General features: G+C 36.1%; 1 protein-coding gene across 1 annotated transcript; it reads right to left on the bottom strand.

Moving 5' to 3' along the window:
- Positions 1 to 203,898: 203,898 nt before the first annotated feature.
- ADAMTS20 (ADAM metallopeptidase with thrombospondin type 1 motif 20) lies at positions 203,899 to 429,412 on the bottom strand. Its single transcript, XM_002752357.6, has 39 exons — positions 429,038 to 429,412; positions 428,090 to 428,451; positions 403,480 to 403,639; positions 367,129 to 367,388; positions 358,868 to 358,951; positions 358,198 to 358,322; positions 356,427 to 356,467; positions 334,240 to 334,345; positions 332,329 to 332,472; positions 330,305 to 330,446; positions 328,589 to 328,693; positions 321,221 to 321,366; positions 319,831 to 320,012; positions 319,591 to 319,727; positions 306,927 to 307,044; positions 304,103 to 304,195; positions 301,859 to 302,031; positions 301,586 to 301,715; positions 296,550 to 296,676; positions 294,909 to 295,119; positions 294,612 to 294,776; positions 293,635 to 293,799; positions 292,630 to 292,749; positions 291,920 to 292,027; positions 290,946 to 291,110; positions 290,552 to 290,842; positions 289,625 to 289,786; positions 287,890 to 288,066; positions 256,117 to 256,284; positions 239,738 to 239,911; positions 239,492 to 239,662; positions 233,104 to 233,301; positions 232,269 to 232,398; positions 231,980 to 232,074; positions 231,801 to 231,892; positions 231,096 to 231,229; positions 222,529 to 222,620; positions 209,728 to 209,832; positions 203,899 to 205,426 (listed from the first exon to the last, which is right to left on the bottom strand). Exons 1-39 carry the CDS (start codon positions 429,126 to 429,128, stop codon positions 205,337 to 205,339), a joined length of 5,739 nt encoding a protein of 1,912 aa, XP_002752403.2. The 5' UTR covers positions 429,129 to 429,412; the 3' UTR covers positions 203,899 to 205,336.
- Between the last annotated feature and the right edge of the window lie 15,946 nt (positions 429,413 to 445,358).

The raw sequence follows: 445,358 nt of genomic DNA, 5'->3' as shown, positions 1-445,358 counted from the left end.
TAAGCAAAAACTTAATTTTTAATGTATATCTTTTTGATTTGGAGCTCTGTTTCTTATGTATTTTAGCCAAAACTATAAATTTTAAAGTACATTGAAGTATATCATACATACAGGAAAGCATGCAAAGTGTACAACTTGAAGAATGGTTGCAAACTGAACACACCTGTGTTACCAGCACCCACGTTAAGAAATGTAATGTTTTCGAAACCCCAGCTGCCTCATAAAGGCTACTCCCCATCACTCCCACAAAGGGTATCCAATCACCATGACTTCAAGCACTCAGATTAGTTTTGAACCTTGTATAGAGGGACCCATATGATATGTACTCTTTTGTGACTGCTAAACATTATCTCTGAGATTTATCGAGGTGATTACTTTTAGCAGTAGTTTCACCTGCTCATTTGTGTATAGTTGTGCACAGTATGGATATACCATACTTTACATACCCATTTTATTCTTGTTGGATATTGAGATATTTCCCAGGTGGGCTATTACTAATGCTACCTATGCATTTAATTTGGTAAACACAGATAAATATCTCTCCTGGCTATCTGCTAGGTGTATAACTGCTGTTTCATAGTGTATGCACTTGTTCAGCTTTAGGAGATACTGTCAAATAATTTTTCAAAGTGGCTTGTTGATTTATGCTCTGATAAAATTGTGTCCAATACGTATAACTGTCTGCTTTGTAACTTTATCCATTTTCGTGTCTTGCAATCGTATTTTATTGTGGAGTTTTTAACAGCTTTATTAAGGTATATATTTAAAATGTACAATTTGATGAGTTGTGACAAACGTAACCACTGATACCTTTGCTTGTATGTATATAAGTTTCTTTATTTTTATTTTATCCCCCTCTAGCTATTTTTAAGAGTTTTTAATTTGTCACTGATTTGAAGCCATTTGATTGTGAGTCTTGGTGATTTCTTCATATTTCTTCTTATTTCTTGTATTGAGGTTTGTTGTACTTTCTGGAACTGAACTTTCTACAATCAATCAATCTGGAACACTTTGGGCTATTATTTCTTTAACTATATATTTTTTTCTGGCTTCCCCCTCTTTGCTTCCCTTCAGAAACTTCAATTACATGTGTATTAAGCTGTTTGAACTTCTGCCACAGCTTACTGATACCCTTTTAAAATTCATACTTCTGTGTTTTATTTTGAATCATTTATTGCTATGTCTCTGAGCTTAGTAATTGTTTCTTATGCAACATCTAATCTGCCAAGAATCCCATCAGGTTTATTTTTCCTACTAGAAATTTTATATTTTAGCTCTCTAAAAGTTTAGAATTTCCAGGTTGGTCATTTTTATATCTTTCATGTTCTTCTTTATCATGTTCATGTCTTCTTTTACCTTTTAAAATATAAAAAATATAGTTATACTATTGATTTTAGTGTTGTAATTTATTATCATCTGAGTAATTTTCCAATCTGCTTTTATTGATTGATTTTTCTCTTTATTTTGGATTATATTTTTTTGCTTCTTTGCACATGGTCATTTTTAATTGAATGATAGTGTGAAATTTAACTTTAAACTTTGAGTGCTGGATGTTTTTGTATTTACATAATTATTCTTGAAATGTGTTCTGGGGCTCAGTTATTTACTTGGAAATAAGTTTAATTATTTTGAGGGTTTTCTATGAAACTGTGCTAGGCGTGACCAAAGCAGCCTGTATTGTAAATGTCTATTCAAGTAATTTGTGTATTTATCTTTGGGGCTGTTTACATTTTCCTTACTTATTTTTAGGACAGGCAGTCACTTATTGAATTTATATATTATGTTACATATATAAACATATATATACACAAAAAATACACACACACACACACACACAATATCTTTTCTCACTCTGACATGCTTTTTAACTCTCCCTCAATAAAAACGTTGTTTCCTGAGAAAGAACATAATAAATATTTGCCTCCCTAAACAGAGCTGTCTGCATTGTAACAGGCAGATAAATGGCTTGTCAAAATGATGGAGGTCTAATGGGATATTTGTTACCAGTTAACTATATGGAGAAGTTCAAGTTCACTGGAGCCCTCCCTAGGATCTCCTCAGTCACAGTACAATCATGCCATCTACTTTTCTTGCTGCTGAGATTGGTCCTAGATGTAGAAGTGTACAGAAAAACTTTCCCTGTGGCATATGTTTGCCTAGAGTGGGCCCTACAGATATTTAAAAAATCTGGAGATCTTTCACTAAGAAATATTACAAAATAAATGAACCAGTCTTCCTTCCAATTAAAAACATACTTTTAAAGATGAATGCTTATTCAGAGATGAACATGTCTATAGAAATTTTCTAGAAATATGAATCATCCAATACTTTAGTTTTTCACTTAAAAAGGAAAATGAACTTTTCTGTGTAAATTCTCCTGCTATGGCTTGAATGTGTCCCCCAAAGTTCATGTGTTGGTAACTTAATCTCCAGTGCAACAGTGTTGTGAAGGGGAATCTAATAAAAGGTGTCTAGGTCATGAGGGCTCTGTGCTTATAAATGAATTCATGTTGTTAATTGTTGTTAGAATGGGGTTGTTATAAAAGTAAGTTAGCCCCGACTTGTGCTGGCTTGCTCTTTTGCTTTTATGCCCTTCCACCATGGGAAGATACAGTAAGAAGACCCTTACCAGATGCAGGCTCCTCAGTCTTGGACTTCCCAGCCTCCAGAGCTATAAGAAACAAATTTCTTTTCTTTATAAGTTACCCAGTTTGTGCTATTCTGTTATAGCAACACAAAACAAACAAAGACAGCATCCAAATGGGAACATGTTATATCAGGTATTTGTGTTTCAAATGGAAAAGAGTTAATTAAAGAGCTTCAAATTAATCATGGTTCAACTAAGTAATTTCTACTTTGTCTACATTATTTTAAATATTCATTATGTACAAATTATAATGACTGGGGAATAGATCTCTTATTTTTACCTATCTTACATCTAGATAATGATAATTTACTTATCCATTTGGAAATAATAGCCCACTGTGAGCCAAGCACTAAGGACACAAGACAGTCTAAAGCAGACACCAGTCCTTACTGAAAGGAGTTTTTGTTTAGAGGGATGAGATATAGGTAAACAGACAATGTTAAGCACTATCACAGAGGTCTTGTTTAGATACCAGGTGATATTTTGTCTTGTTAGAGACTAAAGCCTGGAGGAAAATATTTTTGAATGTTTATCTGTTTATCTTAAGCATGTAATGAAGTCAATAAATCTCATTAAACCAGGACTTGATGTCTTTGTGAATATTGCAGCTATTTAAGTATGAGTATGTCTAAAGTGTTTTTAAGGGAGGAGGTGGGGAAAGAAGAAGAAAGAAGAATCTATAGAGAATTAGCAAGGTTCTTTTGAAGAAAGCTATATAAAACAGAGGAGTACGTCACCAGTAATCATTATTACTGTTAAAACTACTACCATTTATTAAGCATTAATTCTGTCCTGTGTGATCCATATGCACTGAAACTTAGTATAATGTCTTTCTTTAAAGTCTTGCTACTAGTAACTAGCAGAGCAAGGACAAGATTCAAAATCTTTCTCTCTTTAAAGGCATGTTTTTTCTACTTCACTAGGGTTTCTCAGAGACCAGCAAGGGTAGTACATTCTAATCCAGGAAGATGAGAGTAAGGGAACCAGCTGATAGTAGAACTTCAGTGTACTTGTCCATAAGAGATATGCCTAAGCCTCAGACAAATAGGATATTTTCTACTTATAAACTAAAAGAAGTTCTAAAATATTAGATAATTTAAAGAGGACTGGTGAAGCTATCATGTAGAAACCTCAAGTGGTAAGGCCTGGATATTACAGTGGGGGTGGGAGCTGGTGAATGCCTGGAGGGATTGCTTAGTGCCTTGCCTTCCATTCATTAAATGAGATGAACAATGTGAAACCACAGTTGTTACATATTCTTACCCTCTATAGTTATAAGGGAATCAGCATATGCCATCCCAAAATATGGCACTTTTGCTTAAGAATTATTTTGAACTGGAGGCAATTGAGAAAGGTAAGATTCAGGAAAAATTCTCTGCCCTTCCCTTATGTGCATAAAATTTTCCTTCAAGGAGGGTACCTCTCTGTACCAGGAAGAGGAGACCAAATTTTATCACAGAAATAGGAAGTCATATGAGCATGAATTTGCATAAACAAACTCTATCAAATAAGTCCTATCTTCCATTAGTTTCCTCCATATATTTCCCGGTCATTTTCCCACAATTTATCCCACCCAGAAGCCCAAGTCCCCTTTCCCTTGTCTAGTCATTCCTCCACAACTTAGCATCCTTTGTTGAAATGGAACATAAGCCCCCAAGTCTAATTGCTTCTTTGAGTTTTCACTTTTTTCTTGTGAAGCTCCTCCCATGTACACAAAAATATTAACATCAATAAAAATTGTACACTTTCTCCTGTCAATCTGTCTTTTGTCAGTTTAATTCACAGACTTCAGTCACTACATCTAAGTAGAGGAAAGTTGTTTGGGTTTTTTTCCCCTCCTAGATAGTCTATATCATAGAATTTTCTTACACAGAAGGTAACATAATGTGGCAGGAAGAATATCTGGCTAGGAGTTCAAATAATTAGTCTTATCCTGGACATTAGCTACCTCTATGATTGAGTTAAAGGATTTTACTTCAAGTCTTTGAGCCTTAACTTTCTTATCAGCATAATAAAATGATTAGACTAGAAGAGGATGGCAAATAGGTTTCAGTTCATCTCAAGAGGGTTTTGTCAAACAAGACTGAGAAGCCGCATGTACTGTGATCAGTTACTATTGTATACAATAAGCACTGGAGTGGAGTAACTGCAGTATATGTGTAGAATATGTGTCAGCTCTAGAATAAAAGATGGACAAAATCTCTTCCACTTCCAGCATTCAATCAATCAGTTTGTACCCTCTAATGGGTTGTTGATACAGGCTAGGGAATTCCAAATTCCACCAGAGGAAAAAGTGGGCAAATATCTGAAAGCAGACTTTCCAATGTTTAAGGGAGAAATGAAATCCGTTTTGAGTCTTAGGTGGGAAGAGAAGCCATAAGTGAAGATTTACCAAGGCTGCAGTATTCGATTTTGTCCCATTATCCAAAAATTGTGTTTGGGTGCTAAAAGATACTTATCCAACTAATATGTAAAGGTAGATATCACCACCCCACCCCCATTCTAATGTTAAAGATAATTGATGCTTCTGGGAAAAAAATCTATATGTGTATGAAGACTCTAGTTAATGTAATCAAAGATGTGGTTTCCACAAACTGATAACGGACATCAAGTTCTTCCAGTGTGAAACAACTGAATTTACTTAAATACAACCATATCATGCTGCATTGAAAGTTAAAGAAACTTCTTTCTACATAATTTAAGCTTACTCCCACGTCTTTCTTCCAGATGCAGATGTAATTTATGTAGAAGCAGACATTGAAATAAGCCACTCAGTGCTGACTCGCTTTCATTTACATAATGTTCTTTGGGGGGAAAGTATTAAATCAATTTTAACCTGTTTGGGCCTGCGTCCAAATAATGTGCAGGCCTGTTTGAAGAGAATAAGTTTTGAAATTTGTAAAAGAAGTCATATGAAATGCATTACTCAATTAAGTAAAGGAACTTGTACTTTATTATAGAACACTGTACCATCTGCTGGATGAATATAACTAATTAAATTTGACTTGGTATGTGATTTTAACAAACAGTTGAAAAATAAAAATTCTACAGTGAATTCTTCAGCAGCACCTGAAAAGATAGATACCCACTGGGAAAGACTGCACCCAGCACTGGTCAGGTTGCAAACAGACTTTCCATTGTCTGGCTGCAGTCTGCATAATGTTTACATTAAAAAGCAGATCAGTTTCAGTAACTATTCACAAGCAACACAGAAAACTCAAATGCAATGTTGGTCTGCTGTCAAAGAGCTAACAAGCTAACATGTTGGAATCAAAATGATTGCAAAGCTTCCCTGATCATGGAAAAGAAACTACAAGTGTGCTAAGAAGAGCACTGCCAATGTCCCTGTTTTAAAAAAGCAACGAAACAACTCTGTATAAAATACTCATTGTCTGTAATCATGCAATTAAGCTGGAATGCTGCAGTGACAAACCAGACTACAGCTATACTGTTCCTTAGTCTCGCATATGAGGAAATCAAACCTAACTCTTTCTATCGGCTTTAATTGCATCTGTCAAATGGAAATAAGAGACCTTGTCAGGGAGCTATTAGGGGAAAAGATACAGTTTGGATATTTGTCCCCTCCAAATCTCATGTCAAATTTGACCTTTAATGTTGGAGGTGGGGCCTTGTGGGAGGTATTTGGGCCATGGGGGCAGATCTTTCATGAACAGCCTGCTGTCATCCCTGCAGTTAATGAGGTAATACATGAGTTCTCACTCTATTAGTTCCCAGGATAGCTGATTGTTTAAAAGCTTAGCACCTCCCTACCTAACACTGTCTTACCACGTGACCTCCGTGACCTCCGCACAGGCTGTCTCCCATCTGCCTTTTATCAGGAATGAAAGCAGCCTGAAGCCCTCCCCAGAAGCAGATGCTGGCACCATGCTTTTTGTATGGCCTGCAGAATCATGAGACAAATAAACCTCTTTTCTTTATAAATTACCCAGCCTTACGTATTTCTTTATAGCAACACAAATGGACTAAGCAGGAACAAAAGTATTTAGAAAGTGTTTTATACCAAATGCTATATAAACTTATCTATAAGGATGCTTGAATAACAAAATGGTTAATTAAAAAAGAAACTTTTTTTTTCTGAAATATGATGACTGATGGTCCCCAACTTACCATGGTTCTATTTACGATTTTTCCATTTTATGATGGTGCAAAAGTGATACACATTTAGTTGCTCCTTGACTTACAATAGGGCTTTATCCAGATAAGCCAATGGTCAGTTCAAAATATCCTAAGTAAAAAACAGGCTTGGCTTATAATATTTTCAGCTTCCAGTGGGTTTATTTGAATATAACGCCCATCATAACTTGAAGAGCATTTGTACTCAGTATCAACTACTGAAGCATCATCATATTTATCTTTTTTGCTTTTCACCCAGATGTTCTTATTAGGTGTTGGCGTGGCCTTGGTACTTTGTGTGAGGCAAACAAATTCATTGAATCATTGTATGAGCACCAACAAGGTGCTAGCTTTATATCTTTTATGGGAACTGTCTTTTGAAGATCACTCATCATTTTTCTCGGAAACTTTGGTAAAATTAATATATTTTTATATTTAAATGATGTGTCTTTTTCAAAAATAAAATAATATATCTTTTTTTAAAAGAAAGGGCATGTTAAAGCCCTTTGTTCAAATAATTGAACCCTTAATAAAAGGAAGAATATGAATAAGTGCACTTTGCCCTAGAATCCATAAATGTAAAAAAATAGTGTCAAAAATCTGATCTATCTAATTTGGTAATAAAGAGTTCTGTCTAGCGTACACGTCTGCTTTGGGCTGATGGTGTTCATGAAGCACTCAGTATTACCACTCTTCAGGAAAGAGTTGGGGTTGAAGAAAAAGAAAACAGATTTGTCTGAGACACATAAGGAGCTGATACCATTAGGGCCTACAGAAAGAGAGAAGTTTCTCACGAGTAATTTGTGCAGGAATTAAGAATTCATTAAAAATGAGCTTTAAAAAATACCTAGCTCATTAAAATACTGAGGTTATTTTTCTACAGTCATTTTTCTCAGGATGAAAATTATGGTTATCTTGGTGGGCCTATACAAGACAGCTGAATTCAAAGTAACCTGTTGACATATGGGAATGATAGGAGCAAATGCCAAATTGAAATAAGCAGAAGGAACATATGAAACAAATCATTGCAAAGCTGAACACATGTAGATAAAGCTGGCCAAATTAGACATTGGGAAAAGCAAGGAAAAGCAGAATGAGATAAATGCTTGGGGTTGGAATCAGAGAATATTCTAAAACTCCTGTGGTCAGAAGAAGCTGCAACATGCAAACCTGAGCTATAGAATTTAAAGGTGGTTACAATAAAATTTTATCTAGAAAACCATCAAGGCTTATTCTTTAATTGCATATTTATTAAAGACATGTTACAGGATATCCCTGTTAAGCTGACCTGCCTGTTTACAATATGTGTCTGCTTAAGAATGGATTTATAAACATGCATCATTTGCCAAGGTTGAAAATCTCCAACATCTTTTATAAATATATTATCCAGGCATTATTCAAAAACTGGAAGTATTGTCACAGTGAGATGATTTCCCGCAGGTTTCTGCAAGATTTCCTGTTCTGATATCGTTTGAGTAGGTGATGACCACACGTCAGTCAAGAGCTATAGGGGCTTTCACCTGCACTCAGTCAAAAAGCATCCTATCAAATCAGGGCACTGGCCTTTCCTTTCAGTAGGCTGTTTGAAGTGGTGCTGACCTGAGCATAATCTTGTTTTACTTTTGAAATTTCCTTTTTAAAATTGTTTTGAGCCAATCTGTCAACAGGTGTGTGCTTTTTCTGCCAGATAGCAGCAATTAAGATATCACCTGCTATTTCTTTGATTGCAGAGGAGGGAAGATGTCCTTGCTGGGCACAGTTTAGGTTAGAGGCGGCATCTGGGTTTCTGCAAGGAGCTGATTTTCTCGTTTGGCAGCCGATTTTATGGAGAAGATGGCATAAAGTGACATGTTTCAGGTCAAAAAAAGGTAGTGTGGAAAAGCAGCTTAGAAAGGACTGTCATGAAGACCCACCATCCCCACAGTTACTGGACACAGCCAGGCATTTCTTGCTCTATGAAAAGGCTTGAATTTAAATAATAGAGAAACATTTTAGGTTTTTATTTACTATTTTTAAACTAGCTTTGTGGAGACAGATCTTCAGTGTACATATTAAATTTTAGGGAAATAGACCTTTTTGGATGTGATACAATTCTGCTTTTTATATGTTAATTTATATGACACCACTGTCATTCAGGAAACACTATGAGTTGTTCTACCTCCCTGACTCCTACTGCTTGGCTCTTTAAAAGCAGGAACTTAGACAATATTATTATTAATAATTATTATAACTATTATTTTTATAGTGCTTACTACATATACAGCAGTATTGCAAGTACTTTACCTGTATTATCTCATTTAATCCTCACAAAATGCAGTGAAATAGGTACTATTATGTCCTAGCATAGTGTATCTGTGTGATAGGGTTATGTTGTAGCCTGACTCCAGTATCTGGCTTTCAATCCCTGCCTTGGATCCTACCCTATCCCTTCCCTACAGATTTCTATCTCTGCTTTTAGTCACTTAATGGCTACTGTATTACTCTGTTTCCATGCTGTTAATAAAGACATACTCAAGACTGAGTAATTTATAAAGGAAAGAGGTTTAACTCACTCACAGATCAGCATGGCTTGGGAGGCCTCAGATAACTTACAATCATGGTGGAAGTGGAAGAAAACATGTCCTTTTTCACATGGTGGCAGCAAGGAGAATTGCCAAGCAAGAGGGGAAAAGAACTTTATAAAACCATCAGACCTCATGAGAACTCATTTCACTATCACTAGAACAGCATGTGTGTAACTGCTACCATGATACAATTACCTCCTACCAGATCTCTCTCACTACATGTGGGAATTATGGAACTACAATTCAAGATGAGATTTGGGTGAAGACCACAGCCAAACCTTACCAACCTGCCCCAGCCCTTCCCAAATCTCATGTCCTCACATGTCAAAATGAATCATGCCTTCCTGACAGTCCCCTGAAGTCTTAACTCATTTCAGCATTAACACAAAAGTCCACAGTCTAAAATCTCATCTGAGACTAGGCAGGTCCTTTCTGCCTATGAGTCTGTAAAATCAAAAGCAAGTTAGTTACTTCCTAAATACAATGGGGTACTGGCATTGGGTAAATACATCTATTCCAGATTGGAGAAACTGGCCAAAATGAAGGGGCTACAGGCCCCATGCAAGTCCAAAATCCAGGGGGTAAGTAACATTTTAAAGCTACAAAATGTTCTCTTTTGACTCTATGTTTCCCATCTAGGTCATGCATATACAAGAGGTGGGCTTCCATGGTTTTGGGCAGCTTTGCAGTGTACAGCCCCCTTCTAACTGCATTCATAGGTTGGCACTGAGTGTCTGTGGCTTTTCCAGGTGCACAGTGCAAGCTGTCAGTGGATCTATCATTCTAGGGTCTGGAGGATGGTGGCCCTCTTCTCACAGCTCCACAAGGCAGTGACCCAGTGGGGCCTCTGTGTGGGGGCTCCCACCCCATATTTTCCTTTCATACTGCTCTAACAAAGGTTCTCCAAGAGGGCCTTACCCCTGCAGCAAAATTCTGCCTGGACATGCAGGCATTTCCATACATTCTCTGAAATGTAGGTGGAAGTTTCTAAACCTCAGTTTTTATTTCTGTGCTCCTGCAGGTTTAGAACACCACATGGAAGCCATGAAGGCTTGTGGCTTGCACCCTCTGAAGCAACCGGCTGAACTTTATATTGCCACTTTTTTTTTTTTTGAGATGGAGTTTCTCTCTTGTTACCCAGGCTGGAGTGCAATGGCACGATCTCGGCTCACCACAACCTCCGCCTCCTGGGTTCAGGCAATTCTCCTGCCTCAGCCTCCTGAGTAGCTGGGATTACAGGCACATGCCACTGTGCCCAGCCAATTTTTTGTATTTTTAGTAGAGACAGGGTTTCACTATGTTGACCAGGATGGTCTCGATCTCTTGACCTCGTGATTCACCCACCTCGGCCTCCCAAAGTGCTGGGATTACAGGCGTGAGCCACCGCTCCTGGCCTATATTGCCACCTTTTAGCAACAGCTGGGATACAGGGCACCAAGTTCCAAGAGTGCACAAAGCAGCAAGGCCCAGGGTCTGGCCCAGAAATCATTTTTTTCTCCTAGGCCTCTGGGCCTGTGATGGGAAGGGCTACTACCAAGATCTCTGACATGCCCTGGAGACATTTCCTCATTGTCTTGGTGATTAGCATCTGGCTTCTTGTTACTTATACAACTTTCTAGGGCTGGTTGCATTTCTCCTCAGAAAATGGACTTTTCTATTACATTGTCAGGCTGCAAATTTTATGAACTTTTATCCTCTACTTCCCCTTTATTCCAATTCTAAACCACATATTTGTGAATGAATAAAATGAAATGTTTTTAAGAGCACTCAACTCACATCTTCAACACTTTGCTGCTCAAATATTTTTTCCTCCAAATACCCTAAATCATCCCTCTTGAGTTCAAAGTTCCACATATCTACAAGGCAGAAGCAAAATGCCACCAGTATCTTTGCTAAAGTATAGCAAGAATCACCTTTGCTTCAGTTCCTGATAACTTCCTCATCTCCATCTGAGACTACCACAGCATGAGCTTTTTTGTCCATATCACCATCAGCATTTTGGTCAAAACCATTTAACAAGTCTCTAGGAAATTCTAAACTTTTCTACATCTTCCTTTCTTCTTCTGAGACCTCCAAACTGCTCCAGCCTCTTCCTGTCACCAGTTCCAAAGTAAGCTCCACATTTTTGGGTATCTTAATAGAAGAACCCCACTCCTGGTACCAATTAACTGTATTAGTTTGTTCTCACACTGATAATAAAGACATACTCAAGACTGGGTAATTTATAAAGTAAAAAGGTTTAATTGACTCACAGTTCAGCATGGTGGGGGAGGCCTCAAGTAACTTACAGTCATGGGGAAAGGTGAAGCAAACATGTCCTTCTTTACGTGGTGGGAGCAATGAAACGTGCTAAGCAAGAGGGGGAAAAGAACCTTATAAAACCACCAGATCTCATAATAACTCACTCAGTATCATGAGAACAGCATGAGGGTAACTGTTCCCATGATTAAATTGCCTCCCACTGGGTCCCTCTCACAACATGTGGGGATTATGGGAGCTACAATTCAAGGTGAGATTTGGGTGGGGATACATTCAAACATCTCAGGTACTATATCAAAACGACCATAAACTTAATGGCTTAAACAATATAAATTTGATCTTTATAGTTTTGGAGTCTGAGATATCTGAGATCAAGTGCCAGCATAGTCTGGTTCTGGTAAGAGCCCTCTTCCTAGTTTGCAGATGGTAGCCTTGTTACAATATCCTCACATGCTAGAGAAAGAGAAACAAAGTTCTCATTTTACAAAGGTACTCACCCCATCATTGTGTGAGTCAGATGGTCAAGCTCCATCCTCATGACTTTATTTAGCTCTTATTATCTCCTAAAAGCACACTTCCAAATACTGTTACCAGATAGAGTTTTCCAGGTTCTTGGCCTGTTGAATAAAAAATTGAACAAAACACACAAACAAAGTTACAAAAGAACAATGCAACAAAAGACAAAGCAACAGAAGAACTGGGTAACTAAATCACAGATTTATTGAAGACAATTCACAGAGTGGGAATGGGTGACTCAAGAGCAAGCAAGTGGCTCAAAGGCCTCTTCAATTATTGTTTTTATTAAGCTACAAAGGACCAAGCAACACCCTTTGGTGCCTCCCAGAAGCGTCCAATTGGCCACACCCCATGGTGGACTGCCCTGAGACCAATCAGAGGCTGAAGTGGAGACCTGGTGCAGTCGATCAGAGGCTGAAGTGCCTTGCTATCCTGGGAGCAAGGATGTGGCCTACATGCTGCATCTGAGCCTCTCCTGCCTATACAAAATAGCTGCATCTGCTGTTCCCCTACTCATGACTCAACACTTGGTCACCCCAATTCCCTACATTCTCCTACCTCAATACCATTCCATTGGAGATTTAGGCTTCAACACATGAATTTTAGGGGGATGGAAACATTCAGTCTATAGCATGATTTGAATCAGTTAGGAATCAATACTGCCTTTAATCCCTGGCAAGAGTACCTGCTTTTACTCAAATCTAATAAAGATGTATGGCATTCATAATATATTTTTTAACATTTATTCCTCAAGTATATCCCATTTTAAAAACCACACTGATTGATTGATTGATTACTTCATCCATCCATTCATTTATTCACTGGATAACTATTTACTGAGTGGTGAAAACCAAAATGGTGGAGTCAAGACCTCACTTTAAGTCAAGGTTCTGCCATATACCAATTATGTGGTCCGAGGCAGGACTCTCTAGCTAAAGGAACAGGGTCTTTGCAATTAGGCAGACTTTAGTTCCTAATTAGTTGAATGGCCTTGAATAAATTACTTAACTATCTGAGCCCCAGTTCCTCCATATGGAAAAGACACAAGATTATTATGAGGAGATTAACTACTAGCAGAGTTAACTAACACTAGGCTGCACAGAGTGCACACATTAAATTGCATCTATTTTTAATATATAACTTTTCAGGGAGAAAACATCTCTTATGTCAAGATAGGTGTGAGGAGGTTCTCTGGGAAAGGTAGAAATAAGGTGACCAGAGTTCCAAAATTCACCCTACACCTTGGGTCTCAGTGCACTTCTGCTGCAGAGAGCCACTCTATCTTCAAAGCCCAGAGAGGCATTCCTACATCATCCCATGGTTCAGGCTGGAATGAACAAACACTGGGAAACTGAATTATAAGGAAATTGTCCAAAACTTCTTCTGACCTGCCTGACTTTTCATCTCTCTTCAACTTTAAAGAAAATATCACAAATTATTTCCCTCTAAGCAGGTTCATAGGGTGTTTATGAATCACACAATCTGACACGGGGTATAAAGTAGGCCCTGCAATCTTCAAAGAACATTCACATACATTCAACTGATTATGATGATGATCACTCATATCACATATGTCAAAATGATTGATGCGTCTTACTTGGAGAGAACCAGGTGTCTGAAAAGCCAGCAACAAATAATCATATATAGAAAGACAGAATTAGGAGTTTTAAGACTTTTTCCTTTGTTACTAGTTTCTGCTTTAGAAAACATTCCATTGATCAAAAAGAAGTCTTAATTTTTCTTTCACTTTGGAAATATGTACTGTATTGTTTTATGTATAGACATTAGACACCAATGGCTTCTTCTTGGTATTCAATATTGTCTGAGCACTCCATAAGAGATGCTTTTCATTCCACTGTTTCTTTTCTGGACCTTAAGTATAGAGGCTTGAGACAACACACTTCTTGGTTTATGACTTTCATCATTAATTAACTGTCCATCGTCTCCTTTTCCCACACCCATTTGCCACCCTCCACCCACAGACTCCCATTTTTACATGGTGAATATAAACTATTTTATTTAGATGTAGTCTTATAAAACATAGCCATGTATTTTTTAATGTAAATTAATGGAACTTCCTTCACTTATTCATAATGTCTTCTATGATGCATGACAGAGTTAGTTTTACACAATAGAAATTACATTTGAGTTTTCTGTAGTCTTTATTAGGTTATTTTTAGATATTTTGTATCCTTACATTTTATATCTAGAAACATAGTCTTTGGTTGCTACTGTGCTGAGAATCTCATTTTAAATTATATTTTCAATTTGTTGTTACTGTCCATCTTAATTAGCTACTATCACAATAACAATAAGTAGTAAAGAATCTCAAGCTCAGTGACTCAATGTAATAAACATTTTGGTTTTATTTTTGGTTATGCTCAACTTACATATCACTGGTTTTATTAGTTAGCTATTGCCACAATAATGCAGTATAATAAACCAGTCTAAAACTCAGCAGCTTACAAAACTAAGCATGTCTATTTCTATCAAGCCTCTATAGGAGGGTTAGGGCTCTGCAGTACTTGGCTAAAATCACCTAGGCTTGGCTCTAAGCTACAATTATATGCAGGTTTGCTCTACACATCTCTTCATTCTCCTGGAACACTGGCTACCCAAGGAATATTCTTCTCTTGATAACTGGCAGAAATGCAAGAGGACAAAACCAAACCATTCATGCAGGTTTAAAGCTTCTGTTCTCATTCAGTCCACTGGCATGACATTGGTTAAAACAAGTCAGATGGCCAAGGTCAGTATCACTTTGGAAGGAAGTATACTCTGCCTAAAGTAGAGGCTGAGAGATAGCACTGCCACGCTGTATAATAAAGGGAGTAGATGTATAATCCTGTTATATAATTTCTATTGAGATAGATAAATTCTATTGAATTTTTAAGTTGAGTTGTGTTTTGTTTTTAATTCTTGCTGAACTCTCTTACCACTCCAATAATTGTTGAAACTTTTGGGGTTTTAAAGCAGATAATTCAGTAGTTTGTATATAATGAAAGTTTAATGTTTCCCTTTTGATGCTAACATCTATTATTTCTTACTTCTTAACAGCATTGCCCAAGACCTACTTTGCTGAAGAATAGTGGTGATAGTGAGCAACTTTGTCTTGTTTCAAATCTTGAACAGAGTAAGTATGATGCTTCATCATTAAGTACAGTGTCTGCTGTAGGTTCTTTGTATCTTATCAAGTTAAGAAAGTCCTTTTATACTCTTGGTGTTTGAAAAATTGTAATGATAATTACATTTTATCAATATTTTCAATGCATTAATTGAGATAATTATATAATTTTCTTAGTTGTTATTGTGTTGAGGAATATTGATACAATTTATGTTGCTACTTTAATTCCTACTTTATAAAATACTGAAAGATTCAGTTAGTATAATTTAAAAGATTTTTTCATCTGTGTTCATTAGTAAAATTAACCTGTAATTTTTGTTATTTTTATTGTTTTATCTCATTGTGTAAGTTTATAATAGTTTGACAAAATGAGCTAGACAGCTTTTACTCTTATTTTTTTTTCTGAAATAACTTTTACAAAATAAAACTACATCTTCCATAAACGTTTGATCAAAATTACCTACAAAATCATCAGGGACAGAAGCTTTTATGGAAGTTGAGATTTTTATTGCTGTTTCAATGTCTTTACTGTCTTTGCGCTTTTCACATTTGCTCTTTTTTCCTCCTCCTCCTTCTTGCCTTTCTCTTTCTCCCCCATTTGCTAAAAACTCACATCAGCTTTACTTTGATTGTAAAGACCAACTATTGTTTTACTCTAAATGGCTAATAAAACTTTCTAGAAAAATATTACGCCTAAGGTATAACTTTGCTGATTTTAATGAGCATATAGTTATTCCTAATACTCTTACCATTTTTAATTTCTGTCATGTCTGGTTGTTTCTCCCTTTTCATTCAGTAATTTGTTAATTTATCTTGTTTTAAATCAATTTTACCAGAGGTTTACCTTATCAAACTTTGCAAAGAATCAGAATTCAGTTGAATTAATCTTCTCTATTTTTATTTTTCTCCTTATTTTATTTATTTTGGCCCATATTTTTATTATGTTCTTTATGTTTGTACTGCTACTTTAAAATTTCTTGTGCTTAATGATTTGCTTCCTTATTTTTAACTTTTATTTCCTAATAAATATGATTAAATGAAATAATGTATTTAACTGTAGATGGAGCTTTAATTTGAAACCAGCATACTTAGAAATTATTGGGTTATTTTCGTTTAATTTTACACACCTTGTCATTTCCTTATAGTTTTCTTTCTAAATTCAGGAGTTATTAGTATTGTTAAATAATTTTATATACTGCATGGTTTTATCTATTCTTTCTTCATTCCTTTGAGAATTAAGCCTATGTAGGGAAATGAGGGCATAATAGCATACAGGGCAGTTGAAAGGTGGTAGAAAATGGACTGTAGTTCCCTGCAGGATTTATGAATTATTGGAATTTGGGAATTAGATTGAGCTGGAAAAAGTGAAGCCCGTGATCTGGAAATAGGATACTTGTAATGAAGGTTATGGAGTGGCTGCAGTTATCAACAATAAAAAGATTTAGGGAATTCTCAGCAGTTAAGTGTTGAGGTAGGGTAAAAATTCCTTTCTCATTTGAGAAGAAGAGATCATGGTTCTAGAAGACCAGGTATCATACACATCATCCACATGAATATTGAAATCACATAAAACCTATGACAGGTGTTTATATGGTTTGCCTGTGTCCCTATCCAAATCTCATCTTGAATTCTCACATGTTATGCAAGGGACTCAGTGGAAGATAATTGAATTATGGGGCAGGTCTTTCCCGTGCTCTTCTTATAATTGTGAATAAATTCATTAGATCTGATGGTTTCATAAGGGGGAGTTTCCCTGCACAAGCTCTCTCTTCTCTTGTCTGTCACCATGTGAGACATGCCTTTCACTTTCTGCCATGATTGTGAGGCCTTCCCAGCCATGTGGAACTGTAAGTCCATTAAATCTCTTTGTTTCGTAAATTGCTCAGTCTTGGGTATGTCTTTAGCAACAGCATGAAAACAGACTAATACAAGCATGGTGCTGGAGAGAATGACAGGAGCTAGATGTTCAGGGAATGGCAGTAGTAGAAAACTACAGCAAGAAGAAATAAAGGCTTGGCCTGAGAGTCAGAACTGGAAATATCTGGGGAAGAGGACAGAGACTGAAAAAGAAGCAACAAAGAAATGCTTGAAAAGCATCTGCCATATCTCCAAGTTCAGGAGGAGGAAGGGCATGAGAGAGGAGACTCACCACTTAAGGAGACTGTGGGAAAGCTGTGTCCTCAGGGGAAATCCAGGTTTTAGTGAGAGCCTGAAGGTAAAGGAAAAGTAGAGCAAAAAGGTCAACGATCAAAGGGATTTGCTGATGACTGATAGGACATTCTGAGGGCTCTATGGAGGGGTTCAGGACTTAGGAAAGGGTAGAGATGGGTCAAAGAAGGGGGTATGAGAAATGTAAGGTATGGAAAATGAGAAAAGACCTGAGAGTACTAGACTTCTTCTTCTTCTTCTTTTTTTTTTTTTTTTTTTTTTTTTTTTTGACATGGAGTTTTGCTCATTTGCCCAGGCTGGAGTGAAGTGGAGCAATCTTGGCTCACTGCAACCTCCATACCCCAGGTTCAAGTGATTCTCCTGCCTCAGTCTCCCAAGTAGTTGGGATTACAGGCATCTGCCACCACACCTGGCTAATTTTTGTACTTTTAGTAGAGATGGGGTTTCACCATGTTGGCCAGGCTGGTCTCAAACTCTTGACCTCAGGTGATCCATTCACCTCGGCCTCCCAAAGTGCTAGGATTACAGGCATGAGTCACTGTACCCTGCCTAGACTTCTTTTAGTGACCAATGTAAGCAAGATAAAGAACAGATGAGATTAGTCCCCATGTTCTTAAGGTTGACAGGCGTGATAGGAACAGTAAGGGAAGCCATGGAAAAGGGAAGGGAGCCTTATAAAAGCAGAAGAGTCCATAAAAAGCAGCAGGATTCAAGGGCTCCCTCAGGTGACTTACAATATCTTTCTTTGGTAAATATTTATTATACTGATTTCCCATTTTTGTTCCATCTGTTTCAATAGTTTGGTTTCAGGGGTCACATGTCGTTTAGCTGTTGTCTAAATAAAAGTTGTTCCTATCAAAGAAGAGCTAAAGCTCGTGTCTCTCCTGGTGAATTTAGGAAAGATGCCCCAGGCAATGAGTTCCCAGGCACGTCACAATTCCATTTGTGGTCTCACTCCACCCAGGAATTTTTTAAATCCTGGATTCAGCTTTATACCCTTAAATAGTAGTAGCAGCAGCATTGGGAAGACCATCTCTTTAGGCTGTAATCCACCCGTTCTGTGGGATTAGGGAGGAAGGAGTAGAGGAATGGCTTCAGGCTTCCTCTGGCCAAAGGGCCTTTGTACTCCTTATTACCCTTGTCTGGAATGTTCTCTCTTCCTCCACTGTTCTCTCTTAATTCCTGCCCAAGGGTCACTTTATGAGGGAAACTCTCCCACATTCCCCAGTCTCGGCCTCCTTGGTTTGTACTAAGAACCTGTGCCTTTCCTTCAGAGCATTTATCTCAATTTGTAATTACATACTCATTATTATGTTTATTTTATTTATGACTGTGTTCCCACAAGCCAGTAAACTTCATGAGAGCAGAAAAGGTGTCTTTTTATATTTGTCACAGTATCTCCATCTCCAGTATTCTGTGCAGTGCCTGACATATAGTACTCATTTAATTAATAAGTGAATGAATTATTTAAAGGAATAAAGGGTGACGCAGAGGACAGTTTCCATTGGAGACAAACATTTTTTATAAAAGTAGGAGAGCAGATTTAAGAATAGCTTATTAGATTACCACTGTCTATGTCAGGTAGCATTCCAGGGCAAAGTACCTCATATATTTCTTTTTTCAATTGCTATTTATAGTTTTTACTTCTGTATGAAATTTCTAACCTGATACTTGAGGGGTGGGAAAGGGCAAACCAACAAAAACTTAAAAGCTGTCCTACATATATTTCTTTTTCTTTTTTCAAACCTTCATATGGAAAAATTACAGGGTTTTGACTCACCAAAAATATTTCGGAAACTGCTAAATTAACTTCATTGCTTTGATTGATTGCAGATGGTGACAGACAAAAGTAAGGCATAGTATTTCAAGGTCAAGTACTACTGTGGTTCAATCAAATGGTGGATGAAGAGAGAGGAACATCCTCTTTGAATTCTCTAAAGTATCAAGTCTCATCTACTTTAAACAGTTTTTCTCTATGAGACTGCCTTGCTGAGAAATGCTTGCAAAAACCAAGGTGAATTTTGATAATGAGATAGTAATAAAAACATGCAATACATTGACTGGTTTGTAGTGCTTAATGCCTGACTTTACTAATCTGATTCCTCAACCATGTCAGTGGTATATTTTGCTTTCTTTGACTTTGTGTACACACCCCTACCCACATCTCCTTCTGCTCTTCTAATCTGACATTCTGGAATGTCATCTTTGTTAGATTGTTGGTAATGTTGTACTGCTAACTAAGTGGCACTTTTATCCATTTCTGTCTATTAAACATGGTTAGGCTGATATTTAGTGATCATAATATGTGAGCAGTGAATAATTTTAACATATTAATTGTTTATTCCTCTGATTGTAAGGCCCTGAAAAAACAGATGACAGTAGCTTGGTTCATTTTACATTTCTTTTGGCTGAGAGCATTAGTATACTGAAGTGTTAAAGTGTCACTTCTGACATTTTTCTTTGCAATTAAAATTAGTTCATCCTACATTTGTAATTTTTTATTTGTAAAGAAAATGATTAGAAAGCAAGCCCTCTTGTTCATTCAGTAACCCCATTAGGGAACTTTCATTTTAATGTTAAAAATATTCTTAATTATTATAGTACCACCTTCAGTTTGCCACTCTTCCTCCCAAGTCCCCAAAGTCCATTGTATAATTCTTATGCCTTTGTGTCCTCATAGCTTAGTCCCCACATATCAGTGGGAACATAAGATATTTGGTTTTCCTTTGAGTTATTTTACTTAAAATAATAGTCTCCAATCACATCCAACTCATTGCAAATGCTGTTAACATTTCTTTTTATGGCTGAGTAGTGTTCCATCATGTATACCACAGTTTCTTTATCCACTCATTGATTGATGGGCATTTGGGTTGGTTCCACAATTTTGCAATTGTGAATTGTCCTGCTATAAACATGCATGTGCACATATCTTTTTTGAACAATGACTTCTCTTCCTATAGAAAGATATCCAGGAATGGGATTGTTGTATCAAATGATAGTTCTACTTTTAATCCTTTAAGGACTCTCCACACTGTTTTCCATAGCAGCTGTACTAGTTTACATTCCCAGCATGGCAGAAGTGTTCCCTGATTGCCACGTACACACCAGCATCTACTGTTTTTTGATTTTTTGATCATGGCCATTCTTGCAGGAGTAAGGTAGTATCGCATTGTGGTTTTGACTTACATTTCCTTTATCATTAGTGATGTTAAGCATTTTTTCATAGGTTTGTTGGCCATTTGTATATCTTCTTTTGAGAATTATCTATTCATGTCCTTAGCCCACTTTTTTATGGGATTTTTTTTTTCTTACTGATTTAAGTGTATTGTAGATTCTGGAAATTAGTTTTTTGTCAGATGTATAGATTGTGAAGATTTTCTCCCACTCTGTGGATTGTCTGTTTACTCTGCTGAGTGTTCCTTTTGCTGTGAAAAAGCTCTTTCATTTAAGCAGGTTCCAGCTACTTATCTTCATTTTAATTGCATTTGCTTTTGGGTTTTTGGTCATGAAACCCTTGCCTAAGCCAATGTCTAGAAGGGTTTTTCCAATGCTATTTCTAGAATTTTTATAGTTTTAGGTCTTAGGTTTAAGTCCTCAATTCATCTTAAGTTGATTTTTGTATAAGGTGAGAGATGAGGATCCAGTTTTATTCTCCTACATGTGGATAGGCAATTATCTCAGCATCAGCTGTTGAAAAGGGTGTCCTTTCCCCACTTTATGGTGTCATTTGCTTTGTCGAAGATCAGTTGGCTGTTAAGTATTTGGGTTCATTTCTGGGTTCTCTCTTCTGTTCCATTGGTCTATGTGCCTATTTTTATACTAGTACTGTGCTGTCTTGGTGACTATGGTCCTACAGTATAGTTTGAGATCAGGTCCAGTGATGTCTCCAGATTTGTTCTTTTTGCTTAGTCTTGCTTTGGCTATGCAGGCTCTTTTGGTTCAATATGAATTTTATAATCACTTTTTCTAACTCTGTGAAGAATGATAGTGGTATTTTGATGAGGACTGCATTAAATTTGTAGATTGCTTTTGGCAGTATGATCATTTTCACAATATTGATTCTACCCATTCATGAGCATGGGAAGTGTTTCCATTTGTTAGTGTCATCTATACTTTCTTTCAGTAGTGTTTTATAGTTCTCCTTGCAGAGGTCTTTCAACTCCTTTGTTAGGTATATTCCTTTTTTTTTTTTTTTTTGCAGCTATTGTAAAGGGGATGAGTTCTTGATTTGATTCTCTGCTTGGTCACTGTTGGTGTATAGAACTACTAATTTGTGTACATTAATCTTGCATCTGGAAACGTTCCTTAATTGTTTTATCAGCGCTATGAGCTTTCTGGAGGAGTCCTTAGGGTTTTCAAGATTAACGATCATATTATCAGCAAACAGGGACAGTTTGACTTCCTCTTTACTGATTTAGATGCTCTTTATTTCTTCCTCTTGTCTGATTTCTCTGGCTCGGACTTCCAGTACTACATTGAAGAGGAGTGATGAGAGTGGGCATCCTTGTCTGTTCCCATTCTCAGAGGGAGTGCTTTCAACTTTTCCCCATTAGATATTATGTTGGCTCTGTGTTTGTCATAGATGGCTTTTATTACATTAAACTATGTCCTTTGTACGCCAATTTTGCTGAGGATCATAATCATAAAGGGATGCTTGATTTTGTCAAATGCTTTTTCTGCGTCTATTGAGATGATTGTGTGATTTTTGTTTTAATTCTGTTTATGTGGTGTATCAAATTTATTGACTTGTGTATTTTAAATGAAAGTTCTAGATAATTTAGTTTTTAAGACATCAAAATTTTTCAAATTATTCCATGATCTTTAGAATCAAGTTAATCCATTTTCTTGAAGTTTTTCAGCTCAGCAGTACATATATATATATATATATATATATATACACACACACACATATATATATATACATACATGTTATTCATATGTGTATGCATAAATACACATATATATTAGACCTGCAGTATAATATGATAAAAAGGTTATTAAAGTCTTTGGAGATGGATGATGCAATACAAACAAAGAATAAAATACAAATTAAAAAGTACAAAGTACGACTGAAAACATATCAAAAAGCAAATACATGAGAAAAATAGTTACTTCAATATAATAGACAAATGTAATAGACAAAGGGTTAATATTTAAATATTTATAGTAATTGATGAGAAAATGATTGACACATACATGAAAGATAATATTTACCTTCACTCATAATCAAAGAAATGCAAATTATATTACCAAGTGAAGAGTTTCCTAGCAAGAATAAAAATGTAATCTTTTCAAAAAGTAAGTTCAGATCAAAATGGCTTACTAAGTTTAAACTTGAAGGTACCTCCTTCACTTCGAACAAACAGTAACATCAGCTTAAGTCTAAAAAGAGCAAAGCAGAAAAACATATCAGGGTTCAAAAATAAACTAATTAAATTCTAGAAACAATTTACAATATGTTAAAGTCATAACATATTTCAATAAGCTTTATGCTGATATAACTTCAAAAATAGAAACAGTTTCTCAGTAAAATTAAACGTCCAAAATCAATGTAAGAAGAAATTTTTATAAACCCTGGAAAGATAATCATTAAAAGCATTTGCTGATTAATCAAAAGTTTCTCTCTAATAAAGACTCACTTATATCTGAAAACTTACATGAGTGAGTGAGGAAATGGTGGACCATTTAATACACGATGCTTGCTGTAGGTTATCTATATGAAAAAATGGCATCCTAACCTCATTTCATACTCAGAAGTCAGGTCCAGCTGAAATAAAGGTCTCCATGAATAAAGAAAGTATTCAATATTTTTATTAAAAATATAGAATATATCTTCATAAACTTCTGATAGATGACTTTTAAAAATTATAAACCAAAAGCACAAATTATTTTTAAAATATATAAATTTGAATAGGCCGAGATGGGAGGATCACTTGAACCCAGGAGTTTGAGACCAGCGTGGGCAACAGAGTGAGACTCTGCTCTATAAAAATTAAAAAAACAAAATAGCTAGGCATGGTGGCATGCACCTATGATCCTAGCTATTTGGGAGATGAAGGAGAAGAGATCACTTGAGCCTTGGAGATTGAGGCTGCAGTGAATTATGATCATCACTGCACTCCAGCTTGGGCAACAGACCAAAATTCTGTCTCAAAAAAGAAAATTAAAATGTCCTGTATCAAAAATGTTATAAACAAAACAAAGGACAAATCACAAATGTAAGTTAAACAAAATACTTATAATTGACCAATATTGATAAGAATATGGAAAGTATTCTTTTATTATAGACTTCTATTACTAGCAATATGTCAAACTAGAGACTCTGAAAGCCTTCTGCCAAAAACATATGAGAGTATTTGATAAAATATGTACTTTCATGTAAAAAATAAACCTGTGAGATAGTAATAATCTGTCCTCCTGCCAGTATGAAAGCAATAGCAGAACTTCATAGATATAAGTAGACTCTAAATTTTCTGGATATACTGTTCTTCTAGAGCAAAGTGTTCTGAGACAAAGTCTTGGATGCAGCAATACCAGAAGCCATAATGAAAACTGCCCTGGAGGTAGTTGGTACAAGAGATGCTATATCGTCAGGGAAGTGCTGGACTAAAACACAAACTAAAAGAAAACTTTCCCTCTCATCTTTGGCTCTAGGTACAGATTAAAAAAAGTTTTCATGAAATTATGAGAACACTGGCTGATCTCACAAGGGTGTGATGCTGGAATCAATATACTTTGCATAATGTTAAATATACAAATTCAGTAAATAGAATTTATAATGCACTTCAGTATATAGAAAAGTAAATGCACTTTATCCCTGGAGGAAATGTTATTTAATTTATGCATCAAAATTTCTATAAACAACCAACTTTCAAAACAGATTATTTTCCAGTATTGAAACTATAGTTATATAAAATAATTGTATACTGTTTTGTGCTTAATAAATTTAACAAAATAAAGGATATAAATAAAGTATGTCAGCAAGAAGAAGTTATAAAAATAAGCAGAACAGTTTGTAAAGAAATCTAGAAAAATCCTAGAAATAAAAAAATCAATTCAAATTAGAAACATATTTAAAGGGTTAAGCATAACTCAAGAGAAATTTAGTGAACTATATTATTATATAACTTCATAAAAAATAACCCAGAATGTAATACAAAGAAATAAGAGAAGAAAGACATTAAAGAAAAGTGTATTAATATGGAAGAGGGAGACAGAAGAATTCAAGAAGGAAATAAAAGAGATGAAAGAGACAAAATGTTGGAAAGCAAAATGGTAGAAATTTTATTCATAGTCAATGAAAGGCATGAATCCTTAGATTTAGAAAGCTCTCTGAATTTCAAACAGGGTTTATAAATAAAAATTATCATCAGGAAATATTTTAGTAAAACTACAAGACATCAAAAACAAATATCACTCAAAAGAAGACAGAGAGAAAAGCAATTTCTTTAAAACAATCACCAATTAGATTGACAGCTGATTTCTCTAGTGAAGATGAATGCTAGAAGGCAGTGGTATGATATTTTTAAAGTCTTGAAATAAAATAGAACTGAAAATCCAGAATTCAATGCTTAGAAGCTCTATATTTTAATAATGAATGAAATATAAAGGTATTTTCAAATACACCAAAAAAAATTGTCTGTGTCTAAACTATAGATCAAAGTGATTTCTTCTGTCTCAGAAGAAATTTCTGAGAACTAAGGGAATAAAAATGTTAAATATGTGAGTAAATATAAATAAACCAAAGAACATGTAACAAATAATAATAGTATTTTATTATGGCATTATAATTAAGGAAAAATATTATATAATAATTATGTAAACCAGGAAGAATGTTATTAAAACTAAAGTAGTCTAAGGACCTTATATTGTTGAAAATATGGATAAATAGATTAACTTTAGTCTTTGTGAAGTATACATGTCAACAGTTCTGTGAGAATAAAAAGACAAAATGACATGACTTTTCAATGAGTGGGAGTTGGTGAAATGAGAAAAAAAAACAGAAAGAGGAAAATATCCTCAATCTATTAAAATAAAGAAAATTAGAGACAGACAGAAGAAGAAGAGATTAAAGAAGGAAAAAATGATGAAGGTGAAAGAAAGGGAAAGGAAGAGGAGAGGATAAAGACAACTTTAAATATCTTCATACATAAATATTTACTTGTCAACACATTTCTTAGTGGTTTACCCATTTGTTTTTACAACAATCCTAAGAAATAGGTGTTATTGATTATCCTCATTTATAGTTTGCAACCAAGAATCTAAGCTATAATATAAACGTTACATATCAACTTGAAAAATTTTGCTAAAGCAGTTGCAGGAAACATAATGGCCTTAAATGCGTAACTTTTTGTGGCAAAAACACATTACAAAATTTATCATCTCAACCTCTTTTAGGTGTACATTTCAGTAGTGCTAAGTATATTTACATATAGTGAAAGACACCTACAGAACTTTTCATCTTGCAAAACTGAATCTCTCTACCTGTTAAACAACTCCCCTTTCACCTCCTCCTCTCAATCCTGATTATTCTGCTTTGTTTCTATGACTTTAACTACTTTAGATATCACATGTAAGTGGAACCATACAGTGTTTGTCTTTTTGTGAGTGATGTATTTTACTAAGCATAATGTCCTCAATGTTCATCCATCTTGTGGCATGTAACAGGATTTTGTAAACTTTTTAAGGCTGGATAATATTCCATTTTGTGTATAGACCATATTTTGTTGATCTATTCATCTGTGGATAGACATTTGAGTTGCTTCCACCTCTTGACTATTGTAAACATGGATGTGCAAATATCTCTTTAAAGTCCTGTTTCAGTTCTTTTGGGTATATACCCAGATATGAGATTTCTGTATCATATGATGGTTTTATTCTTAATTTTTTGAATAGTCATACTGATTTACATAGCAATTACACTATTTTACAATTCCATCAACAGTGTGAAAATATTTCAATTTCTCCATGTTCTTGGCAACACTTGTTATTATCTATATTTTTTAGTAGCCATCCTAATGAGTGTGAGGTGATTTGCATTACTCTGATTAGTGATGTTGAACATCTTTAATATGTGTGATAGCATTTGTATATCATTTGTGAAGAAATGCCTATTCAAGTCTTTTTTCTACTGTTTAATCCGGTGTTTTTTGTTGTTGTTGAGTTATGAGAGTTCTGTATATATTTTTGATATTAACCTCTTATCAGATATGTGACTTGCTAACATTGCCCCACAGTCTGTGAGTATTTTACTCTGTTGATTGTGCTCTTGATACACAAAAGTGTTTAAGATTGATGTGGTCCTATTTGCCAATTTTTACTTTTGTTGTTTGTGCTTTTGGTGTCAAGTCACATGCTTGTTTTTTTTTTCCCCCAAAAGGCAGAGTGTTGAAGATCTAAACATTTAACATAAGACATTACAGGAAAAAAAACAAAACAAAACAAACAAACAAAAAAAAACAGAGAAAACCCAAAGTAGTACAAAGAAAATAAAAAAGATAACAGAGAAAATTAGTTAAACAGAAAACAAAATGTAATGCAGAAGATTAACAAATACAAAAATGTCTTATTTGAAAACACTAATAAAATTTACAAAACTCTAGCAAGGATGATTAAGGAAAAGAGAAAGAGAACAGAAATGAATGATACCAACAATGGAAAAGTAACATAAACAAATACAAAAAAAAATTGCTAGATCATACTGGTTTAAGGAAAAGTGTTTCAAATTGTAACTCAATTTGACCTGAGAACCAAATTCCTGAGAAATAGCTGTTTGAAAGTAGAGTCCCAATGGTTGAGAGCAAGTATGTTTAAACTTCTTTTGAATCCCAGCCCTGCCACTTACTATCTTTGTTTAAATTACTTAACTTATGTCTACCTTGTTTACTTATCTCTAAATGGAGATAATAGTAGTACCTTCCTCATAGGGCTGTTGAGTTATCAAACTCGTGAATAAATTTTACCTCACTTGCACACAATAAGTGATAAATGTTTTGCTGCAACTATGACTAGAGTAGTAATTTGGAATAACTGTAGTGGGGCAATATTCTTCCTACAATTTCTTCTCTTTCTGAGCTTTTCAATGCTTATTAACATGTTCTAGTATGGCAGAATGAAAGGGAGAGCAGATAAAATAAAAATGAAAAGTTACATTTCAGCAATGCTTGTTGGAGTTTGGAGAAGGAAGTGGAATTTAATAACTCAAGTCAAAAAGTGTTTTAAAAATTTATGCTCTATTTTGCCTATCTCATTGACAGTTGGCTATACTTAAGCCAAATTTATACAGCAACCATAAGCAGTTCTTCAGTTTAAATAAATTAGTTTAAATAAAGTTTCAGTTTAAAAACTCAAATCAAGTCAATAAATCATATTAAGCTCTTTTGGTATAACTCAACTTACATTTTATTGTAATAACCATTTAATTGTGTCATTTGCCAGCAGGTCTTCAAGAGTGTAATCATGTCTAGCATAAAGCATGGCACACACAGTAATCTCTAATAATTTTTTGATCAATGAATAAAATAAGTAGTAACTTATTTCCATGTAGCATCTTTGTGAATCTCCAATAACTTGCTTGATGTGCTTACTCTGATTATGTTTCTGCTTTGTTTCTAATTTTTATCTATATCTCACACTTACCATTTTATCTCTGCCCATGGGAGACAAGATATAGAAGTTAAAAGCACTGGCTTTGAATTCTGGCTTTGACACTTATTCCTGCATCATTTTGGGTAAGTCAGTTACCTCTTTGAAATTCCTTTTCATCATCTGTAAAATTAGCATGGAACTCTAAAAATAAAGAATAAGACTGAGCTGGATTTCAATCCTAGCTCCAATACCTCCTAGCTTGGGTAAAGTCAGTAACGTAATCTTGAATTAAGATCAGTTTCAAGTGTATACTAGTGCTGTCTTTATGTAAAATTTATACAATTATATGAGACAGATATTACTATATTTGCATTTTTCAGATGAAGAAACTAAAGCCAGGAGACCTTCTGGCTGCTGCCCAGAGGTCTACTCTGTCCTGTCAGACCTTCTTAAATGTTAGAATATGAACTTTGCCCCATAAATTGTTGGCTTGACTTCAGGGATACATCTTGCTATAGCAGAGTGGACAAGAAGACAATGTTATTCAGTTCTTGTACCTAGAAAATAGATTGTGGAATGAGGAGAATTCTAACTGTTGTGAGTTGGCCCATCTTCATGGACATAACATTTTCCTTGTCTTTGGGGTTAAGTTCTTCATGAAGTCCTTACTTTAACTTCTGAAATTTCCCAATTTTCCCACATAGTTATGAGCATTCATAAAATCCATATGATATTATGTGGGATAATTTGAAATGGTCGCATATTGAGGGTTAGTTTACCTATCATAATAGCCAAAACCATATACAGTCCCACATAAACAACTTGGAAGTGTCTCTAGGCAGTTGCTTCAGAATTCCAATTGTACTTCAAGTCATACCTCATAGACCAACTTAAATTCAGGCTGCTAACTTTCAATTTCAATTGAGATGTAGAAAGTCACAAGAGACTGTTATTCCCTCCCTAACCAAAACAAGTCAGATATCTTATATTATCATAATTTTGTGAAACTATCAGAGAGCTGAGAAAGGAATGGGTTCTTTGTAGGAGAGAAGAGATATCTCAATGGTATGGTAGTGGAAGAAGCAAACCTGGCACAGATTTGGAGAAAAAGAAATCAGGAAAATTTTAACCAAACTTTTCATGGTCATATATGTATTGATATGATGGATTGAAATTTCAAGGTGCAACAATCACAGGGTGAATGTGCACTTATCTATCAATTTTTTCTCATGGTGCCTTCACATAGTGCATGACAGCAGCATATCAAAGGCTGTGGGCAAGTGAAAAGGGCTGAGAAAATACCTCCAACGTGAATGAACCCTTCATCAAGTGACAGACAGTAGTCTGAAAAGGGCTGGGATCGGGGCATCGGGGCTTACAGAATTACTCTCCCAAAACACTCAAGGGCTTTTACAGATTGTTTGCCAGCAGCTCAACAAAAATTGTGGGTAGGGCAGGAAAGCCAAGACAGATCTCTCAGGGGTGCAAATGGCCTTCACTGAGTACATGATAGTGGCACAATGAAGAAAAGGGCAGGGAAGGAAAACTGAGATAGATCCCATCTTCATTCCTGAAGTGCACCAGGCCTTCTCCAGATAGAACATGGCAAAGAGCAGATAGATATGGGGAGATCTTTTGAAGCACAGAAACTAAGTGGAGGAGGGGAGGGCAGTGACGCAAAGAAAGCTTACCACAAAGCTGTCTGCTAGATTATAAAGCAGAGAGAGATATCTTGCAGGTAAAAATGATGATAGCTAGGGCTGGGCACGCTGGCTAATGCCTGCAATCTCAGCACTTTGGGAGGCTGAGGCAGGTGGATTGCTTGAGCTCAGAAATTTGAGACCAGCCTGGGCAACATGGTGAAACCCCGTCTCTACCCCAAAAAACACAAAAATTAGCCAGGCATGGTGGCACATGCCTGTAGTCCCAGCTACTTGGGAGGCTAAGATGGGAGAATCACTTGAGCCTGGGAGGTGGAAGTTGAAGTGAGCCAGCATGGTGCCACTGTACTCCAGCCTGGGCAACAGAGTGAGACCCCATCTCAAAAAAAATAAATAAATAAAAAGAATGATGATTGCTAGGCTGTAAAGTGCAGAGACGTCTTTAGAGTTTTGTTAGTGCGTAGATCTCAAGACCTGCAGATCTCATCTTCAAAACTTTTAAACCCAGAGATAAGCTGAATCTAATTAAAGCCATAACAAAACCCAGACCAATTGAATTAATGATTAAATTGTCTCAACGTCTCACCATAATAGCCTGATAATAAAAGCAATACTATTTTCTAGAAATAAATATTATGCACTTCAGAGTCCAGAGTACATTTTCAAACAAAGTCTGGAATGCAATGAAAAATTATGAGACATGAAGCAGGACAATGTTACCCAATGGAAAAAAACATTCAACAGATGCAAACCACAGCTGACTTAGATGTTGCAATGAACAGACAGGATCTTCAACGTAATTGCAATGAATATGTATAAAGGTCTAGTAGAAAAGATGGGCAACATATGGAAATACACTGAGACTTTCACCAGAAAAAATGAAATCTATAAAAAGATAGCCAAATGGAAATTCTAGCACTGAGAAAGTACAATACTAGAATTGGAGGATTCACTGGATGGGCTTAGTAGAGGCTGAACACAGAAAAAAAAAAAAAAAAAAGATTAGTGAACCTAAAACAGGTCAGTGGAAATGTTTTAAATTAAAACTAAAAGCGAAAAAAAATAGGAAAAACGACTTGAAAATTTTATCCAAGTTTTCTAGGGACATATCAAGCTGTTTGACCTTGCATAATTGGAGACCAAGAAGGAAAGAAGAGAATGTATGGTTTAGAATATTTGAAGAGAAAAGGCTTAAGAGTTTCCAAAATTGATGATATGAATCAACCTGGAGATTCATAAAGCTCAGCCAAATTTAAAGCAGTAAAAATACAAGAAAAATCACATTTAGACAGTCCTCATGCTTCTGATAATGATAGATAAGGAGAAAAATCTTAAAAGTATCCAGAGGATTAAAAAAAGAAAACATTATATTTAGGAGAATAAGAATAAGAATTGTGGCTAGTTTTTCATTAAATATAATGAAGGCCAGACAACAATGGAATGAAATTTTTTAATTGCTTAACAAAAATCTGTTAACTAAGAATTCTACACCCAGTGAAAAGTCCTTCAAAACTGAAGACACTTTGTGGCATACAAAAGCTGAGTCTGTCCCTAGCAGTCCTACACTAAAATAAAGGCTTTAAGCAGGAGGCAATGGACAGCAGATGAATGAGTGGATCTACAGGAAGTAATAAAGAGCACTGTAAAGTGTAAATATGAGGCTAAATTTAAAAGACCATTTTTATTATCTTTATTGTGTGTGTATGTGCACTTAATTGCTTTTGAAAACTCTTAACTCTTTCAAAAAAAGGAATATATTTGTAGGTTGATAACATATGTAGATGTAGAAAAAATAACCAAATAGAACAAAGGCCCAGAGATGGAGGTAAATGCAATTATACATTATAAAGTTCTCACATTGTTGAAAAAGTAGGACATTCTTAGAAGGTACATAGTGACATACACTTATATTTAATATCTAAACTAATGGTAAAAAAATACAAAGAGGTATAGCTAGAAAGTCAATGGTAAAGACAAAATGGAATAAAATATATTTAATTGATCAAAAATAAAGCAGGAAAAATAGAGAAAAGATGAGACAAATAGAAAACAAATAAATTGATAGACTTAAACTCAATCATAACAATAATTACATTAAATATAACAACCCAACCATCCATTTAAAAAACAGAGGTTGTTAGACTGCATATAAAAAGCCCAACTCTATCATATACTATCTAAAAGAAATACACTTTAATTATATAGACTTACACATGATGAAAATAAAATGGTTAGAAATGGCATATTATGCAAATAAAAAACATAAGAAAGCTTGTATAGCTATATTAAATTCTGACAAAATGAAATTCAAATCAAGATATATTATCAGATATCATTTATTACTGCTTAAATGGAAACACCTTATGATTATAGAAAGTTAATTCCTTCAAGACTGTTTTCTAGAACTGTTTAACATTTTTAAATATGTGTGTACCTAAGTACAGATCAAATATTTGATTAAGAAATGACAAAAATAGAATAAAGAATTTAGAATAGGTAGAAACTGAAGATGGCCAAATAGGAACAGCTCTAAAGTGCATTTCCCAGTGAGAACAACACAGAGGGTGAGTGATCACCGCATTTCCAAATGAGTTTTTACTGTCCACAGACCAGGAGATTCCTGGGCAGAAAAATGCCACGAGTCTCCAGCATAGCTGTTTCAGCCAGCACCATGGGTTTTCACATAAAACATCACACAAATCTTGGTGGTCGTTTTAACTGGCACCTGGAATGTCTGGGAGATAGAGTCACCCACTCAACTGAAAAAAAGAGGGCTGAAACAGGGAGCCAGGTGATCTGGCTACGTGAGTCCCACCCCAACAAAGACCAGCAATATGAAATGCTCTGGACTGAGAGTTTCTCAGCAAGCACAGTTGGATCTGGGATGGTCCAGCTTGGTGCAGGGAAGGGCATCTGCCATTACCAAGGCATTCCACCCCTACTGAGGAAGTCTGCCATTACCAAGGCAGCCCGCCATTACTGAGGCAGTCCATCATTAAGAAGGTAGTCTGCCATTACTGAGGCAGACCACCATTACAGAGGCAGTTCTAACTGTACCTCTGTAAACAAAACCACAAGGAAGTTTACATAGCAGCTGGGCAGAGCCAGAAGCAGCCCAGCAACTCCTCTGCTGGCAGACTGTTACTAGACTACCTCCTTTCTGGGCAGGGCATCTCTGAAAAAAGGCAGCAGCATGTCAGGAACTTATAAATAAAGTCCCACCTTCCCAGGACAGAGCACCTGGGAAAAGAGGTGGTTATGAGTTCTGCTGCAGCAGACTTAAACTCACCTGCCTAGCAGCTCTGAATGGAAGAACAGAGCTCCCAGTACAGCACCTGAACTCCTATAAGAAAGAGATTGTCTCCTCAAGTAGCTCCCCAACCCATGTATATCCAAAGAGACACCTCATAAAGGAGAGCTCAGGCTGACATCTGGCCGGTACCCTTCTACAACAAAGATAACAGAAAAAAGAAATCAGCAGCAATGCTTACTGTTCTGCAGCCACTGCAGGTGATCCCCAAGTAAGCAGGGTCTGGAGTGGATCTCCAGCAGTCCTACAGCAGAAGTACCTGACTATTAGAAAGAAAACTAAAAAACAAATAAATTGCTTCAACATCAACAAAAAGGACATCCACTCAGAGACCCCATCTAAAAGTCAACAACTACAAAGACCCAAAGTAGATAAATCCCTGAAGATGGGAAGAAACCAGCCCAAAAATGATGAAAACACCAAAAACCAGAATGTCTCTCCTCCTCCAAGGGATCACAAGTCCTCATCAGCTAGGGAACAAAGCTGGATGGAGAATGAGTCTGATGAATTGACAGAAATAGGCTTCAGAAGGTGGGTAATAACAAATTTCTCAGAGCTAAAAGAACATGTTATAATGTAATGCAAAGAAACTAAGAACCTTGAAAAAAGGTTTGACAAAATGCTAATGAGAACAAACAGCTTAGAGAAGAATAAAAACGAATTAATGGAGCTGAAAATCACAACATGAGAACTTTGAGAAGCATACACAAGTTTCAGTACCTGAATTGACCAAGTAGAAGAAAAGATATCAGAGATTAAAGATCAATTCAATGAAAAAAAATGAGAAGATTAGAGAAAAAAGAGTGAAAAGAAGTGAACAAAGCCTCCAAGAAATACAGGATTATGTGAAAAGACCTAATCTACATTTGATAGGTGTACCTGAATGTGATAGGGAGAATGAATCCAAGCTGGAAAACATTCTTCAATATATTATCCCGGAAAACTTCCCCAACCTAGCAAGGCAGGTCAATAACTGAAGTCCAGAAAATACAGAGAACACCACAAAGATATTCCTCAAGAGAGCAATCCCAAGGCACATAATCATCAGATTCTCCAGAGTGGAAATAAAGGAGAAAATGCTAAGGGCACCCAGAGAGAAAGGTTGGGTTACCCACAAAGGGAAGCCCATCAGATTCACAGTGGATCTCTTGGCAGAAACCATACAAGGCAGAAGAGAGTGGGGGCCAATATTAAACATCCTTAAAGAAAAGAACTTTCAACCCAGAATTTCATATCCAGCCAAACTAAGCTTCACAAGCAAAGGAGAAATAAATTCCTTTGTGCAGGCAATTGCTGAAAGATTTTGTCACCAACCAGCCTGCCCTACAAAAGCTCCTAGAAGAAGCACTAAATATGTAAAGGAACAATGAGTATAAGCCACTCAAAAAATGTACCAAATGGTAAAGACCATTGAAACAATGAAGAAACTGCATTAACAGGAAAAACACCTGGCTAGCATCAAAATGGAAGGATCAAATTCACACGTAGCAACATTAACCTTAAATGTAAATGGGCTAAATGTCCCAATCAAAAGGCACAGACTGGCAAATTGGATAAAAAGTCAAGACCCATCGGTGTGCTCTCAATAAACTAGGTATCAATGGAATGTATCTTAAAATAATAAAGGTTATTTAACAACAAACCCACAGCCAATATCACACTGAATGGGCAAAAACTGGAAGCATTCCCTTTGAAATCTGGCACTAGACAAGGATGCCCTCTCTCACCACTCCTATTTAATATAGTATTGGAAGTTCTAGATAGAGCAATTAGGCAAGAAAAAGAAATAAAGGGTATTCAATTAGGAAAGGAGGAGGTCAAATTGTCTCTATTTGCAGATGACATGACTGTTTATTTAGAAGACCTGATGGTCTCATCCCCAAATCTCCTTAAACTGATAAGCAAATTCAGCAAAGTCTCAGGATACAAGTAAATGTGTAGAAATCACAAGCATTCCAGTACACCAATAACAGAGTAACAGAGAGTCAAATCATGAGTGAACTCCCATTCACAATTGCTACAAAGAGAATAAAATACCTGGGAATATAACTAACAAAACATATAAAGGACCTCTTCAAGGAGAACTACAAACCACTGCTAAGAAAATAAGAGCGAACACAAACAGATGGAAAAACATTCCATGCTCATGGTTAGGAAGGATCAATATTGTGAAAATGTCCATACTGCCCAAAGTAATTTATAGATTCAATGCTATTCCCATCAAGCTATCTATGACCAACAGAATCAGAAAAAATTTTTTGCAATCTATCCATCTGACAAAGGGCTAATATCCAGAATCTATAAAGAATTAAAGCAGATTTATAAGAAAAAAAAACAAACACACCCATTAAAAAATGGGAAAAGGATATGAACAGACACTTTACAAAAGAAGACATATATGAGGCCAACAACGGTGAAATAATGCTCATCATCACTGGTCATTATAGAAATGCAAATCAAAACCACATTGAGATACCGTCTCACACGAATTAGAATGGCGATCATTAAAAAATCTGGAGACAACAGATTCTGGAGAGGATGTGGAGTAATAGGAACACTCTTACACTGCTGGTGGGAGTGTAAATTAGTTCAACCATTGTGGAAGACAGTGTGGCGATTCCTCACAGACCTAGAAATGTAAATTTTATTTGACCTAGTAATCACATTACTGGTTATATATCCAAAGGATTATAAATCATTCTATTATAAAGACACATGCACACCTATGTTCACTGTGACACTGTTTATAATAGCAAAGACCTGGAACCAACCCAAATGCCCATCAATGACTGGACAAGGAAAATGTGACACATAAACACCACGGCATACTATGCAGCCATAGAAAACGATGAGTTCATGTCCTTTGTAGGGACATGGATGAATCTGGAAACCATCACTGTCAGCAAACTTACACAAGAACAGAAAATCAAACACTGCATGCTCTCATTTGTAGGCAGGTGTTGAACAAACAATGAGAACACGTGAACACAGGGAGGGGAGCATCGCACACTGGGGTCTATTGGTGGGGGTAGGGGAGTGACAGTGGGGGTTAGGGAGGTTGGGGAGAGATAACATAGGAAGAAATGCCAGACACAGGTGACAGGGGGATTGAGGCAGCAAACCACATTGCCATGTATGTACCTATGCAACAATCCTGCATGATCTGCACATGTACCCCAGAACCTAAAGTACAAAAAAAAAAGACAATAAAAATGACAAAAATAAAGGAAGATACATGCAAATCTGTAATCAGAGTAGAGAGTTATGACCATCTCAAAAATTGATAGAAAAAGTGGACAATAAATATGGATATAGTATATTGGCACAGCACTACCAACTAACATGACTAATTGACTTTTATAGGGCACTATATGCAGTAACCACAGAATACGTTTTTTTTCAGGAGCACACAGAACATTCACCAAGATAGACTACATGCTAGGCCGTTCAACAAATCACAATATATAGCAAAATGTATTACGAAAATAGAAAAAGAGAAAACTACTATTTGATCCAGCAATCCCACTACTGGGTATATACTCAAAGAAAAATAAATCATTATACCAAAAAGATACTGCACTAGTATGTTTATAGAAGCACTATTCACAATAGCAAAGACATGAAATCACCTAACTGTCCATCAATAGGTGAGTGGATAACGAATTATGATGTTTATAAATAGGATTCCATTGTGTGTGTGTGTGTGTGTGTGTGTGTGTGTAAAACTATGTTACATATATATACACCATGAAAAACTAGCCACAAGTACGAATGAAGTCATGTCTTTTGCCACAACATGGATGGAACCAGAGGCCATTATCTTAAGTGAAACAAGTCAGACACAGAAAGGCAAATACCACATATTCTCACTTATAAGTGGGAGCTAAGTAGAGTGTAAACATGGAAAATGATTTTTAAAACTAAATATAGAAAATTTTAGAAATAAAATTAAAAGGTTACTTGCCACAACAGGGATGACTCTCAAAACCATTAAGATGTTATACAAAAAAGAAGAACTAAGATTTCATTTATATTATGCCCAAGATTAGGCAAAATTAATCTTTGCTGATAAAATCAGAAAGTAGTAGTGGCAGTTGTGGGATGAAGTGATTTCCAAGGAACATGCTGGAATTTTCTTGGGTGATAAAAAATAGCTTGTATTTTTTTTAATGGTAGTTTTATGGGGCTATATAATCCCCAAAATTGATCATAAGGTAAATTTAAAGTTTGTGCATTTTATATATTACTTATGTTTCAACAGTAAATGAATAAACAAATAGATAACAAAAAATTCAGGTTACTGAATCATCTTGGAACAAGATTACCTTTAGGGTGTAATTCCTAGCAATATTTCTCCCAATGAGTAATACAGACCACCTACACAGAAATAAACCCAAAGGCTGTGTTATATATCAGATTCCAGTGCCTTACTTATATCTTAACAATCAAAGTAAAATGCACTACTATTAAATATACAAAAATGTGTAAATATGCACAGATATATTTATGTATATCTATATGTAGAGAAATGTAAATATTAAAGGAATTTTTAAAATTCATAAATTATAATATTTAATTTATTGTAAATATTAATCATTAAATTTTAATAATTTAAATGAGAGAAAAACAAGCTTATCTGGGTTGTATATCCAACCTGTCATGTACTAACCAAGTTTTTGAAAGAAATCCTACTGGGTACAGAAAAGTAAGAAATAGGGGGAGAAAGAATATAGTGTACCTGGCCATATTCTTATATGCATGTCTGTAACTTAGCTTTTATTTTGATATCATTTATATAATCTAAATAGCAAATGGTTGTTGAAGACACTACTGCTTCTCTCTCCCTGGCTTACCACTAAATTTTTATTTAACAGGGTTTCCCCAGGGACTAAAACAACTAGATACAATCTGTCATGCTAAACTAGAAATCATGTTATTTATTTTTTTAGCTAAAACGGTCACCATACTTATGCTGTGTTATGTTACCCGAGCCTGGTTTCTTTCTCACATTATACCATGTAGTTCCAGCATTCACTTCCACTCCAAATGCTGTCTGATTGTTGTTCTGTGTGTGTCTCTTGTAAGAACAGAGGAGTTCTCTAAGCCTTAATATTTTGGTGGAAAAAGCACCTTCCATATTGAAATCAGTACTCCATTGGTTGGAAATGGCCAATACATGCTATTATTAAGTACCTGGTTGGAGTCACCCTTTCAGTGCAGCCCCTCAGGGTATTGGGAGATGCTGGTTCTGCTCTGCAATATAAATTACTTCTTCCAGTTTTATATTACTACATTCAATAGTTCAATTTAAATCACTGCCAAAACTATATTGAGCAGGCTTCTCATTAGACTGCAGAATCCTTGAGGGCAAGAATTATTTCTTTAAAAGCATTTTAATTTCAGGTCTAGTACTTATTAGGTGCTTAGCAAATCATTGTTGATTCAATGTACAAATTTATAGGGCTAAAATCTATCCTGTTTCATATTTCCCTCACCATCTTTGGACAGAGGTTTCCTACCAGTTACTAATCCATTTTATTTTCCTCACTTATAGCCATATGTCTTCTCATTTTGATTTCAGAATATTATGAAAGAAGTAAGCTCTTTCCTGTCCCCAAACCTGTCATGGCTTGTGGGAACTGTGCAATCCAGGAACACTAAATTTCCTGTAGTTTATATGCATATGCCAAAATGTGCCCTGCCTTCTTGGTTTCAGTCGTACTCTTTCCTCTGGCTGGAATATCCTCTCCCACCAACATCCATTCTCTGACAAACTTTTACTCTCTTTTGGCATCCTCTCTACCAGAAAATCTTCCCTGATCTCTTGGCCCCAGCAGTGTAAACTGTTCCTCTCCTGGGTACCTGCAATATCACCTGCCCATTCTTCACTGTTCTTACCACATTATATTCATCTGTGCCATATTACACATTTCATAGCTGCCTCCTTCGTTAGGCTATGAACCTATTAAGCATGAAGAATGTTCAGTGTTTATATCTCTACATCCCCCAGACACACAGTAGATGTTTAAGTCATGTGCTTTGAGAGAATGAATCCTGCCAAATGCTGAGACCTCACATGGTACCCACAACATTTATGCATGATAACTAGGAAGTGAGAGTATATCTCCTTTTAGGTGATGAATAGCTAATTTTAAAATACTAAATGCTAGAACTGTGTGGTGGAGTTGCAAATAAAGTCACCAAACTTGTTTCTGAACCTTTCTACTTATTTGGAGGACGCTTGCCAATCTCTGGTCCTCTGGAGTCCATACAAAGGAACAAGAGCTAGGACCAAGATGGCGACTCTGAGAATAGAAAGGAAGGAATGGCTGTGAACAATTCTCAAATGAGCAGTGAGCAACAGCACTGCTTATGCATGAGGAAGAAGAAGAGGCAAGAAGGAGTCATGCATGGTTGCAAAGCATTGAGCCTGAAAACTTTCTGAGGAGAAAATTTTCTGAGGAGACTGACCGATAGTAACCTGCCAATGGCTTTGGCCCACTGAGACAAAGAGATGTTATTTCAAGCAGAGGCCAGAGGAGCAGCATGAACATAAGAGAATGACTTAGCTCTGAAAGAACTGCCCAGAAAACACGAAGGCCTGTGCGCAGAGGTTGGTCCCCTTCCCTCTCTTTCATGTGCTGCCTGGATTTCTGTTTTCTCCATCTCCAAGGCTTTTATCTAGCTGACCAGTACTCACCCTTTGAGGATCAACCAAATATTTGTATAGAACTTTAAAGTTCACAAAGCCATTTCACACACATTGTCTCATCAACCCTGTGCAATAGATATTCATGCTTACTTTAAAGGAATAGTCAAAGAACCTGAATAGCAGTAAGGGGCAGAATCAGGGTTTGAGCATGAGGTATTTTAATTTTGTATTTATTCATTTTCTACTATTCACCACTATATCACCTTCTCTAAGAGAAAGAAGTATAAGCCATGGTCTTTTGACCTCAGGAATCAATCATCTTATTGGGAAAACAAATATAAAGTAGATCACTTGATGAGAGAAAAAGCATGTACATTTAAAGATTATATATTAGTAAGCATTTAGCCATATGTTAATATATAAAATTATGTAACAACTGCCACATTAAATCCAATTGTCCATCTGGGAGAAGAACCCTTTAAATATTTATTCAGGCTCAGTGGCCAAAGGCACCGAACACCATAGAATTGGAGCATTTGTAGAGATTTTACAGGACCACTAGACTTATTTATTTCACTATATAGAAACTGTCTTGAGAAACTGAATTTCTTTACTTATAAAAATGTAAGTAGTATTTTCTTGTCTGATGCCAAATAGAATAAAGCATACACATAAAAAAAGAAAAGTTTCATAAAGTCAGCATGGTTGTTAAAAAGGGAAAGCTTATGTACATTTTTAAAATAATATATCTATTTTATGCATTTTAAACTGCAATGGGAAGATGGAGCTCCTGGTGCACATAGTAGAAATATAACTTTAATATAGAAGCTTCACATTTATTGACTTTTTATATTAAAAATTCACTCTTTAATAATGGCAGAAGAAAATAAAAATTGATTTCAAAAGGGAATAATTTTGTTCTCCAGGAGGAAATCGCTTTGACCCTAATTTAAAATACTTAACTGAACCTGAGTCTCTCTAAGGATCATGCTATGCTTTTGAAGGTTAGTCTTTTTCGAGTGGGGGGCAATTAGAATTTTTAGAGACTAGTGTTTGTGGCAAAATTTTTAAAAGACAGTTTTGGGATTCTTTTCAAATCAGCACTCCATCCCCACCCCAATACCTCAGTCCTCAATGAAGTTGCATAGAAATAGACTTATGTTAAAGACATTTTACCAAATTCCATGGTTTTCAAAAACAAAACCACGTTTTCTTATTCTTCCCTCAATAAAAATGAAAAACAGCTTTGAATTACTCTTCCTAGGTTATTCATGCAAAAGCTTCCTTCAGCTTTTTGCCACCCAGAAGATGAGTTCTTCATTTTCACTTAATAGAAGACTAATGTAGAAAGTCTTCTACTACAAACAAGAACAAAAAAGGCAGGGAAGATTCTGCTGGGAAAAAAAAAGACTTGATTTAGAGAGGGAGCAGACAATTTATTTGATTTTATTTGTAAAATTAAGCTATTCTTTTCTTCTTCCAGAGAGGCCGTAACAAAGAGACTAGGAAATGCACAAATGTCTGAGAACTATCTCTAAGAGGAGAAGAGTGAGTCATTAGAGACACCCAGTCATGTGTGGGAGTCATCACTGAGGGTCAAATTATCAGGCCAAAAACAACTGGGCATAACTCAGTTTCTGGAGCTGTTTCATGTCAGGGTTAACTCCCACTTCAAAGAAACCCGACAGACGGGAAATGAAAGTTCAGAACTTCTTTTGAATCTGTTTTCAAAATGGCTCACACAGTTTGCTGTCTGCTATCTTTGAAAGGCAAACTTCAAGGCTTATCATTACTATTTGCCTTTTATCGAGAGCCAGTAATGCACTGAAGATACACATGTACATATAAATTACTATTCCTAACTTTTGGGGTTGGTGGTGATAAAACTGCTCTCATTTGAGGAGAATATGGCTGGAAAACTTGATGAGGGATTCCCACACATCTGCAACATGAAGACCATGTCCAAATAAAGTAGTTGCCAAAGTGACTCCCAAGATGAGATGACTTTCAAAGAAAGATACAACACCAGGCTTTGGATGGAAGTTTCACGGAGGGAGTAAATGAAGAGCATTAGAAAGAAAAAGAGGAAAACAAGCCCCCACCCCCATTCCCCATCACTCCTGGTTTGGTCAAATAGAAATAAGCAGATTGCCCCAACTGAGTCATCTCTGCCTTCCTGGCAAAGAGATCTTCAGTGTACAAAGAAAATTAAAATCTCTTTGGAAAGCTTCAGATTTTGCTTCTGGACTTTTTCTGATCCTGAGACCTATTAAGGTCTGAGATTAATTTGTTCAATCCTCTGTGCTGCCACAGACCATGTTAGTAACTGGTGATCCAGATTTAACTAGGGCTTGAGCATGAAAATAAATACAGGGGTCACGATATTGTAAATGAATCAGTTTCATCCAATTCCATCCTAAACTAACTGGTTTAGAAGTTTCTAGGAGGTATCACAGAGCTTAGTAAAACAAACATGTAAACAGTTCTGCTTTCTATTTTGTGCAGCAGAGACACTTACTTTTTAAATAGATGCCTCAACGCTGGGACACTTCTTTCTCAACCTAGGATGGTCTGGCTTCATTCACATCCTCCATCTCCATTCTGAGCTCTAACTGCTACTCCACCAATACAGGGAAAAATGTGGTCAAGAAGATTCCAACACTAACAAAGTCCCAGGCAAGCTCCTTTAGGAAGCCACTTTGACTCATCCAAAGAGTTTTGCTGTTATTATTATTTACAACTGAATTAAAACTTTCTTTCCTTAATGCATTCTCTCCTTTGCATTGCATATTATATAATATTATTGATTTTTTCATCTAATTTTTAAAATAGTTAATACATGCACATGGTTCAGTCATAAACACATATTATAAATTCTATTCTAAAACTTCTCAGTCCTGCCCAAGACTCACAATTCTGCCTAGTTCCTACCCCCATATAAAGAGAGGTAAAAACAAATATGGCCTAATATAAGGATATTTCCCTATAAGGATTTCTTGAGGTTTGTTCATTGGGCATATTTGTTTTACCTGTCTTCATTAAAAAAATAGATGACTGAAAAAACATGCAAGTTTAATTTTTGAAAACCCTTTTAGAAGAGAAAAAAAATGATTGAAAAATAGGGGGGAAAGACAATTAAGGTTTCCAGCTGTTCATAGTCCTATTATTAATGAATATTTATAAACTAAAATTAACTTTAAGTATTTCCTTTTTAAATATGTAATACTGTTTTCAAATATGTCTCATGCTTTTGTGTCTTCAGGCATCTGTTTCCAGCTGTTCATATTTCTATTATTAATTGAATATATTTAGAGCAAAACTAGTTTTGTGCCCTTTTGTAATCACTGCCAGTATTGAGTATGCTCATGCTAAAGGCTTCACCTAGAAAAATGCCCTCTTTTCTCACCATCCTCTTAACTTGTCATCACCATCACCACTCCCATGCCCCATTACAACATAAATTGTATGACATATTTTAAAACAGCATCAACACTATAGCTGATGCCTAGGAGGAGGAGAAATGTGGCTATGTCCACAATGTATGTGACTGATCTTGATATGTTTTTATGGAGGAAACAAAGTTTTGCATAATGTAAACCTCAACAGTGAAGAAAAGTTGTCAACTCCTCCAAAATGACTCAGCAAATACAGAAAGAGACAAAGAGAATTATCTTTAAAGAAAAAGCTGCTAAACACCAGAATCAAAACAGTCACTAAAGGCCAAATGTGTTCCTAGGAGAAACAAAATCTCTTCAACATGAATCATGTAATGAAAAAATTATAGTTCCAAAGAACAGGAAAGTAGAATCCATACAAAATCTGAATAATTAAAATCTATATGACTAGGCAGTCAGAAGAGAAGAAATAGTGAGTTCAGGTTATACCATATTGAATTCCTAATCTCATTTCTAATAGTTTAATGCATTTATAAAGAGAGGCCTATATTTCTTGGCTATTATATCAGCTGTATCACATTTCTTTCTTTAGATCTCCCACAGATTTTTTTATCTTATAGAATTTAAACTGAAGAAGAGCCCAAGAACATTGTCTCTTTCCTGCAATAGTTTAAAATCATTTTTAAAGAACAATTTTCTAGAATCAGAAATGCTTGGAAGGAGCTTCTAAAAAGAAGCTCAAGCAATTCAAGTACTTTAGCATAGAGAACAAAGTCAAATATATGAGTATAAGCTAATCTTCTACCAAGGAGGAGAATATGACATACAGGATAAAGAATACAACCAGACAAAAGCAAATAAAGTGAAGTCAGATTAGAAGTTAATATTTTCAGTGGCAGGATCCAAGATAGCCAAATAGGAACAGCTCCAGAATATAGTTCCCAGCAAGAACAATGCAGAGGGTGAGTGCTCACTGCATTTCCAAACAAATTTTCACTGCCCACAGACCAGGACATTCCCAGGCCAAAAAGTGCCATGAGTTTTCAGCATGATGGTTTCAGCCGGTGCTGGGTTGGCACACAGAAGCTCACACAAATCTTGGTGGCCATTTCAACTGGCACTTGGAACACTGGGAAGACAGAGCCTCCCATTCAACTGAAAAGGAGGGTGCAGAGACAGGGAGCCAGGCAATCTGGCTTAGTGGGTACCACTGCCACAAAACAAGCAATCTGAAATGCTCTGGATTGAGAGTTTTCCAGCAAGTGCAGCTGGATCCAGGACAGTCCAGCTCAGTGGGGGGAAGAGCAACCACCACTACCGAGGCAGTCTGCCACTAACGAGGCAGTTCACACAGCAGCTGGGCAGAGCCTGTGGCAGCTCAGCAACACCTCTGCTAGCAGGATGTGACTAGACTACTCCATGTGAAGCAGGGCATCTATGAAAAAATGCAGCAGCATGACAGGAACTAATAAATAAAGCTGACCTTCCTAACACAGAGCACCTGGGAAAAGAGGCGGTTATGAGTTCCGCTGCAGCAGACTTAAAAGTACCTTCCCAGAATCTCTGCATGGAACAACAGAGCTCCCAGCACAACAATTAAGCTCCTATAAGGGACAGACTGCCTCCTCAAGCAGCTCCCCCACCCCGGTATACACAAAGAGAGACCTCACAAAGAAGTGCTCATGCCAACATATGTCAGGTACCCTTCTGGGACGAAGATAACAGAAGAAACTGACAGCAACCCTTACTGTTCTGCATACCCCGCGGGTGATCCCCAGGCAAGCAGGGTCTGGAGTGGAACTCCAGCAGTCCTGCAGCAGAGGCCTGACTGTTAGAAGAAAAACTAAGAAACAGAAAGAAATAACTTCATCATCAACAGAAAGGACGTCCACTCAGAGACCCAATCCGAAATTCACCAACTACAAAGACCACAGATAAATAAAGCCACTAAGATGAGAAGAAATCAGCGCAAAAAGGGTGAAAACACCCAAAACCAGAATGCCTCTTCTCCTCCAAGGGATCACAAATCCTCCCCAACTAGGGATCAAAAATGGATGGAGAATGAATCTGATGAATTGACAGAAACGGGCTTCAAGAGGTGGGTAATAACAAACTTCTCAGAGCTAAAAGAACATGTGCTAACCCAATGCAAAGAAACTAAGAACCTAGAAAAAAGGTTAGATGAGATGCTAACTAGAATAAACAGCCTAGAGAAGAATATAAACAACTTGATGGAGGTGAAAAACATAGCACAAGAACTTTGTGAAGCATATACAAGTTTCAATAGCTGAACTGACCAAGCAGAAGAAAGGATATCAGAGATTGAAGATCAACTCAATGAAATATAATGAGAAGGCAAGAATAGAGAAAAAAGAGTGAAAAGAAATGAACAAAGCCTCCAAGAAATACAGGATTATGTGAAAAGACCTAATCTACATTTGATAGGTATACCTGAATGTGATGGAGAGAATGAATCCAAGCTGAAAAACACACTTCAGGATATTATCCAGGAGAACTTCCCCAACCTAGCAAGCCAGGACACCATTCAAGTCCAGGAAATACAGAGAACACCATAAAGATATTCCTCAAGAAGAGCAACCCCAAGGCACATAATTGTCAGATTCACCAGGGTTGAAACGAAGAAAAAAATGCTAAGGGCAGCCAGAAATAAAGGTCGGGTTACCCACAAAGGGAAGCCCAGCAGACTCATAGCAGATCTCTCAGCAGAAACCCTACAAGCCACAAGAGAGTGGGAGCCAATATTTAACATCCTTAAAGAAAAGAGCTTTCAACCTGGAATTTTGTATCCAGCAAAACTAAGCTTCATGAGCAAAGGAGAAAGAAAATCCTTTATGGACAACCAATTTTTGAGAGATTTCGTCACCACCAGGCCTGCCTTACAAGAGCTCCTGAAAGAAGCACTAAACATAGAAAGGAAAAACCAGTACTAGCCACTCCCAAAACATACCAAATGGTAAAAACCATTGACACAAGGAAAAAAATGTGTCAACTAATGGGCAAAAACATCCAGATAGCATCAAAATGGCAGGATCAAATTCACACATAACAATATTAACCTTAAATGTAAATGGACTAAATGTTCCAATAAAAAAACACAGACTGGCAAATTGGACAAAAAGTCAAGACACATCAGTGTGCTGTATTCAGGAAACCCATATCATGTGCAAGGAAACAAATAGGCTCAAAATAAGGGGATTGAGGAAGATTTACCAAGCAAATGGAGAGAAAAAAAAAAGTGGGAGTTGCAATCCCAGTCTGAAAAAATGGACTTGAAACCAACAAAGAGCAAAAGAGACAAAGAAGGGCATTACATAATGGTAAAAGGATCAATGCATCAAGAAGAGATAACGATCCTAAATATTTAAGCACCCTATACAAGAGCACCCAGGTACATAAAGCAAGTTCTTAACAACCTACAAAAAGACATAGACTCCTATACAATAATAGTGGAAACTTTTAACACTCCACTGTCAATATTAGACAGATTAATGAGACAGAAAATTAACAAAGATATCCAGGACTTGAACTCAGACCTGGACCAAGCAAATCTAATAGACATTTACAGAACTCTTCACCCCAAATATACAGAATATGCATTCTTCTCAGCACCACATTACACTTACTCTAAAATTGACTACATAATTGGAAGTAAGTCACTCCTCAGCAAATGCAAAAGAACATATGTCATAACAAACAGTCTCTCCGACCACGGTGTAATCAAATTAGAACTCAGGATTAAGAAACTTACTCAGAACTGCACAGCTTCATGGAAACTGAACAACTAGCTCCTGAATGTCGACTGGTTAAACAATGAAATGAAGGCAGAGATAATGATGTTCTTCAAATCAATGAGAATGAAGACACAACATACCAGAAACTCTGGGACACATTTAAAGCAGTCTCTAGAGGGAAATTTATAGCAATAAATGCCCACATGAGAAGCAATGAAAGACGTAAAATTAACACCGTATTGCAAAATTGAAAGAACTAGAGGAGCAAGATCAAAAAACTCAAAAGCTAGCAGAAGACAAGAAATAACTAAAATCAGAGCAGAACTGAAGGAGATAGAGACACAAAAAACCCTTCAAAAAAGTCCATAAATCCAGGACGTAGTTTTTTGAAAAGATCAACAAAATAGACAGACAGCTAGCCAGATTAATAAAAAGAAGAATCAAATAGACGCAATAAAAAAATAATAAAGGGGATATCACCACTGATTCCACAGAAATAGAAACTACATCCAGAGATTACTACAAACAATTTATGCACATAAACTAGCAAACCTGGAAGAAATGCATAAATTCCTGGACACTTGCACACTCCCAAGCTTAAGCCAGGAAGTAGTTGAAACCTTGAATAGAACAATAACAAGGGCTGAAGTTGAGACAGCAATTAATAGCCTAACAAACAAAAAAAAAGCCCTGGTCCAGATGGGTTCACAGCTGAATTCTACCAGACAAACAAAGAGGAGCAGGTACCATTCCTTCTGAAACTATTCCAAACAACACAAAAAGAGGGAATCCTTCCCAAATAATTTTATGAGACCAACATCATCCTGATACCAACCCTGCAGAGACTCAACAAGAAAAGAAAACTCCAGGCCAATATTCATGATGAACATAGATGCAAAAATCTTCAATAAAATACTGGCAAACCAACTGCAACAGCACATCAAAAAGCTTCTCCATCACAATCAAGTAGGCTTCATTCCAGGGACGCAAGGTTGGTTCAACATACACAAGTCTATAAACATAATCCACCACATAAACAGAACCAAAGACAAAAACCACAAAATTATCTCAATAGATGCAGAGAAGGCCTTCAACAAAATTCAACAGCACTTTATGCTAAAAACTCTCAATAAACTAGGTATCAAAGGAACATATCTCAAAACAATAAAAGCTATTTACAATAAACCTACAGCCAATATCATACTGAACAGGCAAAAACTGGAAGCATTCCCTTTGAAATCCAGTGCTAGACAAGGATGCCCAATCTTACCACTACTATTCAATATAGTATTAGAAGTTCTAATCAGTGTAATTAGGCAAGAAAAAAAACAATAAAGCATATTCAATAAGGAAAAGAGGAAGTCAAATTGTCTCTATTTGCAAACAACATGATTGTATATTTAGAAGACACCGTTGTCGCCGGATGCAGTGGTTCAAGCCTGTAATCCCAGTACTTTGGGAGGCCGAGGCGGGTGGATCACGAGGTCAAGAGATCGAGACCATCCTGGTCAATTTGGTGAAAGCCCGTCTCGACTAAAAATGCAAAAAATTAGCTGGGCATGGTGGCACGTGCCTGTAATCCCAGCTACTCAGGAGGCTGAGGCAGGAGAATTGCCTGAACTCAGGAGGCAGAGGTTGTGGTGAGCTGAGATCGCGCCATTGCTCTCCAGCCTGGGTAACAAGAGCAAAACTCCGTCTCAGAAAAAAAAAAAAAAAAAGAAGACACCGTTGTCTCAGTCCAAAATCTCCTTAAACTGATAAGCAAATTCAGCAGATTCTCAGGATACAATGTCAATGTACAGAAATCACAAGTAATTCTATACACCAATAAGAGACTAACAGAGAGCCAAATCATGAGCAAAATTCCCATTCACAATTGCTACAAAGAGAATAAAATACCTAGGAATACAACTAACAAAGGATGTAAGGGACCTCTTCAAGGAGAACTACAAACCACTGCTTAAGAAAATAAGAGAGGACACAAACACATGGAAAAACATTTCATGCTCATGGTTAGGAAGAATCAATATCATGAAAATGGCCATACTGCCCAAAGTAATTTACAGATTCAACACTACCTCCATCAAGCTACCAATGACCTTCTTCACAGAACTAGAAAAAACCCTTAAAATTCATATGGAACCAAAAGAGAGCCCACATAGCCAAAACAATCCTAAGCAAAAAGAACAAAGCCAGAGGCCTCATGCTATCTGATTTCAAACTATACTACAAGGCTACAGTAGTCAAAATAGCATGGTACTGGTACCAAAACAGAGATATAGACCAATGGAAGAGAACAGAGGCCTTGGAGGCAATGCCACACATCTACGACCTGCTGATCTTTGACAAACCTGACAAAAACAAGCAATGGGGAAAGGATTCCTTGTTTAATAAATGGTGTTGGGAAAGCTGGCTAGCAGTGTGCAGAAAGCAGAAACTGGACCCATTCTTGACTCCTTACACTAAAATTAACTTCAGATGGATTAAAGACAGAAACATAAGACCTAACACCATAAAAACCCTAGAAGAAAACCTAGGCAATACCATTCAGGACATAGGCATAGGCAACGACTTCATGACTAAAACACCAAAAGCATTGGCAACAAAAGCCAAAATAGACAAATGGGATCTAATTAAACTCCAGAGCTTCTGCAGAGAAAATGAAACAATCATTAGAGTGAATCGGCAACCAACACAATGGGAAAAATTTTTGCAATCTATCCATCTGACAAAGGCCTAATATCCATAATCTACAAAGAACTAAAACAGATTTACAAGAAAAAACAAACAATCCCATCCAAAAGTGGGTGAAGGATGTGAACAGACACTTCAAAAGAAGACATATATGAGGCCAACAAACATGAAAAAATGCTCATCATCACTGATTATTAGAGAAATGCAAATCAAAACCACATTGAGATACCACTTCATGCCAGTTAGAATGGCGATAATTAAAGAATCTGGAGACAACAGATGCTGGAGAGGATGTGGAGAAATAGGAAAACTTATACACTGTTGGTGGAAGTGTAAACTAGTTTAACCACTGTGGAAGACACTGTTGCATTTCCTCAAGGACCTAGAAATAGAAATTCCATTTGACCCAGCATCCCATTACTCAAAGGATTATAAATCATTCTATTATAAAGACACACGCACATGTATGTTCATTGTGGCACTGTTTACAATAGCAAAGACCTGGAACCAGCCCAAATGCCCATTGACGACAGACTGGACAAGGAAAATGTGGCACATATACACCATGGAATACTATGCAGCCATAAAAAATGATGAGTTTGTGTCCTTTGTAGGGACATGGATGACTCTGGAAACCTTAATTCTCAGCAAACTGACACAAGAACAGAAAATCACACACCACATATTCTCACTCATAGGTGAGTGATGAACAATGAGAACACACGGACACAGGGAGGGGAGCATCACACACTGGGGTCTGTTTCAGGGGCAGAGGGAGGGACAGCGTGGGAGTGGGGAGGTTGGGCAGGGATAACATGGGGAGAAATGCCAGATGTAGGTGAAGGGGGGATGGAGGCAACAAACCACATTGCCATGTGTGTACCTATGCAACAATCCGGAATGATCTGCACATGTACCCCAGAACCTAAAGTACAATAAAATAAAAAAAAATTTTTAAAAAGAAGGTAATATTTCCCTTTTCTTTATTTGTCAGATCAGGTCAATTCTCTATCTGATTACAGGAAATTAATAAAATTCAGAACAACTAAGAATAATTTCCTTTGGGAGACAAAATCATGTAGCAAGAAGATAGCTCGCAAAGGACATATTCTTTAGTTCCAAGCTTTGGCGCTTACAATATACACACAATATACACAGTTCTAATCACATAATTCTAATGATAAGGAAGGAGCTGAATCATTCTATTTCATAACAGTGGCATTATCAGTTATTTATTGATTCCTGGTGAAATAGCCTACAATATTTTCCTTTCCCCTCCCATTGGAAAGAATTGTAATTATATGGAAATCTGTGATAATGTATCAAGGATCTCATGTTGCTACTCTGCAGAGCACTTAGAATGAAGTAACATTATTCCATACATAGCAATTAGAGTGCAACTAATTAGTGTCACCGTGACAAGCAACTGATTAATTATGTTTAGACATTGCTGCTGAGAGAAAACTCAGTCTCCAGCTTCTAAATTGCACATTCTGCCATTCAGCTAATAGAACACCTCTGCTAGCTCAATAGTTACTGGATATTTAATGCAGGCTCACTATCTTATACAGGCACCTCTGAAGTTCTGCTCTAATGCTATGTTCATGAAACTACTGTGTATCAAAATTACAGTGTACTTTTCTTTCTGTCACATTAGGAGCATAATTAGTGAGACAGCTGTGCAGCTACAAACTTCGAGGCTCAATGCAGTGGGCAGTAATATATTTTATCATCATAGAAACAATCTCCTGGCACCTCCAGCACTTGGGCAACTTTCTTCAATTTGGTAAATGAGAATTGCTCAAGGATTCAAAGGAAAAGAGGGAGGTACCTTTGTCACCCTCTGTGTTCAGAAGGCGTTTTTAAAAGGGCCCAACACCACATACCAAATTTAGTCAAATTTTCATTTACCCTCAACTCTTCAGTCCTGCTTTCCCAAGCTGAATCTGATTATTGCCTTCCCTCTGTCATCATCTTCATGTTTGTGCCACACCAGGGTGGGAAGTGAGACCAGATGGTTATTTAGAAGTGTCTCAGCCTGCTTTGCAGCTGTTCTGAAATTTGCTCCTAAGGCTGCTGGGGAACCATACTCCGTGTCTGCTCCATTCAGGGTCAACAGAGGGAGAATCCAAGGCAAGCATTTATTCCTTCTTTCAAATTCACTGAATCCTGCATAGGAAGCATGGGTGTGTCCCAGAGGTGTTGTGAAAAACAACCTATCATGATGAACACGGCCTGGCCCATTGGACTTATGGAGAGGCGGGGCCTCTTTGGCCTGAATTTCTGGGTTGATAACTAGTCAACTAGTATAACCTCTCTCTCTTTTAATCCTCTTTTTTTGGTTCTTCCTTTTTCTCCCTCTACTACTGCCCAATTCCAGGCTTTTATTAGCTTACATCTGTACTACCCACTTTTTAGGTCAGTCATCTCATACTTCAATATGCTAATGAATAATCTGTGTATCTTGTTAAAGGCAGATTCTGATTCAGTAGGTTTTGTTTGGCTCAAGATTCTGTGTTTCTACTGAGCATCCAGGTCCCCTCAGTGTTGTTGTTGACCAACCCCACTTTGAGTAGCAGGTGTCTAAGTTATCTCTTTGTGTTCAGTTTCTCCCCTTCTAAAACACTCTTTCATACTGCATTTAGATTAATTTCTCTAAAGTGGCATGTCATGAAGTGTGGTCCTAGGACTTTCTGAAACAGAATCATCTAGATCTCCTATCAGACCTGATTCATGATTATTTCTCATGGTAAGGTCTCCGTATCTGCTTTTTTAACAATCACCCATCTGGTTCTTAGGGGAATTACTACTGTAAAGCAAAGTCAAAATCAGGTTGACTTTTCTTCCTGAAACATTTTTAATATTCTCTTACTGACTTTTAAATAAAATTCCAAATTGCTTACCCTGGGATTTAACTTCCTGCATTATCTTTTCCCCATGCCTTTCTCTATGGTTTCACATACCTAGGACGAGAGAAAACTGACATAAGATGATAATGACAAGCGCTGTCATCACTGAAGCCCTATTTATATTTCACTTAACCTATTGAAATCTCACCATTCATGTCTAATAAACATAATTGATTTTATTTTATATTTTAACCCTTTGAAGTAAGTATCTTTCTTTCATTTTATAGATAACAATTATGAACATCAGAGATGGAGCTAGGTTTATAAGTGTGATGGACTCAAAAGCTTATGTTACTTTTAGTCTTCCATGTTGCCAAGCCTTGAATGTTACTCCAATTTGCTTTATAAATGTTCCATTTTCAAATAATTGTTCACATAACAACTGATTATCATGGGACCTCTCCATTTTTTTCTGTTACCAAACATACATGAATATTTCTAGTGCATAAAATGAACATTGATATTATAGGCTAGACAAAAGTCCCAAAGTTTTTGCTGTGGCTGTTGAAATGAAATGTTTCTACTTCACTTTTTACTTTCCAAAGTTCTTTTAAATTTTACTTACACTATTCTGTATCTCCAAATAGCTCTCCAAGACTAGTTTCAATAAATCATTCTACAAAAATATGCAGTCCATATATTCATCGTAAAAATTTAAAACCATCCGTACACTGTTTGTCTAACACAGAACATGTTTATTTGTACATTTCATGTACATTCTATTGTCTTAGAATGTCAACTAATGAGAAAGAGCTGTTGATGAATTTGAAGTAGTATCTAGTGTTGTTTACAAAAAAAAATTACTGGAAAAATGTAAAAACTATTAAATTGAGACATGAGACTGAATTTGGCCATTTTTTTACATTAACACTTTGTAAATGGAGTGTATAAATCAATCATCAAATAGCATGTATTAAGAATCCACAAGCATATGGTGCTATTTGAGGCACTGCATAAATAAAACAGACTCATCTCCATGATCATCATTCCTAAAATGGAAACTGTGATATGGCAGAGACTGCACAAGAATAGTGTGTGTCTCTTACACAAGTGTAATTGTTTCGTTTATCACATAAAACATTAAGAAAACAATTAATTTATGTGAAATGGGAGACTGAAAGATTCAAAGAAATTATTTCCTACTTCTGAAGTGCTCTTGGAAAATACAAATTACTTAATATTAATTGAATATCATCAGCATCAAGCTAAGGATTTTGAATAGTCAGTTGGTGCTCTGTTTCTATTTTCAGCATAAATTAAGCAAAGCAAATCAATCAATAAGAACGTCTTAACTGACTTCTTGAACATCAAATAAGTAAAACCAAAGCATTTCTTCTAAATCAAGAGGACATTATCCTCTCAAGTATTTTAATAACAAGTATGATCAAATAAGGCAGAGCCCATATGTGAATGTCTATACAGCAAAAATTATAAGTAATATATAATATCATATACCACATGGGGAACAGATACAAATTAAAAGTAACAACAGCAAGAAGTAGAATGACAATAACCACAAGGGCAGTTACTACACTACTGTTATGATTTCTGGTTTAAATTATTTTCCATTCTCTTATTAGCCATGTGGTATTTAGCACAATAAGTGCTGAGAGGCAATATGCTCATTTCCTAAAATATTATGCTGCTCCTCACAGCTCTAATATTCCATATTGTCCCATAGAACCCTCCAGTCTATCACTGTAGTAAAAAAAAAAAAGTGGGTTTAAGCTGCTTTAAACTTTCCAGGTAAAAATATTTTTAGACACTACACCAACGCCTTAGTTTTCTTATTCAGAAACATATGGCATGGTCTTGTGTGGCTTTTTGCTCTATAATAGAATGCATTTTCCCTAGAAATTGAAAAATTAATTCACTTCCAAATTTTTAATTATTACACTCAGAAGTTCAAATACGTTGGTTGAAATGGCACTAAATATTATAGATTCAAGCCTGTTAAGATTCTGTGTTATCCAAGAATAAGCTATGGTAACAAATTACCTGGGCAGGCACAGTCACCTTCTTTAGAGAATACCCACCCCCTCTCCTTCAGTTCCAGATCTAGCTATTTTCGTAACTCATTCCTGATCATCAGGAATGTGTCTGTCATATTACTGGCAGAGGTGCACCAGCCCTGCCATTTCTTCTTATTCAATGAGGTGAATTTCCTCTGGACAATGCTATTAAATTTCATAAACCAATGAAAAATATTGATGTATTCAAAACAGTATTACCAATTTCTGTTTTTCTAACTGTGTGAACCCCATTGAAGCCAGGTGCTCCCTCTGTTCCCTAAACACTCAATTTATAGAAGGACATTCATTGAATCATCTCTAAATCTTCCATTTTTCTCTTCCCTCTTTCCTCACTTTCTTCCTTCCTTGCTTCTTTTCTTTCTTTCCATCAATTTACATTTCCTTTAGGTTCTAAATACTTTATGACATCTTTCTGTGAAAACTGCCCACCGCTAATAATTTAATAGCTAATTGCAATTGTCTCCTTATTATACATGGAAAACCCCACAATATAAAATCCCACATTAAAAAGTAGATTTCTAACAAATTGACTTTTCATCCTAAAGGCTATCGGTCATCGAAACTTATTTTAGGTTTTAGGCATCATTCTTCTTAAGAGAGAGAGATTATTCAGAGATTTCCCATTTAAGAAAAAAATAGAATGGAGAAATTATGTTAACATGTGAAAGGAAACCAGACAACTATCTCCTTTGTCATTTTTTCCACTTACCAAAAATATATGTGTAGATGTCCATGAATATAATAAGTTGAATGATCTACATGACACTAGTCATGACATTACCTATAAATCTAAGACATCATAACCACTGTGGCCATGTAACAGGGTCTAACGGGAAGCATAATGCTATCCACACATTTACCCAGTCATTGGTCAGTGTCAACACAATTGGAAGTTATTCTTTCCATACAAAATGAATTGACTATTGTTGTATCAGCTTGCAAAGCACAGAACCATGGCTGATGGAGAGACAGAGAAAATGAAGGTCCAGGACACAGAACTTAGCAAGAAAGGCCATTCCTCTTGCACAAGTAACTTGCAACAGTCATCTTGCAGTATGAACAACCTTAGGAGTGGCATTGATAAAGTCTGAGAAGTCTTGCAATTATAAAAAATAAAGGCCTTGATACAAAGCATTGGCTTTCCTGTTATAAAACAGGGTAGGACACAAATAAATAGATATGAGATTGGGAAAATAGAAGACAAAACATTTGCACTGGACCAGCAAAGAGATTACAGCTTTATATCACAAACCTACTGTGTAAGTATTTATAGGTTGTTTTATTCACTTGTTTTTCTAATGAGAGCATGAACTCCAGCATAGGATGGCTTTGATTTAAATAATCACTTCAACACTTCTAGATCTATGACATTGTACAATTTACTTAACTTCTTTGAGCCTCAGTTTCCTCATCTTTAAAACAGAGATAATATACAGTCGCCATAAAATACAGAAGCTATTATGCTATCACAGTTTATTTTTGTTTTTTATTTTGAACCCCTGATTTACTTCTTCTGGGGTTTGCTAAAAGCACATAGTTATTTAGCAGAGAGCAGAAATATAAATCATCTGAGGCAACACATCACAGAAGCATGTGCAGAGATTGATAGGAATGCTGAATTAATGCACCATGTTCATTTCAATTTTGCACAGCATATTGGACATATCATACACTGTAATGCAAGATCTAGAAACCATGTATAGTATAATGTCCATTGTTTGTGTGTCCCAACTTTAAGGCCACCGTCTTCATATCATAGGCTCAGGTATCAAAAGTGCTTAGACACCTATGCCACCGTGAGCACCATGTAAATGCCAGGTATTATTATTGCTATTTATAAAGCAAGGTGGACACAGATTTACTTTTTATTATACTTTTAATAATTGTGGTGTAATCTTTTTCATTTCTACCTGAAGTCTTATATTAAAAGACTCCTGAAGGACTTCTTACATGGGGGTGCTTGGACTGGTACAGCTACCTGGAATTTGCAGTCATCATTGTAGAAGCTGGAAGGGCAAGGTTTTGCGAGCTATCTATCTTACAGAATGAAACCCTGATCAAGTATATTTTTCTCTGTACACAACATGCGGCCATTATATAATACACTATTTTCCATTAAGATAACAAAGTCAAAGTTTTATTCCTTTCAGTAATACTCTTTCCAAGAAGTCTTTCGTTGTTTATTCAAGGGAAGCATCTCTTAAGCCTATAACCAGAATCAGAGCTATTACCCATCATTTGTGGACTCTGTGTATTAACAGTACATAGTGTTATTAAGGAACTTGGTTATGTGTAGCTTAACACATGAGTCTAGGATTGCTCTAAGTGACATTTTCAGTAGATTCCTCAAGCAATAAAAATGGTTAAAGAACCACCAGACCTCTAACAAGTGTCCTTTATTACTGCAAATGTGACTCCTCCCAGAATCACTGAAGGTAAAGAGGGCTGACTGGAAGGCAACACGGACAAAAATATAGTTGAATGGCAGGGCAATCTGGCATATGTAAGGCTCCACCTTAACTAAATGACCTGTAATCATCAGGGTGGGTAGTTTGTGGTGTGTTTTATAATGACTGGAGCATAATTTTTTGCTTACTTTACTTTGTGTCTATAGAGACCCGTCAGAAAACAGAGAGGAAAATGTTAAGGCTGGATAAACCTAGAGACATTTTCCTTCCAAAGTGTGTTCTGTGGATTATCTCCTTAGCCCTTCTAAGGAAATATCTGTCTACATTCAAAATTGTTTGAAAACCCGACGTTCTAAACATCCTTCCTGCAGATTTACATAGCATATTGATTTAGCAAATGGTCTGGTGAAATGTGTTGTGAGGATTTTGTTTTGTTGTGCATAAATATTGTTTCATGCAGCAGTTTCCAAACATATTTGACAATGGAACCTTTTTGTTTATTTAACAGAGAGTTTTATTCATTTGTCAATGTGTCATGGAACAGGTTTGGGAAATGCTGCTCTGGAAATGAGCTTCCAGAATTCTCTTTAATCATTTATGGAGCACCAATGTTAACAGTAGGAGGAATTAATTGAACAAAATCTGCTTATCTCGTCAGTTCAGCCACGATTCCAGGCTCCTTGATCACCTCAAATTCTCTGCCCTTTCGACTACTACCCACGGTGCCTGGCTCACTCGCCATTGTGCCTAGACTACAATACTTTTTGCTCAATGCTTTTGAGACTACTTTTTGAGATATTCTGACTGATGAGAAATCTGCTATCACTCTAGTTGTCAACCATTTATAGGCCACCTGTCTTTTCTCTCTGGTAGCTTTCAAAATTCTCTTTTGGTGTTTGATTTCTGCAATTTCAAATTGGTGAATCTGAGTATAGCTTTTATTCATTCTAGTCTGCTCTGAAGATACTATTTCAATCCGATAACTTATGTGTATATGTGTGTACCTCAATTCTGGAAATTCTTAACCGTGATCTCTTTGACAGTTTCTTCTTCACAATATCCTTTATTCTCTGTTTCTGAATTTTTTTTTTTTTGAGATGGAGTCTCACTCTGTCACCCAAGCTGGAGTGCAGTGGTGTGATCTCAGCTCACTGCAACCTCCACCTCCCATGTTCCACGAATTCTCTGCCTCAGCCTTCCAAGTAGCTGGGATTACAAGCATCCACCACCATGCCTGGATAATTTTTGTATTTTTAGTAGTGATGGGGTTTCACCATCTTGGCCAGGGTGGTCTTGAACTCCTATCCTCATAATCTACCCACCTCAACTTCCCAAAGTGCTGAGATTACAGGCATGAGCTACCGTGACTGGCCCTACTTCTGAAACTTTCACTAGAACTATGCTAGAGGCTTTCCATCTAACCACCGTTTCTCCAACTTTCTGATTTTTTATCTTGTTACCTGTCCATGCTTCATTTTTTTGAACTTTAGGTATTTTGTTTTTGTAATTTAGGTAATTTTTTTGTGATTAGGTCTAGAATTATTCTTTTTATTGAGCTCTTCAATGCAACGGCTGTATTTTTTATTTAAAAGATTACTAACTGGTGTTTTTCATTTTCATTTGACCTTAATTTATAGCTATCTGCCTGTATTTTATAATTTCTTATGGATATTTTTCTTTCTGTTCCTGCTTAAGGATTAGTGACAGACTTTCAAGTAATTTTAAGATGCTGTTATTTGTATTTTATCCAGTGAATGTAACTTTGTTTTATTGAATGTATTGTTTCTCTTAAATGTTAAGGTTTCTGTATGTACATGGAAGATTAACTTTCAGGCATTTCCTGGGTGGAAATTGTTTGCCAATCCTTTCCTCCCAAATCCGCCCCTGTGCCCACTGGTGGGCTTCTGTCCCTGGCGACCCTGGGGACATTGCAGAAGCAGCTGTTGGATCAGCACGTCCTGCTTGTTTGGCAGCTTCTGCCCTCCCCAGCAGCTTTCAAAAGCCACAACCGCAGCCAGCAGTCACTGCTTTCTCCTATCTCTTTTCAAGGGTGGAAAACTCCTAGACCAGCCCCAAGTTTCCTGCCACGAACTTGGATCCAGGTCCCCAACCTGCATATGGTGATTTTTGCCCTTGTCACCCTGTAGGAATTAAACTTCCTACGGTACAGTGGCCCATGGCTTTAGCCTCCATCCAGCTTGCTTTTGTTCTGTTTCTGGTTCACAGTGAGTTTAAAGTACAGCTATACATTTTGGTTTGACATTTAATATTTTATCATTTTTATATATTTGGATTGGATGGTGAGATTTTAAAGCATAAGTTTATAGTTTATAGCATCACCACAATCAGAAATCTTTGAAGAATTATTTAAGCTCAAGTTAAGTAAATGAGAACCTATTGTTAAAAATAGTGTTATTTGACAATCCATGTGTTGTAAATATTTTGCATGAACCTGTGGTCATTGCTGCTGTTAGGTTTCCAATGAATGATAGAAGGTATCTAAGAATAAAAAAATTTCATTTGGAACAATCCAGGAAAAATCAAAGTGGTTGGTCAATCTTTCTTTATTCAGGGTCTTTGTGTGACATAGGCTGCACACATCTACATTACTTTCAATATTAGAATTTAGTCTATGTCACCAGACTTAAGTTTTAATCAATGTTTACTGCAAAGTGTTTCTAATATGTTGTCTGAATATTTCCCAGCTAATATAAAAATTACCTTCTATAATAACAGTGCAACTCCTTATGAAATAGAATCAATTATGAACAGAAAAATCAGATTGAAATATTGTAATGTGCTTGAATTTATTGGGTAGCTGTTCTAGTGGTCATTTAATTAGCATGAAATGATGTGAAGAGGTGATCTGCTACCTTATGATGGCAGAAGGATAACAGGATCTGAAGCTAAGAGCCAAAAGCAGAAGCGTTTGAAATTATAGTCTTCCAAGCTTGGAGATGAGAGGCAGAAGAGGTCCTCTATGGCTACATAATTAAGGGAGAATGGTTATCCTTAGAGAGCAATCCCCAGAGAATAATCAAAGGGTTCTGTAGTTCATTAATTGAAAAAGCCTGACAAAGGTGATTAAAGGAGTTTTTGGCTCCTTGAGAACTGCTGGAGCTTTGTCCGTGTATGTGTAACGTATATGTCATTGTTCTTGCATAGTGAGCAATTGGTTTCTTGATGCCATCTGGCATTTTTCGGCTAAATACAGATGCAACACCATAAGGTGTAATACCAGTTTTAAGATAATAATAGTTTATATTTATCATAATGTACTAGTCCAGAATGTGAAGCTGGTAACCACCTAAAAATATGTCTTGATATTGTTTTTATTGTGCTTATGTAGTGTTTTCTTTTTGATAGCAGTAGGCAGTGAAGTAGTTCAGCAGCAATTAGATTTTGAGGGGGGAAGATAATAGAATGTTAGTGAGCTTTTGTTGTTTGAATTGGCACACTATTTTGAATAGGGTTAGTGCATGGATGCAGTAGTCTAAAAAACATGTTTGGAAACTTTTAGTGTACTTTTCAATTAGATCACCAAGAATGGATTATTGGCATCAGAGGTGCAATGATGAGAAACATGTATGTAAAAACCATCATGTGTGGTATTCAGTCGAGCACCCTGAAGCCCTTTTGGAGGTGAACTCTTAGTTGATAGCAAGATCAAGCCATTCAATAAAATATGCCATCATTAATGTAATCTTAGGGAAACAGACACTCATTTTCATTTTCCAGAGCCAATTGAAATTCTTTACTTACGGAATTTAGATTCTTTCTTTCTTGATGAAGATAATGAATATATTGAATCATATACTGAAAATCAATTTTAAATATACGTGGCCATTTGACATTTGTTTTTCCCTTGAAATATGGCAGTATATTGATCAGTGGCAGACAGTACAAGAGATGAACCTGCCTAGGTGACTGATTCACTGGGAAGTTGTGTGTTCACATTTATACCTTTCCAGGGGGCTGTTGTGTTGACAGCAGTGGCACAACCCTCCAGATGTGTGAAAGTGCTTAGACAGCATATTTTAAAATTAAAAGCTGAAGTTTCTCACAAAGGTCTTATTATAGCAAAAGGTAAATTTATAGTTTTGAAGTGGCTGGAGCTAGGTGAAATGACAGTTATAATTTTTACTTCCCAAAATAATAACTTAAAAATTATTTTAAAAACTCCTTATATATATTCAGACTCTATATAAATATATTTTTCAATTTTTAAATTGATACATAATAATTGAACATATTTATGGGATACATGTAATATTTTGATACTGGCATACAATGTGTAATGAGGAAATCAGGGTAAGTAGAATATCCATCACCTCAAACATTTATCATTTCTCGGTGTTGGAAATATACCAAATTTTGTCTTCTATTTTGAAATACACAATAAATTATTGTTAACTATAGTCACTCTACTGTGCTATCAAAACCTAAATGTATTTCTTCTATCTAACTGTATTTTTGCACTTGTTAACCAACCTCTCTTCACCACTGCCCTTCCCAGCCTCTGGTAACCATCATTCTACTCTCTACCTTTATGAGATCAATTGTTTGAGCTCCCACAAATGAGTGAGAATATGTGATATTTGTCTTTCTGTACCTGACTTATTTCACTTAACATAACCTCCTCCAGTTCCATCCATGTGGTTGTGAATAACAAGATTTTATTCTGTTTTATGGCTAAATAGTATTCTATTTTGTGTGTGTGTGTGTATATGTATGTATATATACATCACATTTTCTTTAACTGTTAATCTGTTGATAGAAACTTTGTTTGATTCCAATATTAGCTATTGTGAGTAGTTCTGTAATAAACATGGAAGCACAGACATGTCCTCAATACTTATCTTGAAGATAACTTGTACAGGTATAAATAAACTCATTTTTCAATATTCCTCTAAAAGACCATGAGACATACCTGATTGTTCAAATTTCCTCCCTTTCTTCAGGTCATTAAATTTTTTGGTATCAGGTTCACAGTCTTCTTGTGTGACACCTAAGTTCCATCAAGATTTGAGGAGATTTTAGCAACCATATAGTGACCATATCTTCTCTCCAACTTCACCATCCCCTGATTTCCTTATGTTTAGACCAGTTTTGTCCAACAGGGTAGCAACTAGTTACAAATGATATAGAGCATTAGAACAGAGCTGTCTCTAATTAAGTTGTGCTGTGTGTGAAACACAGCCCAATTGCAAAGATAGTATGAAATAGGAATGTAAAATGCCTTATTTTTGTTATATATTATTACTTATTGATTGTATGTTAAAATGGGAATATTTTGGATACCCTGCATTAAACAAATTATTAAATTTCATGTTTCTTCTTACTTTTTAAATGTGACTACTAGAAAATTTAATATTAGATATGTGGCTCACATTACATTTCTGATGGTGCTGCTATTCTAGAGAGTTGCACTTCCATTGTTCTCCATAGGTCACCCTCTGGATCTTGTCATAAATGTCAAACTCCTGTGATTTATGTTGTGGCTAAGAACTACTATATGATTAAGAATGTGTGTGTGTGTGTATAATATCACCTAATTATGCAAATTGAAACTTCTAAAAATTCAAAGCACCAACATGGACTGGACATTCATTGCTTCCTGACAATCTTGTAACTGGTGTTTGACCAGCAACCATTTTTATTCCTCTCAATAACAACAAACTCTCTTTAGTCTTAAAATTTCTACTTTCTCCCCTCGCTCTCAGCAAATAGGCTTGCCTTGTATTTATTGCAAAGATTGAGTTCATAAGGTATAAACTCTCTCAACACCTTTACACCTCAGCAGTAAAATTTTCTGTGTCCTCACTAACATTGTTCTCCCTTTTTGCAGTCTCAGAGTGAAACATTTCCTTCTGTTCAGTGTCTTCCTTTCCACCTGAATCCACGATCCTAACTGCTTTTAATTTTCTCTGCAACCCTACACATTATCATACTCATACCTTCAGTGCCTTATACAAGCTTTTTTCCTGCCAGCCTGTAATGATGGCCAGGTCTTCTTTATCCTATGCACGATAATGAATACACACACACACCAAAAGCCTTCTAGCTTTTGACTGTCCTCTTCCTAATCTTAAAAAAAAAAGTCAGTGCTTGCTTTCTCCTAATTATCATTTTTTAAATTCATTCCTCAATCCATGAAATATGATTTCTGTACCTAACCACAAGAACTATTCTTACTAAACTTAGCATTGATCTTCTAAATGACAAATTTGTGGTCAATTTTCAGATCTATGTTTCCATTCTACCAAAAATGACAGAGTTGGTCACTCCCTCCAGCAACGATACATTTATTTGTTTTATTTCTATCACTATTAGGAGTTTATTTTCCATTCTATCTCATGGGTATCTTTGCCTCTGCTACTGCCATAAATATTGTGCTCTGCAGATTTTTCTTCTTAGTCTGTATGTTTCCTTTTTCCATGTACTCTTACATTGTGATCTCAAGACAACAAAAATGGCTAAATAATAAAGTCAGAGAGAGGACTCAAGATGGCGCTGTGAGAACAACCCAGGACTGGAGCTCTCGTTTTTTCTGCGAAAAGGTGAGTCTGAGCTGCATTTCCAGACTGATCTTTGTTGCCCACAGAACGGGGAAATTCCCAAGTGAAGAGGAGACACGGGACGCCAGGCAGAACCTCTGCCTGGCGAAGCCAGCGGCCGGGGTGGCGGTGGCCGGCCCTACCCAGCGCTCCCCACAGGGCGCGCTTGTCCGGGTGCCCTGTTGAACCAGCAACCGGAGACGTGAGAGGGCTGGACTTGAGACTGAGCTAGACTTGGACAGTGGGCCAGCCAGGGGATCGCAGGGACAGAGCATTAGGGTTGGCCCAGAGAAACGAACAAAACCGCGATTACAAACAAGCCCCAGGCAGACGGCCCAAGATGCTCTGAGGGGGAGGGGCGTCCACCATTACCGAGGCAACCCGCCCCAACTGAGATACACGCCCATTGCTGAAGCAACCAGCCGTTGCCGAGGCAACCCGTCCCTACTGAGATACACGCCCACTGCTGACGCAGCCTGCCATTGCCGAGGCAACCCGCTAAAACAGAGAGACTCTGCTGCAGGGCGTGGCGGAGACCACAGCAGAGCCTGCAGGAACAGGGCGAATCACACAACAGCAGGGTGGAGCCTCAGCAGCCAAACAGTGGCTAGTCTGCATCCTAGCTGGGCAGGACCTCAATGGACATCCAAAAATAAAACCCAAACCCCTCAACACAGAGCATTTGAGGGGAAAAAAAAGGGTTTTTTTAATGAGCTCTGTTGCTGCAGAATCAAACATAGCAGTGTAACAGCCCTGAATGAACAACAGAGCTCACAGTTCAGCAATTAAGTCCCTATAAAGTACAAACTGTCTCCTCAAGCAGCTACCTGACCCCTCTAGATCCAAAAGACTGACATTAAGCAGGCATCATCCTGGGACAAAGATAGGAGAAAAAGAAACTGGTAGCATCCCTCGCTGTGCCACAGCTGCTAGAGGTGCACCCCAGACAAGCAGGGTCTGGAGCGGACCTCAGCAGTCATACAGCGAAGGGGCTAGACTGGTAGAAGGAAAACCAAGCAACAGAAATACTCCATCATCAACATTCTGGGTGTCCACTCAGAGACCCTATCTAAAAGTCAGCAACTACGCAGACGACCAGCGGACAAATCCATAAAGATGGGAAGAAACCAGCACAAAAAGGAGGAAAACACCCAAAACCAGAACACCTCGCCTCCTAGAAAGAACCAAAACTCCTCATCAGCAAGGGAACAAAGATGGCCGGAGAATGACTGTGACGAAATGATGGAATTAGACTTCAGAAGATGGATAATGAGAAACTTTTGTGAGCTAAAAGATCATGTATTAAATCAATGCAAAGAAACTAAGAACCTTGAAAAAAGATTTGAAAAAAGATTCGAGGAAATGATAACAAGAATGGATACCTTAGAGAGGAATATGAATGAATTAAAGGAGCTGAAAAACACAATACGAGAACTTCGCGAAGCAAACACAAGTTTCAATAGCCGAATTGCCCAAGCAGAAGAAAGAATATCTGAAGTCGAAGACCAACTCAATGAAATAAAACAAGAAACCAAGATTAGAGAAAAAAGCGCAGAAAGGAATGAACAAAGTCTCCAAGAAATGTGGGACTATGTGAAAAGACCTACCCTACGTTTGATAGGTGTACCAGAAGGGGACGAAGAGAATGAATCCAAGCTAGAAAATACTCTTCAGGACATCATCCAGGAAAATTTCCCCCACCTAGCAAGACAGGCCAACACTCAATTGCAGGAAATACAGAGAACACCACAAAGATATGCCGCAAGAAGAGCAATCCCAAGGCACATAATTGTCAGATTCAACAGGGTTGAAATAAAGGAGAGAATACTAAGGGCAGCCAGAGAGAAAAGTCGGGTCACCCACAAAGGGAAGCCCATCAGACTCACAGCAGATCTCTTGGCAGAAACACTACAAGCCAGAAGAGAGTGGGGGCCAATATTCAACATTCTTAAAGAAAAGAACTTTCAACCCAGAATTTCATATCCAGCCAAACTGAGCTTCAGAAGTGAAGGAAAAATAAAATCCTTTGCGAACAAGCAAGTACTCAGAGATTTTGTCACCACCAGGCCTGCTTTACAAGAGCTCCTGAAAGAGGCACTGCACATAGAAAGGATCAACCAGTACCAGCCATTCCAAAATCACACTGAATGCTAAAGAGCATCAACATAATGAAGAATCTACAACAACTAACAGGCAAAACACCCATTTAGCATCAAAATGGCAGTATCAAATTCACACATAACAGTATTAACCCTAAATGTAAATGGACTAAATGCACCAATCAAAAGACACAGACTGGCAAATTGGATAAAAATCCAAAACCCATCAGTGTGCTGTATCCAGGAAACCCATCTCACATGCAAGGATACACAAAGGCTCAAAATAAAGGGATGGAGGAAGATTTACCAAGCAAATGGAGAGCAAAAAAAAGCAGGAGTTGCAATTCTCATCTCTGATAAAATAGACTTTAAAGCAACAAAGATCAAAAGAGACAAAGAAGGCCATTATATAATGGTAAAAGGATCGATACAACAAGAAGAGCTAACGATCCTAAACATATATGGACCCAATGCAGGAGCACCCAGATACATAAGGCAAGTTCTTAATGACTTACAGAAGTACTTAGACTCCCACACAATAATAGTGGGAGACTTTAACACTCCACTGTCAATACTAGACAGATCAACCAGACAGAAAATCAACAAGGATATCCAGGGCTTGAACTCAGACCTGGAGCAAGCAAACCTGATAGACATTTACAGAACTCTCCACCCCAAATCCACAGAATACACATTCTTCTCAGCACCACATCACACCTACTCTAAAATTGACCACATAATTGGAAGCAAAGCACTGCTCAACAAATGCAAAACAACTGAAATTATAACAAACAGCCTCTCAGACCATAGTGCAATCAAGTTAGAACTCAGAATTCAGAAACCGACCCAGAACCGCACAGCTTCATGGAAACTGAACAACTGGCTCTTGAATGTTGACTGGGTAAACAATGAAATGAAGGCAGAAATAAAGAAGTTCTTCGAAACCAATGAGAACGAAGACACAACGTGCCAGAACCTCTGGGACACATTTAAAGCAGTCTCTAGAGGAAAGTATATAGCAATAAGTGCCCATATGAGGAGAATGGAGGATCCAAAATTGACACCCTATCATCAAAATTGAAAGAGCTAGAGGAGCAAGATCAAAAAAACTCAAAACCCAGCAGAAGACAAGAAATAACTAAGATCAGAGCTGAGCTGAAGGAGATTGAGACACGAAAAACCCTTCAAAAAATCAATAAATCCAAGAGCTGGTTTTTTTAAAAGATCAACAAAATGGACAGACCACTAGCCAGATTGATTAAAAATAAAAGAAAGAACAACCAAATAGATGCAATAAAAAATGATAAAGGGAAAATCACCACAGATTCCACAGAAATTCAAACCATCATCAGAATATTACAAACAACTCTATGCGCATAAACTAGTAAACCTGGAAGAAATGGATAAATTCCTGGACTCCTGTGTCCTCCCAAGCCTAAACCAGGAGGAAGCTGAAACTATGAATAGACCAATAACAAGGTCTGAAGTCGAGGCAGCAATTAAGAGCCTACCACACAAAAAAAGCCCAGGTCCAGACGGGTTCACAGCCGAATTCTACCAGACACACAAAGAGGAGCTGGTACCATTCCTTCTAAAACTATTTCAAACAATCCAAAAAGAGGGAATCCTTCCCAAATCATTTTATGAGACCAACATCATCCTGATACCAAAACCCGGCAGAGACCCAACAAGAAAAGAAAACTTTAGGCCAATATCCATGATGAACATAGATGCAAAAATCTTCAATAAAATATTGGCAAGCTGATTGCAACAGCAAATCAAAAAACTTATTCATCATGATCAAGTAGGATTCATCCCAGGGATGCAAGGCTAGTTCAACATACGAAAGTCTATCAACGTAATTCACCACATAAACAAAACCAAAAACAAAAACCACATGATTATCTCAATTGACGCAGAGAAGGCATTTGACAAAATTCAACAGCCCTTTATGCTAAAAACCCTCAATAAACTCGGTATCGATGGAATGTATCTCAAAGTAATAAAAGCTATTTACGACAAACCAACAGCCAATATCATACTGAATGGGCAAAAACTGGAAGCATTCCCTTTGAAATCTGGCACTAGACAAGGATGCCCTCTCTCACCACTCCTATTCAATATAGTACTGGAAGTTCTAGCCAGAGCAATCAGGCAAGAAAAAGAAATAAAGGGTATTCAAATAGGAAAGGTGGAAGCCAAATTGTCTCTATTTGCAGACAACATGATAGTATACCTAGAAGACCCCATTGCCTCAGCCCAAAAACTCCTGAAACTGATAAGCAACTTCAGCAAAGTCTCCGGATATAAAATCAATGTGCAAAAATCACAAGCATTCGTCTACACCAATAACAGACTTAAAGAAAGCCAAATCAAGAGCGAACTGCCATTCGCAATTGCTAAAAAAAGAATAAAATACCTTGGAATACAACTCACAAGGAACGTAAGAGACCTCTTCAAGGAGAACTACAAACCACTGCTCAACGAAATCAGAGAGGACACAAACAGATGGAGAAACATTCCATGTTCATGGTTAGGAAGAATTAATATCATGAAAATGGCTATACTGCCCAAAGTAATTTACAGAATCAACGCTATCCCCATCAAGCTACCATTGACTTTCTTCACACAACTGGAAAAAACCACCATGAACTTCATATGGAACCAAAAGAGAGTCCGCATAGCCAAGTCAGTTCTAAGCAAAAAGAACACAGCGGGGGGCATCACACTACTGGATTTCAAACTATACTACAAGGCTACAGTAATCAAAACAGCATGGTACTGGTACCAAAACAGAGATATAGACCAATGGAACAAAACACAGGCACCGGAGGCAACACAACATATATACAACTATACAATCTTTGATGAACCTGACAAAAACAAGCAATGGGGAAAGGATTCCATGTTTAACAAATGGTGTTGGGAAAACTGGCTAGCCATGTGCAGAAAGCAGAAACTGGACCCCTTCCTGACACCTTACACTAAAATTAACTCCAGATGGATTAAAGACTTAAACATAAGACCTGGCACCATAAAAACCCTAGAAGGAAATCTAGGCAAAACTATCCAGGACATAGGAGTAGGCAAGGACTTCATAAACAAAACACCAAAAGCATTGGCAACAAAAGCCAAAATAGACAAATGGGACCTAATCAAACTCCACAGCTTCTGCACGGCAAAAGAAACAGTCACTAGAGTGGATCGGCAACCAACAGAATGGGAAAAATTTTTTTCAGTCTACCCATCTGACAAAGGGCTGATATCCAGAATTTACAAAAAACTCAAACAGATTTACAGGAAAAAAACAAACAAGCCCATTCAAAAGTGGGCAAAGGATATGAACAGATACTTTACGAAAGAAGACATATATGAGGCCAACAATCATGAAAAAATACTCATCGTCACTGGTCATCAGAGAGATGCAAATCAAAACCACATTGAGATACCATCTCACACCAGTTAGAATGGCGATCATTAAAAAATCTGGAGACAACAGATGCTGGAGAGGATGTGGAGAAAAAGGAACACTTTTACACTGTTGGTGGGAGTGTAAATTAGTTCAACCATTGTGGAAGACAGTGTGGCGATTCCTCAAGGCCTTAGAAATAGAAATTCCATTTGACCCAGCAATCCCATTACTGGGTATATATCCAAAAGTCTGTAAATCGTTCTAGTATAAGGACACATGTACACGAATGTTCATTGCAGCACTGTTTACAATAGCAAAGACCTGGAATCAACCCAAATGCCCATCAATGATAGACTGGATTGGAAAAATGTGGCACATATACACCATGGAATATTATGCAGCAATCAGAAATGATGAGTTTGTGTCGTTTGTAGGGACATGGATGAATCTGGAGGACATCATCCTCAGCAAACTGACACAAGAACAGAAAATGAAACACCGCATATTCTCACTCATAGGTGGGTGATGAAAAATGAGAACACATGGACACAGAAAGGGGAGTACTAAACAGTGGGGTCTATTGGGGGGAAAAGGGGAGGGCCAGTGGGAGGGGGAGGTGGGGAGGGATAGCCTGGGGAGAAATGCCAAATGTGGGTGAAGGGGAGAAGAAAAGCAAAGCACACTGCCATGTGTGTACCTACGCAGCTGTCTTGCATGCTCTGCTCATGTACCCAAAACCTAAAATCCAATAAAAATTAAAAAAAAAAAAATGAATAAAGTCAGAGTTTCACAGCCCTAAGTGCATAATTAGGTCACTTTGGAAAATTAAAAATATTTTAATGCCCAGGCCCCAGCACAATAACAATTAAATTAGAATTGCTATATTTTTTATAGTTTCCCAGATGAATCATTAAGCAACTGAGTTTAGAACCATTGACTTTTGTTGTTATCTGTATGCTGATGTCAAACAATAGCTCAAAGGCATTTAATTATTTTCCAAATCATTTACTTACATGTCAGATATTTGGTAGACCAAGTCAGCAAACAGAGATGGATACGGGATCTGTAAGCTTAAAAAGTATAACTTAACTATTTAAAATCTTTACTGTATTATTTTTATAAGACATAAGAAGGGAAATTGTTTTCATAAGACCTATTTTTATAAGACTGAATTTCTTATAAGATTTAAGAAATTTTTTAAATGTCTCACAAGTCCTCTACAAATATACACATATGTATATAAATATATACATATATTTATACACACATTCACCCTAGTTTTTTTTGCCTAGACACAGCTCCTCCCCAAATGTACTATCCCAGACTCTCTTGCTTTGAAAGTTTTCCCATCTCTCATTATTGTCATTTGCATAACAAAGGCTTAAGAGTTAATTAAAGCAAATAAAGAACACTCTCCTTACATACCGGAAAGGGAAGGATTGAGACCCTTACTTTTAACTGTAATATATGCTCATATCTCTCTCTCTCTCACAAAAGTCTTTCCAATGAAACTTTGTGTTCCTTGAGGGAAGCCATTAAAATAGGTTTTTTTTTTCCCCTTCCATGTGTTGTAGTATGCAGGTCCATAGGAGTAACTCAAATTACAAGTGCATAAATAACATTGTATGTTCTCTACTCTACCGTAGTTACACTCATTGCATTCATTTTTTTATTTATTGGTTCATTACTTCCATTTCTCACCAAGCATTTATTCAACATCCTTTGCATGCTAATGCCAAGAGATAAGGAGATTAAGAAACATATCCTTTGTTTCAATGAATACACAATCTCATACAGAATTTGTAAGCATTTGGATTAGTCGTAGGCACATAGTAGGAATAATAAAAGTATTTGTTAAGTTAAAATAAAGTAGTGCATACAATGTAAGTGTTACTGTAATTCAGAAGGAGGGACTTGAGAATGAGAGCAATAATGATGACAGTTTGTGTCTGATTGGAGTATCTAAAGATTGTGAACTTTCCAGTTTGGAGGGGGTGTTTCCAGACAGTAAGAAAAATTGTTCTGGAGTTCAGAGCTCAGGACAGAGGATTAGATTTAAGAGGAAAATCCAGGAATCTTCAGGGTTTAAGTCATGGTTAAATCCTTGATAAAATCCAAAAGTGAAAAGGAGAAGAGAATCAAGGGAAAAGCCCTGGGGAGATTAACAAGTCAGTGCAAACAGAGGTCTTCCAAAGGAGAGTAAAAAAGACCGGCCAGAAAGGTGAAGAGCTTTTCAGGACTGGCTCTTTCTCGTTGCTCAAATGTCCCATTTTCAATGAGGTCTTGCCTTATCACATCATCAAAAATAATACACACACCTTCCAAATCATGTTGTACCCATTCCCTGATTTGAATATGAAGGGAGGTAAGGAGGGGAAGAGAGAAGTAAGAAGAGAGAAAAGAAAATCAAAGGAAGCAGCCACTACTTGACAGCAGCTATTTTTGACAGGTTGTATTCACAGTCCTCATGTGGCCAAATCTTTCAATTTGCTCAAAGAAGCCAGAAATTCAGATATTTACCATATTTTATTATTTTGAAAATATATCTTTTTTTATATTTTAACAACTCTGAAATCACAGTGTGTCTTATAAATGGTGACATCTTAGATTAAATGAAATTAGGGATGCAAAATTTTCTGTATTAAAATCACAAAACATTGCTTGGGTCAAGCAATATACCCTTGTTGTCTTGATGAATAATTTCCTGACTGAGACTTTTAGCCTGGACATTTTCTCACAACACCTTCCTTATATAAGCTCCATTCTATGCTGTTTTTCAATTATATTCTACCCAACAATTAAAATGTTAAAACGTGAATACTGTGCAGAATGGTCTAGTCATTATCACAATACTTTACTTAAGGACTGTATTAAGTAGAAGACAAAACATTATTCTTAACTTTTGGACAGTGTACAGTGTGTCCCAAATGCTATATATTGCACATATACAGATGCCTAATCTTTGGCTTTAGTTCTAACTATAGGAAGCAAAAGAAAAAAAGAAAAGAAAGAAAAAAGAAATTAAAAGAAAACAAGAAGGAAGAGAAGATATTATCAAGGTGCCTTTGTCTGGCATTAGTATCTTTGGCTGGTGAATACAGTCCTAGTTTATTCTTAGTCTATTTTCCTTTGAGGATTATGTAAACTGTCTCTTTATAGCCTTTACCAGATGTTGAGAAATTACATAAATGAAACATATATAAATAAATTCCTCTATGCTAGGAAAGTGAGTAAGTGGGAGAAAGTTAAACTATATTTCAGCTACTCCAAGTTTCAAGGGGAAGAATGCAAAATCTATATAATTTTCATTCTGCTTAGGACAAAGAAGCCCAAGAAATGCAATTTTCCATAAGGGGAAAGAACTGTTGCTTCTTTTTGGTCTCTCCTTTTCATCTTGAGGTCTATTTTTAGTAGGAAATAGTAGTTGAGCTCTAGCCAATGTGTTGTGCTTAGAAAAGAAATGCAAATGCCTGTTGTTACCTTCTGAAATGCAGGCAACAGCTTCATAGTTCTACTGAATATGAAGTAATATGCTGTTCTAACTGCCATTTTCATCTTGCGATGTGTTTAACGAAAAACACATAGCAGTAAATGGTTGTGTTTGGTTCATGTGTTGACATAAATCAATGGATAAACTCTAGGTTACATTTAACGTGTATTTTACATTTTGCAAATAGTGCACCAAGAACACTTCAAACATTATGGCTTTTATTTCATCACATTAATGTCAACAATGAGCTTTGATGTTTTATGATGTTAAATCACCTCTAAGGCCTTAATTTATCAGAGAATCATCTAGAAACCCATTTCTTACAGAAGTTGGGGAAATACATGTGAGAATGATCTATTGACTGGCAACTTCTACTTTCTAAATTAAAAAATGCAAAAAATAAAAAAGTAAAGATTAAAATGTTCTATTTAGTATATAAATTTTAAATATAAATACATATCTTTAGAAATCAGAATTTTAGGGACTGACATTTTATGTTTTAAGAAAGTACAACTTTTAAAATGGTTACTTTTTAAGCAATATTTTTAATGTATGAAGGATGACATAGGATTAATATTTTAGTTCATGAATTTAAGTATACTCTTTAAATATGGCGTCTATAGACCATGAAAGAAGAATTTCAGGGATAATGGAAATTATATTGTTGTACAGCAAAGAGAAAATTATGAAACACAGAGCCTATGTTTAATATAGCATGGAGTTTAAATTACAGAATTTGGAGTGTGTGATATGTTTAAATTCAAAGCTTACCTTTGCTATTCACTTGATATGTAGTCTTCAACAAGATTCTTTACCTATCTCGGACTCATCTACTAAAGGAAGGTAACAATATTTTTCTAATCTACTAAAGGAAGGTAACAATATTTAATTCACAGAGTTATTGTGAAATTAAATAAAATAACAGCTATGATCTGTTAGTACCTGGTTAGCACATAGTAACTCATCAACAGCTGTGGTTCAGTTATTAATTCAACGAATAAGTATGTAATGTTTGCTTTGTGCAAGATAATCAGAAGGTAGTTTTTTTTTTATTTTGAGAGGCTCAGGGTCTGGAAGAGTAAAAGATATAAATACATAATTAGAATAGAATGTACAGAAGTATGGACAAAATATAAGGGCCACAGAGGACTCCACTTGGCCTTGAAACTTCAAAGCTACTTGAGGCAGCCTGGGCAAATACCAGGGTCTTAAAGGCAACTCAGAGTTTGTCTGGTACTTAGGAAAATCTGTAGATACTCATGGGGATCCAAGGAGTTGGGCAATAGGTGAGAGGTCTTAAACTCATGGGCCATATACTATAGTGAGTGGTTCGAAAAGACGGAAGCCATTGCAGGTTACTCACTCCAAGATCCTATTATTAAATGGTATGTTTCTTGAACAAAATGGTAGTACAGGAATTATTGTTTTATTTGTGTCAAGTCAGCAGATACTTATTGAGTACCTATTATGTGCAAGACTAGAATCTCAGAATACAATGGTGGGCAAAATGCACAGTTCCTGCCCTTGGGAACCTTAAAATGCAGTGGGAAAGATTAACATTCATTTGATTTGAACCATTTTAATATCTTCAAAGGAGAAGCACTTGATGCATGTGGATTTGACCTAATTAGATTGATCTGACCTAGTTGGAATACTTTAGAAGGAGCTGTGGAACTGAGATCTAAAATATGAGTCATGTTTAACTCAGGATGGAAGGGAAGGTAGAGACTTCCACACAGAGTGACTAAGGTAAAAAGGTCCTATCAAAGAAAGAGCTGGGGCTTTAAGAATCAGCTGCAGTGGAAATTTCAACAAAACATGGAAGTAAAAAACGATCAACCAAACGAGAACAATCCAAGGCTATTTATTCCAAGCTTGCTATAGCAAGGGAGACAGCCACCATCACTTGCAACTTGGCAGAGACTCAAGAGCAGGAAGAGGTGTGGGAAAACTTTAAAGTGGGAAAAAAAGAAGCCCTGATTGGAGAATGTTGGTTTTGGGGAGCTGTAGATAGACTCATTAGACATGGAACATTTTATGTAATTGCTTAAGGCTTTCTCTAGTTGAAAGTGTGGACGAAAATGAGGGAACCTGTCAGTTATGAATCAAGTCCTGCCCATATTGCCCAATTGTTACAAGCATTATTACTGGCTTCCTGAAATGGCAACTACAGGTAGAAATTGGACTCCCTACAATTCTGACTTGTAGTTGGGCTGGTTACTGTAGATAATGGGTTGGTTTACTGGGCTATGTGCTTCAGGTTGTGGGTCAGAGTTTTATTGTTATATATGGTTTGGCCATTATCTGTTTGTATAATCACTCTCTCAAACCCATGCCTTTTCAAAACTGTAAACCAAATCAAACTGAATGTTGTATCAGTAGGGATCTATGAGTCAGCAGAAGTATATGTGTGTGACACAGTAAACTTCATTTAAATATGCAACTTTATCCATATTAAGCAACTCAAAAACTCAAAACATCAGGAAATAATTTAAATCCAACTAGTTCTATGTTAAGAAGGTGAAACAAAAACATAAGAATGTATGGTACTTTGTACCCAGGGAGAACACAAATATTTAGAACAAAAACATTTCTTTTTTTATTCTATCTACTTTGTTTTTCATGAATTAGTTTATTAATGAAAAACTGAGGGAAAACTTTTTTTTAAATAACACGATTCCCAAAAATAACTTATAATTGCTGCATCCAGCCTCAAATTTAATTCAATAATGAAATTCCTTTCTACACAGGCTTGTTTTTTGGTTCTACACAGTGATGATTGCTGGAATATTTTACACATAATTTTAAGGCATACAGTTTTCTTCCACACTCATCCTCCAAACCTAGCAGCACAGATTTTCAACTTGTTGCTGAATTCTATTTTAACATTTCTGGAATGAAAAAAAATTCAACACAGGATAATTTTAGACATTTCATTTAGATGAATTTATTCTTTGAAGTATCTGTTTCCCTGGGGCTAGACTTTTTTAGACATCTCTTTTTTTAGCCCTCCCCTGCTCTTTCTTGTGAAGGTTTTTCTATATGGTTCCCAGGTTGACACTGGGGTCTCTAATCTCTCAGCTTTGGAGTTACATCCATGAGAAACTACCTATCCTGTATATAACTTTTTTCAGTACATTCTTTTTGAAGAAAAATTCAAGAGTTTTTAAAACTGAATAATTTTCCTTTCTTTATTTTTTTAAGAATGACTAAGTTTTAATGATTATGTTCTTAACAAAGATATGATTTGGATCTTAGCCAGCTAAAATCTCAATTTCCTCTAGAAGTATTGAGATAATTTGCATGGAAAGATCAGTATGATGATAGAATCTTTCAATTTTAAAACTCATTCAAACACATCATTAAAGATAAAAATAAATTTTCTAACATTCATTATGAATTTTGTCTTGTTGGGTAGTAAGTGGAGAAATAGTTTCTTGAGCCTGAACTACTATTTGAGGAACACAATTTATAACCATATTCTTGCTGCTTCTGTATAAGATATGTCATCACTACCATGGGAAGAAAAAATTCTACAACTCTAGGTTGACACAAACATAATTGGGTTTGAGCACCCCACATAACAAATTCTCAATGCCATGGAGATGAATTAACTTATGCACTATACTTTTCTTGACTCTAGAAAATTATTCTCTACTTTCTCCCATTGGAAATACTTGATCCTTGAAGAAAAATGGTGTATTAGTCTGTTCTCAGGCTGCTAATAAAGACATACCCGAGACTGGGTAATTTATAAGGAAAGAGTTTTCATTGACTCACAGTTCCACATGACTGGAGAGCCCTCACAATCATGGCATAAGGTAAATGAGAAGCAAAGTCACATCTTACATAGCAACAGACAAGAGAGTGTGTTTGGGGGAACTCCCGTTTATAAAACCATCAGATCTCATGAGACTTATTCCTATCACAAGAAAATATGAGGGAAACTGCCCCTGTCATTCAATTATCTTTACCTGGCCCTGCCCTTGACATGTGAAGATTATTACAGTTTAAGGTGAGATTTGGGTGGGACTCAGATGGTGTTCTTTCTACAGCAATTACAAAATGTTCTGAAGGGCCACAATCAGGGATCAAATATAAACTCCACCATGTAAATTTTGTAAGAATATTTTCCAGACACAATTGACTCTTCATGAACCAACTTTTCTCCTTCCTCTCCCTGTCCTTTATCCTCACACCTAAAATATCTATAAACCCACATGTACCTGCATACTTTGTAGTTCTAATAAATTAAAGGAAATGTCCCTCTTCAAGTCAAAGGCAGATCTTTCCCATGTGAATGAAGCCCCACTCCCTCTGTGTTTTCAGGGACCTCAGTCCGTTGCTGATTTTCTCTAACTTGTGCTTCTTCAACCTTCCCCACTCTACAGGATCCTTCCCATGAGATTTCAACAAGAATTGGTGTTGCCCATGTTTACTCTTTAAAAGTAAATCCTGGTCCTATATCATTTTGTTAATAACTCTATTCTACTTCACAAGCACATTTTTTAAAGCCACTTTTTCATTCACTCAAAAATAAAAAAATTCATGGAGTCTCTGCTATGTAACAGGCACTATTTAAGGCATTCAGTGAAAAAAGCTAACTGAAATTCCTGCCCTAGAAAGAAAAACACAAAGAAGGAAAGATGAAAAGATGGAGCAAGATTGAGTAGAGGACAGTGGTTGATGGAGAATTTAAAGTGCAGTTTAAATAAACTGATAAAATAAGGCCTTACTGGAATGAAAATGTAAAAATTCTCATTCCTTTCTATTTTCCTTCAAATTTCCTGTTTCCTTATGTTTTCCTGAATCACCAGGACCAAGGGTTAAATTGTACATATTCCCCACTGTATGACACAATATAATTGGTGGTCTTTGCTTCTATTGCCCTTGGTTTATTTCATTTTGTCTTTTTCTTTGTTCCTAATCCTCCATTCCCCTGAAAATAAACTCACTATGGTGTTTTTGGGATATATCCTAGGATGTATATGTGTCTATGTAAGAGAAAGAGAGAGAGAGAGGGAAAATGGGGAAAGGGAGAATATGTCTATAATAATTGCTTTGTGTACTTGCTCTAAATTTTCATCCATGATTTTCTGCTATGGAGTTCTTTCTGTTTATAAAATTTGTTGTAAAATGCAGCATACAATATATGAACATATGCATAATTTAAAGAATAATGATATATTGAATATCCATGAACCCATCTTTTGATTTAAGATATAGAGAATTAGCAGGAATTAGAAAAGCATGTATTTCTCTTCTCAAATTCATGCCATTTTCTCCTCAACAGAGAGAACCACTATTCTGAAGTTAATATTAATAACTTCCTTAATTTTCTTTGCAGATCTGAGCAAACCTATGAATATACAAAATACATTGTTTAGTTTTGCCTGCTTTTGAAATTTATATAAATGGACACAAAGCATATATATTCTTGTCACATTTTACCCCAAGGTTAAAAAAAGATAACATCCTATATTGTCTTAATGAAGCTTTATATTATTAGATTCTACTAATAATCTAGTAGAATCTATCTTCTCTAACCTCTTTTCAATTAAGTTTTATATATAGTGAAAGATAAGGGTGGACATTTATTGTTTTCTCAGATGGAAATCCAATGTTCTAGCACCTCTGTGGAAAGCATTCCAATCAGAAGATGTTAAAGAGAGATATAACAATATGGATTACCTTAAAAATTTATGACTAACTTAAAAAAGATCCAGAATAATTCTTTTAGGTCTTAGCCTATGACAGAGTAAGTTCTCTGAATACATTTCCCAATGGAAAAAATGCTGGATAAAATATCTTTTAAAATGTTTTACTTTAAATGCTTTGCTGAATTAGCAGGCAGAGAAAGCTTCAGAAGCCAAAAATAAAGTAAAAGCAGACACCATATAAGATAATCAAATACCAAAGATTGCTCTTGCCCTAAGGGTTTAAGCTGAGCTCAGGAAATCTTAAACTTCTACATTGCTAGCTGGAAAGGAAAAAGGACTAAAGTGATAAGGAGATGACCCTTCCAGGGTTTGGATTCTAACTGGAGCCTCCACATAAAACTGGGACCCAAAAGAACAATATATTCAGTATCAGAAATAAACTAACTGTCCAGAAGATATAGTGAGGAAAATTATAATTTTAGACTTAAATGCTGTCAAGAGGATAATAAAAATTCTCTTTTAGAATTCATAGCCAGAAGGCAGCCTTCAAATGAGTTTATGACCTGAATTAATACTACCTGTGTGGTCTGTGAAAGCTCAGATTTAAAATTTACTTTAGAGTAATTTCAGTTTGGTTTAAAGCCAATTGCTGAAGCAAAACTGAATTCTATTTAGAGGAAAACAAAATTTCTAATGTTTAAGAAGTTCTAAGAAAATGAACAGTTTATACCCCAAAATGACAAAACACACAAGGAAATATGTCACCGAGACAATAGACAATAGAAAACAGCAAAAGGTATCTGACTCTCAAATGTTAAATAATTATTTAACAAATGATTTAACATGCCGAAAAAATTATTTAATGTGCTGAAAAAAATCAGAGGGAAAGTTTGCAAATATGAGCAACAATGAAGGCTCTGAAATTAAAAGACCAAGAAATTTTTCAGTCATTTATACAGATAATTTTGCTAAGACTATTTCTTTACTAATTGAGTAAGCAGACTATTTGTTCAAATTGGATAATGTGTCGTTTTTTATATGAGCACATAGTTACTTTGTAGAAATAGTTAATGATTTGGGCACTTTTGCAAATACTGTAATTTTGCCTTAGGAACCTGCTTGTTGGAGTTTGTAAAAAAGGTACCTCCTTTGTCTAGGACAGGGTTCACTGCAAGAAGTGTCTATCACAGCTCAATTCAATAAGGATTGATTGGACACCTATTATGTTTGGACACCTACTATGTTCTGGCAGCACGAATTTGTTGAGACAACCACGAAAGAAAAGAGTTAATAAAAGCCTTGCTTATCTCAAGTATCTAAATTTTTTAAATTGCTATGTTGATGTCTAAGTTGCTGTAAAATTTTCCTATAGTTTCTACATTGTTCATAGGCATAGTCTATATACAACATCTAATGTTAGAATATACAATATTAATAAAGTGTCAAAGGTTATGAAAATAAATTGTTCTATTTGTATCTTGTCAATAAAAATATTCAACAGTTTTACTAGATTATAATACTATGATTTTACAAAGGATTATTATTTTTAGTTAAGAGTACTAAAATCTACTAAAATGTACTTATCAGATTGGAACATACAATTTTATCCAAAGCTTAGTATGTGATTCCTAAAATATTCTTACAAATAGAGCTTTATGTTAATCTCTTTCTCCATAACTGGTAAGCATTCTTTTATGGGTGTTTGAGTAGTACATATTGTATATATTCATATTTAATATAATTAGAGATATCCAAAGCATTAATATATACCAACCTGTTTTCAAAGAATTCTTAAAATTTATCAGACTCAACTCAAATTCAGACTTATTGAGCATCGACATTGAACTAAGTGCAATTACTCTTATAGTTCTCTTTACATACACTTTATCAACCATGTGAAGTAAATACTTTTTGCCTTTGATTTCTTCTTTTTTTTTTTTTAGGGGAAAAAAACAAAAAAAGGGAAAAAGGAATATTACTTCATTCCTAAAATGGGTTTCAATAATGGCCGATCAATATTTTGAATGTTTAAAGTGGTTAATGCATATTTTATGTGCTTAAAATGGAGAACTCTATTGTGTTTATTTGTTCTGGCTCTGAGTTCAAGTCCTGGATATCATTATCAATTTGTTGTCTCATTGAATCTAAATCTCATTATGTGTCTTATGTATCTGGGTGTTAAGTTCTCTTATTGTTACATTAATCCTTTTACCCTTGCATCCTTGTAGCTTTGAAATCTATTTTAAGTGTGAGAATTACAACTCCTGCTTTTTATTTATTTATTTTTGCTCTCCATTTGGTTGGTGAGTTTTTTTCCATCCCCTTGTTTTGAGTCTTTGTATATCTTTAGATATATTGTTAGATTTTGTGGATAATGTATATTTTGTGTGTTTAAAATGGAGAGCTCTATTGAGTTTGTTTGTTCTGGATCTTAGTTCCAGTCCCGGATATCATTATCAATTTTCTGTCTCGTTGAATCTAAATCTCATTATGGGTCTTATGTATCTGGGTGTTAAGATCGCTTATTATTACATTAATCCTTTTACCCTTGTATCCCTGTAGCTTTGAAATCTATTTTGTCAAATATGAAAATTGCAACTCCTGCTTCTTATTTATTTATTTTTGCTCTCCATTTGGTTGGTACTTTTTTTTTTTTCCCAACCCTTTATTTCGAGTCTATGTATATCTTTGGATATACCGTTGGATTTTGTCTGTATCTTTTGATTGGGAGATTTGGTCGATTTAAATTTAGCGTTGCTGCCATTTGATATTAACTGGCTATTTTGTCCTTTCATTGATAAAAATTCTTCTTTATGTTAATGCTCTTTACTTTTTGGTGTATTTTTAGAAAGGGTCATACTGGTTGTTCCTTTTTGTGTATAATGCTTCTTTTAGAAGTTCTTGTAAAGCAGGCCTGGTGGTAAGAAAATCTCTGAGTACTTGCTTGTTCCTAAAAGATTTTATTTTTCATTCAAATGTAAAGCTTAAATTGGCAGGATTTGAAATTCTGAGCTGAAAGTCTGTTGATTAAGTATATTGAATATTGGCCCCCACTGTCTTCTAGCTTGTAGGGTTTCCATTGAGAGATCTGCTATAAGCCTAATAGGCTTACCTTTATGGGTAACTTGATCTTTCTCTCTGGCTGCCCTTAATATTTTCTCCTTCATTTCGATCTTGGTGAATCTAACGATTATGTGCCTTGGGGTTGGTCTTCTTGAGGAATATCTTTGTGGTGTTCTCTGTATTGCCTGGGGTTGAATAGTGTCCTGCCTTGCTAAATTAGGAAAATTTTCCTGGATAATGTCCTGGAGAGTATTTTCCAGCTTGACTTCATTCTCTCCATCACATTCAGGTACACCAATCAAGCGTATATTAGGTCTTTTCACATAGCCCCATATTGCTTGGAGACTTTGCTCATTCCTTTTTATCCTTTTTTCTCTATTCTTGTCTTGTCGTTTTGTTTCATTAAGTTGGTCTTCGACCTCTGATACCCTTTCTTCTGCTTGATCCATTTGGCTGTTTAAGCTTGTACATATTTCACTAAGTTCTCGTGTTGTATTTTTCAACTCCATAAGTTCATTTATATTCCTCTCTATATTGTCTATTCTTTTCAACATTTCATCGAACCTTTTTTTCAAGTTCTTAGTTTCTTTACATTGGGTTAGAACAAGTTCCTTTAACTCCCAGAAGTTTCTTATCATTCACCTTTTAAAGCCTACTTCAGATAATGGAACACAGTCCTTTTCCATCAGGGCCTGCTCTGTTACTGATGAGTCCTTTTCCAACAGGGCTTGTTCCATTGCTGATGGGTTCTGATTTTGAGTATACTCGGCCTTCTTAGGGCTGTTTTTTTCCCTTCATTGTAGATGAACCGCCTTTCTAATTAGGTTTCTGAGTCGATGTCTGACTTATTGATTCCCAGTGCTGGGATCCGAGCAACCCACTGTGGCAGCCTAAATAGCAGCGATAAGACTGATGGTGCTCTTCTGCCCGGGAATCTCTGGTCTGGCTTCCCTCTTGAGTCCACAACAAGTGGTTCTGACTTCCTGGAGCTCCAAACTCTGGTCAGTAGGGGAAGCAGTCCCGTTGGCTCTGCGTGAAGAGCTGCTGTGCTGGGACGCCAGCAAAACCACTGCGGCGGCCACAAGAGTCGCGCCGGCGACCCGTGGGGCTCCTCCACTGGGAATCGGCTGATCCGTGAGTGACGAAAATTCATCTAAAAGTGTGGCGTCATCTTGCTCTCTGAGCTTTCACTGGCAGCTACAATCCTGAGCTGTTAGTGGTCGGCCATCTTGGATCGATCTCCTGAAGAGGTTATTCTATACTTTGCCTTTGCTTTCTTTTTTACTTTCTTCTTTTTTCTTTTGAAAATTACACTAAATTTATCATACAATGCATGCTGTTTATAAGATTTTAATAATTCAAAATAATATAATTAGAATAGTCTTTATTATCTTACATTCTCTGCTGTGGATAAACACTTAAAATTTCAACAGATCACCTTTGGCCATCTATTCATGTATATATTCACATATAGATAAGTTTATAGAATTATTTTTACATCAGATGAAATCATAAATGTAGTTCTCTAACATAATTTTTTTACTTAAAAATCTTTCAGATACATCAATGATAGATCGTTGAATTGAATATATATACCACGTATAACTTTGCCAGTCCAGCTGAATGGAAATTTCAAATTTTTCTCAGTCTAAAAAAATATACATGATTACCACCCATTGTGGATACTCTATAATGAAAGGTCAATAAGGATCAACCTTCATCTTAAGAGCTAGATATAACTGATTGAATTTCTATTGCCCAAATTATGGGAAGTGCAATGCCTCTCCAAAGATTTCTATGTATTGATAGGAAGTACTTATTTTCATCATTAGAGTGGGTTGAGTTTCCAGTGACTTGGTTTAATGATTATCTTCATCATTCTCTTTGTATTGTCTCTCTTTTGTTCAGAGTCAGAACTCAAGTCTTCCTGAATATCCTCCCCAAAACTCCTACACACAAAAGGCATTTGTGTGAAACTGAAGATGTGGGGACATGATGGGAATTGTATCATAGCAAGGCAAACAAGTCTACCTTTTATAAAATGTGTTCATGTTGCTGGAAAATTCTTGGTCATTTCTTTTAAATTTCGGTTGCCAACTTTCCATCATGCTCCTCTTTCAATTCTTCTGTGCTCGCCCTCTCATCCCCAAATTATTGCTTGATTCCCAATATGTGACAGATGGTTTTCTCCTAGTGACCCAGGTCTTCCTTCTCTCCCACCTCACCAACTTGAACAGGTTATTAAATTCTATATCCAACTGTTGCTACTCTTAAAGGATAAGAGATTACTTTCAAAATTGGTATGATTATGTCCTTTGGATTAATAAATGTTCACACTGATATGCATTTTTTAGCCCTTGTATGATTAAGTTCCTAAGGAGTTAAATTTTTAGAGTTAGATTGCTCTATAAATGGAAATTCATCTTTTATGTTTGACCATATGTTAACAAATTACCATTCTGAAAATTTGAACCAATTTTTATATTTTTTACAGTCCTTTTTCAGGTGAGCTTTGAAGTACTCTCTATTGGGAGGAACAACTTCCTCCTGTAAGCAATGAAGCCAGTGACCTACCAGATTGAACATTCAAAATCATATTTTTCTCTTTTCATTCTGTCTATAAACACTGTTGGTAAATACACCCGTCTTGAATGCTTGTAAGGATTAATTACAATATTATATGAAAGTGGGAAGTCCTCAGTTAATACTAAATCTAATATTAAATTTTAAAATATGCATTTGTAATATCACTGCTACAATTTGTGTATCTGCACTAGGGTATTCTTAGTTCTCTACTTCAGTCTTGTAACTCTTAACTTTAGAATTCTCATACCACTAATCACATTGGAACAAAACAAACTTAGACACACAAATACAATATATCACATATCCTATGAGTTTGTTATAACCTTTTCCTGAAATCTGAACATTTCCTTAAAACCTCAAAAACTGAAGAAATTATTCCAGTCCTCTACTCACTGGTTCTATATCAGCTCTGTGCAAAATTATTCTTCTACTCCTACTTTTAGAAAAGTAATGAAAATAGTACCACTTAGTGGAAAGAGCCCAGTCTTTATAATTAAAGTACACCACGTTCAAATTATAAGTCTTCTACTTATTAGCTGTATAATCATGTGAAAATAAACTCTCAGTTTCAGCCTCAGTTTCTCCATTTATAAAATAAGGTAACAGTATTTATCTCAGAGTTTTTTTGACATTTAAATCGCACAGGCCAACAACAATCTATTTAAACAGATGCGAATGTCCTTGACATTCAATACATACCAATTTCCTCTCCTACTTTACTTTTATGTTTACTATTAACTGTACTTTTAAAATTTTTTAATTTAACAATGATTAAGTCCATTAAAGTTGGAGTAAAGATATTTCTGGGAGACAATATGATAGAATAATAGAGTAGAAATAGCATATGTTTGTAGTCAAATACGTCTAGATTTGATGATTGATGCTGCCGTTTCTTAGCTCTGTGAGTTTGGATAAATTATTTAATCCCTTATATGTCTGTTTCCGGTGTAGCCAATAATACCTTCCTCCTAAGTTTGTTCTCAGAATTTAATTTTAAAATGGCTTGGAGAAAGGTGTGCATAGTCACCTGCTTACTCCCAGTATTAGCAACCCTATCTACCTGGACAATGAAGGTTTCTGCTTTGTTGTGTTTGAAGTGGTTGCCAATTAAACCATAGAGATATAAAATGTATCTAGTCTATTAAAATATAAAGTCTGCAAAATATTTGCTTCTAATCATTACTTGATTACACATTTGTCTCAGGAATAGAAAACTGAAATCCCATGAAAGGTTTATTTCATAGTAAAGACATTCATACAGAATTACAGAAAAATCGATGAAGGAGAAATGACATAGTGACATTAACTTTTTATTTCCGGGCCCCATCCTATAGCATATTTGTCAAGACTCTGCATAATCCTTTATATATCTGCTTTAGACACCAGCGGAGTCAAAGCAACTGATTAGGAAACTGATTAAACACAGGAAAAAAGAGAGTATAAAATACATAAAAAGCACGTTGATGGTATGAAAATGTTTTCCATCAGTTTATTTGTTGAAGTAAAGCAAAATTTTTCCAATAGTGCCACATATGGACTTCTGTTCACTTACAGGTCATATTCTTATGGGACCAACAGAATTTTGCTTTTTGTTTTTGTAATAGGAGGTATAACCTATTAAATTAGTAATGCTAAAAATGATTATTACATACAGAGCATTCATTCATTGTTGAGCTCTTTTAAGAGGGTGTGTGTGTGTGTGTGTGTGTGTGTGTGTGTGTGTTTCATCTTTCTCCTGAACGTCCACTATCAAATACCATTCACTGTGAGAAACAATCATATCTTCATTCTTACCTTATCCTTTGGGACTCTATCTTGAATCCCCAAAGAGCCTATAAAGCATGCCTGTTGTCTGGATGAATGGCGAGCAGGTGTGCAAGTGTTACTCTCATGGGCACTTTATCCTCCAGCTGAAAAGGGCTCAAACTGTTCTTGTGTCACTGGTACAAACCCATAAAATTTGAGAGTGATGTTCACGGAAAATGATTTAAACCACACAATTATGTTTAAAATGATGAAAATGGCCTGGATCTCAAAACGGGTAATACTATCAGGAGGTCCTCACAAAGTTGATAGTCATTCATATCAGAGATAGGTTTATGTTGACAACTTCCTCCCTTGCAATAACAACAAATTAGGGCCTCAGTTAAAACAAATAAGTGACCCTGGAAACAAAGCCATTAGAGCAGATGACAGGAAGAGCTACTATTTATTTCCAAGCAGTATTCAAAGAAAAACTCTGCCAGGAATTTTCAGAAATGAGTAGCTTGTTTTGCTTAATCTCAGACCACCTACTGAAACAATGCATTTTTAAAATTTTCTAAATTGTGGAATTAATTTTTACTTTTATTTTTTTGCTTTTCTTTTAATAAAGAATCTAGACTTCCAGAAATCAGAAAGTGATTAGAGATACACTGTTTGCCAAATATAACTTAACAGCTACTGTTACTTTGAGCGGATTTATGTATCATCAGATATATTCAGCAGATTGTTTGACTTCAAAATTTATGTTTCTTGTTTATGACATTAGGAAGCTAATTTGAACTACTTAAATCCCTCCCTCTTTGAGGAATTTTTAGTGTGAGACAAAATGGAGCTTTTGAGTAAAGAGAAATGTTACACTGAGTATACCAGTACAGTGAGGTAAAAAATAAAAATCTATACTAGAAAACTGGGAAACAACCCAAATGTACTCTCTTGCACTTCAGTCTGATGACAATAACATTTGGGAAAAAACATTTTGAATAAAGAATGTAATGCTCAACAGGGTCCTAAGACAATTATCATACATTGATTCAGGCCTATTGAAGAATTAAAAACTAATTTATTAAAAAGATTTGAAAGATACCCAGAATTGTGGAGAACTAAACCCCAAATGAAAAGGAAGCCAGGTGGTTAGAAACTCAGCTAAATGAAGCCACACATCTAGGCCAGGAGGACAACAGGGTTGTGACTGCAGAGCACTGGATGCCAGCTCACATCACTGGAGCAGCAGATGCTGGTTCTAAGACCTCACCCTTGTAGCTCTGGACACTCCTGTTACCCAGTCCCTAGAATCTGAAGGCCTCTGTCACCACCACTGCTGCCACAGGATTCTTCATGGTCTTTGCACAGGAGAGTGAAAAAGTATGTAGCTCTTTTAGACCCTATAATAGGAGACAATTAACTCCTCTCTTCCTGTAAACAGCCAAGAAATTTTTATGTCATTCATGCTAGCAAGATATTAAGATCATTCTTTTCCTCATAATTCAAATTTAAAAAGTTATTGCTTTGTAGCAAAATACAGTCATTGCTCATACAAATCCAAACATTCCATTACTCTCTTAATAAATGGAGCACCTCAATTTCTCATTAAGGGATGCACTAAATTCCATCTTCAGAATTTGGGGATGATACGTATTCCTCTTCAATATATTCAGTCTATATTCAGTCAAGATACTGATTCAATATCATATTCAATATCTTACTACCTGTGAAAAAATTATAAACTTAATGACCACTCTTGGAAAAATAAATTGTGAGATACACACACACACACACACACACACACACACACACACACCATGAAATACTACTCAGCTGTAAAAAGAAATGAAATAATGGCATTTGCAGCAACCTGAATGAAACTGAAGACCATTATTCTAAATGAAGTAACCCAGGAATGGAAAACCAAACATCGTATGGTCTCATTCATAAGTGGGAGCTAAGCTATGAGGATACAAAAGCATAAGAATGACACAGTGGACTTCCGGGACTCAAGGGAAAGGGTGAGAGGGGGTGAGGGATAAAAGACTACACATTGAGTACAGCATACACTGCTCAGGCCATGACTGCACCAAAATCTCAGAAATCACCACTAAAGAACTTATTCATGTAAACAAACACCACCTGTTCCCCTAAAATCTACTGAAATAAATAAATACAAAGAAAGTTAATGACCACTCTAATACTCTATATACAGTAATGGTATACCCTATATACAATAATGGTATAGAGAAAAAATTGTAAAGGTATGTGTATGCACACTATATATATACACACACATACACTATAAACACACTTATATGTTGTATATATAAAGTATGTACACACATAAAAGCACATATACGTCTACATATATCTAGCTACATATATGATGCATATATACAGGTAAATACACACACGGTTTCTTGTAGGTCTTAGCTACATATGTGACACGGTTTCTTGTAGGTCTTAGCTACATATGTGACTCCTCTTTTCTACTTCATATTTCAGGTTCCTTTAACTTTGACATGCATCTCAGTTGATTGAAGAGCCAACCTTCAGGTAATATTCTTCAACGGTTAGTATCAGATGTAACGATAAAAGGAATTATCCCAGAGATTATCTGTTTTCCATCCATAATCCTCCCAGCCCTCACTGAATAGTAGCAATCCCAACTCCCTTTGATAATAAGGATCAATGATCCTAAACAACATCATAAATCTGGTTTTGTCTATTCACTCAATGGTGTGAAAAAAAAACCAAAATAATAAGTTGGCAGTTTTCTCTTCTAATTCAATATAATCATTATTGTGTCACTTGGTGAAATATAAAACAACAGAGCCAAGAATCTTGGGAATAGAACACAAAAACATCTTGTGAGTGGGTTGTGTGGTATCATAGTGAGAAATTCCTTATGTCCACCTTTCCATTCTCAGATTCCTAAATTATGTCTACAGAAGAAATAGTACTATTGGTCATTGGTTTAGAACATTTGAATGACAGCATCCCAACCTTACAAGGCATTGTTTCCAAATGGTGGGATAAATAAGTCTTTTACAAAGCATTCAATCATTCTGTAAGCCCAGCGACTTATGGGAAGTGGAGTCTTCAGAAGAACTGTAAATTTAAGGGCATCAGCTCTAGGCTTTGATTCTTTAATCGTACAGTGAAGAGAAGACACGTGGTGAGGGGTATGATGGCATATAAAGCATTAGTGAAATTTACTGATAATGATGCTAGGAAGAAGTATGATAGGAAAAGCAAACTCATGTTTAGAATAAATGCCTTCCAATGAGAACAAATTGGAATAGGTACTTCCATCCATAAAAAAATCAGTTTATTATAATAAACCAAGCATCAAGTAACTAACTAGTTGTCCTGAGATAATGGGAACTCGAGGTAGGTTGTTGTTACTTAAAAACTGAGAAGTCAGTGACGGCAGTAGCTGAGTGAATCTTGCTGAAAGCAACTCTATTAACAAGTTCTTGCAAACCATTTATACATGAGAATATGACCCTTTTCATCAAGTCACTCTGCTACTAAGAGGCATAATAATAGATGAGCCTCTTTGCATTTTGGAGGCAATATGTATTACATAGAGGTATAAATAAATATAGCACTTTAGCTTTGACCTAAAACCCTGCCCCTTTTGATGGGGTCCTGAGCAAAATGAGCTCCATTCAGTTCAGACGACAATGCATACAGTTTTACCATTCACCTGCTGAATTGCCTTGAACCTATCAAACACATACTGGCAACGACCATGAAATGAGGTGCAAGGATATCCACAGAACTTGTCAATGTGTGTGAGCTTTTTTGTGGGCATTCTCGTGTAATACATTCTAAGACCATTCTATGAATTTTAGGTCCATATCTGTTTCTGAAAATTCATTCATTACAGACTTAAGATTTTTATGTGTCCTTGATTTGGACCATCATCTCTCCTTCCACTCTAAGAGAAAAATAAGATCTTTATCTTGACTTTTTTAAATGCGGGGCAAATATCCTTTATTTGGTATCTACTATGGACACATTTTAATGGGGCTCCAATGCATCCATAGACCCTTTTAAGCTCATGGCAGAGCATCATGAAAATGTATTTGTAAAATAAGTAAAATTATATTTTTCTTAATTTTATCAGTCATCTCATCATTAAAAATGGGTTGGCAAAACAGCACATATAGGAAAGCAACTATTTTATGCAACTGATTTTCTTCTATAGAAACAGTAGATCTAGTCCCATTTTTTCACTTCCACTTGTTGCTGTAGTACTGCTTGGAATGACTTTATGTCTATGTAGATTAGAGAGCATCTAGTTCATATTGGGCATCTTGGATTGCATGGTTACCTAGTTTTCAATGTCAACCAAGTTACAGTTTTTTAAAAGTAAACAGTTGCCAAAAAATAAAAATAATCGTGTGCTCTGAAATAAGGGCGGGCTCTCCACTCTCATTCTTCTACTGGTTCACTTTCTTTTCCTTTCTTTTTTCTTAACTTGCTCCTATGCTCAACCTTGATTGCATGGACTTTAATCTGCTAAAAACATTCTGAGAAACCTTGAAATCACTGTGTCAGGTGAGTTGCAGAACTGCATTCATTGCAGCCTGAACTAACTGGGACACTTTCTCATTCTAGGAACCCAATCAACACTGGCAGCCTTTCAAGCCAAAGATCAATATTTAACACTTTGATGTACTATATCTTAACTCTAAAATGCAAATAAAATGCCAATTACTATGTCTCTGTCTTAGTAAAATAAGACAGAAACAAATTCCTAGTTTCGAAGTGGATGTTGTTGTATATTTCAGTGATATAGACTAGAGGTTGGAAAACTGTAGCTTGCAGTTCAAATCTAGTCTGCCACCTGCTTTTTGACAGCCTGTGAGCACTGTTAGAAGGGCTCACTGTTAAGCCATGGGTACCTACATAATATCTTTGATACTGACTTTTCACTTCAAATCCTAAAATATGTACCATCTGACCCTGATCTATGGAAACATCACTGGGGTGAATAATCTGTATTTTCCTCCTACTCTCTGGCATGCATATATATATATGCATTTATATTTATATTTTTAAGGCATTTAGAATTCTTCTCTGAAAATCCTATCAGTATAGGTAACCAATGATGCTACCCTGTAGGATAGTAGAGAAAGATACTGAAGAGTAAATTATGCCACAAAGCTGATATAACCTTGAACAAGATGATAAAAGTATACTGTTTTCTCTGCCAAGTAAAAGCGTGCTATTTAAGAAAAAAATAGGATTGGCCATCTTAGCTGTATGTCATTTGCCAGAGATATATTGATTTTCTCAAAAATCATGACCCGATTAGCCTTTGATAACTCATTGTTATTCTCCTAGTTAAATTTGTCTTTTATATGATGTAAATTCGAAAGTTAAAAGAGGATACTATAGAGACTGACACCCTTGTATCTTTCCAGCTGTCTTTGATGGTGGCTTTAAGCTTCATAATTCCATCAGGGATACAATATTAGTTTTTTACTTACTCTTTTGCTAAGGCAGAGAAGTTCAAAGGATTTCCACTTGGTCCTTCGTTTCAATGAAGTTCTTACTAAACACACAGTCAAATGAGGCTTACAAATACTGGAAATATCACTGCCAAACATACCTTCAAGAATTGAGTGAAGAACCGAAGTATTGATTCAGAGTCAAACTGGGCATGATGGACTGTGTAATGTATATTTAGCTCAGTTCAAAATTCTATTTAATTTCCTGAATATCCTAAGTCCTGCTTTGGTGGTAACTATCTTGCCCCTTTACTTAAGGGACTTTATGCATTTGAACTAAGTCAGGTATGAAAACTGACTAAGTGTACAACATTCTTTATTGTGCTGGTTAAACCTCTCTTTGCTTGAGGTGGAAGTATTTAGGTTTTATATATTAAGGATGACTTTAGTGGTTGTAATAGGCAGAATAATGATTCCCATAATTTCAAGCCTAGGAACTCTGAATATGGTAGGTTACATGGCAAAGGGGAATAATGTTTATAGATGGAATTAAGTTTAACTTAAATGTAATCATTTAAGTTACATTTGTAAGTTACATAATATGATCTGCTTAACTTAAAACTGAAAAATTATTCTGGACTATATCCAGGCATGTCTGATCTAATTGGAAGGATCCTTACACGTGGAAGAGGTAGGGACAAGAGGAGGTTAGGGCGATGAGATGTGATGTGATAACAATTAACCCACTGTTGCTGGCTGTGAAAAGGGACGAAGAGACCATGAGCTAAAAAATATAGTTGTCCTCCTGAATCTGGAAAGGGAAAAAGAATTATTATTCCCTTAGAGTTTCCAGAAAGAAATGCAACTTGGGCAATACCTTGATTTAACCCAAGGAGACTCATTTTGAACTTCTGAACTAACAAAGCTATGAAATGGTGAATGTTTTCAGTCAATAAGTTTGTGGTAATTTGTTGTAACAACCATGAAAAACTAATACAGTGGTCTATCTATCTATTTTATTTATATGAAACCTGTAATCTATTAGCCGTGGCAAATATTCCTTCAGGCCAAACTCTTTTGATTTACCATGCTGGTTATGCTCTTTCTCTACTAATTGCATCCCCTGTTCTTTTCTTTAGGTACCTCTAGGCCTCCACCATCCAGGGATCCTACTACCGTCACTAAAATTAGGGAGCCCATTGCAAATGCAGCATATACTAACACCTCTGAAAACAAAAATCCACTAAAGTGCTTTTCAGAAAGGCTGGTGTTTCCCTCACCAGTGGATTTCTCAAAACCTTGAAAAGAGAGTGTCATAGATCCTCAGGGAACTATATTTTTTGGGGGGAGGAGTGGGTCATTCCTTTTCTCTGTAAGTCTTTGCATTTTTTCCTGTGCATTTTACCAATAAATTTCTGTGACCGCAAGCAGCTTCAGCTAGTACCACTTTTGAATCTATGTTTTAGTAAGCAAATTATTATTAGAAGTATATCTGAGGAAGTCTGATTTCTTTGATTATTAATGACCAAAAATGCACATGAAGACATTTTTCTAATATATACATTGTTAGTACCTCAGTAAACCTCTCTCTTTAGATCCTGAAGACAGAAGTTAGAATAAAATAATGGATTCCACCATAACAATATTTTCTTACTTCAGATGAGATTTATATTTTAAACTCATAAAGGCAGTTCACTATGTAAAATAACCAAACAGTTAGTCTTTTGTAGAAGCCAAACTCTTGAAAAGCTGATGGTATCCACCTTATTGCTTTTAAAGCTTAGAATTTTGCTTTCTTTGTTTTCTTACAACTATAAATGAGACAAATACCTAGTATGTTATTTTCTACACTGAACTGAAGAAAAAGAATTATATTCTTGTAACTACTATTCCATCTTCCTGTAAGATGTCTATTAACACCTTATGTTAATTATCTTTGTACTTAGACTAATACTCATCATCATCATCTACCTTCTGTTTCTTTTTCAAATTCATATTCTATTTAAGTTTTTTGTGACAATGTACACATCAGATGTGTTGGTTCCATTCAGCTGTTAAATTCAAATCAAATATTTCAAACTATTTTAAACCAGGTGTAAAATTTTCATCTTTTTCAAAACATTCATTTAATTTTACAAGAAAAAAAGGTATTATTTCAATCTAGAGAAGTTTCAAGATTAATTTCTAGTCAAATCCTCCTTAAAAGATTTATTTCCTCAAACAAATAAAGACAGTTTAAAATAAAAATATGATGCTCTTTGGGAAAACTTAGTGGTGAAAATGTGCTAATGGATTAATGGTTGCTTCAGGGGAAGGTGTAATTCACATTCTGAGAGGAGCAGCTGTTCCTTGATGAATGGATTGGGGGCTCTGCTTCTAGTGTTTGATACTAAACAGAACATCTGATGGACATCTAGCAAGAGTTGATCAGATCCTGATTTTGTTTTGTTTTGCTGTTGTTTCTTATCCTACCCTAGAATATGGCTAGCTATATTAAACTGAAGAGCCTGATCATTATGTCTTTCACATAGCAGTGGTATTTTGGCTGATATTAATTTTGTTGTCAAAGATACAGCTGTTGTAGGAAATATTTTGAGTTTTTAGTACCATCTGGTGTGCTGAAGGAAGAAGTAGTGCTCTGAGCATTGGCATCAATCCACTTTCTAAGTGGCTAATACTGGTGCTTTGAAAAAGGGGCTGTCTAAATGAGAGATGAGAGAGTCATTAATTTGAGCTGTTTTCATCCTTGTATCATACCACGAATACTGAATACACCAATTAAAACAAACATCTTTAGTATGCGCGCATGTTAAAAAAAATTCAGAATTTGATTATTTATATGTAACATTGGCATTATTAATAGTTCATGGCCAGAAACTTATCTGCCACAGAGTATAATAAAGCCGAAATGAGGAGGTGTACCAAGCTTGGTCTATACCTTGTTAAGGAAGGTGATAAATCGGCACTCATCAAAGTTAAATTGGTTTTCTCTTCCATCACTCTTTATCATTAGATATTTTATTCAGATGTTTACTAAACGCATCTTCTTTTTCTCAGAATAGGTATTTATTAAGTTGGTAGAAATGAAAAACATAATTACTTATGACATAATTTATTTTACTTCAAAGTCTTGAGATATTTTTTGCAATAATTATTTCCAGGACCTGAGAGTTCCCCAAAGGTCAAAATATAGTAGAAATAAGACAGCTAGGCACTTGTTCAGGACACACATCTGTAAAGAGTACTAAAATATCATTGGTATACAATAGCATCACAATTATAATAAATGTAATAAAATAAAGAAAACGTGTTTACTGTAAATTCCTATACAAAAGAATATAAGTGGTAGGAGGAACCATTTTGACAGGACAGTTGAGGTTTAGGGTGATGGAATTCAGGATCCCAAAATATGGCATCTTGGTATTTGAGAAAACAGCAGAAGTAGGATGGTCTCTCTCCCCTTCCCCTCACCCTTTCTTTCTGAGGGCAGATCATGAAACAGTTCTCTGACCATCCTCTGGAGTAAATAACAAGATTTTCATGTGTGAGGTGTTCACCCCACACCCCAAGGAAAAGAACTTCCTTATCTCTGAAGTCATAGGGACACAGAGAAGAATCCAAACAAACAGGCCTTGCTAACTTTCTCCCAGCTTATTACCGTTAGATCACAACACATTTTGTTCAATCATACTTCTCCACAACTTTAAACATTTTAAAAATCAAACTTGTGCTTTACAATTTATGGAATTGTACCTTTACAATTATTAAAATTGTAATTTTATAATTAATTTTATAATTAATTATTTACGATAATTAATTGTAAAGGTAAAATTGTACCTTTACAATTTATGGAATATCTCTCCAACCCAGGATTATTTTGAAATCTGCAATTACCCTAAAAAGTTAATTCTTTTGTGCTTTTTCCAAATAAATGGAGCTTTAGGTAAGTTCTAAAACTTACCTAAATATATTTTTTTTGAAAAGGCACAAAAGAATTAACTTTTTAGGGTAATTGCAGATTTCAAAATAATCCTGGGTTGGAGAGATATTCCATAAATTGTAAAGGTACCGTGCAAATACCTGTAAGTGAAGGGGTATATGTGGCAGTTCAGAGGAAGACAGGATTTTATTCAGTTATTCAAGTGGGTTCAATTAAGAAAAAATTGCTGCAGAGGAACTGGCATTTCAGCTAAGAATTGGATTTCAGTCAGTGATTTTAGTGACAAGAGATGTCTAACAGAAGGAAAATGTGAGATAAGACTCAAGTAGATAAAAATTCAGGGTGTTTGTGAGGCAGCTGGTAGTCTGGGGTCATTGACCTGTGATGTCTTTGTAGGAGGATAGTGGGAAAATAGACTGGAAGGATTGAATGTAAGCAGAACATGGAAGGGCTTAAATGATGAGTTCGACTGTTTATTGGCAACCCCTGAAGATTTTGAGATATATACAGAAAACTAAGGCCACAGGTGGAAGAAAAGCTGCTGGCAGGGAATAATGAGAGCATACTAGTGGGAAACTCATTGAGTGTCTACTACAGTTATGTAAAGTTGCTGGTGTCTTGAATTAAAATAAATGAAAATGGAAATGCAGTGACAAATATAAGCAGTAGTTTAGAGATCTAATCACTAAAACTTAGCAACAGAGCAGATGTTGAAACTGTAGTAAGGTGAAGCCCATCAAGGAATGATTGAAATTCTACAATAATTATTAGAATAAAACAATCTGAAAATGAAATTACCATAGAAAAAATGTGAGGTGATGATGAGAGTTTGATATATATTAACTTGATTTTAACAGGACTTCATATTATTTATACTATTATATGATGCACAAAAGTTTGCATCATATAGTGGTGGAGGAGCATCTTGGTGAAATAACTGCCATTTATTGAACAGCTATAATGTATTAGATATATAACAGTTATCTAATATAAGGTTTACATGTATTTCTCCCAAACAACAAAACAACCCGTAGGTGTTTACCCATCCCTGCTACAAAATAATGAAACTGATGTTCTGATAGATTACATTATCTTGTTAAGGTGATATAAATAATAAGGAATAAATGTGGAATGTGAATCTACTTCTTTCTGACTTCACTAAACAAAAGAATTGAAATAGGAAGAAGGTAAGCTTAGACTAATGGATGAGCATCTGACTTCAGACAGGGGGTCTTGTCTTTCTCAGCTATAAAAGGAAATAGGCAGAGGCTGAGTAATCTCCTTCAAAAATAAATTTGTTCTATTCAATTAATAATATATGACAGTCTTCTGATTGATGGACAGTAAGTTAATTTTCCAGTGATTGTAGGGCAACACTTGATTTCAGAAACACTAAATACTGACATAACAGGCATTTTTGAATTAAGACTGTATTGTATGATATAAGGTTGGCTATTCTTTTAAGATTGATGTTTTCTTTAGTTTGCTTCTATTCCTTGCTCAATGGAAGGGATATTGGATTGGATTAAATAATTTTTTGTAGCATTTAGATAAAAATATGTTTATTTTCTTTTACTTTTCTTATTCAGCCACTAAGTTAATTGATCTTCAAGGGTTCTCCATTTTACCAACTAGTAGATATCGCCTAAATCTCTCTATTCGTCCCAGTCTCCATTACTGTCATCCTCCCCAATCTATTACTGGCCCTGAACACATTCTTTCTGTTTTACAAAACTAACTCTCTACATTGCAGTCCTTGTGATAATTTCAAAGGGTAATTCAGTCTCTTGCTGAAAACTCTTCAATAGGTTCTCAATGTGCTTTACATAAGGATGAAAATCCACAAGATGGCCCAAATTAAAGACTGCATGACTTGGGCTCTGACACTCTTTTCAGAGTCGGGCATAGATACTGGGCCTATGAGAGTCCTGATGACTTTTGGCGCTATCTTTTCTATTCAGGATCATTAAGGTTGGGCACATTACTCTGCTGCAAAAACTATAATTACTGTTCATTTCACCTAAATTTTTGATGCATTTTTTTGTTTATCTCTACTTCATAGAGTTATACCAGTTTTGGTCTTTCATGTACACATTCATGGATATCATAACGGGAAGTCAAGGGAAATTATTGGGGTTGGGACCTGGGGTCATGAACCAGCATTTCTGATTTGCCATACTAAACTAGAAATACTCGTTGTTGTTTAAAAAGCCTGTAGTACGTGTCAGTCTTTGGAGGTCATATGTTAGATAGCACTTAAAGGAAGTTCATTAAGGTAATTGTTCCAGAGAAGTTAACTTTCTTCTGCTACCATATTTCTCCTTTTTGGAGTTCATTTGAGAGTCAGATTCAGGCCCTCAAAATACACAGACAGGAGGGGATCATATTCCAGAAACAAACCAAAATAAAGGCATTGCTCAGCTAAGACCTGTTTGTGTATATATCAAACTTTAGAGCTCAGTTGTATAAACAAGGATGTTATATGTTCAAATTATTATATTTTATTATACAGCTTACATCTAACTTGAACTCAAAATATGAAAGCATTTCATTGTTATGTGGTAATATTTACAATCTGTACAACCAAAGACATTTACTTTGTTCCATGTTCAAACTATTTTTTGAGGTTTAAAATTACCAGAACATAAAATATGTTAGAGAAACAAAACTGAGAAACTAAAAGAAAGGCAGCAGGAGAAGGGGACTAGGAGAACAACCACACCAAACTTTAGACTTCTTTTGAGAGAAACACATCGCTGAATTGAATTCATCAGAAGGAGACTAGCAAAACATTGAATTAATTAATTAGGCACTACTCTCTCAAGAAAGCCACCATCCCTGTGCTTTCTGTGCTGGTCAGGAATGATTGCAACACTTTTTCTGATAATGCACAACTTCCCAAACTCCCTTCTTCACCTCTTAAACATATTTATTTTCTGCCCCATTTACTCTGGATGACTGTAAGCTAATTTTAAAAACTAAAGAATCAAATTATTTCAAGTGGTTTTCATAGGTTAATGTTATTCTTCCCATTAAGATTGAACTGCTGTGCTCAAAGAAGTTACTCTACTGATGCTTATTGCAGTCAGCATGGCAGCCCAGAGAGGTGCCTGGGACCCTCAGTCTTCATCAGTGTCCCTTAAGTTGTTCACGTAAGCAATCACGTAAGCAATCAGTGTCCCTTAAGTTGTTCATGTAAGCAGGCTGCGGAACGTCACCCAGACCTATTTGTTCAAAACCTCTCCCCTAGGTGTACACACCCATGGGCAAGTGAACCTACTGGAGAGAGAGAGTAGTGTTCTAGAAGATCAGCTAATCTAAAGTATTTCTCTACCCAGGTCTAGAAGAATTAATTACTACTAATATTGCATAATTTGAGGGAAACTATGGAAATTTTCCCTTCTGCTGGCCCCAAATATGTCAATTCAACTCTACTCTCCTTCCCCACTTGTCTGTGAGTGAATCTCAAATTCTAGAACTGAAGTTTCATTAAGTAAACCTTTCTTGCAATGTAAATTCAAATCCTAATTTTAAATTTGTGAACACCTGGGAAAGATGACATATTACATTACTAACAACAGAGTAGTATTGTGAGAAAAATAAGAGCCTGGAAAGGGGTTTAACATATGTGGATAAGGTAAAAATTAAGGTAGAAAAATTGCAGAATGAGATACGTTTACATTTTCCCTGTCTAAAGTACTTCTTCTTATCCAAAACTTTGAGCTCAATATAAAGTGAAATGTCCTTAGACGCTTAGAGTCATTTGAGACCCTCAGAGAACAAAGAGATGTGTGTGCGTGCATGTGTGTGTGTGTGTGTGTGTGTGTGTGTGTGTGTGTGTAGGGGGGCGCATATACAAGGAGGAAGAGGAGGGATGGCAGTGTCTGTATCTCATAAAACTACACATAGTTGAAATTCTGCTATCCACCAAATCACTGTCTCTTAATGCCAGAGAAGTAAGAGACACCTCCAGACACTCCACATAGTAGATTATTGTAACATCTTAAGAAGCCTCAGACAGGGCTCAGAGACAGAAAAATAAATACAGGAGTTTAAGTGCAGTTGGTTTCATCCAGGAACATCAGCTCAGCAGGGACAAGACATGAAACAGACCTATGCTTCAAACATACCACTGAGTATCTAGACTATTTCCTGATATAAGCTTCTTGAATATAAATATCATAGTAATGCAAATATACATACTTTTTACTAATGTCACTTTAACTGTTTCTGGGCTGTTTTCATAACTCTGAAAACACAGTGCCCTTGGTTAAGAAGAGTTACTTTTTGAGTCTTAATACGTATTATGGCTAATGCAATTATGCCTTATAATTCCATTTAGCAATGAAATGATATTCTAAGAAAATGTGTTTTTTATTGATGATCCATTCTATTTTAATTTTCATTTTACACATAGACAAATCCTTCACAAATTACTGTAGTAGAAAACAGACAGCAACCATTAAGTAACAACTTGGTCCCCATTCTTAGCCGGATCTTAACTGATCTTATTTAACAAATGTGTCATTATTTAACGATGATAATGAATGACTGCAATGATCTCTTGTATATTATCAGGAAATTTTAAGAATGTTTAAGTGTCATAAAGAGACAATTTTGAAAGCTCAAATTTTGCCATACAGAAATACTGTTAGCATTTTGATATATCTCCTTCCACAATATTTCTTGTGATTCTGAGTATGCAGTTTTCTGCTTGTACATGTTACTTTCTTTTAAATTTGCAATCATTGTGATTTGAACAAATAATTTTTTTAATCTTATGAGACAATTGGAAATGTTTAATCACTAAGAAGATATTTGATCATATTTAGTAATAACAGCTAATTTTTAAATGTAATCGTGTTTTTGAAATTATGTTTTAGAGATAAAGAGTATTAGTAGTTGGAATGATACAATGCCTTGAATTTGCTTTAAAATAATCCAGAAAAGAATAAAATGACATAGATTATGAGTTAACAGCTATTGAAGTTGAGTGACAAATACCTGGAGGTTCGTAACACTATTCTTTTAAAAGGTTTTAAAAGATTTTAAGTAATAGGTTATAATTAGTGGTATTATGTATATGTGTGTGTGTAGATACACACCCATTAATAAACATTTTAACTTAATTTTTAACTAACTTAAATTTTCTATACCTTTATTTTTATGTCAGTTTAACCTATTAAAAGCTGAGATAGGTGTGTAATGTCACTCAAAACAATTATGTTTGGTGAACTTTTTCCTAAAGATTTTTGTTTTGCTTCACCTTGAAACTAAGTTTAATTGTATTAACATATGTCATTGCACTTTGTTCTTTTTTTTTTGTATACATCTTATTGACATATGTCTCTCTAGTTCCTCTGAGTCTTTTTTGCCTTAAGTTCTTTTCTTTTCTTATTTTCTCTTTCTTTCTTTCTTTTTGAGACGGAATTTCACTGCATCGTCCAGGCTGGAGTGCAGTGGCATGATCTCAAGTCACTGGCAACCTCAGCCTCCTAGATTCAAGGGCTTCTCGTGCCTCAGCCTCTTGAGTAGCTGGGACTACAGGAAGGTGTCACCACAACTGGCTAATTTTTGTATTTTTTGTAGAGACCAGGTTTCCCCATGTTGTCCAGGTTGGTCTCGACTTTCTGGGCTCAAGCCGTCTGCCCACCTCGTCCTCCCAGAGTGCTGGGATTACAGGTTTGAGCCACCTTGACTGGGTTGCCTTAAGTTCTAACTTCCATCCACACTTTTCTTTTCTTTTTGTTTGTCCCTGGTTGATAATTTTTGAATGTTCCTGTGTTGTGGTGGTTGTTGCTATTGTTTAACATTCTCTGGCATTTTGTATTTAATCTTAAAAAGTATTTAATGTTTTCATAAATGTTATTTGTTTCCCTTTAATTGAGGGTTAAAGTTGATTAATTTTTCATAACTTTATGTTTAAAATCGAAGTTTTCATCCTGGGTTTTATTGGTTTTGCTCACTAGTATGTATATGTGGATGGATTCACAAACACACACATGTACATACAACATGTGGATCATTTTTATTTTATTTTAAACTCTGCAAGAATTTGGTAGTTATATAAACCACTTTTAGTTCTACTAGTTATAAAAATGTAGGCATTGTAAAAGCTGAGGCAATGGTTACCCTGTTAACTTTGATGTGATTTTAATGCATTGTATGCCTATATCAAGATATCTCACGTATCCCATAAATATATACACTTATTATATATCCATAAAAATTTAACAATTAAAAAAATTAAGCATTGTAAAACCATTGTAATCTTGTTTCTCTAAATTTGAAAGCCAGAAATGAAAAAAACTATATGAGAAATTCAGCGTATCTTTACGTCTCTGTCCATAATTGGCCCATTAGCCATAATTTGTTGATATAATATAGGCTTGGTTTTAAAATATTATTATTAAATTGTTTATGTAAAAGAGCTTTCCTTTCAGGTAGTTTTGATTCAGAATTCATTTTTGTAATATGCATAACAAAAATATCTGATTTAATTTTTTTAATTGATTTTAATGTTCATCTGTAACTTCATACTGTGACATATATATATATATATATACATACCTTTTATATGAAACATGATAAGGTGTATTTTGCAAAGCATATTATTAAAAAAAACACAGAATTCCAGTTTCATTTTATAGTATTTATTCTTAAATTTATAGTACTTGTGGAATTTGCATTTTCAAATGATGATGAGAAACTATAAGAGGAGAGGACATTTTTCTACTTATTCCATGAGGCCAGAATTATTTAAATACCAAAACCACTCAAAGACTTGACAAGAAAAGAAAGCTATAGACCACTATACTCTGTGGACTTAAACACAAAATTTTTCAGAACACCTTAGCAAATAGAGTTCAGAAATGTTTAAAATTTTTGTTAAGTACGGTTTATCCCAGGGATATCAGGTAATTTTATAATTTAATATTCAATCAACACAATTGACCATATTAACAAACTAAAGAAGAAAAAGTATATGATCTTCTTAGTAGATACAATAAACCTTGACAAAATTCAACCTTCATTCATAATAAAGATGCTCAATAAACTAGGAATATAAAGAAACTTCCTCTACCTGATAAAAATCATTTATCATAAACATATAACATCTTATATAGTGGTTTCCTCCTATAATCAATAACAAATCAAGGAAGTTGGCTTTCATCCCTTTTATTCAACAATCTACTGGAAGTTCTAGATGAATTAGAAAGGTAGAAGTAACATTCTTTTTATTCATAAATAATGTGATTAGCTATGTCAAAAATCCTAATTCTCAAAAAGATTTAGAAATAATAAAAGAATTTAGCAAGTGCAAAATTGATTAGAATTTAAGATCTATACAAAAACTTTATTACTATGTACTGGCAAAAATTGGAAATTAAAAATATTTTAATACTATTTAGAATAGTATCAATAATAAGTAGGAATAATTTAACAAAACATATGCAAGATCTTATAAATGACAAAATATCATTGTACAAATTTAAAGAAAACTAAATATATAGAAACTTAGATCATGTATATGGTTTGAAAGACTCAATATTGTTACCATGTCAGTTATCTTTATTTTGATCTATAGATTTCAGTGCAATTCCACCTAAACTCCCAGCAACTATATTTTAGAGTTTGACATTGTATATAAAATAGGAAAGTGTGGAAATCATCCAATAGCCCAAACAACTTTTTAAACAAAAAAAAACAAAGTTGGAGAATCCTTCCTGAGTTTGACACTGGAAAGCTGGTAATTGAGATAATATGTGATTGGCATGAGAATAAACATATGGATGGAAAAAAATATAGATATCAGAAATAGATGCACAAGTGTACATAAACTCATTTTCAACAAATGTTTCAAGGTAATTCAATGAAGAAAAGATAGTCCTTTCAACAAATGATGTTAAAATAATTTATACACATTCAGAGAGAAAAAGAAACTTTGGTCTTTATATCACAGAATACTGAGATTTAACTAAAAATAATTATTTAGTAACTGCTAAATTTAAATGATTTATTTTTAGTTAAATCTCAGTATTTTGTGATATAAAGACTAAAATAAACTAAAAATAATTTATTTTTAGTTAAATCTCAGTAATCAGACTTAAATGTAAAAGCTAAAATTATTAAAGTTCTAGGGAAAAACGTAAGAACTTAGCTTTTACATTTAAGTCTGATACTGAGATTTTTAGTTAAAATCAGTATCAGACTTAAATGTAAAAGCTAAAATTATTAAAGTTCTAAGCAAAAAACCAGAAGAGCATCTTTTAATATTAAGGTAGCAAAGATTTCTTAGTGCATAAAAAGGCATAAACCTTAAATTAAAAGAAAACTGATCATTTGGACTTCACTAAAATTTAAAACTTCTGCTCTTTTTCAAATGACACTTAAAACAATGAAAGGCAAGATACTGATTGAAAGAAAGTCATTTTTAAAATATATATCTGATAAAAGACCTATTCAGAATGTATATAGAATCTTTCAATTCAGTAATACGAAGACATGGCAATGAGCAAAAGATTTGAACAGACACTTTTTCAAAGATATATGAATGGCAAATAAGCATATAAAAAGATGCTGAATATCCTTAGCCATTCAAAAAATGCAAACTAAACCTAAAGTGTGTTGGTTTTTAGAATTGGCTAAAATGAAAAAGACTGACAATACCAAATGCTGACAAGGATGACAAGCAACTGGAGCTCTCATATATTGCTGGTAGAAATGCAAAAGTGTGTAGTCTCGTTGGAAAACAGATTGGTAGTTTCTTATAAAATTGAATATTCACTTACCATGAGACCTGGTGATCTAACTCCTAGGTATCTATAAAAGAGAAACAAAAACCCACGCTTAGATGAAGTTCTACTGCAATATTTGTAGCAGCTTTATTGTAATAGCCAAAATAATAAATGTCTACCAACTTTGAAATGAATAAATACATTATAGTATATCCATAAAATGAGATGCTCAGCAATAAAAAGAAACAAACTAGGATATGAGCAACAATAAAGAGGGATATCAACAGCATTATGCTAAATAAAAGTACATACTCTATGAGTTTGCTTACATGACACTTGGGTGACAGAAGCAGACGAGTGGTTTTCAGAGGCCAGAGCTGGCAGAGAGAATTAACTACAAAACGGCACAAGGAAACTTTACGCAGTGATGGAAATGCTCTATATCATGATGGTTGTATTATTCCATTGCTATAAAGAACTGCCCGAGATTGTGTAATTTATAAAGGAAAGAGATTTAATTGACTCACAGTTCCACATGGCTGGAGAGGCCTTAGGAAACTTACAATCATAGCGGAAGGCAAAGGAGAAGAAGGCACCTTCTTCACAAAGCAGCAGGAAGGAGGATTAATGCAGGAGGAACTACCAAACACTTACAAAACCATCAGGTCTCAGGAGAACTCACTATCATGAGAACAGCATGAAGGAAACCACCCCCGTGGTGGTGGTTTCTAATTACCTCTACCTGTTCTCTCCCTTGACATGTGGGGATTATGGGGAATATAAATTCAAGATGAGATTTTGGTGGGGACCCAAAGCCTAACCATATCAATTGTGGCAGTGGTTACATAACTAAATGCATTCATCAAAACTTGTTCAGATATACATTTTGAAGTGTTGGATTTTATTGTATGTACACTATAACTGAATAAAGCTGATATTTTTTAAGTATAAAGAAGGCAAAATAAAAACATGTTTGGACCAAGAAAAATCCTGTGAAGTCAGAATTATTCTAACTAGAGCACATGAAGAGCTTCAGCAATTCTAAACAGAAATACAGCAATGAAGGCAAGCCTAGGAAATAAGGACAATAAACTAATACATTTGTTACTTTTTAATAAATTCACAAAATATTTATTTAGCAGCTATTATGTCTGTACTGCATTGAGCAAACTAATTAAGGTGTAATAGTTATTTAATCATGGCATTTATCTTTCTGTGCCTCAAATTGTAGTTAAAAGATAGACCCATAAACAAGTAATTATTGTAGCATGAAGGTGAATGTTGAAAATGTTTTGGCCATTGCACTCCAGCCTGGGTAACAAGAACAAAACTCCATCTCAAAAAAGAAAAGAAAATATTTTGAAAGTTCTGTGTAAGTATAGTGTACAGAGCTGAGATTTGACTTTAGCCTAAGCTCCATGTTAGTAGGTAACTCGATAAATATTTAGTGATCTGTTGATTCAATTCGAATACTCTTGATTGAGTATATGCCCTATATCTAGCACTGTCCATGTAGTTGCTTAGAGGAATTTGCCCACTTGAAGAACTAAATTTTTTGTAAATATGTTATTTTCTCTGAAATTATTTGGACCAGTTATTAAAAATGTTACCCTTATCTCGCTCTTAGTAAGACAGAACTAACAGGAAGTGAAAATAGAAATAAGATGCAAGATAATTGTTTTACTCTTGAATGTAAATATCTCAGTTTGCCTTGGCCTTTTGCAACTAGCAGTTGGCCACTGGAATAACATTCTGTTTGGTTGGCATTATCACTCAGTTTCCTTCCTTGGAGAGAACGTTATGCAGATTGGCTGCAGCTGTGCTCCAACAGATTCTTTTCCTCTAGGCTACAGAGTCCTTTGACCGCTACTCCTAATTCTTCTCCCTTCCTGCTCAAATGTATTTCATCTACAATGCATTTAATGTGAAGTTTGACAACTTCTTTTTTCCTGAAAGAAGTATAAGTGCTTTTCTCTTTATGAAATATTTTTCATAGATTAATTGCTTCCTCTTTTATTAAAAAATTTCTTGGAATGTCAAATGTACTGAGAAGCACAAGGTCTTTAACTCCCTTTGTCCCAGAGAAGTAAGATTCCCAGCAGACTGCAGATTCTTCCTGAAGTGCTCTGGAGGCTTTGGCGAAAATGAACTTTTCTCAAGTAGTTAAGTGATAATTCAGCAATTCTCGTAGAAAATAAGAATCCAGTATTTTTAAAATCTATATTTTAACCCTGAAATGTGTTCACCTTCCTCACAAAGATGGTATAGAAAGACATTTTTGAAACTAGCAATCTTTCTTCTCTTCAAGTGAAATTATAATGAGCCATATAAGTTTATTTGTATGTTTCTGACTATTGGTAAATAAAATTAAATGCACATATACATTTATCTTTCAAAGGAATAGCTTCGTACCTTTATTTACAAATACAATTGTAGTCCTTTTATTTTTTAATTAATGTATTTGGGTTTTTTCCTGCACTATTAGCAGGAAGTCCTGTATGCTACCCATGTCTTAATGGTCTAAACTCCCTAGGTATTGTCATAAAGGGCCCTCACTCCATTTTACTCACAACAGGAGAAGAGAATACCAATTTGATCACACCACAGTTTTATCGTTTCTCACTACCATGTGCTGTTTTATTCTCCCAAATGTCCTGACAGATAATGCCTGTGCTCTGCTGTGAGGGGTGATTACATTTCCTTACAGTCTATTTGGTAAAGGGGGCCCCAGACATGATCTCTTAAGGGTACAGCTTTAAGCACTCATCACTTTTAGTTCAAATTTCTAGCAGCTACCTCCACATAAACCTAGAATCCTCATATTCCTTTTCTTCTGGCAACCACATGTATTCCACTAGGGCTACTTAGACTCAGAACTATTAGAACTCCCTTTCAAAGGGACACTCCCTCAGCACTCCCAGAATGATTTCCTGTCCTTGTCTGCACCTTGAGATTGCTGGCAATTTTTCTTGCTAAAAAAGAGAAATACACTTTGGGAGGCCAAGGTGGGTGGATAGCCAGAGTTCAGGAGTTTGAGACCAGCCTGGCCAACATAGTAAAACCCCATCTCTATTAAAAATACAAAAAAATCAGCTGAGTGTGGTGGTGGGCACCTATAATCCCAGCTACTAGAAGGGCTGAGGAAGGAGAATCACTTGAACCCAGGAAGCTGAGGTTGCAGTGAGCCAAGATCATGCCATTGCACTCCAGCCTGGGGAACAAGAGCAAAACTCCGTCTCAAAAAAAAACAGAGAGATGATGTGTGCGCACACACACCCCCCGTCCGCCCCGCACAATCTGTGGTAGAACAATGCCTTTGATGGATATCTCATTATTTTTAAATGTGGTGGTATTATATATGTATGCATATTGGGATATCTCATTTGTAAATATGGTGGTATTTTGTATGTATGTATATGTATCTATGTACAGTCAGCTCTCTTAGCCACAGGTTGAACCACGGATTGACCTGAATCACAAATTAAATATATTCAACAAATAATAATCAAATAACAATACAATAACAAATAACTGTTTTAAAACAGTACAGTATGATAACTATTTACATAGCATTTACATTGTATTAGGTATTGTAAATCATCCAGAGATCATTTGAAGTACATGGGAGGATGTGCATAGGCTTTATGCACATATGACACCATTTTATAAAAAGGGCTTGAACATCTGGGAATCTGGTGTGGGTGTTCTGGGACTTATGCCCTGTGGAAACCAAGAAACAACTGTATGTGCATCTGTATAATATAATGTATTTATATATAATTTATATTATATGTGCATGCATTGGTTTGAGCTTATCAGTAAACTATAAAATACTTATTAGTTGAATTACTATTATGTACCAGCCACTGAATACAAAGTTGATAAGGTATAATCTGCCTCTTTAAGAAATTAAAGATCCAAACAATAAATAAGCTATGATAATGTTGCACAGTAAATACGGTTTTAGAGTATTCTATATGCATAAAATAAGATATTAGGGGCAACACTCAATAATACATTTAACAAGAATAAATTTTGCTCAGGGAGGAGCAAATTCAATAGAATCATGTAGCTATCAGCAGATTTTACTCCACAATTAGGCTATGAATTCATCACCTGATACTCTTCTTTTGTCTTGGATTCCTGACATCGGGAGAGTTGTTTTGGGTTTTTTGTTTAACTTTTATTTTTAACTGCACAAATTATCTTCCACTTTACTTTAATATTTGGCTTTTTATTTCTGGTATGGAGAAAATCATGCATTGTCATCTCAACAGGTATGTTTTTATAAGTGTGATGAATGGACAAACTGTATTACTGACAATAATGGTATGTGGAACCTGTATATTGTTTGTAGGTCTTTTAAAATCTTAAAATTAATTTAATTAATTCAATTAATTTAATTGAAGCTTCTGACACAATCAGTTTGTTACATTCAACAAGATCATTTCTCAATAAATGGGTTGACCTTCATTTAAAAATACAAAGTGGGCCATATGTGAAGGCTCATATCTGTAATCCCAGCACTTTGGGAGGCTGAGGTTGGTGGGACTGCTTGAGCCCAGGAGTTCCAACATAGTGAGAGCCTCAACGCTACAAAAAATTTAAAACGTAGCTGACTGTGATGGTATGTACCTATAACTGCAGCTACTGGGGAGGCTGAGGAAGGAGGATGGCTTAAGCCCAGGAGGTTGAGGCTGCAGTGAGCTGTGATCATGTCACTGAACTCCAAACTTGATGACAGAGCAAGTCGCTATCTCAAAAAAAAAAAGTTTCATGTGTTGCTTTGTAACAATAAACATTAAGAAAGAAGTAAGCTTATCTCTTTTTTATTTCATGTTAGCATAGATTATTCTTTACAACACACCTATAGTGGGAATCACAGCAGCACAGTCAAATGGTGTCAACCATATTCATGAGAATCTCACAACGAATTTTAATATCATTATTGACACATGAAATTATGATTAAAACTGGAAGCTTTGCTATGTTTTCATTAACATTTTAGTAACAAAGGAAATATTAATGCTTTTAAATGTTTATTCTATTTTGGATTTTTATTATGAGTATTTAAATCAAAGGGGAAGAAATAGTAGAAAATGCATTTTATAATTTATTACTACAAAAGAATTTTAATCTATTTTTTGGAACCAAGAATTACTAGCCTTCTCTATTAGGTAGTTGTAGGAGATTTCACATTATCAGATACTGAGCAAGACCAGAAATACTGTGGAAGCTGTTTATCCTCACTCTGCTTCTGTGAAATTGTATGTGAGTGAGCCTTCAACCACTACACAAGCAGATCTTTACGTATGAAACTTAAATGACGGCCTATTCATTCAGCAGAACTTAAAAACAATTTTGAACAAAATAAATAAGCTAATGAGCTTCTTGACTGTATGACATCATCTGGAATGAGGTTAGGGAGGAGTTTTGGGAGGGAGCAGGTTAACTTTGACCTCTACAATCGTTTATGTAATGCTTCAAGTTTAATAACTTCATTCAAGATTTTGCAATAAGATTTTGTATTATGCTTAATGTGGCACCACTCGAAAACCTCAGTTGGATGGATACCTATTTTAAAAAGAAGGACATTTTTAGGGAAACAAGAAGTGTTCCAGTCTAAGCATTAATAAGGGGATTCGATCACAACGGACATGTGTAAGCAGTCTTGGGGGCACATGCATACTCCTAGCTAGAAGAGACTTTGGCAAGGGAAGCAAGTACTGGGTAACATGTTTATAGAACTTGTGATAGAGTCTCCAGAAAAACACCAACAACAATATTTTGCCCAACATTATTTTAATCCTTTCAATTCTTCCTTCAAGGAGAGGTTTAAAAAGGCATTTGGCATTAATTTTGTTTTGTTTTCAAGTAATAGCTACCTCATTAAACCTCAATTTGACAGTGTGGGCTCATATGCCGGGTTATGTTAGTTCAGCTTTGCCCTGTTAAATGGGAATAATTCAAAGAAACTCGCCAAAGTAAAACACAAAGTGAAACTGACTTCCCAAACTACTCAGAAATATTGCTCAGAAAAAATAAAACTGCAACATTTGGTACAATTTATTTTGTCCATCTTCTTGAAGCATATTCGTTTTATTAGCATTAAAAATTACAGTTGTGTCATTTCTGCAGCTGACAGTGGTTTGGTTCAACCCAGAGTCAGTGGCAGCTGCAAAAATAAGGAAACATCTTGTCTGTTGCCATGAGAGGATTACAGTATAACTCACAGCAAGCCAGCTTTATGCAAACTATCTCAGGTTTGTCATGTAAAAATCAAAGTCACATGTCTCTACATGAGTGGTGTTACTTGAAAAACTTCCAACCTACTAAGCAGAAATAGGTAACCACAAAGCCAGGAGGCTTTCTGCATTTAAAGGACAAACCAGTAGGACATTCTCTTGTTGTAGAGCCGTTTTCATCCCCAAAGCCTGTCCAATTCCTGCAGTTCTAATTGACTCCTCACCCCACATCAAAGATATTCTGAGGAGAAACTGGTTGGAGAATTGCTTCCAGCACTGTGAGACTCTCCCCTGATAAGAGTGCAGTCTGCTCTTCCCAGGCCCCTACTGCTAATTTCTAACACCTAGAAGAGTGTTTTGTTTTGGAGACAGAGTCTCGCTGTGTTGCCCAGGTTGAAGTGCAGTGGCGCAATCTTGGCTCACTACAATCACCACCTCCTAGGTTCAAGCAACTCTGCTGCTTCAGCCTCCCAAGTAGCTGGGACTATAGGTGCCTGCCACCATGCCCAGCTAATTTTTGTATTTTTAGTAGAAACGGGATTTCACTATGTCAGCCAGGCTGGTCTTGAACTCCTGACCTCATGATCCACCTGCTTTGGCCTCCCAGAGTGCTAGGATTATAGGAGTGAGCCATGGCAGTTGGCCTAAATGATTTTCAACCCATAATCACAGCAAGGAATCCATTTTCAGAACCTATATGCATATATGTGTATGTTTATACATATATATATATATACACATATTTATATGTTATTTTAACTGAAGCAAAAGCTTCATGAAAAATATTCATCCTTAGTATTCAGTTGGTGCAAAAGTAACTGCAGTTTTTGCAATTAAAATTTATTACAATTACTTTTGAACCAACCTAATATATGCAATGTACTCTGATAGTTTCTATTTTATTCTGTTTTGTTTAATTTTATACAGTTGCTGCAACCCACCAAATTGACTTCATGACACACAAATTTGTCATGGTGCACAGTTTGCAAAAATACTGCCAGAGTTCAGTACTTCTCAAGTCCAGTTATGCTCAAAATCACCTGCGGTCTCAAAAGAAGTCAGAAGTGGAGAGAAGGAAACTGGAAGTGATTGCATTAAAGGCAGGCAGATATGTTCTGCCAAGTATTTGCTGTATGACCTTTGATAAATTACTCAACCTTTCTGTTGAATGATGATAATGGCAGTCTTCCACAGAGCATCCTGGTGTACATGAAATGACATAATTCCAGCAAAAACATGTTGTTTTAAGTCTGAAACATGGTAAGAAGGCATTAATACTATCCTGAAGTCTTAAAATCATGCTACTTCTGTAGTTGAGTTGTATTACTGATGTCTAAAGGGGATTTTTCAAACATGTCCTAATCTGCCTGAAACATTGTGCCTTCCCTAGAGCCAAAAGTAGATTAAAACTCAGTCACCTCATTAATACTTTGCCTAGCTACTAAATTTGAGGTGTCTAAACAAGATACTAATGAGGTGACCAAGTCTTAACCTGGTTTTGGCCTCCACTAAAGGTATTAATGAGGTGACCAGGTTTTAACCTGTTCTTGGCCTCATGTATGTGTTGGTTTTTCAAAGCAGGTGAGAATCTGTTTTAAAAGTCTATTAAAATATCAAATCATAAGACTAGTTCAGGTTTTTTTATTAAAGAAACATGAACTACAAATATAAAGGGAAGAACTAAACAGAGTTCAAAAGGAAGCCCTAATAATAATCTTTCACATAATCTTAGCCCAATTTTCCTGAAGAACTATAGTAGATTGAGTCCACATTGTTTAGTGAATATTGAGGCTTTTCAAGTGAATAATTTTCAATTTAACACACAATATCCTAAATCTGTAGGTCTTAAATGGAATCAAGTAATGAGTATTTATTGAATAACTAATTCCAACTATACTTAAGCAGAGTCCTAGGATGCTAAGAAATTTTGAAGTGCAGTCCCTTCCCTCGAACTACTTACAGTATGGCTTGGAAAAAAATATTTTAAAACATCCTGTATTTATAGAAGACCTGAGGTATAGGAAGGCAACAGATAAGGAAATGATTGTCATTAAAAGATAGTTACTCAGATTTTCCAAAAAAAGAGGGTACACCCAAGACAAGGAACCTCTCTTACCACTCCTATTCAACATAGTGTTGGAAGTTCTGACCAGAGCAATTAGACAATAAAAAGAAATAAAAGGTATTCAAATACGAAGAGAGGAAGTAAAATGGTCTCTGTTTGCAGATGACATGATTATATATCTAGAAAACCCCTTCATCTCAGCCTAAAAACTTCCTAGGCTGATAAGCATCTTAAGCAAAATCTCAGGATTTTTGCACAAAATCAATGTGCAAAAATCACAAGCATTCCTACACATCAATAATAGACAAGTAGAGAGCCAAATTATGAATAAACTATCATTCACAATTGCTACAAAGAGAATATAATACCTTAGTTTCTGTATTTCAGTTTCATACTGAACTTTCACACTGAATACTGCTGACAAGGGATGTGAAGGACCTCTTCAAAGAGAAGAGTTATTCAAAGACAACTACAAACCACTGCTCAAGGAAATAAAAGAGTACACAAACAAATGGAAAAATTCCAATTCCATGCTCATGTATAGGAAGAATGAATATCATGAAAATGGCCATACTGCCCAAAGTAATTTATAGATTCAATGCTATTTCCATCAAGCTACCATTGACATTCTTCACAGAATTAGGAAAAACTACTTTTAGTTTCATATGGAACTAAAAAAGAGCCCATATAGCCAAGACAATCCTAAGCAAAAAGAACAAATCTGGAGGCATGATGCAACCTGACTTCAAACTATACTACAAGGCTACAGTAGCCAAACAGCATGGTACTGGTACCAAAACAGACATATAGACGAATGGAACAGAACAGAGAACTCAGAAATAACACCATACATTTACAACCATCTCATCTTTAACAAACCTGAAAAAAATTGAGCAGAGTGGAAAGGATTCCCTACGTAACAAATGGTGCTGGGAAAACTAGCTAACCAGATGCAAAAAAAAACTGAAATCAGATCATTTCCTTACACCTTATACAAAAATTAACTCAAAATAGATTAAAGACTTAAATGTAAAATCCCAAACCATAAAAACCCTAGAAGAAAACCTAGGCAATAACATTCAGGACATGGGCAAGGGCAAAGATTTCATGACAAAAACACCAAAAGCAATGGCAAGAAAAGCTAAAATTGACAAACGGGATCTAATTAAACTAAAGAGCTCTGGCACAACAAAAGAAACTATCATCAGAATGAGAAGCCAACCTACAGAATGGGAGAAAAATTTTGCAATCTACCTGTCTGACAAAATTCTAATACCCAGAATCTACAAGGAAGTTAAACAAATTTACAAGAATAAAACAGCTCCATCAAAAAGTGGACAAAGAATATGAACAGACAATTCTCAAAAGAAGACCTTTATGTGGCCAATAAACATGAAGAAAAAGCTCAACATCACTGATCATTAGAGAAATGCAAATCAAAACCACAACGAGATACCATCTTACACCAGTTACAATGATGATTGTTAAAAAGTCAAGAAACAACAGATGCTGGTGAGGCTGTGGAGAAACAGGAATACTTTTACATTGTTGGTGGGAATGTAAATTAGTTCAACCATTGTGGAAGACAGTGTGGTGATTCCTCAAGGATCTAGAACCAGAAATACCATTTGAGCATGTTCTCACTCGTAAGTGGGAATTGAACAATGAGAACACATGAACACATGGAGGGGAACAGTACACACCAGGGCAAGTTGCAGGGGCAGGAGGGAGAGGAGGGACAAATAGCTAATGCATCAGGACGAATAGCTAATGCATGTGGGGCTTAAAACTTAGATGACAGGTTGATAGGTGCAGCAAAGCACCATGGCATATATATGTAACAGACCTGCATGTTCTGCACATGTATCCTGGAACTTAAAGTGAAATAAAAATTAAAGATTAAAAAAAAGGGGGTGTACCATGTCATGAGGGGGCCACACAGGGAAACACCTCAGTCATTCAGGAGGCAGAGGGAGGGGGGACTGTGGGCAAGAGCAATTATTGAAGTTTCCTGGGACGGATCAGGTGAAGAGGATAAGCAGGTTTAGGACTGGATCATTTGAATAAGTTTAGCATATTAGAACATAGTGGCTATAGGTCATAGTGGCTGTTGGCTGTCCTTGGTTGTCTGGTACCTGGCCTTGGGGGATTAGGGCAGATGGATAGTGTCTTGGATTATGAGTCTGATAAAAATGGTGGTGGTTGGGGTGTGGGCTTTGAGTTGGCTTTGAGTGGTTGGTTGGTATTTGAAAAGTGTGCTCAAAAGCAAATTGTTTACCATCTCTTGGAACTGATAAACCTTAGCAGGGCAGTCCTTCCAGAGTCAAGAAGGGCCCAAATGTCAAAGCATTAGAATCCAGAAAATAAAAGACATGGTTGATACAGAAACAATCCCAAACAGGGTAAATATAAATAACATAGTTTACAACTAATACATGTATTGTATACCAAAAGAATGAAAGAATTTAGAGAAATATTCTCAATTTGGGTCTGCATTAGGATCACCTGTGGATTTATAAACTACTCACATTGAATCCCTATCCCAGACACTGACTTAAGTTGTTTAGGGTGAGGCCTGGGCATAAGAGCTCCTTTTAAGAGCTCTCTCAACTGATTTTAATTTGTAGCCCCAGTTAAAAACTACTGACCTCTAGATCTGAAAATGAAACTCAGAAAGAGTAAATGATTTGCCTACAATCCACAGCTAATATGTTGGTAAATACATATCTCTGTTTCAAATTAGAATTTATTTACTTTTAAAAAAGGAAACACTACATTCCTCTCCAAGTAACCAATATTTTTCCTATCTGATAACCCAAATATAAAAGTTTTCCTTTGTATGTAACAAACATTCTTTGCATTAACCAAATATCAACTTAATATTACTGCAGAGAAATCTGAACCCAGGCATGGCTGAGATCTAGAACCCTTTTCTGTCTAGCACATCAATTGCTGTCAGACTTTTACCACCACCACCCCACCCATCTCATATGGTTACAGCTAGCCTGTGAATAACAGTGGTGGGCATAGGGCTAGGAGTTATCCCATCACGGTATTCCAGTGTTTTATTTTAGTGATTTGTCGAAATGATGATCACATGAACTGAGCTGGAACAATTAGAGTGCTTCCACCAAGATTTCAAATTTGGATGCTGGAAGGATGACGTGTCTCTGCCTTGTGGTTTGTAGGCTCTAAGCACCAAGCACTGAGTAAGCTTCTTTGAGATCCTATCTAAGGCATAAGAGTATGATGCCATCAGGAAGACAAACACAAATACAAACAGAATCACAAGATGAATAAGCTGATATCATTGTTTAAGCTTCTGGAGTTAGTCAGGCTTAAATGCAAACATCTCCACCCATGGACCTCACAACTGTATGAGGCAATAAATTTCCTTTTATTTAAGTTATTTTAAATTTTGTTTCTGTCACTTTTAACTATTCCTTACTAATTCAGATGTTTTCAAAAATACACATGATTTGGGGCCATAGTCCCGTTCAACAGAAGCAGGGAGTACTGAAGAAGACCTTGAACTGGATGTGCTTTTCTTCTTATCTGTACAATTGCCTCATTGTGTTTGCAGGTTCTCCAGATCTAAGTTTAAAGCAAGGCTGTACTGCAAGTTAAAAAATCACAAACAGTCTTTTAGAGAAGACTGAGATCCCAATGACAAAAAAAAGCCAATCAATCAAAATCAGTTACTAAACATCTGCTGTGGATCAAGAAAATATTAAATGTATAGGGAGACTCCAAAAGTAAAGAACGCTCTCGAGAATCTTAGGACTTGCAGGGGAAACATGGATTCAAAGTAGCCAGCACTCTAAGATAAAGAATACATGGCAAGTTGCCAAATGAGCAGTACAAAAACATTTCAGGGCTACATTTATTTAAAGGAATGAGCAGTAGTTGTTAGGTAGAGGTGATCAGAAACACTTGTGGTTTTATGGGAAGTGACACTTGAACTGTCCTTTGAAGAATGGAAAGATTTAGCAGAGAGAGAATTTTTGCCTACAAAGATAAAATTCCATGTAGCATGTTTGAGTTACTTCAATAGTGGAAATATAGACTGATAAAAATTGAATTTAATGCAGTAGAAACCCATCTTATTACCTCCAGCTCCATATCATTATTTTGCAATTTATATTTGTTACAATTAAAGAAAAAAAGATTTATTAAGAATATAGTATATGTCAAATACTGTTTGAGATGGTTATGATTCTTGTCCTTAAGGGTTTCAATCTACTCCAAAATTTCAAATAAATAAGTTAATATTTTGAGTAATATCTAAGACAAGACATCTAACCCAAATTGAGGAAAGTCAGAGTAGGATTCTTGGAAAAAAGGAGCATCTAAACTAAAACTTTATTAAAAGTTGAGTAGAAGTAGCAAAGTTTCTGAAAGGAGAAATACCTGTATATGGCAAATCAAAAGAAGGTCAAAGTGGTGATATGAAGGTACTTGTGAGAGTAGAAGGGGCAATAGAGAGTTTAAATAGTGTCGGAAAAAACGCCCATGATAATGCTGTAGAGCAGCTGCTCTCTAGTAGCATGGGCCCCCGTGGGTCTCCAAGACACTCAGAGAGTCTGTGAATCAAACGATTGTTGTAATAATGCTAGTACATTATTTGTGTGTAAAAGCTCATTCTCTCATGAGTGTACAGTAGCATTTTTCACTGTACATTTGGAAGAGTCATGTAAAAGAATGAACCAATATGTTCTAAATAACCAATCATGATGCTACAAAAAAAACATGCATAGATAAAAATCCACTAAAAGTGCATGATAGGCCAATGTATAGAACTAGACAGACTGTAAAGCAGTGGTCCCCAAACTTTTTGGCACCAGGGACCAGTTTCACAGAAAACAAACTCTCCATGGACCAGGGGTTAGGGGGAGATGGCTTTGGGAGGAAACTGTTCCACCTCAGATCATCAGGTGTTAGATTCTCACAACAAGCATGCAATCTAGATCCATCACATACAGTTCACAACAGGGTTCGTGCACCAATGAGAATCTAAGGCTGCACTTATCTGACAGGAGGCAGAGCTCAGGCAGTAATGCAAGCAATGGGGAAGTGGCTATGATTCCAGATGAAACTTTCAGTGGCTCACACCTGTAAACCCAGTACTTTGGGAAGTTGAGGCAGGCAGATCACCTGAGGTCAGGAGTTCGAGACCAGCCTCACCAACATAGCAAACCCCGCCTCTGCTAAAAATACAAAAATTAGCCAGGTGTGGTGGAGGGCACCTGTAATCCCAGCTACTTGGGAGGCAGGAGAATCGCTTGAACCTGGGAGATGGAGGTTGCAGATGTTTGTGTCTGCAGTTTCTCCAGATCTAAGTTTAAAGAAGGGCTGAACTGCAAGTTAAAAAATCACCAACAGTCTGTGCCATTGCACTCCAGCCTGGGGAACAAGAATGAAACTCTGTCTCAAAATAAATACAAACATACATTATACAAAAATACATACATACAGATGAAGCTTCGCTCACTCACCTGCTGCTCACCTCCTGCTGTGTAGCTCGGTTCCTAACAGGCCACAGATGGGCCACAGAGGTCGACATCTCTGCTATGAAGCATTCATGAATTTGATTTTACATTTTGTATTGCAACTAATATTTAAGAAACTATCACTTTTTGAATTTTGGTGTAGCATAAAAGATGAATATTCGGGCCAGGCGCCGTGGCTCAAGCCTGTAATCCCAGCACTTTGGGAGGCTGAGGAGGGTGGATCACGAGGTCAAGAGATCAAGAACATCCCGGTCAACATGGTGAAACCCCATCTCTACTAAAAATACAAAAAATTAGCTGGGCATGGTGGCACGTGCCTGTAATTTCAGCTACTTAGGAGGCTGAGGCAGGAAAATTGCCTGAACCCGGGAGGTGAAGGTTGAGGTGAGCCGAGATCACGCCATTGCACTCCAGCCTGGGTAACAAGAGCGAAACTCCATCTCAAAAAAAAAAGATGAATATTCACAACTTCTAAAATGGCTATTTACTCTTCCCTTTTGCAGCTATATATGTGTATGAAACCAGATTTTTTATATACTTCAACCAAAGAAGCAAAGCACAACAGATTTGTCAATCTAGCTAACTTCTGTAAAACCAGACCTTTAAAAAGATGTTCAAAACTGTCAAACAATTCTACTTTTATAACTAATTTTTGGAAGACCATAGTTATTTTTCATAAGGAAATGGTTATTAGTTATTTTTAAATGAATTAATTTATATATTTCAGTTTTAACTTTTAACATGAAAATTGTGAATAGAATAACCCACATAAACTCTTTGGGGTTCTTAATTTTTAAGGGTATAAAGGAGTTCTGAGACCAAAAATTTGAGGATATCTACCACAGATAGTGCCCTGGGGACTCGGTTTTAAACCTGTTTGAGATCTCTTTTTTCCTTGACCCTGTGTGATTGGTGAACATTTGGAAGTGAAATTACTCAACATTTATTGGCAGAGCTTACTAAGTATTCATTTATTCAGTCCCTTTTTCCAACTGCCTCTTTTTCTGCATGAATAAATGAATTTTGCTTTCACTTCACTACTCAACAATAGGTCTAGCTCCTTTTTGTTCCGAATCCTCATTTCCCACTGATAATGTGTCAGAGTAATAGCTGTTATTATGACTGTTTAAGAGAATCGTGTAAGGATCAATAAACAACGAGATCAAATTCACAAATGTATCTACCTCTGCAGAACACTCTGTCTTGATAAAAACTGAAATTGATGAGGGACACAGTTCTGCTCTGCAAGTGACTACCCAGTTGGCTTTGGGTTTTCCCATGTAAGACACAAAGCTTTAAGAGCATAAAAACATTAAAACATTTGGAACAGCAAAAGTTACAACTTGTTCTCCAGCTCTGAATACTTGTAGAGAATATTATAATGAAAAATCCCTTATCTTTAGAAAAAAATAGTCTGATTTATTTCTTTGCTTTGAAGCTTCTGATTATTTCTGGCTGCTTGCCTCACATTTTGATCTTTGGATAAAGATGCTGTACCCAGAGCTCCTATCCTTCTGAGGTCCACTAGGAAAATCTTTCTGAAGGTTTTTACTGAGATTTTCTATGTAACACGTGGCTGCTGAAAAATTTCAGGAAATTCAGTTGCAAAGCTTGAGGATCCTCTGCAGGAAAATGTTTTAGACATGCAATGGAGTGGTGCTGGGGGCAAAAAGTGACAGCTGTGACAAGGACTCAGGCAGGCCCTATTCCTTGCTCCCTCCTGGCCTGTGGCATCACAGTGCCTGCAGGCTCAGCCTCCCTTACACACAGACAGTTCACTGGGCTGGTTCATGAGAGGTTTCTAAGAGGGAACAGGCTTCTTGTTGGAACTGAGTTGAGAACACCCCCTTCTTTTCTGTTACAAATTTTGTCAATTTTGATTGTGATTTTGATAGGTCAGAGGACATCATTCTTTTCAAGTCAAAACTTAACTTCTGTGAAATTTTGATTGTAAAAGAGTTTTCTCCTTTTCTTTTCAAATAGTATTATTTTTAAATGGCTGTCTGCTCTTATTTTAAATTTCTAAATCAAGCCTAGTAGAAAAGGATTTTTATGTCTTCTCTTATTTTAATGTGGTTGTCCAAATACCTTTAAAGCAATTTATATAGTAATCTTCCAACAGTTCCCTTTTCCTGCTTGCTTTTACTTATAAAATAATATGTGTGTGTTAATGTTTTATATTAATTTACATTTTTTGCAATCCTTTTAAAAAATCATTTTCCTCTAATCAATCCTTCAGCAGCTAAAAAAATGTATGCACAATTAGATATGAAATACATGAGTGCCCTCTCTTGTCCACCTCAAAGTAAAACAGTTTTAGTAATCAAATATTTTCTTTCTTTAGTGGTAGGATATAAAATCAGCCATATTTAATAATATAGGCTAAAATGTTTCTCTTCTCTTTTTGACGGTATGATGTGTAAATACATGATATATTTCAGTAAGAAGAGAAGAATTTATTGGAAGAAAATAATTTAAAAGTGAATAGAGTTCCTTTACAGTCTTTGTAACACAACATTGTTACAAGTTTTAATTTTGGGGAGAGGCAGATCTCAGGGGGAACACTGAATTCAAGTAAGCCTAGCTTTTAAAATAAGTCATTTTCATTTTGAAAAGCTCACTGAAATGATTGCAGTAGAAGGAAGTTCTAAGTTCCCAGAGTTAAATCAGTCAACAGTAATATTCTGATTTTCATTGTTCTTGTACAAACTGAGGAAAAGCAACACAAACATGCCGGCTTTTTGGAGCCAGTAATTTCTCATATTGCTGCTCTGTAATGGAGATGCAGAAAAGAGCATACTATGGTATATTAATTAAGTTCCAACTTCTATAGCACTAGCTATCTTCCTCCAGAGGTTATTGAATCAGACAAAATGTATGTTAAGTCTTTGTGCTTGATATGAAAGGCAAACTATGGGTGGAGATTTCAGGATAAAAGGATCTTAGATCAGAAGAAACTCAATGTACAGGCCTAATACTTATGCCACATTCATGAGGATAATGAGGAATCCTCTGCCATGATTTTAGGAATCTTATGCCGCTTCAATTGCATTTCTTTGAGAGTTACAAGTAAGAAAGAATTACTTGTAATGTTACAAGAAAGAAAGCATTACCTGTGAAGATGCTTCCTGGAATCTCAAATGAGGCAGTTTCCACCATAAATTCTTCACATCCTATGAAAAATGTTTCCTTAAAGCATGAAGGAAACTTATATTTATTAGAAAGATTTTACAAAAGAGCCGCTACAGTTTTAAATCTAAGAATACACACTCCCTCTCTGCTCCATCCTCCACCCCACCAGTGCTTCACATTCTTGTCAAGTGTGCTGGTTGCCAAATGAGCAATCTTATGCTACTACCACTGCACATGTGGTGATGACTTGCACCAAGTTACAGAAATACTGCTAAGGATCAAGTATGAACACACAGGACAGAGAGGGTCCCTCAGTTGTTGGCTGCAGCTGTTTGCAGAGTTTAGAGCCACATGTTCAAAGATGGCCTAATGTTCTGAGATACACTGTTAGTAACATTATTTTAATGCTTTCAATATTATATTTCACTAGAGAAGTTCTACCAGGTTAAATAATAACTAGATCATCTGTTACTAGAGGTGCTACTCACCTGATGTTGTGCCTTTATCAGGAAAATTAGTAGAAAGTATTACCATCATATTATCATCTACCTGTCAGGTAGAAAGTATTATCATCTCTGTTTTACCCAGAGTGGTTATTTCACCAGTGCTACATGGCTAAATTCACTACCTGAAGTTATAATTTGAACTCTGCTGTCCAGCTCCAGACACTGCTGGACAATGTTTCACTCCAGTCTTTTATCACAAAAACCATTAGCTATTCTTCAAGGCACTATCATTAACTACCTTTTCTAAGAAGCTTTCTTGATTCTTTAAGTTAATCATTCTCTCTCTCTTTTCTTAACTCTCATAACACTATTCTTAACTTTTTTCTAACACAAACATTCTGGTGGCGGATTTGTTATTTATCCATTAATGTTTTCTTCTACAATGAAACTGAAGGTTATCAGGCAGTATCTAGATGTAATCATTTTTGTATAAGAAGGCATCACAAATTTGCTGGTAAGGGATGGAGTAGCATTTTAAATAAAGTTATTAGGCTTATAATCTTTCATCAATGCATTTGTTCATTCTCTTAATATTTATTAAGCTAAATCATGACAGGCTTGCCTTTAGGTGCTGAGTTTACAGCAGTAGATACATAAGTCAAACTGCAGGCATGATTTTATGACATAACTAATGGATCAAATGTGATGAAATTTCTAGTTAAGAGTCTTTTATTAATACACAACCTTATTATTAGTGGTTGGTTTTTAGTATAAAAGTAACTTGCGGATCTACTTTACATCATTATTGACAGAATAACTTAGGGAATATCCACTGTATGTAAGGAGCTTTCTGAAGAGCATTATAATATATAAAACTTAGATGCATTATGACAGAAAAAGGAACAAACCATTTCTACTATAGTAGTGAACAAATGGAATATGGAATTGTCTCCTGTTTGAATATCAATGAATACGTGGAATGAGTTTCAGCTGATATTGCAAAATCTTTGGCAGAAAGCATGCGGAGTTCTTAAGTAAAAATGAATCAAGACCCAGTTCTGCTTCATTCATCCAATAGATCGAATATCCTCCCACATGTGTTCAACTTGATTGGGAAAAGTGCAACTTCTTTAACGTCCTTACTTTCCGGACTAAGATTTCCCAGAGAACTCTCTATAAGGTACTGTCCAAACCTGACCCTGTTCATCAGATAAAATTAAACCAAATAACTTCAGGTTGTTTCGACTACTGACGAATGAGATTTGGAAAATGACAGTCTGGAATCAGTCCATGAGGAACTGCATTCACATTGAGCTGGCTGTGATTGCGTGTCGTATACCACTTTGATTTCTTCTATTTGGCCCATCTCTGTAGATAATTTCTAGCAAATTCAAATTTACAAAACAAATAAAATAATCCGACAGCTTGTAAGGGTGGGAAAGGATGTTGGCTCATTTCCCTAAAGACTTATCTCATAGAAAGGCCATATTTTATATGAAAAAGAAATATAATTCAACGTTTCTCTGCCAGAAATGGCAGCCAAAATTTTTATATTGTTCTGGGAAGAAAATGACCTTTTGCAATTTCCATTTACTCTTCCATACCAAACCTAGGACTTTATTCTTTTGGAGATGGAAACGGTATTGGAACGTTTTCATGAAGTGAATCTTCAAATAAAGTACAAAGAAGTTTCACTGCACAAACCCCCATCCTCCCTCTGGTTTCTCAGTTCAGGCTCATTGTTGTCTTTAGCGCCTCTGCTCTCAGTTTTGGCTTCCTGATCACCGACATCATTTGTTTCTCTGTCTTTTCTGACCCTTCACCACAGCACTGTGGTATTCACTATCATAACATGTGGGCCAAAATGAGTTCATACTGACTACCAGAGTACGTAATTCCATAGGAATTTTATAATTATTGAGCAATAATTCTTATATATCTATTTTACAAAATTATCTGGGAAGCAAATTATAAGAGTATTTCCTCAAGGTTTGTAATAACACGATATATTTTTAGGAATTCTGTCTCCATTCTGGTGCTTGAAATTTATTACCTCAGTAGTCTTGACAGGTATGAAAGAGGATGAAAGAGGTAGAACTGTTCAAAGTTATTTTAGCCTAAATCTAGGTTTATTACTAACAATAGATTCCCATTGTGCCACTCTAAAGCATCCAAAGTATTCAGAGTAGAATAGACAGGCAATTAAATTGAAAGCCAACTATCTGCTGATATTTTGGTATCATTTTGTCCTACTTTAACCTCTTTACATAGTCAGGCATCGGTAAGTGTAGTTCTCCTGTTCAGTAACTTACTGTGAATTTTTTTCTTGTTTGTTTTGCCCCAAGTAGAATGCAGAAGGAGATGGCTATTCAAGGTAGGTCTCAGGATGGTGAAAAATGAGTTAATATTTATTTCTTCCTACATGAATATTAAAGCATGCTGGACCAGGCACAGTTGTTCATACCTGTAATCCCAGCACTTTGGGAGGCTGAGGGGGGAGGATCACTTAAGCCAGGAGATTGAGACCTGCCTAGACAACATAGCAATACCCCCATCTCTACAAAAAAAAAAAAAAAGGATAAAATGTATGCAACCAGGGAAATCTGATTAAACAACAACAACAACAAAAAGAGCTAGGCATGGGGCACATGACTGTAGTCCTAGCCATTTGGGAGGCTGAGGCAGGAGGATCATTTGAGCCCAGGAGTCCAAGGCTGCAGTGAGCTATTATCATGCCACTGCACTCCAGCCTGGGTGACCACAGCAAGAATATGTCTTTCAAAAATAAATAAATTCATATAAAGCATGCTTTACACACATTGTTTTATTCAATGCTCATAAACAATCCATAAGTAGGTTCACACTGCCACTTATAAGTGAACAAACTGAGTCTTCAGGAGGATAACCTATCCTAATCCACCACTAATAATTTTTACCTCTTTAAATGCTACAATTCCAAGCAATGATTTGTGTAACAAAACTTTTCTCTAACTTCTCCTTGAATAATTCTTTTGCACACATACGAAAAAAGACATACACATGACCAAGCGCAGTGGCTCACACCTGTAATCCCAGCACTATGAAAGGCCGAGGCGGGCAGATCACAAAGTCAAGAAATTGAGATCATCTTGGCCAATATGGTGAAACCCTGTCTCTACTACAAATACAAAAATTAGCTGGGCATGGTGGCACACACCTGTAGTCCCAGCTACTCGGTAGGCTAAGGCAGGGGAATTGCTTGAACCTGGGAGGTGGAGGTTGCAGTGAGCCAAGATTTTTATTCCATCTCAAAAAAAAAGACGCCCATGTGCACACACTTAGAATATTGAATATCTACACCACAAGGCTCAAGGAAGCCTTCCATCCTAAAATGCAAATACAATTAAGCATCTCAATTAATAACCCTTAATAGCATAGTTTCCACAGCAGTGTGATTAACCAATTAACTGTAGCCCTTACATGGTATTCTTTTCACCTGCTAAGGTTAGGTGTGGTCACTCTTGTTTCTCACCATGCTTTCCCTTCCACACCACCAACTTCTTGACTGAGTTGTCATGGCCACACTTGGTTATTTTCCTATGGATGCTAATAATAAGTCAATTAGAGATGCCTGGCAGTTGGGGAAATGACTTTGGTAACTCCCTTCTGCACAGTATGAGCCCAACTGATGACAGAACAGAACATTTACTTTCTTTCCTTTGTTCATTTTGTTATTTTTCCTGCAATCCAATGAACCCTTTCTTTCCTAATTAGTTTTCTGCTCAGCAGCTTATCGAGTTTGTCTCTTCCAAACCAAATACATCAAACAATTCTAGATCGTTTTCAAGAGACAAAGTTAAATCACTTGGGGAGGGGGTAAAAATAGCTCTAACTCAATCTCTATTGGGCTTTGGGGAAATCTAAAATATATTCATTTTTCTTTCAAATTGGCTGTCTAGTTTCATTCTTCACTTTCTAGCATGACAGCAAAGTGCATTTTTTAAATCAACATCATGGCAGCGTTTAGATAGGATGGGGCAATCCTATTTTCCTATTTCACTGGATGAAGACAAGCAAAACAGTATGCTTTGTCAGTATGGATATTTCTCTACCAAGATAGTCCCCAGCACGGTTCTACATAAATGTTATTAAACTCCACGTTAAACAGCCTGTGTGTATGGGTACTGAGCCCAGAAGTGCCTGACAGCTAATGAATAAACATATACTTTATTTCTGGTAAGGCTTTTTTAAAGGATATGGTGCCTGAAAACTTTTGGCAAAAAGACCCACTCACTTTTTATTTTTAAAACGCATATGCTCACATGGAAACACAAGTAAACCAAGCAGAGTATCACTCCAATTCTTGAGTTTATAAATAGGTAATTTCTTGATGATTTTGCCTGAACAAGTCAAAGAGATACCACCTTCTTCAAAGAAAATGCTGCCGCGGCACTTCCTACTCCAACCCCACGTTGGAGAAAGAGCTAGGTGTCCTTTACCCAGCTGGGCACTCTCCAGAGGGGGCTTATCTCTTTTTCAAACACATGGACTTATGAATACAAAGTTCAAAAGGCTTCCTAAAGCACAGCCAAAGAGAAATGTCGATATACATATACATATAAAACAAAGACAGCAGGTTTACCCAATATAGTTTGGAGCTGGAATTTTCATTTCGTGTGTGTGTGTGTGTGTGTGTGTGCGTGCGCGTGCATGCATCACACACACGTACATTGTTTTACTGCCTTATCTATATATGCCTAGATTAAACAGCTTACCTTCTTTTACCATCATGGTGGAATGAAGGAATACTTACTACTTTTTCCTCTCACTACTAATGAATTTATTATACACTTTTCCATAATTTATCTGTGAAATCTGAGTCCTCCTCAGTCAGTGACAGCATAAAAAGCTCCTTACTCTAAATTTATAGCACAAAGTTTACACATGCAAAGAGTATATACTGAAAAAATAATAAAACTTAAAAGGCAGGTATGATGTAAATATATACTACATGAAATTTTCAAGAACGAAGGCTACTTCGAACTACAGCATGGTGCCTTTGGTTTACCAGACAAGAAACACTATGAATGGCTGAAGCTTACATCAGCCCCAAGTACAATAAGGCATTTGAGGGTCAATTCCCTGTAATAATTCAGGCATGCTGAGAAGGAAGTTCAGGGCAATCAGGTTTGGTGACTGTTCTGTGGACAACGTCCTGGGCTCATCTTTGCGTCATCACCTAACCCTGGAACTGTGATTAACAACCACTCAGCCCAGGACTTCGCGCCTCTTGATGAACTCTGCTTTAGAACAAAGCCATCATTCTAAGGAGCAGTTTAGTGTGTTGTAATGAACTGGAAGAAGGCAGAACATGAAGGCAGGGAGATACGGGTATTCTGCAGGAAAGCAGGGTCATTAAAAATAATGAGCAGTCTTGACTTCCTTCTTTTTATTAACTTTCTGCAAAGGACAACCGGACGCTTTATTTTTTAACACAGTCTCCACTTTTACTAATATCCGTTAGCAGATGGCTAAACAATTTTCCACAACATGTTCCATAATGCTTGGAACCACACTGCAAAACACTCAGGGTCTTTCCCCTTTATGCCTCATATATCTTAAAACTGGCTTTTCTAATAACTGCCTCTAAGCTAAACAAGAATTTGTCATCCCCTCTCCTCTGAAATATACAAAGGTAACATTTTAGGGGAGAGCCGAAACCACAGAGCAAGGGCAAACAGAAAGACCCTAAATGCCCATCCTAAAGTTCCATTCATTGTCAATTTCTCTCTCAAACTGGTCCTGCAGTGCTAATTCATGTCTAGGAATCTCTAGGAATGGTTTCGACACTTAATTGTTGGCACAATTTTGCTTTCAGAATTCTGATAGGAAAAGAGAAGTCTGAATAAACCGGATGGTTGGTAAAGGCCAGAATTTTAGTCTTGAAGAGATTTCTAGCATGAATTATGAACCTAGCTGCTCTGAGTTAGTACTTTGTTCCCTTGGAGAATGGCTGCCTTAGTGCCAAATAACAGAACCAAACTCATTTTTTCCCCCCTTGTAGTTAATAACCTAAGCCAAGCTTTTGATCAAAGGGAAGGAAGCATAACTGCTAAGACTTAGGAAATTGTCAGCTTGACTATAAGACTCTCTGACCTATAGATCCAAATGACCTAAGTTCCTATTAATCAAAGGGTGGGAGAGGAAGCAGTATTGGAACACCTCTTACATATCAGATACATGTCAAATACTTCATTTACACTGTTCCATGTAATTCTCAGAGTAACCCCAAGAAATTGCATTTTTATCCATGAGTGATATGTAGAAAGTTAATATTTATTCATTCATTCATTAAACATATATTTATTGCATAATAAATATATTGTAGGCATGGTACGGGATGCTGAGGCTATAATGATAAACTAGATAGATGCAATGTTTGCTGTCAGTTGCAGTGAAGTCTTACAGTTTAGTGGGGATAATAGATGCAGTGAAAGCTTACAGTTTAGTGGGGATAATAGATATTGCATAAATATTTACAAGCCTGATGAGCATTTTAGAAGGGGAAGCATAAAGTGCTAAACAGATGTAGAAAACAGAATTTTCCTCCATTCTTCAACACATGATTACTGGAAGCCTCAAGATACCACAAGCTTTGAAGTCTACTGCAAACTTTTGGCTTAGGATCCTAAACAGTGCTCTTACAAAGCAATAATCTTTCCTCTCCTGAATGCATACTTGATTAATATAATATCACTAATGGTGAAACATGAGTGGAAGATGCATGATTGCTAATATTACCACAAGTGTGTTTGCCTACTTAAGTAAAGCAAAGCTAAAATTCAACAAACAATTGGTATCTATGATTATATATCTATACTGCCTAATAGAACTTTCTGTATTGATGGAAATGTTTTATATCTGTACTAAATATGGACCTTGGCTACTGAACATGTGAAAAGTTGGTCCATAGAAGTAGGAGATGAAAATTTTTATTTGATTTGATTTTAATAAATTTTAATGTTAAAAGCTATATGTGGTTAGTAGCTACCATATTTGACAGCATAGTTATAGATCATTTCCATGGGGCAGAAAGTATCCTGAAACTTGCTCTCGCCATCATTGCATTTGGAGAGGTTTAGGTCTAAGTCACTCTAGGAAGCCCAAACGAATCTGTTTCTTTTGGAGTCATACTGAGACTCTCCTAATATACAGGAACCTTATATTTTTAGAATGGCTCCAAGAAAGATTTAGTCAGCAACAAGAAAGTTCAATCTAGATTCTAATAAGATGCAACTACAAATAGATCTGGATTAGCTATTGAATCAAACTATCCTACCAGTGTTAGTAAATTTGGAGGTAATCCAGCATTGGGTCATTTCAGACAATAGCGAAATCCCAGGTTCCTCTGCAAACCCACAAATATTGTGAATTTGGAGACCAGTTAGGGCAAGAGATAAAAGGACAGATTAATCTCCAGTTATCTCAGTAACCCATAAGAGAGCAGGATTCAAGCTCCCCCCGGAGTTGGAGCATGACTGTAGGAAACATCATACACACAACACACACACACACACATTCATACACACCAGCATGTATAGATACATGCCTTTGGGTGATGGTGGATCAGACTAGTCACCATATGTGTCTGAGACAGTTATTTTGCTACGAGTTCTAATCAGGGAGTGAAACAAAAGAGAGGAGATTTAAACCTAAAAAGAAATGAAACTAAAATTGTTTTAGATCATTTTGCCAAAGCACCCAGCTCATTATCTGAGCTTGTTTTAAATAAGAAAATGTTATCAAGCAATAGATATCCTGTCATATATTCAATTACTCAATGATACAATTTACTACACTGTCACTTCCATGGGCTCTCATGTTTGCTGGGTCTCATGGCCTAAGACACTTGTTTTTTGTTTGTTTGTTTGTTTTTAAATAACACACAGTCAGATAGGTTGGTGCAAAAGTCATTGTCAACTTTGCCATTACTTTCAATGGCAAAACCACAATTATTATTGCACCAACCTAATACTTTCAATTTGCTCTTGGATGGCAATGACTTGACTGTTTTTCTCTGTGCTTTGGGTCTGCTGGCTGCTACCTCCTTAACCAGCTACTTGACTTCATACCCCAACTATGAGTTGATCATGATATCTCTAACATAACTGCAACTTATTACTCACTCAGACATTACTGGCAGCCTACCAGCTCCAGGGCTGCCATAGGGTGTGGCAGCCATACCAGGAAGCAGCAGGAAGCAGTCACAATTATCTCTCGCTTTATTCTTAAGCAAAGAAAAGGAATCAGACCCTTAAAAATATGATACCTGTATGTAAATATGCTTGCTAGTTGCCAATGATGCTCTTGAAAAATGGTAGTATGCAAGCACTATTCATTTCCATTGAAAAACTTGGCTTGAGGCATGACTGATAGCAGATCAGTTTATGAGGTAATATTAGGTTCCTTCAAAAGTAATTGCACTTTTTGCCATTAAAAGAAATAGCAAAACAGCAGTTACTTTTGCACCAACCTGATAGTAATAAAAGCTTCTTTCCATTGGAAGCCAACAATGTTCTAAACATATTTAGCATATGCCTTCATTATTATATCTCATTTTTAAAACAATTATTTCTATTTTTCAGGTGAAGAAACAACATCTATGAGCATAAACTACTTGTCAAAGGTCGTATATGATATGTTTGGAAATCACGAACTCATTTAACCCATATAGCCTGGACTGTTTCCATTTTGCCGTGCCATGTTTTGTGACTAAGGTCCCTGAGAAAAGAAAGAGTTGGGAATGAGGTGGTAGAGGGGAGAAAGAATGCCAAGTTGCCCGATTTCATCAGGTCAATAGAAAGTGATAAAATGTCTGTTTCTCAACAAAGTCCTTTAACTTTGTCTAGCACAATACTAGACACAAATAAGGTATTTAATAAATGAAATAAAAATATTAAAATCTGTGCTCAAAATATTCATTTCAAATATATTTTTGAGCCAGTATTATGTATGAATATCATATTTAGCACTAGAGCACAGGACAAAAACAAGAAAGAAAAAGTTTCCCCCTTTGTGGGCTTATATTCAGGTAGAGGAGACCAAAAAAAAAAAAAGGAAAGCAATGAGCAAAATCATTTCAGATGGTGGTGAGGCATATGAAGAAAGTAGACACAGTGGTGGGGCGGCTCTGGGCTCTGGAGTGACTGCGAAGGGCCGGAGCACTAATTTAGACAAACTGATCAGGCAGTGCTTAACGGGGAGTTGGTCTTTAGTTAAGAGCTGAGTACCAACAGGAAACCATCAAGATCTGTAAGGAGAATATGCCAACAGGAGAAAGCGTCTCACTGAATGGATAGCAGGGAAGGGAAGAATCAAAGATATTTGCTGGAGTTTGTTTTCAGCAACTGGTTAGGACATTAGTCATTGACTGAGAATGGAAGACTTGGAGGAAGCAAACTGTGTGGGAGTGAAATCAAGAGTTCTATTTAATTTTCAGAAGGCATTTCTATAATGCTTACTTTTACAATGCAGGTGCAAAATAAAGTGTCTTAACTCTGGTCATTTTAGATAAAGATTTTAAACATTTAGTGAATAGATCAAATATTTTCATTTTGTACAAAAACTATAAGGAATATGTTCTGGCGTGGTGGCTCATGCCTGTAATCTCAGCACTTTCAGAGGCCAAGGCAAGCAGATCACAAGGTCAGAAGTTCAAGACCAGCCTGGCCAAGATGGTAATACCCCATCTCTACTAAAAATAAAAAAAATTAGCTGTAATCCCAGCTACTCAGGAGGCTGAGGCAGGAGAATTGCCTGCACACCGGGGGTGGGGAAAGGGGCAGAGGTTGCAGTGAGCCCAGATCGTGTACCACTGCATTCCCGCCTGGGCAACAAACTGAGAATCCGTCTCTAAAACACAAAAACAAAAATCTATAAGGAATATTTATAATTATTCTCTTAAAACTAATTTTATTTTTTCAATCTTAATAAAAGAAAATGGAAATCTTTAGAAACATTATTTATACTTTTTCAGCTCTCTAGACTATTAACTACTAAATTATATTCCTGAACATATTTTTAAAAGAAATGTCATACTCAGTCAAAATTCAGGTTGTATCTGTTCTAAAAAGTTCATAAAGGCTTACAACAAAATTCTCATTTTTTCATGCTCCTGTATTCCCTAAACTTGAAGAAGATTGTGAATTAGTAAAATCTTCCAATTAAAAAAGCAATGATTTTATAGTATGTTCTGGAGGAAACAATGTCATAGTTAACATTAGTACAATGCAGCAAAGGCAGCCAGAAGAAAGGCAATCCTCTGCCCTCTGTGGGGAAGGGAGTTAAATCTCAGCCCAGTGCTGGGAGGAAAAGCATTTCCTTAGCAGGCAAGTAGGTAGGCCGTGGGAAGGGTGTTCTGGGCCAACACAGGCACAAATGCATGAACTCGTTTGAAAATATAATCTGTCACCTGACTGGAAAATTTAGTATTCTCTGGGTATATGCACCTTAAAAGAAAAAAATTTATTTAAAAGCCTTGGAATCTGATACATCTTGATGTTTTGTTGAGTTTTATAAAAGTGCTTTACTCTCTCTGTTTTAGAGTTACTTCAGAACATCAGAAAGGATAATGGAATTTTAAATGTTGATTGCCTTTTAAAGTCATTATTTGTTACCTTAAAACTATTTCAAAGAAATTATTTGAAAATCATAAACTTAATTATCTATGTATTTGGAGAGATATTCATTTGTCAGAGTTCTATATTTGTGTAAATGGAATAACTGTGAAATTGGCTGAACCTTTTATTCTTTAATTAGATATTTTAGCATTATGCAGCACTATTCCCTATAAATATGTTTTTCACATAAATGCCTTGTAATTGTAACTCTTCCTGTTCTTAGAGGTCCTTGTAAGTGAAAAAGCACACTCTCATACAACTGAATTTGAATATAAAGTATATCCTAATTAGTTTCTTGACCTAGTGATTTATTCTCCATAAGTTTCTGGGAATATTGATTTCATTTAAAGATATTTTTAAAATCTAAATACTTTAAAACATGCAGCCTCTATAACTTGGCCAATTTCTGCTGACTAGTAATTGTAATTTTTAAAAAAATTGTTAATGATGGTGCTTTACTAGATTTAGCTGGTAGCCATTGTTTGTGGAGTTTGGTGATTTCTCCTCATTATCCTAATTATGAAAGCAGTAGAGTATGCAAATTACTAGGAAAATTTCCTACTGATAACTATGCTAATGAAACACCAACTGAGTGGATATATTCTTTTGTGTCATTAATCAGTTGATTAAACTCTCCTAAAATGCAAGCTGGCGAGGCTGAGCCCACCTTTCCAGACTCCAAAGAATTATTTATATAGCTAAGCCAAGACAGCAAATGCATATTCTCTGCATATAGTTTTTAAAAGCCTGAAAGCTTTCAGTTATCCATGCAAAGACCCCAGATTACAGCTGACTTATGTTATATCTACATTAGTCTGTACTTTCTATAATATCATTTGAATTCCAAAGCAGAACCCGGAAAGAGAGGGGTACTGAACTGCTCAGTATGCAAAGCAATAATAAATGAGTTTTCCAGACCACAGTTCTAAGGAGGAAAATCTGTTGGAAAAGAAAAGAGGCAGAGATTTCAAGTATTTGTTTGCTTTCTTTTTCAACTTGGCTTTTCTACGATCCTTTTTCTAAGCTGCCATTTGCACATACAAATCACGTCAGTTTATTTTAAAACCCACACAGGCAGACATTGTTTTGTTGTGGTTACATCCTATTCAGTAAAGGCCCCAAACCTCCTATTGTGAGAGGAAATGAAGGTTGGTGGGATCTTTAAAGGACAGGTGGCTCCTTTCATTTCATTCCTGTAATTGCTGTGACTCAACCCCAAGCTTATTGCCAAAGGTCCCTCACTATCTGTCCCAAGATATATTAAAGAAGGTTGGTTTCACAAATGGAGCCAAGTTTGAATTTTTATTGACAAGTGATAGGACAAAGTAACTTCCCCCCTTGTCTGAAGCTCTTTTAGTCGCGTCAATACGCTACCTCACTGAAGCAGGGCTACAACCAAGAGAGCCAAGGCACTTTGATGAAACTCAACAAGACGTCAGGATGGATTAGATCCTAAGGTTTCCAAATAATTTTTTCAGGTGTATATACCTGGAGAACGCTACATTTTCCAGCCATGTGGCAGATTCTAGTTTCAAACAATTTCGTGCATTTGTGCCTCTGTTGGCCCGGAATGTCCTTACCACAGTCCCATTATTTGCCTGCTAGGGAAACACCTATGCTTCTAAGGGCTAAAAGTCTCCTCAACTTTGATTCCTTCCTTCCATAGGATAGAAAATTGTCTTTCTTCTTGCCACTTGTGTATTTATTATTACATTACAGTGCTAGTGTTGAATAAGCCTAGCCGCCAGATGAAATTAGACTGTGAGCTCCATGAAGATGGAGATATTCATGTCATGTTTGCCTCCCTGTACACAGCATACGGTGGAGCTGAAGACGTACTGGAGGAGCTGAAGAAGCTGGTCTCTGACCATGTGTCCAAATTATGATTCAGAAAACTGGACCACTCTAATGCTAGTACAAAGCTCTTTCTCTGACGAAACATTTTCTGCCACTTGATGTTATCAAGTACATACTAGTAGATCCTAAATGGGGGATTGAACCACTTCAAACCTGGAGGTGTTTATTCAGAAACAGAAGGTGAAACTAATAACTAAAAAAATGATCTGGGAATAATATTATCAGGCAAAACATAGAAACATGAAAATTTTAAAATAAACTTGCTATCAGTCCTACACTATCATTTTCAGAATATTTTTCAAGGCTAACAGATTTCCCCACTTTCCTCCTGTCCTTTTTGAGCAGTACATCTGCAACTTGCTGAGAAAATGATTAAAGTTGTGGGTTGTGGGAGAGATCAGTCCCTTCTTCTTGGAAGTAGTATGAGCTATTGCTACCCTTGCATTCTGCTCTCTCTAATGCCTATAGTTAGGCATAATTTTAAAAATTTAACAACTGTAAATCAAAATTTATTATAGAAATCAATTGACAAATAATTTTTTTAAATATTTCCTTTTATCCTCCAATAAACTAAGATACAGGTAACATAGAACTGTTTAGCAGTTGATATGTTTTAACACCAATAGTTCATAAAATCATTTTAATGAATTTCAAGCTATTTGTAGAATTGTAGGAATTATTAGTGTCCTCTCTTTTTGATGCTACTATCATTATTTTAAAAGAGGCCCCTATCTGAACATGATAAGATACAAGGACTTTTTTTCTCACTCTACTGCTTTCACAATTAGGATAATGGGGTGAAATAATCAAACTCTATAAACGATGGTTACCAGCTAAATCTAGTAGAGGAGGGAAATTAGAATTTATCTAGAGCACCATCATTAAACATTTTTTTTTAAAAATTATAATTACTATTCAGCAGAAATTGACCAAGTTATAGAGGCTGCACATTTTAAAGTATTTGGATTTTAAAAGTATCTTTAAATGAAATCAATATTCCTAGAAACTCAAGGAGAATAAATCACTAGGTTAAGAAACTAGTTAGGATATACTTTGTATTCAAATTCAGTTGTATGAGAATGTGCTTTTCCACTTACAAGGACCTCTAAGAACAGGAAAAATTACAATTACAAGGCATTTAAGTAAAAGAATATATTTATAGGAAATAGTGTTGCATAACACTAAAACATCTAAAGAATAAAAACTTCAGCCAATTGCACAGTTATTCCATTTACACAAATGCAGAAGTCTGACAAATGAGTATCTCTCCAAATATGTAGATGATTAAATATCTCTCCAAATACACAGATAATTAAGTTTATGATTTAAGTCATTAAGTTCACTCTGGTAGTCATGCAATAAGACTTTCTACCAATGATGGACCACATATAGGGCAGTGGTCCCATAAAATTAGTTCAACTATTGTGAAAACAGTGTAGTGATTCCTCACAGACCAAAAAACAGAACTGCCATTCAACCCATCAATCTCATTACTGAGAATCCACCCAAAGGAATACAAATCGTTCTACCATAAAGACATATTCATGTGTATGCTCATTGTAGCACTAACCATAATGGCAAAGATATGGAATAAACCTAAATGCCTATCAATGGTAGACAAAGAAAAATGTGATAGATATATGTGATGGAATACTATGAGGCCATAAAAAAGACCAAGATCATGTCCTTTATAGGAACATGGATGGAACTGCATGGATGCCACATGTTCTCACTTATGCGTGGGAGATAACTGATGAGAACCTATGGACACGTGGAGGGAAACAATACACACTGAGGCCTATCAGAGCATAGAGGGTGAGAGGAGGGAGAGGATCAGGAAAAACAACTAATAGGTACTTGGGGTAATACCTGTGTGATTAAATAATCTGTACAACAAACCCCATAACACAATTATCTATATAACAAACCTGGACATATACATCTGAACTTAGGTTTCAAAAAAGACGCTATAATAGGCATATTTTTACTGTACCTTTTCTATGTTTAGGTATGTTTAGATACATAAGTACTTACCATTGTGTTAACAATCACCTGTAGTGTTCAGTACAGTAATATGCTGCATAGGTTTGCAGCTTAGGAGCAACAGCTAGACCATACAGCCTACATGTGCAATCGGCTACACAATATAGGTTTATGTAAGGACACTACAATGTTTGCACAATGATGAAATCATCTAACAATGCATTTTTTAGAATGTATCCCTGTTGTTAGGTGACGCATGAGTATATGTTGTTGTCATCAGTGAGAGGCAGGGCGTGCTGAGTGTAGATCCAGACAGCTTACTTCTCAACCCCATCAGCATTACTTTTTTTTTTTTTTTTGAGACAGAGTCTCACTCTAACACCTGGGCTGGAGTGTAGTGGCACAATCTTGGCTCACTGCAATCTCCATCTCCCAGGTTCAAGCAATTCTCCTGCCTCAGCCTCCCAAGTAGCTGGGATTACAGGCACACACCATCGGCTAATTTTTGTACTTTTAGTAGAGACAGGGTTTCACCATGTTGGCCAGGATGGTCTCAAACAGCTGATGGCAGGTGATCCACCCGCCTAAGCCTCCCAAAGTACTGGGATTACAGGCGTGAGCCACTGCGCCCAGCCAGCATTACTATTATTACTACTGTCTGCTCTGTCACATGCCAATCAATCCTGAGAACCTCTGGATCTAGAGATGGGCACTGCAGATACCTATACCACTTCCTGTCTCAGAGAAGTCTGTAGCTTCCAAGGCCGCCCCCCCCCACCTGCAGGCAACACTACCAGTGCTTATTATGCATTTCATAGGTGACAAGCAGGCTCAATATCTTAAACCATTTACCATCTGGTACAGAAGCTCTGCATTTCAATATTTTTAATGAGTGATATGTTTGTAGCAGTGGAGCTTACAAACTGAATATCAATCCTACTTAGAATGATGTTGTCCTTACAGATAAAATAAAGAATGAAAGTCAGTTTCTCTTCAATCAGCCAAATAATCATCTAAAGCCTGTATTATAATTTCTAGAAACTTGGCTTTGACACTTAGGAACATAAAGTCAGAGAAATACTATCCAATTTTCATGAAATATTTAAAACATGAGCACTTAGTACAAATCAAGCACTGGGTATATTTCATCTCATTCAATCATTATATCAACTCTGTTTTGAGATGTTATCATCAGGTTATAGGTGTGAAAGGTGAAGCACAGAGAAATTAACTAAATTGCCCAAAGTCCAGCACTTAAAGTAGTGAAGTCAGAATTCAAATCCTCACCATGTATCTTCAGATCTATTCTTCCAATCACCATGCCATCTGACTTCTGATTAAGTCAGTGGTTGATGTATTTTCTCTAAATGACCAGGGGGGTAGTGAAATAAATACTAATTTGGTTTGAATTCTGGTTTCTTTACTTATTAACTGAATTTTTAGTAAAATTATTTTATCATTGTAACCCTTCATTTTTTTTAGCTCTAAAATGAAAAGAGTATAATGTTTCTTGATATAGTTATTAGACTTAAATAATATAATAAATGTAAAATTATTACTATTGTACTTGAAACATAATAATCTTTCAATGGAATATCAATTTTACACTGTAAAATACCTTTCATTAGCATTATGAAGGCAATGACCACACTGAGCTTATCCTCGTAAGTGTAGTGACAGTGTTATTAGCTATCTACTACATACATAATTCTCATCATGTGGCAGGTGCTGTTCTAACTCTTTTACTTACATGAATTCATTCAATCCTCTGAACCACCTTCAATACACGTGAGATTAGTGTTATTACTACTCCTGTTTTGCAGGAGAGGAAACAAGTGCAAGAAACTCAAGTAACTTAAAAAAAAAAAAAAAAAAGAAACTCAAGTAACTTGCTCAAAGTCATACATAAACCCACAAGTGGTGGAGCCTGGATTTTGGCCCAGGCACTGGCTCCAGAGTTTGTGATCTCAACCACTGTTCACTCTTAACATACTACAATTTCAGTAAATATTTGTAGAAAAAAATGTATAATTCCTGAAATTCCACAATTATTCTTTTTGTTACCCTTAAGCTTTCTGATCCCTAAGAAATATGAAGCGTAATGGTAGACCCCTATAGTTTCATCACTTGATCTTTTATGAATTTGTTTTTTGGTCCTACAAGGTTAACAGGTTTTGATAAAAGAGAAAAAAATTAAAACAATAAAAAAAATGGTTAGAGAAAAGATTTACTTAAGAAGCTATGCTAAGCTGGGTGTGGTGGCTCATACTGGTAATCCAGCAATTTGGGAGGCTGAAGCAGGAGGATTGCTTGAGCCCAGGATTTCAAGACCAGCTTGAGAGACATAGTGTGATCTCTACAGATTTAAAAATTAGGTAGTCATGGTGCCTCATGCATATAGTCTATTTGTAAGGCTGAGGTGAGAGGATTGCCCGAGCCTGGGAGGTTGAGGCTGCAGTGAGCTGAGATCATACCACTGCATTCTGGCCTGGGTAACAGAGTGAGGCCCTCTTGCAGAAGAAGATTAAGATGAAGATGAAGATAGAAGAAACAGGAAGAGGAAGAAGAAGAAGGAGGAGGAGGAGGAGGAGGAAGAGGAAGGGGAGGAGAAAGGATAGGGGATGGAGGAGGGGAGGGGAGGGGAGGAAATAGAAGAAGAAGAGGAGGAGGAGGAGAAGGAGAAGAAGAAGAAAAGAAGAAGAGAAGAAGAAGAAGAAGAAGAGGAAGAAGGCAGAAGGGAAGAAGAAGAAGAAGAAGAAGAAGAAGAAGAAGAAGAAGAAGAAGAAGAAGAAGAAGAAGAAGCAGCTGTGCTAAACATGAGACTCCAAATTAAATTTCCAGTTTTATCAGCCTCCTGAGAATCTAATACTTACTATTAAGGCTGAGATATAATCATCTGAATTTTAAAAAATAATTTTTTCTAGGGTTGGAAGAGAAGGTAACAATGGTATTTCTTTCTAGAACATTTATAGAGGTTTTCAACAAATGGATAAAATAAAATTCAGAACAAAATAACTCAACTGCAATTTATCTTTTGGTTTGGATTATCTCAAAAATGCATAAAACAACAATTGTTTAAGAAAACCTTGTGTGCAATTTAGGAAAAGATAATTCTCTTTGACAAAAATAGTTTTGAATACTTTATTTAGTTGTCTTACAATCTACTCTCACTTTAGAATTTGTTCACATATCATCATTTAAGCAGTCCTTCTGAAACTCTTAGAGATACAAATACTAATAATTTGTATCTTCATGATAAAAGCATATTATTTAATCTATTACAGATTTTGAGGGTTCATAGAAAAAGTATAAGTCTAAAATAGACTTCTAAATATATTAGATAATTTTTAAGAGTATAGCTTTCCTAGTTAGGTTTATTTTCTGATCTTTATTGATGCCATCATGAAATAATCCCCTGCAATAAGTTTGCCACTGTATTTTCTCATATTTACTATATTGGGAAACCAGGAACCTGACAAATGAGAAACAAGTCTAACTATATTATCCTCTCCAGTGGTAAGAATTCCTTTCAGAATTGAGAAGTGACCTAACTGGCCAAAATCACATAACTAAGAATTTCTGAAGTTAGTTAGCTGTTGTACCCAAGGTCACCTCAATTCAATGCCTATGGTATTAACCACTACACAGGCAACCAAGCATCAGACTATCCCAAAGGTATTGTGTTGAAAAGGCAAGGACTTGAAGACTATTAAGACTTGACATACTAATCCCTTAGAGGCTGGCACACATCAGTTTTGATGCTAAAATTCTTCAGGAGACAGTATGAAGTACTCATTCTTTAGTTCTAATCTTGCAGTCTTGACTGAAGGATAAACACTATGGACTTGTTTGACAGTTAACAGAAACCTAGTGATATGGTTTGGCTGAGTCCCCACCCAAATCTTGAATTGTAGCTCCCATAATTCCCACATATCATGGGAGGGACCCCATTCAGGGAGGTAACTGAATCATGAGGGCAGGTCTTTCCCATGCTGTTCTTGTGATAGTGAATAAGTCTCACAAGACCTGATGGCTTTATAAAGGGGAATTTCCCTGCACATACTCTCTCTCTTGCTTGCCACAATGTAAGACTTGACTTTGCACCTCCTTTGCCTTCCCACATGATTATGAGGCCTCCCCAGGCACAAGGAGTTGTAAACCCATTAAACCTCTTTTTCTTTATAAAGTATCCATTCTCTGGTATGTCTTTATTGGCAGTGTGAGAACAGACTAATACATAGGATATGACCAATGTTAAGCTTTAGAAATGTTCTCAAGTGGGAAATTCCGAAGTCATTTAGAAATACAATAAACTGCATATTGGTAAGATTATGAACTCTGGAGTCAGACAGACTGAAATGAGTCCTGCCTTTGTCTTTATTTAACTCTCTCTTAAATTGCCTCATCATTACAGGACTGCCATAAAGATTAAATGTGGTAAAGTGTTTAGTGCAGTGCCCAGCAAAACATAACCTTCCCTCCAACTCTCCCATTTTTCAGCAATTTGACATTGGGTAATTCACTTACTTCTATGTGCCTTAATTTTAATTATTATATAAAAACAGGAAAAATAATACAAATTTTGAAGAGTTGTTTAGAGAATTAATAATTTTTGACATTTAGAATCAACAGAAATTGTGATTAATATTAAGTAAATCTCAATTCTGTAACATATTATTAAAGTAAACTAAGTTTGGTTTAAGGTTACCCTCTGAACCTTCAGTCTCTGTCTAATGAACTACAACTTATGTTGGTAGGCAGACAAACTAAAAGCCGAATCTAGTAGTACAGTATATTTTTTGTAACATCTTAGTCTCAGCCAATCATAGCAGCTGAGTGTCAGCCAATCATAGGATCATAAGTGATCAGACCATGCCCAAATAAGGCAAATGCAGAACTGTAACTAATGAAGCTGGCTCTGTACCTGCTTTCTGATTTTTTCTATAAATGCTGCCTGCCTATATTACAGAGTGGCACTCCCTGAACCTCTTCTGGTTCCTGTAAAAAGATTTTCAAATTTTCACATTTTAGAAGAGGCAAACTCTTCTTTTTGTGTTCTGAGCTAGTCAAGCAAAATGCTTAATTATTTGAAAAGCAATTTTTATGTTTCTGTATTCTGGATTTTTTTTTATGACCCTCTCAAATTCTTTTTCTTGCTTTTCGTCCCTTTGAACTTTGGTCAATACCACAGTGATGTGCATCTTTGTCCCAGTAATGGAGAATTTTTTGAAGTCCCTCTCGTCTCCTGTTGGTTTTCCTTTTACTAAATGTAATGCCATCTGTCAATAAACACCATCTAAGCATGAGAAACTATTTTTAAAAGCTTGCTATTCAATTGAAGATTACAGAAAAAATATTTTAAAATTAACATGAAAATAGCCTACATATGTAACCCACAAATTTAAGCAAACAAAAAATCTAGGCTGCCATCTCTAACTACAAGTTCTACATTCATGGATTCAGCCAACTGAGGACCTAAAATATTTGGGGAAAAAACCCATAAAAATAACAATCAAATACAAATAAACAATACAATTAACAACTATTTACATAGCATTTACATTATACAAAGTATTATAAGTAATCTACAGATGATTTAAAGTATATGGAAGGATGTGCATAAGTTATATGCAAATATGACACCATTTTATATCAAAGCTTAAATTTCCTATGTGAATTTTGGTGTCCTCTCAGGTGGGGAACCAATTTCCCACAGATGCTAGGATTTCCCACAATGGCTGTAGATGCAAACAGTAAGCTGGTGTGGTTTCATATTCAGCCCCAAAGTCGTCATAAGATGACCACAGCAGATCCTTTGTGTTCATCCCACAAGAGTGTTTCCTATGCAAAACAGTTTGTAAATCCACTTGGGTTTGATCTTTGTTGATTGGTTTGATTTGCATGCTCATCCATGAACCTGTGCTAGAAGAGGATGAATCTTGCTCATTGGTTTAGGCCTAGGACAACTCCATTCTTAACTGCACAAAGGGATCCATCAAACCACCTGGTCAGAGTACAAAAGAGTGGTATACCTAAATTAAAATCAAGGTGATGGACTGAATGAGGAATAAGGACCTCAGGGTGGTCAACAATCAATGTTTGTCACTGAACATTCATACTACTTTACAAAATAAGTTCAAGCTTCTCTCCATGACTAAATGGCACAGTTATCATCACAGCTTATATCATTCCATTCTCAAGCTGCTAATAAAGACATACCTGCCACTGGGTAATTTATAAAGAAAAAAGAGGTTTAATGGACTTACAGTTCCACATGGCTGGGGAGGTCTCAGAATCCTGGAAGAAGGTAAAGGAGGAGCAAAGGCATCTAACATGGTGGTAGGCAAGAGGGCTTGTGCAGGGGGATTGCCCTTTATAAAACCATCAGCTCTCATGAGACTTACTCACTATCACAAGAACAGCACAGGAAAAACTTGTCCCCACAATTCAATAACCTTCCACTGCATCTCTCCCACGACATGTAGGGATCATGGGAGCTACAATTCAAGAAGAGATTTGGGTGGGGACACAGCCAAAGCATCTCACAGCCCCTGACAAGCAATAAACATCCAAGCAGTACAACTACAGGCTTTGTTCTCAACTTAGCAGGCAAAGTGATCTTGTAAGGGTTAGGCTTTGTCAATCCTAGTGTCTTTTTAGCTCATGCTAAAAAATATATTACAGTGACCAAAGGGCCCTTCAGGACCAGAGGGCCATTACCTCTCTGTCCTTATCACCTACTGCATCTTTATCACAATCTCTGCTCCAACCATGCTGGCCTCCCCGTGGATCCTCCTCAACTGAAGGTGTCCCTCTGCCTGGAGCACTCCCCCCCTCAGACAGGCATTAGTTCCCTCAGGTCATTCCCTGAGGTAGTTGTCTTCTTTTCCCTCAGGCAGTTACTCAGATTTACCTCAGTCAATTCTTCCCTGGCCAACCTGTCTCACTTGCATCCACCCTTCCCAGGAGCTCCTATTTCCTCTTCCCTAGCATCTATCTCCATAGCATTTATCATCATCTAAAATACCTACATTAATTATTTGTTTTTCTCATCATTAGAATATAAGTGATATGAGGTCAGAGGTTTTGGATTGTTTTTCTTCATGACTGTAACCCCAGAACTGTAAGAGTGGGTGCTCAATAAATAACTATAAAAAGAATGAATGATAGGTGGGGTGTAGTGGGAGGCTGTAATCCCAGTACTTTGGGAAGCTGAGGTGGGCAGACCACTTGAGGCCAGAAGTTTGAGAGCAGCCTCGACAACATGGTGAAACCCCATCTCTATCAAAAAAATACAAAAAATAACTGGGCACGGTGGAGCACACCTATAGTCCCAGCTATGCAGAAGGCTGAAGTGGGAAGATAGTTTGAGCCCAGGAAGTCAAGGCTGCCGTGAGCTGAGATGGTGCTGCTGCACTCCAGCCTGGGTAACAGAGCCAGAGAAAGAGAGAAGAATAAAAGAAGAAAAGAAGAGAAGAAGAGAAGAGAAGAGAGGAGAGAAGAGGAGAGGAGAGGAGAGGAGAGAAGAGGAGAGGAGAGGAGAGAAGAGGAGAGGAGAGAAGAGAAAAAGAAAGGAAAGGAAAGGAAGGAGGGAGGGAAGGGAAGGGAAAGGAAGGGAAGGGAGGAAAGGGAGGGAGAGAGAGAAAGAAGGAAGGAAGGAAAGAAGAAAGAAAGAGAGGAGAGAGAGAAAGAGAAAGGAAGGGAGGAAGAAAGAAAGGGAGAGATAGAGAGGAGAGGAAGGAAGGAAGGAAGGAAGGAACGAAGGGAGGGAGGGAGGGAGGGAGGGAGGGAGGGAGGGAGGGAGGGAGAAAGAGAGGGAGGGAGGGAAGGATGAATTATGTTCCACTTCTCTTATTCATCCTTCAGGCCTTAGGTGGGCAAGTCCCCCTGGCCCTCCATACCCCAGAAAAGGTGAGGAGCACCTACTCTGTATTCCAGTAGCTCTTTCTCCATCACTCTGGACTTCATCACACAGGTGCTATTAGCCTCACTCTTATTTCCCCAATGCCTAGCACACAGGACATGCTCAGTAAAAAAGTAAATAAAATTGAGTGAATAATGAGTATCTACAGTATGGCATTAACAGTGAATTCTCAGAAAAATTTCAGAAAATCTTACATTGTATGAAGTTGTCAGTATCCTAGAGAGAACAATCGCTTATATAAAATCAAATTTTTCTGTATCAGTTTTGTGGAGCTACTATATCATCCCACTCATGAGAATTTACGTGTATACCCCGATGAGCCCCTATTCTAAATCGAACCATATCCTCAAATCTTCTTCAGTCATTTGAGTTTTCTATTTTCCTTTCAATGTCCATGACCCAACACATGCACATACCCTACCTGACACAGTGTGTCTTTGAGTGCAGCACATTAAAGTAATATATTCATTCACATGAGCATACTGGAAGGAATTATGAGACTTCTGAGACTCTGTTCTGCTCACGAAGTTTTCTATGAGGTGGAAAAATAGCAGAAGCTTGAACTAACCCAGAAGTGGGTGGGAGGGAGGAAAGAGGAGCCCAGAGGTGATAAAGCTTCCGGGGCCCCACTCTGGCCCCAGCACAGCTGGCTGCTCTGCCAGTGTGACTCACTGTGAAGCCCCCTCAGAAGACTTGGCTGACATTACTTCCTGCCCCAGTCAGACTTGGCTTCACAAATGGAACAGGCCACAGCCTGCAAAAGAGCCCATGAGTCAATTCAGCAGTGAGGAGCTTTGGAAGAGAGAGGAAATAAAGCAAGAACTGAAACCTTCTGTTAAAACAACATTCATTCCTCATAAACATCATCCCTTATACTCATCCTTTAGCTCATAGGGAAGTCTTGTGAATGGTTTGAAATTCTAAAAATGATTTTCTGTTTTAGCCACTCTTTTATACCCAATGTATGATCCAGAATGATTTTAAAGTTCTAACAGTTATGAACTTAAAGACGTTAACATATCAAAACTTCCAAAAAAGAGAGTTCAAAATAATCTGAAACAATTGGTCTCATTTACCAAAACTATTATATATGAGTGGTTTGAATATACCTTGTTCAATTGCATATTTGACTGAGTTTTTAAAGGGAGAAATACATTTATAAATGTCAAATGAATTGGGACAAGGGTAGGATACAAATGGAATTATGCTGAGAAACAAGTAAGTGATCAGGACATCAGATTCCAATATTGAATTTTAGCCCTTTTAGATAGTATTGAGTTTTTTAAATTCCAGTACTACCATATCTCAGGTATTGTGAAACTCCCTGATTTTCACAGATATTAATAATAATACAACTAATACTGAGTATATACTGTATACCACACCAGACAGTCTGTGTTGTTGTAGATAACTCATTGAATCTGCATGACAGCTCTATAATGTAGACATTATGGTTATTCCCATTTGTACAGCTAAGCAGAGTAAGGCACAGAAAATTTAAGTGGCTGTCCTCAGTGATGCAGCTAGCAACCTGCAGAGCCAGAATTTAAACCCATGCTGCCTGGCTCCACATCATTAGTCATCAACTGTAATTCTTCTCAGTGACTAAAAGCCATTCGTAGCAATCACTGAGTTCTACCATTAGAGATTATTACAAACACCTCTATGCACATAAACAAGTAAATCTAGAAGAAACGAATAAATTTCCAGACATTTACACCCTCCCAAGACTAAAACAGGAAGTAGTTGAATCCTTGAATGGACCAACAACAAGGTCTGAAATTGAGCAATTAATAGTCTACCAACCAAAAATAGTCCAGGACCAGAGGGGTTCACAGACGAATTCTACCAGAGGTACAAAGAGGACCTGGTACCAATCCTTCTGAAACTATTCCAAACAATACAAAAAGGGAATCCTCCCTAACTCATGTTATGAGACCAACATCATCCTGATACCAAAACCTGGCAGAGACTCAACAAGAAAAGAAAATTTCAGGCCAATATCTATTATGAACATTGATGCAATAATAAAATACTGGCAAACTGAATCCAACAGCACATCAAAAAGCTTATCCATCACAGTCAAGTAGGCTTCATCCCAGGGATACAAGGCTGGTTCAATATACACAAATTTATAAATGTAATCCATCACATAAACAGAACCAAAGACAAAAACCACATAATTATCTCAATAGATGTAGACAAGGCCTTTGACAAAATTCAACAACGCTTTATGCTAAAAACTCACAATAAACTAGGTATTAATGGAACGTATCTGAAAATAATGAAAGCTATTATTTTGAGATACGGAAAATATCATACTGAAAGCATTTTTTTGAAAACTGGCACAAGACAAAGGAGCCCTCTCTCACCACTGCAATTCAACATAGTATTGGAAGTTCTAGCTGGAGCAATCAGGCAAGAAAAAGAAATAAAGGTATTCAACTAGGAAAAGGGGAATTCAAATTGTCCCTATTTACAGATAACATGATTGTATAATTAGAAGACCTAATCATCTCAGCCCAAAATCTCCTTAAACTGATAATCAACTTCGGCAAAGTCTCAGGATACAAAATCAATGTGCAGAAACCACAAGCATTCCCACATACCAATAACAAACAAACAGAGAGCCAAATTGTGAGTGAACTGCCATTCACAATTGCTACAAAGAGAATAAAATAACTAGGAATACTACTAACAAGTGACATGAAGGACCTTTTCAAGGAGGACTACCAACCACTGCTCAAGGAAATAAGAATGGACACAAACAGATGGAAAAACATTCTGTGCTCATGGTTAGGAAGAATCAATGTCATGAAAATGGTCATACTGCCCAAAGTAATTTGTAGATTCAATGCTATCCCCATCAAGCTACCACTGACCTTCACAAAACTGGAAAAAAACACCTTAAACTTTATGTGGAACCAAAAAAGAGCCCGGATAGCCAAGACAATCCCAAGCAAAACAAAACAAAACAAAACAAAAAACAAAGCCAGAGGCATTAGCTACCTGACTTCAAACTATACTACAAGACTACAGTAATCAAAACAGCATGGTACTGGTACCAAAACAGAGATATAAACCAACGGAACAGAGCAGAGGGCTCAGAAGTAATGCCACACATCTACAACCATTTGATTTTTGACAAACCTCACAAAAACAAGTAATGGAGAAAGGATTCCCTGTTTAATAAATGGTGTTGGGAAAATTGGGTAGCCATATTGAGAAAGCTGAAACTAGATCCCTTCCTTATACCTTATAAAAAAATTAACTCCAGATGGATTAAAGATTTAAACATAGGACCTAACACCATAAAAACCCTAGAAGAAAACTTTGGCAATACCATTCTGGACTTAGGCATATGCAAGAGCTTCATGACTAAAACACCAAAAGGAATGGCAACAAAAGCCAAAATTGACAAATGAGATCTAATTAAACTCCAGAGCTTCTGCACAGCAAAAGAAACAATCACTAGAGTCAACTGGCAACCAACAGAAGGAGAAAAAATTTTTGCAAGCTACCTATCTGATAAAGGGCTAATATCTAGAATCTACAAAGAACCTAAACAAATTTACAAGAAAAACAAACAACCAAACAAAAGAAGACATTTATGCAGCCAACAAACATATGAAAAAATGCTCATCATCACTGGTCATTAGAGAAGTGCAAATCAAAACTACACTGAGATACCATCTCACGCCAGATAGAATGGCAATCATTAAAAAATCTGGAGACAACAGATGCTGGAGAGGATGTGGAGAAATAGGAACACTTTTACACTGTTGGTGGGAGTGTAAATTAGTTCAACCATTGTGGAAGACAATGTGGAAGACAGTGTGAAAATTCCTCAAGGATCTAGAAATAGAAATACCATTTGACCCAACAATCGCATTACTGGGTGTATACCCAAAGGATTACAAATCATTCTATTATAAAGACACATGCACATGTATGTTCATTGCAGCACTATTTGCAGAAGCAAATAGCAGAGACTTGGAACCAACTCAAATGCCTAACAATGATAGTCTGGATAAAGAAAATGTGGCACATATACACTATGGAATACTATGCAGCCATAAATAAGGATGAGTTTTCATGTCCTTTGCAGGGATATCAATTTGGAAACCATCATTCTCAGCAAACTGACACAAGAACAGAAAATCAGACTCTTCATGTTCTCACTTATAAGTGGGTGTTGAACAATGAAAACACATGGACACAGGGAGGGGAACATCACACACTGAGGCCTGCTGGGGGTGGGGGAGCTAGGGGAGGGACAGAAAGAGATAGGGGGATTGGGAGGGATAACATTAGGAGAAATACCTAATGTAGATTAATGGGGGATGGATGTAGCAAACCACCATGTCATGTGTATACCTATGATGGTATCCTACATGATCTGCACATGTACCCCAGAACTTAAAGTATAATAATAATAAATGAAAAAGAAAATCATTTTCACTGGTGTGGAATGGTATTTCATTGTGTTTTCATTTGAATTTCTCTAATTATTAGTGATGTTGAGCACTTTTTCATATGCTTATTGACCACAAATATGTCTTTGTTTCAAAAGTGTCTATTCATGTCCTTTGCCCAGTTTTTAATGGGATTGTTTTCTGTTGAAAATACATTTCCCCCTCTGTCATGAACTATGACCAAGATTGCTTACCTTAAGAACATTCCAAGTAAAAGGACCTTATAACATCTCAAAATGTTCGAGTGCATCCTTAGGTTCTTGTCAAATCTTCTGTAAATGTTACAATTCTGTAACAGATATTTGCAGCACACAAGTTGACATGCTACTCTCTGACTTTTTAAGCTTAGTTGACTTGTAGGCTAGAGACTCATTCAGATGCTGCTACCATACATCATCCTAAAGCAGCAGAGAATGTTGATGAAGATTAGGTAGCCACCATTGCAAGCCTTCTTTATAGCCTAGCTCTGATTTCATGAGCAGCAGCGCCATGAACTACCAAATGGGGAGGGGATGTCCCACTCATTGGTTTCTAACAAGGCCTACCTGAAAACTTAAAAGAAAAATAGTTTGCTTTTGAAATTAATTTAACAATATTTGTTAATGGTAAATTATGTACCAGGTAGTGTGGTAGGCTGTGAGGATTAAAATATTATTATTATTATTATGGTTAATATTTTTGTCTCTTTTCATGCTAAGATCTAGGCTAAGCACTAAAATTATATTTCATCCCTTCAACAACATTATGATAATACCAGTAAATGCTGTTATTATCCCCATTTCATAGATGAGAAAACTGAGGCACAATAAAGTGATTTGTCTGAGATCAGATAGCCAGTATACATGGAAGAGCTGGATCCTAATTCTGACTTTAATGTGAATCCAGAGTCTTCACTTTAAACCATTCCATGCCTACATGTATTTGTAGAAGAGATCAGATGTTCAGATAAATAATTTTAGTACTGTTTGTGTTTATTCTTCAACCACACATCTTTTAGTCCCTCTTTCATAGATACTCTTCAGCTCCATAAGTTTGCTTGGAGTTCGAGGGTTCTGCTATACACAGAGTTCAGCTCATGTGGCACTCATGTGGCACTCCATATCAAACAGAATCAGATACATTCCTTCTAGGTCATCACAAAGCAGCAGAACTATTAGAAACATCTTGTCCATGACCATGGAACTTAAACTTTTTATTAAAACTTTTGATGACTAGAGGCACAAAGTGGAAGAAACGATGACTGTTACTTGTTGATTTACCACTGCAGATGCTGAAAGGGGGTCACCTGCTATTTCTCCTACAATTGGTGTTTCACCACATAGTGTCATCTTGATGGTTTTAAGTTTTCCCTGAGACAGGTGACTACTGCTTACTAGGAAATACTGTCATTCAGTGATAATGCTTTTATTCATTTTCAGTTCATAGAGCTGTTGGTTAGAGAATTAAAGCCTGGATCCTGGCCAGATAATGAAGAGCCTCATAGGCCTTGCTGAAATGTCTATAATTTTAAATTTTATGTTGTTCATTCCAAATGCTCCAAGCCCTAATGGTTTCTTCCCAAGCTTCAGCTATCATACTTGTGCTAACTTTTGTCAAAGGCTCTCTCCTTCCAAAGGAGAGAAGCAAGCTCCTCTGAATCCCCTTTTATTTTCAGCTAGGGCTGGTCTTGTGCTCTGATTTTGGACTATTAAGTCTAGTTTCAGCAAGAATCCTTCCACATTGGTTTAATGAAAATCCCTCATCTTGGTCTCTGATCAAATTCCTTTCCCTCATCTTGATATCTTATGGCTCTAGCCTTCAGCACAAACCCGTTAGGTCCAGTTAGCTAGATGCCTGCCGGCCTTGTTACTTCCTGTTAGTAATTTTCCACCCGCTGACTCCCACCTTGCCCCTTGGCTGTTGAGTGTCAACTTGTCCTTGTCATACTTGGAGTTGGACCTGTTTTCTCACCCCAACTGCAAAACTCCCCTTGCAGTATTCCCTCTTGAATAAAATCTTTGCTGGGGCTCAGAAAACCATACCCTAAATTAAGGTCTCAGAAGCCAATGCTTTTCTCTGACCTTCTCCTATCCTCCTGTCTCTCAGTCCCCCCTCCTCTAGGACTAGCTATAGAAACTAAAACCCCTCTTCCACAGGGTGGGTTAGAGAAGCCAGTATGCCTTTTCCCCAAAGCCCCTAATGAAACCTTAAAATAGTACTTTAACTTTCCCTCTGCCTTTCTGTGTTAAAAAGTGACCATAAAGAAATGGTCTGACCCACCTTGTTTTTACTGTAGGTCATAAGACCCTCATTTCAGAAAGAGTCCTGGCTCAAACCCAGAAGGAAGGAATGCTTCTCAGAGAGGCCAAGAAGAATCTAGACAGTCGGGCCTTGCCGGGTTTCCCATTCCATCTTCTAGCATTCAATCCTACTCTTTTCTTCCAATCATATTTCTACATGGCTGACCACATTTTGTTGAACCTAAGCATAAAAATAGAAAATCCTCCCTGTATCTTTGGGTCTTCATCCTGAAGTCTCTTGTGTATGCACTTCAAATAAATATATGTGCCTTTTCTCAAATTAATCTGCCTTTGACAAGTTGATTTTTCAGTGAACCTTCAGAAGGCCCTTAGCACATACATTTTCCTTACCACCTTTAACAAGCGTTATGAATATTTTCTATTTAGCACTTTTTAATGCCTTTCTTCTGTGTCACTAAAAATATCTTGAAATCAGCTGCATTTATAAGTTTTTGATGAATCACAACAGATATGCTATGTGTTTTCTCAGAAATTTAAACTTTATACTATTACTTTTTCAAGTGTTTATGAAAACCAAAGGAAAGCAATTTTTAAAAAATATTGAATTATACCAGAAAAAGCTGCTTAGAACATTTTGTGGCTATGTAAAAGGAAAATAAATCGTGGGGCCCCCAAATCACTAAGCTAAAGGGAAACGTCAAACTTGGAAATTATGGCAAACTTGCCTCCCATTCTACTCAAAATCACCCCTGAGATAAATGCACATATGATTGCCTCCTTTGGAGAGACTAATCAGAAACTCAAAAGAATGCAACCATTTATTTCTTATCTACCTATAACCCGGAAGACCCTCCCCGCTTGTGCTTCGAGTTGTCCCACCTTTCCAGACCTAACCAATGTTCATCTTTTCATCTTACAGATGTTGATTGATGTCTCATGTCTCTCTAAAATGTATAAAACCAAGCTGTGCCCTGACCATTTTGGGCGGATGTTGTCACAGCCTCCTGAGGCTGTGTCACAGGTGCATGCCCTAGTCTTGCAAAATAAATTTTCTGGCCCAGCACAGTGGCTCACTCCTGTAATCCCAGGCAAAAGTGGGAGGATCACTTGATGTCAAAAGTTTGAGACCAGCCCAGCCAATATGGTAAACCCCATCTCTACTAAAAATACAAAAATTAAACAGGCATGGTGGCATGCACCTGTAATACCAGCAATGTTACTTGGGAGGCTGAGGCAAGAGAATTGCTTGAACCAGGGAGGCAGAAGTTGCAGTAAACCGAGACTGCACCACTGCACTCCAGCCTGAGCTACAGAGCAAGACTGTCTAAAATAAAATAAAATAAAACTTTCTAAATGAACTGAGATCTTTCCCAGGTATTTGGGGTTCACAAATATATGACTTGAAAACAGTCAAGTCTCAGAGTAAAGTCTGCAGATGAACTCATAATAATTTTATTTTCTTTGATAGTAAGGAATACACAGCAGTGTAGAAAAAAATCTGTCCATAACTAAACTCAAAGTAGTATAATAGCTAATCAGCTTAAATGGCAAAAAGAAACAGGAAACAAGTGATCAGTAACAAGGGGGCTCAGAATAACTTGTAAGCTGACTCTATTTTTCTTAAACATAATATGCCATACTGAAGGAAAATAGTTTTAAAATCTTTTCAATTAAAAAGAAAAGTTTCACATAATAAAGATGTTTGAGAAGTGGTATTTTACTTCAGAAAGTGAGATTTATTATGATCATACAAAAATCCAGTTTCCTGTCACTAGAGTGAATTTTCATAATTTTTCCAACTTTCTGAAAATACATATTGTTAGGGCCTAACCGGATCAACTGAACCCAGAGACTGGATTGGACTAGTTGAATTGCTAACATTCCACCCTGCCTCCTTAATCGGACAATTCCAATCCTTCATACAAGTGTCCTAAACCACAATTAAATTACTACCTGGGGGAGCATTTGTATCTGCTAATGGCATAAACAGGATGTGTTAACTGAAATTCTAACTCAAGGTTTGCATAACTCAACTGGGATTTCTGGCAAGTACTTGACCAAATTGTTTGTTTTTAGACATTAGGATCTTTTCCTTTTCTGCTCCCCCTCCTCTTACTCTTTCTTCAAGAACTTTTTTTTTTTTTTAATTTTTTATTGGATTTTAGGTTTTGGGGTACATGAGCAGAGCATGCAAGACAGTTGCATAAGTACACACATGGCAGTGTGCTTTGCTTTCCTTCTCCCCTTCACCCACATTTGGCATTTCTCCCCAGGCTATCCCTCCCCACCTCCCCCTCCCACTGGCCCTCCCCTTTTCCCCCCAATAGACCCCAGTGTTTAGTACTCCCCTTTCTGTGTCCATGTGTTCTCATTTTTCATCACCCGCCTGTAAGTGAGAATATGCGGTGTTTCATTTTCTGTTCTTGTGTCAGTTTGCTGAGGATGATGTTCTCCAGATTCATCCATGTCCCTACAAACGACACGAACTCATCATTTCTGATTGCTGCATAATATTCCATGGTGTATATGTGCCACATTTTTCCAATCCAGTCTATCATCAATGGGCATTTGAGTTGATTCCAGGTCTTTGCTATTGTAAACAGTGCTGCAATGAACATTCGTGTACATGTGTCCTTATAGTAGAACGATTTATAGTCTTTTGGATATATACCCAGTAATGGGATTTCTGGGTCAAATGGAATTTCTATTTCTAAGGCCTTGAGGAATTGCCACACTGTCTTCCACAATGGTTGAACTAATTTACGCTCCCACCAACAGTGTAAAACTGTTCCTTTTTCTCCACATCCTCTCCAGCATCTGTTGTCTCCAGATTTTTTAATGATCGCCATTCTAACTGGTGTGAGATGGTATCTCAATGTGGTTTTGATTTGCATCTCTCTGATTACCAGTGGCGATGAGCATTTTTCATATGATTGTTGGCCTCATATATGTCTTCTTTTGTAAAGTGTCTGTTCATATCCTTTGCCCACTTTTGAATGGGCTTGTTTGTTTTTTCCTGTAAATCTGTTTGAGTTCTTTGTAAATTCTGGATATCAGCCCTTTGTCAGATGGGTAAACTGCAAAAATTTTTTCCCATTCTGTTGGTTGCCAATTCACTCTAGTGACTGTTTCTTTTGCCGTGCAGAAGCTGTGGAGTTTAATTAGGTCCCATTTGTCTATTTTGGCTTTTGTTGCCAATGCTTTTGGTGTTTTGTTCATGAAGTCCTTGCCTACTCCTATGTCCTGGATAGTTTAAGGGCAGGAACAAACGCATTCTATTTAGACTCTAGCTAAAGTCTACCTTTAATGCTCACATAGTTGGACAAATCCCTCTTGGAAGGACATTATTTTTCACAACAGGGAGTTCTGAGTAGATTTCCCCCAAAGAAATAGAGGATGAAGCAGGAAATTCCAAAAGATTTTGATGTGTGAGTTCCTGAAACTATGATTTAATTTTCTAAAATTATGAAAAAAAACAAGCATCAAATATGAAAAAATAATGAAATAAACATTCATGTACCTACAGACCAATTTCATCAAATACTGGCATTTTTTACACAACTTCTTTAAAAATCTTTTTTAGATGAAGTATCTCAAATTGTTGAAGCCCACAGTGTACTCTTTCCTCAGTTCACTTTCTTTCCTTCCCAGATATAACCACTATCTTAAATTTGTACCTATATTCATAAATATTCTATCCTTTCATCATAATCAATATATTTATAGAGACTTATGTTTAAAATTAATATATTTCATCATTCATTAACAATGTATTATTTATTATGTATGTTTCTAAAAATTCTGTTTTGTATATATAACTTTGGTAAAGTTTTTAAAATTATATGCTGTATATGTAATTTTGATTTTTTTAAGCTTTATGTTCTTTAATATGCATTTTCTCCTGCTGATGGAGATTTGTTTCCATCTTTTTCCTATTATAGTTAGGACTTGTTGCTCTCGAGTTGAATGTAAACAATTTCACACAACATCAACATCAAACAAGGCCGTCTTTGGCTGTAATAGATCAGGACAAAAAGCAGGAGTACTATGTAATCACGTTTGAAAATAGACAAAAATATGGACATTGTTTAAACAGCAAAAATTACCAATTACACCTCTATCCTGGCTAATATGAGTGTTGCTTCTTTACCAATTACACCTTTAGATTCATTCTATATTTCCTTCCTTCTAAATAATATTTAATAAAATACCCAATCATACTAATCACACCACTTCCAAACAGCATCCAGTTCAGAACAAAGTCAGCTATCCTTTTAAAACCCTCATCCAAATCACTAAGCATAAGCCTAAATCCATAACAAGTCTCAGCTGAGATGCCTCCCAGCCTACCATAGTGAGTTTTCTCCCTCAGCACGAGCAATCAGCGCAACTTGTTCAACCAGAGGTGTGTTCCCGGTGGTCCTTGATTGCAGAGCACTGACACTACTGAGCCCGTACACCTTCTCACACGGACGTTGGGTGGAATAACCATCAGGACTACAAGTTGATTTTGTCTCCAAGATCATCAGAAAGGGCCTATGCTCTCTATGATTTTCTTTTTCGTCTTCTTTTTTCCTATATTGACTACTTGTGCCCTTTTTACTTTTTTATTATTGAAGTATTTACTTTAGAGACAGAGTCTTCCTCTGCAGCCCAGAGTGAATTACAATGCCGCAGTCATGGCTCTATGCAGCCTCCAAAACCCAGGCTCAAGTGATCCTCCTAGTCCTTAATCAAATGATAGCTCTTTCTTTACTCCAGTGACTTTCCAAAAAGAGCTATTAGAAGTGCTATCAGGGAGAATGGTTCCCAGTGTTTTATCTTTGAAAAAATTTAATTTCATATCTGTTTGCAGCTGAGATTTCTCATAGCCTCTGAGCCACTGGTGGTCCTGTACTATTGTGGCCTTACTTTCTTTAGTATACTTTGACTGCAATTTAATGGTGTTGAAGAGGAAGGAAAGTTAAACACATGTGCCCTGTCTGCCGTCTTGAGTTGCCAATGAGAATAGAACTAATTATGAATTTTTGAGAGATATTCCAAAGTTCCCTACATATATTGCTCGGCTGATATTGAAATGTATAATTAATCTATAAATGAATGCTCCAACAAAACAGATTAATGTATAAATGAATACTCCAAACAGACCCATTAACTATAACATAACTGTAAATAAAGCAAAGATATAACACAGTAGGTAGCATTTGCAGGAGCTTTTCTTGGCACCTCACTTGCCAGTACAAGTTTTACCAGTGGCTTCCATTTGCTCATATCATTTTGAAATCAATTATCCAAGGCAGTGTGATTTTGCTTTTCCAGATGAGGCAAAATGAAGAACAAAACAGTTTTTCAAAGATATATTAATATAGTAATACATATGTATATTTCAAAACGCTGAGCATTTTCTTTTATGTGGTTAGCTTAATCTATCAACCTCTAGACAAAGTATGGAAAACTATTTTTAAAAGACTTTTTTTCCTAATCATAAAAGCAGTTCCTATTTATTAGAGAATTAGATAACATATTCAAGCACAATGAATAAAAGAAAAGTAAAGGTATCTCCTAATCCTATCGTTAGAATGGAGAACTTCTGGAGTCTCTACTTGGCCTATGAATTCTCAATGTGTTAATAATGGAACCAAAATGCGTCAAACATTTCCTTCATCTGATCTCACTACTCATCAGTTAGCAAGTTTTCTTCCCCAAGCTCATACAGAAAGCTGCCCTAATGAAGACTTTAGAATTAGTGTTCCTTTTCCATAGAAAAGGCATAACTTTGGCTCAAAACTGTCAAATCGTATTTTTCTATACATATTCTATTTTTTTTAATTGTTTCAAAATAAGAATTCTTCAGCCCTTCTGTACTGACTTTCAAGTCAGCAATTCCAAACCTGGTATGCCAGTATTTTTCTTCTTTTTGTTTGTGCAAGTAAGATTTGAAAAATGCATGTGGGTTTCAAAACTCCTGCTGTGCCAGCCATGATTTCCCATAAAAGGGGGAACATTTATTTGTGTATATGAAGTCCCGGACAGCAGTACTTGGTCAGACATGACACAGATGTATGTGTGCACAGCTGTTTGTGTTTAAGAACAGAATACAGACATAAATAAGTTTAGATATTCTTGGTTTGCTGCTAGAATATTTTCATATAGCATATTCAAAGGACTATCTGTCAAAACTCAAAACAAGGAGAAATTTATCAGAAACAGAGCACAGGGCCCTTCCCCACAGCCAGGACAAACAAAACGAATATGGGCCTATCAAGCTCTCATCGGGTAAAATAAACTTTGTTGTGCAAAAGAAAACCACCTGATTTATTCCTAAAGATATTGTCAGATATTTTCCCAAAGTCAGATAGTACTGTCTTCTATGAAATTAAAGGATAGAGGGAGGTTTTTTTTCTGGCTTGCCTATTGCCGTCAGAATTGCTATTGTATTTAAAGCTAATAATACTAGAAAATAACGTGGTGTGGAGAATGAACATTGCTATCTTTGCAATTCAGCTTCCTTCCCTAGCTATGATACACTAGAAAACTTTTTCTCTTCCATGAAAAAAAAAAGCTTCTGTTTAAGCAATACTGCCACTTTTCCAGTATATTTGAATGGCAAAATAATTTCTAGAAAGATGCTCTTCTCTGTGTGATACCAAAAAGCTCAGAATAAAAAAAGTACAATCTGAGGCCTGAGATCACAGAGATTTCTAGAAAGTCTTAGAATTTGTTTCATGACTGTGATGATCCAAAACTTTAAGAAATAATTACGGAGAGACTAACAGGGAACATTGCTAATTCCTTTATTTATTTATTTGTTTGTTTGTTTCTTATCCTAATGCATAAGCCCCATCCAACTAAGAAAAGCTAATTATGCACTACTGGATAAAACCATTTATTTGTAAATCAAAATTCATTCGAATAATTTTTTAATGGAAGGTATAATTAATACTCATTTTCACACTTTGTCACAATTTTCACATCTCAACCCGTCCTTTTTCTCTCCCTAGGTCTTTCCTTCAAGAAAATTCCTTTAAGAATTTATAGCAGGTCTTCAGAGTAACTACACACTTTATTGAGGAGATACTCTTGTTTTGATGAAAATCCTAAAACAATTCCTTTAAAGGGTTTGTTTAAAAGATTCCAAGACATGGAGATATCCATAAGACTGAAATGCTACACTTTATTTACATAACTTTGGACTTCGAAGAAGTGTTTTGTTTTGTTGTCAACCCAATAAATCATATTGAGAATCATGGGTGACTTAAAATGTTCAAAACCTGAAAAAGACAACTAAGAGTGGTCTGGCCTTTTAACCTCTACTCTGGTTACTTAGCCTTCCTTAAAGTCATATGATGAAAATAAAGGATCAAAAATTAGAACTGCCTTTAAAAATAAAGTATTCCAACTACGTCTAAAAGTAGGTAGACTGGCTAAGATTTTATAGGTCTTCCAAAACTGTAAAACCACTTTGATACATATATGTAACATTTCTTTAGTATATTTTTAGAATTATATCTTTCACAAAATTATGCATGCAGTGAAATCTAATGGGAAAACAATGGAAAGAGAAAAAATTATGAGCAATGAAAAATGCTTTTTATTCTTCACAGAAACTTGAAATGAATACACAAAGCAATGTTATAAAGAAGTTCATGCTGTAAAATAAAACATGTGTTTTGTTGCCACAGACATACGGTAGCATCAGTTTAAGAGGGAGGAAGTAGCCTAGAGTTATATTCAGCATTTTTAAGAGAAAGCATTTTAAATTAAATTATATTTGGAATAAACTTTTTTAGAGCGCCTATTCATTTTCTGATTTGTGTATCTTTTGACTCTGAGTATTATGTCAGGAGTAAAGGCTGAAAACTGCTAGTAGAGAAAGAAAATTAGCAAATTTACAAATTAAACTGCTGGCACAAATCACAGGGAAAAAAATTATTCAACATATGACAATGCAAAGGTTTTATCCTTACCTGCTTAGTGCCATGCCTACTAGGATAGCACCTACAACACAACAGGAATTCTGTTAGGGAAGACAGAATCTATCATCAGTCACTCTTATATATCACACACCTGAACAATGTTAGCTTTGCAGAAGGGAGTGCCAATTCTGCCTATGTGGAAAATAAGAATAATGTGTCATCTTCCATCTACTGGCAGTCTTTGTCTTTTTACTGAGCCTAAATACATCTATAAACATTGTATAGAACTGACATCCTTATTTAGTACATATAAATGATAATTGTGTTTTACATTTAGTTCTGCAATTCTTTTTCTCTCAAAATTAGATGGTTGAATTCTATAGGCCTAATTTTCTTGAATAAATAAAAGATTCGGCAGCTCCACTGAATCTGTGGCAGCCCAGCAGCACCTCCGAAGGCAAAGGAAAGACTGCCTCCCCAAGCAGCTACCTGAGATCAAAACTATATAAATCCAAGGGATGGGGAGAAACCAGTGCAAGAAGAATGCAACCCTCAAAAACCAGAACGTCTCTTTATTTTTTTTAATAGTAATATTAGACATTACCTTACACAAAACTGAGGCAAGTTCATTATATTTATCCAGGGGTGTCAGACTCAGCCTTTCAGTTATTAAAACTGTCAGTGTTTTTTTTATTTTAAATATCATCCGTATAAACAGGTATGCATATTTTAAGCTTTTCTTTTCCTGTTTGCTTAAAACAATTATTTTATTCAAGAAAGATCTTCTTTCTAAATTATGTTGATGAATATTGCCAGCTATTCATAATCTAGATATCTTATCAAGTGAAGAATGCATATTCCATGTAGTCTCATATGTCAACCTATTTATTCATTCTTGAGAAAATTTTCTGCAAAATAATCACTGTCTACTGGAAAAATGGGAAAATTGGCAATTAAGAAATTCAATTGCAACATGACATACTTTTGAAGAGCTTTGTAGTTAGATTTACCCAATATTCAGTAAAAGATTTTTGCTTATTTACAACATGTATATTCTTTTTTATATTTTTAAAATATTTATTATTATACTTTCAGTTCTGGGGTACATGTGCAGAACGTGGGGGTTTGTTACATAGGTATACACGTGCCATAGTGGTATGCTGCATCCATCAACCCATTATCTACATTAGGTATTTCTTCTAACGCTATCCCTCCCTTAAACTCCCACCCCCCTGATATTCCTCCCCTAGCTCCCCACTCCCCACTCCCCACTCCCCACTCCCCAACAGGCCCAGGTGTGTGATATTCCCCTCCTTGTGTCCATATGTTCTCATTGTTCAACACCCACTTATGAGTGAGAACGTGTGGTGTTTGGTTTTCTGTTCTTGTGTGAGTTTGCTGAGAATGATGGTTTCCAGCTTCATCAATATCCCTGCAAAGGACCTGAACTCATCATTTTTTATGGCTGCAGTAGTATCAGATGGTATATAGGTGCCACATTTTCTTTATCCAGTCTATCATTGATGGGCATTTGGGTTGGTTCCAAGTCTTTGCTATTGTGAACAGTGACACAATAAACATACGTGTGCATGTGTCTTTATAACAGAATGATTTATAATTCTTTTAGTATATACCCAGTAGCGCGATTGCTGGGTCAAAGGTATTTCTAGTTCTAGATCCTTCAGGAATCACCACACTGTCTTCCATAATAGTTGAACTAATTTATGCTCCCACCAACAGTGTAAAAGCGAAGGCTTTTCAGCTGGGTGAAGATCTCCTGTTCTGAGGGCTTGGGTAGAGTGCTGTATCCAAAGTTCCAGAGTGGGAGATCTCCGTCCTCCAGTCAGTTGCATGCTCCTCCTGGGTGGGGCAGTGCCCAACCTTGCTGCAACTTGCCCTATTTGGTTTATACCCACTGTCTGACCAGACCCACAAGATGAACCTGGTACTTCGTTTGGAATTGTGGAGACCACTCAGCTTCTGCGTCGCTCTCACTGGGAGCTGCTTTTCGCAGCTGCCTCTTATTCGGCCATCTTGGGATCCCCTGAAGCAACCAATGACCTTCTTCACAGAACTGGAAAAAACCACTTCAAACTTCATAAGGAACCAAAAGAGAGCCCGCATAGCCAAAGTGTAAAAGTGTTTAGACACCAGCACATCAGCATAAAGACACCAGCACACTACCACTGTGGATTATACCTCCCACAGTGAAAGAAGCTTTGACCAAGTGTGAGAAATTTCATTTGCCATTCACAGAAAGGGAATACCCCTTCCTGACCTGCCTGCAGTGAAGAGCAGCTTCCCAGAAGCACCCTTCCTTTTTCTAATGGTGTAATCAAGCACGTTTGTTAATGAAGCACACGTGTGCTTATGAACGGCCTCTGGTAGAATACAATAATGTAAAAACAAAAAACAAAGAAAACTGTCTGAGTTTGCACTATTGGGCAAAGTTGTAAACATTACTGACATTTCTCGTTGTCAACTTAATTGTACTTTCTAGCATTCTTTCTTCACTGCTTTTGACTGTACTGACAAATAGAATTACAGTATTCTTAATAATTACATCTATCTCCAAGTTGTCTTTAAGAAACCAGAACACACAACTAAGACTGCTTGAGAAAAAAGTTTTTAAATAATTATAGTGTTCATGAAAAAGAATAGTTGGAAGCAAATTTTGGGTAAAATCTTAAGAGCCATATTTGCTTCTGCTTTCCATTTCATTTCCCTTCTTCATTGAACAGGATGCTCTCTGAGCTGGCATATGTTCTATGCTTGTGTAGTATTTAGATTATCCTTGGAAAAGGTTGGAATTTCCTTTTAACTACATAGTTAGCATACTTACTGGGACACAGCAAACTTAGATACAACTCCAGGGTTATTGAAAAGGGAAATAAAATCTTGAAAACTGTAGAAAACACTGTAATTTGAATATATTGTTTAATATGTCCACTTCAGCATGGCATACTAAACTAGCAGAAAGGAGTAAATACATTAATAAGAAAGTATTGAATTGGAAATAACAGTATAATTTATGACCCTCTGGGGGAAGAAGGCTAAACAGAGTCTGTGCTAGACTCAACCATGAGGATACTTGAAAAAGATTAAAAAAAAATGCAAAGTATGCTAGAGAAAAGTCATACCAATTGATGGGAGTCCAGTGACCAGTGCCCAATATCTACTGAAAATGGAAGAGGTTAGAAAACAAATCATTCCAGGGGCCGGGCGTGGTGGCTCACACCTGTAATCCCAGCACTTTGGGAGGCCAAGACAGGTGGATCGTGAGGTCAAGAGATCGAGACCATCCTGGTCAACATGGTGAAACCCGGTCTCTACTAAAAATACAAAAAATTAGCTGAGCATGGTGGTGCATGCCTGTAATCCCAGCTACTCAGGAGGCTGAGGCAGGAGAATTGCCTGAACCCAGGAGGCGGAGGTTGCGGTGAGCCGACATCGCGCCATTGCACTCCAGCCTGGGTAACAAGAGCGAAACTCCGTCTCAAAAAGAAAGAAAGAAAGAAAGAAAGAAAGCAAATCATTCCAGTAATAACAATCATCAAATACTTTGATATGTTTAATTGAGAGATTACGTTCTCCTCCCTATAGCCTGACTGAGAAGTGACAGGTTTTTTTAACTTTTAAGTTCAGGGGTACATGTGCGGGTTTGTTACATAGGTAAACTTCTGTCATGGGGCTTTGTTGTACGGATTACTTAATCCTCCAGGTACCTATTAGTTATTTTTCTTAATCCTCTCCTTCCTCTCACTCTCTGCCCTCCAATAGGCCCCAGTCTGTTGTTGTTCTCTAAGTGTCCATGTGTTCTCATTGTTTAGCTCTCACTTACAAGTGAGAACTTGCAGTATTTGGTTTTCTCCTCTTGTGTTAGTTTGCTAAGGAGGATGGCCTCCAACTCCATTCATGTTCCTGCAAAGGACAACTCATTCTTTTTATGGCTGCATAGTATTCCATGGTATATATGTAGGACATTTTCTTTATCCAGTCCACTACTGATGGATATTTAGGTTCATTTCATGTCTTTGTTATTTGGAATATTGCTGCAATGAACTTACATAGAATAATAGAATACTTCATATTTTACAAAGTATTCTTTATAATAGAATACTTCATATTTTACAAAGTATTCTTTATAATAGAATACTTTATATTTCTTGGGCCATATACCCAGTAATGGGATTGCTGGGTCAAATGGTATTTCTGTTTTTAGGTCTGAGGAATTGCCACACTTGACTTCTACAATGGTTGAACTAATTTCCACTTCAACCAATAATGTATAAGCCTTCCCTTTTCTCTGCGACCTTACCAGAATATGTTATTTTTTGACATTTTAGTAATAGCCATTCTGATTGGTGTGAAATGTTTTCATTGTGATTTTGATTTGCATTTCTTTACTGTTGAGCTTTTTTCATATGAGATTTGGCCACATGTGTCTTCTTTTGAAAAGTGTCTGTTCATGTCTTTTGCCCACTTTTTAATGAAGTTAGACCTTTGTCAGATGCATAGTTTGCAAAAATTTGCTCACATTTTGTAGGTTGTTTGCTGGTAGCTTCCTTTGGTGTGCAGGGGCTCTTTAATTATATCCAGTTTGTCAATTTTTTGCTTTCATTGGAATTGCTTTTAGCATCTTCATCATTAAATCATTGACTGTTTCTATGTTCAGAATGGTATTGCCTCGGTTTTCTTATAGAGTTTTCACAGTTTTGGGTCTTGAATTTAAGTTTTTAATTTCATCTGGAATTAAGTTTTGTATATGGTATAAGGAAGGGTTCCAGTTTCAAGCTTCTGCATATGGCTAGCCAGTTATCCCATCAACATTTATTGAATAGGGAAATCATTTCCCCATTGCTTGTTTTTGTCAGGTTTGTTGAAAATCAGATAGCTGTAGGTTTTTTATTCTGTGTCATTGGTCTATGTGTCTGTGTGTGTACTAGTACCATGCTGTTTTGGTTACTGTAGCCCTGTAGTATAGTTTAAAGTTGAGTAGTGTGATACCTCCAGCTGTGTTCTTTTTGCTTAAGATTGTTTTGGCTATGACTTTTTTTTGGTTCTATATGAATTTTAACTTTTTTTTCTATTTCTGTAAAGAATGTCAATGGTAGTTTGATACGAATATCATTGACTCTGTAAATTTCTTTGGACAGTATAACAATTTTAATGATATTGAGTCTTCCTATCCAAGAACATGGGATGTTTTTCCACTCGTTTGTGTCATCTCTAATTTCTTTTAAGCAGTGGTTTGTAGTTCTCCCTATAAAAATCTTTTACCTCCCTTGCTAGCTATGATCCTGATTTGGCTCTCAGCTTAGCTGCTGTTGTTGTATAGGAATATTAATGACTTTTACACATTGATTTTGTATCCTGAGACTTTGCTGAAATTGTTTATAAGCTTAAGGAGCTTTTTGGCTGAGACTACAAGGTTTTCTAGATATAGGATCATATCATGTCATCTGCAAATAGGGATGGTTTGGCTCCTCTCTTCCTATTCGGATACCCTTTATTTATTTCTCTTGCCTGATTGCCCTGGCCAGGATTTCCAATACTATGTTGAATAGGAGGGATGAGAGATGGTATCTTTGTCTTGTGTATATTTTCAAGAGGAATGCTTCTAGCTTTTGCTCATTTAGTAGAATTTTGACTGTGGGTTTGTCATAGATGGCGCTTTTTATTCTGAGGTATGTTCCTTTAAAACCTAGTTTATGGAGAGTTTATAATATTAAGTGCTGTTAAATTTTACTGAAAATATTTTCTGCATCTCTTGAGATAATCATGTGGTTTTTGGCTTTACTTCTGTTTATGTGATGAATCACATTTATTGCTTTGTGTGTGTTGAACCAATCTTGCATCCCAGAAATAAAGCCTACTTAGTTATAGTGGATAAGCTTTTTGATGTGCTTCTGGATTTGGTTTGCCAGCATTTTGTTGAGGATTTTTACACTGATGTTCATCAAGGATATTGGCCTGAAGTTTTCTCTTTTTTGTTGTTGTTGTGTCTCTGCCAGGTTTTGGTATCAGGATGATGCTGGCCTCATAGAATGAGTTGAGGAAGAGTCTCTCCTTTACAATTTCTTTGAATAGTTTCAGCGGGAATGGTAGAATTCAGCTGTGAATCCATTTGGTCCTGGGCTTTTTGTTGTTGCTTGTTTTTGTTGCTGTTGTTGATAGGGTATTTATTACTGACTCCCAGGCACTGGAGGGGCAAGGAAAGTAAAACCCTCTCATACAGACAAGCACCATCAAAGCAATGTGTAGGAGCTGTCATGGGCCCCGGGGAAGCTGCAGTATGGGGAGGCAGCATGTAGGTTGGTGTGTGGCTATAGGGGCTTCCCTGCTGGAGTTCTGTTGATCAGGAACAGTTTGCCAGTGCAGAAGCTATGGTTCTGGCCCTCTGGGCACCCAAGACTGCCCTGCCAGCAGGTGTGGCTAGTCTAAGACCTGGGAGAAGCCATCAGACCAAAGGGTGCTCTGGTCAGAGCAGTTTCATCTGATGGGCAAAATCACCCTGCAGAGTTCAGGTCTGACAGTTCCCTTAGGGTTAACATTTCCTATGGGTGCAAGTAGGGCCTAGAGGGATGGCTCTCCCTGTCCGTGCTCTGCTATAGATGCTCCCACACCAAACCCTCTGGGCTTCACATCAGCTTGAATGCTGCCCCTTCTACTTCTCTAAGCATCTCTCTCTGCCAATTTGAGTGTCTATGGTGGTCAAAGGGTCTCCTCTCACAAGGGTTCTAGAGGCCCGTGATGAGAGCGGGTTACTCCTTGCTAGCTCAACTCACCTGTTCCCCTGGAGCCACTTGGGGCCAAGAGCAAGTCCCAGTGCACCGTAGCTCATGCAGGGATCCTGGGTTTCTACCCCTTCAGCCAAGCTTCTGTGTCTTCCCTTCATCCACTCTCAGTGCTTTCCCTCTGAAGATCTATCAGGAGCACACTAGTCATCTGAGTCCCTTGGTGTGGGTTGTTCCACCTGGCTGCATCTAGTTGGCCATCTTGCCACCAAATCAAGAAGTGACAAATATTATGAAGACAACCAACCAAAGGAGAAAATTTTAAAAGGGAAAAATGGAAAAGGATAAAGCTTGCTGAGATGACACAGATTAAATGTTGGATTCTGGAGTGTGTAACAAGAGCAGACTTCAGACAACCTGAAGCCGGAGTCTGCTGAGGAGTGCTGTGGGCTTTTGGGAAATCTATTTTTGTTTCATTGAATATCTCAGCAAATACTCTGGAATATGTGGGAATTATTTATATCAGTTGCTTCTGGTGAGTGGGCTGGTCTTCAAAACAGCCAAGGTGAGGGAGATGTAGATATAAAGCCCTTCATGAAAATGGCCAAAGGAGCATCTCACATTTGGTGGCATCCTCTCTCCTTGTTGCTGACATCCTTCACATTCTACATCCTTTGTCATTAAAAAAAAATTTTGGACCCTCTTCTGTTGGGATATTTTCATCAAAAACACCATCACACCATTTTAACCAACATGATAAATTTTAACCACTAGTAGAAAGGGATAGAAGAACTAAATTCTAAATTAGCAAGGGGAAAAGTTTTAAAAATAGCAAAGTCAAATATGTGGTAATTAAAAAGGGTAAGAATAAATATATACTTGAAAACTAAAAGTAGCCAAGATAAACTCCCCTCTTAAAAGACACAGACTGGGAGATTACATTTTTTTAAAATCCACATGTATTTTTTTAGGTGAAACATGCTAAGACTGTCATGATGAATAAATGAAAATAATGGAATGGCAAAAACAGTATCAGGGTTCTGCACAAAGCAGAATTCAGCAAATATGCTGTGGGAAAACCTTAGTGAATCTGAATCACATAAATGTTCTAAGGTGTCACAGCAGACCCCTATACCAGTCCAAGCATGGCTGATCTCACCTTCTCCTGGCAGAGTCTCTCTCTGCTTGGGTAAGCCCAAAGTTGGCCTGTGCCCATGCTCAGAATCAACAAAATCTCCACAAAGAATAAGGAAAAACAGATGGAGATCATTAACCTTAGAAAGGTTCTTCCTCTTTGGGATTTTAATTGCCCTGGTAATCCTTGCTTATATAGCTCTGTGATGCCTTTTAAAATAGGCTGGATTTTTTAAAAATCCAGTTATTCTAGGTAAAAGTAGAAGCACTGATTTGCCATGACCTCCTACAACCTACTTGCAATGGAAATCCCAGTTACCTATTAATCTTTCTCTTTTCATTTATCTCCCTCTTCATCATTCAGTTGCCATGTCTCATTGAGTGTTTCTGCCAAGTTGCTTGAATTCTGTTCCATCTTTTCTTATTCACAGCCACCACTTTGGTTAGTTATTCATTTATCTTCCTAGGATGACTACAGCGACACCTAATTTTCCTATCTCTAGAGTCTGTCCTGTACAGCCAATGCTCTAGACAGTTCTGTAAACTAATCATTGGTAAGTGCAGCTCTGAGGATGTTGGTCTCCAGCTAAAATATTTCCATGGCTTTCTGACAAGGTATAATGTCAAATTTTGCTCCCAATTTAATGTCAAATTTTTGTCCCATGATATCTCTTGTTTTATGATTCATATTGCTTGCACTTCATCCAAACCAGACTACTTAGTGTTCCTTTAACATACCCCATACACTGCCACTATTTGTTCTTTGTGTTTTTCTCTCTACTTGACAAATTGACAAGTATTTATTCATTTACCCCTAAATACCCGCTTACAGAATCCTACCCATGATTCAAGTCACTGTTTAAATTCTGCCTCTTCCATGAAATCTTTATTTATGCTTCAACAGGATCTCATCATTTTGCCTTATTGTAAATCTTTCGGGTGTGTTGTTTTTAGTTATCTTTTGGCACTTACTAAAAATTCTGTCCTAACGTCTATTGATTTGTCTATCACTACTACTAAAGTATAAAATTTTGAAGTTAGGGACTTATTTGTCTGTTCTGGTAAAATATACACTTATTAAACTATTTTGGGCAGCAAAGAATAATAATATTTGCAAAGGAACAAAACAATGAACCATGTAAGCGATCAAAAGCTTGTCTAATTATACAGATATTTTCTGATGTGAGAACCTATTCTCCCCCTTTTCTGCTTTCTCAGCATATTTCTGCCATAGTAGCAGTAGGAGATATTCACATTGCCTCCACTAAATCCTTGGAGCAAAGTAAACCTTATGCTTGGATGTCTGTTTTAGCTTTTTCACCTTCAACGCTTTTCTATAGAGATGATTTGGAGCAAGTACAAAATGTTCTAAGCAGCATTTGTCTCAGTTTATAATTCATCTTGAATTTTCAGTATTCAGTATTTGTCCACACAGTGCTTTCAGCACCTCAGAAAAATAACATAATGCAAATACAAAGTGCCATTAGGTTGTTATCTTCAGCTCTCAGTTTATGAGGTCATATTTGTTACTCATGTAGTTGAATAATTTACATTTCCACAAATTCTTCCCAGAAACAGTCCCACCCTAAACAAAATTGCTCAAAGTGAAGATCCTTAGTTTTAAAGTAAAAATAAATAAATGATAAAACTGGGTAAAATGATCTGTTAAGCCCCATTTGGCACCAAAGAACATCAATGAGAAATTTTATAAATGAAGCAGAGAAACATTTATTTGTGTATCAGCTAAACTCTGTTGCCTGCAAAGTATCAACCGTCATGTTCTATAAAATGCTGTGAGTCATACAGTTCCAATGAGCACTTACCACTGCCTGTCATTGGCCTATGTGAACTCTGAGCTTGGAGAAAACAATCATAAGAGTCTCAAGCCTGAAATGATTAATAACATAGTTTAAACAGATTATAAAAAAAGGATTCTTTCTTGTCATTGGATAATTCAGTAAACCTGGTTTTAAAAAGGGCAAACTAATAAATGTAAATCATGTAAATAAATACAGTGTAAATAAATATCATATATACATAGTGATCTGCATAATTTTAAACCAAATGTTCCCTGTCTCTGAACTCCAGGAGCAGATGTAAAAGCCCCAGAGGATGAATAGAGGAGTAAGAGTATAACCCTAAACCCAGACTGCCTAGGGTCAGATCCCCAGTTCAACAATTAGCTATACAGCCTTGAGCAAGTTGATTACAATTGCTCAAGGTATACCATTAACCTTGATTGAAGTATCAGTTACTGAGTATATACATTTGTCAATACCCATTCAACTAAACACTTAAGATCTATGTATTCTATATAAGTTATATGCAAAAAAAAAAACAGAAAAAAAAATGTTTTAAAATTAGCATTCTTATCTGAAGGGAAAAAAGTCACAGTAGTTATTACGTATGTTTGTTGTAGGAATTAAATAAGATAACACATCTAAAGTACCCTATAATTATTTGAGTAGCGGACCAAAATTTTGCAAGGTAAATATTACTATCCTTTATGTTTATTTATTTTAAATTAATGAAGAAGCCTGGAGCAGTGGTTCACACCTGTAATCCCAGCACTTTGGGAGGCTAAAGTGGGTGGATCACTTGAGTCCAGGAGCTCCAGGCTGCAGTGAACTGTAATGGCACCACTGTACTCCAATCCGGGTGACAAGGCAAGATCCTATCTCAAAATATTAAGAATAATAATAGGGCCAGGCACAGTGGCTCATGCCTGTAATCCCAGAACTTTGGGAGGTTGAGGCCAGAGGATCACTTGAGGTCAGGAGTTCAAGACCAGCCTGGCCAACATGATGAAACTTCATCTATCTAAAACTACAAAAATTAGATGGGTATGGTGGTGCACACCTGTAGTCCCAGCTACTCTGGATGCTGAGGCAGAAAAATCACTTGAACCTGGAAGGTGGAGGTTACAGTGAGCCGAGATACTGCCACTGCACTCCAGCCTGTGTGACAGAGTGAGACTCCATCTCAAAATAATAATAATTAATTAATTAATTAATTAATGAGGAACCATAGTCTCAGAAATTTATATAGTCATCTCTTAGTATCCATGGGAGATTGGTTCCAGGATGTCCTACGAATACTAAAATCAACAAATACTCAAGTCCTTGATATAAAATCGTGTATCATTGCATATAATCTATGTACATCTTCCCATATACTTTAAATAATCTCTAGATTCCTTATAATGTCTAATACAATGTAAATACTAGGTGAATAACTGTTACATAGTATTGCTTAGGCAATAATGACAAGAAAAGTCTGTACGTTCTTAGTACAGAAGCAATTTTTTTTTAATTTTTTATTGCATTTTAGGTTTGGAGGTACATGTGCAGAACATGCAAGACAGTTGCATAGGTACACACATGACAGTGTGTTTTGCTTCCTTTCTCCCCTTCACCCACATTTGGCATTTCTGCCCAGGCTATCCCTCCCCACCTCCCCCTTCCGCTGGCCCTCCCCTTTTCCCCCTAATAGACCCCAGTGTCTAATACTCCCCTCCCTGTGTCCATGTGTTCTCATTTTTCATCACCCGCCTATGAGTGAGAATATGCGATGTTTCACTTTCTGTTCTTGTGTCAGTTTGCTGAGAATGATGTTCTGCAGATTCATCCACGTCCCTACAAACGACACAAACTCATCCTTTCTGATTGCTGCATAATATTCCATAGTGTATTTATACCAGATTTTCCCAATCCAGTCTATCATCAATGGGCATTTGGGTTGATTCCAGGTTTTTACTATTGTAAACAGTGCTGCAATGAACATTCGTGTGCATGTGTCTTTATAGTAGAACGATTTATAGTCCTTTGGATATATACCCAGTAATGGGATTGCTGGGTCAAATGGAATTTCTATTTCTAAGGCCTTGAGGAATTGCCACACTGTCTTCCACAATGGTTGAACTAATTTACACTCCCAACAGTGTAAAAGTGTTCCTTTTTCTCCACATCCTCTCCAGCATCTGTTGTCTCCAGATTTTTTAATGATTGCCATTCTAACTGGCGTGAGATGGTATCTCAATGTGGTTTTGATTTGCATCTCTCTGATGACCAGTGACGATGAGCATTTTTTCATATGATTGTTGGCCTCATATATGTCTTCTTTTGTAAAGTGTCTGTTCATATCCTTTGCCCACTTTTGAATGGGCTTGTTTGATTTTTTTCTGTAACTCTGTTTGAGTTCTTTGTAAATTCTGGATATCAGCCCTTTGTCAGATGGGTAAACTGCAAAAATTTTTTCCCATTCTGTTTGTTGCCAATTCACTCTAGTGACTGTTTCTTTTGCCGTGCAGAAGCTGTGGAGTTTAATTAGGTCCCATTTGTCTATTTTGGGCTTTGTTGTCAATGCTTTTGGTGTTTTGGTCATGAAGTCCTTGCCTACTCCTATGTCCTGGATAGTTTTGCCTAGATTTTCTTCTAGGGTTTTTATGGTGCCAGGTCTTATGTTTAAGTCTTTAATCCATCTGGAGTTAATTTTGGTGTAAAGTGTCAGGAAGGGGTCCAGTTTCTGCTTTCTGCACATGGCTAGCCAGTTTTCCCAACACCATTTGTTGAACAGGGAATCCTTTCCCCATTGCTTGTTTTTGCCAGGTTTATCAAAGATTGTATGATTGTAGATATGTTGTGTTGCCTCCGATGCCTCTGTTCTGATCCATTGGTCTATATCTCTGTTTTGGTACCAGTACCATGCTGTTTTGATTACTGTGGCCTTGTAGTATAGTTTGAAATTCGGTAGTGTGATGCCCCCCGCTGTGTTCTTTTTGCTTAGAATTGACTTGGCTATGCGGGCTCCCTTTTGGTTCCATATGAAGTTCATGGTGGTTTTTTCCAGTTCTGTGAAGAAAGTCAATGGTACCTTGATGGGTATAGCATTGATTCTGTAAATTACTTTGGGCAGTATATCCATTTTTACGACATTAATTCTTCCTAACCATGAACATGGAACGTTTCTCCATCTGTTTGTGTCCTCTCTTATTTTGTTGAGCAGCGGTTTGTAGTTCTCCTTGAAGAGGTGCCTTACGTTCCTTGTGAGTTGTATTCCAAGGTATTTTATTCTTTTTGTAGCAATTGCAAATGGCAGTTCATTCTTGATTTGGCTTTCTTTAAGTCTGTTATTGGTGTAGAGGAAGGCTTGTGATTTTTGCACATTAATTTTATATCCTGAGACTTTGCTGAAGTTGCTTATCAGTTTCAGGAGTTTTTGGGCTGAGGTGATGGGGTCTTCTAGGTATACTATCATGTCGTCTGCAAATAGAGGCAATTTGGCTTCCACCTTTCCTATTTGAATACCCTTTATTTCTTTTTCTTGCCTGATTGCTGTGGCTAGAAATTCCAGTACTATATTGAATAGGAGTGGTGACAGACGGCATCCTTGTCTAGTGCCGGATTTCAAAGGGTATGCTTCCAGTTTTTGCCCATTCAGTATGATATTGGCTGTTGGTTTGTCATAAATAGCTTTTATTACTTTTAGATACGTTCCATCGATACAGAGTTTATTGAGGGTTTTTAGCATAAAGGACTGTTGAATTTTGTCAAATGCCTTCTCTGCGTCAATTGAGATAATCATGTGGTTTTTGTTTTTGGTTCTGTTTATGTGGTGAATTACGTGTATAGACTTGCATATGTTGAACCAACCTTGCATCCCTGGGATGAATCCTACTTGATCATGATGGATAAGTTTTTTGATGTGCTGTTGCAATCGGCTTGCCAATATTTTATTGAAGATTTTTGCATCTATGTTCATCATGGATATTGGCCTGAAGTTTTCTTTTCTTGTTGGGTCTCTGCCGGGTTTTGGTATTAGGATGATATTGGTCTCATAGAATGATTTGGGAAGAATTCCATCTTTTTGGATTATTTGGAATAGTTTCAGAAGGAATGGTACCAGCTCCTCTTTGTGTGTCTGGTAGAATTCGGCTGTGAACCCGTCTGGACCTGGCCTTTTTTTGTGTGGTAGGCTCTTAATTGCTGCCTCGACTTCTGCCCTTGTTATTGGTCTGTTCATAGTTTCAGCTTCCTCCTGGTTTAGGCTTGGGAGGACACAGGAATCCAGGAATTTATCCATTTCTTCCAGGTTTACTAGTTTATGTGCATAGAGTTGTTTGTAATATTCTCTGATGTTGGTTTGAATTTCTGCGGAATCTGTGGTGATTTCCCCTTTATCATTCTTTATTACATCTATTTGGTTGTTCTCTCTTTTCTTTTTAATCAGTCTGGCTAGTGGTCTCTCTATTTTGTTGATCTTTTCAAAAAACCAGCTCTTGGATTTATTGATTTTTTGAAGGGTTTTTCGTGTCTCAATCTCCTTCAGTTCAGCTCTGATCTTAGTTATTTCTTGTCTTCTGCTGGGTTTTGAGTTTTTTTGATCTTGCTCCTCAAGCTCTTTCAATTTTGACGATAGGGTGTCAATTTTGGATCTCTCCATTCTTCTCATATGGAAACTTATTGCTATATACTTTCCTCTAGAGACTGCTTTAAATGTATCCCAGAGATTCTGGCATGTTGTGTCTTCATTCTCATTGGTTTCAAAGAACTTTATTTCTGCCTTCATTTCATTGTTTATCTAGTCAACATTCAAGAGCCACTTGTTCAGTTTCCATGAAGCTGTGCAGTTCTGGGTTGGTTTCTGAATTCTTAGTTCTAACTTGATTGCACTATGGTCTGAGAGGCTGTTTGTTATGATTTCAGTTGTTTTGCATTTGCTGAGCAGCTTTATTTCCAATTATGTGGTCAATTTTAGAGTAGGTGTGATGTGGTGCTGAGAAGAATGTATATTCTGTGGATTTGGGGTGGAGAGTTCTGTAAATGTCTATCAGGTTTGCTTGCACCAGGTCTGCGTTCAAGCCCTGGATATCCTTGTTGATTTTCTGTCTGGTTGATCTGTCTAATATTGACAGTGGAGTGTTAAAGTCTCCCACTATTATTGTGTGGGAGTCTAAGTCTCTTTGTAAGTCATTAAGAACTTGCCTTATGTATCTGGGTGCTTCTGTATTGGGTCCATATATGTTTAGGATCGTTAGCTCTTCTTGTTGTATCAATCCTTTTACCATTATGTAATGGCCTTCTTTGTCTCTTTTGATCTTTGTTGCTTTAAAGTCTATTTTATCAGAGATGAGAATTGCAACTCCTGCTTTGTTTTGCTCTCCATTTGCTTGGTAAATCTTCCTCCATCCCTTTATTTTGAGCCGTTGTGTATCCTTGCATGTGAGATGGGATTCCTGGATACAGCACACTGATGGGTTTTGGATTTTTATCCAATTTGCCAGTCTGTGTCTTTTGATTGGTGCATTTAGTCCACTTACATTTAGGGTTAATATTGTTATGTGTGAATTTGATACTGCCATTTTTATGCTAGCTGGCTGTTTTGCCCGTTAGTTGTTGTAGATTCTTCATTATGTTGATGCTCTTTAGCATTTAGTGTGATTGTGGAATGACTGGTACTGGTTGTTCCTTTCTATGTGTAGTGCCTCTTTCAGGAGCTCTTGTATAGCAGGCCTGGTGGTGACAAAATCTCTGAGTACTTGCTTGTTTGCAAAGGATTTTATTTTTCCTTCACTTCTGAAGCTCAGTTTGGCTGGATATGAAATTCTGGGTTGAAAGTTCTTTTCTTTAAGGATGTTGAATATAGGCCCCCACTCTCTCCTGGCTTGTAGAGTTTCTGCCGAGAGATCTGCTGTGAGTCTGATGGGCTTCCCTTTGTAGGTGACCCGACCTTTCTCCCTGGCTGCCCTTAGTATTTTCTCCTTTATTTCAACCTTGTTGAATCTGATGATTATGTGCCTTGGGGTTGCTCTTCTTGCTGAATATCTTTGTGGTGTTTTTTGTATTTCCTGCATTTGAGTGTTGGCCTGTCTTGCTAGGTGGGGGAAATTTTCCTGGATAATGTCCTGAAGAGTATTTTCCAGCTTGGATTCATTCTCTTCGTCACATTCTGGTACGCCTATCAAACGTAGGTTAGGTCTCTTCACATAATCCCACATTTCTTGGAGACTTTGTTCATTCCTTTTTGCACTTTTTTCTCTGATCTTGGTTTCTCGTTTAATTTCATTGAGTTGATCTTCGACTTCTGATATTCTTTCTTCTGCTTGGTCAATTCGGCCATTGAAACTTGTGCATGCTTCGCAAAGTTCTCGTATTGTGTTTTTCAGCTCCTTTAATTCATTCGTATTCCTCTCTAAGGTATCCATTCTTGTTATCATTTCCTCAAATCTTTTTTCAAGGTTCTTAGTTTCTTTGCATTGATTTAAAACATGTTCTTTTCGCTCACAAAAGTTTCTCATTATCCAACTTCTGAAGTCTAATTCCATCATTTCATCACAGTCATTCTCCATCCAGCTTTGTTCCCTTGCTGGTGAGGAGTTTTGGTCCTTTCTAGGAGGTGAGCTGTTCTGGTTTCGGGTGTTTTCCTCCTTTTTGCACTGGTTTCTTCCCATCTTTGTGGATTTATCCACCTGTCGTCTGCATAGTTGCTGACTTTTCGATTTGGTCTGTGAGTGGACACCCTGATTGTTGATGATTAAGTATTTCTGTTACTTGGTTTTCTTTCTACCAGTCTAGCCCCTTCACTGTACAACTGCTGAGGTCCACTCCAGGCCCTGCTTGTCTGGGGTGCACCTATAGCAGCTGTGGAACAGTGAGGGATGCTACCAGTTTCTTTTTCTGCTATCTTTGTCCCAGAATGATGCCTGTCAAATGTCAGTCTTTTGGCTATAGAGGGGTCAGGGAGCTGCTTGAGGAGACTGTCTGTACTTTGTAGGAGCTCAAGTGCTGAGCTGTGAGCTCTTTTGTTCATTCAGGGCTGTTAGGCTGCTATGTTTAATTCTGCTGGAACATAACTCATAATAAAAACCCTTTTTTTTTCTCAGATGCTCTGTCTGGAAAGGGGGGTTGGGGCTTTCCTTGTGAGTGTCAGCCTCGCTGTCCTGCCCAGCTAGGAGACAGTCTAGTCACTATTTGCCTGCCAAGGCTCTGCCCTGCTGGTGTGAGATTCGCCCTGTTGCTGCAGGCTCTGCCCTTCTGCTGTGGTCTCCGCCCTGTTGCCACGGGCTACGCCCTGTGGTGGAGTCACTCTGTTGTAGCGGGTTGCCTTGGCAATGGCAAGCTGCATCAGCAATAGGCGTGTACCTCAGTAGGGGCAGTTTGCCTCAGTAAGGGCGGGCGCCCCTCCCCCACGGAGCTGCAGCATCATGGAACCCCTCCACAGGGAGCGTTTGGAATCGTCGTTTTGTTTGTCCCACTGTGCTACCCCAAACGCTGTCAACCTGGAATCTCCTGGGCTGGCTCACTGTCCAAGTCTTGTTCAGTCTCAAGTTCAGCCCTCCCAAGTCTCAGGTTGCTGGCCCAACAGGGCACCCGAACGAGTGCGCTTTGTCTGGACCACTGTGTAGCACCACCACAGCGTGGCCCACTGCCGCACTGGCCACCAGCTGCGCCAGCCAAAACCTCTGCCTGGCGTCCCATGTCTCCTCTATACCTAGGAATTTCCCCGTTCTGTGGGCAACAAAGATCTGTCTGGAAATGCGGCCCTGACTCACCCCTTCCGCGCATTGACCGCGAGCTTCAATCCTGGGTTGTTCTCCCAGAAGCAATTTTTTAAAGAAAATATTTTAGACCTGTTGTTGGTTGAATCCATAGATGTGGAGTCACAGATATGAAGGGCCAATTGTACCACCTTCCAAAGATTTGAAGCTGAGCTTTAAATCCTGATCTGTTGAATGTCAAAGTTTTCTTCACTGTAAAAAAATTACATTGTGGACCCTCTTTAGGAAGTTTGACTGAATTTAATGAACAGTTTGGTTTAAATCCTGGTCTTTTCTTGTAGTATGACCATGGGAAAAGCACTCAAGTGATTCAAATGTTTTAGTAAAACTATTCTGAACACAGAAAATTCAAATTTGAAAGATTACAAATGAAAAGCTTATAACTGGATACAGCAAGGGAGGGATAAAAACATTATGGAAATTCATTCTCATTGTCTGTTAAATGCTAAGGGAGTATTTCGCTGTTTCAAATCTGTTTAGAACTGGTACTTTTCAGAAGGACAGCCTAATAAATGGTGGTAGAAAACAGATAGACTTTGTGAACGTCTTTTTGGGGAAATATACAATAACATGAAAAATACATAAACATAAAATTAGGTACAAACCATGCTAGCTATATGGTTTGAATAAAAAGAAAATCATTATGAACTATACAGCTCTTTCCAACTGACACTTTGTAGGTTACTAAATATTCACCTAAAATTACCATTTGTATCTAAAAGACTTATGAAAAAGTTCCCAAATTTCTTCTAACTCCCAGTTGAATTTAATTCCACTTTTTAGCTCATCTCCACTTGCAATACAATGAAGGTGAGGCTGAGAACTAAGTAACACTTTGAATAATATATTATCAACTTTGATTCTATATTAGTATCAAACGCATTCATATCTTAAGAGTCATTCTCTTTCATTTTTGAAATTCTTACATTTTAAAGAAATTATGTAGAGGGTTTGACTATTCTTTAAAAAATCTCATTTAAAATACATCAGTAGCATCATCTTCATAAAAAAATCAATGTTTCTTTCATTTATTCATTAAAATTATACTAGCTACATGTTCAGAAAGAAAAAAAAATCCTGTGTGAAGTGTGATTGGTATAGAAAGGCATCTTCTAAGAACTTTCAGCTTAGAAAGGGAAATTGAATTCATACAGAAATGACCATCATAGACATCAATATTTAAGGATGTCATTTAATACAAGGGCAGTGGGATCAAAGTAAGAAAATTTTCTGGAAAGGCAGCTTATTCTGAACATAGAAAGTTCAAACTGAAAGTTTATAATAAAAATCTTATATTTGATACAGTAAGAATATAGAATATTTAACAGCAAGTGAGTCAATGAGAAAAAAACTAAAATAAGCAGAGACACAAAAACACAAGAGCAGAGATCCAAAAATAGGAAAATAAGAAGATTAACACTAACTGATATATATAACTGCAAATTTCAGGGAGTAGAGAAACAGGAGATAAACATTAGAGAAGATGGTTGGTGGCAGATTGGGAAGGTCTGAAATGCCAGAATAAAGATTTTAGACTTTTATTTCCCAGCTTGTGAAATGCTGGCTTTATCTTTGTTTCCAAGTATGGTCTTCGGAATCCTAGGGTTCTCCATTGAGACTCCATAGAGGGGGCTTATGGGGTCAAAAGGATTTTCCTAATACTACGACAGTAATAGCAGTTGTCACTCTCACTGCCCCAGAGTTTGCAGTGTAGTTTTCCAAGATGTGTGAAGTAATATAACAATCCAGGTGGCTTCTCTTAAGCAAGACATTAGAGAGACTTATAAAAGCATAAACACATGCCATTTTTCTCAATAATCATGATTTTCTTTTGGAAAATGATTATTTTTCATAAAAATATATCATTTACATTAACACATAGTGGTGTATTATAAGTATTTGAAAATAAATTAATACATATTTTTAGAGGTTCTCAATTTTGATTTCTCAACTAAACAAAAATATATATCTACCTAAACAAAAGCTCTTTGTGGTCTTCATTAATTTTTAAGAACTTAAAGTGATTCTGACACCAAAATCTGTGAGAACCCTTAACAGTAACCTTTTCTTGATATAGACTCAATCAGGACCTCTAGTGGATACATTCAGTTATTTTGTAAACTTGTGGACATCAGTTTCAATCACCAAAATTAAAAGAAAAACAAATCAATTGAAATCTCACTGTCATGTCTTCTTGAGAATTTATTCATGATCTTCTATTATAGGTACCAAATCTAGTTTCACCTACACTGGCTAGGGATAGGGTTTTCCAAGGTATCCCTAATCCACCTCATTTGGAATCACCTGTGAGATAGGCTTACAAAGAGGATTCCTGGGCCCTATCTAGAACTTTCAATCAGAGTCCCTTGTGATAGAGCCCATCTGCATTCCATCAAGATCCCCACAGTGTTCCCATGAACACTGACCATTAAGATTCTTGTTTTGGTATATTTGTGCTGCACTTAAAAGTTTACAGGAAATCATCAAAAAATGGTAGTTAAGACTTACATGAAGAGAGGAGAAGATGGTGCTATAGGAGCAACTCAGGATTGCAGCTCCCAGTGAAAGTTCAAAGGGTGAGTGGACGCCCCATTTCCAGATGGATCTTTATTGCCCACAGACCAGGAAATTCCCAGGTGTAGGAGCCCCTCGGGCTACAAGCTCATGGCCGGCATGGCTGTTTCAGCGAGCACCACAGTGCAGCGGCACTCTGTACAAAATACACTGGTCTGGTTGCCCTGTTAAACTGGCAATTTGAGATTTGGCAAGGCAGATTAGCACATTCATCTGATTAAACGGAACTTAAACAGAAAGCCAGGCCAGGAGATTCCCAGGCAGCGACGTTGTTTCAGCTGGTGCATTGGGTCACTGCATGGGAAATCACACAGATCCCGGTGCCCTTTCAGCAGGTGACTGGAGCACCTGGAGAGAGTCAACCATTCAACTTAAAAATAAGAAGGGCTCTGAGGCAGGGAGCCAGGTTATCAGGCTCGGCAGGTCCCACCCCCACAATAACAAACAAAACAGCAATTGGACATGCTCGGGGTTGAGAGTTTCACAGCAAGCACAGCTGAACCCAGTATGGTGCAGCTCGGTGGGGGAGGGGCTTCCACAATTACCAAGACACTCCACCCCTACAGAGGTACTCTGCCATTGCTGACACAGCCTGAAATTGCCGAGGCAACCCACCATTGCCAAGGCAACCCACCATAACAGAGAGAGTCTGCCATTACAGAGGCAGGCCACCATCGCCACGGCAGTTCTAACGACACCCATATAAACAGAACTACTGGGAATTACACATGGCAGCAGGGTGGAGCCCACGGCAGCAGGGCAGAGCCCATGACAGCAGGGCAGAGCCCATGGCAGCAGGGCAGAGCCCAGAGCAGCTCAGTATAGCTTGTGCAGCAGGCAGTGACTAGACTGCCTCCTTGCTGGGCAGGACAGTGCAATGGATACTCATGAACAAAGCCCTGACTCCCCTGGACAGAGCACCTGAGAAAAAAAAAGGGCTTTATGAGTTCTGCTGCAGCAGACTTAAATGTATCTGCCTAGCAGCCCTGAATGAACAATGGAGCTCATAGCTCAGCACTAGAGCTCCTATAAAGTACAGACAGTCTCCTCAAGCAGCTCCCTGACCCCTGTATATCCAAAGAGTCACCTCACAAAGGACTAATCAGACTGACATTTGGTGGGCATCATTCTGGGACAAAGATAGCAGAAGAAGAAACTGGTAGCAACCCTCATTGTTCTGCAGCTGCTACAGGTGTTCCCAAGGCAAGCAGGGCCTGGAGTGGACCTCAGCAGTCATACAGCAGAGGGGCTAGACTATTAGAAGGAAAACTAAGAAACAGAAATACTTCATCATCAACAATCTGGACATCCACTCAGAGACCCAATTGGAAAGTCAGCAACTACTCAGATGACAGGTGGATAAATCCACAAAGATGGGAAGAACCCAGCGCAAAAAGGAGGAAAACACCCGAAACCAGAACACCTCACCTCCTACAAGGAACCACAACCCCTCACCAGCAAGGGAACAAAGCTGGATGGAGAATGAGTGTGATGAAATGACAGAATCAGACTTCAGAAGGTGGGTAATGAGAAACTTCCATGAGCTAAAAGAACATATTCTAACTCAATGCAAAGAAACTAAGAACCTTGAAAAAAGATTTGAGGAAGTGAAAACAAGAATGGACCACTTAGAGAGGAATATAAGTGAATTGATGGAGCTGAAAAACACAACACGAGAACTTCACGAAGCATGCACAAGTCTCAATAGCCAAATTAACCAAGCAGAAGAAAGGATATCAGAGGTCAAAGATCAACTCAATGAAATAAAATAAGAAGCCAAGATTAGAGAAAAAAGCTCAAAAAGGAATGAACAAAGTCTCCAAGAAATGTGGGACTATGTGAAGAGACCTACTCTACGTTTGATACTTGTACCTGAATGTGACGAAGAGAATGAATCCAAGCTGGAAAATACGCTTCAGGGTATTATCCAGGAAAATTTCCCCAACCTAGCAAGGCAGGCCAATATTCAAGTCCAGGAAATACAGAGAACACCACAATGATATTCCATAAGAAGAGCAACCCCAAGGCACATAATCGTTAGATTCACCAGGGTAGAAGTGAAGGAGAAAATGCTAAGGGCAGCCAGAGAGAAAGGTTGGGTCACCCACAAAGGGAAGCCCATCAGTCACAGCAGATCTCTCGGCAGAAACCCTACAAGCCAGAATACAGTGGGGGCCAATATTCAACATTCTTAAAGAAAAGAACTTTCAACCCAGAATTTCATATCCAGCCAAACTGAGCTTCAGAAGTGAAGGAAAAATAAAATCCTTTGCGAACAAGCAGGTACTCAGAAATTTTGTCACCACCAGGCCTGCGTTACAAGAGCTCCTGAAAGAGGCACTACACATAGAAAGGAAGAACCAGTACCAGCCATTCCAAAAACATACCAAATGCTAAAGAGCATCAACAAAATGAAGAATCTGCATCAACTAACAGGCAAAACAGCCAGCTAGCATCAACATGGTAGTATCAAGTTCATGCATAACAATATTAACCCTAAATGTAAATGGGCTAAATGCACCAATCAAAAACGACAGCCTGGCAAATTGGATAAAAAGGCAAAACCCATCAGTGTGCTGTATCCAGGAAACCCATCTCACATGCAAGGATACACAAAGGTGCAAAATAAAGGGTTAGAGGAAGATTTACCAAGCAAATGGACAGCAAAAAAAAAAAAAAAAAAGCAGGAGTTGCAATTCTCATCTCTGATAAAATAGACTTTAAAGCAACAAAGACCAAAAGAGACAAAGAAGGACATTACATAATCGTAAAAGCATCAATACAACAAGAAGAGCTAACGATCATAAATATATATATGGACCCAATACAGGAGGACCCAGATATATAAAGCAAGTTCTTAATGACTTGCAAAGAGACTTAGATTGCACTGTTAGACAGATAAACCAGACAAAAAATTAAAAAGGATACCTAGGACTTGAACTCAGACCTGGAACAAGCAAATCTAATAGACATTTACAGAACTCTCCACCCCAAATCCACAGAATATACATTCTTCTCAGCACCACATCACACCTACTCTAAAATTGACCACATAATTGGAAGTAAATCACTCCTCAGCAAATGCAAAACAACTGAAATCATAACGACCGGTCTCTCAGTCCATAGTGCAATCGAGTTAGAACTCAGAATTCAGAAACCAACCCAGAACCACACAGCTTCATGGAAACTGAACAACAGGCTCTTGGATGTTGACTGGATAAACAATGAAATGAAGGCAGAAATAAAGAAGTTTTTCGAAACCAATGAGAACAAATACGCAACATACCAGAATCTCTGGGACACATTTAAAGCAGTCTCTAGAGGAAAACATATAGCAATAAGTGCCTACATGAGAAGAGTAGAGAGATACAAAATTGACACCCAATCGTCAAAATTGAAAGAGCTAGAGGAGCAAGATCAAAAAAACTCAAAACCTAGAAGAAGAAAAGAAATAACTAAGATCAGAGCAGAACTGAAGGAGATTGAGACACAAAATCCCTTCCAAAAATTAATAAATCCTAGAGCTGGTTTTCTGAAAAGATCAACAAAATAGACAGGCCACTAGCCAGATTAATAAAAAAGAGAAGAGAGAACAACCAAATAGATGCAATAAAAAATGATAAAGGGGAAATCACCACAGATTCCACAGAAATTCAAACTATTATCAGAGAATATTACAAACAACTCTATGCACATAAGCTAGTATACCTGGAAGAAATGGATAAATTTCTGGACACTTGTGTACCCCAAGCCTAACTGGGAGGAAGCCAAAACTATGAATAGACCAATAACAAGGTCTGAAGTTGAGGCAGCAATTAAGAGTCTACCACACACAAAAAAGCCCAGGTCCAGATGGGTTCACAGCCGAATTCTACCAGACACACAAAGAGGAGCTGGTACCATTCCTTCTGAAACTATTCCAAATAATCCAAAAAGAGGGAATCCTTCAATAATCATTTTATGAGACCAACATCATTCTGATACCAAAACCCGGCAGAGACTCCACAAGAAAAGAAAACTTCAGGCCAATATCCATGATAAACATAGACGCAAAAGTCTTCAATAAAATACTGGCAAGCCGATTGCAACAGCACATCAAAAAGCTTATCTACCATGATCAAGTAGGATTCATCCGGGGATGAAAGGGTGGTTCAACATACGCAAGTCTATAAACGTAATTCACCACATAAACAGAACCAAAACAAAAACCACATGATTATTTCAATTGATGCAGAGAAGGCATTTGACAAAATTCAACAGCCCTTTATGCTAAAAACCCTCAATAAACTAGTTATTGATGGAATGTATCTCAAAATAATAAAAGCTATTTATGACAAACCAACAGCCAATATCATACTGAATGGGCAAAAACTGGAAGCATACCCTTTGAAATCCGGCGCTAGACAAGGATGCCCTCTGTCACCACTCCTATTCAATATAGTACTGGAAGTTCTAGCCAGACCAATCAGGCAAGAAAAAGAAATAAAGGGTATTCAAATAGGAAAGGTGGAAGCCAAATTGTCTCTATTTGCAGATGACATGATAGTATACCTAGAAGACCCCATCACCTCAGCCCAAAAACTCCTGAAACTGGTAAGCAACTTCAGCAAAGTCTTAGGATACAAAATCAATGTGCAAAAATCACAGGCATTCCTATACAGCAATAACAGACTTAAAGAGAGCCAAATCAAGAACGAACTGCCATTCACAATTGCTACAAAAAGAATAAAATACCTAGGAATACAACTAAAAAGGAACGTAAAAGACCTCTTCAAGGAGAACTACAAACCACTGCTCAATAAAGTAAGAGAGGACACAAACAGATGGAGAAACATTCCATGTTCATGGTTAGGAAGAATCAATATCGTGAAAATGGTCATACTGCCCAAAGTAATTTACAGACTCAATGCTATCCCCATCAAGCTAACAATGACCTTCTTAACAGAATTGGAAAAAAACCACCTTGAACTTCATATGGAACCAAAAGTCAATTCTAAGCAAAAAGAACACAGCAGGAGGCATCACACTACCAGACTTCAAACTATACTACAAGGCTACAGTAATCAAAACAGCATGGTACTGGTACCAAAACAGAGATATAGACCAATGGAACAGAACAGAGTCATTGGAGGCAGAACAACATATCTACTACCATACAATCTTTGATACACCTGACAAAAACAAGCAATGGGGAAAGGATTCCCTGTTTAATAAATGGTGTTGGGAAAACTGGCTAGCTATGTGCAGAAAGCAGAAATTGGGTCCCTTCCTGACACATTACATTAAAATTAACTCCAGATGGATTAAAGACTTAAACATAAGACCTGGCACCATAAAAACCCTAGAAGAAAATCTAGGCAAAACCATTCAGGACATCGGAGCAGGCAAGGACTTCATGACCAAAACACCAAAAGCATTGGCAACAAAAGCCAAAATAGACAAATGGGACCTAATCAAACTCCACAGCTTCTGCATGGCAAAAGAAACAGTCACTAGAGTGAATCGGCAACCAAAAGAATGGGAAAAAATTTTTGCAGTTTACCCATCTGACAAAGGGCTGATATCCAGAATGTACAAAGAACTAAAACAGATTTACAAGAAAAAAAACAAACAAGCCCATTCAAAAGTGGGCAAAGGATATGAAAAGACACTTTACAGAAGATGACATTTATGAAGCCAAAAATCATATGAAAAAATGCTCAGCATCCACTGGTCATTAGAGAAATGCAAATCAAAACTACATTGAGATACCATCTCACACCAGTTAGAATGGTGATCATTAAAAAATCTGGAGACAGCAGATGCTGGAGAGGATGTGGAGAAACAGGAACACTTTTACACTGCTGGTGGGAGTGTAAATTAGTTCAACCATTGTGGAAGACAGTGTGGCAATTCCTCAAGGCCTTAGAAATAGAAATTCCATTTGACCCAGCAATCCCATTACTGGGTATATATCCAAAGGACTATAAATCGGTCTACTATAAGGACACATGTACACGAATGTTCATTGCAGCACTGTTTACAATAGCAAAGACCTGGAACCAACCCAAATGCCCATTGATGATAGAGTGTTCTGGGAAAATGTGGCACATATACACCATGGAATATTATGCAGCAATCAAAAACGATGAATTCTTGTCCTTGGTAGGGACATGGATGAATCTGGAGAACATCATTCTCACCAAGCTGACACAAGAACAGAAAATGAAATACCACACGTTCTCACTCATAAGTGGGTGATGAACAATGAGAACACATGGACACAGGAAGTGGAGCACTACACACTTGGGTCTATTGGGGGGAATAGGGGAGGGACAGTGTGGGGGGGAGCCTGGGAGGGATAGCATGGGGAGAAATGCCAGATGTGGGTGAAGGGGAGGAAGGCAGCAAATCACACTGCCATGTGTGTACGTACCTATGCAACTATCTTGCACGTTCTGCACATGTACCCGAAAACCTAAAATGCAATAATAAAAAAAAAAGACTTACATGGAGTCAAAGACTTTTGCTCAATTGTAATTTCAGTACTCACAGACTTTGGTGCTTTTCCACTAGAAGATATCTTGTTATCAGGCAGACATTTAGAACCTTAAAGTTTATGGGTACGTCCAAAGATAAGAAGTACCTACGGGTTCCTAGTGAGAACTTAATTCATCAGAGAACCACTCTATCCTCATGAAGGAGGAAAGTATGAGTCAAACCTGCACTTCTAAGGCTAACATGCAAAAGAATCACTGGAGATTGCAAAGCTTAAAATATTTACTATCTGGTGATTAACACAAAATTTTCCTACCTCTTGGTCTAGATCGATGCTTTCTAAGCTTTAACAAACAAATCTTCCAGGAATCTTATTAAAATGTAGCTTCTGTATTTTTAGTAAAGGCGGGGTTTCACCATGTTAGTCAGGCTGGTCTCAAACTCCTGACCTCATAATCGGCCCACCTCTACCTCCGTGGTGGTGCAGACCTGTAGTGCCAGATAGATATTCTGGAGGCTGTGGCAGGAGAATCGCTTGAACCTAGGAGGCGGAGTTTGCAGTGAGCTGAGATTGCGCCATTGCACTCCAGCCTGGGCGACAGAGCGAGACTCTGTCTCAAAAAAAAAAAAAAAAAAAAAAAGTCCTTTTGTTTCAGTGGATATGGGGCCAAGATTCTTATTTCTTTCTTTCTTTCTTTCTTTTTCTTTTTTTTTTTTTTTTTTTTTGAGGCGGAGTTTCACTCTTGTTACCCAGGCGGGAGTGCAATGGCATGATCTCGGCTCACTGCAACCTCCACCTCCTAGGTTCAAGCAATTCTCCTGCCTCAGCCTCCTGATTAGCTGAGATTACAGGCACGCACCACCATGCCCAGCTACTTTTTCGTATTTTTAGTAGAGACCGGGTTTCACCATGTTGATCAGGATGGTCTCAATCTCTTGACCTCGTGATCCACCTGCCTTGGCCTCCCAAAGTGCTGGGATTACAGGCTTGAGCCACCGCGCCCAACCCAAGATTCTTATTTCTAATGAGCTCTCAAGAAATGCTGCTGGCCACCTGAGAGCAGGTTTGAAATGCAGAACCTCAGGCCTGAGGGCATGTCCACTGACTTGGCAAGTGCCTTTCACCAGGAGGCACAGAAAATCCTCATGCCCGTGAATGATTACGTCAGAAACAGCAGTGTAATCTACAAAAAAGAGTACAAAAGTTTTTGACTTCCAACAAAGCTGCATTGGAATCCCACTCTTACTGGTTAGGTTTAAGAATGCAACATACAATTCAAGCTCTCCTAATATCCTCTTTTTCTTCTTTAGACTGATGACAAAAATACTTTATCCACCCACATCATAACCTTGTTGTGAAAGTGAAATGAGAAAATGGAAACAATTGGTGAATAATTGCTAACACATACTGATGTATAAGCCTCTGCTTTGCATAATTTACAAAGAAATCAAGAAATTCAGAGTAGTGGAACACTTTGTTTCAATTCAGGCTGAAAAGGTTAGAACAGGTATTCATTCTTGGCACATGTTATCACTTCTGACCTCTTTGATTATGTAACAGTGCCACCTTAAAGGCTCCCAGCCCTATTCAAATGTCTGTGTTGATAAGTTCTATTACAGTTTGTGAACATATTCCAAGACACATCTTTATCCACAAATGAAAGAAACCTACAATCTGGGCCAACAGGAAAAATGTCGTAAACCTCAGTTTGCGACATACACACACCTGACCCTGCCAAAAAATCAAATAGTGATGGAGTACATCTAAAGTTACCTGGTCAATATCCCATGTTAGGGTAATTTTGTTTAATGAAGATTAAGCTTGGAAAAATCCAGCAATAGTCAACTTTTATGATGACTATATCACATACTGGAGGAGATAGCAGTGTAAAAGCACCTCAATTATCTAGTTCCCTTGTCTTTAAAATCACCTTAGAGATTGCTCTCAGGGCAGTTTTGGCACCAAAGACTCCATCTGCTTATAATCTCCCTTGCCTTCTGAGAGCTATTTCAGTCCTAGCTATTTTTCTCAGCAGGAAGTCACCATCCCTGCTACTCACTTTCATTTTTCCTTCCTGCCCTTATTAAAGGTCACAGCCATTGCAAGCTCTTTGGAAAAGCTTTATAAAAAGCAACAGCATCCTCTACTGACCATGACTCATAATGTCAAAGGGGCACCAATTCACTCTAGCATTTGGGCATGATTTGTGTTCCTTCTGCTTTAGTACCCTTATCGGGTTTTTTAATGCCCTTTTTTTACACTGATTTTCATACTAAAATGAAACATTGGTGTGTGAACTAATTTTGAGTAGTAAAATAAAATGGCTTTCAGCAGAATGGTACATCAGGTGTTGTTCTGAAAAACATAATTCTCTGCACATGGCATGGCCTTGCTTGAGAATCTCCAGGGCTTGCACTGCAATTCTTTGCCTAGGTCTTGTCACAAATTCCACATGGCATTTTTCCCACCATTGATACTTCCAGCACTATAAGGCTTGTCAGATAACATGGTCCAAGTGGCAGGGCTGCCTGGACCCCAACCTGAATGAGATATAAGCCCTTTCCCATTCTGGACCCAATTCATAGAACTCACAGACTGTTCCGTAATTAGGTATAAGAGCGAAAGCAGTGTTCTTAGTTGTGGCATATACTGCGTCGGAACCTGAAGAAGTCTTCCAGCTATTTTGCTCTCTTTCTCATGGTAAGAGTTGTAAGATACGATACTTTGATTGAAAGTGGACCTATAATCAGAACATAGCCAGCATTCCATTTATCATCTGGACCCCATCCTAATGGTTATTATGACACTTCAGGTCTCCAGATGTAAGTATTAGCTCAGACCTTGTATCTAATGGTCTCTTGAATGCATAGACATTCCCCTTTCCCTAGTGCACAGTATCTGAGTAAATGTCCATAGGTGTTTCAGGAGAAGGACTGGGGAAACTACTAGCATATAAACTCACTGGGTCTTGCAGTCTTTCTTCCTGGGGACCAAACCACTCCTCAGTCAATGAATGTTGGGTCTGAAAATTGCCTCAAGTCCAAAAACTTGGCAAGGAATGACTGTGCTTGGCCTCTTTTGATGTCTTCTACTGATACACACTGAGTAGAGTCCTTGTTGACTCCCTTCATATTTTTCCCCTTGAGATGATGTTCTGTCAACTATCTCCATAACTCTCAACAGGGCAGTCCCCCCTCAAATGCCACACTTTTCCAGCTTCTGCCAGTACATGTTGGTTAGGTCTTGCAGCTCCTTTGGGAAATATCTCTTTTCCTTTGTTATAAGGCCCAGTAAATCCTTAGCTGGGTCATGCTATGACTTAATCCTACTTATAGGCCCAGTGGCCTAGTGCCCAGGAAGAGAGGGAAGGGCAGATCCAAAAAGAGGTACCTTAAGTGTTGTAGAAGAGGGGCCTCTGCATCATCTTCCAGAATGGTGGGAATACTGGTTCACACTAAGGAGAGGCTGGCCACTCCTGCAGGTTCAGAAAGTTCTGAAGTCTTTCAGTTCAAAACGTTCCAGGGTATCAGGCCAGATGATTCTCTTCATGTGTCCCAGAGTTTCCCAAACTGGTCCTACCATTAGTTTATCTCCTTTTTGCCTTCTTATGTTGCTAACGTTGTTCTTACAAGCTCTGATTGTGTTTTGTTTTTATTTGAAATTCCAAATTTTCTGAGTCTTTCTCTAACCTACAAGTTATTTGGAAGTTTTGTTTTTAATATCCAAATTTAATTTTTTGACACCATTACATTTCACATTTCTTCTTGTAGTTCTGTCAACTTTTACTGTTTATTATATTTTGAAGCTATGAGTTTGGATGCTTAAGCTATGCTTAGTTTGGATGCTCAGGATTGCACTATCTTTCTGATAAATATTTTCTCTGGTTGTGTCAGAGGCATTTGAACCAGTGTGACTCCATCTTGAATAGGGGCTGCATAAAATAAGGCTGAGACCTATTGAACTGCATTCCCAGGAGGCTAGGCATTCTTATTTACAGAATGAGGTAGCACAAGATACAGGTCACAAAGATCTTGCTGATAAAACACGTCATGGTAAAGAAGCCAGCCAAAACCCCCAAAACCAAGAGGGCAACAAAAGTGACCTCTGGTCATCCTCGCTCCTCATTATACACTATAATGCATTAGCGTGCTAAAAGACACACCCATTGGCACCAAGACAGTTTTTAAATGCCATGACAACATCAGGAAGTTACTCTATAAGGTCTAAAAAGGGGAGGAACCCTTAGTTCCAGGAATTGCCCACTCACCCCGTTCCTAGAAAACTCATGAAGAATCCACCTCTTCTTTAGCATATAATCAAAAAATAACTTAAAGTATTCTTAGTGGAGGAGTCCATGCTGCTGCTCTGCCTATGGAGAAGGCGTCCTTTATTTCTTTACTTTCCTAATAAACTTGCTTTCACTTTATCCTATGGACTCACCCCAAATTCTTTCTTGAGCAGTGTCTGAGAGCCCTCTCGTGGGGTCTGGATCAGGACACCTTTTCAGTAACAGTTGTTTGTAATAACTGTCTTTACCTTTCCCAATGCTTTAGGCTAAAATAATATTTTGCAAATTGTAATAATTCTACAAGGTTCATACTTACCTAAAATATTTCTTCCTCCACCTATTAACTTTTGCAGTCACTACATTTTGTAAGCATTTCTTTAAACCACATAAGTTGGACTTGAAAAACAAAAACGAAAACAAGATTACTGACATATCTTGATTCAATTTTACTATTTCGTGTTATTTTTTACCATGCTTTTCCTTTGCTTATTTCTCCATATCTTCTCCTTTGATGAAGTTTTGTTTCTATTCTCTCTTTCTTATCCTTGTTTAGAATTTTAATAGTCACTCTTATAATTTTAAACATGCTTATTTAACTAAAGTCTAAATTTTGTCTTTCTACTTTCTTCCCAAGCAAAATGAGATTTTCAGAAGCTTTAATTACAAACCACCCTCCTACCACTTTCAAACTCGTTGTAGGTCAGCATTTTAGTTTCAAAAACAAGACATTTTTATTGTTAGTTTTTGCAGTAAAGCCTTATTCAGATTTACACAGATGTTAACTAAACTCTTCGCATTTACATTCTGAGATCAGTGCCCTTACTATTGATGTAAAATTTTTAATGGTCAGTAAAGGATCCACAAGTAGGTCTTTGAGCAAGGGTCCATGAGTTGGAAATGCAGTCTTTGCATGAAAATAACTTTATTTCACAGTTATTACTATTTGTCTGAGTATACATCATTAGAATGACCTTTCATTTCCCTCTGCACTTTGAGCTTGGCTACGCGGATTGTGATTGCTGCTGCACTATCTTATCCAGCAACTCTGCAATGAGAGGGAGGCATGTGTTACCCCAGCTTACAGAGTGCCTGTAACCAGAAGGTCTCTCTAAGAAAAGCCTTTGATTAGAGCCTCTTTGAGTTGGGTTATTTTTCCTTTCAAACAAAAACATTCTAATTTATGAAGCTGGTTTTGTCTACTGATGTGTTGAGGATACGAGCAGGGTTTATAAAACCTTTTCCCACTATACAGACCAAGTCTAAATGAACAGATTAGTTCTTCCTCTTTGTCCCATTGTACTCTGGACCAATTTGAATTACAGCACTGTCACAACCAAATTCACTTTCTTTTCATATGCCTAGCTTCCACACTAGAATGGAAGTATGATGAAGGCTGAAAAGGTATGTAATTAGTTTGTATCCCTAGCTCTTCACGTAGTATATATATAAATAATGTTACTTGAATGAGGTAATGGATGATAAGTTAAGTTTTCTTTCTTTTCTTTTGTTTTATAGTTAGGGTCTCACTCTGTCTTCCTGGCTGGAATACAGTGGTACAATCATGGCTCACTACAGCCTCAAACTCAAGCAATCCTCCTGTCTCAGCCTCCCAAGTAGCTGACAGTACAGGCATACTCCACCATGCCCTGCTAAATTTAAAAAATTTTTAATAGAGATTAAAAAATTTAATAGAGATTACCCTGTTCCCCAGACTGGTCTTGAACTCCTGGATTCAAGTGAGCCTCCTGCCTCAGCCTCCCAAAGTACTGGGATTATATGTGTGAGTCACTGCACCTAGCCAGTGACGTTTTCAGAAGTGGGAAACCTTAGGCCTACTTCTGAATTTCAATGGCTCTGTATTAGTCTGTTTTCCTCCTGCTACAAAAAATTGTCCAAGATTGGCTAATTTATAAAGGAAAGAGGTTTAATTGACTCACAGTTCCGCATGGCTTGGGAGGCCTCAGGAAACTTACAATCATAGTGAAAGGAGAAGCAAACACATCCTTCTTCACATGATGGCAGGAGAAGTGCCAAGCAAAGAGGGAAAAACTCCTTCTAAAACCATCAGGTCTTGTGAGAACGCACTCACTATCATAAGAATAGTAAGATGGGTATAACCACCCACATGATGCAGTTACCTCCCACTGGATCCCTCCCACAACATGTAGGGATTATGAGAACTACAATTCAAGATGAGACTTGGGTGGGGACACAACCAAACCTATCATTTTGCCCCTGGCTCCTCCTAAATCTCATGTCCTCAATTTTCAAAACACAAGTATGCCTTCCCAACAGTCTTCCAAAGTCTTAACTCATTCCAATATTAACCCAAAACTCCAAATCCAAAGTCTCATCTGAGACAAGGCAAGTTCCTTTTACCTATGAACTTGCAATATCAAAAGCAAGTTAGTTACTTCCTAGATACAATAGGGGTACAGCATTGGATAAATATGTCTGTTCCAAATGGGAGAAATCGGCCAAAACAAAGGGGCTGCAGGACCCATGCAAGTCTGAAATCCAGTGGGACAATCAGTAAATCTTAAAGCTTCAAAATGACCTCTTTTGATTCCATGTCTCACATCTAGATCATGCTGATGCAAAAGGTGGGTTCCAAAGGCCTTGGGCAGCTCCACTCCTGTGGCTTTGCAGGGTACAACCCCACTCCCAGCTGCCTTGTCTGTGGTTTTCCCAGGTACATAGTGCAAGTTCTCAGTGAATTTACCATTATGGGGTCTGGAGGATGGTGGGCCTCTTCTCACAGCTCCACTGGGAAGTGCCCCAGTAGGGATTCTATGTGGAAACTCCAACCCCACATTTTCCTACCACACTTCCCTAGCAAAGGTTCTCTATGGGGGCTCCACCCCTGTAGCAAACTTTTACCTGAACATCCAGGAGTTTCCATACATCTGATATCTAGGCCATGGTTCCCAAACCTTAATTCTTGACTTCTGTGTACGCACAGGCTGAAAGCTGCCAAGACTTTGGGCTTTCACCCTCTGAAGACGTAACCTGAGCTGTATGTTAGACCCTTTTAGCTATGGCTGGGATGCAGGGCACCAAGGTCCAAGACAGCACAAAGCAGCAAAGCACTGCACTCAGCCCATAAAACCATTTTTTTCTCCTAGGCCTCTGGCCTTATGATGGGAGGGGCTGCCATGAAGACCTCTCACATGACCTAGAGATATTTTTCCCATTGTCTTGGCAATTAACATTTGTTTCCTTGTTACTTACACAAATTTCTGCATCAGGCTTTAATTTCTCCTCAGGAGATGAGTTTTCTTGTCAATCACATTTCTAGCCTACAAATATTTCAAACTTTTTTGCTCTGTTTCCCTTTTAAACTTAAGTTTGAATTCCAAACCATATTTTTGCAAATACTTATAACTGAATTCTCTTAACAGCAACCACATCACATCTTAAATGCTTTGCTGCTTAGGAATTCCTTCTGACAGAAACCCTAAATTATCTCTCTCAAGTTCAAAACTCTGCAGATCTCTAGGGTGGGGGCAAAATGCCACCATCCTCTTTCCTGAAACTTAGAAAGAGTGACCATTGCAGTTCCCAAAAATAAAGTTCATCATCTCCATCCGAAACCACCTCAGCCTGGACTCTTTTTTTTCCCCACAGCCTGGGGGTTGGTGGGTGATGGTTTTGGGATGATTCAAGTGCATTACATTTATTGTATACTTTATTTCTATTATTATTACATTGTGATATGTAATGAAATAATCATAAGACTCACCATAATGTGAAATCAGTGGAGCGCTGAGCTTGTTTTCCTACAACTAGATAGTCCCAGATAGTCTGGGGTTGATCAGAGGCAGTGACAGATCAAGTGTTAGATTCTCATAAGGAGCATGTAACCTAGATCCTTGGCATGTGCAGTTCACAGTAAGGTTCGCTCTCCTATGAGAATCTAATGCTGATGCTGATCTGACAGAAGGTGTAGCTCATGCAATAGTATGAGAAATGGGGAGTGGCTGTAAATACAGATGAAGCTCACCTCCTGCTGTGTGGCCTGTTTCCTACTGATCCCTGGCCTGGGTTTTGGGGATGCCTGCACTAGAGCTTTTTTTTTTTTTTTTTTTAATTGAGTAGAGGTGAGGAACTAGGATGTTGAAAAGTAAAAAAAGGAGAGGAGAGGAAGAAAGAGGAAGAAAAAGAGGGAGAGAGAATAGGAATATTGCTTCATTCTAAAAATGGATATTAAGCCTGGACTTCATTGTCCATATCACTTTCACTATTTTGGTCAAAGCCTTCAACAAGACTCGAGGAAGTTCCTGACTTTTCCACATCTTCCTATCTTCTTCTGAGCCTTCCACACTGTTCCAAATTTTGCCTGCTACCCAGTGCCAAAGTCACTTCCACATTTTTGGGTATCTATACAGCAGTGTTCCACTCTAAGTATCAATTTACTGTCTTAGCCCATTCTCATGCTGCTATAAAGAACTCCCTGAGAAAGAGTAATTTATAAGGAAAAGAGATTCAACTGACCACATGGCTAGGGAGGCCTCAGGAAACTTACAATCTTGGTGGAAGGGGAAGAAAACATATCCTTCTTTACATGATGGCAGGAAGGAGAAGTGCGAAGCAAAGAGTAAAAATCCCCTTATAAAATCATCAGATCTCATGAGGACTCACTCACTATCATGTGAACAGCAGCATGGGTGTAACTGCACCCATGATTTAATCACTTCCCACAAGGTTTCTCCCATGACACATGGGGATTATGGGAACTACAACTCAAGATGAGATTTGGGTGGGGACACAGCCAAACCATTGTATTCAAATATTTCCTAGACTTCTTTATTAAGGGGAGTCATGTAGAATCCAATAAACTAAATGAGTCATGTAGGATCTCAATAAGCTGGGGCTTTGCCATTAACAAGTACATCTTTAAATCATGAAAGTCAATCATAAGCTTCTTTATAATAATAATAAAAACATTGTATCACTTTATGAGGAGTACTTACATTTAACTTTTACATGCATTCTTAAAGGTATTTGCAAAACAGGTATCCTTGGAGCAGACAAGACTGGAGGTAGGTATGTCTCTCCAGAAATGTACAATCAGATATGTTTTTACTTTCAAACAAGACTTCATAAGTTTTTATTTTAGTTTTTTACTTTTTTTTTTTACTTTAACTTCCGGGGTACATGAGCAGATCTTACAGGACTGTTACATAGGTATACACATGCCATGGTGGTTTGCTGCCTCCATCCCCCCTGTCACCTACATTAGGCATTTCTCCTAATGTTATCCCTCCCCAATCTCCCCACACCCTGCTATCCCTCCCTTAGACCCACAGCCCTCAACAGACCCCAGTATGTGATGTTCCCCTCTCTGTGTCAATGTGTTCTCATTGCTCAACACCCACTTATGAGTGAAAACGTGGTGTTTGGTTTTCTGTTCTTGTGTCAGTTTGCTGAGAATGATGGTTTCCAGCTTCATCCATGTCCCTGCAAAGGTCATGAACTCATCCTTTTTCATGGCTGAGTTCCATGGTGTGTATCTGCCACATTTTCTTTTTCCAGTCTATTCTTGATTGGCATTTGGGTTGGTTCTAAGTCTTTGCATTTGTAAACAGTGCCACAATGAACATACATGTGCATGTGTCTTTAAAATAGAATGATTTATCATCCTTTGGGTGTATACCCAGTAATTGGATTGCTGGGTCAAATGGAATTTCTATTTCTAGATCCTTGAGGAATCGCCACTGTCTTCCACAATGGTTGAACTAACTTACACTCCTACCAACAGTGTAAAAGTGTTCCTATTTCTCCACATCCTCTCTAGCATCTGTCTCCAGATTTTTTAATGATTGTCATTCTAACTGGCATGAGATGGTATCTCAATGTGGTTTTGATTTGCATTTCTCTAATGACCAGTAATGATGAGCCTTTTATCATATGTTTGTTGTCTGCATAAATGTCTTCTTTTGAAAGTGTCTGTTCGTATCCTTCACCTACTTTTTAATGGGGTTGTTTTTTTGTATACTTGTTTTAGTTCTTTGTAGATTCTGAATATCAGACCTTTGTCAGATGGGTAGCTTGCAAAATTTTTTCTTATTCTGTTGGTTGCCAGTTGACTCTAATGATAGTTTCTTTTGCTGTGCAGAATCTCTGGAGTTTATTTAAATCCCATTTGTTGATTTTTGGCTATTGTTACCAATGCTTTTGGTGTTTTAGTCATGAAATTCTTGCCCATGCCTATGTCCTGAATGGTATTGCCCAGGTTTTCCTCTAGTGTTTTTATGGTGTTTTTAGCTCTTATGTTTAAATCTTTAATTCATCTGGAGTTAATTTTTGTATAAGGTGTCAGGAAGGGGTCCAGTTTCAGCTTTCTGCACATGGTTAGCCAGTTTTCCCAACACCTTTATTAAACAGGGAATCCTTTACCCACTGCTTTTGTCCAGTTTGTCAAAGAACAGATGGTTGTAGATGTGTGGCATTACTTCCAAGGCCTCTGTTCTGTTCCATTGGTCTATATATATATATGTTTTGGTACTGGGATCATGCTGTTTTGGTTACTGCAGCCTTGTAGTATAGTTTGAAGTCAGGTATTTTCTTTTTTAGTTGTATCTCTGCCAGGTTTTGTTATCAGGATGATGTTTGTCTCATAAAATGAGTTAGGGAGGACTCCCTCTTTTTGTACTGCTTGGAATAATTTCAGAAGGAATTGTCCCAGTTTCTCTTTGTACATCTGGTAGAAGTTGGCTGTGAACCCATCTGGGCCTGGACTTTTTTTGCTTGGTAGACTATCAATTGCTGCCTCTATTTCAGACCTTGTTATTGGTCTATTCAGAGATTCAACTTCTTCCTGGTTTAGTCTTGGGAGGGTGTAAGTGTCCAGGAATTTATTCATTTCTTCTAGATGTACTGGTTTATGTCCATAGATTTGTTCGCAGTAATCTCCGATAGTAGTTTGTATTTCTGTGGAATTGGTGGTGATATCCCCTTTATCATTTTTTATTTCATCTCTTTGATTCTTCTCTTTTCTTTTTTATTAATCTGGTTAGCAGTCTTTTTTGTTGATCTTTTCAAAAAACCAACTCCTGGATTTATTGATTTTTTAAAGGGTTTTTTTGTCTCTCTATCTCCTTCAGTTCTGCTCATATCTTAGTTATTTCTTGTCTTCTGCAAGCTTTTGAATTTGTTTGATTTTGCTCCTCTAGCTCTTTTACTTTTGATGATAGGGTGTCAATTTTAGATCTTTCCTCGCTTCTCATGTGGGCATTTAGTGCTATAAATTTCCCTCTAGACACTGTGTTAAATGTGTCCTAGAGATTCTGGTACATTGTGTTTTTATTCTCATTGGCTTCAAAGAACATCTTTATTTCTGCTTAATTTCATTATTTATCCAGTAGTCATTCAGGAACAAGTTGTTCAGCCTCCAGGTAGTTGTGCAGTTTTGAGTGAGTTTCTTTACCCTGAGCCCTGATTTGATTGCACTGCAGTCTGAGAGACTGATTGTTACAATTTCTATTCTTTGGCATTTGCTGAGAAGTGATTTACTTCTAATTATGTGGTCAATTTTAGAGTAAGTGCGATGTGGTGCTAAGAAGAATGTATATTCTGTGAATTTGGTGTGGAGAGTTCTGTAAATTTCTATTAGGTCTGCTTGGTCCAGATCTGAATTCAAGTCCTGGATATCCTTGTTAATTTTCTTCTCATTGATCTGTCTAATATTGACAGTGGATTGTTAATGTGTGGGAGTCTAGGTCTTTTTGTAGGTCATTAAAAACTTGTTTTATGTATCTGGGTGCTCTTGTATTGGGTGTGTATATATTTAGGATAGCTAGCTCTTCTTATTGCATTGATCCTTTTACCATTAGGTAATGTCCTTCTTTGTCTCTTTTGATCTTGGTTGGTTTAAAGCCCATTTTATCAGAGACTACGATTGCCACCTCTGCCTTTTTCTGCTCTCCATTTGCTTGGTAAATCTTCCTCCATTCCTTTATTTTGAGCCATTGTGTGTCTTTGCACATGAAATGGGTTTCCTGAATATAGCACCCTGATGGATCTTGACTTTTGATCCAATTTGCCAGTCAGTGTCTTCTGATGGGAGCATTTAGCCCATTTACATTTAAGGTTAATATTGTTGTGTGTGAATTTGATCCTGCCATTTTGATACTGACTGGTTGTTTTGCCCATTAGTTGATGCAGTTTCTTCATTGCGTCAATGGTCTTTACCATTTGTTATATTTTTGCAGTGGCTGGTACTGCTTATTTCTTTTCATATTTAGTGCTTCCTTCAGGAGCTCTTGCAAGACAGGCCTGGTTATGACTAAATCTTTCAGCAATTGCTTGTCTGTAAAGGATTTTATTTCTCCTTCACTTATGAAGCTTAGTTTGGCTGGATTTGAAATTCTGGGTTGAAAGTTCTTTTCTTTAAGGATGTTGAATATTGGCCCCCACTTCTTTCTGGCTTGCAGGGTTTCTGCCAAGAGATCTGCTGTAAGTCTGATGGGCTTCCTTTTGTGGGTAATCCAGCCTTTCTCTCTGGCTGCCCTTAGCACTTTTTCCTTCATTTCAACCCTGGTGAATCTCATGATTATGTGCCTTGGATTTGCTCTTCTTGAGGAGTATCTTTGTGGTATTCTCTGTATTTCCTGGATTTGAATGTTGGCCTGCCTTGCTAAGTTGGGGAAGTTCTCCTGGATAATATCCTGAAGAATGTTTTCCACCTTGGATTTATTCTCTTGTCACATTCAGGTACACTTATAAAACATAGATTAGGTCTTTTGACATAATCCCATATTTCTTGGAGGCTTTGTTCATTTCTTTAGTCTCTTTTTTCTCTAATTTTGCCTTCTCATTTTATTTCATTGATTTGTTTTTCGATCTCTGATATCCTTTCTTCTGCTTGGTCAATTTGGCTATTGAAACTTGTGTAGGCTTCGTGAAGCTCCATCAAGTCATTTATGTTCTTTTCTAAGCTGGTTATTCTAGTTAGCATATCACCTAACTTTTTTCATCATTCTTAATTTCTTTGTATTGGGTTAGAACATGTTCTTTTAGCTCAGAGAAGTTTGTTATTACCACCTTCTGAAGCCTGCCTCTGTCAATCTGTCAAACTCATTCTCCATCCAGTGTGTTCCTTTGCTGGTGAGTAGTTGTCATCCCTTGGAGGAGGAGAGGCATTCTGGATTTTAGTGATTTCATCCTCCCTTGGCTGGTATCTTCCCATCTTCGTTGATTTATCTACTGTTGGTCTTTGAAGTTGGTAACTTTCAGATGGTGTCTCTGAGTAGACATCCTTTCTGTTGATGTTTAAGCTATTTTTTCTGTTTTCTACTTTTCCTTCTAACAGTCAGGTATCTATGCTTCAGGACTGCTAGAGGTCCACTCCAGATGATACTTGCCTGGTAATCATCTGTGGGGGCTGCAGAACAGTAAGGGTTGCTGTCTCTTCCTTCTTCTGGGTCTTTGCCCCAGAAGGATACCCACCAGATGTCATCCAGAGATCTCCTTTATTAGATGCCTCTTTGGATATATGAGGGTCAGGGAGCTGCTTCAAGAAGCAGTCTGTCCCTTATCAGAGCTCAAGTGCTGTGCTGGGAGCTCTGTTGCTCTGTTCAGAGCTGCTGGGCAGGGATGTTTAAGTCTGCTGCCCAGAACTCACAACTGCCTCTTTGCCCAGGTGCTCTGTCTCGGGAAGGTGGGGCTTTATTTATAAATCCTTGATGTGTTGCTGCCTTTTTTCAGAGATGCCCTTCCCAGCAAGAAGGGAGTCTAATCACAGTCTGCCTGCAGAAGTGTTGCTGAGCTGAAACAGGCTCTGTCCAGCTACCGTGTAAACATCCTTGCAGTTTTGTTTACATAGGAAGGTTAGAACTGCCTTGGTAATGGCAGACTGCCTTGGTAATGGTGGACTGCCTCAGTAATGGTGGACTGCCTCAGTAATGGTGGAATGCCTTGGTAATGGTGGACACCCTTCTCTGCACAGAACTCGGCCACCCTGGTGGGGCTCAAACTGCTGTGCTGGCTGTGAAATTCTCAAGCCAGTGTGTTTCAGATTGCTGGTCTTTGCGGGAGTGGGACTTGCTGAGCCAGATCACCTGGCTCCCTTCCTTCAGCCTCCTGTTTTTCAAGAAAATGTGTGACAATGTCTTGCAGGTGTTCCAGGCACCAGTTAAAATGGCCACTCAGACTTGTGTGGATTTTGTGCTGGGAACCCACAGTGCTTGTTGGCCAGTGGGAATCTCCTGGTCTGTGGGCCTTAAATACCATGGGAGAAGAGCAGTATCTGAACCAGAGTGCCAAAGTGGCCAGAAAAGCTCCAGTTGGTCTCCCTTGGGTAGGAGGGGAATTCTCTGCTCTGCTGTATTTCCCAGGTGAGACAGCACCCCATCCTGCCTTTGCTTGCCCTCCTTGAGCTACACCCACTGTCCAACCAGTCCCATTGAGATACACCTGGTACCTGGGTTGGAAATGTGCAGTCACTCACCCTCTGTGTCACTCTCGCTGGGAACTGCACTCCAGAACTGTTCCTATTCGGCCATCTTGGCAGAGATCAATCAACTTCATATGTTTTTACCTTTGCTAAAACCTATTAGACCTTTGAGAACCAGGGTTTTTATTCTGCACTGTTGTAAAATTCATGTCTTGATCCCAAAATTTTATTTAAAACATAGACTAAAAGATGGAAAGAAGCCTTGCTGGCCTAGAAAAGAAAGTTAATAATTTTATGTGGGTGATAATTTGGCATATGATTAGAATTAGAAAGTGACCTCTATGTTTACATTTTTGAGAGAACTGCCTCTGACAACATTAAACATAGACTGATACTAAGTAGAGTTTGCATGGTGATTTTTTTTTATTTTCTTCCCTGTTCTTTACTTCAGAAACTAATTCTAGTTAATTCAACACAAAATAAATTATTGAAGCATATTCAGTTGCAGCCAGGAAGAAAAGCCAAAATCACTCTCTTGGTTGGTGCATTGAAGATTTGCTGACATAGCAGCTGTGCATTGGACTCGTCAGCTTGCTCTACTGATGCATGATGCTGCCCCAAGAGCTCCCACTGCTGCCTCTGGGCCCTGGATCTAGCCATCACCAATGTGCCATCTGTCACTGGTGTGTACTTCACTGCTTCTACTTCTTGAAGTCAGTAACTTCTGATGAAAATCAGTGATGGTGCATCCAATGGTTGGAGCTGAGTTCATATATCTGGGTCTTAGTTGCAAGGGATGTCAGGAAAGCAAGTACAGGTGTCTGATATTTTCAGCCTCTACACTGGGAAACATGATGTACCTGATAAAGTGGGCATTCATAAAACATAAGAAGAGTGATGTAGATGCCGAACACAAAGTAAATGATGACTTTTCTCCAGGGAATGTCTCCAGCAAGATTTTAAAATATCTTTGCCCTAGATTCCATACAACTTTCCTTTTCAGTTACTTTTTCTCACACCTCTCCCTAAATTCCAAGTCTGGGATTTGCCCCACCTATACCGCAATGACACAATACCTCATTTTTTTTTTGACTAGTCCTAACTAAAAACAAAACTCCAACACTTGCTACTCGAGAAGATATTAAAAACAACATACCAAACTAATGATATACTCTGTGATGGCAGGGACTGTGTTGACTTGCTCAATTATTCTTAGCCTAGTGTCTTGGCTAGAATTGTTTTCAATAAACACATGCTGAATGACTTTGAGAAATTCATCGCTATCTAATTAGGCCATTGGGCAAGGTTCTGGAAAAGTTGACTCCCCTTGGCTATCCATATCGCGTTCAGAGAAAGCAGAGAGATATTTCTCTTGTGTGTCAAATTTAATATGTTGGTGGTGGTTACCTAGGAAACTGTACTAAGAGTTTTGAGGATACATCCAGATTGATTAGTAATAGGAAATGTCTGGAATGATTAATGCCTGGTGCCAAATGGGAGAGTATTGGCACATTTCCTGGTATCTACCATCTCTGGTGTAGATATAGATACATTATTATTATATATTAAAAATTTGGTTAAAAAGAAAAAGCAAAATAGTTTTTTTCCAAAAAAACTACTTTTATGAAATGGTGGAAAGACAGAACCAAAAGTTAGAATCCTAACTGATGGAATAGACAAGTGTTCCCCTGTAAAGAGAGTCTTTGTGCTAATGGAACTGCATGCAGTTGGCTCCACTCTGGCTTGGTTGGCACCTTCACAGATACCTCATATGGAGATCATCTTTTTCAACCATCTGGGTTATACATTTGATGAAGCTGCTTAGAAAGCAATCAACATAACCTTCCAAGATGGTGTTATGATAGATCATGTTAAGGTATTTATTATGTGATATGTTTACAGAAGAGAAATCAAGCAAGGGAAAAGAACAGAGATTTAGGAGGAAGATCAGAGAAGTAAAGAGTCAGAAGGGGCAGAAATGGCATGCTCTAAATGATACCAATATTGAGAGATCTAATCCACAAATTGGGCTGTGGCTAATTCTTTCTAAGGTGAGGGGTGATTGCTAATTCAGAACAGGTCAGGAGCACAGCAGTAGTGTTAAGTAGAGATGGATGGTGAGAGCATCAGATTTAAGTCAGATGGCCCAAGATGATCTATACTGTGAATAATGTATGGAAAAGCAGAAAGCCACTTCACTTTCCCTGGGACTTGTGTTTTCAAGAAGTAACACTTCCTCTACTCATCACTACATACATAAAATGTTTGTATGCTTTAGGATTTGTTCACAAAATTATTGACCCTGCAGGCCATCATGATAATAGTAATAATAACTAACGTTTATGAAAACTTATTATGTGCCTGACCTAGTGCAATATTTTACATATTAATATCTGCAACAAAATGAGACAGGTACTATTAACATTGCCATGAAACTCAAAGATATTAAGTGATTTTCCCAAGATCACAGAGCATACACAAGCAATGGAGCTGGAGTTTTGACCCCAGAACCAGTCTTCTACTCACTATAATGCTTTCAAAGTTGCTTTCTATGTTTAAGATAAAGGGATTTTGCTAATTGGGACCTTTGTACTACTCAAAACATTTGTATAATGAATACCTCATTTAGTTTCACAATTTTTATGCTAGGAAGGTAAGCAGGGCATTTTCTCTTCTGTTCATTTTGCAATTGAGAATACTGAAGTTCAGATTGTATCAGTGTTTTGCTATGCCACCAATAGCCAAAAAGTGGCAGAGCACAGCAAAAACTCAGGTTTTCTTAATTATAGAACACTGGGTATAAAACTGTGAAAGGAGTATATCTTTGCTTTGACATATGGAAATTCAACAGTTTTTCTGTATCACAAAAGTGAGGAGTAGATTGATAATCTACCTATACCCAGAACAGTTTTTTACTGATATTAAATACCAAGTAGCTTTATACATTTAACATATAGTAACTGCTAACTAGTTCACCAGACACAATTTATACACATAAATTTGCATGGCTAAAAAGTACCTTAGAAGTTAATTGTTTTGAATTTCTGATTTTATAGCTGAGGAAAAAAAACCCAAGTGCTGAACTTATTTAATGTACCTGATTCATTACTGCTACACGCTGGTGTAGAAAGCCTCTGTTCACATTCCATGTTTCCCCCCTTTATAGAGTAAAGATTGCTGGACATAATTGTTACATGAAAAACTTTTTAATTTTCTCCTGGAGGTGAAAGAAGACACTGTTAAGAATGTTCTCAGATTGAAGTTGTAAAAGAATACATGTATGTATGAATGGAGGATATTATAGATGTAGATATCAGTGTTAAATTGGTTTAACAATAACTCAAAGATAGTTTGCCTAATGGATTGCAAATAGTTGTATGTCAAAATTTCCAGGAAAGTATGGAAGAAATTAGGTTGGCAATTTTTCTTGATTCTACTGAGGAATCATTACAGCCAGCAGATGCCACTGTTGTCAGTTGTAAATATTCTTTTAAGTTTCAAACATGAAAAATGACTAGAAAAAAGGGTAAGTGAAATGTAGCAAAGTAATCATGTTATCATTAAAGATTAAGTAGTACAAGTAGTATAATAGAAACTTATTTGCCTTTTAGCAAAATATTTAAGTAAGCACTTAGCAAATAAAGACTGTCTATTAGAAAAAATTAGTCGGAGAAATAATCAATTCTTTATGTTTGAAAATAGTACTTATTTTTAAAAATTAGAAGTTCATGCAATGACCAATGTTGATTGATCGTTATATTCAGCAGCCAAAATATATTTTATCCTGATGCATGACATCGAGGGAGAATCTGTACTCAGTTGTTAACAAGTTGTTGTTGCAAAATTATTATGTTACTATCTTCTATTTCATCAGTATTTGTACATGATGTTAGGAGTCTTTTATGTGAAAAATTTAGGTGTCATTGAGAATGTGGATCAACTAAAACTTTTATTATCTTCCGGTGGTAATGTATTTAACCATTTGGAGGCACTTTGGCAATACCTAGAGACGTTGATGACGATATATCACAAGGACTTGCTTCTTGCCATGGAAGAGATTGTTAAGTTCCCACCCATTTCTACGGATCTAGGTATCCTACCCTACAGAAGTACACGTTCCTGCCCCATTGCATAGGACTTGGTCATGTGATCTGGTTTGGCCACTTGAATCTGAGTAGACATGAATAGACCTTGTATGAACACAAGCTTTTAGAGGCACTGCAAGTTATTGGTAGCTTTCCTGTGAGGTTTCCTCTGCCATGAGAAGGACACAGGCAGGAGGTGTACTTCATCCTAACTGCACGAAATTGATTAAAAATTTCTTAGAATTGGCCGGGTACAGTGGCTCATGCCTGTAATCCCAGAAGTTTGGGAGGTCGAGGCAGGTGCCTCACCTGAGGTCAAGAGTTCGAGACAAGCCTGGTCAACATAGTAAAACCTAACCTCTACTAAAAATACAAAAAATTAGCTGGGCATGGTGGCAAGAAACTGTAATCCCTGCTATAGGGAGGCTGAGGCAGAATAGCTTGAACCCAGAAGGTGGAGGCTGCAGTGAGCTGAGATCATGCCATTGCACTTCAGCCTAGGCAACAAGAACAAAACCCCATCTCAAAAAAAAAATTCTTAGAATTTCTGAAGTAGTTGGAGTTATAGACATTTACAGTGAAAGTTCTCTTTTTTACATCTAAAGACAATAAAAACAAAGTGCTAATGAATCATAAAAATATGTTTATTATTTAAATGTTTATAAATTATAATATTTTAAATATGCATGAAAAGACTCCTGGATAATGACACACATTTTGTATTAATGTTTGTAACTGGCTTAAGTCACATAGTACAAAATACTTCTTTTGATACAGAGATCTTCAAATGTTTATTTAACCACATTGGAACAAATTGCATTAGTGCTTTATATGATACAATACATCTCTAATAAATTGTTGGTTGGGAGAAAAACACTGTGGGTAAAACAAGTATACTGGTATTCATGGGCAAAAATCTATTAGTAGATTCCATTTTTATTTATTTTTTTGGTTGTCAGAGTAAATTGCCATAGAAAAATATTATTTGTCAACATGTCTTTCAAAAGCACATTGTTATGTAATACATGATTAAATTATCCACATTAAAAAAAAATTCTTAATACCTGAGAATTTGCCCATTGATAGTTAATTTTTATACTCCTTTATGCTCTGGCTTTGAGAAACCTCTGATATAAAATAACTTAAACATCTCTTATAAAACTTTTGCATATGCAAATATAATTTTATGTTTACCAAAATAAGATCTTCAAAATTAAAAGAATTCTCATTTCTTTAATTAACAGAATACAGTATATAACTTTGATAAAATAGATTTTTAAAGAATATATATATATACACACACACAAGAATTATAAAGGCAAAACAACATTGTTAAAATGTATTGTTCTTATAAGTACAGTCAAATTTGAGGTAGATTTTTAAAATTAAATTATATCATATCTTTATTATACCCACAAAATTTTTATTATTTAACTCAAACATGCATTTTTAATAAATAATTCATACCTCATTTTGAGGACTGTTTTTGAATTGAAGCACCATAATCCACAAGTAAAAATTAAAGAAAAAAATAAAATGAGGTATCTAAACTGTATGAGTAGAAAGCATAATGACTCTGTGCTTTTTTATGTAACTATTGATTTGCTATTCACCTGAAAGACCCAATAATGTTTATAACAATTTTGAATGTTTATTATCCTAATATTTAGTTGTTCCATTTTAGCAAGTAGAATAAACATTTCATTGCACAGTATGATACTGAGCAAAGATTTACATGTGTGTTTATAGGTGTAAAATAAGTGTGGTCCAGTCCAAGATGTTAAGAGCAACATTGTCTTGGTATAGTTCATTCAATCTGATATTTTCTATTACTAATTATTATGTTCTTTAACAAAAATCCTGATTAGATCATACATCTCTTAAGTTTATTTTATAGGCCTTATTAAACAGTGATTTGAATCCCTGATTAGCACCCTGAGAAAAAAGGCAGAAACATATTTGACATGGAAATCTTGGGAAGGGAGAAATAAAAAAATGAGCACCAGTTCCTTGCATGTTCCAGAGAGCATTCCTCTTTAGGGCATATTTCCCCCTTCTGAATGTTCATATGACTTGAATTGGGAGACCAGTAGTCATGTGAGGAAGACATTTTCCACAGTACCCTCCACACTTGCCAAAAACTCTGGTTCCATCCTGAAAAATGGAATCAGAAATATAGAATAATCTTATACAAGCTGGTATTTACATGCAAATAGCAGAAAAATAAAATGCTTTAAATCATATAGCTAAAATCATTAGCAGAGGTTTCCTATAACAATTGCATTTGAGGTGAAAGATCATACTCCTTTGGTATTGGTTCAAATTGGTGGACATGAGAAAGTTAAAGGATATTAGGTAACCTGAGATTCATATTAGCTAATTAAATATTAGATACCATTCTATAATTTAGACAATTTAAATCTCAGTTGAGACTTAAATCCAATCCATATATTTCAATCTCAATCTACATATTTTTCATCTAGGTATCTATTTGCTTCAGTGGGTTTATTAAAACCTCTTTCAATTTGCTATCCATTATTTACATAATTTTATATAACATTCTCTTAGACTAAATAAAAGAAAGATATCATACAAATTTGACTTTAAAGGTATATAATTAATATCCTACCCCATTTATCTCAAGCATCTCGTGGAGGCATTAGAAACACACTCTGGAGAAAAGTATAGAAGGTGGTAAAATGGAGAAAAAAATAAACAAAAGCTGGGCTGAAAGCAGTCATTAGAATTAGAGATGAACTAAAATGAAAATTATTCCATAAGCAGAGATGTTCACTAAGGAACATGTGGCAAAAGTGGGCTGAAGTGGGTTGGTCAGGACCTGATAGATGCACTCTCTAGATGCCTTCCATCTTTACATCTAAAAGTCAAGACTGAAGACATTTCCAGAACATGAGACAAAAATAGGTTGAACTCCTATCATATCTGGAAAAGGTCATTTTTTTTTTAATCTAAGGGAGTAAAGATAGAGAAGATAATTGTAGGTTCCTGGCGCATTTTGAGATGGAGGAATGTTCTGAGACTGGAAGATTTGAGACATATATATATATATATATATATATATATATATATATATATATATATATAAAATTGTGTTTTTAAGTTTTGGGGCACATGTGAAGAACATGCAAGACTGTTCCATAGTTACATACAAGGCAATGTGGTTTGCTGCCTCCATCCTCATCACTTATATCTGGCGTTTCTCCCCATGTTATCCTTCCCCAACTCCCCACCCTCCACTGTCCCTCCCCTAGTTCCCCCCTGCAGACCCCAGTGTGTTATGCTCCCCTCCCTGTGTCCATGTGTTCTCATTGTTCAACACCCGCCTGTGAGTGAGAACATGCAGTGTATGATTTTCTGTTCTTGTGTCAGTTTGCTGAGAATGATGGTTTCCAGGTTCATCCACGTCCCTATGAAGGACAAAAACTGATCGTTTTTTATGGCTGCACAGTATTCCATGGTGTATATGCGCTGTATTTTTCCTGTCCAGTCTATCATCGATTGGAATTTGGGTTGGTTCCAAGTCTTTGCTATTGTAAACAGTGCTGTAATGAACATTCGTGTGCATGTGTCCTTATAATAGAATGATTTATAATCCTTTGGATATATACCCAGTAATGGGATTGCTGGATCAAATGGAATTTCTATTTCTTGGTCCTTGAGGAATTGCTACATTGTCTTCCACAATGGTTGAACTAATTTATACTCCCACCAACAGTGTAAAAGTGTCCCTATTTCGCCACATCCTCTCCAGCATCCGTTTTCTCCAGATTTTTTAATGATCACCATTCTAACTGCCGTGAGATGGTATCCATTTTTTCATCTTTGTTGGCCTCAAATATGTCTTCTTTTGTAAAGTTTCTGTTCATAACCTTTGCCCACTTTTGAATGGGCTTATTTGTTTTTTTCTTGTAAATCTATTTTAGTTCTTTGTAGATTCTGGATATTAGCCCTTTGTCAGATGGGTAGATTGCAAAAAGTTTTTCCCATTCTGTTGGCTGCTGGTTCACTCTAATGATTGTTTCTTTTGCTGTGTGAAGCTCTGGAGTTTAATTAGGTCCTATTTGTCTATTTTGGCTTTTGTTGCCAATGCTTTTGGTGTTTTAGTCATGAAGTCCTTGCCTATGCTTATGTTCTGAATGGTTTAGCCCAGGTTTTTTTCTAGGGTTTTTATGGCCTTATGTTTAAGTCTTTAATCTATCTGGAGTTAATTTTAGTGTAAAGTGTCTGGAAGGGGTCCAATTTCTGCTTTCTGCCCATGGCTAGCCAGTTTTCCCAACCCCATTTATTAAACAGGAAATCTCAATTCTAAGCAAAAGAACAAAGTTGGAGGGATCACACTACCTGACTTCAAACTATACTACAAGGCTACAGTAATCAAAACAGCAAGGTACCAGTACCAAAACAGAGATATAGACCAATGGAACAGAACAGAGGCCTTGCAGGCACCACCATACATCTACAACCATCTGAGCTTTGATAAACCTGACTGGAGGCTTTTGAAGCTACATTTTTTTCAAAAGCAATTTTAACTCTGGAGAATCTGAGTATACAGAGAAGGGAATGGCAGTAAAACCTCAGAGATATATACTTCCCTATTCCCAATAGACTAAGTAAAAACTCAATCTTCATTAAACTTATTGGCAAATGAGTATGTTTGCATTCCCATAAGTGTATCTGGATTTTACCAATCTCAGTTTACACCAGGCATCACATTTTAAGGAATACTTATGTGCCACATTTTTTTATTGAGGTAGGAGTTCTCAATGAAATAAATAATTAATTAATCTTTAGAATAAAATTTAATAAAAGCAGAATGCTTTGTTAAGTAAAGCACACTTTTATTGTCTTCAGAAACAGAATGTTTTAAAGGCTATAACTATCAGAATACTAAATTGTATTTACAAGGAATATTTACTTATTTATTTATTTTTGAGGCACAGTCTCACTCTGTCACCCTGGCTGTAGTACAGTGGTGTGACCTCAGCTCACTGCAACCCCTCCCTCATAGGTTCAAGCAATTCTACTTCCTCAGCCTCCTGAATAGTTGGGATTACCATGTTTGGCTAATTTTTTATATTTTTAGTAGAGATGGGGTTTCAGCATGCTGGCCTCGAACTCTTGACCTTGTGATCTGCCCACCTTGGCCTCCCAAAGTGCTTGGATTACAGGCGTAAGTCACCATGCCTGGCCCCAGGAGGAATATTTATATAAATAGGGGTACAACAAAATTCACTTTAATCAAAAGAAGTAAAAATTATAAAATATTAGAATATACAGGGGCTGCTGCTGGTGTCAATTTGTGTGCAATATAGGTGAGAACACATATAACCTATATCCAGATTTACTGTAGGCAGGGCTATGTTATCTAAGACACAATAACCATAAGTAACAGAAAGCATTTCATTACATGTACGTGTTAGAATACCATACCTGCAGAAAATTAAGTGGATTCTACTCTGGATAATACAATATATGTTATAGTTACTATCACTATATAAATAAACTACAAAAACAGTCATAACTATCTATATAGAAATACTATATAGCAGTCTATATTTTTATCGATAAAATAACAATGTTATCTCAATAAAGATAGGAAAACATGAGTACATCATAAATATATAATTCTAATTGTTGAAAAAACTGTGAAGGATATTTGTTAATTGACAAGTGACTGCAATACCGTCCCCATTACTAAAACAGTGAAGGAAGAAAACCAGAACTTTAATCCTCATTTTGAAATATTAAAACCTGTAAACCTTAATTAAAGTATAGTTTAAAAAAAAAAACTACATTTTTTGGAGTACCTGTATTTCAAGTCATTAGCTACAAACTTGAGATAGACAAAATATATATGTCTTGATATTTGGCAACTTATGTTTAGTTATCTGTAGCCCATATACAGATTCATATGTATACAAAGCCTACACATGTACTTTAATACAAATGAATCCAATTTCATTTCATAAATTGATGTTGTGCCCCATTATATGTAATATACCCATTAAATGCAATAAATCAATAACTCTTTTTTTTTTTTTTCGACTGATTCTTGCCCTGTTGCCCAAGCTGGAGTGGAATGGCACTATCTTGGCTCACTGCAACCTCCTCCTCCCGGTTTCAAGCAATTCTCCTGCCTTAGCCTCCCAAGTAGCTGCAATTACGGATGTGCACCACCACACCGGGCTAATTTTTTTGTATCTTTAGTAGAGGCAGAGTTTCGCCATGTTTGCCAGGCTGGTCTTGCACTCCTGACCTCGTGATCTGCCTGCCTCCCAAAGTGCTGAGATTATAGGCATGAGCCAGCATGCCTGGCCACAATAACTCTTTAGTTATCAATTTTATATAATTTTACATTTAAGGTAGATAACCTTTAATGTTAGTTCACAGCCCAGAAGTATTTCAAATGGGCTTTTTGGTCCAGCAAGACTTACCTCTGATCTTTGTATGCTGACAGAGGTATACCTCCCCTGAGTGTGCCACTTTGCTGTGCTGGATATCTTCATCCCAGTTCCTGCCAAATTAATGCTAAACTGCCCCTGGATTGTAAATAAAACAAACAAAAATAGATGGAATTTATAAAATACTTAAGAATGCTCTTGGCTAAAAACATCTGAATGGGAATTATATAAGGACGGCCTCGAAATACCTTTCAAAGTATTTCAAGGAATATTTGAAGAATATTGATATAATGTTACTGTAAAGAAAATGAACCAGTTAAGGATTTTGAAAATTTATTACAAATAAGTCTTCTCTGTTAAAAGTGACAACTGAATTAATACTACATAATGATATTTGTGGAAGAAGTAACTGCCCAACTCTAGGACTCTATGACTTGACAACTAGAGCTAATAGTCTTGTAGAAATTAGCAAGTCCCAAACACTGCATGTTTTCACTCACAAGTGGGAACTGAACAGTGAGAACACATGGACACAGGGAGAGGAACATCATAAACCAAGGTCTGTTGGTGGGTAGGGGGCTAGGAGAGAAATACCTCATGTAGATGACGGGTTGATGGGTGCAGCAAACCACCATTGCATTTGCATACCTATGTAACAAACCTGCACATTCTGCACATGTGTCCCAGAACTTAAAGTATAAATAAATAAATAAATTAGCAAGTCCTGACAGAAATGGTTCATGGGGAGCAACATTTGCCATACTTTAACATTTCTACACTTTCCATTTTTGACCCCTCATTGCTTACTTCTATGGTGTTTCACCTTGGACATATTTTCCAGAATCTCTGTTATTGTATCATCCCTTTTGTGATAAGAATCTTACTTCTTAACTCATCACACAAAACTATTTAATATAATATTGTTGTCCTGGAAATTATATACATTTTAAGCACCAAGAACAGTGTATAAATGTGTGATACCACATGATTTACACACATTATGGTGTATGGGTTCCCTATGAGTTTTATGACCATTTTTATGTCAAAATATTTTAGACTATCTTTGTTAACAATTAGATTGTAAATGTTAACTGAGAAAAATGTGTGACTAAAATGGGTAACATTTGTGTCATATTTATATAATTTTACAGTACAGATTTAAACATTGAAAAGTAGAACTACAAATAAGTTCAGTCTATTGACAATGTTCAGTATGCATATAGATTCAAAACAATATTAAGGCATTCTTTGCTTACATCACAATATTTCAATAGCTTAAGACTCATGAATCTTGAGCAAGACTGTGATGAAACATTGTATTTTGTATTATAGGAATGAAAATATTATCTTGTCATAAAAGCAAAGGATATATAAACTTGCTATATATATGAATTATGCAAAGGATATATAAACTTGCTATATATTATGAATTATTAATATTGCTAAAACAATTAGATATCAATATAGTCATTAACTTGGATGTCTTAGCAATCTTATATTGCATATTTCTCATTTAAAAACAAAAAAGAGCAAATATTTTTATAAAACAATGACAATCAATGGAGAATTTTTTATTGCAAAAACAATTAGTTTTATATAAATTTCAAAGAAGATGTATCATATACAACATCATTTGGTTATGGAATTTAGAATATGAGCTCTATGTCAGCTTCATTGCCAGAGCCCAGAATAGGGCCTGAGTTCTCAATAAGTGTTTCTGAATGGATGAATTAAGTGCAGGATTAAAAACATTAAATAGTAGCATTATAAAAGTAAATGCACAAATACACATATAAACTCTTCAGACTCTATGTACTTAATGACACTAAAACAAGACAAGGTAGTATTTTATGTTCATGATTATTTGATAAAAATAATTGATTCTTAGGATGTATTATTCTATTTGACACTTAACCTGATACAGATTTTGCATTGTATACCTCCAGTCTCATATTCCTTCACAGATAGGCTTTTCACCAAATAGAGTTATTGAAAAATAAAAATAAATTTCCTGTCACCAGATGCTCCTTGAGTGCCCGGATTGGGCCATGCAACCTAATACTATCATTCCATTCTTCCATTTGTTCTCTACCTCCCTGATGAATGTGCCTTTAAAGTATTCAAAAGTATACACACTGGAAGTAAAAGGAATGAATCTGACAGACTACTGAGAGGTTTAGGTGGTCATTAACACAATTAGTTGAGTCTAGAAATATCCATTGTTCCCTTTCTCTGAACTAATTTTCATGAGCTTTACTTCTGTTCTTAGTCCTCATTTAAAAAGCTACATAATAATATAATCTCAAAAAATGATAAAACAATTATCTGAAATTTGGTATGATGTTGATGGAGCTAAAAATACATCTCAGTCATTTGTTTAAAATTAACTGACTGGCAGAGATGGTGTCAAGTACCACAGTAAAGTTCAGACAGATCTTACTCTAAATCTGTCAAGTGAAATACCATATGTACTTAAAAAATGTAATCCAATGAGAGAACTGTAAGTGCCATCAAAAGGTACTTATACATTCCTATAGGATTTTAGAAGTAATAAATGAGTGAATAAATGTGTTAATTACTTTAATTCCAATACTTCATTTAAGATTAAATTTAAAGCTCAAACCTAATCTTTAACCTAAAAATTAGTTCAACAAATGAGGCGCTCCCTTTTTCTTTCTCTCTCTCGCTGTCTCTCTCTCCATATACACATATGTAGTATGAAATGTCAGGAGAGTAGATACATGGTATGAAGCTTATCTCCTCTTCTACTTTTCTGACATTTTGAAGAAACAGCTACTACACAAAGTAAAATTCCAGTAGGCAATCACGAATGGAAAGTAACATGATTCAAAAGACATAGGAATTCAATAAACTGGAATGTCTATTCTTGAGCAACTGGCTGCATCAAAGAACAAAGTAGGTATGGGTAGAAGATAGAGGAGAAGCATATAGATAGATGTAAGCTTTAATGTTTTACTTCTTGGATTGACTGGTTGGTTCATGTGTGCTCATTAAATTATGTTTTATAATTTTTAAATGTACTGTGCACATTTTATTATGTATGTACTCTATAGATCTAATATAATAGCAATACAAATTTTCCACCAGGAATCTTTGTAGATATAGATTTGATTCTAAAAATTATATGAAAAGGCTATGGATTTAAATAGTCTAAATAAGCTTGCAAAAGAAGAATGAAGCTGGAGGACCCATACTACTTTAACACTTATCATAAAGATATCCTAATCGAGACAGTATGCTGTTGGTGAAGACAGAGACATGTAGATCAAAGGAACAAAAGACCCACATAAATATGGCCAATTGATTTTTGACAAAGGTAGAAAGGCAAGTAAGTAGAGAAAACATTGTCTTTTCAACACATGGTGTTAGAACAATTAGCTGTCTATATGTTTTTGACTCAGATAAAAAATTAAGTCTGTAAAATCCTCAGACTTAATAATACAAAATTTAATCCAAAATGAATTGTAGGTCTAGATGTAATGCATAAAACTATAAAAAGTTTTTGAAGAAATCTCCCAAAAGGAGAAAATCTTAGTAATTTGAGTTTATTTAATGATTTCTCAGAAATGACTCTAAATGTACTGTTCATAAAAGAAAAATTTGACTGTATTAAAATGGAAAACTTTGGCTCTATGAGAGACACTTAAGAGAAAGAAAGGGCAAGGTTCAGACTAGAATGCCGGATCTAACAAAAGACTTGTATCCAGAACATATAAAGAACTCTCAAAACTCAACAGTAAGGAAACAAACAATCCAATTTTTTAAATGGGTAAGATTTGAAAATACGTATTACACCAGCTGGGCATGGTAGCTCATGCCTGTAATTCCAGCACTTTAGGAGGCTGAGGCAGGTGGATCACCTGAGGTCAGGAGTTCAAGACAAACCTGGCCAAGATGGTGAAACACCATCTCCACTAAAAATACAAAAATTAGCCAAGCATGGTAGCAGGCACCTGTAGTCCCAGACACTCAGGTGGCTGAGGCAAGAGACTTTATTGAACCTGAGAGCCAGTGGTTGCAGTGAGCTGAGATTGTGCCACTGCACACCAGCCTGGGTGACAGAGTGATACTCTGTCTCAATAAATAAATAAATAAATAAACAAACAAACAAACAAGAGCCTAAAAAGGCAAAGGACATAAAAAGAAAGGAGGGGTAGCAATGCTGATAAAAGACAAAGGAGAATTCGAGTTCCTAGTCATGAAATCATGACAAGGAAGTACTAAAAATACTAATACACAAAGAAGACATAACACATAATAAATATTATTTATCAAATCACACCGCAACCACTTTTAAGAAGCAAAAACTATGAGATATGCATGGAGACACTGACACACCCTAATAGGAAAAATCACTATATCGCTTCCAGTAACAAGAGAGATCAAGTGAACAAAAGTAAGAAGATGATCTAAACAATGTAACTGAAAGGGTAGATCTATGGATGTATACTAAACTCTACACCCTGAATGAATACATATTCCAAATATCTGAAAACTGACTCTTAACATTCAAAGTGGTTGCTGGCCATGATCCATGGACATTGGCCAAATGTGAGTTTTTCTCTTATTTTTATGTAATTACCAACCAGTTAAAGAGTTCCATATTACTTTTGTTTTGTAAAAGTTTCTGTGGCTTTGCAAAAAGCACAGAACATTTACTTTACTTTTGACATATGCATTCTAAAGTCACATCACACTCCTTAACTTTGTCTCATATTGCAATGTGGCAAAGTTTATTTTCCCAAAGAGGGCCATATGTGTCCATTCTCTTTTTAGCATCCCTATCCTAGACTACCCTGTCGTATGCGAACACAGAGGATGTGGGTTTAATGAATCCCAAATAACAGAATACGTTCTTTCTGTGACATCAAACATCTGGAGAGTATTCAGGCAAATGCTGTGTACCATAACACAGAATCTGGTTTATATATTAACAGAGCATCTCCAAAAATATTGGGTAGTTTGTATTTTTGGTAACAGTAGCCTTGAGCAGATAAATACAGGCTGAATATAGATGGGCACATCTCTGTTTGACAGCATGTGTCTATGCCCAATAACATCTAATTTTGGAAATGGAACTTCACATTTCAGAAATGTCTAGAAAATCATGCAAGTGAGACATTTTGCCCCAGTGGGCAGGAAGAGCATTTTACTGATGGTTCTGCCTATGACTTTCTTAAGGGTCTTGGACAGACTATTAACATGGAATGTCTGTTTCTTCATCTATAGACTGATAATCCCAATTTATAGCTATATAACTTTTTAAAGATATTGTAGGAAAAGAAGAGAATTACAGAGAAATTGGAGAAAGGAAGTTAGAAAGAAATGGAAATAGCTATCTTACTATTTAAAAACCTGATTGTGTAAATGTGTCATTCAAATTCCATGCACATGAAGAAATATTTTGTGTATAATAATTGGATTTCTGTTAAGATATTTCCTATAAGGAAAGTTCATTAATAAAATAAAAGAAAATTTTAAATCCACTTGACAGTTATGATTTACTTGTTGTATACGCATTCCCTGTGAATTTTGTTGATGTCTCATTTATCACACTTTTCTCAATTCAATGTGTAATGACAATGATCAGATTTCCAGAACTGGGTGACTTTTCCAAAGTAATGACATTTGTCAGGCCTTGTATTAGCAGACTAGGTTGCATTGTCAATTTGCTTATCTCTAATTACATCAAAGATATGATCAGAAGGCATAGCTTAACAGGAAGATGGGTTGTTGGACAAAGTTGACCCATCTTCAGATAGGTTGACCATTATAGAATGAATAATCTCCATTTAGGAGGGTCAAAATGGATGTGTAACCAACAAAATATATCCACATATCAACGAAAAAAACTGTTTAGAATGTTAAAAGTTTTAGATTATACATTCTTGACTTAAAGACAGGTTTGTAAAGAGACAGTGCAGGACTTCAGGGGAGGGAGGGGCAGCTCAGCAGGGAAAGGACAGTCCTAGGCAGAGAACTGAATGGAAAATAGTAGGTCAGAGTCACCATGTTGGAGGTAGGTATCTATCATGAATAGGGATTTGGGAAGAAGAAGAATGGACATAAATAGAGCTAACCAGTCTTAAAGATTGAATGAGAACATAGGATTTTCTGCAAAGTTGCCTGCCTTTAAAAATACAGCCATGAAAGGAAGTACCTCCAGAATGGTGATGTGAAGAGCCCATGGACACTCTCTCTAGTGAAACAAACATGACTGGTGAAAATCATAAATATAACCATCACTTAAAATCTCGGAAATTTTTTCTATGGTTATACAGCAAAGAGAGAAACATTTATTCAAAAAAATCTACTAAATCTAGGTAAGAACAGAGTGAACCTATGGTATCTGAATCATGGCTCACCTTCTCTTCTTCCCACCTCAGCAAAATGATCATTTTAATCATGGTGAATTCATTTAAGGATACAGAACTCCATTTCCCCTCGCTCCTTGTTAAGGCTATGGTTTCTCTTTGGGAGGTGAAGGCATCAGCATTTCTCATCCCACCCAGGTTTGTACTGCATAAGTTCTATAATAGGCAAGAGTAGCTGAGAGTCTGAAGCGCCCTTCTTCCACCCAGTCCCTACTCATAGAACAGTCAATCTATCCCAGGCATGGGAGATCAAGCACACTAGGCCTAAAGTGTCCCCACAAAAAATCAGTGGTAAGGCCGACACTCCATTCTGAGAAGGTCAAAAGCCAAAAAGACCAAAGATTACCGCCATTACTCAGCACTTTATTTATACAGCAGGGGTGTTACTCTGAGAAATGGGCCACTGTCCCTGTCCCCAGATCCACAGTATTGCAAAGCGTCTTCCAAGGGAGAGAATCAAGTTGTAAAAATAGGAAATTCTCTAGCTTTTCCTATTGTAACTGAGCTTATTTGCAATAGAACCTGGAGAAGTTCAAGTTTAGGTATGCTATGAAAAAGAAGATTTTAGAGGTGTGTTGTTAAGAGAAGGGTAGTAGCTCCATGAAAGCAAAATGGTAGATAAGATTGAAGTTTAACAGCAAGAACCAGGGAATGAGACAGCTAAGAAAGGCTCTTCTTGGGGACTTTCCTGATCTCAAAGACAGACTATAAGATTAATTGAGGCCATTTCTGGAGTTATTTATGTCCCCACAATATTGTTTAAAGAATAGGGAAATCATATAGCAATTGGTGGAGACTAAGAGCTAAGCATGATATTGGTAGAGACAGACCACATATAAACTCAACACAGTTTCAGGGAAAAAGAACTGAAGAAAGCCCAGCTAAGATTATCGCTATCCCTGAAGGAGAGGAGCATGAGGGTCACTGCATGCCCAAGATGGTATCTCTGAGGAGCAACATCAAAGGCTGCACACTACAAGGGAAATAGAATTCAATGAAACAGTTCAGCCAGGTAATTAAAACAAATACACAAAGAAAGAAGCAAACAACAATTGTAACTAGAAGCCTCAAGAGTGAAATCAGGAATCACAGTTGCTAAAATATAGTACTAAAAGGTCCAGTTTTCAACAAAATTTATGAGGCTTACAAAGAAACTGGAAAGCATGATGCATATACAGGAAAAAGTCAAGAAAAACTTCCTTTGAGAGATATCAGAGGTCAGATTAAGCAAAGACTTCAAAGCAGCTAATATAAATATGTTCAAAGAACTAAAGAAACCATGTTTAAAAAAGTAAAAGAAGATATAATAAATATGTCTCATCAAATAGAGAATATCAATAAATAGGAAGATATGATATTTTACAAAAAGAGTCAAAGGAAAACTCTGAAGATAAAAAGTACAATAATCAAGATAAAAAATTCACAAATGGGGCTGAAACTGTCTACTGAAGCTAGCAGAATTGGCAAATTAAAGAGATGTTAATGATGCAATCTGAAGAACAGAGAAGAAGAAAAAATGAACAAGGCCTCAGAGGAATGAAGGAACCCCATTAAGTGCACCAACATATGCATAACGGAAATACCAAAAGGAGGGAAGAATTAAAAAGAGCAGAGAATATATTTGAAGAAATAATGACTGAAAATTTCCCAAAATCAGTGGAAACATTAATTGATACATTCAAGAAGCTTAGTAGACTCCAACCATGTAGACACAAAGAGAGACACATCAAATATGTCACAGTAAAGAAATTGAAAGACAAATACAAAGAGAAAATCCCTGAAAACACCGAGAGAAAAATGATCACATGCATGGAACTCAATAAGATAAACAGCTGACATCTATTATCTACTTAGAAGTCAAAGGGCAGTGTGAATGACATATTCAAAGTGTCAAAAATAAAAACCATACATCAATAATTCTTTAATAAGCCAGTCTATCATTCAAAAAGGAAGACAAAATAAAGACAATCCCAGATAAACAGAACTGGGAGGACTTCTTGCTAGCAGATCTGCTATACAAGACATACTAAAGGAATTTCTTCAGGCTGAAAGCAAGTAACATCAGACATTAATAAAAATCAACACAAAACAATCAAGAGTGCTGATAAAGGTAATTATGTAGGTGATTATAAATTATATTACAGAGCTTCTTCCCAAGGAGAGAATCAAGTTGTAAAAAATAGGAAGTTGCATATGTCTTCACTTTTCTTATTTTAACTAATTTAAAAGAATTGTATAAGCCAAAGTGTATATAATTATACTATTGACCTGTAATATATAGACATGTAATATATTTGACAATAACGACACAAATAAGACAGGTGGAAGCAAAGCTGTTTTAGAGTAAGGAAATGACACCAGACAATAAGTCAAATCCACAGGAAGAAATAAAAAGAAATACTAAATGAGAAGCTTTACATAACAACCTCTATGAATATATAATTGCTCTATCTTCTCTCATATTATCTAAAAGACATAAAATTATTTAAGTTAATATAATAATATGTTATGAGTTTGTTGCCTTTATAAATGGTATGTGCATAACAAATATAGTAGAAAAGAGGAAGAAATAGGCTATTTATTTCACTGGAAAGATAGGAATGGTCAATAGTAAAATGTAAAGCACATTCTGATAAGATATATATTGTAAGCCTTTGAATAACCACTAAGAAAGCAATTCAAAAAATAATTTAAAAATTAAGGAAATTAAAATGTTACTCTAGAAAACATTCACTGAATAAAAAAGAAAGCAGTAAGGAGGAACAGTTGGACAAAGACAACATGAGACATACAGAAAACAAAAAGTAAAATGGCAGATGTAAATCCAGACATAGCAAAAGTAACCTTAAACAATCCAATCAAAGGCAGTAATCCAACAAAATACTCTATAAGAGACATTCCTAAGAGCCAAAGATACAAATAAGTTGAAAGTGAAGAAATAAAAACATGCATAGCAATTCTATCAGAGCTGGAGTGACCACACTAATATCAGATAAATTAGGCTTTAGAGCAAAAATGTTACTGTAGATAAGGAAGAATATTTTATAATGATAAAAAGGTCAATATATTAGAAAGTTATGACAATTATATATTCATGTACAACAAAATCCCAAAACAAATGAAGCAAAACAAAGTACATGGAAGATTAAATTGAGAAATAGACAATTTAAAAATAGTAGTTGTAGAGTTTCAGCAGATAGAACAACTAAGCAGAAGAACAAGAAAAAGAAGAGTTGAACAACACTATAAACCAATAAGGTCTGTAGTCTATGGAACACTTCAGCCAACAACAGAACACACATCATTCCCACAAATGTATTGAATATTTTCCAGGACAAACTATACATTAGACCATAAAATAAGCCTCAATAAATTTAGGTAGATTAAAAATAACACATAGTATGTTTTCCAGTCACAATAAAGGTCAAAATCCAAAAAAGAAAATTTGGGAGATTCACAAATATGTGGAAATTAAACTCCACTCTTAAATGACCAATATATTAAAGACATAACTAAGGATAACAGAAAATAAAATGAATGAAAATAAACACACAACATACCAAATATTTGGGGATGCAACAAAATAATTGATTAAAGGAAAATGTATAACTATAAATGCCTATATTAAAAAGGAAAAATAATCTCAAATCAATAACCTTCCCTTCTACCTTAAAACACTGGAAAAAAAAGAGCAGAGGATTATAAGGGAATACTATGAATGATGTATGACAACAAATTATTTAACAGGGATACAACAAACAAATTCCAAAAAGGACATAACTACCAAAGCAAATTCAAGAACTAAAAAATTTGAAGAGGTCTATAATAAATAAAGAAAATAAATTGGTAATTAAAATGACTTTCACAAAGAAAAGTCCAGGCTCAGATGGCTTTGCTGGTAAATTCTACCAAACATATAAAAAATTAATTTTTCACAAACTCTTCCCAAAAAGTACAAGAGAAAAAAACACATCCCACTACATTCTATAAGGCCAGTGTTTCTCTAATACCAAACGAAACAGATATCACAAGAAAAAAAAAGATATAACAATGTCTCCTATAAATATGAATGAAATATTGTCAACAAAACATTAGCAAACCAAGTTTAGCAATATATGAAAATAATTATACACCATGACTAAGTGGGATTTATCATAGGTTGTATTTCGAGGTTGTATTTCAACATACAAAAACCAATATTTCGAGGTTGTATTTCAACATACAAAAAATAATCAGTGTGGTAAACTATATAAGTCCAGTAATGGACAAAAACCACAGGATCTCAATAGAAAATCCAACATTCTTTTATAATAACACTTAAGCTAGACACAGAAGGGCACTTCCTCAACCTGATCAAGAACATCTATAAAATACTCCTAACTGACATACTTAACATACACGTGAAACTAACATACTTAAATCTGAAGAGCTGAATGCCTTTTGCCTAATATCAGAACACGAGGAGGTTCACTCTTGCCACTTTTATTCACTATTGTACTAGATGTAGTCAGGGCAATAAAACAAGATAAAGAAATAAAAGGTATATAGATTGAGGAGGAAGTAAAATTATCTTTATTCACAGATGACATAATTGTGTATATAAAAAATCCTAAGTCATATACTATTACAACTAAAAATGAGTTCAGCAAAGTTGCAGAATAAAAGATCAATCCATAAAAATATAGGCAAAAATTGATTATTTATTTGGGCCCCAGATTTGGATTCTCCTTACCAAACAACTGACCTGTCAAAGCCTTCTTAATGTTGAGCTGGAAACTACTGCCTTATTAATGCTTCCTGGAGGAACACACACAATCTCACTCCTCTTTCGTGGTAGTTCTTTAAATATGTAAAGATAGTTACCATTCATTCCCACTCTTTTCCTGGCTACCTTCACCATATTCCTTAGCTGACATGATTTAAACCCTCCTTTCTTTCCTATGATCTCCTCCTACTCCTAAATAGATTTAAAATGATCTTTTACTGAGATAATTTGTAAAATAATTATAAGGTTCCAGTGTCAAACAAAAATAAATCCTTCAGTCTTCCTATTTGGTTTTGGAACCTTACAATCACATTAGGTTGCTTATAAATCACTCCCTGCTCTAAAGGAATCATACTGAACTTGTACTGGGTGAATAAAGCACCTATGTCTTTTTCTTTTTCTTTTTCTTCTTCTTTTTTTTTTTTTTGAGATGGAGTTTCGCTCTTGTTACCCAGGCTGGAGTGCAATGGCGCGATCTCGGCTCACCGCAACCTCCGCCTCCTGGGTTCAGGCAATTCTCCTGCCTCAGCCTCCCGAGTAGCTGGGATTACAGGCATGCGCCACCCTACCCAGCTAATTTTTTTTTGTATTTTTAGTAGAGACGGGGTTTCACCATGCTGACCAGGATGGTCTCGATCTGTTGACCTCATGATCCACCCGTCTAGGCCTCCCAAAGTGCTGGGATTACAGGCTTGAGCCACCGCGCCCGGCCACCTATGTCTTTTTCATGTAGCATTACCACATTCCGTTTGAGTTTCCGGACCTAAGTTAAGATGTATAGATATATTCTTACTCATTTTAGCCTGTAGTTTTAGTGTCTCTTGATCTCCTTTAAGTTCTCTAACAGAAAATATCCTCTCTTCTTGATATTAACACAATTTCAATGTCATATAACGAAAATTATAAATGGAACAGTCTACAAAGAGAGGCCTATAGCAAACTATTAACTACTTATCTTCAAAATGACATCAATATAGTAATTACCACTTATCGTAGGTAGTAGATTTGATTCATGTATTCAGTTAGCACTGAGTCACCTAAAAGTACTATATTCATCTAGCTTACAATTCTTCATCTTATATAAAAATGTTGTTTTCATTATCTATGTAAAATCTCTAGTTAAAAATGTGAGAGTAAGTTTTCTTCTAGGAAGCATGCCCTATATTGGAAATCATAGAAATGACATAACAGCATGTGAAGAGAACTCTGGAAATAAAGGATAAAAACAAGACTAAAAATATGAAATGTATTTAATATATATTTTACTCATAATAGATTGTCATTTGGGGGATGTTACAGAGCCAGGAATCTAATAGAACTGATGTCAGCAGAAGTGTATGAAAGTCACATGCTTGTGACCTGTTCCTTTGTCTTTTAACAAATATGTATTCATTTCCATGGACTAAACAGAAAGATGAAGAAACTGATAACATATTATGGAAGAAGAAATAGAATCTGCTTAAAATTATTGTCATAACTTTTAAACAAACCCAAAATTGGCAACAATGCTTTCCCTCCAAAGGTTATCTATAACTTTTGAAACAAAGCGCATATATGAAGTTTTGCATTTCTATTTACTTATGTTTCTTGCAATATTCTGATCAAAAAAATGAATAAAGAGAAGTTATATTTTTTTCATAATGAGAGAAAAGTAATCAAGCAAATATGAAATACCTGTGGGCATTTGACAGCACTGTAGCAATCTCCAGCTGTGGCAAATGGAACTGCATTTCCAAATACTGTTTTTGAAAAAAGAAGATCTGTAGCTAGAAAATAATAAATGAAACTCTTTAGCATAGAGACAATAATGCAATCTTTGTTGTCAAACACAGAGTTTTCATATTACTTTCTTAAACATATTTATATAATTAATTTTAAAATTTTAATCACAAATGCCACAATTCTAGTATACTACTTAGAATAGACTCTCAATGAATCAATTTTCTTTAATACAAAAATGTTCATATCATAAATTGCCCTAACAAATGGCAAGCACATTTGTAATGAAACAGAAGATTTAAAGACTAAATAAATGTATTATTACATTTGAAGTAACAGAATATCTGAAATAGATGAAGTAGGGTCAGGAGCCAAATCATTGAAGAAAAAAAGTATGTTAACATAGATGACAAAGCAATAAAATTGAGTGTTTATAGACAGCAAAAATAAAAATTCATTTAGGTAATTCAAAATCACTCAGCAAAAATGTATGCCATTTTCTTTTATTCTTATCTTATTGCATTATGTTATTCTTTTTATTTTTTTTAAACTTACTTTTGCTAACAAGGTTAGCAAAATTTCCGGACTGGTAATAATGCTGAAGAGTCTACATAAAATATCAAAAATAGAGTCACTGTATTAAAACAGGCAGGAAAGAACCCTAAAGTCAGCTGCTTCAATCACTTATTCATGTTGGAATCAAATAATATCCCAACCAAATCATCTAGCCAGTGGCTGTCACCTCCACTATGTAATTCTAAATCTCTTCACTTTCAAGACTGCAAAATCGCTGCATGTCCCAGGATGACAGCAGTCCTTCAGAGGCAATTCCCAAAGCTAGCATTTCTGGCAATATCTATCATATCTCCAAGAGCAGATTCAAAAACTAGAAAGCTTTTCATGGTTTACCAGGGCTAGCTTGTACCAAATAGTGACAGCCAATGTGTGTATCTCTTCCCAACCCCATGTACAATGAGGTCATATTGGTAGCTTTTGATTGGTCTTGGTGGGAATATATACACCACGTATAACACCACAAATCAGACTTTTTATTCCCTGGATAACTGATCGTCTGCACACCACTATTTATTTTTGGCATTTGTGAGTTAGGCTGGGGCAGAGCAGAGACACAACTTTCAAAGCATCTCTTATTACAATCTCCAAAAGCATGTCAGTCAACAGCCAGTTTCATCAGCCAATTAATTATACAATGATGACTCATAAATATATATCCAGTCCACCTGACTCTGATGACTTACAGAACATGTATCAAACTCCTATTGGGCATCATTGTTTGGATGACCCACATCTATCTGTAATTTAACATGTTCAAAGCTAAATGCATTATCTTTTTCTCCAAATTTATATACCCTGCTCTATTTTCATTTTCACTAAACTGTACTACCATCTGTCTAGTTATTTTAGAAACTTTTCTAAATATTCCATGTCACTTATTCTCACAGAAAAACCTGTAGTGTCTACTTCTTTAATATTTCTCAAATGGGTATCCTGACCCATGTTCTCAGTACTCATCCCTTTTTATCTGAATTGTTACATTAGTTTCCTAATCATTTTTTATGGATACAACTTATTCTGCCTCCAACCAACTCTATTCCTTCCCCTGCTCATGCCTTTATTCTGATGGCTTCTATGACTTGCAAGTTAAAATCTAATCTTACAGTTTAGTATACACTGTTCTTCATGATCTCTTCCCTACAAACTTCTCTAATAAGCTACCATTCCCCAACCTGCATTTGATTTATGTTTATTCTCTGATATCACCAAAATGCTTCTCCCTTCCATGCTTTTGCTCATGCTTTTCCCTCCTCCTGAAACTCATTTTTCGCCACTTTTGCTAACTCAAAGTTGTCTTGAGATTGTTCAAACTCTCTGTTTCTATGAACCTCTTAAGAAAAGCAAGGATTTTTAATGTAATGGATCCTTATTTACAATCTATTTTGGATTGGGCACTATTAGAGATATTGTGAACACAACAGTGGGTGAAACAGAGGCTGATGGAACTTGAGTTTTACCAGGAAGAGAAACGTTATAAAACAAATATTATAGTATATTAGGGGTGACACTTGCTATGGAAAGAAAATAAAGCAGAGAATAGAATGGGGAGAAAGGGAATTTAGTTGTGGAGAGTGATTCTAGACGGGTTTATTTAGAAGATGAATTTCAGAAGAGACCCAAAAGAAGTGAAGGGGTAAACCACACAGACAGCTATAGACAAATGTTCCTGGCAGATGAAACAGTAAATGCAAAGGCCTTAAGGTAGGGGCATGCCTAGTGTGTTCAGGAAACAGCAAAAGGGCCACTGTGTCTGCAGTAGGAGTGACGAGAGGGCTCAGGGAGGCAGGAAACCAAGAGGGAATACAGGTGGGAAGGTCATGTTGAATTTTGTTGACCAGTGAAAGAATTCTCAGTTTTACTTGGAGTTAAATGGAAAATGTTTGGAGAGCTCTGAGCAGAGTTCAAGACTGTTAAAAAGATCAAATAAGATAACATACAAGACATGACACAACTTATGTTTTAGGGGATCACTCTGGCCTATCAGTTGAGAAAAGAATCTAGGTTAAGAGAGGGGAGAGTAGTGAAATGCTGAAGCAGGAATACCAGTTATAAGCAATAATTCAGATGAAAAAATGATGTAGACTTGGGCCAATGTGGTAGCAAATAAGATAGTAGGAAAGTGAAATTTAGTATATGTCTTAGATGGGCTTAGGCTGCCATAACAAAATCTCATAAACTGGGGGGCTTAACCAACAAAAGTTTATTTCTCACAGTTCTGGAGCCTGGAAATCTGAGATTAGGGTGCCAGCATTGTTGAATTTTGATGAAGGCTGTCTTCCTTGCAAACAGCTACCTTCTTTTGTGTTTTCACATGGCACAATGATACCCCTGCTGTCTGTTCTTCTTCTTGCCTGGCACTCATCCCATTATGAGAGCCTGACCTATAGGACTTGATCTAAACCAAATTATATCCTAAAACTGTTTTTTTAAAAGTCTTTCTCCATCCCTTTGTTTTGAGACTTTCTGTATCTTTGGATGGGTCTGGATGCAGCATACCATTAGGTTTTTGTTTTGTTTTGTTTTTTGAAAGGGGAGGAGGTAAGAAAGAAAAAAAAAGGAGTGAAGGAGAGGAAGAAAGAGGAAGAAAAAGAGGGAGAGAGAATGGGAATATTGCTTTATTCTAAAAATGGGTATTAATAATGGCAGATCAATATTTTGTGTAAAGTGGAGAATGTATATTTTGTGTATTTAAAGTGGAGAGCTCTATAAATATTTATTAAGTTTACTTGTTCCGGATCTGAGTTCAAGTCCTGGATGTCCTTATTAATTTTCTGTCTCGCTGAGTCTAAATCTCTTTATGGGTCTTATGTATCTGGGTGTTAGGATCATTAGCTCTTATTGTTGCATTGATCCTTTTACCACTATATCTTTGTTGCTTTGAAATCTATTTTATCAGATGGGAGAATTGCAACTCCTGCTTTTTATTTATTTATTTATTTTTGCTCTTCATTTGGTTGGTAAATCTTTCTCCATCCCTTGTTTTGAGTCTTTGTGCATCTTTAGATGTGAAATGGGTCTGGATGTAGCATACCGCTGGGTTTTGGCTGTATCTTTTGATTGGGGGATTTAGTCGACTTAAATTTAGGGTTACTGCCATTTTATGTTAACTGGCTATTTTACCCATTGATTGATGTAAATTCTTCTTTATATTGATGCTCTTTACTTTTTGGTATATTTTTAGAAAGGCTAATACTGGTTGTTCCTTTCTATGTATAATGCTTCCTTCAGAAGCTCTTGTAAAGCAAGCCCAGTGGTAATAAAATCTCTGAGTACTTCCTTGTTCATAAAAGATTTTATTTTTCCTTCAATTGTGAAGCTTAGTTTGGCAGGATATGAAATTCTGGGCTGAAAGTTCTGTTGTTTAAGGATGTTGAATATTGGCCCCCACTCTCTTCTGGCTTGTAGGGTTTCTGCTGAGAGATCTGCTCTAGGTCTGATAGGCTTCTCTTTGTAATTAACCTGACCTTTCTCTCTGGCTGCTCTTAGTATTTTCTCCTTCATTTTAACCTTGGTGAATCTAACGATTATGTGCCTTGGGGTTGCTCTTCTTGAGGAATATCTTTGTGGTGTTTTCTGTATTACCAGGGGTTGAATATTGTCCTGCCTTGCTAGATTGGGAAAGTTTTCCTGAATAATATCCTGAAGAGTATTTTCCAGCTTGGATTCATTCTCTCTGTCATATTCAGGTACACCTATAAAACGTAAATTAGGTCTTTACACATAGTCCCATATTTCTTGGAGACTTTGCTCATTCCTTTTTATCCTTTTTTCTCTATTCTTGTCTTCTCATTTTATTTCATTAAGTTGGTCTTCGACCTCTGATATCCTTTCTTCTGCTTGATCAATTCGGCTATTCAAACTTGTGCATATTTCACTAAGTTCTCATGTTGTGTTTTTCCACTCCATTAGTTCATTTATATTCCTCTCTATATTGTCTATTCTTGTTAGCCTTTCATCAAACCTTTTTTCAAAGTTCTTAGTTTCTTTACATTGGGTTAGAACAAGTTCTTTTAACTCCCAGAAGTTTCTTATCATCCACCTTCTGAAGCCTACTTCTGTTAATGGAACACAGTCCTTCTCCATCAGGGCTTGTTCCGTTGCTGATGAGGAACTGTAATCCCCTGTAGAGAAAGAGGGCTTCTGATTTTGGGTATTCTCAGCCTTTTTAGGCTGATTTCTTCCCTTTGTTATAAATGTATCAATCTGTCGTCTTTACAATTACCGCCTTTCTAATTAGGTTTCTGAGTGGACATCCAGTTTATTGATTCCCAGTGCTGGAAACCGAGCAACCCACTGCACCGACCAAAACAGCAGCAATAAGACTGATGTGCTCTTCTGCCTGGGAATCTCTGGTCTGGCTTCCTTCTTGAGTCCGTAATAAGCGGCTCTGCCTTCCCGGAGCTCCAAACATCTGTCAGAAGGAGAACCAGTCCCGTTTACTCTGCATGAATAGCTGCCTCACTGAGGCACCAGCAAAACCGCTGCACCGGCCACAAGAGTCGCGTTGGCGACCCGTGGGGCTCTTCCACTGGGAATCTTCTGGTCTGTGAGTGATAAAAATTTGTCTGAAAGTGTGGCGTCCTCTCAATCTCTGAGCTTTCACTGGGAGCTACAATCCTGAGCTGTTAGCGATCAGCTATCTTGGATCCTCCCTCTTTAGGATACTTTAGGATAAAGTATATCCTAAAACTTTATCTCCAAATACTATCAATTTTGGATTAGGGCTTGAACATATGAATACTGGGAGGTATAATTCTGTCCATAGCAGCATGCACATTGAAAATTCACCTGAACAAAGTTGATGATGAATTACATGTGGGTGTGGAAGAAAGAAGTTAAAGATGTTGCTAGGTTTTAGCTAGACTAAGTAGAATATTATTGGTCGCATTTTCTACAGTGGTAAAAATTTGGGTCTGAAGAGCAGGTTTGGCAAGGAATATTAGAAGTTCAGTTTTGGATTCATTGAGTTTGATATGCCTATTAGACATTCATATGAATATGCTGAGTAGACCGTTGGATTTTGGAGGTTAGGGTAGCAGTCCACATTGGAAATGTGCATTTGGGATTCCAATTTAATAAATAGTACTTGAAATCAATAAAATTAATGAGATTCCCAAAGGAACAACTGAATCCTATGGCTCCTCAATATTCAATGTTGTAGAAGATGAAGGGTAACTAGCCAAGTCAAGAAACAGTGAGAAAGACATGAGGAAGAGTGATAGAGAAAGGCACAAAACCATTAGAGGATGGTGTCCTGGAATCCAAATGCTGTTGATGAATCATGTAAGATGGAAAACAAGACTTTATGATTGCATTTAGGAAAACAGTCATTGATGTCTTTCTTAAGGACTGTTTCCTGGAAGTGACATGAATAAGAGACTGATTAGAGTATAGTATGGGGAAAGAGAAATTGGAGAGTGCAAATTGTAACTTATTTAAGAAATTTTACTATAAATGAACACAGAAACTATACAGTGGCTAGAAAGGTAGAGGTCGAGATTTGTTGTTAATTATGATGAAAGAAATAAGAACATGTTTCCCTATGCAGAATTTAAATGATCCAGCAGCAGAATTGAGGATGTAAGAGAGATCAGGAAATATGCTGAAATAATGTTCTTGAGTAGGTACAAGGCACTGAGCTTAGAGGAGGCAGAGCAGGATTTGCCTTGGATGGAAGGATGAAGAGTTCATCCAGAGTAAACAGGAGAAAGCAAAGAAGATAAGTAAAGATTTAGGTGGGTTGATAGATGTGGCAGTGCCCTTCTGGTTGTTCTTACTTTCTCAGTGAACTAGGAAGCAAGATGACCAGCAGTGAGTTAATAGAGAGGAAGTATTAAAAATTTTGAAATTTGAAGCTAGAGGAGAAGGCATAAGTTAGACACTTAGAAAAGTAGGAGAGAGAATGGACCAGGGAAAAGCAACAGGATTACTTGGCAGCACCTGTGTAAACTTAGTGCTCATGTGTTTAAAGTTATATCAGTCAAAAGAGCTGCGTATTATTTGCCACATTCAGTTTTATGCTGCACAGAAGGGGTAGAAGGTTTGATTTAATCAAGGCAAGACTGGATTTTTACCATACAAGTTTGAGGAAGAGAAAGAGAGGAGTCAAAACTATATATTTGACATTGTATGCTCAGGGCCCAGATCAATGCCTGACAAAATGGCAGCTTTGTTTGATAAATTAATTTTTTTAAAAGCAGCTTAATTAACATTAAATAAGCTACAAAAGGTCTATTAGAAACTCAGACTGCTAATTACCTGACCAATACACATTAATTATAATCAATATTTGTAGAGCATGTACTGTATCAGGGATGTCCAATCTTTTAGCTTCCCTGAGCCACATTGGAAGAAGAATTATCTTGGGCCACACATAAAATACACTAAGAATAGCTTATGAGCTTAAAAAAAAATCACAAAAAAATTTCAAAATATTTTAAGAAAGTTTACAAATTTTGTGTTGGGCCACATTCAAAGCCGCCCTGGGCCACATGAGGTCTACAGGCCGTGCATTGGACAAGCTTATATTATATGTAAAACAATGACTGAATACGTTGCAAATATCATTCTTAATCCTAGCCAAAAAAGAACAAAAAAGTAGGAAAGAAAGATGACATGTAGAATAAACCTTAGTTGTAGTTTTTCATTTTCCAGATGAGAAAACTGATGCTTAAAGATATATGCCCAATGTCACACAGCTGATAAATAGAGATAAAGAATTATACCCAGACAGTCTAACTCCAGAGTTTATTATTGTAACCATAGTAATATAATGCTACCACACTGTAGTAAATGGTGGATGGTCAGTAAGTCATAGCCATCATTATTGTTAACAATAGTAGTTCATAATTTTATGACTATAATTTGTATATTATGTGTTCATGCATATATTGTCTTAAATTTTTTATTGCTTTCTATGACTTATGCACCATGCTAGGCACTAGTGTTGAGATGGAGTCTCTGCTACTGTAATGCACTTTTTTGCTTCTTTACCTAAATACATAAATTTCAGGACAGCAGGCTGCATTTTCCTGGTGTATATTAAGTTCTATAAATATGTTTTGACTTGATTGTATTATAAATTACTTCCTAGATAAGCAATATGATCTATAATCTAAGGTCTGTGGGTAGAATTTTATTTTCCCTAATGCCAATTACTAACCACATTAATGGAACAAGTTGCTTAACTTCCATATTACTTATGACATTGTGATATAATATCTGCCTTACTAATATAAGAGTGTTAAAAAGGTCAAATGAGATAATGTATGGAAAAATATCTGATAAATTATCACTTGACACTAATGTAAATGATTTGTTTAAACCCTGTAAAAACTTCCACAAGTAGACAGGATATTAACTTTCTTATCCTTAATGCAACTGACTATTTTAAGGTACGGGGTTTTATCTTGGAAGGAAAGTATCTTACTTATCACTGTCATTATATTTTTACTAAGAGTCTCCAGCTGGGAGCAGTGGCTCACACCTGTAATCCCAGCACTTTGGGAGGCAGAGGCAGGTGGATAACCTGAGGTCAAAAGTTCGAGACCAGCCTGACTGACATGGTGAAACCCTGTTTCTACTAAAAACAAAAAAAAATTAGCCCAGCATGGTACCACGTGCAGGTAATCTCTGCTACTCAGGAGGCTGAGTCAGAAGAATCACTTGACCCCAGGAGGCGGAGGTAGCAATGAGCCCAGATTGTGCCATTGCACTTCAGCCTGAGCAATAAGAGCGAAACTCCATCTCAAAAAAATAAGAGTCCCCATAGTGAATGTCATTGCAGAGGAAGTATGCTGTTTTTTTTTTTAAAATAAATTAAGTAATTTTTGCACAACGGGGGGGGGTCCTTCTCTGTACCCTGGCTATGACATATACTAACATACTGTTAGACATTCATAAGCAAACGGAGGCTTTTTTATTTCAAAATATAATTGAGCACTTACTTTTAACTTGCATGGAAGTGAGATCAATTCTTATTTTGCTGAAAACAGTGAATCCAGCAGCTAGGTGGACATTGTCACATTCACAATCTTGCCTCCTACTTCCATTAAAAGGACATTGATATGGATTTTTTAGTCTGTAATAACATTGGAATATTTTAGTATTAGATGCAGTTACTAGACCATAATGTAGATAAACTCTGGGAGTGGAAAAATAAAACACATTCATACTCTTCAATATTATAGTATCAACAAGTTAAACAAGAAAGAAGTAAAAATTACTAAAGGTGAACATATGAAATTCTCAATAAAACACTTAAGAAGAGTTTGTAAAAAAATAATTCAGCTGCAATTCTCCTAGCTTTCATTACTGGAAATAATTTGATTTTATGAAAATGCACATAGTTATTGAATTCTTCCCCTCTTTATGTCCCACTTCTCACCCACAGTATTCTTAGTCAATCTGTCTGTTAATAGTCAATATTAACAGTACATGTTAACAGTCAATATTAATAGTACATGTTAATATTCAAGCTTTTATTTCTGAACAGGCATTGACAACATCTGGCTTAGGTCCTAACATGTCTACTTGCTCCTAAATTGCTTGTCTCACATGCAAGCTATTCAAGTATCACTCTGAAGGCTAGAAGTTCCAGTTCTCTTGGAGGACCATGAAAATGCTCAGATAGACAACAATACATCTCGTACCTAAAGCCATACACTTCAGAAAAATTTTCTTCAGCTTGGACCAGTGTTAAATATTCCTTAGGGTTCTCCAAGTGCATGTCTGCACAATGAATCTAAAGAAAAAATGTAAACATCTAGAAAAACTTTTTCCAAAGTCAATGATCAATGTTAAAATAAAATAGAAACTGTTTTCATAATACCTTTATTATTCTTCCCATAATGTTAAGGTAATAGTCACCATCCTTTGTAATGTGGTTTTTCATTTGAATTTCTTTGCAGGTGGTAAATGATTTACCTTCAGAGACAAATTAACACAACTTAACACAGAACAAATTACAAACACAGCATGAACTCAATCATGGAAATGTTACTATACTCTGAATATCTGACACTTTGTTTTGTGGAGTATGCAAGTATTACCGATACATATTTTAACTGAAACTCATTAGAAACCCTTAGGTACTAAGATTTTTGAAGTTTACTACTTACAGTCATTGGCATAACATTTCTTTTGAGCACCTGGTTTTAAATGGTTTAAACATAAGTCACTGGACAAACCATTTTCAGCAATGCATTTTACTTGTCTCTTCATTATCCCAATTCCACAAGTCACTGAGCACTGTGAACAGAGTAAAATTTAAAGGTAAAATATATTGTGAATAATAAGGCCAGAAAATCCAAGTCTCCTTTTCTTAGACCAGGTATTTCTGGAACAAACTGAGAGTCAGTAGTAGCTAGAACTACAGAAGATACAAAACTATCCTGGGGGCTGGATAGTCACAGGTGGGAAAAATCCTTAGGCATGAGCCTGAATCTATTACTTCTCAGTTACTGGCTTCTTTTCATTCATTCTGTGCAGTTATAGCAACAATACATTGTAAATACTTAATATGTTAATCAGTGATGGTAATTAAGACTATCTCATTAAGTTATATGCTAAGTTTGCAAAGTGATATTTACTTGCTTTCTATCAATTAAACTGGAAATATAATGTGGTTTAAATAACTGTTATTACTAACATGTTAGATTTATTTACTTCTTCACTTAACAGATAAATATTTTTAAGCACTTACTCGAAGTGCAAGCCACTGTGTTAAGTTCGCTGAGGAACAGAAATAAGAATGAGTTACAGTCTCTGCTTTAAGCAAGTTATAGCAGGCATCAAAAGATAAGCTATTTATGTAAATAAATGATAAAATTGTTTTTAGACAATAGGGGACTGAGGCAACTCTGAGGATCTAGCTATACATACAGATTACCAGACTTTCCATGCCTCGAAAGTCTTTTTCAGAAGTACTAAAATTCTGAAAAATTATACACTGACCTTGCTCCATTTTCCAACATTCCAAGTGGCCAAATGCAAACAGCTCTCAGTGCATTTGTAAACCTGCGAGGAAGGCCTCACAGGGCATTCTTGATAGACTACAGGCCAAAGTCGATGGAGGTTATGTTTCTTAGTAGATGTGGCCCCGATGCAGTATGTAATCCTTTGTCTGTAACTCAATCCACAGTTGTTTGCACACTGAAAAATACATAATTATAAGAGAAGAAAATTTCATTAACTTTAGCCAGGGATTAATACTTTTCAGATGGCTAATATATATTACAGTGTGTCATCTCCACAACAATCCTATTTAATTTGCTTCATTTACAGATGAGCAAACAAAGGTTCAGACATTAGACAAGTTTCCCAGAGTTGTACCAATAAATGGAATAAACTTAGATTCAAGCTATATTTTCTATCTGTAGTACCTGTGTGTGTGTATGTGTGTGTGTTTTCATTACATTACCATAGTAATTGAATGAAACTATATCTCCCAATAGGCACAGCTTTAGAGGAATAAAACATATTGAGGGCCCTTACCGAACGTAAAGGCTATCTATTAGCCTTAAATCACTGGTAACTATGTATAGGTTAGCCTACATGTATCTTCATAGATATAATGTAAAGCCTAATAACATTTGACTAAAATAGGTAAGTGATTTACCTATAAATTAAAGCCCCAATCCAAAAATAGGCAAATAGACTTCTGTTTCTAGCAAAAGCAGAGTAATAAGGAATAGATTTACCTTCTGTCTTTGAACAACCAAAACATTTGTACAAAATATAAAGCAATGACTTTTGAGACACTCAACATTAGACAATAAAGAATAGTAATCCATGACAGATGAGAAACAAAGTGGCACTACAAATCATTCTAGCCTACTGCTTTGAAAAGATTTCCAGGTCTTAGCACAATGAAAGGAAGACAGCAGAGTTCTGACCAGTCGTGCATATATACCTGTGAGGACACCAACCAAAAGGCTTAGAAGTTACTTTTTCTAATGATCACACAGAACCAAATACACTGCTTATTCCCTCCAGCTAGACTGGAAAACTTAAATACATGAGGAAATAGGTAGAGTACTCAAAAGGTTCTTGTCACAGTAGAGAGGAATAGTTAACCCTAGATTAAACCATATATTGGTCTGCCTAACAAATCTTAAGTGCAAGGCAAGACAGGGTCTAACTGCTTCCCAACAAAATAAATGCAACCCAGAACAAAACTCAAAATATATGTATATGAATAAAAAACAATCTAGTCACCAAAAAGGTAAAATTCATGGCTGACATTCAACAGAAAATTAATTGGCATGCAAAACATCTGGAAAATAAGAATCAAAATGAAGAAAAAACCCATCTATCAAAACATCCCTAAAGGGGTGACATCCATGAAAATGGAAGAGTAAGGACATATAAAAATTCTCTCTTCTATAACAGCAGTGAGAAAATAGGCAAAATTTGCTAGATCAGCTTTTTCAGAACTCTGGAAACTGACCAAAGACTTGCAGCAATCCAGAGGGCATTTATTCAAGAAACATGGCTAACTCTTGGTAAGAAGAGCAAGTCTTGTGATGATTTAACTTCCTCGATTTCCATTCTCTTCTTTCTAGCTCCATGGTAATCTTTAAAATCAACAGCCCTGTAGTTATGGTGAAACTCAGAATTCTGACAGCCACTGGAGGGGAGCAGAACAGGCTTGGACATCATGCAAAAGCCTCATTCCCAGAGAACTGTCATTATTTAAACTGTTTAGTCATTTTATGAAAGACCCCACTCACAAGACTGTCTTTATTTGACCTGACTTGCTCAGTGCTAGGGGCAATTGTTGCACTCAAGGGACAATTGTTGCACTCAGTTAAAAACCATTATTTAACTTTGCAGCTTCCAGGATGCTCAATAACAGTTCAAGCAACAACAGGCTAGCTAAAAAGGCTAAAAAGGAAAAGTTGGGGAATAAAATGTCCATCACAGTTTTGAAAAGCTCCAATGTATTCATGGGATCCAGATGGCCATGAACATGCATCAGATTACACACATGTCTAGGTCTGTCTGCAAGCTCAGGAAGCATCTGAGGAGAGCCTCTCCTTCAGCTGACCTTAAGGATCTACACAAGCAGAAAGTTAAGATTAAGGAAGAGTTGTCAACTACCTAGCTGAGTGTTGAAGGTCACACCCTACTCCCAAACCCCCAACACACAGTACCTTGGCAAAGGCTAGGGAACCAAAATTATTGGTTTCAGATATTAAGGAAATTACTGTCTAGTTATTGCTGACAACTAAACTAAGTGAGCAAAGACTTCAGTGGCCATGTATGACAAAGAATACAGACTTTACAGTTCAGAAAAGTCACTAAAGAAACAAACAGCAACAACCACAAACCCTGAGGAGGAGGGAGAATCTAAATAGACTTATCACAAGTAAAGAGATTAAATTTGTAACCAAAACACTTCACACAAGAAAAGCCCAGGACCAAATGCTTAAAGAATGATTAGCACCAAGCCTGCCAAAACTCTTCCACAAGACAGAAGAAAAAGGAGCACTGCTTAACTCATCCTATGAAGCCAGTTTCTTAAACCAAGGCAGACATCACAAAAAAAATAAAACTATAGATGAATATTTATTAAGAATATAGATGTAAAGTTCTTCAACAAAACACTAACAAAACAATTCCAGCAACACATAAAAAGGATTATACACCATGATGAACTAAGATTTATCCCAGGACTGCAAGGTTGTTGTAACATATGGAAGTCAATGTAATATACCACACTAATAGAAGAATGGTTAAAAAATATAATAATCTCAGTAGATACAGACAAAACATTTGACAAAATCTAACACACTTACGTAATATAAACATGAAGCAAACTAGGACTAGAAGGGTACTTCTTCAATGTGATAAAATGAATCTACAAAAAATCCATAGTTAGCATACTGAATTATGAAAACTAAAAGTTTTCCTACAAAGGGCAAGAACAAGACTGGAATGTCTGTTTTTACCACTTCTGTTTAACATTATTCTGGAATTTCTAGACAGGGAAATTAGGCAAGGAAAAGGAATAATAAAAGGCATCCAACTTTAAGGAATAAAACTATCTCTAATTGCAGATGAGATGACATTGTAAGTAGAAAATCCCATGTAATCCACACACTAAATAATTAAATCCCCCCAAAATTTTCAATACAAAAAAATCAATTCTATTTCTATACACTAGCAATGAATAATCAGAAAATGAAACTAATAGAAAAACTCCATTTACAGAAGAATAAAAAATGCTCAGAAATAAAAGAAGTGCAAGATTTGTACACTATAAAACATACTTGAAATAAGTTAAATAAAACCTAAATTTAAAAAAAAAAACCTAAATTAATGGAAATACATCCCACATTCATAGATGAGAAGACAATATTATTAAGTTAATAAAATTTACCAAATTGATCAAGAGTCATTGCAATCTCTAACAAAATCTCAGCTGGCTCTTATACAGAACTTGACAAACTGGTCCTAAAATTAACATGGAAATGTAAGAGACTCATACTTCCTGACTTCAAAACTTACTATAAAATTATAATAAGACTACCTGGTAATAACATATTGATAGGCAAGTAGATAAAGGGAACAAAATTGAGAGTTCAGATATAAACCAACACATTTATGGTCAATTGATTTTTGACAAGGATGTGAAGATAATTCAGTGGGGGAAAGAATAATCTTTTTGTGCAGAAGAATGAAGTTAGAACCCTACCTCACATCACATACAAAAATTAACTCAAAATGTATCAAAGTCCTAATTGTCTGAGCTAAAATTACAAAAGTCTAAGAAGAAAACATAAATATAAATCTTTGTGACCATAAAGTAGGCAATAGTTTCTTAGATATGACACTTAAAGCACAAAGAACTAAAACAAAAAAAAATAAATTTCACTTCATCAAAGCATATTACTAAGAAAGGGAAAAGATAACACACAGAATGGGATAAAATATTTCCAAATCATCTAGCTGATAAAAGTTTGTACCCAGAATATATAAATAATTTACAAGTCAGTATGTGAAAAGACAAATCACCCAATTAAAAAATGAGCAGCCAGACATGGTGGCTTATGCTATAGTCCCAGCACTTTTGGAGGCCCAGGAGGGATGATCCCTTGAGCCCAGGAGTAAGAAACCAGCTTGGGCAACACAAGGAGACTGCATCTCTACAAAAAAAAAAAAAAAAAAAAAAGCCAGAAATGAAATGGTGGCACATGGCTGTAGTTCCAGATACTCAGGAAGCTTAGATGGCCTTAGGTGAGAGGATTGCTTGAGCCTAGGAGGTCAAAACTTCAGTGAGCTGTAATTATACCACTGCACTCCAGCTTGGGCAACAGAAAAAGACTGCATCTCAAAAAAATAAAGTATAATAAAATGGCAGAAGATTTAAATAGACATTTATCTAATAAGATATAAAAATAACTAAAAAATACACAAAAATATACTCAACATCATTAGTCATTAGAGAAATGCAACCGAAACATCCACTAGATACCATTTCATACATACTAGGGTGTTTATCGTTAAAAAAAAAAAAAAAAAGATGAGCCGGGCGCGGTGGCTGATGCCCTTAATCCCAGCACTTTGGGAGGCCGAGGTGGGTGGATCACGAGGTCAAGAGATCGAGACCATACTGGTCAGCATGGTGAAACCCCATCTCTATTAAAAATACAAAAAATTAGCTGGGCACTGTGGCGTGTGCCTGTAATCCCAGCTGCTCGAGAGGCTGAGGCAGGAGAATTGCCTGAACCCAGGAGGCGGAGGTTGCAGTGAGCCAAGATCGCGCCATTGCACTCCAGCCTGGGTAAACAAGAGCAAAACTCCGTCTCAAAAAAAAAAAAAAAAAAAAGATGTATTATATCAGGTGCTGATGATCATATGGAGAGAGAAATAGGAACTTTTATACATTGCTGATGGGAGAAATAAATAGTGTAGCCACTGTGAAAAACAGTTGACAGTTCCTGAAAGAGTTCAATAGAGTTACAACACCCAGCTATTCTACTCCTAGGTTTATACCCAAGAAAATCGAAAACATATGCACACAAAAACTTGTGTGCAAATGTTCCTAAAAGCATTATTCAAAAGTCAAAAATGGAATCAATCCAAATGCCCATCAACTGACTAGTGAATAGACAAAATATAGTATATTCCTACAATGGAACATTATTTATTATAAAAAAAGAAAAAAGTATTGATGTATGGTAAAACTTGTATAAAATTTTTAAATATCATTCTAAGTGAAAAAAGCAGACACAAAAGACCATGTGTGACTCCATTTATACCAAATGTGCAGAACAGGAAAATCCATAGATGCAAAAAGCAGATTAGTAATTGTCTGAGACTAGGAAAAAATATGAGAATAAGGAATTACTACTTATGGCCTTCTTTTGGGAGCGATAAAAAGGTCTGGGATTTGATCATGGTGATGCACACACTGGTAACTATACTAAAAGTCTGTGAATTATAAACATGCACATAGATGTTAGAATTAAATGCCAGAAGAGGATGTTAAAAAGTTAATAACTATGTTTCATATTTCAAAGTTAAGTATAGATATGGAAGATATAAAAAAGCTGAAATTAAACCTCTAAGGATGAAGATGACAATGGCTGAGATTAAAGAAAAAACAGATTGGATGGGGATCAGACATCAGAAAGAAATGAATGGCAAACATAAAGACATCCATATAGTGGAATATTAGTCAACAATAAAAGAAAAAACACTATTGATACATACTACAACCTGACTGAACCTCAAAATATTTATGTTACAGCAGATTAAAAAGTACATATTTTATGATTCATTCACATAAAACTCTAGAAAATGCAAACTAGTATAGTAATAGATTGCTAATATAGAAAACAGGTAAGGTCACTTACTGGATGGGGAGGGAAAAGAGAAGGAGGAACAGTTTATAAAGCAGCACAAGGAAACTTTTTGGGCCAATGGAGATGCTCTTTATTTTGAAAATGGTACTGGTTTTATGGTTATGTACATGTGTTAAAATTTATTAAGCTATATACTTTGAATATATATAGTTCATGGTTCATCAATTACACCTTGATAAAGCTGTTTCCAAAAAGTGGACAACTACACAGGGACAGTTCGCAAAACTGTTCCTGGTGGTTGGCTTTGCAGTTGACACCTACTGACACTTCAGACTTGCACTAGAGTTTAACACACATGTCACTATTACTCTATTTGCACCAACCGTCAGCAGTCTCATTCCTTAGATTCATATGCATATCATCATCTGCCCTCATATTCAAATTTTATACCCAGTTTAGGCTATGTCAAATTTTAGATCCAGCTGTTTTATCCAGGAGCAAAAATTCTCAAATTCCTCTCTTTGCCTTACCTGTGATGAGTCTCCTGTTAACACAATGTAACTGCAAGGAGGGTTCCTGCAATTCTTGGATGTAGGAGATCTGGTTGAAGAATTATAGACTCTTTCATTCACTTGTCTGATTTGGGTATCTATGCACTCCATTAGTTGATGGGAATCTTTTCTCTCACATGATGTCGAACACTAGAAATGCAATGACCAAATGAATAACACATTCCTGTATAGAGTGTCTTTGAAAATTTACTTGTTGATACTCACATTCAGCCTCTCTCTTTCCATCCCCTTGTACTGCACACAGTCCTGACCCCAACATCGTCTCTGAGAACAAGGTCGAGTGGATTGATCACACATTTCTTCAACCACCTGACCAACACCTTTCAGTCTGCAGTATACATCCCTCTGCTGAACTCCAGAACCACAGGTCACAGAGCACTACAAAGGAATCCAGATGATTTGAATAATTAGCTAACCACCATCAAATTATATAATAGCCAAGTAGAGCCATTACCTATTATTTGTTTTCAATATAGCCTGGTATTATAACATGAATTACATACAAAATACATGCAATAAGTATTTTTACCACTATTGATGTAACTGTGTATTTTCTGTTTTGCATAACGTACTTCAAGCTTTACAAAAACTATGACAAGTATATCAGCTTATAGTAAGCAGCATCTCAATCGATGACTCTCTCTTCTGACTTAAATGTATATAATGTCTATAAAAATTACCACACAATCATGAATTATTCCACTACATTGCTTTTAAATGTCAATTAAATTCTTAGACTATACTCATTATCTTCCCCAAAGAAACAATAACTTCAAAGATTGTGTTATGTTCATCTTTTTATCTGCAGTACCTACTATACTTTGTACTTGTTATGGGACCCAAAAACTTGCTAATTTTTTTAATACTTTAAGTTCTGAGATACATGTGCAGAACATGCAGGTTTGTTACATAGTTACACATGTGCCATTGTGGTTTGCTGCACCTATCAATCCATCATCTACATTAGGTAATTCTTCAAATGCTATCCGTCCCCCTTGTCCCCCACCTCCTGAAAGGCCCTGATGTGTGATGTTCCCCTCCCTGTGTCCACATGTTCTCATTGTTCAACTCCCACTTACGAGTGAGAACATGTGGTGTTTGGTTTTCTGTTACTCTGTTAGTTTCCTGACAATGATGGTTTCCAGCTTCATCCATGTCCCTGCAAAGGACATGAACTCATCCTTTTTTATGGCTGCACAGAATTCCATAGTGTATATGTGCCATATTTTCTTTATCCAGTCTTTCATCGATGGGCATTTGGGCTGGTTCCAAGTCTTTGCTATTGTAAATAGTGTTGCAATAAACATATGTGTGCATGTGTCTGTAATCCAGCACTTTGGGAGGCAGAGGCAGGTGGATCACGAGGTCAGGAGTTCAAGACCAGACTGGCCAACATGGTAAAATGCTGTCTCTACTAAAAATACAAAAATCAGCTGGGCATGGTGGTGGGAGCCTATAATCCCAGCTTCTCAGGAGCCTGAGGCAGAGAATTGCTTGAACCTGGGAGGCAGAGGTTGCAGTGAGTTGAGATCGTGTCACTGCACCCCAGCCTATGCAACAAGAGTGAAACTTCATTGCAAAAAGAAAGAAAGAAAAAAGAAAGAAAGAAAGAAAGAAAGAAAGAAAGAAAGAAAGAAAGAAAAAGAAAGAAAGATTTAAAGTAGTTTTTTTCTAATTCTATGAAAGAAGTCTATGATAGCTTGATGGGAATACAATGAATTTATATTTTACTTTGGGCAGTATGCCATTTTCATGATATTGATTCTTCCTATCCATGAGGATGGAATATTTTGCCATTTGTTTGTGTCCTCTCATTTCCTTGAGCAGTGGATTGTAGTTCTCCTTGAAGCAGTCCTTCACCTTCCTTTTAAGTTGAATTCCTAGGTATTTTATTCTCTTTGTAGCAACTGTGAATGGGAGTTCACTCATGATTTGGCTCTCTGTCTACTATTGGTGTATAGGAATACTTGTGACTTTCACACATTGATTCTGTATCCTGAGCCTTGTCTGGAGTTGCTTATCAGCTTAAGGAGTTTTCGGGCTGAGACGTGGAGTTGTCTAAATATACAATCAGCAAACAGAGACAATTTGACTTCCTCTCTTCCTATTTGAATACCAGGAATATATCCATTTTTCTAGATGTTCTAGTTTACTTGTGTAGAGGTGTTTATTTTATTTTTTATTATTTTTTTTGAGACAGAGTCTCACTCTCTCACCCAGGCTAGAGTGCAATGGCACAATCTCGACTCACTGCAACCTCTGCCTCCCAGTTTCAAGTGATTCCCCTGCCTCAGCCTCCTGAATAGCTGGGAATAGAGACATGCCTGACCAATTTTGTATTTTTGGTAGAGACAGGGTTTTGCCATGTTGGTCAGGCTGGTCTTGAACTCCTGACCTCAGGTGATCCACCCACCTCAGCCTCCCAAAGTGCTGGAATTACAAGTGTGAGCCACCGTGCCTGGCCTGTAAATAAGTGAAAGATGGTAGTTTGTATTTCTGTGGGATCAGTGGTGATTTCCCATTTATCATTTTTTATTGTGTCTATTTGATTCTTCTCTCTTTTCTTCTTTTTAGTGTGGCTAGAGGTCTATTTTGTTAGTCTTTTCAAAAATCCAGCTCCTGGTTCATTGATTTTTTGAAGGGTTTTTCATGTCTTTATCTCTTTCAGTTAGACTCTGATCTTAGTTCTTTATTATCTTCTGCTCACTTTTGAATTTGTTTGCTCTTGCTTCTCTAGTTCTTTTCATTGTGATGTTAGGGAGTTGATTTCAGATCTTTCCCACTTTCTTATATGTACATTTAGTTCTATAAATTTCCCTCTACACACTGATTTATATGTTCACTAGAGATTTTGGTATGTTGTGTCTTTGTTTTCATTGATTTCAAATAACAAATTCCTGCCTTAATTTTGTAATTACCCAATAGTCATTCAGGAGCAGGTTGTTCAGTTTCTATGAAGTTGTGCAGTTGTGAGTGAGTTTCTTAATCCTGAGTTTTAATTTCATTACACTGTCATCTGAGAGACTGTTTATTATGATTTCCATTCTTTTGCATTTTCTGAGGAGGATTTTACTTCCAATTATGTGGTCAATTTTAGAATAAGTGCTGTGCGGTGCTGAGAAAAATGTATATTCTGTTTATTTGGGGTGAAGAGTTCTGTAGATGTCTATTAGTTCTGCTTAGTCCAGAGCTCTGTTCAAGTCCTGAATACCCTTGTTAATTTTCTGTCTCATCGATCTGTCTAACATTGAAAGTGAGGTGTTAAAGTTTTCCACTATTATTGTGTGAGAGTCTAAGTCTCTTTGTAGGTCTCTAAGAACTTGCTTTGTGAATCCAGGTGTTCCTATAGTGCGTGTATATATATTTTGAATAGTTAGCTCTTCTTGTTGCATTGATCCCTTTACCCTTATGTATTGCCCTTCTTTGTCTTTTTTGATCTTTGTTGATTCATTTGCTTGGTAAATCTTCCTCCCTCCCTTTATTTTGAGTGTATGTGTGTCTTTGCACATGAGATGGGTCTCCTGAATACAGCACACTGATGAGTCTTAACTCTTTATCCAATTTGCCAGTCCGTGTCTTTTAATTGGGGCCTTTAGCCCATCTACATTTAAGGTTAATATTTTTTAAGTGTGAATTTGATCCTGTCATTATGATGCTAGCCCGTTTTTTTGCCCATTAGTTGATGCAGTTTCTTCATAGTGTCGATGTTCTTTACATCTTGGTATGTTTTTGCAGTGGCTGGTACTGATTTTTCCTTTCCATATTTAGTACTTCCTTCAGGAGCTCTTGAAAGACAGGCCTGGTGATGACAAAATCCCTTAGCATTTGCTTGTCTCCAAAGGATTTTATTTCTCCTTCACTTATGAAGCTTAGTTTGGCTGGATATTAAATTCTGGGTTGAAAATTCTTTTCTTTAAGAATGTTGAATATTGGCCCCCACTCTCTTCTGGCTTGTAGGGTTTCTACAGAGAGATTCACTGTCTGATGGGCTTCCCTTTGTGGGTAACCTGACCTTTCTCTCTGGCTGCCCCTAACATTTTTTCCTTCATTTCAACTTTGGTGAATCTGATGATTATGTGTCTTGGGGTTGCTCTTCTCGAGGAGTATCATAGTTGTGTTCTCTGTATTTCCAGAATTTGAATGTTAGCCTGTTTTGCTAGGTTTGGGAAGTTCTCCTGGATAATATCGTGAAATATGTTTTCCAACTTGGTTCCATTCTCCCTGTCACTTTCAGGTACACCAATCAAATGTAGGTTTGGTCTTTTCACATAGTTCCATATTTCTTGGAGGCTTTGTTTGTTTCTTTGCATTCTTTTTTCTCTAATCTTGTTTTCACACTTTATTTCATTAAGTTGATCTTCAATCTCTGATATCGTTTCTTCTGCCTGATCAATTCAGCTATTAACACTTGTGTATGCATCACAAAGTTCTTGTGCTGTGTTTTTCAGCTACATCAGGTCATTTATGTTCTTCTCTAAACTGGTGATTCTAGTTAGCAGTTCTGGGAACCTTTTATCAAGGTTCCTAGCTTCCTTACACTGAGTTAGAACATACCTCTTTAGCTTGGAATAGTTTGTTATTACCCACCTTCTGAAGCCTACTCTGTCAAACTCATTCTCCCTCTAGTCTTATTCTCTTGCTGGCAAGGAGTTTGATCCTTTGGAGAAGAGGCATTCTGGTTTTAGGAATTTTTAGCCTTTTTGTGCTCGTTTTTCCTCATCTTTGTGGATTTATCTGCCTTTGGTCTTTGACGTTGGGGACCTTGGGATGGGGTTTTCACATGGGTATTCTTTTTGTTGATGTTGTTGCTATTGCTATCTGTTTGTTAGTTTTCCTCCTAATAGTCAAGTCCTTCTTCTGTAAGTCAGCTGGAGTTTGCTGGAGTTCCACTCCAGACCCTGTTATCCTGAGTATCACCAGCAAAAGTTGCAGAATAGCAAAGAGTGCTTCCTGCTCCTTCCTCTGGAAGGAGCGTCCCAGAGGGGCACCCACCAGATGCCAGCTAGAACTCTCCTTTATGAAGTGTCTGTCAACCCCTGCTGGGAGTTATCTACCAGTCAGGAGGTACGGGGGTTAGGGACCCACTTGAGGAGGTAGTCTTTTAGCAGAGCCGGTGCACTGTGCTGGGAGATCTGTCCAGTGCTCTCTTTAGAGACTGCAGGCAGGAATGTTTAAGTCTGCTAAAGCTGTGACCACAGCCGCCCCTTCCCGCAGGTGCTCTGTCCCACGGAGATGGGAGTTTTATCTATAAGCCTCTAACTGGGGCTGCTGCCTTTCTTTCAGAGGTGCCCTGCCCAGAGAGGAGGAATCTAGAGAGGCAGCCTGGCTACAGCAGCTTTGCCATGCTGCCGTGGGTTCTGCACCCAGGTCAAACATCTGGTGGCTTTGTTTACACCATGCAGGGAAACCACCTACTCAAGTCTAAGTAATGGTGAATGCCTCTCACAAAGCTTGAACATCCCAGGCCAACTTCAGACTACTGTGCTGTCACCAAGAATTTTAAGCCAATGGATCTTAGCTTGTTTGGCTCCGTGGAGGTAGGATCTACTGAGTAAGACCATGCAGCTCCCTGGCTTCAGCCCCTTCCAGGGGAGTGAATAGTTCTGCCTTGCTGGTGTTTCAGGCGCCACTGGGGTCCAAAAAACTCCCTCATCTAGCTCAGAGTCTGTCCAAACAGCCACCCAGTTTTGTGCTTGAAACCTAGGGCCCTGGTGGCATAGGCACCTGAGGGAATCTCCTGGTCTGTGGGTTGCAAAGACTGTGAGAAAAGCGTAGTATCTGGGCCAGATAGCACCATCCCTCAAGGTACAGTTTCTCATGGCTTCCCTTGGCTAGAGGAGGGAGTTCCCTGACCCACTGTGGTTCCTGGATAAGGTGACACCCCACCCTCCTTCTTGCTCTTCATGGGCTGCACCCACTGTCTAACTAGTCCCAGTGAGATGAACTGGATACCTCAGTTGGAAATGCAGAAATCACCTGCCTTCTGTGTTGGTCTCACTGGGTGCTGCAGACCAAATCTGTTCCTATTCGTCCATCTTGGCTAACTTGTTGATTCATGATTATATTTCAATGGATAGGAGTTTGGGAAAGCTGGTTGTATAAATTGTAAATTTAGGCAACCTTGTCTTAACCTCTCCAAATTTCATTTTTCTTATGCTTTCGATTTTGTGTTATTTGTGAAATGTCACAGAACACTTTCCATACATTTATTCCCGTCAACAGTTCTATAAAAGGGGTATCATGGCTGAAGACACTAGGACTCAGAGAGGTTAAAGTCACTTGCTTGAGGTGCTGCCTATAGTAAGCAAATATCTTAGTCTGTTCACACTGCTATGACAAAATACCATAAACTGAAAGTCTCACACAGCAGAAATTTATTTCCCATAGTTCTGGAGGCTGGAATTTCAAGAGCAAGGTGCTGGCAGAGTCTACATCCATGAGAGTCCACTTTCTGGTTCCTACAGGGTACCCTCTCACTATGTTCTCACATGGTGGAAGGGATGAGCTAGCTTTCTGGGGTGTCCTTTATAAGAGACTAGCAAAGGCCCCACTTCCTAATACCATCACCTTGGGAGATAGAACTTCATCATATAAATTTTGGGGGAACATAATCATTCAGATCATCTCATTCTTTCCCTGCCCCACTCCTCAAATTCAAGTTCTTCTCACATGAAAAATATATTCATTCAATTTCAATAACGACAAAGTCTTAGCTCATTCTAGCACCAATTCAAAAGTCTGTAAAGTCCAGAGTCTTATCGCAGTATTGTCTCAATCAGATATGCATGAGATTCAACGTGTGACTGATTCATCCTGAGGCAAATGCCTCTTCAGTTGTGAACCTGTGAAATCAAGCAAGTATGTGCTTACAAAATACAATGGTGGGACAGGCAAGGCATAGGGTGAACATTCTTATTCCAAAAAAGAAAAGAAGAAAAGGCTAATAGGACTTGCATAAGTAAAAAACCTAGCAAAGCAAACAACATTAAATCTTATGTCTTGAGAATAATCTTTCATGCCATGTTCCACCTTCTGGACACACTAGGGCATGGATTTGGTCCTCAAGGCTAAGTGGCATTGCCCCATGGCTTTGTTGGATTCAGTCCATGCCACTGTTCTCATGGATTGTAGTTTGGTGCCTATGGCTCTTCCAGACTGAAATTGCATACCAGTGGCTCTAGGGGTCTGAGGTCATGACATAGCCTTAGTGGGGACAATTCAGCCAGTATTTTGTTGTTGTTGTTGTTGTCACTTTAGAACAAGAATGGACTTTCCTTCACCGTCCAATAACACGTTACAATTTCCATCTGAGATCTCATGGCCTTTACCATCCATATTTCTATGAACATAGCTCTGCCCTTGCAATGGCCCCCTCCCTTGCTCATGTGCTCAAGTCTGTAGACAGCTCTACCCTTTGAAATTTAGGTGGAAGTCGCCACACAACCGTGACTCATTTACTTTGTGTGTCAATAGATATAATCCCACTTGGACAATGCTAAAGTTTATAACCAGTGCACTTTGGAGGGATGGCCATCACAACCCATGCTGCACTTGGGACCACTGGAAACACATCTGGTATAGTTGAGGACTGCTGTGCCAGAAGGTGGGAAGAAAAGCCCATAATGTGAGGTGGCACCAAGCCATTACAGCCCTGTCCCATCCCCAGGCTCTTGCACTCTGGGCTTGTGATGGGAGTAGGCATTCCTGAGGAGCTTCAAAATGCAATTGGGAGATCATTCTTCCATTGTCTTAGATAACATATTATGACATCTGTTTAGATAGCAGTCTAATCTCCCTATTGTACTGATAAAGAGCTCATAGTTTAGATTGAGATGGCTAATTCAAACTAATCAAACTAATCTCCTTTTCAAATTCAGCCACATATTTTGTATTCTGTCCTGAACAAACTTTCTCATTTTTTCAAGTATAAATAGGCTAATTTTCCAAAACATTAAGTTCTGCTTTCCTTTTAACAACTCCATCTTTGTATCATTTCTCTTTTTACATTTTTCTATTAGCAGTCAAGAGAAGCCAAACTGCACTTTCAATACTTTGTTTAGAAATATCCTCAGCCAAACAGCCAGTTTCATCATGCATAAGTTCTCTCTTCCACAAAACACTGGAACATCAGTACAATTCACTCAGGGCTTTTTTTTTGGGGGGGGGGGCACTTTAGAGCAAGGATGGGCTTTATTCCACTGTCCAATAACAATTGCCATCCGAGACTTCATGGCCTTCACTGTCTATATTTCTAAAAACATTCTGTTTGCAACCACTTAGTTATTCTCAAAGACTAAGGCTCTCCTCTTTTCTTTATGGACTTTTACAAGAATAGCCCTTAATGATCAGTTCATAGCACTGTAGACTTTTTCTAGCATGCATCTCAAAGCTCTTCCAGCTTCTCCTCATTATCCAGTTCAAAAACCACTTCTATATTTTAGATATTTGTTATAGCAGCACCTCATTATCAGTACCAATTTTTTATCTTAGTCTTTATTTTTGTTATAACAAAATACCGTAAACTCGTGTTTTATAAACAATGGAAATTTATTTCTCACAGTTCTGAAGCTGGGAATTTCAAGATCAAGGTGCTGACAAATTCAGTGTCTGGTGAGAGCCTACTTTCTGGTTTATAGAGAGTGCCTTCTCACTGTGTCCTCACATAGGTGAAGAAACAAGCTAGCTCTCTGGAGTGTCTTTTATAAAAGAACTAATCCCAACAATTAGTGTTCTACCCTCATGATTTAATCAGCTCCCAAAGTCCCTACCTCCTAATACCATCACCTCAAGGGTTAGCATATTTTTTTCCAGTTGGGCAGCTGGCAAATATTCAGACCATAGCAGCAGTGAAGCATAGTTGAAGTTCAGTTCTTTTTTTACTCCAGACTGATCTCTTACTGTGTTGCCTCCTGGGGATGAAGAAGTACTTGGCAATCTTTCAACTCTAGAATGTCAGGTGTTCCAAAGCTAAGTAGTAAAACCATATAATAACAGAGTTTGACTACAACCAAGACCTGTGATGCCAATGTTAATAAAGTGTAGATTATGTCTAAAGATATTTATTTCATTTGTGAGTTTCATTGTTTATACTCCTTGTTATTCCAGTAGAAATTGGAGGTCATAATAAGTAATATTATTCAGGGATCCATTAGTATTCCCAACCGTAATATTATAAGGGGGAAAAAATCAGGTTTTTCACCAAGTTCATTATTTCTGCAGGACTTCCAGAGTAACTAATTTCCTTTTCACAACAGTACATATATATCTGCACAATACAGTTTTACCCTGAAAGAAAAAAATTTAAAGCCTGCAAAGCTAAGGATTTACTTCACCCAGTAGACTAAAATTCCTCTCACAAACTATAGCAACACTTTTACTGTAAAAGCACTTTAAATTTTAGTTTTATCTCTTGTGAGTATGAGCAGCAACCACTGACTTCAAAGAGAATTTTTGTTGTTTTGCTTATGAAGGAAAAGATAAGGCATATCTAAATGTGTAAAATCTTATGCATATCTACATAACTTACACTGACCTTCATGTTATGCTTAAGCAGTTGAATTTTGCCAACTCATTACATGTTTTCACAAAAAATATACAATTTTTTGTATAGAGAATAATAACTTCATGTGAACTTTGTGTACAGCACAATATTAAATAGACTAAAATGTCTGAATGTAGTTTAACTTAAATGAATCTCTTATGAAAATGTCTAATCTATAAAATAAAGCTCTGGTAAATATTTTTACAGCTAATTTTGGAAATATAAACTATATTTGGAAAACATCCTGCTTCTAAACCTGAAAAAGAATTACTGGGAAAAATTAGTTTACAAAATACAGCTTAGCAAGAAGTTCTATTAGACAAATATAATTTTCTACAATTCAATACACCACACTTGAATATTGGTCCTTTGATCCTAGCATGAGTTTTAAAAAATCCACGTCTTCTCTACAAAGGAAAAGAAAGGACTACTACTTGGAAGAAAAAAGTACTTGTTTTTGAGTTTTTTAGGAATGAAAGTACCAACGAGTAAATTAGTATGGTTTTAGATTTTAACATAGACAAATTCATTGCATAAACTGAATATTCCTTAGCTTGCTGTCATCAATAACCCCAATTGTCAAATGCAATAGAAACTTTTCAAATCTTTTCTTAATCTCCTGAACACATCTGGCACCACTGATCACTTTCTGTTGAATCATTCTAACTTCTGTGATTGAAACCCCTTTAGTTCTAGGTGGTCTCCTCTTCAATTGCTTCTTCTTAGGATCTTTTACCATTTTCTCTGTATATTCTTTAAATGTTAGCATATCCCAGGGTTCCATTTATAACTGGCTTCTCTTAAAAAGCTCTTTCTGAGCAATTTCTTCTACACATGAATAATTTCTAAATGTATCTCAAGCTTTGATCATAATTCTGAGTTCTGCATTTACATTTTCATGTATTTATAAGAACTGTTTTATGTATTTACAAGATTTTTTATATGTTTTCTACTTAGATATGTCAAAGGCACCTAAAATTCAACATTTTCATAGCAGAACTCTTTCCCTTTGCCCAAAGCCATTTCCTTCTCTGGTTGAAGATACAATAAAGATACTGTCATCCACTCTTAAGTGGCTTACTAGAATGGCTTCCCAAGGTACATTATAACCCCTAAATATGTATCCATTATTTTAACAGCTTTATAGAACTAATATTTATAAGCATGTCAGATTTTGTCTTTTTAAGAAATCCAGGAAATGAATTTAAAGATGTCGTGAAGCTATAAATGCAATTATAACACCAACTAATTGATTGGGATGCACTACTTCATCTATGTTACCTAACTCAATTCAGACAGTTCGTAAATACCCTATTTATGAACAAATATAACACTGTATATATCAGTGCTTTAAAGACTTGACAGTGGAAATGGATTAGGTAAATTTTAGCAAATCCACAGGTACTGTAGCCATTGTAACTATTGTAGAGCAGAAATATGGAAATATTGGATTGTGTATTGCAAAAATAGGTTCATCAAGGCTGACTCATCCTGCTATTTAAAAATAATTATTTAAAATAAAAATAGTGAAGTCTTCTCTTCTGATGCTTTTTTATAATTTTTTATTATGGATAAGGTTTTGATTTCTTTATAGTCACTTATTTGCAACTATGGTTTATTTCAAGGGAATCAATAATTTAGTGCTACTACTGGCAGTAGTATAGTATTTTAAGTTAAAAGAGACTTTTAATTTATGAAATCCCTCCTATAAAAATAATGAATCAGTGACCATAAAACCTACCCATAATTAAGTAACTTCATTGTGGGTATGTTTACTATATCATGAAAGCAGCCATGGCATTTTTTAATCTCCAATGTTAGCAGATATTCTCTTATATTGAACTGGAATTTTTAAAAAAACTTTTATGCACTGTGCAGAATCTGTCTGCCTTTTAAATGTAGAACAAATATATACCAACTTTTATGTGAGAACATATGAAGCTGTGAAGACTGGAACTGTGGTAGCCGTTTTATGATCATTACGAGTTGAACAACAGAATCACAGAAATGCCAATCCAGCACCCAGATGTTGTGGAGTTGCTGAATTAAAATTAAAACAAGTAATACTCTGATTTTGTTATGTAAACAATAAAAGTCTTCATGATTTAAACCACTAATAAAATCAGGCTTGCTACTCCCAACAGAACACTAGACAACTTCCATAACATAGTTGTTACCATTTAATTGATCTGGAAAATTGTCAAGGTTTTTCTTATAATCCAAATTCTAGAATAGGCACTACTCCAAATATCTGATGAGACTATATTAGTGCCCAACACTTTGAACATCATCCTTCTTAGGATTTAAGTAACTCCATCATATATAATATGTGATCAACTATATCCTCAGTTATTTATCCTTTAACCTGTAAAATCTATATATATCTTATATGTATGTAACAAGCATTTAAACATTAAAAAGCTTGCAACGAATTCAGCACAACTTAGAAATTACATTTCTATTGACTACAATATTATATGTAGTCCAGTGACAGCCTGAAATTGTGAACTTCATGTATCCTTCTTGGCCAAAAGGGCAATAATTTACTAAGGAGATATAAGGATGAGCTAATATATAATGATAATAATGGAATAATTATGATAACTAGTATACTGGAGACAGCTCAAACAGACCTGTGTTGAAATCCCTGCCCCCAGCATTTCCTGCACCATGACCTACACAAGCTTTTTAACCTTTCTATAAGCTGCTGTTTCTTCATCTATATAATAAACATAATAATACCCGCATTTGTGGGGAAAAAAGACATCGCTTATATAGTGTCAGGAAGTGACTGTCCCTTGCTGCTCCCTTCCCCTTCCCATTTTTTCACTTTTCTTATGGAGATGTGATTATTTATGCCTTGAAAATTTGATAAATGCCTTAAATTAGATTGCTAGTAATCTCAGCCTACCCCAAGAAAGGCCAATTTAAATATCAAGAAAGATGATAAAGGAGGAGCATTAACAGATATCATTGAAATGAAAAACAATTTCACTGACTAGAAAAGATTAGGAAGCAAAGTTTACCCAGTGCTGGAAGCAAGAAGGCATCCTCACCATCCCTAAGCCCCAGTCTACCTTCACCTTAGAAATGTCACTGAATACCCTGATGTTACAAATGAAGGGATCACATATTCTTAATTAGGAGCTTTAGGGATTTAAAAAATTAATATTTGCTATTTTTAAAATTATAAAACATATACATATGTCAGGAATTCTGAAAATATAGAAATAAAGATTTATACTTACATATTTTTGAAAGACAATATGGAATTAGAGAAATATAAAATCTCTTAAACATCTAGAATTTAGCATTCAATTTCTTTCCTTTTTCGTTTTTTTCCAAATGAGGGACTTTGGGTGGGGAACACTGGGCAGCAGATTTGCGGGATTTTGGAATTTATATCACCTTTGGTCTCAGCTCTGATCCCTAAAATGCAAGTAAGAAAATGATGGCTCTCAAAGAGGAAGCAGCCAAGTGGCTGATTTGACTTGGTTCTACATTGAATATTGTTGTGTGAGATTCTTTAGGTATCTAAATTGTCCAGCAGGTTTGTCATGTTTAAGGGGAGGTGAGAATTCAGAGTTTTTTTTTTCCTAAACAGAAATTGTGCATTTGGATGGCACTTAAGTAAGTAAATGGGACCTGAGACAACGAAGAATCTAGAACCATGGTAGCTTTAAAAACTTGAATTTAAAAGTGAAGCTGCTATTTCCAAATAGATAAAATTAAATGAAAAAAAAGTCCCCTTGTTTCTAGGAAGTGGGGGTGGAGTGGGTTTTTTCTTTCCTTTAAACAACTCAGGTATTTAATTTGTATCTAGGATATACATCTGAACATAGAGGACAAATGCCCCGTATAGCAATGTTTGTTCCTGTTTAGCAACAGTAATTAAAATGCATTTCTAAATCCTTTAATTTTTTTAAAAAAACGATACACCAAATAAAGAGTGTTCCTTCAAAACTCATTTGAGCCCCTCTGTGCTCAAAATTTACCAAATGAGTCTTTTCGTTTGAATGAAGCATCATGTAAAATAGTAATAAAACGAAATTATTTTAAGAGTGAGTGATTATATTAAAGCAATGTTACAATTTATATATTCAGAATAAAGCAGCAACCAGTGATTATCTTGTAACTACCTCTGAAATTACACTTCTGTTTAATACATTGTTATATGTAATGCAGTGACAGCCTGCTATTGTTAACTTCCTGTGGGTGCTTTTTACAGAATAAATCAAAAGGCAATGACTTGACAAGTGGTCATTTGTTTCTGGCTGAGATTTGGGGACTGTGTGGGTGAATGCAACTAATTTCTATGACAAGAAAAACCAATTCAAAGAAAGCAAATTCTGTACAAAAGCATCTATTTTTTGTAGTCCTTAAATATTCATATCTGTATCTTTAAAATCCCTGAAATATGTTCCTTTAGCAGATCTCACATAATTTCATATTTGGTGGTAAGCCAAGGCCAATTTGTTTGCATGGATGATGGATCCACAATAGTGATTGTGGAGCTTGAGGTTCAGAGTCAGAAAGCGACTCTTCATTAATACCAACCATTAGCAGCTGCAGCAGCTTCAGAGCAGCAGAAGAATCTTTGAGATCAACAGGAATGTTGGTGGCCAAGACAAAAAAAGTCTCTCTCATTTCCACTCCCATGCTCCTGTGGCTCCGGCCTGATGTAGGAACTGGGAATTAACTGCTGCACACTGGGCAGATCTGTGGCTGTTCATGTTCAGTGCCTTTACGATGTTTCACACAGGGGAAAGCTACTTTGCCATTATCCTGCCACATCTCTATCCAGATAAAGTAAGGCAAACCTCCACTTTAAGCAAAACCACAATGTGAGAAACATAATAAATCAAGAGATGGTGAGTCGTTTTGCAATTAGATCACAGTATTCAGAGTAAGAAGTATTTAGCTTAGATACAAAGCTAGGTGCTTAGGAAATAAAATATCCATTGTCTCTAAGAGAAAAAGTAATGTCCGAGATAATTCTGAACCAGTAAGCATGAGTTAGGTTTTTGTCTTACTCCCTAAAGATAATGCTTAGTCATAGATGATATAAAGTGACACAAGCATATCTGAGTTCTTCTGAGCTCACACTATATGAATGTAAATAATGGCCAAAATAGGCCGGGCGAGGTGGCTCAGCCTGTAATCCCAGCACTTTGGGAGGCCGAGGTGGGTGAATCACGAGGAGAGATCGAGACTATCCTGGCCAACATGGTGAAACTCCATCTCTACTAAAAAGACAAAAATTAGCTGGGCGTGGTGGCGCACGCCGGTAGTCCCAGCTACTTGGGAGGCTGAGGCGGCAGAATCTCCTGTACCTGGGAGACGGAGGATGTTGCAGTGAGCCGAGATCGTGCCACTGCACTGCAGCCTGACAACAAAACGAGACTCCGTCTGATTAAAAAAAAAAAAAAATGGCCAAAATATATGTAGAGAGGCCATTACAGACTCAGGAACAGATGATGATAAACTATCAAACTAGATCAAGAGCTACTTTAATAAAGGAAATGAGAGAACCTATTGAGTAACTAAGTGAGAGAACCTGTTGAGAGGCAAGTGAAAAAGAGACAGGATTGATCCCGTATTTCTTTTTTGAACAACTTAGTAGGGAGTAGTGACATTTACTAAATAAAACAAGTTAATGGAGAAATCTTTTAAATCATGGCCTCTACTAAAGCATGAAAAATAATTTATTTACTTGATGAACATCCACTGTAGAAGCAAATGCCCAACAATAAATCTTTTTGGTGTGTGGGATTAAAAATAGAGATTTATTAACTGCTAGTTTTCAATTAAACAATGACCACAGCCCCAACATATCAACACTGGCAGAGGCTGCCCCTTTTACAAAGAAATTTGAGATTTTTTTACTCAATTTGGGAGGCTTTTAGTCAACATCAATGAGGCATTAACATAATTCCACTTTAAAGCTTAATGCACTGCATTGAGGTGCTGAGCACAAAGACTAAATGATGATAACGTTGGACCCCAGGGGAAACCCCATTTTCTTCTAGCTGACCAATAGACATAACTCAAATATCTGACAGAGATAAGGAAGTTCTATGATCAGAAGATAGATTTCTTTTTCCCTTTGCGGTACTGGTAATCTCTCTGAGGTTCTGCTGAGAGCAGCCAGATGGCTACATTGAAAGTCTAGCCCCATTGAAATCAGTCCTCAGAAAATTTTTCCAGTTATCACTTCTGACTTAATTTATGGCTTTTTTCTTGTCAATATTTCCCAAACTGGTGGAGTTTGACAGTCATTTTCAAATGCATGCCTACCCCAATTTAACTTTTGATCTCTTTTCTCAGAGTATGCCAAGTGGTATCAATTACCCTTCTTTTTACAGACTGAATTGTCAGCCTGGATCTCATTTATTTATCAGCTTGATTTTTGCTGAGTCTTTTCATTCTAGTGTAGCCTAGGTTGTCTAGCTCTGACAACTCCCTAACTCTCAATCTCTGATTACAATCTTGTCTGGAATTTACCAGTCACCTCTCCAGGATTCAACCTTACCTAAAATCCAAGATTTTCGGATAGAAACAAGGCAGTTACTAAATGCATCATCATATATATTTTACTGTTAGACTACAGAGAATAGTATTATGATTACCGGTAGCTCTGCTAGTATTTAGTAACAAAATTTCTTGTCAACTTTATAGCCACAAAAGTCAAATGACAAGCTGGGCACAGTGGCTCAGGTTTACAATCCCAGCACTTTGGGATGACAAGATGGGAGGGAGGATTGCTTGAGCCCAGGAGTTTAAGAACAGCCTGACCAACATAGCAAAACCTTGTCTCAATTTTAAAAAATCAAATGACTAATTTATTATTTAACTATAAACTTAGCAAATGTGTTAACACTGTTTAGTATTAATATTAACTTAGAGCATAGTGCAAAAAAGTATATAACAATACATTTTAGAGAAGTAGAACATTCAAGGTTATGGATTAAAAAGAATGAATTGAGATTTTGTTTTTTTAAGTACAAAAAATAGATGTATAATTATAAAATACATCACATACCTCATTCCAGCTATTGGCTTTCCATGAAGGGCATCTGCCAGATCTACAGGCTTTGTGAGTTGGAGGTTTCTGTATATGACTGCAATTTGTGTCTTCTAGTCTCCTTTGGAAGTGGTCAACACAAAACACTTCACGGTACTTATTACCTTTACCACAAGAAGCTGAACACTAGAAAAAAAATACGAATGCACTTGATTCATTTTCTTCTTGATTAATTTAAACTTATATTAAAGAAGTACAAAATGTAACAATCCACACGTAATTGCTTTGATATTTTTATTAAGATATACTCTGGTATTTCCAGTTAGAGAAAAGCTAAAATTTACCAATCTGCTCTGGACCATCAATTAATGTTAATATCATAAGATATGATCACATTTTTGTAATTTATTCTACAAGAATGTAATGATTTTCTACAATAGACCAAGAACTCTTCTGGCACACCAATGCTTTAAATCTTTTAAGGTTAGACTATCCTCAGCTAACTCCTTTTATTATGCATAGTCCAATAAAACTTGCATTCAATTTTGTAGAGTCAATACTCAATCTATTTTTATCCCCATATGCTTTTCTATACTGTAAAGTATATTTACTATGTTAAAAATTTTCGTCATCTCTCAGTGCAGAAAACTGTGATTCAGAAAGCAGAAAGTTTATTTCTTTAAACAGCATTTCAGTTCAGGTTTGTTTTTTGCATCAGTCTAGAAGATGCCTTACTCTACCATTGGCCCTCCAATATATTTAGTAAACAAAAAATAACTAAAGTCTTTTTAAAAACATAGGTAAAATAATGATTTGACTTCATTTGTCAGCCAGTTTTCATTATATGAGTGAGGACGGTGCAATGTGATAGAAATCACCCTGGCTCTGGCATTGAGGAATACTTCTGCCACTTATAGCTGGGTGACTTTAGGCACATTTCACAACCTGTCCAAGCCTTGATTTTTTTTCATTTATAAAACATGAATGATAACATCATTCTTACAAACTTGTTATGAAGATTAACGTGAGATAAAGAATATGAAATGTCTAACTCAGTCCTATTACACTTGGTAGACCCTCAGTAAACATTAGCTTCCTCTTCCACCATTTTTCTTCATACAGTGTCAGAGAGAATGCTGACAATTTCAGCATAATATATGTACCAGAGGAAAGCTAACCAAAGAAGCCATGGAGTCCAGACAACCTTTCTTATTCCTCTGAGACACTTGCTGGCATATGGTTTCATTTTGAAACATATGCTAAGTTCTGAGAACATCAGATATACATTTTTTGCATATTGTGAATTCACAGAATATCAGACTATTCAGACTATTTGATACTCAAGTACTTTAAACTTTTAAAAAATGAACAGTCTGAAGATAATTTTCTTTTTTTTTTACATTACCAGCAATATGTTATAATAATACAATGATTATTAAGAACTATTATCATATCCTTAATGTTCTCTACCTCTCCTCCACCTCATTAATACAGCCATTCCATGCCACTTAACACTTGGTTCTGTGAAATTCTCTAATGGATTTTCATATGTTGTATTAAGGTACATTCTTTCCTCCTACTGATCTAGACCTGCCTATATGCTTTACTGTTCCTGGTCATGTATCTTGGGCACGTTCCCCGACTTTTTCCTTTCCTTGTTGTTTGTTTTTCAGAGTATTATGTTCTAAAAAAACCACAAAGTATTACTGTGTATCATGTACATACCAGGGAGTGTGCTAACTACTTTAAGTATGTACATGTTCACACATGGAAGAATGATTTTCCCCAAAATATAACTTTTAAATTGTGACCTTTTGAACAAAGGAAGCATTCATTACTCCCTCTACTAGACACTTTATAAAAAGTAATAATTATTGTGAATAGTCACGTGACGATTTATTAAACACCATCTCTTGCTTTTGCTCTTGATGTATCTTCAAAGTGCTTATAATCTAAATGATACACATCATCTGTGAAGTGAATTATACCAGCATAGGTCTTAATATTGCACTCAGTGAAGTGCAATATTCGGAAAACAAAAAACACTACAAGATACTAACTACCATTAAAAGAATATAATAAAAAGTATGATGGAATTTCAAAACTCATGAAAAGTAGTATTTCTTTCTAGAATATTTGTAAGTGCCCGAAGAGAAGGTAATATTTAAATTCATTCTTGAAGGAGAGGTAGGTTCGTTGATGAACAAAGATGAATGGTCTTATGTGTATGTTTGATATGACTTATCTAGACATTGTCCAGGTGTGTCTGTTTTGAAAAATTCCCAGAGTTCTTTTTAACAGTGCCAAGAATCCAAGAATCAGCCAGTAAATTTACTGTAAATTGTGATATTTCTAAGAATGGCCAATTCACTTACAAAGCTATGTAACATAAGAGGAAACAGATTAAATTCCAAATCCTAATTAAGAATTCAGTAATATATCTCCTCTATAAGCATTATCTATGAATGGAATGTAAACTCACACATGTAGTACACTGCCAAAGTTCAGAATTATTTTTCTTAAAACTGAATAGTCTTCTACTCTATAACTTTAAGTCATCTTTGCTTCTCTCTCTTCTTTATTAATCTATCAAACTAATACAATCTATTATTAGTCTAATCTAGATTGTTACTAAACATAATTTAAATATAAATCTATTTTAATCAACACTTTCTATTTTATAATTTATAAGCTTATTTTTACGCTTTTTTTTTTTTTGGCTCAAGAACTGATAATGGCTCTCTTATTGTCTTAATAGCAAACCAAAACTTAAACTCCTCTTTGCTTTCTTGATCCACCAAATTTTAGTCAACTTGCCTTTCCAACTTTATATTTTTCTACTTTTCACCATGAAAACTTTTATTCTCTTTAGGCATAATTGCTTTCTCTTTAATGTGACACATTCACTCAACAACTAGGTATTTCTTTTACCTAGACTAATCACTTCCTCTAATAATTATCCTTAAATCCCTAATTCAATCCCATGTCTAGGGTAAACACACATCAATCTTTCACTTCCCTGAACTCTTCTAAGTCCTACCCTGTTTTTAGCACTTCATTATTTTCTACGTTTTCAACTTTTGTCACATGTTTCATCTACCTAGCATCCTGGAGGTCAGTCCTTTTAGATCGCCCATATCATCTAGAAAGTGGCATGTGTAATAACGATCAGCTGATGGATGTCAATTAATGGTATAAGCAATTTTTAATTTGCTTTTATTAAACTCTAAAATAATTGACTTAAAAATTTTAAATTCCATGAAATATATTTATTGGTTAAAAAAACGAAAGTCCTCTAGAAATGATAAAAAATACAAAATCAAAGAATTATAAAATAAATTAAACTTTAGATATACTTTGAAAGTAAAGCTCTCTTTCTCCAAGATCTGAAGAGGATAAGTACAGATTCTATCCTCAAAATAAGTACAGTATTTTACATATCTGATGAATTCCATCTGGGAATTTCTCTAAAGTAAAATGGGACATGTTAAGTAAAGAATTATGTTTTAGTTGGAATGAGGCATCCATAGAGTAAACAACTAGTGAACTGATACCTTCCTCTCAAACGATAATACATTCTGAGTTGTAAGGATTCCACAAAATAGCCCATTTGGTAGGAATATTCAAACATGCAGTTTTTTCTTCTGGTATCCCAGCAATCTTTTGGTTTTTTTCCTCTGTTTTATATTCCTGACACCATCATAGTCTTTTGAGGTTTTACTTAATGCTGTATAATTCATTTCTAGCATTCTCATCGAAAGATTTTTTCTCAAAAATCACCCCTAGTTCCCTTAATTGGCATAGCCTTAACTGCTGCTGAGATTTTTTTCCATGACTACTATGGAATAGTAGATACAGCATGCAACCCACTCCAGAATTAGTGATACTAAATAAACATACAAGTGCCCCAAGCTGATAATTCTTACAAATTAGGTGAAGACAAATGTCTAAAATAAAACATGGCATTTGAAACAAATGCAAAATTTGCAAGCCCTGAAAATATAGTAGACTCTTGAGAGTTGTTCTAGTTAGCTGGTACTTTCCTTTCTAGAATGGAGCACTGAAATTAATTAGTCTCTTCTAACATGGTAACTTTGGGAAAAGTATACTTTTATTTTTACAGAAAAGTTGCACATAATTATAGAATAAGATTACTTATTATATTTGAGGTGTGGATTTTTTTGTTTATATATAAAGATACTGCAGAAGAATGAATGTATTAACTTAATTAGTGGGAGTCTTGTTGATTAATTCTGGAAACTTAAATTGTTAAACAAAATAAAATAAGGAAATAAAATTTATTTAGCTTCACTTCTAGGAAATGGAAGATTTTTTTTTAGGCATCCCTAAACTATTACACTGATTCTGACAGTAGTGAGAAACATACAGCTACTGGTTAGAATTAATATGTACCCCAACTAGTAGTTATATATCTCTGAAAAGTAACTATTACACTAGTCATGCATAAACCATGCCCTTTGTAGACTTTACAAGCTGGGTAACCATAGGTAAGCTCTTAAATTTCACTGGACCTTAATTTTTCATATATACATATATATATATAGATAAAAATAATAACTATTTTATATGCACGTTTAAGTAAAAGTAACATAAAAAAGTTTTTTTTTAAGAGAGATAAATAACCAAACTAAGAAAACTCTAAAGACATGTGTAATGCCATAGCAAAATGAGAAAAAAATTTAAAATCAATAAACAACTAAAAGAGTACTGCAGAAAATCACATTGATTAGATTCAGGACAAGATTAAAAATGTCTCCCATAATGCAAACGGAATAGTGAAGATGAGGCAGAGAAGAGTAAATGGAGAGTCTATGTATGCATGTTGTTTCCTGGAAAATACTCTGTTCATGTTCAGCTCAAGTCATCATATCATTGCGCATGCCATCATATCATTTCCTCCCACCACAACACCTTCACCTACTTCAACCCTATGTATTTTTCAGTACTGAGTTTAAATCTCATTTCCTTCTCAAAACTCCTTTCTCTGATGGAGGATGTCTGATGTTCAGTTTAGACCAGATTAGGTAGGATTCTTACAGACTTTTTTTTTTTAAGCACCCTTTCTCCTTTGCTATCCTCAGTGCACCTGTAATTGTCTGTTCTATGTCTGTTTTCCCTTCCAGACTATAAAATCTGCTGAGAATAGACATACTGTAGGGAATCAGACACACTCACCAAATAAAAAGCATCCAGAATCACTCATTTTTAATTTAATGTGTCATTAATAATTATACCTTCCTTTTAAAAGGAGGACATAATACCAATGCACCATGAACCATAGGATCTTTCATCAATTTACTGACCGATGTTTTACTGAAATGGTAGATATTCCACTGACATCACGTAAACTGATTTTAGATGGTACATTTCCAATATAATAGTTATGTTACATAGTAATGAACATCCTCAATTTTAGCTATAAACATCCCTTAGTTGGGTATTTGAAATATAGACCTGAAGTCTGGTGTATAAAAAAATCAAGTGAAATTAAAATTAAGAGTAAGTATTACTTATCCATTGGATCTATTTTAATTAAGCTTGGCTAGAAAAATAGCAAGTATCCATTTCTATGCTACTACTACATAATGTCATCTAAGGATAAAGGTATATATATTTGTTTTTATATTAATAATCTAAACTTTAGCTAAACTTCCCTAAGAGTATCAAAACTCATATTTAATATACTAAAAATTAGTATTAGAAACACAATAATAGAAAAAGGCTTTGACATCAACTGTAAGTTTTGTGGTAAATATTTTTAGTGACTATTAAAATAAAGTTGATAATTGAGAGGGATTTTAGAGAAAACCTAGTTTACCTTCGTATATTTTTCTTCATATAAATTATTGTGTTATAATTTAAAATTTTCTAAATTAATCTGTACATAACCTAAATTATTGCCAGCTCAACAAAGTTTCAAGAGTAAATTTGGCAATGACTCTACTGCTTAAGCAGATAATGTTTAGTTATTCTGGGTCAATTAGTAAGAACTAGAAGTATCTTACAACCATCAAACTACCACTCCTTCAACATGCCTCCACATTTGCTGATAAGAAAAATATTTAAAATTAAATAGAGGCCAGGTGAGGTGGTTCATGCCTGTAATCCCAGCATTTTGGGAGGCTGAGGCCAGAGGCTCGCTCGAACCCAGGAGTTTGAGACCAGCCTGGTAACAAAATAAGACCTCATCTCTACAAAAAAAAAAAAAAGAAAAGAAAAAAAGTAGCCAGGCATGGTGAGGGTGATGCACATCTGTGGTCCCAGCTACTTGGGAGGCTTAGGTGTGATGATCACTGGAGCCCAGGAGGTGGAGGTTGCAGTGAGCCATGAACATCCCACTGTACTAAAGCCTGGGCAACAGAGCAAGACCTTTTCAATAATAACAATAATGAAACAATAAATAAATTAATTGAATATTTCAGAATTTGATAATACAATTGTAAACATTTCATATACTTTTTCAAAAACCATTTTGGGGATGATTAAAAATTATGGCATTTTTCAGCAGCCATAAATAACCTAACTAAACAAAAACTTCATAAGTATAATTTTTCCCCCAACCATTTTTTTAGTCCTCTATTGTTGTTATTAAACAAAAAAATAACAATAGGAAAATGAAAAATTGAGTAAAAGTAAATGAGGTGATATTATTCAATTTCACTTCAGCTTTTGAAATTTTCTGATTATGTTTTCAAAACATAATTTTTAAGAAGTCATCAAATTATCTTTTTTTTTTCCCTGGGGACAATATAGTTTTTTTCTTTAAATTATACTTCAGGTTCTGGGGTACAAGTGCAGAATGTGCAGGTTTGTTACATAGGTGTACACATGCCATGGTGGTTGGCTGCATTCATCAACCCGTTATCTACATTAGGTATTTCTCCTAATGCTATTCCTCCCCAGCCTCCCACTCCACAACAGTTCCCTGATGTGTGATGTTCCACTCCTTGTGTCCATGTGTTCTCATTGTTCAGCTCCCACTTGTGAGTGGGAACATGTGGTGTTTGGTTGTCTGTTCTTGTGTTAGTTTGCTGAGAATTATGGTTTCTGGCTTCATTCATGTCCCTGCAAAGGACATGAACTCATCCTTTTTTATGGCTGCACAGTATTCCCTGGTGTATATATGCCACATTTTCTTTATCCAGTCTATCATTGATGGGCATTTGGGTTGGTTCCAACTCTTTGCTATTATGAACAGTGCTACAACAAGCATACGTGTGCATGTGTCTTTATAGTTGAATGATTTATAATTCTTTGTGTATATACCCAGTAATGGAATTGCTGGGTCAAATGGTATTGCTGGTTCTAGATCCTCGAGGAATTGCCACACTGTCTTCTACAATGGTGGAACTAATTTACACTCCCACCAACAGCGTAAAAGTGTTCCTATATCTCCACATCCTCTCCAGCATCTGTTGTTTCCTGACTTTTTAATGATCACCATTCTAACTGGCATGAGATGGTATCTCACTATGGTTTTGATTTGCATTTCTCTAACGACCAGTGATGATGAGCCTTTTTTCATACGTTTGTTGGCTGCATAAATGTCTTCTTTTGAGAAGTGTGTGTTATATCCTTTACCCACTTTTTGATGGGGTTGTTTAATTTTTTTCTTAATTTCTTTAAGTTCTTTGTAGATTCTGGATACTAGCCCTTTGTCAGATGGATAGATTGCAAAAATGTTCTCCCATTCTGTAGGTTGCCTGTTCGCTCTGATGATAGTTTCTTTTGCTGTACAGAAGCTCTTTCGTTTAATTAGATCCCATTTGTCAAATTTTGCTTTTGTTGCAATTGCTTTTTGAGTTTTATTTATGAAATCTTTGCCCATGCCTATGTCCTGAATGGTAGTGGCTAGGTTTTCTTCTAGGGTTTTTATGGTTTTAGGTCTTACATTTAAGTCTTTAACCCATCTTCAGTTAATTTTTATAAAAGGTGTAAGAAAGGGATTCAGTTTCAGTTTTCTGCATATGGCTAACCAGTTTTCCCAACACTATTTATTAAATATGAAATCCTTTCCCCATTGCTTTTTTTTGTCAGATTTGTCAAAGACTAGATGGCTGGGGATGTGTGGTGTTATTTCTGAGGCCTCTGTTCCATTCCTTCAGTGTATGTATCTGTTTTGGTGCCAGTACCATGCTGTTTTGCTTACTGTCCCCTTGTAATATAGTTGGAAGTCAGGTAGCATGATGCCTCCAGCTTTGTTTTTTTTTTGTTTTGTTTTGTTTTTCTGCTTAGGATTGTCTTGGCTATGCAGGCTCTTATTTTGGTTCCATATGAAATTTAAAGTAGGTTTTTTTCTAATTCTGTGAAGTAAATCAATGGTAGTTTGATGGGGATAGCACTGAATCTATAAATTACTTTGGGCAGTAATTTATACATTTTCACAATATTGATTCTTCCTATCCTTGAGCATGGAATCTTCTTCTATTTGTTTGTGTCCTCTCTTATTTCCTTGAGCAGTAGTTTGTGGTTCTCCTTGAAGAGGTCCTTCACATCTCTTGTAAGTTGTATTCCTAGGTCTTTTATTCTCTTTGTAGCAATTGCAAATGGGAATTCACTCATGATTTGACTGTCTGTCTGTTATTGGTGTATAGAAATGCTTGTGATTTTTGCACATTGATTTTGTATCCTGAGATTTTGCTGAAGTTGATTATCAGCTTAAGGAGATTTTGGGCTGAGACGATGGAGTTTTTTACTTATAGAATCATGTTATTTGCAGAGACAATTTGATTTCCTCTCTTTCTATTTAAATACCCTGTATTTCTTTCTCTTGTCTGATTGCCCTACCCAGAGCTTCCAATACTCTGTTGAATAGGAATAATGAGAGAGGCATCCTTGTCTTGTGCCAATTTTCAAAAAGAATGATTCCAGTTTTTGCCCATTCAGTATGATATTGACTGTGGGTTTGTCATAAATCATTCTTATTATTTTGAGATATGTTCCATCGATACCTAGTTTATACAGAGTTTTTAGCATAAAGGGTGTTGAATTTTATCAAAGGTCTTATCTGCCTCTATTGAGATAATTATGTTGTTTTTGTCATTAGTTCTGTTTATGTGATGGATTACATTTATTGATAAGTCTATGTGGACCCAGCCTTGTATCCCAGGGATGAAGCCGAAAAAAACATGTTTACAGTATTACTAGATATGCATATGTGGACCCAGCCTTGTATCCCAGGGATGAAGCTGAAAAACACATGTTTACACTATTACTAGATATGTCACTTCTCTTTGTGTTCTGACAACATGGTGCTTAAGTCATCGTTAAAAATGTAAGCACTTAAAACCATATGGCTGGGTGTCATGTCTATCCTATTGCTCGTTGTATGCCAGATATTATTTGATTTCTGCAGACAACCAAATAAAGCATGCTGAGGGTTGATGGAACCTTTTTGTTTAAGTTAAGGTAAACTTAAGGAAACATACATAGTATATATTACAAATTCAATTCCACCTTCTCATTATAAACCAGAAATCATTTCCATCAAGATAAGTGAAATTTTATAAGTTGTATCATAGAGTGGTTTTTATTTAAGCATTCAGATATTATAATAGCTAAAGATAATCAGATGTTGGAATGCCTCTCTTGGAAAAATTTGAGAGGAGTAGTTATGTTTTCCTTAGTCTTTCGCAATTCCAAACATATTAATGAGCTTTTCAATATTAGAACAGGTATTATTTATCTTGTTTTTATCTCTTTTCAAAATTAAACTATTTTATGTATCTGTGGCAAAGTTAAATTAAATTTTTTTATAAAAAACATATAGCTATTTTGCTAAAGAATTTTTAAATGATATCTGAGTGATTATGTTAAATGTCTTTTGAACACTACTGTGAAATAAAGGATTAGCTTATGAAACAACATATTGAATCAGGAAATGATAGGACTTAAGGTCAAAACAGACCAGAAATTAGATATTCTGAGAAATAAAACACTATCATGTGTATGCATCCATGTATATGTCTTTCATTTTTTAGAAGCCCATGATAACATTGTCTAAATAAAACAAAGAAGCTGTATCTAACCCCCAATAGTTCTGAAATCTTCCAGAAGCCAGTAACATTTGTAAATCTAAGAGAAAAGTCCATTACAGTAAAATCTTAGATATGAGTTTATACAACTACTTTGTAATTAAGGGAATTCCCTAGAATGAAGAAACCTATTTTAAATTGAGCATCTCAATTATTAGTGAAGTAAAACATTAAAGTAACTATAGTAGAGTAGTAGGAAATGCTTCTGCTTAACACAAAAAAAAAAGGCAAAATATGTATATATAGAGTAGAGCATCAACTCTAAAATAGTACTGCTACCGTTCCTTTAATTCAATACACTTATGCTCTAGGAAATAAGACACTAAATCCATCAACAAGGACCCCATTCATAGTGCTTCCCAAAAGATTATACTTACAGTTTTAAAGTTTAATGGAGTTTGAAAATGTCCTTTTTAACCTGTTACAGTTGTTCTTTGACTATTCAGCTCTAATAAGCCAAGATAGCATTTGGCTTTAAAAATATTTACCACTGAAGTATTTTATTCTATTGCATTGCATCTAATCATATTTAAAACTTGCAGCTCAGACATTAAAACTTTTTTTAATCAGATTAATTTGAAAACATATTTGACTCTCAACTTAAAGGAGAAAAAACAAATGATTAACAATAAATGTTAGCAGCAGACTTTTATTAATATCATTGTAATAATCATATATAATTTTATATTATTTTGAGTACATTTGTATATGTATGTACACTCATAATGGATTTATAGTTCTTGGTGAATCCATGCAATATTAGAGAACTTATATGTAATTCATCTAACTCAATTGGAAGTAATGTTTAAAGATAATTTACTATAATTGTTAATATTTTCTAAATTATAACTTTGGAAAAATTTTGTGATTATTTTTATTTTCAAATATAAAACCTGAGGGAAAGCTGCAGTAACGTATGCATCTTGTACAGAAATATTCACTTACCTCATTTTATAACATTGTTTTCTACGAATAACTATTAGAAAATCAGAACAAGAAATCATCCTAGTGAGTAAGAATTAAAGGACTCAATTATTGGATTAGTTTTCTTCAATGATAAGTTTTGATAAAGAATCATTTCAAACCTGCAAACATTAGCTAATGTTACTAATCATTTCAAACCCGCAAACATTAAACTTGAGTTTATTTTGCTAGAAGTAATAGTAAATGTAAGTCTAATTGAAGATGTGAACACTATTTGTAGCAAAAATACTCAAGAAAAACTGCGATTCATTTAAAGCTTGCAATTTATACTTTTAACTTTCTGTCTAATAATACTGTCTGTGTGTATTACAAAGGGGAAATGAACATTTCAGACTCCTCTATAAAATCTGTTTAGCAAGTGGAACTCATCTAAGGAGTTCCTGTTTGGAGTTTTTACTGACTCATCCAGTAATATGAACCTTTACAAGTATAGGGTGACATAGAGAAAAATGGTATTGTTAATAAAGAATAATGCAAATCTTGACTATTTTTAACAATTTCTTTGGGACCATTATTGAAAATTTACTTTTTCTTATATTTTTTTTTTCACAAATCAACTGAAACACTGATTTTGCAAGAATGCGTGCCACATTCCATTATAAAAACTCTACTCCCATCTTACCCTTGGGAGCCTACATCCAGAAGCATTAGCATCTGCCTTCCTGGACTGAAAAACGCAGAAAACTCTTCAGTGTGGGTTGAACATAAAAAGATAAAGAGATCAGAGAAATATCTAAAGCATAACTTTTTTTAAAAAAATAATTGACTTTTAAGGCATTACTTACTTTGGTAATATTTACAAAATATTTAAAATGTCCCAACAAAATAGCAGAATTTATCATTTCAAGTTTCCACAATGTTTTATGTGCTAGCTGTGGGAGATAACAGCCATAAAGCCAAGAAGTTTGCTTTTAAGTAGGGTTATAAAGGCCTAAAAAGGAATAGGCACAGAGTACTCAGGGATGAGAAATAAATCAATTCTATGAGTACTTTGACCAGAGAAATGTCAGAGTTGAGATTAAAAGACCACCACCCATTTCACATATTAATGCCTATTTTCCATATGCAATGAAGTTGAGGGAAAATATTTTAGAGAATAATTTCATATTTCAGTAAATTTAAGCTAGTTTCTAAGTTATTGCCTTAATCACACAAAATTAATTATTTGTGTCAAAATTTAAGATGGGGTTTCATAATTTTCACTAGTGGAGAATAATAGATGGAATAATAATCTAGTAGTAGATGGGATTTGGTGTCAGAGGCCCACAACTGAATCTCAGCTGTCAGAAGTTATGGTAATAATAACACCTACATCTCAGGGTGATTGTGAGATTAAATTAGATAATGTATGAGTAAACCTGAAATAGTGTTTGACAATAACCTAAAAGCATACTAAGCCTCTATTCCCTTTTTTTTACTTCCTTTCTTAAACCTGAGTATGTCTTTATCAGGGGCAATAAAGAGAAAACATTCTCTGAAAAAAAACTGTAATTATGAGAGAGATGTAGATGCTATATGGACAAAACAAAAATAGAACACTATGACACTAAAATGATAAGAATGCAAGACAAATCTTTTGATAGTTAAAAAAATAACTAAAATAAAAAAATTCAATATATAGTTTCAATATGATAAAGTCTCCCATCAAGTAAAGCCAAAAGACAGAAGTAGAAATAAGAAGAACAAAAGCAGGAAAATTAGAAGATCAATCCAAGAATCCCAATATTCAACCAGAAGGAGTTCAAAAAAAAAAAAAAGTAAAGAAAATGGTTGCATATCAATTATTAAAGTATAATACAATAAATTTTCCCAACACAAATATTTTTAATGAAAGAGCTTACAAAAAGAATGTCTAGCAAACTAAATTTTAAATATATTTGCAAACATTAAGTCACTTCATCAGAAACTCTCCGAATGACAGGGATAAACAGAAGATACGAAAAGCTTCAGTGGAACAGGCATGGAAACAAGGGCACAAACAACAGGGAAGGAATCAGAATCCATTCGGATTTCTCAATAATGGCTCAGAATGCTACAGTAAAATAGGCAATTCCTCAAAAATTTTGAGGGAAATTATTTTCAAGCTAGAATTTTGTAGGTAGTCAATTATTCCAATATAAGGATTGACTAAAGACATTTCAAGGTTTGCACAGAAGGAAAATTGTACCTCTTATTTTTTTCATTTTTAAGGAAGGCACAGGCAGGCAAAAGTGTTTTAGTATGAGAGGGTAAACCAAAAAAGAGAAATATATGTGATGTAAGAGAAAGCTATCAAAACCAAAGACCAGTGAAAAGACTTCACAGGATGAGAGAAGGGTACAGCAGGGTTAAGGCCATCCATGCCAGATCAGAGGAGACAGATCAGGGGTGGAGGTGTCCCTGGAGGGAGTCCAAAATAGAGGAACTAGCTGAGCATTTAGAAAACCTGTTTATAGAGATTTTACATACTTGTTCAACCACTTGAGGAAAAAAACAGTGATTAAAACATAACAAAACTAAGCAAATTTTAAAATAAGGCAATCCCCACCAGGAGAAATGAACAGTTATATAAGAAAGGAGCAATGTTTCAAAGTACATTTCACTACTTGGTTCCATACTGACAGCAGCACTATTGACTTAATCAAAATTTATTTGGAAGATGAATTATAGAATTAGTGGTTTATGTGAAAGAGCTGAATTATCAGCCTCTATAAAAGGAAGTTGATAGGTAAATTTGTTTGGATATATCCAGAAACAGGTGAATAAGCCTATTATTTGGCAATATGGAGGGTAAATATCAAAAGTTACAGATGAAAGAATTAAAGATTACTTCTAGGGGAGGAAAGACTGAAACAAGAGATAGTTCTTTATCCTTTAGCCTTTTGGCATCATTTCTTTTTTTTTTTTTTTAACAATGCACATGTATTAAGACTATATTCAAAACTACAATTAATGATATTTTGTTTACTAATAGAAATCACTGTCAAACTGGAAGTCTCTAAAGATATGTTCTAGAGCTCTGGATGCACTCTGTTGTAAAGGACACTATTATTTACTTTATGAAGACATGAGAAAGCATATTTTCTAATTTACTTGGGTCATAAAGTTAGCATTTATTAAAAAGTTAGGGCTGAGTGCAGTAGCTCATGTCTGTAACCCCAGCACTTTGGGAGGCCAAGGAAGGGTAATTATTAAAAGCCAGGAGTTTAAGACCTGCTTGGGCAACAAAGTAAGACTCCGTCTCCACACACGCACAAATTAGCTGGACATGGTGGGTGCACCCATAGTCCTCACTACTCAGAAGCCTGAAGTGGGATCATCACTTGAGCCCAGGACTTTGAGGCTGCAGTGAACTAGGACTGAGCCCACATTCTTTAGCCTGGGCAACAAAGCAAGACCCTGTCTCAAAAAACAAAAAGTTGGATATGAGAATGAAAATGAAAAATGTATGCATCCAAGCTATCATGGGAAAAATAAAAGTTCTGGAGTTTGGCTTAAAAATATTTATACCACTAGGATAAATAATATTTGATTTAATACTATCACACACTATGCATATAGTTTATACTGATAGAAAATCAGTATAAGAAAACTGGGTAACTACCAAAACTGAAATTTGAGGCAGTATTGATCATATTGGACACAGTGTTTATAACAAGGTTGGCCAAACACATGAAAAAAGCTCATCATCACTGGTCATTAGAGAAATGCAAATCAAAACCACATTGAGATACCATCTCACACCTGTTAGAATGGTAATCATTAAAAAGTCAGGAAACAACAGATGCTGGTGAGGATGTGGAGAAATAGGAATGCTTTCACACTGTTGGTGGGAATGTAAATTAGTCTAACCATTGTGGAAGACAGTGTGGCAATTCCTCAAGGATCTAGAACCAGAAATATCATTTCACCCAGCAATCCCATTACTGGGTATATACCTAAAGGATTGTTAATCATTCTATTATAAAGACACATGCACACATATGTTTATTACAGCACTATTTACAGTAGCAAAAACTTGGAACCAACCCAAATACGCATCAATGATAGACTGGATAGAGAAAATGTGGCACATATACACCATAGAATACTATGCAGCCATAAAAAAGGATGGGTTCATGTCCTTTGCAGGAACATGGATGAAGCTGGAAGCCATCATTCTCAGCAAAGTAATGCAGGAACAGAAAACCAAACACCACATGTTCTCACTCATAAGTGGGTATTGAACTATGAGAACACATGGACACAGGGAGGGGAATATCACACACCAGGGCCTGTCAGATGTTGGGGGTAAGGGGAGGGAGAGCATTAGGAAAAATAACTAATGCACATGGGGCTTAAGACCTAGATGATGGGTTGATGGGTGCAACAAACCACCATGGCACACGTATACCTATGTAACAAACTTGCACGTTATGCATAGATATCCCAGAACTTAAAGTAAAATGAATAAATAAAAAATAAATAACAAGGTTGGCAATATTTGTTACAGCTACATTTTCTTCAATGATGCCCTTTTTTTTCTAATGAATGAAATTCTATATGTCACATTTTGAGGATATCATAACAAAGGAGATTGATATGATTAAGGAATTGAACAAAATAGATATACTTAATAATTTTGGATTTCTGGAAAGCAGAAGGCAGAGAAAAACAACTGTCTTCAAATACTTGCCCTATTAAGGAGGAATTTGATTGATTCTTACTTCAGGGTGCAAAAATGAGAATTGGAAGCAAATGTTTGTTAGTTTTCCTAAGAAGAAATAGGCTATATTGTGTTATGGTATGGCCTCCAACTTTAGAAAGTTTTGCTAGGACATAACTGAAGTTTTATGCACTTGGATTGAAAATTTTTTTCTTCAAAGAATTTATGCTTTGTGTAGATAAGAAGGGATAAGAAAGAAAAAACTGGAAGTCTTTCCAAATTTTAAAGACACAATAAAAAGAGAGAAAATGATATTTTTAAAATATTTCAAGAATTATTATAATTTAACTCTTTAGACATATACAGTATTTATGGTCCAATGAAAACATATTGCATTATTGTTGTTTACTTATATGAGAAAAATGCCAATTCTACATACCTCAATTATGGGGCATCCTTTGACAGAAAGGAAATCTGACATCCTATAGTCTTTAAAATTATCAAATAAGTATCAAAGTTTTATATTGGCTCTTTTACTATGACATAGGATATAAATTAAATCTTTAAGTCTTCCCAGATCTTTACATTTTAATTTGTGATAAAATCAATTTTCAAAATAGCATCTGCTTTTTAACACCATAAGCAAAACATCTTTCCAACTAATGTCCCTTTTAAAAACTTTCCTAGAATTTTTCTAAGCATCAAAATATATATATAAATATATAAATAAACATTTCCCCAATCTGTAAGAAACTGAGTTTTATTCATCACAGTTTTCTCCACATTTTGACTTTAAAAATAACTGTGCAAAATTTTTAGAGCTTGAGAGTGACACAGAAAACTTTAGAGAGAACATTTAATAAAATATAAATAAATCTCTTAAGGTACCTCCTCAATGTAGACCACAATCTTAAATCACCTACTTTATCATATATGAATAAATGGAATACCATATTAACACACTAGAAATTTGAATAAAATCATGAAATTATAAACAAGAATTCTAAACCCAGTAAGGGCAGAGACCAGTTCAATAAATGTTTACTGAATAAAGAAATGAATTGATGCTATGTAGAAAAAAAAACATAGGAGCAAACCTGTATATATAGAGATCATCAGGCTTACATATGCTTAAAGTATTTCTACTCAAATTCTATTTTTTTTTACATTAGAAAGCTTCAAATTGTCTACCGTTATTGCTCCAGAAACATAAGAGCTGATATACTATTCTACACTTACTCTTCAGTAGAAAGAAAATTCAGTTGCCTGAGAATTTTTATTTAAAAGATGTAGTTTTACAAAATTATCCCGGGGATGCAAGGCTGGTTCAACATACGCAAGTCTATAAACGTAATTCACCACATAAACAGAACCAAAAACAAAAACCACATGATTATCTCAATTGACGCAGAGAAGGCATTTGACAAACTTCAACAGCCCTTCATGCTAAAAACCCTCAATAAACTCGGTATTGATGGAACGTATCTCAAAATAATAAAAGCTATCTATGAAAAACCAACAGCCAATATCATACTAAATGGGCAAAAACTGGAAGCATTCCCTTTAAAATCCAGCACAAGACAAGGAAGCCCTCTCTCACCACTCCTATTCAATATAGTACTGGAAGTTCTAGCCAGAGCAATCAGGCAAGAAAAAGAAATAAAGGGTATTCAAATAGAAAAGAAGGAAGCCAAATTGTCTCTATTTGCAGATGACATGATAGTATATCTAGAAGACCCCACCATCTCAGACCAAAAACTCCTGAAACTGATAAGCAACTTCAGCAAAATCTCAGGATATAAAATCAATGTGCAAAAATCACAAGCATTCCTATACACCAATAACAGACTTAAAGAGAGCCAAATCAAGAACAAACTGCCATTCACAATTGCTACAAAGAGAATAAAATACCTAGGAATACAACTTACAAGGAACGTAAGGGACCTCTTCAAGGAAAAGTACAAACCACTGCTCAACAAAATAAGAGAGGACACAAACAGATGGAGAAACATTCCAGGTTCATGGTTAGGAAGAAGAAATATCATGAAAATGGCTATACTGCCCAAAGTAATTTACACATTCAATGCTATCCTCATCAGGCTACCATTGACTTTCTTCACAGAACTGGAAAAAGCCACCTTGAACTTCATATGGAACCAAAAGAGAGCCTGCATAGCCAAGTCAATTCTAAGCAAAAAGAACACAGCAGGAGGCATCACACAACGGACTTTAAACTGTACTACAAGGCTACAGTAATCAAAACAGCATGGTACTCATACCAAAACAGAGATATAGACCAATGAAACAGAACAGAGGCATCGGAGGCAACACAGCATATCCACAACCATACAATCTTTGATAAACCTGACAAAAACAAGCAATGGGGAAAGGACTCCATGTTTAATAAATGGTGTTGGGAAAACTGGCTAGCCATGTGCAGAAAGCAGAAACTGGACCCCTTCCTGACACCTTACACTAAAATTAACTCCAGATGGATTAAAGACTTAAACATAAAACCTGGCACCATAAAAACCCTAGAAGGAAATCTAGGCAAAACCATTCAGGACATAGGAGTAGGCAAGGACTTCATGACCAAAACACCAAAAGCATTGGCAACAAAAGCCAAAATGGACAAATGGGACCTAATCAAACTCCACAGCTTCTGCATGGCAAAAGAAACAGTCACTAGAGTGAATCAGCAACCAACAGAATGGGAAAAAATTTTTGCAGTCTACCCATCTGACAAAGGGCTGATATCCAGAATTTACGAAGAACTCAAACAGATTTACAGGAAAAAAACAAACAAGCCCATCCAAAAATGGGCAAAAGAAATGAACAAACACTTTACAAAAGAAGACCTACATGAGGCCAACAAACATATGAGAAAATGCTCATCATCACTGGTCATTAGAGAGATGCAAATCAAAACCACATTGAGATACCATCTCACGCCAGTTAGAATGGTGATCATTAAAAAATCTGGAGACAGCAGATGCTGGAGAGGATGTGGAGAAATAGGAACACTTTTACACTGCTGGTGGGAGTGTAATTTAGTTCAACCATTGTGGAAGACAGTGTGGTGATTCCTCAAGGACCTAGAAATAGAAATTCCATTTGACCCAGCAATCCCCTTACTGGGTATATATCCAAAGTACTATAAATTGTTCTACTATAAGGACACATGCACACGAATGTTCATTGCAGCACTGTTTACAATAGCAAAGACCTGGGACCAACCCAAATGCCCATCGATGATAGACTGGACTGGGAAAATGTGGCACATATACACCATGGAATATTATGTAGCAATAAAAAATGATGAGTTTGTGTCCTTTGTAGGGACATGGATGAATCTGGAGAACATCATTCTCAGCAAACTGACACAAGAACAGAAAATGAAACACCGCATATTCTCACTCATAGGTGGGTGATGAACAAGGAGAACACATAGATACAGGGAAGGGAATACTACACATTGGGGTCCATTTGGGGTAATAGGAGTGGGACAGCGGTGGGGGCGGGGCTGGGGAGAGATAGCCTGGGGAGAAATGCCAAATGTGGGTGAAGGGGTGGAAGGTGGCAAAACACACTGCCATGTGTGTACCTATGCAACTATCTTGCATGTTCTGCACATGTACCCCAAAACCTAAAACACAATAAAAATTAAAAAATTAAAAAATTAAATAAAATAAAATGTATATATACAACAAAAACCTTTTAAATATGCAATCTACATTATCTGAATGGGTCAGAGTTGAATGATCTTTAGTCCCACAAAAATAACCTTTAAAGGAGAGCTGCACTGATAGATCTCTTTTTCAAGATTTCTGTTGTTTTCCTCTGACTCTAAGAGGTACCCTGTGGATAAGCAGAGACAAGAAAGTTCTCCTGATTTCACCTAAGATTGACACCTTGCCAATTTTAGAAGAGAAATAATGACAAGGAGACAGGATCCCATTTGAGCTACTATCACTGAGCCAGCTCCCTGTCACAGAAATGTCCAGGAGTGAGGGAGGTGTCATGTCTGATTACCTTCCCTATTTCTAGATGTGAAAACTCTCCTAAGGCCTATGAATAAACAATAAAAATGCTGACCTCAGATAGAACAATGAACATTCTCTAGTTGGCAGAATAGGTAAAAAAGTTTTATTAGTGTAGCAGTATAAATTTTCTTTTATTCTACCTTCTCCTAAAAAGAACATAGTCAAATCATTTACACATTATCATTTATACATTATGATTCACACATTTTAATTATCACACTATATTTAATGACATCCCAAACAGAATGATTAATCATTAATGACACAAATTGTCTTCTGATTTTTCCTATTGAGTATTATAGGGTTTGTATGTGATGGCAAAATTTACTGTAACAGAAGACATAAACTTTTCTAAATCTATGTTTATACCTCTAAAAAAGTTAGAGGCAAGAAATAGAAATGGTTCTACTGTGGGCAAGTCTTTTGCTGACAATTTTAATAATTAAACCAAAGTAGAAATCTGACTGCTTGCTTTAGTATTTCAGGTATGTTTTTACTTACATTTTAGAGTGATTCTGACTATTAATATCCCATTACAAGAAATATTTGTCTCAAAAAGGATTTGACAATTATCTGTTTAAGTATTTGAATAATCTATACTTTATGATAAAATGTACCAAATTTTTTAATGAAACTATTTTTCCTGCAAATTGAATTTCATTGCTAGTTTCTACTGATTTTGAATGGGTTCTAACTTCCAGAGGTAGAATTCTTTACCAAATATCAAACTTATATTTAAAACACCTGAAAAAGCTAACAATGATGAAACTTGACTCAGGTAAAAATAAATTCCTTTTTCTTCTCTTTTCAGTCCTTGAGGAATCTTTCCCATCCTATATCCTACCAACTCCTAAACACTTTCCTCTGCACTCACAATTGTGTGTGCAGAAACTAATCATATGTACATTCTTTTGCTTTAACATTTTTTTAAACTCCTGTAATACAAACTCTCCTATGTGCCGATCTAATTGTATTTTTAGCCTCCACATCTATTGGTGTCTAACACACAGTAGCTGCTAGATAAATATCTACTGAATAAATAAACTTAATAGAAATTTATAAAGATTATAAATTAGGGATTTAGCATTTTTTTAAAGGAGAAATAGTGCAGGAACACTAATCTTTCTTATCTTAATTAAACCAGCAAAGTAGCACGTTTTACCTCCTAAAAAGTTTGCCTTTCAAACAATCTTTAAACCTTTGCTATACACACAAGCTATCCATCCTCTAAACAGAACAGTTTACTATTTTCTTCATATTTGTTCACTTTAATCCTCTCAGAATCTCCCCTCTATCAACTTCATGTGAAGAAGTAGAAACTCTTTTACTGTTGCTACTTCTCAGTAGCTATTGCTGGGACTGAATGTCCACAAAAGACCAAAATGAAGTGGTGATATATCCTTCAGTACATATATTTAACAAGATACTTATATCCAAAATGAAAAATAATTCCCATATATCACTAAGATAATGAAGAAAATCGGCTGGGCGCGGTGGCTCAAGCCTGTAATCCCAGCACTGTGGAAGGCCGAGGTGGGTGGATCATGAGGTCAAGAGATCGAGACCATCTTGGTCAACATGGTGAAACCCCGTCTCTACTAAAAATACAAAACATTAGCTGGGCATGGTGGCGCATGCCTGTAATCCCAGCTACTCAGGAGGCTGAGGCAGGAGAATTGCCTGAACCCAGGAGGCAGAGGTTGCAGTGAGCCGAGATCGCACCATTGCACTCCAGCTTGGGTAACAAGAGCGAAACTCTGTCTCAAAAAAAAAAAAAAAAAAGATAATGAAGAAAATCATCTGACAGAAAAATGGACAAAAAACATCCATAGGTGCTTCAGAAAATAGGATCTCCCTGGGAATAAACATTAGAGAAATGCAAACTACAACCACAAATAAATACCATTACACACTCACTAACTAAAATTTAAAAGTCTTATAATATCAAGTGTTGGCAAGGATTTGGGCAAGTGAAATTCTCATATAGCCACTTTAAAAAACTGTCATATAGCATTTACTAAAACTGAACTTACAGATACAGTAGTATTCTGCAATTTAACTCCTGGCTACCTAGCCAACAGATAATATATACACATGTTCACCAAAAGACATGTCTAAGAAATGTTCATCACAGCACTGTTTGTAGGTTCCACATTAAAAACAATCCAAAATATTTGTCAACTGAAGGATAAATCATATTAATTCATCTATTCATAGACATCATACAATACATGTTTATACAAGTAATATACTACTAGATTGCAATGAGAAACTACAAATACATGCAACATAAAAGAGTCTCAAGTCCAGTATCCTAACTCTCACAAATCGTTTAAGTTTCATTCATTTAAAATGCAAAGGCAGGCAAAGGATTTTATTATGTTTGATGTCAGAAAAGGGATTATCTTTTGGGAAGATAGCAACTACAAGTGGGGATGTGGGGAATTTCTGTGGTGTTGATGTTCTTGGTTTGAGCATTCTCTACATAGGTGTGTTCACTTTGTAAAATTCATAGAACTGGATCATTATGATTTGAAGTTTTGCTGGATGTCTTATTTCCATAAAAGTTTACTTTAAAGAAAACAAAAATAGCTCCAGTCCAAATTGATTTCTCTCTTATACTAGAGTACAAGTTGCTCAAGTAGACTTGTTTCAGAATGTTTGATATATTATTAGCCTTTTCTACTATATTTGGATTTTTAACTCCTTGAAAAAAAATAATATATACTTACTGGATAAGTGATAACAACAAACAAAATATATTGAGCCTTTATGTAACAGGCCCTATTTCAAACACTTTTTCTATTCAATTTTATCATTAAAAAATACCTTCTTTAGTGAGCTACTATTTTTATTCTAAGAAAATGAAATGTTAGAAATGCTAAGTAACTTGGCAAAGGTCACTGAGTAAAACAGGAGTCAAACCCATGCATTCTAATACCACAGCTCTTATTCTTACCCACAAGATCTAGGATAGACCTGATATTTAATATTTCAAGACTTAGGAATAATATGTTTTCAAACGTTTTTGTAAATAAAAGTTCACATTTCTCTTGGAAAAGCAAGATTATATCATCTTACATAAGACTAGTACAAAATCTTGCTATGTATCATTAAATGGGCCCTTCGCACTGCACGATGTAATCCTAGTGCTCTCAAATTGACTTCTTCACTCACTCCCCAAACTTTTACTCTCCTTTCCTGATCTCAAAATTACCCATCATGGCTTTTCTCAACTTGATTCTGTTCAGATATTGTGTTATACCTCTTTTACTCTCACTTTCAGATGCCACCCCACCCTTGGATCAAAAACAGCCCCATCAATCACTCCTCCACTGGCTTCTTCTACTCTACCTGCAGACATTTGAGTGTTGCAGGTGAGTAATCCGTGAACATCTAAGGACTAGCTGCACAAATGTCTCCTAAATCATCCTTAGCTTTTAAAACATTCTCTTCTTGACTTTTCATCTCCATTTTGTTGCATTTCAGTTTGCTGATATTTTATGATGAGAACAGTCCACTAATCATCTCAAGACACAGTTCTGACATTGAGTCCAAAAAAACATCAACTTTTTCTATACCTATAGAATTTTTAAAATTTCTTAGTCATGTTTCTCATTGGTCCTCTTTGACATGGTCCTAATTCACATTTCTAACTTTATACCCACCCTTGTTCTGACAAACCAGTTTCACAAACTAAATGTTTCCTTCACCTTAAAGACTAGATACTAGGTATCACATTTTTATCAGAGAAAAAAATTCAGCAAATTTGGAACAAGCTCTTTTTGGTAATAGAAAAATTGGCAATTCATCTTTATGAGCCCAATCATCATTATGACTTTGAATATAACCAGCAAAAGTCTGTGTGCTTAAAACTAAAACATAAACAAATAAATACCACCACCACTACCAGCAGCAGCAGCAGTAGCTGCAGTTCCTCCTGGCTCACTATAGAGAATTATGAGTTTATATGTATCATATAAGTCATATATCTTCCTCAGTGGGCATGTACGTGCTGCAGTGAGTACACTGAAAGTGAATGACAGAGTGATGATCTCCTTCTTCTGTCAGAAAACCTAATGAGCTATAAATGTTGTATGTCAGACATATAGCCCCATGTAGTAAATCTTGCTTATTTTCTTGCAATGTTAGATAAAATAAATGTGAGTATATGTCCTGAAAAATAATATTTTGGGCATTCTAGTGAATCACACTTCCCACCTCTGAGCAATATATCCTTTTGAAAAACTATGACTTTGAAACTCAGATACCTATGAGGAATATATGTTCAATTATATCTCTCAAACCTTATAAATTAGAGTCAGTATTGGAATTACATAATTTGTTTTCATAGCCACCATTGACTGCTTCCTGGTTGTAATCGTCCACCCCCTAGATTGTACTTAACCTCACACATGAATTTACCCAATTCCTAATTTACCAGTAGTAGGACATATCTAGGAAGGTACTTTGTTATCACATTATGTTGTAATATGGCCTTTTATATATTAAAACTCTCTTATACATTATTATATGTCATACATATACTTGTAAGAATTAAATTAAATATTGCAAAGTTTTCTTCTACGAGGTGATTTTGCGAAGTGCATATTTTTAAAACTTTGAAGCAAAAATTTCAGAAACAATATCTAATTGTATATATTTTAAATGTTGATACAAAAATTTCTAATCAGTTTAAATGGCTTCCAAATATTTCAAAGTTTCATTGAGTTTTAAAGCTTCTGGTTAAAATATAAAAATATAGCTTCTTTTAGTAGTACTTCAAAAACTGAATGACCAAGGCAAATTTCAATTTTTTTCCAATAATTATTTATACTGGATTTAAAGTCAATAGCTGGTGTATATATCAGGAGCATTCAGTAATAAACTTTGTTATTTAGAGGTATTTTGTAAGGTATATTTTTTTCAGGTAAAGAAGTTATTGAAACCACATATTAAAACAAATCATATTTTAAAACTTCTGTAGCACAATGTTGAACCAAAATTTTCAAAACTAATGAAACAGTCTACTGCTTTTTAAATTAGATTGTAGAACAGTTGTGAGAGAAAAGTTTGTTACCATTCACAAAATAAAAATTATATTTGGGCCAGGAGCGGGGGCTCAAGCCTGTAATCCCAGCACTTTGGGAGGCCGAGGCGGGTGGATCACAAAGTCAAGAGATCGAGACCATCCTGGTCAACACGGTGAGACCCTGTCTCTACTAAAAATATAAAAATTAGCTGGGCATGGTGGCGCATGCCTGTAATCCCAGCTAATCAGGAGGCTGAGGCAGGAGAATTGCCTGAACCGAGGAGGCGGAGGTTGCGGTGAGCCGAGATAGCGCCATTGCACTCCAGCCAGGGTAACAAGAGCGAAACTCCATCTCAAAAAAAAAAAAAATTATATTTAACATTAAATATTCAACCTACCCTTTTAAATTTATATTTGTATATATTTTATAAAATACATAATTACATATTAATTTATGTGTGTAATATATGACTATATAAGACAAATATATAAGGGCACATGCTCAAAATGTTCTACTGAGAATGATACATATAATCAAAAAATTAAAAATTATGACTTAAAAATGTTTATTCTTCAAAAGGAATAAACATAAAAATGTTAATGTCTGAGTGATATGATAATATCAAAATTAAAATATGATTTTCTCAAACTATTGGAAGGTAACACATAAAGTTTCTGTAACAAAAATTTGGGTTATATGAATGCACTAATATTAATAATGCTTATATATCTTGTATAAACAGCCTCAGTATACATTACATAGATATTGTAGAACACTGAGAACAATTTCTTGAGATTCTTAAACATTCCTGAAGCATTATGCCTAAACAATAGGAGAGCTGCCATGGAAACATGAACATTTTTCGCTTTCTTTAACATGGAAACATAGAGGAAAATATGGCCTATCATTATTTCATATTGAGAGTTTTTAGGGTTATTTTGTATTGTACATTCCAACTTCACTCAACATTATAACACATACAGACACACACACACACACACACACACACACACACACACACTCTCTCTCTCTCTCTCTCTCTCTCTCTCTCTTTCTCTCCCTCTCTCTCCCCCTCCCCACCTCGTCTTTTATGATCTCACCATTAATTAGAGTGTTCACTTAAACTTTTCCCAGACCATATGTTTCAAATCTGCAGGACCCAATTTTGTCTGCAAAATTATTTTCAGAACATCATATCTAGGGTAAACTGCACATCCATCTACATTCCCTTCTTTGGTGACATATGAAATCCACATGTGCAGAAAAGGTAGATGTTGCAATGATACAAATTATTATTTTATGGTAGGGAATTAGGACACTGCTTATCTCTTGCCACGTTATAACAGAATAGCCTACTAGTGTAGGCTTTGTACAAGGGACAATTGCCAAATTATTTTATTGTTAAGTACAATCTTCATTACTAATTCTTGGATTATCTCAACCTATTAAGCCCAAAATATTATGGGTCTTCTGTATTTTAAATCACTTGGTTGTTACTTAAATGGGATAGAAATCTTACCCTGCATTCTGATCGTGTTTGTTAATTACATTCATTACTAAACTGCAAACACCTTGTACACAGGGATAGTACCTGGTTTGTATGTAGTGACCAGTACAATGTCTAATATGTAGTAGATACTCATACTTTTGGGGAGAATCAATGAATATACTTTAGAAAGATATAGTAGTAAACATTGTAAATGGAGAAATACTAGCTAAGTGTTTAATATTTCTATAAGTCTATTATAAATTTACTTTTAAAATAGACTTCTAACCTGTTTACTATGCTTATGTATCTTTTTAAAATTTAAGAAAACAATTATTATAAATATTTTTACTGAACACTCACTTTGCAAAGTCAACATAAAGAAGTGACAGTTTCGACACAAGAACAGAAAATCAAACACTGCAAGTTCTCACTCATAGGCGGATGTTGAAGAATGAGAACATATGGACACAGGTGGGGAGCATCACACACTGGGGTCTGTTGGGTGGGGGCTAGAGGAGGGACAGCAGGGTGTGGGGAGGTTGGGGAGGATTAACATGGGGAGAAATACCAGATACAGGTAATGGGGGGATGGAGGCAGCAAACCACATTGCCATGTATGTACCTATGCAACAATCCTGCATAATCTGTACAGGTACCCCAGAACCTAAAGTACAATTAAAAAAAAAAAAAAGTGACTGTTTCTTGAAACTATTTTCACGTGCATTACCTAGCTGCTGCTGGCCTTAGGAGCAACAGAGGCAGTTTCTTCCTGAGTGTATTTATCTTAAATGGGAGCTACAGGGGAAGGCAAAGCCCATCACCCTCTGCTCAGACCCTTAGTGCTCTTTTCAAATTGACAAATGTCAGATTTACTGGATGTTTCCTGCTACTACATGCTCATTTCTTCTTCTTCTTCTTTTTTTTTTTGAGACAGGGTTTTGCTCTATCACCCAGGATGAAATGCAGTGGCACCATCTTGGCTCACTGCAACTTCCACCTCCCAGGTTCAAGTGATTCTTCTGCCTCAGCTTCCAGAGTAGCTGAGATTACAGGCACCGCCACCATGCCTGGATAATTTTTGTATTTTTAGTACAGATGGGGTTCAACCATGTTGGCCAGGCTGGTCTCAAATTCCTGGCCTCAAGTGATCCACCCGCCACTACCCAAGTGCTGGGATTACAGGCACGAGCCACTGCATCTGGCCTACATGCTCATTTCTGACAGTGCTTCAATTTGTTGTGTTTCATTATATTATATCAAAGATTTCATATAGTATATATTTTTTTCTGCACAATGTTTCAGAAGGACATTTTTTAAAAAAGAAAAACCAAACAAATGCACCAGAATTAAAGTTCAAGTAGCAAGCTTTCATTTTTTTTTAAAAAAAAACAAGTTTCCCATTTTTTGTGTGGGAGCAAAAAACAATCTTTAAGGCCAAAAGGAAAAAAATATATTTTCTTTACTTCGGTTGGATAGTCATCATTCCAGAGCACACTGGAATACACACTATTTGTTTACCAAATATGATTTCATTCTATGTTGAGAATAAAAATATTCCAAGAAAATAAATTACTTCTTAAATAAAACTTAGTGAGAAAATACAAGTTGACTAATATAAATTTACTTAAAGAGCATTTGCTAGTTGAAGTATGTAACACGTAATGTCCCTTACTATATAGAAACTTTTACTCACCTTTTAAAGACTACCTTGGTCGTAAGCACACCCATTTTTAACTTATTACATAAATTTGCTTATATCATTAATTTGTATTGTTTATAATATATAAAAAGAAAATTATAAAAATTCCACAGTATTTAAAAGTTGAAAGCTAACCAATAAATCTTATACCTTTAAATCCCAGCATTAATTTCTAAAGGAAAATTATGTAAAACACAGTAGCTTATACATAAACTAAGTACAATTGTGAAAATATATACTATTCAACGATTAAAAGTTTAATAAGAGAATTTAATAGTTTGTTATTTAAGAAAAATACCACCAAAACAAAGGATATATTCCTTATATTAGTAATACAAGATCTGTTCAGTGACTTAAAACATTTTAAGTCCAAGGAATAAAAATACGACATACATATGAATGACATAAAGCACAAAACCACAGTACTCATTAATAAATAGGTTAAAATACAATCATTTCATGCTTACTGATCACCAAAAATGTAGCTGTTAAATTAAGATAGGTTAAGATTTATTTATCCTTTTTTATTACAACACAAGACTTTCCACAACATTAAGAAAATTTAAATGTATCTTAAAACTTTCTAATAATATTTTAAATGATTTTACATTTCACATTTCATTTGCTTTCAAATAAAAAATGCTTCTGAGATTTCATGTCACTCATACACACACACATATGCATACACACTCTTAATTTTCTACTTAGTCAACAGAATCTGTGGAAGTTAAAGTTATCCATGAAAGAATATTAATCTGATATGTTAATGAGGTATTCCAAAGTTTGTCTAATATACACCAACACTGAAAGAGGTAAAGTGTTATATTTGGCACTGGCAACAAAACTTCAGATCCCCTAAACTCTTTTAATATAAAAGGCTAATTTAACAAATAAATATGCTTCAAATAATGAAATCCAGACACTTTAATGATGTATAAGTACTTCATACATATAAAAAAGTGAATAAATATATTTGTAAAAATTCTATACAAACATTTATTGTAATTTTTAAACTTCATTATCTTCAACTTATCAAAAAAATAAAAATATTACATTCTTCATAGCGCAAAGACTGAATTATTCAATGAACTCCTTTAGAGATATACATGCAATAAACACTAAAGAATTCTGCACATCTGTCTTATTATTTGGCAATCTTTGATTATTGTTTCCTTGGTCATTTGTTTTTGTGAGGTTGAAAAGTCATTTACACATAGTACTTTAATGAACATTCAGATTTTTCACTTGTGACATAATTTACATACAAAAATAGCATAACAAAAATATATTAGAATATAGTAGTAGATACATTTATATAAATATTGTATGAATATCACAGTGGATATGTAGAGAAGGTTGATAAACCTTAAAATGTAAAATTTTAAAGGACAAAAAACATCTAAAACTCCCTGAAATGAATTATTTCTAATTTTAATATTCTACAAATCTAAGTACATTTTTATGTTAAATTTAAAAAGCATTATAATGTTTATTAAATATAATAGGGATCAGCAAACTTTTCCCAGTAAAAGCCAGATAATAAATATTTCAGGCTTTGTGGGTTACAGAATTTCCATTGCAACTAATTAATACTGTTGCTGTAGTGCAAAACCAGCTATAGATAACACATAAACAAATGAGCATGACTATGTTCCAATAAAACTCATTTACAAGAATCGGCAACAGGCCAGATTGGTCCATGGACCATAGTTTGCTGATCTCTAAAATAGAGAATCTGACTCAAAACCACTTAATTTTAATTCCTTCAATACTGAGTCTAAAACATTAGACCCAAGTAAATAATGTTTAATGCTTTGTGAATTAAAGTCATGAATGGGTAGGGAAAATAAAACGTCTGTGCTCAGAAACAAATGCCATTACAATTCAATCTCATTAGTGGTTAGGATTCTGCTTTCCAAATTGGGAAAAAAATTCCAGGAAAGTAATTCATAGCCTTCTTAAGAACTAGGCTTGCAAACTAAACCAATAAAATGAAAGAAGATGCAACAGAAACATAGTAAGCAGAAAGTGGATTTCCAATCTAAGATAGCCAATAAAAAATATCTTTTTATGGTGAGTTCTTAGAATATTTCAAATCTCCCCAAGTAAACTGTTAGCTCCATAGGGATAAGAAATGTGTTTCAGTTATCTCTGTATCACAATGCCTACAATATAGTAGATGGTCAGTAATGACATTTATTAAATACATATGTGAATGCTTTCCAAGACAAAATATGTTTTTCATTAGTTCCCACAAGATGACAGTCCTTTGAGGCAGTAATTTTACTTTAAGATCCTCCCATAAAGTTTAAATGATCTGTTGTTTAATATCATCAGTCATACTTTGTCTATAAAGATGAATTTTGGTCTGAACCAGAACTTGACCTACTCTTCAAATAACATGACTTGAAACTTGGGTTTACATCTTATTATATAGATGTTTGAGTAGGGCAAAACAAAACAAGTGCAGGCATCAAGGGTTGGTTATAAAATTGGAGTTATAACTAATTTTCAAATAAAGAACCATCTAGCTTTATAAATTTAATTACAAATAGATTATAAACTCAAATCAGTTTTTCATTTAATGAAAGCATACTTGGTCATTCATAATTTAAAGCATCAATGGTAATCAAAATGATTATTTCAATATACTTACATATTAATTATTCCTCAAAAAAGGATATTTGAAGACTATTAGAGAATCATTTATGAACAAAGTTTATGAGTTTTTTTATGGCTCCAATAAACACCCAGAAAACTGAAATATTCCCAAACCACAGTAACTCCACACAGTGGGAGAAATGCATAATAATATAAATTATTACATAAATTATACTTTTGCAATGATGTATGTAAAAAACTGTAAACAGGTTATGTATGGAAGTAAATTTCTCTACTCTTTAAAAAATAATACTTTCACATTTCCAAACAAAATAATAAGTTGAATCATGACAAAAAACAAGTTTTAAAGAATGCTATTTGTTTTTTGGATCAGCTATGGATATTAACAGATAAAGCCACACATAATTATATGCTTAAATAAGACACAACCTTAACTTGCCATTTTTACAAGCACAATGTCAACATTACATATAAACGCAAATAATATAATATTCCCGATTAATTGACAGCAAGTCAAAGATAAAATGGAGAAAAATATTTCCATTAGAACAGTATTATGGTTCAAAATTCACATATTAAAAAATAAATATATAAAAATCTCTTATATATTTTACACTACTTAAAATTAAATGAATTCCTCTTCTAAACTATCAAATTTCAAAACACAAACCAAGAGGGCCAATTATCTACTTAAAAAGAAATCTGAGAAGATAAAGTGTATGCATTCCACAATTTATAAAGAGAAGAAATTAAAGCAAGAGACAAAATAGAGCAAAATAAAACAGAATACGAATATTATCATACCATACACACGCCAGGATACTATGCAGCCATAAAGAGGAATTAGATCAAGTCCTTTGCAAGGACATGGATAGAATTGGAAGCCATTATCCTCAGCAAACTAAGCAGAAACAGAAAGCCAAACATTGCGTGTTCTCACTATAAGTGGGAGCTGAATGATGACAATAACACATGAACACACACACTGGGGCCTGTTGGGGGAGGAGTGTGGGTGGAAAGAGAACATCAGGAAGAATAGCAAATGGATGCTAGGCTTAATACCTAGGTGATGGGATAATCTGTGCAGCAAACCACTACGGCACACATTTACCTATGTAACAAACCTGCACACCCTGCATATGTACCCACTAATGTAAAATAAAAGTTAAAGAAAAAAAAAAAGAATGAACTCTGCCTCTCTCAGACTTTATGAGATGTCAACAAACAAGAATACTATCATACCGATGTCCATGGTTCCTGATGCCATGACACATCAGCAGGGCAAGCATGCATATGACACTGTATTACACTCGGTGGCTTGTTTATGATTTCACAGTTGTGATCTTCTAGTATTTGGCCATTGGGAAATTGACATGTTACAAGTCTTATTTTTATTCCTCCTCCACATGTTTTTGTACACTAAAAACAAGAATAGGAAAATTCAAAACTATGTGGTTTTAAAGAGAATAATATATTGCTTCATTCAATGTTTAAACAATTAATAATTATGTTTACTCTAGTAATTTTAACATCTAGTTATATTACTCCAGTAATAGTAGAGTTTAAGTTTATAATTACTTCATAATTATCAACATTTCTTCCTAGATAAAAAAATAAATCAAAGTTTCAATTCTGCGATTTTAAAAGTTGACCAGATTTTGAGGATTAGTATCATAATATATTTCAATAAGATATCCAGGACCTATAAGATAATGGTGGCAGGGTAAGCCAGAATCATAATTTATTTACCTAAGTAATGAGCATTATTCACATAATGTTCAATATCCAATCAGCAGATTACTATGTAATCATGAAAGTTGTTAATAATAAGGTGGGTCTAATTTTATAAACATGAAAAGACATTTAGTATATATAATATAAAAACAGCAAGTAACAAAGCAGCTGTAAAATACAAATCAATTTCTAAAACTCACGTAGAACAAAATTCTGTCAAAAAATATACCAAATTTTGCTAAAAGTTTGTATCTCCATTTTGACATATAATTTGAATTTTCAAAATGAGTGCATGTAAACTCAGAAATAGAAGTTACTTTCGTTTTGGGAAATAGTAAAAATGTATCTTCAAAATGTGCTTGATATGTATTAGCACCTTGTCTGAGTGTACTTTAAAAACCTGATTTCAGACTCCCAATGTTTGAAATTATGAGCTAAAAATCATTAAGCAAAAATATTTGACTAATTTAATTAGGTCATTCATCTGATTATCCAAAGCTAATAGAAATCTTTGCTTCATTCCCATCCCATATTATGAAGGAAATTATTATTAAAAGTGACTTTAAAAATTATCTTTATATTTCCAGTGCCTAGAGAGTGTCAGTGCATGAAGCATGTGCTCAATAACTGACAACTACCTGGCTTAAAGAAAAAGATTTGCCAAATGCATAACTTAGTAACAGGATAAAACATGGTCTATATTGTATTCTATTTTTCTATTTTTATATCAACTTAATTTTCTAAAAAAAATTAAGAGAGTCAACCAATTTCAGAAAGATAATAGTAGTTCACAGACATATTGCCTACCATATTAGATTCTGTTGAAAAATCTAGAGTATGCATTTTTTAAATCATTAATAAGTGACCTCAACCATGACAGAATATCTACTAAAAAACATGGTTTAATCACTCAGTTAAAAAAAAAATCTAGGCAGGAGAATTACTTGAGGCCAGGAGTTTGAGACCAGCCTGGGCAACATGGTGAAATTCCTGTCTCTATTAAAAATATAAAAAAATAGCAGGAGAATCACTTGAGCCCAGGAGCTGGAGGTCACAGTGAGTCGAGATTGTGCCACTGCACTCCAACCTGGACAACAGAGTGAGACCCTGTCTCAAAAAAAAAAAGAAAATCTTTTTCTACATTGTATAGTGAAATAAGATTATCAAACAGTATAAAGTGCTTTTTACTTTCAGTCTTTATAGATGTAATAATCTCACAAGTTTAGGAAATATTATGACTTACTTCTCTCCAACTCCTGTAGTTCCACTGTGGACAAGGCCCTGGATCACAGTGCTTTAACTCTGGAGGCTTGGAGGCTGCATCGCAGTAACTGGCGCTTTGTCCATTTTCATCCTGGCAGACCACAGCCCTGCGCTGAAGACCTCCAGAACAACTGCTAGAGCACTGACAAGGATAAAACACAAAATATGCACAAACTGCGGATTCCACATCATAAATTTGTATGTGGTAAAAAAGAAAGCAGCATTGACTCAATCAAAATCAAACTCTACATTAAAATCTCCTTCATTGGAATCACAATTTGAATTGAGAAAATCTGTCAAAACACTTGAGGTTTACTGGGAGCTTCATTAGAATTTGTTGATGAAAAGGTGGGACTTTCAAGTTTGCGTTAGGAAACAGTTTTCACTTTTATCATAAGTATTAAGTAAAAAGAAATTAAAGTTTTGAGGTCTCACTGGGAAGGAATAAAAGACTAGTAAATTACTTAACTTGACACTGGTGGCTTTATTTTGTATTATTAGTCTCATGTAAAATATGAACTACAATTATATCATTTGTAGTTTGTCATGATTTTATACCAGCTTATTGTATTGCTATCATAATAATTTTTGGGTTTAGGATTTTTCATAAATATTTATAGTCTTACCCCTTAAAGGATTTTCTTTTGTTTTTATTATAATGAATTCTAATCAGACTGTTTTATAGTACATTCCTCTGTAATTATTATAACACATTAGTGCATAATTTAACAAGAACTCTAGCATTTGTAATTAGCATCAAAAAATGCTTAATCCTTTCAATATTTAAACTGTTGATCGTCAAATAAATTTAGCATTTAAATTACTGATGACATCATATACATACCTGTTAAAAGGATGTAAAGTAACAAAATTACAGAATTAATATAACTCAATAAAGATGGCTTACTGATCCCCATGGTCCAGTTCTCCACTGGTTTCCTCTGACGGATGGATAAACCACCTGATTTTCATCATCTTCAAGTTTGTGAGTTAATGGCAAATTCATGCTTGGATAATAGCTCGGCTGCACAAAGGAATGAGGAAAGTGCCTGTATGTGGGTGGGCAGGCTGCCAGGCTACATTTTTGTTCCATCAAAGGGCGAACTTCAGGATCACAGTAATTCTCATCAACTGGTTGATGGTAGTTGACGCATAAAACTTGTCGAGTTCTTTTTCCATGGCCACAGGAAGCTGAACACTGATCAAAAATTTAGCCAACAGTAATATACAACATTAATTTATATTTAATATCAAATATATTTAAACTTTTCATTTTCTGTTTTTCTTATAAGAATACTTACAGGTGACCAATCCCCTGCTTGCCACTCTCCACAAGGGCTAAAACAGTCCCATATTCCAGCAGGTCGGGGTAAGTGGGCACAATATGATTCATCTGCTATTCTATCAAGAGCATCACGACAGCTTACATAGCGGGCTTGAGAACCTCTTCCACAAGATGCGGAGCACTTTTTAAAAAATCAAGTTGTATCCAGGCATTACACAGTAGTTCCTCGCACATGTCCCTTATACATCGCTGTTACTCACATTTCTAAAACATCCAGTTTCTTGAGAAAATTTAAATTATAGGAAATATCACCTGACATCACATCTGAGTCAAATAAAGATGGAGTAGTGAATATTCCAATCAGTTTATATCATAAATTTCACAAATAATATACAATAATTTCAATAATATATAAATATAATGATTTAAAATAATGCTTAGTTATTTGCTAAAAATTAAAGATACTGAAAATATTGTAGATAAGAGAATCTTACAATATCAATAAAAATAACTTTGATATCTAATATTTATTATTATCTAAGTAACAGACATGATTCCGTAATTAAATATTCAGAAAATATGTGAAGCTTAAAAATACATATTCTATAAGATTGTAGCAAAGTATACTCCACATACATTAAAGCTTTCAGTGTAGAAAAACAACCTGAAAATGTCTGTAGTTTAAATAAAAGCTGATAAAAGCCTAATACTATATCTGCTTCTCATAACAACCTGTGACCTAAGAATTATTATTATTCCCATTTTGAAGATTAGCAGATAGACTCGGAAAACTTCCATTTCTTGTCCACAGACACTTGAAAGGCAAAAGACTTGGCCATTAATTCCTAATTCTAAACCCTATGTTTCTTCTATAACATCAAAATACCTGAGACTGAATGTGTACATTAATTTGTGAAATCTCTAACAATTTGGTTGATATCTAAAAGCCTCCATAATAGAAACACCATATATCTATAAAAATTCACTTACTGGGGTCCAAGAACCATGTCGCCATTTTGCCATCTTCTCTATGAGAACGGTTGGTGATAAAGTGGTCTCAAGTTTAGAAATAAATGGGCAAGATGTAAGTACACAGTTCTGTTCAGAAGAAAAATGAATCTCGTAAAACATTAATTAATGACTGATTTATATAAAATCTGATACTTCATTTCTTCTTCTATATGTCTCAAGAATAGTTGAATACTAAATTACAAATAGTTAATATGAATGTTTTCATTTTTCAAAAGCATGAACTACAGTATTGTCAAGTATCAGTAGTGGATAATGACTGAATCCTGAAGTTTGGACCATTCTGTTTGATTGTTGAAAAGGAAAAGAGCATCAGTCTTAAATACTGCTCAGCTAAAACATTCTGAATGGACACAGAACTCTACCTTGAAAAGCACAATACACTTTAGGAGTTTAATAATAGATATCCTTCTTCTTCGGTTCAAAGAATAGAAATACGCAAGTTAAATGAGTAAAAAATATTAGCAGAAAAAGAGTAAAAAATTCATTAATAAAGCTACAAAGCTGGCAAAACAAATAACAAATTCTAGGTATTTTTTTCTCTTTCTGTCACATACATTTTTAAGGCATATAAGATTAAGCGGAAAAAAACAAGTAAAGAAGTAATTTTAACACATCAGTAATATTTCTGACTCATAAATCTTTTTGTTTGTAAACCATGATTCCTTTACCTGTCTGTCACTGGGGCGACTAGCTTCATGGCATTCTGTGTCCTCTAACACTGCACTAACTAGCTCACTGACACATTTAACGTCTCGCATCTGATACCCATGTCCACACGTGGTGGTGCACTGTAAGAAGAATATAAATAGGTATTTAAAAAAGTTGTTTTCCAACAGTTACATAAACTTCTATTTTCTTAACAAATACCCTGTTAATAATAGGCTTTCAATAATCTTTTCACCAGTGCTTTATACCAGATTTAAGACTTAAAAAGAGCAAATTCAATATGCATATTTATTCAAATTTAGTAAATACAAATCAAATACTGAAGTTAACAAAACTGTACAATAATTAATGTATCCTAAAAAGTTGTCATATAAAAATATAAATAGAGGCCTGATATTTAGAAACAGTCAATATGATTTAAGGAAACTCCACTTAGCATATGCATGTCATTTGATATACTTTTCAAATTCCACCTAGTATACAAATGTCATTTAATATACTAAGTAAATTTTAAAGAGATAAGAAACAACATATGATAAAGTTAAAGGGAAGATGAGAGAAGGCTTCTGTCAACTGTGGCAACCTCTATGAAATAATAAGCTATACTATCCTCAACCAGCCTGATCATTGCTCATTCTGCAGACTCCTAGCTGCCTGTTCAGTAAAACGTCTAAACATTGCCTATCCTAAATACAGTAAAGATATCAATGCAGACAGAGAGATGAAAATATTTATAATTTAGACAAAGCTGACAAAAGCATAAAGTCTGTAGCATTTTGGTTAACAAAAGGGAGTTCAAAAGCAAAGCTGAAATACTTATTACAGCAAAATAAGCAGTGCTGTCAACTAGCTGCACATAAAGATTCACATTTCAGGGTGGTGGTTTTTTTAAAAAAAAAACAAGCCAAATTCCAATGCATCCACTAAGCAAGGAGTAAATATAACACAACTTTTGTGTTATTCTGTAAAGATAGATCAAATTAGAAAAACCTATATCATATACTCACAGGACCCCATGGTCCTACTTGCCAGGAAGCACATGTATGAAGTTCACATGGACTCAGAGATTCAGGTTTGGTATTTGAATTACAGAAGCCATCACTCAAGTGATCTTCATTCAGCTGACACCATACCTGCCGCTGCTTTGTTCCTTTACCACATGTAACAAGGCACTGTAAGAATACAAGTGATCATTATTTATTTGCAGCATTAGTCAACACAAATGCCTTAAAATGAGGCAATGATCAATTTGCATATGAAAATACAGTTGAAAGATCATTTCCAAATGTATTTTCCCTCACTTCTCCAGAGATATTCACTGGGTAAAATCAGCCTGCCCCTAACTTCTGTTGCTCAAGTTCCACTGAAGCATCCATTTATCCTAGAAATAAAGATGCAAAACTAACCTTAGGATAAGTATACATCCCATGCTGCTGTGGACCCTGGCACTTTTTTATGCAAAGGGTTATACATTAAACATCAGTTAGTGTTATTGCTAGCAAGAAACTGTAAATAGTGTAAAGACAAACTATCTTGTACATTTCCTTTTCTTGTTTGATTGTTGAGACAGAGTCTCACTTTGTCACCCAGGCTGGAGTGCAGAGGCCAATCTCAGCTCACTGCAATCTCTGCTCACTGCAACCTCCACCTCCCAGGCTCAAGCAATCTTTCCAATTCAGCCTCTAGAATAGCTGGGACCACAGATGTGTACCACCACACCTGCTAGGTTTTACCATGTTGCTAAGGCTGGTCTCAAATTTCTGAGCTAAAGAAATTTGCCCACCTCAGCCTCCCATAGAGCTGGGTACTATAGGCATGAGACACTGTGTCTGGCCTGTCTTGTAAATATCTGATTGCCTTGATAATAGTTATTTACAAAATGATGAAACAAATTTAAGCACTTTTAAATTTTGTTAAGTCTTAAATTACAAAGCTTTACTAACACAATATTTTAATAGTTCCAAGCCTTATGTGTTTAATGTACCTCACTCCATTCACTAGTAGCCCAACTGGGACAGGAAAATTCATTGCAATTCTCTTTCGTCACTCGGGACAGTTCTTGGCATTCATTGTCAGCAAGACGATGACCAAAGTTATTCATACAATAAGATTCTCGAGACCTTTCCCCTCCTCCACAACTCCTGGAACACTAATTTAAAAAAAAAAAGCGGTAACTAATGGAAAAAATAGCAGATTTTTAACAAAATTATATTTTGGAGTAACATAAATATTTAATTAGAAAAAAGGGGGCAATTTTTTTAAGCAATCATTTTTATTGTACCTGAGACCATTCTGAATAATGCCATCTTGTGAAGACACAGTTACCATGGCATAGTTCTTGGGTAGGAGGTTTAAGTTGGTCACCACAGTAGTGGTCATCAACTGCAACAGTCTGTCCTTTATGAATTGAATACTTTATGCAACGGATGTCCAAGATTCTATATCCTTGACCACACTGGGATGAACATTTACTTTTGCCAATAACATGCCACCTAGAAAAAAGATGTTATTATACTTAGGAGGTATATTACATAATTAAAAAACAAATTCAGAGACACTCATGCCCTCAGTTTTTAAAATTCTAAGAGTCAATGGACAAACCACCATAAAACAAAACCAGTCTGGAGACAGGAAGCCAGCATTATACTACTGATCTCACAGCAGCATTTGGTGGCAGCTTTGGAGGTATGTCCAAGGAACCCCAAGTTTCCTGAAAAACCTTTGAAAACAACTGGTTTAGATCATGATTACCCAATTACTTAGTGGCAGATTTAAGACAATAACTGAATATATATGACTTCAAATCAGGTAGTTTCTCCCTATGCAATCCCTCTATAAGTACTTCAATTTTGTGACCAGGGAATGTCTAGGAATTTGACTACATCAGTAAAGATAACCTTTAAAAAGTTAGCTAGTTTATGTAAAGTACACTACATGTTCTCATGAATTCATGTAATCTATATTTAGACATGTTTCCACGGAAGACATGTTTTCCACAATTAAAAATGTTAGTTATAGTCAAATTATCCCAATTATAGTCTAGCATTTATCAATGTGAGAGCACCAGTATAACAAAGCACAGAATTCATGGAATTCATTTCCATCCATAATAGCATCTCAAGGATTTCACTGTGCTTCCTTTTGCTACTATGTAGTGGATGCAGCTTTTACAGACAGTTCTACTACTGTGCTTCTGCTATGTCTTCAAACAAAATCATAAATATATAGAAATTCTCATCCTTATTAAGTGAAAAAGGTTCTGGCCATACCTGAATGTTAAATGGCACCTGCTACAATGCTAAAAATAAATGTGATAGATGGGCTAATTGTATACCATGTCACTCCAAGACCGATCTCTCTCTCTCTCTCTCTCTCTCTCTCTCTCTCTCTCACACACACACACACACACACACACAAAACCCCAAATAACAAGAAATTTAGAAGTATAAATTTCTTGTCATGCTTTAGGATCAATTCCCCTAAAGTTTAAAGGAAAACATACTGATAGAATATCAAGGAAATTGATCAATTTGATTTCTCCAATCCCCAAACTTCAGAAGTTTACTGATTCATTAATTCAGTGGAACATAAAGAATCATGCTACAAAAATTATTGTTTCAGACCTTTAAACCATTCATTTTCAGATCAGAGTTTAATTGTATTTATTACAGACGAAATTGCAACCATTTTCTATGCAAAATGTTGAGACCTATATACTGGTATTCAGAAAAATACTATGAATGAAAATTCAAACCAATTATGTACTGAGTTTTACCATAAATTAGTGAGCCTGAAGTTTTTTCATGATGGGGCAGATGATGAGTATTAAGTATACGTCCACTCTGTATTAGTCACTGTGCTAAATGTTTTAATCTTAGCTCATTTATTAACCTGGTTATATTACATATTATTTCTCTTTTACCTTAGTTCACAGTCTGTATTGCAACTTTCAGTAACTAATGATGGAAGAGGCAAGTGGTCACATTTTTGATCAGACACAACACTACGATCACTCTTATGAATGCAAGTTATTTTTCTTCTCTGAAGACCTTGGCCAAAGTCAGATGAAAATAAAAAACGAAAAGAAAATTAACATAGTTAGATGTTCCGTAATTATGTAATTCTGGTAATAACTTAAAGGAGTCAGCTAAGCAAGTAAAAACTGCCCATGCAACATACAGGATATACTAGTATATTAATCTAGTGAGGGATGACTTTTTATAATAAGTAAACTGAATCCTGAATGACTGAGGAGTTTACTTAATGAAGAGATGTACAGAAGATGGGACAGGCATTGGAGTAAAAAGAAATTTACTATAGCAGGATAGAGTGGTTGTTGGTGAATAATTGAGTAGCTAGGAACAGCACTGTTGCTATATAGTACACTATATTATTGTCATCCATCAGCTACCTCCCCTTTCCCCATAAGAGGATTGCGCATCTCTATTGCTACAATGTTACAGTAATTTCATGTAGGGGAAGATCTCTTTCCTGTCCATTGGCATCAGGCTTTTATCAACTGACTGAAAAGGAATACGACCTATTCCAGTCCCACCCAGCTCTCTTTCTGTTTTCCTTCTGTGTCCAGAACATCATTTCCCAGATAGCTGATCTTTCAGCGTGAAATCATGAATAAAAAAGGCATAGACCGACAATTAAAAGATCAGTGTTTGTCACCATTTGTTGGGGAAGGAAGGAAGAATAAATAGTTGAAGCACAGGAGATTTTTAGGGTAGTGAAACTACTATGTATGGTATTATATTGGTGATTACATGTCATTATACATTTGTCAAAACTATAGAATTTACAACACGAAGAGTGAACTCTAATGTAAACTATGGACTTTGGTTAATAATAATGCATCAAAACTGGCTCATCAGTTGTACGATGTGCCACAATAATGCAAGATGTTAATAATAGGGGAGTGCAAGTGAGTGGCAGGAGTGGCACAGGGAAGAAGGATGAATATGCAAACTTTCTATACTTTCTACTCAATTTTTCAGTAAACCTAAAACTTCTCTAAAAAATAAAATCTAGAAATAATAATAAAAAAATAGACATAGATACCAAGTTGGAGTAGAGCCATAACCAATTAGCAGCTAAAACATGATATGAAGAATAAATGAGCCTTTATTGCTCCAAGCAATTAAGATTTGGCAGTTGTTTGCATACAGCATAACTACAGCAAATGCAAACTAAGAGAAGCAGTCACAACTGACCAGAGTCATTTGAACTTTATGCTTTCTGCAATGAGGAGACAGTAAAGAATTTAAACAGTCAGTGACATGAACAAATTTCTGTTTTGTCAGAGTTTAACTTTGTGCTTCCAGTTAACTAAACATGATCATATATGTTATCTCTGCTCCTTCCTAAATATACATTCAAATAACTATCAGAAATTCTGAAAAAGCATAACCCTAAGAGAACAAAAAAAAGGAAAAAAACCCAAGAATTTTGAATTTGAAATTTTGAATATGAAAAGTATATGGAAATAACTATTTAACAGAGCCAAGGAAGATGAAATCTAAGCCTGCAAAGTGGGAAAGTAAATAACAAACAAACCATTCATGACATAGAACCCAAGAAAAGCCCAGGAATAGAAAATGCCAGGTTCCTCTGATAGGGAGAATGTGTGAGAGGTAGGCCTGAAAAAATAAAGAACTAATTGAAAAGTATTTATAAAGAAGGATTAGACCACTAGCTTCCTAGTTGAGAGCAGCACTGTCTGATGAAAGCAGAATGTGAACCACATCTGGAACTTTATATTTTCTAGTAGTCATATTAAAAAGTAAAAAAAAAAAGGAAAGGTTAATTTTAATAACATTTATATTTAGCCCCAAATATTTAAAATATGATTATTTTAACATATTAATATAAAATTATTAATAATATATTTTACATTTTTTTATTCTAAGCCTTCCAAACTTAGTATGTATTTCACATTTCAATAGATTAACCACACGTGGCTAGCGGCTACCATATTGGACAGCATAGCGCTAGAAAAAGTGAACTTGAGGGCATAAGACACAGCTGATAACAGCTGGGAACACACCCTACTGAAACAGGGTGGGTAAGTAAAATTCTCCACACTGAATGATGTGACCCCCAGCTCATTCAGCGCTCAATTTCCTGCTGGCACCATGCCAACTTCTGTTGTCCTGCAGCCCCCTCATGACTATCAGAAGATGAGAGAATTCCTCTCTTGTGGTACTGTTTAACTCAAGAAAAACAATCAACTGACAATAACATTTGGAGCTTCTCTCCAAAGACACATAAGAAGGCTACTTAATGACCAAATTACTCTATAATGAAACTTCTAGTTAACTTGTCTGATTCAGAGAGGACTTTCAATCAGAATTTTTGTACTTTTAAAATATGAACGAACAGCACAAGATCAATAAACCTTTTAGGAAAGCTTCTAACACAAAAAAGGTAAAATAATAACAAAATAGAACTAGGATAAAACCCATATAAATCAGGGAGCAGAAGGAAACTAAAGACTATGATTAATACACTCAGAGATACAATAGAAGCTATCACATTCATAAAACAAAAGCAAGATGTTATAAGAAGGAACATTAAGAAAACAGTGAACTTGAGAGAATAAATTAGAAAATAAAAAATCAGTTTAGGAATGTGAACATCCAAATAATAGTAATTTCCCAAAGATATAAGAGAAAAGTTAATGTGAGGAAGTCATCAAAGAACATGATAAAATTTCTCAAGACAAAGATTTATGTTTCCAAATTGGAATGGCATCTTAATTACCTAGAAAAACAGATGAAAAACAACTAAATCAAGGCACATTGTCCTGAAATTTCATACCACTAGAATTAAAGAGAGGATCCACAAAACTAGAAGAATATAACATGCTATGTACAAGTACAGAAAATTAGAAAATAAGCCAGAAAATAAGGCTTTCAAAATTCTAAAGAAAAATAATCTCTATTTATACCAACCAAACTACTGACCAAGCATGAGAATATAATTATGCCACTTTCAGATATGAAAGGTCTCAAAAGAGTCTACTTTTTTTCTCAAGAAAATACTGATGGATATGTTCCACCCAATGAAAGAAATAAATCAAAAAGAGGGATTGATAGGATTTAGGAAGCAAGGAATATAACACAGAATACTGAAGAGAATTACCAGGACAATAATGAAGGGAAATCTCAAGATGACAGTCATTAAACAAGCCTGAAAAGCAACACAGACAGATTAGAGAAAAGAGGGACACAGTAGCCAAAGGTAAAGAAGAAATGAAGGAAAAATCAAATTGATAAATTCTATAATATGCTTGAAAATATTAAGATAAAATATCTAGTTCTGACAAAAAGTTTGAGGACTGATAACTTTCAGGACACAGAAACGAACAAAACTTAGGAAATGTAATTTTAGAGAAAGTAAAAAAACGTACACAAAAAAGGAACATCATCATAGTACACTATGTGGTAAAAGAAGTAAGAATTCCTTTGTCCTTGCACATGATTGTTTAAGAGAACTCTCCTGCTTTGGACTCCCAAATCATCTCTCACCATGTTTATCCAAACTTCCATTTTGAATCTTGTTATTCTTGGTGTGTTCACTGCATTTTAAAATGTTCCTTCATTTTCCTGTTGCTGGAATTTCTCCTTCTAGCTCCCTATATCCATGGTCACAGACAAGCTTCCCCACTCAAGCTGGAATGCTGGTCCCAGCTCCCCAAATTCCAATTCTCTTCTAAAAGGATATTCAGGGCCTTTCTGACAAAATAAATTCTTCCATCTTCACTGTTAACCAAAGCTCTGTGTTTTCTACCTCTAGCATTTATCCCAGTCAATCAGGCATCATCTCCTTGTATCCCTCCACTGAGACACTGCTTAAACAGTAACAGGAACATTTGTTCCCATGAAATTATTCTGGGAAGTACTGTCTAGATGCCACAGGACAAAGACTGTGCCTCTTCTGGAATAGGGCACCACAGTTCCTTTGGCACTTTGTCAGGTCAGTTTGTTAGACTGTTCACATTCTCGCCATCTCTGGTTACTCCCTCTGGCAGACCACTTTCTATGATAAGCTCATCTCCACATGGTTCTGGGCTTCCTTTGCTCTGATCCACTGCTGCCCTAATTCCCAAACTTTTTCTCTAATCTTCATGAAAACCTTTTTTTCCATTCTATACAAAATTCTCTACCTTCAGCTTCAGTCTCCTCAAAAACTGCTCCCTCCACCTTTTCTAAGGTCCATACTGTGCATATCTATAGTACTGTATTTACCATTTTATAAATAAACATATATATTCATGTACTTGTTTCAAGCACTAGACTAAAAATGAATGCAGAATTGGGATCTTATTAATAATCTGGATATATTCCCTCAATAAACACTTATTGCATTGAACATAATATTACACAATTAAATATCCATAATTACAGACTGCACAGACTCGTCTTTACACTTTCTTTCCCTACTATAAATTGCCCTGCTGTTCCCACTCTGCTCCTTTCCCGTTCTATTTCTTTTAGTTTTTCATGCCATCTGTACAATCATACTTTCTCATGGTCAGGGAAGGAAAATACAAAGATAAAATAATGTTTGATATCTCAACAATAAAAGAGAAAGCCAGATTGTTGAGAAAGAGTGTGTGAAGATGAGTGGAAGAAAAGGCAGATATTTCACTAGGAAGTAGGATACAAATAAGTTAGAAAAACTGTCTGTGGCTGTGAAAAAGAGAATGAGAATGGGAAAGTAAAAGAACAGTAATAGAGAAGGTTGAAAAGAGTAGCATTAAATAGTGCTGTTAAGTATAAGAGAATCAGTGAAAAAAGTAGAAAGGAAAAAATGGTTTAAAACCTTTGTATGTCTGTGTGGGATATGTGTATGGACAGTGGGAAGGATTCCATATGTTCCGAGACTCAAAAATGCCCAGAATAATGCCAGAATGCACAATCTTTTGTCCCATATTGAATGCCAGTATACCTTGACACATTTTGGTACAGTTTTCCCATGGTCCATAGGGGTCCCATGTGAACATGTCGCTCCTCTCTTCCAAAGGGATATTGAAGGAATAATGTACATCAGGGTTGTATAAATTACCCACACACAGCACCTCAATAAGAATACAAAGAAACATACAATTAATTCATAAAAAACATATTCTTAAGACATCATTTTACATTTTATGTTAACCACTTAACCAGTAGTTTACTAATATAATTAAATCTAAGTGTTACTACTATTGACAGAATTTACCTGCAAGATAAGTTCTTTCTCTTGTCGATTAGTACTATTAATTCTTTCAACTGAGTTGTCTGATCCACTGTATTCAATAACAGTTCTTGTTCCTTGCACATTGACTTCTTTTCTTGATCTACTTAGAACAAAGTTTCCATTTAAAATAAAATTCCCTTCAGCATCAGATAATGCTGTAAAAGAATATAAGCAAAACTCATGAAATAGTAAACCCAAACAACAACACAGAAAATACTTGTTTAATCTTTTTTTTTTTTTTTAGATGGAGTCTTGCTCTATTTCCCAGGCTGGAGTGCAATAGTACAACATCGGCTCACTGCAACCTCCACCTCCTGGGTTCAAGCGATTCTCCTGCCTCAGCCTTCCAAGTAGGTGGGATTACAGGCACGTGCCACCACACCCAGCTAATTTTTGTATTTTTAGTAGAGACAGGGTTTTGCCATGTTGGCCAGGTCAGTCTTGAACTCCTGACCTCAGGTGATTCACCTCCTCGGCCTCTCAAGTAATAGGATTACAGGCATGAGCAACCATGCCCAGCCTAGTCTAACTTTTAAAGTTCAAATCCTTTTTTGAAATTAAAGATGTAAATTTAAATTAATGTTGAGGAAATAAGCTTTATTTTACTTTAATGTGGGATTTAATCAATAAGTTGGGTAACTTCAGCACATCAGGCAAAGATATTTAAATAAATTCACTCTATATTTTTCTATCTCAGATAGTCATCTTCTTCCATGAGGCATGTAGCTTCAGAACAGACAAACAGGAAGTGGAAAAGCAGAAAAAAGTCATGACCCCACCAGATAGATTAGTTCAATCATCCTCGTCATCAATGGTAGGGAAAGGAGCAGCCAGATTGCTGCAACATTCCCTTTATGCTTATCTTAGAAAAAAGGTGCAAAGCTTTAAAACTCTAGTCTTAACATTCTAGAAGGCCATGCATGCAATGACTATACCATTCTCTATACAAATGTCTAGATCTTTCATAGAAAAGCCCTCCATCCCTGTTAACACATAAATGGATATCTGCTTTTCAGAATGATACTCCTATTTCCCTCTCTGTTCATTTCCCCTTCTTATTCTCTCTTTTTCCCAGTGACAGACATTAATATATGCCTATAGAATATATGTATAGGCACTGAAATAATATTTTTAGCACAAGGAAAAGAATTTCAACTAAATGTAAAAGGCCAATAATTCTAACAACTTACATTTGATTTTATTTAATGAATATTTTGCATTTTTTATTGAGGTGAAACTAATATAACATAAAATTAACCATTGTTAAATAAACAATTCAATGGCATTTAGTATATTCACAATGAGGTACAATCATCACCTCTATCTAGTTCCAAAACCCATTCACCCCAAAAGGAAACCTTGTATACATTAAGCAGTTGTTCCCTTTACATTTGACTTTATAGTTCCAAATGCAATTGCTGAGATAGGCTGTTCATTATAGATTCAGATTGCCAGTTACACAGTCTAATTATTTGAGTCAATATTTCACATCTTATTAATGTGCAGCAGTTCTTTCTCAATATCAGTTCTGCATCATTACCTACCTACTCCAGTTTGGTGAGTTACAGATAACTCAGCATTAAGATGTTTCTCAGGCAGAAGGAAAAAGTGTAAAACATTCTTTTCATATTTGTGTCTAAAGTAAAATTCTTTAAGCCTGAAAGCTAATTTCTAAAAATAAATAACATAAATTAAGTCTATACTTTAGAAATAGCTAACAGACAATATACTCTGACTACATTCATTAATACATAAAAATGTGAAACCACAACTCTTTTTCTAACTTTTTAAAAAAATACAAGAGGTTTAAAAAAAACTGCATTTAAATACTTTCGCTATGTAGTTAAAAAAAAGAACTTGAAAAAATTATTTAAAACATTTAATTTCAAAGAATTCTATAATTAATATTAGACAAAATGATAGAAGAGAATTTTATTCTAAATACACATGCAACTAAATGACTATAACCTCTGGTTATCTAAAATACTCCTATGAGAAAAAACTGAAAACAAATTATTGTTCAGAATTTCATTTAGTTTTTTCTTTAGTAATACATTTTGTATTGCTTAAGAACATATGTAGAGGGAGCTCTAAGCTCAGTATGAAATGAAATTGCATGTTTGCTAAAGGGAATCTTGTTGCCTTCCAAGAATTTACATCAACTACAGACTTCCATGAAATTGCACATGAGCCACATACTGGTTGCTGTTTACAAGAAATGTTTACCAAGGTAAGTGTCATCTGGTTGTCCAGAATAGCTGTACTGATGAATGTCAATGTTTGTTGCTCCTGCAGGAATCTTTACAACAACATTATAACCTGTAATATAATTTTACATATGTTAAATTTCATAAAAAGCAGATGGCCCAGAGGTTATTACTGCTAAATGAATGAAAAATATGAATAACATAGTCAGACTTAATTTTGTTGTATCTTTACAAAAATTACACAGTGGTTATTCCTTTGAGTCCGTGCCTTCCACAAATTACTGAGGATTGAGAAAGAGTAGTTGTTGTCTAGAAACAGAGTTTAATATTCTTAACATTTCCTAATGTTTTGCTACTTCTAATATTCTTAATATAGAATGAAATGAAGTTAGTATTTTGGCTCCTGAGATACTTAGTACATATACTCATTTTTAAACTTGGTTAATACTTTTATATTTTATACTTCCTACTGGGGGAATAAATAGAGTATTTTAAACACGATTCACAAATCCAGGAGATACTAAAATAATTGGACGTTGCTATAATATGTTCACACAGATGCAGTAAATAGTAAAATAATAAAAATTTTTCAATTTCATTATTGAAAAATCTTAAAAAATAAAAGGTTTAAAGCTCAAGTTTTTCTTGGGATTTTAATTTGTAGTATAAGCAAGAATCTATCTCTTCCCCAAATTTTAATTATTTTTACAAGAATACTAATAAACTTGTTATGAGAAAAGTAAAAAGTTTACTCAAGTGAAATGAAAGTAATATTTCCATTTTATGAGGCCAAATTCAGTGACATTGGCCCTGCTCAAAAGAGGAAACATTTCATCTAACAGACATTAAGAAAAAATGTTTTCCCAACACTAAACACACTCACATTACATAGTTGTCCAAATACTCAAGTTTTTAAGTATACAATTAATTACACTCTAGGGATAGTATTCTAAGTTTTTTCTTTTCATTATTTACTAGGATTTCCCCCTATTTACTACATCATGAGTAAAAGTAATTTTTCTTATACCCTTCCTTTGATAAATATAGGATTAACTTAAGAAAACATTTTAAAAACAGCTTAAATTTACAACCCTAATGTCAGACTATCTTGCATGTGCTTTAGAGCAGCCTTATTTATATCTAAGGTATCACATTTTTAATATAAGATGACAGTTTGATGATTCAGTATCTATTTACATACTGGTTGTAGGTTATTGATCTACAAGAATAATTTTAATTCACCTCCTTTTCACTATAAAATATTCTCGCCCATTACTTTTACTATTTATGCCTTTACTATTTATGATATTTTTTTCAAGAAAGCAAGCCTAAGGCATTGCAAAGGTGATTAAGATGAAGGCTACCACCAGGGGGCAGAAATGTGACAAATGCTAATTAGACCTTGCAAATGAGTTTAACACATTTTTCTATTTGCAAACTGATTAATGCACAGTACAATTTTCACAAGATTACATATTTGATCCTAATTTGGTTCATGTAGCTTTATCCTATAAAAAATATTTTTTGGTAAATACAGACTGTAATAAGTATATGCCATGTATTATAGAAAGGAATCAAATGTGTGCAGCTTGGGTAATAACTAGAAAAATCATATATCAAATCATCTAGTAACTGAGATTTATAAGTATCAAAGTATAAAATGTACTATAATTTTCACATACATAAAAACATAAATATTGAGTTTTAAATTATACTGCTTTAATGGAAGTAACAATCTGAACACATATGAACACAATTTAAAGTTGAACAATAAGACTACAAAAATAGGTTAGGTGTAGGGGTTCATGCCTATAATTTCAGCACTTTGGGATGTTGAGATAAGAGGATTCTTTGAGGCTAGGAGTTTGAGACCAACCTAGCAACACAGTGAGACCCCCATCTCTACACACACACACACACATACACATAGACACACACACACACAAATTAGCTGGGCATGGTGGTGAGCACCTGCAGTTCTAGATACTTGGGATAAGGAGGTGGAAAGATTGCTGGAGCCCAGGAGTTCAGAGCTGCAGTTAGCTATGGTTATGCCACCGTACTACAGGTTGGGCAACAGAGTAAGACCCTGCCTCTAAATAAATAAATAAATAAATAAAGTTGTAAGAAATAAATTTTAATTTGCAAAGAAAGTTTTAAAGATCTGCTTTTATTATCATAAAAACAAAAAATGTTTGCTCAGAAAACTTTACAATGGAAAATATATATTTTCATGATATTTTGAAGAAAAATTAAATCATGGCCAAATATCAGTTACATATGCAATCCAGATACTGCCTAGAAAGTCGAATGTGATAATAATTCTGAAACATTTAATTCAGAAAACATTTAAGTTAATGGTTTTATCTCTCACTTTCAATCAACATTTTCTATCTACTTTTAATAAGAAATGTAATAGGCCAAGTCATAACAAAAAAGAAAGTAATTCTAGCACCAAAAATATTTAAAAGCAAGTTTTCTAGAAAAAAATCACTAATATACACATTTTAGGTTATAGAGAAAAAAAAGTACTTCATTAATGGGAGGATTATTCACATATCACACATCACAGTCAAATAGCATTGAATTTACTCTAATAAATGCATATAATACATTTTTAAGAATCAGATTTGCCTGAGGCAGGTGAATTCATTAATCAAGGATCCATCTGGTCTAATACAGTATTTAATTTTTTATATTGGGAAATTTTTCCTTAACAATTATTTTGGACTAAGGGTGTACAGTAGACAAAACAGTAACAAAGAATTACTATTACAACTTCTTTACAGACTCCATTATTGTACTAAATAAAAGGGAAAACTAGAAACAAATATACAACTTACCATAGTGAGAACTGTTGAAGACACCTGTTATTGTCTTGCATGAAGAGTTATCCCCACCACACACTCCACATTTGTCTATCTTGGCATTGGAGTTTAACACGTGATCACAGCCAGCTGCCTATAAGACACAATTAGAATCAATATTATAATAATGATTAATTATAAAGAAAAGAGAGAAGATCCAAATATATACAATCAGAAATGTAATGACATTTCTGATGTAAATGACAAAGTGGGTTTGCCACTGACCCCACAGAAATACAAATAACTCTCAGAGACTACTATGAACATCTACACACATCTAGAAGAAATGGATAAACTCCTGGACACATACTCCCTGCCAGGCTGAAGGTGGAAGAAACTGAATCCTTGGGCAGACCAATAATGAGCTCTGACATTGAATCAGTAATAAGTAGCCTATCATCCAAAAAATCCCAGGACCACATGATTCCCAGCTGAATTCTACCAGATGTATGAAAAAGAGCTGGTACCATTCCTACTGGAACTATTCCAGAAAAACAGAGGAGGAGGGACTCCTCCCTAACTCATTCTATGAGGTCAGCATCATCTTGATACCAAAAGCTGGTAGAGACACAGCAAAACAAGAAAACTTCAGGCTAATATCCTTGTTAAATACTGATTCAAAAATCCTCAACAAAATACTTGCAAACCAAATCCAGCAGCACATCAAAAGGTTTATCCACCACAATCAAGTAGACTTCATCCCTGCCATGCAAAGTTGGTTCAACAAACGCAAATTAATAAATGCAATTCATCGCATAAACAGAACAAAAGACAAAAATCACATGATTATCTCAATAGATGCAGAAAAGGCTTTCAATAAAATTTAACACTCCTTCATGTTAAGAGCTCTTCACAAACTAGGGATTAAAGAAACATACTTCAAAATAATAAGAGCAATCTATGACAAAGTCACAACGACTATTATACTGAATGGGAAAAAGCAGGAAGAATTTCCCTTGAAAACTGGTACAAGATAAGGATGCCCTTTCTCACTAGTTCTATTTAACATAGTACTGGAAATCCTGGCCAGAGCAATCAGGAGAAGGAAAAAGGAAGAGGAAGAGGAAAGAAGGAAGGAAGGAAGAAGGAAGGAAGGAAGGAAGGAAGGAAGGAAGGAAGGAAGGAAGGAAGGAAGGAAGGAAGGAAGGAAGGAAGGAGAAAAGAAAAAGAAAGAAAGAGGGAGGGAGGCAAGGAAAGGAAGAAAGGAAGGGAGGGAGGGAGGGATGGATGGGAGAATGGGAGGATGGAAAAGAGGAAAGAAACAAAGAAAAAGGCATCCAAATAGAAAAAGAGGAAGTCAAACAATCCCTGCTGACTGAACAAATAATTATATGTCTTGAAAATCCCACAGTCTCAGTCTAAAGGCTTCTTAACCTGACAACTTCAGCAAAGTTGCAAGATACAAAACCAATCTACAAAAATTACTACCATTCCTACACACCAATAATAACCAACTTGAATCCCAAATAAAGAACACAATCCCCTTCACAATGGCCACAAAAAGAATAAAATACCTAGGAATACAGCTAGCCAGGGAGGTAAAAGATCTCTATAATAAGAATTATAAAACACTGCTCAAAGAAATAGAGAAAAATCAAACAAATGAAAAGTAGCCTATAGTTATGTTTAGGAAGAATCAATATCATTAAAATAACCATAGTGCCCAAAGCAATGTATGCATCCAATGCTATTCCTATCAAACTACCATTGATATTCTTCACAGAACTAGAAAAAACTATTTTAAAATTCATATGGAACTAAGAAAGAGCCCAAATAGCCAAGGCAATTCTAAGCAAAAAGAACAAAGCTAAAGGTGTCATGCTACCCAACTTCAAACCATACTACAGGGCTACAGTAACTAAAACAGAATGTTATTGGTTAAAAAAAAACACACACACACACACACACACACACAGACTAATGGAACAGAATAAAGAGACCAGAAATAAGTCCACACAACTACAACCATCTGATCTTCATCAAAGCTGACCAAAGCAAACAATGGAAAAAGGACTCCCCATTCAATAAATGGTGCTGGAATAAACGGCTAATCATATGCAGAAGACTGAAACTGGAATGCTTCCTTACATCATATCAAAAATCAACTCATGATGGATTAAAGGCTTCTTCTTTTTTTTTTTTTTTTTTTGAGACGGAGTTTCACTCTTGTTACCCAGGCTGGAGTGCAATGGCACGATCTCGCCTCACCGCAACCTCCACCTCTTGGGTCCAGGTAATTCCCCTGCCACAATTACAGGCATGCACCACCATGCCCAGCTAATTTTTTGTATTTTTAGTAGAGACGGGGTTTCACCATGTTGACCAGGATGGGTCTCAATCTCTCGACCTTGTGATCCACCCGCCTCGGCCTCCCAAAGTGCTGGGATTACAGGCGTGAGCCACCGCGCCCAGCCCTGGATTAAAGGCTTCTATGCAAAAACCCAAAACTATAAAAATCCTGGAAGACAACCAAGGCCATACATTCTGTATATAGGAACTGGCAATTATTTCATTATGAAGACAGCAAAAGCAATTGCAACAGCAAAAATAAGCAAATGAAATGTAGTTAAATTTAAGAGCTTCTGCACAGCAAAAGAAACTATAAACAGAGTAAATAGACAATCTACAGAATGGGAGGAAATATCTGCTAACTATACATCTGACAAAAGTCTATCATCCAGCATCTAAAAGGAATTTAAATAAATTTACAAGAAGAAAACCAAATTACTGTTAAAAAGTGAGCAAAGAACATGAACAAACACCTTTTAAGAGAAGACATACATGCAGTCAACAGGCACATGAAAAAAATGCAGTATCACTGATCATTAGAGAAATGCAAATAAAAACCACAGTAAGATACCATCTCACACCAGTCTGAATGACTAACATTAAAGTCAAAAAATAACAGATGCTGGCAAGATTGCAGAAAAGGGAATGCTTATACACTGTTGGTGGGGATGCAAATTGGTTCAATGACTGTGGAAAGCAGTATGGTGATTCCTTAAAGAGCTAAAAACTGAACTACCATTCAACTCAACAATCCCATTACTGGGTATATACCCAAAAGAATATAAGTTATTCTACCACAAAGACACACACAGATATATGTTCATTGCAGCCTATTTACAATAGCAAAGACATGAAATCAACCTAAGTGTCTCTTAATGATAGACTGGATAAAGAAAATGTGGTACATATACACCATGGAATACTATGCAGCCATAGAAAAAAATGAAATCATGTCCTTTACAGGAACATGTACAGAGATGGAAGCCATCATCCTTAGCAAACCAACACAGGAACAGAAAATCAAATATCACATGTTCCCACTTATAAGTGGGAAGTAAATGATGAGAACACATGGACACAAAGAGGGGAACAACACACACTGGGGTCTATTGAGGGTGGATGGTGGGAGGAGGGAGAGGATCAGAAAAAATAACTATTAGACACTAGGCTGAGTATTTGGGTGATGAAATAATCTGTAAAACAAAACCCTGTTACATGAGTTTACCTGTATAACAAATTTGCACATATACTCCTGAACATAAAATACAAGTTAAAAAAATAAAAAAGAATGATGAAGCTTAAGTATGGTGCTTTAAAGTTTACAAAGTTCTTTTCACAAATATCCTTTCAACTAACAGGAGATTCAGTACAACATAATTGTTTAAAAATATATACTAATATTGCTGTAAGTCTATATTTTCACATATCCATTTACAGGGCCTAAAAAGCCATGTTTTTTTTAAAGGGTCATCCACAGACCTCCTGCATCAAAATCACATGGGATGGTATTTACAAAGACAGATTCCCAGATCTTCTGAATTATAATACTTGGAAATAAAACCTAGGAATCTGCATTGTAACACTGACATTGATTCCAACACCCACTGTCATTTGAAAACCACTCTTCAGGGCAGATCCAAGATGGCTGAATAGGAACAGCTCTGGAGTGCAGTTCCCAACAAGAACATTGCAGAGGGTAAGTGATCACCACATTTCCAAACAAGTTATTACTGCCCACAGATCAGGAGACTGGGCTGAAAAGCACCACGAGTTTCCAGCATGGCTGTTTCAGCTGGCGAAGTGGGTCTCTGCACAAAAACTCACACAAATATGGGTGGCCATTTCAAATGGCACCTGGATGCCTGGGAGACAGGGCCACCCATTCAACTGAAAATAAGGGGGCTGAAACAGGGAGGAAGGTGATCTGACTTAGTGGGTCCCACCCCCACAATGACCAACAATCTGAAATGTTCTGGATCAAGAGTTTCACAGCAAGCACAGCTGGATCCAGGACGATCCAGCTCTGTGGGAGTAAAGGTGTCCATTATTACTGAGACAGTGCACCATTACCAAGGCAGTCCACCATTACTGAGGCAGTCCACCATTACCAAGGCTTTCCACCATTACTGAGGCAGACCACCATTACTGAGGCAGTTCTAACTATACCCCTATAAACAAAACTGCAAGGAAGTTCACACAGCAGCTGGGCAGAGCCCACAGCAGCTCAGCAACACCTCTGCTGGCAGACTATGACTAGGCTACCTCCTAGCTGGGCAAGGCATCTCTGAAAAATGGCAGCAGCACGTCAGGAACTTATAAATAAAGCCCCACCTTCCCAGGACAGAGCACCTGGGAAAAAAGGCAGTTATGAGTCTCACTGCAGCAGACTTAAACGTACCTTCCCAGCAGCTCTGAATGGAACAACAGAGCTCACAGCTCAGCACTTGAGCTCTTATAAAACTCAGACTGTCTCCTCAAGCAGCTTTCTGACCCCCATATATCCAAAAAGACACCTCATAAAGGAGAGCTCAGGCTGATATCTGGCGGGTATCCTTCTGGGACTAAGATAACAGAAGAAACTGGCAGCAACCCTTACTATTCTGCAGCTGCCTCAGGTGATTCCCAGGAAAGCAGGGTCTGGAGGGAACCTCCAGCAGTCCTACAGCAGAGAGAGCTCACTGTTAAAAGGAAAACTAATAAACAGAAAGAAATAACTTCATCATCAACAGAAAGGATGTCCACACAGAGACCACATCTGAAAATCACCAACTACAAAGACCACAGGTAGATAAATACACAAAGGTGAGAAGAAACCAGCACAAAAAGGATGAAAACACCCAAAACCAGAATGCCTCTCCTCATACAGGGGATCACAACTCCTCACCAGCAATGGAACAAAGCTGGATAGAGAATGAGCCTGATGCATTCACAGAAACAGGCTTCACAAGGTGGGTAATAACAATGTTCTCTGAGCTAAAAGAACATATTCTAACCCAATGCAAAGAAACTAAGAAACTTGAAAAAAGGTTTAACAAAATTCTAAAAGAAAAAACAGCTTAGAGAAGAATATAAATCACCTGATAGAACTGAAAACAACAACACGAGAACTTTGCAAAGCATACACAAGTTTCAATACCCAAACTGACCAAGCAGAAGAAAGGATATCAGAAATTGAAGATCAACTAAATGAAATAAAATGAGAAGGCAATATCAAGGAAAAGAGTGAAAAGAAATGAACCAAGCCTCCAAGAAATATGGGATTATGTGAAAAGACCTAATCTATGTTTGATCAGTGTACTTGAATATGACAGAGAGAATGAATCCAAGCTGGAAAACACTCTTCAGGATGTTATCCAGGAGAACTTCCCCAAACTAGCAAGGCATGCCAATATTCAACTCCAGGAAATACAGAGTACACCGCAAAGAAATTCCTCAAGAAGAGCAAACACAAGGCACATAATCATCAGATTCACCAGGGTTGAAATGAAGGAAAAAAATGCTAAGGGCAGCCAAAGAACAAGGTCGGATTACCAAAAAAAGGAAACCCATCAGACTTACAGTGGATCTCTTGGCAGAAACACTACAAGCCAGAAGAGAGTTGGGGGCGATAATCAACATCCTTAAAGAAAAGAACTTTCAACCTAGAATTTCATATCCAGCTAAACTAAGCTTCATAAGTGAATGAGAAATAATATCCTTTATGAACAAGCAATTGCTGAGAGATTTCGTCAAAACCAGACCTGCCTTACAAGAGCCCATGAAAGAAGCACTAAACATAGAAAGGAACGACCAGTAGCAGCTACTTCAAAAACATACCAAAATGTAAAGAGCATCGACACAATGAAGAAACTGCATCAACTAATGGGCAAAATAATGAGCTAGCATCAAAATGGCAGGATCAAATTCACACATAACAATATTAACCTTAAATGTAAATGGGTTAAATGCCCCAGTCAAAAGACACAGACTGGCAGATTGGATAAAAACTCAATACCCATCAGTGTGCTGTATCCAGGAAACCCATTTCACATGCAAGGACACACAATGGCTAAAAATAAATGGATGGAGGAAGATTTGCAAAGCAAATATCAAAAAAAAGCAGGAATTGCAATCCTAGTCTCTGATAAAGTAGACATTAAACCAACAAAGATCAAAAGAGACAAAGAAGGGCATTACATAATGGTAAAAGGATCAATGCAACAAGAAGAGCTAACAATCCTAAATATATATGCACCCAATACATTAGCACCCAGATACATAAAGCAAGTTCTTAATGACCTACAAAGGGAGTTAGACTCACACACAATAATAGTGGAAGAATTTAACACCCACTGTCAATATTAGACAGATCAACCAGACAGAAAATTAACAAGGATATCCAGGACTTGAACTCAGATCTAGACCAAGCAAACCTAATAGACATCTGCAGAACTCTCCACCCCAAATGCACAGAATATACATTCTTCTAAGCACCACATCACATCTACTCTAAAAGTGACCACATAATTGGAAGTAAATCACTCCTCAGAAAATGCAAAAGAACAGAAATCATACCAAACAATTTATCAGACCACAGTGCAATCAAATTAGAATTCAGGATTCAGAAACTAACTCAGAACTGCCCAACTTCATTGAAGCTGAACAACTGGCTCTTGAATGTTGACTGGAAAAACAATGAAATGAAGACAGAAACAAAAATGTTCTTTGAAACCAATGAGAACAAAGACACAACTTATCAGAATCTCTGGGACACATTTAAAGCAGTGTCTAGAGAGAAATTTATAGCAATTAATTCCCACATGAGAAGCAAGAAAAGATCTAAAATCAACAGTCTATCATCAAAATTGAAAGAGCTAGAGGACCGAGATGAAAAAAACTCAAAAGCTACCAGAAGACAAGAAATAACTAAGATCAGAGCAGAACTGAAAGAGATAGAGACACAAAAAACCCTTCAAAAAAATCAGTAAATTCAGGAGCTGGTTTTTTGAAAATATCAACAATATAGACAGACTGGTAGCCAGATTAATAAAAAAGAAAAGAGAAAAGAACCAAATAGATGCAATAAAAAACGATAAAGGGGATATCATCACAGATTCCACAGAAATACAAACTACCATCAGAGATTATTACAAACAACTCTATGCACATAAACTAGTAAACCTGGAAGAAATGGATAAATTCCTGGACACTTTCACCCTCCCAAGACTAAACCAGGAAAAGGTCAAAACCCTGAACAGACCAATACCAAGGGCTTAAGTTGAGGCAGCAATTAATAGCCTAACAAACAAAAAAAGCCTAGGTCCAGATGGGTTCACAGCTGAATTCTACCAGACATACAAAGAGAAGTTGGTACCTCTCCTTCTGAAACTCTTCCAAATACTCCAAAAAAGAGAGAATCCTTCCCAAATAATTTTATGAGACCAACATCATCCTGATACCAAAACCTGGCAGAGACTCAACAAGAAAAGCAAATTTCAGGCCAATATCCATGAGGAACACAGATGCAAAAATCTTCAACAAAATACTGGGCAAACTGATTGCAACAGCACATCGAAAACCTTATCCATCACAATCAAGTAGGCTTCATTCCTGGAATGCAACATATGCAAGTTTATAAACATAATTCACCACATAAACAGAACCAAAGATAAAAACCACCTGATTATCTCAATAGATACAGAAAGGCCTTCGACAAAATTCAACAGCTCTTAATGGTAAAAACTTTCAATAAACTAGGTATCAACAGAATGTATCTCAAAATTTAAAAAGCTATATAAGACAAACCCACAGCCAATATCATACTGAATGGACAAAAACCGGAAGCATTCCCTTTGAAATCTGTCACTAGACAAGGATGCCCTCTCTCACCACTCCTTTTCAATATAGTATTGTTCTAGCCAGAGCAATCAGGGAAGAAAAAGAAATAAAGGGCATTCAATTAAGAAAGAAGGAAGTAAAATTGTCTCTATTTGCAGATGACATGATTGTATATTTAGGAGACAACATTGTCTCAGCCCAAAATCTTCAGCAAAGCCTCAGGATACAAAATCAATGTGCAGAAATCACAAGCATTCTTTTATATCAATAACAGAATTAAGGAGAGCCAAATCAAGAACAAACTGCTACTCACAATTGCTGCAAATAGGATAAAATACCTAGGAAGACAACTAACAAGGGACGTGAAGGACCTTTTCAAGGAGAACTACAAACCACTGCTCAAGGAAATAAGAGAGGACACAAACAGATGGAAAACCATTCCATGCTCATGGTTAGGAAGAATCAATATTGTGAAAATGGCCATACTGCCCAAAGTAATTTATAGATTCAAAGCTATCTCCATCAAGCTACCTATGACACTCTTCAAAGAATTGGAAAAAAACACCTTAAACTTCATATGGAACCAAAAGAGAGCCCACATAGCCAAAACAATTCTAAGCAAAAAGAACAAAGCTGGAGGCATCACACTACCTGACTTCAAACTATACTACAAGGCTACAGTAATCAAAACAGCATGGAACTGGTACCAAAACAGAGACTTAGCCCAGTGGAAAATAACTGAGACCTCGGAGGCAATGCCACACATTTACAACCATCTTATCTTTGACAAACCTGACAAAAACAAGCAATGGGGAAAGGATTCCCTGTTTAATAAATGGTGTTGGAAAAACTGGCTAGCCATGTGCAGAAAGCAGAAACCCTTCCTGACACCTTACACTAAAATTAACTCCAGATGGATTAAAGACTTAAACATAAGACCTAACACCATAAAAACCCTAGAAGAAAACATATGCAAAATCATTCAGGATATAGGCATAGGCAAGGACTTCATAACTAAAAAACCAAAAGCATTGGCAACAAAAGCCAAAATAGACAATTGGATCTAATTAAACTCCAGAGCTACTGCACAGCAAAAGAAACAATCATCAGAGTGAATTGGCAATCAACAGAATGGGAAAAAATTTTTGCAATCTACTCCTCCGACAAAGGGCTAATATTGAGAATCTACAAAGAACTAAAACAGATTTACAGGGAAAAAACAAACAAGCCCACTCAAAAGTGGGCGAAGAATATGAACAGACACTTTTTTAAAAGAAGATATATATGAGGCCAACAAACATATAAAAAAATGCTTATCATCACTGGTCATTAGAGAAATGCAAATCAAAACTACATTGAGATACTCTCTCATGCCAGTTACAATGGTGCTCATTAAAAAATCAGGAGACAACAGATGCTGGAGAGGATGTGGAGAAATAGGAACACTTTTACACTGTTGGTGGGAGTATAAATTAGTTCAACCATTGTGGAAGAAAGTGTGGCGATTCCTCAAGGACCTAGAAATAGAAATTCCATTTGACCCAGCAATCCCATTACTGGGTATATATCCAAAGCATTATAAATTGTTCTATTATAAAGACACATGCACAATGTATGTTCATTGTGGCACTGTTTACAACAGCAAAGACCTGGAACCAACCTAAATGCCCATCGATGATAAACTGGACAAGGCAAATGTGGCACATATACACCATGGAATACTATGCTACCATAAAAAATGATGAGTTTGTGTTCTTTGTAGGGACATGGATAAATCTGGAAACCATCATTTTCAGCAAACTGACACAAGAACAGAAATTCAAACACCGCATGTTCTCACTCATAGGCAGGTGTTGAACAATGAGAATACATGGACATAGGAAGGGGAGCATCACACACACTGGTGTCTGTTGGGAGGGAATAGGGAAGGGACAGTGGGGGGCAGGGAGGTTGGGGAGGTATAACATGGGGAGAAATGCCAGATATAGGTGATGGGGGATGAAGTCAGCAAAACACATTGCCATGTAGATAGCTATGCAACAATCCTGCATGTTCTGCACATGTAACCCAAAACCTAAAGTGCAATAAAAAATATATATATTTTTTTAAAGTTTCAGATGTGCAGTATAAGTCTTAAAGAACTACTGTATAGTATAGTGTCTATGATTAACAATACTGTATTGTATATTTTTAATTTGGTAAGAATAAAAACTTATGTTGTGTTCTTATCACAAAAAAAAAGAAAACCACTCTTCAAAGAAAATGTAATTCAGAGACTAAAGTATGAGTATGTAAGCAATACATTAGTATACTCCAAAAAGATGTCTTTCATGGTTATTATTTTAATGCATGACCTTAGAACTCTGCAAATAATCTTAGTTTCAAATAAATACTTAAAAGTAACATTTTCTTTAAAACCAATACCCAGTATAACAAACAGTGCTTATTTTAAATAAATGAATGAATAAATGAATGAACATGCAAGTAGACAGATGGCTTGTTCCAGAAATTTCAAAAAACAAATGCAGCTCCTCTCCATGCAGAAGCTATTCTCTGCATACACTGCAATAACTCTTTCCATTGTTTGGAATAACCCTCTAAATTTAGGGCTCAGTAAAGAAAATTTCTTAAGCCTCATGAATTCTTTTATATACAAGGCAGATATTTTCAAAATCAAGATTTTAGGTATATATTTTATAAAAGTAGTATGCCTCTATATATTCAGATAATGTCATCACAACTTCTACATTTTCATATGACTTTATGCTGCTAATTTAGATAAAGCATAGCTTTTTTTCAGTCCACTGAGTAACCTTTTCAGTATTTAAGCTATTTTGAACTTAAATTATTTTAACTCTCTTTGAACATCTCATTAGCTCTTTGAGTGAAGGATCTTTATCACTGAGATAACGTAATAGATGTTTGTTTATAGGGAGATGAAGTTGGCCTTATAGAACTCCACTTTAACCAAAGGAGTACGTTCATAGGATTATACTTACATTTTTTAAACTAGTTTTTATCTTTTATTTTTAAATTGACAGATAACATTGTATGTTTTATCATGAACAACATGATGTTTTCAATAATATATATATATATATTATGGAATAGTTACATCTAGCTAACAAATGCACAACTCACATGGTTATCATTTTTGTGGTGACAGCACATAATATCTGCCATGTGATCCAGCAATCTCACTACTGGGTATATATCCAAAGGAAATGAAATAAGTTTTCAAAGAGATATCTACATTCTCATGTTTATCACAGTGCTATTCACAATAGCCAAAATATGAAATCAACCTAAGTGTCCATCAATGGATGCATGAATTTAAACAAGGTGGTTTATATACAAAATTGTGTATTATTCAGCCATGAAGAAATAGGAAACCTTGCCATTTGTGAAATGTGGATGAACCTGGAGGACATTATGTTAAATGAAATAAGCCAGGCACCAAATAAATACCATATGGTCTCATTCATTTGTGGAATCTAAAAAAGTTGATCTCATAGAAGTACACTTACTCTATTCTTTGGACCACATTCACTATCCTAGTTCTCAAATTCACCCTCCATTCTGAAGACTGTCATTGCAATGTTTGTGCTTTAACTCAGCATCTCATCTGCTCTGACCTAGAAGCCTGTTAAATGAACCACCTGTCTCCAATCTTCTAAACCTAATGGTTTGAAGATTCCAATATGCAAATACAATCTCATCTCTCCCTTGACTTCAAATCCTTCTATGTGTTTCCAAGGAGTTAAGAAAAAGAGTGCATTTGACAGCCATCTGCTAGTCCCTAACTCCAACTCTGCTCCCTTACTTCCTCATTTCCTAAAACCTACTCATTTCGATACTTTGCCATCAAGTCTCACACCCTCCATGAAAGGTTCTCTGAATCCTTTACCCACCTCTCCATAAAATAAGACACTCCTTCCTCAATATCTCTATGCTACAGCAGATGACCTAGCATTACATTCTAATTGTTTATATGCCTATTTCCCCCACAAGTCTGTGACTATCTTAAGTGGGGTTCTTTGCTCCAACATTTTACCCTGGTAACTTGAACAGTATCTGACATCTAGTAGCTACTCAATCAATTTTTGTCAAATGTACATGAGAAATAAGTGACAGCTGGAGAGAGGAAGGAAGAATATCAATAGTTTTAACAGACAAGGAAAACATTACTGTAGAAGGTTACATTTAACATAACAAAATCCCTTTACAATTTTTGTATCCTATTATTTTCTATCTATCTTTTTAGGAAGCTGACCTCATTCCTATTGTGATTATGAGTACAATAGACCACAGAAAGTCAGCAAATTTATCTTAATGCTTTGTTGAGTCATTCTTGATGACAGAGAATTCCCAGTAACAAGGCCAACCATACTCCTATAGACAGCATGATAACAAAGGTTGCTTTGTTGGAATGCATAAGAACATACACTGAAATAGTAAAAGTAGCATTTGGTTATACAAATAAAAAAATTATTCTTAAAGTCACTTTAAATATAATAGAAACTTAGTTACTTACCATACACACGCCTTGAACACAGATGTCATGAGTTTCAGTTCCACAAGGAGTACCATCTTCAACCATAGCCTTCAATAGGTAGAAATAACTGGTTCCAGCAACCTCACAATAGAGTTTACAACGATCTCTTGTGCCAACTGTAAAAGAGAAAAGTGTTAAATTTTTAATGTATAATAATAAAGCTATGTGTTCTTAGGTCTTAGAAAAATTTACACCAAAGAAACAGCATAATTTACTTACTGCCACTGTATTTTGGAAGCCACCTTACATTAGGGGGAAGACCATTGATGTTCACATGTTTACCATTAAAATCAGAGCATTGCTTCTCTCGAAAGTCTTGTGTGCCGTTTGGACATGAATCAGTATTACATGATCGAAATTTCATCCTGCGGCCCACACAGTAATTTCCTCCATTTCTTGGCCTAGTCGAATTCATGACATTGTAAAGCTCATCAGTACAACATTATTTGTGCCACTTACTTCTAAAAGTTTCATTGTTTTCCAGGATCTAGAAAACTACTGAAGTCCCACTAACACTTTTTGTTTTTAACAGAAGTATGTAACATGAGTTTTAAGCAATTCTATTGATAATTAACCATAAAAATATCCACCTTAGCGTGGACAGTGAGGCATAGAGGTCAGAAATGATATGTTGTTCTCGGCTAGGTTAACTAACAAGAAACTAACAATGGAAGTTTGTTCTTAAACTTCCAAAAAAGGGTTTGTTCATTTTCTAGAAAGATAAAAGACATGTAGTGAACCAAAGACAATAACAACGGCAGATACCGTGTTAAATAAACAGAAAATATATATGCATCTTTGTCATGTATATCTTATTTATTACTCAGTTCAAGGAGTTTTATGGTTTCAATCTATATCCATGTTAGTTTGACTTATATTGGAAAATAAAATTTGTTTGTGGAACTTTTGGAATATAAAGACTTCTAGTATAGTTTATCCTAAAATGTAAATAAACCAAAATTTTATTCAGAGTATGTCACATTTCTGCATTAAAAATGCTTATTAATAATACTTTAAGAGTATCATATTGCTTACCAACTTATATATCATATATACAACAGAAACATTATTTTAAAATATTTATGCAATATCTAAGCTCTTTTAAACAGTTTGATGAGGGGAAGATATGCTTCAGTACTTATTCAGCTAAAGACAATGATGCATCTATAACACAAGGAGCAGAAAGAAGAAAATATCACGTCATATTGCACAAAACAGCAAAAAAATTGGTAACCAAAATATATATGTTGTCCAGAAGATCCAAAACATAAGCGACAGGAGCCAGGATGTTTCATTAGGCATACAGTAAATGTGAAGATGCCATTATATTACTGTCATTCATATTTACAAGTATGTCTCAAAATTTATATTAAATTAAAAAACAAAAAAATGAAGAAAATAAATCTCAGTTCAGATTATAAAATTTAATCTATTTAAGGTTTTTGAAAAATGTCTGAATCTACCAAAACATGGCTTAACATGTTCCAAAAGTTTTCTGAATCTCAGAAACTTACGGACTGACCTCCAGTTTTAGAAGTGAGTGAAACTGATGTTTACTTTCTGGTGCCTTGAGATAATCTTAATTTATAGTGACATAAAAAAGACGTACTCAGGACGGTTACAGTGTCTGGTTGTGCTTTCGATTCCACCTCCACATGTTCTTGAACAAGAACTGTAAGGTTCCCATGGTCCCCATTCACCATTTACAGGATGTGTTTTCATTTCTTTGTTTACACATAGCCCACGGAGGCAATGCTATAAAAATAATAAGCACAAAAAGAAATAATTCCATCTCTAATTAGAACATCACAAAATTATAATAGCAGCATAAAGATCAACAGAAGAACAAACTAAACAATTTGAAGCAAGCTGTCATTAATTCAGAAATGTGATTACATTTGAAATAATTTTATGATGATTCCCTATCCACTGAGTAAGATCTATGGAATACAAGAGGAGTATAATATTTCTCTTGGCTTTAAGATTCAGTGTCACTGGGGAGGAAGGGAAAATTAAATAATAAGATGGAATATGGGGGGTAATTTTTGATAGAAGAAACCAAATACTGGGTTAATACAGTACTTTTCCATGCTTCTATTTTTTTATTCAAAGTACCTATTCACCCTTCCACTCTTATAAAAAGCTTTCTACTTTATCCTATCCAAAGTCTCAAATGACAATCTTTTCTCTTTACTTTCATCAAGAAAATGGAAACTTACAGAAGAATCTACCCACAGTCTCCCATCACCTGTTCTACCCATTCAATAGCATCTGCACCCATACATTCAGCCTTGTTGCCTGTTAGCATACCGGAACACTCATGATCCCAAAGTCAATCTCTGCTTGTGCACTTAATCCCATCCCTTCTCACTACACCAAACATCACTCCAGAATTCTCTAATCTCTTCTACATTATCATCATTTCAGTGATAGCTAATCAAAGTATGGCCATGCACTCATGCTAGTCTATGAACTAGTTACCAGACTGAGAGAAGATAACACAAGCTCAGAGTAAGCATTTAAAAATTTTTATAAAATTTTTACAGAGAAATTTTATGTCTAAATAAATGATTTTAAAATTGGCTTGTGTTTATTTTTAATTGTGGCAAAACATGCATAACATAACATTTACCATCTTGGTCAGGTTTAAGTATATAGTTCAATAGTGTTAGGTATATTCATTGTTGTGCAATCAATCTCCAGAACTTTTGCATCTTTCAAAACTGAAACCCTATACTCAATAAGCGACAACTCCCATTTTGTCCTTCCCACTACCTCCTCATAACCACCATTCTACTTTCTGTGTCTATGAATTTGACTACTCCAGATACTTCATATAATTGGAATCATATAGTACTAGTCTTCATGTGACTGGCTTATTTCACTTAGCATAATATACCCAAGGTTCATCCATATGTCAGAACTTCCTTTTTAAAAATGAATTATATTCCATTGTATGTTGTCTTAGTCCATTTAGTGCTGCTATATAAGAATACCCAGGATTGTATAACTTATAAATAATAGAAATTCATTTCCCACAGATCTGAGATCTGGGAAGTCTAAGGTTAACACCAGCAGGTTTGGTGTCTGATGAGGCCATTCTCTTCTTCCAAGATAGCACCCTTCACACTGCATCCTCTAGAGGGAGAGAATACTGGATCCCCACAGGGCAGAATGTAGAAGGGCCAAGACAGCTCACTCCTGAAGGCTCTTTTATAAGGCATTAAACCCACTCATGAGGGAAGAGCCCTTATGCCCTACTCATATCTTACAGGCCCCATATCGTAATACTGTTACATTGGCAACTAACATTCAATATGAGTTTGAGAGGGGACAAATATTCAAACCATAGCATATGCATTTATCACACTTTGTTTGTCTTTTCATCCATCAACAGATACTGAGTAGCTTTCACCTTTTTATTATTATTTGAGATGGAGTCTCGCTCTGTTGCCAAGGCTGGAGTACAGAGTGGCAGGCGCTCGGCTCACTGCAACTTCCACCTCTTGGGTTGATGCAATTCTCCTACCTCAGCCTCCCAAGTAGCTGGCATTACAGGTGTGCGTCACCACAAGCTGATTTTTGTATTTTTAGTAGAGGCAGGGTTTCGCCATGTTTGCCAGGCTTGTCTTGAATTCCTGCTTTCACCTTTAGGTATTGTGAATAATGCTGCTATGAGCATGAGTGTACAAATATCTCTTTGAGATCCTGCCTTTCATTCTTTGGGCATACATCCAGAAGCGGAATAGCTGTATCATATGATAGTTTGATTAATAATTTTGTGAGGAATGGCTGTACTATTTTCCATAGAAATATTTGGCGCATATTTTGAGTGTCCTTTTTCCATTTCATTTTCCTAGTAAATAATTTTTATTACTTTATACAAAAGTATCAGTTTGTAAATAATCAGAAATCTTAAAAAAGAAATAAAGCAATCTTTTACTACAGATAACTTGTGGAGTAGATTCCTAGATTATTCTCCTTCACATACAAATACAACTCTTATTTCTCTTACTTTAAAAAAACAATAGCAACAAAAAAATCTGTCTTAGATCTCACTGCCCTTACCAGCTACTGCCCTGCTTCTCCTTGAAAGAGCTGTCCACCTTCATTTTTTAACTCCCTGTCTATTCTCTTATAACCCCACCCCAGACAGGTTTTTATATCCTATTCCTCCATGAATCTGCTCATGTGTAGGTCGCCAACGGCCAATTCTCATTCTCTGTCTTCCTTATCAGTAATATGTGCCCAATTAAGCATTCTTCTTCTTTGGCACATTTTTTTCTCTTCATTTCCAGGGCTCTACGCACTTGGTTTTCTTCCTTCATAATTAATTTTTTCTCATTGTCTTCTGCTGTTTCTTCTTCTTCTTCTTTGTGACAACTTAATGTTGGAATGTTTCTCCAGGATCATATCTCAGTTTTTTTATTCTTTTCTGTTAACAGTCACATCTAGTCAAGATCTCTCCCCTAAACTCTCTTCTTTGTGACAACTTAATGTTGGAATGCCTCTCCAGGCTCATATCTTGATTTTTTTAATTCTTTACTCTTAGCAGTTACTTCTAGTCCAGATCTCTCTCCTAAACTCTAGTCTCATATATATGTCTACTTACTTATGACTATTTTCTGGAATATCTAATAAACATTTCAAGCATAGGCATAGCATATCCAAAACAGAATCCCTGCCCTCCCAGCTCAAAACCTGCTTTTACTGAGTCAATCTAAGTTGTTCAGCCAAAAACGTATTCATCATTTCTCTTCTCTTTGAACACTCCAGATCTGATATGTTAGCTACAATAAATGTTCTAGTTCCTTTTAAAATATATCAAAAATTGATCTTTCATTATCCCACCGCTACCATTTTGGTTTAAGCACTAGCATCCCTTATTTCTATCACTGAAATCACTAAGTAGATGTGTGTTTCCATTCTTGTCCCCGATAGTTTAGCCTTAACAGAGTTGCCAGATGATCTCTTTTTAAACCAAGTCAAATCTGGTATGAATCCATTCAAATCCTTCATTATTTCGAGTAAATGTGCAGTTCTCACAATGGCCTGTGTGAACCCCCAAAATTTAAGTCAGGTCTCCATTAGTTTAGAAAGTTTATTTTATCAAGGTTGAGGACATGCCCATGACACAGCCTCAGGAAGTCCTGACACGTGCCCAAGGTGGTCAGGGCACAGCTTGTTTTTATACATTTTAGGGAGACATGAGACATCAATCAATATGTAAGAAGTACATCAGTTCCCTTCAGAAAAGCAGAGGTAGCTCAAAGCAGGGTCCCCTCACTGGGAGCTTCTGCATCACAGGTAGGTAAGAGACAGATTGTTGCATTCTTTTGGGTTTCTGATAAGTATTTCCAAATGAAGCAATCAGAATATGCATCTATCTCTGTGAGCAAAGGGATGACTTGACTAGAATAGGAGGCAACTTTGTCCTGAGCCATTCCCAGCTTGAAGGGGCCCAAGATATTTTTCTTTCACACCTTCAATGTCCTAGGAAATCTTCCTTCAGTTACACCTTACGAGTGTCTTTCTCTCTTTGCTTCACACCAGCTAAAATGTCCTACTTGCTCTTCTTTAAACATCCCAGGCATGCTCCAGACTTAGGAGCTCAGCTGTTCCTTTTTCTGGGAACTCATTTACCCCAGATATCCTTATAGCTAACCCTCCCATCTCCTTTACAACAGTTAATTTGGTAACTGCATATAATATCTATCCTGACCATCATATTTTAAATTGCAATCTGCTCTCTCCTACCATAAAATTTCTAATCGGTTTCCTGCTCTATTTTTCTTGTCCATAGAACCTATCAGTTTGATGGTACTATTATATTAATTATTTGTAATATTCTAGTCTCCCTCCAGAACTTAAGCTACATGAGGACAGAGGTCTTGTCTGTTTTGTTAACTTATATATCCTTCAGCAACAGAAGAAAATGAGAACTTGTGTAACTAAAATAGTGCCTGACATAGTAGGCCCTTGATAAATCTTTGCTGATTGAATGAATCCCATAGCCAAGATTATAGCAGCAAAAATGCCTTGTGCTCTCCATTAGAAAAAGTCATTCAATATGAGAAAGCCATATTAGAAGGGAAAAAAAATTTCATAATGTACTAAGCGCATTGTACTTTGTAAGCATCTTTCATAAACATTTAAGTAATCCTTGCTGTTTAAAAAAATAATTTGAGAGATTAGAGCATGAAGACATTATAATGTTATACTATTCACCATGTTGTAATATTAACTCATTATCAGAAGGGTTCACCATGGCTTCACACATCTTGATTTACTACCAAAAGCATTCAGCACACAGATTCATTAAATAGTCACAAGATAAAGGGACTAAACAAGAAGGTTAAGGTAAAATTATAGAATATTTGTTTCAAATGTCCCTTCAATAAAAGGTCCATTTAATACTGAATACGGCTAAATATACAGGGGTTCACTGTGTTTAATTAATTTTAAAAAGGGAATTTATACCTATTATAATCCACATGATGCTACCCCAAATACCACCTTTGCATTTAATCTGCATTTGTCCTAAAGTACATCTTAGTATCTCACCACATTTACCTTGAATCCCAATAAATCCATGCTTATTCTACCATCTCATTGGGAAAATATTCAAATGGCTAATAAACACATGAGAAGATATACAAGGTTGATAATAATCATGGAAATACAAGTTAAAACCACGAGATTCCATTTTATACCTACTAGAATGGCTAAATTTTTTTTAAAAAAGACTAACAATATCAAAAGTCAGCAAGAAATACAGAGTAACTGGAACTTTCCTACATTGCTATGGGGAGTCTAAAATGGCACACATATTTCAGAACATGGTTTGGCACTTTCTTATGATATTAAATGTACACTTACCCTATAATCCAGTAATTCTACTCCCAGAAAAACACAAACATATGTCTACAAGAAGACTTGTACAAGGATGTTCATGGCAGCTTTATTCATAATAACCAAACACCAGAAATGATTCAAATATCTATTGACAGGAGAATTTATAAACGAATTATAGTATATCCACATAGTTGAATTAAACTGTGGTATAAAGGAATGAACTGCTGATGCACACAATCATATGGATGAAGCTTAAAAATATTAGGTTGAACAAAAGACCCCTGTCCCATCCTGCTCCTCCAAAAAAGAGGACACTGTATAGTTCTATTTACAACAAGAACAAGAAAAAACTAATTTGTGGAAATAAAAATCAGAACACGAGTTCTCTCTGGAAGGAAGGAAAATTGTCTAGATAGAGGCACAACTGAACTTTTAAAAGTGATAGAAATGTTATAATTTTTATTGGGATGTTGGCTATATGTGCATCAACATTTGTTAAAATCCATCAAACTGTATACCTAAGATCTATGCATTATATTTATATATACCTTAATTTCAAAAACTCGTGTTTGTGCCCTAACTGGATTTAGACTACTAATAAATTAGCTATAAAAAGTACATCTCCTAATATCTGTAAATATATCAACCACTACTTTTGCCACAGGCAATCAATCCTGAAGATTCATGGCATATAATAACTTGAAAAGTTGCTAAGGAAAAGAGGAAGGTGCCAATCCTGGATTTTAATCAGGTGAACATCTGAGAGCACAAATGCACCAATATCAGCGCCCAGCATTCATATTTCAAAAGGTTTTTTTTCTTCTGCTTAGCCTCAGGTAGTCACTCTCACAAATGCCACCCTTTTAGTCAAAAAGCATCTTCTAATTCTAGTCACAGGAACTGAGAAAAAAGTAAAGTCCATTAAATAATTCTTAACCACCAAATTGAAATGTGATCAAATTTTAAAATTCAAAGCAGCTGAACTGAAAAAGCCCACTAGAACTCTAGTCCTTATATTAGAAAAAGCTTATTAGTGTGTCAGATGATTTCAATGAGTACTTCAGCTGCTACAAAACTTCAAGTTCCAAATAAAATATTACTAACCAATTAATTTGTGATGTGAGCAACATGCATAGGAAACACATGCCTTTTGATGCAAAAGTGATTCAAGTGAAAAGCAATAGCTGGTATAAATATTTCAATGAAGCAACAGGTGATAAGGACACAGGTTTAGCTACTGAACTGACCTTATTTTTAAGAACTTTATCTTTTTGGTTAACGTGAAGGTAACAGGGAGGAAGAATTAGCCAATCCATTGCCAAAAAAAATGTTCCTTTTACACTGAGAGTGCTCAGAGATGCTGACAGACTAAACACTTAATGTAGTCAACACTGGCCACTGAGGCTGTCCTGGAGCACCAAAGTTCACTATGACTTCATCCTCTCATATGATACTTTTCTTTATCCTAGTGAGCGTTATCATTCAACATCATTGTAACAGCTTTAGATAAGTTAAAGACTGTTGGAATAATAAAGACTTAGCATGGTAGGCTGTTGATTTTAGAGGCATAATCCATCTTAATACACTTAGAAACAATGAAAGTCTAAAGAAGCCACTTAAAACTTTCAATTGTATTAACTGAATTTTAAGGAAAAAAATGTATGAAATGGAAACATTCTCGAATTTGGAGAATTTGCCAAAATATTAGAACTGTTATGTCTGTCCTCAATTTTAATAGCAACATTGTAATATATATAGATAATTATATATCCATGTAATTATTTATATGCTACTATACAAAACTTTAATATTCATCTGCCATAGCTTAGAAATGTAACAATTTTAAAAACAACAACATAATATACATAGATAACTATATATCCATGTAACTATTTGTAGGCTAACTATAGAAAACTTTAGTATTCATCTGCCATAGCTTAGAAATGGGATAAAATTAAAAATATAATTCAGTTGACAATGTACTATAGCAAACAAACATGGCAATAACATTAACCAGCTGCAGAAAAGTTGACAGCAAATAATGAACAGAGTGTTAAAATGCAGAGCAATCACATCCTGGGATAATGTCTTCATATAAGACTCACCCTTGGAGAAAACCTACCATCCCAGGACCACATTCTGTTCCATCTGCTGGTGGCACGCGTTGAGTTAAACAGCTCTCGTTACCTCTTACTGCACTTATGCACCAAAGATGCCTGCATGTATTCTGCAGAGTAACAAAAGGCAGGCAAGCCAGCATAAGGATAGCACAACACTGGTTCAAGTCAGTATTACATATTGGTTTATAAATTGATCTATTTCCTGGTTCTATAGTATAAGCTGAAACTAATCAGTGAACTTTTTTACTAAGTAAGTTCTAGTCATTGATTTTCTTATAAACACATAAAACTAACATTTTCCTGAAAACATTTTTTAAAAAAAAATTTTTTTCATACATTGAATAGGAGATATGAATTGGAGTGGAAATTTTCAAAATTATTTGAAATGTTTTTTCTCTTTACGAGATATTTTTCTAAAGAACTTTTTGTTGTTAAATGTTATTCATAAGAAGTTGCCAAAGCCGCTATTGATACAATGGTGGAATGTATGAATAATCAGCATTGAAATAATGTATAACGTATACTGAAGTTTCCTATTTTGTAAATATAATGCCTACTTTCAACTTTTGAACAAAGGGCTCTGAAGTTTTCGAAAGAAACAAAAGTTCACAGCAGCTCATATGAGCTACAACCAATATAATTCCTTTCTTTTTCTGAATTTAAATTCAAAGTTATTTAGTGTCTAAATCAGATTGGAAAGAAATATATCTTTTATTATGATATATTAAGGTAAACCTTCCCCACTTCACACTGGATGTTTAAAGGCTTATCGAAATTTGTGATTCTATATGTAAGGTTTTAGGAAGAATAGTAACTATATGAAATGAGCTTTGCCTGTCCTGCATTTTCTACTTAGTTAATTCATTCAATATTCAATAAACATTTATTTTGTGGCATGTACTGTGTGACAAATCCTAAACTGAATACTAGGAGTAGATATTTATTTTAATGACTCAGTGTACATTCCTGGTCCAGTGACCCTCATAATCTAGTAAAGGAGGGAAGCAATTAAGCAAAATTATATAGGGAATAAGAAAAACCGAATGAGTACTCTACATGGAAGAGTAAAGCATGGATTCACCAAAGCAGTAACATTTATTCTAAACTAAATCCTAAATTTACCCCCATATAAAAGAAAATCATAATTATAGAGCCAATTAAAGTGTTAGGATCAACTATTTCAATGACAATTAAAAGTCTAATCTATGAAAAATCATCAAAATATTATAAAGTGATAGCTCAATGAAAACTAAACAATATGCTCCCAAATTTAGTTCTTTGGAATTCAAATATACATAAATGAAAATGTACTGTATTATTAGCTAGATTCCACGTGCCTTCGAAACAATTCAGATTCAAAACACCTATCTATATTTTCTCCTTAAGCTCAAAATAATATCATTTGAAAATAAACATTTCAATGCCTTTAGTTTTAAAATTATGTAACTTTCCTATTTTCTAAATGAGAATACTTTATAGGAATTTGTGAGAGTTAACAAAGGTAATTTTTAAGTACCAAAACAGTACCTGACACATTATAACTAGTCGATACGTTTTAATTTTCCTGTTCTTATCACTTTATGACTAATACTAAATTATCAGACTTAAAACCTATATTTAGTTTACTTTCTGTTCAAGAGAATCAACACACATTTTAAAATATATTCTAAGTATAACTTTATGGTAGCTTTCAAACAAAAGAAAAGAATTTTTCTTACCGTCTCAGGACACACTTTTGACCCAGGACCAAACGTAAGTTCACACTGCTTGTTTCCATCATATTGTGATCCAGGAAGTGCTGAAGGCAGATTCTGTATGTCTTCATTTGGTTTGTCAAGAAGACATTCCGCATTCCCAGAACTGTACCAATGACAGAAAATACAATATTGTGAATACACATGGATACATTCCAGTATGATTCTTTTTCATATTTTCTGTAATTCTTTACTTTCAAAGAGAATATTGTATTTATTCATAACTTAAAAAACCAACTCACATCATTATCAGTATAGCAATGTTCCTACACATAAAGATGACTTCACAGTTTATAAAGGATTTTTAATATGCACATTTGCACTTGATCCCCACAAACACCTTAAAGGTGGCAATTTAAAAAATGATAAGTAATAAATACAAATTCATCAGAACATTATTTACTAAATATATATCCATATCACACTTTTGGTCTACTTTGCTCTCCAATAATAATGTCTCAAGTGTAATGACCAACTGTTAAAATGTTGGAAAAATAAGTTTTCAAATCACTTGAAAAAGTATATTTCTAGCCCTACACAGCAACAACAACAGAAAAAGAGTTTCAAAAAGTTTTAGGCTGTCTCCACCTCAAGAGGTCTTTCAAGGTGGGAGTATAGCAGTGTCAAGATCACTGGCTTTGGGAACTTACATTTTGGTTCCATCAATTGCCAAGATGCATGACCATGGACAAATTTTTTAATCTCCCTATCTCCCTGAACCACAGTTTCCTCATCTGTAAATTGAGAGTAGTAATATCTTTTAATTTGCTATCAGAATACACAATATGTTTGAATGACTTAGGAAAAAGCATGAGAAATATATATATTACTCCTAGTTTACCATGCAAGGTTCAGTATGTAGAAAACTGTACAGCCATTCCAATTGGGCTAAAAGCAACCCTTTATCCCACTGCAATAATTAAATAAATCTTTTTTGAAAGATTTTACTGGCTAAAAGGAAAAATATCAATTTTCCAATTAAATGAACATGTAACCTTAAAAATCTTCTTTGAAGGAAATCAAAATATTACCCCCTTCCAAAAAGAAAAGTACACCATTGGTATTTTTACACATCACATCAGTATTTTTAAACATTTAGCAAAGCTATATATAACTCTGTACAGATCAGCAAGTATAAGTTGTGATTTTAAGTCAAGTTCCCATAGAAGTAAGTATTATCACTGTTGGTTATAATTTGAGGATATATTTACAAACATATATTCCAAAGCATGAGTTTATATTTTCACACAGTTTTCATAAGAGAGAGGAAATTAGAAAATACTAATGCTGTAAAATTGATGATTAGAATATATCAGTAGAAGTGAAGTAGTGTCACATTTATACAAAAAGATTACCGGGAAAGAGCTCAGGCTTGTCTTTTGGTAAAGTTTCAGTGACTTAGAAAGAAACACCATTCAAATAAAAGAAATTGGGAAGCAGAGAAACCTGAAGGAAAGTGGAGAAATGAGTCAAGGAAAACCTAGATCTACTAACTCTCTTCAGAGCTAGAAAGAACTCCTGAAAGAGTAGCAAAGTTAGAGACTCAGCATCTCTGTGGCTTTAGAGAGCTATCAAAATAATTCATAGTTTGACTTTAGCTATTCTCTGTCCTTCAGGGGTACCTCAAACTTGAGCCACTCAAATTTCTCTCAAAATATTACCTAGTAACTTCAGAAAAAATTCAAACATATATAACGAAACTGGAATTACCATTAAGTCTCCCATCAAGCATAGTTTTCATCACAAGGAAGAATACAGATTAAAAAATAATAGCTAGGTCTGACAACAATGAAAATATTTATTTTAAAGAGTGAAATTATATATATACACACACTCTTTTCTTATTTTTAAACCCCCATTTGTACGGTGAAATTAAACATAAATTTAAACAAGGAAAAGCTAAACATAAATTAAACCACCTTTAAAAATATCAATTTCAAATCTTATAATTGAATACATGTTCAATTATTTAACATAAATTTACTTACTCTAGGAATTCGGTAATATATTTTTGACTACACTTTGACCATGTCCAAGGACTCATGTGGAAACTTAAAGCAGGGGCCATTACATGATACTGTTTAATTTTCATTTCTTTACATCTAGGACTATCATCATGTTGAATACCAAGTCTAAAAATAAAAATAAACACTTAAAAGGGATATCAAAAGATGCATACAATATTAATAACAGATCCTTTATATTTGCACTGTAACATAAAATATAGATAAATCTACTTATATCATAATCTGAAATCCATCTCTCCATAAGGCCTTACAGTGTTCATATTTAGAAGTACCTGATGGCTGAGAAATATTATAGTCTGGTGATATGGTATCTGAGTCTTCACAATCAAATTATCTGGACTCTGCTGCACCTCATCACAATATGGACCACAGCATTCATATAAAAGTGCCTGCAGGTTCAATATGGATATCCCAGCAGATGTGTGTGGATAAATATTAGGTAAAGATAATACCACACTAAATTCTAGACCTTTGTCTATTGCTACAATATCACAAGAACTTTGTGAATCCCCAATTTGCATCATTCTATAGTACCCATCTATTTTATATGAAATAAATACTATTTCAGGTCCATACTTCCTAAGTGATGCTCAACAGAACTAGAATAATAAAAACATTTCTAAAGGGCAGTCAAATCTTCATCACTTAAATATTAAATAATCAGCAGGTCAGCAGCAGATCCTATGCAATTTAGGGGGAACTCAAGTATCAGCTCAAGTTTGGAAGGAATACTGAAACCACTAATTCAGAGTCTTACTTACTAAAATTTGTATTTAAACCATTTTTAAAATTAAACAACTTACCCATATACTAGAGACACCTAAAGAGTTTCTAAGCCAGAAAACAAATATCTAAGATGGTGCTCTCTGCAAAAAAATAGTCTTCCACTGGTTAGCAGCCTTGTAAAGCAGGACATAGTGCTACCCAGATGTTGCTGCAATACTTCTACTGTCTGTAGTATATTCTGCTCATCCTATCCCCCTACTTCATAAACAACTTACAAAATAAAGTGTGTAGCTTGTTGATTATGCAAAAATGGAACTGAAGAGATGATAGTTTACTAAAAATTATCTCCATTTAAAATTATTATTCCCCTTGAATGTTCTAATGATTTCTCAAGGCATGAATAAGAAATTAAATGCCATCAAACTAAGAGCAGCAACTCTAGACTCAGGTCCTTATTAACAGATAACAAAGAAACACCAGGAGTTCTGGGGTGTACATTTAGAATCTTTCTTCATAGGATATATTTGTAGGGGTTTCTGACTTTCCATGATAGCTCCGAGAATATCATGAGAAATCACAGCCTCCATCCTTAAAACATAGAACCCCAGTATATTTTTCAGTAATGTAGGAACAGGTAAGAGAGTCCCAAATTTTTATGAGCAACTATGGAAAAAGTAAAAACTTGAAAAAAAATATCTTAGTAACTAAGAAATTCCCCAGGGCAATACCCTTTGCTGGGGCACATTACTGAGAGAAAGAAGTGAGTTGGTATTACAAATATTTGGGGGAGTCCCCCAGAACCAGGAGCCCATGCAGGCCCTCCTATAAAATGGTAGAGGACAGTACCTGGTCATATATAGGATAACAAGAGACAGAGCCAGAAGTGCTTGTCATGTATCCAATACAGTAAAGGAAATAAAAGAATTCCCAAATTCTAGTTCTTTGCTTAGTCTGTTGATCTGTGCAGCCTGTCTGACCTAACATAGATCACAAAAGAGCCAGAGTTAGCATTTCAGGGAAAAAAAAAATACACTAATAACATTTTATGAAGAAACAAAGCTAATTACTCAACTGAAGATGGAATTTCAGGCATTCTGTGCAAAGATAAATAGAATGCACATTGAGGGGGTGACAGAAGATACTTACGTGTGCCCAAGTTCATGGGCTATAGTAAAAGCAGAAATGAGTCCCTTTTCTTCATTAATGAAGCAGCTTTGTGAAGCATCACATATGGTACCTAAGTATGATAAACCTGAAAAATTTCATTTGTATTTCATCAAAATGGAAAACACTACCAAATCATAAAGTAAGAACTAAATTTTGAAGCATTTAACCATTGGCATTACTACTTAGAAATAAATGCAGAATTGGCTGTTAATATTGATTAAATGTTTTAAAAGGTAAAAAAAAAAAGAGAGAGAATGGAATAATTTAACTGCAAAGTTTTAGAATTGTTTACTGAAGTAAATAATTCAAAAATATAGAGTGAGCAAACAACTTTTTAAAATATTTTTTAAAAAAATTTTAAAAAGAAAAGAATATTTGCAGGCAGTATGAAGTATTTTAATACATTAGTGTGGGTAGCAGGAAAGAGTAGTCAGAATAGTATCTGACATTTATATCTGTTAAATAAAATAAAACGAGTTTATAATATAAGAATTACTGCAGTCACTGAATAATTTTGTAACATTTCAGCAATAGGCAATGTATTGAAAATACAGTCCTATGTAAGGAATAACATGTAACTCCAAAGTGCTGTTGAAAGATGAAGGTCTGTACTGGCTGGACACCAAAGACAGCAATAATTATGGTTTATACAGTCCTCTAAAGTAATATAGAATAAGAAATTCAAAATAAATATTCATTGCAACAATCCATATTCCATCACCAAGTTTTTCATTTACTTATTTTTAGTTTGACATAATCCCATGATTTTGCTATTCCTATCCTTCAATTTGGTTGTAAATGTATCTGCTTTCCTAGAACTCTTTCTTTCACAGAAAAATATTTTTTTCATATATAAGACAATCAGTTTATTACTGTAAAGCTTTTGCATTTAGAAATTTCTTAACATAGAAGAAACAGGCTTCCATTAGCTCCTATTTTAGCTCTTCTCTGCTATGTCATCTTTTATTCTTAGAAGTTAAAAACTTGGACATCTTACTAGCATTTAAGGTAGATATCCTGACAACTGAAATGTTTTTGTTGTGCTTTAAGAGAAATGGGAGTTAAACTGAGGACTCCGAATAAGCTGGGGAAAAGTCAAAAGATGAAGAAGTTTGTTAGTCAATACTTTTTAACAAAAAGGAAAGAATTGTCTTCTTTCTGACCACATTGTCCAAAGGTCTTGCTTTGGCAAGGTCCCTCCAGAAAACAAGCTTTTTCCTTAGAATGAAGACTAAAAGCAACCAAGGCACAATCCCATTACTGGGTATATACCCAAAGAATTATAAATTGTTCTATTATAAAGATACATGCACGTGTATGTTCTTTGCAGAACTATTTACAATAGCAAAGACCTGGAACCAACCCAAATGTCCACCAACGATAGACTGGATAAAGAAAATGTGGCACATATACACCATGGAATACTATGCAGTCATAAAAAACAATGAGTTCGTGTCCTTCAGACATGGATGACTCTGGAAACCATCATTCTCAGCAAACTGACACAAGAACAGAAAACCACACACCGTGTGTTATCACTCATAGTTGGGTGTTGAACAATTAGAACACATGGACACAGGGAGGGGAGCATCACATACTGCAATCAGTTGTAGGGGTGGTGCTGAGGGACAACAGTGGGTAGGGAGGGTGGGGAAGGATAACAAGGGGATAAATACCAGATGTGGGTGATGAGGGGATGAAGGAAGCAAACCACCTTGCCATGCACATACCTATGCAACAATCCTGCATGATCTGCACATGTACCCCAGAAACCAAAGTACAATTAAAAAAAAAAAAGAACAAAAAAATATTTCTTAACAGTCCTCTGTAGAGTGTGAGGGAATTACTGGTTTCCTTAAGATTCTATAATTCATGCTTGTATGTTCAGTTCTTTAGTGAATCAACATCTTATTATGTTTCTCTTTTGTCAGGATAAGTTAAAGAAAAACACATTTCTTTCATGGACATCCTACTGTTCGCATGCTTTTATTAGTATTTTCAATTTGCCAAATTGCACAATTCCAATATTTTCATTTGTAGTGCAGTGCAGATATTTGGAACACAGTATTGAGTCCATTACCAATCAAACTTTATGTTTCATGCTTAAAGGTACATGCATTTTAAACTGAACATTTTAGTCACATTAAGGGATTTATAAAAATATATATCAAATATAATTAGAGACCAAGCTCAAATATTTCCATAAGCAGGCAACACCAACAAAACTCAAAGTAAATGGTTAACATTATGGAAACATGCTGCTGGTTGATGGTTTGTGTCTAGACTCATTCAAGCTAATTCTGGGTTCTCTAAAAGTCTAAAGATAGAATAAGGCAGCATGGGCCCAAGCTTGATACAAGTTCCCTATGTTTCATAATACAAGGAGCTGCAAAGAGTCACCCAGTCTAGCCATCTCAAAGAATAAAAACCATTCTGCAACATATTTAGCAAAACATGGTCAAGGACTGAGGCACAATACATGCAAGTGGAGAGATAACAGAATACCTAGTAATTACTACTAACATTTTGTGTTTGTCATTAAGAACTCTCCTTAATTTGCTATTTTCATATATTTCAGATAGAACATAAAATACTAATGCTTGCATTAATATAAGCTGTGTAGCCTTATGCAAATTATCATCCTCATCTATAAAATTAGAATAACCATTCTTCTAATTTAATATCTGATAGGAAGCCTTCAAATACCTTAAACTATCATCATCATCACTCTTGACTTAAGAGATAAAAATGCTTTCATCATCATGGTATATATTTCTAAATATTATTGTAATTTATTTACATAGGAGTGGCAGAAAGCTATAAAACCATAATTAGAAACTAGAGGACCAACCATTTCTATAAGAATATTCCAGAATGTCTAGCATTCAATCATTTAAAAAATTAGTAAGAAATGGCAGATACTCAGTAAAAAGTTGTACTACTTAAGTATAAAGATGGGAAAACAGGGTATAGATAATGCAAGAAATATAATATATGCATTAGATTCTTGTTAGGTGATCTCAAAAATACACTTAACACAAAGCCAGAGAACAGTTTGTAGGGAGGAAGAAATTCAGTCTGTTGTAAAAATCAGAGCAACAAGTGTCTATTTCTACATGTATGGAAGACTGGCATTTCTAAAGAGTCCCAGATGATTAAGTGAAGACTATCAAGTCTAAGCCTCAATGATTTAACACACATATGAGCTCTCTTTCTCTCTCTCTCTCTCTCTCTCTCTCTCTCTCTCTCTCTCTCTCTCTCTCTCTCTCTCCCCCACAAGCATGTAGGCATATGTACACACATATACACACATTCATACGTTTCAAATTCTAAGTGGTAAGCAATGAGTAATAAGGATAGATGCTATTCTGAGGGCAAATACTGATAAAAAGTAATATGATCCAAAGAGTAACAGCTTGATAGAGGAAGCTTCAAGATGGATGTGGATGTAGAGCTTTCTTCATGAAGCCAGGGACTCCAATTATGAACAGCCTTTGGATTCCAACAAAAGATAAAAATCTTCTCTGGAAGAAAGCACACACTTTTTGACCTAGCAATTTTCCAATATTGTGTTTTAATATTAAATAAATAGAAGCTCAAAATCAAAGACCATCAAACAAACAAATAAACAAAAGGACATATGGGAAAGCAGAAATAACATGTTTGGCTATCAACTATTTCAGATGTGGGAATTTTCAGATACATAATATAAAGTTGTTCCACATAAGACATTTAAGAAAATGAAATTCAATTAAAAACATGAGCAAATAGTTTTAAAATATAAACTAAATGAACAGGTAGATTTTGAATAAAAGCTAAGTAGTATCTTTTACATTGAAAATATATATATTTTTAAATGTAAAATGTGAAGGATGGGTGAAATACCAGATTAGACACAGCTAAAGAGAGAGCCAAATATACTAATTTATATTAGTAAAATGGAAATTAGAGCTGCTTGAATGAAGCATGAAGAGAAAAAGAAGTGAAAGCATAGAAAACAGAATGAGATGACCTAATACAGATGTAATAGGGTCCCATGGTGAAAACAGATAAAATAATAGGATAAAATTTGAAAAAAAAAATGAAAATTTTCCAAAATTGCTGAAAGATAAACAGTAGATATCGGAATCACAACACATCCCAAGTAGGATACATAAAAAGAAACATATCTATATTAAGGATACAGTTTTAGTGAAACTGCTTTATATCCAAGACAAAGAGTGGATCTTATAGCAGACAGATCAACAAAACAATCTACAACTAAACCCACTACAGATTTCTCAATAGCAAAAGGCAGACACAGCACAATCATATATTCAAACTATTAAGAAAAAATAACTGTCAACCTAGAATTGGTAACTGGAAAACTATACTTCAAGAAGAAGATGATTTGCCTGTTAAATCAGGAAAACACTAAAACTTATGAGTTATTTTAGTAAATTATTGAACCAGAAAGAGTGGGTTGTGGGAACCCCTGACTTTGCAGCCAACTCAGACAGATGTGTAGGTACCCAGGGCACCTAATACTTGCAACTGGTGTGTGAAGTAAGGACAGTTTTATAAGACTGAGAGCTTAAACCTGTGGAGTATGACACAAATTTGGGATAGGTAAGTATTAGAAATGAATTGAATTATAGAATACTCAGTGTCTGGAGAGTTGAAGAACTGGTTGTTGGTGTGGAAAGAACCCATACATTTATTGTGAGTGAAAACAGATCAGACACACCAACTCTAGTTTTTCCTTAAAAAGCATTATCAGAGATAAAGAGAGTTACTATACAATTGTAAAAGGTTCTATTCACTAAACTATGTAACTAATAAGTTAGCCTTAAGATAGATGAAGTAACTAATTTTAACATACATGAAGAAAGTGTTAGAGATATACTTCATATTTCAGTTAGTAATGTAATTAGTAAATATGCAGTTGATTTGAACTATACAAGTAGCAAATTTGATTTAACAGACAAATAAAGAACTCTTAAAGAATACACAATTTTTAAATATACATGGAATATGTTCTTAAATTGGCTACATAATAGATCATAAAGGAAATATCAAGATTTCAAAGAATTAGTATCACTAGATCAGTCTCCAACTACAATAAAAATTAAATTATAAGTCAATAAAACAAAAATAAGTCTTCACACATTCAGAAATGTTTAAATGCATTTTTAAATAATTCATGAAGCAGCAAAGAAATTATGATGGAATTTACATATATTTAGAATTTTTTACAATATTTAATGACATGGAAAATACTAACAAAAACTCATGGGACACAACAAACGTGATACATTGAAGTAAACTGATAGTCTTAACAAAATTAGAAAAGAAATCCTGGACATTAATCAGTTAAGCAATCAACTCACATTACAGGTAGAACTGCAGAAGTAAATTGAAAAATAAAACTACAAGAAAGATAAAGAGCAGACATTCATGAAATAAAAACAAGACACAGAAAGAAAATCGTTGGTTCATTATAAAGACAAATGAAATAAACAGTATTTCAATGAATTTATCTTTAAAAAGAGAGGCATAAACAATATCAGAAATAAATTGAGACAGTACTAGAGACAGATAGCTTAAAATGATTTTAAAATGCTGTGAAAATAATTTAAGCTAATAAATGTTACTAGTAAAAGAAATAGTAAAATATCTAGAAAAAAATAACTTTTCAATTGTATTTAAGAAGACATCAAAAAAAATCTAATTTCCACTGAAGAAATTCCATAAATGGTTACCCTTCCACAAAGTAAATATGATGATAAGTAAATGCAAATGGTTTTCCAAATGGGGCCTACCAACTGTTCAAATGTTGAAGGTATATATCATTTCAATAGTACATAAAATCTTCGAGACTTGGGAAAAAATTATACATCCTAACTCATTCTATAAGGTGAATGAACTCTTATAATCAAAATTAGAAAAATACACTAAAAGAATATAAAATTACACACCATTTTCACCTTGAAAATGTTTGCATGAAATTAGTAAATGGAATCTAGCAGTGGTTGGGGGTAGAGAAGGAAAAACCTTGTTGAATGTTAGTTCAGCATTAGAAAATCTATGCTGCAATAAACAAGGAAAAGAAAATGTTTCTTTATCATACTGATTTCAATTTCTTTCAATATATAACCAGTAGTGGGATAGCTATATCATATGGTAGTTTATTTTCAGTTTTTTGAGAAATCTTCATTCTATTTTCCATAAAGGCTGTAGTAATTTACTATACAAGCAAAACTGTACGACATAAGTATATATCAATGCATAAGTAGTTAAAGGAAATGTGGCATATATATACATAATAGAACACAATTCAGCCTTTAAAAAAAGAACATTCTGTCATTTGCAACAGCATGGATGAACATGCAGGATATTAAGCTAAGTGAAATAAGCCAGGCATAGAAAGATATGATATCATTTACATGGAATCTAAAAAGTTGAACTCTGATAAGTAGAGAGAAGAATGGTGATTACCAGATGCTGAGGGAGTGTAGGCAGATACTGGGGAATGGGGAAATTCATCGTCTAAAAGTACATAGTTTCAGTTAGACCAGAGGACAGTTAGACAGGAGAAATAAGTTTTTGAGATCTACTGCACAGGAGTGTGACTATAGTTCTAATAATGTATTATAATACTAAAAAAGTACGTTTCAGATGTCTCATCAAAAAAGAATGAGATAATAGTTATGTTAATTAGCTTGATTTAATCATTCCACATTGTCTACATATATCAAAACACTACCTTGTACCCCAAAAATATATAGTTATGATTTGTCAATTAAAAATAATATTGATTTTAAAAATCTATGAAATTCACCAGATTAACCCATTTATACCAAAGGTTGCACTTTTTTGTGTAAAAAATCAGACCTTGGTGACCTTGAGCTGTAGGATATAAATAGCTTCCACAAGCTTAGCATTCCAATAATGGAACACTAGGCATAAATGGATTAACCCATTTATGGGTTAAATATCTGCAAAAAAAATGCCTTAAGAAAATAGAACATATGCCATTTTCTATAACGACTCAGAAAACAAGGATAATAAATTTATCCGCTAAGAATCTACGACAAATATTATTCTTAATGGTGAAATCTTAAAGTACTCCTTTTAAATCCAGAAACTTCTCTTCATCATTCTATAAGAGGTTTTTATTTTGCAGTAAGACAAGAAAATAGTTATAAGAATTAAAGAAGAGGAAATATATTCCCATAATTCACAAATAGAATTGTTCACATAACAATCCAAAAGAATCTACAAGTGGATACAAGTGGATACTTGTAGATTTATAAGAATTAATTAAAGTGATGAATCAGGCGGCTGCATTTAAAAATCAACAAGCCAAATAATCTGTTGCGTTTCTATGGACTAGCATAATAAAACATTTACTTTAACAATAGGAAATAAAAGTCATTTTTCCCCCCAAGTCGGCTAACTGGAGGTATTTTTAGCACGCCTCTCCAACCTGGAAAGACAAAATAGTGTGTGAAACTCATACTGTGAACTTTTTCCAAGGGGCAACACAGGAACTTGACAGAAAAATGGAAAGAAACCACAGACCCTTTGAAAGAAGCAGTGGGCAACAGCCTACATCATGAACCAGATGGAAAATGGAGTCTCCCAAGTGTGAATAGGGGAGAGACTGCCACTGTGACACAAACTCCCACAGGGGAGCCTGACAATCCAGGCCATGTGTGGAAGGCATTAACCCTACCCAGTGCTGCAGCTGATTGAGTGAGCAGTGGGGACTATATGAGAAGGGCAGCATCAGTGTGTACTCCCACTCTTCAGCACGGATGGAGGAAAGCCATTTCTGATCGTTCCTCATGAGGGACCTCACAAAAGTTGGTCAGCTAACTCAGGCAGTGGTCACAGGTTGAAAGAAGCTCCCAACTGAGGTTAGCAATATAATCTCAAGTGGGAACAAACCTCATTCACCAGACCCAAGAGGCAGGCAGGAAGTATGTCATCACCATGGGGGCAGGAGCTGGACACCTTTGTTCATGGGCAGACAGAAAAGGGTGTGTAGTCTGGAAGCCACTCTATCTCCATAGGGAAGTCTTATGGTCTGGAGCAGTTTGAGTTCTGAGTACAACCTGCCTGAAACCCAGTTGGCTGCTGTTAGCAGATCATTGTGGGTGTAAGACCTGTCTACCCAAGAGTGTAGGAGCTGAATGGGGCTTACTGCCACCTCCCAGTGTAGATTCTTTTTTGTAGCAGAGGCAGCTGTGCTCCTCCCTGGAACATTACTCCAGCAACCAGGGAACTCCCTCTGTTCCCATTGGGGCTGCTTGTGCCTACATATAGAGAGCCAGAGCACAGACTTGCCTGACCCATCCCCAACCTGGCTTTGCCCCTCCATCTGCCCTGGTAGCATAACACAAAATACAAGGACATTTGGGAGTTCCGTGGCCCCACTCATTGCCTGTGACACCAGAGTACCTCCCCTCAGTAACATAAGGCAAGCACAAACTCCACTGCTACCACCATAGTTGGTGTACCATCTCCTGGCTGGTGTGCAAGTGAACACCAGTTACAACATCTATAGGTCCAATAACAGTTTGTGTCTTCTTCCTGACTCAGGAAGGAGTAAACTTTTGCACAACCTCAGCTGTCACCATTGCCTGCATCACCCTGGCTAACCGGGTCTTGAGTCTGTCCATGAGCCAATATATCACTGATACAGCTGACATTTGAGAAAGCCAACATACTAAGGCTACTTATAATGAAGGAAATCTCAGAGTCTATATTACTCCTCTTCCACCTCCATCAGAGCTGGCACTGGTACCTGTTACTGGAAAACTAGAGGACAGGCCACATCTCTTGACCCCTTGCACATTCCCCACGACCACCCTGGGTTGTGGCAGCCTCACTGGGCAGCTAGACCCAGAAAAACAGCAGGATTCACAGCAGTCTGGCTCTCAGGGACTGCTACTTCTAAAGGGAAGGGGAATGCACCATATTAAGGCAACACCCCAAAGGATAAAAGAAACCAGACTGGAGGCCATGAGTCCCTGAATTTTCCACCTGTGGGGATTTTCAGCAGAGGCATAGGTATAGTACTAAGCTCAGTGGGGGGAAATCTGTAGCTTTACCCCAACAGTAAGGCAGCCCTGGTGCTCATGAAGGGTCTTGAAGAAGAGGACTTCTCCCCCTCGCCATCTGTAGAGAGCCTTTCTGGAGTACTTTAGGTTGATGACATCCCCACAAGAGAAGCACCCTCCAGGTCCAGGCTTTCACAAGAGGGTAGTGTCAAAACCCCTCTCTAAATGGAAAACTAGCATTCCTAAAAATGAAATGAGGTGTTTTTCTGATGTGAATAGCCAGAACACTGGGTCACGAATGTGGCTGGGTGGATCGCTTTGCAGTTGGCTTACAAAGAGAATCATTGTGGCTCCCTCTCTGCCCCTTGAAAAAACCAGTGCAGCTTCCCCAACCTGCTCTGTCAAGTCTCAGATGTCTGCCCATCGTTGGGGTATTGCATTTACTCACCTGCTTTAGCCACAGCCAGTTTTTACCCATGGGAACCTCTTATTGGCCTGACGCATGAACTATTCAATCCAGTGAATAAAATATTGGGATAAAACACTTTTTAGGGCTGGGCATGGGGGCTCAAGCCTGTAATCCAGCACTTTGGGAGGCTGAGGCTGGTGGATCACAGGTCAGGAGTTCAAAACCAGTCTGGCCAACATAGTGAAACCCCATCTCTACTAAAAAATTAGCCAGGTGTGGTGGTGTGCACCTGTAATCCCAGCTACTCAGGAGGCTGAGGCAAAAGAATCACGTGAACCCAAGAGGCAATGGTTGCAGTGAGCCAAAATCACACCATTGCACTCCAGCCCAGGTGACAGTGTAAAACTTTGTCTCAAAAACAAAAACAAAAAAACAAAACACTTTATAAAGTGCACACCTAATGGGGCAACAAGATAAGCTTCATGAGATCTCTTTCATTCCAGCCACACAGGAGACAGGGAACCTACTCATAGACCCAGCACATCACTATTAAAACCAGCATCTGAGAAGCCCATTGCATGAAGATTCTCTATAACCATGGAACTCATACTACATCTATCACTGAAAGCACCCAGAACTGAAGGTAGGTGACAATAAACTATGAACATTAAAGGCACATCCTCAAGAAGGAAAAATTAAATTCAAAAAAAATCCAGTTGAATAAAAAATAAATACAAAAGTAATTAGAAGAAATAGTCTACCCAAATGAGAAGGAACCAGAAAAATAATTCTGGCAGTATCAAGAATAGGGTTCTATACTACCTCCAAAAGATCATACTAACTCTCCAGAAGTAATGAAAACCAAAATGAAATATTTGAAATACCAGATAAAGCATCCAAAAGGTTGATTTTTAAGTAACTCAAGGAGATACAATAGAAAGGTGTAAACCAACACAGGATGTTTTTAAAATTTAGAATATAAATAAAAAATATTTGAAAGAGATAACTATTTTAAATAAAAATGAATCCAAACTTCTGGAAATGAAAGATACCATTAGGAAACTAGAAAGTGCTGTGCCAAGTTTTAACAATAGACTAGAACAAGTAGAAGAGAGAATTTCAGAGCTCAAAGAAAAGGCTTTCAAATTAACCCAATCAGACAAATTAAAAAGAAGAAGAATGAAAAGAAATGAACAAAGTCTCCAAGAAATATGAGATTATGTAAAATGTCAAAACCTAAGAATTATAGTATATCTAAGAGAGAAAAAAATCAAAAATTTTGTAAAATCTATTTGAGGAAATAACTGAAGAAAACTCCCTGGCAATTTAGACATTCAGATACAAGAAGCTCAAGGAACTCTTGATAAAATCATTGCAAAATAGATATCACCAAGGCTTACAGTCATCAGGCTATCTAAAGTCAACATGAAGGAAAGAACCCCAGGGTCGATTCACTACTGAATTCGACCACATGTTTGAAGAAGAATTAGTATTAATTCTACTGAAACTATTACAAAAGATGGAGGGAATCCTCCTTAACTCTTTATATAAAGCCAGTATTGCCCTGACACCAAAGTCAAGAAAGGACATACAGAACAATATCCTGATGAATATAGATAGAAAAATCCTCAGCAAAATACTAGCAAACTGAAGTGTGTATCAAAAAAAAAAATCAAAAAGACAAAAAGCTAAGGATGTAGGGATGGTTCAACATACACAAGTCGATAAATGTAATTCATCACATAAACAGAATGAAAAACAAGAACTATATGATCATCTCAATAGATGCAGAAAAAGAACTTGACAAAATCCAGCATCACTTTATGATTAAAAAAAAATCCTCCACAAACTAGGCATAAGAAGAGCATACCTCAAAATAATAAAAGTTATATATGACAAACCCACCACCACAAATACATTGAACAGGGAAAAGCTGAAAGCATTCTCCCTGAGAACAAGAACAAGACAAAGATTCCCACTTTTACCACTTTTATTCAACATATTACTTGAAGTCTTTGAGCAATCAGGCAAAAGAAAGAAATAAAGGACACTCACATTGGAAAAGAGGAAGTCAAACTATCTCTGTTCACTGATGCCTTGATCATATACCTAGACCATCTTATAGACTCCTCCAAAAGACTCCTAGATCTGATAAATGAATTCAATACAGTCTTAGGTTCCAAATCAACATACATAAATCAGTAGCACTGGTGTACACCAAAATCATCCAAGCAGAAAATCAAATCAAGAACTTAATCTCTTTTAAAACAGCTGCAAAAAATAAAATACCTAAGAATACACTTAAGTGAGGAGGGGGAAATCACAACTGGGAGAAATATAAAACACTGCTGGAAGAAAGTATAGATGAGTAACTATGAGACAAACACAAACACATCCCATGCTCATGGATTGGAAAAATCACTATCAACGAAAATGACCATATTGTCAAAGAGAATCTACAGATTCAAGGCATTTCTATCAAAATATCATTTCTCAAAGAATTAGAAAACAACATTCTAAAATTCATATGGAACCAAAAAAAGGCCCAATAGCCAAGGCAATACTAAGCAAAAAGAATAAATCTGAAGGCAACACATACCCAACTTCAAACTATACTACAAGTATTTTAGTATACTTCAAACTATACTAAAATAACCAAAACAGTATGGTACTGGTACAAAACCAGGCACATAGACCAATGGAACAGAAGAGAAACCCCACAAATAAAGCTAAATACCTAGAACTAACTGATATTTGACAAAGCATGCAAAAACATAAATTGGAGAAAGGATACTCTGTTTAATAAATGATGGTGGGAAGGTTGGATAGCCACATGTAGAAGAATGAAACTGGATCCCGATCTTTTACCTTATATAAAAATCAACTCAAAATGGATTAAAGACATAAATCTATGACTTGAAACCATAAAAATTCTAGAAGAAAATCTGGGAAAAACTCTTCTTGATATTGACATAGGCAAAGAATTTATGGGAAATCCAAGATGGCCGAAGAGATACAGCTCTGGAATACAGTTCCCAGTGAGAACACAGAGGGTGAGTGGTCACCAAATTTCCAAACAAGTTTTTACTGCCCACAGACCAGGAGATTCCCAGACAGAAAAGCACCACGCGTCTCCAGCACAACTGTTACAGCCAGCTTAGCAGGTCTTCACACAAAAACTCACACAAATCTGGGCAACCATTTCAAATGGCACCTGGAACACCTGGGAGACAGAGTCACCCATTCAACTGAAAAAAACTAGGCTGAAACAGGAGGCCTGGTATTCTGGCTTGGCTGGTCCCACTCCCACAAAGACCAGCAATCTGAAATGTTCTAGACTGAGAGTTTCACAGCAAGCAGAGATGGACCCAGGATGCTCTAGCTCTGTGGGTGGAAGGGCATCTGCCATTACTGAGGTAGTCCACCACTACCAAGACAGTCTACCATTACTGAGACAGTTCACCATTACCAAGGCACTCCGCCATTACCAAGGCAATCTGCCATTAATGGGGCAGACAGCCATTACCAAGGCACTTCTAACTATACCTCTATAAACAAAACAGCAAGGAAGTTCACACAGCAGCTAAGCAGAGCCCACAGCAGCTCAGCAACGCCTCTGCCAGCATACTGTGACTAGGATACCTCCTATCTGGGCAGGGCATCTCTGAAAAAGGGCAGCAGCACGTCAGTAACTTATAAATAAAGCCCCACATTCCCAGGACAGAGCACCGGGTGGAGGCGGGGAAGGCAGTTATGAGTTCTGCTGCAGCAGATTTAAATGTACCTGCCCAGCAGTTCTGAATAAAACAATGGAACTCACAGCTCAGCACTTGAGCTCCTATAAGGGACAGACAGTCTCCTCAAGCAGCTCTCTGACCCCTGTATATCCAAAGAGACACCTCATAAAGGAGAGCTCAGGCTGACTTCTGGTGGGTAGCCTTCTGGGACAAAGACAACAGAAAAAGAAACTGGCAGCAACCCTTGCTGTTCTGCAGCTGCTGCAGGTGATTCACAGGCAAGCAGGGACTGGAGGAGACCTCCAGCAGTCCTACAGCAGAGGGGACTGACTGCTAGAAGGAAAACTAAAAAACAGAAATAACTTCATCATCAACAAAAAGGTCGTCCACTCAGAGACCCCCATCCAAAAGTCACCAACCACAAACACCACAGGTGGATAAATACACAAAGATGGGAAGAAACCCTGTTTTTATTCAAAAGGATAAAAACACCCAAAACCAAAATGCCTCTCCTCATCCAAGAGATCACAATTTCTTACCAGCAAGGAAACAAAGCTGGATGGAGAATGAGTCTGATTAATTGACAGAAACAGGCTTCATGAGGTGAGTAATAACAACCTTCTCTGAGCTAAAAGAACATGTTCTAACCCAAAGCAAAGAAACTAAGAACCTTGAAAAAGGGTTTAATGAGATGCAAACAAGAATAAACAGCTTAGAGAACAATATAAATCACCTGATGGAACTAAAAAACACAACATGAGAACTTAGTGAAGCATACACAAGTTTCAATAACCTAATTGACCAAGAAGAAGAAAGGATATCAGAGATTGAAGATCAACTCAATGAAATAAAATGAGAAGGCAAGATCAGGGAAAAGAGTGAAAAGAAATGAACCAAGCCTCCAAGAAATATGGAATTATGTGAAAAGACCTAATCTACATTTGATCAGTGTACCTGAATGTGACAGAATGAACCCAAGCTGAAAAACACTCTTCAGGATGTTATCCAGGAGAACTTCCCAATGGTTGAAATGAAGGAAAAAAATGCCAAGGGCAGCCAGAAAGAAAGGTCAGGTTGTGCACAAAGGGAAGCACATCACACTCACAGTGGATCTCTCAGCAGAAACCCTATAAGCAGGAAGAGTGTGAGGGCCAATATTCAACATCCCTAAAGAAAAGAACTTTCAACCTAGAATTTCATACCCAGCCAAACTAAGCTTCATAAGACAAGGAGAAATAAAATCCTTTCAGAACAAGCAATTGCTAAGAGCTTTCATCACCACCAGGCCTGCCTTACAAGAGCTCCTGAAAGAAGCACTAAACATAGAGACGAACAACCAGTACCAGCAACTCCAAAAACATACCAAATGGTAAAGAGCATTGACACCATGAAGAAACTGCATCAACTAATGGGCAAAACAATCAGCTAGCATCAAAATGGCAGGATCAAATTCACACATAACAATATTAACCTTAAATGTAAATGGGCTAAATGCCCCAATCAAAAGACACAGACTGGCAAATTGGATACAAAGTCCAAACCCATCGGTGTGCTGTACTGAGGAAACCCATCTCATGTGCAAGGATACACATAGGCTCAAAATAAAGGGATGGAGGAATATTTACCAAGCAAATGGAGAGAAAAAAAAAAGCAGGAGTTGCAATCCTAGTCTCTGATTAAATAGACTTTAAACCAACAAAAATAAAAAGACACAAAGAAGGGCATTACGTAATGGTAAAAGGATCAATGCAACAAGATGAGCTAACAATCCTAAATATACACACAGCCAATATAGGAACACCCAGATACATAAAGCAAGTTCTTAAAGACCTACAAAGGGACTTAGACTCCCACACAATAATAGTGGGAGACTTTAACACCCCACTGTCAATATTAGACAGATCAACAAGACAGAAAATTAACAAGGATATCCAGGATTTGAACTCATATATGGACCTAGCAAACCTAATAGACATTTACAGAACTCTCCACCCTTAATCCACAGAATATACATTCTTCTCAGCACCACATCACACCTACTCTAAAATTGACCATATAATTGGAAGTAAATCACTCCTCAGAAAATGCAAAAGAACGGAAATCATAACAAACAGTCTATCAGATGACACTGCAATCAAATTAGAAATCAGGATTCAGAAACTAACTCAGCTTCATGGAACACAGCTTCATGGAAACTGAACAACTGGCTCTTGAATGTTGACTGGATAAACAATGAAATGAAGGCAGAAATAAAGACGTTCTTCGAAACCAACAAGAACAAAGACACAACATACCAGAATCTCTGGGACACATTTAAAGCAGTATGTAGAGGAAAATTTATAGCAATAAATGCCCACATGAGAAGCATGGAAAGATCTAATATCCATACCCTATCATCAAAATTGAAAGAGCTAGAGGACAAAGACCAAAAAAACTCAAAAGCTAGCAGAAGACAAGATATAATTAAGATCAGAGTGGAATTGAAGGAGAGAGAGACACAAAAAACCCTTGAAAAAATCAGTAAATCCAGGAGCTTGTTTTTAAAAAATATAGACAGACCGCTAGCCAGATTAATAAAAAAGAAAAGAGAAGAATCAAATGGATGCCATAAAAAATGATAAAGGGGATATCACCACAGATTTCACAGAAATACAAATTTCAGTAATCAGAGATTACTACAAACAACTCAATGCACATAAACCAGTAAACCTGGAAGAAATGGATAAATTCCTGGACACTTGCAACCTCCCAAGACTAAACCAGGAAGAGGTTTAAACCCTGACTATACCAATAATAAGAGCTGAAGTTGAGGCAGCAATTAATAGCCTACCAACCAAAAAAGCCCAGGTCCAGATGGGATCACAGCTGAATTCTACCAGACATACAAAAAGGAGCTGGTACCATTCCTTCGGAAATAATTCCAAACAATCCAAAAAGAGAGAATCCTTCCCAAATCATTTCATAAGACCAACATCATCCTGATACCGAAACCCAGCAGAGACGCAACAAGAAAAGAAAACTTCAGGTCAATATCCATGATGAACATAGATGCAAAAGTCTTCAATAACTGGCAAACTGATTGCAACAGCACATCAAAAAGCTTACACAACACAATCAAGTAGGCTCTATCCTGGGGATGCAAGGCTGGTTCAATGTATGCAAATCTATAAACATAATTCACCACATAAACAGAACCAAAGACAAAAACCACATGATTATCTCAATAGATGCACAGGCGGCCTTTGACAAAATTCAACAGCCCTTTAAAATCCGGCACTAGACAAGGATGCCCTCTCTCACCACTCCTTCTCAATATAGTATTGGAAGTTATAGCCAGAGCAATCAGGCAAGAAAAAGAAATAAAGGGCATTCAATTAAGAAAGGAGGAAGTCAAATTGTCTCTATTTGCAGATGACATAATTGTATATTCAGAAGACACCATCGTCTCAGCCCAAAATCTCCTTAAATTGATAAGCAACTTCAGTAAAGTCTCAGGATACAAAATAAATGTGCAGAAATCACAAGCATTTCTATACACCAAAAACAGAATTAAGGAGAGCCAAATCAAGAAAAAACTGCCATTTGCAATTGCTACAAAGAGAATAAAATACCTAGGAATACAACTAACAAGGGACATGAAGGACCTTTTCAAGGAGAACTACAAACCACTGCTCAAGGAAATAAGAGAGGACACAAACAGATGGAAAAACATTCCATGCTCATGGTTAGGAAGGATCAATATTGTGAAAATGGCTATACTGCCCAAAGTAGTTTATAGATTCAAGGCTATCTCCATCAAGCTACCTATGACCCTCTTCACAGAACTGGAAAAAACCACCTTAAACTTCATATAGAACCAAAAAAGAGCCTGCATAGCTAAGTCAGTTCTAAGCAAAAAGAATAAAGCTGGAGGCATCACACTACCTGACTTCAAACTATACTACAAGGCTACAGTAATCAAAACAGCATGGTACTGGTACCAAAACAGAGACTTAGCCCAGTGGAACAGAGCAGAGGCCTTGGAGGCAACGCCACACATCTACAACCATCTGATCTTTGACAAACCTGACAAAAACAAGCAATGGGGAAAGGATTCCCTGTTTAATGAATGGTGTTGGGAAAACTGGCTAGCCATGTACAGAAAGCTAAAACTGGACCCCTTCCTGACACCTTACACTAAAATTAACTCCAGATGGATTAAAGACTTAAACATAAGACCTAACACCATAAAAACCCTAGAAGAAAACCTAGCAAAACCACTTAGGACATAGGCATAGGCAAGGACTTCATGACTAAAACATCAAAAGCATTGGCAACAAAAGCCAAAATAGACAAATGGGACCTAATCAAACTCCAGAACTTCTGCACAGCAAAAGGAACAATCATTAGAGTGAACTGGCAACCAACAGAATGGAAAAAACTTTTTGCAATCTACCCATCTGACAAAGGGCTAATATCTAGAATCTACAAAGAACTAAAACAGATTTACAAGAAAAAACAAACAAACTCATTCAAAAGTGGGCAAACAATATGAACAGACATTTTTCAAAAGAAGACATACATGAGGCCAACAAACATACGAAAAACTGCTCATCATCACTGGTCATTAGAGAAATGCAAATCAAAACTACATTGAGATATCATTTCACACCAGTTAGAATGGCGATCATTAAGAAATCTGGGGACCACAGATGCTGGAGAGGATGTGGAGAAATAGGAACATTTTTCCACTGTTGGTGGGAGTGCAAATTAGTTCAACCATTGTAGAAGACAGTGTGGCGATTCCTCAAGGACCTAGAAATAGAAATTCCTTTTGACCCAGTAATGGGATTTATATCCAAAGGACTATAAATCGTTCTACTATAAGGACACATGCACATGAATGTTCATTGCAGCACTGTTTACAATAGCAAAGACCTGGAACCAACCCAAATGCCCATCAATGATAAACTGGACAAGGAAAATGTGGCACATAAACACCATGGAATACCATGCAGCCATAAAAAATGATGAGTTTGTGTCCTTTGTAGGGATATGGATAAATCTGGAAACCATCGTTCTCAGCAAACTGACACAAGAACAGAAAATCAAACACTGTATGTTCTCACTCATAGGTGGGTGTTGAACAGTGATAACACATAGACACAGGGAGGGGAGCATCACACACTGGTGTCTGTTGTCAGGGACTGGGGTGGGACAGTGGGGTTAGGGAGTTGGGGAGAAATAATATGGGGAGAAATGTCAGATATAGGTGACAGGGATGGAGGCAGCAAACCACATTGCCATGTATGTACCTATGCAACAAGCCTGCATGTTCTATACATGTACCCCAGAGCCTAAAGCGCAATAGAATATATATATTTTTAATGAATTTATGATTAAGACCCCAAAAGCAGGTAAAACCATAAATACATATATATATAAATAAACAAATGGGACCTGATTAAATTTAAAAGCTTCTGCACAGTAAAAGAAATAATCAACAGAGTAAATAGACAACACAGAGTTGGAAAAAATATTTGCACATGATGCATCTGACAAAGGACTAATATACAGAATCTGTAAGAAACTCAAACAAATCAGCAAGAAAACAAATAATCCCATTAAAAAGTGAGCAACGGACATGAACAGATACTTCTCAAAGGAGATATATAATTGGCCAACATACAAATGAAAAAATGCTCAACATTACTAATCATCAGGAAAATGCAAATTAAAACCACAATGAGATACCACATTACCCCAACCAAAAAGGCCATTATTATAAAGTCAAAAAACAGATATTGGCAGAGATGTGGTAAAAAAAGAAATGCTTATTCACTGCTGATAAGAATGTAAGTTAATATAACCTCTATGGAAATAGTATGGAGATTAATCAAAGAACTAAAAGTAGATCTACCATTTGATCCAGTAATCCCACTACTGGGTATTTACCCAAAGAAAAAGTCACTATATAAAAAAGACACCTGCACACATATGCTATCTCAGCACAATTCACAACTGCAAAACTACTTTGCTCAACTGATGAGTGAGCAAGGAAAATGTCGTATGTATAGGCCATGGATTGCTACTCAGACACACAAAAAATAATGAAATAATGTCTTTTGTAGCAATTTGGATGGAACTGGAGGCATTATTCTAAATGAAGTTACCCAGGAATCAAAAACCAAATACTGCATGTTCTCACTTATAAATGGGAGCTAAGCTACAGCTATGCAAATTTTATATATGACATTGCAGATTCTAAGAAAAAGAGAGGAATTATTCAATGCATATTCAATGTATATGGTTTAGGGAGTTGGTTATTCAAATAAAAAGGATTATGAATGTAACTTCACAATGATTTCAAAGCAGTTGTTTATTTTGAGAGTTAGAAGAATGGGGGTTTTGTTTTTGTGTATTTTTTTTTTAAATCAGGTACAACTGATTTTTAAGAGTGATTCAATTTGGGGAGTTGAGAGAGGGAAAAAAAAGACGTTAAAAAGTAATGTTAAGATGGAAACAAAAGGTATGAATGTGGTTATACAGTTCAAGTTTAACAAGGAAAATTTTTGGCTTTTTTTTTAACTTATGTGTTCTATGATTAACCACTAAGGAGTATAACAGGTTATTCCAGCTTTTCCAAATACTAATTATGTTGGTTTTAAGAAGTCTCCATAATCAAAAGGTGGTTTTCCCCTTGTCTGTGCGAATAGATAATGCAACCCACACAGCAATTTTGAACTTCTTTGATACAATTTCCACCACTACTTTGTTGAACTTCTCATTGTAGTATATGTCTTACCAAGTGTGAAATCATAATATAAGTTTATAAAAATTGCAAGACTACACATCATTTTGCATGAATAATATCCATTAGACTAAGGAGACTGACATGTTTTATAGCATTTCTGGGTAAATAAAAATTGTAAAGGCATTCACCATTTACTAGCTTTGTACATTATAAAGGTAGAAGCAAAACAGCAGTACATTGTGCTTGGCCTATAGGATTGCTTTAACACCATTACATTAAATAGACAGTGTGAATAGTGTAAATGCCAACTCTTGCAAACTTACAATACTTAAATGTACTTAACATTCTAATGTATTAAAAGTATAAAGAAAAATCTAAACAAGCACTTATAGCAATACTATGAAATTTCCAATAATTGTTTTGACTGTTGCCCTTGGCTCTTTAGTGCAATTTTTCTACATTGTAATCATTACATTGTACTACTTTGTTTGTATTTCCCTTTTGTTGTACATAACTTCAGAGTTAAGTACTAGTATGCCAAGTACTGCAATCACCTCTCATTTATTGTACATGCAATGTAACAACATACAGCTTTGGTTCTTAACAATATTCCTTTTTTCCTTAATAAAGGATATTTATTTGAATTTTTAAAAAGGAACTAATAAAACTAGATCTCTATCTGATACAATATCAAAAAATTAACCCAATCGATTAGAGATTTAAATGTTAAAGGAAAAATTTTAAGATATTTACAAGAAAACAGGATAATATGTTTAGACCTTTGGTTATACAACGGTTTCCTAAATAAGAAACAAAAAAGCCAGCCAGGTGCAGTGGCTCACGCCTGTAATCCCAGCACTTTGGGAGGCCGAGGTGGGTGGATCATGAGGTCAAGAGATCGAGACCATACTGGTCAACATGGTGAAACCCTGTCTCTACTAAAAATACAAAAATTAGCTGGGCATGGTAGCGCACGCCTGTAGTCCCAGCTACTCGGGAGGCTGAGGCAGGAGAATTGCTTGAACCCAGCAGGCAGAGGTTGCAGTGAGCCGAGATCGCGTCATTGCACTCCAGCTTGGGTAACAAGAGCGAATCTCAGTCTCAAAAAAAAAGAAAAAAGAAATAAAAAAGCTAACTCTGAAAGAATAGGTTTATGAATTCAGCAACATTATATATTTTCACACATATAATAATAAAAACAAAGCAACCAACTACTAAAAGATAGTCGTAATATCACAAAGGGTTTGGTGTCAAGATGTTATAAAGAATACCTGAAAAGCAGTAAGAAAGCAACAAATACCACAGCATAAAAAAATAAGCAATGTTTATATCATTTATTTCATTTCTTACAGAAAAACAAATATAAATATATGAAAAGATGCTTGAATCCATTAGTAATAAGGAAAATAAAAATTCTAATGGTAACAAAATAAATTACATTTAGACTGGGGAAAAAATGAGAAATCTGAAGATACCCAGTATTTATAAAGATATAATCAAAAGGAATGTTTATTGATAAATGTATAAATTGGTATAACTGCTTTAGAAAAATAATTTGTTATATCATATAAATGTGAATATTAGGTCACTTAGTGGCACAGGCATCTGAATCCTAGGAATATACCCTAGCTCTTCCAGTGAAGTTCATTACACAAAACAGTGGAATCAGCCCAAATATACCCCAATGTGATATGGATATATAAACTATAGATGAAATATTTTATAACAGTGAAAATGCATAGACTTCAACTATGGAATTCAAAAAGAAGCAAAAGTAATTTTTGTTTAGGAACACATATATATGTAATAAAACTATTTTTCAAAAGACAGAAGGAATTGGTAAATATGAAATTCATGCTATTGGCTACCTCATGGGAAAAAGCAGAGAGATGGAAAATGAGCAAAAACCACACAATAGTAGTGACAAAATTCTAACTTAAATCTAGTGGTGAATTCATGGCTATTCATTTTATTATTTCCCTTTAAACTGGAAAATATGTGATTATGTATTATTTCTCATGCACAGCATTGGATATTTAGTAATTTACAAATAAATATTAGTTCTTATTTTGTAAAATTTACAGCAGCAGAATGAAATAACAGTGACAAGTGTAATAATTTATTAGAATAATTAATCAAAATTACTAAAATGTAAAATAAATGGAAATTAGTCTAAACATTATTTTAAATAATTCAATAAACAATTACATAAGCTAAACTTAATTAACAAAATAACTTACCTACTATGTTACAGCTCTTTTTAGATGAACAAATGTCTTCCCTTAAAATAAAAGATAGGTTTGAAGCATTTTTGGAAAATATTTTTGCAACAAGCCAAAATAAAATAAAGAAGCTTTAACTATGACATGACTACTACCACAAACTAACATTTAAAATCTAGTTCATATTAATGTCTCAGAAAGTCTAAACTTAGAGCAATGCACCATTTTTCCATATCAATAGGCAATATGTACTATATAATGAGTGTTGTAAATAGTTGAATCATTAACCAAGTTCAATGAAATACTAGTATATTTTTAATGTCTCTATTTTACTTACACAGTATATATAATATATAGTTTACCCTCATGATGATTCAACATCATCATGAGCTTCAGTTATCATTCTCTTATGCAAAATAATGGAGTTTTCAGATGTTACCAAGTTGCTTATTTTTCTTTTTTTTTTGCTTCTGCATTACTTAGTCAATGGCCATTCAGTTTGACAGTTCTCATGTCTCTTTTCTAATCACCTCTTTCTCATAGCCCTTTCTTCCTCCAATATTTAATCTGCTAGCTCCAATCTCTGCTGCTTGGCTTCTAACTATAATCCAGAGCAGAACCACAGACAATATATAATACTAAACAATGTATAAAATTTAATCAATTCTGCTTTAGTTTTGAAAAGAGATTAAAGTACAGTCATGCACTGCATAACATGATTCAGTCAACCATGGACTGCATATATGACATTGGTCTTATAAGATTATAATATCATATTTATACTGTACCTTTTCTATGTTTAGGTATGTTTAGATAAACAAATACATACCATTGTGTTACAAATGCCTACAGTATTCAGTACAGTAACATGCTATACAGGCTTGCAGCCTAGGACCAACAGGCTATACCATATTGCCTAGGTGTGTAGGCTATACCATCTAGGTTTGCATAAGTACCCTCTATGATATTTGCATAAAGACTAAATCACCTAATGGTGCACTTCTCAGACTGTGTCCCCATCATTAAGCAACACATGACTGTACATAAACCACATGTTAGCTATTTTACATTGGCTAAAGGTTTTAATTTCAGCATTCTAGAAAGCTGAGATTTCTTTGAGTTTGAGTCCCAAGTAAAGGATTTGTTTAGTTAGCCAACCAAATATCAAACCTAGGATTTATATATTCTTGTAGTATTACTGTTGCTGAAACAAAGGTGTGAATTAACAATGTATAGTATTTCTTGTAAAACAAATAATAATTTCATAATAGCAGAAGCTGTTTTTCATATAAATAAGTAGATTTGAGAACAATTCTAGCAAAGGCAACATGGTAATTAAGGCATGCATTAAGCATCAAAACAAGGAATAGAAAAATAGATTTTTTAAAGCACAGGGAGTCCAAAAAGTGAACAAATGAAAGAACCAAGTTGTTATTTCCAAGCAACCGAAACATCAAGAGGGAATGAACAAAACCTGCTCTGAGTTCCATAACTATGTTAATTTCTTAATTATCTCATTCTGTCACTAATATCATAAGGAAATTATTTTGTTAGATCAAATCACTACTCAGTGACCTGACATTGCTAATTTCCCAGAGAACTAACTAATATTCTGGTTTGAAAATACAGAAGAACGCTTTTATTCAATAGTTTCTTTTGTAATACAAGTTCTCACAGAACACTTCTTTGTATTATTAACAAAGAATGATGATAATAAGAAGTATTAGGCATGCAGGAGGGGAAGAGTAAAAGATTGTATGAGAAAGGTTATTTCTATAATTAATCATACCTAGTAATAAGAACAGCAGTGTCATGGTGGGAAGGGTGAACATCATCAAGGACGTTCTGAATGTTTTGCCATGAACAAAATTTGCTTAATGTAGCACCACCATCATAATTAATGGCTGGTCCTTCCTATGCAAAATAAGCAAAGCAATACTATGTCAAAATATTAATGTCCTCTTTTCCTTCCAACTTTATCAGCATCTGCACAATTTATCAAACTGCATTCTCACAGGCAAATGAGGGAACGACAGCATCTCTTCTTCATATATTAACTCTAACAAATTTTAGCAATATTGAAAACATTATGACCCAAACTGAATCTAATTAGATCTTCTTAATATAACCATCCAATATTTAGGAATAAAACACTTTTTAAAACTACTATATTTTAAATCCTCTGACATTAGGATTATAAAAATGAATACTAAGGTTTTTAATCTTTTATTCTTGAATTGTTTATTCATTTTTGTTACTTCCTTTGCTCAGTTAAACACTGTTGTCATTCTATTTTATTTCCATCACAACAAATAAGGGTAATCTCATTCCTTTTCTCATCAAGTTTTTAAAGTAAATTTTAAAAATACCTCATTTCTAATAAGAGTTCCATAATCTCTATGTATTCTCACTAAAAGCTTACTAAAGCTAAGGTTACTAATTTTAGACGGGTTTCTTACCTGCTCATGGTGAATAATAACTAATTTAACCACAGCTATGTGTATAAAATTTCCAATACTTGGATCCTTGTAGATTGTTGCAACCTGCATACAAAAAAATAGAGGATTCGTTGTCTAAAATGAATATTTTTTCTCAAAAGTAAGTTGAAACCAGTCACAGAGTATCAATTCTCCAATTGCACTGCACATAGGAACCTTGGAATCTCTTAAAAAGCTTTTACAAATCCTCATGTTCAGACTACGTCCCTTGCCAATTAAATCATAATCTGTAGGATTGAAATCCAGGCATCTTAAAGATTCAGAATTTGAGTATCTTAAACCTTGATACTGAGACAAATCTATGGATCAGCAGCATCCACATAACCTACAGCTTATATGAATACACAGAATCTCAGACCCCACCCTAGATTAATGATTCAGAGTCTGCACTTTAACAAGATCTCAAGTGATCTGAACACATATTAGAGTTTGGAACTGCTGTTATGGATGACTCAGCAAGGAATTCACTTCATTCTGTGTCATAATCCACAATTTACATGACTACAATCTTCCATAAAAATATGTAAGTTTCACCTATTTTTTTCTGATAGTTCACCTACTCTTTCAGCCACAGTTGCATATTTCCAGCTCCAAATATGGTTGTTATTTTTAAAGTTTAAAATTGCCAGAATCCATGGAGACAGATCCATCTAGAATCATATAAACAGCCCTAGAAGAGGTCATGAGTCACTATCTGGTTCTCAATTTCCCAGCACTGGAAAATGCTAGGCACTCTGCATGGGCTCTGCCTGGGCTCATTTATGATTTATGATCAAGGTGCCACCCAATTCACTATTTATATTCTCTTCTTGTAGCCATTATAGAGATTGCAACTGCAGTAGGTATTTCTACCATGGCCAATACCTCTGCTTGGTACTTAATTAGAGACATAGCCCTCTCTGGACCTGGGCTACCTGTGCAATGAAAACTGCTTCTGAATCCTGGATCACCTTCTAGTTGGCCACTGCCTAAGTCAGGGCAGCCATTGCTCCAAGGGGTGCTACTTTGCTCATTTGTTTAATAAATAAACGTTCAGCATTTTCTCCTTGCTTTGCTGGCTAGAGAAGCAGAATACAGGTAAGAGGACAAAGGCCCTGATGTTGTGAGCTTACAGTTTGTTAGAGGTATCACTACCAGAGCCCTCACTCTATCAGCCAAAGCTGCTTCACCACAACATGTAACATGACTGCTGTCAATGTCTCTTGTCCCAAATGGACTACTACCAGAAATAGAGCCAAAAGCATCTTTAGAGCTGCTGATACTGTAAGGCCAGCACCTTTACTACTGTTACAGCTGTGCAGCCTCAAATACTTATAGGTTTGTCATCTGTACCTATAGTGACGACTTTGGCTCTGGTAGTAGCATGTTTTGACAAGTGTGGAGGTGGCCCCAGAGGTTTGACAGTAAGTTAAGACAGGGATAGTCACCTGATTGACAATTTCGAGCAGGTCTGTTAGCAATGCAATATTTCTCACTTTAAAATAGGAGCTGTGAATTTACAGTTAAATTTATAAATATCTATTTTACATGCAACATTTTAAAATGTATCTACCATGGCTAGGTGCGGTGGCTCACACCTGTAATCCCAACACTTTGGGAGACTGAGGCGGGTGTATCACGAGGTCAAGAGATCGAGACCATACTGGTCAACATGGTGAAACCCTGTCTCTACTAAAAATACAAAAAAATCAGCTGGGCATGGTGGCGCATGCCTGTAGTCCCAGCTACTTGGGAGGCTGAGACAGGAGAATTGCTTGAACCCAGGAGGTGGAGGTTGCGGTGAGCCAAGATCATGCCATTGCACTCCAGCCTGGGTAACAAGAGCGAAAATTCATCTCAAAAAAAAAAGAAAAGAAAAAAAAAATGTATCTGCCACAGGAAAAAAGAAAAAAGCTCACCTGTCATTGTGATTTTAGAGTTACCCTTGATCCTGTGAGTTTAAAAGTGGATGCTTTTCTAAGTCACATTCCAAGGTAAAACATACACCTCAAAGGTATTTATAAACGATCTTTTTCTCCTATAAATGAAAAACAGCTGTGAAGACTTCTGTGTCTCAGAAGAATATGCATACCCAGTAGTCCACAGAAAAAAGAGCATATGCACTATGCGGTGTCTACATGGCTAATGATATATTCATTGCCCCAAGTATTTTGACTACGAATGACAATTTGGATATTACAATATCAGCTATAAAATATGTAACCACAAAAATATTTCCAGTTTCAGAAGGAAACAGATGCTGCGCCTTTTTTGAAAAGTGACCAAGGCCGGGCGCAGTGGCTCACGCCTATAATCCCAGCACTTTGGGAGGCCGAGTCAGGTGGATCACGAGGTCAAGAGATCAAGACCATCCTGGTCAATATGGTGAAACCCTGTCTCTACTAAAAATAGAAAAATTAGCTGGGCATGGTGGTGCATGCCTGTAGTCCCAGCTACTCGGGAGGCTGAGGCAGGAGAATTGCTTGAACCCAGAAGGTGGAGGTTGCAGTGAGCCGAGATCATGCCATTGCACTCCAGTCTGGGTAGCAACAGTGAAACTCTGTCTCAAAAAAAAAAAAAGTGACCAATCTTCAAGCTAGAATTTGGAAAAAAATTCCCAATATTCTGACAATATAATTTGAAATATATTACTACAGCAAAATATCCTTAAATGTAAAACTAGGGAAAAGATAATGCAAACAACTGTTATGTAATAAATCCTATGCTATAGAAAGTATTATAGTGTCAGTTTTACTGATAAGAACAGTAAGATACAGAGAGGTTATGTAACACACTGAAGATTAGGCAGCTGGTAGCAAACATAACCCAATTTTCATCCTGTACAGTCTGGCTTTAGAGCACTGACTACTTTATCTGATCTTATTTCAGCATTCTACCCTCAAGTCATTCTCAGTTCTTGGCACAAAACATTTCAAAACCCTGCTGCAACTCATCCCATAGCCACTGGTATTGTCCTGTTATGTTCACTTGCCCATGGCCTCAGAGAAGTCATAGGCAGTCAGCAAACATGGGCTTTACTTCTAGCTTTCTTAGTAGCTACAAGCTATTTGTTCAACCCTGGAAAATGGATTTATCTTTTTTTTTCGGTCTTAATGTCCTTAATATCCATGTTGAGGCACTGAGTACCCTTGAGTCACAATGTCCTTGCATAGTGGATTAATATTAACCAGGTGTTGTTGGGGAAGGGTTATGAAGGACATTTGTTGTTATTTGACTTTGGTTTTAAAGAACAAAATTATTCCACAGTTTGATAAATAAGCTAAAAGAATTAGATATATTCATTGAATCTTGAATAGGCTAACACACACACAGAGATATGAGACAGAGATATTATATACAGCATTTCATGTAACTATATAATCACAGTCCTTAGCCTTGGAGCTTATCAAAGGACTAATATTCCATTCCATAAACTACACTTTAGGAAACACCAGACCAGATTTCTAATGTATCATCTTATTCTATAAAGCCATATAATATTTTTAATATATTGCTATAATCACTACATTTTAGAGTGCTAAGTATTAGAATTTTTATTGACCTAACTACAATGTATTTAATCTTTTATTCTTCAAATGTTAGTTTCCTTCATATAAGTAGTTCCTATTTCTTTATAGATTTCATAAAATAGAATATTATTTCATGAATATCTAATGAAAGGTAAAGAAGAATGGGATAAATTGTATTGTTGAAATCCATAAGGAAATTCTAGGCAAAATATACTTCATACAAAGCATGAAACAAATTGCTACCACCATTAACTTACCAATCATTTTGAAAATAATTTCTAGATGGAGCTTTAGCAAATGTTCACATATGGTATGTTCATAGGCCACCTTCATTAAGAAGTACAAAATCATCTATAAAAACTGATTTTGACAAAGAAATTTTGTATACAAAGATCATTACTCTTTACTTCTTCAGAAAGATCTTTGAATTTTTAAATTGAATATTATGAAATCCCACATATGTACAAAGTGAATATGTGCAAATAATTAATATGCACCAAAGTGAAGAAAGAGAAAAGTAATATAAGTGGTTATACCCAAAGTATGAAAGCATATCATGCTTTTATTTTAATTTAGTTAAAAATCTTTCCCATCCTAATAACATCAGTAAAAGCAACCAACAGAATTGAAAATAATGGTATATGGTCAATGTAATGCAATGAGGGTTTTTAGTTGATATATGCCTCTAATAATAGTAATCATGTTTTAATAAAAGGGTTAATTCTTGAGGATTATGTGATGCTCCTTAAATTTACATTATTAAATCTACAACAGGGTGAATATTATAAAGTTAAACCTTTATAAACACAATGAAGTGTGGAAGTCTTTAATACTTAGTAAATATTTAAGGTTTATTAAATAATAAATTGAATACCAAAATAAATATACTGAAGAAAAGATTTCTCTAGTTTGCATACATTTTAGTAGCTTAATAATGCATATATAAATGCCATTTTAACCTGATGTTGTCACCCAAATTCCCTAAGGATAAAGGTTTTAGAATAGTAGCTGAGTATCTCTGCTCATTTAACACAAACAGTATTTCAGTTTATTATACACCACAATTGTGTTCTTCCTCACTAATTTTAATGTTAATTCCAGAAACCCTTTGAGTTAGAAGGGTCTCTAGGCTATTCTGATAACATTAAGTGCAACTAAAAAATGAATTACATCACATTCTTTACTTCTATATCAATACACTGCATTTCATTAAATTGTTGAAAGCAAAGAAAAAGTTTAAGAAGACAGTACAATCATTTACTTTGTTCAGGATGAGTAAGGATAGTCAGTTGCGTATATAATCCATTTGCTCAATGCTGAAAGCATTCACTTATTTACCCCATTATGTCTACAGCTCAACACACAAAAATTCTTTTTCATCACTTGAACTTGTCTTTATCATATCTCAAGGCTATGTCACATTGTCTTCACCTTTTCCTAAATTACTGTGATAAGAATATCACTAATAATCCATGCATGTGTTTGAACAAATGCAGTTAATGCCTTCTAAGAATTGGGAAGAAAATATGTGAAACCTAAACAGCTCCTTCCTAAACTGGAAATGTCTGTGGACACTTATGTGCAGATAGCATTTCTCTTACCTCTTTAAAGCGGTTTTTGAAATAAACTTAACAAGTAGCAATAAAACAAGTTGGACTAGATTTGATCTCTACCTAGTGTGATCGACTGTCCCCGTTTACTCAGGACTGAAGGATTTCCAAGGACATGAGATCAATACCAAAACTGAGCACGTTCCAGGTAAAACAGGGAGAGTTTGTCACTCTTCCTCTTAAGTTCCCTTTCATCTTTAATAGTTTGTTTTGTTTTTGAGAAGAAATCTTGCTCTGCCACCAGGCTGGAGTGCACTGTCGCAATCTCGGTTCACTGCAACCTCCACTTCCCAGGTTCAAGTGATTCTCCTGCCTCAGCCTCCCAAGTAGCTGGAACTACAGGGGCCCACAACCATGCCCAGCTAATAATTTTTGTATTTTTAGTAGAGACGGGGTTTCACCATGTTGGCCAAAATTGTTTCCATCTCTTGACTTCGTTATCTGCTCGCCTTGGCTTCCCAAAGCGCTGGGATTATAGGTGTTAGCCACTGTACCCAGCCCACCTTTAATATTTTTTCAATCGTAAATATAGCTGTGATCACTGCTTTTTAATCAATAAAACAACAATTTATGTACAGAACCAGAGTCTACTAGTTTTCCTATGTCCACATTTAAACATTCTTTTAGTGAGAGAGAAGAAAAGCACTAAACCCAGGTAGCTTAGAAGTCATCTGAAATTTGGCTTCCAAGGAAGAAAGTAAGCAAAAACCCAAAGTATCTCAAAAGAGAGACTTGCCCTCCTTAATTTTTCCTCCTGCCCCACTTATATTTGGAATTCATGCCTCTTCCTCAACTCTGCTCCACCTATCTCCCTGCAAACAAAAGCTTAACACAAACCAGATGACTGTGTCTATGAAAATTCTGTCTTCAACAAAAACCTACTCTCCTTTTAGGAGGAATAAAATCCAGAAAATGATTAGTACATGCATTGGTCTGTTGTTTCAGGCAATCTCAGATGCAGATTTGCTTTCCATGACGTCAAAAGGTCTGTCTTCATTCCCTTCAATTAACTCTGGCTTTAAACCTTTCATGGACAACTTCAGTTATCTGAAGGTATGTCACAGTACCGTCTAACAGTAATGATACCAATTTTTATGTAAAATATAGGAACGGAACATTTCTAAGGATGATAATATCACCAAAAATGCATGAAAATATTTAGTCCTGTGTTCATTCCTTTATTCCTTTTAGTGAGTATACCCAAAGCACTGACAATAGTTATCTATCATTTACCATGTTTTAAAACCTATCAAATCAAATATTTTTCTTCAGTATTTTCCCCATCCAACTTTCTTAATTAATGCCATCTCCTTTAACTATTTTCTATTGCAAAGGATATCCCAGTGTTCTGTAGAATTGACATAATTTTGTACACTGACATCCTCCACACCATAATTTTCATTAGAATCCCTTCACAATTTAGAGTTTGCCATACCAACATTTAGATAATTATACATCTAGGTAATAATACATCTAGATAATTTTACTTCAAATTCAGAAGTAATAAAAAAGTCATCAGGATAAATTTCTATCCATACTTCCATTGTCATTTTTAAAAGTCAGTTAAAGTAAACAAAATAGAGTCAATTTTACACAATTTCAAAAAAATCATTTTTATATATGTTTTTTATCACAGTGCACTGAATTCTGAAAAAAAATAACTTTTATTAATATTTTAACAATGTTTTCATTCATTCTTTCATTAACTATTTATTGAGTACCCACACTGTATCAGATACTGTGTTTAGGCAACAGAGACTATGGCATAACAATAAGAATTTAAGGTAAAATGTCATATGTTAGAAAAATGATGGTATCTTATGATCTTCATGTCACAATAAACTGGGAATATCTAGCTAAGGGAAATTAACAATGTCCTATAGATGCGTCCTGGCTAAGTCTTCCAATCAAATGGGCCTGAATTCCCTACCTGTGAATAGAAGTACTTCCAGCCATATGATATGTTCCAAATACCCTGAATCTATAAACAGGTGACCATATAATTTTTTTTTTCTTTGATGGAGTTTTGCTCTTGTTTCCCAGGCTGGAATGCAATGGCATGTCTCGGCTCACTGCAACCTCTCCGCCTCCTGGTTTCAAGTGATTCTCCTGCCAAAGTCTTCTGAGTAGCTAGGTACAGGTGCCCACCATCATGCCCAGCTAAATTTTGTATTTTTAGTAGAGATGAGGTTTCACTATGTTTACCAGGCTGGTCTTGAACTCCTGATTTCAGATGATCCTCCCACCTCAGCCTCCCAAAGTGCTGGGATTATAGGTGTGAGCCACTGCGCCTGGCCAATATTTCATCAACTAAACTAGAATGAAAAAGGGTACCCTTAGTGATTACTCCAAAATAACAGGCCTAATTCAGGAATGTCCCAGGATGGTAGGAAAGGGGACACACACACACACACACACACACACACACACACATACACACACGCACATGCACACACAAATATACATAAGGATGAAGGATGATGCCACTAACACAGAATTGACACCCTTCATTAGCTCTAGAATTCTATTCTATGAATACTAGCACCACCACTGGTTGATAAAGATATTAACATCAGATTAAGAACCCTTAGAGTTATTATGATCTTATATTCCAAATTTGCTAGAACAGTTCTATTAGCAATAGCCTATCTCTTTATCCCCATAAATACATGTATAATTTAAAATATTATGTATCCAAATTTCAGATTTGGAGAATATAGCCATGATAAAAATATTATCCCCTCTGTACACAAATAGGGTGATGAGGTTTCAAAATTCAGATTCAAAGAGCAAAAGATCAATGCAACCTGGATAGTTTCCATCACTAGAGGGCAGAAGCCATTCATGCAATGAAGTAAAGAATAATTCAGGCATTTTCTATAAGTGGTTTTGGGGATTTTTAAATGTTTTAAAAAGGTATCCAAGTAACAGAATAGGATACTTGCTATACCTCTATCTAAACTAAACTTCAATGAAACCTTATTTTTGGCTTAAACCTAATACAAAATTACAACGAAATTTTGGGAAAAACATTTAATTAGACCTTAAAAAATATTAAGCTAAACATTTTAGAAAACATAAAAGTCATATTCAGTTTACTTACAATTGACATTAGAGTCAGTATATAGTTTTGCAAATTCGGTCCATGAGCAGAAACCACTTTAGCATCAGCTGTAACCATAATTTCAATGTATCTTGGATATGATGTAAGACGTTTTTTCCTGGAATGTAACTGACTTCTTTTATTTTTCAGTGGTACATTTTTTGATGGGTGTCCTAAAACTCTTTCTTTCATTATATTAATATCTTCATTCATGTTGCTGTAGGTATGAAAGGGTAAGCTGGTTTCCTTTATTTGACTTTCTGGGGAGAAAAAAAAGAATATAATGCAGAGTCATTAAATTGGGTATGACTAAAAATATTGCAAAAAACAGAACAGCCAAAAATACTTAATACTTACATATCTATTCCCAATGTGAAAATAAAAGGACAAAGAGAATTATTATTTAAAATAGTATTGTACAGCATTATTACGAGCATTCCTATTTATAGTAATACAAAGTTTGCAAAAGTTCACATTTTCATAGATTTTACCAACAAGAAACTATATGTAAGTCATATTTGAAAAGGTATGACTATTCAAAAGCATTTATTAACTACCAAGTTAAAAATTAAAATATCAAAGACTCCTTATATTTTTCTCAGTAAATTGAGTTTTCAAGTCTACAATGATGTGCCACAATGCCCAGCTAATTTTTGTATTTTTAGTAGAGACAGGTTTCACCACGTTGGCCAGGCTGGTCTCAAACTCCTGACCATGTGATCCGCCCACCTCAGCCTCCCAAAGTGCTGGGATTACAGGCGTGAGCCACTACGCCCGCCCTTTTTTTTTCCCTTTTTTTTTTTTTCTTTTTCCTTTTCTTTTTTTTTTTTTTACAGAGTAGTAACATTTACAGATTACCAACATTTTGTAGGGTGAAACTTTATAAAATATAGAACAAAATACACTTTATACTATGTGTGAAAAGCTCCAAGAACAACAGAAAATTAAGCCAACTAACAATAGGTGGGTGAACCTATTGAATCCAGAAAGGCAAATGTTGCTATAAATTTTTTAATGCTTGACTAATAAAATACCTGATTTGTCATGTTTAGTTGCATATAAATACTGCATAAAAAATAACTGAACATTAAAGATTATTACAGTGAAGTAATATGCATTTAAGTCCTATGCACTTACAGAAACTTATACATTTATTTCTATGCATCTAAACCTTAATTGTGCTAGTGGTAAAAAAAATTCATAGGCTGCACAGGTGCTTGTCCTATTTCTCTTGCCTTCATTTTGTTCCTCTCTTTTCCTCCTTACTTCTTCCTCTTTTTCTCAGCTAATTTTTCTGCCAATTGTTTGGTGGTGGTTTTTTCAACAGAAAAGTGGACCAAAGGAGTCACATGAGAAGAAATAAAGGTCTTAGATACTTTACAAACCAAATAATCAATACCAAAATAATAACTAATACTCGGTTGCATTATAGGAATCAGATATAAGAATATACTTCATTATTATAAAACTTCATTTTAAGTACGAATATAATTCTATGGCTGTAAGAAAGAAATGGAGTGCTTTAGACATTAAGCTTCCATAGATGAATTTTTTTAATTAATATAAAAAATTTTATTTGTCTTATTCTTTTTTTTCCTTTTAACTTTTAGGTTCAGGGGTACATGTGCAGGTTTGTTCTGTAGGTAAACTCATGTCGTGGGAGTTTCATGCACAGATTATTTCATTACCCAGGTACTAGGCATGCTATCCAATAGTTGTTTGTTCTGATTCTCTCCCTCCTCCCACCCTCCATCCTCACATAGGCCTGAGTATCTTTTACTTGTTGTGTCTATGTATTCCTGTTATTTAGCTCCCACTTACCAGTGAGAACATGCAGTATTTGGTTTTCTGTTCCTGCATTAGTTTGCTAAGGATAATGGTCTCTAGCTCCATCCATGTTGTTGAAAGAACATGATCTTATTCTTTTTATTACTACATAATATTCCACGGTATATATGTACCATTATTTTCTTTAACTAGTTCGCCACTGATGGGCATTTAGGTTGGTTCCATGTCTTTGTTACTGTAAATAGTGCTGCAATGAACATACGCATGCATGTCTTTAAAGAACAATTTATATTCTTTTGGGTATATGCCCAATAATGGGATTTCTGGGACGAATGGTAATTCTATTTTTAGTTCTTTGAGGAATTGCCACACTACTTTCCACAATGGCTGAGCTAATTTACACTCCTACCAGCAGTGTGTAAGCATTCCCCTTTCTCCACAACCTTATCAGCATCTATTTTTTGTTTATTTTTTAGTAATAGCTATTCTGACTGGTGTGAGACGGTATCTCATCATGGTTCTGATGTGCATTTCTCTAATGATTAGTGATGTTGGGCATTTCCTCATATGCTTGTTGGCTACATGTATGTCTTCTTTTGAAAAGTGTCTATGAACTCCTATTTCTAATTTCTAAAAACATCTAGCTTTTAATAATGATATGTTCCTAGGTTTTAAACTTTATCTCAGTGGGAAATTCTAGAAATTTGACAAATTGGGCAATCCTAAAACTTTTTCCTGCCTGCCATTTTTCTCCCAAAGTGACTTGGCCACTAAAATATCCATGACCAATTACTGGACCCTAAAGGAGATCTCAGATATGTCTGATATATAGACATCTCAATTAAGGTAAAGATAACTATTTATGCTTTGATTTATTTGTTAATTAAAAAAACATTTTCTGTATGTATAATCTATCTTAGGAAACATTTAGATATTGAGGAGCAAACAGTACCTCATAAAGCTTACACTCTAGTTGAAAGAGGCAAAAAATAAATTAAACATAGAAAAGATAAAATTTCAGGTATCTTTAGGGGCTTCAATAACAATTTAACCAAAAGACAAAATAAATACAATTCTACCTGCCAGAATGACCAAAATTACAAAGAGCAATAATACTTAGTAATAATAATCACTTTGAAAACCTATCTTGCAAATTCTAAATTAGACATGCATCTATCCTATGACACTGCAATTCCACTCCTAGGTATGTAGCTAAGAGAAGGAAAACATATATTCACAATAAAACTGGTATTAGTTCATAGCAAAACAAATATATAGACTGATGAACTACAATAGAGACCCCAGATATAAACCCTTGTGTATATGATCAAATAATTTTTGACAAGAGTGCCAAGACCACTCAATATACAAAGACTAACTCAAAATGAGTTACAAATCTAAAAGACCCCAAATATTAAAACCCCTAGAAGAAAACATAGAGAAAGTGTTTTATAACATTGGACTTGGTAGCAATTTCTTGGATGTGGCATCAAAAGCACAGGAAACAAAAGACAAATGGGACTACATCCAACTTAAAAACTTATTGTTCAAAGGACACAATCAACAAAGCAAAAAAGCAAACTCTGGATTAGGAGAAAATATTTACAAACTATATATCTGATAAGGAGTTAATATCTAGAATATTTAAAAATCCCTACAATTCAACAACAGAAAAACAAATAAACTAATTAAAAATGAATAAAGACTTGCATAAAGATTTCCCCAAATATGTTATACAAATTATAAACACACATGTGAAAAGATGCTCAGAACAATTAATCACTGAAAAAATGCAAATAAAAACAACAATATCACTTCACACTCTTAAGAACGGCTACTATTAAACACACACACACACACACACAGAAACAGAGAATAACAAATGTTGACAAGTATGTGGAGAAATTGGAAACCTTATACACTGTTGGTAGGGTTGTAAAATTTTATAACCACTATGGAAAACAATATGAACATTCCTTAAGAAATTAAAAATAGAACTACCATATGATCCAGCAATCCTATTGGGGTAAATATCCAAAAGACATGAAAGCGAGGTCTTGAAGAGCTGTTTGTACACCAATGTTCATTGCAGTATTATTTACAATAGCTAAGAAGTGGAAGCAACCCAAATATCTATTGACAAAGGAATGAATTTTTAAAATGTGGTATACACATACAGTGAAATATTATTCAGTATGAAAAAGGAAGGAAGGCAGATATGGTGGCATACACCTGTAGTTCCAGCCAATCTGGAGGCTGAGGTGGGAGGATCACTTGAGCCTCCAAGTTTGAGGCTTAGGTAAAAACGAGATTCTGCCTCTAAAACAAACAAACAAAAGCTTAGGTAAGAACAAGACTCTACCTCTAAAATAAACAAAAGCAAAAAAAGGAAGGACATGTTGTCACATATAACAACATGAATGAACCTGGAAGTCATTATGCTAAGCGAAACAAGCCAGTTTTTAAAAAATCCTGTATGATGTTACCTAAATGAGATACTTAAAGTAGTAAAATTCATTGAAACAAAAAGTAGATTGTTGGTTACTAGGGGACAGAGAAAGGGCAAAATGGGGAGTTGTGAACGGATCTAGTTTCAATTAGCAAGAAAGCCCTGGAGGTCTGTTACTAACAATGTGAATATACTTAACACTACCAAATCGTACCCATAAAAAGGGTTAAGATGGCAAATTTTATGTTACCTTTTTCTTAACCACAGTTAAAAAATGTTTCCAAGAATGTTTATAGCACTTTCATTCACAATACCCAAACCTAAAAACAACCCAAATGTCTGTCCACAGGGAAAAATTAAGAGACAAGAACTAAGCTTCACAGAGTAGAATGGTGGCTGTCAGGAGCTGGGGAGTGAGGGAAATAAGGAAATGCTGGTCAACATACAAACTTTTAGTTATAGAATGAATAACTTCTGGAAATTGAATGTACAGCATAGTAACTATAATTAATAATACTGTCTTATTTAATTGAAATTTGCTAAAGGGATAGCTTTTATGTGTTGGTACCACACACATACAAATTGGTTTCTGTGAGGTGATGGATGTGTTAATTAATTTGATTGTGGTAATCATTTCATATGTATACATATATCAATCATCAGGAATGTATACCTTGAATACATACAGTTTTTATCAATTAATTATAAATTAGTAAAGCTGAAGTGGGGGTAGTGAGAATGAACAAAGCTTTGGCAAGAGATGCTTTCCTTATCCATATGTAGCTCCTGTTCTAGGAAAGTCTGACTACGCTAGCTGATGTAGCAGCACTGGATATGATTTGCAATGTGGGATTACAAGCAGCCCTCACTTAAGAAGAGAAAAGCCTTCTCTACACTCCTCAAAAGAAAGTGTCCCTCTTGTCAAGTAATTTACCACTTGTCTCTAGCAGAACACCAAATCTCATCTTATCTTCTACTGCCTATTAAAATCTCACTGCCTGAATAATCACCCAAAGTCTGTCTAGCCTGAGTGTTAAGAAATTAAATATCTCACGGGCTAACAATAATAAGTAAAAAATGGCATAATTTGATTAAGAAAGCACTATGGTTTGAAGATATCAGACTGACAGAGACTCAACTAGAATAGATGGCTTCTGGGCATACTGAAATAATGAAAGATTACCTACATTATTCATAATCCTAAATGCCCATCAATGACAGAATGGATAAAGAAAACATGGTATATATACACCTTGGAATTCTATGCAACCATAAAAAAGAGATATGTCTTTTGAGAAACATAGATGGGGTTGGAGGCCATTATCCTTAACAATCTAATGCAAGAACAGAAAACCAAATGCATGTTCTCACTTACAAGTGGAAGCTAAATGATGAGAACTCAAGTTTGCAAAGAATGGAACAACAGACACTGGGGTCTACTTGAGAGTGCTGGGTGGTAAGAAGGAGAGGAGCCCCCCAAAACAATAACTATTGGGTACTAGGCTTAGTACCTGCATGATGAAATAATCTATACAACACACCCCTGTGACACCAGTTTACCTAAGTCACATATACCCCAAACCTAAAATAAAAGTTAAAAAAATAATATAAAACAATGAAAGAAACAGTTTCTATCTGGAATGAGAACACTGAAGGAGGTGATAATTAGATCACAGAAAAAAAAGTCTGCAGTAAAAAACCATAAATTTTTAAAGATTATTATTATCACTGAAACATTTAATAACACCACATAAGATAGGTGCTATTATTAATATCATTTTACAGATGAGGAATCTACAACATATAGAGCTTAAGAAACTCACACACATAGTTGATAAGTAATGGAGGTAGAAATAAAAATAGATAAAAGGAACAAAACTAAATAGATCATTTATTATGATATAAGTGAATAGGTTGAATTTGTCCATTAAAAAACAAAAACTATAGAACTGAGTTAATAAACAAAATCTAACCATATGTTAACTAATCAGTAGGATGGCTGGGATTCAAATCCTGGGGATCTTGTTCAGAGTGTTTTTTTAAACTAAATTTTTTTATTATTTAAAAAATTGTGAGTACATAGTAGGTATATATATTTATGGAGTACATGAAATATTTTGATGGGGCATATAGTAAACAATAATCACCTCGAGCATTTATCCTTTCCTTGTGTTCAAACAATCCAATTATACTCTGAGTTGTTTAGAAATGTACAGTAAATTATTGCTGACTATAGTCACCTTGTGCTATCAAATACTAGAACTTATTCATTCTATCTAACTATATTTTCAAACACATTAATTCTTCCCACTTTTCATTTACTCCCCCACTGCATTTCCCACCCTCTGGTAACCAACATTCTACTCTCTATCTTCATAGGTCAAAGTGTTTTAATTTTTGACTCACTTTAAAGAGTGAAGACATATAAAGTTTGTCTTTCTGTGCCTGGCTCATTTCACTTAACAAAATGACCTGCAATTCCATCTATGTTGGTGCAAATGACAGGATCTTTTTTATGGCTAAATAGTACTCCATCATGTATATGTACCACTTTTAAGTTCCTGGGCACATGTGCAGGATGTGTAGGCTTGTTACACAGGTAAACATGTTGCATAGTAGTTTGCTGCACCTATCAACCCATCATCTAGGTATTAAGCCCAGCATACATTAGTTATTTTCCCTGATGCTCTCCTTCCCCCTGCCCTGACAGACCCCAGTATGTGTTGTTCCCCTCCCTGTGTCCATGTGTTCTCATTGTTCAACTCCCACTTATAAGTGAGAACATAAGGTGTTTGGTTTTCTCTTCCTGAATTAGTTTACTGAGGATAATGGCCTCCAACTCTACCCATGTTCCTGCAAAAGACATGATCTCATTCCTTTTTATGGCTGCACAGTATTCCATCGTGTGTATGTAACACATTTTCTCTTTCCAGTCTATCATTGATTGGCATTTGTTGATTCCATGTCTTTGCTATTGGGAATAGTGTTGCAATGAACATAAGTGTGCATGTATCTTTATAACAAGAAAACACAAGAACTCTGCTTGACAGTGAAGTTAAAATCAAAAGGAAAGAGAACCCAAATTTAACAACAAATACAATGTTATCAGTACAGATCCCAGGAGTTTAATTTCAATAGTAATAAAGTAAATCATAAGAGAACACTCTACACAACTCTTTGGCAAAGTAATTGAACAGTTTAGAAGAAATCTACAATTTCTTACTTGAATACACAACAGTGTTAATAAATCTTGTCACTATAAGTGAGGAAAGTGAGAAAATTAAATCCAACATAGTTTTAAAATATAGGTTTTCATTGTTCTGATTTTATATTGTAAATGAAAGGCTTGTATAACTGAAACACCCAGGAGACTAAATAAGAAACCAATTAAGACAATAATCTTCAATAGAGGAATCATTAAATAATTGAAAGTTATGCAGTTGTTAAATGAATGAATTAGGTCTATACATTTTGATATGGAAGGATGTCCAGGATGCATTTTTAAGTAAAAAATTTAAGTGGTGTGTGTAGTTTAATCCTAGTTTTGTAAAAACAAACTCTTTTCCAAATATACAAATACTCATAAAATGTATATAACGAGCCAAAAAGGTATACACCCAGACATTTAACAAAAAGTGGGACAGAAAAGGGGGACAGTAAAACCATCAAATACTTTCTTTAACATCTTGGTGCCCTTTAAATTATTACAATGAGCTTATTTGATTATTGTAATTTTAAATTTAAATTATGATTTTTAAAAACAGCATCTGTTACTATTTTCTTGGCTAAACATCTAATAAATTTATACCTAAATGGTATAACAAATATTGATCGAATTACCTTTACAAATATCTTGTATAAATGGCCACTATTCAAAGCACATTTGCCAGTTCAATTACATCATTTCAATGTAATGCTCCCCTTTCTATTTAGGTCCCATTGAGTCAAATGTTAAAATGATGTGTTGTCTTTTATTAATAACAAGTATATTATGACCCAATACTAATTTAGACCAAACCAAAATACAAAATCACGTACATCATCAACAATGATAATCTGCCCACTAGAGCATAAAACACTTGACAATTATATCACTGAATATCTCTTATAACAGCATGGTATATTCTAGAATGCAAGGGGGATGTTAAAATAATAGTAAGAGTATCAACTACTAGGAAATTACTGTTAAATGATAATATACTTCTACTTGAACGTCCTACTGGCACATCATATTTAAACATACAACACTGAATTCATCATTTTCTTCTCCCATACACAGTTTCCCTTTCTATTAATGTAAGAAAGAGCCTCCCAATACCTATAACTCACATTCAAAACTGAATGTTACTGTTGGGCTCCTCCTATCCCTTCTTCACCCTTTGTATCTAGTCACCAAGTTTGGCCATTTCTCCTTCAAAATGCTCTTTGTACTGCTTCTCTTGCAGGGTCCTTGCCTCCAAACTCATTCAGGTCCTTCTAACCTCAGAACATTATTAGAATAATGAATGCAAAATTAGACACAGAGTCTCCCAAATGTTCCTGCCATCTTCAATCTCTCATCCCTCCGATTCATCCTTCAATTATGTCCAAAAAGATTCATTTTTAGAAACTTTCCTTTTATCTCACCCTTATTTAAGATGATATATAATGGATCCTCATTGCGCATAAGATAAAGTCTAAGACTCTCGCCACTAGTCCACCCCTAAATAGAGTCACCACCACCAAACTATAAATTCCATAAAGACTGAGAACACTGTTAGGCAATATGTTCTGCCTTTTATAAGTGCTCAGTAAGTGTTCTTGGAGAAAGAAAAAGGATTAGGATGAAGAAAGGAAGGATAATGGAGGAGGGAGATACAAAGAAGAAAGGTAGGAAAACAGAGGAATGAAAGAAAAGAATATATTGTAGAACAAGACAAAAGACTCTATTAGGCCAGAACTTCAGGGTGGGAACAATACTAAGTGTGATGTACAATAGGAACAATTCAGAGACAGATATGTGATCTTTGACTTGCCTAATATTAAGTATAACATTCATTCTGATGTCTGTACACAGGCTAGAATTGATATAATGCTCTATTTGACCCTAAGACAAAACACATTTTACACCTCTCCACTAGCATGCAACCATCCATTTTGTACATGAGGACGTAAAATGAAATTATGCTTATTCTAGATTCAACATCTCAAACAACTTGCTGAATGTGCAACAGATCAAATACTTGGGTGGCCTTTGAGATAAAGTGTGACCATATCAGATGTATTATAAAATCTCACATTTTTCATGATTTAAATTGTTTTCTGGATCTATTTTATGCCCTATACTGCCATACTATTTAGTTTTTTAAATTAATACTACTATTTATAAAAATAAAGACATAATACTGAGTGCTTATTACATATCAGGTACTAGTACACTTCATATATGTTGTCTCCTTTAGTATTAACAAAAACCCTATGAGGTAAGTACTATTATTATCCACTTTCTAATATGAGGAAAGTAAGAAACAAGAAGTTAAACTGCCTATTGTAATATAACTAGTAAAATATAAACCTGAAATATATTTATTTTAAAAATTAGTAGTATTTTATAACATAAAAGTATATGAAAATCTGCAGTTCTCTGTGATTTCTCAATATTATCAGAAATTTCAACCACTACTTTAGAATTATGGCCTGCAGCTTGTACAATTCTATTTTATAGTACTTTATTTCAAAGAGTTTCACAATTTAATCATTAGAGGCTGCAAAAAATAAATTTGCAGAAATTGCCAGTGGTCAGCTGAAACTTGAAACAAATCATTACACCATCAGTTTTCCTTGCATCCCTGAATCACTTACTATTATTGAGTACGTTTTAAAACACAGAGACGTGTGGCACAGGTTAGGGGAAATTTCAACAGCCACCAACTGAATAAGCGGCACAGCAATGATATGAATTCAGATTTCTTAGTATCAATTATTACAGCTAAACTTCACATCACATGACTCTTCTTAAGGTTGAATGTGGTAATATGTCAAGACTGTTGAGAATGTAGTTGTCATGATGGTAAATGTTGATTCCTAGAAGACTGAAAGACTAGCTAATCATATTCATAAAAATATGCATTACAGAGGTCTTCCTTGCATTCTAGAAGCATAGAACTGAGCCAAGATTTGGATTAAAAGGTTTTTAGCTCTACTTAGAATAAAAACCTGAGACAGATATGACACTGCCCTTTCATCTAGTGGCCTTAAAGGAAAAAATAAGGCACTAAAAACCCCCAAATTACCCCCATTAATCCTACAGATACCAAAAAATCCTACCTCCTCCCACTATGTGTGCTAACAGGATAATGGAGCATACTGGTAGGAGTCACAGAGTAAATATTTTGTATTCTTCCACATTCTCAAGAAACCAATCCATGGGGCTCGTTCTAAAGAAGTATAAGACAGACTTCCCTTAAAAACTGCATCAAAGATTCCTGCACACATCAGGAACTGAAAACAGGCACAGGTTCATTCACAAACTCAAAGGCTTTAAGATTTTTTTTTTAATGGAAAGCAACATGCACACCTGCTACTATCTCTTTCCAGCTTTTGGCATCTTAACCTCTACTCTTGAAGAGCAGTAAAACAAGGGAAACATTTGCATAGCTCTCTGCATTTTTTTTTCACTATATTGACCAGGCTGGTCTTGAAATCCTGGGGTCAAGCAATCTTCCCGCCTCAGCCTCCCAAGGGATTAAAGTCATGAGCCCCATGCCTGGCCTCACCCTTTGCATTTTAAAAAATGCTTTTCCACATCTTCAAATGCTATTTACAAGAAATTCTATATTTTTTTACTTGATCTTATTCAGTTGATAATTTTTTAATTTTTTAAAATTTATTTATTATACTTTAACTTCTGGGGTACATGTGCAGATCATGCACGTTTGTTACATAGGTATACAAGTGACGTGATGGTGGTTTGCTGCATCCATCACCCTGTCATCTATATTAGGTATTTCTCCTAATGCTATCCCTCCTCAATCCTCCCACCCCCTACTATTCCTCCTCTAACCCCCCACCCCTCAGGCCCTGATATGTGATGTTCCCCTCCCTGTGTCCATATGTTCTCATTGTTCAACACCACTTATGAGTAAGAACATGTGGTGTTTGGTTTTCTGTTCTTGTGTCAGTTTGCTGAGAATTATGGTTTCCAGCTTCATCCATGTCCCTGCAAAGGACATGGACTCATCCTTTTTTATGGCTGCATAGTATTCCATGGTGTATATGTGCCACATTTTCTTTATCCAGTCCATCACTGATGGGCATTTGGGTTGGCTCCAAGTCTTTGCTATTGTGAACAGTGCCACAGTGAACATACATGTGCATGTCTTTATAATAGAATCATTTATAATCCTTTGAATATATACCCAGTAATGAGATTGCTGGGTCAAATGGTATTTCTAGTTCTAGATCCTTAAGGAATCATCACACTGTCTTCCACAATGGTTGAATTAATTTACACTCCCATCAACAGTGTAAAAGTATTCCTATTTCACCACATCCTCTCCAGCATCTGTTGTCTCCAGATTTTTTAATGATTGCCATTCTAACTGGCGTGAGATGGTATCTCAATGCGGTTTTGATTTGTATTTCTCTAATGACCAGTGATGGTGAGCTTTTTATCATATGTTTGTTGGGTGCATAACTGTCTTCTTTTGAAAAGTGTCTGTTCATAGAAATTCTAAGAGAAGACGTAGGACTAAGATGAACCAATGGATGCTAACGACAGAATTTAGATGGATGATTATACAGATAACAATGTGATATTCCAAACTCTTCCGCTATTATTTCTTGAAAAGATATGCTTCCGAAAAACTTTTGTCAGTGAATTAAATATATACTCTAGCATTTGAACAATTAAATAAAATGTATCATTTTGTTCTTTAGAGAAAAATCCTGTGTTCAGAATTCATGCTTAATACTGATATGTACTCAGTGGATCTTGCAAATGTGTGACGCTGCTGAAATTAGAATATGACAGAATGCTATTAAAATTGACAGGAATACACAATTCTACTACATTAATCTTTTCTCCCTATTTTCAGATGAGCCTTCATGGCACTCCATTTCCAAGTCATGTCCACTGACTATGATTTAACAGCAGAAAATAAATAACTCCCTTTTGTTTTTCAGACTTTTACATGGGTTGTTCCTGAGCTAAATCAACCACATTATCTATCTGCTCCATGTAATAAAATAATTCTAGAAATATGTTAAGATAATTTTAAGTACTAAGAACTCTAAAATACTTTCCAAAATACAAAGTTAAAGTATTTATATTTTTAACTTCTCTACTTACTCAATCAATTCAAATATTGATACATTATTTTCAAACACCATTTCCTAATAACTTGATGAAATATTAGTATGAGTTTTTCATTTTATGTTATTCACTCTGTAATTTCTGATGAATATTTGTTTAAAAAAGTCATAAGTCAGATACCTAAGAAATAAGCTAAGTTTATACTTTAACTCATTCTCTATTCTAGTGTTACTCTTGCCATTTTTAAATAAAACTACATTTACTCCTCCTGGTTCTATAATTTCTGAAAGAGCTTTTGACTGAAAACAATAGAATTCTCATATGAAATGTTCACCTAACCTCTAATATTTTCTTAAAGATTTTGTAAAATAAAAATATTGTTCTTCACATTTACCCCCAAACCTAAAATGCAATAAAATTTAAAAAATATATTTAAAAAAATTTAAAAACATTAAAGTTATTTTCCAGCACAAATCTAGGATTGAAAAACTTAGAGATCAAATTAGAAAATAGTCACTAAATGAATTTTAAATGTTAGAAACAAAAATTTATGTGATATGTTAATGGTACTTAATATGCTTTTTATGGAAGCAGTTTTATTCACATTGGTTTTGTCAGTGGCTACTAAGTTCACTATTTTTAGATGTTGACAAAAGTGGAAAAAATCAAACTTTAAAATTATTTACAGATTGAACACTTATTTTCAAACAGGCATTTTATTTTATGCTACATCCCAGAATTTAATAATTCACCATTTTTCAAATGAATGTTTGTTAATCTTATTTAACACCAAGAAAAATCTGGTATCTGGATATAACTGAATACATGCAAAAGAAGTTGCAGACTGACAGATCAGAGTGGGGAGAGAGGTTCCCCCTACTCCCTTCAGTTTTCTGTCTCTCTTTCAAGGGTGAAAGCATTAGGCCTGAGGTCCAATATTCTAGGATACACATGAAACAATGTATTTGTTTCATGTCCTGGTGATGGGTTCAACTCACTCCAACATTAATGATCTTTACAAAGTACTGAACACATGCTAGAGCCAGCCAAAACCATGAACCATCCTCCTTTTGCAGTTTTCCCTTGCATTTTTACTCTCTGAAAGCAGCCCAGTGAGATGTTTCAATGTCTTTAAAAATAGGACTGCTTCTGAATGGTGCACTTCTGAATCAGATTCTAATTGCAAATAGTTAGAATTATTGCTTCCTTTTCATAAGCAAAGCATCATGTGGCTAAGCAGCTCTCTACTAGAACCAAAGATTCAAACTGACTTCACTAAACATTTACAATTAAGTGTTTGGTAGACCAAAGGAAAACTATCAAAGAAGCTACATGGCTGATTAGTGATCTAATATTTTACATAGAAAAAGTTATATTACTTGCTCTACAAATCTATTTATTTTTGCTTATCTTCTTTTCCTGGTCAGTAAATCTAAATGAGCATCAACTGTATAAAACAAAAATTATGTCCTTACAGAGCTTATATCCTATGGTCCATTATTTTAATCATTCCCTTCAATAGTCCCTCATCATCCTTGCTCTTCTATATAATACAAGAAAGTTACAAACCAAATTTACTCTTGAACATAGATGCAAAAATTCTAAAGATAATTTTATCAAACCAAGTCTGGCAAAAATATAAGGTAGACCTGACAATTGAGAATCAATTAATCAAATTAATAACATTAACTTAATATAATGAAATATATATATTTATATATTTCTTATATATAATCATCTTGGTACATGCAGGAAAAACTTTTGATAAAATTCAACATTCATTCATAATAAAAATTCTTAGTAAACTAGATATTTAGGAAAACTTCCTTAATCAGATAAAGGACACCTAAGAAAAACCTACAACAAACATTGTATGTACTAGAAAAGGTTGAAAGCTTTCATTCTGAAATTTGCAATGAGGTAAGGATTTTCATTATTGCTATTTCTAAGGACAGTTCTAGAAATTCTAGCCAATGTAATAAAACAAGAAAAATAAATAAAATGTTGAAAGATTGCAAAGGAAGAAATAAACTGTCTACATGATTATCAAGGTTCAGAATCCAAAAGAAGCAACAAATAAACCACTGGAGTACATAAATTTAGCAAGGTTGCTGAGCATCAGGCCAATATTTTTAAATGCCTGCATTTTTATATAGAATAAACATAGCAATTAGAAAATAAAATTTTTTAAATATCATTTATAGTAGTGTCAAAAAACTCACCAAGCACCCAAGAAGGAGACAAACAAAAGATGTGCAAGATCTCTGCAAAGAAATCTATTAAATATTATTTGGTAAATTAAAGAATAAATGAGGATATAACATATTCATAAGTTAGAAAACACAAATTATAAAGATGTGATTTTGCCAACACACTGATCTGTTGACTTAATGAAGTACAATAAAAATTCTTTTTTTTCCTTTTGTGGAAACAAGTTGATTCTAAACTCTGTATGTAAATGTAAAGGGTCAAGAATGGCCAAGACAATCTTGAAGAAGAATAAAGTCAAAGGCTTCCTCCAACATATCAAGACTTATCACAGAGCTATAGTATCTATAAGACAGTATGACACTGACAGAAATAGAACAATGGAAGATAACACAATATCCAAAAAGATCTATAATACACTTTTTGAATAAATGTTATATATGCTAAGTTTTTAAAATTCCTTTGAAATACTTCAATTATCTTTTACAAGATATAGTTTTACTAACATTGCTATTAATAATTTTATTTTCTGCTGTTTTTGAGTTTTCAAAACAGAATAAATCAAAGTTTGAAATTATTGATAAATTGAGCTTTTATTTTCAAACAGGCTTTTAATTTCATTTTATTTAATCCTATATCCCAAAGTTCAATATGTCACTAATTTTTTTAAATGAAGGTTTTCACCACAATAGGATTAGTTTCCAATAAGGAAGAACTAAAGACATTTCATCTAACTCTTAATTCTTCTTTATGATACCTAACTTTTATAAGTTTTACTTATGCAAATATTCTCAAACACACTCCAATTCAATTGTTAAGGTCACCAATCACCTACTTTGCAAAATCCAGTAATCAATTCTAAATCTTCACATGCTTTGAATTCTCAATACCATTTAGCCAACTAATTAGTCCTACCTTTTGAAAATCTTTCCTCAAGTGGTTTGGGGAGCAAACATTCCTCAGTTCTCTTGGTAAGTCCTTGACCTCACTTTTCAATCTTCCTGTTGATTTCTTCTCATCTCCCTAACCACCAACTATTGGCATGCCCCATAGTTCAGTCTTTGGATTTTTTTTTTCTGTCTCTCTATCTAGTCTATTCCCTAGGCAAGCTCATTCAGCCTTATATCTTTATATATCATTGGTATTCTGATTCCTAAATTCTTATCTCAAGTCTAACCCTCTCTACTCATGCTCCAATTCACTTATTTATTGCCTACTTCTCTCCCTTTGGATTTCCCTTTTTTTTTTTTTTTTTTTTTTGAGACGGATTTTCACTCCCTTTGGATTTCTAACAGGCACCTCAAGTTCAAAATGCCTAAAATCTAATTGTTGATATTTCCTCCTGAACTTGTGTTTCCCTTAGACTTCAGCATCTTAGTAAATGAGAACCCCATCCTTCCATTTGCTTAAAAGAAAAAAAAGAAGAAGAAGAAGAATGTGACAATTCTTTTACTCTCAGCCCTCACCTACAACTACCTGTCAGGTTGAACATTAAAACATATACAATATCTGTACCCCTCTTGCTATCTTCATAGTTACCACCCTAATTCAACACCTCACCACTTCTCAACACAATTATTGCAGTATATTGCAGTACCTTCAAATTGGTTTTCTTGCTTTTGCTTGTTCCCTAGTTTTGTTTTTTCTTTTTTTCCTACATAATCTGAATGAGCCCTTTAAAATGTGGACTGATTTTACTATTCCTATGCTCTAAATCCAACAGTAGCTTCCAATGTTACAGTTATAGCCAGATTAGTACTGTGACTTAAAATGTCCTAAGTGTAGAAGTGGATTCCCCATGAACCTAAAAAAGCTTAATGTTTAGGTCTCTAGAAGTTACATATTAATAATTTTCTATTTAAAAGCACTCCAACTGTTTAATCTTCAGGATCCCACAACCTGTAGTCACCCAGAACTACACGATCTGGCCTCCCACTGCCATTCTTTCTACTGATTTCCTACTACCCTCTTTCCTCCATCACTGCATTTGTACTTGTACAGGATAGTCTTGCAACATGTCAAGCAGGTCCCAGCACATTTTTAGCTTCAGTGAGGAAGCTATTCAGTAAATATGTTATGAAAAAATGAACAAATAAATAAAACCCATGCTCCAGCAAGGTTGACACCTCATCTTGCAGAATTCTTATGTGGAACAAGAGCAGGAGTCTCCTCTTAGCAATCAACTTTTTTCTTCACATATTCAATGTCCAACTCCACTCTCATATTCTAATGTGGAGCAGGAAAAAACTGTTATGAGACTTGCCACTGCACTCTTCCGGCCTTCCTTCTCATTTTTTCTCCTGACACATCCCTACCCCATAATAGGAAACTTTTCATTTATTTATTCTATGCTATATTTTCTCTTTTCAGCTGAATGCTACGCACTGATTCTTCCAGAGTTAGTAGTCAATATACAAAAGAAAGAGATAAAGAATTCAGAAATTTATCTTATTTGCTCTTGAACAACCAGATTTTGAAAGTCGCAACCTTAATATCACCTTGATCTTTCTACTTGCAGTCTCCCCACCTCTCAAATAAAAACATCTGAAGAGTTGTCATCAAACAATCCCAATTTGCTAGAATATACACAAAATTATTAAATACCATGGCAATAAAGAAATAATCTCACAGAAAACTGGGCAGCTTTGCACTATTTCTAGTTCTCATTCTTTTACTACAGCCTGTATTATATTTGCTAATACCTCGATTAAAATTTTTTTAATGTAAAAAACAAATTAGCCACCCAAAAAAAGTCTTCTTTTGGAGAATGTAGGTGAAGAGAGAGGTAAAAGAGAGAGAACTGCTTCAGGCTTTACTCTTTTGAATCTAAGATATCACTGGGACATCCAAGAAAACATACACATCTGGCAGTTTCTAGACCTGAGTTTTAATCTAAAAACAAGAGCTTAAGTGAAAGGTTTTAACATCATGTTTCATTTAAATTAGTAGTTAAAATCAAGAAAGAAAAAATGCATAATCTATATTAAAACATAGTCTAAAATGGTGGCCAAGAAGAACACTTTTAAAAAATACTTAGACAATAGGAAACCAATAATAACTAGGAAGGGAAGTAGGAGCAAAGAAAGAAAAAAAGCAAAGTTGAAAGCAAAGTGTGCCAGTTAAGTCAAAGACATAAGAAAATTCAGTTAGGATAAGTTGATGGATAGTATGACATGTTCTTGCAAAACTGTAACAGTAAGAAGACAGATTAATGCTTTTGGCAAGTAGAAGGTCATAAGTGATCTCTGAAAGAGTAGTTCCAGTAAAAGATTGTAAAGGAGAATAATATCTCTGTAGTCATCTCTACATAGATTTAGAAGCTTAAGCTTACTCTTTAAAACATCATTAACAAGTTATAATACACAATAATGGGCATGGTCGTGGCCATATTTAAATCCTCTGTCCCTGCATTAATTAATAGCACCTTCTTCTCTGCTCACAAATTTATAAAATGTTATAAATAATAGGGACTTCAAATATCAGATTGCAAACTGATGGCTAACTAAATACAGCTCATGTTTCTTTTTTTTCCACTTTTTTTTAAAAGAAAACCTAAATATTCATCTTCTTTATAAAGTACAAAAGAACTGGTAATACTGGCCTTGCATTCCCAATGAACCTTTTGCAAGAAGCACATATATTACAATGCCCTATGGAAAGCTCAGTTCCTTCATGATACCTCACCTTACTCCTTTCTGGTCTCTTTAGTTGTAAGTTACCTAAGTTAGAAACCCCTAAGCTCGACATTTAGTTGAATAGAAAACAGATTAAATTAATTAACTATTCATTATCTACTGTGGGTAAGACCCAGAGAGCGTTAGGTCTCAAAGTCAGTTAGTAGTGTAGCCAGAACTAGCTTACTGAGCAAACTCTGGCCTCTGCTGAAACTAAAAACACTGGATTTCCTCCAGACCAATGCTGCTTAAATCATTATCTTTAAAAGAAGGGGAAATAATCTGTACATAATTTTATTAAAAATGCAGTTCTCATGCATTCCCAGAAATATTTTCCAAATAGATTACTCACAAAAAAATGTATAAATGTCTCATCAAAGTTGAGAAAAATACTTTCAGAAAATTATCTTCAATTTACTTCTTTATGTGTACTTTCCTTGTTTGACACTTAAATCCTTTGTTGATAAGATGGCTTTTTTCTTTAATTCAGTCTCTTCTCATTCAAATCTAAAATTACATGTTTTTTAAAAGCTGCCACAGCAACGAATACAACTATTTTGTTAAAAGTAAATTATATAATATCTGTTTTAAAATGTTTTTGATAATATATCTGTTTTAAATTTTTTTTATTTCCCCAATTCCTATAGGATAAGCAACAAAATCTTTAAAGTTACTTCATAACTAGTGTCTGTGTGCCTTGCTAGCCTCCCTAGACTTCACACACACCTGCACCTTAGTCTCCTGATATAGTAAATGGGTTACTCTTTTTCACACACAGCAGGACTTAGAAGATACAAATGCCACATTCCCTGTTATCTAGAGCCCTGTTCTAATCAATTTTTATATATTTTGTAACATTAGGCACTCAAAGACTATAAAAATTAATAAATTTAGAAAACTTTTAGGAAAAGCACAGAAATTTTAAGCTGGCTGACATCATTTTACAACCCAGCTGTATTAGTCAGTTCTCATATTGCTATGAAGGAATACCTGAGGCTGGGTAATTTATAAAGGAAAGACATTTAATTGACTCATAGTGCATCATGGCTGGGGAGGCCTCAGGAAACTTACAATCATGGCAGAAGGTAAAGTGGAAGAATGGCACCTTATTCACAGGGCAGCAGGAAGGAGAAGTCCAAATGGGAAATGCCAGACACTTATAAAACCATCAGCTCTCATAAGACCCACTCATTATCATGAGAACAGCATAAGGGAAACCACTCCCATGATCCAATTACCCCCACAAGAGGGTCCTGCCCTTGAAATATAGCAATTATGGGGATTACAATCCAAGGTGAGATTTGGGAAGGGACACAGAGCCAAAGCATACCACAAACTAAACAAATTTCATTTTCACTTCCATCCAGTCATCTGTTTTATTGCTCTACAAATCCTTTGCATCCTCTCCCATGACACTGAGATGAGAGCGACAGAGTGGGTGATAGAAGAAATGAAGTAAAATTCATAAGGTCTCCTGAGGAACACAGATCAGTTGTGATCTACCCTTAGACACAAGTCATAGCAGAACTACACTTAACAGAATTCAGAGGCTTTTCTTCATTCGTGTCAGATATATTTTTAGGGTCCTTCCTCACTTGGGTTTATTTATTTTGTATAATTATGGTTGATGGTGGTGTTTGTGAGATTTTTTTTGTTGGTGTTTGTTCATTTTATGTGTTTTTGTTTGTTTGCTTTACCACTTCCACAGAATTTATTTCGAATATATTTGATATCTATTTGAGAGTCTGGCATCCACAGTGACTAGGTTTACCAAATATAATTTGGATGACCTGAGACATGCAGTGAACTTTGACCTTGGAAACAATTTAATTCAAGGCTAAAACCACTGTGAACTGTAACATTTCAGGGTCATAATGATTTAAAACTATCAACAGAAATACTGTATCAGAAAAAGATAGCAGTTTTCCTTTTCCATTTAATCACTTTGTCTCATGTGCTAAATCTGGAGGCCCACCTATTTAAAGGATTCTCTGGGGAACCTCCTGAGGGTTCATCCATTAGAATATATAAGACCTTTGGTCCTCAGAGTGTGAGAAGGGGAGAGACTGCCTCTAGGAAATATATGCCCACCAGAAAACCTGGGAATCCAAGCCACTGGGCAAGGCCTTAACCACACACAGAGCCGGAACTGATTTAAGGAAAGGAATATAAAAGTAGGAGTGGCAGTGGAAAGAGGCTTACATACATTCCCAGTCTCCATGCAGAACGGCGAGGCCATTGCTTATTTTGTCTCACAGGTGACTTCACGGAAATCTGCCAATTAACTCAGGCAGTGGTAGCAGGTTGAAAAAAGCTCGCAAATGAATTGTGTGATACATCGTCAAGTGTGGAACTCCCTTGGCCAGAACCAGGAGAGGGTTGTGGGCAAGTGGAAAGTGTGCTGCAGCCACAAGTGCAGGAGTTGGGTACAACAGCTGTGCAGGCAACCTGGGAGCAATGTGGCTTGAAAGATGCTGTTGTGTTCTGAGCTTAGATGGCCTAGAATTTAGCTTACTACTGCTAGCAGAGAAATTGTGGCTTTGAGATCTATGTTGCCAAGTGCACAGCAGCTGGGTGGGCCTACTGCTGCCTGTTGCTCCCTACTCCCTGTTTGAATACTTCTGTGCAGAAGAGTCAGCTATGCTCCCCTCTGGAACATGAGACCATCTCCCCGCTGACCAGAGACCTACTCCTTGACCCCCGGAGGGGTTGTTGCTTGCCCCACACACAGAAAGTCATGGCAAGGACTTGCCTGACCCAGCCCCCAGCTGGCTTTGTCTCCCTCCATCCCCCTCTTCCACCCCTGCCACCCACCCTGGTGGCTTAACACAAAAAAACAGACACTTTGGGGAGCTTTATGGCCCATACATTGCCTGAGAAACCAGAGTAAATCCCCTGGGTTACATAAGGCAGCACAAATCCCACCACTGCTACTGCAGCTGGTGCTCTTCTGCAAATACCACCTCCTGGCTAGAGGCCACCTGACACAGTCCATTACAGCACCTCCAAGTAAACATTGTGCCCAAAAAGGAGTTAACTGGCACATGACTGCAGCAATTGACATAATCTGCAATACCTTGGCTAATCAGGAGGTCCTGAGCCTGTCCGATCTGTCCAGTAATTATTGGGATCAGTTCATTACTACCAAAACTGGCTTTTGTTCATTAAGGCTATCGACAACCAAGGAATCTCACAGAATCTATGTCACTCCCTCACCACCCCCATCAGAGCTGGTGCTGGTACCCACTGCTGGGAGACTTGAGGACAGGTCACATTGGATTCACTGCAGACGTTCCCCAGAACTAGTCAAGAGTGTGACAGCCCCACTGGCAGCTAGACTCAAAGGTGCAACAGCATTCTCAGTAGATGGTTCTCAGGAATTCCAACTCCTAGGGAAAGAGAAAATGTACCACATCAAGGAAATACCCCATGGGACAAAAGAAGCCAGGTGGCAGGTCTTGAGTTCCAGACCTTTCTGCTGGTGGCAAGTTTATATCAGCAGAGGCACAGTTACAGTGTTAGGCTCAGCAGGGAAAGTCTGTAGCTCTACCTCAACACTCAGGTAGCCCTAATGCTCATAAAGGGTCTTGAAGACAGAGATTTCTTTTCCCCCTTATCCACCACTGCAGACACAACTGAGGTTTTTCCCACAGGAATTCAGCAGGAGTACACCTGTAACCAACCTTTCTGGAAAACTTCAGGGTGGTTTGCATCCCCACAGGAAGAACGTCCTCCAGGTGCAGGTTTGCAAGAGAGGTAGAGTCCAAATTCCTCTCTATTGGGAACATCAATATTCCTGCAGATTAAAAGAGCTGCCTGCCTAATCCAAACAGCTGGACCACTGGGTCAGGATTGTGTCTGGGAAGTGGACAGCTTTCCTGCTGACCTGGCAGGAGATTTGAAGTGGCTCTGGCCCTTCTGTCTGATAAAACCTCAATGCATTCCACTGAGAACGTCCCCAGCCACATCTCTCAAGGCTGGGACCTCTACCCACCACTGGATATTACATTTACTCACCTACTTTAGCCACAGCCAGTTTAAACCTATGGGCCCTTCCCCTACTGGCCTGAACCATGAACTATTCAACCTAGTAAATAAAATTCTGGGAAAAAATAAATAAAGTACACACCGTAGGGGAATGAGATAAGCTTCAAGAGACCTCTGCCATTCCAACCCTATAGGACATAGTGAACTTGCTCAAACACTGAGCACACTGCTGCAATCAGCATTTGAGAAAGCTATCACTCTCTGTAATCAAGAACTCACACAGAGGCTTCACTCCTGAAAGCATGAAGAGCCTAATTACACTACCGTAAACTATAAACATTAAATTCACACCATTAAGATGGAAAAAAGAAAAATTTAAAAACATAAAGCAAAAATAAATTCAAGAATAATTAGAAGAAATATTCTACCCAAATGAGAAACAACCAGAAAAATAATTCTGGTATTATGACAAAACAAGGCTCTATAAAACCTGCAAGAGAACACACTAGCTATCCAGCAATGGACCCAGATCAAGATGAAATCTTTGAAATGACAGATAAAGAATTCAAAATGTTAACTAGTTACTCAGGAAAACATCAGAAAAAGGTGAAAATTAACATAAAGAAATTTAAAAAACAATTCAGGATAAGAATAGAAGAAAGTATAAAGAGAAAGATAGTAAAGAAAAACCAATCAGAATTTCTAGAAACGAAAGACATCCTTAGGAAATTACAAAATGCAGTAGAAAATTTCAACACCAGACTAGAACAATTACAAGGAAGTATTTCAGAGCTTGAAGACAAGGCTTTCAAATTAACCTAATCAGACAAAAATGAAGCAAAAAATAATTAAAAGAAATGAACAAAGCTTCTAAGATTATGTAAAACACAATCCAAGTCTGGGATTATGTAAAACAGCCAAACCTAAGAACAGCTGGTGTTCATGAGTGAGAAGAAAATGCAAAAACTTTGGAAAATTTATTTAAGGAAATAATTGAGGAAAACTTCCCAGGTCTTACTAGATATTTAGATTCTAAATACAAGAAGTTCAAAACACTCCTGGGAGACTTATTGCAAAAAGGTCAGCGTCAGGTGTATAGTCACCAGGCTATCTAAAGTAAACATGAAGGAAAGAATTTTAAGAGCTGTAAGACAAAAGCATCTGGGAACCTATAAAGGAAATCCTATCAGACTAACAGTAGACTTCTCAGCAGAAACCTTACAAGCAAAAAGGGATTTGGGGTTTTAGTTTTAGCCTCCTTAAACAGAACAACTGTCAGTTAAGAATTTGTATCCAGCAAAACTTAAGTTTCATAAATGAAGAAGAAATAAAATCATTTTCAGACAAATGCTGAAGGAATTTGAAGACTATCTCAATAAGAAATGCTAAAAGAGGTTCTAAATCTTGAAACAAAAGCTTAATATGCACCAAAATAGAACCTCCTGAAAGCATAATACCCACTAGGCCTATAAAATAATTATACAATGAAAAAATAAATAACTTCAGTAACAACATGATGAATGGAACAGTATCTCACATCTCAATATTAGGGCTGAATGTAAATGGCCTAAATTCTCCACTTAAAAGATACAGATGGGCAGAATTGATATTAAAAAATCATGAACCAAATATCTATTGTCTTCAAGAGACTCACCTAACATATAAGGATTCATATAAACTCAAAGTAAAGGGGTGAAAAATACATTGCATGCAAATGGAAACCAAAAGTGAGCAGTAGTTAATCTCATATCAGACAAAACAGACTTTAAAGCAACAATAGTAAAAAAAGAAACAAAGGCAAAAAAGGCCATTATATAATGATAAAAGGATCAATGGAACATATACTGGAGCTTCGAGACTCATAAAACAATTACTACTAGACCTGAGAAATGAGATGGACAGCAACATAATAATAACGGGGGAATTCAATACTCCACTGACAGCACTAGACAGATCATCAAGACAGCAAGTCAACAATAAAACACTAGACTTAAACTACACTCTAGAACAAAGGAACCTAAGATATATGTACAGAATATTCTACCAAAAACTGCAGAATACACACTCTTCTCATCAGCACATGGAACATTCTCTAAGACAGACCATATGGTAGGCCACAAAACAAATCTCAATAAATTTTTAAAAATAGGAATCACATCCAGTACCTTCTCAGACCACAGTGAAGTAAAACAAGAAATCAACTCCAAAAGAAACCCCAAAAATACACAAATACATGGAAATTAAACAAACTACTCCTGAATTATTTTTAGGTTAACAATGAAATCAAGATAGAAATTTAAAAACTATTTAAAATAAATGATAATAGTGACACAAGTTATCAAAATCTTTGGAACAGAACAAAAGTAGTGCTAAGAGGAATGTTTATAGCACTAAATTTGTACATCAAAAAGTCTGAGAGATCACAAATTAACAATCTAATATTACACCTCAAGGAACTGGAGAAATAAGAATAAACCAAATCTAAAGCTAGCAGAAGAAAATAAATAACAAAGATCAGAGCAGAACTGAATGAAATTGAAACCAGGAAAACAATACAAAAAAAATCAATGAAACAAAAGGCTGGTTCTTTGAAAAGATAAACAAAATTGATAGGCCATTAGTGAGATTAACCAAGAAAAGAAGAGAGAAGATTCAAATAAGCTCAATTAGAAATGAAACTAGGGACACTAGAACTGACACCATAGAAATACAAAGATCAGTCACGATTACTATGAATACCTGTATGCACACAAACTAGAAAGCCCAGAGAAAACAGATAAATTCCTAGAACCATACAACCCTCCTAGAGTAAATCAGGAAGTAGAAATTCTGCACAGACCAATAACAACCAGTAAGACTGAATCAGTAATTTTAAAAATTGCAAACAACAACAAGGACCAGAAAGATTCACAGTTGAATTTTACCAGACAGTCAAAGAAGAATTGGTACCAATCCTACTAAAACTCTTTCAAACTATTGAGAAACAGGGAATCCTCCATAATTATTCTATGAAGCCAGTATCATTCTGATACCAAAACCAGGAAACAGCATAATAAAAAAAGAAAACTACAGACCAATATCCCTGATAAAAATAGATGCAAAAATCCTCAACAAAGTACTAGCTAACCAAATCCAAAAGGACATCAAAAAGAAAATACACCATAATCAAGTGGGTTTCATTATAAGGATGCAGGGATGGTTTAACATACACAAGTCAATAAAGGTGATATATCACATAAACAGAATTAGAAACAAAAACTATATGATCTCAATAGATATAGAAAGAGCATCTGAAAAAAAAATCCAGCATCTCTTTATGATAAAATCCCTCAACGAATTAGGCATAGAAGGAACATACCTTAAAATAATAACCACCATATTTAACTAACTTACTGCAAACATCATATTGAATGGAGAAAAATTGAAAGCATTCCACCTAAGAACTGGAACAAGGCAAGGATGCCCTCTTTTACCACTTCTACTCAATATAATACCAGAAATCCTATGCAGAACAATCAGGCAAGAAGAAGAAATAAAGGGCATCCAAATTGGAAAAGAGGAAGTAAAACAATCCCTGTTTACCAATTATATGAATGTATACCTAGAAAAGGCTAAATAGTACTCCAAAAGACTCCTAGATTTAATAAACAAATTAAGTAAAGTCTGAGGTTACAAAATCAACATACAAAAACCAGTAGCACCAAAAACAATCAAACTGAGAGTCAAATCAAAAATTTAATCCCTTTTACAATAGCTATAAAAAATAAAATAAAATACTTAGAAATATACTTAACCAAGGTGGTGAAAGATCTCAACAAGAACTATAAAACACTGCTGAAAGAAAGCATAGATGAATAACAAGCCAAACAAACAGAAGTACATCCCATGCTCATGGGTTGGAAAATATCATGAAAATGACCATATTGCCAAAAACAATCTATAGATACAATGCAATTCCTATCAAAATACCAACATCATTTTTCAAAGAATTAGGAAAAAATCCTAAAATTCATATAGAACTAAAAAGGAGATCAAAACCAAGGCGATCCTAGGCAAAAAATAAATAAATAAATCTCGAGGCAACATACACCCAACTTCAAATTATACTACAAGGCTATAGTAACCAAAACTGTATGGTACTGCTATAAAAGTTGGCACATAGACCAATGGAACAGAATAGAGAACCTACAAATAAAGTCAATCACTTACAACTAACTGATCTTTGACAAAGCATGCAACATAAATTGGAGAAAGGATACCCTGTTTAATAAACTGGGAAAGTTAGATGGCCACCTGTAGAAAAATGAAACTGGATCCCTATCTCTCACCTTGTACAAAAATCAACTCATGATGGATTAAAGTCCTAAATCTAAGACCTGAAACAATAGAAATTCTAGAAGAAACCCAAGGAAAAACTCTTCTGGGCATTGGCCTAGGCAAAGAATTTATGACTAAGACCCAAAAAGCAAAAATAACAAAAACAAAAATAAATGGAACCTGATTAAATTTAAAAGCATCTCCACAGCAAAAGAAATAATCATAAGAGTAAACAGATATCCCACATAATGGGAAAAAAATTTGCAAACTATGCATCTGACAAAAGAATGGTATCCAGAATCTACAAGAAACTAAATTAAATCAGCAAGAAAAAAAGCAAATAATCCCATCAAAAAATGAGCAAAAGAAATGAACAGACAGTTCCCAAAAGAATGTATACAAATGGAAAAACATGGAAATGTACTCACATCACTAATCATCAAGGAAAGGCAAATTAAAACCACAATGGGATACTACCTTGTTCCTGTAAGAATCGCCATTACTAAAAAATCACAAACAATAGATGTTGGCATGGATGTGGTGAAAGGGGAATGTTGATACACTTCTGGTGGGAATGTAAATTAGTACAACCTCTAGGAAAACCAGTATGGAGATTTCTTAATCAAAGAACTAAAAGTAGATCCACCAATCAGTCCAGCAAATACTACGACTGGACATCTACCCAATGGAAAAGAAATCATTACAGGAAAAAGACACATGCACACATACATTTATTGCAGTCAAATTCACAGTTGCAAGGATATGAAGCCAACGTAAGTACCCACTAACAAGCAAGTGGACAAAGAAAATGTGATATATGGGGGAGTTTTCCAAGATGGCATGGTAAGAAAAACTCGGGATTGCAGCTCTCACTGAAGGCGCAGAGGGTGAGTCCTAGCTGCATTTCCAGACGGATCTTTGTTGCCCACAGAACGGGGAAATTCCCAGGAGTAGGAGAGTCACAGGAAGCCAGCGCAGCCCTCTCGGCTTGCGCGGGCGGTTTCCACAGGTGCTGCAGCTCAGTGGCACCCCGCACAAAACGCGCTGATCTGGGTGCCCTGTTAACCTGACAATCAGAGATTTGGGAGGCCAGATTAGCATATCCATCTGATTAAACAGGACTTGGACAGTGAGCCAGACAAGGAGATTCCCGGGAAGTGACATTTGAGCCAGTGCAGTGGGCCCCTGCATGGGAAATTACACAGATCCCGGTACCCTACCAGCAGGCAACTAAAACACCTGGGAGAGAGTCATCCATTCAACTTAAAAAAAAAAAAAAAAAGAGGGGGAAAGGGCTCTGAGGCAGGAAGCCAGGTGATCAGGCTCGGCAGGTCCCACCCCCACAGGGACAAACAAAACAGCCATTCAAAACGGTCAGGGTTCAGAGTTTCACTGCGTGCACAGCTGAATGCAGGACAGTGCAGCTCCATGGGGGAGGGGCGTCCGCCAGTACCGAGGCATTCTGCCCCTACTGAAGTACACGCCCATTGCTGACGCAGCCTGCCATTGCCAAGGGAACCCGCCACAACAGAGAGATTTCACCAACAGGGTGGAGCCCACAACAGCAGGGCAGAACACACGGGCAACAGGGCGGAGCCCAGGACAGAAGGCCGGAGCCCACAGCAGCAGGGCAGAGCCCACAGCAGTGGGGACTGGAGTAGACCTCAGCAGTTGTACAGCAGAGGAGCTAGACTGTTAAAAGAAAAACTAAGAAACAGAAATACTTCAGCATCAACAATCTGGGCATACACTCAGAGAACTAATCGAAAAGCCAGGAACTACTCAGACAACAGGTGGATAAATCCACAAAGATGGAAAGAAACCAGTGCAAAAAGGAGGAAAACACCCAAAACCAAAACACCTCGCCTCCTACAAAGGACCAAAACTCCTCACCAGCAAGGGAACAAAGCGGAGAATGAGTGTGACGAAATGATGGAATTAGACTTCAGAAGGTGGATAATGAGAAACTTCTGTGAGCTAAAAGAACATGTTCTAAATCAATGCAAAGAAACTAAGAACCTTGAAAAAAGATTTGAAAAAAGATTGGAGGAAATGATAACAAGAATGGACAACTTAGAGAAGAATATGAATTAATTGAAGGAGCTGAAAAATACAACATGAGAACTTCGCGAAGCATGCACAAGTTTCAACAGCCGAATTGACCAAGCAGAAGAAAGAATATCAGAAGTTGAAGATCAACTCGATGAAATTAAACAAGAAACCAAGATTAGAGAAAAAAGTGCAAAAAGGAATGAACAAAGTCTCCAAGAAATGTGGGACTATGTGAAGAGACCTAATCCACATTTGATAGGTGTACCAGAATATGATGAAGAGAATGAACCCAAGCTGGAAAATTCTCTTCAGGATATTATCCAGGAAAATTTCCCCAACCTAGCAAGACAGGCCAATATTAAAGTCCAGGAAAAACAGAGAACACCACAAATATATTCCATAAAAAGAGCAACCCCAAGGCACATAATCGTCAGATTCACCAGGGTTGAAATGAAGGAGAAAATACTAAGAGCAGCCAGAGAGAAATGTCGGGTCACCCACAAACGGAAGCCCATCAGACTCACAGCAGATCTCTCAGCAGAAACTCTACAAGCCAGAAGAGAGTGGGGGCCAATATTCAACATCCTTACAGAAAAGAACTTTCAACCCAGAATCTCATATCCAGCCAAACTGAGCTTCATAACTGAGAAAAAAAAAAAAAATCCTTTGCAAACAAGCAAGTACTCAGAGATTTTGTCACCACCAGGCCTGCTATACAAGAGCTCCTGAAAGAGGCACTATATATAGAAAGGAACAACCAGTACCAGCCATTCTAAATACATACCAAATGCCAAAGAGCATCAACAAAAAGAAGAATCTGCATCAACTAACGGGCCAAACAGCCAGCGAGCATCAAGATGGCAGTATCAAATTCACACATAACAATATTAACCCTAAATGTAAATGGGCTAAATGCACCAATCAAAAGACACAGACTGGCAATTGGATAAAAATCCAAAACCCATCAGTGTGCTGTATCCAGGAAACCCATCCCACATGCAAGGATACACAAAGGCTCAAAATAAAGAAATGGAGGAAGATTTACCAAGCAAATGGAGAGCAAAAAAAAGCAGGAGTTGCAATTCTCGTCTCTGATAAAATAGAGTTTAAAGCAACAAAGATCAAAAGAGACAAAAAAGGTCAGTACATAATGGTAAAAGAATCGATACAAGAAGAGCTAATGTTCCGAAATATATATGGACCCAATACAGGAGCACCCAGATATATAAGGCAAGTTCTTAATGACTTAAAAAGAGACTTAGACTCCCATACAATAATAGTGGGAGACTTTAACACTGCACTATCAATAGTAGACAGATCAAACAGACAGAAAATTAACAAGGTATCCAGGGCTTGAACTCAGACCTGGAACAAGCAAACCTGACAGACATTTACAGAACTCTCAACCCCAAAACCACAGAATATACATTCTTCTTGGCACCACATCACACCTACTCTAAAATTGACCTCATAATTAGAAGTAAAGCACTCCTCAGCAAATGCAAAACAACTGAAATCATAACAAACAGTCTCTCAGACCATAGTGCAATCAAGTTAGAACTCAGAATTCAGAAACTAACTCAGAACCGCACAGCATCATGGAAACTGAACAAGTGGCTCTTGAATGCTGATTGGATAAACAATGAAATGAAGGCAGAAATAAAGAAGTTCTTCGAAACCAACGACAATGAAGACACAACATACCAGAACATCTGGGACACATTTAAAGCAGTCTCTAGAGGAAAGTATATAGCAATAAGTGCCCACATGAGAAGAGTGGAGAGATCCAAAATTGATACCCTATCGTCAAAATTGAAAGAGCTAGAGGAGCAAGATCAAAAAAACTCAAAACCCAGCAGAAGACAAGAAATAACTAAGATCAGAGCTGAACTGAAGGAGATAGAGACACGAAAAACCCTTCAAAAAATCAATAAATCCAAGAGCTGGTTTTTTGAAAAGATCAACAAAATAGACAGACCACTAGCCAGACTGATAAAAAAGAAAAGAGAACAACCAAATAGATGCAATACAAAACAATAAAGGGGAAATCACCACAGATTCCACAGAAATTCAAACCATCATCAGAGAATATTACAAACAACTCTATGCACATAAACTAGTAAACCTGGAAGAAATGGATAAATTCCTGGATATCTGTGTCCTCCCAAGTCTAAACCAGGAGGAAGCCGAAACTATGAACAGACCAACAACAAGGTCAGAAGTCGAGGCAGCAATTAAGAGCCTACCATACAAAAAAAGCCCAGGTCCAGATGGGTTCACAGCCGAATTCTACCAGACACACAAAAGGAGCTGGTACCATTCCTTCTGAAACTATTCCAAATAATCCAAAAAGAGGGAATCCTTCCCAAATCATTTTATGAGACCAACATCATCCTGATACCAGCAGAGACTCAACAAGAAAAGAAAACTTCAGGCCAATATCCATGATGAACATAGATGCAAAAATCTTCAATAAAATACTGGCAAACTGACTGCAACAGCACAGCAAAAAACTTATCCATCATGATCAAGTAGGATTCATCCTGGGGATGCAAGGCTGGTTCAACATACACAAGTCTATAAACATAATTCACCACATAAACAGAACCAAAAACAAAAACCACATGATTATCTCAATTGATGCAGAGAAGGCCTTTGACAAAATTCAACAGCCTTTTATGCTAAAACCCCTCAATTAACTCGGTATTGATGGAACGTATCTCAAAGTAATAAAAGCTATTTATGACAAACCAACAGCCAATATCATACTGAATGGACAAAAACTGGAAGCATTCCCTTTGAAATCTGGCACTAGATAAGGATGCCCTCTCTCACCATTCCTATTCAATATAGTACTGGAAATTCTAGCCAGAGGAATCAGGCAAGAAAAAAAAATAAAGGGTATTCAAATAGGAAAGGAGGAAGCCAAATTGTCTCTATTTGCAGATGACATTATAGTATATCTAGAAGACCCCATCATCTCAGCCCAAAAACTCCTGAAACTGATAAGCAACTTCAGCAAAGTCTCAGGATATAAAATCAATGTGCAAAAACCACAAGCATTCCTATACACCAATAACAGACTTCAAGAGAGCCAAATCAAGAATGAACTGCCATTCACAATTGCTACAAAAACAATTAAATACCTAGGAATACAACTTACAAAGAATGTAAGGGACCTCTTCAAGGAAAACTACAAACCACTGCTCAACAAAATAAGAGAGGACACAAACAGATGGAGAAACATTCCATGTTTATGGTTAGGAAGAATTAATATCGTGAAAATGGCTATACTGCCAAAAGTAATTTACAGAATCAACGCTATCCCCATCAAGCTACCATTGACTTTCTTCACAGAACTGGAAAAATCCACCATGAACTTCATATGGAACCAAAAGAGAGCCCGCATAGCCAAGTCAATTCTAAGCAAAAAGACCACAGCAGGAGGCATCACACTACCGGACTTCAAACTATACTACAAGGCTATGGTAATCAAAATAGCATGGTACTGGTACCAAAACAGCTGATATAGACCAATGGAACAGAACAGAGGCATCGGAGGCAACACAACATATCTACAACCATGCAATCTTGGATAAACCTGACAAAAACAAGCAAGGGGGAAAGGATTCCCTGTTTAATAAATGGTGTTGGGAAAACTGGCTAGCCATGTGCAGAAGGCAGAAGCTGGACCCCTGCCTGACACCTTACACTAAAATTAACTCCAGATGGATTAAAGACTTAAACATAAGACCTGGCACCATCAAAACCCTAGAAGAAAATCTAGGCAAAACCATTCAGGACATAGGAGTAGGCAACGACTTCATGACCAAAACACCAAAAGCATAGGCAACAAAAGCCAAAATAGACAAATGGGACCTAATCAAACTTCACAGCTTCTGCATGTCAAAAGAAACAGTCACTAGAGTGAATCGGCAACCAACAGAATGGGAAAAAATTTTTGCAGTTCATCCATCTGACAAAGGGCTGATATCCAGAATTTACAAAGAACTCAAACAGATTTACAGGAAAAAAACAAACAAGCCCATTCAAAAATGGGCAAAGGATATGAACAGACACTTTACAAAAGAAGACATACATGAGGCCAACAAACATATGAAAAAATGCTCATCAGCAGTGGTCATTAGAGAGATGCAAATCAAAACCACACTGAGATACCATCTCACGTCAGTTAGAATGGCAATCATTAAAAAATCTGGAGACAACAGATGCTGGAGAGGATGTGGAGAAATAGGAACACTTTTAAACTGCTGGTGTGAGTGTAAATTAGTTCAACCATTGTGGAATACAGTGTGGCATTTCCTCAAGGCCTTAGAAATAGAAATTCCATTTGACCCAGCAATCCCATTACTGGGTATATATCCAAAGGACTATAAATCGTTCTACTATAAGGACACATGCACACAAATGTTCATTGCAGCACTGTTTACAATAACAAAGACCTGGAACCAACCCAAATGCCCATCGATGATAGACTGGACTGGGAAAATGTGGCACATATACACCATGGAATACTATGTAGCAATCAAAAACGATGAGTTCGTGTCTTTTGTAAGGACATGGATGAAACTGGAGAACATCATTCTCAGCAAACTGACACAAGAACAGAAAATGAAATACCACATATTCTCACTCATAGGCGGGTGAGGAAAATGAGAACACATGGACACAGGGAAGGGAGTACTACACATCGACGTGTATTGGGGGGAATGGGGAGGGACTGTAGGCGGGGGAAGCTGGGGAGGGTTAGCCTGGGGAGAAATGCCAAATGTGGGTGAGGGGCAGGAAGGCAGCAAAACACACTGCCATGTGTGTACCTATGCAACTATTTTGCACGTTCTGCACATGTACCCCAAAACCTAAAATGCAATAAAAAAGAAAATGTGATATATATATATTTATCTGGAGGCACCATACACCCAACTTCAAATTATACTACAAGCATATAGTAATATTTTATATATATATATATATAATACTACTATAGCCTTGTGTATGTGTGTGTGTATACACACACACACACACACACACACACACCATGGAATACTATTCAGCCATAAAAAGGAATGAAATAATGTCCTTTGCAGCAAGTTGGATGGAGCTGGGGACCATCATTCTAAGTGAAGTAATTCAGGAATGAAAAACCAAATACTGTATGTTCTCACTTATAAGTGGGAGCTATGCTATGAGTATGCAAAGGCATACAGAATGATATAATAAACTTTGGAGATTCAGAAAGAGTAGGGTAGGAGGGGTGTATGGAATAAAAATCTACATACTGGGTACAAGGTACACTACTTGGGTGATGGGTGCACTAAAATCTCAGATTCACCACTATGTAATTCATCCAAGTAACCAAAAATCACTTTTACCCCAAAAGCTATTTAATTTTTTCAAAAGAATATATAAAACCTCCAAGTATTTCTAAACAACAATATGTTAACTGAGGGAGGAAAAAAATACCTAAGATAATTTTAATTGCATTTGCAACGTTCCACTTTTACTAAAAAAAATGATTATGTACTAGCTAACTTTTAGGTCACTAATTGCCTTTATTAGTGATTAAAAATTTGTATGTTAATTGTACCTAAAATTGGAGGTGATTTAAGAATTGAAAAAGATACTACCTTTTGCATTTTAGTAGATAAATATTATAGAAAAAATGTATTTTATGATTAAAAGGAAATGAAATCACATAGCTTTCCATTTGCTTTTTATTTGTAGCTTTCTAATAAATCTTTAGTATAAAATTGTTTAACAAAAAAAGCCCAGCTTTTCTTGAATTATATTCTTGCTTGTAAATGCAAAACCCTCCAAATTATGTGAAACACTTATGTATTCAGAATGTCTACTTTGTGGTAAGAAGCTAAACAATTCATTAAACAAGCTGCTCTTGAATAGTAGATTAGAACAAGCATAAGCTGCCTTCTGTAGAATTCTATTGTGAAGCTGTACCCATTCGTGTTTTCTTTGAAGCCATAAAAATGAAACCCTTATGTTCATATTAAAAGCATAAGAAAGGCATCTATTATGTCAATAGATTTAAAACACAGCCTTAGACACAGTGAGAATCACTCCAAAGGTTAAGAAGTGCATTCCCAGGGAAAACCATCAAAGGCCTACATATCATTATATCCCAAAACAGATGGCATCACAGTGTTTGGAACTATAGTTTATGGACACCTACGATCTCAAATAAATCCTTGCTAATCCCACTCTTTTGTCTAGATTTTGTACTTTGATGGTAACTGCAGGTGCCTTTTCTCCATCATATTACTGCATGTCATTCTACAAATAGTGAAGATACATGTACATATATGGACACAACCCTTAATGCAACTTTTATACAATATGTAAGTATTTTACCAGCCATGATATACTCTTTGTAGAAATCTATGCTTTCTAGATTCTAATCTATTATAAATCTTCAGTAGCCTGAATTTTCTAGGAAAAAAAAATGATAAAAATATACCTCTCTCATAGATTGGTGAAACTACAAAATTGATTTTAAAATCCCTTTGTAAAACAATGTGGAATTATCTAGTGTTTACGTGTATATCCTAGAGAAACTCTCATAAACAGGAGATGGGGACAAGAATATTCACAGCAGCATTGCTTCTAACAGCAAAAAACTGCAAACAGCCCAAAAGCTCAACAGGAAAACACTGTTGTACAACAATGAAAATAAATGAATTGTTCCTACATGTACCAAAATAGGTGAACCCCAGAAACAATGCTGAGCAAAAAGGATAAGTCACAGAAAACTATATACAATATGTTTCCATTTTGTATAAAGTTAAAACCATGCAAAATTGAGCAACGTGTTATTGTTACTTAGGTCTAGGGATTTTTTCATCTAAAATCCTGTTGAAAAATATTAAATAATACTAACATGACTAACAGATTAAAATGAAAATTTTCTATGATTATTTGCTACAAATTTCACATACTGAAAAACTTTTGGGATTTAAATTTAGTTTACTGCAAAAAAAAAAAGCTATCTACAGACAGAAAATCTCTAATGCATCCATACATGGGAAAAGATTGTTTAAAATATCATGTCCTTCAGTATTTAAGAAATATTATATAATCTCATTTATATGTGGAATCAAAAAAGTTGAACTCATAAATGTAAAGCGTGTAATGGTGGTTACCAGAGGCTGCAGTTGCAGTGAGGAAGGAAAGATGTTGGTCAAAGTGAATAAAATTTCAGTTAGATAAGAGGAATAGGCTACTGTACTGTACATGGTGATTTTAGTTAATAAGAATGTATTGTATTCTTGAAAACTACTAAGAGTAGATTTTAAGTGTTCTCATTACAAAAAAAGAAAACTAAGCATGTGAGTTAATGCATATGTTAGTTTGATTAAGCCATTCCACAATGTATCCATACTTCAAAACAACATGTTGTACATTCTAAACATACACAATTTTTATTTCTCAATTTAAAAAATAAATTGAAAATAAATAAATTATTGAAGAGAAATAAACACATTATAACCTATAAAAAAGATTTTAAATTATCACTATTTAGCTGAAAAGACTTTTATTTCACAGTTTACCTGACACATCGCAATGCTTGAGAGACTCCAGAAAAGAGTTATTTAATTCTTGTCTGTATATAAGATGTGGCTTGTTGTAACTATCTTCATCTTCACTCCCATCTGCCTTCATTATAGGTTCTAAGAAATATTCACCATCATGTGCTTTAAATGTTCCCGTCTGAAAATAAAGGAAACAAAAACGAATTGTTTCTAACAGTCGCCAAGAAGAAAAAATACATAGTATCATAGGTTAAAAGAGCAGACAGAAGCAAAACACCAAGGAGTCTGTTCCCCTAAGAGCCATCAACTGATCATAAAACATTTCCTTTCTGTGGCTCACTTTTCTCTCTTCACTCCTATGTATAAAGTCATGAAGACTGGATAGTATTCTAACAGGCCGAGCTAAGTGACAGGCATTCCAGGTACAAAGAACAGCATAGGCAAAAGCATCAAAATGGAAAATGTGTTTAGAATAATCTATAAATAATAAAGCCTGTGTTGTTTTGATCTGTGGGAAAATAGGTACTTTGATACAGTAGTGTTGAAAATATAAATCAGTATAATCACTACTTTGATACAGTAGTGTTGAAAATATAAATCAGTATAATCACTAAGCAAAAAGCAATTTAGCAATATCTAACGCATTAACAATGTATTTGCCCTTTAACACAGAAATTCCCCTTCTGAGAATTTATCCTACATATACTATACACTTGCATGTGTGAAATTACATACTTATAAATTTATTAACCATAACATTGTTTTTAATAGCAAAATACTGGAACCAATTCAAAAGTCCACTGATAAAGTCTGTTTACACAAACTTTGTCACAACTATGTTATGGAATCCCTTGAGGTTATAAACAAACAAAAAAAGAAAAAAACATTCTATGTAGTAATATAGAAAGAACTCCAATGCATATCATATGCCAAAAAAAATTACAAAACAGAATGTATACTTCACTACTATTTCTATAATAAAGGAAGAAACTCCAAAACTAAATATTTCTATTTGCCTGGTTACTACTGAAAAAACTCTAGAAGGATTATTAAAAACAGTGCCAATAGAAGTGGGAGAAACTGGGTGTATGTTGGATGAACTAGACATGGCAACGTACTTCCTATATGCTGTCCCTCTACCTAAAATGTTTCCTTACTTCCCACCCTTCACCTCTACCTCTGCCTCATCACACTCAGTCTGGCTGGCTGGCTTCATTTCATCCTTTAAGTCTCAGCTCAACTTCAAGTGTCATCTCATCCTTCAAGTCTCAGCTCAACAACTACTCAGAAAGTTTTTCCTTGACCAGTTATCTAGGCAACCTCTACTTCTAAAAACGCATTACGTCTTCTTGACTTCTTTAGCACATTTACCATATGTTGTATTTATATATCTGTTTGCTATTTAAAACTATTCTTCCCCACTAGACAGAAGGCTTCAAATAAGCAGAGACCTATCCCTAAATTTCTACTGCTTAACAAACTATCTGAGACCTAGGTACATGTGGTAAGCAGTAAATACTTGTTAAACCAGAAAAGCTATTATTTCCTATCTTTGCAAGCTCAGTTTATGTTAAGCAGAAGTAGGGCATAAATTTGAAAATGTAGGCTAGACCTAGCATATAAAGACTCTTACTTGCAGGGATTTTTGTCAGAAGAGTCCACAAACTTGGCAGAGAAAAAAATTACGTCCTTATTATCATTAACCTAATTATAATTAATCTAAAACTCCTTCATGAAAGAAATGCTAAATGTGAATGTAGGCTACAAATTCCAGTAAGATTGTCAATAGACAGCACAGATATTTTCATCACATGATAATGTTTGAAATATCCAAAAATATTGTTTATGCTTATCAACACTTCAAAATTAAGGTAGTTATTAGTCTGCCATTAGATCTTATCTAAGGTGCTAATAAAATATACATAAATATTTTGAATATCTTGATAACTATATTTCAATATAAATGGTTTATTTTATATTTTATTAATATTTCAGGTGCACTGAGATTCTAAGAATAGAGAATTTAAATAAAAATGGGAGGAGGAGCAGAGTCAAAGTAATAACTTTGTAAGACTGAACAACTCTACAACTAAGGGAAGACAAGTGAAGGGAAGTGTTTAGCCATCAAGGTATGAAGTAACAAGGGCTTGTACTTTGTTGAAAAGAAGCCCTTAAATGGTCAATTTATATAGATAGATCCCTCTCTAGAGTCAGGTGAGGGTAAGTCATCCAGGGGAGGCATTTATAATGTTAATAGCTAATTCTAATACAGAGATCAGACATTATTCATTTATATGTATATTCATTTATATATATTTTATAGAAATATAGAATTCATTTCAACCTAATAATTATTTAAAGTAAATTATATTATTATCCCCACTTTACAGGGGAAACAAATGAGGAATGGAAAGGTTAGGTCACTTGTCCAAGGCTCATACCTAGTAAGTGGCAGGATCAAGATGTGGACCCAAATACTTTGGCTTCACGATTCATGCCTTAACTCATTACACCATGCAAATTATTATCAACTTTGATAAACTCTAAGAACTAGTCAACTAATATTTAATGGGCACCTACTGTGTGCCAAGAATAGTTCTATGGGCTAAAGATACAGAGATGAACATGACAAAATCCCTGCCTTCAAAGAATTTATACTCCTATGGAAAAAAGGCAGACAATAAATAAAAATATAATGGAATATGCAATACATGCAATAAAAAATAAAATAAGGCAAGGAGAGAGGACAGCAAAGCTGAGGCTAGAATAATCAGAAGATAGCCATGGAAAATTCTGGGAGGACATTCCACATAGAAGTGAATATTGCAAACAGTGACTGAAAGACCTAGAGATGAAAAAGTTTCGGCATATAAAGTGACAGAGAGACGGGGGGACTCAAGATGGCGCTGTGAGAACAACCCAGGATTGGAGCCCGCGTTGAATTCGCAAACGGTGAGTCAGTGCTGCATTTCCAGACTGATCTTTGTTGCCCACAGAACGGGGAAACTCCCAAGTATAAAAAGACACGGGACGCCAGGAAGTAGGTCTGCCTGGCGAAGCCGGCAGCTGAGGCGGTGGCGGCCGGCCCTACCCAGCAATCCCCACAGGGCGCGCTTGTCCGGGTGCCTTGTTGAACCGGCAACCTGAGACTTGAGAGGGCTGGACTTGAGACTGAACGAGACTTGCACAGTAGCCCAGTCCAGGGGATAGCAGGGACAGACCGTTTGGGATACCCAGTGGGACGAACAAAACCGCGATTTCAAACTATCCCGGGCAGACGATCCAAGACGCTCTGTGGGGGAGGGGCGTCCACCACTACGGAGGCAACCTGCCCCAACTGATATACACGCCCACTGCTGAGGCAGCCAGCCGTTGCCGAGGCAACCTGCCCCAACTGGGATACACGCCCACTGCTGACACAGCCAGCAGTTGCCGAGGCAACCCGTCCCTACTGAGATACACGCCCACTGCTGACGCAGCCTGCCGTTGCTGAGGCAACACGCTACAACGAAGAGACTCGGCTGCAGGGCGTGGCGGAGACCACAGCAGAGCCCGCAGGAACAGCGCGAATCACACAACAGCAGGGCGGAGCCTCGGCAGCCAAACAGTGGCTAGTCTGCCTTTGAGCTGGGCAGGACACCTGATCGGACATCCAAAAATAAAGCCCAAACCCCTCAACACAGAGCATTTGAGAAAAAAAAAAGGGTTGTTTAACGAGCTGTGTTGCAGCAGAATCAAACATAGCAGCCTAACAGCCCTGAATGAACAACAGAGTGCACAGCTCAGCAATTAAACCCCTATAAAGTACAAACTGTCTCCTCAAGCAGCTCCCTGACCCCTCTATATCCAAAAGACTGTCATTAGGCAGGCATCATCCTGGGACAAAGAGAGCAGAAAAAGAAACTGGTAGCATCCCTCGCAGTGCCACGGCTACTAGAGGTGCACCCCAGACAAGCAGGGTCTGGAGCGGACCTCAACAGTCGTACAGCGAAGGGGCTAGACTGGTAGAAGGAAAACCAAGCAACAGAAATACTTCATCATCAACATTCTGGGTGTCCACTCAGAGACCCAAACGAAAAGTCAGCAACTACGCAGACGACCAGCGGACAAATCCACAAAGATGGGAAGAAACCAGCGCAAAAAGGAGGAAAACACCCGAAACCAGAACACATCACCTCCTAGAAAGGACCAAGACTCCTCACCAGCAAGGGAACAAAGCTGGACGGAGAATGACTGTGACGAAATGACGGAATTAGACTTCAGAAGATGGATAATGAGAAACTTTTGTGAGCTAAAAGATCATGTATTAAATCAATGCAAAGAAACTAAGAACCTTGAAAAAAGATTTGAAAAAAGATTCGAGGAAATGATAACAAGAATGGATACCTTAGAGAGGAATATGAATGAATTAAAGGAGCTGAAAAACACAATACGAGAACTTCGCGAAGCAAACGCAAGTTTCAATAGCCGAATTGACCAAGCAGAAGAAAGAATATCTGAAGTCGAAGACCAACTCAATGAAATAAAACGAGAAACCAAGATCAGAGAAAAAAGCGCAAAAAGGAATGAACAAAGTCTCCAAGAAATGTGGGACTATGTGAAAAGACCTAACCTACGTTTGATAGGTGTACCAGAAGGGGACGAAGAGAATGAATCCCAGCTGGAAAATACTCTTCAGGACATCATCCAGGAAAATTTCCCCCACCTAGCAAGACAAGCCAACACTCAATTGCAGGAAATACAGAGAACACCACAAAGATATTCCGCAAGAAGAGCAACCCCAAGGCACATAATCGTCAGATTCAACAGGGTTGAAATAAAGGAGAGAATACTAAGGGCAGCCAGAGAGAAAGGTCGGGTCACCCACAAAGGGAAGCCCATCAGACTCACAGCAGATCTCTCGGCAGAAACACTACAAGCCAGAAGAGAGTGGGGGCCAATATTCAACATTCTTAAAGAAAAGAACTTTCAACCCAGAATTTCATATCCAGCCAAACTGAGCTTCAGAAGTGAAGGAAGAATAAAATCCTTTGCGAACAAGCAAGTACTCAGAGATTTTGTCACCACCAGGCCTGCTTTACAAGAGCTCCTAAAAGAGGCACTACACATAGAAAGGATCAATCAGTACCAGCCATTCCAAAATCACACTGAATGCTAAAGAGCTTCAACATAATGAAGAATCTACAACAACTAACAGGCAAAACAGCCACTTAGAATCAAAATGGCAGTATCAAATTCACACATAACAATATTAACCCTAAATGTAAATGGACTAAATGCACCAATCAAAAGACACAGACTGGCAAATTGGATAAAAATCCAAAACCCATCAGTGTGCTGTATCCAGGAAACCCATCTCACATGCAAGGATACACAAAGGCTCAAAATAAAGGGATGGAGGAAGATTTACCAAGCTAATGGAAAGCAAAAAAAAGCAGGAGTTGCAATTCTCATCTCTGATAAAATAGACTTTAAAGCAACAAAGATTAAAAGAGACAAAGAAGGCCATTACATAATGGTAAAAGGATCGATACAACAAGAAGAGCTAACGATCCTAAACATATATGGACCCAACACAGGAGCACCCAGATACATAAGGCAAGTTCTTAATGACTTACAGAAGGACTTAGACTCCCACACAATAATAGTGGGAGACTTTAACACTCCACTGTCAATACTAGACAGATCAACCAGACAGAAAATCAACAAGGATACCCAGGGCTTGAACTCAGACCTGGAGCAAGCAAACCTGGTGGACATTTACAGAACTCTCCACCCCAAATCCACAGAATACACATTCTTCTCAGCACCACATCACACCTACTCTAAAATTGACCACATAATTGGAAGTAAAGCACGGCTCAACAAATGCAAAACAACTGAAATCATAACAAACAGCCTCTCAGACCATAGTGCAATCAAGTTAGAACTCAGAATTCAGAAACCGACCCAGAACCGCACAGCTTCATGGAAACTGAACAACTGGCTCTTGAATGTTGACTGGGTAAACAACGAAATGAAGGCAGAAATAAAGAAGTTCTTCGAAACCAATGAGAACGAAGACACAACGTGCCAGAACCTCTGGGACACATTTAAAGCAGTCTCTAGAGGAAAGTATATAGCAATAAGTGCCCATATGAGGAGAATGGAGAGATCCAAAATTGACACCCTATCGTCCAAATTGAAAGAGCTAGAGGAGCAAGATCAAAAAAACTCAAAACCCAGCAGAAGACAAGAAATTACTAAGATCAGAGCTGAGCTGAAGGAGATTGAGACACGAAAAACCCTTCAAAAAATCAATAAATCCAAGAGCTGGTTTTTTGAAAAGATCAACAAAATAGACAGACCACTAGCCAGATTGATTAAAAAGAAAAGAGAGAACAACCAAATAGATGCAATAAAAAATGATAAAGGGGAAATCACCACAGATTCCACAGAAATTCAAACCATCATCAGAGAATATTACAAACAACTCTATGCGCATAAACTAGTAAACCTGGAAGAAATGGATAAATTCCTGGACTCCTGTGTCCTCCCAAGCCTAAACCAGGAGGAAGCTGAAACTATGAATAGACCAATAACAAGGTCTGAAGTTGAGGCAGCAATTAAGAGCCTACCTCACAAAAAAAGCCCAGGTCCAGATGGGTTCACAGCCGAATTCTACCAGACACACAAGGAGGAGCTGGTACCATTCCTTCTAAAACTATTTCAAACAATCCAAAAAGAGGGAATCCTTCCCAAATCATTTTATGAGACCAACATCATCCTGATACCAAAACCCGGCAGAGACCTACGAGAAAAGAAAACTTCAGGCCAATATCCATGATGAACATAGATGCAAAAATCTTCAATAAAATATTGGCAAGCCGATTGCAACAGCAAATCAAAAAACTTATTCATCATGATCAAGTAGGATTCATCCCAGGGATGCAAGGCTGGTTCAACATACGCAAGTCTATCAACGTAATTCACCACATAAACAGAACCAAAAACAAAAACCACATGATTATCTCAATTGACGCAGAGAAGGCATTTGACAAAATTCAACAGCCCTTTATGCTAAAAACCCTCAATAAACTCGGTATCGATGGAACGTATCTCAAAGTAATAAAAGCTATTTATGACAAACCAACAGCCAATAACATACTGAATGGGCAAAAACTGGAAGCATTCCCTTTGAAATCTGGTACTAGACAAGGATGCCCTCTCTCACCACTCCTATTCAATATAGTACTGGAAGTTCTAGCCAGAGCAATCAGGCAAGAAAAAGAAATAAAGGGTATTCAAATAGGAAAGGTGGAAGCCAAATTGTCTCTATTTGCAGACGACATGATAGTATACCTAGAAGACCCCATCGCCTCAGCCCAAAAACTCCTGAAACTGATAAACAACTTCAGCAAAGTCTCAGGATATAAAATCAATGTGCAAAAATCACAAGCATTCGTCTACACCAATAACAGACTTAAAGAAAGCCAAATCAAGAGCGAACTGCCATTCGCAATTGCTACAAAAAGAATAAAATACCTAGGAATACAACTCACAAGGAACGTAAGGGACCTCTTCAAGGAGAACTACAAACCACTGCTCAACGAAATAAGAGAGGACACAAACAGATGGAGAAACATTCCATGTTCATGGTTAGGAAGAATTAATATCGTGAAAATGGCTATACTGCCCAAAGTAATTTACAGAATCAATGCTATCCCCATCAAGCTACCATTGACTTTCTTCACAGAACTGGAAAAAACCACCATGAATTTCATATGGAACCAAAAGAGAGCCCGCATAGCCAAGTCAATTCTAAGCAAAAAGAACACAGCGGGGGGCATCACACTACCGGATTTCAAACTATACTACAAGGCTACAGTAATCAAAACAGCATGGTACTGGTACCGAAACAGAGATATAGACCAATGGAACAAAACAGAGGCACCGGAGGCAACACAACATACATACAACTATACAATCTTTGATAAACCTGACAAAAACAAGCAATGGGGCAAGGATTCCATGTTTAACAAATGGTGTTGGGAAAACTGGCTAGCCATGTGCAGAAAGCAGAAACTGGACCCCTTCCTGACACCTTACACTAAAATTAACTCCAGATGGATTAAAGACTTAAACATAAGACCTGGCACCATAAAAACCCTAGAAGGAAATCTAGGCAAAACTATCCAGGACATAGGAGTAGGCAAGGACTTCATGAACAAAACACCAAGAGCATTGGCAACAAAAGCCAAAATAGACAAATGGGACCTAATGAAACTCCACAGCTTCTGCACGGAAAAAGAAACAGTCACTAGAGTGGATCGGCAACCAACAGAATGGGAAAAAATTTTCGCAGTCTACCCATCTGACAAAGGGCTGATATCCAGAATTTACAAACAACTCAAGCAGATTTACAGGAAAAAAACAAACAAGCCCATTCAAAAGTGGGCAAAGGATATGAACAGATACTTTACGAAAGAAGACATATATGAGGCCAACAATCATATGAAAAAATGCTCATCGTCACTGGTCATCAGAGAGATGCAAATCAAAACCACATTGAGATACCATCTCACGCCAGTTAGAATGGCGATCATTAAAAAATCTGGAGACAACAGATGCTGGAGAGGATGTGGAGAAAAAGGAACACTTTTACACTGTTGGTGGGAGTGTAAATTAGTTCAACCATTGTGGAAGACGGTGTGGCGATTCCTCAAGGCCTTAGAAATAGAAATTCCATTTGACCCAGCAATCCCATTACTGGGTATATATCCAAAAGACTATAAATCGTTCTACTATAAGGACACATGTACACGAATGTTCATTGCAGCACTGTTTACAATAGCAAAGACCTGGAATCAACCCAAATGCCCATTGATAATAGACTGGATTGGAAAAATGTGGCACATATACACCATGGAATATTATGCAGCAATCAGAAATGATGAGTTCGTGTCGTTTGTAGGGACATGGATGAATCTGGAAAACATCATCCTCAGCAAACTGACACAAGAACAGAAAATGAAACACCGCATATTCTCACTCATAGGTGGGTGATGAAAAATGAGAACACATGGACACAGAAAGGGGAGTACTAAACACTGGGGTCTATTGGGGGGAAAAGGGGAGGGCCAGTGGGAGGGGGAGGTGGGGAGGGATAGCCTGGGGAGAAATGCCAAATGTGGGTGAAGGGGAGAAGAAAAGCAAAGCTCACTGCCATGTGTGTACCACGCAACTGTCTTGCATGCTCTGCTCATGTACCCCAAAACCTATAGTCCAATAAAAAATTAAAAAATAAAATAAAATAAAATAAAATAAAATAAAAAAAATAAAAAATAAAGTGACAGAGAGAACAGTGAGGCTGCAGCTGTGCCAGCTAGGAGATACAGAGTAGCAGATTACGTCAGACAGGCAGAAGCCAGTGGCACTAATTATGCTTGACAGAAAAAGGCACTCCTCACACCTCAGAATCTCACAAATATATTTACCTACATTTAAAACTTTGCACTTTTCCACATAGAAAGGCATGTTTCTGTGAAGAACCAATTCACAAATGAATTACTGAATTACAAATAGTTCAATAAACATAGTTTTAGTGAATGAGACTTCATTTCCATTTCTTAGTTACAAATACCTTAAAATACTACAGAGATACCTTTGAAATCACTGTTTTAAATTCTGTTGCAAATAAAAAGCATATTTTATTTTATTTTTCATGTATTTATTTATTTTTCATCTATTTATTGTTACAAGGATGAAATGCAGTGGCACAATCTCAACTAAATCCAACCTCCACTTCCCAGACTCAAGTGATCCTCCCACCTCAGCCTCCCATACCTGGTGAATTTTTTTGTTGTTGTTGTTGTTGGTAGAGATGGGCTTTCACAGTGTTGCCAAGGCTGGCCCTGAACTCCTGAGCTCAAGTGGCCTGCCCACCTAGCCTCCTAAAGTGCTGGGATTACAGGCATAAGCCACTATGCCCTGCCCTTATTTTTATTTTTAATTTTTGTGGGTACATACTAGGTGTATATATTTATGGGGTACATGAGATATGTTGATATAGGCATACAATGTGAAATAAGCACATCATGGGGAATGGAATACCCATCTCCTGAAGCATTTATTTTCTGAGTTCCAAACAATCCAATGATATTATTTAAGTTATTTTAAAATATATAATTAAATTATTATTACTATAGTCCCCTGTTGTACTAGCAAATAGGTCTTAAACTATTTTTTTGTATCCATTAACCATCCCACCTCCCCTCACCTGTTCAACCCTCTCACTATCCTTCCCAGCCTCTGAATCCATCCCTTCTACTCTCTAGGTCCATGAGTTCAATTGTTTTTGGTTTTAATTCCTACAAATAATGTAAAATGTACATCTTTATATGCCTGGCTTATTTTGTTTAACATAATGATCTCCAGTTCCATCCATGTCATTAGAAATGACTGGATCTCATTCTCTTTATGGCTGAACTCCATTGTGTATATGTATCACATTTTCTTTATCCATTCATCTGTTGATGAACATTTAGGTTGCTTCCAAATCTTGGCTATTGTAAATAGTTCTGCAACAAACATACGAGTACAGATATCTCTTGAATATACTGATTACCTTTCTTTCCAATCCCAGCAGTGGGATTGCTGAATCATATGGCAGCTCTGCTTTTAGTTTTCTGAGGACCCTGTAAACTATTCTCCAGAGTGGTTGCACTAATATACATTCCCATTATAGTGTACAAGGGTTCCCTTTTCTATACATTCTCACCAGCATTTGCTATTGCCTGTGTTTTGGATATAAGCCATTTTAACTGGGATGAGATGATATCTCATTGTAGCTTTGATTTGCATTTCTCTGATATCAGTGATGTTGAACATCTTTTCACATGCCTATTTGCCATTTGTGTGTCTTCTTTTAAGAAAGTTTGTTCAAATCTGTTGCCCATTTCTTGATCAAATTATTCAATTTTTTTCCTATAGAGTTGTTTGAACTCCTTATATATTCTGGTTATTAATTCTTTGGCAAATGGGTAGTTTGAAAATATTTCTACCATTCTGTGGGCTGTCTCTTCACTTTGTTGATTGTATCCTTTGCTATGCAGAAGCTTTTTAACTTGATGTGATCTCATTTCTCCATTTTTGCTTTGTTTGCCTGTGCTTGTGGGGTATTGCTCAAAAATTTTTTCCTAGACCAATGTCCTGAACATTTTCCCCAATGTTTTCTTGTAGTAGTTTAATAGTTTGAAATAACTATATTTTAAATCGCTATTTTAACTGAACAATCACTTAAAACCGTTTAAATGATTATGGCAATTGTAACCATAAAGTTATCTTTACACTGATACGTATTATTACATTGAAATCCCCTTAAAGGTAAGAAAACCTTTACCATTTTCACAGGTCCAACATCTAAAACATTGCCTGAAACACAGCAAACACTCCATACATAGCTGCAGAAATGAACATTTTTGTTACAAACCAGTGAAGTACCTCCTTGTTTTCTCTTCTTATACCCTTTAGTAATTCTTTAATTTTTTAAATGAACATTCTTAAGTTATAGTACTCTTGAGACATGTCTGAGATATAGTTATATGATGGTTTTCTTTCAATTCTTGAAAGTAAGATGTTTAGGCATCCTTATATAATATTCTAATATGTTAGGATTACACATTTTTGAATAGTTTAAAAATTAATGAAATTCCATCAGACATACTGACCATAAAGCACAGAAATTATAGTCTATAAAACAAAAGGCAAAGCTATATATATTAAGAATTCTTATCTATTTCTTGGATATGTTTCTAGGCCCAATACTCTAACATATTTCACAAATCCTACTACTGTATATTTTCCAAAGATAACTACAAATCACTTACTTTCAACAAACACCAATACTCCAGTATTCTCTGCCTTCCTAGAAAACTAATTTTGCCCTTACTTATAAGAAGTAACAAAGATGCTGTTTTTGAAACCTGAGTACATGGATCCATGGAAAATCCCTTTCTGACTTTTTTAAAAAGCATGCTGAAGAGGGGAAATGTGATAGTGCCTTGACAAAAGATACTAATAGACATGAGGCAGCTTGTTTACTCTAAACTAAATGTACTTACAAAGCCACTTTAAATAGCATCACGTCTTCAAGCAATATTGAAAACACTAATATTAACCACAGATTGTTTAAATTATTATTATACTTTAAGTTCTGGGGTACATGTGCAGAATGTGCAGGTTTGTTACATAGGTATATACGCACCATGATAGTTTGCTGCACCCATCAATCCATCATTTATATTAGGTATTTCTCCTAATGCTATACCTCCCCTAGCCTCCCTAATAGGCCCCAGTATATGATGCTCCCCTCCCTGTGTCCATGTGTTCTCATTGTTCAACATGGAGTATTTGGTTGTCTATTCTTCTGTTAGTTTACTGAGAATGATGGTTTCCAGCTTCATCCATGTCCCTGCAAAGGACATGAACTCATTCTTTCTTATGACTGCATAGTATTCCATGGTGTATATGTGCCACATTTTCTTTATTCAGTCTATCATTGATGGGCATTTGGGTTGGTTCCAAGTCTTTGCTACTGTGAATAGTGTTACAATAAACATATGTGTGCATGTGTCTTTATAGTAGAATGATATATAATCCTTTGGCTTTATACATAATAATGGGATTGCTGGGTCAAATGGTATTTCTGATTCTAGATCTTTCAGAAATCATCATACTGTCTTCCACAATGGTTTAACTAATTAACACTCCCACCAACAGTGTAAAAGTGTTCCTATTTCTCCACATCATCTCCAGCATCTGTTGTTTCCTGGCTTTTTAATGATCACTGTTCTAACTGGCGTGAGATGATATCTCATTGTGGTTTTGATTTGCATTTCTCTAATGATCAGTGATGATGACCTTTTTTTCATATGTTTGTTGGCTGCATAAATGTCTTCTTTTGAGAAGTGTCTGTTCATATCCTTCACCCACTTGTTGATGGGGTTGTTTTTTTCTTGTAAATTTAAGTTCTTTGTAGATTCTAGATATTAGCCTTTTGTCAGATAGATAGATTGCAAAAATTTTCCCCCATTCTGTAGGTTGCCTGTTCACTCTGATGATAGATTCTTTTGCTGTGCAGCTCTTTAGTTTAATTAGATCCCATTTGCCTATTTTGGCTTTTGTTGCAATTGCTTTTGGTATTTTAGTCATGAAATCTTTGTCCATGCTATGTCCTAAATGGTATCCCTCATTGCCTAGGTTTTCCTCTAGGTTTTTTATGGTTTTAGGTCTTATGTTTAAGTCTTTAATCCATCTGAAGTTAATTTTTGTGTAAGGCATAAGGAAGGAGTCTAATTTCAGTTTTCTGCATACAGTTAGCCAGTTTTCCCAACAGCATTTATTAAATAGAAAATCCTTTCCCCTTTACTTGTTTTTGTCATGTTTGTCAAAGATCAGATGGTTGTAGACATATGATGTTATTTCAGAGGACTCTGTGGTGCTCCACTGACCTACATATCTGTTTGGTACCAGTATCGTGCTGTTTTGGTTACTGTATACTTGTAGTATAGTTTGAAGTCACGTAGCATGATGCCTCCAGCTTTGTTCTTTGTGCTTAGGATTGTCTTGGCTATGTGAGCTCTTTCTGGTTCCAAATAAAATTTAAAGTAGGTATTTTCTAATTCTCTGAAGAAAGTCAATGGCAGCTTGATGGGGATAGCATTGAATCTATAAATTACTTTGGGCAGTATGACCATTTTCACCATATTGATTCTTCCTAACCATGAGCATGGAATGTTTTTCTATTTGTTTGTGTCCTCTCTTATTTTCTTGAGCAGTGGTTTATAGTTCTCCTTGAAGAGGTCCTTGACATCCCTTGTAAGTTGTATTCCTAGATATTTAATTCTCTTTGTAGCAATTGTGAATGGGAGGTCATTCATGATTTGGCTCTCTTTTTGTCTATTATTGGTGAATAAGACCACAGAATTTTGTTAACCTCCTTTTGGATCAAACTCTGACTAGGAGGTACTATTTTAACATGACAATAAAACTGCAATTGGTCCAATCTGTGTTCCTATGTAAGAAGAAAATATAGTTCTATCTATAGGCCATAGCACCCCCTTTTAAGTTGTGCTAGAACACTCTAGCCTTTTAAAAAATCACCTTTGTAGCTTAAATGAAAAGCTTGTATGTTTGAAAACACTAAGTTCAAAAATAATGGCAAATATTTGTCCTTTTTATTTATTAATGAAAGACTTAGAAGTATTTTGCTTCCATCAATTTTTCTATAACCAACCCTACTGCAGTGGACTTTATGTTCAAATAATTAAAATATTAGGGCTTTGCCTAAAGGCTCCTAAGAACCCAGCAAGGAATTGGAGGACTTAACAAAAACAGGTGGTTCATAGAAATGTGTTTAGATCATGTCATATTTTTAGCAACATGCCTATCTGCAGATGGGCCCTGCTATTTAATTCATGATAAATGTCAATCAAATCTCAACATTTCTTTAAATGGCTATCAAAAGCAGTGAAACTAGTTTTCACTTGGGTAGGAGTTTCTTAATTACTTAATAATTTTTATTTGCCAAGCTGTTTTGAAAGGCAGTTCAGTGACTATAAAACTGGCTCCAATTTATTCCCATAGGCCAAAATTTTTATATGTTTAGAAGATTGTATATAATTTGTTTTCTAAATGTTTTTTTTTTTTCAGTATCATGGCATTACCCATATAATTTTTTTCAAAATACATAGCAAACACATGTATTTTTGCTACAGTTAATAAGATACTCTCAGATTTCATTAAAGGGTAATAACAACAAATACAAAATACAAACCCTTTGAACTCTTTTCCCAAATCATTTATAGTTATCACATTAAACTCTGTCAACTGGAGAACGTTTGGAAATAAGATACTACTGAAGTGTTGACTAAAATACTTTGGTTTTTCCATCTTTAATCATAAATCGTATCATAAGAATCAGTATGATGATATATAAGAAGAAGGCCCAGGTATGAGTTCTGTGTTAATATACTCATGGAATCTTAGGTAAGTTACTTTATATCTTTGACCCTCAGTTCCATCATCTGTAAAAAAAAAAAATTGAAATAATTATATCTACCCAATTTCCTAAAAGGTTAATATGTGTTTAAGGGATATTAATAATAGATGTTCAATAATTGTTTTGCAATTGAACATATTTTGAAACAAGAAGAGTAATTCTCCACTAAAAAAACAAATTAACAGCCACTGTTTTTACCACTGGCAGAGTATAAATGTTACCACAAATATAAACTCTGAGATTAATTTTTATTTGGTGATAAGTAAAAATGTAAAAAGCTTTCTCTCTCTGAGAGTTTCTGCTTGTAACACCATTAGTCGTGCCTAGGAAATAGTGCATTATACACAATCACACATTGAATAAATGAATGAATCAATGATATGAAGAAAACACAAGAATTATCTCCAGATACATAAACAGAAAATTCATTGTAAGGTTTTTTTTTTTCCTAAAGATAAATTATTCTTCTCTTCTCTAGCAGTATTATTTACCTTCCACATTCTGAGACAATTCCAGATCTTAGTACAAAAGTGAAACAATAAAAAAGAAATAAATACATTGCTGGTACCTTACTTTTAAAAAGGGACTGGTCTCTTACCAAGTCCTGGGCTGCTCAAATCAAGAAAATAAAACAAAGACTCTAGACTCATCTACCCAAGATTTATGTAGCTAAAAGACACAAGTTCAAAAAGTGTCCCCCAGCAGCCTTGATAAACATGGCATAAATTCTGTAATATTTCTCATTCTTATGGGCACTAAGGTGTTATGAAGGCATATGAACTAATTAAAAAGAGGAGAGAACTATCAAAGAAATGGCCATGTTCTTGTGGGTCTGGGTAGTGGTCCTCAGACAGCCTCTCCCAACCTGTCACCAAAATATCCGTGAAAATATAAAATCAAAAATCATAATAATGAGAAATTTAAAATAATCAGAAATCATTAAAAACTATTTTGTAGGTCTATAATGGAAACATGCATGTGATACATTGCCAATATGTTCTAAAGCAATATTACTTTAAAACAGACACAAAGATAAATATAATATCTAGAGGAACATATGGCATACATATGCAAGACCACCTGTAATATGTGTAGTATATATTTTCCTAGTTTACTTTTAAACTTATTTATAATTATGTTTGCATGGTACTCTTCAATTATTATTTGGGCAAAGCAATTTTTTTTTATTTGTTATATCTTCCTTTGTATTTTTTTCCCTATCTGAAAATTGCAATATATTGTCATTTTCTTTTACTTTAGTACAGTTGGAATTTTATTTGGTTTACCTGTAAAATGAGAATTCAAAATTTAGCTTTCCCTTGTAATAACTTCTTGGCATTCACAAATTTAAAATAAATGCCTTTTAGGCTTAGGCAACTGTCACAGAAAACTAACTTGAAGCAATTATCAAAACTTGGTCTGCTATCAGAAGCCAATTAAGTTTTAGAAGGACTATACTGTCAAAGAAAACACTAGCCTGGACTGAAAAATCCCTTGACTAAGTTCATTGTAAAATAACCTATAGGTTTTCAGAATTACCCCAGCATTCTTGAAGCTCCCTCAAGACAACATCCTCCTGAGACTCCATTTTAGATGTTACCAGGGTGGAAGATGGACAAGAGCCTTTCAGAAGGCTGAACCAAGGACCTGGGCAATTGAGGTTCCAGGATCCCAGCCAAAACCAAGGGCTGGGCACTGTGGCTCATGCCTATAATCCCAACACTTTGGGAGTCTGGGGCAGGAATACTACTTGAGGCCAGGAGTTCAAGACCAGCCTTGTCAACATAAGGAGACACCATCTCAACTAAAAATTAAAAAACAACAACAACAAAAACTAGTCAGGTGTGGTGGCTTGTGCCTGCAGTCTCCAGCCACTTGGGAGGCTGAATCAGAAGATGTGTTTGAGCCGAAGAGTTCAAGGCTGCAGTGAGTTATTACCATGCCATCGTGCCACTGCACTCCATCCTAGGTAACAGAGCAAGATCTTGTCTCAAAGGAAAAAAAGAAAGAAGAGTAATCAAACAATTCCCCTCCTTCCAGAGTAATGAGTATCCACAATTACTCTTCAGGAGTCAAAAATTGTTAAATATCAGTGACTACTAGATGTATCCTTTTGTTTCTATAGCAAGTTGAGGTTAGAGTTGTAGTCATGCTGGTCATGCTGTATACTTGGCTGGTAGCTGAAAATAATTTATCTTTTTAATTCATATTTTTCCAAGCTACAAAGAGCCAAATCTTGACTTTATGGAGAAGACAGCATTATCCAGAGATCCTGGACATTGAGGAAGAGGCAGTGCCCCTGTGGGAACTTTGAGTTTTCTCCTCATAGACAAGATGAGTGTGTTTGATGTGTGATCTGTATGGTGAACAGAAGGGCAGCCTGTGGTAGACTATTGGTGATCACCAATATGGATGTTCCTTCCTTTCTCCTACAAAAAAAAATCAGTGCTCCTCATTTTCCAGCCTCTTTACATCTAGGTAGAACCAGGCAACTAGTTATCCTCAATAGAATGTACATAAAATTGGTTTGTGTCACCTTTGGGCTGAGAAAGGCAAGAGCCAGTATACTTTCTCTATGCTCTTACTATAGTTACAAATTATTTAAATCGCTCAAAAACATATTTTTAATTAATAAATATAATACTTTTCCAATAGAAAACACATAACTGTACCACCAAAACCTAATAGTGGCTGTTACATAATAAATGACTGATAAGTAATTGTTGAAATAAATGAATAATATGTTTTTTCCTCTGCATATTAGTATGAGTTGGACAGCTTAAATATATTTCATAGAAACAGTAATTACAATAATTGCAACAGAAATAAAGCCACGAAAAACAAGGGTGTGATGTGAGCTCAAATGAATGAAGTAATAAATAGAACACAATTAACTTACGTATCACCTGAAAAGATTTAGTCAATGCAAAATTTCTTAAATATGACCAAGTACTTTAGCTAAAATTGCTAAAATAATTTCCCTCCATCGAATGACTGACATGCAGATGAGCTAGCTAAATATTTGGCATATATAAATAAAAGTTAGCTGCTTATCTTATTCATAATGTATTGAGTAATTCTATATATGAGGTGCTAAAAGAAATGACTCTCATTTCTACCTCCTAATTCTATAAATGAAATATAAATGCAGACAAATAACTTTAACATGTAATGAGAGTATACATGCATAAAAAATCAACTGGTGCAACAAGGAAGGCCTGGTCAATTTTGCCCAGAGAAGATCAGGGAAAAAGGAAAGTGGCTTAAAATGGATCAGAAAGGATAGGTTCGAGGTTGAGGGAAAGGACTTTCAACACAGAGAGAAGAGCAAACATAAATTCAAGCAATTATGAGGATTAGAGTGAATCTGTGATAGAATCAAACAAGTGTCTCCAGAATAATTACCTTTCTTGTCACCTTTTCCTCTGTCATGTCTTTTTTGGTTAATATCTACAAGATTACTCATTCATTTAAGCCAGAGTCATTAATACCATTTTGGTCTCCTTTGCTAATGCTCCAAAATTCTAAGGAGTCTTCTGCAAGGATGCTCCACTTCAGCACTATGGACAGTTTGATAAATCTTTTTTGTAGGGGGCTGTGTTATGTATTGTGGGATGTTGCTGGCCTCCACCCATGCTTTGCCAGTAGCATGCTCTCCTCAATAGACTCACAGTTACGACAACTAAAATTGTCCCCAGACATTGCCAAATGTCTTCTGGGAGACAAAACTGCTCCCAGTTGAGAAGCACTGGTCTACAGTAGCATACCTTCCACAGGTACCCACTCTTCTCCTTTCCCGCTGCAACCACATTAATTTAAGTAGCCTCTCTTCCTTACCCACAGTAGGGTAGTAGACTACAACAGTGGTCTTCTCAGTGACATACTGCCTCTCCTGTATGCTACACAATGTTGCATAAGAGGACATGTGCCTCCTAACACATTGAAAAAAGCTACCACATACTGTTCAAGCTCTCACTCTTTTGCAATGCATTTCAGGACCTTTACAACCTGATTCCAACCTTGGCCTTAAACCCTCACTACCCGATCTACCCTATTTTTCAACTGCACAGATCCACAAGAAGCCCTTGAATTTTCATATCCACATGTTTATTCATCCCTCAAAGTCCAGTTGAGAAGTCTTGCCCAGCAGGGGTCTCACAAATCTAATTACTCCTTCATTATCTGTTCCTCAAGTTTACATACCACTTTTTATGCTATGCACTTCAGCAAACGCACTTTGAAATCCATAACAGTGTTCACACCCTGGCCATAACTCCCAAGGTCTACTCCCTGTCTATAACTGAGTACAGCAGGGACACTATGGCAAGCCTATTCTTGAGAGGCATGGGACTCTTCTTCTGGCCAAGTCTGACTCAAGGACGACTTTGCTCAGCCTTGCTTGGACTGCTCGGCACCCTACGATGCTATTACCCAACATTCTCATCCTCTTTTTTTTTCACCTGTTTTGGACGTACATAGCTCTCCCAGCTCTCCTCTTAGTTTCTCTAACATAGACACTTCCCTTACATAAAATCTTATCTTTGCATCTGCTTCTTGAAGGACCTGGACACTAGAAAGTTAAAAGAACAGCATAGGAAACTTTCCTTACTGTTGTTTGATTAGTATTGGAGCAAGTACATGAATAACCAAAAGAGGTTCTTATCAGTTTTCCCAATAAGAAAAAATATGAATACAGAATGGCATGTGTAATAATCAAGGCTATATTAGTTCTGGAAAAGTAGAAAGTTTAGAAAATAATAAAACTAAAATTTTGCTAGAATACACCAAAAAAAAAAAAACAGTAAAAACACTATTGATAGTTTCCATATTTTTATTTCCTGTCTGAACAAGAAGTTACTAAAGTAACTCAATAATCAGTCATCAAAGAGGCAGTGCTTGACATGTTGCAGAATGGTTCATGTGAGAAACTTCAAAAGTACACATAGCCACTACAAGATACTCCGTGAGAATACTGTATAAGTCACATGCAATATCTGGTTTTATGACATCTGGAAACTGTTTCCTTCAACCCAAAGACTGCATTGCCTCAAATCCCACCAAGAAATAGTGAGATTAACTGTCTAGGCAGTTGAGTTAATCCCCGAGGGCCTTGGGAAGATGTGAACACCCTATGCAATATGATAAAAGGGCTACCAGAAGCAAAAGGGATTATCAGAAATAGGCTGTGCAAAATTTGTACATTCTATCCTGACAAGTATATGCAAACTTATTAAATACTGATCGCTAAATACTTTGGCAAGAGTATTTATCAACATTATGAATTGATAAATAATATGACCATAAAGAAGAAGTTTAGAGTTAAATATAGGGATATCAAGGTCTGGTAACTATACATGCTGTGATAGCCTATCAACGCATTAAACACAAAGAGTTTAATTAGCCATTACATTACTTATAGATAATTTTATGAATTAGTTCCATTTTTATACCTTTTATATATTTGGGAAATGAAAAATCTTTGTTCAGAAATGTTTGAATCATGGGATGAATAAATACACTTATGGAAAATAAAAATTATAGAGAAGATTAGAAAAGCAAGAACTATATACCTGTTAAACAAAGAAAACTTCTGCCACATTCTTAGATTCTTCTGGTTTTTCAAAACACTTAGGAAAAACTTAAACAACACTACTTATTGTTCAGAGAAAAACACAAAAATACCAAAACTTCTAAAAGTGGAGGAAAATTAACCATATAGAAATTAAAAGAAAGTATTAATTCACATGCTTGGGGTTAATTCAACACTAGCAACTAATCAAAATCAATAAATACATTGGGGTGTCAACTTTAACAAATGGTTGTAGAGATATTTTGAAAATATTCTTTTGATTTGTTTTTTATTCTTTTTCTCTAAAAGCCACATTTTCCAGCCGCCACCAGAGAAGGGAAGGGGAGAGTTTATTTCAGTTGGGAAGATGGAAAGGCTATAGGTCAATTAAATGAGATGTGAAAAGGGAACTCAGTAGATACTGGGGAATAAAGGGCAATGAAGGCAAAGAAAACAGATGGTAAGATGTATGCACATTAACTTCTCCACTGGGAGTTTAAAGAAGAATATCCCAGAAACAAAAGGCATATTACATTGTTTAAATACTGCCAAAAGGAGTGTTCCCAGATGCTGACTATGTGGGACTCAAGAAAGGAACCCTCTGAAAAGGTTCCCTACACACAAATTTAGAGGTGTAGAAGAGTTTGACAAGAGTCCCTCTTGACTCTCAAATGCCAGAGAGGGCTTGAATGAAGCCTTTAGATGAGTCTGCAAGAATAGCAATAGCATCACCAAACCAGTTTACCTGGAGAGGGCAATGCAGCAGTACTTTGTATTTGAAAGCTGCACAATAAATCACTGAGACAAGAAATCAAGTGGATGTTACAGCCAGAATTCAGAGGGACATACAGCACTAGTGAGAGTCCAGGGGAGGATAAGTCAAGACCAGTGAGCTCTCACTGAGCAAGGAGAAAAAGGGCCATAAGATCTCAGGCCCAGAAATCACTTCTGGTAATAGAAAAATAAAAAGAAACTATGGCACAAAGGACATCACCAGACACTTGTGGGACTGAAGGACTGTAAAATTTCTTCACCCCTCTCTCAAACAATTCAAAGACCTCATAACACGTTATGACCCTGTATATAGTCAGTTTCCATCAATGGTCAATGTATTCTTAAATCGACCAATGTATAAAACAATACCCATTCACAGAAAAAAAAATGAGATTGGATGTTCATTTCAATATATGCACGAAAAGCATTTGATAAAATATGACATCCATTCTTGATTAAAAGTAAAACTAAAGTAAAGCAAAAAGCAACTAGAAAAAGAAGAAAACATCTCTAAATTAATAAGATTGGCTCTGAGAATCCTTCAGCAAACTTCAACCTTAATGTTTAATGGACTGACAGAGGCCAAAGCCAGATGTCAAGTACACAAGGTGACAAAGATAAATTAGGAAGCAAGTAGGAGCAGGGTCGTAAGGTTAGCATTATTGAATTCCCAAGCTTTGTATCAACATTCATCCGCAAAAACTCAGCTTGTCCGGGCTTCAGATACTACAATTTACCTAGATGTAAAGACTAAAGGCTGATCTGAGACTAAAATAGGAATCTGGTATAATTACAAATGTATTCTAAAATCTACCAGGTTCTATTGTTTAATGAAACTACTAATCCAAACAAATTTAATCTTAGAGTCAGGATAGAAATAAATATATATAATCATAAATAGGTAGCTAATATCTGTTCTAGTGTTAGCATAAAAAATGAGAAATTTTAACAAGTCACCAATCTCTTCAGTAATTTAGACTTACAATTAGTTATAATCATATTACTGAAAAAAAATGTAGATCTTGGTACCTCTAGTTATTGGCAATGTTACTGAAATATTTCTGTCTCTACAATGATTGTTGTACTCAATTTAGCCTTATACAAATGCAAAGAAATTATGTAAAACAAAGCTGAGTTTTGGAGATATGAAAAAAGTGTTTAAATGTTAAATCAACAACTGCTGATAATATTGATAAGTTAATCAAAAGCAAAATACATAAATATTTCAGATTAATAATGCATGATAATGGAATTATTTACTTGCCATTGACAGTGTGACTCCTATAGGGGATTTTTCCCTATAAAAATTTAGTAAAAGAACATTCAGAACAAATCACTTGATTTATAATTTCTAGTAATCCCTCAACTAAATTAATTTTGTTCTGAATGTTTTATTATAAAATGTATATAACATAAATGATTGATTTCATATTTGATTAATAAGTACATTGCTAAAGAAGATAAACATTGCTGATTAACTTATACATAATATATTGTATAATACATTAAATTACCCACATAAATGAGAAAATAATAAATCTTCACACCTAACATTATAAAAATATTACTCAATATTAATTTTAAGATATGTTAATAAAATGAACTAAGTAATAAAACAAAAAAGTATGCATGATGATGACTTAGTCAATTGTATTCAAACTGACACAGTGACTAGAAAGGATGAACTCCATTTATGACTCAAAAATGTTTTTAACTGCTTTCTGAATTCAAAAAAAATTAATCATAAATATATGTATCTACTATGTACCCACAAAAAATTAAAATTTTTTTTAAAAAGCATGCTGAATAATAATTTGAACTACATCAGCATTATGAATCAAAATGAGCATAAGCATCATTCCCAATTATGCCTACCCATCTAGAATGGTTTCCTATGAGAAAACGTATTGATCATGACAAAATTGTGATAGCAAATCTAGAATTTTCCAGACAAACCAAACATTATTTTAGAAAGGTTTTAGAGAATATTTTTGTCCTTTGAAGTATAGGTAGCTATGTAAATATTAGAGTGTGATTCTGCCATTGTGATGTTGCAAGTATTTTACATGGACGAAAGAAAGGAAATAGTTCTAGGTATTTCATGTAAAAAACAACTCAAGATAATTGCTTGCAAAAGAGCTCACATCCAGGAAGACATCTTAAATCAATCAAGCCAAAGGAGTATTACATTTGAACTGGAGAGAAATGTTATCAACTTTTTACTTAATCAAAGAATAAAGTGTTGATGTTCTAAAAATAACTTTGAACACCTTTCTAAAGGTATCTTTTGTGTAAGTGTGTATCCTGCTAAACAAAAGCTAGATACTTAGGATCAGTAAAATCCTGTAACCAAATTCCTAGTTCTTGTTTTTTCTTGAATACGAATTTGTCAGAGGAGTTACCACAGAAGTGAGGCTATATATGTTTTAAAACAATTGTCTTTACCCTGGGTTCCATGAACTCGTATGGCAAAAAGTTACATCTTTATATTCACTAACCTCTGACACTGAACATTTCCTTCAATTATGATTGTATCATTTCCACAGACATTGCAGCTTTGTTATCAATAAAATGATACTATATCACATTATACTTGGTGTAGTTATCTGGATAGTGTATACCCATTATCAACCCAAAAGTATAATAGACAAAACCAATAGATCTTTGTAGATAGAGAGTTTCAAGTTTGATGCATTTTAAACAGATTCATCTTCTTCCCTACTCTACTTCACAGGCCATCCCCATACCATCAACAAAACAAACTTTGCCTATTCAGACTTTGCCAATGGGAGTCTTTTCATTTTATGTATATTCATTATCCTTTCCCTCTATCAAATTCCATAAACAAAGTTATATAAGTAAATCCAGGGGATTGTGGCTCAGTAGGACCATGAAAAGGTACATCTGAGTTAAACATCCTGCCCTCCAGTTGGAAACCACATTCCGCTTTTAATAGTGGTCCCACCGGCCAATCCCTGATCACCACTCCAGCGTCTGACACTTTCAAGAAAGATACTCTTTCAGCATTGCACAGAGTGTCGGTTTTTGCCCAGCAGGCAGAGACGCACTCATCCTGGTAGAGAGGCCTCTGAAGGAGTTGCCTCTGGCTTGGTGTTAATCCTTCTGGTGGCCCACCCTGAACTCTAGGGTCATCAACCACCAACTTCAAAACCCGAGGTCATGTTCCCTGAATGCAGTCCTTGCCTGGATCCCGAGAAAATGCCAAATGAACCAAGGACGCTTACCAGGCCTCCGCATACGCTGACGACAGCCTTGAGATCCTCCTGAAAGTTGACCTGGCCGCTGTAGAAGCAATGGCGCAGGTCTGAGGACCCTGCGCCACTCTCCCAGGCCCCGCGCTCCGGGGCTCCCAAGTGCACCTCGGTGTAGCCGGCGGCCAGAAAGGATGCATCCGCGGTCAGGTTCAGCTGGAAGAGGTGCCCGTAGGCAGTGAGGCGATAGTGGGTCCTGAACGGCGCGGGTTCCAGCGCCTCGGAGCTGCGTTTCTTCCGGCTGAAGTGGTGGCTCTGAGGGAACACTTCTCCAAACTCATTGACCCGCTCAGGGATCACTACTTCGTAGGAGGCCAGTGTCCTCACCAGGGCTTCTGCAACCACAGCGACAGGTCCCGTGAGCTCCCATGCGTTCCTCATTGCCCATCCCCAAACTTCTTCTACCCAACGTCCCCGTTAAAGGTCCCAGGTCCCGGTACAGCTAGGGGCATGACAAATGCACACATGCTGGTGCGCACGCACACACACACACGTGCACTGGAACTGTTCGTGTTCTGCTTTCCCACACCCCCTATTTGCCCTACCCTCCCCAAGCAAAGACCCTACCGCTAATGGCCCTAAGCAACCCACCTCCTTCCCCAGTACCTCCTCACCACCTTCCCCAGTACCTCCTCACCTCCCCAGCCGCCGTCTCCTTCCCTCTGGGTGCACGCCCCCACCCCCCCAGTCCCACACGCCCCAGTCGCGTGGTCCCGGGAGTGCGATGCGTCCCAGGCGCGCGGGATTCCTCGAAACCCGGCGCAGTCGCGACCTCTCGGGCAGACCGGTCTGAGAGTCCCGGGAGCTCCTACAGGGCCAGCGTTCCCAAACGGGCTGAGCCGCTCGTCCCCTCTGCCCTCATGTCCCACTCGGGCCCCGCGCCCATAGGGCGCCGCTGAAGGCGTCCAGCGGTGACTTTACCTTGTCTGGGGTGGAAGTGAACTTCCCAAGACCTGGCGATGAAGAGCGAGACATGGTAGAGCAGCCCTGCCAGCCACTTGGCCACCCGCATGGTTCCACCCAGGGGACTCCGATGGGGGAGGCCCACCGGAGACGCCGGCCGCTGAGCTGGCTTCCCTCGCGCTTGGATCCTCTTCTCCCTCTCGCCCGCCGCTCTCCGCGCCTCAGAAGCCTGGGAAACAGCAGCGAGGGCCCCGGGCCGGCTCGTCTAGCCAAACTGCCTGTCTTCGCTCGCGGAGCCGCTGCTTCATCGCACTGTAGCCTCGCTCCCTTTCTGCGCCCGCACCGCCCTCAGAAGCTCTCTCCTCAGGTTCAGCTCGGCTCGGGGAAGCTACTGGACCTAAGCAGGAACGGTGCCAATGTAAAAGCCCACCCCGGGCCGGCGAGGGCCGGGGAGAGCCCGCCCCTAGGGGCTGAACCCGGCCAATCAGCTGGAGGCGCGGCCACCGCTCGCCCTCCCGCGCGCATCCGCCTCCCTTCCCCACCCAGCCTCAGGCAGAGTGCGGTTCCTTCCCGCTGCCCCAGTGGGCGCGCAACTTGCTGAGTAGCCCCGAAGCCCGGCGGGGCACCAACCCCGAACCTGTGAAACCCAGAGAAATGCAAGCACCCGCGTACGTGAAAGGTGCCTTAGGATTTGGGCTCTTAGATGAAATGACAAGCATCAGATAGTAAGTTTGTTTTTTGTGTTTCACGGTACTTTTAGGCTTCTCAAACAAAATAAAATAAGCTACAACAGAAGCTCTTGTAGGCAGAGAATACTACCAACGAAGCTGTGTCCGAACCTCACTTGCAAGGGCCCCTGTGTGTGCTGGGAGTTGCTGGGAGTTGAGGAGTGACATAGGTGGTCGAGGAAGCCGAGTTTGCACGCAAGCACTTGTGGCAATTGCGGAAAGAAATTTAGGTAAAGGATCTGAGTCTCCAAAGTTTTAGTAACTTATTGTGGTTTATTTTTTTATTTCTAATATTCATTTTTGTACTTAATTTTGTATCAAGAGCCCTCCAAAATTATATGAACGTCAAGACCCACAAAACTTGAATCCGCCCTGCCTGTGGGAGATTTTGCTATTAGTTCCACAGTATTCATATACCCTTTGTTTATAATATGCAAATAACCTCATGTATCCACAATTATCCTCCTCAACAATTATTGTGGCTCTGAATCCAGTTGTCCCCAGGTGTCTGTTAAATTCAATACACCTCAGTGGTAGCTGAAAGCAATTATTTTAGTACTACTTCTCATTTCCCAAATCCACCTGTTTGATTTGCAGGTTACATAATTATTTTTCTCTATACTCAGTATGAAAACAAAGGGGACTAGTCAGATTGTCTTGAAATCCAACCAGGGGAGAGAAAGAATGTTAGAAAAAAAGAAAAGGAATACATGAGTAAATCTTCACAACCGTAATGGAAAACACTGATTGCCCTTCCTCTTCTGAGTTCTCAACAATAGAAATTCTGCACTCTTTGAATTGACCTCTGATGGCATGCCTCTTCACTTTTATGTCATATACTTGGCCTGTTGTTCACCACCAATGTGGAACAATCTTGTTCACGGAAAGAGTTTAATATTACATCTCCCAAGGAAATCACCCAGCTTGGTGATAGTAATTCTTCCACAATCACTCCCCTTCTTTTGTACCCTTTTCTCACAAGTGACATTTCATTCATCAGAGAATTAAAGACTTCTGGTGGGATTTTTTTCCTAAGCTAAGTATACTGTTATTCTCAACAAAACAAAAATGGACTTTACCCACACCTGTCTATTTAGTGGTTACCTTCAGTACATTACAATTGAGTCATTTTAATTACATTGCAGCTCTGAATACGTCTTCACATTAGGAGCCATACCTTGTCTCCTAGAAATAACAGACAATAGAACTGCATCTATTTAATTGGCGATCTCCTTGCTGACTACAGAGAAAATTTGATATTTCATTTCCATCACTGAATGTTTGTTGCTCAGGGCAGTATTTACAATCAAGCATTTGACTTTCAGCTTCCTGTAACTTTTGGAATTACTATGTTAAGAATGGGGCTGAGGATTTTTTTTTCATTTTTTAAATAAATGACAAGGTGTGTGGGAAGTGTATTTTATATCATTATTATCTTTACAATGTTCAGTTAAAAGTATCATTTTCCTCATTTCATAGAAGATAGATGTTATGTTGTCATACAGTATCTAATAACTAAGCTGGATTTCTACAAATCCTTTCTGACTCCAAATGTCTTTTTGTTAAACTGAGCTATAAATGTCATGGTATTCACATTATCTCTCTTCTTTCTTCCTACTCTGCTAATGAAAATGTCATGAATAAGCTAATCTATGCCATTTAATTCAAACTATTTCCTCGCATTGATAATTAGAGCTATCGCTTATGGAGTTCTTTAAAAAGTATGAAATATGAAACCAAAGAGATTTTAGTCTTACTTGATGCTAATCCAGAGTGAATTATGTAATTTCTTTGAGCTTCACAGAGGTAATAGTTAAGCTAAATGGTATGTCAGAGAAATTTCATAAGTGGTCCCTGATCCCAGTGCTTTGATGGACAAAGGTAGAAAAATCACATAGGCAGGAGTTTGAGACCAGTTTGGGCAACACAGTGAGACCCCTGTTTCTACCAAAAAAAAAAGTTAATTAGATATTGTGGCACTTGCCTGTGGAACTAGCTACTTGGGAGACTGAGGCAGAAGGATCATTCCTGACCCCAGGAGCCCAAGGTTACAGTGAGCTACGATCGTGCTACCACTCCAGTCTAAGCAACAGAGCGAAATCCTGTCTCTAAAAATAATAACAATAATAATCATTAATAAAATTTTGTTTGATTTGTAATTGAGACATTAAGCATTATAAATACACGCCATGCAACCAGCTTTTGGCACAGTGTGGAGAAAATATATTCAATCCTGCAAAACAGAAATATTCTCACTATACTTAGAGGTGAATAGACCTTGTTTTATAATTCTAATTCTACTGTAAGCAGCTATATAATGTTGAAAATTCATGTAATGTGAGCCTACCTTTTCTCAGTTGTAAAATAAAGTTAATAATAGTAATCTCATGCAATTGTTAAGATGATTAAAAGAGACAATACAGGTAACATACTTGACATAATACTGGACCAAGTATGTTCTCAATGCATATTCATGCTGATTATGAAATACTGAATGTTCATACTAAAAGGAATAAACTCTTCGAATACAGACTGCTTTTCTAATATTAGTAGGTAGGAATTAAAGTGGTCAATCTTCATAATTTACCTGAAACTGGGGAGTTTCCTAAGATGCAAGATTTTCAGTGCTGAATCCTGGGAAGTTTTTTGAAAACAAGGATTAGTTGGCCACTGAAGTTCAAGATTTCTTAACCAAGGCACCATTGATTTTGGGGACTGGATGATTATTTGTTATGGGGGGCTATGCTGTGCTTTGTAGTATGTTCAGCAGTATTCCTGGCCTCCACCCACTAGATGCCAGTAGTACCCCATCCCTGTTGTACAATGAAAAATATTTCCATATATTGCCAAATCTCCCTTGAGGGCAAAATTGGCCCCAGTTGAAAACCTCTGCTCTAGTACAGGAAGAAAACTGAGAAATAGTAAATACAAATAAGTGGGTTTTGTAGGAGACTCCATAGATACTGCTTCATTTGTAATTATAAATGACCGATTGCTTAGTAGAAACTCTTTATACATTCTAATAGGTATGAAAATTATCCAGCAGTGTAATTAAAGCAGTACAAGGTGTGGTCATTTCATTAATAATTTTAAAACATTGTCATTGTTTCCAGGTATACAGAGAAAAATCAAACTCCTCTGCTCAGCCACTTGTTACACTTTGTGTTAATTGTATATTTACTTATCTGCATTTAAAACTAAACTATGTGTCATATGTATCACCAGCACCAAGTTCTGTTCCCCCTATGAAATAGAAATAAATATTCATTAAATGAATAAAACAAATACTGAAATGTATATAACCTAGGGATAATTGGGCATACTATCAGCCAATCTTACCATCTCTGTGTTTTAATCGGGACATTTATACTATTTATATTTAATGTAATACTTTATATAGTTACATTAAAGTCTATCATCTTGCTATTTGTTTTCTATCTGTCCAATTATTCTTTGTTCCTTTTTTTTAAGTCATCTGTCTTCTTTTGGGTTAAATTAATATGTCTTATGATTCTATTTAATCTCCTTTACTAGTTTTAGTCCTTGTTTTGTTACATAACTGGTTACTTCAGGATTTGTAGTATATATATTTAGCTTATCTCTGTGTATCTTCAAATAATAGTATGCCAATTCAATTTCTTTCTTTCTTCCAATCTTTTTACTTTTTACTGTTTCATGTGTTATAAATCCCACATTACATGTTGCAACTTTTATTTAAACAGTTGCTTTCATCTAACACCAATATTCTTTTATCTGAAAAGCTTCCTTTAGCATTTCTTATAGTATAAGTATGCTGATAATGAATTCTCTCAGTTTTTGTATGTCTGAAAAAGTATTGATTTCATCTTTATTTTTTTAGCCTTTTTTGGGGTATGGAATTCTATGTTGAAAGTTGTAGGTTTTCTTTTAGTATTTTCAAGACATTGACTAATTGTCCTCTTGCTTCTTTCTAGATATTTTTTCTTTTTTTTTTTTTTAATTTTTTATTGGATTTTAGGTTTTGGAGTACATGAGCAGAGCATGCAAGACAGTTGCGTAGGAACACACATGGCAGTGTGCTTTTCTTTCCTTCTCCCCTTCACCCACAATGAGAACACATGGACACAGAAAGGGGAGTACTAAACACTGGGGTCTATTGGGGGGAAAACGGGAGGGCCAGTGGGAGGGGGAGGTGGGGAGGGATAGCCTGGGGAGAAATGCCAAATCTAGATATTTTTTCTAACAAAATCTGTCATGAATAAAAAATCTGTTATATTCATCTTCTGCAGTAGGGTAACTTTTTGTTGTGAACCCTTTTAAGGTTTTTTTCTCTGTCACTAATTTTATGCAAATTCATTCAAGTAAGACTTAATGTGATTTTCTTTTTTTTTCTTTTTTTTTTTAATTTTTTATTGGATTTTAGGTTTTGGGGTACATGAGCAGAGCATGCAAGACAGTTGCATAAGTACACACATGGCAGTGTGCTTTGCTTTCCTTCTCCCCTTCACCCACATTTGGCATTTCTCCCCAGGCTATCCCTCCCCACCTCCCCCTCCCACTGGCCCTCCCCTTTTCCCCCCAATAGACCCCAGTGTTTAGTACTCCCCTTTCTGTGTCCATGTGTTCTCATTTTTCATCACCCACCTATGAGTGAGAATATGCGGTGTTTCATTTTCTGTTCTTGTGTCAGTTTGCTGAGGATGACGTTCTCCAGATTCATCCATGTCCCTACAAACGACACAAACTCATCATTTCTGATTGCTGCATAATATTCCATGGTGTATATGTGCCACATTTTTCCCATCCAGTCTATTATCAATGGGCATTTGGGTTGATTCCAGGTCTTTGCTATTGTAAACAGTGCTGCAATGAACATTCGTGTACATGTGTCCTTATAGTAGAACGATTTATAGTCTTTTGGATATATACCCAGTAATGGGATTGCTGGGCCAAATGGAATTTCTATTTCTAAGGCCTTGAGGAATCGCCACACTGTCTTCCACAATGGTTGAACTAATTTACACTCCCACCAACAGTGTAAAAGTGTTCCTTTTTCTCCACATCCTCTCCAGCATCTGTTGTCTCCAGATTTTTTAATGATCGCCATTCTAACTGGCGTGAGATGGTATCTCAATGTGGTTTTGATTTGCATCTCTCTGATGACCAGTGACGATGAGCATTTTTTCATATGATTGTTGGCCTCATATATGTCTTCTTTCGTAAAGTGTCTGTTCATATCCTTTGCCCACTTTTGAATGGGCTTGTTTGTTTTTTTCCTATAAATCTGTTTGAGTTCTTTGTAAATTCTGGATATCAGCCCTTTGTCAGATGGGTAAACTGCAAAAATTTTTTCCCATTCTGTTGGTTGCCGATCCACTCTAGTGACTGTTTCTTTTTCCGTGCAGAAGCTGTGGAGTTTCATTAGGTCCCATTTGTCTATTTTGGCTTTTGTTGCCAATGCTTTTGCTGTTTTGTTCATAAAGTCCTTGCCTACTCCTATGTCCTGGATAGTTTTGCCTAGATTTCCTTCTAGGGTTTTTATGGTGCCAGGTCTTATGTTTAAGTCTTTAATCCATCTGGAGTTAATTTTAGTGTAAGGTGTCAGGAAGGGGTCCAGTTTCTGCTTTCTGCACATGGCTAGCCAGTTTTCCCAACACCATTTGTTAAACAGGGAATCCTTTCCCCCTTGCTTGTTTTTGTCAGGTTTATCAAAGATTGTATAGTTGTAGATATGTTGTGTTGCCTCCAGTGCCTCTGTTTTGTTCCATTGGTCTATATCTCTGTTTTGGTACCAGTACCATGCTGTTTTGATTACTGTAGCCTTGTAGTATAGTTTGAAATCCGGTAGTGTGATGCCCCCCGCTGTGTTCTTTTTGCTTAGAATTGACTTGGCTATGCGGGCTCTCTTTTGGTTCCATATGAAGTTCATGGTGGTTTTTTCCAGTTCTGTGAAGAAAGTCAATGGTAGCTTGATGGGGATAGCGTTCATTCTGTAAATGACTTTGGGCAGTATAGCCATTTTCACGATATTAATTCTTCCTAACCATGAACATGGAATGTTTTTCCATCTGTTTGTGTCCTCTCTGATTTCGTTGAGCAGTGGTTTGTAGTTCTCCTTGAAGAGGTCCCTTACGTTCCTTGTGAGTTGTATTCCAAGGTATTTTATTCTTTTTGTAGCAATTGTGAATGGCAGTTCGATCTTGATTTGGCTTTCTTTAAGTCTGTTATTGGTGTATAGGAATGCTTGTGATTTTTGCACATTGATTTTATATCCTGAGACTTTGCTGAAGTTGCTTATCAGTTTCAGGAGTTTTTGGGCTGAGGCGATGGGGTCTTCGAGGTATACTATCATGTCGTCTGCAAATAGAGACAATTTGGCTTCCTCCTTTCCTATCTGAATGCACTTTATTTCTTTTTCTTGCCTGATTGCTCTGGCTAGAACTTCCAGTACTATATTGAATAGGAGTGGTGAAAGAGGGCATCCTTGTCTAGTGCCAGATTTCAAAGGGAATGCTTCCATTTTTTGCCCATTCAGTATGATATCGGGTGTTGGTTTGTCATAAATAGCTTTTATTACTTTGAGATACGTTCCATCGATACCGAGTTTATTGAGGGTTTTTAGCATGAAGGGCTGTTGAATTTTGTCAAATGCCTTCTCTGCGTCAATTGAGATAATCATGTGGTTTTTGTTTTTGGTTCTGTTTATGTGGTGAATTACGTTGATAGACTTGCGTATGTTGAACCAGCCTTGCATCCCCGGGATGAATTCTACTTGATCATGGTGAATAAGTTTTTTGATTTGCTGTTGCATTCGGCTTGCCAATATTTTATTGAAGATTTTTGCATCTATGTTCATCATGGATATTGGCCTGAAGTTTTCTTTTCTTGTTGGGTCTCTGCCGGGTTTTGGTATCAGGATGATGTTGGTCTCATAAAATGATTTGGGAAGGCTTCCCTCTTTTTGGATTGTTTGAAATAGTTTTAGAAGGAATGGTACCAGCTCCTCTTTGAGTGTCTGGTAGAATTCGGCTGTGAACCCGTCTGGACCTGGGCTTTTTTTGTGTGGTAGGCTCTTAATTGCTGCCTCGACTTCTGACCTTGTTATTGGTCTATTCATAGTTTCAGCTTCCTCCTGGTTTAGGCTTGGGAGGACACAGGAGTCCAGGAATTCATCCATTTCTTCCAGGTTTACTAGTTTATGTGCCTAGAGTTGTTTGTAATATTCTCTGATGATGATTTGAATTTCTGTGGAATCTGTGGTGATTTCCCCTTTATCATTTTTTATTGCATCTATTTGGTTGTTCTCTCTTTTATTTTTAATCAATCTGGCTAGTGGTCTGTCTATTTTGTTGATCTTTTCAAAAAACCAGCTCTTGGATTTATTGGTTTTTTGAAGGGTTTTTCGTATCTTAATCTCCTTCAGTTCAGCTCTGATCTTAGTTATTTCTTGTCTTCTGCTGGGTTTTGAGTTTTTTTGATCTTGCTCCTCAAGCTCTTTCAATTTTGACGATAGGGTGTCAATTTTGGATCTCTCCATTCTCCTCATATGGGCACTTATTGCTATATACTTTCCTCTAGAGACTGCTTTAAATGTGTCCCAGAGGTTCTGGCATGTTGTGTCTTCGTTCTCATTGGTTTCAAAGAACTTCTTTATTTCTGACTTCATTTCATTGTTTACCCAGTCAACATTCAAGTTTCCATGAAGCTGTGCGGTTCTGGGTTGGTTTTTGTATTCTGAGTTCTAACTTGATTGCACTATGGTCTGAGAGGCTGTTTGTTATGATTTCAGTTGTTTTGCATTTGTTGAGCCATGCTTTACTTCCAATTATGTGGTCAGTTTTTGAGTAGGTGTAATGCGGTGCTGAGAAGAATGTATATTCTGTGGATTTGGGGTGGAGAGTTCTGTAAATGTCTATCAGGTTTGCTTGCTCCAGGTCTGAGTTCAAGCCCTGGATATCCTTGTTGATTTTCTGTCTGGTTGATCTGTCTAATATTGACAGTGGAGTGTTAAAGTCTCCCACTATTATTGTGTGGGAGTCTAAGTCTCTTTGTAAGTCATTAAGAACTTGCCTTATGTATCTGGGTGCTCCTGCATTGGGTCCATATATGTTTAGGATCATTAGCTCTTCTTGTTTTATCAATCCTTTTACCATTATGTAATGGCCTTCTTTGTCTCTTTTGATCTTTGTTGCTTTAAAGTCTATTTTATCAGATATGAGAATTGCAACTCCTGCTTTTTTTTTTTTGCTCTCCATTTGCTTGGTAAATCTTCCTCCATCCCTTTATTTTAAGCCTTTGTGTATCCTTGCATGTGAGATACAGCACACTGATGGGTTTTGGCTTTTTATCCAATTTGCCAGTCTGTGTCTTTTGATTGGTGCATTTAGTCCATTTACATTTAGGGTTAATATTGTTATGTGTGAATTTGATACTGCCATTTTGATGCTAAGTGGCTGTTTTGCCTGTTAGTTATTGTAGAATCTTCATTATGTTGATGCTCTTTAACTTTTAGTGTGATTTTGGAATGGCTGGTACTGGTTGTTTCTTTCTATGTGTAGTGCCTCTTTTAGGAGCTCTTGTAAAGCTGGTCTGGTGGTGACAAAATCTCTGAGTACTTGCTTGTTCGCAAAGGATTTTATTTTTCCTTCACTTCTGAAGCTCAGTTTGGCTGGATATGAAATTCTGGGTTGAAAGTTCTTTTCTTTAAGAATGTTGAATATTGGCCTCCACTCTCTTCTGGCTTGTAGTGTTTCTGCCGAGAGATCTGCTGTGAGTCTGATGGGCTTCCCTTTGTGGGTAACTCGACCTTTCTCTCTGGCGGCTTTTAGTATTTTCTCCTTTATTTCAACCTTGTTGAATCTGACGATTATGTGCCTTGGGGTTGCTCTTCTTGCAGAATATCTTTGTGGTGTTCTCTGTATTTCCTGCATTTGAGTGTTGGCCTGTCTTGCTAGGTGGGGAAAGTTTTCCTGGATGATGTCCTGAAGAGTATTTTCCAGCTTGGATTCATTCTCTTCGTCCCCTTCTGGTACACCTATCAAATGTAGATTAGGTCTTTTCACATAGTCCCACATTTCTTGGAGACTTTGTTCATTCCTTTTTGTGCTCTTTTCTCTAATCTTGGTTTCTCGTTTTATTTCATTGAGTTGGTCTTCGACTTCAGATATTCTTTCTTCTGCTTGGTCAATTCGGTTGTTGAAACTTGTGCATGCTTCGCAAAGTTCTCGTATTGTGTTTTTCAGCTCCTTTAATTCATTCATATTCCTCTCTAAGGTATCCATTCTTGTTATCATTTCCTCATATCTTTTTTTAAGTTCCTTAATTTCTTTGCATTGATTTAATACATGTTCTTTTAGCTCACAAGAGTTTCTCATTATCCACCTTCTGAAGTCTAATTCCGTCATTTCATCACAGTCATTCTCCGTCCAGCTTTGCTCCCTTGCTGGTGAGGAGTTTTGGTCCTTTCTAGGAGGCGAGGTGTTCTGGTTTCGGGTGTTTTCCTCCTTTTTTTGCTGGTTTCTTCCCATCTTTGTGGGTTTATCCGCTTGTCGTCTGCGTAGTTGCTGACTTTTCGATTGGGTCTTTGAGTGGACACCCAGATTGTTGATGATGAAGTATTTCTGTTACTTGGTTTTCCTTCTACCAGCCTAGCCCCTTCGCTGTATGACTGCTGAGGTCCACTCCAGGCCCTGCCTGTCTGGGGTGCACCTCTAGCAGCTGTGGCACAGTGAGGGATGCTACCCGTTTCTTTTTCTGCTATCTTTGTCCCAGGATGATGCCTGCCAAATGTCAGTCTTTTGGATATAGAGGGGTCAGGGAGCTGCTTGAGGAGACAGTCTGTACTTTTTTGGAGCTCAATTGCTGAGCTGTGAGCTCTGTTGTTCATTCAGGGCTGTTAGGCTGCTATGTTTGATTCTGCTGCAACAGAGCTCATTAAAAAAAACCCTTTTTTTCTCACATGCTCTGTGTTGGGGGGTTCGGGCTTTATTTTTCAATGTCCGATGAGGTGTCCTGCCCAGCTAGAAGGCAGACTAGCCACTGTTTGGCTGCCGAGGCTCCGCCCTGCTGTTGTGTGATTCGCCCTGTTCCTGCAGGCTCTGCTGTGGTCTCCGCCACGCCCTGCGGTGGAGTCTCTTCATTGTAGCGTGTTGCCTCAGCAAGGGCAGGCTGCATCAGCAGTGGGCGTGTATCTCAGTTGGGGCAGGTTGCCTCGGCAATGGCTGGCTGCGTCAGCAGTGGGCATGTATCTCAGTTGGGGCGGGTTGCCTGGGTAGTGGTGGACGTTCCTCCCCCACAGAGCGTCTCGGACCGTCTGCTCGGGATAGTTTGAAATCACGGTTTTGTTTGTCCCACTGGGTATCCCAAACGATCTGTCCCTGCAATCCCCTGTGCTGGCCTACTGTCCAAGTCTCGTTCAGTCTCAAGTCCAGCCCTCTCAAGTCTCAGGTTGCCAGTTCAACAGGGCACCCGGACAAGCGCGCCCTGTGGGGATTGCTGGGTAGGGCCGGCCGCCGCCGCCCCGGCTGCCGGCTTCGCCAGGCAGACCTACTGCCTGGCGTCCCGTGTCTTTTTTATACTTGGGAGTTTCCCCATTCTGTGGGCAACAAAGATCAGTCTGGAAATGCAGCTCCGACTCACCGTTTGCAGATTCAACACGAGCTCCAATCCTGGGTTGTTCTCACAGCGCCATCTTGAGTCCTCCCCGACTTAATGTGATTTTCTTAGTGTTTCTTTTGTGTGGAGTTTATTGAGTTTTTTGGGAACTATGGGTTTTTTAATTTATTCATCAAATTTGATTATTTAAAGTTATCATTTTTTCAAAACTTTTTCTTTTTTAAGAAAATTTCTGCATACCTTTAATCCTGTGTTCTCTAATGTTCACATATTACATATATAACTATAGTACAGGTATTATTTTGAATTTTTTTTACTTCCATAGGTTATTGTGGAACAGGTGGTAGTTGGTTACATGAATAAATTATTTGGTGGTGATTTGTGAGATTGTGGTGCACCCATCACCCGAGGAGTATCCACTGCACCCTCTTTGTAGTCTTCTCTCCCTCAACCCTTTCCCTCTGAGTCCCCAAAATCCATTTTCTCATTATTATGCCCTGCATCCTCATAGCTTAGCTCCCACTCTGAGTGAGAACATATGATGTTTTCCATTCCTGAGTTACTTCACTTGAAATAATAGTCTCCAATTATATCCAGGTTACTGTGAGTGCCATTAATTCATTTTTTATGGCTGAGTAGTACTCATCATATATATACACGCCACAGTTTCTTTACCCACTAATTGATTGATAGGCATTTGAGTTGGTTCCATGTTTTTGCAATTGCAAATTGTGCTGCTATAAACATATGTGTGCAAGAATCTTTTTTGTGTAATGACTTCTTTTCCTCTGGTTAGATACACAATAGTGGAATTGCTGGTAGTTACACTTTTAGATCTTTAAAGGATCTCCACACTGTTTTCCAACAATGGTTGTACTAGTTTACATTCCCATCAGCAGTATAGAAATGTTTCCTGTTCACCGCATCCATGCCAACATCTATTGTTTTTTAATTTTTTGATGATGGCCATTCTTACAGGAATAAGGTGGTATCACATTGTGGTTTTCTGATTACTGGTGCTATCGAGCATTTTTTATATGTTTGTTGGCCATTCGTATATCTTCTTTTGAGAATTGTCTATTCATGTCTTCACCCACTTTTTGACAGGATTGTTTGTTTTATTTTCTTGCTGATTTGTTTGAATTCATTGTAGATTCTGGAAATTAATCCTTTGTCAGATGTATAGATGTAAAGATTTTCCCCCACTCTGTGGGTTGTCTATTCATTCTGAAGACTGTTCCTTTTGCTGTGCAAAAGCTCTTTATTTAAATCCCAGCTATTTATTTTTGTGTTTATTGCATTTGATTCGGGGTTCTTGGTCATGAAATACTTGCCTAAACCAATGTCTAGAAGGGTTTTTCCAATGTTATCAGCTAGAATTTTTATAGTTTCAGGTCTTAGATTTAAGTCCTTAATACATCTTTAGTTGATTTTTGTATAAAGTGAGAGATGAGCCTCCAGTTTCATTCTCCTATATGTAGCTAGCCAATTATCCCCGCACCGTTTGTTGAAAAGGGTATCCTTTCCCAACTTTATTTTTGTTTCCTTTGTTGAAGATCAGTTGGCTGTAAGTATTTGGGTTTATTTCTGGCTTCACTATTCTGTTCCACTGATCTATGTGCCTATTTTTATACCAGTACCATGTTGTTTCGGTGACTATGGGCTTATAGTATAGTTTGAAATCAGGTAATATGATGCCTCCAGATTTGTTCTTTTTGCTTAGTCTTGCTTTAGCTATGCAGCTCTTTTTAGGTTCCATACCAATTTTAGAATTTTTTTTTCTAATTCTATGAAGAATGATGGTGGCATTTTCATGGGAATTACACTGAATTTGTAGATTGTTTATGGCAGTATGGTCATTTTCACAATATTGATTCTACCCATCCATGAGCACAGGATGTGTTTCCATTTGTTTGTGTTGTCTATGATTTCTTCAATTAGTGTTTTGTAGTTTTCCTGTAGAGATCTTTTGCATCCTTTGTTAGGTATATTTCTAAGTTTTGGGGGGTTTTTTGTTTTTGTTTTTTGCAGCTATTGTAAAGGGAGCTGAGTTCTTGATTTGATTACCAGCTTGGTCATTCTTGGTATATAGAGAGCTACTGATTTGTGTACATTACCTTTGTATTTGGAAACTTTGCTGAATTTTTTCATCAGTTCTAGGAGCTTTCTGGAAGAATCTTTAGGGTCAAATACATTTTCCATTTCCTCTATCTCTTTTCTTTCAAGGGCTCAGGTTAAACATATATCAGCTTGTCTAAAGTCCCACAACTCTCTGAAGCTCTGTTTACCTTTTAAAATTATCTTGCTTTCTATTTTTCATTTTTTATAATTATATTGGCATATCTTCAAGTTCACTAATCTTTTCTTCTTCCTTGGCTATACTACCATTAATCTTATTCAATGTTCCTTTCATTTCACATATTGTTATTTCTATCTCTAGAACTTTGAGTCTTATTTTGTATTTTACATGCCTCCGCTTAACTTTTTGAACATGTGAAATGCAGTTACAATTCATTTAATGTCCATTCTAACATAAGGCTCAGTGAATTTTAGGTGAAATGATTTTTCCCTCATTATTGGTCATATATTCCTGCTTCTTAAATACCTGATATTTTTTGTTAGATGTCATAGATTGTTAATGTTACATTTTGGGGTGCTGGATATTTGTGAATTCCTGTAATTATTCTTGAGCTTTTGTTCTGGATGCAGTTATGTTTCTTAGAAACAAGTTGTCTCTGGTCTTGCTTTTAAGGGTTGTCAAGCAAGAGTAAAGCAGGGCTCAGTCTAGGGCTAACTATCTTCTACTAGTAAGGCAAGACCCTCTGTGTATTCTATCCAGTGCCCATTAATCAAAAGGCTTCCCAATGTAGTTAGCAAAAATGGACTATTCCTGGGTTTGTAAGAGCCAGAGGCACTGTTGCCTCTAATTCTTCTGGGTGGTTCTTTGCCTTTTCTTGCACAGTTACTTCATGTGCATGTGCACTATTATTTAAAACTATAATGCTTCATATAGTTGAAATATAAAGAAATTAATTTAAAAGATGAATATTACTATATTTATCAGGATGATTCACTTTTACCTCCTGGAAATCTTTTTTAAGAAGAGGAATAACTCTCAGATTACATAACAGTTACCATAAATAAATGAGGTAGAAGCCATATGGAGGAACTAAACTTTCCAGAGAGGAGCAAGGAGGCTTAGCAGGGGCAGATGTCAAGTTACACCAGAAAAAGATATGTATTTGCTGAAGGTGAGTGTTAACCTTGTTTTGTGAAAGCTGGATTCCATCTGTGGAATATCAGAAATGAGTTTATGAGCAGGCTGTCAGTAGAAGTCCTCTTGGACCAAATTTTGTCCAGAGAATCAAAGGAAGTGAGCTATGCAAATGATAATAAAGAGGAGCCAGAGCTGGAAGAAACAATCTGTCTCTGTAACAGTAAAGAACTACAGAGGCTAGAAGGCTAGTCTATACCTCTCAGCCACAATAAATAGCTAGTCCAAGAAAATTCAGTTAATTCAAGGATGTTTTATTTTATGAATTATTTTCTTTGTTTCATGATGATTTAGAGGGACTATCTTCAATCCAGTACAAATGTTTCATAAATAATATCCAGCTGTTATCTAACCAAATGAGTAATTTATTGCACAATAAGCCACCTCACATCTTTTAGCATACCAACCACTTCCATTTAGCAAAAATTGCAAGCATTATAAGGAAATATAGGAAAGAACAAACTAGTAGTAGGAGTTTTTGATTCACACCTACCAGTTGATGACAGGGTAAAAGGGAAAGGACATAAATGAGAAAGTAAATAGCATTACTAATGAAATAGTTGTGTCTGGACTTTTTGTTTAACATTCATATATTCCAAAAAGTAGAACTAGTTTAGCTAACATTCTCTGATTACAGTGTAATAAACTAAAAAAAAAAAAAAGGCAGAAAAACTAAAAGTGTTCTTCAGAGGGAGTTTTAAAACAACTCAAGTAGAAAATGCAAACATTTCTACTTGTCTTTTATCTATGTGCATATTTATATGCAGATATTGAACATTGTTACAGAAAATCAGCAATAGGCCAGGCACACTGGCTCATACCTGTAATCCCAGCACTTTAGGAGGCTGAGGTACATGGATTGCTTGTGTCAGGAGTTCGAGACCACCTTGGCCAACACGGTGAAACCCCATCTCTACTCAAAACACAAAAATTAGCCGGGCATGGTAGCACACGCCTATAAGACCAGCTACTACGGAGGCTGAGGCAGGAGAATCACTTGAACTCAGAAGATGGTTGCAGTGAGCCTAGATGGTGCCATTGTAGATTGTACTCCAGCCTGGGCAACAAGAGCAAAACTCCATCTCAAAAAAAAAAAGAAAAGAAAAAAGGAAATCAACAATAATGAAAAGCTACACATCAGAACAAATGGGACAGAGATACAACAGGACTCAGAAGAAAATTTATTAGCTTGAATTTTTTAATTATTTTTAAAAGGAATGAAAAATTAATTCAACCAATAACAAAAATGTTGGTTAAAAAATGTATGTAAAACAGAATTCAAGAATTAATAAAGATACAAGCAAAAAAAATGAAAGAGAAAACAAATTACGGGCCCTCATGTTTCTAAAAATAATGTGTTTAACTGACTTGGATGAGAAAGTTTACCATAGGAGAAACAAATCCCAAAAGTCTGCCTGAAAAGTTAGCTTGTAGTATGTGAAACAGGCTGGGTGCAGTGGCTCATATCTGTAGTCTCAGCACTTTGGGAGGCCGAGGCAGATGGATCACCTGAGTTCAGGAGTTCAAGACCAGCCTGGCCAACATGGAAAAAAACCCTTCTCTACCTAAAATACAAAAATTAACTGGGCATGGTGGCAGATGCCTATAATCCCAGCTACTCGTTGAGGCTGAGGGAGAAGAATAGCTTGAACCCAGGAGGTGGAGGTTGCTGTGAGCCGAGCTCACACCACTGCACTGCAGCCTGGGCAACACAATGGGACTGTGTCTCAAAAAAAAAAAAAAA

Source organism: Callithrix jacchus, chromosome 9 (genome assembly GCF_049354715.1).
Source record: "Callithrix jacchus isolate 240 chromosome 9, calJac240_pri, whole genome shotgun sequence".
Taxonomy (NCBI): Eukaryota; Metazoa; Chordata; class Mammalia; order Primates; family Cebidae; genus Callithrix; species Callithrix jacchus.
Note: the sequence above shows the minus strand (reverse complement) of the source record. Positions and strands in the feature narration are given on the sequence as shown.

Excerpts from the sequence above, each read along its gene's own strand:
- ADAMTS20 (XM_002752357.6), bottom strand. The coding sequence starts at position 429,128 with ATGCGGGTGGCCAAGTGGCTGGCAGGGCTGCTCTACCATGTCTCGCTC. Across the intron at positions 307,045-319,590 it reads GTGTTCAAGGCGTGTGTATG|GCAGCTGGCTGTGATCACGT; the intron begins GTAAGTAACTAA and ends TGTGTCTTATAG. Across the intron at positions 232,075-232,268 it reads GAAATGTTATGCCAATGACT|GTAAATCATTTACCACCTGC; the intron begins GTAAGTAGTAAA and ends TTGTCTCTGAAG.